A 455,226-nucleotide genomic window follows, 5' to 3' on the forward strand; every position below is an offset into this window, starting at 1 on the left:
TTTTAAGATTTCTTCTCATGAGTTACATTCACTGGCCTCAGCCCATGTTTACATCAAAAAAAATCTGATTCTAAGTATGGATTCTAGAGTCTAAAGCCTACAAATTATGAATAAAATCTGAAATATGGAAAACAGAACAACTTTCTGCATATGACATGATACTATACATAGAAAATCCTAAAAATGCCACCAGAAAACTACTAGAACTAATCAATGAATTTGGTAAAGTTGCAGGATACAAAATTAATGCACAGAAATCTCTTGCATTCCTATACACTAACAACAAAAAATCAAAAAGAGAAATTAAGGAAATAATCCCATTTACTATTGCAACAAAAAGAATAAAATGCCTAGGAATAAACCTACCCAAGGAGGCAAAAGACTTGTACTGATAAAACTATAAAACACTGATGAAAGAAATCAAAGATGACATAAAAGGATGGAGAAATATACCATGTTATTGGATTGGAAGAATCAATATTGTGAAAATGACTATACTACCTAAAAGCAATCTACAGATTCAGTGCAATCCCTATCAAATTATTCTTCATAGAATTATAACAAAAAATTTTACAATTTGTATGGAAACACAAAAGACCCTGAATAGCCAAAGCAATCTTGAGAAAGAAAAATGGAACTGGAGGAATCAGGCTCCCTGACTTCAAACTATACTACAAAGCTGCAGTACTCAAGACAGTATGGTATGGGCACAAAAACAGAAATATAGATCAGTGGAACAAAAGAGACAGCCCAGAGATAAACTGATGCACGTATGGTCACCTAATTTATGACAGAGGAGGAAAGAACATACAATGGAGAAAAGACAGCCTCTTCATTAAGTGGTGCTGGAAAACTGGACAGCTACATGTAAAAGAATGAAATTAGAACACTCCCTAACCCCATACACAAAAATAAACTCAAAACGGATTAAAGACCTAAATGTAAGACCGGACAGTATAAAACTCTTAGAGGAAAACATAGGAAAAACACTCTCTGACATAAACCACAGTGAGATCTTTTCTGACCCACCTGATAGAGTAATGAAAATGAAAAAACAAAAATAAACAAATGAACCTAATTAAACCTAAAAGCGTTTGCACAGTAAAGGAAACCATAAACAAGACAAAAAGACAACCCGCAGAATGGGATAAAATATTTGCAAATGAAGCAATGGACAAAGGATTAATCTGCAAAATATACAAACAGCTCATGGAGCTCAATATCAAAAAAAAAACCAAAAAAACAAAAACCCAATTAAAAAATGGACAGAAGACCTAAATAGACATTTCACCAAAGAAAACATACAGATGCCCAAGAGGCACATGAAAAGATGCTCAACATCACTAATTATTAGAGAAATGCAAATCAAAATTGCAGTGAGGTGTCACTTCACAACCGGTCAGAATGGCCATCATCCAAAAATCTACAAACAATAAATGCTGGAGAGGGTGTGGAGAAAAGGGCACCCTCCTGCACTACTGGTGGGAATGTAAACTGATACAGCCACTACGGAAAACATCATGGAGTTTCCTTAAAAAACTAAAAATAGAACTACCATATGACCCAGCAATCCCATTACTGGGCATATACCTTGAGAAAACCATAATTCAAAAGGACACATGCATCCCAATGTTCATTGCAGCACTATTTACAATAGCCAGGACATGGAAACAACCTAAGTGTCCAATGACAGATGAATGGATGAAGATGTGGTACATATATACAATGGAATATTACTCAGTCATAAAAAGGAATGAAATTGGGTCATTTGTAGAGATGTGGATGGACCTAGAGTCTTTCATACAGAGTGAAGTAATCCAGAAAGAGAAAAAATTTGTATATTAACATATATATATAATCTAGAAAAATGGTACAGATGAACCTATTTGTGGGGCAGGAATAGAGCCACAGATGTAGAGAACAGACATGTGGACACAGGGGTAAAGGGAGGGTGGGACGAATTGGGAAACTGGGATTGATACATGTGCACTGCTGTACGTAGAATAGATAACTAGTGGGAACAAGCTATAAAGCACAGGAAGCTCAGCTTGGTGCTCTGTGATGACCTAGACGGGTGGGAGGGAGGTCCAAGAGGGAGGGGATATATGTATACATATAGCTGATTCACCTTATTGTACAGCGGAAACTAACACAACATTGTAAAGCAATTATGCTCTAATAAAAAAAATTCAAAAAAAAAAAAAGTTAGTATTTACTAGAGACGTTTGCACTGAGATCTTGCCTCTAATCAGATCTCTGGCATTCCTTTCTTGTGTCCCAGCAGTGCTCCACTGTTATGGCTGGGAGGAAGCCAATTTCAAGGATCTATTGCACAAAGAACTGTTTACTGAGACATACGCAATGCTTTCGCTATGAAATAAACAGGAGTAACATGACTTTAATAAAGGTTTTGACAATAAGAAATGAGACTTATTTGTCTTTAGCATTCCCATACTATGGAATGCAGTGGCAATACCTTTGCTATTTATCACAGTGCAATACCTCCCATGGTTTGGGGAACACATAATTTTCTTAGTTTAGACTCACATTTCACCTTTACATATATTCCTTGATATTGTCTTCCAAAAGGTGCAAATCTATTACCTTGTTTTTAAAATGATGCACGTCTCCTATATTTTACCAATGACAGTGTAATTCTCTCTGCCTGCCAAGTTGCAAACAGTCATTTTGACTTTTTCCCCTACTTCACAAAATTCTGGCAACTTGTCTCTCACTAATTTCCTCAAATATAGATTCTACTTTAGGTCTTTCATCACCTTACCTCTCCCAGGGCAGTCATTCTCAAACTTTAGTGTGCATATTTAAAAATACACAGGAAACTCATAACATTCATATTCTTGATCCCAGTCTTAGATGACTCAGCAGGTCTTAGGAAAGGCACAGGAAACTGAATTTTAATAAATCACTTTAATCCATTGCCCAGATTTTGAGAGATTTTATTCTAGTCTTCTTATTTCTTTTGGGTCTTATTAACCATTTCTAAATAAGAATCCTAAAGATTATATCATGTTCATTCACTCACTTATGCCTTCAACTATTTATTGAGCACCCAATATGCATTAAGTACTGTTCTAGGTATTGGGTTTATAGTATTGACCGAAACAAACATCACTGATCTCATGGAGTTCACAGTTTCTGTTTCCCCAGGTTTAAGAAGAATTCTCTATAACATCATGTTTGATCCAAACTTTCTGAATCTGTTGTTGAAGATCCTAGTTGATCATGTCTCGTAACAATCATTCAAAAAAGATGTTCTCCTCTAGTCAGGTTGTTTTCTCTTCCTTAGCCTACTGTTTCCATACTGACTGAATCCACCTCTGGTTGTTGGTCCTATTATTCTCCATCAGGAATATTGTGCAGTGTTGTGGACAGGGCATAGAGATGGGAAAGAAAGTTTCATTCATTCATTAAACACACATTGAGAGCCAAGCATTGTTCTAGGTGTGATGAGAGAATTCAGCAGTGAGCAAGTGAAGATAAGCATACAAACAAAAAAACAAAAAGAAATATTAGATAAATTCCATGCAGGTTATGATGACAGTGACCTAGCAGCTACTTTATATTGGATAAAGAATATAGTAACATTTAGACTGAGAGCTGAATGATAAAGATAAGTGGCCATGCAAAGTTTAGAGAGAAAAGTATCACAGGCAGAAGGAACAGCTAGTGCTAAGGCTTTCAGGTGAAAATGTGGGTAAGAAGAATATAAGGAAGGCCAGTTTGGCTGGTGCATAGTAGGAACAGATAAAGTGGTAAAGGCTGGGGCCAACGAGGTTCACATGAGCCAGATGACATAGGGGCAGAAGTAGGGCCTATAATGTGATTTATGTTTTCACAAAGCTCTCTTCAGATGTTGTGTGGGAACTGGATTGTATAGAGGCAAGAGAGACCAAATGATGGTGGTGTGGATAGGCAGTAGTACAAACGGGCAGAAAAGGACAGAGTGGGCATATGTTATGAAAGCGGTGTCAAGGAGCATGGTGATGGATTAGATGTGGGGGGTGCAAGAGAGGACTCAAAGAAAATTTCTAGATTTTTTCACTTGAGTAACTGGCTGGCTGTTCATGTCAATTACTGATCTAGGGGAGGCTGTAGAGGGAGCAGGTATGGGTGAGGAGGGTGGTAATCGAAAGTCCAAGTGGTGGGTGATGTGGCTGAAAAGTAGGCCACCATGGCCAGACTGCAGAAGCCTTACAATAAGAGCTAAGCAATTTGAACTCTTTCTGAATTGTGATTTAGGAAACATACTGTGGCATTGGTGTGTAGGATGGGCTGGAAAGGGCAGAAATCACATGCCTATCGTAGGATTTTGGGAGTAGGAATGGGGGGCGGGATATGCGAGAGAGTCAAAAGACGAGAAATTATAAAAGAGCAAAAAAGAGTTAGGAAAAGAGATCAAACAAAATACGACAGAAAATACAAGTGTTTATTTGAAGATGGAAAGAGAGTAAGAGCAGAGTAGGATTAACCTTACAAGGCTTCTTGGTTGGTAGTTTTGAGAAGAGGATGCAGAGGGCAGAAAGGAGAAAGTACAAGAAGCTCCTGGGAGAAGGACTGAACCTGCTCCAAAGGGCAGGATTCACCAGCTGTGCCTGGATCCCACAAACAAATTGGCTTGGAAAAGAACCTGGGTTGAAAGAAGAGAGGACTTTGTGATCTACGTTTGGTCGTTCCCTCCACTGGTGGCAAGAGAATGTGTGTGTGTTTGTGTGAGAAAAGCAATCTCATCTATATTTTAGTTACCACACATCTTTTCACCAGAGAAAAAAACTGGCAACCTTTATTTCTATTAGGATCATCTAAGAGGCTATCAGATAAAACTCATATATTTGTAGCATTTTCAGAGCTTGACTTGTTTCATTAAAATGGGGAAATTTTACTCACTTTCATGAGTTCTATTGCTGTTGAACAGTGTGTCCAAAATGGATGTTTGTAGAAGATCTTTGTCACGTCAAGGGAGAAAACTGTTGCTCTTTATGAGAAAATGTTTCCAGTTTACAATTAATTTTATTTTTCTGACAATTTTCTTTCTCCCATATAAGAGGCTAAATCAATAAGAACCCTGCAGCTATAACTTAGAAGATCTAGACAGGGAAAATTATCAGAGAAAAAGCAAATGATGATGAAAATCGATATGCTCACTTACTCTGTGCTCCCTTATCCTTCATTTTCCACTTGTCTTCACCAAAACCTCACCACTGGAGCTAAATGAATCACTGGAATAAGATTTTTTTCTAAAGAAACAAATTTTGGCTCATTTGTGTCAATTTCGAAAGCAGCTGTTTCTTTCCTTTATAAGCCATTTTCTGAATAAGTGATTTTTTTTGGTTGGCAAGCTGAGGGATTTTGCCTTAGTCAATAGTTGGCATTATCATCAAATACGAGGCAAATTAGTCACTGCAAATGAATTAATATCTTGCAGAACTGGAGTTATTTATGCCCTGAGTGATAAACTCGGGAACTGTTCATCAGCACACTGACAGAATTTGTAAATGGGATCAATGCATCACTGTTGGGGATCTTCCAGGAATGATGGAGGACAGGAGAGCTGCCAGAAGACTGGGTTCATTTATTTACTTGCTCCTTCCTTCCTCTCTTTCCTTTCTTCCTTCCCTTCTTTCTTCCCTTCTTCACCTTCCATTCCCCTTCCTCCCTTTCCTTCCTTCCATTCTTCCCATGTATTGATGATCTGTTCTTTGTTGAGTGTCATGGATATCCTTAAGGAGATATGTCCCCCACCTTTAATCTAGTGGGGAAAAGAAGATATCAGACATCATTAGAGTGTAATGTATTAAATACAAAAATAAATGTCTATAAAAATGTTTTTAAATACAGAGAAGGAAGACCCTAATTTGTCCTATAGGGGTTAGGAAGGGCCTCACTGAGAAAAACAAATATGAATCTGCCAGGTAGACAAGGCAGTATTTTAGGGAGAAAAAAAATGTATAAAAATATGGGGAAAAATATGATCACTATCACAACAATCACAAAACCAAGTAACATGTACTATGCACTTCCTATGTGCCAGGCACCACGTGATGAGCTTTTCATAAAGTAATGTTTTTAATCTTTACAACCACCCTAAAGGGTAAGTTTATTGCATTTTTTCTGATGACGATATCAAGTCCCAAATGGTTAAGAAACTTGTCCCAAAGAAGAACTGGAGTTGTAACCGCTTCAGTGTATTGGTGTGTGAAGGATGTGGTAGAAAATATCAAGAGATGAGGTTAGAAAGATCTCCAGGAGTGTATGTAATAAACACTAAAGCTGTATTACAGAAAAAGGCTCAGGTTCATTCTTAAGCAGGACAGAATTGTCCATCTATTCCTCTGCCTGTGTATCTATTCATTTATTAAATATATATACATAGAGGATTTTAAGCACACAAAAGTCATACACTGAATGAGTAAAAATGAGAGTGAAAGAAGAGAAAAGGTGAGGTGGAGGATATGATGGAGTTAGGAATAAGGCTAGCTGAGCAGACATCAATGAACTTTGTCAGACCCTGGAGCTATTTTACATCTCTGTGTGGACGTTAAAAAACCAATCAAGGAGAGACAACCAAGCTACCCTGAGTGAGCTGAAATTGTACCCACTGGAAAGGCCAGGATATTTCCAAAGAATGATTTTGGAGTCATTTAATCATACGGACAGATGGGTGATAGAGGTTGTAATGTCTACAGAGTAGTGGACATTATTTTCGTTTAAAAGAGTTTTTTTTTTTAAAGGAGATATAAGCAGATGCCCCCTTTACCAAAACATAATCTTAATAAAGTACTCATGTAATGCCTGTTTTTAATAATTCCACTGCCTGAATATTTGCCAAGGTGACAAATATTGGCATCTTGGCAAATATTTGTGACATTTATACCAATCCAAGTAAATAAGGTAACTTACTGGTTGGCTTTTTATTTTTAAACACCACCTAACCTATACACTGACTTTGGGTTTAGAATGTTTGACACGTAACCTTTCCTTTTGGCAGTGATTAGCCATCAGGGGCAGTTGCCTGTTCAGGCTATTCAGAGTTTGCAAGATTTAAACTGCATCAGCCAAATCTGTTATACAGCAGTTTCAATCGAGTATGCTTTAATGCAGACATGCTTCTAAGATTGTTTAGAAGCAAGTTCAAAAGAAGAGAGAACACAAACTATGAAAAATTAAAGTGCTGTTTTAAAAGATCACCTTGACTAACTCTCGTGTCAGTAATCTATTTGTGTAAATATAGGGATAGGGTGAGGAGACTGGTATGTATTGAGCTCATATTTCTTGCCCATAACTAATTTCTGTCCACAGAGGCAACAGTTAATAAAAGCTGCACGTAATCTGAAAGTGCTCCTGGTGGGTATCGCCATGATGTGGTAAATGCAGGATAGTATGGTGGCTGCATGTAGCACAATAACTAAGTTTAAAGGCCTGCATAACTATGGCTAATGATTGGTCAGGCATGTGGGTTGTGTATGATTTGGGTGAACAGTCCAGCAGTCTACTAAGTGTATGATTTGGGGGAACAGAGGTGATCCTTTCTGAAAATAGAATAAACGATAGACTTGCACCAGGAGCTACTATGCCCAGAGTCAGCAAAGCCATTGAAGAGGAAAGATCTCAGTTCTGAAAAGTCACTGAATAGTTTCGAGGGCACAATATCTTAACCAGGGCTTTAATTGGTTTACATTTGCAATTGACTGTGCAGGATGAGGCCCTGACTGACAAAAGTTAAGACAGTTAACTGTCTTGTAAGGTGGTGAGAACTGAGCCTCCTGCCTAACAGCTGGGCCTCTATAGTTTTTGCATACCTATAACTCTGTCTAGAATTTACCCATGTTGTCTAATGAAATCTAATGGCATAACTCTGGTCCTCTCATAAGTTTTATTGGAACTAAGGTTTTTCTGAGGTAATGAAATGTGTTAAATACACTTTAAAAGCTTTACATTTTACAAGGCCATGGCCTCTTGTTTTTTTGTCATTGTAAGCTTCTCAGCAAATTTTGTCAAGTTAGGTACTAGAAAAGTGAAAAGTAGAATGTGCATTTTCTGTCCAATTTTATTTTTCAGGTAAAATTGGTTTTCAAATCTGCTAATTGGTGAAAAGAGATCAACTTCTCTCTCAAGTTACAGAAGCAGAAATTAACTGGTCCTTATTAAATGAAAGATCTTCAGTGAATATCAATTGTACCACACTTTGAGCTCCTCTGGCCTGCCTAGTTCAGTCATCTATGCTCACGGCTCACAGGGGTGCAGGACAGCTATGTTCAGGACCAACCCAGAACAAAAATGGTTACTTACCACCCAGTTGAAATATCCTTTCTATGGGAGGTTAAGAATCCCTGAAAGTCTGTTGGGCTGGTGTTTGGCTACGAGTAAAAATTTCTCTAGATTTTCTCAATGTATTGTGATTCAGTTTATCGGATAAATGAATTGTTGGAGGACTTTCATTTAAATTGACAAATTTTCCTCCAATATAAAGTTCCATAGGGACACAGGCTTCATTCTTTACCAATTTCAGGTTGCCACTAGAGGAACTAAATGTCTAGAGGAACTAAAGGTATTTAGTCTCAGGATGACATATGAGCTACTTTCAAATATTTGTAGACTGTTATGTGGAGGAGGTATTATACGTTTTCTCTAAAGCCATATAAGTGAACAAAATCTTAGTAATCATAGTTGTCCAATAGACTACTTTGGAGGGTGTGGACCCCCCCAGAGATGTTCAAAAAAAGTGGGGATGATCATTTGGCACAAAAGTCGTTTGTTGGAGAGTTCTTGGACCAGATGACATGAAAGTGCTCTCCAAACCTAAAAGTTCTAAGGATCTGCAATGAGTATTTTTAAAAATTATTTAAAATGTTTTTTTGGTTGTTGTTGTTTTGGCATGAAATCTGAGGTAGGGCTGTTTGCTGGAGGCAAAATGTATGCCTATGTTTTTATATTTTTAAGTTTTAAAATTGTTGCATTATTTTAGCTTTTTTCAGATAGCTCACTAGAAATAAATATGGAAATAAATATGAAAATAATATGGAAATTTCCTAAGAGGCTGAATACTAATAAAGTTGTAACTGAATTTAGAATTCTCTTCTGGACACAATTCCTTGGGTGATATAGGATCCTAAATTTATTTATGTTTTACCTTTTTATTTTAGAGAAGTTAAAACCTATAGATGTTGATAGATTAGTGAAATGAACCCTATGTGCCCATTACCTAGCTGCAAGAATTATTAACTTACAGGGCAGAATAATGGCCCCCACAAAGATGTCCACGTCTTAAAACCTGGAACTTGTGGATGTGTTAGTTTGCATGGTAAGCAAGAATTCTGGTTCCAGATGGAATTAAGTTTGCTCATCAGTTGACCTTGAGATGGGGGAGATTATCCTGTTTCTCCAGGTGGGAACAATCTAATCACATGGATCTTTGTAGGTGCAAAGAAGGAGGCAGAGGAGAGAGACTCAGATAGATGGCCACGTGAGAAGGTCTCAACTGATGCTGCTGAATGGAGATAGAGGAATGGGGGCCTTGAGCCAAGGAATAGGGCTGGCCTATGAAAGCTGAAAAGGCAAGGAAACAGATTCTCCCCTAGAGCATCCTGAAGGGTGGGCTGTTGACACCTTGATTTTAGCCTAGTGAGACCTATTTCAGATTTCTTACCTATAGAACCATAAGATAATAAATTTATGTTGTTTTAAGCCGCTAAGTCTGAGGTAATTTTTTATAGTAGCTATGGAAAACAGATTTCTAAAAACAAAAAGAGAGAGAGATAGACATACTTTAATGTCAAAGTGTGAAGGGAATAAAATAATCCTTAAGGATAATGCTAAAAATTTCTTTGAATGTATTTTACAAACCTAGAAAAGAAAGACAGTGCTTTTATTTGTTGGCTTTGACTACAACGGGAATGGATATAAATCTGAATATCTATAAAAGAGATTTGAATATATGTACCAAAGTTAAATAGATATTTAAATTGCTAATATGATTAGTTTTATTAATCATTTAAATGATTTAAGCCCATTACTCTCATCTTTTGGTGCCATTTTTGTTAAACTACTTATCTCCATTACATAAATTGCAAATTAGATACTCTGGCTTACTTAAATATATGTATTATGGTTACTTTTGATGGTTTTCCTTTATCCTTTTATTTATCCAATTTCAACAAAAAGGCAGATATTGGAGAGATAAAAATGCATTATTGTATAGAAGCTAGTGAAATTGTTTATATTTATTAAGATATGGTTCTTACAATAAAACCAGCTAAAATCTATGATCATTTTCTTCAAAATAATTCTCTAAATTCTCATTTATATTCATAGGTTCTTTTTTTCCCTAAACCTGATAAAGTATTTAAGTCCAAAAACCAACCAGTCATTCAACCAACCAAGTGATTCACTCTGCAAACATAAACATAAGTAAAAACAAAAAATAAAACAAAGCATTTAAAATTTATAAGCACTTTTGAAAAGTGATGCAAATGGCTTGCATGAACTTTCTCATATATCTATTTTTTATCTTGCTAATGTTAAAACAAAGGACAAAAGATCAATGTCTAGATTTACTGAAGTCATGTATCCTAATGGGCCATTTATTTCTTTTATGTTTAGGCACCTTCCCCCTCAGAGATATTAGCCATGTGATTCACAATCTGGAATGAGGTTTTACTAAATGTTATTATTGGGGGTATATTCAACTGTATGTTCGAAATGTATAGACTATATTCCTTTGGAGAGTTGCAGGAGAAGTGCTGTGGTAGCATATACTTGTTTTGAAAGTGTAAGTTACAAACACCCACTAATAAGTTTGAGCGTATGGCACAAACTTTAACACACAGACACACAGATGCACATCAAACTCCCAAAATCTCCGAAATACATATGCTATTTAACATTCCACTTAATACATCATCTCATTCTTCTAGACACTATGAGAAACTGAAACATACAAAATTAAGCCTAGTCTCTAAAGCTATTGTGATGTGTAAACTTGGTTAGGCTGTGGTGCCCAGTTATTTGGTCAAACACCAGTCTAGATGTTATTATAAAAATAGTTTTTAGATGTGATTAACACAAACAGTAGACTTTGAATAAAGCAGATTATCCTCCATAATCTGGGTGGGCCTCCTCTAACCAGTTGAAGGTCTTAAGAGCAAAGATGGAGATTTCTGGAGGAAAAAGTAATTCTTCCTCAAGATTGCAGCATAGAAACACTGCCTAAGTTTCCCACCTGCTGGCCTGCACTGCAGATCTTTGGACTCAAGGCTGCAATACCAACTCTTATTTGAGTTACTAGCCTGCTGGCCAGCCCTATGGATTTTAGACTTTCTGGCTACCTAAACTGGATAAGTCAATTCCCTAAAATCTCTGTCTCTGTGTCTCTCTATAGATAGTACGTAGGTAAGTAGATAGATATATGGACAGACAGACAGACAGACCTATTTCCTATTGGTTCTGTTCCCCTCAGGAGAACCCTGCCTAAATAGCTATTATTGCCCAAGCATCTTGTAAATAAGATATTAATTTTGATTTCTTCTGAAAAAAAAAATTCTGTATTCTCATTTTGGGCATCTTTCACTTGCTTTACTTAAATTGATCCAAAATATTTTATTCAAATTGATAATGAAAACTTTAAAAGCGCAAAAGAATTTCTTTCTACCCAATATTCCTGTCCCCGGAGTTTCTTTCTCTACCTCCACCCAGCTCCTCATCACTTTCCTACCTAGTCCATGAATCATTCCTAATACATATGTCATTTTTCTAAAGTACGGGATCATTGAAGAGCTTTATAGACACTCTAACATAGTTTAATTTTTGGTTTAAATCTCTTTTCTGTGACTATTGCTACTATGTTATGGTTCTTAATTATTCTCTCTGGTGATTGCTTTCTATCAATTTATGTTTAGCTAACAGTTAAAATAATGTGTGCTTGGATAACAGTTGAAATAAGCTCAAAGACTCTGGATCAATTACCATAAGCTGTCTTAAGAAGACTTGCTTTCTCTACCGTAAGAGAAGGCCCTTTTCCTAGTGTTTAAGATAAAGCTGTGTCTTCATTTTCTTCTTTAGATTCAGAGTAACTAATTCTGACCAAAACTCTAAAAAGAATTGGAAATGATCAGTTAATTAAAGCTATGTAGTCCACAGTCAGGAGGACTGGGTTCCTTTCTAAGCCGATAAAATATTTCACAATGCGTACTAACATGGGGCTTTCTCAAAGTAAAGATACAGAATTCAAAACTCTAACAACATTAGTCTTCTGCTGTTGCTTAAGAGGGGTTTAGCCCCTGTGCAATTTATGACTCAGATTATCTTCTTAAACAATGTTACCCAAATAAACCTTCCTTGAAATCAATGGTACTGGTATTCAAACATTTTTCCTTTATATGGAGTTAACTGTGTCCTCTATCATCTGACTGAACCAACTAAAGTCATTTCTCTTAGAGACATCAACAGCTCAAGGAAAAAAAAAGTTTTCTCTCCAGGGCTGGGGGAGGACTTTTGCTTTGCACTTTAAAATGTTTGCTCTGTTCCAAGAAGATATTAGGATCAGTTGACTGACAACAGGAAAAATTTTCCTGGCAGAGAAGGAAGCCAGAGGAGATTCATATGCAGACAAAATTTTAACTATCAGGCTGTTTGTATCCCCATGTCTACTCTAATATGCCAAGCTGGGATAAATCAAATGGGCTTTAAAAATGGTAGATAAAAATGTGATTTCACAATAATTCTGGAGTTTTGCTGAATATCCATCTTAAGCATCTCTTTTTTTGCCCCAAAGAGTTATTTATTACTGGGTAAAGCTATATAGCTATTCCAATATATTCACTACTCTTTAAAAAAAAAAAAAAAACAGCTTGAAAACTCTACATTTTAAAAGTGTTATAAAGATACAGCAGTTTTGCTGAAGTGCTAATGTGAGTTAAAAGAGACTGGAACCCAGACAGAGGTGCCTGAAATCTGTTTGAAACAAGGAGGGAAACCAGGTCAGATGATGTAGTACGTGGTGTTGTGTTTGTTCACTTTCCAGCTGGCCATCCCTCTTCAGGGGTGGCTGGGACTGAAGGGTCCTTCCTCAGGGTGTGAGGAATGTATATACATAACTTGTCTTTTTTATGAGACCCTCAGGGTTGGTAATCTCTAAGCGAAATGGGAACTGGACTCACAGCATAAATGCAAAGAGGACTAAGGACACATGAAAGCAATGTTGGGGTAGATTCACAAAGCAAATGCTTCAGAGACCTCAGGACAGACTTTCCTAGTCAGCCTTTCATAGCAACTTCATAATCATTCGGTTTTCCCTGGTTTCTCGAAGAAAATCTGACTCTTGTGAGGATTAGCAGAACAACAGTTTAATCCAGGCCATAATTTATATTCTAAAAATCCCTCAAAGGTAGAGGAAATTCTGATTTCTGAAAATAAAGTGGGGGGCGGAGGTGAACGCTGGACAGACTCTTCTCCCTCTCACTGATAGACCCTCTTTGGGGACCCCACCTGTGCCGCCGCCCCCCTCCACCGCCCCAATCTAAGACGTCCATGTTGCATCTTCTAAGCTAACCGTCCTCCCTTTGTTAGTATGAGCCTTGGCTTTTTTCTTACTATGATATTTCACAGGCAAAATGAAGGGTGTAAATGAAAATTCAAAATGAAGGCACCCAGGGTTGATTCATGGCCTGATAAACTTGTCTACATTCAGCCTTAAATAAATGCAGACTTAAAATACACCTGGTCTAAATATAAATCTTATCACAGCAATATAAGGAGAATGCGATTAAGTTCTACCCTCATTCTTCTTTGAAAAAGGCTCATTTTGAGAATGATTGAAGAACTAATCTAACTTAAATTTGATATAAACTGGACCAGAAAACGAATTAAAAAAACAACAGCAGCAACCACAAAATGTAAAAAGAAAAGCCCCCAAACACTGATAACTCTAAGAGACTTAATGTAGTTGGAAATTACTTGTAGTCTATAGGATTCTATTTTTAAAAGTGTAAACTATTAAGAAAGACTGGAATCTATTTTATTAATGATAACTTTATGAAGCTATTAACCTCCTAATGATTTTTCAGGTTAGAAATCGCCTTAGGGATCTTTAATTTTTAATTTTAATTTAAAATATTAATTATTTTCTTATTTTGGGGGCCAGTCCCCCAAAGCCTTACTTTTTATCACCTCCAGTTAAGTGTAAAGCATTTTATGGAAAAGCTATCTTTTGTTAGATATCTGTTTCATCTACTCTGAAAATTAGGCTTTTCCTGTCTTCTTTCCTCTCAAAAATCCAACTCAGTTTATTTAAAACCATTGCCAGTAAATAGGCATTTTTCATAATTGTTGATCTGGGCTGGTGGCTCACACTAATAGACCAAGGGCTTTAGCAATTGAGTTGTCGGCCTGGTTAGAACCTGACTAAAATTGCTAACATAAGTAAAACAAAAAAAGCACTGACGAAAGCTTTTTCTATAATAAAAGTATATTGTTTTTAGTGAATTTTGGTTTGCCCTTTTTCTTTTCTTGGTAGGAACTTTGAGTTTTAAGGATTCTGAGGCAAAGATTTTCATTGAGATCTAAGTATAGGGAAATAACCCTAACTTTATGGTTAATAACGTCTTACTCTCCTTTCTTCTCTAAGTTATTCATTAACATAATTATTATTCTGATTTTTTATGATGTTTTTTCTGCAGTTTAAGACAGATATAAAGAATAAAACCAAAATCATCTTAATCTCACTTTTATATAGGGATAACCTCAACATTTGGTGAATTTCCTTCAGCGTTACCATGTGACTAATCATAGATTTCGTAGCATGAAAGTTCTATGTTTTATATGTATTACATTCACAGTGAGTTTTGCTTTTTGCTTTCCTCGTGTCTCTTAACTAAACTTCCTCTGTGTAAAACGCACTGGCCTGTATTCAGGAAGACCAACAATTGACATTAGTCTCCCTTAGAGGAGGTAGGAGGGGGACGTGCTGCTTGGGAGCTGGTTAGTTGATAAACAACGTGAGTGTTTTGGGAAGCCAGCTCTTGCTATGTTCTATAAGGTGGCAGCTCCCTCTAGAAAGTTGGGAACATGCTTTCTTAGAAACACATTTCCTCTTCCTGTCTGCTTGTGACAGATCCCTTCATTTTGTCATAATTCTCCTGCCGTTTCTCTTTGCTGCAATATAGTCCCAAACACTTAACAATCACTGTCTTCACTGGAACACACAGAGGTGAAAAGAGCTTCAAATTTTAAAGTGACCTTAACCAGCAATCAAAGAACAATTTTATTTATGCCCTGTGAAAAGGATGGCTGGAGATATTTCTATCTATATGTCCACCTATCTATCTATGCACTTTTTTGAGGCACAAAACACTTCTCCTAAATATTTTCATTTTTAAAAATAAGGAATAACTTAAAAACAAATTGCATAATGAAATATTTAAATCCTCTTTGCAATAGTATTTGTGTAATATTTCATAGATGTATCCCCAAATAAAAACAAACAAAAACTCAAAACACTTAGTGGGAAACACCAAAATGTATTTCAAGGTTAGATGAACGTAATGGCTTATAGTTTTACGTGTGTGCATCTTTTTTTTTTTACCATTCTTTGCCCCTCTATATCTTCTTTACCTTTTCTTCCCCCCTCTTGTCCTCTCTTTCCTAGAATAATAATGTTGATTTGCCATATCCCAGAAGTGCCAACTAATGGTGCCGCTGAGGGGGAAATTGAAAGACTTTACAGTGTTTGTGATCACAGTGTCTTGGCATTGCTTTGGTCTGTACGTTAGTGGTATATTGAGCCTCTAAATTGGTTAGGTTCCTTTGTTTAAAACGGTGTTCATTTAGTGACTGCACATCATGACTTTATCATCCAGCATGTCAACAAGCAGCTAATCAGACTGTGCTGCTGATCTAGCTTAACGTGAGTTTGTTCGTAGATGTCTTGGGGGCAGCTGTTGCTAACTCCAGAGAAATTAAAGTGGGGATGATGCCCCTGATTTTTTTTTTTTATTGAAGGAAACACTGTTTAATGTATATTACATATAGTGGTGTCACATTATTGAAAACATTAAGCTCTAAAATTAAAAAGAATTGAATAGGGATTATTATCACTGTCAAGCAAACACTTATATGGTACTTTGTATATGGAAAGAATTTGATCTAAATGTTTGACATATATCCTGTTTCTTCCTCTATGAATAGGTACAGTAGAATCCCTGTTTTAATAGATGAGGGAACTGAAGAGCAGGAATGTTAGAGAATTTATCCAAAGTCATGGAGCTCTTATGAAGCAGAGCTGGCATTTCATTCCAGGCGGTTTACTTCCAGAGGCCCTTCTCTTAATCCCAAGGCTATCATACCTTATTATATTACCAGTAAATATTTGATCATATTTTTTAAAATATACAAAGTATTATGCTATGCACAAGGACTGTAAAAAAAAAAAAGGTATTAGTTGTTTCTGTCCTTAGAGGTTTTCAATCTAGTTAAAAAGACAAGATAAACAATATGAAACTGTAAACAATACCAGGCAACAGAAGCTATGGTAAAAGAATCATTCAGATGAATTCTCTAGGATTTTGAAGGTGGCCAGGTCACCAAAGGCAGGGGAAATTTGGAAAGACTTCATATATATGGACTTTTGAGAGGTTTGTACTAAAGATCGAGATACTTTTTATGCTCTATAAAGAAAGTTATCCAAAATATGAATAGCTTAGAAATGCATCTGAAACTCACTAAGACAGATGGTCTGAAATCATTTGAATCATCTGTGGGTAGAGTGAGTGCTTGATTAAATCCCAGCAGGTGAATGAGAATTACTAACATAAAACAAAGGAATTTAAAACACCACTATTGTGCCATTAATATAGAATTAGGGTGATCAGATAATTCAGAAGATGCCTGTCTTGATGCCTTTAAAAGTGGGACATGCAATGCCTTGGGCTGCAAACAATTAGTCCTGTGTGTCACAGAAGCTTGGGAGTGACAAGACCCTTTGACAGCCCTGAACAATGAACCAGTGCCCAGGAGAATAGCAGTCTAGGAACTGACTTGATTTTATACTTCTTTTTCTTTAAGGCAACCAACATTTCAGTGATCTACGGTACTCCAGGGTTATAGTTATCTACTCTTACTGTGATTCAATTGTTTCAGAAGAAATAATAGGTAAGTTAAATGACAAGACCAATGGCACCTCAGGATAAAAAGGAATATAGGAAACTTTAAATTGTTAGAAATCCTCTATGTCTGCTCCTGCCATCTCTTTTAAGTAAGATTATTTTATTTTTCTTCCTTTTACCTCACATGCTATAAGACTACTATAGTTTGGCTCCCCATTTTAGCTAATTATAATTTATTCTATACATTTCATTTTTCAGTGAACATTATGTATCAGTTTCTTAACATTAATGTCTTCTGTAGAATTTAATTTACATATAGATTAAATATATCTCATTTGATCTTAATAATCTGGTATTATTATTTTCTCTCCAGTATTTCTAACCATCCATCCAATTATTCAAAGTTAGAAACTAGAAGTCATTCTTGATTCTTTCCTCTCCCTTCCCACTTCATATCTAGTCAACACGTGTTCTTGATTATATCTCTTAAATATCTTATAGGGTATATAATTCATAAAGGCTAATTATTTCTTTGTACCCAGAGGCCTATATGGTCTTGCTGAGTCTAGAACCTGGGTCTTCCGATTCCTGGTTCAGCCTCTCTCTCTGATCTGCTATGATGCTTTTAGAGAAGGAACTTTGTTTTAATTCTCATCTGTCTCAATATATAACTACATAATAAACTATTATAAATACAGGCTTCTTGCAAACATTAGAAAAAAGGCACAGAAATACCAACTAGTATTAGTTTATATGAAAGACTATTAATATTAGCTGACATCAAGCTCTGACTTTATCACTTTTATGCTTTACTGAAGAACTCCTTACTGAATGTTCACCATGCTTCCATCTTTTTCCTCCTGTCTCAGAAGAAACCTTTGGCCTTCCTTCTGCTTAGGTTAATCTCTCTACCTGTGCACTATGGATCTTAACTGCTTTGCTTCCTCAGGCATCTTGCTTTAGAAATAATATACCCTCTCTCTGTATGTAACACTCCCCCCCCCCCCCACCCCATTTGCTTTTCCCCTTCAGCCTATAAATACCCTTAGGTGTCTTCCAACTTAAGAAATAGAGCAAAACAAACAAATAAAACCAACAAAACTCCTAAACTAAGAAAATGTCCTTGCCCTCCCCCATGTTCTAATCATCATGAAGTCTGTCAGCTTTAGTCGAGCTACTTCCAGAGCAGACCACTGCATGGGCTCTCTTCACTGCCCGAGCACCATGCACTCCTCAACCCACAGAAGGGTAGCTTCTGCCCTACCGTGATCATGATTACCATCACCTTTGTTCTGACAAAGCCAGTGAATACTTTTCCATGACTTAGCTTGGCTTTTTATAGAATTTGACACAGTGGACCATGCGTTTATTTAACAGTTATCCAATTCTTTCTATAGGTCAGGCCTTGTTCTAGGTGCAAAGGAAACACAATCATGGGGTAAAAATAAAGAAATAGATTTCAGTAACACTGTATTTTCCCGTTTTTCTTCTACTTTGGTCTTTTTTACCATTCCCTCTGTGGGCTTCTCTTCTGTTTACCCTTTCAGTGTTGATATCATACATAATAACTGTTGGCTAAACATTCCTCTTTATGGTGGTCTCACTCACATGACTAAATTACACGTGTAGTGAACAGAAGGATGCTCTACCCCAGTCTCCTAACAGGAAGAACTGAAGACCCAGGTGTGAGTGCAGTCCTCACACAACCTCCAAATGCCAGTTCTACAGGGTCAGCCTGAGCTGAACTGCCTTGCCCAAGGTCGTGCCTTTTTTGTAGGACTGGATCCAATGGCTGAGCAAGGGGGAATGTGAAGATTTGTCTGCTCTGGCCGAAGAGAAGCTGTACAAGATGAATCTAGAAACCTTGGCACACAGGAAAGCAGGGAAACCATCAAAGACTCTGAAGCCAAGCTGAAGAGACTTCCACTTGCCAAAAATGGGACAATTTGAGTATCAATAAGAATAATAATGGCAGTTGTTAAAACACATCAGATACATTAAAACTTCATGAATTCATAGAAATATTGAAGGAAATCCACAAAACCTCATTGGTTATCTTTGGAGAATACTGGAAACAAACTCATTATTCTAAAAAATGGTAAATGGAGCATTTAATCTGCCTTTTCAGTATAAGCTAGACCTCTGTGTAACCAAGTGGTTGATGAAGGAAAATTTCTCCTTATAGATGTATTACATCTAATAATGAATAGAATTAATGATTAGTAAGTGACAGAATATAATATTGTTTTGCTTACCCTTTATGAAATAATGGATGTAGGCAAATATTGTACAAAAAACCTACAGAACAAGCTCACTTATAAATATTACTGCAAAAAATAAAATATTAGCAAATAGAATCCAACTGTTAATTACAGAATCATGTGTCTTTAGGGGATTTATGCCAGACATGCAAGAATGGTTCTATATTAGGAAGTAGGTTAATATTATTCGTCATATTATAACTCCAAGGAGAAAATTGTGATCATCTCCATAAGACACTCAAAAGGCATTTGACAAAATTAAACAGCTGTTTTTTTTAAAAGCACTCAATACAAAAGGAATCAAGATACTTCATTAACTTAATAAAATACATATATCTCAGCCCAAAGCCAACATCTAACTTAATGGGAAAATGCTGGAGATCAGATCCAAGACAAGGATACTACCATCATACTACTATTCAACAATGACCTGGGATATTATAGGTAACACAACTGTATAAGTGAAAGTGATTATGTAAGATTATATTATATTATGTGTTATAATATATTCTTGAATTGTATAAGAGAAAGATATAAAATTATATAAGAGATAAGTATAAAAGTTGTAAAAGAGGATGCAGAGCTGTACTATTTGCAGATGATATGATTATATAACTGGAATACCCAAGAAACTTGGCTGAAAAACCACTATATACAATAAAATAGGCCGATTTTTTATGTTAAATTACTATACTGAGAAAAAAGGCTTCATGATACAAATATCCATGTAGAAGATAAAACTGAAGAAAACATTAAAATAGTAACAAAAAGGTAAAATATTTATGAATAAACACTATAAAAATGTAACAAAAAGGTAAAATATTTACGAATAAACACTACAAAAAAAGTAAGAGAGCCATATGAGGAAACAGTCCTGATATACACAAAAGTACACTTGAAACAAATGTGAAGACATGTCATGTACTTAGGGAAGCTCAAAAACACATATATGTTAGTTTGCAAATTCAACAACATCCACACTCCTTAAAAAGATACCACCAGGTTTTGTTGTTCTTACCCCTGCCTCCAAAGGAAACAAACTAATTCTAGTCATTTGGGAACTTATTGCAAGGGTCACCAGAGGAAGATCAATGATGGGGAGACTATACCTATCAGATACTGAAACAAACTATAAACTTTAAGAGTTATGTCATTCTGGCATATGAAGGAGACTCAAGGTACCTATTGGAATTTAGTATATGATAAAAGTAGCTTCTCAAATTGGTGGGGGAGAAATGGAAGACAATAAGTGATAGTGAGATGACATAGTAGCACTATGGAGAAATATAAAATTGTATTCTTACACAAAAATAAACTCAGAGTGGATTAAAGACCTAAATATAAGGCCAGACCCTATAAAACTCCTAGAGGAAAACATAGGCAGGACACTCTATGACATACATCAAAGCAAGATCCTTTTTGACCCACTTCCTATAATAATGGAAATAAAATCAAGAATAAACAAATGGGACCTAATGAAACTTAAAAGCTTTTGCACAACAAAAGAAACCATAAACAAGACAAGAAAACAACCCTCAGAATGGGAGAAAATACTTGCCAATGAAGCAACTGACAAAGGATTAATCTCCAAAATATACAAGCAGCTCATGCAGCTTAATACCAAAAAAGCAAATAATCCAATCCACAAATGGGTGGAAGACCTAAATAGACATTTCTCCAAAGAAGACATACAGATGGCCAACAAACACATGAAAAGATGCTCAACATCACTAATCGTTAGAAAAATGCAAGTCAAAGCCACAATGAGGTATCACCTCACACCAGTCAGAATGGCCATCATCAAAAAATCTAGAAACAACAAATGTTGGAGAGGGTGTAGAGAAAAGGGAACTCTCCTGCACTGTTGGTGGGAATATAAGTTGGTACAGCCACTGTGGAAAACAGTTTGGAGGTTCCTTCAAAAACTACAAATAGAACTACCATATGATCCAGTAATCCCACTCCTGGGCATATACTCAGAGAAAACCATAATCCAAAAAGAAACATGTACCGTAATGTTCATTGCAGCACTGTTTACAATAGCCAGGACATGGAAGCAACCTAAATGCCCATCAACAGATGAATGGGTAAAGAAGATGTGGCACATATATCCAATGGAATATTACTCAGCCATAAAAAGGAATGAAGTTGAGGTATATGTAATGAGGTGGATAGACCTAGAGTCTGTCATAGAGTGAAGTAAGCCAGAAAGAGAAAAACAAATACTGTATGCCAACTCATATATATGGAATCTAAAAAAAAATGGTACTGATGAACCCAGTGACAGGGCCAAGAATAAGGATGCAGATGCAGAGAATGGACTGGAGGACATGGGGTTGAGGGGGTGGGGGGCGAAGGGGAAGCTGGGGCGAAGGGGAAGCTGGGACGAAGTGAAAGAGTAGCATAGACATATTTACGCTACCAACTGTAAAATAGATAGCTAGTGGGAAGTTGCTGTATAACAAAGGGAGATCAACTCGATGATGGGTGATGCCTTAGAGGGCCAGGACAGGGAGGGTGGGAGGGAGTCGTGGGAGGAAGGGGATATGGGGGTATATGTATAAATACAGCTGATTCACTTCGGTGTACCTCAAAAGCTGGTACAAGAGTGTAAAGCAATTATATTCCAATAAAGAGCTTAAAAAAAAATTGTATTCTTTACCCTGTTCATAAGAATAAAAGACTAATGGATCAAATATTTAAATGTAAAAATAATCAAACATTCTAGGAAAAAGCACAAGCAAATTCCTTTATATATTTGAAGTGTAAAGGGTATTCTAAATATTATAATTAATCATGTTAGAAGCTAATACTTCCATAGCATGTACTATGTGCAAGACAGTGTTCTTAGAGTTTTACATATATTTACTTATTTAATCCTTATAACAACCATTTGAAGTAGGTACTCTTATTACTTCCATGTGAACATAAACAGAAGACAAGGCAGAACAGCATTATATGTTCCCTAAGAGAGATACAACATATTTTAGAGATTCAAAAGAGGAAGAGCTATCAGATTGAGGAAATAAAAATGATTTAATGGAAACAGCAGAATCTGAGGTAGGTCTAGAAAGATGTAAGGTGATAGGTAAAAGGGTGAAAATATTCTATAAATCTTAATTCAGTCAACATTGGGTATCCCTGGAATAACTGCTGGTTCAAAATGGAGGCATAGGAAGATCCCGAACTCACCTCCTCCCATGGACATAGTGAGTCTACAGTTACATATGGAATGATTTCCTCTTTAAAAAAAGGCCTAAAGGCTGGCTGAGTGATGACTACACACTGAGCAAATGAGAAGAAAAGCCCATCAAAGTGGGTAGGAGACACTGGGACACAATCTTGCCATAAACCCCAAACCCAGTGTGGTGCCCGACAACTGGGAGGGAACTCAAAACTCAGAGCTTCTCTCTGAGGAGCAAAGCATTTAAACCCCTCATCAGGCATCTCAACTTGACATACACTTGAAAGACGAGCCACCAAAACATCTAACTCTGAAAACCAACAGGGCTTGAATCCCATGACCCACAAGACTGTAGTGATCTGAGAAATGCCTCTTAAAGGGCTCACATACTCAGGTTCATCGACCCCAGGGCTCAGCTCAGAGGCAGCCAATAGCACCCACACTTAAAGTAGAGGCTCTCCTGCTTATATTAAAGCATCAGCCTGAGGAGTAGACATCTCATTTAATACACACATCTAGGAGTCTGCTGGAACACTCTCTGGGGACAACTGGTGGGTGCCATCTTGGTACTCTCCCTTTGCTGTTCTCTAGAGCACCAGTATCTCCTGGAAGGGAAATTTTACATGTGTCTGGTGCCCCAGTTTTTGTGGCTGCCACCTAGGGGACACTTCTTGATTGCTTAGCTCTGGAGGCCAGGGGAGATGGTTATACTGGTCCCATGGGACTGTAATAATCAGAGTCACCAGAAAAGAATTCATTCCCCTGTCTGATACTCCAATTTTGCAACTGCTGCCAGAGGATACTTCTACATCACCTGGCTCTGGTGGCCAGTGGGGTTTTCAACTGTGAGATCCACAGGACTGTAACCAAAGGAGAAACAGCAAACACCCTCAGGGCATAGCAAGAGGCAACACACCTAAGAGCTCAGTCTTTCTTGTGAAGGAGGCCTAATAGCTAATCTTGATTGTGGCCTGAGGGGCAGGCTTCTAATTAAACTTGCATCTTGAGGCCCACTATAATCCTTTTCAGAGACCTCAGAGGGCAGTTCTATCTTCGTGTTCATCCTCTGCTATGCTCTTGAGCACCAGTGTCTCTTGGAGGGGAGCTTTTCATGTGTCTCGTACCTTGGCTTTTATGTCTACTACCCCAGTTTTTGCAGCTGCTGCCCAAGGGATACCCTTTGATTGTCTGGCTTTGATGGCTGAAGAGGCTTACATTCCTGGGTCCCTTTGGACTGCGGCAGTCAGGCAGACAATTCTTGGTTGGTTATCACCACCAGAGCACTGCACAGACAGCAGACTGAGGCACAGTCCTCAGTCTTTCTGTGAAGGAGGCCTCTTTGCTTATCTTGGAGATTCATCTTGAGGGGTAGGCTTCAGATTTGGCACATATTTAGTGGCCTACAGAGCTGATTTCAAGGAATGAGGGTTGTGGACATCATCTTGGTGCTCCCAAGAGCAGTACCATCTTGGTTCTCCCTCTTTGTTTCTGCAGCTCACTGGTATCACCTAGAAAAGAGCTTCTACATTTGTTTGAAGACCTGATTACTGTGACTACTGCCCAATGGGCACCTCCAAATTGCCTAGCTCTTGTGGCAAGTGGGACTTAGAAAACTTGCAGTCCTAAAAGTCTGTACATGTTTGCATACTATTAAAATCTGGTGTCTAAGGGTCTGGCTTCTAGTCAGCCTGAATCTAGGTGCTGAGATCCTCCCCTTTGGGGCATTGACAGGTATTGGTACATTCTCAACTACTGGGAGTTACTGAACATGTAGTAGCCTACTTGGACAAACACAAAAGTTTGAGAGAAGACCAAGACCTGAGGCAGGGCTGAATGTCAAGCTTCATCTCCTACACAAGGTCATTTCTTTAAGACTGGGAGAGATAGTTGTTTCATCTGCTATATAGAAACCAATACAGAGAGTCAAGCAAAATGAAGCAACAGAGGAATATATTCCAAATAAAAGAACAGCTTAAGAAAAAAACCTTAGGGAAATGAAGATAATTAATTTACCTGATGAAGAATTCAAAGAAATGCTCATAAAGATGCTCACTGAACTGGGGAGAAGAATGGATGGACACAGTGAGAACGTCAACGAAGAGATGGAAAATATAAGAGTGTATCAAATAGAAGACACAGAGCTGAAGAATACAAACACTGAACTAAAAAATAAAGCACATGGGTTCAGCAGCAGACTAGATGAAGCAGAGGAATGATCACCCAAATTGAAGACAAGGCAGTGGAACTTACCCAATCAGAGCAGCAAAAAGAAAGAAGAATGAAAAAAATGAAGATAGCTTAAGCGACTTATGAGACAACATCAAATGTTTTCATATTCACATCATAGGGCTCCCAGAAGGAGAAGAGAGAGAGAAAGGGGCAGAAATCTAATTTGAAGAAATAATGGCTGAAAACTTCCCTAACCTGGGGAAAGAAACTGATATACAGATCCAGGAAGTCCAGAGGGTACAAATAAGAGGAATGAAAAGTAGATCCACACCAAGGTACATTATAATTAAAATGTCAAACTTTAAAGATTAGGTGAGAATCTTAAGAGCAGCAAGGGAAAAACAACTTGTTACATAAAAGGGACCCCCCATATAAGTCTATCAGTTGATTTTTCAGTGGAAACTTTGCAGACCAAAGGAGAGTAGCATGATGTATTCAAAGTGCTTAAAGAAAAAAAAATCTTCCAACCAAGAATATCCTTATCTGGCAAGATTATCATTAGAAGCGAAGGAGAGATAAAGTTTTCCAGACAAGCAAAAGCCAATTGAGTTCATCACCACTAAACTAGCATTATAAGAAATGTTATAAAGGAACCTCTTTAAGCTGAAAGGGAAGGGCACTGGTTGGTAACAAGAACACAATAATAAACCTCACTGTAAAGGTAAATAAGTAGTAAAGATAGTGGATTAGTCATTTCTAAAGCTATTATAAAGGTTGAGACAAAAGTAGTAAAAATAACTATGATTACAACAATTAGTTAAGGGATACACAAGATAAAAAGATGTAAAATGTGACATCAAAAACAAAATGTTGTGGGGGAGAGTAATAATGTTGAGCTTTACAATGAGATCAAACTTCAGTTGTCATCAATTTAAAAAAGATTGTTATATGGACTTCCCTAGTGGTCCAGTGGTAAAGAATCCGCCTTCCAATGCAGGGAGCATAGGTTTGATTCCTGGTCAGGGAACTAAGATCCCATATGCCACAGGGCAACTAAGCCCATGTGCCACAACTGCTGAACTCACATGCCTCAACTAGAGGACCTGCATGCTGCAAACTACAGAACCTACACTTTCTGGAACCTGTGTGTCACAACTACAGAACCCACACATCCTGAAGCCTGCGCACCAGAACTAGAGAAGAGAGAACCCACATGCCACAACTAGAGAGAAGCCTGTGGGATGTAACGAATGATCCCACATGCCCCAACTAAGATCTGATGCAGCCAAAAAGTTAAAAAAAATAAAAACAGATTATTACAGATAAAAGTTGTTATATGTAAGCCTCATGGTAACCACAAAGCAAAAACCTATAGCAGATACACAGAAAATAAAGGGAAAGGAATATAAGTATACCACTAGAGAAAGTCAAACCACAAAGTACAAGCGAAGAAGAAACAGAGAGGGACTATAAAAACAGCCAGAAACAGTGAATAATATGGCATCCATCATATACCTATCAATAATTACTTTAAATGTAAATGGACTAAATTTTCCAATTAAAAGACAGAGTGGCTGAATGAATGAAAAGCAAGACCCATCTATATGCCTACAGCATATAGAGACTCACTTTAGATGTAAGGACACACACAAAAAGTGAAGGGATGGAAAAAAGATATTCTATGCAAATGGAAACAAACAAAAAAAGCTCATACTTATATCAGACAAAATAGACTTTAAAACAAAGACTAATAAAGGACAAGGGTACTACATAATGATAAAAGGGTCAATCCAGCAAAAAGTTTTATTTGGGACTTCCCTGGTGGTGCAGTGGTTAAGAATCTGCCTGCCAATGCAGGGGACATGGGTTTGATCCCTGGTGTGGGAAGATCCCACATACTGCAGAGCAACTAAGCCTGTGTGCCACAACTACTGAGCCTGCACTCTAGAGCATGTGAGCCACAACTACTGAGCCCATGTTCTGCAACTACTGAAGCCTGTGTGCCTAGAGCCTGTGCTCTGCAACAAGAGAAGCCACCGCACTGAGAAGTGCGCACACAGCAATGAAGAGTAGCCCCCACTTGCTACAACTAGAGAAAGCCCACTCACAGCAATGAAGACCCAACACAGCCAAAAATAATTTAAAATAATAATGATAATAATAAAAGAAAAATATATTTTAAAAAAATTTTATTTGTAAATATTTCTGTATATAACATAGGTATACATAAATATATAGAGCAACTTTTAAGAGATCTTAAGGGAGAAATAGCAATACAATAATTGTAGTGGACTTTAATAACCCACTTAGATCAATGGATAGATCATCCAGACAGAAACTCAATAAGGGAACATGGGCCTTAAACTACACATTAGATCAAATGGACTTAACAGATATTTATTGAACATACCATCCAAAAGCAACAGAGTACACTTTCTTCTGAAGTACACACAAAACGTTTTTCAAGGTAGATCATATGGTAGGCCACAAAACAAATCTTAATAAATTTAAGAGCACTGACATCATATTAAGCACCTTTTCCGACTACAATAATATGAAACTAGAAATTAATTACATGAAGAAAACTGGAAAATTTACAAATATGTGGAGATTCAATAACATGTGTCTGAACACTAATGTATCAAAGATGAAATCAAAAGAAAGGAAAAATACTTGAGACAAAAATGGGAATGTAACATACAAAAATATATGGGATGCAGCAAAAGTAGTTCTTAAGAGAGAAGTTCATAGAGATATATGCCTACCTCAAGAAACAAGAAAAGTCTAAATAATTAACCTAACTTAACATCTCAGGGAACTAGATAAAGAAGAAAATCACAGCCCAAAATTCAAAGGGAGTGACATAACAAAGGTTAAAGCAGAAATAAGTGAAATAGAGACTAAAAAGACAATAGAAAAGATCAATGAAACTATGAGCTGGTTCTTTGAAAAGATAAAGAAATTTACAACCTGTAGCTAGGATCACGAAGAAGAGAGAGGAGTCAAATAAATGAAATCAGAAATAAAAGAGGAGACATTACAACTGATATTACTGAAATACAGAGGGTCATAAGAGACTACTGTGAACACCTATATGCTAACAAATTGGACAACATATAAGAAATGGATACATTGCTAGAAACATACAACTTACCAAGACTGAATCGTGATTTGATAGAAAATCTGAACAGACCAATTATTAGCAAGGAAATTGAATTAGTAATCAAAACCTTCTCACAAAGAAAAGTCTAGAACCAGACAGCCTCACTGGTGAATTCTACCAAATATTCAAAAGAGAATTAATACCAATCTTCTCAAATTCTTCCAAAAAACAGAAAATGAGAGAAGTCTTCAAAACTTGTTTTACAAAACCAGAATTACCCTGATTACCAAAACCAGACAAGGATGCCACAAGGAAAGAAAATTACAAACCAATATTCCTGATGAGCATAGATGCAAAAAGCTCAGTGAACTATTAAGCAAACTGAATTCAACAATAAGCATTAAAAAATGATCATAAACCACAATCAAGTGGGATTTACTCCAGAGATACAAGGATGGTTCATCATACACAAATCAGTCAATATGATACACCACCTTGACAAAATGAAAGATAAAAATTATACAATCACCTCAACAGATGTATAAAAAGCATTTCATAAAATTCAACATCCATTTATGGTTAAAAATCCCAACAAAGAAAGTATAGAGGGAATGTACTTCAACAAAATAAAGGCCATATATGGCAAGGCTACAGCTAACATCATACTCACCAGTGAAAAGCTGAAAGCTTTTTCTCTAAGATCAGGAGCAAGAGAGGGGTGCATATCCTCAGCACTCTTTTCCAACATAGTACTGGAAGTCCTAGCTAAAGCAACCAGGCAAGAAAAAGAAATAAAAGGCATCCAAATTGGAAAGAGAAAAAAGAAACTCACTACTTGCATATGATGTGATATTGTATATAGAAAACCCTAAAGACTCCAACAAGGGGTTCACAGGAAGATGGCAGAGGAGTAAGACATGGAGATCACCTTCATCCCCACAGATACATCAAGAATACATCTACTTGTGGAACAGCCTCAACAGAACACCTACCAGATGCTGGCAGGGGACCTCAGACTTCCAAAAAGGCAAGAAAATCCCCATGTAACTGAGTAGAGCAAAAGAAAAAAGGAAAAAAAAAAGAGACAAAGGAATCGGGATGGGACCTGACCCTCTGGGAGGGAGCTGTGAAGGGGGAAAAGCTTCCACACACTAAGAAGCTCCCCCACTGGCAGGGATGGGGAGGAGCTTTGGAGCCTCAGAGGAGAGGGCAGCAACAGGTGTGCAGAGGGCAGAGTTGAGAGATTCCAGTATGAAGGATCTGTGCCAACCAGTCCTTCCCAGCCTCAGACACTTGTCTACTTGCCCACTGGGGCCAGTGGGGGCTGGGTGCTAAGGCTTGGGCTTCAGAGGTCAGACCCCAGGGAGAGGATGAGGGTTGGCTGCATGAGGACAGCCTAGGGATGCTAGTGTGCCACAGCAAGCAAGGAGGGAGTCTGAGGAAAAGCCTGGGCCTGAGAGAGAGGCAGGAGACCTTTGTTATGGGGTGCTAGAGTGGCGGCCCACCATAGGAGCTTCCTACTCCTCATTGTCACAGACAGCAGGGCAGTGGCTATGCAAGCACAAGCCACGGTTGTTACATTGGAACCCAGAGCCAGCTGCCATGGCCACCAAGAGTCCTGTGTGCAAGGCAGGTCAGTATCCACACCCTTCTGGCAGTCAGTGCAGCCTGCCACTGCCAAGAGTCCCACAATCTGGGGCCAACTTCCCCGGGAGAACGTGCAATGTGCCTCAAGCTCTTAAAACTGTATGCCAGTCTCTACCACCACAGGCACCGTCCTCACATTTCATTTGTGACTGCCATACCCCTCCCTCTCCCCAGCCTGGATGAGCACGTGAGCCCTAATCAGCTGCTATTTTCACCCCAGTTTCCTGGGAGGGGAACAGACACCTGAGGATGGCCCACAAGCAGAGGCAGGGCCAGATCCAAAGCTGAACTCCAGAGGCTGTGCAACCAAAGAAGAAAAAAGGGAAATATCTCCTTGCAGCCACAGGAGCATACCTGAATAGACAAGTATTCCCGCAACTGAGGCTGTGGACTTTGGAGGTGGCTGTGGACTTTGAGGGCATGTATACATGGGAGTAAGGCCAGATCAGAGTCTGAACTAGCCCCACAGTGACCACAGCAGGTCCAGAGACCTATCCAGAACTATCAGAGGACTTCCTGGGGTAGGCAGGGATTGACTGTGGCTCACCATGGGGGCAAGAACACTGACAGCCAAGGCCACAGGAAAATATCACTCCTTTTCCTTTTTTTTTTCTTTTTGTATGTTTGTTTTGTTATTCTTTTTTTTATTATACTTTAAATTTTTAATTTTTATATACTTTTCCTTTTTATGCTTTTATTTTTAATATATTTTTATTTTACATATTTTTCCTAGTTCTGTACTTTTTGTTACATTGCGTTTTCTCCTTGTGCTTGTTTTTTCCCCTCTGTTTTGCTTTATTTTCATTTTATTTTAAACTATATTGTATATCTTTCTATTTTTATTTTACTACTTTGTTGATTTGTATTTTTTCCTTTTGTTTCCATCCTTCTTTTGTCTTTATTTATTTCTTTTATGATCATTTTTGTGTGTTTTATGCTTTAATTGCCTTCTCCTAGTTTGCTTTCTGCATTTGATTTGTTTCTGCTTTTATGTATTTGTTACTTTAGTTTTTAGATTTTAGTGTTTGTTTTCATTTTTGTGTTTGTTTATTGGTTTGGTTGTTCTCTTCTGCTTTGTTTCCACATTTTGTTTTCTTTTCTTTTTGTGAATGTGTGGTTGTATGCTTCTTTGTATAATTTTGACTGTTTTGATTTGCTTTTACCATTTGTCTTGGGGTTTAGTCTCTTCACTTTTGTTTTCTTTTTTTTCCCTCTTCCTCTGTTTCTTCCACGCCGTGCAGCTTGTGGGATCTTGGTGCTCTGGCAGGGGGACAGGCCTGAGCCTCCAACATGGGTGAGCCAAGTCCAGGTTCTTGGATCACCAGAGAACTCCCGGCCCCATAGAATATTAATTGGTGAGAGCTGTCCCAGAGGTGTCCGTGCCAACACCAAGACCCAATTCCATCCAAGGGCCAGCAAGCTCCAGTACTGGACACCTCATTCCAAATAACCAGCAAGACAAGAACACAACCCCACCCATTAGCAGGTAGGCTGTCTGAAGCCATACTAAGCTCACAAACACCCCAAAACACACCACTGGATGTGGCCCTGCCCATCAGAAGGACAAGATCCAGCCCCAACCACCAGAACACAGGCACTAGTCGCCCCCACAAGCCACTGGACCAAACTCACCCACTGGGGACAGACAACAGAAATAAGAGGAACTGCGATCCTGCAGCCTGCAAACAGGAGACCCCAAACACAGTAAGTTAAACAAAATGAGAAGACAGAGAAATATGCAGCAGATGAAGGAGCAAGGTAAAAACCCACAAGACTAAACAAATGAAGAAGAGATAGGCAGTCTACCTGAAAAAGAATTCAGAGTAATGATAGTAAAGATTATCCAAGATCTCAGAAATACAGTAGAGGCACAGATGGAAAAAATGCAAGAAAAGTTTAACAAGGACCTAGAAGAACTAAAGAGCAAACAAACAGTGATGAACAATACAATAACTGAAATTAAAAATACTCTAGAAGGAATCACTAGCAGAATAACTGAGGCAGAAGAACGGATAAGTGAGCTGGAAGACAGAATAATGGAAATAACTGCCATGGAGCACAATAAAGAAAAAAGAAAGAAAAAAATAGAGGACAGTCTCAGAGACCTTTGAGACAATATTAAACGCACCAACATCCAAATTATAGGGGTCCCAGAACAAGAAAAAGAGAAAAGGTCTGAGAAAATATTTGAAGAGCTTATGGTTGAAAACTTCCCTAACATGGGAAAGGAAATAGTAAGTCAAGTCCATGAAGCTCAGAGAGTCCCATACAGGATAAACCCAAGGAGAAACACACTGAGACACACATTAATCAAACTATCAAAAATTAAATACAAAGAAAAAGTACTAAAAGCAGCAAGGGAAAAGTAACAAATAACATACAAGGGAATCCCCATAAGGTTACAAGCTGACTTTTCAGCAGAGACTCTGCAGGCCAGAAGGGAGTGGCAGAATATATTTAAAATGATGAAAGGGAAAAACCAACAAGCAGGATTACTCTACCCAGCAAGGATCTCATTCAGATTCGATGAAGAAATCAAAAGCTTTAGAGACAAGCAAAAACTAAGAGAATTCAGCACCACCAAACCAGCTCTACAACGAATGCTAAAGGAACTTCTCTAAGAGGGAAACACAAGAAAAGAAAAGGACCTACAAAAACAAACCCAAAACAATTAAGAAAATGCTAACAGGAACACACATATTGATAATTACCTTAAATGTGAGTGGATTAAATGCTCCAACCACAAGCCACAGACTGGCTGAATGGTTACAAAAGTGAGCCGTATAAATACTATCTACAAGAGACACACTTCAGACCTAGGGACACACACAGACTGAAAGTGAGGGGATGGAAAAAGATATTCCATGCAAATGAAAATCAAAAGAAAGCTGTGGTAGCAATACTCATATCAGACAAAATAGACTTTTAAAATAAAGACCATTATAAGAGAGAAGGAAGGATGCTAAATGATGCTCAAAGGATCAATCAAAGAAGAAGATATAACAATTGTAATTACTTACGCACCCAACGTAGGAGCACCTCAATACTAAGGCAAATGCTAACATCCATAAAAGGGGAAATCAACAGTAACACAATAATAGTAGGGGACTTTAACACCCCACTTACATCAATGGACAGATCATCCAAATAGAAAATAAACAGAAGCTTTAAATGACACATTAGATCAGATGGACTTAATTGATATTTATAGGACATTCCATCCAAAAACAACAGAATACAGCTTCTTCTCAAGTGCACACGGAACATTTGCCAGGACAGATCACACCTTGGGTCACAAATCAAGCCTTGGTAAATTTAAGAAAACTGAAATCATATCAAGCATCTTTTTCAACCACAATGCTATTAGACTAGATATCGATTACAGGGAAAAACCTGTAAAAAATACAAACACATGGAGGCTAAACAACATGCTACTAAATAACCAAGAGATCACTGAAGAAATCAAAGTGGAAATCAAAAAAGTACCTAGAAATTAATGACAATGAAAACACGATGATCCAACACCTATGGGATGCAGCAAAAGCAGTTCTAAGAGGGAAGTTTATAGCAATACAATCCTACCTCAAGAAACAAGAAAAATCCCAAATAAACTAAGTTTACACCTAAAACAATTAGAGAAAGAACAACAAAACAAAACAAAAAAACAAAAAATAAACAAAACCCAAAGCTAGCAGAAGGAAAGAAATCTTAAAGATAAGATCAGAAATAAAAAGAAATGAAGGTAACAGTAGCAAAGATCAATAAAACTAAAAGCTGGTTCTTTGAGAAGAAAAACAAAATTAATAAACCATTAGCTCAACTCATCTCAAAAAAAAAGGGAGAAGACACAAATCAACAGAGTTAGAAATGAAAAAGGAGTGGTTACAACTGACACCTCAGAAGTACAAAGGATCATGAGAGACTACTACAAACAACTATGTGCCAATAAAATGGACAACCTGGAAGAAATGGACAAATTCTTAGAAAAGTACAATCTTCCAAGACTGAACCAGGAAGAAATACAAAATATGAACAGACCACTCACAAGCACTGAAATTGAAACTGTGATTAAAAATCTTCCAACAAACAAAAGCCAAGGGCCAGGTGGCTTCACAGGTGAATTCTATCAAACATTTAGAGAAGAGGTAACACCTATCCTTCTCAAACTCTTCTAAAATATAGCAGAGGGAGGAATACTCCCAAACTCATTCTACAAGACCACCATCATCCTGATACCAAAAGCAGACAAAGATAACACAAAAAAAGAAAATTATAGGCCAATATCACTGATGAACATCGATGCAAAAATCCTCAACGAAATGCTAGCAAACAGAACCCAACAGCACATTAAAAGGATTGTACACCATGATCAAGTGGGGTTTATCCCTGGAATGCAAGGGCTTTTCAATATATGCAAATCATTCAGTGTGATACACCATATTAACAAACTGAGGAATAAAACACATATGATAATCTCAATAGATGCAGGAAAAGCTTTTGACAAAATTCAACACCCATTTATGATAAAAACTCTTTAGAAAGTGGGCACAGAGGGAAACTACCTCAACATAATAAAGGACATATATGAAAAACCCACAGCCAACATCATTCTCAGTGGTGAAAAACTGAGAGCCTTTCCTCTAAGATCAGGAACAAGACCAGGGAGCCCACTCTCACCACTATTATTCAACATAGTTTTGGAAGTTTTAGCCAAAGCAATCAAAGAAAAGGAAATAAAAGGAATCCAAATTGGAAAAGAAGAAGTAAAATTGTCACTGTTTGCAGATGACATGATAGTATATATAGAAAGTCCTAAGGATGCTACCAGAAAACTACTAGAGTTAAAGAATTTGGTAAAGTAGCAGGATACAAAATTAATGCATGGAAATCTCTTGCATTCCTATACACTAAGACTGAAAAATCAGAAAGAGAAATTAAGGAAACACTCCCATTTTCCATTGCAACAAAAAGAATAAAATACCTAGGAATAAACCTACCTAAGGAGGCAAAAGACCTGTATGTATAAAAATATAAGAAACTGATGAAAAAAATCAAAGATGATACAAACAGATGGAGAGATATACCATGATCTTGGATTGGAAGAATCAACATTATGAAAATGACTATCCTATCCAAAGCAATTTACAGATTCAACACAATCCCTATCAAGCTACCAATGGCATTTTTCACAGAACTAGAACAAGAAATCTTACAATTTGTATGGAAACGCAAAAGACCCCAAATAGCCAAAGCAATCTTGAGAAGGAAAGATGGAGTTGGTGAAATTAGGCTTCCTGACTTCAAGCTATACTACAAGGCCACAGTGATCAATACAGTATGGTACTGGCACAAAAACAGAAAGGAAGATCAATGGAACAGAATAGAGAACTCAGAGGTAAACCCACGCACATATGGTCACCTTATCTTTGACAAAGGAGGCAAGAATATACAATGGAAAAAAGACAGCCTCTTCAGTAAGTGGTGCTGGGAAAATTGGACAGTTACATGTAAAAGAATGAAATTAGAACACTTCCTAACACCATACACAAAAATAAACTCAAAATGGATTAAAGACCTAAATGGAAGGCCAGACACTATAAAACTCCTAGGGGAAAACATAGGCAGAACACTCTATGACATACATCAAAGCAAGATCCTTTTTGACCCACCTCCTAGAATCATGGAAATAAAATCAAGAATAACCAAATGGGACCTTATGAAACTTAAAAGCTTTTGCACAACAAAAGAAACCATAAACAAGACAAGAAGGCAACCCTCAGAATGGGAAAAAATAGTTGCCAATGAAGCAACTGACAAAGGATTAATCTCCAAAATATACAAGCAGCTCATGCAGCTTAATACCAAAAAAGCAAATAACCGAATCCACAAATGGGCAGAAGACCTAAATAGACATTTCTCCAAAGAAGACATACAGATGGCCAACAAACACATGAAAAGATGCTCAACATCACTAATCATCAGAGAAATGCAAGTCAAAGCCACAATGAGGTATCACCTCACACTGATCAGAATGGCCATCATCAAAAAATCTGGAAACAACAAATGTTGGAGAGGGTGTGGAGAAAAGGGAGCTCTCCTGTACTGTTGGTGGGAATGTAAGTTGGTACAGCCACTATGGAAAACAGTTTGGAGGTTCCTTAAAAACTACAAATAAAACTACCATATGACCCAGTAATCCCACTCCTGGGCATATACCCAAAGAAAACCATAATCCAAAAAGAAACATGTACCATAATGTTTATTGCAGCACTATTTACAATAGCCAGGACATGGAAGCAACCTAAATGCCCATCAACAGATGAACGGATAAAGAAGATGTGGCATATATATGCAACGGAATATTACTCAGCTATAAAAAGGAATGAGATGGAGCTATATGTAATGAGGTAGATAGACCTAGAGTCTGTCATATAGAGTGAAGTAAGTCAGAAAGAGAAAGACAAATATTGTATGCTAACTCATATATATAGAATCTAAAAATGGTACTGATGAACTCAGTGACAAGACAAGAACAAGGATGCAGATGCAGAGAATGGACTGGAGAACTCAAGGTTTGGGGGGGGTGGGGGGTGAAGGGGAAGCTGAGACAAAGTGAGTGAGTAGCATAGACATATATATACTACCAACTGTAAAATAGATAGTCAGTGGGAAGTTGCTGTATAACAAAGGGAGTTCAACTCAAGGATGGATGATGCCTTAGAGGACTGGGATGGGGAGGGTGGGGGGGAGTTGAGGGATGGAGGGAATACAGGAATGTGTGTATAAATACAGATGGTTGAACTTGGTGTACCTCAAAAATTAATTAATTAATTAATTTAAAAAAAAACTCCCTAACACCATACACAAAAATAAACTCAAAATGGATTAAAGATCTAAATATAAGACCGGACACTATAAAAGTCTTAGAGGAAACCATAGGCAGAACACTCTATGACGTAAATGACAGCAAGATCCTTTTTGATCCATCTCCTAGAGTAATGGAAATAGAAACAAAAATAAACAAATGGGACCTAATGAAACAACCTAAGCCAGGGCATGGAAGCAACCTAAATGTCTATTGACATGTGAATGGATAAAGAAGATGTGGTACATATATACAATGGAATATTACTTGGCCATAAAAAGGAATGTAATTGAGATATTTGTAGTGAGGTGGATGGATCTAGAGACTATCATAGAGAGTGGAATAAGTCAGAAAGAGAAAAATACTGTATGCTAACATATATAAATGGAATCTAGAAAAATGGTACTGATGAACATAGTGGCAGAGCAGGAATAAAGATGCAGATGTAAAGAATGGACTAGAGAACACGGGTGGGATGGGGAAGCTGGGACATAGTGAGAGGGTAGCATTGACATATATACACTACCAAATGTGAAATAGCTAGTGGGAAGCTGCTGCATACACAGGGAGATAAGCTCAGACCTTTGTGACGACCTAGAGGGGTGGGATGGGGGGGTGGGAGAGAGGCGATATGGGAATCTATGTATACTTATAGCTGATCCACTTTTGTTGTACAGCAGAAACTACCACAACCCTGTAAAGCAATTATACTCCAATAAAGATGTATAAAAATAAAGACTGCATCAAAAAACTGTTAGAATAAATGAATTCAGTAAAGTTGCAGGGTACAAAAAATCATTACACAAAACCTGTTGTGTTTCTCGACACTAATAATGAATTATCAGAAAGAGAATTTCAGAAAAAAAAATTCCATTTACAATTGTATTAAAAAGAATAAAATACCTATGGATAAATTTAATGAATAAGGTAAGATACCTGTATGTTGAAAACTACAAATTTGATGAAAGGTATTGAAGAAGACACAAATATATGGAAAGATATTTCTTGCTCATGGATTGGAAAAATTCATATTGTTAAAATGGCCATACTACTAAAACCAATGTAGATTCAATGCAGTCCCTATCAGAATTCCAATGGCGTTTTTCACATAAATAGAACAAAATCCTAAAATTTGCATGGAACCATAAAATACCCCAAATAACCAAAGTGATCTTGAGAAAGAAGAATAAAGGTGAAGGCATCACACTTTCTGATTTCAAACTGTATTTCACAGCTATAATAATTAAAACAGTGTGGTATTGGCATAAAAACAGGCACACAGATCAATGGAACAGAATAGAGAACCCAGAAATAAACCCACACAAAAATGGTCAATTTATGACAATGGAGGCAAGAATATACAGGGGAAAGGACAGTCTCTGCAATAAATGATGTTGGGAAAATTGGACAACCACATGTGGAAAATGAAACTGGATCACATTCTCACACCATACACAAAAATGAACTTAAAGTGGATTAAGACCTGAAGCCGCAGAACTCCTAGAAGAAAACATAGGTGGTAAACTCCTTGACATAGCTTTTGGCAATGAATTTTTGAACCTGACACCAAAAGCAAAAGCAACAACATCAAATTAGATGAGTGGGACTACACCAAAACTTCTGCATAGCAAAGGAAACCATCAATAAAATGACAAGGCACCCTATTGAATGGAAGAAAATATTTTCAAACCATATAGCTGATAAGGGGCTAATATCCAAATTATATAAAGAATTCTTACAACGCAAAAGCAAAAACAAACAAACCAAAAAACCCCAAACTATCCAATTAAAAAATGGGCAGAAGATCTGAATAGATATTTTTCCAAAGAAGATATACAGATGGCCAAGAGGTACATGAAAAGGTACTCTGCATCCTTAATCATCAGGGAAATGCAAATCAAAACCACGATGAGCTATCATCTCACACCCGTTAGAATGGCTGTTCTCAAAAAGACTAGCCATAACAAGTGTTGGCTAGCCTTAAGAAGGCAAACACTTGTGCAGTGTTGGTGGGAATGTAAATTGGTGCAGGTTCTATCCAAGACAGTGTGGAGGTTCCTCAAAAAAATAAAAAATAAAACTAACATATGATCGAGTATTTCCACATCTGGGGTATTTATTTGAAGAAAACAAGAGCATTAACTTGAAGAGGTATATGCCCCCCACCCCCCATGTTCAGTGCAGCATAGTTTACAATAGCCAATGTATGGAAGGAACCTAAGTGTCCAATGATGGATGAGTGAATAAAGAATATATACACAATGGAATATTACTCAACCATAAAAAGAATGAAATCTTGCCATTTGTGACAACATGTATGGACCTCCAGGGCATTATGCTCACTGAAATAAGTCAGACAGAAAAAGACAAATGCTGTATGATTTCCCTCACATATGGAATCTAAAATATATATTTATATATATCAAGGTCACAGATACAGAGAATAGACTGGTGGTTGCCAGAGGCAGGAGATGGAGGGTGGGCAAAATGGATGAACTGTTTTTGTTTTAGTCTACATAAATTGAATTAAAAAATCAACATGGGTCACATGTTAGCCCTTTAAGAACTTGAGGTCTAATTCAGGTTTGTACTTGAATAACTAGTTATTGACTATTTTGGAATCGTCAAATATGACCCAAAGTTTCATTTTTGTAGGAATCTTAGGTTGACACATTTGATCGGATGAGTTTTATAACTGAAAGCCTTAAACATAATGGAATATACACAAGAACAAGCCTCGCTTTAGTCTCCTGCAGTAGACCACAGCTAGGGTCAGCTGTTCACGGGCTATCATTGCACTACAGTTGTGTTTTGCAGGAGTTAGGGTCATTTCAGTGCCACTACTGCATGGTGAGTGCAGAAGTATTTTTATTACATATATCCATCCATTTTAACTACATATGTGGTCCAGATGCCTGTTCTGCTCCACAGCCCATGTATCTCCCTAATGCAGAATGCTCTCGATGGCTTTCTCTGAGGAGAACGAGGATCCAGTCCACTGGGAGTCTTATGATCTTTTAATCTTATACGCTGCACCATTTTACAGAAGGGACCAACAAACTGGAAATTGGAAAGATGCTTGAAAGTAGAGACAATGTGAATGTTGTTTTCAGTTGTGCCTCACCTCCACCTTTTAAAATCAGATTACTCTTTCTGAGGTGTCAGAGAGAGAGAGAGAGAATGACAGATCCAGAACTGTAACTGGAGAATAAAATCAGGAACATATTTCTTATCATGTGGTGCAATTTAACAACAGTAACAACAAAAGGGGGTCTTGAGAACAGCAACAGAGAAGTTCCTTAGCTATCTGAACTAGTGGTACACAATGAAAATTTATATGAACCCATTTAAGAATCTCATTTGGTTTCCAAACAGTATTTGCCAATAGTGAAGTACAGAACAACTTCACAGCTGTTATTCATAACAAGCACTTACAAATATAAGAAAAGTATTTGCCCGTGGATCATGGGGGTTTTAAACAGATATATGTCTGGAAGGCACAGCTTGTGTTGTAAATTTTATATAAGACCCTTAGAAATCTACTTGCAGTAAACATCAGCCAGATTTAGCTGTTACTCCTACCTACATACGCAGACTTGTGGTGAAGTACATGTGTTAGGACTTTTACCTGGAAAATCATTGTATTCACTCAAAGTAATGGAAATAATAAAGATTCAGATGCTCCCTGAGACAATCATGGATGTATTAAAAGACGATGATGATTAGTGTTTTTATTAAGAATCAGAAATAAAAATAGAGGCTTATTTCTAGTTTGCATTTCTACCTCCAAGATGACTTTTGTTTAAGCCTTTGAAGACTTTCAGAACATGAAGTCAGTTATTGTATCTTTTGTTGAGTTGTATTTTCCAATACAACTTGTCTTTCTCCTGCTCTCCCAACCTCACAAAAACAAAAGAGAAATAAAAGCAAACATCAGAAGATGATGAGAAAGAAAGAAGTAAAAAAAAAGGAAGTAACAAGTTTGAGGTACTGAACTTTAACCAATGGAAATGGATTTTATGTTTACAGTAGCCAAAATTTCTAGTAATTCATGTGACTTGTATTAGTTTCTGAATCTATGCTATTATTTTAGCTTAATGTGTTATTTATAAAACTATGGTCTATAGCAGTGTTTAAAATATTTAATGTACCTTCAAAACACCTGAGTGTTATATTAAAATGAAGATTCTGATTCAGAAGATTCTGATCTGGGTTATAGCCTGAGAGGGTTTTTAACAAATTCCCAGGTACAACTGGTGCTGCTGGTCTATCGACTACATTTTGAGTAGGAGACATCTAGATTTGAGAATATGAGTTCCTTGAAATGCTTCAAGAAAGATTTCTATGCCTAGTAGGCAGGATTCACTCAACAATGTATCATTCTCTCGAAAAATCATCACTGACATTAGTCACAATTGACATCAAAAGCTCTGAAAAACCTAAGGGTCTATAAAAAGAAAACATGCTTAGCTTTACTCCTATGAGCGTTTACTTAACTTAAATGGTAAATACCATAGCAGTTCCCCATCCACTTTTTTTGGTAACACATTAAAATCTAGGGGTTCTAAAAAAAATGGTACAAATGAACTTATTTACAAAACAAACAGACTCCCAGGCTTAGAGGAGGAACTTATGGTTACCAGGGGGGAAGGGTTGGGGGGAGGGATAGTTAGGTTGACAATATTGTTATATTTAAAATGGATAACCAACAAGTACCTACTGCACAGTGCAGGGAACTCTGATCAATATTATGTAACCACCTAAATGGGTAAAGAATTTGAAGAATAGATACATGTATGTGTATAACTGAATCACTTCGCTGTATACCTGAAACTAACACAACATTGTTAATCACCTATACTCCAGTATGAAATAAAAAGTTTAGAAAAAAAATCTAGGGAGTTTGAGTTCTATGGTATACACTTTAGGAGATACTAGCACAAGGAAGAGCACGCTCTTCTTAACGCATTACCCAAAATCTATTTCTTGAGAAAAATTATTACATTGCATTTTTGAGAGGAAGGGGTAAGAAATGATGGGCTTATTGTATTTAATGGGAAGAGTATCATTTTTTTTTCTAGAATGTATATTAATTCTTCTGAGATTTAGCTAGGGCAGAGCAGAAAAAAAATATAACGGTTAGTATGTTTCTTTCACAACTATAAAAGATATCATGATATACAGGCTGGCAAACCACAGCCCACATGGACATTTTTTTGTATGAAGCTAAGAATGGCTTTTTATTTAAATTTTATACTTAAATATAAATTTAAATAAATTTTATATTTAAATTTTAATATTTCAAATGGCTGGAAAAAACCAAAAGAAGGATATTTAATAACATGCAACAACTATATGACATTCATGTTTCAGTGTTCATAAGTTTTGATTGGAACACAGCCCTGTCCATTTCTATGGCTGCTGCTTTTGTAGGAAAGAAGGGTAAGTAGTTGCAACTATGGCCTGAAAGTAAAAAACTATTTACTGTTTTTCCTTTTACAGAGAAATAAATGTGCCAATTACTGCCGTAATGGACCTAAAGAACATACATTTAAAAAGAAGAAAGGGTAGAAGGTACATGGGTTTTTGATATATTATTTTTCCCCTTCCTCCCAGTTTTTAAATTTAAAAACAGTTTATTGTCTGAGAATCAGTAGAATTAGGCCCTGTCCTTTGTTTAGTAATGTTGTTTAACTAAAAAAATAAATGCATAGCAGGTATTTGTATGTAACTATTTCTCATGGTTAACACCCAATAGGAATTTATATTAGGAATCCACATTGTGTAATTACATCTTTTTTTTTAAGCTCTTTATTGGAATATAATTGCTTTACACTCTTGTACCAGCTTATGAGGTACACCAAAGTGAATCAGCTGTATTTATACACATATCCTCATATCCCCTCCCTCCTGTGACTCCCACCCTCCCTGTCCCAGCCCTCTAAGGCATCACCCATCATCGAGTTGATCTCCCTTTGTTATACAGCAACTTCCCACTAGCTATCTATTTTACAGTTGGTAGTATATATATATGTCTGTGCTACTCACTCACTTCGTCCCAGTTTCCCCTTCGCCCCCTGCCCCCCCAACCCCATGTCCTCCAGTCCATTCTCTGCATCTGCATCCTTATTCTTGTCCTGTCACTGGGTTCATGAGTACCATTTTTTTTTTTTTAAGATTCCATATATATGAGTTAGCATACAGTATTTGTTTTTCTCTTTCTGGCTTACTTCACTCTGTATGACAGCCTCTAGGTCTATCCACCTCATTACCTATAGCTCCATTTCATTCCTTTTTATGGCTGAGTAATATTCCATTGTATATATATGCCACATCTTCTTTATCCATTCATTTAAAGCATCTTTCTGAAGAAGGATAGAGCTTGTAAGACGGAAGACCTCTCATTCTGCAGAGCATCATAGTGGGTTTAGAATGTAAGTTTGACCCAGGAATTGTGGAGACTGAAAGAGCTCTCTGAAAGAAAGGAAGAAAAATTTGGGCAGTCCTAGGGGAAAAGAGGGAACAGAGAGAGAGAGAGAGAAAATGAATGAATGAATGGAAGATTACAAGTAATGTCAGCCTTTCAGAACGGTCCTCAGAACCTACCAAAAGTCAGAAAATGACATGAATGCTTGGCAGGGGATTTTGTGGTGAAAAGCTGAAAAGGATGGAGTTTCCTGTTTGGGGTGAGGCATAGCTGGAACCCAAGAGACAAAGGAAGACAGGAATTAACAAGAAGGTTTGGGAAGGTGCTGGAATTTGAAAGCTGCGTGATTGAGTGGTGTAAGACAGTCTCACCTAGATTTCCCGAGGGAGGAAGCTGCAGCTGATATCTGACTTGTATAATCACTCAATATCTGTTGAATGGTGAGCTTGCACAAATTACTTAGCTTTGATAAGCCTCATTTCTTCCCGTGGTAAATGGGGACAAGAATACTTACTTGTGAGGCTTAAATGAGATCATATGAAGCTTGTAGCCCTGTATCTGGCACATAGTAGGTTCTCATCTAAGGGTTAATATTGTTACTGTTAGTCTTATTTCATCATTCTCAGCATACTGTCAAGCACACAGTAGGTGTTGAAACAGTATTTGTTGCATTTAAAATAGGAACCTTTTCTCTCCATGGCAAATGTTAACCCACTGTGTAACAACGCGTAGCTTTTAAAAAGCGCTGTGCTTTTACATTTTGATTATGACTGAGAGGAACATCAGTAAGACAAATTGCCTGAACTGTTATGAAATTAGGATTATTATAGTGGCAAGTTCTTTTTACTTATAGTAACCTTAACATTATCAAACCTATGAGGCCCTGGAGACACATTGGCCCTCCACTGTTGTAAGATATCACGCAGAAATATCACAGACCATTGATGACTATAATCAGACACTCATAAGTTTGATTGAGACAAAGAGGCAAAGAAGATAGCAGAAAAAAGTCTGTTCATTTAAGAAAAATGTGAATAAAGGAACCACGTGAGGAAAATGCTCCTTTCTCCTCAGAATATTTCAGAAAACTGAAATCTTCTACAACTGGCTACTTTTTCCCTTTACATTTGAAGGAATGACAAGATCAAAAAGGGAAATGAACCTCTAGCTCTGGTCTGTCTGTGACCTTCAGCAGAGGTAAGTTGAGATGGAAAAGAAGAAGTACCAGCTCTTCTCCTGCATGATTATAGCACATGTTCCCAACGCTTTTTGCATCATTATAAAGTATTAGAGCTAACCATAAAAAAGGACTGGATTTATGAAACTCCTCATAACTCAGATAAGAGCCAGAGAACTATAAAAGTTTGAATCCAGGTTTTCCTTTACCTTGTGTGTGTGTAGTGTGGTTTTTGAAGTGTGTTCACTTACATTATCTCATTGGATTCTCGTAACAACTCTATGAGGCAGGCAGGCGTAACTGCCCTCCATTTTATAGAGAAGCATATTGAAACTGAGAGATTAAGGGTTTCATCTACTTTCACATGGTCAAAAAGTGCTGAGATGGGGCAGGGCCTTTCAGCTCTTCGTCCACTGCTCTTTCTACCACATTTCCGTGGCCTGGTCCGTGAATCCTCAGGGTAAAGGGCAAAGGGAGACCCAGGCCTGCATTGTGTTAGCCAAGGGCTTGGCTGTCCTCATGTGAAACACACACCAAGATGACATTTATCATGTTTGAATGTGCACGTAAAAGTGACACTCAGCTTGAGGGAGACTGGGTCACATTTATGAAAAAGGTAACCACGGATGAAGTTCAATCTTGTTTGAATCATGTGTTATTCCATGAGAAGGGCACTATTTTGTGAGATGCTACTATTATTACTTTGAATCATATATTTGTTTCACTGAAAATAAATTAGACCTGTACCAATTTTTAAATGTTTTATTTCCTGGGCATAGTTTGAGATATTTTAAATAAAATTTATCTTGAAAGTTATATTACAAAATCCCCTATCTTTGCTAAAGATAGGGAGCAAACTTGGTGTCTGACCAAGGTCCCCTCCACAAATAATGCTTAAATGGCTTTAATCTTCTTTCACCTCTATTGAGATTCACATTTGAGAAGTTAAGGGAATCCTGAATACTTAATGATTCTTGGATTCTCTCTTATAAAAACCCAGCGCAGATTTAAGGAAACATGCTTTTCTCATATTAAATATGAAACACATGGCCTATATCAAGATTTTTTTTTTTACAATTAAAAACCCCAAATTGATTTGGAAATCATAAACTAAATTTCATTTTTTGAACATCTGGAATGTTAACGTTAAAATTCTCTTATCTGCAGTAGTGTGATATGTGAGAAAAGAGTTGTAATAATACCTTCTTTTTAGTTTAAGGTTAAAACAGCATTACTGAACTTTCTACCTGTGTGTGTGTGTGAGGCTATGGGGCAAGGGGTACATAAAGAAAGGGGCACACTTATTTGAGGGGGGTCAAAAGGTGGCCATAAAGACTAGGGAATGAAAATTCATTCAAGCTATTTAAGAAATGCTGTTTTTACCTTTGTTTTGATTTGGAGATCTGGATTACCTGCCTTCATCTGATTATTCTCTTTTCCCTTTGCCCCAACAATCCTATTACTATTTGAAGTCTGATGCACAGGAAAGCCCCATTGAATAGAAATATACAGTTTGTAGGTCCTCTGTGTTGAAAATAGGTGTTAACCTAAACATTTATGAGGGAGATGTCCATCACAGAGAACTTTCTGAGCATCACAGCTTAGAAATTATATCCAGTTTACAGAACCTGAATAGGTATATTCCACTGGAGAAAAGGCTTCTTTTAACTATATTTTGGAGATTTAAAAACGTTATCTTCTGAAGTACTTGACAAACACTGCTGTAATTTTGAGTTTGTTGATCGTGTAATAATTCTGGGTAATCAAGATCTAATCTATTTCAGAAAAGCAGTTTCTATAGCATGAAATGGGATTGAGGCTGAGAAGGGTGAAAACAGATTATTAGGCTTTAAGACTATCGGGGAAGGTTTCTGCTGGTATTCTTTTACATGCTATAAACTTTTTATTTAGTGGTTGTTGTAATTTTTCTTTTTCAGCATATCTTTGAAATTAATGAAGAAAATAAAAATGATTCACAAAAAAAATGTGCCCAAGATATTATACCTCCACATCAAATTTAGAACATCACATTATAAATAAGTTATTGGTTGCTTGCATTTTTAAGACCATATAATGCAGGTACCCCATTCTTGGGTTCATGAACTTTTGACATTGTTTTCTAAGTTTTATGTATAAAATTTTGGGGGGTGTGTGTGTGGACTATAGCCTTTATTAGCTTCTCAAAGGAATCCATGACCACCCCTACCCCCTGGAAGTGAAGAACCACTGATAATAAATAAGCAGACAAGTTTACCTGAGACTATGAAAACAGAAGCTCTTAGAGACTGTTTAAATACTCTTCGCCCTTATTTTCTGGCTCTGCTTTCAATCCTCTCCACTATGCCTAGTGTTGAACTTCATTTTTGGTCTCGTCTCCTATGTGAGCATAACCAAGTTAATAATGAGAGACATACAGAGTCGCTGCTTCGATTGCATGCCCACTTTTTAATTCTGAATAAGGTAGCCACCTGAATTGTAACTGTCATTCCTGCTTTTGATGCATTAGTTGGACAATGAAGACAGGAACTGATGTTTTCTTTTCCACTCTCCTTCTTAAGCTAACAGCCTACAGCAAGCCAGATTTCTGAATTTTAGGCCTGAACATGAAGCTATAGCAATCAAAAGTCAAAGACACTTACTAAAAGGACACCAGATCTATCCAACAAAAAACCCTTTAGCAAATCTTCTAGATTTATAATCTTTTTGCTTTTCCTATTAAAAAAACTTTCACTTTCCTTAGAGGACTGGGGCAGGGAGGGTGGGGGCACTCGAAGGGGGGGAGTCAAGGGAGGGAGGGAATACGGGGATATGTGTATAAAAACAGATGATTGAACCTGGTGTACCCCCCAAAAAATTAAAAAAAACAACAACAAACTTTCACTTTAAATTTTAGGATCCCTAGGTATTACTTAAATACCACTATAGTCCAACCAGGAAGGAAGGGGAGGGAATATCTGCCATTGCCTGGGCTCCAATTGTGACAATTTCCTGTCTTTTGCTCTTTTGTATTTCTATAGTACCCAATTCTTTTTTTTTTTTTTTTCTTTTGGCCATGCTGCGTGGCTTGTGGGATTTCAGTTCCCCGACCAGGGATTGAACCCGAGCGCTCAGCAGTGAGAGCTCAACGTCCTAACCACTGGACCACCAGGCAATTCCCCCAATTCTTTATATGTGCCCAGTTTGTAAATAAATAAATAAATAAATAAATAAATAAATAAATAAATAAATGTGAGACCAAAAGGCTACATTTCACATGGACTAAGATTTCTGCTTTTTATATCTTGGCTGGGCTATATAGCCATCTCCCCCGCCACCCCCCGAAGTTGCTTGATCAGTTTTGAAATGCTACCTTCACAGAGCTGAGTTCCCTTACGGTTTTCATGGAATGATGGAGTTACATGCCTTCAGTTAGTGTGGTCTGAATAATTTTAAATAAACCTCCTTGTATGAGGAGCATACTTTTCTGTACATTCTTATAACTTGTAACAAGTTGTTTTGAAACTCAAAAGTACCAGTGTTAATAACATCCATAATTATTTCTCTACAGCTTATGCTGTTATGTATTATGTAAGAAAAACTGGTAAAAAGAAGTTAAAAAATAGAGTCCTCAACTTGAGTTAAATAAGTGAGAGAGAGAAAAAATTATAGTACTTATGTCGGAAAAGCTATTTTTCAGCTTTTGAGTTTTTCAGTTATGGCATGACTAAGAAAAAAATGGAACGCCTACATTCCAGCATACATAGTGGGTTTTAGAGGGAAATTGGTTTTCGGAAAAGACAACTAGAAATGATTAAGAAAATCCATTCTCTCGTCTATATTATCCACCTAGCAAAACCTTAATTCTCTTAAAACCCAACTTTCACCTACTCCTGCCTGCACCAAACAGCAAAGGTGGTTAGGAAAAACCACACGTAACTTTATTTTAAACAGAGAAATTCGCATTGGTGTCATCTTAGATTCACGTTCACTGGTTTTAAATGGGCCTTCAACAATCCTACTGCATTTACCTAGTCAATTTATTCTTCTATTTTCTAAACTAACAGTTTCACACCCACACTCTTTCCTTTCTCCTCCGACTTCTAACAACTGTCTCTCCTCACTATCAGCTCGTGATCTTACCACTTATTTCAATTCAAAATTGAGACATAAGAGAATGACTTCATCTTCTCACTATCAAATTGGCCCCCACGGATCCCACCTTTTCTTGCTCTACATTGGGGACCATGTTGCTGTGAATGACGTTCCCTCTGGACCATTCTAGGACTTTACTCCTACACTTATCCTTTCTCTTGTATCCTAAGTCTCTACTTTTCTACTAGTTTATTCCCAATCAGCATAGATACAGGCTGTAATATCTTACATTCAAAAAAAAAAAAAAAAAAGGTATTTTTCTCTAGGCCCCACACATCATCTCTAGCTATCCATCTCTTCACTTCCTTTTCTCCTCAACCCACTCCATTCAGGCCTTTTTTCTCCCCTGCTTCACAGAAACCATTTTTGTCAGAATCCCCAACATTCTCCTTCTAGCTAAATTCAATGGTCATTTCTTAGTTTTCATCTTACTGGACTTATCAACAGAATTTGATACAGTTAAGCTGTCTGTCTTGCTTGAAACACATTCTTCTTCCTTTGGTTTCTGAGATACCATGAGTTGCTTGCATTCCTGTTACCCTGGGGAAGCCTCTCCTTCTTAGTCTCCTTTGCTGAATCCTACAACTCTTTCCCCTCTAAAAGGAGCCCCAGTTCTTAACATTTTTCCTTTGCTTTTAACTCCCTAGATGTTTCATCCCTTTTGTGGATTTAAAATCTAAATGCTGATGCCTTCCTAATTTATATTTCCAGCCTCAAAGTCACCTTGAGTTTCATACTCATGTATCTGCCTACTCATTTCTACTTAAATGGTTGATTTATGTCAGCATCTACTGTGAAGAAAAGCAGAAAAATGGCCAAAACTATATGTCACAGTTAAGGACTGAACTTTCCTGTCCCCCCACCCCCCTTCAAATAAATATGTCAAAGCCTTAAACCCCAAGATGATGGTATTTGGAGATAGCCTTTTTGGAGGTAGAGTTAAATGAGGTCATGAGTCTGGGGCCCGGCTTTGATAGGATTAGTCCCCTTATAAGAAGAGACATGAGATAGCTTGTGCTTTTTCTACCACGTGAGAACACAGTGAGAAGGTGGCCATCTACCAGCCAGGAAGAGAGCTCTTTCCAGAAACCGAAGTGGCTGGCACCTTGATGTCAGACTTCCCAGCCTCTAGAACCATGAGAAATAATTCTGTTGTTTAAGCTCAGGATATATAGTATCTTGTTATGGAGCCTACACTGATTAATACACTTCCCTTTGCCTTCCAACCTGCTCTTTCCTAGGCTATCCCTTTCGATAAGTGACACCAGTACGTACCCACTTGCTTAGGCCAGAGAGCCAGGAGGCATCCTTGACTCTTTATCCCCACCACACATTCCTCATCCAGATTCACCAACAAACCCTACCAGGTCTTCCTTCAAAATATATCCTGAACCTTGACCATTTCTTACCACCTCAACTGCTACCAGCCTAGCCCAAGGTACTTAACATCTTTAGCTATTGCAAAGTCTCCTGATGGGTCTTCTGTTTCCACTTTTTCATAACTCCATCCCCAAAACCAACCCAATATTCTCCACACAGCAGGCAGAGATATTTTCATAAAGGTTAAATCAGAAAATGTTACTTCTGACCAAAAACTTTTGTGGCATCTTAGGATGTTCAGAGTGAAATCCAAACACCTACCTGTTGGGTTCTAAAATCACACTTAAGTGTGACCTTGAAGGTCCTCCACCATCTGACCACTGTTTGTATCTCCATCCTTATTTCCTTCTAATTTTTTGTTTACTTGCTTAGCTCTTGCTACATGTGCTGCTTCTAACTATGCCAATCTTGTTCTTGCCCTGGGACCTTTGTGGGAGCTCTTTATTCCGTCTGACACACTCTTCTCCCAGAGCTTTGCAGCACTCATGCCCTCACTTGTTTTAGGTCTCTATTCAAATGGCACCTTTCATGAAGGTTTCTATGGAGCACTGTATCTAAAATAGCCACTACCCTGTTTTTCTCTCTCCCTTGCTCTGCTCTACTTACCTCCATTGTGCTTATAATACTTTATCTCTTTATCGACTTTCTCTTCCACCAGAATGTAAACTCCATGAGAGCAAGATCTTTGTCTAGAAGAGCAGTGCCTAGAAGAGCACCCACTAAAGAGCAGACATTCAATAGATGTATTGAATGACTGAAGTTTTCAAATGTGTTTCCAAAGATACTGAAATTGCTAATTACAAATTTTAAGCTTTGACATTTATTTTCAAAAATGTGTTTTCCTTTGAATAAGAAGAAAAAAAGTACAAATGGTACAATAGCCAGGACTAGTTTTTGTAAGATGAGAAGATTCAGAGCGGCAAAGCTAGAGGTATCAGCAGAGCTTAACAACCATGCTCACAAAAAATGTGAGAAATTCAGTATAGAAAACAAAATTACACGTGCTTTTTGGATCCTGGAGTGAGCAGCAGAGTGAAAGATGTTGGTTCTACTGTGCAATCACAATCTTCTCATCCCCACATCTTTTGAACTAGAGTTATCACACCTCATTTAAGCTTTACTGAAGACTGTGTTGAGTCTGCCAATGACTCCAGCAGAGAAGACCAGTTTGTTTCCTTCCCTCTTGCCTTTTAGCTTTCCATAGAGCCGCAAACTTTCCTGCCATTTATCATCCTCCATCCTAAATTCCAATACTGATATCACCTTCCAGTAAGATCATGCACATCTCCAAAATGTGACATCATATTTCTTACCAGACTTTTATATTCTAAAGTGAATGCAATACCCCCCATGAAATAAAACAGTAAGTTTAAAATATTAACTTGAAAAAACAACCAGGACTTTTCACTCAGGTGTGAAAATGTACTAATGCAAATAGAATAAACTAAAGCACAATTGACTTAATAAGCAGTGGATCTGAATATTATGCTAAATAATTTATCCAGTCACAGCCTTCAATTCATCTCTGGGCAGTGACTGGATATAACTGAGAATAAGAATAAAGAGCAAGTACCAAAATATTAATTCTAAATTAGCCACTCAAATGAGCAAACCCTTTGTGGACTGTACTGACCTTGAGACTACACATCACCACCTTCCAATGACATCCTAGGACAAGTGCTCAGAGCAACTAATTCTTTCCGTGGTCGCTAGGTTGGCCTTGAGCAGCAAAAGGCAACTGGATTTATTTTTATTCTGGTGGCAGCTCAGTGGGAACATAAACTAGCAATGCTAGGAAACAGCAGGTCTACACAGAAAAGGAAGCTCCACTCATATACTATACTAAACCCTCAAATGCCAAGTAGGCTTAAACCAGAAGCAATGTAAGTGGTAAACACTAACATTTTCAAAGAACTGTCTCATATTCATGGCAGAATCTATAAAAGGTGACTTTGAATAATCCCTTCCCAGCAAACCTGTAAAAGTTTTATAAAATATGCTGCAAAAATGACTCACAGTAGATGTAATTACTGTGCAACCTTGGAAACTGATGTAAAAAATTCAGCTGCCAGCATGTTAACAGCCACCTAATATATGGGTTGTTTGATTGGACTCTTTGGGCAAAACTGCAAAATTCCTAACCCATTGCTGCTATATATTTTATCAGGGCCAAATTTAGCTACTTTCATTTTTTAAAATGCCATTTTAGACATCACAGTGAATCAAATCCGTGTTGCTTAATTGCTTGCATACATTACACTCTAATCCATTTCCCCAAACACTAATTTAGCTAGTTATTATTTATTTTTATTTTTTGGAACAGCAGCAGAGTTCTGATGCCTGTTGAAACTTGGCAAAATCATTGCTTTCTTAACAAAAAACTAAGAATCAGCTGTGAAATTTCCTCCTCTATGCAATCAACACTGGTTTCCCAGTTTCTTATTTTAAATGCATTCATCTTAAATTAACAGTTTGATATAAAAAAAGGTTCATTGCCCATATTCTGGTTTTCAGTCATAAAGTACTATTTTTTTGTGGGTGGGGAGAAAAGCTAAATTTTAGAAGGGTCACATGCCATATTTTCACTCCGTGCCTTATAGCTATTCTTTAGCTTTGGCTGAGGTGATCAGGTATCTTGTCAGTTTGAGTTAATAATACCGACCAAATATGTCCACTTTTGAAAGATGTCCTCTTAATACAAAATGTTCACTCTATAACTATCACCATCCTAGGCTTTGGTCTTATGGGCTGTCACCTTTGAAAAACTGAATTAATTTGAATTTTTGCAAAATTGATTCTATGCTAATGTCACCATAGATGTTTGCTACTTAAATGACCTTAACAATAAATTTTTTAGAAAAGAGCTTGACCCCCTTACTTTATAATGGAATATGTCTACCCCTTCTCCCCCTCCAAACTTACCTTTTTGCTAAGGTTACATATATAACATTTTCTCCTAAGTGAGGCCTATCCCAATTGTGAGGGTTGATGGAGCCAACCTAAGGATTATAATCCAGGAGACAGTCTTTTAGAAAGCTCCAAGGACCGTTCCGAAGAGGTACAATATATATGAGGACAATATATATATATAAGAGATACAATATATATGGCTGGGGAGGACAAAATATATGAGATTTGGTGAAGGGGTACATGCAGTTAAGCATGCATTTTGGTAGAAGGTTACTGCTATTCACAAGGTACAGGTATCTTAGTTAATGCTTTTAGCTCTTTTCTGTGTATGGGAAGATACATACATATCCCATACATACATGGGTTCTTAAAATTTTCTCCTGGAACTACCTACCCAAGGGCTGGTTCTGCCAGTTTTCCCAGAGATCAGGAGCCTCATACTGATCTTCACCCGGGATCCCTTTCAGGGTGTATTGCAGGTCAGCAACTGCAGTGGCCAATGACTTGATTGTTGTAGAACTGGATGAGGAGCAGCATTCTTTATTTTACAATCCCCTTCCCTTTTGGACGTAATTTTGACCAACATTTGAGGGGCATTTCATGACTAACTGGTCCCATAGCACTAGGAATGCTCATTCCCAGGTCAGGGGAGGATTTCATTGATAGGCCACTCAATGTGCTATTACTGGACTAGGCTCTATTAACAGTAGCCCCACAGCCTCTGGATCACCTGTCTTACTAGTCTGTTATGGTCCAAGAAATGGTTCCCTCTTGTTGCTTCTTCCCATATCTAGATTACACTCCTATAATCATTGATCTTATAGAACTATATATTTGGTCAATCATTTCAAGTTGCTAGTCATCATTTTTATCAGAGGCTCAGTCACATATATGCTAATGCAAGAAACAATCTTGTAAAATAGGCAGGACACAAGTAATACAGCTAGTAATATTAGTAAGGTCACAAGTAAGTATTTAAACTAAGAACTTCTATTAGGTGCAGCTCAGTGTTTCTCTAGGTTGTCTGACCTGATCCACACGAATTAGTATCTTTACCGGAAATGATATATTGGAATTGTACATAAAGTTCTGCACGTCCAAAGGTGAGTGGTAGGTCATCATGACCCCTTATCAGATTGAGAAAGGAATGTTATCTTCTATGGAGTTATATGGCTAGTGCCAGAAAAAGAAATTGATGTTTATGGTTGAGCAGGTGTTTCTGCCACTGGTGAGCTCTGGTTAATGCAAAATGCAGAGGCGCAACTGTTGGGCTGCACCCTGTAGGTCTGCAAGCCTTGTAGTTGCCCAGCCTCAAAACCAAGAAAGAGCCTGGAGATAGTGACAGGACACCAGTGGTTTATTGTAAGATTTCCTATTCACGTCAGAGAGGCAAAGGTCCTGGAGAGACACACCACCATGTACTGCAGAGAGCAGGCAGAACATGGCAGTAATCTTCCCTACTTGGGGGAGAAGGAGGCTACCATTTATAGGGGTAATTGACCTCAGGTTGGCTCATTAGTTACCAGGGAAACCAGCGGCTGGGGCAAGCACATAGGCAGTTACTAACCCTATGATTAAGAGATTGGATAGTCATGTGGGTGAAGCAGGGCCTGGCTGAGCAGGGGATGTTCAGAGAGCAAGAGAACAGCCAGCTTGAATGGCCTGACCATACACTCCACCCCTACTTGCTCTGCATGACCCTTACAATCTTGGTCTGCACCTCTTTTGTGATATCCCGGGGTCAGGTATGTGGAGTTGCACCACAACCAAATCTCACAAATGCACTACAGACACCAGCAGCTAAAGAGTAGCGGGTCAATTTTTCACAGAAATCCAGAGGAAGATGACAATGGCGTTTCACCGCAGACCTAGCAATCAGACTTATTTCTCAGTGAGGCCACCGGTGTTGCCCAGTCCGCGAACACATTTCCTTTGCTCAGACTACAGACTATATGTAAGATGTTTGACATGCACATTACAGGTAGATCACGACCGTTAATCAAAATACAAGCAGTAACAGCACTCTGAGATAATACTACCCCTGCCTGTGGTCCCTGTCCCGGCCTGCAGTGCCATCCTGCCTGTCCACCCTCAGTCTACACAGCTGGTGCCGAATAGTGCAGAGACGGTGTTAACAACAGACCACAGGGCTCGTATAATGGTGCCTTTCTCCAGTAGGGGCTTTCAGTTAATTGCCCAGTAGTCTTACGTGGGGCTGGGCAGAAGACAGGCGAGGTCCCTTTCTAATCCTATTCCTCAGGGGGCGGCAAATCCAAACCACCGGGGACTTACCTGCCAGTCACAGGGCCGTTTTACAGTGTGCGCGCCTAGGTGTAGATCCTGTGGCCAGGGCAAAAGTGAGTTACTGTCCTGACTGATAGCTGGCAACAGTTCTTCGGTAGTCAACAGCTGAACTCAGATGGTGTTGCCTCTGGGTTAACATGGCGCAGGCACTGGGATGATTGCTCCTGGGATGTTCAGTAATAGTTTGGAGGGTTGAGTTAGCCTGTGGTCCATCGTTGAGAGAGCGGGTTTTCATCTCAGTTGTTAAGTAGTCCATTCATCCTTTCCATCAGCCTGGCAGCAGTGGGGGTTGTAAGGCAGGTGGAAATGCCAGTGTTTGTCACTTTTAATCAGCCCATTCCTGAACTTCACGGCGAGTAAAGTGGGTTCTTCGGTTGCTATTGATGTCCATGGGGTGGGGGAGGAGGGGGGGGGTCCCATATGTTGCACATGTTTTTTGCATTTCTCCGCTACTCAGGAGGGCCTTTTGTAAGGTTCTCCACCTGCTGTAACACATGGTAGCTGTGCAGAGCTGTTGTTTGATCACACCGTATTGTTGCTCTGCCCCCTTCCATAGCTGGGCCCAGAAGCCCAAGGGTTCTCTTACTATTTTGCTCCTCACAGGCCCCAGCCAAAATCTTCCGAGTACTGGCCATATCCAATTCACAAGCCTGTCCCTGAGTTAATATCCCTAAAGCCTGTGTCTGTAATTGTTTAGGGGTGGTGGGTTGGGAGTATGCTTGTCTTACCCAACCAGGTAACACTCAAGAATTTGATAGATGATCCAGGTCCTTGCGTTTTGTCTGTATTCACAGCCATCCCTGTGCAGTCAGATGAGCCATAAGCGCGAGGCTGCTACTTTTACCCTGGAAAGAGATTCTGAGACTAACAGGATATCATCAATACAGGGGAAGAGAAAGACATCTCTCATGGTCGTCGGCTGCTACAGGGCCCCACATGCTAGTGGTCGGCCACCTCGGGATTAACTTCCAACTTTCTTTTCCATCCTTATGTCCTGACATCTTGGGGCTCACGGGAGTTTCCTTGGCCTCATGGTTGGCTTGTTAATTGTTGGGCTGCGTCTGCAGGGCTACAAGCCTTGCAGTTGCTCAGCCGCAAGACCGAAGAAAGAGTCCAGAGACAGCAGCGGAGACATCAGTGGTTTCGTGGACAGGGGTCTTACACACCAAGAGGCAAAGGTCCTAGAGCGATATCCCACTGTGTACGGCAGATAACAGACAGGACAGGGTAGCAGTCTTCGCTACTCTGCGGAGAAGGCGGCTACCTTTTATAGGGGGAACTGACCTCAGGTTGGCTCATCAGTTACCAGGGAAACCAACAGCTGGGGCAGGGGGCAAGCACAGTAGGCAGTTACTAACTAAGCCCTGTAATTAAGAGGATTGGATAGTCATGTGAGTGAAGCAGGGCCTGGTTGAGCAGGAGATGTACAGACAGCAAGAGAACAGCCAACGTGAGTGGCCTGACCATACAACAGTGCACACTAGAGAAGGAGGCCCAAACAGGCAAAGAAAAAAAATTTATGTTAAAATTTTTCTTATCTGCCCTTAAAATATGAATTTTATTTCATTTTGAATAAAAGAGTGGGTGATAAAGAAATGCTTTATAGGCTGTCTTTCAGATTAGTATTTAGGACTACTCGGATTACCCACATACAGTAGCCACACAAAGTGAGTTGAGTCCTCAGCCTAACACCGTCATACATATCCCTGCTTTATTCTGACTTAAATGGCAAGTGGACAGGGGTTATAAATCTTTGTAATAACCCCCTCCCCAAATATTTGTCAAGTTGAATTCTGCTTTGTGCAGTTAAAACAATACTTCATCTTATTATATGATTCACTCTGGCAGAAAACACCCTGATTTACTTACAGGAAACTAAAATTCATTTTGAAGAGAAGAATTTTTTTTAAACCATGTAAGAATTTGCCAAGGAGGGAATCCTTCAAGTATCTCAATAACAATAAACACTCTCTGTTTTTTAGTTTCAGGTTTCACAACCACAGGTATTGAAACTCACATTGTTCTACAAATTAATTTCAGTTCTATGTAAATATATTTGTAGATTCTGTATTAAATTGAACTTGCCAGCATCAACTTAACCTATTTTGAGGATTATTCTCCCATGTTCCTGGTATAAAACAAATGCTGAGCTCAGAAGTTATTTTAACTACAAACATAGTGTAAGCCTTTAATTAGCTTAAACATGTTTAATGTCATTGTGATCATTAATTTGAAGACCCAAATCTACCTAGCTGGCTAATCTTAGTCTAAAATTTTGAACAACCTAAGTTGCAAAACTGCAAATTTACTTTAGAACTCTGTAGGGTATACAAGATTTAGAAAGTTTTGAATTGTTCAGAAACTCCTACAATTCAATAAAATTCTATATGTCTACAAAGTCTCACTATCATACATCTCATCTCAAATAACTTTGGGTCTTACAGTAACAAAAATAATCCAGTTACTGTCAAAACATCATTAAGAGGACTTCTATATACTGGATTCTTAGCATACACACTAAAATTGATGACAATGCAGGGCATTATTTCACTTTTGAAATAATTAAGAATAATTTTTCCAGCCCAAAACAATTAATCACAGAAATACAACATCTCAGGCCCCTATTAACATTTTACAGAATTAAAAAAGACAATAGTGGTTAATTCCTGGGTTTCAGTACAAAAACAAAAAACAAAACAAAAAAACAAAAACAAAAACAAAAAACCCAATCACACAAACAACAAAAAACACACAGTTAATAATGATGCTCCAGTATTAGAAGGAAGAATGCAAAAAGAAGCCCTCCCTACACTTCGTTCGCAGTTCTTTTTAAAAAATGAGGAAATGCTTGGATTCTGGATATTAAGGATCAAAACAAAAAGAATACTGAAAAACATCAAATGGAAGGACTCTTTTCCCAAAGGGGACCCTGTCATAAGTCTGCTACCTGGGACAAGGCACTGGCCAATCTGCTCTGGTAAGGGAAGCCGGGCACGCTAGATGTTGAAAATCCTATCACTCTCGGCAGTGAGAAAGGGGAGTTTAAGGGAAAGAAGCAGTTTGAAAAAGGCAATAGAAGGAAAGGTTCTAATCAAGGAAGGAAATATTTTCCGTGTTTTATAAGTACTAAGGAGCCAGAAGAATTAGGAGTGTGAATGGAAGTGAATTCCCTTTGAGGACCTCTATTTCTATATATGCCTGGATTAGGAAAATTTATTTATAAAGATCAACAGTAAAACTAAACGTATCTTTAAACTACGCTTTTAAATATGGGGGCAAACAAAAACCTATTACTAAAGAATGTGATACAGAGTGAAACCCCAATTATACCCTTTTTAAGGCCACTGTTCTCAGAAGAATAGCAGCAAATACAACAGCAGCAATTTGCATTAACAATGAACAAGAACACTTTTACATACATTATCTCAACTGATCGCCATTAGCATCCTGTGTTGTGGACAAGGCTGGTTAGCTTTCTATTTAACGGAAAAGGACATTGAGGCTTTAAAGAAATTGTCAGTTGTTTTCAAAAACATATATATCACTCGTGATTAAAAAATGTTTGACCACATTAAAAAAGAAACACATTCATAGAGATGGAAAAGTGTCAACAATAGCCTGTACAAAAAGTTACATTTTACATTATAGGGCATGTCTTTTGTTTCATAATGGGGTTTTATGTCTATTGTTTTTATAAAGCAGAAACTTCAAATGCTTGACCATCTGCTTCAAAATCAGAAATCTGGCAACCCCTAAGCTCACAGAGTTTAAAGGACTGGACCATTTATGGCAGAGAATGATCTCCAGCAGCCTTGCTCCCAATTCAGAACACTTTGCCTACAAAGTTTCCGCAAAAGAATGAAGTCATCTTCTCTGGTCTGCTCTCTTCCTGATGAGGTTCTAAGCTGCAGCAGCTGCCCACCTTGTGATGGGACTGGGGGTATGGGCAGCAGGTGGGGACTGCCAGGCCTAAGGACCCTGTGGATGGACCACAAGGTGCTAACTTGCCCTGTTTTCAGATGACACACTAAATTCATCCCCAAGTGAGTGGAATCTGACCCTTTGAATCCAGTTCTGATTCTTTTGCTGGAGATTACACAGAGAGGTAAAGCGTCTGTTATGTTTGTTGAATGACTACAGAATGTTTAAAATACTTCTGAGACAGAAAGGACTTAACAGGGTTTAGTTCAAAACACTTTTCACTGATTTTTTTCACTCACTGGACAGTGTTTATTTAATACGTTGCAAGGAATTATAGTGGGTAGGGGGAAGGCTCGAAATAAAGTTTGATACTGATGATAATTCTTAAAATTTTATTTATAAGTAAGAATCATCTTATGACATACCTTTGACTTCCAATGTTTGACACCAGAGCATAGGAACTGGCCTATACTATATTTTCTCCTGAGCTAAATGACATTGCCTTGTAAAGGAGAAGAGAACATCTTAGAGCTAAATGACATTGCCTTGTAAAGGAGAAGAAAACATCTTAATCTCAGGCTTTATGAAGAAGAGTGCCTGACGGGTGCTGTATGAATTTTCAGTATATTGTGTCTCGGAATATGCGTGCAGTACTATTTCAAGTCCTCTTTACTGATAATTTAATGCTGCCTCTAAATTTAATGCCTATTGCCTTTTCACCAGAAAGCAGTTTTTACTGATGATAATGATGATGGTCATTAGGGCCTTGGAGACTTTTAAAAGGATCTAAGGATGAATGAATAAATAAAAACCGTGATGACTCATTCTGCACCCTCTGCCGTTAGTATAATGCAGAGCTCAGCACAGTTTCTCTCCTCCACAAAACTGCACTTTTAAAATGTGTTAAACTTCTTTTTCAAACAAAATGAGTGTAATTTATTCAAAAATATTATGAGATTGTGAATTATCAGAAATCAAGTAGGCATGCTGCAGAAAGGAAATACATTTAACCTGGTTGATTTTTTTTTTTTCTCCTCTAAAACTGGTCCTCATAGAACAACCACCAGATTCTGTCAGGCTCTCTGTTTACTCCTTCCTCCCTGAATGAGAGGAGCTTGTTCTTTACTACATATTCATTGCTTTCTTTATCTTATGTTTTAAAGATATTAAAGAATGTCAAGTTAAATTTCCTTCTAATATTGCTTCAGGTTAAGTAGGGAAAAAGAGGATACTGGGACCTTACAGCGCCATCTTTTACATTATTAAATTAATACAGATTAATATTTCATATCACATTCATACTCATAAAAATGTGAAATGTATAGACCCTACCCTTAAATGCTAGCATACAGGTACAAAGAGATATATCCAGACTTATTTTTATGAAGACATATGTAGCAAGTATTTCTCCAAAACTAAAATTGTCCCAAGGTGGTTTCTGAGTGCCATTATGGTGCTTTATATTTTACAAAGGATTAAACTATGGAAATCCCAAGGCTGCAAAAAGATTCAGTTATGCTCATCAGGCACCGAGTTTATTAGTATAGTTTCTGTTTTTCCCTTTATGAGCCAATTTCAAAGCCATTGATAGGCTTCCTAATGACATGTGGAGGCAGTCACTTCTTTAATTTCCATACACCTATTTCCCCTTTCTTCTTGTAGCAGGCCCTGGAGTAGTGAAAAGGACACAGACTCAGAACGCAGATAATGAGGATTCTGTACCTTCCAGTCCCCTAAGGTGACGGATCTTGGGATGGTGATCAGAACCACCTGTGACTTGCTCTCTTTCCCATATTATAAAGATAATAATACCACAGGATTGGTGTGATGCATTGTTGTTATTCTGTTTAGTCTGCAAAGAAACAATCGCCAAAAGACTAAAGAGATGTTAGCTATAGAAAGGTTCTTGCTTTAGATAGTTTCTATATATTAAAATCAGTATTTAAACAAGAGGTAAATGAGCAGGGAGTTATTCACCTTACTTAAGAAGTATCTGATATAAGAAATAATGCATTTTAAAAGCTAACTTCCATAAAATGTTTGAAGCACAATTCAATTTGCAAATATTGAATTCAAATTCACTTATAGCAAGGCCTGAGGTACAACTGCATTTGAAAACCCACTGAGGGGCTTTGCACACAATTTAGGCTAATATGATAAAGGAATAGTATATCAAATTTGGATTGATCAATCTGAATCAAATTCAGTCAGTCTTATTTACATGAGCCTTGTCCAATGGAAACCAAAACTTCCATGGCCCTGGGAAGAGTGAGAACTTTCCACTGCTATTCAAACTGGAAATTAACCTGTTGGTAAGTTACGAGTACTGACTCTTGACCGTGAGGCACTTAAAGAGAATGAAGCATGCCTTTTGGTTCAGACCTCTTGTTTTAATTGCCAGCCACATGGTGCAATATGCCTAGCGCACACTGGTTGTTTCCGTCTCTCAGAAGGATGAATCAAAGCCATATTAGTTAAATGCCATTAGAACACGAATAGTGGGGGGATGAGACTTTGGCTCGCATTTTGTGTGTGTATCATGGAGTCAGATTTACATGGGGTTGTTCTAAATCCCATAAGTCATCTCCAAAGTATTCATGGTACTGTGCACACAAATCTATTCACTGATATGTATGTATAAATGTTTAATGTGTACAAGTATGGTTTGGAATATAGTAAAGAAGGTTATATAGTAGGAAAAAGTCTTTGAACACCAGAATGATTCATAAGGCAGTGAGAGAGTCACACAAAAGGCACAAGAGAGCTGGGATCAACAGAGGAAACAGTGGATTCACAACTCCCAGGTCACACTCACTCTCACTAACTGGACTGGAGCAAATGTCTCCACGCTACTTATGTTATTCTCTCTCTTTCTCTCTCAGACTCTCTTTGACAAGCACATATGATGTGATTCTACAGTGTGTACTTTCCTTTCACCTCTCTTAATAACAGTTCTCTTACCTGCTTGCAGTACATGGGCATTAATGCTGTCTTTTTCGTAGAATATTCTAAAACACAAGGGGGCAGCTTGGTTATCTTTGGAGAGTCTTCTTGCTTGTACAGACACAGTCATGAGGTCTTCTAGAGTCCTGTTTAAATCAGGTGGGGACATAGAAGGTGACGTCCATCTTAAAGAAATAGAGATAGATGCACTGGAAGCAGAACTGGAAGTAAAAGCTTCATATTCAATTTGAAAACCCTCAGATATTTTCTTCAAAGCAAATGCTTCCTTCTAGATGGCTCATCTGCCACTGCAATGACGTGCCACTCGACAGCAGCATGTCTGGGGAGATGGGGGACCACCACTACCACCAGGATGCTACCAGTGTCCCTGGCATTCTCATGACATTCATGTTCTTCCTGGGAATAAAAGAAAACAATCAAAATGTTAATGTCAGAATGGATCTGTTATAATTCAGAAACTATTAGATTTACATATACACACTTGAGGAAGAATTTAGTAGATTAAATAATTATGTAATAAATGGAAACAGGTTGAAATACAAGTGACACATAAAATATTTCAGTTTATAAGCTCCTAATTAATTAATTAATAATTCTTGCCCATAATTACCAATACAAACTAGGAGTCCTGTTATATATGTTTGCATTTTGAGTGTTTATTTTAATGTCTTTGGTAGAACCAAGAGAAAGAAAAGATTAAAATTCATATTCAAATACTATACATATGTGGGCTTAGACATTCAACTCACTGTGCATGCCCCAATCACATCTATTCAGCATTCAACAAATATCTGTCAGGTGCCTGCTGTGTGTCAGGTACTGGTTTAGGGGGTTAGGATCTGCCGCTGGACAGAAACATTGCTTCCATGGAGCCTGCATTATTCTAGCAACTTCATGGCAACTTATCTCACTGTTTTCCTGACTCTCTTCCTCACTAGATGAAGGCAAGGACTCTCCGAGTTTATTGTATTATCATGATTGGCACAGTGTCCAACTAGTAAACATTTGTTTAAAGAAATGAATAAACTGAGCAAATGCGAAGCGAAGACATGCCAATATATTTATTTTATCTTGGGTCATTATAATTATTTTGAAGCCAGGAAAAACTTGTCTAGAAGTAAAAGAATTGAAACCTTTGACATTATTTGGGAAAATTTGCCAAACAGGCATATGAACATGTCTTCAAAATTAAATGTAATCCTTTCTCCCCCTAAACTTAGTTTCAATCATTGAGTCCTTATATAACCTCTTTTAATTTCTAGGCCAATCTGCTCATTTTCTGACCAACAAGTCTATAATGAAAAAATCAGTATCAAAGACAAAATCACTAGATGATTTTTTCAAATAGAAAAATTAAACTGTTTGAACAATAGTGTTAAATATACACTCTCCATAAGCCTGAGATTACTTGGAGAAAAGATGCTTTTCTTGCAAACCTAAAATAGACACGCTACATTCTTAAGCTGCTCTTCAGAATTAGAAATAAAAATCTAGAAGACAAGGAAAGGGATTTTGGTGTTTTGAAGCCTCATTGATGTCTGTTTTTCATACGTGAAAAGGAAAAACCACAGCAATATTATGGTTTTGGTAAGAATATATCAGATGGACTTGAAAAATTCAGCAGCTAATTACTTTTAAGATGATCTTGGGCTGGAAAAAATTTTAAAGGGACATAGAGTTGGGGTACTTAACACTCAGTATTCAGGTTCCGTAATTCCTTTGCAAAACAAGATTAATGTGTGATTTAAAAAATGGTCACTGCCTTCTAAACATATGCATCTTTATTTAAACAGGTTTATATTTTCTGCCTCCAAGGTGCTTTATACTCAAATACCTATGCCATTCCTTTCCAAAGCACTGTTAGTTGTTTCTTTTTTTGTAGAGATCACAAGTCCACTTGATATTAGTGACTTATACTTTCCTATGCTTTGTGAGTGTGGGTAATAGCCTTTTTGTATACCAATTTGCTTACACTGCAGTCTATGCTGGTAATACTGTACATTGCCTGACCTCTGAATGGAAAAATAATAACAAGTTAAAACAGTCATTTTACCTGAAGTCGATAAGGCCATAACACTCACCCTGCTTTCAATTCACATGCTCAATTTTCATCCACTCACTCTCGACTTTGAGAGGAAGGAATAATGACAGGTTACAGGCACTTTATTTCAAAATTCACTCACAAAGTTATTGACAAGCATTTTTCACAGAAACAGCTCTTCTCTCTGACCCTCGTGAGCTGTTTACATGAAAAATGCTCTTCCTCATAGATTAATGAGAGTGGAACCTAATTCCATACCAAACATGTAGCAATTGCTTTAGCATCTCTGTTTTTGATATGGGAACAAAAATGGGGATAATTTGCCTCAAATTGCAGTCACTTCAGTCATAATAAAATCTCAGAGAGTACTGTTTGCTTTCAACTTTCATTAGGTGAGCTGGGGCTGTTATTAAGGTACCAACACATAAATGTTATATTAGCACTTAACAGAAGCATAGCATTCTCCTCTAGGAGATAAATTCTACCCTTGTCAATATAATTCCTCACTGAGTGCAGTAAAAGACTTTGAAAAGATGAAATAGTGAAGTTTTGCACGAGAGGAAAAGAAATACCTGTTCATTCAAGCTTAAAGGCCATTTTGCTGGCCCAAGGTACTAGGGTACTGTTTAGAAAAGAAGGCTCAGAGAAACTCTCCTAGGTCAAGTCAAACATTGAGACAAACTTTCAGACATGTTCTCTTTGTCCAAGATTGTTAAATCAGTTACTTTAAATTTCTGAATGCCTTCAACTGGCATTTCAACTCTGTGAAGAAATATAAGAATTTAAGGCCAAGATGGAGTTCATTTCCAGAGAGCAAATGCTAATCATTCTGTATAAACCACTGTACACACAACAGCCACACATTTCTTTTCTTCTTTTTTTTTCCTTTTGAGTATGGTAAGCCCTTTTAAAATGTAAGGTATTGTGTACATCATTGTGGTAGAGCTGCTAAAATTAAATCTGCCTTTATCCTTACTCTTACTACTGTGTTTTTTAGATTCTCTTAAAATAACTATCTCCAATTCAGAAAAGTGAAAAGTGCTATCACATTTAGAAAAAGAAGGACCATTTCTGTCCACCTCTCCTCATATCCCTTGCATTCTGGTAATCCCAAAAATGGCCTGTAAATGTTTACCGTGTCCAGACTTAAGAAGAAAACAAGTGTTAAGTACATTTCTGCTGAAACTTCAAAGTCCATGGATTTAGCAGATGTCCATTCATTTGTAACCAAGTTTTAAAACGGTAGTTTTTATACATGATATTTATATGAACAAAACAATGGTTTCCTCTTCAAGATAATTAAAATAATTTTCAATACATAAATAAAAAAGTAATACTTTTTTTTAAAAAACATAACTTTGGGGATAAAGAGAACTGTTTTATATGCCCACAGTTTTAGATGCTGGCAAACACTGTATGTGAAAGTTTATTGGCTTCAGGAATTAGAGTGAGTTTTTTTTGATATATATGTTTAAGCAATAAATTTAGGACCAGAGTCAGCAGTTTCTCAACCATTTCATTTAGTGGAAATTAAAATAGACTTTTCAGAGAGAGTAGCAGGGGCCTCCCATCTAATTAAAGCAAATACTCAACTAGAAGCTCTTCAATAACAGAGAATACATTTTACATATTTTTGAATCCTTAGCAGGTAGCATGGCGCCTGGTACTCAATAAGTCCTCAATGAATGTTTCATGCTAACACTTTTCTGGAGGGCAATTTAATCAAATTTCCCAGTGCTTATTAAATTTGACTCAAATTCCAAGTTTAGAAATTTAATCTAATAAAAGAGATGTGCACAAAGAAAATAGAGATATATAGGATGTTTATTGTAGTGTTATATATACAATAGCAAAAATTATTAACAACCAAAATATCGAACAGTGGAGTACTGGTCAAATATATTATAGTATATCAGATAATGAAGTCTTTTGATAGATAAACTATTAAAAACATGTTTACAAAGAACATTTAATTGTAAGGGAAAATAAAATGTATTGTGTGGGAGAAAAAGCATTTCAAAGAACAGCAGGTACAATTTTTTAAAATGCATGGATAATATGTGTACATATATACATGCATATATATCTAAGTGAGAGAGAAAAAAATTATGCGTTATAAGGAAAAAAACCAACAAATGCATGTTTCTTGCAAACCCCTGCTGGCTTGTAAAGATAGAGGGTGTTAAGATGGGTCCTTATTTACTGAGTGGAGAGATCTGTGTGAGGAGGCAGAGAGAAGAGGGGCTGGAACCAAGGACAGGCCCGGCTCTGTGCAGCGGGACTAAAGATAGGCAGGAAACTATGGCTGTTGGCAGTTAATAGGAATTAGGGGCATGGCAAAGAACCTAGGTATCTAATGGAGATTCTCTATTGAGTTTTTCTGTGCAGTATATATTGTGTCCTTCTCCTCTGCCTCCTCCTGAAAACTTCAGCAAAATCTTAATTTTTCTCTTATACTTTGTAAAGGTAGATTTTCTTTGAGGGGTGGTGACCAGGTGGAGTCCTGCTGAGGGGCAAGGAGCGAGGCTGCCTAAGGGGTCCACCCACATCAGGGATATCTTTAGGAAGGAAGATGCACCAAAATATGAAATAGTCATTAGCTCTGGGTAAAGAAAAAGGGGATTTTCATTTCCTTCTTTGTACTTTAATGGATTTTCCAAATTCTGTAATGAATATACATTACTATTGTAATCAGAAAAATTGTTTATTTTTAAATGTCGAATAAATAAGTGAACAATTCAATGAATGAATGACTTTAAAGAGTGGTAGTTTTAAGAAAGACTTTGAAGTATACTCTCAAATGGAAATTGCTATATTTACAATCAATGTAAGAAAGCTCAGAGCCTCTTTTCAATTTTGGGTTGCCTTTTGAAATGACACTTGGTTTTAGAATACACACACACACACATGTATTTTTGCCCAATGAGTACTATAAAGCCTGATTAGTCAAATAATAAATTTGCTTACTTTGTTTTCTTGAAAAAAAGAAAAACATGGATCTTATCCTTTGAAATTTTTTTTAGTAGAAAATAATATGTATTAGTTATGCCCACAATTAAGTAGGTATTGAAAGTAATTTTTAAAATTCTATTTCTATATATTTTCCATTAAAAAAGGGAACATAGCACAATAAGCACGTGCATTTAAGCAACTAACAAATGCAGTTGTGCTGACATTACTGTTCTTCCAATTGTCACCTCCAATGAGTAAGAATATTGATATTCACCAGACAACTAGGGCTTGAATCCTGTCTCCACCACTCACTGGCTGTGTGATCTTATTACCATCTCAGCATCATTATGAGAATAATATAAGCATTTTTAGATTCATCTAGATGATCACCTTATATTTGGATACTGCCACATATATTTATGACCATGTTTACTTTTGTGTTGATGCCAGTGAACATTAAAGTACCAATGGTAAAAGTGGTCATTTGCCACTAACATATACAAACATGGATACTGAGTATTGCAGTCATTCTTGTTCACTATTATTGCTATCAGAGTCTTTTGTCAGTTATAAGGACAAAATTCAGCTTTGTAGTAAAAATCCACCATTAAACATATTTTAATAGAATAAAACGTTAGCCTCCTAACATTTAATAAATTGTGATTATGATTTGACATCAAGAAATTATATTGCAGTATGATAATGTACTACTGGGTCTTGCATTAACAGGAGGAGAACTTAGATGGACTTAACGCATAAATGATGCCCTCCTGCCAAGTAGAGGCCAAAAGATATCATGACATTCTGCTCAAAAGAAGGTTTTACAATGGTTCACATAGAGAGAAATAGTGGGAGAAATGAGTCCTTGCCAATCACATTGCAATACAGCTATACCAGCCAGAAAAGAAGACAAACCATAGGAGTCAGTACTTACTTGGCTAGGAGATCACGAATCCTACCTTTTAAGTATTAACTTGCAGTAGTTCACTAGCAGTGTGTAGAAATAAATATCTAATAGGATATTTTTGTTTAATGATTTTATTAACCAGTGTTAGGATTATTAAAATGATTGTTCTAAATAAAGATGTATATATTTGTGTAAATTATATAATTTAAAAATCAATTACAACATGTGTCACAATAAATCAATGCTATAATTATAGTTGTAATGGTTTTGTAGGTTTATTTTTACTTACCCTTTATGTTTGTTTTGGTTGTATAAATAAAGGAGTTCACAGCTAGTTTTATAGTGTTACATATACAGGTAACACTATAAAAAAAAATGCAGGCCACAACTGGACATCTTCAAGAATTTTGTCTTACTTTCAAGAGTAAAAAGGTTGAGACATGCTATAGTAGAGTAACCTGATTTTCTTTGCAGAATGTTTCAAACCATGTCATTACCAAAAATAATGTGCAATTTTGTCTGAAGAGCTAATACATTTGGCTTCTATTCAAGAAGTAGGATAGCTTTGTGGATGATTATTGACAAAGACAATAATGAGAGTGGTGAGGATGATTCTACCAATTAAAGATGACCATCCTACTCCCCGGTGATAGGATGTGCGCTGACTTATACAGACCCATTGAGAATTGTCATCCAGTTATGACAAATAATGTGCATTTTCAAGTTTCCAGTTCTGTATTTATAAAACGAATGAACAATACCTACATGATTGCCTTAGAAAGTTAAGGTGAGGAGCAAAGGAATTTGTGAAAGTTATTTAAGTAGCAAGAGTCTATAGCTATAAAAAATGATATTTGTGAAAAAATATTTGCAAATGAGTCAACAGACAAAGGATTAATCCCCAAAATATATAAACAGTTCATCCAGCTCAATATCAAAAAATTAAACAACTCAATCAAAAAATGGGCAGAAGACCTAAGGAGGCATTTCTCCAAAGAAGACATACAGATGGCCAAGCGGCACATGAAAAGCTGCTCAACATCACTAATTCTTAGAGAAATGTGAATCAAAACTACAATGAGGTATCACCTCACACTGGTCAGAATGGCCATCATCAGAAAATCTACAAATAGTAAATGCTGGAGAGGGTGGAGAAAAGGGAATGCTCCTGAACTGTTGGTGGGAATGTAAATTGATACAGCTACTACGGAGAACAGTATGGAGGTTCCTTGCAAAACTAAAAACAGAGTTACCATATGACCCAGCAATCCCACTCCTGGGCATATACCCAGAGAACACAGTAATTCCAAAAGACACATGCACTCCAGTGTTCATTGCAGCACTATTTACAATAGCCAGGACATGGAAGCAACCTAAATGTCCATCAACAGATGAATGGCTAAAAAAGATGTGGTACGTATATACAATGGAATATTACTCAGCTGTAAAAAGGAATGAAACTGGGACATTTGTAGAGACATAGATGGACCTAGAGACTGTCATACAGAGTGAAGTGAGTCAGAAAGAGAAAAACAAATATCATATATTAACACATATGCAGGATATAGAAAAATTGTACAAATCAACTGGTTTCAAGGCAGAAATAGAGACAAAGATGTAGAGAACAAGCATATGGACACCAAGGGAGGAAAGTGGGGGGGGGGGGGTTGGGGTGGGATGAATTGGGAGATTGGGATTGCCATATACACATTATTAATAAGAAAAAAATACCAAATTGTACACTCTAAATATATGCAGTTTGTCTGTCAACTGTATCTCAATAAAAGTTCTTAAAAATAAAACAGAACAAACAAAAAAATGATATTATTATTTCACTAAGAATAATCTCAGGGTCTATTTACTCTCTGAGTTCTTGTTGCTTTTGTCTGGGTGATCAGGTATAGGTTATAAGAGTTGGACATAGGTAGTTCATTAGTTCTTGACTATAATAAAATAGTGTTGCTGCAACCTGATTGTTTTCAGAGGCTACACATCGCTAAAACTTTGGCACTTTTTGGAGGATCAAGGAAGCATTCAAAGCAAAAAATACTGTTACACTTCTTTGATAAATGTAAAGCATATTGGTATAGATGCACAACACAAAACAAAGACTATATCTCCTGAAGCTGTAGCCCACATTACAGAAACTGAGAAACAATTCCAGCTTTACCACCTGAGCTTCTGCCCTTGAATTGATATTAAGTAACCATATCACTCATTATAGCCTCTAATCTCCCTTGCTGATACCTTTTAATTTTTAAACAGTCCTACTTTACAAATCATATCCTCTTTCATGTGTTCTCTCAGCTAAAAAATTAATTTTGAAAGCAAAATATCTAAACAGTAAGCATAATAAGAATGAAACAGGTTAAAGCTCATTAGCAGCAGGGAGCAGATGTAGTAAAACTCTGCCAATTCCCCTACATTTCCTTCTCAGCAGGGACTGGGCACCAAGCTGTGAGTTAGTTCTATAGCACAATGCTTGGCTGCTGTTTCAGCAATTGCACCTTATTGCTTCAAGTATAATACTAAGAATTCACTTTGATTTTTGATTTTTCTTTGCAATAATAATGTCTAAAAGGACCCTGCAGAGCTAAAATGTAAAGCTAAGCACCAAGTGCCAGCTAATCAGGAGATTATAAAATTGTAATTGATAAGAAAATAATTATAGATTATAAAGTCATTTTATCTTTTAAAAATGTTAACTTCTTGACAAACAGAGGCACCAGACTGTGGATGAAATCTGTAATTGCTCAAGTTAAATTTCCTTGACGTATCATGCAATATCTAACTTTCAGAATGTTTTACACTACTGGTAAAAGATAACTCTGTAAGGAGCAAAGCAATACACTGGTTATGACATAAACTAAAAGCAAATGAATTCTGTTAGAAAAAACACAATCTCAAATCATTAAACTAGGATTTCTTCCTTCATGTGCAATGTTAAAATAGATAGAACTATCTTTTAGGAAACAGAAATATCAACCAAACTGAGGTGCCTACAGAGGTGAATGTTAGCAAGGCTTTATTTAAAAATCTTTCCCACAGATTGGAATCCTTTCCTGGGGCAAAAAGTAGTACTTAGGTGTGCCAAAACACTGTTGGAGGGACAAACTGTCAGCATAAATTCACCTGCTAGATTCTGGATGTCCACGATAGATTGTTGGGACACAATTTGTTCAGCAAAATAAACACATGCTGTAGAACCCAATGCATGTAATTTCCAACAAATCAAACTGCAACAGATGTAAATGTAACAATCAATAAATTTATCTGCATATTCTTACAATTCTGTTAATTACTCTCAAAGCTGATGCTCTATGTTTGTTTGCTGTGTTTGTGTAGGTTTAGTTTTTGCAATGGATTCATTCAGTCAAGTCTGATAGACAACATGCTTTTAGAAGAATGACATTAACAGTGTTCTAGGAAAGCTACTCTAAATCTTTCAAAGAAAGAAAAAGAAAGTAAGACATACAATAACTGGGAGAGTGGAACCCATATTCTGAGTCTTCTAGGCTACAAGAATAAATTCATAATCCTTCTTCTGCAAAGTAATAGGATTGGCATCAAAGCCTGGAGCAGAAATAAATTTACAAGCAAGGTTAATTAAACTTCCCCCATTTTGTGGAAATTCAAGTGGCAAGGTCTCAAGGATCGTGAAAAGCTGACCTAAAAAAAGTCACCTATGTACTAAGGTTGATTGATCGCTCTGAATTGCTTGACCCATTTTCCATTGGAAAAGGAGTGAAACTGGGTTTCCTGACACGTCTCCTTTAATACAAACATTTTTGTGTATCTTCAGATACAACTTGGTCCCATGAGTTTATATCATTTAGATCATGCCTTTGGAAACCTGGGTTATTCTTCAAACACAATAGGTTGTAGGTAACATTTGAAGTCATGGTAACAGTCAACTAGGACTTGTGTGTCCTTAAAGGGTACTCAGACAGTAGGTCACTGTGGTATTAGCATTTTGGTGTGCAGTTTCAACAGCTCTAAACACAATTGAGCTCCTTTAGCCATCTCCAGCATAGATCATGTAGGCAATTTAAGGTTCTCCATTGGAAGTATGGAACTGAAAACTTCCAGGGAATTCTGCTTTAAGGTTTCATTAGATATTGACTAAGAGTAATAAAACTGAATTGAAAGAAGAGATACACATGTAGAAAAATTGGCAGAAAACAGAGCTCTAATGTGGTAGAAAAACCCAATCCACAGCAAATCACTAAGAAACAAACAAACAAAACCAAAACAGTGCTGTCTAAAATATTCAACAGGTATGTAGACCTGAACAAATGCTGACATTATATCTACCTTTTGAAATAATTTCATCCTACCTGAAAATCAAATGACAAGAAAAGAGTAATAACTACAGAGTCCCTGAAAGCTGTCAGACCATCAGGACTGAAGGGATGCCTATCAAAGCACAGTTCTGCCGACTGGCCTTGTATGAGGAGGAGAAAACAGCAGGATACTCAACAAACTGAAGTATAGTGTTCTAATGTGTGATATTTCCGAACAGAGAGGGCAGAGAAATGCTCTAAATTACTATTGAGGCAGAAACTGGAGCAATCTGGATTTCACTGTAGATGACTATGACATTAGGTGACAGAGCAGCCTGGTATGTAGCTTCAAGGAATGGAGTAAGGATCTTCAGTAAAAAAACTTCAGGCTGATTACTGCCTAGATCCCATTTTGGCATGCAGGATCTTAGTTGTGGCATGTGGGTTCTCTCTCTTTTTCTTTCTTTCTTTCTTTCTTTTTTTTTTTGTTGCGGCATGCAGGCTTCTTAGTTGCAGCATGCATGTGGGATCTAGTTCCCCGACCAGGGATCGAACGCGCAGAATCGAGCATGGAATCTTACTCAGTGGACCACATTGGAAGCATGGAATCTTACTCACTGGACCACAAGGAAAGAGTTGCAAATAGTGATAAACCTTTCAGGTAGTAGCCACTACTAAATAAATGACAATTTTCACATGAAAATTTCTGAGTGCAGAAAGTATTAAAAATCATAGAATTATTAAAATGTAGGATTGGACAAAGCCATAGTCATCATCTCTTAAATCTTCTCATTTTGTAAAAGAGAGATCTGCAGAAAAATCTGCCTTGCTCACTAGTCAGAAGCAGAGTTAGCACTTGAAGCCACATCTCTGTATGCCTGGTCTAGCCATAAACCGTCCTCACAGTGCATTTCAGAATGCATCAGCTTTAAAATAGAGGTGTAACCTCTTAAACTAGAAGAAAGCCTGTATAATTCCTTTATCTCTTCAAAGAAAATCTGGAGTGAAGTCAGTGTGCAAGGTATGAAATCTGTATACTCAGTTAAAACCTTCAAGGGCTTATCTGTAAGAGGCTCAAAACACAGCATGTGAAATAACGCAAGAAATGGAACTACATCCTTTAAAAGTGCACCTGTACTTCTTCCTCATATGTTTGAATTTGGTTGGTCAAGCATTGTCTGTCAGAAGTTCTTAAATAATTTATTATTTTTTAAACTGTGGGATTTGTAATGAATTTATCAAGTGCTTTTAATGTTACCCAAATGCTTTAAAAAATAAAAGCAGTGTATTAAGGGCTTATTCAAGGGCTTATTAAATATATGACCCTGATGATAGCTTTGAAATTCTAATCCAGTTCTATCATTTTTAGTCTACTCCAAAGGCTTATTTTGATCTTGAAGGACCTTCAGAGGTCATCTTGTCCAACCCTTTCATTTCAACAAGTAGGCTCTCTCTTAACTCACCTCCACAAGAGTAATCCTTTCTACTCTCTTTATAAACACTTCATTGATACTCATGGAAGGATGAATTATTTAGGCTGCTAGCTCTTCTCCAGATTCCCACCACTCTGTCCCTACCGGCTGAGTTGTGCACTGACAAATAATCAGGTGTCTTTATTTCAAACTTGAATGTGCTAGTTGCAATTGTTATTCATGCTTTTTTTACTTTCTCTTAAGTATTAAATATTCGTATGGAATATGAATGTGAAACAAAGCAGAGTTGTTTCTACAAAAATTAAGTTGAATATTTTGGATAGGCTTTACAAAAGTGAGCTGTTATAATATGTTGTCAGTGCTGGTGAGGATATAGTGAAATTGAAAATCCTTTTTGCTGTTGGTAAAAATGTAAAATGGTGCAGCTGCTATGGAGAACTGTATGCAGGTTTCTCAAAATGTTAAAAAGAGAGAAATACTGTATGATCCAGAAATCCCACTTTTGGGTATTTACCCAAAAGAACTGAAATCAGAATCTCAGAGAGATTCCTTCATTTTCATATTCATTGCACCATTTTCACAATAGCCAAGAGGTAAGAACAAACTTAGTCTTCATCAAGGGATTAATGGATAAAGAAAACAGGATATATACATACAATGGAATATTATTCATTTATAGAAAAGAAGAAATTTCTGTCATATGCTACAGTATGGATGAACCTTGGGTACATCATGAGAAGTGAAATAAGCCACTCACAGAAGGACAAATACTGCATGATTTCACTTATACAAGGTAGCTGAAGTAGTCAAACTAATGGAAGCAGAAAGTATGCATAGAATGGTGGTTGCCAGAGGCTGGAGGAGTTGTTGTTCAGTGGGCACAAAGTTTTAGTCATGCAAAATGAAAAAGTCCTAGACATCTGATGTACGACATTGTACATGACAGGCATCTTATTACAAGGTGTGGAAGGCACATGAAATTGGAACTAAGATTTGAGTTCAAAGCCTGACTCTGTAATATCTGCCTCATTAAGTTGCCTAGAAGATTAAATAGCAGGCTACTGACACATGGGAGGTGCTCAATAAATATCAGTTTCCTCAAATATATCATTGCATTGATTCACCATGACAACTGACAAGTGGTACTATTATCCTTATTTTATAATTACACAGCTAATAATTTGGAAAGCCTGCATACAAACCCAGGTCTGTCTAAAGCTTGAACCTTTCTACTACAAGACACTGTTTAATCACAGTGTAATTCTGAGTGGGATACCAGTCAGAATGATTTAGCTATGTTAAGTTGTAAATGCACTGCCAATAGCTGAATGCATTGATATTAACTGCTGAAAATGAACTGGACAGAATTGCCTAGTGGTGTCCATTTATAAGTTGCGGAATGGCTGCCAGATGCAATGGTTTAAATTTCATTAGTGTTGTGTTTGTGCCTAGTTGTTTTGGGGGAGGTGGTCAATAATTACTTATGTCCTACTGCTTCTTGGGTCTGCCTTGTTATTATTGCTTTATTATATTTTATGATTTAAAAAGCAGTCATACAAAGTAATTTAATTAGAAGTTTAAAAGAAGGCAGTGTCAAGGGCACAATCCTACTTTCACCAGTTAGAATTCATGATTTCTGTCCATTCTGATTTCAGAACAATTGCTCTGGGATTTGAAGAAGCATTAAAAGGATGGTATCAGTAAGAAAGTACTATTGTTATTAGTGTTGTTCTGCTTTTCCAATTTGAAGACCATCATGGCTGGAGATGATAGAAACAGAATAGGAAGTAAATGATGACATTTTCTTTCAACTTTTAACTTTACAGTATGCTTCCCAAGCAGTCAGATGAGCACTCCTTTGTTTTAATTCTTGCTTTAAATGTTGCATTAAAATGACTTATCATGATTAAATTTTTAGCACTGTCACCAGCTTTAGTTTATACTATATTTTAGTTTCTCTGTCACTATTCTTATGTTTGTACCACAAAGGTAACTGTGTTCTTTTCCCCTTTCTACTTTTTTTCATATTCCTTTAGCTTCTGAGAGTCCATTCTAATGACTTAAGACCCAGAAAACCCCAAATCTAGAATTATCTTCTAAACTTGGAATTATCTTTCCTTGTTTTGACTTTATTGCATTTATTATGGCATTGATTATAATTTACAGTATATTTGCAAATTCCTTGAAGGTGACTTTGTAATATTTTTCTCAAAAATAGTTTGTTCAAAATTTTGATGAATTTCGAGATGTATTATTAATCACTTTTTAATGAAGCCAATGACAAGCAAAAATATGAATTCAACAGGCCATATTTCACTTTGTGTCAAAGGCATTTTACATCAAGATGACCCATACCTTGAAGTATATCCCTTTGTCATAAAACCAACTAAGCCCTCTCTGGAGACAATCCGTTTGTTTTTCTCTGCTGCTCTAATGGCAAGTCCTTCTTTAAGTAGCAACCCCAGACAGAAGAATGAATTACTCTTCTACTTAAATAGTGATGCAAACAACCACCAGTTTTGAAGGCCTTCTCTGCTTCAGGCATTGTACTTGTCATTTGGAACAAATGATATAATTAAAGATTAGTATGGTTAACTAACTTGCTCAAGAAAGAGGCAGAATAGGGAAATAGATCAAAGTCCATTTCACGTCAAAGTCTGTGCTCTTGCGCTATGAAAACCTTCCTTGACACTCACTCTCCCCACTGCTAAGATGACTATAACTTCTAATAAAGCTGCTGGGAATAATTTGTTTAATTGATTTGTGCCCTGCCTTATTCTAGAAAGGATTTAAGATGGGAGTGAAACACAGTCACGTACTCTTCCATGGTGAAAAAAAATGGGTTTTAGATTTTACAGCCCCAGTTTAAATTCTAGGACTCTTACTTGGTAGCTGTAAGAAATCTGTTTCCTCATTAATAAAAGGGAAAAATACTACCTAACTCCTGGTGCTGTTGGGAGAACTATAGGAAGTAACATGTAAAGCTCCTGGCTTAGTGGCTGGTACAAAGTAGATCACACATATCAGTTCCCTCTTCATTCTACCCTGTCCTTTGACCACGACCTGCTTCCCTCTAAGGAGGGAATAGTCTCCTCTTTGAAGGCAGACTAGCTTTACTTTTCCCTATCGACAATTACTGTCAAGTTTAACCATTATTTCCCGACATGTGTGAACAGTTGTAAGTCTTGCTCCAAGCTTTAGGAAAGGTCTTTAGTGACCACATACTTCTTGATACATAGGATGTAGCCATATAACCTGGGATTTGGGATTAAGCTTGAGTATTGGTCTTAATAGGGTTCTTTGCTGCTTCTTGATGTATATACTAAGATACAGATAACTAACTGACACTGTTTTATAAGACTGTTGAATTTGAACATTTATAGCAGCTCTACACAATTTTTATGCCTCTATAACATCAATATCACTTATTTATTTACTGACAGCATTTATCAAGCAGCCACTATTTGCCAGGCACCATGACAAGAAACCATGTGATGATAAGGAATGAACATAAGGCAGGCAAGGTACAGCTATCCAGAAACCACCAATCTTGGTGGTGGGGGTGGGGGGGGAGGGATGAAACAGAGATATAAGTTAATACTGTAACTCAGAAATGATATGTGCTATATCGAATTATATGAAACGTTCTAATAGATCAAAGAGAGTGTATCACACATTTATAACACTAAATGCTTATCTTCCATCTCAATACCAGTAACAAGGGCAAATATAATGTAAGTGTTAAGAAAGTAAACACAATATCTATGACTAATTTCCAAATAGTAAAATATTTACATAAATTAGTATTATTAAAACAAAAAGGGAGTGGAGGTTGTTTCAGACCTCCCCTCTTTCTAAGAACAATGCAAAGAGAGAAATTGGTACATTCAGTAAATCTGACTTTGGTAAATGATCCCAACTTTACAAAAAAGACAAGGGTTTTTCATTTAACAAAGAAAATCATATCAACAGACATGCAAACCTAAGATGAATCAACAATATTTGGATACTGTTTAACTTCTCTAATTATGGTTTAATAATTTCTCATATATAAGTCCAGCTTTACATTTTTCTCTTTCATTTTTGACTTTCACTTATTAATCTAGATGGTCATGGCAGTTCTTCTTTGGCTGCAATGAAGATAGCTGCGTGGAAAGAATAGGAGGAAAGTGGTTTAAGTAAGACTGCTTCAAAGAAGGACCATCATCATATACATATTTTTCAGACTAAGAAATTTTAGAGTTAGAATAACACAAACAGTTTTGTTTAGAAGTCACCACAGAATTAACTGGGAGTTTTGAAATGCATCTGAGGAATTTTCTCACCTCGTGGATGATGAAGGAAACATCAAGAAAAGTTCATTAGTCAATGCTGAACCAACATGTGACTGGGACGATGACAGCCACTTATGAACAAGACTTTTGAGAAGGGAAGTCAGAAAACAAAACCGCATACTGTGAATATGATAAAACACTAAGGGGGAAGAGGGAGCAAACAGACATGGTTCAAAGAAGCTCTCAGCAAACGGTGTGCCACAGTGCTTCCTTCCAACTCTTATTTTGATGTTTAGTCTTCATCAGGTCTCCAGAATATAACTGACTTTTGCTCAGAGCACCTAATATGACATGGTTCAAATGAAGACTCAATTTCAGTCTAAGAGGACGACAAGAAAACCTTGTTAGACTCATTTACTTGTTAACAGAGTTTTTCTATACACTTTTTTATGCTGCCCTCTAGGATTCATTTTTATTTATTTCCTCCCAAGGTTCCATATCTTTTATGACAGTCTTCTTATTCATGTTGCCCAGAAACAAAAGAGCCTGGGGTTTCCTTACACTGGTGCTTTTAAGATATGCTCTACTCCCCAATTTTGAGCGAAAGTCAAAGGAAAAGATAATATATGAGTACAGGGAGACCTGAAGCTTGACAAACGATCCCCCTCTTTCTAGAGAGAGAGGAGAGCTCTTCCTCATTAGGGATAAAAGCCCAGAAGCCACAAGCTGACATCAGTCCCTGCAACCCTAGGCTTCTTCAAGTCATCAGAGTACACAATAATAGCCCTATAGAATCTGAAAACATGAAAACCTCTCATACCCAATAATAACCTATTTTTCTGGTCATCTTTTTGTTCTAACACAATGCACAGCATGTGTTCATGTAACCAAATATACCAATTTGCTATGTACCTGCATATAGGATTACAAATTCATTAATTGAAGATCCTGTTAAAAGTGGATAATAGCTAGCACTAACTGTATTCCAGGTATTGTACTAAGAATTTCCCTTGCATTGTTTCATTTAAACCTCATGGTAACAGTATGTTGAAATGCTATTAATTTAACTGTTTTACAGAAGAGGAAACTGAGGCTTAGAAGGAAAAAGACAAAAGTCTGGGTAAACAAATGTTAAAAGTCTTGCAGGCACTGAACCCACATTCAAAGCAGAAGGTCTGATTCAAGTAGGGAAGACAAGGAAACATTTAGGCAGCTAAAATGCTTGTTTATCCTCACTGCCTTCAGTCTGTAGATTCAATTTCCTATGATGGGTTGTGAGCAGTTCTGATACTTGGCCAATATTTTTAGGTAAGTCTCCACAGACTACACAGATTATTAAAATATTTTAAAAGTCCCCTACAGGTTGGTAAAAGTGGCCTGGCCACACTGGCTTCTCAGCCAGGATACTCTTGATATAACTAATGAGTTAATGCCCAGTTAACCAGGTTCCAGAAACCTGCTCTGACTAAATGATGCTGAGCCAGTCTATCAAAGCCTTGCCTTCTGGTTACCTCTAGTGGCTCCCACAGGGATTCCCATAGGCTGGCTGGTCCTGGTCCTTGTCCTTGTAGTTGTAGGAACTTCAGTCTCCATAGGAATCTGAGGGAGCCAGGGAGAAACAGAAGAATCTGGAAGTCTGGGCTGGCTGGTGGGCTGGGGTGGGTACTATTGTAGATGTTAAATATTTTAAATATCATCTCTGATTGGGAGACCAGGAGAAAAATGCAAGTATTGATAAAATGAGGTATTCTTCATTTAATAGAACAGGGTTCTCAATCACATTTAAATGGGATCTACAGGAAAAAGAAAAACTGGTCTCCAAATGCAAACACAAAATTAAAGCTACCACTGCCGGCTTTATATCTGAAAAAACCCAAAACACTAATTGGAAAAGGTACATGCACCCCAATGTTCATAGCAGCATTATTTACAATTTCCAAGAATGGGAGCAACCTAAGTGTCCATCAACGGATGAATGGATAAAGAAAATGTGGTACATATATACAATAGAATACTACTCAGACATAAAAAAGAATGAAATTTTGCCATTTACAGCAACATGGATGGACCTGGAGGGCATTATGCTAAGTGAAATAAGTGTGACCGAGAAAGAAAAATACTGTATGATTATCACTTATATGTAGAATCTAAAAAAATACAACAAGCTAGTGAATATGACAGAAAAGAAGCAGACTCACAGACATAGAGAACAAACTAGTGGTTACCAGTGGGGAGAGGGAAGAAGGGAGGGGTAAGAGAGGAGCAAGGGATTAAGAGGTACAAACTATTAGATATAAAATAAGCTATAAGAATACATTGTACAACACGGGGAATATAGCCAATATTTTATAATAACTATAAATGGAGTATAAACTTAAAAATTGTGAATCGCTATATTGTACACCTGTAACATATTATACATCAATTATACTTCAATTAAAAAAAGAAATTTCAGGTAAAACTATAAATTTAAGGTATAACAGTACAAAATATTAACAAGAGTATTGTACTATGCTAACTAGATCATAAAATAAAATTATCACAAGTGAAAATCAATTATGGTTCAGAAACTTGCCACTTGTAGTAAAGAGATAAAAATCCCTAAAGCTTTGTCAATTTGTCATTTTTTTGGATCAATATTAATCATTTACTTAAGCAATAGAGGAGTCCTTGGTAGAAATTCTAAGGTTGATAAAAAGAGTAAAGTTCTGATATCCAGTAAAGTTCCAATGATCATATCAGCTGGAATATTAGCTGGAACAGGTTTATACCTGCCCCATCGTTTGGGGGGAGTAAGTGGGCAGTGAGGTACTTATGTTGGGAGAAGAAATGACAAGGGGAGTTGAGAGTAAGGCATTAGCACAAAATTCCCAAATTCTGGGTAGTTGATCTATAGTATAAGCTTGTAACAATTTATGTATTCTTCGACTCTGAAATTTGGTGGTGGCTTTCTGCCATGTTTGAGCTTGCTTTATAAGGCACTTGACAACGTGTTGAAAAGAGGTTTGCTGAGTTATTTGTGTCCCTGCCTTTTTTTTCCCACCACCAGCAAGCAAACTCTTAAGGGTAGAGATAGCACTGGCAATGAAGTACCCATTCAGGATGGACCTGAATTTATAGCATTGTTTCTAAGAAAACTGCATTTTGAGCTAAACCAACTAAGTTATAAGCAAAGTCCTGAGAATCTATATTTAGGTGAATTGGTTATTGCTTGAATGTTTTACCATTTTCAATTGGGTACCTCCTTTAAATCAAAAATTTCTTTGGGATTCTGGAATGAATTATCCATTGTTTCTATACTTTTAATTTTTTTTGTAATTGTAAACAGAATAAATTCATAACCTAGTTACTACAAAAGATTAAATTTCATTGGACTTTTCTCTTCAAAGACCCAAACAAAGAATTCCTGGACCCAGTCATAATAATTCTTGTGAGCGCAGTCCTCTAAAGTATAGGGAATGTTAATACTGTAATTCACAGTAGAGCTCTGCAATCTTTAACGTAATAAAATGCAACCAAAAACTCATATGACTGGAAGAATACTGCTGTCTAGTGTTGAAATGGATCATTTAAAAAATTGGAACTAAGTGCTGAACGGGAAAATCCACAATAAAAATGGCAGCAGTAAAGGGAAAAAGCAGCTTTCATAAAGAATGTCAACATTTCCTTTCATATGGATGCTTCTGCTAAAATATGTTAATCTGATCATTCTGATTTACTGGTTTTGCTTAATATTTACAAAAGGCCAATCATGTAGAGTTTTACATCTTGTAGCAGACATTCCATGGATTTTTAGTATAATCTCCACCACCCCCAAAAGAGAAAAAAAAAAATGATTGATGGTTGTAGCCAGGGATATGAATGCTATAAAAATGAGACAAGATGGTAACAGACTCCTTTTGTAAAGTGCAACTAGAGCTTCAAAAGGTGGCAATGAATCTCACTCTACACATGGAAAATATATACATGCCTGAAGTATATGCAATCGATCTACCTCTGCTTCCAGATGTCTAGGTATTTCAGAATATTGTTTGAATTAAGGCATATTATCAGGTTGTGACTGTGTTTCACTTCCATAATAGCAGTTTTCCTGAACAACCTCAGGCATTGATCTGAAAAATTAGCCACATGAAGTTCTCTGCCATTTGCTGGGAAAATGGTGAAGAGCCAAGTAACCTCCTAAAAGTGCAAATGGGAGAAATTTTTCTCAGCTTTCAGCATCATTCATTCCTTCTGGAAATAGTTATTAAATCTCTGAAATAGCTGGGCTTTTACTGAGCAGCCAGTTTGTTTTTATCTCATTGACATTACAGATTCCTTCGCTGATGGCATTTCCCTTTTTGCATAGACTGCTAGAAAGCTCAGAGCCAAATCTGACAAGGACATAAGACCTCATGGCACATAAATATATATATATATATATATATATATATATATATATATATATATATGTAAAATAAACCCTACTCTGAACCCTTGCTGGTTTCATTTCATTGTAAGTTAACAAACATGTAGTGAGCACACAACATGAATCAGGTACTCTACTTCGGTTTTCTCTTTCCAATTTCTATATTTATTAAAGACAAAACTTTTACATTTTATGTGCCTTTCTAAGCTATTGAATATAGAATTCTAGGATCCTAATTTTTAAGGGTACAGATTGCAGCCATAAGACCACACTTCTCCAAACTAGAGAATTAACTTGCCTCAATTCCTGGCAAGAAAGATGGTTTTCTATAAATTCCAATCACATCATATGGTTTGGTGCAAAATGAACTATCTATATGCATGAAGCTAATTGCTTAATAGCCCTACCAACATATGCTTTCTGAAAAAAAATGTACACACACATACACATACAACAAATGTAATTGGTGGGATCCTTTGCTTAAAGGTCTCTGGAGTCTTAGCAGAAAGTTGTAAGCAAACCAAGAAACTTGCATACAGAATTATTCATTTATGCTACCCTTTGAGTCAAGTGAAAATCAGGAAGCACTATTCGTCTTGGAAAGCTATCTGGGTATTTTCTTTTAAAAGCAATTTCTTCAGGTGAACAAAAATGAAATGTTAAGTTTTTCTTGATGGATACCAAAGGTGTATCTTCCTATATTGTGAAAGTAATAGCAAGCATAGCAGGATCAGAAGTCTTTATCTGAAAAGCTGTCATGCAAGAAAGTTGCCTGCTCAATAATATTTAAAGGTTGAATATAGGTAGTACACTACTGTAAGTACAACCAAGAAGTGATTATAAAAATGTAAATGCATTCTTAAAAAATAAATTCCAAACAATTTAAATACAGAAATTATTTTTAAAATAATGTATTTTCCTCTTGATAGAATGATATCACAAAGTTTAATGCCCTCATTTCAAAAGTCCTTGCCTAGGAAGCTCAATCAGAAATCAATATTCAACATCTCAGTAATAATCATCTCCCTCACAGTTTCATAAAGAAAGCAATGTAACTGTATCATGGAGTTACAGTGCTTTTAATCATTTCTGTGTCCCAAATAAATACCTGGCACAGTGTTGAGGAATTAGTAAGAATTCAATAAATAGCATTGGTTGAATAAATAAATCAATGAAATGGTCAAAGACTGTTAGCGATAGAAGGTGATATTAAGATTTTTTTTTAAGAAAGTTGAAGTCACAATTGATTTAACCGCCATTTATTTAACCTGTGGCTGAGAGAAAAACAGTAAGGACTAGACCCCAAATTTCTTGACTTCTAGACCAATTTTTTTTCATGTCATTTTTTAAATGTAAATCAAGGATGACATTATTATCTGGAGAGTCCTTGTGTCATAAAAAAGAATGCGGTAATTCACAATACAATGGCTTAGTACAATTCAGCAAAATAGCTGAATATAAATGACTCTGGGGGAAGAAGAGCCTCTTGGAGCAGAACAAGACAATGCTCAGTGGCAGGCAAGAGGCGAGTGGGTATGTAATAGAAGAAAGAAAAAAAAATGTCTCCGATGAGGGCACCAGGCCTGGGAGAAAGGTAAGGGTCCAATATTGTGATGTCATTATAATGTAGATTCTGAAATGCATTCGTTTTAATGCAAAATGGTTCTCTAAGAATTAAAAACTTGAGCTCTTTAAAGAAGAGGTGCAGTAGAGTGGTTTCTCTTTTCCCACAAGAGAAGTCTTGGCCTACCCAAAAGAAATAAGTTAGATCCCCAGGAAGATTGCCACATGATAGGATTAGCGTGTCAAAATGCAAGGTGGTAAGATGTTTCTTTGGTCTTCTCAGTTCTTGCCTTGTGTACTCTACCACATCTAAATAGGTTAAATAAAAACAGGAAAATTTTTAATTAGTCCAAGTTAGATACTAGATAATGAAATGATTGGCATTTCATGATTAGATTGTATCCTAAAAAAATGACAACATAAAAAAGATTATTTGAAAGAGTTAATTCATTAATACTTTTTGGAAATAGGTGGGTTTTGTAATGATTAGTTATTTCTTGAGTCAAATACTTAATGCATCCCCTCTATGTGTCAGCCATTATGCTAGGTGTTGGAAATGTAATGGTAAGAGTTGCTGTATGCTCCCTGCTTACAGATCTTATTCTAACTGTACATCATTGCAAAAGGAAAAGAAATAAAAGCCTGATGATTTTAGAGACTAAACCAACAATAAAACAGTATCTTTCTGAAGAAAGTCTGTAAATATTTTATGCTAGAGAATATATAATATTTGATATGTGCAATTGGCCCTCCATATTTGCGGGTCCAGCATGCATGGATTCAAACAACCGTAGATCAAAAATATTTCCCCCCAAAATTCTAGGAAGTTCCAAAAAGTAAAATTTGAATTCGCCTCCACAGCATTTGCATTTTATTTACAACTATTTACATAGCATTTACATTGTATTAGCTATTATAAGTAATTTAGTAATGATTAATGATTAATCCCCACTGGGGATTGATTCCAGGACCTTCTGGAGGTAACAAAAAACCATTGATGCTCAAGTCCCTTATATGGTGTAGCACAACGAGTACAGTGAGCCCTCCGTGTCTGCGGGTTTCACATCCACAGAATCAACCAACTGCGGATGGAAATTCTGATCTGCAGTTAGTTGAATCTGCAGATGCAGAGGACTGACTGTACATTTATTGAAAAAAAAAATTCATGTATAAGTGTACCCATGCAATTCAAACCCATGCTGTTCAGGAATCAACTGTATATGGGCGGATGTACATAGGTTACATGTAAATTCTAGATTTTATATAAGGGACTTGAGTATCCTAGGATTTTGTCATCTGCAAAAGGTCCTGGAATCAATACCCCACGGATACCAAGGGATAATATGAAGGTGGCTTTGAAAAACAGAGGAAAACTTTTCTTTTTGATTATATAATATACTATAATTGAAGGAAAAAGTTAGAAATTACAAAAACATATAAAGAAGAAAACTAAAATCACCTGCAGTCATACCAACATCCCCCCCAACCCCCGAACCTTTTTTTCCATGTACATGTATTTTACCAGACTAGGCTCATATTGTATATTTTCATACTTTTTCTATTTTATGAACATTTCTATGTGACTAGAATTCTTCAAAGCTTATATATAGTGTCTGAATTTCATTGTATCACTCTCTCTTTCCTCCCCAAATTCTGGCCAAATCTCTTACTATCCTTCACTGAATAACCTAGCCTATCTACACTATTAGAAGCTTCTGTTATAGTTGGTACACAGAAATGCTAGAGTTAATTTTATGCTTATCTGTGCCATTATACTAATATAAGTATAGATTCTGACTGCAGTCATATCATGCCATTTAAAATATTGTGTTAGAAAATATTGGGTTGGCCAAAAAGCTGATCCGGGTTTTTCTGTAACATTGTATGGAAAAACCCAAATGAACATTTTGGCCAACCCAATATTTTCATATTTAACATATGATATTAATATATTTAATATATGATATTCCTCCTTTGCTATTCTGAATCCTATCCATTTTAGAATAATTTCTTCATGTTCCTAAAATAATCCCACTAGGATTTTGATTGACGTGCTAACGTCACCACTGTATGTTAATTGTCATATTTACAAAATTCCCATTTGGAAGCATAATTCTTCACATTTATGTATCTTTTTTGTATGTTGCTCAGGAAAGCTTTGTAATTCTTTCCAGATAGGGGTCTTGTGCACTCTGTATTAAGGATATTACCAGATATTTTACAATTGTGATTGTTAGCATGAATTTATTTTCCCCCTTCCCCACCCCAAAATCAAGGTATTATTGATGGATAGACATTTTTAAAGTATAGTATTTATTTTACATCTTGCAATCTTAATTAATTTTATATGTGACTATTTCACAAAAATGAAAATTTGCTCTCCTTTTTTTCTAATAAATCTTGTATCAGTTCATTATATTACTGAATTGTCTAGAACTTCCAGAATTATTTTAAATTAGAGTGCTATTGCTAGGCCTCTTTGCCTTGTTCCAGATTTTGATGAGGATTGTCTCTACTATGTACAATATAGTGGTTGTTTGTTTTCTAGGCACATTTCAAAGGCCTTCATCAGGCATAAACAATGAATATTAACTGTATTAATATATTTACTTCCAGTGGTATTGGGAAGAGCAAGGATGGTGGTCATACAGCAGAACTCTCATGTTAACATAGGGAGTTTACCAAATGGAACACGTTCCCTTCTTTAATAATTCTTGGGTAAGCAATACTTCTTTGTTTCCTGAAGTAATGACTGGGTTTATTGGGACATTGAAACAAGCTTCCATCTTAGAATGTGCTCAACATAAATACATTTCCACTTAGGGCAAAAGGCTGTAACTCTCTAAGAAAATGTTGTATTATTTTAGCTTGTTACATTGACCTAACTTATTTTCTTCTGAGAGTGTAATCTAGACCTAAGCAATCACTGAGTACGTTTTAGCACTGAAACAGTTTCTGAATATAATGTAGAGCTTAAGGAATTTTATTGACATTTGCATTGTTTCATAAAGAAACTTTCTTTAAGATCTGTGATACTATCCAATCTAACATAATTTTTACATGGTTTTCAGTAGCTGGTCATTCAGTGACAGGCCGGTTTTTGCTCACAGGCTGATCCAGTTTAGCACTCACAAACAGGCAGCACAAAGAAATAATTTATTTCCTCTTGGCTTTAACAAAGTCAATGTCCTGAGAGGGAGAGTGGTGCTAATATACCTGAGCACTTCAGTGAAAAAGATGGAAAATCACTTATGGTGCTCAAATAAAAAGACAGCTTCAGGGGAAAAAGGAGTCTGGAAAAATCTGTTGTGGGTACACAGCTCTGCTGGGTAATTCTTTCCCATGTCTGTGAGCAAATAAAATACAATTTTCCCCCACTTTCCATTATGGGAATAAAAAGGAAACATTAAGAGTTTAAAAATATATGTACATATCTCTGACTTTCTGTAGGCAAAGACTGTTAACAGTATCTCATGTATTTCAGATGTATAATTATTTGATTCAGATGCCTTCTTATTTTCTAAAATTCATTTGAGCAATTTGTGCTCTTTTCTGCCAAAGTTTTCATTAGATTCACAAATAGAACAATACAACATCGTTAAACAAGGCGTGGTAATCTTTTTCAATCCCACTGTGGAACAATGTATAAAAAAAGCAAATGGTTTCTAAGCACTTCTAGGGTGCCACTATTCTCCATTTGACCCATGTTAAATATTCTCATTAAAATTATACTTCAAATGACTACAAAATCTCAATTTAAGCCCAACCCTAGGGAAATGAAACATACCTCTCTGAGATGAAAGGCCTAATGTTACCTAGTTATTTGAGTGTACTGCATGTTCTTAACCTGGATCATAAACGAACTGTATTTTAATAACTCAAATCGTTGCACATTCAAAACAATATCTAGCTACCAAATAAATGTCATAAACCTGATAACGCAGAAGAAATAAACAGAAACCTGCATATTTAAACTATTGAATTCATGATGGAGTCCCACATAGTTCACGTCGATATTTTTCAAAACTGCTAGCTTTCTTTTAAAACTTAACCAATTATATTAATTAATCCATAAGAGATCACTGACAGTGAAATCTAGGGCATAGCTTTTTGCTAATCTAACAGCACAATTTTTGTTAATGTCAGCCATCATTTTGTATCTTTTAAGATTCAACTTTTGCATTAATTGTCAGACTCTTGCGTAGTCTTTTGGTGGACATATTACATTGTGTTTCTCAAAAAGAAGGCCTGATTTCAATTAACATTTCCTTGACAAGGTATAACAATATTGTACATCTAAATTTTTATTTATTTTCCCTTTCATTGTTGGCAACCTCCTAAGCTTGAAAACATTTTTCTTCTCTCTGATGTGACATTTGGCAAACATCAATCTTTCCTGTACTTAAACGTACCGTAGTTGACAGGCTGCTTTTGTTCAAGAACTTCAGCTTATATCCTGCCTTAGTATGCCAAAATTTATTTCTTTATTTGCTAGTATGATCAGTTACTGTCATCCTGTCTTCAGAAATTAAGTGGGTTGCCTGGAAAAATTTTTTTCTGATAAATTTGATTAAATCAAAGTTCGAATGCTCAGGACTAAATTTAGAAATTTATTATTGAGCACCTTTATTTTATTTCCTCTGTAAGAGCATTACATCTTTAAAGACAATTAGCTGGATAAATATTCTGGTGCTCTTAAAACATTATTAAAAACATTTGCTTCCACACAGGCCTTGCTTACTTAGAACATAATTGTAATATCTTTTGTTTGTCTCTGGATAACTTGGGGTCATATGAAATTATTGGAGCACAAATTAAGTTCTGAGGTTTACTCTTCATGTCTTACTTTTGGGAATGCATACTCTTTTTTTATGGGGTGGGGGGGGGATGGGTCATACCTAAAACTCTAGATAAGAATTTTCATGAGAAAAATCTCTAGCAAAATACAGTGAAGAGAGTTATTCATTCACTATAAATGTAATTAGACTGCTCAGTTCTAGATATTTTTTTCTTCTTTCCATCAGTGGAAAGATATAACAAAATTTCTCCAAATATATAAAATTTAAAATAAGAAGAGAAAAATAAAATTTTCTTAAAATAACAATAATCACATAACAATATAACTATACACTGTAATGTTGCCTAAAGGAAGTTTTCCTGTTTGGTGACTCAAAGTAATAGATGATTTATCTGTCTGTTTTTAATTCTGAAATGCCTGAAAGGGTAGGAAGGAAGAAAGGAGAGAGGGAGAGACGCAAACATTGATAGTGAGAAAAGTGAAAAGAGATCAGCAAAGGTTAAAGGCTGCAAATATAATACAAAGTTCAGATTAAAAATTTTCCCCAAATTTTACTGGAAAGCACTCATATGTTTTATTCTATAAATAAGAGAAATAGAAGGCTTTAGTAACAACAAAATATTCATGCATTTTATTTTACTTAGACTGTGACTTTTTTTTTTAAAGGAACAGTAAATATATGTAGAATATTTAAAATTCCATATCACTTCAATTAGTGCTAGCCTTTTTCTTGGTTTAATATTGGTCCTGAGATTTCTATCAGAATATTATCTATGCCATTTTAATCAATGCTTCTGAAATTGTCCTAGAGTATTGGAGAAATCTGGGATCATCAGGGTGTATTCAGTCCATTTGTACTTGCTGGGGCAGTATGCAAGTAGTCTTGCCCTAAATCATACACAGAGAGTCTGTTTCAATGGGACATCTCTGGATAGGTCTAAGTTATCCTGTCCTCTTGACCCACTGCACACTATTAGATATTTTTGACTAAATAAAGCTTGGTCAACTTACTCTTCCAACATAATTACATTGCCTATTTTTCTAAGAACTTTTTAAAAAGATTGATCTTATCAAAATTTTGTATAAAGTTTCTATTTCATTATGGGATCACACTATCATTTTGAAAGTGTTTAATTAAACTCTATTTCCAATCGTCTTTATGGATGTACACTATCCTACCTTGTTTATCAGTATCACAATCAACAAACATTGAATTTGACATGTGCAAGGCAGTGAATTTAGTGGTGTCAGTCAGTAGTGGAGATAACGATAAATTTATAACAAATGTAAATAATCTTTAGTTTTTAATACCTTTGTAATTTTTTTCACAGTAACAAATTCACAAATTGAAAAAAACCAAAAAAAACACTGTTGGACAATGTGTCCTAATTTTTAGTTTGGAAAAAAGGTCACTATTTGAGGAATTTACATTACTTCCTAAGTAAAATAGTAAGTAACCTGGAGGTAATATCAGAGAGCTGCCAGCAGTGTTTAAATACATAGTAGGCCTTCAATAATAAGGGTTTATAGTATTTTAAAAATAAAACAATAGCAATGAAGTTTTAGAATGACTCAATCTATCATTTTTCACTTAGCAATTGCAAAACTAAGGCATGACTATATACATTTGGTATGCATTTGGAGAATACAAAAATAGAAAATACAAAAGTAAAAAGTGAAGACCTCTTTCTCACTGGATTTTATTTCTAGTAATGCAAATGTGATTCTGGAATGGTGTCAAACATTTGAGAGGATGGTGTATTAATGATATGACACCAGCAGTAACTCTTCCTGGAATAACTCAATTTCAAATTGAGGAAATAAAATATAAGTAGAAACTGAATTATATCATTATGTCCTTATGTCCACAGTTCTAGTAGAACATGATTTTAGGAAATCTGTTGAGGGTAAAAACTTACGCGAGAGGCAAATGTAAAGATTCTTTAAGGGTACCTTTTCCCTCTGGCCTCCCACAGGACAAAGGTGATATTGGGAGAGAACCACTATTGAATCTTCACTTTGTTCACTTCTAGCATCCTATCTTTTCATACTATCTGCTCCAAATATTGTTTTTAGCTTTAAAATCCTCAAGACCAAACTGATAGCTTGGTCAGAAGTTAGATAAGTAAACACAAAGGCTTAGAAAAAGAAATGCCTGTCATATAAAATACAGTATTAACTGAAAGGTAATTAATGCTACAATTCTCACATTGATATGATAAAGTGCATACGTGGTAACTGAATAAATTACTTAATTTGCCAGTTGCTGTAGAAATTAAAGTATTAAAATTCAGAAGTCAGAATCCTTGTGATATCATTATACAATAAATATTTGGAATACTTCCATCTATCAATAATGCCATCTGTCCTATCCAATACAAATGGACTACAACCCATATGGCTCCTTTCCCCATTGATTACTCTGATGAATGAGATAGCAAAACCACTCATAAAACCATCATATTATATGACACTGTTATTAAAAAGATATGGAGAAAGGAAAAACACAAGATGATACTTAATTTGAAACTGTCAAGTCGATTTAGTAAAGTTTTAACAACCAACGTTATGATCCTAAGAAGTATCAGCATGTTGAATAATATTATGTCAGTCTGTACCTCCCAGCACCTTCAAAGAAAACCAAAGCACCAAAAAATTTCTGGAAAGAGTATAATAGCTTGCTATATGTTCAAATTACTAATTATTCCAATAAGAATATACTCAAATATCCTTTCAGGCATGGGTAATTAAATTAAAAACATCTTTTTTTCACTTTATAGAACATTATAAAATGATCACTTCTGATAGCAAGTCATTTTTAAAGCAAAAGTAGATACATTCCTCATACCTTACTGTCCTGGCCATAAATTTCAATTCGGCAAAAATGATCTTTCCCAAACTCATTTTCTTCTTAGCTAAAAATGTAATCTCCTCAAACAGAAAAATAATGACATACAATGATTCTGTAGCAAATTACTAGAAGCAGTACCTAAATTGACATTAACTAAGCAGGAAACTAAATACCACTAACTGGAACACTCAAATTTTCTGTTTGATATGGTAATTTGCATTACATGTAGTTGTAAGGTGGGTATGGTTGGCTTGCCTAGAAATTACCTTATTTTTCACAATCTATAAAGACCAGTATATATTTTGCCCCTTAGCCTCACTGAAAATATTCTACAAACTTTCCTTAGTGAAACTCTTTCCAAATTGGTACCCACATCTGTGGATAAGTGGGAAGAAATGCATTATTAATAAACATGTTTACTCTACATTAAAACTTAAGTTTAGCTTAAATAATATAAAAGTTTATATTGTCTTATTTTTAGCTTGCATTGAATACCAAATGAAGCCACTGGGGGCGGAGGGGAGAAGGAATCTGTGCAATAGCTCAAATTCAAATATGTCAGCCACAGCAAAAATTAAATACAGCACAAATCCAGGAAATATCTTCCCTATCAATTGAAGAAAGCAACTTTCATAAGAATTCTACAGACCCCATGAGTCATGGAGAGAGGAAAGGACTTTAGATATGCAAGCCTTAGACCCTGTTGGATTCAGAGAAACTCCAAGTGTCATAACCAAAGTAGGAGGCAGCTTGTGGGGGCTGCCGGCAAACTCCACCGTGTTAGTAGGTGCAGCAATGAGCAGGCTCATTCATGGAAAACAAGACAAGCTTTGCCAGATCAGCAACAGGCAGCATGACCTCTGTGCTCCTGTTGGAGCTAAGGAAACATTCCCACCTCTATAATTGTGAAAGCACATAATTTTAAGAGAAATTCCCACTTTGAGCCACTGATTACTATCTGTTACTGTACCAATGCTACATGACTTTAATTGGATCTTTGCATTATATTTTAATATCTGGCAGTATAAGATTTTCTTATTCTTCCTCTTCCTCTATACTCCTCTTTCTCCTTCAGTTTCTTCTTTTGGTAAAAATTTCCAGGCTATTTTTGCCTGCTTTATTTCTCTATATCTATTTCAGAATCATTGTGCTAAGTACATTCCTTATGAGATTTGATTTTAATGAAATTAATTTTTAAAGTAAAAATATAAAAAACAGTTATCTTTAAATCATTTCTATTCAGAAGTATGGTATACCTTTCCAATTTTTTAAAGCTTCATCTTGCCATAAAGATTTATGGTTTTCTTTATTGAGGTCCTGAAATTTCTTGTAAGTTTTGATGCTACTGTACATGTTGTCTTTTTTCTCCCATTATCTTTTTTAATTGGCAATTGCTGATATTTAGAAAGTAAAACATTTTTAAAATTTTCTTCATGCCTAGCAATCTTACTAAACTCTAAACTTACTAAAACTCTTATTAGTTTTGCTGGTTCACATGTCTCATGAGTTTACTAGGTAGATAATATCATCTGCAAATAATGATTGTATTGCCAGTATGACTTTTAACATTAAAAAAGAATAGATCCTTGTAAGTTCTTCCTAGAATAAACTCAGTCTTCAGCTTAATCTATTTTTTATTTAAACAGCCCATTACTTTCTGATGACACAATAGTATAAATAATGCTATGATCTAAATTCAGTGTATTTCAGAAATGGCTTTTGATGTCTGTGAGATAACTACAAGTTACAACCCCAAACCAGGGTACAGATCTCATGCTGAAAAACAGAATTTCTGTTAAATATTTTAGAAGAATGGATAGATATGGCCCTTTTAAAATGTCCTTGGAGACACAGATAAAACTTACCCCAAGTGAACAAAATATCAGAAAAATAAATGCCCATCCCTGAAAAGGTCAGTGTGACATATGGGCAGAAATGTTTCTATCTAGAGTATTTTTCAACATTTTCTAAGAGCTCTAAGCTGCTCTTATAGAACTCTTAACTTATTGCTTTGGAGAATTAAGATAAAGTTAGTGATGACTATAACTTTCTATTAAGCAATTTTCTGTCTCAATTGTGCACAGCCACTTACGAGGCAGAACATAACAGCTCAATCAAACCTCATTATGCCAGATTTAGTTCAAACCCTTATGAAATGCAGTGAGAAAGACTTGATATTGTCTGGAGAAAACCTCTTCATAAATTGTTCTTTTGTAGATTAGAAATAAAATAGACACTGTAGGTACCTCTTTATGTGTCCTTAAGTTCTTCCACTAGGTATCCAGAGCAGTGGCAATGAATTTGGTGCTCATTACCTAACAGTGAGCCATGTGAATGTGGTGAAGTGCAAGTGTCTCTGTGCGTACCTTTGAGAATTTTTAGGGTGTGGCTCAGGGACATAGAAGCTTCTGTTTGTAGTCCACCACTCACACCACTCACAAGTTTTATTGTGCAAGGTCCTAGTGCAATTTGCCCAGAAAGGTACATGACTTCTCCAACCTAAAACAGGAAAAGGAAATTAAAGTGTGAAGTAAGAAATTAAAGTGCGAAATAAGAAAATACACTCCTCTCCTCATGCAAACTGTTTCTGAGTTCTTACTCAGTTGGGAAGAAGGAGATAATAATAACACTTACTTTGGTGTGTTATTCTGAGGATTAGGAGTAATGTATGTAAAATATCTGTTTTACAGAGTTTATGCTCAGAGCGGCAATCCATATATGGTAGCCATCATTAATATTTCTGAATTAAGACTTTGAAGCAAATAAAGGTGCAGCTCTGAATAATTAACCATTGTATTTGTTTTACAGGGTGAAATTAATACAAGTATATGTGATTAATATTTTTATAATATTATATGTCTTCATTCATCAAATGCAGATATCACTAGGGCATTGTTTATTCTTGACAAGTATTTGAAATAAGATAAGGAGAAAGACCTCGTTGTAAGGCTGTGTGTCCCTCAAGGGTGGCACTGTGGTTCAATGGGATGAAAGGCTGTGGTGTTTGGGTCCTGAAAGAGGTTTTTCAATATGTGTGTATAAAGTTGAAAGTGGATTTGCACCTTACCGTTTCAGAGACTTAAAGACATAGGATTTTTGGCTCCTAACAGTTGATAGATCTCATTTTCCTAAAAACCATCCTCTATAATTGGACATGAATATATGAGACCTTTTTACAAAGCATCTGCTTTCTTTTCTGTTGAGACGTCTACTAGATCTTGCTCCAAAAGAGCAAGGGAGATAATAAAGGCTCTTAACTCTCTGATTTTCATAAAAATTCTGTGAATTTTTTTTCACTACTGGAAAAAGTAAACATATGAACTGTTATGTATGTATAGATGCCAAATACAGAGTGGTGGTGAGTAAAAACTTTTTTTCTTCTCCATTCTTGAGGTGAGTAAATTAATAGAGACTTTGCTGAACTTTTATCATAACTAAAAATTCCTCAGTATTAAAGCTCAGTGAAAAGAAATCTCAGTGCCTGGAAGACAAGGCAATCAAACCATGTGACAGTCCCATATGCAACTCCAAATCTGTCCTCATAACTGTCTGTAGAGCTCACAAAAGAGTCACACATGTAGCTATTGGAAGAATATCTTACACAATTTGGCACACAAGTTCTAAGATTAGCAGCTGAAGAGGGGGAGGAGGAAAAGATGAACATAATAGATTAACTGACACCCATCCACTATCTTTCTAAATTGTTTGGAATGTTAAAAATATTGTTTTGATCAATCTATATATACACTCTCAAATTTGAAAGAGAAATGCAAAGCATGTTGTGGTTGAAAGAACAAATGGGTTTAAAAAAAAAAACACTATGAAATATATGTCACTGAACAAGGGAGTCCAGCCAGCTCCCAAGTGGCATGTTAACATGATGAAAAGCAAATCCAGGATGCTGTGAATCAAAGAGGCATGGGTCTATTTTTAAAGAGGGCTGTGTCTCCCCACCCTGTTTGCCAAGTATAGTTTTTCTGGAGAAGTCCAACCTCCAAAATAGGTAAGCTTCTAAATGTTCCAAGAGCTACCTACCCAACATTTGACCGCCTCCTCCCTTAAAAGGTCTTCGGCTCTACATACATCATCCATGTTAATCACCAGACAAACGGAAGAGCTGTTCAACTAGTTCACTTCCCCTATTCGTGAACAGATTGTTTGAGACATAATATGAATACTAATTAATGATAAAATATCTGTGAGTGTTTTGAAATATGGACGAAGATAGCACTTTGAGAAAGGCGCCCAGATAGATCTTATGCAACAAGCCCCACTGGTCATATGAAAGGTCAGGATACAACTTGGAGATACGAGAGCAAAATTGGCAGAGTTTTTGGCTCCATTTCAGTGGGAAACTGTGGAAGACTTTATTTTTTGTTGTTTTGAACGGGGGCATGGGGGTGGAGGTTGACTTTCTTTTTAACCTTTTCCCTCTGTTAAATTGGAAGGGTTTAAAATGAAAATTCTCTTCACAGACAAATGGAGAGGAAAACAGAATTCTGTTAGAGGTCAACTTGAGTAGACGGAGGAGTGAGACTTCTAAATGCTTAATCAGGATTGTGGGTCTGTGTTCTGCAGCAAAAGAAATACAAGCAGGTGGGGTCCGACCCAGTGCTAAGTGCCCTAGGCTGACTCATACTCTCTGATGAAAGGGCTGAGGAAAGCAATTTAAAAGAATATGATCCCTGTTCAATTCAATTCCTGTTTTACAAATAGTTTGCTTAGTCTCAGAGAAGTGTATTCATAGAGATATTGGAAATATAATTTTATGTTAAAGGACAAATTGTATTATTATATTCAATTACAAAGACAATTAAAATAATACTCTTTGTAGTAAGAACCTAAACTACTACCAAAATATATCTCCCCTCCTTTCCTTCTAAAATTGAATATTATATTTTCTCCTTAAAACCTTTTTAAACTTGCCCCATCTGGTCTCAGAAACTTTATCCTCTAACGCTAGTCTTTGTTATTCTCCTTTCATCTTGATATAGAACATGAATGCTTAAATAGTGCTTTATAATCTATGGCCTTCAGTAATTACAATTTGTTCTAATGCCAAAGAAAGGAGAAGAGGATTATCCAAAATTAAACATAACAAAATAATTCATATTTGACGGTAGACTTGTTTTTAATTGAATTTTAACAATGGATTATAAAATATTAGAAAAATTCATTTGTCTCACTCAAAGAAATGAAAATGTTTCATGAAAATCTTATTTGGGAAAATTAAAGTTGGCCACAGTTTGTATTTCATGTTCAGCTAGTCCTTATCTGTCTGAGGATTAGACCTGGGATTCCTACACTTTCCTGGAATTAGGTGATTCTTTCCAAGACTGATTCAAAGTTTGCCACTTCCCAAACCTTTTTGGGGACCTGAGAAATGATTAACTATTTGTCTTTCAAAGGTTTTCTTTGCACTCAACTAAATTTAGAAAAAAGATATGAACAAATTTGAAATTATCAAATGAGATGATGTTAATAGTTGTTAAAGTGACAGTAAAGTAAGTCCAGAAAACAAAAGAGGAGGAAGCATAATAAAGACAATTCATTATAGATACGGATTTTGTGATACCACATATTTTATGCTTATTGACATCTATTCACATTCCTCTTTACATGTGTTTATCTTTCCTACACCTCCCAGTAAACTTGCTGATAGTGTTTGAAGGCTACAGCAAGGTTTTTCCTAAATACTTGGAAAAAAAGAGACAGAATGCCTTCTGAGGTAACTGGACAAATACACACAATGTCCTGCAGCAGGTCTTTTTTTGCTGATTGGTTTTTAGGGTCAGCCTGACCCCTTTACTTGGGACTTAATATTTATAGTGGTTCTCACTTCCTTAAAGCCATCTCACCTGGAACTTCTCCCCGAGACCACCCTTTATATCACACAGAGACCAACTGAAAGCACATACCCCTAAATCCAGGCCCTGTGCCCGAGATCCAAACCCAGGCAGAGACTTGGAACTCTGTTTACCTAGATGGTGAGATAGACACTAAACTTCAGGAAGACAGGGGCCATGTCATCTAATTCTTCTGTGTGTTCCAAGTATCCCCATGTTAATGTTATGATGTCCAGTAAATACTAGAGGTAATGGTGTCCTCAGAAGTGACAGCTAGTATGCCAATTTACATAGAGCTTACTTCAGATTTACCAAAAACATTCAAAGTGTTGTTAGAACGTTCATGTTGGTTGGGTTTTTATTTTCTAAATATCAGAAGGTAAAACAGAAGTTAAAATAGTTTTATAAATAAAGTTGACATATAGAATCATTAGGAGTACAGAGTGTGTAGGATTTTCACCCTTTTTGTGTTCTTCTGTTGCTCAGGCCCTAAACCTTGGAATCTTCCTTGAATCCTTTCTTTCTTTCTTTCTTTCTTTTTAATTCCTCACTTTCTATCTGCCAATAAATCCTGTCAGTTATACCTTCAAAATATATCCAGAATCCAGCCATTTCTCCCAAAGTTCAATGTTACTTTCTTGATCCAAGTCTCTATTATTTTTCACCTGGATTATTGAAATAACTTCTTAATTGGTCCACTGGCTTCTACTGTTGGTAGGACTTATGCTCAAGCCAGTGCCCAAGTGAAACTCTTAGCATGTACATCACATCCGTTCAGGCTTCTGCTCAAAACCCTCTTGGCTCCGTACTGTACTCAGAGTAAAACCCAAATCCCTCATCCGCATCTGCCCCCATCCCCAGGCAAAATCCCTGACTCTCTCCTCTTACCTCTAAGGCCTTGCCTATCATTCTCTTGTAAATTCACTTTGCTTTAGCCACAATAGTCTGCTTGCTATTTCTCAAACTAGCCTCAAACCTTGAGTGCTTCTGTTTCATCACATTTCCACTGGCTGTTTCTTCTGCCTGGATTGCCATATTCCAGTTATTGGCTAAATCCTTCACTTCCTTCAGGTCTCTGCTCACATGATACTTCTCAATGAGCCCATCCATGTCCGCCCTATTTAATTGTAACCTCCTTCTCCCCCCTACATCATTATCCCCATTCTCATATTTTTGTCTCCCCTCTATTAGCATGCAAGTTGCATGAGAGGAGCAGCATACAACCCAGCACACAGTGAGTGTTCAATAAATATTTGCTGAAAGAATCCATTTCAGAAGCAACACAACGAATGATAAAGAAAGGGTTTAGCCGAGAACATATACTGAAGATCATGGGAAACACTGCAAAAATAGAAAAAAGAATAAGGAATATCCTTTTTTTTCGAATCAATGTATACAATATCTTAGTTTAAAATAAACCAAAAGATTAAGTAAAAAGGCAATCCACTCTCTCATGCTTTATTTTAGATGAGCACAGAGAAAATAGGTAACAACTAGGCAAGCAACCATAATTGTTATGATAGAATAAGAAGTGGTTGATGAAGAAAAAAAAAGGTCAGAATAACTGTCTAATAGGATACAGTAAAGGACTGAGCTAGGCATGCTAAAAATAGTAAAATCTAAAAATTTCATTCCTTTAAGATTATATACCAAATATTAAATGCAAACTGTGGTCATTCCAAAGATACCTGAGGAAGAGATTAACCTGATATTAACGGCTGAATTTTATTTAAAATTTTGAAATTTTCTCTTAAGTAAGAGTATAAATCAGTGTTACATTTCTAGTTAAATGTGAGTGAAAAGGAGTTCTGCAGAATCAGGTATATTATCCCCAACATCTAGCACAGGGTCTAAGCTACAAACACAGAGCAGATATTCAATAAATGCTTATTAATTAGTACACAATGCACAAGTCAACATACTTTCAGTATGGTGAATTCACCTAGTTTCTTCTTTCCCTGCTTAACTATAGAGCAGTTGTCTCAAACCTTTTTGGCACCAGCGACCAGTTTCGTGGAAGACAATTCCACGGATGGGGGGGTGAGGGGGGATGGTTCAGGTGGTAATGTGAGCGATGGGGAGCAGCAGACGAAGCTTCTCTTGCACACCTGCTGCTCATCTCCTGCCGTGCGGCCTACTTCCTAACAGGCTGTGGACCCTAACCGTCGTGGCCTGGGGGTTGGGGACCGCTGCTATAAAGCCTCCAATAACATCTCATTAAATGAGGAAAAAGCAACAAAATATCTGCTTTATTTGCCTGTCTTGTCTATAACTAAAAGAAATAAAACCGTAAGAACTCTTTTAAGTAAAAACCGTGCTAAGCATTTTATCTTCATAATCTCAGTTGATCTTCACAAATTAGTTGGCAGTTTACTGTTATTATATCTATTTTAGAGATTAGTGCACTGAAACTCAGAAGTCAAGTCACTCACTCAAGGTCGTGCAGGTAGTACAAGGCAGACATGGGACTCAAGTGTAGGGCTGTATGATGTCAAAGCCCATGCAGTCTTTTATTTCTTTTAGATTTATCTATTATTTTATTTATTTATTTTTTTGGCTGCGTTGGGTCTTTGTTGCTGTGTGCAGGCTTTCTCTAGTTGTGGCGAGCAGGGACTACTCTTCGTTGCGGTACGCTGGCTTCTCATTGCCATGGCTTCTCTTGTTGCGGGGCTCGGGATCTAGATGTTCAGGCCTCAGTAGTTGCGGCTCACAGGCTCCAGAGCGCAGGCTCACTAGCTGTGGCACACGGGCTCAGTTGCTCCGCGGCATGTGGGATCTTCCTGGACTGGGCTAGAACCTGCGTCCCCTGCATTGGCAGGTGGATTCTCAACCACTGTGCCACCAGGGAAGTCCCAAAGCCCATGCAGTCTTAACTATTAAGTCATATTACCTTTCATTTCCACTGTCATTTTGCTCATTTTTGACTCTGATTATCTCCCTCACACTCCTCAACACAACCCAACAATGGGTATGAAACGTTTCCACACAACATTTAGTAAAGTTTTTGAATAATGTAAAATAGGTTGTCCAAAGTTCTAAAGAAGGATGCAAACTTTAGTGTGGTAGACAGAACTTATTAGGCTTTGGAGCAAGCAAGACCTGGGTTATGTGCCTTTGCATAAGTTACCCTGTGAAACCAGTTTTCTTATCTGTAAAATGACAATTATGACACCTATATTATATGGTTCTTGAAAGGATCATAGCTAATGTATAAGAAGTGCCTAATATATAAACAGTAACTGTTATTTAATTATATGATACCACAGACAAAGCATATGTTTTGATAGTATATGAATTTATTTTCTATATATACTTGGTAGCTTAATTAACTCAAGAATTGTGGTAGTAATTTTTTCCTTTGACTTGGGCTCTCACACTGTCTTCATAGTCAATGCCGTTGCTTTAGCCATATGGATGAATTTATTGCTTCTTATAATAGTCTGAGAAAGTACAAATAATTTAATATTAGCAAAAAGTTTGATTTAATGAGTTCTTAAATCACCAAATCATTTGGTTTACATTTATATGTAGCATAAAGCTAATTGTGGTCATTCATTTATTTATTCAGTAAATTTTTACTGAATGCCTTTATGTGCCAAGCACTAACTGTTGGTTGGGGATACAATAAAAATATATCAACCTACTCTGAAGGAGTCCCAGTCTGGGGGAAGATGGTCATGCCAACAGAGGGCCACTGAATCCCTGGGAATACCCATCAATACGTACCTTAGCAATTTAATAAAGAGATAAGTTGAGGCAGTGGCAGTGGGTTGAAGTGGAGGGTACTTATATCTATTGATGATATTCAGTAACTAAAACTGATAGAATGTGATGCTTGATGAGACACATATTTGGAGAGGGCAGAGTATAAACGGGGGCATCTCGGCTGATTCACGGGTTTCTAGTTTGATCTAGAGGCATAAGTTGTAAAAGTGATGTGCTAAACAAAAATACTTTCTCCTTAAAATCTAACTCACAAAATCATCAGTGATATTTCAATCAATAATAGAAAAATGTAAGGGAGAATGATGTTTAAGTAGAAGAGGATAACTAGAAAAAATAAAATGCTCACAAATGCAACTAGTTATATCAACATCATATAAATTAGGTGTAATGATTTATGATGATAAAAATCACTGGCACTATAGGCAGAAATTTTAGATTACTGGTTCATGAATAACCTTGAACTTTTATTTCTCTTTTGTTCTGTAGCAAATATCCAGGGCAGCACCACTGTATTTAAAAAGCATACCAATGCCCTCATTAAGGTGAGACTCAAATGTGGTTCTAACCTTCAACTTTGAGACTGGTGCCCCAGAGGCATTTCAGCACCTGTGTGTTCAACTTGTTCCAACTTGCTACAATCATTTAGCAGGAGAAAAGTCTATATCGCAAAGGGTTATAGTCATTGGATTGCTTTGCTGTTAAAAATGCTATTTGGAGTTTCAAGTGTGAGCTGCTTGCTGAACAAAAATCTTCAGACACAATCAACCACAGGATTTCAACTGGACCTCAAGTATTTCACAAAGAAATGATATATCATTTGTCCAAAGAGAATGAAACACCTGTTTCTAAGAGTGATTTAAGTCAATAAGTAATAAACTAAATCTTTGTTATGAATGCTTTCTGGTGTCTAAATGACTGTTGCCCTTTTGGAGGGCAAAGTGTACAAAAGATTTGGTGACCTTCTGACTTGACAGTCAAATAACTACCATTATGTTCAGTCAATGTAAATAAGCATGGTTGACAATGTGCTAATTGGCCATCTCTGGGCAGTGAAGTGTACTTTTGACCTTAATGAGAACCTAATCAATTAATACTTAAGGCAATAAAGACCTCTTGCTGATTAAACAGACAGAAATCATCTTTTTTTTTTTTCCAACAGGATTAGAGCTGCAAAGTGTCAAACTTTTAATTTAATACATGAAAATCCTTTCTTTTAATACCCTCTTTTTTAGCTAACATGGTTAAACTGAACTATGAAATGTGACATCTTTGATTCAACTATTTATGTTTAAAAGCCTTAAAAAAACTGTAATTCAGATACTAAAATGAGAACTTCTCCTGTGCATCTGAATTTTATATTAATCAGCTAGCTGAATATGGTCAGAGTTGAAAGAATATACATGTTTTCTTAAAACTGCAAGTACATATTAAAATTATGGAGAAAATAATGAAATTTGATAGAATTGTTTTTCAATTTGGGTCTCTTTTTCTGGGAACTACAAAGATGATAGTAGCTAGCATTCCAGGGGCATAGTTTCCTTTTTAATTTAAAAGAAAAATGCTACTATTGGCTTTTATGAAGATATGGAAATGCTATTAAAAGAAGTTCTTTACATTACAACAGAATTTGCCACTTTTTAGTCACAAAGTGGAGCCTTCTCTGCTGTAACTTGTTGGATATAAAGCAGCATCTCTATGTGCTCTGTAGACTAGGTAAATAGTCTCTGTGCTGAAATAAGGCCATAATTTGTAGAGGCATCCAGAATTACTTCCTGTTTACAATGCATAATATCTGACTTGGCAAAGGAACAAGTTCATCATTTTAGGTTAAAAATTTATCATTTGGACACAATGACTAAAAATTTACAATTCCTCTCCTTTAACATTCTTCTCCTCTGAGAATAAGTTTTCCTGTTTAAAGCTTTGAAACTCCTCTGGCTTAGATGATATATTTGAAAATGTATGTAATTTATATAGGAAAGGAGATATGGTTCCTTTAAAAAATACTTAAAAAGCAACAGCTGTGTATCTGCAATAACTGTTTCATGGGGCTTTTAATACAGATAAATATGCAAATATGTCATACTATTTTTAATACCCCAGTTTTACACAGAGTAGTGACTGAGAACAGAGCAAACATTCTGTGTATTTCGATTCATAATGAGAAATATGCGCCATTCAAAACTGTTGTTATTGTCATATTATAGTGAGTAATAAAAATATATGTTTTGGGATGGTAAATAAAACAGTGCTAAACCATAACAAGGACACTGACAAAGTCCAGCACAGTAGTTGCGTAGTTATACTACCATGTCATCGGTTTTGTTTAAAAAACTACAAAGCACTGCTCATATGCCTTTACTGATGAGATGACATATGGTTAATATCTAGTTGTATTTCTCAAAATGTATTAACTAGTATTTCTCAGACAGTTATTAACTAGCTGTACTTCTCAAACAATATTAACTAGCTAATATCTAGTTGTATTTCTCAAACAATGAGTCTAGTTTAATCTAGACTCTGGTTTTTGAGGACAGGACCAACTGGATTTCAAAATTTAGGTTAGTAACTCATGTCATTAAGTCAAGTTACGTATTTTGTACAGAATCACATGAGAAATCCATGATGGAGTTAAATTAAATCCCACAGGCTTATTTTGACCTTACTACGTTAAGCTTTCTTCTAATATTACCCACAATGACATTCCCCCCATATTTATTATGAAAAATGTCAGAGGTCAAAGTAGAAAGTAATATAGTGAGCATCCATGTACACCACCATTAGCATTTTACTACACCTGCTGTATCATATATCTTTCCATCTACAACCATTTTTTTTCTTTTAGATTTTGACTGCTTGCATTTTTTTAAAAATAGACTTCATTTTTGGGAGGCAGTTGTAGGTTTAGAGAAGAATTGCACAGAAAGTCCCACCCCCCAACCCCCACCGCTGGCAAGCCCTCCTCCTTAGTTTCCACTGTTAACATTTTGGATTAGTGTGTTACACTTGTTACAACTGATGAACCAATATTGATATGTTATTATTAACCAACGTCTATAGCTTACATTAGTCTTCACTCTTGGTGTTGTACATTCTATGGGTTCTGACAAATGTAAAATGACACATACCCACCATTACAGTAACTTACAAAGTAGTTTCACTGCCCTAAAAAGCGCCTGTGTTCCACCTATTCATCCCTCTCTCCCTAGGAGCTCCTGGCAACCACTTATCTTTTTACTGTCTTTGAGGTTTTGCCTGTTCCAGAATGTCATATAGTTGGAATCATACAGTGTATAGACTTTTTCAGATTGGCTTTTTTCACTTAGTAATATGCATTTAAAGTTGATCAATGTCTTTCTGTGACTTGATAGCGCATTTCTTTTTAGTGTTGAAAAGTATTCACCTAAGGACATTTTGGTGGCTTCTAATTTTTAGCAATGCTGAATAAAGTGGCTATAAACAGCCATGTGCAGGTTTTTGTGTGGATGTAAATTTTCAACTCATTTGGGTGAACACTAAGGAGCATGATTGCTGGATTATATGGTAAGAATATGTTTGGTTTTGCAAGAAACTGCCAAAACTATCTTCTGAAGTGGCTGTACTATTTTGCATTCCCACTAATAATAAATGAGAATTCCTGTTGTTTCACCTCTGCACCAGCATTTGGTGTTGTCAGTGTTTTGGATTTAGTTATTCTGATAGTTGTGAAGTGGATTTAATTTACTTTTAAAGCAATTTTTTATTTTGGAGTAATATTAGATTTAGAGAAAAGTTGCAAAGGTCATACAGAGACTTCCCGTATATACCTCACCCAATGTTAACACCTTAAATTACCAGGTACATTCGTCAAAATGAAAATACCAACATTGATAGATTGATAGTAAGTAAACTCCAGACTTTATTCAGATTTTATCAGTGTCCTTTTCATTACATCATACAATGGGGTACATGCAATGAACACAACTTAGTGGTGACATTCCTTGATCTTTTGATTAAAATAGTTTGCCAGATTTCTTCACTATAAAGTTACCATTCCTCCCCTTTCATACTCTGTTCTTTGGAAGGGAGTCACTAAGACCAGTGTATACCTGAAGTTCAGGAATTGTTTATATCAGTATGGACTCATGTATATTTAATTTACTTTGGACTTCGTTACTAAAATTTTTCCAGATTTGACCTTTGGAAGCTTCTTCAGGACGGCTTCCCTGTCTACTTGCTATGTTTCCATCCTGTTGTTTCTGAGCACTTCCTTACTTTCTGTCACTATAAGACTCTCCAGGTGCATCTTGTATCCTCCCTGTTTCAGCTACAGAGTCAGTCATTTCTTCAAGGAGTCCTAGTTCTTTTTATTTGAGGATGGTATTTCGAAAGCAAGACCCAGGTGCCAGTGTGCTCACTGCCACTGGGGTGCTACCACAATGATTTTTTCTTTAAGTTTAATAATCACTAAGAATGTAACATGAAGAAGCACGCCTTGAAAATTCAACTTTTCTTAAATTTAAATACTTGAGGAAAGAAAGAAAACTACTATTTTATCTAGTGTCTTAGAAAAAACCTTATCACCTTCAATAATATTTTTATCTGTGATTTTACTCAGCCGTATTTGGACCTTTATAAAAAATAATTTATTAAAAATATCAGGAATAGTTGTAAATGTTCATATATCCATTCACTTTTATTAGTGTAGTGTCGTAGTCATTGTTTGTCTTTTAGCTAAAATACTATGGTCTTTTGGTATAATTATCTGTACTTCTCTTGTTAAACCTCTGAATACATTTCCTCAGTCTTTACATACATAAGGTAACCAAAATGAACTAATTCACTAATTACCTGACATTTGAGAATGGTAATGGAGGATGGTTCCTAGATACATTTAAAAACATGGATAAAAGTGTAGCACAATTATGGCTGCATGGATAGCCCTATCAATACCAGTCAAAATGGTATATCATCAAAATGGTCTTGTGTTTTGTGGAAAGAAAACTGTCTTGGAAATTAATGGGGGATATTCCCTACATATGTGTATGTATGTTTAACATGCTTCTTAAGAAAAAAAAAGTTTAAAACTGAAGAAATATATATGAAGGAAAACTCAAATTCCCTAAAATCCCACTACTCAGAGATAACCACTTTCAATCTTTTGGACCATTCAAATGTTCATTTAGACTTCTTTTTATTTATATATACCCACATTGGGTACTATACTAAGGTAGCTTAAATATAAACATAAATGTATATGTAACCTTACATGAGTGGGACCACATGATATTTGCTGTTCTGCTATCTGCTTTATTTATTGATAAGAATGGAGATCTGTTCCTTATCAATAAATGTGTATATATACCAGCCATTCTAATGCTGTGTAATAGCCCAAGAAACTATTATGCTGTAATTTATTAGTTTCCTATTGCTGGATATTTAAATTATATCCAAAGTATTGTTGTTATAAAATATAGAGATCAACATCCTTGTTGTCAGAGTATCACCTTAGGATAAACTCCTAGGAGTAGGATCACAGGGTAAAAAGATATGAACATTTTAATCATAGATAAATATTGTTAAACTTTCTTTTGGAAAGGCTGATAAATGTACACTCTCATCAGGAGACTATTCTCTTAAAATCTTCTTGTTATCTTTGTTTCTGTGTTTAAAACACCATATGGTTAAGTGAGGATTCTTACTTGTCCTGCATCAGAAGTCGCTCCTCAATTCTGGAACCTCCTCACTCATGATCTCTTTGAATATATTACCCTATTCGCCGTATTCTCTTCTTCCAGAGCATAATTGGACGTGTTAGACCCCTATTTCTATCTTTCATGTTTTTAACCTCTGTCTCATATTATCCATGACTTTGTCTTGTGCTGCATTCAGGATAATTGTTTCAGCTCTATATTCAGTTTATTCTTTCTTTCAGCTGTGTCTAATCTTCTGCTTAATTCATTCCCAGAATTTTAAATTTTAATGATTATAGTTTTTACTTCAAATGTTCATTTTTTTTCTTTCAAACATTTGCCCACTTTTAGTAGTCCCTTGTTTTTTTCAAATACTTCATATTATGTATCCAATAATTCTAATACAGAAAGTTCCTAGAGAGGTTGGGATGAACATACACACAGTATTATGTATAAGATAGATAACCAACAAGGACATACTGTATAGCACAGGGAATTCTACTCAATATTCTGTGATAACCTATATGAGAAAAGAATCTAAAAAAGAATGAATATATGTATGGGTATAACTGAATCACTTTGCTGTACACCTGAAACTAATACAATATTGTAAATCAACTATACTCCAATAAAATTAAAATATTAAAAAAAGAAATTTCCTAGAGTTCTTATTCTGTTGTTCTCTTTTATTTGTATTTATTTTTTGTTTGTTCATTTATTGCCCTGATGACTCTTCTCTGTAGTATTTTGTTTCTTAATGCATTCTCTTGTTTCCGATGGTGAACTAATGATTGGCATGGCTTTATCCGTGAAATTCCTATAAAGCCTGGGTTCCGTGTGCATTTCTTCAGATGAATTTGAGTGTGATTCTGCCAGTTGCTCCACATTACCAGTTTACTAACTTGGAACTACCTGAAATTAATTTATCTGTTTGGGGTCTCCAGGACCTCAATGATCATGCAGTTTCAACTCCATATTTGTTTTCGGGAAACCCAGTGTGTTTGAATTCCCAGGGGAATGTATTTTGTTTCCTACTCAGAGCCTAAGCCAAGACACGCAAGTTTCTTTTTGTCTCCTTTTGCTGGTGAGCATATTTTCTTAGACCGTCCTTTCAAAGATTATAGCCCTCCAAGGGTGCTGGTTTATAGAGAGGCCTCAGATCCTACTCTCCATTTGACGCAGCTCCAAAGCACTGGTTTCTGTTCTAAATGGCCATTCAAACACAAGCATTTTGGTCACCATGCTTAGCAAATAATTCCAATAGTTTCAGGTTCAGCTTGACAATTTTTTCCCATTTGTTCCCCTAGAGATTTCTTTTACTTTCTTAAGAGCTCAGTCACAAAATTTAAGGGATATTTTTGTCTATTTTTTAAAAGAATCCAACTTTTTTAGTGGTATGTTTTGGGATATTTTTCAGACTACCTAGCATTGCAAGAAACTCAGGATGCACAAAGTGTGGATTTCAGATTAATAAGGAATACTCTTTTAGTAAAAGTATATCCCAAATATTGCATGGGCCATACTTACACTTGTTTATTTGAAATTTAAATTTGACTGGGCATTCTGTGTTTTTATTTGCTATATTTGGCAGCTTTAGAATCAAATCTATCATGTTGGAAAAGGAAGTCTGGGTTGTGTTTTTAAGCACAATTTTGAGAGATCAGACATGGGTGACACATTTACTGAGTCATTACACATTTGAGAACATAATTTTTTCTGAAATACATCAGTTTAGCTGATGCACATAGTTTTAAACTGAAAATTCTATAGACAATGTTCCAGTGTCTTCACATTTCTAATATGGAAAAATCTGAGTCCCTAAGCCTCCCTCCCTATTTTAAATGATCTTCTTTCTAAATGCTTTCTTTATCCTTGCAGTTTAATAACTTAAAAATATATCTTGATATTGGCCATTCTTTATAAGCATTTTCTAAAACAAGTTGAACCTTTTTGATCTATAGTTTCAAGGTTTTTTTCACTCATGGAGACTTTTCTTTATATTTTTGAGGGTTTCATTTATTCTGTTCCCCCAGCATATAGTAACCACATGTTAGCTTTCCATTTTTCTTCACATCTTTGGTATTTTTAAGTGTTTGACTTGTTATGACTTCTTATTTTTGTGTGACTTTTCACAGTCCTGTCCTCAATCTTGTCTGGGTTTTCTACATTGCTGAGTTTCTTCTTTGCTTTTTTAAAATACATTGTTTTTTCTTGTGTTGTTAGTTTCCTCCCAATTTCTTTCTTTCATTCCACCAGCTTCCTTTTCACCTTCGTTCCTTGTCTTATCCCATATTTGATCTATTATTTCATTAAGTCCAAGTTCTAAATTTTCTTGAGTGTGCAAAACAGGTGCAAGATTTTTATATTATTTTCGAACTGCATTTTCTTCCAAAGTATTGTCTCTATCTGAATTTTATATGTTGTAATTATTTGCTTCCTTTTTTTCTTTTTGGTGGTAGTGAAATTTATTTGATAGCTTTCATTTCTGAGTGGGCCATTTTCTCTAACCCTCCCTCATTTCAGAATAGTATGGTTGTACTCCCCATACTCTCTTTTTTGAATGCTTAGGTACTCAGTAAATTCTTCATTAGCACTCATGCAGTAGACAAATACCAGTGTTCAGTATTATTTGTTCTGTGTCTCAGATATCAGAGCAGATGGGAGAAACAGTGAGGGAATTCTGTTTTTGATAGCCCTTCCTTCTTTCTCCTAATACCTTAGTAGAGTCTGGAGGTGGGTAAGTACTCTGGGTTTCACTTTGTTTTCCTACGTAATTTAGATATTTTCCTTTGAGATATATTTGGTTGAACAACACATTTTTCCCCCTGCCTCCCCGACTTTGTTGGCTGCTGTTTGCTGGTCTTGATCAAGCCAGTTGCTCCACAGAGATTATTCCCCGTTTCACTCCTTCTCTCCTCTTGGACCCAGAACAGAAATGATCAAACTCAGTGACTCTTGAAGTCAGCGTTCCAGCTTACTGTATTGAAATAGTAAGGGGCAGGTACTCCTAAAAGGAATAGTCAATATTTTTATTTGCCCTATTTTTACCCCTAATTTCTATCCCTCTAAATTTAGGATAAAATTGGAAGGATATCAGTGAGTTTTCTAAAAGCAATTTTATTTTCATGTTATCTCATTACACTACTCTCTAGAAGAGAAATTCTGTGTAGATTCCTAACATCTTACTCTAATTTGACTTACATTGTTCTGTATGTGGATAATGCATTTTTATCCTTCCCTAATTAGAGCACTGGTCATACATTTTGTTTGTTTGTTTTTGTCTTTGCTTCTTTTGTTAATTTTTGGTAAGTTCTACAGAAACAAATTTTGTGAAACTACCCTTATGTTGCTTGCCATCTTTCCTCTAGTGGCCCATTAAAAAAAAGCTATATCCTTGGGAAAGTCATTTTACTTCTTTAGGTCTCAACTTGTAAAATGAAGGGGTAGCCACCTGACTTATGGGGTCCCATACATTTCCATGGGGACATGAGTCATTAGAGTATGTTCACTATGATGTCAACATATAGAAAGAGCAGAACAACAAATCTAGCACTCTCTACCTTAACTATTCCATACGCAAAGATTAATTTACTCCATAGTCAGTACTCCTATTTATGACTTCAAGTTTCCTTGCCTCAAAATTGGCCTTAGATATGTGCACACACTGTTCATCTGTAATAAAAGGAGGAAGGCAGATATAAATAGAATATTAAGTGTGGAGAAGGAGGATGTGGAAATTTTCCTCTGATTGCTTCCATTATCTCTGTGAATTAAGGTCATCATCAAAGCGTCAAGAGGAAGAAGAAATTGTTGGAGGTCTGGAATGAGAGGTGAAATTGTGAACTAGTCATCTAGGAGCTGTCAGAGAGTGAATGGATTAGAGAATATAGTAAGATTGCTGGCTTAGCACAAAGTTCTCAGTTAGGGTAAATGCTCACAGATTTAAAGCATACCAGCCAGCATGACTGTGTTTTTTCTTTAGTTATGTTTAGGTGCCCAGGTGCAAGTAAAGAGTGGGCAGGGAACTGGATTTAACCAGGGCTGGAATTTGTCAGGTGAGTGTAATGGAGCCCGGGGGGGGGGGGGGTGGGGGGGGGAGAGGCAAGGAAGATGAGAGTAAGTGCACAGAGTGATCATAAAGATGGGCGATTACATCTATCCAGGGAAACAGAGGAAGGACAACAGGAAGCTATGAAGGAAGGACAAAGAGGGACTAAGAAGAATTAAGGGATGTAGGATTAATGATTATAGGTCTTAGTGGATTAGAATACTACAGGGAGCGAACTGTAAAGACAGGAGGGGGCAATCAGAGAGTCAGATGCTAGAAATGAAACTAGGGAGGGTTTGCTGTTATTGGTAAAATGGCAAGGCTCAGTATATAACCATGAGATTTAGTGTCTGTGGATGAAGGAGAGTAGGTAGGTATTGGAAGAACTATCTTGTCTACCTTGGAAGAATATTGTAGTCACCAAGACTTGACAGAGAACCTGGAGTCAAAATATGTAAGGAATAAGGGGAAAGAACCTGAGAGTTTGTAGATGATTAAAATAAGAACTTGTGTATCGATCAATAGAACAGAATAGAAAGCAAAGAAATAAACCCATGTACCTATGGTCAGTTAATCTACAACAAAGGAGGTAAGAACATACAATGGAGAAAAGACAGTCTCTTCAACAAGTGGTGCTGGGAAAGTTGGACAGCTACATAGAAATCAATGAAATTAGAACATTCCCTCACACCATATACAAAAATAAACTCAAAATGGTTTAAAGACCTAAATGTAAGTCATGACACCATAAAACTCCTAGAAGAGAACATAGGTGAAATATTCTTTGATACAAATCATAGCAATAGCAATATTTTCTTAGATCAGTCTCTCAAAGCAAAAGAAATAAAAGCAAAAATAAACATATTGGACCTAATCAAATGTAAAAGCTTTTGCATAGCGAAGGAAACCATCAACAAAATGAAAGGACACCGTACTGAATGGGAGAAAATACTTGCAAACGATGCAACAAATAAGGAGTTAATATTCAAAATATACAAACAGCTGATATAACTCAATGTTCAAAAAACAACCCAATCAAAAAATGGCAGAAGACCTAAATAGTCATTTCTCCAAAGAAGACATACAGGTGGCCAACAGGCACATGAAAAGATGCTCACATCACTAATTATTAGAGAAAGGCAAATGAAAACCATAATGAGGTATCACCTCACACTGGTCAGAATGGCCATCATCAAAATGTCTATAAATAATAAATGCTGAAGAGGGTATGGAGAAAAGGGAACCCTTATACCCTTCTGGTGGGAATGTAAACTGATATAGCCACTATGGAAAACAGTATGAAGATTCCTTAAAAAACTAAAACTAGAGCTACCATATGATCCAGCAATCCCACTCTTGTGTATATATCTAGAAAAAATGAAAATTCTCACTTGAAAAGATACATTCACCTCAGTGTTCACAGCAGCACTGTTTCCAATAGCCCAGACATGGAAACAACCCAAGTGCCCATCAACAGATGACTGGACTGGCTTAAGAAGATACACACACACACACACACACACACACACACACACACACACACACACACAGTGTAATATTGCTCAGCCATAATAAAGAATGAAATATTGCCATTTGTAGCAAAATGGATGTTATCCTTAGTGAAATAAGTCAGTCAGGGAAAGACTAATACTGTATGATACTTCTTATATGTGGAATCTAAAAAATAATACAAATGAGTCTATATGCAAAACAGAAACAGACTCACAGACACAGAAAACAAACTTACAGTTACCAAAGGGAAGAGGGAGAGAGGAGTGACAAATTAGGAGTAAGGGATTAACAGATACAAACTATTGTACATAAAATAGATGAGACACAAGGATTTACTGTGTAGCACAAGGAATCATAGCCAATATCATATAATAAGCTATAATGAAATACAATCTGCAAAAGAAAACAACACCTAAATCACTATGCTGTACACCTGAAACTAATGCAATATTGTAAATCAACCATACTTCAATAAAAAAATAAAAATAAATAAAATAAGAACTTCTGCAACATTTTCTTTCTATCAGACTTGCAAAGACGAAAAATATTGATAGGTTCCAAGTATTGGCCAAGTGTGGGAGAAGTATGGTACACCATTTTCATAGGCAGTCTGGCAATATTTGCCTTGATTCTCATACTTTCACTCAGCAATTTCATTCTGGGGGACTATTTAAATATTTATCCTATTTAAATAGTTGCACAAGGATGTAAAGACATTTGTTCAAGAGTATTCAACTGCAGAAGTGTTTACAATAGTAAAGAACTGTAAATAACCTAGATGTCCATCAATAGACAATTGGTGAAATAAATTACCATACACTCAAAAATGAACTATCATGCTACCATGAAAAAAAGTGAAGGGGGTGGTATATGTACAGATATGAACAGTGTTCATGGTATTTCATTAAGTGCAGGGGTGGGGGTAAGGTGTAAAATGGTATGCACAAGATAAGTTCTCCTTGCTGTTAAAAACCAATTTTAAAATTCTTGGATTTTATAAGCTTCTATAGGTTCTAAAATAAAAATAAAAAATGTAGTATAAAATCAATATAAGATAAAGACATTGGCTAAAATGAACCATTAGGATTTTGTTAGGGTTTTGTGGAATACTCAGGTGATTTGGGAGCAAAGTTGAAGAATGAAGACCTTTGGAATTTGAAGTTTATCTCCAGCTGAACACCAATGGCACTTAGAGACAGACACAGATGACTCATGCATGGGTCTGGCCATAGGCCTACTCTGACTGCACCCACAGCACTCACCATGTTCCAGCCACTGGTTTTTTTTTTCCATTTTTTAACATGCCAAATTTATTACTACATCTTGCCTTTGTGCTATTTCCACTGCCTTTAATGCTCTTAGAGACCTTTGCATGGTTGGTTTCTCAGCAATCAAGTCTCAGCTCAAATACCCCCTTTTCAGATAAATGTTCCACTTCCCTGACCTCAAATTCGTTCCCTTTCAATTTCTTCATAGTATTTATCATTCTCTAAAGATATCTTATTTGTTTGCCTATGTGTAATTGTCTGTAACCTCCTGCTGACAGTAGGTACCTACTATGTTTTGTTCACTGCTGGACTTCTAGTATTCTGAATGTACTTGGTGTGTAATAGGTGCTTAATATTTATTGCGTGAATAAATGAAGCAATGATTAGGAGACAGTCATACATCTAAGTGGCTAAAGCCTCATTCTTCTGTCTCAGGCCAGATTGGGCCTATAGGAAATTCCTGGGATATCCATTTCAAAAGCTGTATTTAATGGCAAACCTCTGTTCCAACTGAGTAAATACGGTAGGAAGGCTTTGTTTTTGTGTTTGCAGGGGTAGTGTGATGAGGTGATGGTGGTGGTAGTGATAACACCCATGCTTCACATACCATAGCTTAACTTCTGGGAATTCTCTGTCTCTCCTTCCACTCAACCCAGTTTTGCTAATTCCAACTGGGTTCACAACTTGGCTGAAACACTATCATATCTATAGCTTGGAATTACTTAGGTTCAGAACACGCCAACCCAAATTTCCATTAAGAACAAGAGACTAGTGGCTGTTTATTAATTTATTCCCTAGCATGTACTTTCTTCTTCTTCCTTTCTAATATTATTCTGAATGTCCAAACTATGACATTTGAATAATATTGACTCAACTCACAGACTGAAGCTAAATTTAGGAATGGGCATGTAACACTGGCTTAAGCCAATGAATCCATTACATTTCTATGGCCTTATCAATTGGAATAGAATTGAACATGTGATCTAAACTGGATCAATGCAACAAATCCGGTATTTTTGATGCAAAAATTGAGATATGGATTCCCTCATTTCTACCTGTGCTTCGTGTATGGAGATACAAAGCTTGGAACTGCAATGGCAATGAGGAGAGACATAGGAGTTGCTAGAAGATCATATCAGGATGGAGTAAACTCAGCACAAGTAGAGCTAAGAGATGGAACCTGATCATATTGTGTGAATATAGGATCAAGCTACATTTGAAGTGAGATCTATTCAATCTCTACATGCTGAAGTCAAAATACTCTTAATGGACAGCAAGGAAAACACAGATCTTAAGTTGGACACTCTTTCTATCTCTGGTATCTGGGGTACAACCTGTTGCAGACAATGTCAATGCTCTGCCCAGAAACCCTTTTACTGTTGGTGTTTCTGTGCACTCACCCTTTGGTGTAATAGCCACATCCTCTTAGGCTACTAGAGTCACTTGGCCCACAATTAGCAGAGACTGTGTAGTTCAGGGGTAGGGAAGTCCACTTCCCTTGCCTTGGTTGCGACAACTCTGTGGCCTAATGTGTACTCCAGAGTTTTCCTGAGGATGCACCGTGCCAGCCTTCCTTCTGTTTCCTGTCTGTAATTCCCTCATAAATCACTTGCATACAAATTTTCATCTCAGGGTCTGATTCTAAGACATCTCATTGTGAGTGCAAGGGTCAATCATGGGCAGAAAGGGTCCAATAAAAATATCAGAATCATGATAAGAGAAGTTTCTCTTTTGTCTAATTTGACCTGGCTCCAGAGAGAACAGAGAGAGCCTGACTGCAAGACAAGTTCACAGATGCTTACCAAAAATTCAATGTTGAGTGTGTGTATTTCCCAGAATATACAATATTTAAAAATTTCAAATTTGTAAAAATTTATATTATCCCAGATTTTAGCTTTTTAAAATAATGAATTATTTCTTAAATACTTTAATTCTTATGTCCCAAGGTCAGTGCTTACAACATTTTCTTTCCCACAGTGTGCTATATTCACAGTGGGGGATTTGCTGTCTGAATTGTAGGAAAATATACTGCTGTTGCAAGGTGTTCAACTTAGAAATTACTGATAGTGCCCTCAAAGTTTAATTTGTGGTATGAATATTTTCTTAGTTAAAAAACAACCAAAAAAACCCTGTGACTAATAGTTTACTGAAATAACACCACCACATGTGCTGATTTTAATGTGTGATTAGATAGAATTAAAAAACTGAGTGCTTTCTAATCTACTATTTATATAGAACTGTGAAGGTTTTTCCATTAAGTTTTATGTTCTTAGTCTCACTATACGTATAATATGAGATGCCACATATCTGACCTATTAATTTAGCATTGCACTATTCATGGAAAACTAATCATTTCATTTTATAAAGTTGACTTATAGGTCAATATAAGTGGTCAAAAAGTAAGAAATTTCAAGCTGGATTTTGGTGAAACGTTTCAAATAGGAGTAATTTTGGATAGTTAAAAAAGTAATAATTAATAATTATGGGCCATGGGATCTCTCAAAGGAATTTGCCTTATTGCAATCAGATGTTAGAAAACTTTGTGTTGTTGATATTTAAGTATTTACTATTTATATATATTATACATGTATTATAATGGTAACCTACCTGGGATTTTGATGTCCTTTCTGTAGACCATCACTACCTATAAGCTGGTAAATTTGATCAGTTTATATAAATAATCAGTAATAGGAATAGTTGCTTTAATTAAATATAATTAAATAATATAATCTGGAAGTCATTTAGTTACTCAAAATCTTCAAGACCTTAGTTCTTACACTCTGCTTTCTGTGACATACTTCATGTATTCTGTTAATAAACACCATTTGAAGTACATAGTAGACAAAATTGATGGGTAAATAATAAGTGTTTCACCCAAATTATATCATTTGGTGAGCTGTTGAGGGCATTGGAGCTGAGAATTCTCAAATGAATAGTTAACTGGTTAAGAAAGTCTTAGGGACATTTGAATAAAATGTTTACCAGTAAGTGGTATAAAAATACACTCACCTGTGAATTTCACTAGTGGATATCATACTTGCAATAAAATACAGTTAGGAAAGTTTTCAATCTAAGACTCAATTTACAAATATAATGCTAATGTAAGAAAAAACATTGGCCTTTAGGGTTAGACTTGAGTTAAAATCCAGTTTTTTTCCTACTATCAAGTTGTGTGACGTTGGACCACCTAGTTAACATCCTTCTAAGTCTTATTTTGATCATATTAAAAAGGAGATTAAAATATCTTCTGTGGAGGGTGATTGTGAGGACTACGTGAGCTAATGTATGGAAAAACACCAGATTTATAACTGGCTCTCAATAAATGATAACTATTATTGTTATTTTTGTTATTGGCAGAATACTCTTGAGATTAGAAAACTACTTATGGGTTGAATGCTACGCTTTTATTTTTTTTTAATTTATTATTTTTGGGGGGGTACACCAAGTTCAATCATCTGTTTTTATACACATATCCCCGTATTCCCTCCCTCCCTTGACTCCCCCCCCACCCTCCCTCGAGTCCCCCCCACCCTCCCCATCCCAGTCCTCTAAGGCATCTTCCATCCTTGAGTTGGACTCCCTTTGTTATACAACAACTTCCCACTGGCTATCCACTTTATAGTTGGTAGTATATATGTGTCTGTGCTACTCTCTCGCTTTGTCTCAGCTTCCCCTTCACCCCCTGCTCCCTCCCAAACCTCAAGTTCTCCAGTCCATTCTCTGCACCTGCGTCCTTGTTCTTGTCACTGAGTTCATCAGTACCATTTTTAGATTCCGTATATGTGAGTTAGCATACAATATTTGTCTTTCTCTTTCTGACTTACTTCACTCTGTATGACAGACTGTAGGTCTATCCACCTCATCACATATAGCTCCATCTCATCCCTTTTTATAGCTGAGTAATATTCCATTGTATATTGGAGAGGGTGTGGAGAAAAGGGAACTCTCCTGCACTGTTGGTGGGAATGTAAGCTGGTACAGCCACTATGGAAAACAGTTTGGAGGTTCCTTAAAAAACTACAAATAGAACTACCATATGATCCAGTAATCCCACTCCTGGGCATATACCTAAAGAAAACCATAATCCCAAAAGAAACATGTACCATAATGTTTATTGCAGCACTATTTACAATAGCCAGGACATGGAAGCAACCTAAATGCCCATCAACAAACGAATGGATAAAGAAGATGTGGCATATATATATAATGAATGCTACTCTTGATCCATAGTGATACTAGTCAGACTGGAATGGCCAGTGAGGATTTACGGATTGTTCACATGGCCTTACATGCAGTTGGCTTCTTTGTCATCACCCATAAAATTCAAATCAATAGTCATTTTCCACTGCCTCTTATGTGTATGGTACTGTTTAGGCACTAACAGAATTCAAGAGATCCTTACCTCCAAATAGTTTATAAGCAAGCAGGGCAACAGATGAGCCTACAGAAACCTACAATATAAGACAAAGTATAAGTACTCATGGTTTTAAACAGGTGGTTGTTTGTTTTAGGAGTCATAAAGGGGAAAAATGAAGGAAAACAGCAACCACTACCATCTTTTATTCTGACATTAATACAGATGAGAAAGGGAAATCTTTGGCCATGCAGCTAACAGATGGAAGAGGCAAAATTAAAACCCTGTCTTGTCTAATCACCAAGTTGATGCTTTCAACTTCTATACTAAACACTAAACACTGTCTCAGATGCTGCAGTTTTCATATTCCATATCATGATTAATATTGGTTTCCTTGGTTTGGGATGGATACACTTTATTGTTTGGCTGCTTGGGTTCTCCTCTGCAATTACACTTTGATGGTAATCCTTGCATTGAATTTCTACCAGTTTCTGACTTGAAAAGCCAGCATAGAAAGAGTGACTGCAAGCAGTAAATGAAGCCATGCTGTCAGGACTGTGTGGCAAGAATTACTTCCTGTTCACAAAATTACTTTATTGGCAGTAGCTGCCTTTCCTCACTAATGGGCAACATTTTATTAAGACATTTCAATATGTTTCCTGCTTTAATTAGCTATGCAAATGGTACACCACCTTTAGGAGCAAGTATAATACTACTGAGAACTAAGTTCCTTGGGAAGCAAATTCCTAGATCTGCAATTCAATAATAGATTGTCTTGGACAAACTTTTCATATGTCTGTGGTTCTCTTTATTTTCTTGGAAATTTGGGAATAGGACAATGTTTCCTAAACAATTCTGTCATTTAATTCCTTCTATTTTGCATCATAATTATTCACATACTAATTTTATTTGCTTGAGCAATGTAAGCTACTTCAAGGCAGTAGCTAAAGTAGTATCTTGCACATGACCAACAATTATTGGACGAATGACCCATAAAACTGAAATATTTCCAATGAATGTTTGTATGTTTAAAGTTCAAGAAAAACAGCAGTACTGAATTATAACTCAGTTACAGTGATGAAAGGTTTGAGGAGAAAACACTTTTCAGCTTTTAAGCTCCTTGAAGGCAGAAGCTATATACAAATGTCAATATTTTTATGCTCAGATAAGAGTGGAATATACCAAACAATGTTTAATTAATGCTTTTGAGTCAGTATAAAATGAGAATGATTCATAATACAATCAGCATTCAAAAAAATCCCAAACTATAGGCTTTCTATGGCTTTCTATTTTGCTCCCTACTCTCTTTTTTCCTCCCCTCTGGCAACTTGAAGAGTCCCTAGTATGACCTCTTTAGATGTTAAGCTTTCTCTATAGCACTTTACTGTGAAATCTTTTTCTCCTTCTGAAAGCTGGAGGGAGTTTCCTGAATGATTGATTGGTGAGGTGTCCCTTGGACACACTGGTGCAAACACCATGCAACCACTGATTGATGTGCTCGCTCTTTCACGAACACATTCATTTTCCCTTCCCTAACTCACACAATTTATTCATCCCATGATGCATTTATGCATCCATTATCACTGTCTTTCAATTTTTAAGCAGGTGAAAAGATGAAAAGTTAACGCTTATGAGGTTATAAGGCTTATAAGGCAGGCCTATCTTAAGTAAAATAACTGATCTTCACACATATCCAGAAGAATATTTCCTTAAGGGTGTCTTTTACTCTGATTAATCACAAATTTAAAGCAACTTTGGAATTACGAAAGAAGATAGTGTGTGATGGGGGAGTGAAGCTAGACTTCTACTATATAGTTGGGTTGAATCAGCTATTAACACCAGGGCTACAATCGGGGTAAGGAGACCAAAATTCTAGGTAGGGTCTTATTGCCTATGAGCTTGGGAAAGTAAGTTTAACTTCTTGGAGTTCATCTTCCTTATGTGTAAAAGTGAGGACTGAACTAAATGGCTCTGAAAACTCCATCTAGCTACAATAGTCTATGATTCCTTAACTGCCACAGACAGGTAGTAACATTATGAAGAAATCTGACACTCAGAAATTTAGACTTTAAAGTCAGTACACTTTTGTGGGGAGGTTAATCATGGTACACCTTATTGATGTGATTTAAATATGAACAACATGCCCACTCAGGAAAAATACAGACAATTTATAAAATTGTCTCAAGATTCTCTTAAACCAGAAAAAAAGTCTCCAATCCACATACAGTTTAGGGGTAAACATTAATCTTAACGGAATATTTCTGGGTCATTGTTTACACCGGGTAAGGAAGAGACATTATGAGGGAAAGTAGAAATTAAGTTTAAAAACCGGTTAGCTTCTGGATTTACAAACAAGAGAAAGCCTAATCTGATGTAAGGGAAGGTTGTTTTTATTTTCCAAGAAGACGTATTTCCATGCGGCTTATCACTTCAATGACCTGCAGAACAGCTCTTTCAAATCCACCAAATCAACACATTTTAACTTTTCATGAAATTAAGCATTTTGAAATGTTTTAACTCAAGAGCCTCCCACAATAAAATACCTTATAGTGTTATCTATAAGAAATTAAAATCACATAAGAAGACTTAAAGGAATGTGATCTAGGACATTCTGAAGCCAATGCTGAGAGTCTGAGAGATGTTTCATTAGCAGGTTAAAACCTACTGGTGAACATTATTTCTTCAATCATTAATTCAGATAATATTTGTTGAGCAGTTAGCTGTCAGGCACAGTCTGTTGTTAATTTTGTTCATCCACATCTCCTTCCTATAGATGACACGATTCAGACGATAACTTTATTGCGATATCAGTTCCCATGCTCCACCCGTTTCCCTCTCAGAATCTCCCTTTTGAATAGTATTTTTCTTCAAAGCTCTGTCTGTCTTTTACTGAGCAATGGGATTAGTGCCAGACTGCAGTAAGCAATTTGTTCATCCTTGGAGAGCACATTTGCACTACCCCATGATACAGGCATTTAAACAATTTTATTCGTTCACCTGTGTTGAACATTAAGGGGGTAAATTTTCAGTCCAGGGATTTGGCTTTAAAACTCCAATTGATGTTAATGAGAATTGGTAATGAGCCCCTTCTTCTTAATTAGTGGCACCATACCTGTGACTGTAGGAGGCATAGCTCAGACATGGGGAGCTTAACGAGGTGATAACAAGGAGAAAATGTTTAAGCCTGGATTTTGGCCTGGTCCATACTTTACTATGCAAACATACTTTAGGAGCTGATGCTTTAAAGTAAATTTATTACCTGGCTTTTATGGCCCTGTAGACCTTCCCTAAGAACAATCTGTCTTTTCTGTAAAAATACTCTTGTTCCATAGAAAAAGAGTGACACGGAAGAAGCTAAATCAAAGGAGCAAGAATATGACCAGATTTTCTCTCCTTGTTCATGTAGAGCAAATTTGATGTTGAAACAAACTGTCTCTTGCTGTTCTGTTTGCCTCAATAAAGAATACCACAGCTTGTAAACCTCATTCCACACTGAGGGGCAAAATTCCTTTCTTTAGGTAAATTGAACCTGTAAATATCATTCAGGATATTACAGGGATGATTTAAGGAAATAAGAGTCTGACTTTTATAGCATCTTTCCTTGAATATTATATGATCATTCTGGTACGTGGGTAAAAACACAAGTTTTGATCTTGCATATTCTATCTACTTGAGATGCTTCTTACTGCTACAGCACATGACCTAATCCAGGAAGAATAAAATGATCACAGAATAATAAAATTTTCTCTGTACCTAGCAAAGGACATAAAAGTTGGATTATTGATTTTGTTTGAATGATGTGCTGTAATTTCATACGCCAACAGAGTGGAGCACAAATCCTGGCCTGCCAGCTTTCATTATTGGAACTCACTTTCTTGCCACCAAGTAACTTCTACCAAGTCACAAAATAAATCTGGATTTCTTAACTTACTGAAAATGAATCTCTTTAGCCCCAAGCATTTAGTAGGAACTTCAGGACTATAGTAGATCTGCTTCAATTGGGAAAGAAAGGGAAATACCCCGATGCAGATCTGTTGCCATATCTCTAGTTTGCGGTTATTCCCATGCCAAAGATAAAGTAACATGCATGCGATTTCTAAATCTTTATCTCTCTGCCCCCTTGACATATTTGTTTCTGGTTCTTTGAACTAGTTTCACTGTGCAAGTTTAAAAATATTAATAATAAAAATAAAAAGCTATGCATCAAAACAAGAAATAAAAACCAGGTAAAGGTCAAAGTGGCCAGGTTTGATCACTGCATCTACTGTTTTGCTTCAGTTGTCAAACATTCATAGACCCAAATCTGACAATTAATCCAGGATTAATTGTCTAATATTTAAACTTGACTGATTTTTAAGGGGAAATGTGTAGATGACAGTATAAAATCAATGGTAAACAGTGCAAAGGGCATAACACATTAGTTTGTCCATGACACAATCCTTTTGTACAGAAAAAATAAATTAGAAATCCACATGTAACTAAAGGCATATGGTATGCAAGTGACAAGCTATCTCTGACTTATTTAAATGGCAAGACTTTTATGACACAAACAATATATATCAATGAAATTAGAATTTTAACCCAATTAAGAGGAGCTATTTGTATAATTCCCAATAATGGTCATGTAATTAAAGGGCAAGTAATTCTTAAATTTTTATGCATTATAACTTTTCTTCCTTGCTCTAGTAATATCTCTAATGAAAACATATTAAAGTATAAGAATTAACAATGAATAAAGATGGTGGGCTTGCAGGACTATAAGAAACTATAGATTTATATTACAAAATTCAAGATCTTTGGAATATTTTATAATCACTTGAAGAAGAAGTGGTCCATATCATACAGAGGTTAAAATAGTGGCTGAACAAATTAGAATTGTACTCCTTTTACTGAGCAACAGGATGGCTCACGTACTTGCAGGGACTACAGTCTCTAACATTGTCCCTCGAGAAAGCTGCCTCTTATGAACCATATTCATTACTGTGGATGAAATTACTCCACCACCTGGAGAAAACCTGGCATATTACAGGGAGTTAGAAAAGACCTGTGATTAGAGAAAAATATCTACATCGAAAAAGTTGAGTATTTAGGTTAAAAGAGCTTTAGGAATGAGAGAAATTTTCATGGTCCCATTCCTTCTTCAAAGCATGAATTCCTTTCCCCAAAATAAAAAGAAGTCTTAAAAATACTTAAAGAGATACATGGTATAAATCTACATTCCTGGGGGTAACGAAGGCATGGATAAATTAATTTATGTAAAAATTCTTTATAGTGGAATAAATAATTATTAAAACTTTTAAGACCTTCCACAGTCTTTACATTGGTTATTTTTTACTTCTTGTCTCTTTGCAGGACAGATTTATAATCTTGGTACAGCTTAAATAGAGTGGAGAGTAGAAAGTAATATGCTGCTCCAATTTGGGAGTTAAGAAGAACTTTAAAAATAGCTTATTTGTTCTGAATTTGGAGCTGATAGTCTTTTCTGCTATCATTTAGGTTTGTGTGATGTGTTAGGGAATGGGGAAAACTGGTACAACAAAAGTTAGATGAAAAGACTTATAAGCACAGCATGAGGTAATAGTAAGAGCTGTCAATCAACTTCTGATAAAATTGTATAAGATATAACCTAATAGTTTAATATCTTCAGAAGAATGGAGCTCCCTGTGTCTTCAAACAGAAGGCCATGCCAACAAAGAGTCCCACAACAGGGAAGAGAGGCTTATTGCTAAAATAGATGACTTAAAATGTCAGTTTCTTTGATATTTAATGAACATCAAACTAAGAATTTGGGCTTATTTTTCCATGAATGTTCACGTACCATGGCAGTTCAAATTTATGCTGCACACCAAAATAGTCTCAAGGTTTTGAAGGTACAAGAAACACATTATGCAAAATTTCTTATATGGTATTTTATAACTAATATTGCTGAATATATTTTACATTTCTCCTTTTAGAATGAAATTAGAGTAATCGTGTTTCAAGCATTATGTATCCAAGACTTTCATTAAGCACTTACTATGTATCATTTGTGGATGAATCTGGAAATACAAAGAAAAGCAAGATCCAGGATCCAAGAAACTCAGAATGAGAAAGGAGAAGAGGAGAGTGGAGGACAGCTTTGAAATAATAAATATAATAAAAATATTAGAAATGCTTTAGCTGAGCCATTTGTAAAACTTTGTGATCATGCAGAAAGGAAGCATTTTTCACTATGATTTTTAACTTTGCTTATGGCATTTTACACTTAATTTTTAAATGCATATTCCCATATATTTCCAGTAAGTCACTTAGTGAGTTAGTCAGTTTTGATTTTCATGAGTTGTATCAAGCAGTCCATACTTATATTCAATTAATCCCTCTTAAGGTCATTGTTATAAAACTGATAGAAGGCTTATGGACACCTGGAAGTTTCTTTTTGAAAAATGATTTTGAAAAATTGTGTCTCTATAAAGCTAAATTAAATCACCATTTACACAACCTTCCAAACTAGACATACCAGCCTTATCTCTGGTTTCTCCATTTTTAATTCCCCCAATTAAGTGGTCATGAATTCTTGTCAATTCTGCCTCAGACATGCCTCTTTAATCTGTCAATGTCCTCTCAGTTCCCGCTGTCACTGCCTCAGTCCAGACTCCCACCCTGTTTCCCTGCCTCCCTCCTCTCCTATCCTCCCAGCCCCAGCTGTCAAGTTTTCCTTCCAAAAAACAAGGCCAATCATGTCACGTTCATACATAAAAGTTCTCTACTCGCTTTGTTGTCTAGAGGATAAAACTCAAACTTCTGAGCCTGGATACAAAGGCCTTCCCACTTGGGCCCCAGTCTACCCTGCCAGTGTGCCATGTGCCCTTGCCACATCCAAGACCCTATACTCATCCTCATCCCGCAGATACAATAGTCTCTTTCACAGAAAGCAAAATTGTTTTCTCTCTTTGGAATTTCCCTATTTCTTCCTCTGGAAGTTTCTGAGACATCCAGCAGCTTGTCAGCTCCTAAGTATAAACTTTGGTGTCTCTTTAAGTTGGCAATAGACTCTTGTCATCAGCATTCCCATAGTGCTTTGGAGCTTATCTTTTAGCTGCCTTTACCATTTTGCTCAGTAATCTATCAGCTTACTTCTCTGCTTCCCCTTATTTCTGCCTTATCTTACTGACTCAAAATCTCTAGCTCCAACCCAATGCCTTGTGCACAGTTTAATACATATATACATACATTAAACCAAAGCAAATGAAACTACAGCATTGGTCTCAATAGTAACACTAACAATATTACTATTAATAAATAATACCAATAGCAAATACTTACATAACACAATGTGACAGATGCCATTCTAATTCCTTTACATATATTAGCTCACTTAATCCTCATGCCAACAGGTACTATTATTACCACCATTTATAGAAGAGGAAATTGAACCACAGAGAAATTATTTGTCCAAGGACATTCAAGTACCTCCAAATTTCTATGAATAATGTTCATTGGTTTTAAAAGAAATAAACATATAAACAAGCAAACAAAGATTTTGTGTTCAGATTTTTTTTTTTTTTGGAAATCCTGGGTTAAATAAACAAGTTTGTTCTTGCAGACTTACAATCTTTACTCTGCCAACAAACATTGTGATAATGTAAAACTCCATTAAGGGCATATATATATATATATGTCCAGATTCTTTAGACACGGAACCTTTTGGTGGCCAAGCATCTTGTGGAACTAGTGATCCTTGAAACATACTTTGGAAAACACTGCTGGAGGGTTATTTAAGGTGACATAATAAAATCTGTTATCAATTAATACTTGCATGCCTCTTTCTTTTCCTCTCCTCCCTCCAGTCCTGAGCTAGGTCACAAGTTCTGTGGTTCTGTCCAAGGACAGAGTTTATTTCCCTTCTTACTTCTTTCACTCAGATTTACAGAAACTTTAATTACATATTAAGAAATACAGGGATTTCCCTGGTGGTGCAATGGTTAAGAATCCATCTTCCAATGCAGGGGACGCAGGTTCGATCCCTGGTGGGGGAAATAAGATTCCACATGCTGCGGGGCACCTAAGCCCCTGTGCCACAACTACCGAGTCCACGTGTCTCAACTAGGGAGAGACCCTTGTGCCACTATGAAAGGTACCATACGCCTCAACTAAGACCTGACGCAGCCAAAAAATAATTAAAAATAAAAGGAAAGAAATACATACTCTTCATAATTTTTTATAGTTCTTAATCTTAAATTATAGTATTAAGGTTTTTATGTTATAGCTAGAAAACTTCAGCAAGTTTCTATGTCCAGTTGAAAAATGTACAATTATATCAATGGTCAACTGAGCTTCTCTGTGTTTCTAAAGGCAGTAAGTGGGATATGTACAGGGTTAGGAATAAAGAGACTTGGGTATGTACCAACTAGCTGTGAGGTCTTACTATATGCCTCAGTTTCTTTATCTGTATATTAAGATTTTTTGAGTCGCAAGCTCTCAATCTATCATCTAATTCTAAAATTCAAATACATGCAAATTGCTCCTCCAAATTCACTGAAGCATAGAACAGAAAAATATTAACTAAATATCTAAACTACATTAGTGGGAGTTCTTTCTTCATATTATAAAGAAACTTCTAATGAAGAAATTAAATATAAATAGTAGGTTGTGGAAAGCATCATCAAGAGAAGTAAAGAACAGGAGGTAAAAGGAATAAAATTTTTACTGCTTCCTTGGTAAAGACAATTTTTTTAGGCTAGAGAAATGGCAGATTCTTATATTCTGGTGTACAGGAACTATATGAATAAAACATGGCTGTGCAAATGAACTCGCAACCTTATTCCAAAGCACCATTCGGGAATAATACGTTTAATGTCTCATCAACTTCCCCAGAAAGGTGAGAGTAAACCTGTGCACACAGACAAAACAACCATAACAAAAACCAAGGTAGAAATAAATCTGCTATGGGGAACAGATTTGATCGACATTTGAAGGTTTTCAAAACTCTAAGTAATATGCTAGTCACTTAAAAATATTCCCACATTTCTGCTTTCTCCCATCATTCTATGCCTTAAGATTCATCTGTCAACTTTGATGCATCGTTTTAAGTACCCCTCCAAGCCTAAAAATCCAGACCACAGAAGAGCCCTCTTTGCTTTGAAATATCTGATCAATTCATAGATCATTTACCTGCAAGGATTATTTGGTGAAGCTAAAGCAGCACATCAACCAGCAGCATCTGAGGGCTGAGGCGGCAGAACGTCAACAACAAATTGTCATTGGCATTCCATTTATGAACCTTCAAACGGCATCAGATCTTTTCCATGGGAAACCAGATCAGGTCAGACTAGAGCTGAATATTTCTTAACAAGCTAACCATCAAAAGAATTTACGTTTTGAATAAAAAGGCTATCATTTGTTGATTTGAATATCAAAGGGATCCACTGCAAACTCCCAGTCTAGAAAAACCTCCCTAAGCTACACTAGACAGGTGTTTAATAATCTATTATTAAGGCACTATTTTAGGTTACTCAGAATTATAAAAAATAGCTGTAACTGTGAAGCTGCAAATGGGACTGCACAAAGAAATGAATGCTATTAACATACTATTAACAATTCAAAAGAATGAGTTGACATACCAATCAAACTTGTTAATTGACTGTCAATGGCCTGTCCCTGAATATACAACATGACTGCATTATAGATTTCAAATGCTGACAGGAAGACAGTTCCATTTGCATTAACTTCATAAACTGATCAACAACCAAACTGCCACATACATTTATAATGGGAAGCTGAATCATTTCAATATTCATGGAGCTCTGTAATTGTAAATTAGGTACTGGCAAACAATACAATACTGTACATATTCTAAAATATCCTAAATTTCATTGACCTACTTTCATTCTGATTTTAAAAGACAGAAAAAAGTTTCATCTTGAAGTGATCATTACTTTAATTTATGGTTTGTGCCTCAAGCAAAATTTGTCTGCAACCCAATTTGCAACTATGGTTTACAGTTGCAGTCTAGAAGCATCGATGGTCTAGAAAATAGGAGGTATAAAAGGTGATGTAACAGTGTTCCTGCCTTACTTGGGGTTTTTGAAAACAGAAATATGAAACAAGATGGTATCATACTTCTCAGGTGACAGCCAAATGATCCATTATGACAAGATATCTAGTAAATAAACATTAACATAATGAAAAAGAGGTTGCATGTTAGTCCTTCACTGGGGCTTCCTCAAATCTACTTAAATAGACCTGCTGCTCTGAAACCATACTTCAAAATCTTCAATCATCCATCAGTTTGAGAATCAATAGAGTATAAGTGAAGATAAATGAGGGCTAAAGATTATGCCTAACAGAAGGCTTCATGAGAAATGATCTGAAATTCAATAGTTATCAGCATGGAAATATTCCTTTCAAACGCTTCTATGACCTCTTCAAGAATTAACACTGATTTTTTTTTTTAAAAGCTGTTTCCCCGAGAGGTAACTGTTACTTTTGTCTCAGATATTTTTCTCTGATCATAACCTAGGCATCACTTTTCCAGCCACTAGAAGTCGCTCAAATTTTGTTGAGTAATCCTGGAGAATTTGAATGTGTCCCCACGATTTTGGATGCATCAATTTACGCTCACTGGCTTCAGTAAAACCTGTATTAAAATTTTTTGTTGACTTTTCAAATCATTGCCTGTTGCTAAATAGCTAACCAAATGAATTTATTAGTTAAGTGTGGGTACTGTGAAATGATTTGAATGTTATCCTTAGATTATTATTCATCCTATCAACTAGGATGAGTTTTGTCCAACTAAGCAATAATTATACTCCATAAAAGTAAATGATATACACATATACATATATAATTTACTTTTATATATCAAGTTTTACATAAAATGTATAAATGTAAATAAATATATATGTATGTATATATGTAATACCCATTACATACATGTGTATATGTAAAATAAACTTTTAATTTTAGAATAATTTTAGATTTCCAGAAAAGTTTCAAAGATAGTACAGAGAGTTCCTGTATAACCCAAATCCAGTTCCTGTTATTGTTAACACCTTACATTATCATGATACATGGTCACAATGAGTGGACCAATATTGATACATTATTATTAAGTAAAGTTCATATTTTGGGGGAGTTCTTTAGTTTTCACCTACTGTTCTTTTTATTCTTTTAGTCATAATATCTCCTTAGGCTCCTTTGACTGTGACAGTTTCTCAGACTTCCCTTGTTTTTGATGACCTTGACAGTTTTGAGTAGTACTTGTCAGGTACTTTATAAATTGTTCTTCGATTTGGGTTTGCCTGGTGTTTTTCTCATGGTTAGACCATGGTTATGGATTTTTGCAAGGAAGACCACAGAAATAAACTGCCATTCTCATAAGTAATATATTTTTATCTTTGAAAGTTCTCAGGATACTCAATGTACTTAATATATAATATTTTGTTTATTTAGAAATAAAAGGCAAGTTATTTAAATCATCAGTAATAACCTACAGAAGGAATTGTGTGAATATAACAGAAAGGCCCCCATTACTAGTAGAGTAGACACCAAGATTTGTATTCAGTGTCGGATTTAGCCATGTGTGGACACATCTATAGTACTGGTAGTTTGGGTCCACTAGGGATCTGTCTGCAAGAGAGGGAGTCAGGAGGCTACAGAAGGGAGTGGAAAAACATACATCTGACATAAGGGAAAACAGAGAAGTTTGCAAATTTGGTCCAGGATCAATGGGCAAGCTTGTGTGTGTGAGTGTGTGTGTGTGTGTGTGTGTGTGTGTGTGTGTGTGGTTGGGGGAGAATGGGGGTAGTGGTGATTTCAACCATATCATTTCTAAATTTTACAGCAAGAAATATGCAAAAGGAGTATAAAGAAAAATTTAAAAGAGTCTGTTGATACACATTAGAGGCAGTGGGCCAGCTACTTCACCACTGATAGAATGCTCGTAGTTTGGTAGTGATTTGGGAGAATGTTGGTGACTTGGGAAAAAAATGGGTACCATTAGCATAAAGTTTTGTGCCCTCATTTAGTGTTGGTAATGACATGAGCAGGTTTCACCCCCTAAAGACAACATCTGTATAGCAAACCAGGAAAGGAGAAGAAAAAATAGCAGAAGCTCCATAAATAGCTAAGAGTATTAGTTTTTCATGTTTATGTAAGCTATTTCTTAAGAATATGTAACATTTTTGGGGAAAAAATTATAGGGTGGGATTTTTCTCAAGAGTGGGTAAAGGATCTAGTCAGAGATATACCAGATTAGAGAGTTGCTTACCTATAGGCCTGAAAAATATAGGCTACAGCCAAAAGGCCCTGGAAGATCACTTACATTCTCTGAATTTCCATAACCATGAAATAGGATCCAATATACCTCAAGAAGTTGTTGTGAGACTGTATAGATGTGGGAATGATTTGGAAAGTGTAAGACTTCTTAAGTAGGTTCTTCGGGTTATATTCAACTCAGGTTTAAGAAATGGGGATTTATATAGGGATACAAGGGTCAATATAGGAAAAGAACTTCAGAAAAATGCCTCATGAGTATTGGAACTAAAATCTTGTTTTGGATTGAAGGTGGTTCTAAGAACCTCTATAGCAGTTGTTCAGGAATATGCTATTCATTCAAACAAAAATAGTTATTTTCTTGGTCTCAGTTTTTTTGAGTGTGTATTTTCTCAGTTCTCCTATAATTACAGTACTTCTATTGGTTGACTGGTGGTACTCCTAAATAATTTAAGTGTGTTATCCTTAGAACATAAATGCAAGCAATAAAGGGAACTTCTCCAAATGGCTGCTTAATCCACCATTCCATAGAGCTCCTCTACCTGTTAGGTTCTGGTTTCTCATGGATTACAACTTTAGCTCTCCTAATGGAACATTATGCTTCCTGCTATTTTATGACATCTTTCTATGCATTCTACCTTAGCAGCCTGATACCAGCCCAATCTGTATCTTTTGGGGCAGGATGTTATTCCTGTTGCTTTTTAGTTTGTGGCAAGCCATTTGATAAGGTCATTGGATGACTGATGGAATGATTGTCCTTGAATCTTGGACAAAAAGCCACTGATAGTGTGAGAGGTGGGGGTGGGGGTCATACCCTGAACAAGGAACAGCCTGGAACTCTTTCTCCATAAAGGAGATGGACAGGACAGTTTCTCTTAGAAGGGAACCATGGACAAGGCAGCTTCCAGAAGAGTCAAGACTAGTGTAGACATGAAAAAAAGATACTTTGGTAGTGATGTCAGTTGGCTATATAAATTCCAAGCCAATACTCTAATATCTGCTCCTCAGAAAATCATGGAGTTAGAAAACGTCTGATCTAAGCGTTTCATAATTTTTCATTATATAAATGTATAAAGAAGTATATAATTATATAATATGTAATTTTTCATTATATAAACTTTTTATTTCATTTTTTAGTGAGAAAATTAAAGTTCAGGTTAAGTGTCTGTTAAGTGTCTGTTAAAGGCCAGAAGGTTCTTCAGAACAGAGCTAGGCTTAGAGCTTAATGTCCCTACTTCTACCCCAAGCTGTCTCAGGAAGCTTAGAGATATGCTACTATAGCAATAAACCTTTATCAAGATAGAAATTCAATTTTCTATGTAATGTTCTCACTCTTTTCTTTTGCCAATACTTGGACATTTATCTTTCTCATGGTTTCATAAAGACTTTGTTTTCACAAGTTGATGATATATATAGCTACCCTTTTTTTACCTCCCAAATCCTTTCGGCTGCCCTTATATATTTACTGCCCCTAGTACTCCTTATTCCTCTTTTCCTTAAGATTCCTCCTATATGATTGTCTTTCTGTCCCTTTTCCTGCTCAAAACCCATTAGGTGTTATTCTAATTTCTATCATATCTTCGTAGAGGCAAGCTTAAGCCAATACTTTTTGCCCCACTTCTCTCAAAATCTGTGGGGCAACTGAAAGAAGAGAATTATTGGCTTAACTGTGAATTATTCAAAGTGGAGATTTTGCTACAAATATAACTATGACTATGCATGTATACTACACTTCCCACCAGGAGATGCTGTCTTTGACACATATAAAGAAAGGATACATTCCTGTAATTAATGATAGTATCTATTCACAAATAATATAACATAGATAATAAGATTTCAATTATGAAGCACAGTTTTACAGGATCTACTTCTAGAATATGCTCTACAGCTCCCTTTTACATTTGCAACAGTGAATACACTGACAATTTCAAACAAGTTAGCTGATATACAGAAATAGGTAATGTCATGATATTTACTGTGCAGTATGCAGTCAAGAGCCTTGAAGCAAAGTCCTTCCCACCTTCCTCTCCAAAATAAAGCCACTGAGTAGCCCATCTCCGTTCTAAAAGAGCCACATGCTTAAGTTTACACAATCTTAGTACAGCTTCTCAGATGTCTCCTCAAGGCTCACTCTACTATAGTTATGGTTACACCAAGCTTTTTGTCTTTTTCTTCAGCCCGCAATAAGTTAGATGCAACAAATTGGAAAGAAGCAGGGAGGAAGTCACTAGACTCAAGCTCATGGATGATATCAAGAAATGACAGCAGGTCAACTAGCAGCCAGGGAGGAGATATAAAGACTATGTAAAGCAAGTACAAATACTCGGAAATCCAAGCAGGGATAAATAGTCCTATTAACCTCAGTTGCCTTTGGGAGAATTACTGCTTTCGAATAAAATAATTAATATTCTTCCTGTGATTACAAATCTTTAAGAACAAATAAAATCTTCAGGATATTCTTTTTATCATGCAAGGTAAAGTGAAATATATTTTTTAAAGATTTTTTATTTAAAATATTTAAATAAGTAATCTACTTCACCTACATGGAATATTTTTTCCTCTAAATTTAGGATAAATGAAGTAGTTTTGTACAATGGTTACTCAAATTACTTTTGCTTTGATGATACAAATTTTCATTTATTTTACCTGTTCTTTTTTTTTCCTTCCCTATCTCAAGAGACTTCCTTACAACAATTGTATTATCTTCTGGTTCTTATTGTTTAGCCTCTGACTTCAGGCAATTCATTTGAGAAAGCCTCTCAATTCCTTCAGAGCATCCTGTCTTGTTTTGTTTTGTTTCTGGATGCACTGGGCCTAAGGACATCAATATGATCTGTAGGGGACTCCAGCAAAATTGTTACTTAGGGATATTCATTATTTTTTCTGGAAGAACTCTAAGTCATTCTTTTCACTTTACATATTTTCTATATATATAACATTTTAACACCTACCCATTCTTACAGTTATTCACAGTTTAACTACTGATTTATGAAAAGAAACCCAGAAATTAAAGCCCACATTCTATTAACTCATTTCCTCTTGGAAGTCATTTCTGCATACCTTCTTGCCCCATCTCCTACTCAGATGACTTAGTTTTTTTCTTGAATGGGATGCCCCAAATACATTCCTTATGCAGTTTCACTAGGCTTTTATAGAGAAATTTTATCCTTCCTGATGCAGTTCAGCGATACAGCGTGCCTCCGAGCACGGTGCCCATAATCACACCACTCTCTTTGCTGTCATGCAGAACTAGAAACATTCAGCTAATCTGAAATCTGGTATTACCTTGAAGTCTTTGTTGGCTTTAAGCATTTTTTTTCCCTCCTCCTCTCAAATCTTTTTTTGCCCTGTCTTTTAGTTTAAGTTGAACTTAATTCTCTTTATGATGATTGTCTCTCATGTTGACTATCTTTTGGGGAGACCACTGTATAATTTCTCTGTATTTAGTAGTTCACCTTGATCATTAATATAGTCACAGATATAGATTTAACTACTCCAAATTATTAGGCATAATCTTTACATATATAATAGAAGGGCTTAGATAAACTGATATCTCAGGATGAAGTAGAAATGTAAATCTAGAAAGTTAGCGGGAAAAGAAAACTCCTTTGAATTACAAAAAGGATGAAAATTTTAAGTTAAAGTGACCCAAAACAGGGACTAAAAAAGTTTTAACTGAACTTATTGTTGTGAAAGAGACGTGAATACAATGTATATATGAAAGGCGATATGGGGTGGAGTCACATAATAAAGTGTCCTCTTGAGAACTACTGTGTATGGCCCTTGTACTTTTCTGTGATCACTATCCTGGGAGTTTTATGTAATACAACTAATAAATACGTTAGAAAGACTACTTATAACTCAAGATATTATAACAGTCAATAAGTTTATATACATTTGTACCATTGTTTTTTCATTTCATTAAATACTTAAATTTATTACTAGAGCCCATTGCCAACTAAAGAATGTCACTTGGCATCCAGCTCTGTAAGAATTAGGTCACTAGCCACTGCACATGCTGACTCCAACATATCCTGAAAGGAATTCAGGATGGAGATCAGGAATGATGCACTCTGTGCTCTGGGAAAAACTGGCAGAACAGGCCTTCAGGTAGTTAGATAATTTCAGGAGGAAATTTTATGAACCCTGTTAATTGCATCTTCTCATACCTAGAAAAGCACTAAAATCATTAATGAAGACATCTGCTCCTTGTGACTAGTAGTAACTTTCTACTGACATGTGTACTTGACTGCACAGACCCTCTTTGCCAAATCATATATACACTGACCTCCCCCCACCTCCCTGGATCAGTTTCTCAGAGTTATTTGAGAGGCTATCTCCCAAGCTATAGTTCTCAATAAGTCCCCAAATAAAACTGAACTCACAGCTCTCAGGTTGTGCACTTTTGTTTTTGAGTCAACATCCTTAAAATTTCCTATTGAAATGTGACACCAATTTTTTTCATATAATCTCCAAAGTGCTTCAAAAATAAGATAAACGCATTTTATAAAAATTTCTAATCCTAATAATGACTCAGAATACATTTAATCAACATAGACTTTTCCTAGTAATTCTGGAAAAATAGAAAAAAATTCCCATAATTTTTCCTAATTCTTTAAAAATTTTTTCTAAGTGATTTTTAAAGAAATCTTGATGAATAGCCATTCGTGCAACATTTTCTTTACTTCCTAATTGTATAAATATCTCTTTGTTTTCTTGCCAACCTCTGTAGAGAGATCTTTACCAAGATACTTTCTAGGAGTCTGCCACTAGATTACTCTCATGCTTACATGTCTTAAAGAATAAAATTTGCCCTTACAAATAAGTAGAAAATTAAAATTTCACCCTCAAATAAGGAATACCCCTTTAAAATATCTGAGTCTTGAGAAAATACTTGCCAATGAAGCAACGGACAAAGGATTCATCTTCAAAATATAAAAGCAGCTCATGCAGCTTAATACCAAAAAAGCAAATAACCCAATCCACAAATGGGTGGAAGATCTTAATAGACATTTCTCCAAAGAAGACATACAGATGGCCAACAAACACATGAAAAGATGCTCAACATCACTAATCATCAGAGAAATGCAAGTCAAATCCACAATGAGGTATCACCTCACACCAGTCAGAATGGCCATCATCAAAAAATCTAGAAACAACAAATGTTGAAGAGGGTGTAGAGAAAAGGGAACTCTCCTGCACTGTTGGTGTGAATGTAAGCTGGTACAGCCACTATAGAAAACAATTTGGAGTTTCCTTAAAAAACTACAAATAGAACTACCATAGGATCCAGTAATCCCACTACTGGGCATATACCTAAAGAAAACCATAATCCCAAAAGAAACATGTACCATAATGTTCATTGCAGCACTATTGACAATAGCCAGGACATGGAAGCAACCTAAATGCCCATAACAAATGAATGGATAAAGAAGATGTGGCATATATATGCAATGGAATATTACTCAGCTATAAAAAGGAATGAAATGGAGCTATATGTAATGAGGTGGATAGACCTAGAGTCTGTCATACAGAGTGAAGTAAGCCAGAAAGAGAAAAACAAATATTGTGTGCTAACTCATATATATGGAATCTAAAAAAAAAAAAAAAAAAATGGTACTGATGAACCCAATGACAGGGCAAGAATAAGGATGCAGATGCAGAGAATGGACTGGAGGACACGAGGTTGGGGGGTGGGGGGCGAAGGGGAAGCTGGGACGAAGTGAGTGAGTAGCATAGACATATATATACTACCAAGTGTAAAACAGCCAGTGGGAAGTTGCTGTATAACAAAGGGAGATCAGCTTGATGATGGGTGATGCCTTAGAGGGCCGGGATGGGGAGGGTGGGGGGCAGTTGGGGGAGGGAAGGAATATGGGGATATGTGTATAAATACAGCTGACTGACTTTGGTGTACCTCAAAAACTGGTACAAGAGTGTAAAGCAATTATATTCCAAGAAAAAAAAAATCTGAGTCTTGGGGAATTTCAGCTCCGTGTGGATAATTAAGTGCCAAAAGTAAGATCTCTATTTGACATGATAAGGGAAAAAGACATGAAAACTTTCTAATGAACAAAGACAGCTCATGGATTTGAACTCATTACTTCTGTAACTAAGGAAGATATTTTATTCTAGTTTATCACACCATCTAATAATAATACTCTATCTATGTATCATATTATATATCATAGATATCTCTATTCATCCAGAGATCTCAGACTTTTTACAAACATTTCATTAATCTTCACAAACCCCCACTGAAACTATGCTACCTGGGAATATTAAAGGTTTAAATTAACTCTAGAAAGATTGTTTTATATTTTTTCCAAATTCATAAGAAGATATACCAAGAAAATATTTTAAATGGAACATAACAGTTCATAATTTTTTAATGACCTTTTTTCTACTCAATTCTGACTTTTCACTCATGTGAATCAGGCCTCATTTTACAATTTAGGATTAAAGGAAGGATACAAGTATTAAATATGTAATTCTTACTGTTTTCTTTTTTCCTTCTAGAGCAAGGAGAAAAACCTATTTCAAGAATTTATGCAGTGTGTTTCTCTAATGCTTCATAAAAATGAAGAAAAAAGCTTTTTGTTTTCTTCAGTAATATGTGCTTATCAGAAATTTGATTTCATTTGACATTCATTTCACCTAAATTTTTCTTTTTTCTACTACAGGCAACGCCACTCTTCCCTTTCAATATTTTCAAAGCTTTGCTCAAAATAGCAGTTAAGGTTTACACTCTGACCTAACCCAATACTCTAATATCTTTTTCATATTACCCTTTGGCCATGCATAAGCCATAATGGACTCTCTTTTATTCTCAGGAAATATAGGTATACAAGCGTTGTTTGAAAATAAAAAGGTTTGCTATTTTGAATTTGAATTGTAGATAATAAAGAAATTCCTTAAGTAGCTTCTGCATTTCCCAATCATGTTGCTGAACTTACCCTTAGACTCAGTGGGTGGGAACAGAGTCATGCGGTATGGCCTTTAAAAGAGGTATCAGTTTAACAAAAGGCAACACACACATTCATTTGTGCATGCATTCATTCAACGAACATTTACTGAGTTAGGTGCAGAGAACACAGAGATAAATACAACATAATCAGGAACGTAATAAGACCCCAGTACAATCTCAATACTGTGTGCAAAGTGTTCTGAGAGCAGAAAGGCAGAGAATGTGACTCTGTTGGGGGTCAGGGAAGACTTCCTTGATGAGATATTTGGCCTCTGTCATCTGATTATGGGTATAACATGAAAAGCAGGGTTTGGATAATTCTCCTGAACATTCAGGAATGATTGAAAGTATATATCAATGTTTATAATTATTATTGAGAGCAATAATTATACCCTTCTAGACTGGGCCACACAGTGAAAAATAATCCATCATGGTTACTAGAAAAATGACCAAACATAAGCTACAGGCTCTAGTGGTCAGAAAATACAAAGTACAAAAACAGTATTGTTTTTGACGATAAACATGGTAACTTTAAATTAAATATAGACTATAATGAGAATCAAATAAGATACTTAATTCTAAAGTGCTTTAAAAAAGGAAAAAGCACAATACAAATGTAAGAAACCATTATTATGAAAAGCAGTAAACTTTCAATCCAGTCATAAAAAGCCAAGAAACTTCCTTTTGGTAATCCTTAAATTAAATTACATTTTTCAGAATGTGTCTCTTTCTTGAAGGCATCCACAATCTTCCACATGATGCCTAAGTGTAGCCAGACTGAAGTGACATTCTTTAGGCATTTCTTCAAAGAAAGGAATAAGATCTGACAGATTCCTTTGCACAGGGGAAAAGGCATAGAAGGACAAGGTCTGGTGGGAATCTCAACATTACTCTCTCCATCTGCAAGATAGTCCTTCTTTGCTACACTGTGATAATAGCTTCTGAAGGTGTTAGCCCCCAGAAAGACATCTCTCTGTCTTTAAAAATATTACATAGCTTATACTTTTGGATTGAGACTAATCTATTGTCTTTAAAAACATACACACTTATCCCCATACTATGTTACAGTTCAGTTTAGAAATACTAACTTTCACCACTTGACAGGTAAAATATGGAGCCAGAGTAAAAAACAAACCAAAAAAAGAAAGAAAGAAAGAAATTGACAAGTAAAAAAAAATCCAACATAATCTATTACGTTGCTGTCATATGACAGTTGTGGCATTATCAGTACTTGGAAATAATGTAACAGAACACCTAAATTGCTTTGTTAATATTGAAGCGTGTAGATAGCTACCTCGATTGTGAATCAAATTTACTTATAGTTTCAACTGGTAGACTCTGAATACAAGTACTTCAGGACACATGTAAGGAATATATTTTTGTAAAAGTATGTGTAATATAAAAACATCTAGGCCCAAAATAATTTCTACATAGAAAGTAATCCAAAAGGACTTCATTATATCATGAAAGGCATGGACTGCTATTCAGAGGTGTTTGCTATTGTACCAACTGCATAGTTATGAGAGGAGCCAACAGAGATGTTTATTACTGATATATACTGTGGACCATGACACCCCAAATATGATGCTTATAGGTCTACAAAAGTTTGAAATAGTGTTTGGAATAGGCAATCATGCTATAGTATATATACATAGGAGAGCTATGGTAGCAGGAGGGAGGAAAGAAACCATGGTCAGATTAAGTATTAAATTAGCTTGATTGGCTTTCATTGGTTCATAGGTATACATGATAAAAAAATAATCAGTTAAGATATATAAGGTAAAGGGCTTCCCTGGTAGCACAGTGGTTAAGAATCTGCCTGCCAACGCAGGGGACACGGGTTCAATCCCTGGTCTGGGAATATCCCACATGCCAAGGAGCAACTAAGCTCGTGCGCCAAAACTACTGAGACTGAGCTCTAGAGCCTGCAAGCCACAACTACTGAAGCCTGTGTGCCACAGCTACTGAAGCCTGCGTGCCTAGAGCCCATGCTCCGCAGCAAGAGAAGCCACCGCAATGAGAAACCAGCGCACCGTAACGAAGAGTAGCTCCCACTCCACAACTACAGAAAGCCCACGTGCAGCAATGGAGACCCAACGCAGTTAATAGATAAAAATAAATAAATTTATATAAAAAAAGATATATAGGGTATGGCTACAGACCAATTGTTAATCTGTGACAAGGCAGGAATTAAACTTTATTTTAGTTCTGAACTAGCTGGATTTTGCACTTTCAATCGATTAATATAAATTTGATATTGTGCCAGTCAAAATCCATTCTGATCAGTCACTGCCTGTTCAATAATGATTGCTATATTTTGAATGTTATTCCTTGTTGGTATTAAATATCTAAAAGAGGTAGACCAGGTTACATGCTTTCATTATAATTTTATTTAACAGTACCATATACATATAATTTAAGAATCTGCTTATATAGAGAAGGCTGTATAAACAAACCTTGCTAGTTTTCTAATTTACCCCAAACCCAAACTTCTTTGTCTTACCACTTATTCCCAAATTTATTGTTTGTCTAAAAGCTGCCTGCTTTGTTCGTTTCTTTAGGCCTTATTTCTATGAGACCTCTGTACATATGAATTAAATTTGTTTTTTTCTCCCATGTATCTGTCCATGTCTATTTCTTATTTGACCAGGCAAGAAAACTCAAGCAAGATAAGGCAGGATTTTCCCACTCCCTGGCAGGTTCATGCACTCAAGGGGTTTACTAAGATACATAAAATGGTTAGAGAACAGTTAAGTGCTAAACTGGGTAGAAATAATTATGAAAATCACAGATATTCAGAAGAATTTATAATCACTGTGGGCAGAGGTAGTAGAATATTTTAATGAAGAGGCCAGTCACAAACTGGTCTTGAAAGAATGTAAGGATTTGGATAAATAAAAGATGAAAAGTTAACAATCCAGAAGTGGAAATCTGCATGGACAGCATAAAGTGCGGTGAAAACAAAACAAAACTGAGAGCAGTGAAAACTAAGGCTGCCAGGGTCTTGATTCAAAGAGCTTTGTAAGCCATGGTGAGCGGGCAGGGAGGAGATGCTGATCCGATTGGCTGAGATGCCCTGACCTGGACTGGGCCACTTTTACTTATGTGTGCCAGAAGGTCACTCAAGGGCGGATGCTCTTTGCTGCTTTTCTTCTACCCTTGAAACTACATCTGTAAAAGAATTAAGGTCTTCATCTTGGGGCAACTAGCACTCTCTTTCTGCTACTCTGCTATTTTCTCACCCATCAAGCTGAAGGATAAGCCCTTCTCAAGACAGGTACTTATTGCTGTCTCTCAGTCTTGTTTGTCTCCATCTTCCCCAATGCTACCACTTAGCTTCCCAGGAGTTCTTATTATCTCAGGCTTTATACTGTGATTTGTTTATGGCAGTATCAGGCCTTTGCAGAGTGGAGAAGCTGTGTTTAGGCTTAACCTTCTAATTGCTCATCAGTTTTCTAGAATAATCTAAAGGTTTCAGACACCTTGCTAATATTATGTATAACTCATATTCTTATTTGCCATTGCTCTTTGTATATTTATTTATCTTGAGAACCTCATGAGGGCAAGGTGTGAATGGCAGGACAAGATATGGGAACTCCTGGGTCTCTTAGGCCAATAATCTAATGGGATCTTAATGCTACCAAGACAATCTAACGGAAGCCAGGCAAAATAATTTGAACTTGATATAGTATATTAAAGGAAACTGAAGGGATTTTAAAAAATTTTTATTTATTTATTTATTTTTTGGGGGGTACACCAAGTTCAATCATCTGTTTTTTATACACATATCCCCGTATTCCCTACCTCCCTCAACTCCCCCCCCACCCTCCCTCGAGTCCCCCCCACCCTCCCCATCCCAGTCCTCTAAGGCATCTTCCATCCTCGAGTTGGACTCCCTTTGTTATACAACAACTTCCCACTGGCTATCTATTTTACAGTTGGTACTATATATATATGTCTGTGCTACTCTCTCGCTTTGTCTCAGATTCCCCTTCACCCCCTGCCCCACCCCAAACCTCAAGTTCTCCAGTCCATTCTCTGCATCTGCGTCCTTGTTCTTGTCACTGAGTTCATCAGTACCATTTTTAGATTCCGTATATGTGAGTTAGCATACAATATTTATCCTTCTCTTTCTGACTTACTTCACTCTGTATGACAGACTCTAAGTCTATCCACCTTATTACATATAGCTCCATCTCATCCGTTTTTATAGCTGAGTAATATTCCATTGTATATATATGTCACATCTTCTTTATCCATTCATTTGTTGATGGGCATTTAGGTTGCTTCCATGTCCTAGCTATTGTGAATAGTGCTGCAATAAACATTATGGTACATGTTTCTTTTGGGATTATGGTTTTCTTTGGGTATATGCCCAGGAGTGGGATTACTGGATCATATGGTAGTTCTATTTGTAGTTTTTTAAGGAACCTCCAAATTGTTTTCCATAGCGGCTGTACCAACTTACAGTGAAGGAGAGTTCCCTTTTCTCCACACCCTCTCCAACATTTGTTGTTTCCAGATTTTGTGATGCTGGCCATTCTGATCGGTGTGAGGTGATACCTCACTGTGGCTTTGACTTGCATTTCTCTGATGATTAGTGATGTTGAGCATCTTTTCATGTATTTACTGAAGGGATTTTGAACAGTAGAGTATCAATAATAAAATAGTTTTGTAGTCATATTTGCAGGAAGAATTAGGAAGAAGGGAGATGGCAATAGGTGGTCCAGATGGAACACAACTGCAGTAGTGTAGATATGAGGTTATAAGCATGGCAACACAAGGAAGAATGAGGAAATGCAGATCTGAGAGGCGTGATTAAGGAAAAAATGGCAGAACTTGGTGATAAATATGATCCAGATGTGATGATGAAATATGCAGAGATGACTTGAGGGCTCCTATTTTGGAAGCCTGGAAGATTAGTAAATTTATAGCACTAAAGAGAACACTGGGGAAGGAGAGTCTCTCTCTCTCTCTCTTCCATTTTTTTTTTTTAAAGAGAGATGTATGAAAAACCTAGTGAAGGTGAGGTGACTACAGGATATCATCTAATACCTTAGTTTTCTGAAACACAAGATTGGAAGGCACAAAGTCATACATGAAGTCATGCTACAGAACCACAAGGAGAGATAGGCAAACACATGACATAAACCTTTGCTATCATTATGTTTCTGATTTTAGTTCCTGGGTCTAGTTCTAGTTCCTAGTGATTTCCTGAGGGCTAGCCAATTCCCACCTTGAGGTTCTAGGAGACAGTGCAGCAGCATCATAATACATATCCTACTGTTTGCTTAAATAGTGTAAGTAGGCTTCTGTAATTGATAACCAAAGAGTCTCAACGATAAATGACATTGGAGGTTAGGGTAGACAAAAGTCACTGTAGCTCATGGCTGGGATGAAAGTATCATGGAATAGATGGAATTTAAACTGGAACTTAAAAATGACTAAACTTTTAAAACGTAGAGAGTGAAAATGCACTGATAATGGAGACCATAGTATAGAGTTGTGTGTGTTGTGTACAACCACAGCAGTATACATCAGGCTCAATGGTAATAATCCAAATATGAGATTTGGGTTATTCTATATTTTTCACAGCTATGGAAAACTATTTTCCAATGTATCTTAAACATACTATGAGTAAATAAAGGCATCATCTCAAATTTAAATATCTAGATGATCTAATAAAACCTAAGGCATTTTTACATAGGTAACGTACAAATTATTTTTCTCTTTTTTTTAAATTTTAAATTTTTTATTTTTTACAATAAACTGCATATATTTAGGGTGTACAATTTGGTATCCCAAACACCCAATTCATTTCCCCCCCCAACCCTTCCTGCTTTTCCTACTTTGTGTCCATATGTTTGTTCTCTACATGTGTCTCTATTTCTGCCTTGCAAACTGGTTGACCTGTACCATTTTTCTATAGTCCACATATATGTGTTAATATACAATATTTGTTTTTCTCTTTCTGACTCACTTCACTCTGTATGACAGTCTCTAGGTCCATCCATGTCTCTAAAAATGTTCCAGTTTCATTGCTTTTTACAGCTGAGTAATATTCCATTGTATGTATGTACCACATCTTCCTTATCCATTCATCTGTTGATGGACATTTAGGTTGCTTCCATGTCCTGGCTATTGTAAACAGTGCTGCAATGAACATTGGAGTGCATGTGTCTTTTTGAATTATGGTGTTCTCTGGGTATATGCCCAGTAGTGGGATTGCTGGGCCATATGGTAGTTCTATTTTGTTTTGCAAGGAACCTCCATACTGTTTTCCATAGTGGCTGTATCAATTTACATTCCCACCAGCAATGCAAGAGGGTTCCCTTTTCTCCACACCCTCTCCAACATTTACTGTTTGTCGATTTTCTGATGCTGCCCATTCTAACCGGTGTAAGGTGATACCCCATTGTCGTTTTGATTTGCATTTCTCTAAGAATTAGTGATGTTGAGCAGCTTTTCATGTGCCTCTTGGCCATCCATATGTCTTCTTTGGAGAAATGCCTATTTAGGTCTTCTGCCCATTTTTGGATTGGGGTGTTTGTTTTTTTGATATTGAACTGGATGAACTGTTTATATATTTTGGAGATTAATCTTTTGTCTGTTGATTCGTTTGCAAACATTTTCTCCCATTCTGAGGGTTGTCTTTTTGTCTTGCTTATAGTTCCTTTGCTGTGCAAAAGCTTTGAAGTTTCCTTAGGTCCCACTTATTTATTTTTGTTTTTATTTCCATTATTCTAGGGGGTGGATCAAAAAAGATCTTGCTGTTATTTACGTCGAAGAGTGTTCTTCCTGTGTTTTCCTCTAGGAGTTTTATAGTGTCTGGCCTTACATTTAGGTCTTTTATCCATTTTGAGTTTAGTTTTGTGTATGGTGTTAGGAAGTGTTCTAATTTCATTCTTTTACATATAGCTGTCCAGTTTTCCCAGCACCACTTATTGAAGAGGCTGCCTTTTTTCCATTGTATATCCTTGCCTCCTTTGTCATAGATTAGTTGACTGTAGCTTATCTCTGGGATTTCTATCCTGTTCCATTGATCTATATTTCTGTGTTTGTGCCAGTACCATACTGTCTTGATCACTGTAGCCTTGTAGTATAGCCTGAAGTCAGGAAACCTGATTCCACCAACTCCGTCTTTCCTTCTCAGGGTCTTTTGCATTTCCATACAAATCATAAAATTCCGTGTTCTAGTTCTGTGAAAAATGCCATTGGTAATTTGCTTGGGATTGCATTGAATGTGTAAATTGCTTTCGGTAATATAGTCATTTTCACAATGTTGATTCTTCCAATCCAAGAACATGGTATGTCCCTCCATCTGTTTGTGTCTTCTTTGATTTCTTTCATGAGTGTCTTATAGTTTTCTGAGTACAGGTCTTTTACCTCCTTAGGTTTCTTCCTAGGTATTTTATTCTTTTTGTTGCAATGGTGAATGGGATTGTTTCCTTAATGTCTCTTTCTGATCTTTCATTGTTGCTGTATAGAAATGCAAGAGATTTCTGTGTGTTAATTTTGTATCCTGCAACTTTACCAAATTCATTGATTAGCTCGAGTAGTTTTTGCTGGCATCTTTAGGATTTTCTATATATGGTATCATGTCATCTGCGAACAGTGACACTTTTACTTGTTGTTTTCCAATTTCAATTCCTTTTATTTCTTTTTCTTCTCTGATTGCTGTGGCAAGGACGTCCAAAACTATGTTGAACAGTAGTGGCGAGAGTGGACATCCTTGTCTTGTTCCTGATCTTAGAGGGAATGCTTCCAGTTTTTCACCATTGAGAATGCTGTTTGCTGTGGGTTTGTCATCTATGGCCTTTATTATGTTGAGGTTGGTTCCCTCTATGCCCACTTTCTGGAGTTTTTATCATAAATGAGTGTTGACTTGTCAAAAGCTTTTTCTGCATCTATTGAGATGATCATGTGGTTTTTATCCTTCAGTTTGTTAACATGGTGTATCACATTGATTGATTTGCGTATATGGAAGAATCCTTGCATTCCAGGGATAAACCCCACTTGATCATGGTGGATGATCCTTTGAATGTGTTGTTGGATTCTGTTGGCTAGTATTTTGTTGAGGATTTTTGCATCTAAATTCATCAGTGATATTGGTCTGCAGTTTTCTTTCTTTGTAGTATCTGTGTCTGGTTTTGGTATCAGGGTGATGGTGGCTTCATAAAATGAGTTTGGGAGGGTTCCTTCCACTGCAATTTTTTGGAAGAGTTTGAGAAGGATGGGTGTTAGCTCTTCTCTAAATGTTTGATAAAATTCACCTGTGAATCCATCTGGTCCTGGACTTTTGTTTGTTGGGAGGTTTTTAATCACAGTTTCAATTTCATTGCTTGTGATTGGTCTGTTCATATTTTCTATGTCTTCCTGATTCAGTCTTGGAAGGTTATACCTTTCCAAGAATCTGTCCATTTCATCCAGGTTGTCCATTTTATTGGCATATAGTTGCTTGTAGTAATCTCTTATGGTGCTTTTTATTTCTGCGGTGTCCGCTGTAACTTCTGTTTCATTTCTAATTTTATTGATTTGAGTCCTCTGCCTCTTTTTCTTGATGAGTCTTGCTAGAGGTTTATCGATTTTATTGATCTTCTCAAAGAACAAGCTTTTAGTTTTATTGATTTTTGCTATGGTTTTCTTTGTCTCTATTTCATTTATTTCTGCTCTGATCTTTATGATTTCTCGCGTCTACTCACTTTGGGTTTTGTTTGCTCTTCTTTCCCTAGTTTCTTTAGGTGTAAGGTTAGATTTTTTTGGGGGGATTTTTCTTATTTCTTGAGGTAGGATTGTATCGCTATAAACTTCCCTCTTAGAACTGCCTTTCCTGCATCCCATAGGTTTTGGATCGTTGTGTTTTCACTGTCATTTGTCTCTAGGTATTTTTTGATTTCCTCTTTGATTTCTTCAGTGATCTGTTGGTTATTTAGTAGCGTATTGTTTAGTCTCCATGTGTTTGTGTTTTTTACAGTTTTTTTCCTGTAATTGATTTCTAATCTCATAGCGTTGTGGTCAGAAAAGATGCTTGATACGATTTCAATTTTCTTAAATTTACCAAGGCTTGATTTATGACCCAAAATGTGATCTATCCTGGAGAGTGTTCCATGTGCACTTGCTAAGAATGTGTAATCTGCTGTTTTTGGATGTAATGTCCTATAGATATCGATTAAATCCAGCTGATTTATTGTGTCATTTAAAGCTCGTGCTTCCTTATTAATTTTCTGTGTGGATGATCTGTCCATTGGTGTAAGTGGGGTGTTAAAGTCCCCCACTATGATTGTGTTCCTGTCGATTTCCTCTTTCATAGTTGTTAGCAATTGCCTTATGTATTGAGGTGCTCCTGTATTGGGTGCATATATATTTATAATTGTTATCTCTCCTTCTTGGATTGATCCCTCGATCTTTATGTAGTGTCCTTTCTTGTCTCTTGTAACATTTTTTATTTTAAAGTCTCTTTTATCTGATATGAGTATCGCTACTCCAGCTTTCTTTTGATTTCCATTTGCATGGAATAACTTCTTCCATCCCCTCACTTTCCGTCTGTATGTGTCCCTAGGTCTGAAGTGGGTCTCTTGGAGACAGCATATATATGGGTCTTGTTTTTGTATCCATTCAGCCAGTCTGTGTCTTTTGGTTGGAGCATTTAGTCCATTTACATTCAAGGTAATTATCTATATGTATGTTCCTATTACCATTTTCTTAATTGTTTTGTTGTTGTTTCTGTAGGTCTTTTCCTTCTCTTATGTTTCCCACTTAGAGAAGTTCCTTTAGCATTTGTTGTAAGGCTGGTTTGGTGGTGCTGAATTCTCTTAGCTGTTGCTTGTCTGTAAAGCTTTTGTTTTCTCCTTCAAATCTGAATGAGATCCTTGCTGGGTAGAGTATTCTAGGTTGTAGGTTCTTCCCTTTCATCTCTTGAAGTATATCATGCCACTCCCTTCTGGTTTGTAGAGTTTCTGCTGAGAAATCAGCTGTTACCCTGATGGGAGTTCCCTTGTATGTTATTTGTCGTTTTTCCCTTGTTGCTTTTAATAACTTTTCTCCGTCTTTAATTTTTGTCAGCTTGACTACTATATGTCTTGGCGTGTTTCTCCTTGGGTTTATCCTGCCTGGGACTCTCTGTGCTTCCTGCACTTGGGGAGTTTTTCCTTTCCCATGTTAGGGAAGTTTTCAACTATAATCTCTTCCAATATTTTCTCAGGTCCTTTCTCTCTCTCTTCTCCTTCTGGGACCCCTATAATGCAAATGTTGGTGCGTTTAACGTTGTCCCAGAGGTCTCTTAGGCTGTCTTCAGTTCTTTTCATTCTTTTTTCTTTATTCTTTTCTGCATCAGTGATTATCACCATTCTGTCTTTCAGCTCACTTATTCGTCCTTCTGCCTCAGTTAATCTGCTATTGGTTCCTTCTAGTGTATTTTTCATTTAAGTTATTGTGTTGCATATCTCTGTTTGTTTGTTCTGTAATTCTTCTAGGTCTTTGGTAAACTTTTCTTGCAACTTTTTGATCTTTGTATCCAATCTTTTTTCAAAGTCCTGGATCATCTTCACCATCATTATTCTGAACTCTTTTTCCGGAAGAGTGCCTATCTCCTCTTCATTTGGTTGTTTTTCTGGTGTTTTATCTTGTCCCTTCATCTGGTACAAAGTCTTTTGCCTTTTCATTTTCTCTGTCTTTCTGTGGCTGTGATTTTCAGTTCCACAAGTTGAAATATTGCTGATACTGCTTGATTCTGCTGTCTGCCCTCTTGTGGAGGAAGCTGTCTAGGAGGCTCGTGGATGCTTTCTGATGGGAGGGACTGATGGTGGGTTGGGCTGGGTTGGTGGACCTCAGTAAAACTTTAATCCGATTTGGTGGGTGGAGCTCAGTAAAAGTTTAATCTGCTTGTCTGCCAAAGGGTGGGGCAGTGTTCCCACCCTGGTGTCCTTTGGCCTGAGGCGACCCAACACTGAAGCTTACAGGCTCTTTGGTGGAGCTAATGGTGGACTCTGGAAGGGCTCATTCCAATGAGTACTTCTAAGAACCCCTGGTGCCAGTGCCCCTGTCTCCTCAGTGAGCCACAGCTGCCCCCCACCTCTGCAGGCAATCCTCCAACACCAGCAGGTAGGTCTGGTTCAGTCTCCTATGGGGTCACTGCTCCTTCCCCCTGGGTCCTGGTGAGCACTCCCTTTTGTGTGCCTTCCAAGAGTGGAGTCTCCATTTTCCCCAGTCCTGTGGAGGTCCTGCAATCAAATCCCACTGGCTTTCAAAGTCTGATTCTCTGGGGATTCCTCCTCCCGTTGCTGGACCCCCAGGTGAGGAAGCCTGATGTGGGGCTCACAACCCTCAGGACTTCTGCAGTATAATTGTTCTCCAACTTGTGAGTCACCCTGCCAGCATTTATGGGATTTGATTTTAAGGTGATTGTGCCCCTCCTACCATCTCCTTGTGGCTTCTCCTTTGTCTCTGGATGTGGGGTGGTTTTTTTTGGTGAGTTCCAGTGTCTTTCTGTCGATGGTTGTTCAGCAGTTAGTTGTAATTCCAGTGCTCTTGCAAGAGGGAGTGAGTGCATGTCCTCCTACTCCGCCATCTTGATTCATCTCTATTTTTCTCTTCTGTTTTATGTTCAATGAGGATGCAAACCTCATGAGTTCTCTCAATTTTATTCATAATTCTCACTGCAAAGAACCAGTTTTTAAAAGTTTAAGTTCTCTCAGATATTATAGGAAATTTGTTAGCTCTTCTAGGTCTTCGTTGGACAGATAATTCTATGTCTTCTACCACTGAAAGCTTCTTCAAATGTAATATTAAAATAGACAAACAATTGCCTATCTGTACCACTTCATTTAAAACTCTGAGTGAACTATCTTGTAAAAATCAAAAACGGCATCTGAAATCTTATTCCTTTAAGCAAACTCATTTATAGATCTCAAGGGTGAATTTCATCACTGCTTTCTTTTAAAATTTTAAAAATAATCAACCCATTCTAAAAAAAAATTATCAAGTATATTCCCCGCAAATAGCTCATTAGACCCAAGAAAGACACTGCCTGAAAACCCTTATTTATATACTACCATTTAAATATGCATTAACATATTTTGACCGCAAGTAATTTTTTTTAATTCAGAAAACATGTGCTAATAATACATTTGTTTAGTGTCACTTAAAATGTCCTAGAGGAGATATGCCTTTTGACCTGAGCAGGTGGCTGACAGGCAGGAAAGTCATTTTCTTTTCTATGCCTTTAGCAAAGTCATGACCTCTCAATTTCCATTCTTCTTTCCAAAAAATCGGCCCACTGTTCAGGTATCATCCCTTTTAGGAAGGCATTCATGAATTCCTAGGCTGGGTAGGAAAAGTTCTCATTCATTTGGTCATCTGTTCATTCTTAAGACACATTGATTATCCTGTATGTTTCATGCAAAGATTCTAAGCAAAGAATCTCATAGAGTTGATATAGCTTAGGAGGAATGCACAGTAGAGACATATACTGTAGATATTTCGGGTAGCCTATGTTAGCTTTTCAATACCCTTTGGTCAAGATATTGTCATATGCAACAAACTGGTTTTTTATTGTTTGTTTGTTTTCACTTAAATTCATTACCTTGTATATTGTCTTCAATTAATAAAAAAACAACTTCGGTATTACTCTCACAAAAATGCTTAATGATTTAGACAACATAATATTCAAGAGTATAATACTCAATTCATCTTACTAGTCTGTTCTCTCCTCATAAAAAAAGCTATTCCAGATCTTTACTTGCATTTGTTATTCTTAACACATGATGCAGTTTCTGCACATAGATTTAAAGGGGCTTAGTCTTTATTTTTTTATTGGTTTCCTTCTTTCCCAAACTTGAAAAATAATGTATGATAATAACATAGATTTGAAGTCAGCTAAAATTGAGGTTCACACCCTTATTCCACCAGTTACTAGCTATGTGCTTCTGGACAAGTTACGCAACTTCTCTGAAACTCAGTTTCCATACCTGAAAATGGGAAAAATAATATTCATCTGAAAGAATGGCTGTGAGGATTAAATGACAAATGTTTAGTTTAGTGTAAGGAATATATTGAGTCTCTATGGCTTTGCCCCTGGCCCTGACCATTTTCTTTATTAAGTCTGAACTAACTTACAGTTGAGAATGGTGCAGCTACCTAGTGGAGCTATGCTTCTTCACTTACTTTTCTCATTTACATTCTGGATATTCTCTCCTAGTAGTCATATGGCCTTTAAGGGGCATGTCATCTTTTTCCTGGCCCTTGACATTATCACATTAGCTCCCTTTCCTGGCCAGAAGCAGGCTTCATGTGTCTTCCTCTTATCAGCCTGGCTCTCTCCACTTCTCTTGGTGCTCCTAAATGACTCATGACTCCTATGGTCTGTCCATCCCCTCCAACTCCAAGGAAAGATCCCATAGAACCCCATCATCAACACCAAAACACTTTCAACCTAAAGTAAACCCAATGGCCACCATTTCTGGCAAGAAAGAAGGTGCATGCATGTGCTCAAGCACATGGTTCAGACAACTTCTGAATGCCTTGGAAAGCTAGTTTTGACATGCTGTATATAAGATACACGCCATAGCAATATAAATTGATAGTAGGGAGAACTAGTTTTCCAAGAGTTACATTAGTGATTCTTTCGGCTCTATCTGTGCTGTGGTAATTTCAGAGGTGTTATTCTTTCTTGAAGTATAAATTTTAGAATCCCTTAGTTTTAATCCAGTTCCACGGGGCTGAAAGGACATAGGAACACTGTTTCTTTTCTGCATGCAGTTCTGTTCTGTCAACAGGGAAGCTTTCCATTGTAAGTGTGATCTGATCACCTTCCACAGTAAGACTAGTGGCTTTTTTTTTTTTTTGTCATCTATTGTCACTCATCAACTGCCATGTACTTTCAAGAAACTTTGAGAACTTGATGACATCCCACCCTAAAAAGTGTTCAGTGTGATCTTACTGCATACTTACAAATAATATGTTTCCCACATAGTATATGCGAGAAGAAATCCTCTGAATCATCGGCAAGGGATAAAACTACGTATGTGTGAAGGAAATGAAGTGATGCTTTTTTTTTCCTAAGGTAAAATGACTATCATTCTGCTAAATTCTTATCTGAAATTCTCCAAGAAGCCTGTCTACATCATGGACTAATAGACTACAGAAATTGTCCGGGCAATAAAAATGGTGGTTTAAAAATTAATGAAGAAAAAAATGAGAGAACATTTTGCTTTATTTTATAACTTCAGAAACATTTTATGATAGAAATTATACATATATTATTTAAATTATTCTCTAACAGGGAATAGACCCCTACTTTTTTTGGGTGGGGTGGATGGTGAGGTTGGAAAAGTAAGAATAAGTGAGGGAAGGAACACACTCTTTCCCCCATAATCTTAGTAAAAGGACTTCAGGGCTCATATGGCAAGTTTGAGCCAGAAACAAGTACAATGACTTTTGTATTAAAACCTATGACAGATATAAAAGGAAACTTCATGGGTGAGCCTCCAAAAGTTATGTACATCAAGGTGTATTAAAGGTATCTACCCTCGTGGTAAAATGAAAACTCAATTTAAAATAAGCATATTTTATTCCTTGCCTTGGTTTCTTTTTAGTTGTTTCCCATTACTAACAACCTTTCAAAGAATTTATAGCAACCAAATTTTTTCTTTAAAACATAACTTTTAAATTAAAAAATCCAATAAATATTAAGTAATTACTTAATCTGTTTCCTTTATATTTAGAAATGAATACTTAGTCTTAAATTCTGTGGGTGGTGGTTTAACTAACAGTCTCATGTATTCAAGGAAGTTACCCACCTACGCTGAAATATCCGCAATAGATATCTCTATGGCACATTCTTCCTTAAGCTATACTGGCTCAATGACATTCCTGGCTGCCTCAATCATCATTTTATCCTTGATTTTCTTCCTTGAGACATCTTGCTCACTACAGAGAATCCTAAAGAACAACTCTAACATTATAGAGTTAACAGGGGCAGCTATTGAAGCTAGGGCAAAATGGAAAAAGCATCCACACACCATTAATAATCTTTGAGGCATTAAGTGTATTAGAGAAGACAGGTCAATGAAAGTAGAATGCAAAATGAGTGTAATTTTCTTCCTTAAGTCAACTGTACTGGGGAAAAACATCACTTTATTCTCAAATAAACCAGTGATTTGCATCACAGGCTAGGTGGACAAAGAACCATAGACTAGATATCCTTTTGTAAACTCGAAAATTACCATGTACTTTGACATTACAATACATTTTCCAGGCAAGCACCAAGAACTGGACTGAGTCCAGGTGTGATGATAGCATGTTAATAAGCTAATTCCTTTGGCTACCTCCTCATTTTCCGAGGCTCATACGCAGAGTGGCAACGCCATTAACTCTGGATGAGGTGCTTTGCCCAATAAATGCTTCTTGGTTAAATTCACTGATTGGGCCTTCTGTGCTCACTCAGTCTCTCTGGGAAATGAACTCTAGCGTGATATCCTTCATAGGACACAGAGGAGGCACCATAAATAGTAGAAGAATATACTGACTGAGTGAACAAATGACTGAATAAACAGTTCATAAGACAGCAGAGTTAAACTAGCACTGCTAGGTTAGCGGTCACTAGGTAAAGCTTAAAAATTTGATCTGGTTAATCAAGTTAGAAAACTTTATATGAAAAATATAATTTAAACTCTTATTTTATTAAAAATTTGGGAGGTTGGTGGTGAAACATATATGTTTGAAAAAGTTTTTCATCATTTGTCATAATTTGCTGCAAAGAAAGCTACCAATTTTTTTGTTTGTTGGTTGGTTTCTCCTCTGTAGGTTATGTAAAAGTACTATGGCTTTGACATTTAGGGGAAAATGCTAAAAAAGTTCTAATCTAGGCAAACTATTGGGCACTACAAGCATGTTTCCTTCAAGGAAAGAAATTTCACAGAAGCAACAGGTGCTTTTTTTTTTTTGTGCACAGTAGTCTCCATCGAAAAGAAGACAATGGAAAAAATAGTTAAAATGTGGCAGAGACAATAAAAATAGAGTCTATAATCCCAATTCTAAATGCATCAAATATTGTACAGGATGTCTACTCATGGGCACAATGCTGAAATTTGGGCTGAAATGTTACAACCCAGAAAACAGGGTTCATTAAAAAAATCTTTTTATGAGTCAAGACATAATATATATGAGAGAAATAATGTTCATAAAAAACCTACCTTTGGACAATTGGCACCATAAAGCAGTTATTACCTCTGATTAGTAAAACAGTTTGTTTGAAAGCAATCAGACTTAAAGAATACAGACAGTAGGGCAAGCTTTAAAACATATGAGGGCTATTATTTATATTTATATAGAGGGCTATTACTTTACAAACAACAAATGATTTAAAATGGCCTGAACTAACAATTATTTGGAGTCACTTTCATGTTATAGAACTCAATAAATAATACTTTTTAAAAACTTCACACAGTTCTTCTTGATCTACTTGTAATTGTAGGGCATTATTAGTTTCATGTGTATCATGTTTCCAGATACTGAGTGTTGAAAGATTTATTCATGTTGAGCTGTGCCCTAAGGTAATTTTAGTTTTCATAAAACCTAATTCTACAATTATAACCATCTGAGAAAATGAGTATTCTTCCTATCTAACACTGAAGTAAGAAGAAACATTTTTATTATAAGCCTGATCCTCACAAGTGATTATTTTTTTTTCATTTTCCTTAAACTCCTTACTTAAAAATTTTTTTCTTATTAGACCCTCAACCCACAAATGTTCAACTGTCATAAAAGATCAGTGTTACTGAACTGCCAGCATTAATCTTTTGTTTGAAATGTATAAAGAAAGACAAATAAAGGAGACACTGCAAAATGTCTCTTTGCAAAGTAGAAGCAGATATTGAAATGATAAGTAATATAGCCTGCAAACACTAGTTATAATGTTCTTGGGTAGAAGAAATTGCTAAATATCAAAGACAGTGGCATCACTGTCAGGTGCTCCATAAATAAACCATGGAGAATTCCTGACATTGGACCTTTGCTTCTTGCAATGCTATGCTAAATAAGCATGCTCTCCTTGCCTGTCTGAATTCTACATGCCCATTCCCAGAAATGCTGCTGCAGATAAGTAACAACGTCATGTTTGTTTTGTCAACTACATGCCGATTATCCTTTCCTATCTGCAGTTTGGAAATATTACCAAGGTCAGAAGCAATCTCTCATAAAACCTTTCCTAATGTGACTGTATTTGATAATCTCTGTAAGGGGCTTCCATCAATAAACTGCAGAAACACACATGTATTTTCCAAGATCTGACTCTTAGACCAGGTCAAAAAGAAAGACTTATCAGTAAGGCTTTGGAAATTTGAAATAAAAAAAAGAGGGAAGTAATTCATTCTGTGTCTTTTCATTTATTCACTGAAAATATGAAAAAACCAGAGGATGGCATATCCAGTTCTTTGAAATGTTTCCACAATGACCCTACTTTCTCTACCTTCCTAACTTCTTCCTATTTATTTTATTTTGACAAATCATTTATGAAGCATTTGCAACTGATGCGCATATCACAAAATTATTTCTGCCAAGCTTCCTCTGTGACCTGCCCGTGGGATATGACATGCTCCAAGATGCGTCGCTCTATCAACCCGCATTTTTCCAGGACAATGCAAATTATGACAAATTCCATCATCCTGCATTATGTGCTTCATGCTAATCTCACTAATTCTAAAGAATCAGGAGGGCTTGCTGTTCTGCTGAAGGGCATACTGTCTGATTGAATGATAGGAAAACAACATTTGCCATCCCCTTCTCACAACCCCAGCTGTGGCCACCACTGCCCCACTTCTGCCAGGCAACTGCTCTTGCTGTGTAACTTCCATACCAGAATTATTAACTTCACAACAACTGAGCTGTCTTACAGCTAAACTACATAATCACCAATCGAGAGAGTTCCTGAGCCTGGAAAATAAAAGGCATTTGGTGGTAAAATGGAGAGAAAATAACATTTTTACTGACTGTTGGATACTCATATTCATTTTTAGGTATTTAAAATGAAGAGTTAAGATCAAACTTATCATTTATATGATAAAAATCATACAGTTTCTACACGGGAATGCTTTTGATTGGAAGTTTTTTGCTGCTGGGTTATTGCAAATGGCCAACTAAGAAGTCTTAAGAGTCAGACAGCTAACCTTGAGGACAATCCCTCTGTGCTTCGGAAGGTGGCAGTATTACTACATGAAAGAAGTCTAAAGTCTACGTGCTATTCAATGGCCACACTGCTGAAATAAACATGTTTAATTCCCAAAGAAACATATATTTTATCCGGTGGCATAATTTACTTATAACATTAAAACTCAAACATGGAGCAATTTGTAGCAATAACCATGATTATGCTGTTAGTGGCCCAAATGTCACTGTCTAGATTAGGCTAAATGATACCTAGCACGGAAGAGCTTCTATGATTTATTTTTTATGATCACGGGTGGAACTTGCATGCTTAAAAGGCTCACCAGAAAACTGCCTTCAATAAATAAAAAAGGATGAAAAGATTGAAAGACTCTCATATTATTGTTTGGAGATGTGATTGTAAAAAATTGTCACAGGAATGAGGTAAATTTTAAATCTCAGGGACACTCCCCCCACCTCGCAAAAAAAAAAAAAAAAAACGTAAATATCTTGAGCATTTCTAATGTTATGCTTCAGATTTTAAAATATTTTGCTGCAAGCAAATAACTCACCTTATAGAATAGTAAATTAAAATATATCTAAGCTGTTTTGTCATTTATGAGTGTCTTTTGAAAATGTCAGAACAAAATAAAGACTTTTAAACACTTTTAAAATTGATTATTTTAACTACTTCTAGAAAATACAGTAAATATAAATCTGTTGATAAGTGTTAGGAGTAAAATATCCTACTCCAACCTTCAATAATTTACTTTTGGGGAATTCTGGTCTCATGTGTAATTCCACCTGGAAACTACATAATAGTATAGACCTTTTTTGGCCATTATCATATATCAAATTGAAATTGCTATGCATAATCAAGGAAAAAAAGAATGTAAACTGTACTATCTAAAACAGAAAAAGGATTTTACAATAAACACACATTTTACTAGTTACTGAAATAAAGGCAAACTTGTCAGCATTTATATCTGTGCTTTAATAAAAAGCTGCATTATTGGTTTAATGTTTTAGTGGTTCCTTATAGAAGTTTCATAACACACAGCACAAAATGACATGAAAGTATTACTAAGAAGAGACAGGAAGATCTTAAGCTTTCTACTTTACTCCCAGTGAGACCCAGACCCCTCAGAGGAATAGACAATGTGAGCGTGGCTTCAGCAAAGGCACTGGGCACACCCTGTGCATGCTGTGGCTTGTTGACATGAACCAGGGCAGGCAGACACCAATAATACATGAAGTGCGGTTCAGAGGCAATTAGGATCAGTTGTCAAGGCCAGGCCATTAATGAAAGAACATGTCAGAGGAGCTGGAGACTTCAATGGTTGAGGGCAAGAAGGCGATTTAGTGTGACAGATCGAGTCCTTCCAATGTCCTCAGTGGTACATGCTAATACCAGCCTTAACAACCTTTTGTGGCAGTGTATAATGCGACTAACATGGACTTTGATTCAGCAAAATGACTGCTGCCACTGTTAGTCTGTCTCATTCAAACAACAGTAAAAGCATTGCTACAAATAATTATCCACTTCCATCCCTCCCTCTGCCACCTAATGCATTCGCCCTCTGTGCATGCCATAGTGTTTGTTACCAGAAGGCTGGGGGGGAGTTCACTTTTGGTTTATATGAGACATTTTTTTTTGTAGCATGTACAATCCTGACTAATCAGTTACAATGGATTTCAGAAGGAAAAAAAATTAAACTCATCAAATTCTCATGTAGCTTACATTAAAAGTTCCCAGCACAAATTTGTCTAAAAGAAACAGTGTCCATTATGTAAGTTACTTGCGGGCCATAGGGGAAGTTGCTTACCTAGGCTCCAAAACCATTAGCAGAAAATTAACTTGTTCCTCAAAGAAGTGAAATCAGGAGCCTTGCAGAAAATCACCTTGCTGACATTTTTTTTTGTTTTTACAATTTGATAGTAATTTAAAATAAAAACCTACATGCCTATGACCTGACAATCAACAATGAGTAAGAAAAATGTGAAACACTGGTTAGCCATCCAGGTAGACAATAATAAGGGAAGTATGATATTCTAACACAGTTCAGCCTATTTTTTATGTTATGATAAAACTCTACAATATCACATTCTTAAATTGTTTTTATGTATAAATCCTGTAATCTGTTATTTTTTGGCTCTTCTTTCATATTTTCTGCTTACTTGGATAAGATATTCTTATGACTTAATGGAGTGTAAGTGGCAGAAGTTTTCTTATAAACTCAATGTTTGCAGTCACTTCCAATTTTCTAGGATTTACTTCCAGCATCCCAGCTACAAAAGATGATGTTGTGATACCTTAGGGCTTAAGGCAGATAGCTCAGCCTTGTCTGTTTATGAATGACCAGACAGATATGAAGAAAGGTGTTTGGATAGAGATTAATGGGACTCATGTTGTAGGGTGGTAACATTTTGTGATATATACATTTTTTTTTTCTGGGTCTTACTTTTTCTTTCCTTCTGAGACAGTTTTCACTTCTTTATTTCTGATCTTATATACTGCAGTTGTCTTTTTGTAATTTTGTTCACTTTCTTTGTTCACTCTTTTCCTGAGCTCAGGGATTGCCACTCCTTTCCCCTGCTACTTGGTTCATTACCAGCTTACGTGCTTCCTCATATAAGCACTTTCTCCCTTTCTCAGAAAGCTTTCGGAACTAAGCCGTTAAAGGAGTACTAGTGTTAAAAGTACAAACATTCAAGTGTTCATGCAATCCCCAAACACATTTTCATAAGTAAGTAATTATTTTGATAAAATATACTTAGATAAAAAGGTTACTGTGCTAAAAATACATTTCCTTATAGTTGGATCCAAAGTAACACACTTTGTAAACATCTGGTAGTGTTATTAAGCCATTATTACATTAAAAATATACTACAAATGTAAATTATCTACCTGGTTCTAACCAATAATGAATATATCCCCTTCTAGAGAAATTCAATAGATGAATGATCAACTCTTGGTCAGTCTACAGGATATTTAGCTTAAGCTCAGCCCTCCATGTCTGGGTCTCTGTTGTGAGACAAGATCTTTCTGCAGCCTGATATGAGAATATTTGATACCTGTTTTTCTCCCTGAACTGTTAGCGCTATTATGATAATGGAACAGATTCAGCTGGTGACAGGAATGAGTTTTCATTATTTTTTCAGGCTCCTAGCCTTCATGACACAGAAACAGACCTACTGGGCTAAAAGTTAACAGCACAAAGCTAGGAATGACACTACCCAGTGGTAGTGCTTCAGATTTTGCTGAAATAACAATGACTTGATATTTATTCATTTGTATAATGAAACATTTCAAATCCATCAAAAGAAAATTCTGGGGAATCTCCTATTAAAAAAGTACAGTTTTTTGAAGTGAGCGAATTTTTTAAGATGGCCTTTGATACTGTGTTCAGTCTCTCTCCTTTTTCGTTTGAAAACCTGGCATTTGTCATCTGTCATAATGTGTTTACTTTGAGTATAACATTTTAAAGGTATTATTTTGTCTTTTAAAAACTCCTAGAAGGTTTGTTTTCCTTACAAGCATAATTATATCTAGTTTCTTCAAACAGTGCTTCATATTTTAATAATATGTTGCCATTTGGGTACAGCTATAACCATAATAATGAACATGGGGTTCAAAGATCATGAGATATATAGATGGCATGAACCATTAGCAAGAAATATTCTACACTACAGAGATCACACATTAAAAACCCTGAAATTCACTATAGAATTTGCTATTATGACTAAGGCATCTTTCTGTGTAATTAACATAAATCTCTTTACAAAACATGGTAGTTTTCATAACAAATAGGGACATTTTACAGGAAAAATAAAGAATAGAATACAAATAAAATTATAATATGAATAATTTAGTTATCTACTTCTCATATCTCATAATGATATTGTGTAGCTATAATGGACCTAAACTAGAACTATTTCCCTTAAAAAATATGCTTCTCTTTTTTCCTATATGCCATTGAAATTCATATCATCTCTTCCACACAAAAACACATAATTAATCCTAATTGTTTCCAACAATGAAGAGGAGAAATGGAATTTGTGGTTTCTCTCTTTTCTGTGTGTTAAGCCTTTCTGGCCACAAAGGCACCATTTGGTAAATTACTTCCTCCAAAATGCTGGCCAGTGGCCTCTTGGCCTGAAGGAATTAATGCAGTTGCAAGAGGTGAGTCACTGAATTCTTTTGTGACAGAAAGATAAAACTCAGTGATTGCTCAGAGGTGTCCTACTCTGCTATTGAATGATGATCCAGTAAGGGAAAAAAAAATCACTTCTCACACGCAGGTCTTAACAAGAAAAATGAAGAGTATGCACTGTAAATGCACAGAGGGAGTGGGTGTGAAAGGAATGTAATGGTGTTCCTGACCGATACAAAATTAAAATGGAAATAGAATGAAATCTTCCCTAGAGGTGATTCTTCAACTTCGTTATGTTTTGTCAAAGAAGACCTAACTCTGTATTACTGTCTTATGATATTTATCTTGGGTGACACTTGGTAGCACAAGGGAAGAGTACAGTTTCCACAAACCTTTGGCATTCCAACCTCTAGACTCCAAGTTCTCCTCAGGTAGGAGAGAGCGCCACATCCCAGGTAGTTAAGTCATTTGCTCCAACTCTAACCAACTCTGTCTTTCCCAAGTAACTGTTTTTGGCATGGCCACACTCCCTAAAGTATCCCAGTTCCTGAATTTACTCCAAATATGGCCCATTGCTTTCCTGCTTTAAAACGCTGCAATGCTACTTTCTATCTTCTCTCATTCTTCTCACCCAACTCTACCCCATGCCAAAAGCACCTCTTCTCTCCTAGGTCCACCCTGCTCCCTCAGAACTGTAAAAGTTGTTATTTCCTTAGTGAGGACTAGGTTCTTGCGGGAGTTATCTTTGAAGTTGTTTCTAGATTTTTGTTTTCCCCCCAAATTTCTATCTAACCCCTCTGGTGATTATTGGTAATTAACATAGTCTTTAAATAGTTCGGTGCTTTCAGACACAAGGTTCACAGTATTGTCCCCTCAAGATCAGCTAGGTTATGTCCATGAGGATTGAGCTGTAGACCTTCAAAAGGAACCTCACTAATTGCAGCAAGATGTCCTCCTTGCAAATTCAACAGTATCTCCTGTTGGTTCTCTTTAGCTCCCTTTCTACTGCTTCACTTGTACCCTCCAGGCTTTTTTGGTCATCAACATCTTCTAGCTCTGATTTCATTAATTCATTCAATTTATCATTGCTGAGCACCTACTATACGCCATACACTATGCTTGAGATACAATAGTGAACAAAAGCCAATATAGTCCCTCCAGTATGGAGCTTAGTCTAGTAAGGGAGTCAAGTTTGATACAACAATCCCACACATAGGTGTAAAACTGCAATTGTGATACACAGATAAATAGATTAAAGGTGATGTGCAAGGTGCTGTAAGAGTCTGGTCAGGGAGGTCATATAGACTGACCACCCACCTCTCCCTATATTATCATCAAGACTCATCAGATCTATGTTCATTTCAGTCCAAGCCTCCCAAGTCATTTTCATCTCCCACCCATCTCCCACCTGTCTCTGACCTCCCAAAGCCTTCCTCTGGGCCCTATAGAAGGCCCAAACCATCTCACAGCAATAGAATTCCCTATATCCACAATCCCTTCACTCAAATTTCTCTTCACTTTATTGTTCACAGTGAAATCAGGCTATATTCCAAGTCTACATCTTCCCCTGAAGTTTTCAAAATGGAGCTCTTTTTTTCTTTTCCACCCCACATTCTAGGACTTGGGGCTGGTGTGTCCTCTCCAGTTCCTTTAAACCTATGGCCTCTCAGAAGCACAAACCACCACCAGACTGTATCACCACTGCCCCTACTTTATATCATCAAGTACCTATCACCTTGGCACTGAACTCATTCATGGACTAAGCATTTATTTCACTGTCCTCCACTGTGCCGCTGCTCCTGTCATCCTTGGTGGCTTTTATGTTGAGGTCGATGACCCATCCGACCCTGTGTACTCTCAGGGGTCTGAATCCCACGTTTCCAACAACCTTTGTCCCCACTCCACCTTAACTACCTATTCCCGGGGTCATTAGAGCTGTGTTTTCAAGCTGCAAGTTTTAGTCCATTAGTTAACATAAAAATAAATAATCTTTGATTTGATTTAATGAGTCATAATCAGTTTTTTTTTCCTTTTAAGCATCATATAGATTAGACTTTAAAATAGCAGCTTATTACATTAAGTAAGGTAAGCATTGTTTCATGAACATTTCTTTCAGTTACACATCATATATATATGGGCACTCTTAAGTTGTTTGGAAAATCACATCATTTACTGTGTCCAGACTAAAAAGTGTGAGAAACTCTGACCAACTTTGTCAGCACCAATAACCAAATTACTTCCAAAATCTTGATTTTAAACATCCCATTTGCTAACTACCACCTTCTAATTTTAGAGCCTACTTGTTCTAGTTTGCTCCTTCTAGATTTTTTAGAAGACTTCCAACTCATTGGCTCTACCACTTTTTACGGTACTCCCACCTCCCCTTCATTTGCTTTCAACCCTCCTCGCCTGTCTCAGATTCCAGGCTCTATTACTTTAATCATACCTTTAACTCCTTCGCCCTTTGCTACTAAGTTTTATTTTTTTGTCAAAATTCCAAAAGCTACACCCAACTCTCCAACTGCTTTGTGCCACCACTCGAGCTACTGAATGTCTCTAGAGAAAAACACATGACTCTGCAGACAGGTATCACATTAAATTTATAATCACAGATTTCAAGCAGGCCTTTCTTGTTGCCCAGTCCTACTACATTTCCCTAGTATTTTAACTTCCCCATTCTTCTGATAATTTTATACCTCATCTTCTCTAAGCTGCTGACCTGGCTTCTTATTTCATTTTCCCAGTACCAAATCTACAAACAGATGAGCCCACATGTGGCACCTTCCCTTAGATCACTATAGAATCATCCCTGCACCTATTTAAGATTAAGCACTGCACTTAAAGTTCCCATCCATCTTGCCAACACAAAGGCTTGGATTCTGAAAATACTATCAATCTGTCCTATGTGTTCAGTTTTTCCCTCTCATTCGGATTATACCCATTAACATAAAAATATGCTGTAGTGATTTCCATCTTAAAAACAAAAATCTCTTGACCCCAATTTGCAACTGCCCTATTTCTGTTCCTTTATATGGTGAAACTCTTTGAAAGTGTAGTCTATACCCAAGTCTCTTCTCTCACTTGCACTTTAACCACAGGCTTTTCTCTCCACCTGTCTGTTGAATTCAGTCTTGTCTAAGTTCTCAACAACCCCCATTTTGCCAAATTCAGAAGTCAGTTCCCTGTCCTCACCTTATTCTATTCAGAGCAGCATTTGTCCTGTAACCTATTTCTTCTTTATTTTTTCCCCCACTGCCTCATTATTTAAGTACTTTATTTACTTCTGAGATACCATACTTTCCTGGTTTTCATTTTACTTTTAGCAAATAGAGATCCACAAAAGGAGATTAACTCATCTTATTAAGAGTGCTTCAGGATTTGATCTCTCTCCTCTTCACTTCTCTGTCTTTTCTCTGTAGGTAACTTTATTCAGTTTCTAGATTTTAATCCCCAACTATATGCTATGACTTTAAATTTTATATCTATAGCCCTGAACTCTCCCTTGAGTTCCAGACTCATATAATTATTTATCTGTTTGATACAGCCACTTGGATGTCTACCAGATATTGTAAAGTTAACCTGTCCCAGCCAAAAAAACAAAAACAAAAACTCCATTTTCCCCCACCTCCACCAAACCTGCTCCTTCTCTACTCTTTCCTACCTCTATTTACAGGACTACCATTCATTTGATGGTCAACTCAAATACCTAGGCATGATCCTTAATTCCTACCTTTCTTTTACCAACCATTAGCAAATTCTGTTAGCTCTACCTCCAGGATACGTGCCAAATCATCCCCTTTCTTCACCTCTTATCCCTGTCTCCTACCTCTTCAACCTCATCTCTGACCACTTTATTTCTTATTCACTATGCTGTCCCCACCCCAACTCCTTCTCCTTTTTCCCCAGATCTTCACAAAGCTAATCCTTGGGAAAAAGACTTTCCTGACTCTCTAATCCAAAAATGATACCTCTCCTAATAATTATCTATCTCTGTGTCTTAATTTATTTTCCTCATAGTACTTAGCAGATTCTGAAATTATTCTATTTGTTTGCGTATTTAATGTCTGCTTCTCCATTAAAATATAAATCTATAAGGCCAGCGCTTTATATTCAGCTCCTAGAATGTAGCTGAATGAATGAATGGGAACTGACAGTGTGGTCAAGGTGGAAAGAGTAGTGATGGAGAAAGAATGAAAGGGTCAACACTATCAAATATGCATTTTTAAGAAAATATCACTCTGGTTGGTGAGCCAGAGTTGATACCATGACCAATGAGGAAGCTGCTAGCATAATCTGGGTGAATGATGATGGGAGCTTGTACTAAGTCTCTGGGGAGAGATGGCAAGAAGTGAATGGATTGCAGAGATATTTAGGAAGACGATCACTTGATATCCTATCACATTTGCATATGAAAAATGAGGGTAAGGGAAAGGGAGATTTGAGGGATGTTACCAAGGTTTTGTGTTGGGACATTTGGAGAGGCCAAGATTTAAGGGAAAAACCATGAATTGCGGTTTGGGCATGCTGAGTTTGATTTCTCTTAGCACATTTGGGAGGAGATGACAAAATGGCAGTTAGATAAAAAAGTCTGGAGCTCTCCATATGATCCAGCAATCCCACTCCTAGGCATATACCCAGACAAAACTATAATCTGAAAAGATACATCAACACCTATGTTCATAGCAGCAGTATTTACAATAGCTAAGACATGGAAACAGCCTAAATATCTATCGACAGATGAATGGATAAAGAAGATGTGGTACATATATACAATGGAATATTACTCAGCCATTAAAAAGAATGAAATAATGCCATTTGCAGCAACATGGATGGCCCTAGAGATTATCATATTAAGTGAAGTAAGTCAGAAAGAGAAAGGCAAATACTATATGATATCACTTACAGGTGGAATCTAGAATATGACACAAGTCAACATATCTATGAAACAAAAACAGACTCACAGACATAGAGAACAGACTTGTGGTTGCTGGGTTGGGGGGGGGGGCGGATGGAGGGAATGATTGGGAGTTTGGGATTAGCAGAGGCAAACTATTATATATAGGATGGATAAACAACAAGGTCCCACTGTATAGCTCAGGGAACTATATTCAATATCCTGTGGTAAACCGTAATGTAAAAGAATATGAAAAAGAATATATATAACTGAGTCACTTTGCTGTACAGCAGAAATTAACATTATACATCAACTGTACTTCAATTAAAAACGTCTGGAGCTCTAAGGAATTATCTAGACTAAGGAGACACATTTATGAGTCATTTGTATATACATAAGTGGTAACTGAAGTCATATGTATGGATGAGATTACTTAGAAAGGAAGTAAAGCATGAAAACAGAGCTTAGAGCTGAACTCACAAACAAATAAGAGCTCAGCATGCCCAGCAGCCTGCATGCCTGCCCCTGCTTTCATCCTCCTACCAGTACTTACTTGACTAATCACCAGTTGACCTACCTTTGCATCTCGGCTGGTACCAGGCTCTGCTTTTTTATGTCCATATTTAGTAGTGTTGATTCACCTATGCTGTTTCTGGTCTTTGTCCTCAAGTGGTTTTATCTTTTCTATACTCAGGTTAGCCTTCAAATCTCCCGAAGACTCTCCTGACTACATGGCATGGTTCACCCTACTACATTTCTGGCTCTTTATCACTACCAAAGCACAGTGTAGTGATAAAGAGCCAGAAAACCTGGATTCAAAATTTGGTTTTGCCAATTCCTAATGAGTTATTTATCCTTTCTGTGCTTTGGTTTTCTCATCTATAAAGAGAGAATAATAATAGCATTTATCTCATAGGATTATTGTGGGGAGTAGAATTCATGTGAAATCCTGAGAACAGTTTTGGCACATACCTAGTAAGTGCTCAATAAATGTTAGCCACTATGATGATATTTGGTAAGGTAACTGACAAAGCTAGCTTCAAGTCATCATCACTGGTCTAGAACCAGAGTGGGTAAGAAAGGGGCTGGTGTGAGGGGTGAGTTGAAATAGTACTCAGTAAGAGAGTCAGGGAAGGCCTTATAAAAGATAGTCTGATGACAAAGGAGCCAGACATTCAGAGGCAACACCAAACAAGAATAAGCTTGGTATGCTGAATGGACATAAATAAAAGATAGGGTGGGTGGAGAATGGGGGAAAGGGAGAGAATGACAGGAGCTGAGGGAGATGGGTTCTATCATGCAGTGCTCATAGACCACAGTGAAGAGCTTGGATTTTACCCTCAACTTAATGTAAACTGCTGAATTCTGTAATCAGATTTACAACAAAATATTTTTTTATAGTATTGTGGTAAGATCACGTAGCATGAGATCTACCCTCTTAACATATTTTTAGGTGTACAATACAGTATTGTTATCTATAGGCACAATGTTGTAGAGCAGATATAATCTATAGAAGTTATTTATCTTGCATAACTGAAACCTTGTATCTGTTGATTAGAAACAGCAAGTTTCTCCTTCCCACCAGTCTCTGGCAACCAATCTTCTCTCTGCTTCTATGAGTTTGACTATTTTAGATACCTCATATTACTGGAATCACACAGTATTTGACCTTCCATGAATGACTTATTTCACTTAGCATAATGTTCTCAAGGTTCATCCACGTTGTGTTGCATATTGCAGAATTGTTTTCTTTTTTTAAAGGCTGAACAACATGGTACTGTATGTATATACTACGTGTTTGTTATCCATTCATCCATCGATGGACATTTAGCTTGATTCCACTTGTTGGCTATTGTGGAACATGGGAGTGATAATATCTCTTCAAAATACTAACTTCACTCTTCTAACTTCCCCAGAAGTGGGATTGCTGAATCATATGGTAGTTCTATTTTTATTTTTTTGAGGAAACTTCATACTGTTTTCCATAGCAGCTGTACCATTTTGCATTCCCACTAACAGTGTAAAAGGGTTCCAACTTTTCCACATTCTCATCAACATTTGTCATCTTCTTTTTAAATGGCAATTTTAATAGGCATGACGTAATATCTCATTGCAATTTTGATTTGCATTTCCCTGATGATCAGTCCCTGTTGGTAATTTGTATATCTTCTTCAAAGAAATGTCTATTTAAGTCTTTAGACCATTTCAAAATTCAGGTTATTAGCTTCTTCGCTATTGAGTTGTAGGAGTTCTTTATATATTTTAGAAATGTACCCATTATTAGATACATGGCTTTCAAATATTTTCTGCTATTTCATAGTTTGCCTTTTCACTCTGTTGATTGTTTCCTATGCTGTATAGCAGCTTTTCAATTTGATGAACTCTCACTTGTCTATTTTTGCAGATTTACATTCTTAAAATGTCTCCTTGAGTACTGTGGAGAATGAATTGTGGGGGACAAGGCAAGAGGAGAAGTGGGGAAATCAGATAACATAGCTGTTGTAAAACCATGGAGAAGGATGAAGTTAGCTTGGACTAGGATTGTAAGGGTGGGGAAGAAAAATAGCAGATATACTCTGACTCAGTTCTAGGAATAGAAGGAACAGAATTTGTTGGCGCATATAGTAGATGAAAATGGAAAATCTCTACGTTTTTGGCTTGAACAACTGGATGAATATTTATGAAGTCTCCTGTGATGGGGAAGATTGAAAAAGAAATGAGTTTGGGAGATGGGTGAAAATTAGGTCAGGTTAATAAACTGTTATGTTGCTTACTGTCTGTTACCCTACATGGTAAGTCTGGATAGTGCTCACATAATTCTGGTGACTGTTTCTTTACATTAGTAATGCGGATCAGAGTTCTCAAATATTCTTTGCAACACTTGAGGGCTACAAAATCTCCTTGATTTTGATCTCCTGTGCCCCTGTAAGGTCATAGGAACATATAGTATCATTATGCTGGGTCCTGTATTTTATTCAACTACATTGCCTGCTTCACAGAGTACCACTAGTAAAATGCAACCTATTCTATCACTATCTCTCAGTTTGAGAAAATCATCTACTTTCCAAGTGTTAGAATTGAATGATCACAGTGGAGTTAGTCAAGCATATTTCTTGACCTGAGCAACAACAAAATGGTCTTGTTTTCAAATCAAAACAAGAATATAAGTCAAGAATGAAGGACTTTTATGAATTTAACACTAATCACACTAATTCTTTCATATAGTATCTTTAGGTTTAAAGATGTTTAAAATTAAATGTATTACTAAAATATCCCTTCCAATAATCATTTGACTGCATGATTCAACAGGTGACCATATACTTTGTCATCCAAGCCACTATATTTTTGAGAGTGAAAAGAGTTATTGATAATTACAGGTAAACAACGGGACTGTCCAGGCATAAAGGCACTTATGGTCACTCATTTTATAAAGCATGATATTTTAAGACTGAAAGTTCAGAACAGTATATGTTTTCATTTAGCTAACTTAGGTGGTAAAATATAAAGAACAAAATGAAAGAAAAATCAGGAATTCTGCATCTATTTAATGTTCCCTCTCTTCTTTGTTTTCCATTTGATTGATTTAAATATATTTTTCATTGATTTTAATAACTGACTACATTTTGAAAAGTCTGATTACATACCTGTGAGTTAAATTTGTGGCACAAATCCAGATAAGATACAGATTTTATTATATCAACCTGAGTCATATATTAGTGCTTTAAAAATATAAAGAGGGTGCTGCAGACATATTTACACATTCAAAAGAAAAATTTAACTGATTTCAAAAACAAGAATAATAAAATTATAAAGATTAAAAAACTAATTCCAATGTTTATTGTAGTTAACAGATAAACTACGTATATTAATAGGTTTCTTAAATACATGCATACAAAGGAAATATTGTTTACAAATACAATAAGACTATCACGTCTAAGCTAAATCAAGCTGAATACCAAATCTTTAGTAACCAAAGGGAAAAGGTTCCCCATAATGTAAACATATACATGGGGATGTTTATTTTCTCATTTCAGTTTCATTTTCAAAATATGCTGTATTTTCTGTATAACCCATTTTTCATCTGCCCAATTACTAGCAATCTTTTTTCTACTATCAAAAATGATCATTTGTTTCTTTATTGTAGTAGATAAAACATCCTTTCATTGTTTCAGCTCACAAGCTGTGCAGATCCTACCCACTGTTCTTGCCTCCAGCACTTCACATTATTGGTGTATTATTTCATGCATGCCCTACTCTTTCATCAATTGCTTTTGAAGTAATGTTAATAGACTAGAAAATTGAGACATTTATGAAGTATAGGCAGTGTTTATGAAAAAATCCATAAAATATGACACAGGCAAGACAAGATAAAAGCAGCATTTTAATAGATTATGGCAAAGAGATCCTGTCAGAGTTGACAACTGACTCCTTCGAGATCACTAATTTTTATGGGATTAATTCTGTGGTATAAAAAAATGAAGTTAAATGTCCTAATTAATCTGTAAATTGCACACCCACAATTAAACCTTGTGGCCCCTTCTTGGATTAGGGTTGCAATTTTTGAAAAGTAATTATTATCTCATATTCATAATGAAGAAGGTTTTGCTTTTTTCATTTTTTTTTTTCTCATGGCATTTCAACCAAAAATCCACCTGGATTCTAACTTGAATCGCAATCTTCTAATAAGAAAATCAGTTCATAGATTGTCATGCAGCTACATCCATTAGACTTGTAGGCTATATGCTTATATATGATATATTAAGAAAATAAAATTTGGAGAAATGGTACACGAGTGAGGTAGTGGAGGAAAACCTAGTTTCTCCATGTTCGAGCAACTGTTCTTTCTTCTACAATTTACAGCACCCAGAAAGATATTTAGTTCCCCTCTCTTATGGAGGTGATAATAGGCGAGGCCCTGTCTCTAACACAGGAGTTAGAAAGTACATTATGTAGGGGTTAGAAATAAAGCTATTGTCTAGCTTTTCCTGATGCTGTGGCAGGGTGCTCAAGAAACATCGGTTCCATTTCCCTTCCTTTCTTCCCCTTTAATATTTGCGTTTTAATAATATTACCTGTAAATGTATGATGTTATCTATACATAGTCAGATGGAAATAACGATTTATGAAATATTAATTATTTTTGAATATTTTTAAAGAGTTAATGTTAACAATGCATACTAGCCTTTATGATTCACATTCATTATTTCATTGCATCCAGACAACAGCTCCAGAGACAGGTATTGCTGCTGTCACTTTGTTAAAAATAAGGAAATTGAGGCTCAAAGATGTTAAAAGAATTACCCTAATCATATGTATATGATAGGTGATGGAACAAATTCTTGCATCTAGGACTCCTGACTTGAAATCCTATGCTTTTTTCATTGTAAGAATACTGTGAGGTTATGTCTTTGCATCAGAAATAATCTGTTGATATAGTAAAATATTCTGTCAGTTTTGGTGAAGAGAAAATTATTCAAATCAGTGAGTTACCAAGTTAAAAAAAAGGATTTAATGACTATTTACTTTAAAAAAAATTTTATTATTTATCTATTTATTGGCTGTGTTGGGTCTTTGTTGTTGCGTGCAGGCTTTCTCTTGTTGTGGTGAGTGGGCTCCTCATTGCTGTGGCTTCTCCTGTTGCGGAGCATAGGCTCTAGGTGCGTGGGCTTCAGTAGCTGTGGCAAATGGGCTGAAGAGTTGTGGCTCACGGGCTTGAAAGTGCAGGCTCAATAGTTGTGGCACACAGGCTTAGTTGCTCCGCAGCTTGTGGGATCTTCCTGGAGCAGGGATCGAACCTGTCCTCCCTGCATTGGCAGGCAGATTCTTAACCACTGCACCACTTAGGAAGCCCTGACTATTTACTTTTCATTTGGATATTCATTTTGCTATTTGGAGGAACAGGAACATATGGAACCATCTTTTTTTTAAGGAGGACAGATATTTTCTTCTTTGAATCCCATAAGAAAGTAGGATTGTGAAAGTTAATTTTTTTTTTTTTTCATTTATAGTCTATGGCCCTGGCAATAGGTAAGCTGTGGTTATATTCTTTTAGATAACACTGCAGCACAATGGTACACTACTACCATATTTGAGAGAAAGATCTTTTAAACTGCTGCTACTTGGCAAAGAAGGACCAATATTAGGAAAGCAGATATCGACATTCTCAAGATAAAACAGTGTATTTTTCCGATTGTTCTTAGTCTTATTATAAATGGTTTAAATATTTTTGGCTGAACTGATAAGTTGATGAGGTTAATATGATTAAATGACTTGTTTATTTGATGCTTAACTGATGAAATCCATTTCACACTGGAGGAATCTTGAAGTCTACCCAAAACCTCTTGCATTTCATATGAGAAAATAGGGAACTGAGAGACAGGAAGTGATTTGCTCAAGATTAATCAAATTATGTTTCAGATTCCTGACTAGAACTCACTGAAGATTCCAAGTTCCCTTCCAATAAATTACCTTATCTGATTTTATAGGACTATTATTCAGTCAAAACCTTGGGTACACATTGAATGGAACATTCTTCAACAGGTAAAACATTTAAGAACAGTTAGGCCAGGTATTATAAACATGATTGCAAAGAGAAGTCTAAGCTGACAGAAAGAGAAAATAATAAATGGCAGCTTTTTCATCTCTAAACTCTCTAATACCAAGAAAACACCTTAAAGCCCTTGCCTTGGGTAAAAAATATTTGAAATGCCAAATCCGGTTATCAATTCATCTCGATGTGTGTTGGGAAGGATTACTACAGTTAAGTATATTCTAAGCCTGTTTATACCCAGCATTACTCCTAAAGTTCCAATAAGAGTGCCTATTTTTATTTTTGAAGTGACACTAACCTGAGAAGAAAGAAAAAAAAGAGTCTGTTTAAGCCATTCTTCAAAGCTCATCTCCATGAAGCTATTTTGATGGTTTTTTTTTAAAAAGAAAGCAAGCTCCAGCTAAATTAGATAGCCTCACTCTCACATTCTCTGAATATAAATAACAAAAGAACGTGATGTACTTACACAGTTTGATAATCAAATTTGAAATTCTGCTTATTTATGCAGTTACTGTGTCCTAGAATTGAAAATAGAGACAACTAGTCACAGAGGATCACTTTTATTATTATTGTTTTCACATCTTTATGTAAGAACAAATGGGGACCTCTCCCTGTATGGCGTGGTGCCTGCAACAAGGAATTTTCACATGGCCAACCCATATACTCAGACAGGCATAAAGGCTTTTTATTATTAAGTACTTAATACTCCTTGCTAAATAAATACAGCTGGGTACCTCCGAGTCAAAGTGTTGATTCTACTATACGCGGTGAATGATTCATTTTAAATATCTTTAAAAGGTACACAGTGACTCTTTTCTAGGGTATGTAATGCCTCCACGTAATTACCAGTAACATTCCTTACACTCACAAAGTGTTCAGTATCACTGATGGAAGACAATGACCACAGTCTTAAAGAACGTAAAAATATCTTTCATGACTTTAACTGCGACATACTCTGCACGAGCAAAATGAACATTTTCCAAACCACTTTTGTTTTCAGTTCCTGATTATTCCCATGACTCAAACCACTTAGATTTTATGTTTTAGATTACTCCCTTTTACATTCGATTACCACATCAGAAGGTTCATAATTGATTTGAGATCTACCATCTCTCTGCTTGCCACAAAACCACCTGTGTTAAGAGTTTGAGGAATTTTGATGCAACCGTAGAGGAAATTATAGATTCCTGATTATTGTGCTTAGACCATTTAAAAAACCTATTTAAAGATCTCACATCAACAGGATTCTATATATATTTCTAAGAAAGATCACTCACATTTTATTTTTCAACTTTTATAAGAAATTTTGTCCTTTCTTACAGCCATCAACCAGAAGACATAAAATAAAATAACATTAAAGTAGAAATAGAAAATTAGTATAGTGGAACAGAAACACATATGTTGTTAGAGCTCAAGGGTCAACGTGGTAAATCAAGTTTGGTAATTTTTTTAAATAGTTATTCTGTTATTCTTGTGTTAGGTAATGGTATTGTTGGAACAGTAAGCCTTTAACATCTGTGCACTCTGGATCACCTTAAGCCAGCTGGTTCCTCTCAGAATTGCTCATCTTTTGTTCTTATTAAGTTCTGACCTGGGCCCCTAGCCTTAAGACAGCTTTGTGCTTTCTGCAGCCAGGATATCCTCTTCAAGTCTGTCAGACAATTTCAAATGATTGATGTGCTAGTCTGGTGCTCTGGTATTTTTCCCTTTTGTAAATCTCCAGTAAATCTACAGTTCATTCTATAAGAATGCTAATTAGGTCTACTCTTACTTAACTTCATGCACCTTTTTCTTGTTTTCCTGTATCTTTGGAGGCAAGCTTGAAATTTATAAGGTAGTCTGTTTCTAAAAAAATTTCTTTACAATGTTACATATAAATAAAACACATTTTCTACCAAAAGAAACAATTCAAGCAGTAAACTTAGTTGACTCTCTTTCCTCTGGAACTGTGCCATGCATCCAATGGATAAATCTGAGTATGTTTCCTAGGTCCACTCTGAAAATTAGAAATCATTTTCTCACTTGCCTTTTACTCCTTTTCGCTGTTACTTCTTACTATTTTTACTGTATTTGTATGGTGCTCTACCCCTTCCCTCATGATCAGAGGCAACCAGTATAGGTCTTGGACTCCTTTATCTCTGAAGATCATTTCAGGTTCTGCTTCAGAGGATCACTAAGGGAATCTCATCTCATATAAGCCATGCCACTAACTGAATCACACTCTTCTATCAGGCAAAGCCCAAGCAAGGCAGAATGCAGCTCTTTTAGGCTGCCTAGCTTGCTTCCTTACTGTAGCGATGTTTTCACATAAAGACAGACCTCCATCAATCTCAGGGCTTTAATTCTAAATCTCTTGCCTTAACACATATTGTACCACGTTTCCCAAACAATCTCATGATTGATTGTCCTTTTTGGGCTTTGCATGACCTCTCATTCTGAGGCTTTAACTGAGTTTCTGGCTTCAACTTTTTGCTTTCATTCTTGACCATATTTGGATTTTTTCCCTCTAAATAAGTTACTTCCCTCGGTAAACTGTTGGGCCACTAAGCTTCCCAGAGCCCTATAAATACCTAAACACAGACCCCTGTAGGGAACACATCCAACATGTGCAATCTGACTCCAAAAGTAAGCCCTAGGTACCTTATAATGGAATCACTGGGTTAACTAACACAATTGGAATATAGATGGAAGATTAGAAAAAAAGAATCTACTTTAAGTTTACTTGTATGTAAGACAATATTCTTATTCTTAGAAAAAATACACATTGAAGTATATGAGTAAAAGACCATGCAACTAACTTTTAAAAGGTTCAGAAAAAATGTATATGCACATGTATGTGCACATACATAAATATAATGTATATACATGTGTTATACACACACACACACACACACACACACACATATGCACATCCACATATGCTGAGAGAGAGAGTGAGAGTGCGAATGGGGATACTCATCTGATAAAGGAAATGGGGCAAAACGTCAACAACAGGTGAATCTGGCAAGAAGATGTATAAGTGTTCTATGTACTATTCTTATTCTCACAATTCAGTGTGTTTGAAATAACTGCAAAATAAAACCATAAAGAAGCAAAAATTGTGCTTCAGAATGCCACTAGCTTCTACATAGCAAGATAGAGTCAACTATGGTGAGGGGGCAGAGAAGACCTGAGAAAGGCAGGAGAATTTGTGCAGGAGACAGAAGTCTCTCAATTGAAGTACCTGGTGGTCGAAAAGAGAAAGACAATACTTGGAAAACTCATAAGTGGAAGGGCAGTTCCTATACAGATGAGAGTACATTCATATGCCCAGAGAAGATTTCTTTATTCTTTACATACCATAAACATTTAGGAGTTGAAATATTTGTATTTTATGGAGACATGTAAAAAATGACTTTGTGTATTAATGTCTATGCTATTTGTACTTCAGACACACTAAACGTAATACATTTAACTTGAATGTAACAATAAGAGGATCAACACTATGAATAGAGTTAATATGCGTTTATCTGAAACTTAGCAGATAAAGAGAGACTGCCAAAATAAACAAGCAGAAAGTGAGAAGGGACATTCAAAGTACATTACTGTGTTACTGGAACATCTGGTACTAACACTGTCAAGTTTACATATGTTCTCAAATACTTATTTATGTAACAATCAAATGCTAAGCATTCCAGCTGCACTTGTAAACTTTTTATGAACTGAAGTCATATGCACAAGCTCAGCTAAACATACTTGACAGAGGGAGGAGCGTGAGGAAACTATTAACTCTCAGAAATGAAGTTTCATTGCAGTACGACCTTCTGGCAGTGTTATGGACCAGTGTTTGGTATGAGAACTAAGCTGCTGGCTCATGTGAGGTTCATTTCATTCTAGTAAGTAAAGTCAGAAATATCTAATCAATGGGTCAAAATCATGACTGAGCAGCTATCTTCTTTGGACATAATTTAGTCAGGAAAGAAAATCATATACAGATTAAAAAAATAAAGCAAAGGACATTAAGAAAAAAATATTTGATACTAAAGTGAAAAAATATTTTCCTCATCATATCCTAGAGCTAGCACAGATAGTCTGATGGACTGCGGCAATGCATGCATTAGACAAGACAGCATACAAAGAGGAGGCACTTTCGAATGACGATCCTCTGATATTGCGCCTAATGAAAATTGCCTCCTTAGTGACAGGGTAAACGCTAACTATCTTAAACCCACTTTAAAGAGTACAAAGGCAAGAACAGAGGGAAACAAGTATTTCTATGCTGTTTTTCTCTTCTACTAACAAAAAGAAATGGAAAGACATTATTTTTTCCCAAAGTTTACCTAACCATTGCTTTGATCCAAGCTCTAGAGTATGCAATATTGCAAAAAGAAACTAACTCACAAAGTTCTTTATTTTATAAACAGAAGATCTTAAAGTGATTTCTGCCAGGTTGAGGTAAAAAGGACATATTTGGGGGGAAATATAAGAATCTCCTCCCCTCTTGATCTATCAGCAAGATTCTGAAAGTCTCTTTTAGAATCAACCAGGTGTTTCAGAGTGATGCATTGATCCTGAGGTGTGAAAATCTGGAATCTGTGTGATCCTCCTGCATGCACTTTACTTATGCTACCACTTGCAATCACAAATCTTGGGCCTAGAAAAAAATCTTTTCGTTTTCCCTGTGCAGTTTTAGAATAGTGGCTTTCAACCTTAGATACATATAAAAATCTCCAACCCAGGCCCCACCTCAGACCAAGTCAGAGTGAAACTCAGGAACCAGCCCCATGTTGATGGTGCAGTCATGACTGAGAACACTGCTTAGAATGAGGATTGGCATTCTTTAGGGATCATGGGATTAGTTTTGCAACAATAGCATTTGTGCAAAGCAATTTGGAAGCACTAGGTGCTCTCCATGCTCCAACTTTCAATTAGGTCTGGAAATTTGGGATTACTAACAGAACAGCTCTGATTCTTCAAACTCTACCTCTTCTCCCATTTTGAGAACACCTTAACGGCTGACAGAGGATCAACACTATGGATAGTGTTGCTTATCCTGTCCAAGGATAAGCAGTCTAGACTTCTAAGCCCTACTGTTTCATCCATTTTAGCTGAAGAAGAGTGGAACAAAAACAATGGAATTTTTTTCATTTTTGACAAATTATGAAAAAGTAGTAAGTTCTGCCTACAAAACTACATTGTTCAATCATGAAGGTGATGGATAAGGTGGGGTTTAAGTGGGAGCTTAAATCATGAGGACAGTAAAAATGCCTTTTAGAGGTTTTTGAAACAATGTGGCATATGTATGCAAATTTCTGGGCAAATAGTATCAGTCAATGGAAGAACTGGAATTCAGGTTCAAGAAGAGTGACTTTAGGCCCCCCTCTGCCTGGACAGTTCCGGGTTATACCTATTGTCTCAGAGTAGTTACTAATAGTACCTTTGATGCTCAAAGCATCCTAAAATTACATTATAAGGGATTAGAGAGTTATTATTGAGCAGAGAACTCAGTCTAAAAGTAGAGAAAAGATACATAAATTACATTCAGTAAGTATTCAACAAGTATTAGCTGCTGTAAGATTACTGTCATTATTATTAGTTCGCAAGCAACAGGTTTTTAGACAATCTATGTATGAAAAGGAAACAAAAATGAACACCCCCAGATTCCAGTCATATCTCTGCAATTGAATATTGGTTTTTTCTACATTCCCACATGTGGTCATGTAGTGTCATCTTTGAAAATAGATGGCAGCATTCTTACTCTTTTTTTTTGTATACAAAAATGTAATTCAAGATAATTACAAAAGGATTTTTGTCTTCAAATGTCCGAGGGATTTGTATAAAGACAGATTCTAAATTATTACCAAATAGATGGCCTTCCTTATGATTATTATCCAAGTTTAGCAAATTATTTCAATGCTTTGGGACAAGAAAGCAAAAATAAATAAACACACAAACAAATAAATGACAGGAATGACATTTAAACCTGCTTTAAATACAGCTATGTGAAATGTTCTATTGTTTTGACTTATTCCAGAAGGAAACTTAAAACAATGAGTAAATGAGTATAAGTTACAAAGAGGCATATTTTAGCTCAACATAAGGATTTTTAAAATAGAGTTGTCCAACAGAATGGTTTGTCTCAGGAAATGATGAGCTCCTTTGTGAAGATATCCATACTGAGAGCGGATAAGCATATGCCAAGGATGCTGCAGGAAATATTTCTGCACTGTGTGGGAGATTAGCCAACAGAAGATGATGTCTTAGGTTTCTTCCAATGCTAAATTTTATAATCTTATGACTATTCCAAACATGAATAACTACTTTAATGATACAAACTCTGAGGGTCTGGTTAAGAAAATAAAAAAGAAGAAAAACAAAGTTTACTTGGGTTCCAAGAAAAGCAAACTATATGAAAAAGCTCTATTTTTACTGCTAAGTTATTACATTTTAAAAGTATATGCATGATGCATGCAATTATTTTATAAGATTTAGTGCAAACAATAAAGCATGCATTTCTAAAAGATAAATGAACTGAAGAATAAGAAATCATTTGCTGAATTATTAATTATACAAAACAAGAGAATAAAAAGCCAGGCAGAAAGCCAATGAAGGACTGGCTGAGCAAGGTTTTCTACAGTCTCACAGTCCTATGGGGACAAAAAATACAGTTCAGAAACTTCCAAGGGGGAGAGATCCTGAATAAAAGCTCCAGTATCTCAATTAGAAACTCAGGTGTCTGCATATTAGAAAAGCAGAGACAAACAAAAGGTAGATTGAGCATCACCAAATCTGCTACTGAGTCCCAGAATTAGAATATGGTAATCTGCCAACATTCTATTGGTGAACCAGATCCACAGAGAAAGATAACATTATCCAGAGTCACTGCAGTTTAGCAAACATAATAGTTGATACTAACAAAAAAATAAAAAAACAGACATGACACAAAACAGGTCAGGAGAAAAAAATCAGATCATCAGATAACCCATTTATTGGACTTGTAAGGTTGGATAAAAAGAGCTATAATTAATAGGTTCAAAAAGATAAAAAACACAAAGAATTTATAGATTCTAAAAAAAATCAAATAGAAATTCTGGGACTAAAAATGTAAATTTGAAATTCAAAACTCAATAGGTGGGCTAAATAGAATACTGGAAGATGAAGAGAGGATAAGTGATCTGAAAGAAATACCAGAAAGTATTTGGGTTGAAATTTGGTGAATAAAAGATAAAATACTAAAAAGTTTATAGTTTTTATATAAGATGAGTAAAAAAGTGTAACTAATTGGCATCTCAGAGGAAAAATATGACAGGAAAACACTGAAGAAATAAAGGCAAAAAATTTGCAAATTGAAAGACATCAAGTCAAAGAAAACTGCAACAAGTCACATCATAGTGAAACTGCTAAAAAAAGACAAAGGGGAAAAAAACCTTGAAAATAGCCAAAGGGGCAAATATACCTTACCTTCAAAACTACAGAAATAAGAATGATAGCGACTTTTCAACAATAATAATGAAAGATAATGGAATGACATTTTCAAGCTGCTGAAAGAAAACTGTCATCCTAAAGTTTTATACCCACTAAAAATACCCTCCAAAAGTGAAAGCGAAATAAAAAGACATTAGCAAACAAACAAAAAGCAAGTGAAATTATTGCCAGCATATGCTCACTAAAATTAATACAAAAATGAGTTCTGGCAAAAGAAAAATGTCTCCAAGGAAACATAGAAATTCAACAGGAAAAGGAAAATGTGGGTAAATATAAATGAATACTGATCATACAAAATAGAAACTATGATGTGTTCTGAGGAATAAAACACAGACAGGACTAAAATATTTGATGACAATAACACAAAGAATGGTGATATATAGACAAAGTATTCTAAGGTCCTAGCATTGTCCAAGAAGTTGTAAATGTATGAAATTATATCAGGTTGTAATAAGTACAAGCTGTATGGTGTATTCTTTGGGCTATGTATTAAAACATATAAAAGAATGTATACCTAACAAGAAGAAAGTCTGATTAACTTTAAATAATATAAAGGAGGAAAAAAAGAAACATGAAACCAGTGAGAAAAGGAGAAAATAGTTAGATGATAAGTATAAACACAAACGCATGACTAATTACATTAAAAATAATTGCTTCCAATTAAATGGAAAACAGTTTCAAACTGGATTAAAAGTACAGCTAGATTCTACTTATAATGGATGTTCTTTAAATATAAGGATGGAGAAAAGTTGGAAGTAAAAGGATGAAAAAGTACATACCATGAAAACACTAATCAAAAAGTCAGTGCAGTGCAGTTATTCTGCTTTGAAAGTGGATGTATGATAAAAGGATATCCATCAGAAAGATAAAACAATTCTCAACTTGCTTTCATATACCTTCGACTATCTAAAGCAAAAATTGACAAAACTTAAAGAAGAACAGAAATCCATACAACCACCTCTCTCAATTACTGGTGAAGAAAGGAAAGAAAAAAATCAGCAAAGCTATAGAAGATCTAAGGAATACTTTTTTAAAAAATTATAGTTGATTTACAATATTGTGTTAGTTTCAGGTATACAGCCTAGTGATTCAGATTTTTTGCACACTGTATTTCAATATTACAGGTAATTATAAGATATAGGGTTTAATCCCCTGTGTTATACAGTAAATCCCTATTGCTTATCGATTTTATACATAATAGTTTGGTCTACTAATCCCATACTCCTCATTTGTCCCTCCCCCTTCCCTCTCTCCTTTAGTAACCATAAGTTTGTTTTCTATGTCTGTGAGTCCGTTTCTGTTTTGTATGTGGATTCATCTGTGTTATTTTTTAGATTCCACATATACAAGGTATCATATGGTATTTGTCTTTCTCTGACTTGTTTCACTAAGCATAATATTCTCTAGGTCCATCCACATTGCTGCAAAAGGCAATATTTCATTCTTTTTTATGGCTGAGTAATATTTCATTATATATATATATACACACACATGTATTCATTCTCACAACTTCTTAAGCCAATCATCTATTGATGGGTACTTGTGTTGCTTCCATGTCTTGGCTATTGTAAATACTGCTGTTATGAACATTAGATGCATGAATTAAACAATATTTTTAATAAACCTTTCTTAATTGGTATATATACAACCCTGTAATAACAATAAAAGAATACATACATATATGAATCATCTACCAAAATCGATCATGTGCTGGGCCATAAAGCAAACCTAAACAAATTCCAAGAGACTAAAATTATCTAGAGTATATTCTTTGACCATCATTTAGTTAAGCTAGAAATCAATAACCAAAAAATAACAAATATCTCTGTTTCATATTCTAAACTAAGACAAATAGGAATAAATTTATATTTATTTTCAGTTAATTACCAAAAAAATCTAAACAGTTTTTTAACTTTTCATAGATAAAATAATATATAGAATTGCTTTTCTTAATTATTTTTGCCTATATATCAAGTTTCCCCTTTTAAAAATGTTACTATATATACCTGGTATCACTAACATGATAGAGATTATAGTTGAATTGAAAACTTTGTTATTAAAAAAGAGCCAACTTGTCAACTTTCTTCACATATTTAGTCAATTGCCACAAAAACAAGGGAACATGTCTACTAACCTTGATAGACCGACTATATGGTCCAATGCTAGCAGGTGCCCAATGAGAAATACTCTGAACATGCAGAATTTCTTTAGGATGAAAGAGACCATCACCAACCTTTATGTCACTCTGGCGCATAAGGCAGTCTATTGAGAATAGCATTTCTTCTGGCAACATAGTTTCTACACATACTCTGAAAAATAAACCAAATTTAAAGGAACAACATAAATCAAAAAACCGAAGCCAAAACCAAGAAAATCAATGTGGAAAGGATCTTCTCTCACTGTTGTAGTTCAAGGTCACTGACGGAATCTAAGCATTAATTTCTTGTCCCTCTCCAAATTCTACTGAAGGACAGTAGAAATACAAATCTAAAAATATATCTGTAGCAATGCTGCAGAGTTAGAGAGGTGCTACCAGCATATAAGAATAGGAAGGAATTTCTGGAAGGTATAAAACAAAATTGGGAAAGAAAGATTAAGAAAGAATTGCAACAGAAGTATGATCAAGATGGCAGAGTAGAAGGACATGCGCTCACTCCCTCTTGCAAGAGCACTGGAATTACAACTAACTGCTGAACAACCATCGACAGAAAGACACTGGAACTCACCAAAAAAAACCACCCCACATCCAGAGACAAAGGAGAAGCCACAATGGGATGGTAGGAGGGGCGCAATCATGTTAAAATCAAATCCCATAAATGCTGGCTAGGTGACTCACAAGCTGCAGAACAGTTATACCGCAGAAGTCCTGAGGGTTGTGAGCCCCACATCAGGCTTCCTCACCTGGGGGTCCAGCAACGGGAGGAGGAATCCCCAGAGAATCAGACTTTGAAAGCCAGTGGGATTTGATTGCAGGACTTCCACAGGACTGGGGGAAACAGACACTCCACTCTTGGAAGGCACACAAAAGGGAGTGGTCACCAGGACCCAGGGGGAAGGAGCAGTGACCCCATAGGAGACTGAACCAGACCTACCTGCTGGTGTTGGAGGGTTGCCTGCAGAGGTGGGGGGCAGCTGTGGCTCACCAAGGAGACAGGGGCACTGGCACCAGGGGTTCTTAGAAGTACTCATTGGAATGAGCCCTTCCAGAGTCCACCATTAGCTCCACCAAAGAGCCTGTAAGCTTCAGTGTTGGGTCGCCTCAGGCCAAAGGACACCAGGGTGGGAACATTACCCCATCCATTGGCAGACAAGCAGATTAAACTTTTACTGAGCTCCACCCACCAAATCGGATTAAAGTTTTACTGAGATCCACCCACCCAGACCAATCCACCATCAGTCCCTCCCATCAGGAAGCATCCACGAGCCTCCTAGACAGCTTCCTCCACAAGAGGGCAGACAGCAGAATCAAGCAGTATCAGCAATATTTCAACTTGTGGAACTGAAAATCACAGCCACAGAAAGACAGAGAAAATGAAAAGGCAAAAGACTTTGTACCAGATGAAGGGACAAGATAAAACACCAGAAAAACACCTAAATGAAGAGGAGACATGCACTCTTCTGGAAAAAGAGTTCAGAATAATGATGGTGAAGATGATCTAGGACTTTGAAAAAAGATTGGATGCAAAGATCAAAAAGTTGCAAGAAAAGTTTACCAAAGACCTAGAAGAATTACAGAACAAACAGAGATATGCAACACAATAACTTAAATGAAAAATACACTAGAAGGAACCAATAGCACATTAACTGAGGCAGAAGATGAATAAGTGAGCTGAAAGACAGAATGGTGATAATCACTGATGCAGAAAAGAATAAAGAAAAAAGAATGAAAAGAACTGAAGACAGCCTAAGAGACCTCTGGGACAACGTTAAACGCACCAAAATTCGCATTATAGGGGTCCCAGAAGGAGAAGAGAGAGAGAAAGGACCTGAGAAAATATTGGAAGAGATTATAGTTGAAAACTTCCCTAACATGGGAAAGGCAATAGCTCCCCAAGTGCAGGAAGCACAGAGAGTCCCAGGCAGGATAAACCCAAGGAGAAACACGCCAAGACATATAGTAGTCAAGCTGACAAAAATTAAAGATGGAGAAAAGTTATTAAAAGCAACAAGGGAAAAACGACAAATAACATACAAGGGAACTCCCATCAGGGTAACAGCTGATTTCTCAGCAGAAACTCTACAAACCAGAAGGGAGTGGCATGATATACTTCAAGAGATGAAAGGGAAGAACCTACAACCTAGAATACTCTACCCAGCAAGGATCTCATTCAGATTTGAAGGAGAAAACAAAAGCTTTACAGACAAGCAACAGCTAAGAGAATTCAGCACCACCAAACCAGCCTTACAACAAATGCTAAAGGAACTTCTCTAAGTGGGAAACATAAGAGAAGGAAAAGACCTACAGAAACAACAACAAAACAATTAAGAAAATGGTAATAGGAACATACATATAGATAATTACCTTGAATGTAAATGGACTAAATGCTCCAACCAAAAGACACAGACTGGCTGAATGGATACAAAAACAAGACCCATATATATGCTGTCTCCAAGAGACCCACTTCAGACCTAGGGACACATACAGACAGAAAGTGAGGGGATGGAAGAAGTTATTCCATGCAAATGGAAATCAAAAGAAAGCTGGAGTAGCGATACTCATATCAGATAAAAGAGACTTTAAAATAAAAAATGTTACAAGAGACAAGAAAGGACACTACATAAAGATCGAGGGATCAATCCAAGAAGGAGAGATAACAATTATAAATATATATGCACCCAATACAGGAGCACCTCAATACATAAGGCAATTGCTAACAACTATGAAAGAGGAAATCGACAGGAACACAATCATAGTGGGGGACTTTAACACCCCACTTACACCAATGGACAGATCATCCACACAGAAAATTAATAAGGAAGCACGAGCTTTAAATGACACAATAAATCAGCTGGATTTAATCGATATCTATAGGACATTACATCCAAAAACAGCAGATTACACATTCTTAGCAAGTGCACATGGAACACTCTCCAGGATAGATCACATTTTGGGTCATAAATCAAGCCTTGGTAAATTTAAGAAAATTGAAATCGTATCAAGCATCTTTTCTGACCACAACGCTATGAGATTAGAAATCAATTACAGGAAAAAAACTGTAAAAAACACAAACACATGGAGACTAAACAATACGCTACTAAGTAACCAACAGATCACTGAAGAAATCAAAGAGGAAATCAAAAAATACCTAGAGACAAATGACAGTGAAAACACAATGATCCAAAACCTATGGGATGCAGGAAAGGCAGTTCTAAGAGGGAAGTTTATAGCGATACAATCCTACCTCAAGAAATAAGAAAAATCCCAAATAAACAATCTAACCTTACACCTAAAGAAACTAGAGAAAGAAGAGCAAACAAAACCCAAAGTGAGTAGACGCGAGAAATCATAAAGATCAGAGCAGAAATAAATGAAATAGAGACAAAGAAAACCATAGCAAAAATCAATAAAACTAAAAGCTTGTTCTTTGAGAAGATCAATAAAATCGATAAACCTCTAGCAAGACTCATCAAGAAAAAGAGGCAGAGGACTCAAATCAATAAAATTAGAAATGAAACAGAAGTTACAGCGGACACCGCAGAAATAAAAAGCACCATAAGAGATTACTACAAGCAACTATATGCCAATAAAATGGACAACCTGGATGAAATGGACAGATTCTTGGAAAGGTATAACCTTCCAAGACTGAATCAGGAAGACATAGAAAATATGAACAGACCAATCACAAGCAATGAAATTGAAACTGTGATTAAAAACCTCCCAACAAACAAAAGTCCAGGACCAGATGGATTCACAGGTGAATTTTATCAAACATTTAGAGAAGAGCTAACACCCATCCTTCTCAAACTCTTCCAAAAAATTGCAGTGGAAGGAACCCTCCCAAACTCATTTTATGAAGCCACCATCACCCTGATACCAAAACCAGACACAGATACTACAAAGAAAGAAAACTGCAGACCAATATCACTGATGAATTTAGATGCAAAAATCCTCAACAAAATACTAGCCAACAGAATCCAACAACACATTCAAAGGATCATCCACCATGATCAAGTGGGGTTTATCCCTGGAATGCAAGGATTCTTCCATATACGCAAATCAATCAATGTGATACACCATGTTAACAAACTGAAGGATAAAAACCACATGATCATCTCAACAGATGCAGAAAAAGCTTTTGACAAGTCAACACTCATTTATGATAAAAACTCCAGAAAGTGGGCATAGAGGGAACCAACCTCAACATAATAAAGGCCATAGATGACAAACCCACAGCAAACAGCATTCTCAATGGTGAAAAACTGGAAGCATTCCCTCTAAGATCAGGAACAAGACAAGGATGTCCACTCTCGCCACTACTGTTCAACATAGTTTTGGACGTCCTTGCCACAGCAATCAGAGAAGAAAAAGAAATAAAAGGAATTGAAATTGGAAAACAACAAGTAAAAGTGTCACTGTTCGCAGATGACATGATACCATATATAGAAAATCCTAAAGATGCCAGCAAAAACTACTCGAGCTAATCAATGAATTTGGTAAAGTTGCAGGATACAAAATTAACACACAGAAATCTCTTGCATTTCTATACAGCAACAATGAAAGATCAGAAAGAGACATTAAGGAAACAATCCCATTCACCATTGCAACAAAAAGAATAAAATACCTAGGAAGAAACCTAAGGAGGTAAAAGACCTGTACTCAGAAAACTATAAGACACTCATGAAAGAAATCAAAGAAGACACAAACAGATGGAGGGACATACCATGTTCTTGGATTGGAAGAATCAACATTGTGAAAATGACTATATTACCGAAAGCAATTTACACATTCAATGCAATCCCGAGCAAATTACCAATGGCATTTTTCACAGAACTAGAACACGGAATTTTATGATTTGTATGGAAATGCAAAAGACCCTGAATAGCCAAAGCAATCTTGAGAAGGAAAGACGGAGTTGGTGGAATCAGGTTTCCTGACTTCAGGCTATACTACAAGGCTACAGTGATCAAGACAGTATGGTACTGGCACAAACACAGAAATATAGATCAATGGAACAGGATAGAAATCCCAGAGATAAGCTACAGTCAACTAATCTATGACAAAGGAGGCAAGGATGTACAATGGAGAAAAGGCAGCCTCTTCAATAAGTGGTGCTGGGAAAACTGGACAGCTATATGTAAAAGAATGAAATTAGAACACTTCCTAACACCATACACAAAACTAAACTCAAAATGGATAAAAGACCTAAATGTAAGGCCAGACACTATAAAACTCCTAGAGGAAAACACAGGAAGAACACTCTTCGACGTAAATAACAGCAAGATCTTTTTTGATCCACCCCCTAGAATAATGGAAATAAAAACAAAAATAAATAAGTGGGACCTAAGGAAACTTCAAAGCTTTTGCACAGCAAAGGAACTATAAGCAAGACAAAAAGACAACCCTCAGAATGGGAGAAAATGTTTGCAAACGAATCAACAGACAAAAGATTAATCTCCAAAATATATAAACAGTTCATCCAGTTCAATATCAAAAAAACAAACACCCCAATCCAAAAATGGGCAGAAGACCTAAATAGGCATTTCTCCAAAGAAGACATATGGATGGCCAAGAGGCACATGAAAAGCTGCTCAACATCACTAATTCTTAGAGAAATGCAAATCAAAACGACAATGGGGTATCACCTCACACGGGTTAGAATGGGCAGCATCAGAAAATCGACAAACAGTAAATGTTGGAGAGGGTGTGGAGAAAAGGGAACGCTCTTGCATTGCTGGTGGGAATGTAAATTGATACAGCCACTATGGAAAACAGTATGGAGGTTCCTTGCAAAACTAAAAATAGAACTACCATATGGCCCAGCAATCCCACTACTGGGCATATACCCAGAGAAGACCATAATTCAAAAAGACACATACACTCCAATGTTCATTGCAGCACTATTTACAATAGCCAGGACATGGAAGCAACCTAAATGTCCATCAACAGATGAATGGATAAAGAAGACGTGGTACATACATACAATGGAATATTACTCAGCTGTAAAAAGCAATGAAACTGGAACATTTTTAGAGACATGGATGGACCTTTAGACTGTCATACAGAGTGAAGTGAGTCAGAAAGAGAAAAACAAATTTTGTATATTAACACATATATGTGGAGTATAGAAAAATGGTACAGGTCAACCAGTTTGCAAGGCAGAAATAGAGACACATGTAGAGAACAAACATGGACACCAAGTGGGGAAAGTGGGGAGGGTTGGGGGGGGAATGAATTGGGTGTTTGGGATACCAAATTGTACACTCTAAATATATGCAGTTTAGTGTAAAAAATAAAAAAAAATAAAAAGTTAAAAAAAAAATAGAAAGAATTGCAACAAAGTTGAGAATTTGCAAATCCCAAAAGGGAACAGAAGGACATTATGTGCAATAAATTCTTATACTTTTCACTTCTTTGCCATTTTACCTGGAATTATGTGAGAGTCCATTCACCCTTCCAGTTCACTAAGCTGATCTTTGGCTGTTAAGTCTACTATTTAGTAAGAGTGATTTAAAAAAAAAATTACTTAGTTCATTTTCACAGCAGCTTTTTTTTTTTTTAAAGCTATTATCCACCTGAATGTCACTAAAGATATTAAATAATTTTGAAGTTTTCTTTATTTCCCAAATTAACTTTGCTCCCACAAAGGTTACATTATTTTATTGTTGAATTTGATGCCTCTTTGTGTTTGTGTTGGTTACTCTTGGTTATCTCTTTATATTTACAAGCAAGGATCTTGATTACTGAGAATTGTTCCCTGGAGTGTATCAAGTGACAATATTCACCTGGTTCTGAGAGTGACAGTGATTACATGGTGCTGGCCACATTGTCAGGCTAGTTTGTGGACACTGCATATCTTTTGGGTGGGTACACTTCCTGGTCTTTTGGGGCCCATTAATCAGGGGGGACTCTATCTCATCAAAATCTCCTGTGGGCCTTTCCCACATCATATTTGGATTTCTACACCTGTGGCTTCATCCTGTACATAGTAGAATCAGCTGCACTGAAGGCAGGACACTGGTGCAATTGTTCTATCATCCTGGCCAACCAGACATAACCTATTCTTCTCAGTTCCCTGCAGCCTTTAATCTTGGGCTTTTTTAACAGGCTCTTTTGTTCTGGAGGATATTCTCCATCTCAATGGAGCTGCAGGCTCCCCTTTGCTGGGATATGCCATCAATCTTATCCTATTTATTTTATATCTTCCAGAAATTTGCACTTCCGATGGCACCCTTCCCTGCTTTCTAAAGTTGCTGTGGATTTATTATTGTTTTACACTTCTTCTGTCATCTCAATGAAGTTTTGGTAGGATGGAAAGATAAAAGCTGTCAAAATGTCAGTCAGCTCTCTTGAACCAGTATATAAATTTCTATGTCAATGCCCTTGAATTATCTAAGCTATTAAACAAATGTAATCTGATAGCACTTCCTAGTTTACTGAAATGGGAGCCATCCATCTTAATTCCAACTCTCCACTAATGTTTTTTGTAACATTCATCCAGACTCTGCTTTTCCAATCTTTCTTCAGCATAAGAAGTTTACCTCATCCTTTTCCCACTCCTTCCCTTTTTGGTAACTCCAATCTTTCTCCCGTGGGCTGTTCTTTTCTCTTAAAACAGACTTTAAATTTCCCTATTCTAAAAATACCTCCTCCGTTTCATCTCTCTCCTATCCTTCACAGCCCTCTCATTAACTACTAAGCCCTAAAAGCAATAAATACTGCCAAATACTCACTCTTGAGGAAGGCTTTCTTGGAGATCCATGATCCTAGTCTACTGTGGTCCTTGTCCTACCTCTATAACAACTCCTCAGTCTGAAGGTAGTTGGACAGTGGGGATTCTCTCAATGTTGTGTGGAAAGGGTATTAATGCCTAAAATAGGGAAGAATCATGGAAACTGATCAGAAATAGGAAGAAAAGAGTAAAAAACAATGCTGAGGTCTTCATAAGTCCAACCTATTCTTTTCTTAGTCTTCATCTGCAGTAATGAATACTACTGAACCCCGACTGTCACTGAAGGTATTTTCCCTAGGATTCCATGGTCCTACTTGAACTCAGTCCTTTTCCAACCTCTTGGATAATTCCTTCTTAGTCTGAAGGGAGTCATATAGTGGGGGAGGTTTCTACAATACAGAGGGCAATCTGTAGAGAGTGTCAAATTTTTTTTTAATTCATCAAAACTTTGAAGGAACAGATGGAAAACCGGACAAAGCCTGAGAAAACAGGGTTGGAAGCAATATGAACTGAAAGGTGGATTTAACCAGTAGTTGGGAAACAAAGCAGAATTAACACTGGGTTTCAGAGCCAACAAAGTCTGAATGGGAAGTTGAAATCTTAGTGTTGCCTACATAGTGGAATTGTTGGCAGATATCAGGTACTAAAGCCCTTAAATGTAGCAAATCAGATGAGCATTTCTAATCTCATCTGCCTAATGGGAAAACAGCTTCTCATATATTGGGTCACTGTCCTCTGGTTCTAGGGGCAGATGGGTTAACCTGTTCACTATGGCTACCTGGAATGGGCCTAGAACAATACAGAGATCCTGGAGAAAGTACCAGTTTCCCTGGTTAATGCCACAATACTCTGTTCCTTTATCCCATACCTACGAAGTCTTAAAGCATTCTCTCCTCAGTAAATTCTTTTCTGCTTATTTACTTCTGGTGGGACTTAGGTTGTTTTACAGGAAATTTATCTCTAAGCTTGTCATGGAAAAAGTCTTTTCACTCTTTTTTTTTTTTTTTTTTTATATGTCTCTAGTATAGTGTTCTGTATCAAAGTTAAATATCTATTTCTAGAAAACTTCTTATAAAAATTAACTTTTCTGTGTACTGGAATTTCTTGAAGCATTTTCCATTGTACAATCAAAACCATGTTTATTTTCTTCTTTCACTTTTTAATTTGAAAGTTATGTATTTCAGAATAATTGGAAAAGATAATTAAATATAATTATCAGTAAATTTTCCTGATTAGTCTTGTGTAGACAAAACAACAACAAAACATCTGATGTTTGGTTGTTTAAGATTATGTCTGAAATCATTTATTTTAAGGATAAGAAAAACAAGGCCAAATTAGACCATTTGAAATGACCATAGACTGGAGGTACAGAGATGAGCTGAGGGAGTAAAAGGAAGAGTGTACTGGTTCCATGAAAATTCATTTTTTACCTCACTGCCAATGCCACTTTCCAACATATTAATTTTTCTTTCCTTATATCCCAGAATCCCTTTATTTGTTAAGCCTTAGCATGAATATGTATCTCCAGTTGTGAATTACTGACAATTGTTGTTAAGAAATAGTAAGAATTGGGAAATTAAAGGGAAATTAAAGAAATTAATTAGAAATTAAAGAAACCTGTGAAAATAATCCATGTTAAAAAGCATGAAAACCACATAAATCCGAAAACAACACAACCACTATACCAATGGGAGAGAGCACGATAATGAACAGGTTTCAGAGTCAGGGATATCAGAGCATGAAGCTTGAATGAGGATTAAAGGAGATAACCAGACAAGTGCCTGGTATCAGGCACTCAGGCAACTTTCCCTTTACATAACAGTAATAATTACATACATTGCAGGCAGGCAGTGCTTGAGGGTGGTCACATATACTGAGTTAATAGCTGAGAAATCTTTCATGTTTTTCAGATAGAGATGGACCAAAATAATATCTTTCAACTCCAGTCTCTTAGATTTAAGAGTAGCTGCAGAAGGAAAGATATAGCCATAAGTTTAGGAAAACTCTAACTCTTCTAAGAAAGTTATTAGTGATATCTTAAATAGATTTTATACAAAATATATCCCATTTATAATATTTATATTGTTGATAATGGATTAGTGTGATTGCAGCATTTGGTGATGGTATAATGCAGAGCTTAGCAAACTTTTTCGGTAAAGGACCAGATAGTAAATATTTAAAATTTTGCAGACCAAGGGGCAAAATTGAGGATATCATATGGAACATAAATTATAGAAAATCTAACAAAATGTAGAAACCAAATTGCTTTATTAACAAAATTCAAAATTTAATAATAGTAATTGAGATTATTAAAATATATTTAAAATACATTAAAATCATAAATACATTAAAATACATGTATGATTTAAATACATTAAAATCATAAAAATACATGTCTACTAATGAGACATGTATTTTTTTTTCTTTTGGGGTAACCTTTCAGTTAATAAGGGTTCAAAGTTAGTTTTCCCTGGCATCAATACAGTTGCAAATGTTCATTTGTAAAAATCTTTCTTAGCTTGTAGGTGGTATCAAAATGGCAGCAAGCTGGCTTTGGTCTGTGGGCCTTAGTTTATTGACTTCTACACTGAGGTTCTTTAAAGCTATCATAATTTGGCCTTTTATAAAAAGTGAAACATGACTTTAAATTTTAGGTTTTATGAAATAAAGCATCTGCAACTTATCAAGGTTTTTTTTCTGTATAAACTTCATGTTAATAGGATTAAATCAGTGAATACACTTTAAAATGTATTCTTAAGCAAAAAACAATTCACTGACTTTTATTTCAGAATTAATACTTCCAATGAGTAATATCAATGATTTTAACACCTTATTTCTTAGCAAACAATAGCCAGAGTAAGGAAATAAAGCACTACCCAAATTTTAGCTAAAAAAATGGGTTTAATTTCTGACCTCTGAAATTGCTTGTAATGTCCTCTACACTAGATCTGAGATTTGGAAACTTCCCAGTTAGAACCACTGTAAGTGATAGATTATAAATCCTAAAAAGTTAATGTTATTTTTTTAAGGATTGTTAATTGTTTTAATATACTGTTATTCCTGACTTTCTCCAACGCTCTAGAAATGAGATAAATCTTCATTGAACCAAGAAACTAAGAGGATTTTAACAAGACAAAGAAGTAAGAAACCAGAATTACATCTGATGAGACTGAAGATTACTAATAAAACAGAAAAGGGAAGCAAAATTCTTGGGATGAACTGAATCCTGGGATGATCACTGACTTTATGGGACTTAATTATTAAGGAACTTGAGGGAAATTATCTCTCTTTAAGGGTGTCAGAACTGAGAATTTCAGGCAAAAAATGCTTAGAAGATAACTGAGCAGCTAATCATCAATAAAGCAGATAAAAGAAGTAGGACTTAATATATATATATTTTTTAATAATTGTAGACTTTTTCTTATATTTTGAATATAAGAGAATAGAAAACAAAATAACCTTCAAAGTGTTCCATATGAAAATCTTAAGATGCTTTTAAAATTAATATCATTTCATTCATATACACTGAAAAATTAAGTCAAATATAATAACCAATTTGCTTCATGTGCCTGCAAACAGCCATTCTTGGGATGCCACACTTGTTTTTTGTTTTTGTGAGCCACTAAGTTCACTTATTCAACATTCATTAGCTATATTCTTTCTTGAAGTACTAAGAAAATAAAGGTAAATTATTCTGAAGTGTTATAGCTTAACAAACAAGTTAATATTAAAAGTGAACCAAAGTTTAAAAAAAGGGAAAGGAAAATTCCTAAGCAAATATTAAAGATTTAGTATAAGAATCTAAAAAAACCAAAAATCCCATTTTTAAGGAATTTCTTGCCTCAGGAATTATGAAACATTTGACTATTGAAAGATTTTCATTTTTTGTACATTACAAAGAAAAATAGATTGCTATTTTTATCAGTTTGAGTAAAATTCTGTGGAAGAGTAGAGATTCGGCCTAGATGAGCTTTCCCTATTCCTTTCTGTTTGGTGATCCTTTGATAAATATGACACCCAACAGCATTTATACCTAGGAGACAGAGGATAACACTAATAGACAAAGGATTTAAAGTTCTCATGGCAGAATCCTTCTACAATTTCTCTTAGTCTAGAAGTAACAAAGAGAATTAGAAAACCTTCTCACTCACATCTTTGGTTTAAATAGTGTCTGACAGTTGCAGAGAGATTTTGAATTGGAACTCATACTATACAAAATGTGTCTACATTTGGAACTTGGGGCGCCCAACCCAAAGCTCTTCCTTGAGGAAGATGTGCAGGTTATATGGGTTTCCTGCCCCCAGTTTCTGGCAACACCTGGCTGGTTTGCTTGCCTTCTAATAACCCTTGGGATGGAGCTTCCACTTGTGACATTTTGGAGACACATATGTCTTTGTACTACCATGAGGGGAAAACTAGGTGTCCTTTTACATGCAGCTACTCTCAAACCACAGTAGATAACAGACGGGCCCAAATGTCCACTATTATACATGGCTTCCCTGAAGTTGAAGGTCTTCCGTTACTGTGGCCAATCTCTTTTTCTCTGAGCAAGACTATACTAGGTAAGTGTGCTAAGGAATGTTACTTTGGGACCATCAAGATACTCTATTGCTTTTATTCCTTTGGAGATTATCCTCCCAATATTCCACTGGACTACCTAGGTTCATGACGTTTTAATGCTGAGAGTTTTAAACGGAGGGATTTCCACATAGAAACATAATTTTCATTCTAAAAATTAATTCATAAGAAAAAATTTTATTTATTTATGCACCTGCAAACCTCTCACCCCCAAAATGATTTGAGACAGCCACTTGTGAAAATTTACCTTTCTGGTAACTTTGTTAGAATCTGTTATCACACTGTTATAAACAAGAGATAATTGACCAAGACTCTGAAAGTGCTTCACCTCTTGCATTTAGAAGACTATTGCAACTAGCCTATACTAAAACAAAACAAAACAAACCTGGGTTATGGATATTTGAGTGTTTTTTCATTAATATTTTTGATCATTTTTGTATGTCTTGAATATCTCATAAATTTCAATAACAATAAAAAGCTACACAATACTTGTCATATTGGTAAAAGTAAAAGACATCAATAATAGCCAGTTTGGGCAAGTTTTGGCAAGTGTGAGTAAGCTAGAACTCTTATGCACATTTTAGTAGGCATATAAATTGGTTCAAACTTTTTGAATAGTAATTTAACAAAGTGTTCATTGTCCACACTTGTAATATGAAAGATAAAATACAGTTTTTGGAAGATAACATGGTCTTCATGATCTTGAGACGGAAAGATTTTTCTTAAATGAGACACAGAAAGCATTAACCTTAAAAGACAAGAAAAGGAATGAATTGCTTATCAAAAGACATCATTAAAAGAGTAAAATGGGAAGCCACAGTATAGATGATATTGCGACACATCACATCAGACACAGCTCACATCTAAAATAGAAAAAGAATTCTTACCAATTAATTAAAACCTATGACAGATAATTCTGCAGAAGAATGTACAAGAGACTTAGACACTTTACAAAAGAAGATATGCAAATGGCTAGAAAACATGATCAGAGAACTACAGATTAGAAATACAATGAGATACCACTATGTACTCACTAGGATGGCAAATATTAAAAAGACTGCCAATACAAAGTGTTGGTGAGGCTCTGGAGGCTATTAGACCAGCAGTCTAACACACTGCTGGTGTGAGTGCAAATTGTTTTAACCACTTTAGAAAACCCAGCAATACTACTCAGTAAAAAGGAATACGTGGGCTTTCCTGTGGTTGAGAATCAGCCTGCCAATGCAGGGGACATGGGTTTGAGCTCTGGTCTGGGAAGATCCCACAGGCCACAGAGCATCTAAGCCCGTTTGCCACAACTACTGAGCCTGAGCTCTAGAGCCTGCGAGCCACAACTATTGAGCCCATGTGCCACAACTACTGAAGCTGGTGCGCCTAGAGCCCATGCTCCACAACAAGAGAAGCCACTGCAATGAGAAGCCTGCACACCACAACAAAGAGTAGCCCCTGGTCTCCGCAATTAGAAAAAGCCCGCGTGCAGCAACGAAGACCCAATGCAGCCAATAAATAAATAAATTTATTTTTTAAACAAGGAATACATGTTTGAACTAAAGAAATGTACTAGAATATTCATAATACTATTATTTGTAAACCCATAAAATACCCAAATGTCCATCATAGAATAGATAAATAAATTATATAGTACACCCACACAACAGAATACTTTTCAGAAAAAAAAAAGGAAAGTAAAACCCTGCCCATTTATACAACAACATGGATGAATTTTATAGTCATAATGTTGAGTGAAATAAAGAGGAAGGAGCCAGGCACAAAGAACACATAAGAATAAGTAATAAATATTTTAATTTATATAGAGTCCCAAAACAAGCAAAACTAATTATCTGTGCTATTAATGATGAGTTTACCATCAGGAAAGGGAGAAGGAAGAGTGACTGAGACAGGGCACAAAGCTGTGGGGAGGACTTCATAATGTTTTCTTTTTTGACCTGTGTAGAAGTTACATGGGTGTGATCACTGTGAAAATTAATTAATTTGTATATCTGAATTGTGTTCTTTTCTTTGTGTTAATACTTCAACAAGAATGTAAGAAAAAAACAGTTTTATGGATTTCCTAACAGAGGTCCCCTCAATATAATTTCATTCATCCTGAGGGACTCTAAAAAGACACATTTCTTCTTGCTTCTCAATTTGCACTGCCACTATCTTCTAACAAATTTTGGTTGCATTATACCTTATTATTTAATATTTTCTCTCACTGCCATTTCTGTATTACTGCATTTCTCTTTTTCCTTAGGGTGGAGCTCTAAGGCTCCACTTAGAATGTAACTCTGATAGCATCTAAAAGTCATTTTGGGTGGGACTTTTTCTGAATAATTTTATCTTTACTAACGAAAGACAATTTTATTCTATTTTTCAAAAATTCTCTCTCCTCTACCAGTTATTTCTGTTCTGTTTATTTGAAAGTGGGACCTCCCAGATTTTTCTTCCATGTCTCTCAATTTTTCTCCCGTATTTTCCCAACTTTCTGTTACATTTTGGGACATATCCTTGACTGGTAGGAAGTTATCACATTATTAACTTATTCTGGTGTTTTGAACTATATTATATGCCTCTGAACATCATGTTAACCTCAGGCTAAATATACTTACTTGTAGGAATCCAAATAATTTCTTGACTGAATTTATCAATGTTTGGAAACATCTTAATTTTCAATTAATTTTTTAAATTTTCACTCAAATATTATGTTACTTAAACATAGTTAGTGAAAGAATAAAGGAAAAATAATGAAGACTGCTTCTGATGAGTCTGAGAAGCATTTTAAACTATTCCTCCTCAAATCTTGTATAGTGTAGACATAAAATAATTAAATTGGACTTTAAAAAAACAGTATGTCAATTTCTGAGTATGACATTTAAAAGACATTCTGTTTAAGGATGATGTTATTAATGTGTAACACACTTTAGACGTGTCATTTTCCTATGAATGCCTTTAAATCAGCTTTCTTATAGAGAATTTTGGTTTTATGTTTGGATTGAAACATTTTTTGATAGTGTTAAAATGAACATGTTTGTGGGACAAAAGCCAAGAAAATGTGTCACTTGGGGAAAGAGAAGAAAATATTTTGTTTTCTTTTTCTCTTGGGATATTTTTGTTTACAGAGTGAGCACAGGTTGCTATCAAACTTCCAAATCTGAACAGTAGAGGTGACTCTGTCAGCATTACTTTGTTCCCAAAGTCAGCAGCTTTCCAAAACAGTGCAATTGCCAGCTCACCTCTTTAGTTACTGCTACATTTAGACACTTTAACAAAAGCCTATTGTTCACCTTAATCAGTATCATTTCATTTTTATGTATTATTTGTCTAAGGTGAATTTATTTACAAGTAAGAATTAATGTTTTAAAGTGATTCTACTACTGAATTGCTTTAATAACAGTGAGAAGTTGTTTTCACTGTCACTAATTAAAAGTTAAATGCAGCTCCAGAATCTATCCAGTACAAATCTGTTTTGCTTCAGCACTGAGAAACCACTGCTATTAGAATTCCACTGGAAGTAATTTATTTTATAACCTATGACAAATGTCTACACTTAAATTTCTCACTTAAAAATTTAAAACTAAGTAGCTTGAGAAAAGTACCTATATGTTTATTTAATCCTTCAATAATAGAATTAAAATATAGGGGTATCACTAACCTAGGAAGAGGCCATACAGAATAGAGGCTAGAAGCATAAGCATAAGGGCCAGTTGCTTATGTGTATCCCACCAACTGACTACTTGTGTAAACTTGGCCTAGATAGCTTCTAGGTACTCCAGTTTCATCACCTGTAAAATGGGGTTAACAGTACCTAACTCACAGGGTTGTTGTAAATCATAAGTTAATACAGGATCAGGCATATGGTAAATACTGAATACAATTTAGCTATTATATACTCTTTATAGTGAGGAGATAATAGAGAATATCAGAAGATGCTAAATCAGTAGAGATATGTGAATTGTATAAAGTCATGTCATCTTCCTATAAAAGTTTATAGGAGAATAGGGAATGGGAGGAAAAGATAGACCCCCCCCCCTTTCCCTTAAAGCCAACAAAAATTGGAAGAAGAATATAATAAAGACCTGTGCATCAGTTAGTTAAATACAAAACCATTCCTTCTGGCTGTGCCTTCTGTTATCTTCAAAGCTTTCCAACAATTCCCTTCATGACTTCAAACATTTCCTGTGTCCTATCTCCCAAAGATTAAACATATACATTCAATCACATGAAGCTGAGGAACCTGTAAACCGCAAAAAGAGAAATAAAGGGTACCAAATGCAACAAACTCCTATACTTTTTCATCCCTTTGTGATTTTGCACTGGGTTATGTAAAAATTCCTCAGGTTAAGCGTCCAGTTTCCTAAGCTGATGTTTAGACCTATACTTTTTATTCTTCATCCCAAAACAATATTTTTAATTTTTAAATTTAAGTATAGTTGAGTTACAATATTACATTAATTTCAGGTATACAACATAGCAATTCAATATTTTTATAGATTATATACCATATAAAGTTATTATAAAATATTGGCTATATTCCCTATGTTGTACATAACATCCTTGTATCATATCTGTTTTACACCTATTAGTTTCTATGTCTTAATCCCCTTTCCTTATCTTGTCCCAACCCAAGCCTTCTTCCCATTGGTAATGACTAGTTTTGTTCTGTGTACTGTGAATCTGTTTATGTTTTGTTATATTCATTCCTTTGTTTTGTTTTTTGGATTCCACATGCAAGTGAAAAATATAGTTTTGTCTTCCTGTGTCTGACATTTCACTAAACATAACAACTTCCAGGTCCATCCACATTGTTGTAAATGGCAAAATTGCATTCTTTTTTATGGTTGAGTAATATGCCATTGTGTATAAGTATGTGTATATATATACATACACACATATATATATCTCACATCTTCGTTATCCATTCATCTGTTCATGAACACTTAGGTTGCTCCCGTATCTTGTCTTGGCTATTGTAAATAATGTTATGAAAATTGAGATTCAATGTTTTCAAATTTGTGTTTTTGTTTTCTTCAGATGTATACCTAGGAGTGAATATTGCTTGATTATATGGTAATTCTATTTTAAATTTTTTAATATAAATGGTAAGAGTGGGCATCCTTGTCTTGTTCCTGATTTTAGAGGAAAAGCATTCAGCTGGAACAAAAATCTAGGTTAGGTGTATTCTTCACTTTCTCCCCCCTATCTTTTTTGCATAATTATGGGTATTATTTCCACTAGACTCTAAATCCTGTGAGTACAGAATATAAATCTATTTCATTCTCTGCAGTAAACCCAGCATGTAGCATAGTACTTGGCACAGAATAGGCACTAGAAAGTGTTTGCTGAATACATGTTATAGAAAGAAGGAATCCTAGGATGGGGCTGGCTAAAAGAAGAAAAGGTGATAAAAGAAAAAGGTGATAAGAGGAAACAAAGACTTAAAATTATTTATCAAGAAAGATAAATCAAATAAAAAATCATTTGATGGCCATACTACTCAAAGCAATCTATAGATTTAATGTCATCCCTATCAAATTACCCATGACATTTTTCACAGAACTAGAACAAATAATCCTAAAATTCATATGGAACTGTAAAAGACCCAGAACTGCCACAGCAATCCTGAAGAAAAAGGACAAAGCAGGAAGCATAACTCTCCCAGACTTCAGACAATACTACAAAACTATAGTAATGAAAACAGTGTGGTACTGGCACAAAAACAAGACATGGATCAATGGAACAGGATAAAAAGCCCAGAAATAAACCCATACACCTATGGTCAATTAATCTTTGACAAAAGAGGCAAGAACATACGATGAGAAAAAGTCTCTTTAGCAAGCGGTGTTGGAAAAGTTTAACAGCCACATGTAAATCAATGAAGTTAGAACACACCCTCACACCATACACAAAACTAAACTCAAAATGGCTTAAAGACTTAAACATAAGACATGAGACCATAAAACTCCTAGAAGAGATCACAGGCAAAATATTCTGACATAAATTGTACCAATGTTTTCTTAGGTCAGTTTCCCAAGGTAATAGAAACAAAACCAAAAATAAACAAATGGGACTTAAACTTACAAGCTTTTGCACAGCAAAGGAACCATAAACAAAATGAAAAGACAACCTACAGAATGGGAAAAAATATTTGCAAATGATGTGACCAAAAAGGGTTTAATTTCCAAAATACACAAACAGTTCATACAACTCAACAACAAAAAAACCAAAAAATCCAATTGAAAAATGGGCATAAGACCTAAACAGACATTTCTCCAAAGAAGAAACACACATGGCCAATAGGCACATGAAAAGATGTTCAACATTGCTAATTATTAGAGAAATGCATATCAAAATTATAAGAAGGTACTACCTCATACCAATCAGAATGGCCATCATTAAAAAGTTTACAAATAACAAATGCTGGAAAGGGTATGGAGAAAAGGAAACCCTCTTACACTACTGGTGGAAATGTAGGTTGGTGCACTTACTGTGGAAAACAGTACAGAGGTTCCTCAGAAAACTAAAAATAGAATTACCATGTGATCCAACAATCCTACTCCTGGGCATATATCCAGACAAAACTATAATTCAAAAGGATACATGCACCCCTATGCTCATAGTAACACTATTCACAATAGCCAAGCAGCTATTGTGGAAGCAATGGGCATTTAGGATGCAGCCTAAATGTCCATTGACAGCTGAATGGATAAAGAAGATGTGGTACATATATACAGTGGAATACTACTCAGCCATAAAAAAGAACAAAATAATGCCATTTGCAGCAACATGGATGCAACTAGGGATTTTCATACTAAGTGAAGTAGGTCAGAAAGCAAAAGGCAAATACCATATGATATCACTTATATAAGGCATCTAAAATATGACACAAATGAACCTATCTCTCTATGAAACAGAAACAGAACCACGGATATAGAGAACAGGCTGGTGTTGGGGGAGGGATGAAGTGGAAGGCTGAGGTTAGCAGATGTAAGCATTTATATACAAAATGGACAAACAACAAGATTCTACTGTACAGCACAGAGAACTACATTCAGTGTTCCATGGTAAGCCATAAAGGAAAGGAATATATTAAAAAACAGAATGTGTATATATGTATAACTGAATCATTTTGCTGTACAGTAATAATTAACACAACATTGTAAATCAACTATACTTCAATTTAAAAAATCATTTGAAACTAGTGCTACAAAATGATTACTAAAAAATTAAATTGAAGACTCCTCATAGATCTCAATCTTTAATATTGAGATTTTTTTCCTGTGAATTGTTCCAGATGGGTAGAGAACAAAATGCCATTAATCCAAGCAAGGATACTTCCTTAGGGGGTCAGTAAAATATATTAGAATGTATAAATTAATGGTTATTTAGGAGCACTTAAGCATGGCAAACTATAGTATCAGATGATTACAATATACATTAGCTATATTCACATTCAGAATGTGTTGATTTCAAAGATTGTAACACACAAGTGCTATCTATCTGATAATATTTGTTACTATATAAAATCTAGGAAATAAATTTCTGAAGGATGGGAAGAGTGTCAGCTTTCAAAAAAATTAATACAAGACACATGCATTCTCCATAAAGTATGTTAAGAAGCAACTCAGTCTTAATTTTAGTATTACTTAAGCTCAGTTGTGAAATTTTAAATTCCTAAATTTAGATTTCTAAATTCCTCTGGCAAAATTTATCTTCTTTGGGGGTTATTAAATCAATTAACCTTGCAAAGAGAAGGTTAAAAGGACTTCTGTAGGCTACAATCTCACAGCATGAAAGAGAACAGGCAGAAGCCTGAGTGAACTGCTGGTAGGGTTCAAGGAAAGGCTTATGCTAGCAGATGATCAGCTCTGTTCTTGCTAAAATTTGGCAAGGAATTACACTGTGGTTTCTTCAGATGACAGCATCATAATTCATTTAGCTCTCCCCTACCTTTTCAGAAAAAGGCCAAAACCCCACAGGAAATGTGAGCACTGACATTTTCTGCCCAGGATCAAAAACTGACTATTTTGCCAGAAATTGAAAACAATATAGTTAAAACAGTAAATACGCAGCAATGTGTTGAAAGAAATAGGCTGCTGAACTGGCCAGTGACACAATCCATCATTTCTATTTTCTGAAGAATAGAAAGGTTAAAAAAAATAAAGATAGATACACGTTTGGATTGAGAGATTTCCATGCAAATGTAATGAAAACCAAATAAATTTTAAAGAATCCCTTTGCATTAATTTACAGATTATAACCTAAAGATTTACACTAAACACTATGCCTTTAATGGCAAGTTTGATTATACATTTCTAGCTGATTTCCAGGCAGTTAAAAGCTAGCTTAAGGGCCATCTAGAAGCCATGATTTCTTTTCTCTCCGCGAAATGCTAAAGCTTCTTTATCATTCTGTATTCAGTCATGAACTCAGCTGCACAAGCCAAATGTAAAGATTTTATGGGGTGATCTATCATGCGAATTCGTGAACAAGAATATAAGCCTACTCATGCAGTCACTAAGAGTGATTTCCATTTTTATGAATGAAAAAGAAGCTTGCATAAACATTCTTTATTTAAAGTTTTAAACGAAGAAAGATGCAAAACAAAATGGGAGCATTTTGTTTTATATGTCAATATCTTACAAGAGGGGCAAAGTAAGGAATCTGGCTCACATGATTCCCAAGACAGCAGTATCTCCTTTGCATTAAGTACATAAATGAGATTTATGGCCACTGACCTAATCTTAGATGCCAAAATGTACAGCAGGAACAGCTTTCTGAAAAACTTAATTTAAAATTATGGTGTTAACAAAAGCACTTTAGGAAGCAGACAACACACCCAGCATACATACACACATGCATCTGAGATACATGACTATAGAAAGAAGCCATGGTTATTTGCATAAAGCTTTAGAATACATTTCAGAGATAATTCAGATCTATAGGTTTTCACTTTTTTTCCCATCACCATGATGTTTATGAATTTCCAAATAAATACATGTCACTAGACAGTTGATTTTCATCACTGAAGTTCATTTAATACCAGATATTCATAGCTTCATGTTTTGGGAAGGCTTAGAATTAAAATAAATAAATAAACCTGTTAATTCTTTTCCTGGATTTTAAAAGCAGTTTCCTTATTCACCAAGTACTAACTAAATTAGCACCTTGGAGAGAAGAAAAGACTCAAGCAGCTGCACTTATGACACTTTCTTCACTGAATGAGAGAAAGGTGCTGTGATGCCGCTAATCCACTGGTAACCACTTGGAGATTTTCCTAAACACACTGATTTTTGACCTGAAAAAGAAAAAAAAAAAAGAAAACAGTAAATGAAACCTGTAATGACAGATGTCAAATCAACACTTTCCTAATATAGTTCCATAAAACAGAATTCCTGGGGAAAAAAATATCCTGCAGAATAAAATGTCAAGTTAAAGAAACACATTCCTTCCCTTATCACTGTGTTTTTAACAAGTGAATTATGCATATTAGAGGAAGTAAACATATAGCAAAAAATGTTTTTCAAATGATTTTAAAAATTTCTAACTTTTAAGTATAGATTTGAAGCTCTGAAATGTGTTAATACATTTCAGGTATACATAAATATATCATTCCTGAAACAGATAAATTATGCTACTAAAAAGATTTTTAAAGAGTACCACAAAAAAATTGAAGTTAAAATGCAGAATTAAAAAGAACACTGGGTTTTATGTTATCTGTACATTCAATTCTAAATTCCTGTCTTAGTTTAGATTGTCCAAAAAAGAAGGTCTAAAATAAGAACTTGGATGTAGGTAACTTGTTTGGGAACTAAATCCCAAAAAGCTGAGTGAGAAGGTATGTGGAGCAAGACAGGAAAGGAAAAGTCAACAATGCTATTGAGTGGGCTACTGATCTGAGCAACCAAGGATCAATTCTACTGGGAATTCTCTGAGGAACTCTGTAGAAGGTGGCTCAGAATTGCTCATCTGAAGGATATCAGGCTGGGGTATTTATTCACGATATCCTGTCTCCCATTAGTAGAATGTTGCTGCAAGCGGCAATATCTCCCTCACTCTTCCAGGCTTCCTGTGCACAAGGGCTGAGTAAGCTCCCTTGGCTTCAGAGAAAGCCCTGAGGCAGAAGAATGGAGAAATACACAGCCCAAGTTTTGGCAGAACACTGTCAGTGTGCCCAGAACTATTTGGCAGTGCTCGACAGCATGTGACAAGGGCACCAAAAACCTGTGCCTCAGATGCCAGGTCACCTACAAAAGTTATCACGACATTCCTTTGAATCAGCTCACAAGATGGAGATTAGTAAGATTCTTCATAAATCTAAAGTTTTTGCAATCTAAAATATATTATTCTCAATTTTAAAAATCTGAAAACAACCTAATTTATAAAAATAATTTATGTGTTCACATAATCAATACAATTTCCTTCCCAATTAACTTTTTTCTTAATTTGTTTTTGGTGTGTATATGTGTACTTTCAGAAGAAATTCATGTTTAAATTGGGCAAAAGGATAAATTTGAAGTTTAGAGAAAAAGAAGCCAATGATGCTAAAAGAGAGAAAGAAAAAGCATCACCTGAATAGGTATTATGACAACTAATTTTCACATTGTTTCTATACTACAAAATTATTTAAATGGGAAATAATGTAATTTGATCAGTTTTATTCTTTTTTATCTCAATAAAGAACAATCTGGTTTGGATTAATTTCACATTTTTCAACTAGCTGTTTCAGCATCATGAACAAACATATTGTCTTAATTGTACTCTTTTAAAAAAAGGCCATATATCACAGTGGTTAAAATTGCTTAGGCCTCGGGGTCAGATGCCTGTTTTTGAATTCTCACTCTACAACTTACCAGCTGTGCAAACTGGTGACAATGACAGTACTTAGTTATATATTCAGAAATTGGTACTTTAGGATTAAATTACATAATACATATGAAGCCCTCAGGAAAGTGTCCATCTCATAATAACTGCTTGGTAATATTATTGACTATTATTATCACGTACTGTTTGTAATCTGCAAAAATTAGGAGGTAAAACTCATAACAGCAAGTTTGTGATTATGTGTGCATTCACATACAATTATACTACAAAGCAATAAAGAGAAAAAGAGACTCTAACTGAGGAAAACAAATTCATTGTTTTGTAGAAGGGGAGTCAATGATTTCCAGATGAGAGGTGGAGTTTCATTTTGGTCTTCTTCCTCCGTGAGAGCAAAGATGTTATCCTCATTACGGTTCACCTCACATGAGCAGTTAGCCATATACAGCTTTTCTGAGAATGTCAAATGCTAAAAATAAAGATTAGTGAGTAGAGTAAGAAATGATGAATCAGGAAACTAAAAGAAGCTGAAATTGGATAGACAAATGCAATTTACATTTACTCAAGAAAAAACTGAAAGGAAAAGCAAGTGTATCCATTAATAGGAATATGCAATATCTGAAAATGGCAAACAGTAGATATTGGTGACACAATGTGGCTAATGACCAATGTGGAATAATAGATTACAATCACACAAATGACTGGTGTATTACAATCACGCAAAGGAGAAAAAGCATTGTAACACAGTAGCACAGAGTTAGGTTGTGAATTGCTCAAAGAACAGGGAAAAATATCATGAAGCTATAAAAGGCAAGAGACAAAGCATCAATGAAAATATTAAAAAAAAATTTAAATTCCAGTAGGAAAAAAAGTTGATCATGCAGTGGCAGCCCAGCATTAGAAAGTCATATTCCAGCATTAATACATAAGTTCAATTAAATAAATAAATTAACATATAAACTAATAACATAGTCTAGAGTAGGACAAAGTAATATAAAAAAACTTAAAGCACTGAGAATACCTGTAGGAAACTAAATTTATGTTGAATCTGGGATAAATTTGTTATTGCATATTGGCACAATGGATCTAAATTACTATAGGTATCTAATAGGTATCAGATAGGCTTCCTTAAAGTTTCCTAATTTTGAATTTAGAAGTAGAATAGAGAAGAATACTTTTTTGAGATTATGTAATTGCAGCTCTAAAAGAAACATCATTTTTTTAAAGATGAGAACTAAGGTTACGTTAAAGAACAACTTTCATCAACTAATCCTAACAGAATATGCATTCAATTTTTAGTTTGTTTAAAGTAGGGAGACATACATAAAATATATCTTGAAGGTAAACTTACATATCACAATAGAAAATAAGGTAAAAGTTTTTAAAGGTGGTTTCCAAGCACTTTTTAAAAATTGGGTTTTCATGTCAAAACGTAGTGTTCTTATTATATGGGTTTTCATAATGTGAACCTGAGAAAAAATATTGAATGTTTTCCTGTAAAACTAGCCAATGAACTTCAGAAAAGGCAAATTATTCATGCTCGTCTGGTCTGGTTTTTTTTTCAATAATGTTAAATGGAGGTTCAGTAATTCCATAGGTTATATGATTTCCTACTTTCAGATACAGTCAAATGAGAGGGCAACTCAATCTAGTACTCTTGCCAGCCAGCCTTAACATTTATCTACTCAAGACTAATCTTATTCACCTATACTTCCACCCACTTCTTATCCTAACTGTGATAACACTGAAGAAAATCCCAGATATCATAACATCTCATTTGTATGTATTTCAGTAAGTAAACATACAGAACTAGTTTTTTCTTTATAAATATCACCACCATACAATTATCACAACTAAAAATACTTCCTTAATATCAATTATTTTGCCAATGTTCCCATCAAAATTTGATGAAATACAACAAAATGTAAGATATTTTAACAAATAGTACACTAAATGGTCAAAGCAAAATCCATACCCAATCTGCATGTGTATTTTAATTTTTTAAATACATTTGATAATTAGTTGAATGTTGTTTTCATATGAATTATTATCAAGTAAAATTCTCAAGTATCCACTATTATTTAATTTAAAATCTCCATTAAGCAATACAGAAGGGTTTTGATCTTAAGATTCAGCACTCACCAATGAGTTACTGCCAGCATGTTCACTTTTTTTCTGTGAATAATCACCCTAACTTTTGTAGTACATGCACACAAATTGACATGGGATAATGCTACCTCTATGCCCACCTCACAAGTACATGATGTCTTTCTAGTTATATTGCTGCCTCATTTTCTATTACATACTGTCACATGTTACAACTACTACTTTATAGTAGCAATGAATAGGTAAGGTCCTGGTCTACTTTAAATCAATCACTCATCTTTTGACAAATTTAAAAAGTTGGCTAATTCACTTCAACTTAAATATTGAAGTGCCTAAATTATTGAGTGCCTAATAAATGCTAGGTTCTGTGATGTTATATGTACTGTTATGGGAGCAGTCAATAGGCTAGAAATGATCTCCCCTTAAAGTTTATAATCTAGTCTAGTAGGAAAACTGTAAAAATATGCCAAAGCAATATCTATGTAAACTATTTCTAAAATTAGGAAATGTGATATTTGAAAAATCCCTAACAACATTTGTTTCTCATATGGAAAATATGATTTTACTAAGAAAAAAATGAGAGGCAGAAAGCTTTGCATATAGGAGGCCATTCAATCAATACTAATGGGACTAAAGCCATTAACCTAGGTTTTTTCTGGATAAGGCATTCATTACTTTTCATGTTTAGTAACAGCTGTGTTTAAGGTGGGTTAAATAACTTTTAATTAAACCTAAAGTAATCAATTAAGATAAGTCTGAAACATCAAGTCTATGTTTTCTTATTTGATAGCTTTCTTTTTTAGAGATTTATGATTACTACTGATGATAAAGAGAAGCCGACTGGAAGGAAGAAGGATTGGAAGTACATATACTAAGCTCAAAGAGGACATGTAAACTGCCAACCCTAAATCTACTTAAAAATGCTCTCTCTCTTTAGAAAAATATTTGTTCCAGGCTGAAAGCCCCATTATATGCAATGGAACTGAACCTTAGCTTATAATTAGGGTTGGGTCAAAAGTCTAAACCAGAAATTCAAAATATACATAAATACTTGACCTGAATAAGGAAAGAAAGTTTCCAGTTAAGTGAAAGCTGTATGTTTGAAAGTTCTCAGGAGACTCAATTACTACCACCACCCCACTCCATTCTTTTAGGAAACATAATTCAGGAAAGGTTTAAAAGGAGGTTAAATAGATGCTAGATTCCCAAAGGATTTTATATTCCCTCATTAGATATTCACTTATTTAGGCAAATAAATGACCAACTGATAGAAATTGAATGAATAAAAAGAAATAATTAAATAGTATATAATATAATATTGTATAATATTTTCCTACGTGTGGACCATAGTCTAAATTATAAATAAAATAAGAAGTATATTACTGGAGTATAGAATTCTGTTCTGAACTTTATTTGGTTACAAAAAAGATGGAAAATTATTTATGTATTATGTCACAGTTAAAGAATGTGCAAAAATATAAGCAGATATCAGTTCCTATTTTATTTCAAACTGAACTTGAACTACCTTTGGATCTAATCCGGGGAAATTACTTTTAACATAGTGAAGAATTTTATTTTTGAAGGGACTTTAGTCTTTAGTAAATTATTAGAAAAAAGAGCCATTTTTGAGAAGAAAATGTTTTTATATGGTTGACTTGGATCAACCACACATAAACTCACACACACTTATAAGATGATCAACAAAGACTGTCAAATATGTAGCTGCAAAGTATCATACTAGATAGCATTTGCTCAATAAGGATAGCTTTCTTGATATAATGTGGCACCCAACAACACACTGCTAACGTTCATTGTAAAAATAATATCACTCAAATAACAATTTAAACATTTTCTGATTATACCAGCCACTTTCTAAGTGATATTATTAAATATTACTATGATTTTTTAATACCACCATTATTAAATATTAGCTAAATTTCTAATATTTGAGTCTGACCTACTTTGGGGAGATACTACATTAATCGTTTTTTCTTCTTGAGACATTTTTTTTTTCTATTCTGTTTGCAAATACTTTACTGCTTCCAAGGATTTACTCTGATTCCTCATTCCACTTCTAATATATTGAAAAGACCAAATATAACAATAAAAGCATCATACTGAGAAAAATATTCTTCTGTTTTTCTCACAAAAATCCTGTGTTTGCAACAGATTGAGAAGTTTGCCTTCCTTTAACATGGAAGTAAAATTTGTATCCTTGGATTATAAACCATTAATATATTTTTAAAAGATTATTACCCAATTTTAGCACAAATAAGTAAAGTTTAGAAGCAAAAAATCTAGAATTCCTTCCTAACAAATTATTTTCCATGTTTCTTTTGTCCTTTTTTTTTCAGATGCATAAATTTCACACATCTGCAACAGTCATACTATAGGCATAATTGTACTTTTATCATTTAAAGATATGTAATATGCAATTATCAGTGTTGTATACCCTGTGAAATAAAATACTGCCAGTGGATGTATGGTATTCCAATGAGTTAATATACTATAACAACTACTCTATTACAAAGAAAAAGGCAAGTGTGTCCATATTTAAAATGCTTAGAAGAGTACAGTAAGTTCTACTTAGAGCTGGCTTTCATTATTATCATTATTATTGTTATTGTTCTATTATTATTATAATTATAATTGTTAGAGTACTGGAAAAAGTGAAACTTGAAAAGAACAAAATGAGATATAAAAATATTAAAAATTAAATTGATATGTACATATTCTTTTGAAATCCAAGGGAATCAACTAAAAATACTCTAAGTAATAAAACTTTTGTAAACTAGTTCTATAAAAAATCTATTAAAAAAAGAAGCTTTGTTTATGCAAACAATAACTTGTTAGAAAATATAATGGAAGAAAATCATAATTATATCTAACATTTATTAAACATTTGTTAAGTGCCAGGCACTGTTGTAAATATCTTAAATTTACTGTATTTATTAATTTAACCTTCAAAACCACATTATAAGGTATATGATATCATATTTCATCAAATCTAAGACAACATCACTGTTAAGACACATCATAATTTCAAAAATGTTAAAATGGAAAAAAATGTGTGTCAGAATCACTAAGATACAGTATTATCATCCCTATTTTATAGAAGAAACTGAAAGAAAAGAGGTTAGAATATCTGCTCAAGGTCCCTCAACATAAAAGTGAAAGGCAGTCTGCTTCACTTTATTTGTTGTTATACATAAATAAAACCATTTTTCTAAATTAACCTTGTATCCAGAAACCTTACAAAACTCAGTATTAATTCTAAGGAGGTGTCTATAGATCAGTTCTACATTTTCTACTTATACAATCATAATCTGAAAATAGTGATTGCTTTATTTCTTCCTTTCCCTAACTTGTACATCTGTTTATTTTTCTTGCCTCCCCCTGAGTAGAAGTGGTGATTTTAGGCACCCTTATCCTGTCCTTAAACTCAGATGAAAAGATTTCATCATTTCACACTTAGGTATGATGTTTTCTGTATCTATTGCAGATGATCATATGTTTTTGTCTTTGTTATTCTATTAATATGGTGAATTCATTAACTGTAACATTAGCCTTGCATTCATGGAATAACTCAACTTGGTCATGGTGTATTATTCATTTTATATATCACAAGTTTAATTTGATAATATTTTTTGAAGGATTTTTAAACCTATGTTCATGAGTGAGATTGATTTACAATTTTCCTATTTCCTAATTTCATTTTCAGATTTTATCATTTTCAAGTATATTTTAAAAAAAGATTATAATCATGAGTTTAATGCAAACACAGATTGAACTTGTATTAAATATCAAAACTGGTTAATGTCCTACAGGGCAGTAATGTTGTAACTTCTGAGGTTACCTTTTTGTACTTTACAGAAATAATTCACAACCCTACTGGACAAAAATCTATATATTAGTAACTTCATAGAGTCTAGGCTTTAATCAGTAAATAGTTAAGTTTACAAGTAATGAGTAATAAAGTTTATTTCATAGAGAATAAATACTCCTCGAGTGGGCTTTTCAACATTCCAGAATAACATTGAGAGGATATGCAGTCAGTCATCCTTCCCAAAACATTTTCAAAAGAGATGTCAATTATATGTAACAGAATATAGACACTAACTTCATAAAATGAGTCCCCTCCTCTGTTTTTGTTTGTTTGTTTATTTTGTTTTGGTTTTTTGTGGCCACACCATGCAGCATGTGGGATCTTAGGTCCCTCGACCAGGGATAGAACCCACACCCCCTGCATTGGGAGCATGGAGTCATAACCACTGGACCACCAGGGTTATGAGTTCCCTATTCTGTTTTCTTGAAAGATTTCTGTATGAAGGAATCATAATGATGTCTTCCTGTTAAGGTTTCTGGGACTGATTATTTGTGCCCTCATTCTTTTTATCTCAATCAGTATTGCCACGGATTGATCAAGTTTAATCATTTCTGAGAACCACTGTTGGCCTTGGTAACCTCTCTGTCGGCCTTGGTAACCTCTCTGTCTTATGTTCATATTCTATTTAATTAATTTCTTTTTTAACTTTATTATTTGTTTCTTTGGGTTACATTTCTATTCTTTAACTTATGATTATTGCTTAACTCACTGATTTTCACCCATTCTCCTTATATTATATATATATATTTGAGGCTATACATTTCATTGGAAGTACATATCACAATTTTGATTTGTCAGATTTTTCATTAGCAATTTGTTCAAAACATTACTAATTTCACTTGGGGTTTATTCTTTGTGCCATGACTTATTTAGAAATTTGTTTAATTTCCATATATTTAAGGATTTTCTAGGTATCTTTTTTATTGTGGTTAAAGACAACTAACATAAAATTTACCATCTTAACCATTTTTAAATGTGTAGTACAGTAGTGTTAAATATACGCACCTTGTTGTGAAACAAGTCTCTAGAACCTTTTTACCTTGCAAAACTGAAACTCTGTACCCATTGAACAACTCCTCTTTTCTCCCCTACCCTCAGTCCCTGACAACCAACATTCTACTTTTTGTTTCTATAAGTCTGTATACTTTAGATAGCTCATATAAGTGGAATCATGCAGCATTTGTCTTTTTGTGACACTTATTTTATGTAGTATATTGTCCTCAAGGCTCATCCATGTTAATCATATGGTAGAATTTTCTTTTTTAAGGTTGAATAATATTCCACCTATGTATATACCAATTATTGTTATCTGTTCATCTCTTGATGAACATTTAGGTTGTTCCCACATCTCAACTACTGTGAATAATGCTGCAATGAATGAAGGAGTGCAAATTTCTCTTTAAGATCCTGATTGCAATTATTTTGGATAGATACCCAGATATAGGATTGCTGGGTCATATGGTAGTTCTATTTTTAATTTTTTGAGGAAATTCCATACTTTCTTACATAGTAAGAATGCTGCACCATTTTACATGCCCAGCAAGAGTGCACAAAGGTTACAATTTCTTTCCATCTTCATCAACACTTAGTATTTTTTCTGTTAGTGGCTATCCTAATGTATGTGAATTGATCCATTAGTAGTTTTTATTTGCATATCCATGATAATTAGTGATGACGAGCATTTTTTTCATCTGTTTGCCATTTGTAGATCTTTGGAGAGATGTCTATTCAAGTCCTTTGCCCATATTTAAATTGGATTCTTCTTGTTACTGTTGAGTTGCAGGTGTTTTTATATATTCTGAATACTAGTATGGTTTGCAAGTATTTTCCCCCATGCTGTAGGTTGTATTCTGTTGACTGATTCCATTGCTGTGCAAAGGTTTCTAAGTTTGATGTTGTCCTATTTATTTCATATTCTTCCTTTTGTTGCCGGTGCTTTTGGTATCATATCCAAGAAATCACTGCCAAATGCAATGTGATGAAGATTTTTTCTCTATGTTTTCTTCTAGGGGTTTTAGTTTCAGGTCTTATGTTTAGGCATTTAATCCATTTTGAGTTAATTTTTCTATATGGTAAAAGGTAAGGGTCCAAGTTCATTCTTTGGCATGTGGCTATCCAGTTTTCCTAGCACTGTTTGTTGAAAACACCATGCTTTCCCCATTGAGTAGGCTTAGTATTCTTGTTGAAGATCATTTAATCATGTATTTGAGGGTTTATTTCTGGACTCTCTATTCTGTTCCATTGGTTTACATGTCTGTATTTATGCTGGCACCAGACTGTTTTAATTACTGTAGTTTTGTAATATGATTTGAAATTAGGAAGTGTAAAACCTCCAGCATTGTTTTGCATTCTCAAGTTTGCTTTGGCTAGTGAAGTTTTTTGAGATTCTATAGGAATAGTATTTTCTATTTCTGCAAAATAAATGCCATTGGGATTGTGATAGGAATTGCACTGAATCTGTGTAATTAAGTACTTTGGGTAGTATGCGTAATTTAAAAATATTAAGTCTTCCAACCTATGAACATGGTATGTCTTTCCATTATTTTTACCTTTAATCTTTTCAGCAGTGTTTTGTAGTACTCAGTGTACAAGTCTTCCATCTACTTGTTAAGTTTATTCCTAAGTATTTTATTCTTTTCGAGGTGTTGTGAACATGACTGTTTTCTTAATTTCCTTTCCAGACTGTTTGTTGCTGGTGTATAAAATTGCAACTGGTTTTGTATCTTGCAACTTTGCTGAATTTGTTCATTAGTTCTAATAATATTTTTGTGGAATCCTTAAGGTTTTCTGCATATAAGATCATGTTATCTGTCAACAGAGAAAATTTTACTTCTTCCTTTCTGATTTGGATGTTTTTTCTTCTTGACTAACTGGTCTGGTTAGGACTTGTAGTACCACATTGAATAGAAGCGGTGAGAGAGGGCATCCTTGCCTTTTTCCTAATCTTAGTGGGAAAGCTTTCAGTTTTTTTTTAACATTGAGTATAAAGATACCTATCGGCTTTCACCTATGGGCTTTATTATGCTGAGGTAATTTCCTTCCCTTCCTAGTTTGTTGAGTGCCTTAATCATGAAAAGATGTCGAATTTTGTCAAATGCCTTTTCTGCATCAATTAAGATAATCATGTGGTTTTTGCCCTTCATTCTGTTAATGTGGTATATTACATTGATTGATTTTCATGTGCTAAGCCATCTTTGCATTCCATGAATAAATCTCACTTGGTCATGGTGTATAATTCTTATAATGTATTATTGAGTTCAGTTTGCTTATAGTTTGTTGAGGACTTTTGCATCAACATTCATCAGAGATATTGAATTATAGTTTGCTTTTCTTGCAGTATCTTTGCCTGATTTTCTTTTCCTGCAGCATTTTTGCTGAGGTATTGCTGGCCTCATAAAATGAGGTTGGAAATGTTCTCTCCTTTTCACTTTTTTGGAAGAGTTTGAGAAAAATTGTTGTTAATTCTTTAAATGTTTGGTATAATTCTTCAGTGATGCCATCTGGTCCTGTGCTTTTCTTTGTTGGGAAGTTTTTGATTACTGATTTAATCTCCTTAATAGTTATAGATGTGCTTAGATTTGAAATTTTATGATTCAGTTCTGATAGGTTGTATATTTCTAGAAATTTATCCATTATTTGTAGGTTATCCAATTTTTTGGCATATAATTCTTCATAGTAGTCTCATTATTTCTGTGATACCAGTTGCAAAATACTCTCTATTATTTCTTTTTTTGATAGGTAAGAAGTTTATTTAGAGATTTATTTAGAGAGAAACACACTCCGAAGACAGAGTGTGGGCCATCTCAGAAGGTGAGAAAGGCATACTCTCTATTATTTTTGATTTTTATTTGAGTCTTCTATTTTTCTTAGTCTAGCTAAAGATTTGTCAATTTTGTTGAACTTTTCAAATAACCAACTCTTAGTTTTGCTGTTTTTTTCTATCATTCTTCTGCTCTCTGTTTATTTCTGCCTTAACCTTTATTATTTCCTTTCTTCTGTTAACTTTGGGTTTAGTGTGTTCTTCTTTTTCTAGTTCCTTGAGGTGTAAAGTTAGGTTGTTGATTTGAGATTTATTCTGCTTTTTTTTTCTTTTCCTAATCATCTAAAAATTTTTTTTGAGGTAACATTGGTTTACAACATTATATAAGCTTCCTGTGTACAACATTATATTTCTACTTCTTTATACAATACAGTGTGTTCTCCACAAAAATTTAGTTCCCATTCCTCACCATACAGTTGAGCTCCTTCACCCGTTTCACCCTCTCCCCCAACTCCTTCCCCTCTGGTGACCACTAGCTACTCTTCTCTGTATCTAGGAGTTTGTTTTTGTTTAGTTTAATTTGTTATTTATTTTATTTTACCATTTAAAAGATATATTCCACATAAGAGTGAAATTGTATGGTATTTGTCTTTCTACATCTGACAATTCATTTAGCATCATACCCTCAAGGCCCACCATGTTGTAGTAAGTGGCAATATTAAAGCAGAAAGTTACTTAGATATGAGCACAGAAAGGGGAGCATGGGCCAAATTGCAGGAAACCACATATCCTGTAAACAATGGGGGTTCCCGAGCAGACAAAGAAAAGAAAGAATCTCCAGACTGACAGGAAATCACACATTTTGGGATAATAGGTTTCCTAGAGGCAGACAAAGAAAGGTGGGAAAAGATGGGAATCTCTGGTATCCTGAATGTAATCTTTTGCTCATTATGCTCTCATTACAATAAATTAGTCTTGCAGATAAGAAGTTTCCATTATGAAGACACCATGACACTTCTGATCAAGACTAAATAAGGATATAAATCCCTCCTCCCCTTGGGAAGATGGAGCTGGGATGAAAATCAGGGAACATGATTCCCAAACCTCTCCCTCTCCAATGAATATTCCACCCCTTCATTTCTATGGCCCCCATAACTGGCTTGCCAAAAAAAACTTGGGGCAGCTACTGATCTGAAACTGCCCACTCTCCCCTTGACAGTGTACCATCACTTAAAGTAATCCTCACTTGACTTTCTTGACCTCCCTGTCTTGTCTCTGAATTCTTTCTGCAATGAGATAAGAACCTACCCTCTGGTGTCAGCAAGATGTAGTATATATATCACATCTTTATCCATTCATTCACTGATGAGCACTAGACTGTTTCCATACCTTGGCTATCATAAATAATGCCACTATGAACATACAAAGGCATATATATTTTGAATTAGTGGTTTTGTGTTCTTTGGATAAATATCAGCATAGAATAGCTGGATCATATGATAGATCTATTCTTAAGTTTTGGACAAATCTCCACACTGTTTTCCATGGTGACTGTACCAATTTACAGTTTTACCAATGGTGTATGAGGATTCCCTTCTCTTTACATCCTTGGCAACACTTTTTATTTCTTGCCTTTATGATGATAGCCATTCTAACAAGTGTGAGGTGATATCTCATTGTGGATTTGATTTGCATTTCCTTAATAATTAGTGACATTAAACATCTTTTCATGTGCCTTTTGGACATCTGTATGTCCTCTTTGGAAAAATATCTATTCAGCTTCACTGCCCATTTTTTGATTGGGTTGTTTTGTTTTTGTTGTTGTTGAGAATTGTATGAGTTCTTTATATATTTTTGGATATTAACTGCTTATCAGAATATATGATTTGCAAATATCTTCTCCCATTCAATAGGCTGTCCTTTTGTTTTACTAGAGGTTTCTTTTACTATGCAGAAGCTTTTTATTTGCAGTCCCATTTGTTTATTTTTGCTTTTGTTTTCCTTGCCTGAGGAGACATAGCCAGAAAAATATTTTTCAGACTGATGTCAAAAGCACACTGCCTGTGTTTCCTTCAAGTTTTATATTTTCAGATCTTATATTCAAGTTTTTAACACATTTTGAGTTGATTTTTGTGTACTGTGTGAGATATTCTATATTCATTTTTTGTATGTGGCTGTCCAATTTTTCCAACACCATTTGTTGAAAAGACTACCCTTTCTACATTGTTCTTTGCTTCTTTGTCATAAATCAATTGTCCGTATATGTTTGGATTTATTTCTGCGCTCTCAGTTCTGTTCCATTGATCTACATATCTGTTTTTCTGTTAATCCCATGTTGTTTTGATTACTACACCTTTGTAATATAGTTTGAAAACAGGGAGTGTGATACCTTCAGCTTTGTTCTTTTTCTTTTTCTTTTTTTCAGGATTGCTTTGGCTATTCAGGGTCTTTTGTGGTGAATCCATTCAAATTTTAGAATTTCTTGTTCTGTTTTTGGGATTTTGATAGGGATTGCAGTGAATTGGTATACTGCTTTAAGTAATATGGACATTTTAAACAAGTTAATTCTTCCACACCATGAACATGGAATACTGTTCCATTTCTTCATGTCTTCTTCAATTTCTTTCAACAATGTCTTATAGTTTTCAGTGTGCAGGTCTTTCACCTTCCTGGTTAAATTTATTCCTAGGTATTTTATTCTTTTTGTTGAAATTATAAATGAGATTTTCAGAATTTCTCTTTCTGCTAGCTCATTGTTAGCATATAGAAACAACAGATTTTGCACTTTGATTTGTATCCTGCGACTTTACTATATGTTACTATTTCTAATAGTTGTTTGGTATAGAATTTTCTGTGTATAGAAATCATGTTATCCACAAATAGTGAAAGTTTTGCTTCTTCCTTTTCAGTTCAGATGACTTTCATTTCTTTTCCTCATCTAATTGCTCTGGCTAAGACTTCCAATACTATATTGAATAATAGTGGTGAGAGTGGGCATCCTTGTATTCTTGACCTTAGAGGGATAGGTTGCAGTTTTTCACCACTAAGTATGATGTTAGCTGTTTGTCATATATGACCTTTATTATGTTGAGGTGGGGGCAGTCCTTCTAAACCCATTTTCTTGAGAATTTTTATATAAATGGATGTTGAATCTTGTCAAATACTTTTTCTACATCTATTGAGGTGATCATATGGTTTTTATTCTTCAATTTGTTAATGTGGTGTGTCACATCAATTAATTTGTGATACTGAAAAATCCTGCATTCCTCAGATAAATCCTACTTAGTCATGGTTTATGATCCTTTTAATGTATTGCTGTATTCAGTTTGCTAATATTTAGTTGAGGATTTTTTGCATCTATGTTCATCAAAGATATTGGCTTGTAAGTTTCTTCTTTTTGTGTTGCCCTTGTCTAGTTTTGGTATCAAGGTAATGTTGGTCTCTTAAGATGAGTTAGAAAGCATTCCCTCCTATTCAACTTTATGGAAGAGTTTCAGAAGGAGAGGTATTACATCTCCTTTGAATGTTTGGTAGAATTCACCTGTAAGGCTGTCTGGTTCTGGACTTTTCCTTTTTGAGAGGTTTTTGATTACTCTTTCAATGTCTTTACTAGTGATTGGACTATTCAGATTTTCTATTTCCTCATGATTTAGTCTTGGAAGGTTATATGATTCTAGGAATTTTTCCATTTCTTTTAGGTTGTCCAATTTGTTGGCATATAGCTGTTCATAATATTCTCCTATATTACTTTGTATTTCTGAGTATTCTTTGCTATTTCCCCTCATTCTGATTTTATTTATCAGCACCTGCTGTCTTTTCTTCTTAGTGAGTCTAGGTAAAGGTTGTCAATTGTTTTTTCTTTTCAAAAAACCAGCTCTTAGTTTCACTGATCTTTCCTATTGTCTTTTTAGATTCTATTTCATTTACTTCCACTCTGATCATTATTTCCTTCCTTCTACTGAATTTGGGCTTCATTTGTTCCTCTTTTTCTAGTTCCTTTAGGTGTAAGGTTAGATTGTTTATATTTGAGATTTTTCTTGTTTCTTGAGGTAGGTTTGTACTGCTAGAAATTTTCCTCTTGGAACTGTTATTACTGCATTCCATAGATTTTGGTATGTTGTATTTTTATTTTCATTTGTCTACAGATATTTTAAAAAATTTCTCCTTTTATTTCTTCATTGACCCAATAGTTCAGGAATATATTGTTTAGTCTTCATATAGGTGTGACTTTTCCAGCTTTCTTCTGGTGGTTGATTTCAGTTTCACTTCATTGTGACTAAAAAAGATGCTTGATATGATTTCAGTCTTCTTTAATGTACTGAGACTTGTTTTATGTTGAACATATAGTCTATTCTTGAGAATGTTCCATGTGAACTTGAGAATAATGTGTATTCTGCTGCATTTGGATGCAATGTTCTGTACAAATCTATCAAATCCATCTGATCTAATGCTTCATTTAAGGCCACTGTTTCCTTGTTGACTTTCTGTCTGGATGATCTATCTATTGATGTATGTGGGGTGTTAATGTCCCATACTATTATTGTGTTGATGTCAATTTCTCCCCTTAGGTTTGTTAATAATTGCTTTATATATCTTGGTGTTCTTATACTTTTATTGTCTCACATTATTCCTTTTATGTTGTGAATCTGTTACCAAATTGAAGTAGCTATAGTTATTTTTACTGCTTGTTTCCCCTTTAACCTTTATGCTATACTAAAGTGTTTATAAACCTATTCTGATATAGACTTGCAATTTTCTGACTCTATCACTTTACTCAAAGTTTTTGTACTTTTGCCTTTTTGTTTCTAGTAGAAGAGCTTCTTTCAACATTTCTTGTAAAGCAGATCTAGTGTTGATGAACTCTCTCAAGCTTTTATTTGTCTAAGAAGGACTTTATGTCTCCTTCATATCTGACTTATTACTGCAGGATAGAGTACTCCTGGTTGACCAGTTTTTATTTTTCAGTATTTTGAGAATGTCATTCCACTCCCTCCTGGCCTGTAGAGTTTCTGATGACATATCTGCTCACATTATGGGGATTCTTTTGTAAATTACCATCTTTTTTCCTCTGGGTGCCTTTAAAATTCTTTCTCATTGACTTTTGACAACTTTAATATAATGTATCTTAGAGAATGTCTTTTTGTGTTGAGGTAATGAAATGTTCTCTTAGCTTCATGTAATTATATATCCAGTTCCTTCTCCAGGTTTGGGAATTTCTCAGTTATTTAAAACAAAACAAAACAAACAAAACAAAACAACAACTCTCTTCTCCTTCTGGGATACCTATTACCTTATGGTGCCCTTCCTATAAGTCACATAGCTCTTGTAGAATTTCCTCTTTTTTTTTTTAGATCTTAATTGTCTTTCCTCCTCTGCTTATATCACTTCTATATTTCTGCCTTTGAGCTCACTATTTCTCACTTTCATGGTCTGCTCTACTTCTAATGCTTTCTAATGCATGCTTCATCTCGTTTATTGAGTTTTTCAGCAATAGGCTTTCTGTTTGTTTTTAGAGTTTCAATCTCTTCAGTAAAGTATTCCTTCTGTTCATTAATTTTATTCCTGAGCTCATTGAAAGGCCTTTCTGAGCTTTCTTGTAGCTTGCTGAGTTTCTTTGTGACAGCTATTTTGAATTCTCTATCAGATAGATTATAATATTCCATGACTTAACATTTGGTTTATGGAGAAGTGTCATTTTCTTTTTGTGATACATTGTTACTGTGATGCTTTATGATGCTTGGTGATTTGTTCTTCATTTGAAGTAGTGAATACCTTTCTTCTTTAGGTAAAGTTTTTTGGTTTTTTTTGTTTTTAACAATAAAGGATTCAACAGGTTAGATATTGGAGGCCTTTCTTTTATTTTCTGGTAGGTAGCGCTATAGCACAAGTTTTTGGTTTCTCTTACTTGAGTTGTCTTTGGTTATATTTTGAGATGGCACTTTCCACCCTGCACTGCCTCCATTATTCAGAGGTATCGCCTTGTGCCCTTTGTTACCACTTGTTGTTGGTGTCAACATCTGAGGTCCTGGGATGGCAGGTGCTCCTCCCATGTTGGGGATCTCCTGAGTCACAGGCTCCACTGCTGAAGAGGGAGGGTGTTGGATGGGGGGTAGTTGGGGTTGTGGGTGTCTCTGCTATGTCTGGAGTTAAGTTTGTATGTGCCACTGCTGAAGGTGGGGGGCAGGAGGACCTAAGTTGTGGGTGCATCGGCTGGAGAGATGGGGTCACAGGCCCTGAACAACTCTTGCCCAATTACCTGTGGCAATGAGTACTGCTGTGGCCAGGAGGCCAGAGTTGTGAGTGCTACCTCCTCTGTTGCTACTGGGTTCTCTAGGACCACAGGCTCAGCTGTTGTGGCTGAGGATCCAGGATAACAGGCACTGCTTCTGCTGTTCCCTTGGCTTTGTCTCCCCCACATGCTGGAGAGCACTCTTCCTTAAATGTACAGATGTGTGTAATTCTGCAGTGTTCTGGTGTGTCAGGCAGAGCCACCTTTGCTGACTTGCGGATATTTTACTGGTTGCAGACAAAAGGGGAGCAACAAAGGAAGTGTCTCATTCCACCATGATGCTGACATCACTCTTTGTTTTTAATGTATGTGTTTACCACTATAAATTTCCTTCTTGGTACTGCTTTTGTTGCATTTCATAATCTTTGGTACAGTCTGCTTTCACTCTCATTTGTCTCAAGATATTTTCTAATTTCTCTTGTGATTTTTTTTTTTTTGACCCATTGGTTGCTTAAGAGTGTATTGTTTAATTTAAATATATTTGTGAATTTTCCAGTTATTTCTTTGTTATTGACCTCAAGTTTCATTCGATTCTGGTTGGAAAAGATATTTAGTATGACTTCACTCTTCTTAAATTTATTAAGATGTGTTTTGTGGCTTAACAAGTGATCTTTGCTGGAGAATGTTCCTTGTATGTTTGACAAGAATGTGTATTTTGTTGTTGTTGGGTGGAGTGTTATTTTAATGTCTATCAGGTCCAGTTAGTCTACAGTATAGATCAAGTCCTATTTTCCTTATTGACCTTTAATCTGGTTGATTTCTACATTATTGAAAGTGAGATATTGAAATCTCTACCATCATTGTGTTATTGTCCATTTCTCATTTCAGTTCTGTCAATGTTTGTTTCATATATTTGGGTGCTCTGCTGTTAGGTGTATATATATATTTATAGTTGTTATACCTTCCTGGTGAGCTGACTCTTTTATCATTATAACGTGTTCTTCTTTGTTTCTTGTAGCAGTTTTGACAAAAATTTATTTATCTGATATAAGTATGGCCATTCCTAATCTCTTTTAGTTACCATTTTCATGGAACATTTTTTTTCCCATTCTTTCACATTCAGCTTATGTATAACCTTATATTTAAAGTGTGTCTCCTATAAAGGACATGTTGTTGTTTTTAATACATTCAACCACTTTATGTCTTTTGGTTTTTCATGAGAATTGTTCCACAAGTAGATGTAATTTTTGGTGTTTGGTAGGAGGTGAGCTCCACATCCTCCTACTCCACCATCTTGATCTCTACCCTCCCCAATGTCATTTGATTGGGAGTTTAATCTATTTATATTTAAAGCAATTACTGGTAGAGAAGGATTCACTATTATCATCTTGTTAATTATTTAGGCCTTCTAGTTATTTTGTTACTCTTTCCCTTCTTGCAGTTGTCCTTTGTGTTTTGTTGATTTTTTTTTTTTGTAGTGACACACTTTAATTCCTTTCTCATTTTCTTTTGTGCAACCTCTATAGGTATTTTCTTTGTGGTTACTATGGGGACTGTATCAAACATCTATAACTATTTATTTTAAACTGATAACAACTTGACATTAATCACATATAAAACTCTACTCTTTTATACTTCCTCCCTCTTACGTTACATTAATGTCACAAATTATATCTCTGTATATTCTGTATCCTCTAACACAGTTTTATAGTTGTAGTTACTTTTCACAATTTTATTTATAACATTCTATACCAGAATTAGAAGTAATTTACATACCACCATTACAATATTACAAAACTCTGCATATGTCTATATATTTACCTTGTAGAGAGCTTTACATTTTCAAATGCTTTAGTGTTGCTATCTAGAGTCTTTTTTTTTTTAAAAAAAACTTGAACTCCATTTAGCAATACTCATAAGAAAGGCACGTCTAGAACTCTCTCAGTTTTATTTAACTGGGAAGGTCTTCATTTCTCCTTCCTTTTGACTTTTCTTTAAAATCTTCCTTAATAAAATGTTGGAGAAAAATAAAAATAAAGTTAAGAAATTTTGAAACAAAAACTTAGAAAAAAATTATTACTAGCAGACACACCAAAGGATAATAAAATATGTTAAGGTTTTAACATAAATATTATTAACCAGAGTTAAATATTTATTTCTTAAAGACAAAAATTACAGTGAAATGGACAAACTGTAAATGTATTACCAATGAGTTTTGACAAACACATTACTGTCATCCTGAAAGTACCTTCACTTTAATTTTTGAAGGATATTTTTGAGGGCTACAGATTCTAGGATGATGCCTATTTTCATTTAGCACTACAAAGAATATGACTATTGTTTTGGATTCCTTTTTTTCTGCTTAAAAATTAGGTTTCGTTCTAATAGTTTCTTCTTTGAATGTAGCCTTTTTAAAAGTGCATTTTTACTATCTTCATTTTTATCTTTGATTATTGTTTCCAGCAGTTTTATTATCACATACCTAAATATGGATCTCTTTTTATTCCATTTTTGGTTCATAAGACTTCTTGAAACTGTACCTTAGTGTGTTTAATTAACTTTGGAAAGATCTGAACCATTATCTTCTCAATTATTGCACTCTTTTTATTTCTCAACCTCCAATGTGTATTTTTTATCTTTGTTTCTCTCCATGCATCATTCTGAATATTTTGTTTTGACTTCCAAATTGACTGACTCACCCTTTGGATGTACCTGCAGGCTCCTAGAAAGACTTTTGGCCCTTCCCTACCCAAATCCAACCACTCAGAGCTCACCACCACTAGAGTCTGTCATACAGAGTGAAGTAAGTCAGAAAGAGAAAGACAAATATTGTATGCTAACTCACATATACGGAATCTAAAAATTGTACTGATGAACTCAGTGACAAGAATAAGGACGCAGATGCAGAGAATGGACTGGAGAACTCGAGGTTTGGGAGGGAGCGGGGGGAGAAGGGGAAGCTGAGACGAAGCGAGAGAGTAGCACAGACATATATATACTACCAACTGTAAAATAGATAGCCAGTGGGAAGTTGTTGTATAACAAAGGGTGTTCAACTCGAGGATGGAAGATGCCTTAGAGGACTGGGAGGGGGAGGATGGGGGAGACTCGAGGGAGGGTGGGGGGGGAGTCGAGGGAGGGAGGGAATACGGGGATATGTATATAAAAACAGATGATTGAACTTGGTGTACCCCCCCCAAATAATAAATAAATTAAAATAATAAAAAAAAAAAGAACCAGTCTTATTACCCTAAATCTGGGCTTAAACCTGTCACCAGAGCAGCTTAAGATTCTTGGATCATGTTTATTCTATAAACTCCAATTCTCATTTCTATGGGCAGTGACGCAACTTTCTCCCATTCTTTCTATTTATATATTTGATTTATCTGTCTCATTCCACAGGATAAAAGCTCCACAAAGGAAGTAACTTTTGGTTGTCCAATTTGCTATTGTATTACCACTGAATGAACAGTGCCAGGCATACAGATGTAAGCACTAAATAACTATATTAAATGAATAAGTAGTATGTCATATCTCTTTCATGAGAAATCATCAAAGTGAAACTTTATGAAAACACCAATCAGAAACTTCATTTTTTAAAACAACACCAAGAACAAAAAGCTACATGGGAGAGCATACCAACTAAGAAAATATTAAAGAAAAGAAGTTAGTCAATAAGAATTTGAAAGAAGAAAAGAAAATCAATTGAATGGTTATTTTTATAACGCTGCCCCAAAAGGATTAAACTTATCAAGATTTGAGTTCAAAAACTCTTCTACTGCCCAGTTTGATTCATGACTTCCTGATATACTGAAAAATTGTTGGTACTACCAAAATCTATGCATTAGGGGCAGAAATGCGTTAAGTAGCTCTCTCAACATGAGTGAATCTGATGCTTGATTTATTAATCTGCACCAGTGATCATTTATGGCAGCATTGGCAGAGCGGCACCTAAGGCCAAAATCTATCTGAATCCCAAGTTATATCAATAAGGTTTATAGAATAAGGTTTTAAAAAGCTGCTAGATGCCTTGCTCCCTCTTATCAGATCAGTTTTCTGCTCTTTAGCTTGAGGGCAAAGATGGGAAAAGGGGTGGGGTGGGGTAGGAAAGTTGTGCTGAATCAAATGTTGATGAGTAAAAGTCATCCTTTATCTTTCTCCTTTTGTCCCTCTGTAAGGAAATATTTTTGAGGTGGTGGAGACCGTGGCAGCATATCTCCATGGCAGGGATCTTCGAATTTATAAACGTGTCTGTGAACTCTGAGAGTAAATTCCCATGCACAACATAATCAAGAGGCCCACCATCCAATCACTTTTAGTCATTGTGTGTGTGTATGTGTGTTTATGTGTGTGTGTATTTTTTTTCTCCCCCCCAAGACTCACTGCCTAAACTTTACTATACGATCAACTAGATTTCAACCCACACTGTGAGTAATGTTCTCAGTTAAGTTATACGGAAGTTTTAAAGGGCTGTAGTGCATCTCTTTCTACCGAGACTACTAAAATGTTGTAGAATAACATTTAAATACTTATTTAGCACTGGAACTCATTAGTGTACCCCTACCGCATTTTCTTAATCAAATATTTTTAAATTTAAAAATACATGTTCATTGTAAGAAATCACAATTACAGATATATAAAGAATTAAGCTTTTCTCTGTTTTCCCCCTTCATGCTTCATTTCCCCAAAGAAACCAATGTTATCAGTCTGGTTATCATACACTTCCATCTTACTATCCTTAATCAAATAAAATTAACTACATGAGCTCCCTGTCTCCACCATTATATTTTAGAAAACCAAGATCATATCTTACACATTACTTTTCACCTTGAATCAACAATATATTACGGCCATAACTTCAGTTCAGATTAGTAAATCTGTTATTGTAATCATAATTCTGGGAAAAACGTTTATGCATAATAACTTCAATTTAAAGTTAGAATTATGCTGTATTCTGTCCATAATTATAGTGAATTCCATGTAGGCCTAACAGTTTTTTGTTTTTTTTTTAAGCTCTTTATTGGAATATATTTGCTTTACACTCTTGTACCAGTTTTTGAGGTACACCAAAGTGAATCAGCTGTATTTATACATATATCCCCATATCCCCTCCCTCCCACGACTCCCTCCCACCCTCCCTGTCCTGGCCCTCTAAGGCATTACCCATCATCGAGTTGATCTCCCTTTGTTATACACCAACTTCCCACTAGCTATCTATTTTAACTTTGGTAGTATATCTATGTCTGTGCTACTCTCTCACTTCATCCCAGCTTCCCCTTCGCCCCCCACCCCAGCCCCATGTCCTCAAGTCCATTCTCCACATCTGCATCTCTACTCTTGACCTGTCACTGGGTTCATCAGTACCATTTCTTCAGATTCCACATATATGACTAACAGTTTTTTAAACAGAGTAAGTGCTCATAGTTATATGTTGGACTGAATAGAAAAACAAAAGCAGAGTTGAGTCAAGGTTATAAATTTTTTCAAGATATTTGATGAGGTTTCTTAAATAAAGCAAAATAAAATGAAAGAGCAAAGAATGGTCCACAGAATTGGGATGTCTTTAAAAGTTACAACTAGTAGAAATATGAGCTTTTATAATTATATAAAATATATGATTGTCCCATGGATTATTTCAACAAATAACAAAATTAAGTCATAGTAGGGTACATTAGTAAAATTGGGGCTACATTTCTGTGAGCCTGTTTATTTATAAATGCAATGACTTTGTCAACAATTAATTTGAAATATTATTTCTCACAAAGCTGTTTGAAAAATCTAAAACAACTACATAAGGAATAAAGAGCTTCTGAATTGTTAAAAGTCTTGATTCTTCTGTTAAAGGTTATGCATTTTAATGTGATCTTTTGGCTGATTTATGTAAAGCTTTGTATTTTTCATTTTCTTAAGCCTGTCATGGTAGTGATGTATGGTACATTTTAGCATCAAGTTTGCCATAAGCAATAAAGTCAGAGCCCCCAAAGAAATTTTAATATATTTCCCCATTTTTAACTTGAAGCTTTCTATTATTCAGCTATTTTGTTTGGGATCCCATGTTTAGTTGATATAATATTTACACTCACATAAATAATTTAATATTTTAACTTAAAGGTAACATTTAAATAGATTAATTATTCAATAGAAAAGTTTAAGGGTCATTATATATAAAGTGAAAATCTTAGTGGTAACTTAAATTTTACACTAACAACCTCTCTAAAGGTTGTATTTTATGTTCCGGTTTGCTTGGAGAAGTTCTCTAACAAGATAAAAGAAAAATAAACAAGAAAGTGACTTTTATTAAATGGTATGCAACTTAAAATGGAAGCACGTTTATAAAATTCTGTAAGGAGAAAAAAATGAAGTATGAAAATAACAATCAGTTAAGTTCAAAAATTCTTACTGCTGAACTAGTTGCTGTTTTAGCAGGTATGAAGATGAAAAAAGAAGAGTCCTTAAGAAATTTACAAACCTAGTAGAAATAGTAAGTCCTTAAACAAGTATAACATAGGCTGCTTAAGTTAACTGTCACAAGAAAGGAAGAAACAAAAGTATTAGGGCAGTTCACCTGGTGTGGCTAAGTGTGTAAGAGTATTTGAATTCAGTCTTACATCATGGACAGGATGTAAACAGTTAAAGAAAGGGAAGAAGAAAGTAAGACAGATAAGATAGAATAAGCAAAGGCAAGGGAGGAGAGAAGCAGAAGGCACGGTAAGGGACTTATCCAACAGTTCTATAATACCAGGGCAAAGGTATATGTGGGGGAGTCCTGGGAGCAAGACTGAAAAAGGATATTATGTCAACATGCCAGATGGCCCTCAATTCATGGCTAAACATCTTATTTATTGAGAAAACAAAGTGGCATCATTATGGATTTTTGTGCAGAGAAACAAAAACTAGAAAGAAAAATCTAATATGGCACTGGAGTGGAATATGGGGAGAATAAAAGCAAAGAGTACACTTAAAGAAGTTCTATCTTGTCCAAGAGTCTGGGCAAGATACAACTTTAACTAGAGAGATGGGCATGCAGATGGAATAGTGTATGAGACATTAAAACCAGTTTATAAGGGATTAAATAACCAATTGAACGTTCATGGTAAAGAAGAGACAGCTGTAAGAGATGATTCATTTTTTTCTGTACCTGAGTTACTAGGGGAAAACAGTTGTGTTAAACAACAAAAACAAGGGAAAGGTGCACTTGGAGGGCAAAATGAGTTCAAAGTTTGTAATAATGAGCTTGATACTTATTGGCAGTCATGTCCATCAGCCAGTCAGAAGTAAGGATATAGAGTTAAGGGGAAAAAAAAGGTATTAGTAGGAAGTCCAGAAAGAGAGTACCTTGAGAATTATCTGCACAGAGGTAAAAAGTAAACATGTGGGAAAAGACAAAATCTTGCTCAGAGAAAATGCTGACAAAGAATAAAATAGAGCCATAAAAAGAACTTGAGGCATATATTTATGTTGAAGGTAAGAAGCAAAGAAGCTATTGAAGACAGAAGAAATCGTGAGAGAGTAGAAGAAAAGTCAGAATAGTACAATGGCATATACACATTATAGGAAAAAACTTCGAGGATACGGTGGCCAATATTATCAGGGAAAATGATTAACAATTATGAAGACAGAAAAGACCAATAGCAATTCGTCAAAGTAACTGAGGTCAAGCTAGATTGCAAAAGTGTTATAAAGTGAATAGAAACTAAAGGAATTTAGGGAACAGATACAGATTTTCGGAGTGGTATTCAAAGTATACATTCGAGGTGTTACTATTATTTGGCATAGAGTGTTAATTAATTTGTTAATATGAGTTTGAAACAACATGATTTTGATAAAACACGTGGAAGATTATCTGTCATATTTTCCCTCAAGCATTTATTCATCCTTCTTTTGTTAATTATACACTGTTTTCCCTTTATAGAATCCCTTTCTCTATTACCTGGGTGAGCTCAGGAGTAAAGCTGGTGACGTGGCCAATGCTTTACCCAAGCCATTGAGATGTAATAAAATTTCTGGAAAAGAAACTCTTACTTATTTCTTTCCTGATTCACACTGAGAATGCCACCTCAAAGCCTGATATTTACAAAACAAAACAAAAGTCCTAAAGGAGGCGACATTTAACATATTAAGTTAGAAGAATGAAGATTAACATGGATGTCTAAACATATATACATAAATCTCTGATGAAAGAAATCAAAGAAGAATGAAATAGATATTCCATGATCATGGTTAGTAGGACATCAATGTTGTTAAGAAGTCAGTTCTTTCCAACTTGATCTACAGATTGAATGTGATCCCATTCAAAATTTTAGCAAGTTATTTTGTGGATATCAAAAAACTGACTCTAATGTTTATATGGAAAGGTAAAAGACCTAGAATAGTAAACACAATATTGAAGAACAAAGTCAGAATCTGACATTATCTGACTTGAAGACATACTATAAAGTTACAATAATTAAGACATTGTGGTATTGGCAAAAGAATAAACAAACAAATCAATGGAACAGAATACAGAGCTCAGAAATAGGTCCACACAGATACAGTCAACTGATCTTTGACAAAGGAGCAAGGCAATATAATGGAGAAAACAATCTTTTCAACAAATGGTGCTAGAACCACTAGATATCCACATATAAAAGAAATGAATGCAGACACAAACCTTATACCCCTTTACAAAAATTAAGCCAAAGTGGATAACAAACCCAACTGTAAAATGCAAAACTATAAAAATCCTAGAAGATAAAATAGGAGAAAATCCAGATGACCTTAGGTTTGGTGATGACTTTTAGATACAATACCAAAGGCATGATCCATGAAAAAAAAATTAATAAGCTGGGTTTCATTAAAATTAAAAACTTCTGCTCTGTGAAATACACTGGCAAAAAGAATGAGTAGACAATCCACAGACTGGAAGAAAATACTTGCAAAAGACACAGCTGATAAAAAACCATTTCCAAAATACATAGAAAACTGTTAAAACTCAATAATAAGAAAACAAAGAGTTCGAATAAGAAATGGGCAAAAGATCTGAACAGAGATCTCACCAAATATGATATAGAGATAGCAAATAAATATGTGAAAAGATGTTCCACATCATGAGGGAAATGCAAATTAAAACTGCAATGAGATACCGTTACACACCTATTAGAATGATGAAAGTCCAAAACACTGACAACACCAAAAGCTGGAAAGGATGTGGAGCAACAGGAAATCTCATTCACTGCTGGTGGAAATACAAAAGGGTACAGCCACTTTGGAAGACAGTTTGGTGGTTTCTTGTAAAATTTACGTATACTCACCATATAATCCAGCAATCGTGCTCCTTGGTATTATATTTACCCAAAAGAACTGAAAACTTATGTTCACACAAAAACTTGCACATGGGTATTTTACAGCAGCTTTATTCACAATTGCCAAAACTTGAAAGCAACTAAAATTTCCTTCAGTAGGTAAATGGCTAAATAAACTATGGTATGTCCAGACAATGATATTATTAAGCATTTAAAAACTCATGAGAAGACATGCATGAACCTTAAATGCATATTACTAAGTGAAAGAAGCCAATCTAAAAATGGCAACATACTCTGGTGAGGGATGTTGACAATGAGGAAGACTATCCATGTGTGGGGGCTGGGGGTATATGGGGAATTTCTGTACCTGTCCTCCAATTCTTCTGTGAACCTAAAATTGCTCTAAAAATTTGTCTTAATTAAAGAAAATAAAAAAAGAAATGAGCTATTAAGCCATGAAAAGACACGATGGAATCTAAATGCATATTAGTAAGTGGAAGAAGCCAATCTGAAAAGGCAACATACTGAAATGATTCCAACTACATGACATTCTGGAAAAGGCAAAACTATAGAAATAGTAAACACATCAGTGGTTACAAGGGGTCAGAGGAAAAAGAAGGATGAACAGGCAGAGCTATTCAGTATCATACTATAATGGTGGATGCAAGTCATTACGCATTTGTCCAAACCCATAGAACGTACAACACCAAGAGTGAATCATCATGTAACTATGGTCTTTGGATGATAATGATATGTCAGTGTAAATCCCTTGATTATAACAAATGTACTGTGGTGTGGGGTGTTGATAGTTGGAGGAGGGGGGGAACAGGGCTATGCATACATGGGAACTCTCTGTACCTTGCACTCAATTTTGCTGTGAACTCGAAAAGTAAAGTCAGCATAGGTAATAAAGAAAAATTACATTTTTTAATCAGTTATAAAGTAACCAGTAAGAGTTAATGGTATTCTTCCTGAGTGTCCAGTAATGTTGAAACAATGAATATATTAAAAACAAAAATGGTGACACCCAGCAGAAGATTAGCTAAATACAGTTACTGCCTTTTCATCCTCATTTCCAAATGCCTCTGCATTATGATATTATATGCAGAGATGAGAGCAGGAACAAGAAAGAAAGTAAACCAGTGTGATGAAAGCAAAGAAATGTTACAGAAACGGGGACTGCAGATGAAGTAAAAGGGGAAAAAAAGAAGGTACCAATCACAGAGATCCTGGATCGGATGTGTTAGCCAATTAATCAATGGTCCATTAACTTCTGATAAAGATAAATATTTCTAAGAATAAAAAAAGGTAATGAGAAAAAGTGGGACATAATAATTGAGAAAATGCTCTGTAATTTTTAAAATATAGACATAGCTTAGTAACAAAAATGCTTTCTAAGAGTTATGTATATAACTAGATGTTCTGCAGTTGTCAGGTACTGGGAAGACCTACAAAAAAAAAAAGGAAATGCAATATATTTATTCAGTGTCAGTGAGTTTTGCATCTTAAAGAAGTAACATTCTTTTCTGCAAGAGGGCAAATGGACAGAGACCAATGAAATACCAAAATAGCTATTTAGGTAGAGCTGAATATATAACGGCCAAAGTATCTAAACCAGAATTTGGTGGTTTTCATTTTTATGTGTGTGTACATGGCAGCAAAAGTAACAGAGACCTAGAAGTAAGAGCCTCCTTGCAGTGAGTCTGAAAGATGCCTGGATAGTTTAGCTTCATTCTTTTGAGGGTTACTAGCTTTTTGGTAAAAGGTCACCAATAGTCATCTTTCAGCCCAATTCAATGATCTGTTTTCAACCCTGTCCATTCTAGTTTTTCTGGAGAAATGACACCAAATATTGTTCTCTACTTTTGGAAACTCTTCCTGATTGAGAGAGTACTAGGGTCCCCATTTTTCTACTTTCTTTGCCAATCATGGATTTTCTTGGTTCTTCAGATTGTCTATCACATATGTAACTGTGGGTGTGCCTCAAGAATTGGTGATAGAACATGAAAGATACAGAAGACTTCTTCAAATCCTTTATGAGTTAAGGAGCAGAGCTTTTAATCACAGGGTCTAATCCAGACCTTAAGCATTCCACAAAATATTTTAAAAATGACTTTCTGTTGTATTTTGACAATTAACATATTTAAAATAAAACTTTATCACACTTCTTGCTTCATTTTCCATCTTTCATTTGTACGTCTGTCCCCTTGTGTATTTTTGAAAAAGCTTTAATTTCTCCTTTTTTTCTCCTCTTAAACTTTGTATAGTGAAGATCCAATTTATCCTCAAACCTTTCCCTTAAGGCTAATGCTCAATAACCTAATTCTTAATTTACTAGATGATTTAATATTTGGTTATATACTACCCCGTCTTCCCATTGATTAATGTATATATGATTCCCTTTTCAAATGAACTACAAACTCTTCAGAAATATAATATTTTTATAGCATCTAGAGCTTTTAAAACTATAAACATTTGCAAAATTCTTAGTTATTGACAGAGTATCTGAAAAAAATCATTTTTTTTACCCTTTCATTTGTTATAGAATTACATATATAGAGACAATGCACATATCTCAATTTTCTTTCACTTTTTTTTTCAATTTTCTCTTTCTATTTCCTCTTTCTCTTTCATTATGAATCTTAGATTTACCTGCCTTGTCCTCCAAGTGCAATTCTAAAAAGCGCAGGTAAGCCACAGGTGCAAATGCATCAGCTGAATGTGTGACTACTTCTGATGAATCCCTGAAATAAAAAAAATGTACAATATATTTATCTATTATGCAAAACCTGTTTTGTGGCAAGTTACTCCTGCTAGTGACTAGAAGACCAAAAATCCTCATTTATTTCCACTAGTATACTATTGTATACATATTTACTACATAATTAGTGATTAACAACTACTTTTAATAATGCAATATTTAATGGGGAAAAAAGATTGAGAACAGTAAACTTTCAACAATAAGTAAAAAAACGTTTCATCTTTATGAGGACACACTTTCAGGTTTAACTTTCAGGTTCACTCAAAGCTCTTCGAACAGTTTTACAACTCGAAACTTCAATTTCATTTTCACAAATTTGGTTGGTATGGGCTAACCATTAAACAATAGTGCTTTATCTTCATTATTCTTTTCATTTTCAAGAGGTAATTCATTCAGTGTTTCACACAAAATCTCAATTATCCTTCACAAAGGCAGTACTGGTGATGGTTTTAAGCTCTAGATGAACTCTTCACACTGCAGTATCATTGCTATTAAAATTGATTGTCTGACATAGTAATTACCACATTCAGGTAAAACAGTATGAACTGCTTCCTGGCACCATATGGATATACGAAAATTAACTTAACTTTTATCAAAGATACCCTGTAAAGCACATATGAATAACTAAGATTATGTGTGAAGTTCTAATAACTAATTATTTTTATTGTTGTTTATTAAGAAAGCAAAAGTGTTTTTGCATTTTAACTGAAATTCTAAAAGCAGAAATTTCTCATATCTCTTTAATGCCTTAGGAACTAGTTCCAATGTTTATATTAGTACATTGTTAACATTTTAACCATTGTAGTTCAGCAAAATAAATTCTGACTTTGACTCTTTTCCACTAATATAAAATATTTTTGAATTAACTTTTGTAATGCAAAGTTATTTAGTGACAACAGAAGAAATCTCAAAATAATAGGATCCGATATATTAAATTTTCATGGGTAAAACCTGTTTACTTTTCACTTGAAAGATCAGAGATAGAGAAAAAGCAGTCTGATGATAAAAAAAAAAATCAACTACCATTCATGAACCTTTAGTGTCAAATATGTATCTTGTTAGTGCTTCAAAAAATATTAAAATGGGCTTCTACGACATTAAAAGAAAAGTAACATATTATAATAAAAATAAAATCATTAAAGAGTCGAGAGCATGAAAGAAATAACCTGCCTTCACAGACTACCTAAACCAAAAGATGTCTCCACATATAATGAGCAAGAAGAGGAGAAAGGGAAGGTGAAGAGGAGAAAGGGAAGGTAAAGAGGAGACCCTCTCGTTTTTTACCACCTGCCTCTCTGCCTTCTTAACCCTAGTCTAGTCATCTTGTCTATTTACTCCAGAGTTGTCTGTTCTGGTCCTATCCTGGCTCATCAACAGATTCAAATTCTAATTTCTGCGTCTGATCTCATTCTTACATTAAAATTCAATCTCTCTGCTCCCAATTCCAGCTTTGGAAACTGACCCTGAGCCTGAATGATGCCTAATGTAGGCAGTTTGATCTTGATATCCTTGACAATGGGTACACAAAAACTAGGATTAACACAAACCAATGATGTGTCACTAGAAAGGGTTTCAGGCCCTCCCTTCTCATGCCAGTTTTTCCCACTAGAAACAGAAGACTGACAGCAAATAGCTCACTTAATTGATATAATTATTGCACTCTGAATCAAGATTGTTATCTGGAGAAAATATGTAACATTCTGAACACTAAATGAAGAGGAATATGATTTTTATGGATTCCATTAAATCCGTAATCTCTATTTGACTAACATCATTTCACTCACTCATATAAAGCCAGAATCAACTGGGAGACAGATAATAGATATCAAATGAACAGCATGTAGCTTCAAACAGAATAATCCACCATTGCTTTTCTTTCATAAACTATTACCTGAAACTCAACTTTCAGAGGTCTCTGGTTTCTGTATGCTTCATGGATTTCTCTGACACCTAAAGCAGGATCTGATGGAATACCCTCAGAGAAACCCAGAAAATTAAGAACAACTGTACCTCAGCAAAAATGCCTTCTGGTTGGCCACCCTCCTCCTCTTTCCCTATTAATTCAGGTAATCAGTGCAGTCCCTACCTCTTATGCAACTGAGATTTCTCTGTAGCCAAGAGCTGAATCTCACGTTTCCTTTCGCTGCTGCGTTAGGCTTATCCCTAGTTAAAACTTCAAAAGGGCAGCTAGCTGAATCAGGTCTGAGTCTGTCTTCCCTGACTCCAGGCTCTCTCTCGAGGTAAGAGATCAGGCCCTAACCTCTCACTTCAAAAAACTGATACTTCCTCTTGAGACTCAGCCATGGTCTTGGTTCCTACTTCCCCTATAAAAGACAACTGCACACAGATATTCCCAGTGGACTCACACTTATCCTCACAGACATCTCCAACGTCATTTCTGTGAAGCCTTGCCTGACATCCTCAGACAGAGCTAGTTTTTTGCTTTATGTGCTTTGGTAATGCATTTATAGCCCTTTCATAACACAGCCACTATATTATAATTATGTGTTTGTGTGCTTGTCTTCCTTCTTAGAGAGGGACCAGGGTTTGTCCATCTTTGTCTGCCTGACCCCCACACCCCACCTCTGGCTCAAATGCTGAATATATTGCCTGGTACTCATTCATTTGTTGAATAAACAAATGACTGTATAGTTTAATGTTGTTAACTATCTTTATATTTACACAGTAACTATTGACACTATCAAAAACCCACACTGACTTTTCAGTCATCTATCTTCACATGAATACATACATTTTCATACATGCATACTGCATATATATGTATACATGAACATAAGCATACATGTTATACCAATAACAACATATAGCAACTCTGGCATAATAAAAATTAAAATAATTATATAAATTTAAATACAGGGAAAATAGTTCATAAATTCCAATAAATTCCCAAGCGATACAGAATAGATATGAGAGGGCAGATAAGGAAAGTACCTGATTCATCCTCACGGCTAAATGTCATATTATGATGCTCTGGGCTGAGTTCTGTCTTGAATAGGTAGAAACTAGGAGTAAGTGGGGAAAAGGAGCGCATAGTGTCCTAATCATAGAATTTAGTTCTTCTTTTCATCCCTCTTCCTTCCCATTGTTTCTTCTATCCAACCATCCATTCATCCATCCATCCATCCATCCATCCATCCCACGCACAGCAACTTTGTAGCAGTAGTGTGTTAATATTGATAATTCAAATGGAAATATGGGGTTGTACCAAATACTGACATTAAAAATCTGTTCATTAACAGTGAGAAGAAAATTATCACCTGCATTAACACAACATTGGGATTTTAGTTTTTTTTTTTCCAAAATATTGGCTATATTCCCCATGTTTTAGTTCTTACTTTTGATATGCATACATATATATATATATTTCAAAGTAAGAAATAATAAGAAAGTAGGTTTTTTTATTTGAGGACCTACAATTGCCCTCTTAAAGACTAGGCAGTAATTCCTTTTATCAAGGCTCCTCAGGAAAAAAACCCTCATTTTCTGATCTAAAACTTTGTATCTAAAGGGGAATAGTCACATCCTAAATGATGTGAAAAGTAAATTGTAAAATGTTCTAGTCAAAAAATATAAAAATTACTTCCAGACAAAGGCTATTATACCAGTCTTTCCCACAAGATTTTTAAAATATTAATTGGAATTTGGGGCAAAATGTATCTCATAATAAACTTCTAGAACCACCCCAATTTGTCTAAATTACTTCATTATACAAGAGATTCAATCTGTGCTTTTGGGAAAAAAAAACCAGATCCTAATTATAATCAAATCATTTTGCATGCAAAAGTTTATTTTTTCTCCTCTTAGAGGTAGTCTTTTTTAAAAAGTAAAATTTTGAACCAGACATTTAAAAGGGAATTCCTAATAATTAGTTGTATGCTAATTGTTGAGAATCACTACTATATCAAATATAACAGGAGAAATTATTAAGTTTGTCCCCCAAATAAATTCTAACTTATAGGATCCAGTATGATTAATAGTCAATTGTTAACAAGTAGTTACTGAATCTAACCTTAACTTTTAATTGTATCACATGGAAAACTATCTCTGAATTAAATAACTTTAATTTACATACAGTTTTAAAATGTGCAATGCATACTCATTCACATCATCACATTTAGTGCTTATCGATAGGTATGATAAGGACAATTTCTATTTTAAAGAGAAGGAAAGATTTTGTATATAGTAGGTGACATTCTTTTTCCATTCAACTACTATAACCTCTAGTAATAACCTAAGAAAAGAATACATAAAAGTGAAATAGGGTATGTAAAAATAAACAATGAATGAAAAATTAATTCAATGATATTTAACATTTATTAGTGCCTACTGTGTGTTCTGGGAGCTCAGGTATGAGGACAAGCACTTGAGGCAATAACAGCCAAAAGCCTTTAAAAATGGAAGGATTTAGCAAAGTGGGGATAAATGGGAAGGCAATCTAAAGAAAAGAAATCAAATACGAAAGTTATGAAGCTGAGGTGAGGCAGAGTCTATGAAGAAAAAAGCAAAGAATATGCTTAAGCATCAGAATTAGATTAGTGACTGGCTGATAAATAAGTAAGAAAGAAATGCCAGCGCTTCCTCTTCTGTTCTCAAGGTACATACTCGTATGTTAGCACTTAAGAGTATCACTGATTTGTCTCTCCATTCTTACAGAAGAACTCTTAGAGAGCAGGGCGGCAGCTTGCCTGGCACTAGAGGGTTCTAATACACCTCCCCTGACATCCCCTTTCTTCAACATCATGACTAACTCTCATCATGCCACTGTCTCACTCAAGTTGAGGTTTCCTTATCTACAAAATGATGAGATGAATTTTTCAGGTCTGAAGTACTATGATAAACAAACCTTCTGGTTATGCAGTATAAAGCAGTACATTTCTTATAATTCTAGGTTATTCATAAAGACTTCTGGGTGCTCCAGGACCTCAAGTTGTCAAATAAATAGTAAGAGTATCCTCTGGCCTTTTTTCTCTTACTGTGCTTTTAATTTTTTTCTAATTTGGTTAGTCCCATATTAATAAGTAAGTATACTGCAAGTTTCCCATTTTACTATAATTTCACCCTAGCATGGAAATACTTTTCTTGAATAACCAAAGAGTATTATTTCATAGAAGTAATACCTAATGCACAGTTCATTCATGAATTGTTTTGTGATCACTGAAGCCAGAAGAAATACCTCCCATTTACAAACTTATTCTTATGACTCTTATCCTCTACCATTTTGTGTCGTAATGATATGTCTTCCTCCCACCATTTTGGAGAAAGGAATTATGTTTCAACATCAGTGGTGCACAGCAGAATGCTTTGGATACAATAGGTACGTGATATATATTTGCCAAATACCTTATTATTATGTTGATAATTATTAATGGAAAAGAAGTTAGAAGAAATGAAAGAAGTAAGAGTGTGTGAATACAGCACAGGGTAATGAAAAGGTCTTGGCTGTGTTTCCTAAGATAAATGTATTTTCTACAAAATTCACCTAGAGTTGTCTTAACTTCTTAGAATAGTCCTTCCCTCATTATTAATATGTACAAAGAAGTCACCTTTCAGTGTTGAAAATATTGAAGCTGTCCATTCGATACAAGATTCTAATCTTTCATCAGATGAGGTTTCTGAAATCAAGCATAATTCTGACAATCTTTTCAAGAAGCTTAAGAGCTTAGGAAAAGCAAATAAAGTGCTCTCTTAGCATATGAGAAGAGTGACATAAATTAGAGTATGGATAATAATGTAGCAAGCTGAAGAAAGTTCCTGTTTTTTGCTACATGAATTTTAACAATTTATGGCAAAGAAATCACACTATTCACCATAAACAGAATTCATTTAAAAACCAAGTTAATATGTAAAAAGAACCCCAAATAATTGAAGAGAAATGTTTAGTATTACCATTCTAAGTTATTAAAGCCAAGAAAAAGGAAAAAAAGGATGGAGTTAATGGAACCCACAGGCTACTGAGGTGGCAGTTTATCAAATGTAGCTGTAATGAAAGATAAATAATACAGGCAATTCACACTTCATGAAAGGATAAAAGTGTCAGTGTGCAGGTACCAGTTTTACTGCAGGCCATAATCAGCAAGTAAACGAAAGTGCAATGTCTAAAAAGTTTATAGGCTTCTATGAAGGCCTCGTCTTGTCAGGTATTGATTTAGGTATTCAGACAACTTCACTGGTATTAAACAAATTGAGTGTTTGTGAACTTGGAGGACATGTTCTATTTCTCCCAACAAAAGTTGCCTCCAGCTTAATGTTAAGTTGCTTCCATCACTTAAATTTGAGGAAGGAAAGAAAATGCTAAAATGATATCTTACACAATTATTTTCTTCTTAAATAGAGGGCAGTCCAAAGTGAATGTTTCATACTCTCCACCTTCTCCACAAACATGGACTCCATACTTCTTAGAAAGCTGAAAATAGGAAAAAAAAAAAGTAAGAAGGAAATAGGAAGCTTAAAATTAGCAAAAATGCTCACAACTTATTTTGTCTTAAAAAATATCCATGCAAGAAACTTTAATTCCAAAACAGATTGTGAGCTACAGGAAAATAACTGTATATTTCTGCTTAAAACATGTTTAAAACCATTTGAAAAATGTTATCATAAAGCACAGCATTTTTAATAATCCCCAAACCCTTACAAAAAGATGTAAGGGACCAACATTTTTGTGTATAATGAGAAAGCTTAAAGATTACTGTGAAGTTCAGGAATGGCATTAGCTTTAGTTTCAAAGGGAGGCTAAGGAGGAAAGATACGAAGTCATTACGTAGTAAATGAGAATATATGCAGCCACACTGCGCTTTCCCCTGCCCTTTCACCTGTATGTGGAAGGGGAAAAAATGTTGTTTAGAGCATTTCTCAGAGACACAGAGAATGTAATCTAAGGCCTTTCCTTGGGCCTGTGAACAAAAATAAGTCATAAATATGGCTATTATGCTTAAGGTTATTATTAATAGTAAAGTTCCTAGGGTATCAAGAACTAATGACATTCCAACGCTGCAGACAAGCCCTAGGAAGGTCTAACTCCAAGAATGGTTGGGATAGCTTATGATGTTGTCTGATTAAACCTGAAATTAAAGAACAAATAAGCAAAGAAACAAAAAACCCTGTGCTTTGCATTAAATATAAGCTATGTTATTTAAATACTCCTGATACTGAGAGTAAAATCATCTCTTATTTGGTTGGTACAAGGCTGGAATCAGTGCTGGGAGGCAAACTCACTGGCTTTGCCATAGAATCCTTCTGCTCTTGTGTGGAGGCATTATCGTTCTGAATTTCATAACTTTCCCTGTTTACAGCCTCTCCTAGCCCGAAGTCCTCATAGCCCAAAGGAAGAGTGACTCCACTGATGTTCTCTGTTACTGCCAGTGCTGGGACTGTGGTCTAAGTCTTTGGTTTTACCTGCATAGTTACACATTTATTTATTTGGTTATTTTTGTGGTTGTGCTACCATTCCAAATCCATTACATTTCAACTATTGACTATGTGCCCTTAGGGATATAAAGCACAGATCTATGAAAATTCTACTACTCCTTCCTCTAAGGATCAGTAGTAATGTGAATCACCTGAAAGCCAAACAGCAAGAAAAGTGAGGCAAAGAAAACAGGGTGGCATTTTCTCTAAGAATTCACAAGAGCAAAGTAGATAAATTTTCACCTAAGTGGGTCATGAAGTAGGGAATCAGCAGAATTACGGCAGCTGGTCCTTATGGGAGCAGACAACAGGAATAGATTACTTTACTGTAGTAAACCAAGTTAAATTAATGTCTGCTTTGCAATAAAAATGTAGGAATAATAATGGGACGTGGATTTCAGGGGTGTCTCCTTGTTCTGCCAGCTGGTGCCTGGCTCCTCTGTGCTCGTCTCCCTTTGACACTGGTCTTCCTGTTCTAGCAACTTTCTACCAAGCGAACCTTCTACTCTCACCTTTATGGTCAGTCTTTTCTATGTGGGAGTATACCTTAATAATCACTGGCTTCCTTCTATCAGCAAATGTTTTATTGATGCTCTGCAAAATTTTTATAATCCACCACCAAAGAATAACTGGATTTTTAAATTAAAGTTGGCATGGCTGTTATCCTACTGAAGTAGTTCTATAAGTCCCTAGTAAAAATAATGTAAGCTTCTATGTTAAACCAACACCATACTAGGAAATCTAAAATTTGGATGTATCCAGTGGTATTTTTGGTTCACATAACATATTTCCATAATATTCCTCCAATCAATTCTTCAACAAATATTTATTGAACAGTGATTATTAGGCAGGCCTTGCTAGATGAAAAAGATCCAAAAGGGAACAAGACAATACTCCTGGTCTCTGTCAGCTTACTAAATATACTGTACCTTACATTTTTACACCACAGTATGACGAAACAGTGATTTTGCTTCTATAAATAATATGTGCAATCTCTTCCCCCCTCTACTACTGATTCACCAGCATGGACATAGAGTCCAAGTCAAGAAATCTGGGTAAAGAGCCCAGTGGTTTTTTATGGCTGATGAACCAAGAAGTAGTCTATGAAACCTTAGGATGTCTTTTGCAGCCCCTGTAAACTCTACTAGCTTCAAGCTCTAGTAGACACAAGTATTTAGAAAATTCCATCTTTATTGGCTGACTTTTAGCCAGTTCCAAGGCCCTTGGATGTCCTCAGAGAACCTCCTCAAGAAGCAAAGCTTATGCTAGCCACTTTCTTAAAGGAATCTTCAGCTAAGACATAACATCCTGTTAGAAATCAACATCCCGGTAGCACAAGGATGCTGATTTTTATCACAATACATACATGTGATAAAAAGGGTCAGTTTAGGTAAGTGGAAAATCCAGATGTGTACATTCCAGAGACATATTTATGGTATACAACATTCAATTTACTTTTCTAAAACACACAGGACAGTGTTACTCATATCTACACTATTTACAGAAAGTAGCAACTTTATTCTAACATGTCCCAGGTCTGTGTCTGGGTTTCAACACAAAATTAGCATTACAGTATGCCAGCACTTAGGCACTCCAAATACAGTTTTCGCAGTTCATTTTGATAAGTTTGTCTGTCAATATCATTATAATTGAAAATACTAAATAGGTAACAGTTTTTCTAAGGTTTAGTTTCTCACGGAATTACCATGATTCTTTCCATTATTTAAGTACATAAGATAGTAATCTATGTTAAAAAATAAAAAATATTTTTCACATTGCTTTTTGACCACTAAGGTCTAATATCCATTAATAATTAAAACATTATTAGTCAGTATGTAAAAAGTGGAAGTAGACAGTTGTTATTACCATAACACCAAAAATATGCCAGATAGGCTACAAAACCATGCCTTTGTGTTCTACATACAGAAATCTGAGAATGCAAAAAAAGTCTGGATGAACTAATAACTACAGATCAGGGTGAGCCTTTCCTAGATGAATGAAGATCCATGATCACTTTCCTAATGGGGGAACAGACAGAGTAGAAGCAAATCTCCATAGACGTGGGACGTCTATCAGCGTATGTAGAAAGCCAAACTGTTGTGGCCATCTGTGGACCCTGTGATGGATTATTAGTCCTGAGGAGCCCCAGGGAGTGTGTATAGCCTGCCAGTTCTTCTTCACAGTCTTAACTAAGTGTACACAGCGGCTATATGCAGAAAACTGGGGCCAGGGCAGAAGAGGGGAGACAGATCCTTTGAGAACACCTGCCCATCAAGTCTTTTCTTTTGAACTTTCACTGTACCAAGGGCTGGTGACAGTGCAGGAAGACAGAGATTTCAGCCAAGACATGGAAAGGCAGAGAGGAGGCAGGGAAAGGCCAAGAGCAGTAAGCCCTTACAAAGGCACAAAACATACTGGTGGCAGGACTTTAAAGCAGAGGGACTGGGTTGGGGGGGGGGGGGCGGAGAAGGAGAGAGAGATCTCTAGACTCTCTGGAGCACAGATTACATGCCCTGATAAAGGGAGAACCATTATCTTGCTTTCAAAACATTTCAAACATGTAGCAAACTGAAACAAAACACAACTCAAACCAGACCCAGCTTAACTGGAGATTAGACTAAAGAGAATAAACACCCAGACTAGCTGTCAGACAGAGGAAGGGGTGTGACTTTTCTGGAGTGAATATTTACTTCAGTCTCTACTGTTCTTTTTTACTTGATATCTACCATAAAATATATAACAAATTAAGAGATGAAAAGTGAAAAAGTGAAAACTGTGACCTGTGATCAAGAAAAAACAAAGTAGAAACAGACCCACACCTTAACCAAATATTGAACCCAGTAGACAAGGACTTTAAACATAACTACTACAAATACATTAAAGATTTACTGGAAAAGACAGACAAAATTTATGAACAGAGAGTAATTTTAGCACAGTTGGAAAACTAGGGATAGACAGCTCTAGGTTCATATTCTAGCTCCAACACTTAGTGGGCACAGGACCGAGCTGGGATGAATTGTTTTAAGTTTTCTGAATTTCTATTTTCCTAGGTAATATCTGCCCTTAGGTGGATGTTGTATTAAAAGATATAATACATACAGAGCTTTTAACCCAGTGCCTAGTGCACAGGAAGCAGTCGACATATGTTATCTTTTCTCTATTAATTTCCCCTTCCCTTCAACCTTCTGCTCTTTATCTATATACTTCCTTCTTTGGGGACCATGACCCCTTCTATATCTATTACCTCTGCTGCAAATGGCTCTCAAAATGAAAACCCTAGTCATCAACCTCTCTCCCATGTATTCATGCCCCCCTCCCCCCAAATGCTTATTGAGAGTTTTACTTGGGAGCATTGTTGTTTTAAATTCAACATAAATAAAACACAGTTCTTGATTTTTTAAAAAAAACTTCTTTCCTTGCTCAATTTCTGTAATAGTTCAATCAAGCTTGAAATACTGGAGTAGAACTTAATTCCTTCCTTTCCTTCTGTCGCACAGCCTACATTTTAAAATTTTCATGAATTCATTTACTGAATCAACAAATATTCACTCAGTACTTATTAAGTGTCAGATCCTATTCTATACATTAGGCATTTGGCAGTGAATGAGACAAAGTACACATTCACTTCCATTCTAACATCCTTCCTGATCACTCTGCACTTGAACTATTACAATAATCTCTTATCTTCTTGCTTTATATTCACCCCTCCCAATCTACCCTACATGTTATCAACACATTAACTTTCCTTAACAATATAAGAGATGGCATTAATCCACTCAAAAACCTTTTGTGTCTGACCATTGTCTATTCAATAAAAATCAAGCTCTGTAAACTGAGAATCAAAGACTTAAGCTATTTGGTGCCATCCTTCACAAGAATACCAAGACATAAAGCTAATACAATGGGAAAATACAGTAAAATAAAGATTCAGAAGAATCCTGACTGGCTGAAAAAAAAAACCCAAAAGACTAAATCTTAAAAAGTGAAATATAAAGTGATAAACATAAACCCCAACATGCAGTTTCCTTCTCTTCAACTTAAAGAAATCACTCTTATTACTGCCTGTGGATTGTCCTATGCTGCCTTGTGACATATATCTGTATCGCATCACTACGTACCTCTTGAATTTAAATGTTTCTCATGAGACTATAAGCTTCTAAATTTCTTAAACTGTCTCACAATTTCTTCCTAGCAGTGTGTAGCACATAGTACTCAATGACCAAATGGCTGTCTTCTCCATGGTCCAGACACTCTGCATACTCCCAGAAAGGGGTTTAATTGGCATGTACTGACAGGTCTAGTTTCAGACAGAAAGTAAGTCACTCCCAAACAGAATCATCAAGTAAAAGGAAGGAGTGATACCAAGCAGGGCCCTCTGGGGCTCCTGGGCACAAAGCCTTTCTGTGTTCCCCATTTCTTTGATTATAGAAAATAGCCTTCGTTCAGGCTCCATGACCTTTCCTGAGTTCCAACGGGAAGATTCAAGCAGTTGTTAGCTGGGGAAGGGAGAGGATGTGATAAAAGGGAGAAACAGTCAAGGGAAACAATAGTGCAGCCTTGGGGCAAGGTCCTGGTTCCCCATCAACAGATACACACTACAATATTTTTGAGCTATTTTACAGACACTGAAACCCACTCCAGGTGGGGGAAGTTAATGATTAACAATAGTATGCTGCCCACAAGCATGCAGACCCCAGACCAGTTGGAACCTGAAGGCTGAGGGTGCTTACTCCTACCTACCTCACCACCAACCCACTGGAAGAATGTCCATGAGCTGATCACACCCTCTTTGAGCAATTACTATAAAACTCCTCACTATCCTCTCCAAGTTGGGACACATAGTTCTTTGAGGCAGGAGCCCACTGTAGTGCCCTTTGCCTGGCAAAGTAATAAAGCTCTCCCTTTCTACTTCACCCAAAACTCCGTCTCTAAGATTTGGTTCAGCACCAGTGTACAGAGAAGCTGAGCTTCAGCATCAGAAGAAAGTTACTGATTGCTTTTTCTATACCCTTAGAAATGGGATAAAATTTTGCTATTTTTGGAACTCTAAAATTGAATAAAATTTACACATGGTAGTCAATGTTTTTCTTATCTCATTACCCACTGAATCAGGGATGTCACTATTTTCCCCCGTTTTTAACCATTTGGGGAATGCTATATAGAAAAAGATTCAGATCAGATGGCCATTGGATAAGATTAATACACCTGCTATTTTGTCTGACATCAGTCAACTAGTCCCATCCTTTGTATAAATGCAAAGATATAAAGCTAATACAATCGATAAAATAAAATTTCAAAAGGATCTTGACCAGCTGGAAAGATATATGTTGCTGTTTTATAACCAGTTAAATTATTTTTAATAAAACAATAAGATAATTTTTTACTTATTTCACAACATAATTTTCATTGTATAAAATCATGTTCATATATATCTAAATTGTGTTCTCTTTTGGATAAAACTTTTAGGGAAGGTGAATGTTCATTTTCCAACTAACTATTGTTAAGATAAGCTTTCTAAAACACATTTTGAACAGATGTGGTTGACTTGGGTCATTTCTTGGCTTATAAGAATGGCTTGGAGTCTGAGCATTTAAAAAGTGAATTACTAGTAAATGAAAAGGAAATTACTTATATGATTCTATTTTTTCTGGCACATTATTCATACAGATAAATATTCATACTCATAATAACTCCATTTGAACTCTACTAATTATTGAACTGAAAAGGTTATGGGCATCATGATTTCCTTGTTTAATTTTTTTGTCCCTTTAAAAGATTGTAATAACATAATTGTGAGAATTTCTTATTAAATCAGGATATTTCTTCTTTTAAACCTACCTCTGTTATAAAGGTAGGTTTAAATTTGCTGTTAGTAATCTTAAGATCAAAAAAAAAAAAGGGCCAAATGAAATTGCACTTCCCTCATCCCTTCTACCACCTAGAGAAAACCGTGAGGTTTATAAAACTCACCACAATTTCATTTTATAAATGATGTATTTCATGCTGTATATATTCATTCATAGCACCTATTAAAGAAGTATTTATTGAATGTCTACTGTATGTTTGGTATTGTTTTAAGGGCTGGGGATAACAATAGGAGCAGACATAAACTCTGCATAGAACAGCCTACTGTCTGGAGGTACAGACAGAGAGTTAAACAAACAATTACAATAAAGGGTAGGGATTGCTTTGGTGGATACATGAGATTCGTTGGGAGTATAAAGCAGGGGACCTAACTAGAAGGACTCAAAAGCCTTCTCAAAGAATCAGAAGGATGAGTTAATAAGGAAAGTCTGGAGGGAGAGAGGGACAGAGAAAGAGGGAGAGGGGAAGGGGAGGGGAGGGGGGGCAGAGAGAGAGATAGAGGGAAGGCAGGAGAGAAGAATACTGTTCCAGAAGGAACAGCTTGTATTAAGTCTCAGAGCACATGATGGGTATTAAAATTGAAATAAGTTTGGCATAGCTAAAGCATAACTAGATGAGTAATATGGAGAGGTGAGGCTGAAAAACTAGAAAGAGGACAGATGTTATGGGGCTTCATAAGCCATACATTATTAGCCTCAGGGCATTGGGAACCCACGGGGATGTTTTAAACAGAAAACTGACCGGATCTCATTTGTCTTTTGGAAACATCATTCTGGCTGCACAATGGAGAATGGGCTGGAGGGTAGTTAAGTCAAGAAGCAGAAAGAACTGAGAAGTGGGAAAGTAGAAGTGAGGATGGAGAGGAGAGGGCATATATTTTGAGAGATTTTAGTAGACTGAAAAAGTGACTGGAGAAGTGATGAAAGTTAAACAAAATTAAGAAAAATTCCCAGCTTTCTGCATTGGGAAACTGGACGGATGGTGGTTCTGTTAACTGGTATTTCAGTATAAGCAGCAATGTGCTGGGACACTGTCTAATGACCTTATCTTTTTCAAATTTTATGTAGCATGTGATACAACTGATTTCTCAAATCTTTGTGATTATTTTCCTTAGGCTTCCATGTTACTGTATTATCTAAGTTATTGCTAGGCTTCTCCAACCACTTTCTCTCCTGCTACTCCTAAATCATAAATACCCCTCATGATTCTCTCTAAAATACATTCTTCTTTATGAATTTACTCCCTCTGAGAGCTTATGCAGTCCGTGGGTTGAACCATCACCTTTATGTTATTCTGCTGCTGCAAATACGAACACTGTCACTACTAATTAAAGACAATTTGCTTTATGCCTTAAAGTTAACAAAATGATAAAAATTATCTTATTTAATCTTCAAAACGACTTTTAAGAATAAAAAAGAGCATAGGCTCTGAAATCAGACAGACAAAGCATAAATTCCAGTTCTGTAACTTCTCAGTTCTGTAACTTCCCAGCTCTGTGACTTTGGAAAAGTAACTCACCCTCTAAGTGATTCCTCATCTGTAAAATGTAAACATTAATAGTAGCAACCTCATAGGCTTGTTAGATGATTAAATAAAATACTATATAAAAACCACTTAGCATAGAGTATGGCAGTTAATAAGCACTTAGTAAATACACAGCTTAACTATAAGAGTAGGTAAAGCACGTATTGTAGTGTGGAACGGTGAAATTATGCATTGCATAATTGGTTAAAAGCAGAAGCTTTGGAGATACACAGTCCTTGGTTCAAATCCTAGCTCTGTCACTTTGTAGCTATGTGATCTTATGTCATGCAAACTCTCAGAGCCTCAGATTACTGATCTGTACAATGGAGATGACAACAGTACCTATGTCATAGGAGTGCTGTTTTCAGTAATAAAACCATGTGAAGAAAAAGTCTAATATACTACACAGCACATAATATATACTCCATGAAATGGCTACTAATTTTACTTTTTCCCTGTCACAAGGGCAGAAACTGGATTGACTTGCAAAGGTTATGTAGCTTAGAACTAAACAAATCCAGAATTTAAAGTTGTATCTTGACTCCAATAACAAACCTTAGTCTTTAGCCAGAACATCTCAATTGTGTGCCAACCTCACAGTTTAAAAACATATGCCCTTTGGTTTATATGTTATAATTTAAAACTCAGTATGTTTAAGACCAAGCTTATCGTGTTCTTTCTCAGCCTTGTTCTTCTCTGCAAAAATGTGTGCTTCTTATTTCCCCAATTATTACGTGTGGATTAATCTTTGATTCTTCCTTTTCCAGCTTCTGGTCATTTGGTGCTAATTTCTTTTTCATTCTTCCATCAAAATCTTTCTTTTAGTTTTGTTCCCTCTCTCCATCCCTACTGTCAGTGGTTTCATGCTCTAAGCCCTCACACCTGTTTCCTGTAAGTGCATCTTAGACTCTTTTTCATTTCCAATTTCTTCTACTCCCAATCCATGAATACTGCTGCCAGACTAAATTTCCTGAGATATCTTTTAATAATATAAATCCCTGGTGATGAGCCTTCTATATCTTGTTACTTCTTACCCCAAATCACTTGGCCCATCTCTCAAGGCCCTTTATGATTGGGGCCTAAAGTTCCTCCTCATCTGTTTCTTCTTAATCTATCAACACCTGCTCTTTGCTTCATTTAAACCAAGCTCCTCATTGTCCCTGCAGGTCTTCTTGCCAAGGAATCGTCTTCATGTTGATTCACTTTATTGCCACCACCCACGTAAACTTCATCCATCCTTTAGACCAGTTTAAGTGCAAAGGCTTCCATGACATCACCTTCAGCTACTCTGGGTCATGTGGTCATCTCCCATCTTTTAGCTCCCAATTACATTTATAGTAAATACCAATTTGGCTTTATCTGATCCAAGTTAGTAGGGTCCCCCCCATCACTTACAAGACTATAAATTCCATGAAAAATAACTATTTGACTTACTTTGTACTCCTTATGGAAGCCAGCATATAACTGAGCACATAAGAAGTCTCTACAAGTACTTATCACTCAATTCTATTAGTACCACATGACACTGGCAGTTAAGAGTTCTTCTACAATACACACTCAGAGAAATGTGTAACTACAACTATAAATGGGCACTACTGCCAGGTCAAATTCCTTAAAGTACTACTTTCAGAATTTTACTCCCTTCCTCTAAAACCTGCAGTTACGCCTCACTGTTTAGATAACTAAATCCTCACTTCGGTATTCAAAACCTCTCACAATATGGCTTTAACTTCTTTTTTCAGCTTCCTTTCCCAGTACTCAAAATACACTCCAAACAATTCAGCCAGTCAAAAATCCTATCCATTCTTAAAGTCCAGTATGGTTGTCAATTTATCTCTGAGTTTACTCAGAATTCTCTCAACAACATATTTTTTTTTGAAATTCTATGGTTCATATTTTATACTTTTTTAGAGTACATTTTAACACACCTTGTAATTTATAATAGTCACTGGACATCTCAACCATAAAGTTCCACATATCCTGGCAACTCAGTTATGTTTGAAATTCAAAATCTCCTCTCAAGGATGTTCTGACCTTCAAGGTCAGTTAAAGGTGTTCTTTTCCATAAAGTCAGCAGTGCAGGGAACAAGGCTTAAAGTTCTGTCTCTCTCATCCACAACATCAAATCAACTTTAGTGAAATTCTCTCTCTTTTGCTTTTTAAGTGATAGGTAGCTGGGATTGTAAGTTGTTCTTTTGTCAAACTCATAAGGAAGACAAGTTAACTCATATACTACAGAACTTGAAACAGAGCTTTAAGCTTGAAATCAGCATTGCACATATCCTGCTTTAGCTCTTACAGCACTCAGTTGAGTGGTATACACCTTAGTCAATATATATCTGCTTACCTCTGACTCAAGGAGAGAACTCACATTTCCCAATTCTATGTGAACAGTTCTGGAAAAACCACCCAAATCTATATATTCACAATTTTTACATAATATGGTTTCATTCTTCCACTTAGCAGATAACTTTTACTTGGATGATCTTAAGAAACTCGATTAAAGAGTAACTGCTGGTGGTAAAGACAGTGGATTGAATCCATGCATTTACCCCCACTGCTTTATAAAACCTTCATGAGAGGTGTTTCATTAAAAGGCATAAACTCAAAATGATGGAGAAAAACAGAGAGCAAGTGACAGAATCAATAAATTTAACAGAACCAAGAACACTGGATCCTAGGCCGACAGAGGAGAATGAAGAGGACCAACCCAATTTATACAGTAAAATAACTCCTTCCTCTAAAACAATAAGGTAATGAATTGGTGGACCAGGTACTTCTGGAAGTAAAGGGGAAATGTGAAAAGGACACCAAAATAAGAAGGGTTGATTGGCAGTGTGTTTAACAAGCAGTCAGATCCCCAGATCTTTTCCCTCTAGGCTCCCAACTGCCTCTCCTCCACCCTGGCAGAACATTGAAGGTTTATTCTCTGCAGAGGGTAAAACAGAGGTACTAGCCTGGGAGAAACAAGGTACAACTGAGGGCAGAGGCTATAATAAAAATAGAGGGATTCAGTTAATGTATGCACACAAGATTCTGAGACCGCTAGCCATTTTCCTTGTTCAACTTCCAGAAAAACAAAGACAGACAAAAAAATACTGCGGCGTGCCTTCACTTCAAGAGGAGACTAGAGAATCCTTTTCTCTGGAAACTAACTAGCTCAGATTAAATGACCTAGATATACTTCCCTAGAGTGAAACTCAATATCATAAAGCTCCATCCACACACTTAGGGCTTACAACAAAAATTTTAGGTCCCTACTCTTAAATATGAATAAAATACCAAAGATTAGCAGAAACATCTCTAAAATAGAAGTTAGAGACCAAAGTAAACAATACAGACTGAAGGAGAGAAGAAAAACTGTAATAAGGATAAAGTATTATAGATTAAAAACAGAACATTCAGGGAACAAAAATGAGCTTTTAGAAATTAAAAATAAGATATGAAAAACTCAATTAAAAAGTTTGAAGGTAAAATTGAGAAATTCTCCCAGAAAGGGCAAAAATGATGTAGGTAAAAATTAAGAGAAAAGTTAGAAATTAAAGGAACATCTAAATAACAGGAATTCAAAGAAGCAAAAACAAAGGGGAGGTAAACACCAGTGAAATAATTCAAGAGAATTTCCCAGAACTGAAATTTTCAAACTGAAAACTCTAGCTGTCTCAGCACAACGGATAAAAACATGCATGCCCAAGACACAGCACGTAGGACTTTATAATTCTTGGGGCAATAGAAATATCTTACATACTCTTACAGAGAGGAGATGGAGAAAGAAAGAAATAAGGTTGCATACAAATAGTCAGGAATTAGAATGATTTGGGGCTTCTCAACAGCATACCAAGCTGCAAGGGAATGAAGCAATGCTATCAAGATCCAGAAGGGAAAATATTCCAAAAACAGAATTTATGACCTACTAAAGAACCAATCAAATGCAAGGAAAGAATGAAGAGATTTATAGATATGCACAGTGTCTCAAAACACTTACCTCCTGTGGACTATTTATTAAAAATCTTATAGAGAATGTGCTTCACAAAAATGAGAATAAAACAAAGAAAAAGGAAGACACGGATCCACGAAATGAGGGCTCCAACAAAGAAGAAAGGTAAAGGGTCTCCAGGATTATGAGGAGATGACAGGATGACAGTCTTGTAACAGGCATAGAAGGAAACTGGCCCAGATTACATACAAGTCAGAGGGCCCTGGAAAAGCCTTCAGGAGGAGGAAACTGAAAAACTACTTAATATGTCTGAACATCCGGCTAAGAGACTAGAAAACTGGCAATGACGATAGCACAGAATTAGTGATTAGTACGTAGAGTACTAAATAAATTAATAAAACAAGACAATCATTAATTCAAGTGAAAAAATAAAAAGTTGTACTGGAAAGGTTTATTACCAAGGTTTATTATTTAACTCAGCTGTGTTTTGAGTTTTCATAGCTATTATAATTGAAACAGCAACTACTCACCCAACTGGAATTGCAATATAACTGTATGGGAAGATGGAATGAGGGAAAGAGTACCTATGTGATGGAGGCAAAGGGAGTTAAAATAGCTGAATCTGCATAATCTAGAGTGAGAAGTCAACAAATAGTTCTAAAACTCAGGGAAATCATGAAGTAATACAAAGACATGGAGGTAAAAATCAACTATAAATGATGAAAGTAAGATGGTGAAATGAGTGACAGGCAGGAAAGACTCAGAGGGTTGCTTCTGTAGCAAGGTTTGAAGAACCATTTGAGAGTACTAACTTTGACAAACACTGTAAAATATCACAAAAATAGGAATACTCTTAAACATTTAAAGAATAGTCCAAAACTTTTAAAATTTGATGTTAACTTTCATATTAAAATTCATCTCCTTTTTGAACAATGAGAAAATAATCCTGAGGGGGGAAAAGGCACAAAAAATAAAATAATTTCTGAATCCACTATTCACTTATCAGATGATAATTTTAGGAACCTACAAAAATTTAAGAAGCAATGACTAAAATGATTCCATAGTTCATTTAGAGTAATAAATGCATAAGCCTTGAAGTTGTTGCATTTTTTGACTCAGAAATTACATTCCTAGGGATTTATCTAAATAAAGGAACAATCAGAAACATACATGAAGATTTATTAGGAAAGATAATAATCACAAGATTATTTATAATTTAAAAATAAATAACATTACTTATAACAATTTAGAAACAAATATTCCCAATAAGAGATAACTTGTTAAATTTGTCATGCTATATTCTTATGTAGCATATGAATATGATGGAATCTACACAGCCACTAATTAATGCATTTTCAAAGTAGATTTAGTTCTGTGGGAAAATAAATACAGCATAATCTTAGGAGAAAAAAAGAGACAAACTGTATGTATAGTTGAACCAAATTATACAAATATAATACATACAAGTATTTAATGACATGAGCTTGTGTGTACAACAAACGCCTGAGTGTACAATAAAACATCATGGAATACACCAACATGTTAGTAGCGTGCATTATGGGGTAGAAGAACTATGCTTTTTATTTGGTACTCTATAATTTATTGTATCTCAAATTTTCAGCAATAGTCAAGTATTCTGATGTTGTTTTTTTAAAATTCCCATTTATTTACCAGTGGGAAGAGGGATGGAGGGGCAACATAGGGGTGGGGAATTAAGAGCTACAAACTATTACATGTAAAATAAGCTACAGGGATATATTGTACAGCACAGGAAATATAGCCAATATTTCATAATAACTATATTTTGAAATAACTATAACATTTAACATTGCCAGATACTGAGCTAAGCATCTTATATATCATTTCATTGATTGAGTCTCCTTTACGAGCATATGCAAAAATAAAAGGAAACAAAAAGAAAGCAAAAAACCTTGCCAGTCTCAATTAAAATGTGGATTGTGTCAGATAACTGTTGTGAATGAGGCGAGAAACAAATTTCTAACTATGTAAATATTAAGTACTCACTTTACAGAGAACCCACATACACATAGATTAGACTATGCAGAAGCCAGAGAAAAAGACACTCAGACTGCTTTGCATAATTCTCCATAACTCTCAGGGAAAAGAATGCCTGTTCAAAATGTATAACTATCCATTTATATTCATCCTTCCCTTTTAGAGCGATTTTTAAACCGTCCTGTGAAGCTACTTGTCAAAATTAGCAAAAATAATCGCAGCAAAGCCTTAAAATCTCTTCAAACACTGCTTCTGTTCTTTCCTTTCTCTTCTCTACTCCTACAACTCCAATTACATGTACAATAAACTTCTCTTCCTTACACCTCATATTCTTTTCTCTATTTCCATTCTATTCTCTCTGCGCTTCTGTTTGGATATTTTACATTGCCCTATCTTCCAGTTCTTTAATTGTCTATACAACTGTATCTTATCTACTGGTGAACCCATGTATTGTGTTCTTAGTTTTAGGTATTCTGTTTTTAAGTTCCAGAATTCTATTTGATTATTTCATATAGATTTCAAATATCCCTTAAAATAGTTCATCTTGTCACCCAATGCCATAGTCATTTTGAAGTCTACATCTGATAATCTGATTATATAGATATCCTCCGGGACTATTTCTTTTTTTTTAAATTTATTTATTTATTTATTGGCTGTGTTGGATCTTCGTTGCTGCATGTGGGCTTTCTCTAGTGAAGAGCAGGGGCTACTCTTCATTGCGGTGTGCAGGCTTCTCACTGCAGTAGCTTCTCTTGTTGCGGTGCATGGGCTCTAGGGCGTGGGCTTCAGTAGTTGTGGCACGTGGGCTGAACAGTTGTGGCTCACAGGCTCTAGAGCGCAGGCTCAGTAGTTGTGGCACATGGGCTTAGTTGCTCTGCAGCATGTGGGATCTTCCCAGACCAGGGCTCGAACCCATGTACCCTGCATTGGCAGGCGGATTCTTAACCACTGCACTACCAGGGAAGCCCCAGGACTGTTTCTATTGTGTGTTTATTTTTCTTAGTTTCAGTTACCTTCTCAGGTCTCCTGACATGGTTGGTAATTTTTCATTGCCTGAGGAAAATTGTATGTGAGATATTTTAAATCTGAGGCTATGAATCACGTTACTTTTCTCCAGAGGGATATAGGCAATAAGAGTAGGATCAGATCACTTTAATTCAGTCTAGGATTGATATGATTCAAAGTTGGATATAAGCATTTGCAAGGGCTGCACTATTTCTGATTTGCCTTTACTAAGTTAGAGCCCAATTAGGAGTCCAACTGAAAACTTGGAGGGTTAAGCAGGTGCATTCCACTTTGGTTTGCCCTGAATTCCAATTTTTATCTCCCCAGCCCTATGAAGCTGCTGAAAGTCCTAGTCAGCTTCTCAGCTGGAGTTTTCTCCTCAGCTTCTTGGCATCTCTGTAGCATTTTTGAATTAGAAAAAAAGAGGCAATGTTCAGGGCTTCCATTCTCTCTGGAATTCTGGCCTCTCAAATTATTTCAGTTTTTGTAATTCTCTAATGCCTTCCAACATTAATTTGTTTTAATTTCATACCACTTTTCTAATTGTTTGAATTGGGAGGGTTGATCTGATATACCACCATAACTGGAAATGGATTTCTTCAATATCTATTAAAATTAAAAACATATATACTTTCTGACCCAGCATGTCCATTCTAGAATTTTATCCTTCAGATAAACTCATACATGTCCCAAGTTACATATAGAATAATGTTCATTCTAGCATTATTTGTAATAGCAAAATACATGAAAGTAATCAACAAAGAATGAACTCTGTCAATAAAGAACAGGTTTTATGCTCATGTAATAGAACACAATGATGTGGAAACAAATGACCTGAATTTTCATGTGCTAAAGTGGAAGATGGAACATATGCAAAAAATGTCTTTGGATACCCTAGAACAGAAAAGAGTTCTTCCTCTGGGAAAGGACAGAAACACCGGAGCTTGGAGTCAATGGAATATTTTTCACTATTTTATAGTATTTAAATTTACATTTTTACATATTACATGCCTTAACTTTATAATAAACATTAAGAGAAAAATATTATACAGCATGAGAAGTGCTACATACTAGGAGGCAAAGAGGAAAATGACAGCTCAAAGAAGGCTTACTTAAGCAAGACAACCTCACAGAATTAAACTCTTGAGTTTAGAGACAAATTGGATTTAGTCAAGTGAAGGAGAGAGAAAGCATGCAGAGAAGGGAGTAGAACATGGAGGTATGAGGCGATGCTCACTCCAGAGAAATCATCCACTGTTTAAAACTGATGAAGGATAGGATAGATGTAGGAGATTATATACCTTACAAGCTTCATTTTTCCCCCTGGACAGATTGTGCTTGTGTTAGCAGTTTAAATTTCATTTTGAGACAATGGGGAGCAACTCAAAAGTTTGCTTTTTGTAATGAAAGTGTGATATGATCAGATTTGAATTTCATATATATCATGATGGCAATATATGGACAATGGATGGACAACGGGCAAGATGGAGGAAACAGACTTGAACAAGAAGATAGGGAAGCACTTTGCTGTACAGTAGAAACTAACACAACATTGTAAAGGACCTATACTCCAATGAAAATTAATTAAAAAAAGAAGATAGGGAAGACTCTAATGTGGTGACATGAGGACAAAAAGGAACAGTTAATATGATATTAGGAAGGTAGAATGAAAAGGACTTGGGGCCTTATTTATGAATAATGGAGTATGTGAAATGATTTACTATAATTCTTTTTTTAATTTTTGTTTTGGGATTGGGTACCTAAGGAAACAATGGGGACTTTCACTGTCAGGAAACATAAATATGGCATAGATGTCGGGAAAGAAATGTTCAGTTCTGCACAGTTGAGGCTGAGGTGCTTGAAGACATCCAAGAGAGAAAGGTGCCCAGCTGGCAGCTGAACACATCTTTCTTTTTTTTTTTAACTTTTTATTTTATATTTGAGTATAGTTGATTAACAATGTTATGTTAGTTTCAGGTGTACATCACAGTGATTCAGTTATACATATACATGTATCTATTCCCTAGTGGTCAAGAGGTTAAGACTCCACGCTTCCACTGCAGGGGGCGCAGGTTCAATCCCCAGTCAGGGAACAAGATCCTGCATGCTGCCTGGTGTAGCTAAAAAAAAAAAAAAAAAAAATACATGTCTTAGGCATAGAAACATAGAAACATGATGGAGAAATAGGCTTAATTGTCATAAGAATAAAATTGGTAATTGAAGTCACAGGGGTATTTAATATCACCACAGGAAGAAGGCTGTGGATGGAACCACAATATAATAAGGGGTGGAATATAATGGGAAGCCCCAAGAGGAAGCTAAGAAAGTACTTAGAAATTCAGGAGTGAGTGGTATGACAGAAACCAATGCTTGACAGTTTTAAGAAGGCATACACTCCAAGAGATTAATTTCTTCTGGGGAAAATGGAGAAGGCTTTATGGGAAAACTGGTGAGCATCTGAGATTGATGGACGGTCAAAGGACAGGGAAGGTGTAAAGGATATTCCCAGTGGAGTAAAAGATATTAGGAGGTCCAAGAGCACAGGAGTACAAATTAGTCCAAAAAATTGGAGCATAAGATTCCTGGATTGGGGAGGAGAGGGTGGTAACTATCAGCCTAGGGGAGTAGGTTAAAGCCAGATAATAGAGGGGCTTAAAGTATATACTCAGCAGTTTGGACTTTGTTCTATAGCTAATGGGAGTCATGAAAAGCTTTAGAGCAAGGAGTGACAGGTTCATAAGTGAATCATATGCTAATCTTTCATTTTCATAAATGAATGTCTGATTTGCATAAAATAAATAAAATTCTGCTTTATATCTTTGCCCTCACCAACACACAAACAAGAAGGCACACACACACTTTCAGAGAAATCTTGAAACACAGGACCTGAAGTATGTGGTTGGTATTGAGGAATTAGAAATTATACATTTGATCATTATATCAAAATTACCTTGTGCTTGTTTAAAGGTCAGATTCCTGGTCCTTCAGAACTGAAATTTCTTGGAATGGGAAAAGAGTATAGGCATTTTTAACAAGGTCCCCAGTTTCCCCCCAGGCCTGAAAACAACAGTGGCAGATTGCAAACTCCTCAAGAATAAGGATCTTATTTACTTAATTCATCATGTATACTTAGTGCTCACCACAGCATCTGTCACATAACAGGTCCTCAATAAATGTTAAATAATTTAAAGATGAGAGCAATGGGGGAAAGTGCAGGGGGAGGGTTTGGGGGGGAACGAATTGGGAGACTGGGACTGCCATATACACATTACTAATAAGAAAAAAAGTGTCAAATTGTACACTTTAAATATATGCAGTTTATTGTATGTCAATTGTATCTCAATAACAGTTCTTAAAGAAAAAAAGAAAAAAAGATGAGAGCAATGAATGGACAGATAGAGGAACAAACAACTGAAAGAAAGAACTAAAGAACTTGTGTCTTTGCCAAAATCTTGGTAATATTATTGGAGCTTACATTCTAGTGGGGTAAGGGGAGAGGGAGCAGAAAATATACATGTAGACAGATAAACAAATAAAATAATTTGAGGAGACCTAGTTTAGGTCTCCCTAGGGTAGTCAGGGAGAGCTTTTGAGCTGAGGAAGTAGCATTTGCGCTGTCACTTACATTATGAGAAAGCATTAACATGTCATGGTCTGAGGGAAAAAAAACTCAAGCAGGAAAAGTCTTAAGGAGAAAAAGGGTAAATAAAGTGTGCTTAAGTAATAAAGAGGCATATATGGCTATGACTCAGTGAGTGAGTTAGAGACTGGAAGAAAACGAGCCTGAAAAGATTGATAAAATGCTCATCATATAGGGTCTCATTAGTTGTGATCACGTAGGAGTTTGGATGTTACAGTAATTGAAATGAAAAACCATCTAAACTTTAAGTGAAATAGATATATCTGATTTACACTTAAAAAAAATCACTCTGGCATCTGTCTGAATAATGGATCATAGCAGGGCAATGACAGAAGTAAGCAGACCGGTTGGGGGTTGATGTAGTATTCCAGATAAGAGATGATTATCGTCTGGTGGTAGCAGCACAGGCAGTAAGAATTGCCTGGATTGGAATATATTCTGGAGATAGAATAGACAAGATCATGTTAATGGGTTGGATAGAGTAGGTGAGGGAGAGAAGTATAAAGAATTTGGATTTTAGCCTGTAGGCAATGGGGACTCATTTAAAGTTTTGAAGTGAGTGACAATTACAGTAGAATATATTACAACAATGATCTTGAGGCAGTAAGCAAAATGAATTCTTTGAGAAATAAAATGGAAAGTAGAGGCAAATTTGGAGGTATCAGTAATACTCTAGGCCTGAAGTGACAGGCATCTGAATTAAGGTGATGACAAAGGGAATGGCAAAAAGTGATGGATATAAAGGCCACAATCAAGGTTGTAGAGATTTAATTTGCAGTGCCTTTGGGCACTAGAATTTAGCAGAAAAACCTGGGCTAGAAATATTTGGGAGTCATCAGAATAGATTAGTAGTAATGAAAGCCATGTGAGTGACTGAGATCTCCAGGAAAAGTCTGTAGACTGAAAATCGAGCTTAGACTAGGAACTAGCAAAAGAGACTAAGAGTGACCAGAAGTAAAGGAGAAAACCTAGGAAAGTGTGGCATCACAAATGCCAGTATAAGCATTTCAAGAAGAAATGTTTATAACTGTCAAATTATAAACTGAGAAGTGTCTTTGGGTTTGGTAAAACTGGAGATCATGGGTGATCTCGATCAGAGCTGTACCCACTTGAGGTGGAAAAAGAAGCCAGATGCTAGGTATATGAGGCATCTGAGACATGAAGAAGTACTGACTATGAATACAGATAACACTTCTGAAATTTTTGTTTTGAAGCAAAGAATAAAGAGAAGTGGCTAGAGAAATAAACAGAGTACAGGTAGGGACTCTTTAGGAGGGGAACAACGGTGGCATGTTTCAGCAGTGATGTGAAGAAGACCATAAAGAGAGAGCACAGGAAGGCACTGGAGGGGGAGGGTTGATGGCAAGGTCTCTAAGAAGGCAGATGCTACTGGGATCCAGAGCACAGAGAGTGCATTAGCCACAGACAGGATAAGGAACGCTTCTCCCAGTCACAGCAAGCAAGGATATGTGTTAAGTGTGCGTCAGTTGGAAGGAGTGGTGCTCAGAGGTGGAGAGGATTCCCAGGAGGATGATTTCTATTTTTTTTTCTGTGAAGGAAGAAACAAGTCATCCTCTCAATGTGAGGGGAAAATATGAAGGGATTTGAATTTGAGGAGCAGAGAAGGAATAAAATGGCCATTATAGAGAATGGGTAGATAATTTTTCTAGTGAAATGTAAGATTTCCAGGTCGTGTGAGGAACTTGCAGAAGCTGAGTAAAATAATTCCTGCATTTTTATATTTAAACATATATAATAATATACCGGTCAATTCACAATCAACATCATGGCAATCCTAAAATTTTACTTACCTTTTTTACAAAGAATCTCTACATGCTTGAAACCTGAAGCTCCAGTCTCCTGCTTCTTAAGTTCTCTTTCTTTCACACTCATAAATTTAATTTCATTATTTATCTACATTGTTTTTGCAGAAGCAAAATTTAGCCTGATGGTAGTGAATAGATGTGAACATAGATATGTTGGCCCTAGAACAAAGTGCTGTGAGAAGAGTCCTATCAGAGGGGAACGGAAAGCAACCACGTCCATTAGATAGACTTAAATACATGACACCAAGTTATCTAGAAATCAAATATAATTTGTCACAATTATATAATCATTTCATTTTTATTTTCATCTTTACTGTTTCCCTGGCACATGTTAGATATTTAATAATGCTTAATGAAGGAAGAAATTAGCGTTTTAGGGATTCCTAAGCATTTGGTACATATTGATAAGCCATAAAATAACCCATTACAAATAAGTCTGAAAGAAAATGTGAAACCCATAGTTAGTGAAGAGTATGACTGCTATCAGCTCACATCATAGCAATGGTATTAACAATGTCCAGAGACAATTTTGATGACAACCATGGGAAGGAAAAATGATAACTTTAATAGAGGAGTTCACTTCTTGCACAGAACTAGGGTGATTTTCTTTTTTTCTACCATTATTGTAAAATTAAAAAGTTCAAATAATTACACTATTCTAGCTAATTTAGCATTGCTATACTAATCATAATATTTGACCCCCAATTCTAATAAAATATAATACAGTTAATAGAAAAGAGTAAAAATGCCCTTCTTTCATATTTAGAACACATTTAGGATTTGACAATGATAAGGGTTAAACAGTTGTAACCTGAAACCTTGGGATAATTTATTGACTACTCTGAAAATTAATTTCCTAATTGGTAAAAAAAGAAGAGGTTAGATTAGATAATCTCTAAAGGAAGTTTCCACTCACATTTCTGATGGAAATGCATCTGATCATGGAGACTACCAGGTACTGTAGAGTACTTACCAACGTCCATTTTAACAAAAGTGAAATTTTTGACAGAACAATTTCCTTTTAGGTATAGCTTACTCTTTCAGTGAGCTCAACAAACTGATCATGAGAAACAGTATAAATTCTTACCTCTAAGAGATAAGGCTCCATTTGATTCAGTGTTTTTCCAAGATGCTTATCTGGATCTAAACCTGCCAAGAAAGGTTAAATTTTTTTTAGATAACTATTAAAATGGAGGTTTAAAGACACATTTCCCTTCCCTGGGCTCCTCCTTGCCTAGGACACTAGTGTATGTGTATTTTAAAGTGCTTTGATCCTAAAGCAAAATGTACTTTGCTAGTATTTACTTTTCTATTCCCCTTGGGTAACTGGTTTTCTTGCTCCTGAAAAATGTTTCATTCCAATTCATTTCAATTGCCCTTCAACTGCCAGATGCATTGTTCCAATCCCTTTTTCATTTTTGAGGAATTCTAATTAGGATGGAAGAAAAAAGTACCATCTCAACAGATATGAAATTTAAATCCTCGGTATTATAATTATTATTATTTTTTACTTATGGATATCAGTAAGAACTTTCTGACATTCCTATTTTATCTGTTTCAAACTTCTTATTTGGAGAATAAAAGTAGAAAACAAAAGAGTGGTAAACTGTATGCCTACATAATTAATTCACTTAGTAGCATATAGACACAAATAATTGTGTTACCAAATTAAATGACAGCTCATTTCAATGACCATTTGTGTGATGGTGTTTTCCAAGAAAAAACAGAAACACTCTGAAAAAGCACTATAGTACCAATAGTATTTGCATAATCTCTGATGAAGATGTTCAACTGATATAATGTTCAACTGATATAATAGCAGAGTTTATGAGGGAGATGGGGTATAGGTAGACTACTGTGGACAACAGGAACTTTTCCCATGTTCCAAAACTAACCTGACAGGAAAAAAAATCTCATGCCACAAGTCAGCTATGAAATGAATGAATTCATTTTAGATATTTACATCCATAATACATGTATTAGCTTAGATTCATTTAAACAGGCTATTTTTATTTACTTTTGGTTTAAACCAATCAGCTTATTAGTTACATAAACTGAGTAATAATTTTCTGCTTCTAGTCAAATACCTTTTTTGATAACATGATATTTCTTATAATCACATACAGAATAATAAAAGGGAAGTCAGTAAAGATTAAGGATTCTTCTCCTACTGATATTAATTTACAGCAATCCCAAAGCAAACAACTCAGACTACTAGCACTAGGTAGATTATTTGAGTCAACTCCTTTTACAGCAATCTTATTCTCAAGGTGCATTCACTAAAATCAAAATTTCAATTGGCTGGGTAAACACATAGATGAAGCAATCATTGACTCTGTCCAGTTCCTTTATTTCTGTCAACCGTTGCAACCTTTGCAATTCAATGTTTAAAATGAATAAGTAAATGAAATATTTTGAGACAAACACCTATGTAAACACCACCCAGATTTAATAAGATTGACATCTTGCCCTATTTCCTTCACAACTTTTCTTTAAGAAATAAACACCACCAACGTAATAGAATTTCACAGTATATCTAGCCCTAATCAATCTGTTTTCCCTAACCTTTAGTCTTTTGAAGTTGATGTTTTTCCCCAACTATGCTTTTATAATTTTATTACAAATGTACATATCCAAAACAATATTTGGTAGTGTTCATGTATATCAAATTTTAACATGAATGATAATTTTTTAATTTGTCTTTTTCAATTCACATTGCTGATGAGATTTACCTATACTGATTACTATGACTCTGGTCCATCCATTTTTACTGTTGTATTGTATTCCATTCTATGGATATAATCAGAATTTACTTACCCATTTTTCAGTAGAGGCACAGTTGGGCACTGACTTATTTCTAATGTCTTTTTTGCCAGTAGTATGTACTTTCTATGCTGCAAGAAATATGCTTTTATGTGAAATTACTATTTCAATATGATAGAGAAAATATATGTATATAATTGCTATTTTATATATACATATATATGTATATATAAAATCTTCAAGTCTATTATATATTGCCAAATTGCTCTCCAAAGCTGTATTGTTACTTTGTACTTTTACCTTCAAGGAAATAGAATTCTTATTTCCCATAATGTGAAATTAATTTAATGTCAGATTTTTCATCTTTGCCAATCTGAGATATATAGACACAAAAAAAATGTTTGGATACTTGTTTTAATTTTCATCTTCTGATTACTATTAAAAGTAAGCAGTTTTTCATATTTCATTGCCTATTCATTCAGGTTTTCACTTCTGTGAACTGCTTATTAAAATTGCCCATTTTTAATGCCGTTTTATCTTTTATTTGATGATTCATCATTCTTGACATATTCTGAATGCTAATCCTTCATCATTATGGGCACAGTAAATACCATCCTAATCAGTGGCTTGTCATTACACTTTTTTTAATTGAGGGAAGGTCTTTTGATAAACATAAACTTTTTAACTTTATAGTAGTCAAATGTTATTTAAAAATGTTTTTCCTTTGTATTGTAATAAACTCTTTCCTGCCCCATGCTCATGTTAGTCTCTTACATTTTCTTTTCACAGTTTTAAAATTTTGCTCTTCACATTTAGATATCCAATCCATGTAGAATTTACTTTCAGTTATCATGGATGGAGTGTTACAATTGTAGCTCTTATTTATGGGTAGGTATTGCTCATGGAATTCCTTCCCTACTGATGTATATGCCACCTCTGTCAAACGCAATGCTTCCACACATATGTAAATCTGTGTCATGTTGTCTACAACTTACTTTAAGACATTTCAGCATAACCAGTGAAATATACAAGTGTCTGTTTTAATCTACACTCAGAGACAGTTATTTGGCAACTAAAGGACTCTAATCAGAACCCATAACTCCAAAGACTATAGCTTCTAGTGGTACAATTATCTTTATCTTAGATGAGCAAGAGAAAGTTTGCTAATTAACACATCTGTTAGAAATGATTTTTCCTTGTGAAATTTATTTAAAATATATATAGATTGTATAGTACTATGTGCAAGGCACTGTTATAGGTGCTCTACAAATATAAACTGAATTCTCATAACAATCCAATGAGTGGCACTATTATTGTCCCTATTTAACATATGAGAAGGCACAGGGAAGTTTAGTGACTCTCCAATATCACCCACTACCAAGAGAAAAGAAATCAAAATTCAAACTTAGGCAGTCTGGCTATACAGTCCAGACTTTCAACTGCCAGAGTATGTTGCTTCTCTAGGTTCGGTTAAGGATGTTTCCATCTATACTTCATTTGCTAAGATTTCTTTGCTGTTTTCATGATCTCACTTGTTAATTCTGTTTTATAGCATGAACAGACATCAAATTTTTATACACACTTTGCCCATATGTATGTGTTCTCCAACATCTTCACCAATACTAGATATTATTAAATTTAAAACTTTCGCTATTTTGATAGAAAAAATAATATTTATCTCCTTGGTATTTTTATTTGCATATCTTTACTCATGTATGATTGAGGTGGAACATGTCTTTTAGAAATTTGTGGCCAGATTTATAACTTTTTTTTTACTGTGAAAATGACCATTTTTCTAATAGCCTACTCATCTTCTTTTCTTAATAATACTGAAACACCTCTAAATCAAGGCCATTTATCTTATGAATTCACATAGGGCAGAACACTTTATTGATGATGGGTCTTTTATTTTTGATGGCTCTTGTCACATATCTGGCAACTTGGGGAGTCTCATCAAGGTGCCAGCTTTTTGTCATTTTTAATATTTTCTCCACTTTTCAATTTCATAAATTTTACTCTTACTTTTATCATATCCTTACTTGTTTCCTTTGTGTTTATTCAATAGCTTATTTATTTCTAGCTTCTTGATTTGAACACTTGACTCATTTATATTTACACATTTCTTATTTTCAATTTTTTTAAATTTTAAATTTTTTTAAAAATAATTAATTAATTATTATTTATTTAATCCATTGGCTATGTTGGGTCTTCGTTGCTGCGCGGGCTTTCTCTTGTTGCGGAGAGCAGGGGCTATTCTTCATTGCAGTGTGCAGGCTTCTTATTGTGGTGGCTTCTCTTGCTGTGGAGCACTGGCTCCAGGCACGTGGACTTCAGTAGTTGCAGCACACGGGCTCAACAGTTGTGGCACTTGGGCTTAGTTGCTCCGAGGCATGTGGGATCTTCCCAGAGTAGGGTTTGAACCTGTGTCGCCTGCATTGGCAGGTGGATTCTTTACTGCACCACCTAGGAAGTCCCTACACATTTCTTATTTGTTTAAATAGAAAGATTTTAAGTACCAACTTAGCTGCATCCCCGAAGATTTGAAAGTGGCAGATATATTGTCATTCAGTTTTCAATATTTTGTTATTTTTATTGTTATTTAAGATTACTCTTGTAAGTGTCAAAACATGTTTATTTACTTTTACTCCTTTTTGTTGTCTTCTAATTTAACTGCATATGGTCAATACTGTAGTCTTTATATGATAACTCTTCAAAATTTGGTTAAGTTCCTCTGTGACTTACAGATGATTTTATAAATGTGCTTGGAAAGTGGATCTGCTAAGAGCAAAGCAAGATTTCATACCTAAACACACAAAATCAAGATCTTAATTGTTAATTCTGCTTTTCAAATCTTCTATGACCTTACTAATATTTGGTTTCCATGAACCACCAGCTTCAAATAAAGGGGTGGTTAAAATGCCCATTATGATTTTGGTTTTTATAATTTCTTATAATTCTGTCAGTTTTGTTTTACACATTTGAGAGGTGTTGTTATGTATACAAATTCATAGTTTCTAAAACTTCTTGGGAGGATTATTCCTTTATCAAGAAAGTAGTGAGCTTTGCAACTCCATATATGACTTTTATCATATATTCTATTCATCAACATTACAATGCCAGCTTTCTTTTGTTAATATTTTTCTGATATACATATAACCAGGTTTTGAAAAATTTTATCCTATCTTATAAATACAAGTTCAAAGAATTGAGTTTAAATATTTCTTATTTTTTATATTTTACATATTTTTTTTTTGGTATGAACCTGTTTCTATTACCTTATTGTGAACTTTTTGTTACATTACACTTTATAAATATTTTTCCTTTGCCATTTTCTGCCTCATATTGGATCAAAAAGGATATTTTGTGTGTTTGTTTTCTCTGCTGTTTAGAAAGCTGTAGACTATATATGTCAACCCCAATCTCCTGATATATATATATATATACACACACTATTGATACTATGTATAAAATGGATACCTAATGAGAATCTACTGTATAGCACAGGGAACTCTACTCAGTGCTCCCTGGTGACCTAAATGGGAAGGAAATCCAAAAAGGAGGGGATATATGTATACGTATAGCTGATTCACTTTGCTGTACAGTAGAAACTAACACAACCTTCTAAAGCAACTATACTCTAATCAAAATTTTTAAAAAATGTTTTTTTTAAGCTCTTTATTGGAATATAATTGCTTTACACTCTTGTACCAGTTTTTGAGGTACACCAAAGTGAATCAACTAGCTGTATTTATATATATATCCCTATATCCCCTCCCTCCCGTGACTCCCTCCTACCCTCCCTGTCCTGGCCCTCTAAGGCATCACCCATCATCGAGTTGATCTCCCTTTGTTACACAGCAACTTCCCACTAGCTATCTATTTTACATTTGGTAGTGTATCTACGTCTATGCTACTCTCTCACTTCATCCCAGCTTCAAAAAAAAAAAAAAAAGTGTAATTCTTCTCATCAGTCTCATCTTAGTACAGTACCTGGAACACGTAGCTTTCAAGAAATATTTAGTAAATAAACGCATGTTAATCTGAAAAAAGAAAAGCTGCAGGCTGAATTTCAACTCTTTCAGTAATCACTTGTAATTTTTAACATACATTCAAAACCATAGTATTTAAGTGTAAAAGTATTAAATATCTAAGAATTTATGAACCTTAGAATATAAATCTAAGAATTTATTTTTAATTTCTTTTAATGTAAGAATCAATGTTTAGCACCATTTTTTTTTTTTTTTTTTGGCCATGCTGCACACCTTAAGGGATCTTAGTTCCCCCACCAGCGACTGAACCTGAGCCTTCAGCAGTGAAAGCCTGGCATCCTGACCACTGGACCACTAGCGAATTCCGTTTAGTATCCTTTTGACTGAAACAAATTAGCATGTTTTAACTAGACACTAAATAAGTTCTACCATTTAAGTTGTTATCACTGTGTTAAATTTTAGTTCCATCATTTTTGGCAAGAAAATGTAAGCTTACAAATACATTTTACAATGTCTGCTCACCTTTGTTTCTCATTCATTTCTCCTGGAATTCAATTTATTTCTGACTGAAGTCCACTCTTTACTTTTTCACTGAAGATATGTGAGTGGTAAACTCTCCTAGTTTTTAACCTGTCTGATAATGTCCTATTTCACTATCACCATCACATAACAGTTTAGTTGTAATATATTACTTCTTTAGGCCTTAATTATACTTCATGAGATTTATGCTGTCAGCCTAACAGTGGTTCCCGGATAAGGAATCTTTATTTTCTCTGTGCTAGATTGTGTAATTTTCACTTTACCTAAGACATTCTATAATTTTAATACAAGGTGCCTACTTCTATTTACACTGCACAGCACCTAATATGTACTTTCAATTCCAAAACTCATATTTCTTCAAGTCTAAAAAATTTTCGGCCATTATATCTGTAAATACTGTTTTTCTGCCTTCTACTTTTTTTCTGAAACGTCTATTACACAAATATTGCAATTTCCCAATCTGTCCTCCATATTTTTAAATTGCTCTTTCAATGCTGTCTTCTGCGTGAATTATTTTTTTCTGCTTCAATCAGTCTTTAACTTGGTTCATCTAGAGTTTATTCTGCCCACTGAGTATTTTGTTTTTTAAATGACTCTATGTTTCACTGCCAACGTGTCTAATTGTTTACTTTTCACATCATACCGTTGCTGTTTCAAGTGATTTATTTTTCTAACTGATTGCTTTTTCTTTAATGGATGTTTTATTTTTCTGTATCTCTTTGAGGTTCCCCCTCATAGGGGGCACTTTCAGTCTGCTTCCCCACAGGACTGTGATCTCCCAATCGCTTTTGCCTATTTTCTGACCCTTTGTATTACAGCCCCCCAGTTTCATTTCTGAACTATTCAGTCTGTCTATTCATTCTTAATTCACAGAGATGTTTATAACGCTTTCTAGCACAGCTCTTTCATACTTTTCCTTCGTATATTCATCTATTACTGCCATGGTTTGGGGTGGAAATTTGGAAAGCTCAAAGAAAGAATGTACAAGGCCAGCATGGCAGGAAGTCACTTTTTAGCCACCCTTCCAATTCCTTGATTCTAATATATATTGGTCACACAGCACAAACATAACACCTCAGCATTTAGCATCAGGGTACACATCATAAAAATCATTTAAAAAGTCTCTCATGATTGAATCTAAGAATTTATGTTTTGTGTTCTCTATAAAGGTCTGGGAGTAAATAAATGCCTATCTAAATACATGCCACCCATACAGGTGGGCAATGAAATATCAAACCAACAATCTTCCCATTTTCCTTGCAGTCTTTTAATTTGTTGCAAAGTCATCAGGCCCCAGTTCTGAACCATTAAAGTAGAGAAGTAGCTGTAATACATCATTTCAAAGATAGCTGCATTCCATGATATACCAGTAATTTGGCTTGCTTTTAGATATGAGTCAAAAAAATATGTAAACATAAGGCACATTTTTTCCACATGAATCTGTATTCATCGCACAAGTATACCCTGATAAAATTATTTCAAGATTTTTGTGTATTCAGAGAAATAGTTTCAATTTATTTATTCCTAGGATAAGCACTGAAAATTCTATGGTGCTAAAACAATTAGAATAAATAGAAATTGAAAACTTTAAGGAAGATTTTCAAATATTTTTCTGAAATACATTATAGATCACTTCACTAGGATATTATTGTAAAACTATAAAATACCTAAAATAAAAGAGCTACATTTTTTCTCAGAGTTAATAATGAAATAAGGTGCATGTATATGAGTCTTTATAGTTTGGTAACAGGATCTGCATCATGTTTGGTAAAGATGGTGGATGCTATTAGGAGTCATGGTCTGATGATTTAGATATTTCACACAGGGCAGACCAATTAGTAAGGCCACTTCACATACACACATCAATAGGTGATTCCAATGGACATGTAAAACCAAGGAAATGTGGGACCTAAGAAATAGACAATTTTGACACATTGTAAATTTATCATAGGTTATGTCTGGTGATTCTGGTAGGCATCTTTGGCATAAACAATGATTTAGGAGTTCTTATGAGATGATACTATTTAAATAGACTATAATTCTTCTCCCAAAAAATGTCCAAGTTTTATTAATGAAACTGCTTGTACACAACAGTGTACATGTTCTTCTGAATGAATCTTTCTGCTTTAAATCAACACTGTATATAATATATATTTGTGTCAGGCTAACATGTTCTACTGTAGTTGGTAATGACTACTCAAGTCCATTTCTCCCGATGCTGGTTACTCTGTTCAAGAACAATCTGTCTTTGCTTCTGCTTATCCGTTCATTAGAAAGTGACAAGTCACTGGGGACCTCACGATCACTGCCCATAAGACATGCATTTCAAATTGTTTTTATGAAATATTTTCTTGGATAAGATCCAGAGATCGCTAGCAATTCAAGCTCCTGTCCTTGAGAAATCAATGGCCTGAAGCCACCCTGATCTCCAAGATCTCTTTAGAAGAGATGATATTAGTCAGGGATGATATTAGTCAGGCATGTGGTAGGAAGATTATTCACCCTACCCTAGAATGCATTCAGATATGGAACTTTTCTCAAGAAAGTTTTTACTGCCTAAAACACTGATGTTTCCATAAATATTAAACTATATGCAAATGAAAACTCTTTGGAGCTTATTTTTATAAATATAATGGATGATTGCATATTTAATTTTCTTACACATTTTTTTCACAACTTTCTTCATTTAGAAACAACTTAGTATTGTATGTACAAGCTTTATGGTATTTAATTTCTTTAAATGGAATAAGACAATTATTGAGAAAATTTAAAAACAAGGATCTGGAGAAACTGACCACTTTAACATTAAAAAAAACCCCTCAAAACCCTGTTAGCTTATCTATAATTATGAAGCCCAAAGACGTTAATCTTTACCTCATGTATTTTGGTTTTGGTATTTTCTAACTAGATGATATACAATAAGAATTCTGACACTGAAGATCCTTCACAATTGAGAATGGAAGGTCAGGGTCAGATTAGTATCAATAAAATGTATTCATCATTGGATTTATGCGCTAAGTGCTTTAGAGAGAAACATTTTAAATAACAAAGTCAATGTTTGAGTCAAAATTTAACAAAAATCTTAGAAAAAATAACTTCTCAGTTTAATTTACTTGTTTTATCAACAAGAATCCACTTATATTTTTAAGCTCAACTAAAGAAAGATGCTAATATACCAATATATTTGCTCTCAAATGATTCTACGATATAGAATCATTTTAGAGTATGTGAATATATAACAATACCTTAGTAATTTTAAAATCCATCTTATACATTCATTCTATTTTCAGTTTTTAAGCAGTAGTCATTTAACTGGTAAATGCAGCCAGTTCAAAGGCCTAATCTTCTTTTTCTTTGAATAAATGTTAGTATCCAGACACAATACAATTTCAGTATAATTTGAAAATCTCTATCCTAATCTTTGTAATATCATCATTCGCATTTTATTTTATATAAAACCACATTATGTTAAAACCCTCTGAGGGACTGTGAAAAGCCTATGAAAAAGCGACAATGGTTCATGGGCTTTTCCCATGCAATTCAACTTTGCCTAAAAGCTTCAACTTATCCTAATCCTTGAAAAAGATGTTTCTTTTTTTAGATTCATTCAATTTAAATGTCTCTTCTCTAGTGAAGCCTGGGTCATGAATGGACATAAACTGTGCTTCACCAAAACCCTAACAGTCTGTTCAATTTACCTCCTGAATCAGTCAGGTGTTGAACGTGAGTTTCAATGTGTCTAGCTCCCTTATGAAAACCTTTATGAGCATTGAGATGGTTAACATTTAATAACATTTACATAAATATAAATATCAAAAATATCAATAATAAAGAAGATGATTACAATCCATAGGACCCAGAATGATGTTATAATAAAATACATTTTAATTCAAATACATAAATAAGCTACTTTAAGTTATTAACAAAATTTTCTCCAAAATGCAGAAAAATTTACTGTAAATTCTGACACCTAACCGTTTAATCATGTCTTATAGATATTCCTTGACAGAAGCTGGGTGGATGAATAAACCTACAACAAGACCTAGGCACTGGATAACTCCATGCAGAATTAAGAAATTAATTAAGAGGAAGAGCCATAATTTGCAGAGCTGACATCTATTTTACTTTACTTGCATGTATCAATGGGAAGCAATTACAATTCAATTAAAATATTCAATTTTATTACTTTACTGACTGACCTTGAAGTTAATGCCTGTTTTATTTAATTGCATCATCTATGAATAAATGTTAACCCTACAATGTTATGCCCCATTATTTTCAATGCATTTTTCAACTTCTCAGCTGAATTATATCAGTCAATTTATTGTCTACTGTCATGAAAGCAAGTAGAGGTTTATTTCTTCGCGACAGCCCAATATATGATATGAAAGAAACATCACAAAATGTTTGATAATGCTATTTTTTAACAGAGTCAAGTAAAATGAATTGTGTTCTCATCTCAACTTTTGTAGCCTAAACTTTTACTGTAAAATCAGTAGGTGATATTAGAAAAGGTATAATCACTCTGAGAAGCAATTTCTAGTCTGCCTATAACTCTTGATAAATTTCAGTGCAGACAGGAATGGAGCATCCCGCGTATCTTCAAAAGTTGAACACACACACACCCCACTAATAATCTCTTCCTATTTTTACCAGGCTCACTGGCCATCAGAACAAGTAGATTTCATTTAAAAAGCTCTAATGCTTTTGTTGGTAAATATAACTTTTTTGTTCTCAGACTTCAATTGAGCACACCATTATTCCACAATTGAGCACTTTATAAATAAAATCACTGTATTCATGTCAAAAAGAACAAATAAAAAAGACTGATTATGCGGTCTCTAAGGTAAAAATTAGCTCACATGTTTTGAAAGCTGACTATTGGGGGAAGGATCTTATTTGAAGTTCCAGATTTTCCATTTCTACAATTAGATCACTAAAAGCTTAGCTATCTTAGAGGCTGTGTTAGGACTCATTTCAACATGTAACTTCTTTCTGAATTCTACGAATTGGTATTTTACTTCCGTATATGTAACATAAAGGAGACTCAGAGACAACTTTACAGATTCACTTTTGAGATCCCTGGCACCCATGAAATGAATGACAAATAAATCATATTAAATATAATTATGCAGTTAATGATAATCAATGCTTGCTGATGATAGCCCAGTCTTTCTTTTACCTTTAAAATACTAACAGTTTTAATATGTAAAAAACGAATAAAAAGTGAAAGATACGCAAGTCAAAGAAATTTTTAAAAGGGGGATTTGAAATATTCAAAATCTTCCTCATTTTTCATATTAGTTCACAACATGAGTACTGGAAAGTGAAAGAAGCTTGATATGAGTAGGGGTGAAAGTTGAGGTTAAAAAAGACAAAAGCCAAATCCTATAGGGCCTTGTGTTTCATTTTAAAGAATTTATACTTGAATGTAAGGTCATAGAGAAGACAGAGAAATTCTAAGCAAAGGATGACATGATCCAATTTAACCTTTAGAAAGATCACTCTAGCTGCAGTTGAATTCCTTGGAAGGAAATAAGACTGACGTAAGATGGCAAATAAAGGGATTGCTTCAATAATTAGAGAGACAGGATGTGACAGACAAAAGCAATAGGTATGGAAGGAAGAGAACAAATTTGAAAGCAATATAGTAGGTAGGATATATATAGTACTTGCTGATGAACTGAGTATGGTGAATACAAGAAAAAGAAAAGGCAAGGATGATTTGCAGGTTTCTGACTTGGTCAAATTAAAAGATGGTGGCACCAAACACCATTTACTTCAGATATAGAACAGAACATAGGAAAGTTTGGGAAGGAAAATAAAGCACAAATTCAATTTTAGACATGTGTTTGATGTTTCAGGCAATCACCCAAAAAGAGATATTTAAATTGGCAATTAGGTACATGGGGTTAGAGCCCAGCATGTAAATCTGGGCTTAGGATACTGATATAGAAATAGAAGCCATGAGATGAAATCACTCAAGAAGAATTTGTAAAATGAAAAGATAAAATGCAGGCAAGAGCTTTGAGGAATATCAAACTTTAATGGGCACTACAGTCAGAGAGCTGTCCAAAATGCAAATCTGATATGGTCATCTTCATTTTAAAATTCTTCATTCATACCTCTGGGCAAGTTGCTTATAGGAGCACTGGCATCAAATTCTTCCCTTTTCTTCCTATGATGGTTAATTTTACATGTTAACCTGAGTGGGCCACTGGGGTGCCCAGATGAGACATTGTTTCTGAGTGTGTCTGTGAGAGTGTTTGTGGATGACACTGGCATTTGAAACAGTGGTCTCAGTAAAGTAAATTGCCCTCTCCATTGTGGGTGGGCATCACTCAATCTGTTAAGGGCCTGAACAGAACAAAGGGCCGAGGAAAGAGGAACTAACCCCTTTTTTTCTTGCCTCACTGCTTGAACTGGGACACCTCACCTCATCTTCTCCTGCTTTCGGACTCGGATGTACATCATTGGTTCTGAAGCCTTTGAACCTGGACTGAAATATACTACTGGCTTTCCTAGGTCTCCAATTTACAGACAGCAGACTGTGGAACTTCTCAGCCTCCATAATCATGTGAACCAGCTCCTCATAATACACCTTCTTTTATATCATGTTGGTTCTGTTTTTCTGGAGAACCCTGACTAATACATGTTCCCTTTCCAATCCAAATGCCACTGAAAAGATCACTGAATAAAGGAAGAGGAAAATATCAGGTCTGAAACTACCCAAAACTTAAAGTAAATTTTGTTTGCTTGAGTGAAGTTGGAATCAAAATCAGAAGAAAGTCTGTCCTAAGACTTTTCCAGTAAAAGAATAACTTGCTAGAAAAAGAAGTACAGGCAACTCCAGAGAACCCTGTTTATTGTCCATACCTTAGATCTTGCACTGTGAGATGCCATACCTCGCCTGGTTTTTACGTAAATTTACACTGACTGTGACCTATAAACATTTCTACATATTTACCTACATATGGTTGAGACATCAACCAATACAATAGTACCTTTCTGAAAGAGATTTTGTCAGAGGACAGCCCCACAAACTTTATAACATATTCTTGCTCCAAGCAGTTTTAATACATAAATGTTGGGCCCTCAGCTAAGACAGGATAGACTCACTTTCCAAACATGGCAAATATAGAATGATATTGGTATTTTCTACACACAAATATCTGCTTGAGCAATATACTTATTAAATAGTCTTACTACTAAATAGACAAACAGATAAAGACTCAAAGACTTACCTTTCCAGAAGGAATTTTCAGGTAATTGTTACATATTATCATGAAAGTTGTTTTAATGTAAACTGCCTGACATAGCCATATACGTTTACCACAGAGGGATAACTTTTATAATAGCATGCATTAAAATAAGATCTTATTTATTTGTTAATATTACATTTTGTGTATTTGAAAGAATAAAGGGAATTGGTAGGGATGAAGGTAGAAAGACAATAGAATTATAACATGGTACATATTTCCTGGAAAAATATACATACACACACATACACACACACACACATGTATACATACAAAGTAGCTTGGGATGGATAGAATCTTAACGTATTAAAAAATTCAAAGAACATATCCATACTAGCACCAAATAGTTATATGCCTAACTTAATTTTAGAATGGCCTGCGCTACCTGGCAAAGAAAAAGATGTACTAGACATAAAATGAACAAAATCAGCATTTATTTCTTTTGCTGTTATAATCTGTTACATCCCTTTACAGACTGAGCAAAAGGCACTCTATTCAGAGGTGGGTTGTTGTGGGACTGGTAGTATTTGTATCTGAACCTTAAGGAAAGATTATAATGCATGTATTCATAATTTGATATTTAAGCCTTGATTTTTTTCCCTTCAATTTAAAATGGTAAGTATTTACAACACATTTGGGAGATGTTAAAAGTTTCAACTTTTGGTATTTCAACACGAATTTAAAATTCTGTGCTAAACTACTATGTATAAAGGTAAAAATATATTTCTAGTAGCAATTAACTACACTTGAATGCACATTAAGTTACCTTTTTTAAACAAAATAATTATTTGAACAAAGTTCAGGTGTAAAAAAATGTTATGTTAACCATAGAATATGAAAGAATAATGCAAATTGCTTTTAACCTTTACTGTTCAGCAATCTTCTCTAGGAAGGCTATTGCTATGAATGATTTTAATTATGTCCATTATTATCCAAATGAATGACAGAAGAGCACAATGTGTAGAAGCAATAATTAATATGCCTTATCTTGGCTTATTTGGGCAGTTATAAAAGAAGGAACAGATTAATGTAATATATAGGAATTGCCACAGGTGAGTATGTGTAGGAGTAGAACTCAGCAATTGGGACATCAGCACAATTAAAGCTTGTTTTCTAATTAGTATGGGCATCTCTTAATGTTAACCCAAAGGGTGAAACTTAAAAAAGTATATGTTAAAAATTTGAAGAGAAAAATGGTTAGCATCCCTCCAACAGGCAAGTAAGGGAGTTTAAAAACTATCCAGGCAGGTTGGAAGACAGAAAGGACAGTGGCAATGAGAGATATATACAGAGTGCCCATTATTCGACAGGTCAAAAGAGAAATCTGTGGATAGTCTGAGGAAAAAAGAAGAAACTGGAAATAATTCCAGAGTCACTTATGAATACACTGAAAGCATCCAGAATATCTTTTAACACTTGCCATTTTCTTTTCTGAATTAAATACCAAAAATATATTGTCAGGGAAGAAAAGAATTTGAAAATTAAAAGGACAAATGGTAACATGAGGACTAAATAGCCAACATGAGTGGCTGGGCTAACTGCTGAGTTTCTCCCCATCAACGAGGACTTGCAATGAGGACAAATAAGAGGATGAGAAGCAGCAGAGAAGTTTAATTCAGTTTTATTTGGCATTGACCTTTGCTGTACAGGATAGTGGGGAAACGACCATTCCAAGGGCACTTTCTGAGAAAATCAGTGGGGCAGTAGCAGAGAGCAATCTCCTAGGAGGAAATCATAGAGCAACTTGAGAAATTCCACAGTAATAAATCACCATGACCAGATGGTATTCAACTGAGAGTTTCTGAAGGAAATAAAGTGTGAAATGGCTCAGCTACAGATGAGGATATGCAATGTATTCAGAAAACCAGCAACTGTTTTCAAATATTGAAATTTTTCTAATATGGTGGCTTTTCTGTAAGAAAGAGATACAATCAAATTAAGATTTATAGAATTACAGACCAGTGGCTCTCTTGGTGATAATGGAGAAACTGATAGAGTCTAATTAAGAATAGCTTCCTTCAACATCAGGATAAGGTTAACCTGCTAAGGTCAAATCACCCACTGAGTCTATAAAGAGAACACTGTTTCTCTCCATCCTATTAAACTTACCTAGAAATGTCAATAAAATACTAGATAGAAGTAAACCAGTAAATGTAATTTATTTGGGGATTACGTGAAGCTTTTAACAAGGTCACATGAGACTACTGGGGAAAATAAATAAGCACAGTCTTTGGGAGGAGAAGCCACAAGAGAAACTTCTGTCATTAATTGTAAAACTTGCTAAGTAATGAAAACAAAGTTTCAGGGACAATTTCTCTTTTCTTCCCTAACACTGTGCTATCTCTTCCAGACACATATAGATCATCTTCAATTAAAAAAAAAAAAAGAAAAAAAGAATTTCACTATACACAAGAATGCACAGTAACAGTAGGGAAGGAAGATGTGCTTTCAAATCAAGCACACACAGTAAGAAACCAATGGGCAATGGCAAAACAAGCATATAACAAAATTTTTACGTAGCAAATGGAATCGAAAGCCATAACTGCGTTTAAATTTCTCGTCATTGTGCTCTGTGTAAACATCAGATTTTAATGAAAACTAAGAAGTAATAAAGTAACAAGACTGATTTTTACATAGTCAAATGAGGGCTGTACCTTCAAAGTGGTCACCTTTGCACACTATATATGCTTATTCCAGTAGTATATATTTGCCCTTAATTAATCCATTTCCAAAATTCTCTCTATAGAACTGCCCTCAGAGCCAGTGGCATATTGTTCTGAAATTATCCAATGGTGGCTCCAGCCTCCAAGAGTGGAGCGAGAAGCCATTAGAGAAGGATGGAATTTCCTCCCCAAAGCAACCTTAGCTAGCCCCATTCTACCACCTCAGATGACTTCTTCTGTTTTGGCATGAAGGAGCAGTATTATACAGGAAAGAGCAAGGGCATGCAGTAGAAGCTTGATGAAATCCACACAAGAGCCTGTGGCAACCTCCTATGAAACTATTTGTGAGCTCCAAATGTTAGAAAGTTCTGATACCAAACCAAGACTTGTTTTACTATATAACTTCCACTTCCTCTTAGAATTGTTCTCTGAAGTCACGAAAGTACCAGCAGCCTTTCTAAGGATTGCTCTAAAAAATCCCCATTTTCCTTGACCCAGTAACCTGGTGCCTTCACTTCAGGCTAAATATATAGCGCCTTTAAATAGTCCTCTTATGGCACCATTTCTTGTCCTTTCAATGTTCTGGTCACTCGCCATTCACTGAATTATAGTTTTTTCTGTGTCCTATCTTAATCCAATCTTTCCTGCTGTTTAAAAAAGCAATTTCTGTCCCTTAAAGGAAATACAGAAAGCATAAAAAGAGAATTTAATTTTTTCATATTTAACACTTTCTGGAGATATCTGCTGCTAATCCATTGTCATTTTTTATTTTCAGGGTTTTTTTCCAAGAATACCTTTTGCATAGACTTAAGATCCAATTATTTATCCTGCCTTTTTCTTAAATTACTATAGCTGTAACTTTCTTAAATGAAAGTGCTATATAACAAAACACAATATTCCACATTAACTCTGTTAATGCAACTCCTCAGATCTCCTTAGCTGCTTTAGCAGCTACCAATGTACAACTGACACATGTAAATGTAAAGTCATAAAATCACAAAGATTTTTCTCTCAAGTCCTAGTGTTAAGCGATATCTCACCCATTCTATGTTTTGAAGTTGGTTTTAGGGATTAATATTCAGAACTCTTTATATTCGCCTCTATTACATTTTACCGGGTCAAATTTAGTCTCTAGTTCCAGCCAATTAACGTGAATCAGTATTCTGATTCTATCATTCAAAGTATTAGTGATCCCAAGAACCTCTGTGTCATCTGCAAATTTAATCGGCATACCATATAAGTTGCTCATTCAAATAATTGTTTAAAAGAATGAAAGAGCATGATAAAGAAAGTATGATGTGATACATCAATATGGGCCTTCTTACATGTTGATAATGATCTGTTATCAACTTCATATTATGCTTATTTGTTTAACTAAACATAAATTAATTATTGTCATTTGTTTTATCTTTACTTACACATACACATTCTTATATACACACAAAATCTGCTGTCTTTACACGAGATGTCTTTGAAAAACTGTAAGTTGTCACATTTTAAATATCAACAGAATTCAGTATTGAAAGGATTTCTGTAATGAAAAATAGCTATCCCTGATATGAATAACATTTTGGCAATGCTATTTTATCTTAACTGAATATTGGTGTGTAGTTTTTATGAGTTAGGAGTGGCAAAATTAGAACAGTGATTAAACGGAAGCTAGATCCCACGAGATTGTGGACAAAAGAGCTAAACCTAGTCTCTAGAGAAAAAAAAAAGAGGAAAACATTAACTTGTTAATGTTGTATCTGGGTCTTGGAATGTTACACCTTTTTAATTTGTAAAGACTGAACTGAAAAAGAAATTATCAAAATCTAAAATATTTACTTATTCAAATATATGTTGTTTAAGTAAAATGAACTTTTTCAGCAAAAGTAAATAGACTGAAGGAGAACAAAGGATGGAAGTAGTTTGAAGTCATGCTAATGCTAATGACTCAGGGACATAGAATAATTACATACCATCAAATACATTCATTTCTGACTGGAGTCTATTACTTGTTAATGCATTCATTGCTGTTTGGTTTATAAACTGCATATAGTTATTCACCTAAAAGATAAATGAACTCCCTGTACTTTAACTTTTTTGCCACTTGATATGTTAAACAACCTTCATACTTAAAAAAAATGCAATCATTGAAGCACAGCTGAATGACTCAGAGCACAAAGGCCCCATTAAATTTGCTTACATCTCATTAGTCGTGCCTAAGGCAGATGAGAAATTTATTCTTATAAGACCTTTCTTTATCCAACAGCCAAAAAATAAAATGAAATAAAGTCGTGGTTTTCAATCTAACCATTATCTAAACTATGTGTAATATTTGCTCTTTAAGATCCTATAAAGATGGGCTTTGTGTAATAACCATTATAATTATGTTTTTAACTGCTTACTACAAACATTTCCTCCTAGAAAAATTAGTGTAAGTCATCACCAACGTCAATTATGAATTCATCTTTTATCTTTCAAATTAAATATCTGGGTCACTTAAAAACACTGTTACGTTGAAATTGTGATACTATTCCAGTATCCCCAAACATATATCTAATTTGAAATACCTGAAATATCTTTAACAAACCAAATGAAAATGTGAGACTAAAAGTACAGTATAAGAAGCCAAAAAGCCCCAAGATTTAACCACAGTTTAGACGCTGACTTTTCTGAACCTGTCAAAAAAAGAAAAATATATCTCCTAGCTCCACTGAAAACCACAGGCTTTAATTGCCTTGCCTATATTCCGTCTGTTGCATGGAAAACTTCCAGTGATTTTTAGAGGGGGAAATAAGATAGAGAGGTGCTTGGATTTAGCTGCAGCACAATTATACAACACCTAAGTTTCTCTTTTGCATAACAAGAAAATGAAACAGCAAATGAAACATATGAGAGAATCAAACAAGCAAGTTACTTACAAAAGGAGAAAACTCAATTATCCATATATATGTGTTGGTTTTCATATGCTAAGGCAAAAGAAAGACAATTTGAGTTCAAGAAAAAAAATTTTTTTTTGAAATACATACAATTCCTGGATGGATACCTAAGACATATTTCACCTGAACAAATTAAGGGAAAAAAAAAAAAAGGCAGTCAAGAGAAGGAAAGTTGCAACATAAAATAACTGGTGTCAAGAACCAAAACCCAGTCAGATATGTAATTGTGTCAAAGAAGTTTTGTAAATCAGAACATTAAATGCAAACATCAAATTTGTTTTTGAAAGAGACACAATATACATATGTATATCTATAACAATAATTAGTAATAATAACAACAATAATATGGGTTCAAACTTCAGGAACTAGAAAATGGGGAGAAATGGATTGGAAAAAGTAAAGGATGACAGTAACTGATATATACACCAACACATACAGGCAAAGGATTCATATTCCTTTAAATCAGAAGAAATGAGAACTGTATGAAGATAGCTTTTCAATACAAGGAATCAGTAGCATTCTCCCAGGCAGAAAGGCAAGATTTGGGGTCTTAAATCCCCTCAAAATGAAACTGTCAGACTAGAGTGAAACCCATCAGTTGTCTCTAGACTAGAACTGGTAAACATTTTCCACAAAAAGCCAGACAGAAAATATTTTAGGTTTTGGGGGCCATATGGTCTCTTTTGAAATTAACTCAACGCTTATATTGTAACAAGAAAGCAGCCACAGACAATATGTAAATAAATGAGCATGGTTATGATCTAATAAAACTTTATTTAACAGGAAAAAAAAAAATCAACTTCATTGAAATACTCAGGTGGTGAGCCAGATTTGGCCTACAAGTAATAATCTGATGATGACCTTTTTACTAGATCAGTAGTTCTCTACCTTGGCTTCATACTGGAATTATCTGAGGACCTCTAAAAAAAACACATGTACCTTGGTGTCATCTCTAGATTTTCTTTTTTTAAAAAAATTAATTAATTAATTAACTTACTTTATTGGCTGTGTTGGGTCTTTTTTTTGCTGTGTGCGGGCTTTTTTTTTTTAGTTGCGGTGAGTGGGGGCTACTCTTCGTTGTGCTGCACGGGCTCCTCATTGCCGTGGCTTCTCTTGTTGTGGAGCACAGACTCTAGGCGTGTGGGCTTCAGTAGTTGCAGCACATGGGTTCAATAGTTGTGGCTCACGGGCTCTAAAGCGCAGGCTCAGTAGTTGTGGCACACAGGCTTAGTTGCTCGGCGGCATGTGGGATCTTCCTGGAGCAGGGATCGAACCCGTGTCCCCTGTATTGGCAGGTGGATTCTCAACCACTGCGCCACCTAGGAAGCCCCCCATCTCTAGATTTTCTGATTTGGTTCTTCTGGGGTGAAGCTTGGGCAAAGGGTTTTCTAAAAGCCCAACAGGTGACTCTCATGTGCAGCCGAGGTTGAAAACCATTGTTCTAGAAATTTGACCTGGGTCCCTGATATATGTGTGTATGGAGGGGAAAAAGAAAAGGGGTAGAGATGTCTTTATTTGGCTGTAACATTTCCAAATGTACTGCACCAGGCTGTCCTGTATAATATATAAATTAACTGTCAGGATACCAGAGTATCTTGCACTGAAAATGTTTCTATTCATCTTTTATTATCAGCTTATAAAAATAGCACATATGGGGCCCAACATGTTAAACAAATTTCTGAAAAAATACAGCAAGCCATTTTGAATCAAAAGTCCATCCTTTGTATCACTGGGATATAATGATCCCAAATAGAACTCTGTTTCTGTCACGTCTATGGGCTAGCCCCTTAAATTCCTTATATTGATTAGGAAGTACTGAAAAGATGTTATTGCACTTTTTATATTAGTATTTTAAAAACTATAAGTTGAAAAATACTTTTGAAAAGATTAAAACTAATTACTAATGGAATGAATCCCTCCCAGACCAACAGGGAACATTAAAATATTGCACACAGCAAAAGGCAGAAAATAAAGAAAAAAAAACAATAAATCATGAAAAATAGATAACATCAAATGGATAAAATAAGAAGAAAAATTAAGAAATAACTTCTTGATTATACTAGATAATAGGTTATGAAGCCTCCCCTCAAATTTTTAAAAAATTGATATAATCCTGAGTATTTTGTCTGGCCAAAATGTGACTGGGTCAGAAATCAATAATATAAAGATAAATAGAAAACCATCATGTTTGGAAATTAAGCAATACTTGAAACAAAATAACCCATTTATAAATAATCAATGGATTGCAGAAGGAATATCAATGAAAATTAGAAAGCATTTTGAAATAACTGGTAATGAAAATACAACTATAGCTACAATTACAGGAAAAATTATAGCATAAATAAATATATTAGGAAACAAGGGTGAAATTTAGTGTATACGTATGTATCAAGAAATTAGAAAACACTTCACAATATATGCAAATATATAATCATTATGTTATATACCTGAAACTAATGTAATGTTATATGTCAATTATACCTCAATTTAAAAAAAAAGAAATTAGAAACTATTAACAGCAAATTAAACCCAAAGAAAGTATAAGGGAAGGAATAATAAAGATAGCAGCAGAAATTAAGGAACTAAAAAACCAACATGTAATTTATAAAATCAAGAAAATCAAAAATTTTCACTGATAAAGTCAATAAATCCCTATAAGACTGATGAAGATAAGGAAAAGAACAAATTAACAACTGGAATGGAAAAAATGACACCACTACTGATCCTACAGATGATAAGAAGGCAATAAGAAGTATTAAAAACTACTTTATAATTTTCAAAACTTTGGACAAATTCAGAGAAAAACACAACTTACCAAGCTGAAGTAAGAAATAGAAAAACTGAATAGTTTTAATCTAACAAAGCAATGGAATCACTAATTGAAAACTTTCCCCAAAGAAATCTCCATGTCCAGATGGCTTAAGCAATAAGTGCTTCAAAACACTGAAGAAAGAAATAATACCAATCTTACAGAAAATCGTTCAGACAACAGAAAAAGAGAAACACTTCTAAGCTTTATGAGGCCAGGGTAACCTTATTATCCACATCTGTCATTACTAGGAAAGAAAACTATGGGTCAATCCTTCTTACGAACATACACGCAAAATTCCTAAACAGAGTATGAGCAGACTGAGTCAAGCAGTTAAAAAAAGGGAAAATTCACTGTGGAATGTTACATGGCAATAAAAAGAAATCAAACAGAGATCCAGACTTTAATATAGATAAACCCTGAAAACACTATTCCAAATGAAAGAAGCCAGTAATGAATGACCACATATTATAGTATTCCATTCACAGGAAATGTCCAGAATAGCAAATATATAAAGACATAAAGATGCAAAGCAGCTTTGTGGGGCTTAGGACTTGGGGGGGGGGGAGAAGACTGGGGGTAAATGGGGAATGACTGCTAATTGGGTATGGGTTTCTTTTGGGGGGTACAAAAATGTTCTAAAATTTGATTATGATGATTATTGCACAACTCTGTGAATATACTAATAAACATTGAATTGTACACTTTAAATGGATGAATTGTATAGCATGTTAATTATGTCTCCATAAAACTGTTAAAAAATAGTGTACAGTATATATAACAGTTATACGCCCAGACAAAACAGATGCAGAATTCTTAAGAAATGGGAAATGAAATGCAGGAAAGCACGTGTAAAAAATTATTTTTAACTGTTCTCAACAATCACATTAATGGTGGTGGTACTAGCATTGTTATTCTGAGACTGCATCATACACTGTTAAAATTTTAATATCTATTAATATGCTGAGTGCCAACATGAGTTTCTTGGAGAAGAACAGAGTATTATTACTACTTACATACAGTAAGTATATAATACCATTCTGGCTCTTCTGATCCCCAGCTCTTTTCCCAGGAGCAAGGTGATGAGAAGGAAATGGAATTTTTCAAGTAATTTTACCTTCTGTAGCAGCAGTCCCCAACCTTTTTGGCAGCAGGGACCATTTTCATGGAAGACAATTTTTCCAAGGATGGGGGGAGGGGTGTGTGTGTGTGTGTGTGTGTGTGTGATGGTTCTGGGATGATTCAAGCATATTACATCTATTGTGCACTTTATTTCTATTATTATTACATCAGCTCCACCTCAGATCATGAGGCATTAGACCTCGGGGTTGGGGACCCCTGTTCTGTAGGTAAGGTATAAATCTGCATATTTACTTAGGAAAAAAAGAGAGTTGTTTCCTCCTCTTTCTGAGTTGAGAGCTTCTTTGGAAAAGTAAAGGGAAAGACTTGTGTCTTCATTTTTGAATGGAAAAAAAAAAAATCTCTCTGGGGAGAAATAAAACTAGGTCTCCAGCTTTACAACCCAGGAGATGTCTCCAAGGTCCTGGTCTCATCCCCCCACCCTTGAAATGTAAACATAGACCTCCAGAGAAGTAAATCTCTCTGGAGTCCTCTCTGTCTACTCCAACATACATTAAATTCTAATGCTTGTCTTTTAGCCGAGGTCCCAGGTTTCTGTAAAATTTGCTCAGAAAGCCCTAATTGTGCAGAAACATAAACCTATTTTCTCTACAACCCTACATGTATAATGTGGTACAAAATAAATGAGAAATTGAGTTAAACCCATAGACTGGATTGTCAAGTCAGATTCAAATCTGAGACCTTATTCAGCATCAGTCTTTACTGATGATTTAAAGAACAGAAATAACACAGAAAATCAGGGAGAGGTCAGGGCCATCAGAACAGCATTCCATGTCCTTCACTGTCACACTGGCTATGCTCTGGCCCAGGATGGCATAAAGGGTCAGCTAGAATGACAGCACCATCCTCCGCTGCTTGCCCAACAAAACCAACTTATTCTCATGCACATTCACACTCACAGTAAACGGGGCAGTGACCAGAGACTGCTGTTCAATTAAGCTGTAGATTCCATCTGGTTTGAGGATTCAACTGTGACCCAGATATTACAGCATAGGTTTTAAAAGTCATTGGCTTCCTGATATTATTGTGCAATATGCTCTCTTCAGGTCAACACAGTGTTATTCCTTTATCTGTCCAGTCTCAACCAATGCACCATGGAAAGATAAATCCCCTTTATATCTGTGGTACTTAGGCCATTAGAAAACAAATATAAAGGTCACAACTGTCGGGCTTCCCTGGTGGTGCAGTGGTTAAGATTCTGCCTGCCAAGGCAGGGGACACAGGTTTGACCCCGGGTTGGGAAGATCCCACATGCCGCAGAGCAACTAAGCCCATGCACCACAACTACTTAGACTGCACTCTAGAACCTGTGAGCCGCAACTACTAAGCCCCGTGTGCCGCAACTACTGAAGCCCACGTGCCTAGAGCCTATACGCCGCAACAAGAGAAGCCATAGAAATGAGAAGCCTGCACACTGCAACAATGAGTAGCCTCTGCTCTCTGCAACTGGAGAAAGCCCGCGTGCAGCAATGAAGACCCAATGCAGGCAATAAACAAACAAACAAACAAACAAATAAACAAATAAATAACTTTATTTTAAAAAAAAAAAGGTCACACTGTCTAGTAATGTCCTACCATATTCTAGGCTAATGGTCGTATTCCTGTAAATTGATATTCTTAGCTTGGCTCTGACACTCCTGGTCGTTGATCTTTAAAAACAGCAACTTCCATTATGATCAGAATATTCAACAGTCTTTCCTGGGTAACTATTCAGGCCCCCTTCCTGTTGACTGACACAATATTCCATGAAAGTAAATATTCTATTATTCAAGTCATTTAAAGCTTTGCTGTCCCTCCAGGGCCATTTCTAGATGCAGTCAGTCTCCTGGAAAAGAGCTCCCTCTAGTGTCTATATTCGGTCTAGCAAGTTCTTTTCATCATGATGAGCTTTCAGGAACATTCCATATTTTGGTCTGATGTAGTACCGCAAGACCAGGATCAAAAATCCCTATAGAATATCTAACACAGCAGAGGCAATAGTAATCAAGCCACAATGTGTGTTATGACCATGGTACATTAGTGACATTTGTACAATTTAGGAAATGGTTTGTACACAAAAATAATGTAAGTCCCATGAGATTATCAATTGTATATTATACCAAATACAGCTCTGCCTGCATAACTCCAGAGAGGAGTTATCACTAATATCAATTCATTATATCCCTACCAAATCCACTCCCCTCAAGGGTTGTATTCCAATTTTCTTAAAGGAAGTCCATTACATTCACATATTCTGCGTTTGAAGGACTAGATCAAGCTATGGCAGGCAGTAAAAATCTGCTCTCCATTATATCTAGGTAGATGTCTTAGCAACATATTGTTTTGCTTTATGCCCACAAAGACTGCAAAAGCTCTACTGTTCAGAATCCTCTACCTACATAATTCATTAGTAATAATCATCAGAAAAATGATCAGAAGGTAACTATAGACAATAAACCAATAACTGAGTGGTAACTGTAGTAAACTACCCCTATATGGAACCATTAATTGGAATGCTATCATTTTGTTGCTTCAAATTATCCAGGTAAAATCTTCAGGTACAGCTCATATATCAGCAACTTCCTTTCTCTGCAGAAAAGAGGTCCCGAGTTTTCCCTCAACATAAGTAGTCAGCATCAGATCTGAGAGGGATGCCAAAGAGTGTTATTCTCTAGCTCAGAGGCTCTGGCACAGAGGTCACATGACTGAACTCTGACACAGAATTCTAATCTACTTATAAGTGCTTTTCCATCTCCTCCGATTCCCTCCATTTCCATTTATTGCCTCTTTGACCCATACCCTTTCCCCTATGATTGGCCCTTCTGGCTCAGTAGATGTATTACAAACCCACAGGGGCAGTAAAAACAGCGGCCTTGTTAACACTTCTCCTTGGACTCACTCCCAGGCTGATATTACAGGATGTGCCAGATAAAGAATCACAGGACACATGGCCCTGTGTTTAGAGATAGGCCTTAATTTACCTCCATGGGTAAAACTATGACATACCCCTAAGAGTCTTTAGGAATATGCACTGTCAAATTTAGTGGTATTAATATTGTGTTTTGTGCACTGATAACACTTTCTTTTGGTACATGTAACTTTAAACTTAGGCCTGGGGCCAACAGATCAGGCAAAACAAAGGAAAAAATTTGTGAAACAGAAAAATATATAGTTGTGTACTTGCATTATCCCCCATCACCTCATTCCTACCTCCGAATCCTAGACCCTTTCCCGGCAGTCTTAATGCTACTTCTTATAATACTCAATGTTAGCACAAAATAATTTAATTAAGCTAACCATTAAATCTTTCTTTCCTTACCAGCCATTTTAATTAACTAGTGCATCAATTCCCCCTTCCAATTTTCAATTACATCGCTGCTCTAAGGACGTTACCAAATATAGTAGGTCCATGAGATATTTCTTGTCCATTTCTGTGTATTTATAGCTGTGAAGTGTATACAATGGTCAGAACATAGTGAAGTGGACCAAAGGATGGGGAATTGACTGGTCCAAACTTTAACTGTACTTCCTACTGTTGCTTAAGTTAAATAAGGCTTAATGTTGCATAGGCATCATCCTAGTTAACACTCATCTGCAGTCTCTTGGGCCTTCTGGTAAAGGTCCAATATAATCTACTTGACAGCTAATATGCCATTCCTTGTCTTTGGGAAATTTTATTCACTGCCATGTTTGTTTTCACTTTTAAAATTAGTTTAAAAATGAAATTCACCAATTTTAAGTTTCAGTAAATATACACAGGCTTGTAACCACCATCATAATGATATGGAACATTTCTACCACTCTGAAAAGTTCACAAGAGAAGTTGCAGGCTGCCCTTTTCCTGCTTTGCAGTGGGTCCTTCCCCAACTCCCAACATCTGGCAACCACTTATTTACCATGTGTCTGCATAATTTTCTAGTTTTAAAATGTTATAAATGGAATCATATAATACAAAGTTTTACTTGTATCCCACAATTGTGATGTGTTGCAGTTTTATTTTCATTCAATTCAAATACTTTCTTCTTTGACTAGTGGGTTATTTAGAAGCATATTGGTTAATTTTAAAGTGTGGGGGATTCTTCAGATAGATATGTCTGTTAATTTTTATATATTCAGAGAACATACTTCGTCTGATTTCAGTATAATTATATATACTGAGACTTCTTTTATAATCCACAATATGGTTTATCTTGAAAGGTCCATGTGCACTTGGAATGTGTATTTTGCTGTTAATGGGTGAAGAGTTTTAAAAGGGGCAAGTAGGGTAAGTTGGTTGGTAGTGTTGTTCAAACTTTCTATATCCTAATAATGTTCTGTCTACTGTACTTGGCTGAGCCATTACCGCCCCCCCGTCCCCCCACAAAATGTTGAAACCTCCGTGTATAACTGTGAATTTGTCCATTTCTCCTTATATCAGTTTCATGTTGTGTATCTTAAGCACTGTTATGGGTGCACATTGTTAGACTGTTATGCTCTCTTGATAAATTGACCCCTTTATCATTATGAAATGTCCCTCTTTAACCCTAATACTCCTTGTTCTAAAGACTATCTTGTCTGATATTAATTCAACGATCTCAGCTTTCTTTGAATTAGTGCTACCATGGAGCATCTTTTCCCATCATTTCACTTTTAATCTATCCATGTCTTTACAATTGAGGCAGGTTTCTCACAGACAGCATATAGTTGGGCCTTTGTTTTCATTTTTTAATTGAATCTGCAAATCCCTCCTTTTAAATTGGAGGTGTTTGAGTAATTTACATTTAATGTAATTATTGAAATGATTAGGTTTAAATCTACCATCTTATCTTACTTTTTGTTTTCTATTTTTCTCATTTGTTCTATGTTTGTTTCTTCCCGTTCTTGACTTCTTTTGGATTATTTTACAATATTCCATTTACTCTCCTATACACCTGTTTTATTTTTTAGTGGTTCTTTATGGTTTACATTTTACATCTATAAGTTATTAGCCTACAAACAAACAGTATTATTATGTAATTGTTATAATTTAAGAATCTTACACATTGTACTTTCATTTTACTGTATTTTCCCCCTTATGCTATTTGTGCTACTATAGTTATAATTTACTTCCTATATAAATCCCACAACTGACCACCATTATTTTTGCTCTAAATAATCTAGTTTATCTTTTTTAAAAGACAGAATAGATTTAAAATCTACCTACTCTATTATTTCATTGCTCTTTATCACCTTGTAAGATTCAAATTTCATCGATTATTATTTCCTTCTGCCCAAAAAACTTCCTCTAAATTACTTGAAATGCAGATCTAAAGGTAATGAATCCCTCGATTTTTGTACATCTGAAAATGTATATGATCTTCGTTTCAAAATTTATTTTTACTGGATATAAAATTCTTGGTGACTTTTATTGATTTTTAGTACTTTAAAGATGCAAATTCATTGTATTCCATTTTGGAGAGCTTTTGAAGCAAGGCCTGCTGATTTTTTCAATGGATGCTTTCTGTATAGAATTAATTTTTTCACATTGGCTGCTTTTAAGATTTTCTCTTGACCACTGGTTTTCAGCAATTTGATTATAATGTACTTTGTGATTTTCCTTGTTTCTTCTCCTAAGGTTCACTGAAATTTTGGATCTGTAGATGTACAGTTTTCATCAAATTGGAAAAATCTTTTGCCCATTATTTCTTCAAATATGCTCCCATCCTCTTTCCTAGGACCCTACTCCTAAGTTAGTCTGCTTTTTACGGTCCCACTGCTCACTGATTCTGTGTTCTTTCTCAGTCCTTTTTTTCTTCCATGCTTCATTTTTGACAGATTCTATTTGTCTTCAAATTCTCTCATCTTTTCTGCAAAGTCTGATTGCTATGTATTGTTCATTTCAGATAAGGTATTTTTGAAATAGTATTTGGGCCTTTTTATATTTTTTATTTCTTTACTTGTCATGATCATGTTTTCCTCTAGTTTTTTGAGCATTATGATCATATTTATAAAAGCTGTTTTATCTTCCGTGCCTGTAAATTCCAAATCTGGGTGTATTTTGATTGATTTTTTCAGTATTTATCAAATGTTCTTGCTTCTTTGTATGCCCGGTAACTTAGATGCAAGGCATTATGAATTTTATATTATTATGTGCTTGATTTTACTGTATTCCTTTAAATAGTTTTGGATTTTGTTCTGGCATGAGTTAAGTTATTTGAAATCAGTTTGATCCTTTTGAGGCTTGCTTTTAAATTTTGCTAGATTAGGTTCACAGCAGCCTTTAGTCTAAGGCACCTGACTACTAAGGTGATACCCGTTTGAGCACTCTACCTGATATCTCATGTATGATGAGGTCTTTCCACTGGTGGAAACATGGATGTTTCTCATTTTATGTGAACTCTGGAAACCGTTCAGCCTACTGTTTTTTTGATGATTCTTTCTTCAGCTGGAGGCAGCTCCCTTTCACACGTATGCAGGTCCACATGCCGCCACAGACGGAGGGAAGCTTTCTATAGGTCTACAGAGGTTTCTCTTCATGAAGATCCCTTTTGTTTGGTATTCTGTCCCACAAAATCTCAGCCCCTGGTCTCTCTGAATTCTGATCTGTCTCCTCAGTTCGGTGAAAACTGCCGGGGCTCCCTTTGAGTTCTTTCCCCTTATGCTGCAGTGTAGAAATTACTTCCAAACAGTCAGCTACGACAATTGTAGCACTCACCTCACTCATTTTCCTTCTCTTAGGGATTACAATTTGCTTGTTTTAGCTCAGGTCTCCACTCAAATTCAGATTTCTTTATGGTGGCTCTGGGAATAGGGGTGAACAGGCCTCTTAAATGACGAGTATGTTTTTGCCAAAATCCAAAAAGCCCTGCTAGTCTTTGATTCTTGCTTATTAGTGAATTCTGTGGGAGATATTAGTTCTCACATTTTGAGTAACATCCCAGGTTGCTCCAGCCCATATAATGTTCAGGAAACTCAAAGACTCAGCTAGCCCCTGAATTTCAGCCAGATTTGTCAGCTAGCCTCTATTTTTCATATAGATAATATAGTTCTTAACTCCTCCTGAGTTTCTTCCTCTGAAGAGGCAATTCTCACAGTTTTATCAATGCAATGCACTAACTTGGTTGGTATTAATGTCTTTCAAGTGCAAATCTTCCCTTGCTGGATTGTGGTGATGAATTAAAATAGTATAGTAAATGTATATTGAGTTCCAGTCCACGATAATGGAACATATTGTACATGGATGGACTCTGAAACTGATATTGTAAAGTAGGTGTTGGTCAGGGATATAATGGTATACTAGTCCCTCTGGTCCTTTTGCACTTCCTGTTTATAGTCTTTTTATATTAGGTACAGCTTTAGCAATAGGAAGAACTACCTTGCATAATCCTTGATTGTATACTGTTAACCTCCAGGAATTAGCCAGACTAGATGATAAAAAATGAGCAGTGATCTTCTACTGACCTCCTCGAATTTTTATTGCTTAATGTTTACTACTAAGAAGGGCCTGGGAAATTCCAAAGGTTTCCATTTAGCATGGCCGGTTCAAACAAAATGAAGGGACAGAATTAGTACATATCCCCTTGTGGAAAGGGTAAGGGCAACATACACTATTCACACATAATGTCCATACCAATTATGCATTCCGGCAAACGTGAAATGACTACAGGAGAAGCTCAAGAGTTATATTTTCCAATTTTTAACCTTAGCTCTGCTTTGGTTTTCTCCACTACAGCATCCCTATATTCCACAAGTTTCACCCTTTGAGCCTTTCAGTGCACAATTTTTATCTTTCATAGGGATTACAGAGGATACTGAGCCTAGTATCTAACTAAAGTTCTGCATTCTACCCCATCAGTGTATGTGGCCTAAGATTCCCTGCTGGGGCAAACAGATCTGACTTCTCAAGTGTTCTTCAGATTCTATGGCTTTCTGAGAGAATAAATTCAGTCCCCTTTTAATTTTCCATTGTAAATAAAATGATCCTCATAATTGGGCTAAATTTCTCCAGATTAGAATAGATAGAATGAACTTGCTTTTTTAAAAACTAGCATTTTAAAAGGTGGTGCCAGAATGTCTCTCCCATTTCCTAAAACTTAATAGATTTTCCTTAGGAAAAAGTCCATCAATTTCTTATTTTGTCATCCCATTTTTCAGAAGTCATCTAAATAACCCTATCTGGTTGAGCCAGTTATCTGTTCTCCTATCTTTTCATTTCTTGCCTTTCTGCCTGCTTTCTTTTGGATCGCTTGGAAGTTTTCTAGCAGCCTATGTATGGCGACTGAGCCAGCAGATCTGTTACTGCCCTTGAATAAGTCTCTTGGCTTCCCAAGAGCAAGGTTTTCATGATCTACTCACATGACATCACCATTTGTGCCAAAAGCATCAAATTATGTGTCTCCCTCTGGTCACATAAAGGGACAGAGTCAGTACATATCCCCTGTAAAAAGGGTAAGGGCAAGATACACTATTCACACATAACGTCCATACCAATCATGCATTCAGGTAAACGTGAAATGACCACAGTCTAGTGTTGATTGTAACTCATACCATTTCTATTGTTGCTTTGGAAGGAGTATTTCATTTGTAGCTCAGGGAAGGGGTGAGGCACTTACTCCTCTCAGGGTAAGATTGCCAAATCTCAACCATAATGCACTATAGCAGGTTAGCTGTCACACCATTCAGAAGCATACAGAATGGACTGTCATACCACCGATTTGCTCAACCTAAATAATTCTTTACATTCAGCAATGTCAAGAATAGTGATGTGGTCTCCTGACTGTTAATTCTAAAAATCCATGTCAATAATTATCCCCCAGGCTTCTGCTGGTATTTTCTACAAAGAGCACTAACTCTTAAACAGAATACTCTTAGCATTGACTAGCCATCTGACTTTTTTTAAAAATTAATTAATTAATTTTATTTATTCATTGGCTGTGTTGGGTCTTCGTTGCTGCACATGGACTTTCTCTAGTTGCTGCGAGTGGGGGCTACTCTTTATTGTGGTGCGCAGTCTCCTCATTGTAGTGGCTTCTCTTGTGGAGCATGGGCTCTAGGCATGTGGGCTTCAATAGTTGCGGCACACAGGCTCAATAGTTGTGGCTCACGGGCTCTAGAGCACAGGCTCAATACTTGTGGCTCATGGGCTTAGCTGCTCTGCGGCATGTGGAATCTTTCCAGAGCAGGGCTCGAACCTATGTCCCCTGCATTGGCAGGCGGATTCTTAACCACTGCGCTACCTAGGAAGTCCCTAGTCATCTGACTTTTAACTACCTGTATGGTATTTCTACTGATCAATTTAGTTACTTTGCAAGCAAATATATCTGGAAGCAGAAGGTTTTCCAGTGATGGGTAAATATAGTCTCAAGCTTTTTCTCCAATTACTATCTCTTTTTTTTGGTTTATTTTAAATATTTCCTGCTTTTACTAGGGCTGTTAACAATAGTTAAGTCCTCATCATCATTTTCTATCCTCTTTTTTCTTGCCAAAAAGTATCATATATCTGCGGGTCTGATAAAAAAATCTCACTGACTAGGCCAATTTGCAACAACAAAAGAGACTGTATTGTCAAATCAAATTCATATAAATGTTACCTAGTATCAAGCTCTACTGATTATCTCAAGGATACAAGCAATCAAAGGGCTGGGTGAAGCAGGGAGAGGGTCAGAACAATGAGTGAAGCCCTCCAAGTGTTTTCTGGTCACACTGAACATGCTGTGAACCAGGTCAACAGGTGAGGTCTCTAAGCAATGCATGTAGCTTACATCACTACACAGAGAATAGCTACCTTAGTCACAAAACACCTTGACTGATTTCCTATTCAGATAGCTACATACCTTATATGACATGTTCCAGGGAGCCATGCCCCCAAACCCAAATATTCCAGGTTTGTTTATCAAAACCAATCACAGCAAACAGATGCATCCTGCTAAAGGCAGTTCAAAGATAAGGACTCCTCCCCACTAGTAAATATCATTACTGATTTTGTTTTGTTTGTTTATTTTTGCCATTATGGCTGTAATTAATTTTTATAAGGAGATTATACGAGTCCTTCCTTTTGTTTTTCCAGGGGACTTATCCCAGTTACTGGAAAGAATGGATTATAGACCTACTACTTGGTCTTTTGTTCCCAGTAATTATGGGATTTTCTAATCAATAACATCTCTTACGTCCTTGAGAATCGAGAATCAAGAATCATTTTTCACTGTGGAAGAAAGCACAGATGGAAGACAGAATAATTACAGTCCTTATTTAGTCCTAAACTTGATTTTAAAATATCATGAACTCCTGAGGTTTTAAATATACACATACATATATATCACCTCCCATTAAAAAAAAACCCAAGGCCTTTTTGAAGAAACGGATGTTCTAGCTCTGGGGAAGAACATGTACAAAATGACACTATATGTTCATAGCAGTACTATTTATAATAGTGCCAAACTAGAAACTACCAACATGCTATCAATGACTGAATGGACAATTAAATCATGGTTTATTCCCACAATGGAACACTGCACTATAATGAGCAATGAACAAACTATTGCTTCATTTAATAATGTGGGTGAAACTCATAAGCATAATGTTGAGCCAAAGAAGCCAGACAGTACTGTATGATTCAATCATATAAAATCCGAAAACAGGAAAAACGAATCTATAGTACTAAGTATCAGGAGAGTTGTTACCTCCGGGAGGGCAAGTATTGACTAGGGAGCTTTTAGCAATGTTCTTTACCTAGATTTGGATACTGATCACATAGATGTGTTTACGTTTTGAAAATTCATCAAGTTGAACACAAGAATTTGTATACTTTTTTTGTATTTATGTTATACTTCAATAAAAAGGTTACTTCAAAACAAAACATGAGACAAATCTTCCAAGCCAAATTTATTGACTTGGAAAAAAATCTCCAAGACATATTGTTGAGTGAAAAAAGGCAAGTTGCCTATCAATACACAGAGTAGGATATTATTCATATAGTATTAAAAAACCCATAAAACAATAATAGTGTTTCTACCTAGAAATATGACTGTTATGGATTTTTAAAATATTATATATACACATACTGAAGAAAGATGATCAGCATCACTCTGATGGGTATCTCTGGGAAGGGGAATGGTGGCAGGAAAGGAACAGATAGAAAACACATCAAGTATTTTTGTATCAATGAAAATTTAACATTATATGCCAAGAACGTTTTCATGTAATACACAATTAAAAATACATATTTCTAAAAGGCAGGATTGTTCTTAAATCCAATGTGGAAATAATTCTTTAAATAAGTCTAAACCCCAGAAACTTAGTGTTTAACTAAGCCATTAATGTGAAAACTTTATGAGTTCACTCATGCCTGTAAAACACCGAGGTTATATAACACAATTATTACAAATATGTTTTTATACATCCATATAGAATCAACCCTTTTATAAGACCATTCCATAATCTCATAGGCCACAAAACTTTGCCGACCCCCTCTCCACATGTCCCATTTTTTTACTTAAAACTTTTTCCAAGAATTTTCAAGTGTGTTGGTGGGGGAAGCTTGGAAACCTATATGCATCATCTATGTTTGAGTCTTTAGCAAAAATGTACCACTCAACAAATCTTTCTTTAATAGTGTTCTTGAGAATGACTTTCATCTTTGCACACTTATAGGTAATCAATAGAAATGTGTGCTATAAATGTTAAAATCAGATCTAGAAACATAAACAGGGGAATAGGATTAAGATGGCGGAGTAGGAGGACGTGCGCTCACTCCCTTTTGCAAGAGCACCAGAATTACAACTAACTGCTGAACAACCATCCAGAGAAAGACACTGGAACTCAATAAAAAAGACATCCCACATCCAGAGACAAAGGAGAAGCCACAATGAGACGGTAGGAGGGGTGTAATCACGGTAAAATCAAATCCCATAAATGCTGGGTGGGTGTCTCACAAACTGGAGAACAGTTATACTGCAGAAGTCCACCCACTAAAGTGAGGGTTCTGAGCCCCATGTCAGGCTTCCCAACCTGGGAGTCCAGCAACGGGAGGAGGAATCCCCAGAGAATCAGACTTTGAAAGCCAGTGGGATTTGATTGCAGAACCTCCACAGGACTAGGGGAAACAGACACTCCACTCTTGGAGGGCACACAAAAAAGTGTGCTCACCAGGACCCAGGGGGAAGGAGCAGTGATCCCATAGGAGACTGAACCAGACCTACCTGCTGGTGTTGGAGGGTTGCCTGCAGAGGTGGGGGGCAGCTGTGGCTCACCGAGGAGACAGGGGCACTGGCAGCAGGGGTTCTGGGAAGTGCTCATTGGCGTGAACCCTCCCAGAGTCCACCATTAGCCCCATCAAACAGCCTGTAAGCTCCAGTGCTAAGTAGCATCAGGCCAAACAACCAACAAGGTGGGAACACAGCCCCACCCATTAGCAGACAAGCAGATTAAAGTTTTACTGAGCTCTGACCACCAAATCGGATTAAAGTCTTAATGAGCTCCGCCCACCCAGCCCTACCCACCAGTCCCTCCTATCAGGAAGCACGAACTAGCCTCCAAGATAGCTTCCTCCACAAGAGGGCAGACAGCAGTATCAAGCAGTATCAGCAGTATTTCGTCTTGTGGAACTGAAAACCACAGCCACAGAAAGATAGACAAAATGAAAAAGCAGAGGACGTTGTACCAGATGAAGGGATAGGATAAAACCCCAGGAAAACAACTAAATGAAGAGGAGACAGGTACCCTTACAGAAAAAGAATTCAGAATAATGATGGTGAAGATGATTCAGGACTTTGAAAAAAGACTGGATGCAAAGATCGAAAAGTTTACCAAAGACCTAGAAGAATTAAAGAGCAAACAAACAGAGATATGCAACACAATAACTGAAATGAAAAATACACTAGAAGGAACCAACAGCAGATTAACTGAGGCACAAGAGCGAATAAGTGACCTGGAAGACAGAATGGTGAAAACCACTGATATAGAAAAGAATAAAGAAAAAAGAATGAAAAGAATTGAAGACAGCCTAAGAGACCTCTGGGACAATGTTCAACGCACCAACATTCGCATTATAGGGGTCCCAGAAGGAGAAGAGAGAGAGAAAGGACCCAAGAAAATACTGGAAGAGATTATAGTTGAAAACTTCCCTAACATGGGAAAGGCAATAGCTCCCCAAGTGCAGGAAGCACAGAGAGTCCCAGGCAGGATAAACCCAAGGAGAAACACGCCAAGACATATAGTAGTCAAACTGACAAAAATTAAAGACAGAGAAATGTTATTAAAAGCAACAAGGGAAAAACGACAAATAACATACAAGGGAACTCTCATCAGGTTAACAACTGATTTCTCAGCAGAAACTCTGCAAGCCAGAAGGGAGTGGCATGATATATTTCAAGTGATGAAAGGGAAGAAGCTACAACCAAGAATACTCCACCCAGCAAGGATCTCATTCGAATTTGATGGAGAAGTCAAAAGCTTTACAGACAAGCAACAGCTAAGAGAACTCAGCACCACCAAACCAGCCCTACAACAAATGCTAAAGGAACTTCTCTAAGCGGGAAACATAAGAGAAGAAAAGGACCTACAAAAACAAAACCAAAACAATTAAGAAAATGGTAATAGGAACATACATATCGATAATTACCTTGAATGTAAATGGACTAAATGCTCCAACCAAAAGACACAGACTGGATGAATGGATACAAAAACAAGACCCACATATATGCTGTCTACAAGAGACCCACTTCAGACTGAGGGACACATACAGACGGAAAGTGAGGGGATGGAAAAAGATATTCCATGAAAATGAAAATCAAAAGAAAGCTGGAGTAGCAATAGTCACATCAGATAAAAGAGACTTTAAAATAAAAAAGGTTACAAGAGACAAGAAAGGACATTACATAAAGATCAAGGAATCAATCCAAGAAGAGGAGATAACAATTATAAATATATATGCACCCCACATAGGAGCACCTCAATACATAAGGCAAATGCTAACAACTATGAAAGAGGAAATGCAAGGCAGAAATAGAGATACAGATGTAGAGAACAAACACATGGACACCAAGTGGGGAAGGCGGGGAGGGTTGGGGGGGATGAATTGGGAGATTGGGATACCAAATTGTACACTCTAAATATATGCTGTTTATTGTCTGTTAACTCTATCTCAATAAAAGTTCTTAAAAAAAATAAACATAAATGTATGAGACGTAAAAAAAAATCAGATCTATACTTTTGTCATCGGAATGTCAAGGATGAATTAGCTCAGTTTTATACTTTACCCAAAAGCTTAATGCGGTTTACCATCTCCAGCCTTTGTATAGAGACACACAAACATCCACACACACAAATGAAAAGACAAGAAATATTAGTCACATACTACAATCAAGGTGGCAGTAAAGTCATATTCTACCTCTCTGCCTTTCTAACGGGATAGGATCTCTCAGGGTTCTAATCTATTCTATTTTCTAGTAGTAAAAGGGACAGAACATATACTGTCCAGTAAAGTGTCACATGAACTTCATTACAGAACTATGCGACCTTAGAAAATCCAAAAGGGAACGAGTGACAAAGAAAGTGAGAGAGCATACTCTATATACATTCATATAGAAACTGTATGAATGTATAGCATACATTCATATGACAAATATATCTGTAGTGAGAACTTCACTCATAAGAGTTGCTGAACAACATTTTCTCAAAAATGAGAACACAATACCACCTCAATCTTTTTCTTTTTAAAGCTAAGGAGATCAATGGCATGTTATCTAAATAAGGCTTTCCATGAAGACAACACCTCGACTTCTAAAAGAAGAGAGTAACTTGGTGTTTACCAAGAAGAAATATTATGGAATCTTCATTTTAATGCTGCTTAAAATGTGAATTTATCTGTAAAATCTTCCACAGCCTGAGATCTTGTTATTTCAGAGATCAGCAAGGTAAACACTCTCAAATGAGGTACATATTTTAGACTTTGAGAACCTTGAGGCTCCAGGGCATTTACTGTAATAGGTTCATGAAATAAATGAATTGGGCTCAAACCCCATGGTTTCTTGAAAATGAATACAATTATAAAAATTCAAAAAAGATTAAATGTGTTCATATGTAATATCCATATTTGAATCGAATTACCACCTGCCGGCCTGTTGTGTCTATGCTAACTGATCAAATGACATTTTCTCAAACATAAATTTCTCAACATCCTCAACAAAAACCCACTTCCTGGCTTATTTCTGATACCACAAACAAAGCCAATCACTCTATTTTAGCATTATTCAAAGCATGTTAAAAAAAATACAATGAAAATGTCATGTGTTGTGCCATGTACAGATTTTAAAAAGCTTAAAAAAAATCAACCTATATTTTCTGTTTCCTACGAATCTGAATTCCATATCTTATAAAAAGAACTTAAATTGAAGGACCACAATATAATACCAGTTTTAGAGGCAGTTATATATTAAAAAAAGAAAAAAAGAAAGGAGGCATACTATTAATCACTTTGGTTAATGATCAAAAGCCCATTTTAAAACTTCCCCTTACTCAATTTCTTCAGCTTGTGACTCCACATTTTTATATTCTAAGTCATTCTTCTTCTTTAGTTGTAATTGCTTATTAGCGAACTCAGATTATCTATGTGATTACGGACAGCTCCCTTGAAAGTCTGGCTACATACCCAGAGCTGCTACTTTGATGATGATCGCTTGAATGTTAGATGATATCATCTCTCGGAGCAAATCTTCCTGGTTTCTCTGCCAAAGGTAAGCTAACGGCTGGAGATTAAGCCTTTTACACCTATAAAATAATTTTTAAAAAATCAGATGATATCTTAATGTTCTATACTTGGATCCATAGCAACTGTTTTGATTTTAAACATACTGCCTCTCTCAAGGATTTTAGCATATAAAATAATTTAAAAAATATGTTTTGCATAATGAAGTTTATATATACAGCATAAACATATTTAATTTCCATGGGCTATGCATAAGCAGATAAAAATGAAATCTCCAGGCAGATTAGAAATATTAATTTTAGTAAGACTCTAAGTTTAGAAATCTATGCAAAAAAGCTTCTAAATGCTAATGGGTGTTTATTCTTGTTTTTAGAATTTCCTTGGGTATCAAAATTGCAAAATAGGCAAATAAACTTATCCTAATAAAATAATCATATATTATTTATATTTACAATAACTATGGTTATATGGACTATTATTATCTATTAATTTTGAAAAACTTTTGTGAAGAATTTGACTCTGAAAGGGGGAGAGTTAAATTAGAAGTATAGGAGTTAACAAATAAAAATTACTATACATAAAATTGATAAACAGCAAGGGTTTACTGTATAGCACAGAAAACTATATTCAGTATCTTATAATAACCTATAATGGAAAATAATCTGAAAAATATATATAACTGAAACACTTAGCTGTACACCTGAAACTAACATAAGATTGTATATCAACTATACTTCAATAAAAAGAGAAAAAAGGTAGGTGAAATAAAGATACTTTAATACAAATAAGAAAAAAAGAATTAAGAAAATGCATAATCATAATGACAGCACCAAAAAAAAAAAATTTGACTCTGAGTGAAAAGAAAATAGTAAGAACAAAAACTACATTTACTGAGCACCTAATGTGCTACAGGTATTGTATTACATATTTTACATTATGGTGATACTAGAAAGAATGCAGATTTTGGAGTCCAGACAAATCTGAGTTTAAAATCTCCTTTTACACTCACTATCTGCATGACTTTGAAAAGTTAGACCTAAGCTCTAGGTCTTTAGTTTGCTAGTTCACACATAGGGACAAAAATATTTCCTTCCAAAGTTCTTAAGAAGATTAAAATATTAGAAAGTGAAGTCATTCTCTATTTCTCTTTTCTTGACATTCCACATCCAATCTAGCACAATGCAGAACATGATGGCTCCTCACCAATACCACGGCTAAGCAGATCATGGGATTCCTCTGCTCCTGCATGGACCTCACCCTGGTTGGCTCTCACACCTCCTCTCCCACTACTCTCTCATTACTCCAACCCGCCACCCCTGGCCTGCTCACTTCTGCCTAACGTACTTGCCATGTTCCCTACCTTCCTCACTTGCTTCATGCCTTTGCTTAAATGTCGCTTTCTCAGGGAGGACTAATTGATTAAAATTAATGTAGATTAATTGATTAATTGATTAAAAGTAATGTAAAAATAATAAAAAATGAAGTACAATGCCTAGATAAAATAGGTATTCAATAAATGGTAGTCAAACCTAAGTGCCTGGCTCAAATCACACAGCAAGTGGCTGAGTTCAGATTTCAAACGAAAAAACATAGCTCTAAACTCCATCATCTCTAGCGTCAGTAAGGTTTCCTGGCTGACTACTTCAGCACACACTGAACTCTTTCTCTCTCAGAAAATCCCAGTACTTATTAAATGTACCACACGTTTGGTCATTTACTCATATATGGTCTTAGAAACAGCACCTTTTTTTTTCATGCACATATACCTGACTTTCAAAGAAATCAAAACTTTCCTTAATGTGGAGAATGTTTTACCAATATGTAATTTTCCTTTGTAAAATGTCCTGAGCAACTAAAGCAATGTCAGAGCAGTTAATAAAATACAAAAATAATAAAATTGTAACTACCCATACAACACAAGCATTACAGTTTCTGCTGTCCTATCACCAATATTTAATGCCTACTAATCAAATTTGTCTCCCTACCTTTTCTAGCTAAGTTGTTTTTTGTTTGTTTGTTTTTGTTTTTTTAATCTTATTCCTTCCTGATCTTACCGCAAAATTCTTAATTGTTTCCTTGGTATCCCTTATCTTTCAACTATTTTTAGACTTAAGTCACACTTCTTTACCTATTTAAATTCTTTAACAGTTTAAAATATCACGGCTGAAATAAGCTTCCTCTGTAAATCACTATTGTATTTGAGCTTGTGACATCTATTAAATGCCTTACACCTTGAAAATATAATGGTGCAACACAAACTACAAATTGAAGATCAGCTAATTCAAAACTGAGTTTGTAGACCAATGGATTCCCAATAACACTGATTTAAAATTTTCAAGGATAAAATTATTGCAGATGTGCCTTATGGTATATAATCTGGACATCTTAAACCATGTGTTGAAGTGTACCTGAGACTGCATTTTGAGAAAAAGCTTGCCTCTACCTATGAGTAATCAATGGACCCTTCTTGCATGTAGATATCGATATAAGGCAGCTTCCACTCAGGAGCACATTCTCATTCAGCTCCTTCAAGCTTTCATAAATAGATGTCAGCCCTATCTATGGCCTGCCCACTTGTTAAACCATGTAGGTTTGGACTTGTTCAAAAACCAAGATTTTTAAACAAAATAATTCTCAGAGAATATGACCTAAAACTTGATGAGAATAATATTATTTTTAACATATGGATGGATGGGTATGCAATCCATCTCCATCTGTAAATCAGCTGTTCTCAAATGTAGGCAGACAGAATGTAAGGAAAACTTTTTCAAAATACACATGCTTGACCTCCTCCCTATTTCCACCTGCATTCTCCATTCTCCAGAGATTCTGATAGTCCTCCAAATATGAGATTATCATACTTCCTTTCATTTATTTATTCTTTGCCCTGCTTTCCCTTCACTTACTTTTAAAATTCTGTATATTTAACTGCCTTAAATTCATTGTGGAATTAGAGAGAAACTAAATAAAATAAAAAATAAAACAAGTTTTCAAGTCTATTAATATGCAAGTTTTTAACGAGATAGTCAATACGAATGTTTCTATGTCAAGAATATGAAACTATTACATAAATACAGCCCTTATCTTATTTTCATTTATCCTTTTGAATGGCAAAATCATTTATTTCCAGGTTGAACTGTGCTCAAGATTTATAGTGGAGTCCTTATTTTCTGCTTTGATAATATAATTACATGTAAAGTTTCTACACAATATTTTATTTATCCAAATAAATTAAAAATGAAAATTAAATTCATTCAGGTGTGTTTTGCCAAGCCAACATTAAATAATCATTATTTTAATTTGATTTTGTTTTCTGAGTAGATCAAAGGAGTTGACTGTTTTGATATTTGTAGATACAGACAACGCTTCTACTTGCACTACATTGCTTGGGAGGTGGGGAGATGGGAGGAGCAACAATCTAAAAATTCCTTTAAAGTTGAATGGCTCTTTACAGAAGTATTCCAATCTCTTGAACATTTTTTAGCCAAGAACTGAATTCTAAGGACCAAAGAAGAGATTTCTTAATACATTTTTTCCTTTAAAATATCATTACACTCCTTCTATTAGTTCCTGATTTTTATTACAAATGATGATGAGTTAAAAAACATTAAAAGGGTGAACTGGTTCAAATGCAGAAAAACTGAAAGTAACACTTAGACATCAAAAAAACCTTTTTTTCAATTTTCTATTATAAATAATTTATTTTTCCTTATGATAAGTAAGTAAGTTTTCTCATATGTTGATAGAAGGATAGAAAAAAAGTAAAAGTGCAACTTCTGTTACTTAGGTCAATACATTTAGTTTCATGGGGCATGTAGAATACCACATGTATTTATTATTTGGATACAATTATTTATCTTGTATTTATTCACATTCTTAAAATATATAAACTTTAAAAATATAAAACAAATTAATGTTTTCTTACACATTTTCGACTCGAACACGCTGATAGTCAGAGAGTATAGCACCTACTGATATTCCCTCTACTTCTTCTTTTTCCTGAAAATAAAGGAAAAAATATGATTAAAAAATAAACATGTGGCTCTGCATCATGTTCTGAAAATTATAAATGAACTGTTTCACTTAGAAAACCACCTTGAAATAGAATAATTTATTGAAAATGCAATTCACATTCAGAGGAAAAAAAGTATATTAAAAATATACATATTTAAGTCACCCTCTCAGCTCTGGGGGGAAATAATTATTCTAAAAAATCCAAATAACTAGAGACCATTTTCCATGGAGAAGATAAAGGCAGCACTTCCAAAATGTTTTCTCACTTGATATATCTTTAAAGACTCACTGATGTGTGACAGAAATTTCCAATAACTTTCTATTTAAGGACAATGTTTTCCTAGGTTGAGTAACTTTTTTTCAAAAAAAATTAAGCAATGGTATAGGTAGATAATGATTTTAATCTGTATCTTAGAAAAAAATGACTGACACAGGAGCATCCAGGAAGCAGAGATGATAGAACCATTGCCTGTATAACAGTATAGAACAATGGATGAAGAAATCTAGGATAAGAAGGAAGCAATGAATTATTATCAACAGTTACAACTGAGAACATCCAGCAGTATACTCAGCAGAGGCCCTCAGGGATGAGGATTAGTCTATCCAACATACCCATTAATAACATGGAGAAGAATGTTAATTCAAACATGATCAAGTTTGCAGATGATACAAAGCTAGGATGCATTAAAAAGAAAATAAAAGAAAATCAATCAAGTATCCGGATGGATATGGACAACTTGGGATTTGGAAGGACAGGTCTAAGATGAGATTTAATGTAAAGAAGTATAAAATAATGCTCTTAGGGAAGAATCATACACAACACAGGTATAAACTAGGGAAATGTTGCCTAGAAAACTGATATGAAGAAAGTGACTGAGGGGTGATTACTAATAACAAACTGAATAGAAATCCTCTGAATAGGCACAAAAGAGAAGTTATCTTAGTGTATGGAGTACAGAAGAAACTACTTCAGAGAGATGACTTCATTATTAACACTCTGATCTTTCCAAACTTGGAAACCTACAAAAGAGAACAATAGTGTTTCATATAAAAATAAATGTAATACTTTGAGACATTCTAAAATAACCCCAAATGTCCTAAAATGATGCCATAATAAATAAACAAAACTGAACAACAGGAATCTCTCATGCCTTTGAAGATAAAGCCAATTTAAAATTTCCCCTTTAAAATGATAGAGAAATATCTTCCCAAACCTTCCCAATATAAAATAATTCATTCTGTTAGATAAGGATTCCTGGAAAAGAGCTATTTCCTTTGCTTTCCTATTTCAGCAACTTTGTGAGAACATTTGCTCGTAACCTTTCTCTAACCTTCCTAGCCATTTTCTTTTCATAAAAGTCATTGTTTATTAAAAAAAAAGCAAGGAATAGTGATCCTCATAGAGCAGTGAATGATGTTATCAAAATCAAACTTTTAGTTATATTCTTTTTACCATATATTGTTTATCTGAAGTTTTTCCAAAAGAAAATATAAGGTACTGAATGGCGTGTGTGTGTGTGTGTGTGTGTGTGTGTGTGTGTGTGTGTGTGTGTGTTTATATAGATCATGAAAACAAACACAAGTCATTGGTGTTTTTCTTTCTAAACTAAGTCAAGCCACTGTTAAAATAATAACTGGCATTTATTATCCACTTAAAATGTGTTAATGTTCTATAATTCTCATTTAATGTCCACCACAACCCTAAAATAATTATTATTTAATTCTTACTCTACATGCATTTTGAACACTGAGTAAAATAATACAGATAAATAACAGTGACTAGCATCTAGTAAGCACTCAGTAAGTACTTTCTTCTCATTATCATAATCTTCTTTATTATCACTAACAACACTACTTCTGTACTACTTCTGTTACTGCTTCTACTATTACCACCACCACCACCACTGCCACCAGCACTACTGGCTAAAGGCCTAACTTGACAGACAAAGCCCTTCATTCCTGGGCTTTAATATCTTACTCATTATCACTTTTTAACTAGCTTACTAACCTAGTTAATAATTTTGTGTGTCAACTGGACTAGGTTAAGAGGTACCCATTGCTGGTAAAATATTATTTCTGGGAGGATGTTTCTGGAAGAGATTATGATTTGAATTGGTAGACTGGGTAAAAAAGATGGCCCTAACCAATGTAGGTGAGCATCATCCAATCTGTTGAGGGTCTGAACAGAATAAAAAGGTAGAGGAAGGGTTTATTTACTCCCTGCTTGAGCTGGGGTATCCATTTTTTCCTGTCCTCAGACATCAGTGTTCTTGGTTCTTGGGCCTTTGGACTCAGACTGGAATTTACAACACTGGCCCCCATGTTCTCAGGCTTTTGGGTTTACATTGGAACTATATACCACCACCTTTTTAGGCGTCCAGCCTACAAATGGCAGAGCATGGAACTTCTTAGTTTCCACAATTAGATGAGCAATTCCTTCAAAATAAATCTCTTTCTATATATCTTTATACATCTTACTGGTCCTGTTTTTCTGGAGAACCCTGACTAATACATGATCCTTGACAACCAACTCTACAGTCCAGTTACAAACAAATGTTTCCAACCCAGAAGGCCCTGAATAATCTAAAGATAAGTAAGACTTCCGTTGAATCCCTAATCATTCAGAACATACTACTAATTTTGAAGAATGAGAAAACAGATCTTTGAAAGGTAAAAATCTATCAGATAGTCAATCTACTCTTTAAAAAATACAAAGCTAAGCTTAGGCCCTGATCTGTGACCCATTATCATTTGGGGAAAAAGTCAGTAAATTAACAATAGTGCAAAATAAAAGCAATGAAAATTTTAGCAGAGAAACAAAGGGAGAATAACTATCAGAATAAAAGGTATTATACTGAGACCCAGAAATTTGACCAGATTGGAACTAACTTCCCATGATCAATCCCATGCCCACTAAGCAACCTTAGGTTACCTTGCTACTGTCAAACCCAGAAAGATTATGCTTATCCATAAAAACAAGCATTCTCATCCACTTAATTAGAATGGTCTACACTATAAATTAACAAATTGGTATTCTAGTCTATATATTAGTCTTAAATGAATTCAGTCTGTATTAGTCTATACTAAAGAGACTGAAAACTTTTTGGTACATTGTCAAAATCAAGTCTCTAGTATGGAGAGCTATGCCACAGTACTCAACAAAGTAATTCCCAAGCTTAACCGGCCATGTAATCTCTTCTAACAATAATGCTAATTGTCATGTCATCGTTCTTTAATGGTTCATCTAATATTAAAACATAAAACCAAAAATGTTTTATATGTCCATACTATGTACCAGTTTAATAAATAAGATTATCCCTACTGTTGGGAGATTTAGGCACCAAAACTAAGTAATAAAGAAAGAGATATGAAAGCAAAAAGCTGGGGAAGATTTCACAGAGAAGTGACTTCATGGCCTACCCATCAAGGATACATATGATTTTGTTGAGAAAGGAAAGAAAGGTAGGAGAGAACAATTTAGACAGTGAAGAATATGAACCAAGGCAACGAGATAAAGTGACTGGCATATTGGGGGATGGTCAGCAGCGTGTGGTAGCTGGAGTTGAAAGCACACATCAAGAAGTGGAAGGAAAAAAGGCTGGAAAAGCTAATTGGGAGCTGATTATTAAGAAATGTGACCTGCATACTGAAGGTAATGGAGAGCTCTTCCCTGCAGAAAATTTTTTCTATTCAACTCTATAGCAATAAAATTCACATACAATAAACTGCATCCATTTAAAGTGCACAATTCAATGAGTTTTGACAAATGCACAAACCAGTAAAACTGCCACCACAATCAAGATACAAATCATTTTGATTACTCCCAAAAGATACCTTGTGCCTCTCTGCAGTCCAACCTCCCCCTTTACTCCTGGCTTTAGGCAATTACTGATCTGTTTTATGTCATTATACATTAGTTTACATTTTCTGGAATGTTATATAAATAGCATCCTACAATATGTATTATTTGTTTCCAGCTCCTTTCACTCAGTATGATTTTGAGATTCCTCTATGTTGTATGTGTATCCACAGTTCATTCTTTCTATTCCATTTTATTCCATTGTATGGATATGCCACATTTGTTTATCCATTCACTTGTTGATGGATATTTGGGCTGATTCCAGTTTAAGGTTCTTGTGAATAAAGCTATGAATCTTACTTTATGGCTTTGTCTGAATATATGTTTTCACTTTTCTTAAGTCACTACAGAATTTAACAAGTGAGATATGATATTTATAAGTAAAAAGATAAATGTGGCGACAGTGTGAAGGATTGACTAGAGAGTAGCAAAACAGAAGTAGGAGCCTAATCTGAAAGAACTGAAGAATGGAGATAAGAGGACAAATTCTGAAAATGATTTAGAGACAAAATTAGTAGGACTTGTGAACAGAGACAAGAAGGACACATAAAGCGTGGAGCCAATGGCTATAATTTAAGTGACTATTAACTGAGAAAGGAAATATATGCCTTAAAAGAAAATACTGAGTTTATTCAGCATTGTATATGTTGTGTTCAATTTATTTGCTAGGTATCCAAAGTAGATAAGATCATTAGGTACACTGAATACAGTCATCCCTCCATATCCATGGGTTCTGCATACATGGATTCAAGCAACAGTGGATCAAAAATATTTTTTAAAAAATTCTCCAGAGTTCCAAAAAGCAAAACTTGAATATGCCACACTGGCAACTATTTATAGAGTATTTACATTGTATTAGGTATTATAAATAATCTAGGAAGGATTTAAAGTATGAGAGAATGTGTGTAGGTTATACGCAAATACTATGCCATTTTATGAGACTTGAGCATCCTCAGATTTTGGTATCCACAGTGGGGTCCCAGAACCAATCCCTGTGAATACTGAGGAACGACTATACTCTGGTGCTCAAGGAAGTATACAGAAAGATGGGGGTTCTGTCAGCATGTAGGAGAACTTGAAGTCACAGGAGCAAACAAGAACCTGAAGAGCAGGACAGAGAGAGTGTGAAGAGGGCTCAATGTATAACTCTGAGGATGCAGTGACTTGTAAGAGAAGGAAGGAGAAAGAAAATTCAGTTGAAGACGTTGAGAAAGAGTGGCCATGATAATAAGAGATACAACTGGGATAGAGTAATGGTGTGTGCACAGAATTTTGTTAAAATTTCTTAGCATCCCTTATTTAAAATCAAAGAGGATAATGTTTATCTACCTTGGAGCACTGCTGAAGGCAGGAATGAATATAAACGATTAATGACATTATGTGCTGCTGTTTCTGGTACTCAGTGATGCTGTTGTTGATTTTATTATTTCCTAAGTTGAAATTACACATCCATCACTGATAGTGACAATGGCCTGAGCAAAACAGTTTCCAGTTTTGTCTCAGAGTCCCTGTGTGCCAGACTATTTAGGGCCCAGACCCTTGTCTCTAACCTCTCTATTACTGACATTACTTTTATTTTTATTTTTGCCTTCTTTGGTCTTCCTTTATGATAGGGATGTAATTTAATATGTGTTCAGCTCTCCAAATTCTTTGATTTGTGTTGAATTTAGCAATAGATACTCATTAATTGATTAACCATATTTATTTTACTGAGGATCTGAAATTTATTCTTTGAAGAACTTGGCAATAATATGTCAAATGTTGTGTTCTGGCTTTCATTAAACATGACAACTTTCCCCTCAGTGGTCATAACTACTTTCCTAATTGTAAAATGTTATAAAATACAGTGGTTCTGTTGAACTTTCTACAGCATTTGATAATATATATATAAGAAAGAACATAAGTATGGTTAGCAGACAGGCCTTAAAGACTGGTTATTCTACTTGCCAGCTATGACAACCTAAATGGGTTAATCTCCTTGTGTTTTTACATATAAAATCAGGTAAATAATATTTTTGATTGTTATAAGGAATAACTGAGATAGTATATACAAAGCACCTAGTACAAATCCTGGTATATAAGAGGAACTTGGTAATATTTTTCCTTTATCCTTCCTTTCATCAAAATTCTCTGTTTCTATGCATACACCACTATTCTATCCTAGTTTGTGTGTTTCTTATTATCACAGCCACTCTTTCTCAACATCTTCACTGAATTTTCCTTCTCCTCCCCTCTCTTCTTACAAGTCACTGAACCCTCAGGGTCATATACTGAGCCCTCTTCTCACTCTACATCCTGCTTCTTGAGGTTCTGGTTTGCTCCTATGGCTTCAAGTTCTCCTACATGCTGACAGCACCCCCATCTTTCTCTCTTCTCTCTTGAGCACCAAAGTATAGTTGTCCCTTGGTATCCACAGGGACTGGTTCCAGGACCCCACTGTGGATACCAAAATCCGAGGATGCTCAAATCTCTTATGTAAAATGGTGTAGTATTTGCATATAACATATGCACATTCTCTCACATACTTTAAATCTTCTCTAGATTACTGAAAATATCTAATACAATGTAAATGATATGTAATAGTTTAAATACAACGGCCAGATTAGCTAAGCAGACATCACAAGGTTATTTGTTGCTTAGATCACTCTTTTTCCCAATTTTGTCAACGTGAAACACACTTGCAAGACTGCTGGGGAGCTAGTCCAGGCAGCTATTGACCTACCTCACCAATAACAATAGAGAGGTCACTTGCAAAAACAGACACATACTCATAAACTGGTACAAAACACAGCTTCATTATTACTATTTCTATACTTACTTGTATGCAAAAGGACAGTTATACTAAGGACTTATTCAGAAAGAGCAAATATATCAATATATCAACACTGTTTAGGAATCCAAGGTCTGAATACAGATGATCAACCATGCTTTTCAGAATACATTTTTAACTTCTAGAGACTAAAAACAGACCAAACTGCAATAATGCTTACTTCTGAATAGGAATTCACTTTTGCTATTTTATTTCCAACTTTATACTTCCTCTAATATTTTTACAACACACATATTACTTTTTCAATTAGGGGGAAAGCCATTAAAATCCACGTATGCATATATGTACTCATCTCATCCTATGTGCTGGTAAGCTAGCAGACAAAAAATTATTCATATATTTATTATAGAGCAATTTATAAAGGCCTATTGTTTGACAGGTCCTATACTAGGAGGGGTGAAACACATTTGAAAACAGCACAGTTGCTAAAGTTAAGAAATTAAAATCTAGTGGTGAGGGGTGGGAAAACAGACATACTGAGAAATTAAGTAAAGTAAGTAAAGTAAGTCCATACAGAGTATAATGGACCACAAAGGAAAGAATTCTTGCTGGGGTGGGGAGGCAGGGATGACAGTAGAAAATACTTCTTAAAAAAAACTGTATTTCAAATACTAAACAGTCAGAAATGATGATTCTTTGCCCTTCTTGACCATAAGAAAATAGATAACAGCTCCCACTACTGTCTTCCTCTATCCTCCTTCATGTAGCTTTATATACAAAATTCACCAAATATTTTCTCCAAAGAAATCTGGTTCTAAAAAGAAATATATATATAATTTATCAGCTAATAAATCTACATAATCCTGTTTATTTCCAATTGATATCTGATTGTGTGGCTGAATCTTCCATAGCAAACAGCAATCAATAGTCATCAAAAAAAGTATGAACATGTCAATCTGTCAGGGCTGCGGGGGTGGGTCATGTGCCAGCCTGGCCCCTTTCTTCTGTGGCTCCTGGGATGCTCACTGCTTTTGGCCTGGGCCTAGGTCCCCAGAGAGCCTGAGTCCTCTGCTGGATGGAGAGCTGCCCTGAGGGCTCCATGAAGCTCTCGTGGGCCCAGCCCAGGCCTGGCCCTCGAAGCGGAGTTGCATCAAATTATTAGGACCTGCCCATATAAGTTTATAACCTAGTCCTAAAGCCTTATTAACTACTAAGCCTTACCGACTTCTCTTAAAATCAATACACTAAGGTATCAGGAACACAGACACACAAGAATAGAAATAGGCTTCAACTATGATATACTTGATGTGTCCTCATTCACATGCAAAGGTCTACCATACAACAGTTAAAAGGCACCCAATATAGAGACTGGGATGATGAAGGCATTCAGTCATATGGTAATAGTGATAATTATAAGGCTAGAAGGAGGGTTTAAAGGTAGAAATCTAGACCCAAATTAGATTTATTCATTCAATATTCACTTATCTTCATACTGAGAAGTTGATTCACAAAGCCAACAACATAAACTTTTTAAACAACTTTTAAAATGCAACTTATATAAATGAGGATTATTAATTCTTTTATGTTTTTTAAACAATTCCAGCTTTATTGAAGTATAAGATATGCAGCTTGCATTTATCAGGGATATTATTTTCTTTGAAAAATGCCTCAGTTACCAGTATTATTCTGTTAATGAGTTCCTGCCTGTTGAGAAAAAAATGAACTGCTGAATTTAAAATGTTTTTCATCTGAAAGGCATTCTAACATTTTTAATATGAACCATTCATTAAAGAAGCACACTTGCATTATAGCTCTGAGTGGCGATATTTGGACTTCTGGCAACATGACATTATTAAATAAGAAACATTTGTGAATGCCAATGATATTCTGGGGACTGGATAACTAAACAAGAAATTTATGTGGCCAGTAAAGCACTAGATGATTTTTCCTTAAACTTCTAATTCTTCACTTTAGTAGAATTACAAAAGCCCAGACTAATAAAAATAACCACAGAAATGAATACTTTTATATGAAATAATTCTGAAAGTAACACTGAGAATTTCCAAGTGATATATTCAGGCGTCTGACTAAAATTTTTGTTTGACTTGTTATTGTTTTTCTTAGCATCATCAATATAAAATATTTCCAAAATGGGAAATGATCACCATCTGGAGTTCTTCCATTAAACAGTGAGCTCATGACAGGGTATTAGGTCACTAATTTGTAACATTATTGTCTCCCTTAGTGAGTTTTCTCAGTTAAACAGGGAAAAAGTTGTTAAGGCTGGAAATTAAATGACAAAGAATCTGCAGAAAATCATAATCATTTGTCATTTATTTCCATTTTAAAACTAATGTGTATCCTTTTACTTTTGAGTCTCCAACTCAGTTGCAACAGTATGATACTCCTAGTTTGGAATAAATCGGTCGTTTGCTACAGAGAGTGTGTTCCAACCTCAATGGAGAAACTCAGAGGTCGCAGGTCATCCTAGACCAAATTCAACCTGAAATAAAACTGAACAGAAGTCTAGAACTACAATTATTTATTTTTTTCCTTGAGTTTCCCAAGAATACTCATTATGCTAACTAGGCAGGGTGACATTTTGAGGGCTTCTGTGAAACTCTAACAACATAAATAAATAAAGGATTAAATTGTTAATCTTTGTTGGAAGAATAAAGAATCAAGAAATATTCATTTCTAAACAAGTCAGTTTGGTAGTAAGTGTTTAATCTGTTTAAAAGCTTCTTTCCGAACTCATTTTCTAAGTTCCAAAGAAAACTTCCTTTGATTAGAGATAACTTTTAAAATGCAACTTATATAAATGGAGATTATTATTTTTTATATGTTTTTTAATTATTCCAGCTTTATTGAGGAATAATTGACAGGTAAATTGTAAGATATTTAAAATGTTAAACATGATGATCCATATTATTGTGAGAGGATTCTGACTATTGAGTTAACACAACCATCACCTCACATATTTACCTTTTTCTTTCTTTCTTTTCTTTCTGGTGAGAATATTTAAATTCTACTCTCAAAGCAAACATCAACTTTACAATACAGTATTATCAACTAGAGCCACCATGTTATATATTAAATCCTCGGACCTTATTCACATTATAACTGGAAGTTTGCACCCTTTTGCCAACCTCTCCCTGTTTCCCACATCACGCACCCCTTGGCAACTACCTTTCCACTCTCTCTTTCTATGAGTTCATCTTAAAAAAAAATTTTTTTAGATTCTACATATAAGTGATAACATGCAGAATTTGTTGTCTTTATCTGGCTTATTTCATTTAGCATTTAGCATGCCTTCCAAATTCATCCATGTTGCTGCAAAATCTCTTTTATTAAGGCTGAATAATATTCCATCATATAAACATATCACAGTTTCTTTATCCATTCACCTATCAACAATACTTAGGTTGTTTCCATATCTTGGCTATTCTGAATAAAGCTGCAATGAACATGAGAGTACAGATATCTTTCGGAGATAGTGATTTTGATTCCTTTTGATATATACCCAGAAGCAGGATGGCTGAATCATATGGTAGTTCTATACTGAATTTCTTGAGATACCACCATACTGTTTTTCATAGTGGCTGCCCAATTTAAATTTCCACCAACACTGTACAGGTTTCCCTATTCTCCATATCCTTGCCAGCATTTGTTACCTTTTGTCTTTTTATAACAGACATCCTAACAGGTGTGAAGTAATATTTCATAGTGGCTTTGGTTTGTATATCCCTCATAATTAGTGATTCTGAGCACCTTTTCATGTACCTGCTGGCCATTCATATGTCTTCTTTGGAAAAATGTCCATTCAAGTCCTTTGCTCATTTTTTATATTGAGTTACTTGTTTTTTTCCTTTTTTTTTTTCTTTTTTTTTTTGGAGGGGAGGGGTATTGCATTGTTTGAGCTCCTTGTACATATTGGACATTAACCCCTTATCAGACATGCAGTTTGCATATATTTTTTCCCATTTCATAATGTCTTATTTTGTTGATTGTTTCTGAGGCTGTACAGAGCGTTTCAGTTTTATGTAGTCCCACTTGTTTATTTTTGCTTTTGTTGCCTTTGTTTTGGGTGTCAAGTCCAAAAAATCATTGCCAAGACAAATGTCTAGGAGTTTATCCCCTATGATTTTGTCTAGGAATTTAAAAGTTTCACATCTTACATTCAGGCCTTTCAGACATTTTGAGTTGACTTTTATGTATGGTGTAATATAGGGATCCAGTTTCATTCTTTTGCATGTGGCTAACTAGTTTTCCCATCACCATTTATTAAAGAGACTATTCTTTGCCCATTGTATATTCTTGGTTCCTGTGTCAAAAATTAATTGACTATACACACATGGATTTATTTCTGGGCTCTGTATTCTGTCCCACTGATCTATGTGTCTGTTTTTATGTCAATACCATACTGTTTTGATTACTATAGCTTTGCGATATAATTTGCCTCCATTTTTGTTCTTTCTCAAGATTGCTTTGGCTATTTGGGATTTTTTGTGGTTCTATAAAAATTTTAGGATTGTTTTCTCTACTTCTATTAAAAAAGCCACTGGAATTTTGATAGGATTGCACTGAATCTATAAATTACTTTGAGTAGTATGGTCATTTTAACAATATTAATCCTTCTGATTGAGCACTGTACCTGTTAAGCACATTAACATTGTTTTATAATTGGCTTTACATTTTTAAATGATGATATAGGAACACTGATCAGAAAAGTGTAACAGAAGCAGCACAGGTTTAGGGAACCCTAAAGAAATCTAAGTAAGAAATGATGAAAGTCTAAAGTAAGGCAGCGGTTATGATAAAGACAAGGAAAAGGCAGATTTGTGATATAAGAAAAGATCAACAGACTTTGGTGGCAAGTGGCTGAGAAAGAAATCCAGAAGGCTCTCAAGTTTTGGGCTTGGTCACTTGATGGAGAGCAATGGAATTAATTTTATAATACACAAATTTGGGGAGGAATATGATGAGTACTATTTTGGACATTAAGCCTTACATGTCTTCCATCATTCAATGAAAGCTGTCCAGCAGACAGCTGGGTATGGAGCTCAAAAAAAAGATATAATTGGGTGATATAAATGTGTACATCAGTGGTAACTGAAGCCATAAGAGAGATGAGGTCAAATGGTAAGGAGGTGCAGACTAAAAGAGGGTGAAAAGTGAAGCCATGAGGAACTATAACATTTATAAAGTGGGTAGAGAAAGAAGGGTCTTGAAAGAAAACTAAGGACAGAAAAACAGATGGAAAACTAGGAGGGAAGGATATCACAGAAGCCAAGGTTAAAGAAGAAAAGTTTACAAGTTCCCAAAGAGATCAGATATTGGCAATGAAAAAAAATAAAACATATCCACTGGTGTTAGTTGCTACTGACCTTAAGAAGAGAAGTTTTAATGCACTGCCATTGATAGAAACTAAATTAAAGCAGCATAATAGAATGGGCAATGAATAATAAAATAAATGTAAATAAATATTCCAAAAAGATCTGTTGTAGAGAGATGGTGCAATTGCTAGGAGAGAACGTAGGATTAAGGGGGGATGCATAATGTTTAGTATTACAATTTCACAAAATATAGTGGTGGCACCACCATGAAAAGAATTTGAAATAACATTTCCAAATTCAGTCTTACTTCTACTAACATACAGAAACATTACCCGGGTCAAGAATGACAGGACCATAAGAAAATGTATGTAGCTTCATAATCTCGAAAAGTATGAGTGTCCTCCAAAAAGTAAAACAAAACGAGAAACCTCTTAAGTCAATAATTGTACTCTCAGAAGAAAAACATTTTCAAAGGTTTCTAACTTTCCTTTAAAAACATGTCCAAAATTAAACTTATTATAATTACTATAGAAGCTGTGATTAATGGTCAAAAGAATACATGATTTTAAGTGTGATCAAGGAAGCTAATAAAGTCAATTATTAAAAAAAGAAAACAGGGAAAGAGAAGACCTAGTTAAAATGCTCAGCTTTATAACACACCAAATAACAAAATCTTGTACAAATCTCAACTCTTATAAGCATAGTTTCTTCATAAAATATAGATGATAATCTAGTTAATAGGGTTGTGTGAGGCAAACAACTAGTAAAACATATGGAAAAGTGCTCAATCATAAAGAGCAATATAAATATTTGCTTATTAACCCCCTTTACGTTCTCATTTCTCTATATTGGCAACTAACATCACCCAGGTTCAAAATGTACAAGTGATCTTAGACTCTCCACCCTCTGTGGGTGCTTACCTGGATCCAGACAGACATTAAGACTAGAGAGACTCCACATATCCAGTCACTAGGTATGGCAAATTAGGCATTTCACTGCAGTACTACTAGTTCAGATCCTCTCAGCTGTCCCTAGAATAACATCAATGGCACCATCACTGCTCTCTCCACCTCTAATTTCTTCTCCCTCTAGTTGATTCAACTAACGATTTATCTTCCTAAAAGTAATCCCTTCATACTTCCCTATCTGCCAAAAACATTTCTCTCTCTAATCTACACTTATTTTCATAAATCCTTTATGTAAGTGTCTTCTATTTAGACTGAATGTACTAATTTCCTATCTTACTTTTCTTTCCATTTGCAATTTTCTACCAACCTGGCCACAACCTCTACTAACTGCAATCCTGCTCATTCCTCACAACCCATGAAGCCTTGCCTGATCCTTCTGATCAGAGGTGATCTCTTCTGTCTTTCAACCTTTTATACCTTACTCTGTACACTTCTTGAGGTACTTCACATATGTTTACATATATATAGAATATATATATAATAACAACAAACTCTATTTGATTCTGTTGGCATCCACAGGCACCCAGTATAGCATCTTACATTCAGTCATCAAAAAAGTACATGAGAATTCAGTCATTTCTATTGATCCTACAATGATAAAAGTAAAGGGGTGACTAATTTATTTAACAATTTAAAGTTATACTTTATAAAATTAGCACTTCGATGACTGTATCAGCCAAAATATAAGTAGGAAAGAAAAAAAAAAAAGAAACCACTCAAAGAATTTAAAGAAAAGTACAGTGAATTAATTACACAGGTTACAGAACTGAGAAGCCAAAGAGAGCATTGCGAGAGAACCCAGGGACAAGCAATAGCAGAAAGCAGTTACTATGCTGAGGCTGAAGGGACAAAGGAAGAGTTTTCCAGAGCCCAGGAACCAAGTACCCTGGGGGAAGCTGGAATCTCAGTGGGCCTGTCCAATAAGAGCTAAAGCAAGAGGCAAGCCAGCCACAGCACAAAATGTACCCAGGCGGAGAAAAAGGGAAGAACCAGGGTTTCTCACTTCTTTTTGACCTTTAATCTCCCCAGTGGCCCCCACTGGCCAAATTTAAGGGAAAGCGAGCTAATGGGGGGCTCTGGAATCTAAGCCTATTAAGTCTCCTTGGGATACCAAGCAGGACCTTGGAAGGGGCAAAAAGATAGATATGAAGGCAGAGGCTCAGGACCTATACAATGACCTTAACAGTATGTAATCATTTAAGAAAAAATTTTTAAAAAGAAAAAACAACTTACAAAAGCAAAATGTCTAAAAATCAGCAAGAGACAAATCCCAACACACTTTTCTTTTTCACTCAGTAGATTATTCCACAAATAGATGAACTCCTCTATGCCCTGCACTACAGATAGAGCAATATACAGACAGACATCATCCTTATCTTAATGACCTTACTGTCTAGCAAAGGCTTGCTAAAATAATTAACCTTGATAAATAAGGCGTAGTAATATATTATAAACTTTGGTGGTTTCCAGCATCACCATATAAATGGTTAAGAACTATGGGCTACCAGCTCTATTTGAAACATTCTCTTCTTCTGATTCTCTTAGATACTAATCCCAAAATTGAGAGAAGCAACTTTAACTGACTATACCCAAAATGGAAATTTAGGAGGAATAGTCTTTAAGATGGTCAATTTCAACTATAGAATGCTTTCCCAGAAGTCTGGGATAGAAAGAGAATCCATGTTTATATATGCTAGTTAATAAACACCATGTAGATCACTCAACAAACTGGAGTTATCTCAATTTCACATACAGTCTGGTAACAATCCCGGTAAAGAAAAGTCACAGACTCCCTCTTGCAAGAGCATCGGAATTACAACTAACTGCTGAACAATCATCCACAGAAAGACACTGGAACTCAATAAAAAAGACATCCCACATCCAGAGACAAAGGAGAAGCCACAATGAGACGGTAGGAGGGGCGCAGTCGCATTAAAATCAAATCCCATAAATGCTGGGTGGGTGTCTCACAAACTGGAGAACAGCTATACTGCAGAAGTCCACCCACTAAAGTGAGGGTTCTGAGCCCCATGTCAGGCTTCCCAACCTGGGAGTCCAGCAACGGGAGGAGGAATCCCCAGAGAATCAGACTTTGAAAGCCAGTGGGATTTGATTGCAGAACCTCCACAGGACTGGAGGAAACAGACACTCCACTCTTGGAGGGCACACAAAAAAGTGTGCTCACCAGAACCCAGGGGGAAGGAGCAGTGATCCCATAGGAGACTGAACCAGACCTACCTACCGGTGTTGGAGGGTTGCCTGCAGAGGTGGGGGGCAGCTGTGGCTCACCGAGGAAACAGGGGCACTGGCAGCAGGGGTTCTGGGAAGTGCTCATTGGCGTGAACCCTCCCAGAGTCCACCATTAGCCCCATCAAACAGCCTGTAAGCTCCAGTGCTAAGTAGCATCAGGCCAAACAACCAACAAGGTGGGAACACAGCCCCACCCATTAGCAGACAAGCAGATTAAAGTTTTACTGAGCTCTGACCACCAAATCGGATTAAAGTCTTAATGAGCTCCGCCCACCCAGCCCTACCCACCAGTCCCTCCTATCAGGAAGCACGAACTAGCCTCCGAGATAGCTTCCTCCACAAGAGGGCAGACAGCAGTATCAAGCAGTATCAGCAGTATTTTGTCTTGTGGAACTGAAAACCACAGCCACAGAAAGATAGACAAAATGAAAAAGCAGAGGGCTTTGTACCAGATGAAGGGACAGGATAAAACCCCAGGAAAACAACTAAATGAAGAGGAGATAGGCACCCTTACAGAAAAAGAATTCAGAATAATGATGGTGAAGATGATTCAGGACTTTGAAAAAAGACTGGATGCAAAGATCGAAAAGTTTACCAAAGACCTAGAAGAATTAAAGAGCAAACAAACAGAGATATGCAACACAATAACTGAAATGAAAAATACACTAGAAGGAACCAATAGCAGATTAACTGAGGCAGAAGGACGAATAAGTGACCTGGAAGACAGAATGGTGAAAATCACTGATGTGGAAAAGAATAAGGAAGAAAGAATGAAAAGAATTGAAGACAGCCTAAGAGACCTCTGGGACAATGTTCAACGCACCAACATTCGCATTATAGGGGTCCCAGAAGGAGAAGAGAGAGAGAAAGGACCCAAGAAAATACTGGAAGAGATTACAGTTGAAAATTTCCCTAACATGGGAAAGGCAATAGCTCCCCAAGTGCAGGAAGCACAGAGAGTCCCAGGCAGGATAAACCCAAGGAGAAACACGCCAAGACATATAGTAGTCAAATTGACAAAAGTTAAAGACAGAGAAAAGTTATTAAAAGCAACAAAGGAAAAACGACACATAACATACAAGGGAACTCCCATCAGGTTAACAACTGATTTCTCAGCAGACACTCTGCAAGCTGGAAGGGAGTGGCACGATATATTTCAAGTGATGAAAGGGAAGAAGCTACAACCAAGAATTCTCTACCCAGCTAGGATCTCATTCGGATTTGACAGAGAAGTCAAAAGCTTTACAGACAAGCAACAGCTAAGAGAACTCAGCACCACCAAACCAGCCCTACAACAAATGCTAAAGGAACTTCTAAGGACCTACAAAAACAAAACCAAAACAATTAAGAAAATGGTAATAGGAACATACATATCGATAATTACCTTGAATGTAAATGGACTAAATGCTCCAACCAAAAGACACAGACTGGATGAATGGATACAAAAACAAGACCCACATATATGCTGTCTACAAGAGACCCACTTCAGACTGAGGGACACATACAGACGGAAAGTGAGGGGATGGAAAAAGATATTCCATGAAAATGAAAATCAAAAGAAAGCTGGAGTAAGCAATAGTCACATCAGGTAAAAGAGACTTTAAAATAAAAAAGGTTACAAGAGACAAGAAAGGACATTACATAAAGATCAAGGGATCCATCCAAGAAGAGGAGATAACAATTATAAATATATATGCACCCCATATAGGAGCACCTCAATACATAAGGCAAATGCTAACAACTATGAAAGAGGAAATGCAAGGCAGAAATAGAGACAAAGATGTAGAGAACAAACACATGGACACCAAGTAGGGAAAGCGGGGAGGGTTGGGGGGGGGATGAATTGGGAGATTGGGATACCAAATTGTACACTCTAAGTATATGCTGTTTATTGTCTGTTAACTCTATCTCAATAAAAGTTCTTAAAAAAAAAAGTTACGGTGCCACCTTTAAAAATGAAGGAAGTGCTATGATTTTCAAAAGTTCACCACATAAATCAGAGGCATCTTTACCAGGAAAAGGACTCAGGTCTCCCAATACTCAGTTATGTGTTCTTCTCATTAAGGAAATGAAAATAAAAGACTTGATCAGTAATAACGTAATCATTATGTTAGAAAAAAAACCGGTCCCTCCTGTGTTTCTCCTTTACTCTCACACTATTATACACAAAACAACTATTGCACACTCACAACACTTCTGACTACAAATGTCAGGGGAGGGTTGTCCCGCATCAAGCAATTCTACAACACCTGCTAAGTGTCCTACAATTTAACTCAACTCTGACACCATCTGCCTGGAAATAGCATTAGATCCCACAGGTTAAGGGTTCAGTCCTACAAGACTGCCCCCACACCCCGTTCAGATACCAATTGCAAGTAGTAGGTCCCCAGGTTACTCACAACTTCTGTCCAATTTGGTTACAAATTGGAGGTCCCCGTGAACATTTTGAATTTTGAACCAGGTGAACGCATTGTCTATTCAATACATAAATAAAATTAACAGCAACTTCAACAGCAAAATCCTCTGAATCTTTTTGCCCTTAGCAAATTTGGCAGAAAACTGATTTCCAAACCAAGTTAATTTTTTCCCTTCTTTAAGAGAGAGAAAAATTCAAGGGAAAAATTCCAATTAGCCCTGATCTACATATTATTGCCTGAAGTGCTGTTACAACTATAAAGTCACTAGGTTTAAAACTCTAGCAGAATGTTGCCACATAAACATATGGAATTACACAAAGGAGAAGCAAAAACTGAGGACCAGTTATATTCTTAACTCTTCTCTGCCCTTGATAAACTCAAATTAAAAAAAAAAAGCGCCAACAGACATAACATTAAGGTTTCAAGGCAGAGATTGTAGTTTTCAGAATTCTTTTAAGGTTAACCAGCCAATGGTCTGCACATGGTTAGGCTAATTAAGTCAAAACAGATCTATTTGCCAGTTTTTCTTGGTAGATCATCTTTTAGTTATTCATTTTAGCATCCCTCAGGAAAAAGAATGCTGACCACCAGCCAAACAGTGTTTCTCTCAAACCATACTGGAATACTATATAAATGTAAAGAGTTAAATAAAGTTTTTTTTTAATGTTTAGTATTAGTCATCAATAGGCAAGCATTCTCTAATCAATGAATATTAGCTCCACAACTGCACTGGAAAGTAATAAATGCATGAAATGTCTTCATTCAGAACTTCTTTGATACCAAGAGTTGGGACATAAAGGCTCAGTCCTATGAGGGGAGTAGTTAGAATGTTGCTCCTCATGCTACTGCTCACATCTTGACTTTTTTTATTCAGTATTTTCTGTATTAATTTCAGGTTATTGATACATGCTATATCATAAATGAACCTTGAAAACCCTAAACAGCTACCACCATTCTTGATTTTCTCTCTCCTTCCAGCTTCATCCCTGCATCTAGATAATGAAGCACTGTAACAATAGACTTAGTAAAGTATATTATTCTGGTTGCAGCTGTCAAACATTAATTACTGCATACAATAAGGACAGGATGATAGTAAGAGTTCAACAAAACATGGAGATGGTCTTTTGTTAAGTCCTCTTTCCATACATACATCCAAGAGATTGCTGGTGTGATTTTCTAGTTTCAGGCTCAATATCAGCTGTAGAGCAGATTTGGAAATAAGCCCTAAGATCAGCAATGGTTTCAGAAGCTATAGACATCAATGTTTATTTAGTTTCTCTGAATTCCATGCAAGTGAAGGCCCCTGGAAATCATAAAACTGAAGAATCTAATCAGAACCAGTATTCCAAACTTGCCAAGGTCTTTTCAGACCAAGTACTGACTAAGATGACATCCAGTTACAACTAAAGAGACTGCAGTGCTACTGGGGACATGCTGATTAAGTGGAATTATGTATTTCTTAGGTCAAGTTTTTGATATTCTGAAGTCAATTACAGAAAAGCAAACTTTTTTGATGCATTTGGTGAAAAACAAGGAATTTTAATGTTGCTTTGAAGCATTTTGCATTTTGCCAGAATTGTGTACGTTAACATGTGTATAATTGTATACATGTTTTTAATAGTGTTAATTTCTGCATATAAAGCATCACAGTAACCTGAAATTAATATAGAAAATACTGGATAAAAAAAAGACAGTCAAGAAGAGGGGTAAGAGTGGCAGGGCAAAAATAATAATAAATTATAACATGAACCAAAAAGAAACTGGAAAAAATATTAAAAAGCAATGCAGGGCTTCCTAGATGGTGCAGTGGTTGAGAATCTGCTTGCCAATGCAGGGGATATGGGTTCCATCCCTGCTCCAGGAAGATCCCACATGCCATGGAGCAACTAGCCTGTGTGCCACAACTATTGAGCCTGTGCTTTAGAGCCTGTGAGCCACAACTATTGAGCCCATGTGCCACAACTGCTGAAGCCCATGCGCTTAGTGCCTGTGCTCCGCAACAAGAGAAGCCATCTCAACGAGGAGCACACACACCACAACAAAGAGTAGCTCCCGCTCTCTGCAACTAGAGAAAGCCTGTGTGCAGCAATGAAGACCCAACACACCCAATAAATTAAAAAAAAAAAAAAAAAAAAGCAATGTAAATCACAGTCTCTGCCCTCAAGAAGCTTAGATGTAGCTAGAAAAAAAGATATATGAATAGAGAGTAATACAAAACAGTAAGTGAAAAGAAAAAATTAAAAAAATCTTATAAAACAAAACAGCAAAACATCATTGCAAATGGCTATGAAGGGTGTATAAGACGTGAAAATTTGGGACAAGAGAGGGCTTACTAATTTTTAACAAAAAGCTTTAAAAATATATAGCCATTTTTAATTATAAAAATTATTAGATGATTTATAAAAGTAAGAAATATTCCTAACTGTTGAGGTCCTATGATAGAAATAGTGTCTTAGCAGGTATATATTTTTGATAGTCACTAACTACGGGTCTTTAGCTAAGATTCCTAATTCCTCTAGATCTCAGTTCCATCACTGGTAAATAGGAAGTTTAAGACTTGGTGTGTCTATTATCCTGATACTGAGTAGTTGAACTAATAAATATGGCTATGCCTAAAGTTAGGATGATGGAATAACAGGTGATTTGAGAATATAGAACGTGACTTGGTCCTGCTGTGTTGAAGCAAATAAATAAAACACAGCCTAACTTTTCCAAAGCCGGCTATCAAATAAATTGGTACAAATAAATGCTAGGAAAGATCTTTAATTCTCAAATACCAGAAAATTAGAACACTATCAATGTAAGCACAATCTAAAAATCTTCATTTTTTGAAAGTCTACACAGAAGCACAAAGATTGGGCTTTTTCTAGTTGACAATTTTAGTTTATTGCTACTACATTATATTCAATGTACAAAAGAAAAATTGAATTAAAGGAAACAATCCCATTTACCATCACATGAAAAAGAATAAAATGCCTAGAAATAAACCTACCTAAGGAGGCAAAAGACCTATACTCAGAAAACTATAAGACACTGATGAAAGAAATCAAAGATGCCACAGATGAAAAGATATACCATGTTCTTGGATTATTAGAATCAATAGTCAAAATGACTATACTACCCAAGGCAATCTACAAACTCAATGCAATCCCTATCAAATTACCAATGGCATTTTTCACAGAACTAGAACAAAACATTTTAAAATTTGCATGGAAACACAAAAGACCCCAAATAGCCAAAGCAATCCTGAGAAAGAAAAACAGAGCTGGAGAAATCAGGCTGACTTCAAACTATATTACAAATCTATAGTCATCAAAGCAGTATGGTACTGGCTCAAAAACAGAAATATAAATCCATGGGACAGGATAAAAAGCCCAGAAATAAACCCATGCACCTATGGTCACCTAATCTATGACAAAGGAAGCAAGAACATACAATGCAGAAAAGACAGTCTCTTCAATAAGTGGTGCTGGGAAAACTGGACAGCTACATGAAAAAGAATGAAATTAAAATGCTCCCTAACACCATACACAAAAATAAACTCAAAAAGGATTAAAGCCCTAAATTTAAGACTGGATACTATAAAATTCTTAGAGGAAAACACAGGCAGAACACTCTTTGACATAAATCACAGCAATATCTTTTTGGACCCACCTCCTAGAGTAATGAAAATAAAAACAAAAATAAACAAATGGGACCTAATTAAATTTAAAAGCTTTTACATAGCAAAGGAAATCATAAACAAAAATGAAAAGAGAATCCACAGAATGGAAAAAAATATTTGCAAATGAAGCAACCAACAAGAGATTAATCTCCAAAATATACAAACAGCTCATGCAGTTCAATATCAAACAAAACAAAACAAAACAAAAAACTAAACAACTCAATCAAAAAATAGGCAGAAGGTCTAAATAGACATGTCTCCAGAGAAGACATACAAATGGCCAAGAGGCACATGAGAATGTGCTCAATATCGTTAATTATTAGAGAAACACAAATCAAAAAGACAATGAGCTATCACCTCACACTGGTCAGAATGGCCATCATCAAAAAGTCTACAAACAATAAATGTTGGAGACGGTGTGGAGAAAAGGGAAACCTCCTACACTGTTTTGGGAATGTAAATTGGTACAACCACCATGGTGAACAGTATGGAGGTCTTAAAAAACTAAAAATAGAACTACCATATGATCCAGGAATTCCACTCCTGGGCATGTATCTGTAGAAAACCACAATTCAAAAAGAGACATGCATCACAGTGTTCACTGCAGCACTATTTACAATAGGCAAAACATGGAAGCAGCTTAAGTTTCCACTGACAGATGAATGGATAAAGAAGATGTGGTACATAGACACAATGGAATATTACTTAGCCATTAAAAAAATAAAATAATGCCATCTGCAGCAACATGGATGGACCTAGAGATTATCATACTAAGTAAGTCAGAAAAAGAAAGACAAATAATCATATGATATCACTTATATGTGGAATCTAAGAAGATGATACAAATGAACTTATCCTCAAAACTGAAACAGACTCACAGACTTTGAAAATAAATTTATGGTTACCAAAGGGGAAAGGGAGGGGTAGAGGGATAACTTAGAAATTTTGATTAATATATACACACTACTATATATAAAACAGATAATCAACAAGGACCTACTCTATAGCACATACTACTATATGTAAAGTAGATAATCAATAAGGACTTACTGTATAGCAGTAGGTCCTATTCTATAATAACCTACATGGGAAAAGAATTTGAAAAAAAATGGATATATGTATATGTATAACTGAATCACTTTGCTGTAAACTTGAAACCAACACAACATTGTAAATCAACTATACCCCAATATAAAATATAAATTAAACTTAAAAAAACTTTGTGACTACAAAGTCCTCAAGATCTATCTTATGGTATTACTTAGAGGTGAAACTTCTTTAAAACAAGGTCCTGTGATTAATCAGGTACGAGAGAGACTGATTTTAGATTTAGTTCCACTTACTAATAACAATGTGTATTACAGAGAAATCCCAATGCATTACCTAGCCTTCAGAGCATTCATTATAGAACAGTTACAGAACACTAAATGTTAAGAAAAATAATCTAGCAAATATAGGTAGGAAAAGACTACGCAGAATTCCAGTTAACAAAGCTTTTCATTTTTTATAACATTTTCTTTTCATGGAAACTACTAAACTTTTCTGTTCTAAAAATGAACACAACATGAGACTTTCAAAAACCAAACCAAACAAAACAGAATAAAAACAAACACATTTGTGAATTGTGACAAAAGACATTTAGAGACAGCGCAATACTTTATTATATCTACAAAGATAAGACTTCTTAATTATAGGTTTTATTTTTCATACAAGCCGAAATGATTATGTTATTTTCATTTTTATTATACCCTAAGCATATCATTAATGAAAGTGGGGAAAAACCCTGGAGGCTTACTGCTAGATTAAAATGTACAATTATACAGTAACTATATATCAAAGTATAACATTTATTGTCTGAATTACATAAAATTTTAAATAAATCTTTTTTTAGATTTTTTGTTGTTGTTTTGTTAAGGGATCTCAGGTGGAGGGGGTAGATTTTCTCTTAAATAGTAACATGGAGTTACTGTACTTTGTTATGCAGCATGAAATATTTTTCCAAGTAAAAAATGAATCATATCATGAAGTGTTAAGAGCTATGTAACAAACAAAGGCACTGTAAAGGCCCCATGGCATCAGTATACTCCATCAATCCAGCATATTCATTCATTAGAGTGGTGCCATCATATACATGGATAGTAGTGACGCATTGGTTCCTGGTAATGCATTACTTTTACAGGTTAGACCAGTGTAATATTTTACAAACTTACAGTACATAGTGATTTCATTCACTTAGAAATTTCATTTCCTTGTCACAGCCTAAAATGAATTTTCTGAACATCCATAGTAGTTTCATTGTCTATCTCCAAAATGTTTTAACTGGCCAACTAACCAACTGTTTAAATTGGTGTGACTATATAGGTTTTCTTCAATTTCACATTTTCACTTCTTATCTAGCCATCTTAGGGTTCAGCAAAAAGAAAATTAGTGATAATGCTTTCAATTTAATTAGTATATTACATGCACTGTAATTATTAGTGGGAAATGTTATATTAATGAATGTAAAAGTTAGCAGTAAATTACCTTGTAGCTATTATCAATTTCCCAAGCTACTGCTCCTTAAGATAACCCTCTCCCTATGGTCCTTCGGGTAATTTTTCTTTGCCTGATAAACATGATGATTAAATAGCACACAGAGCAAACCTTTGATACTTTTTAAATTAAATCTATGCCCAGCCTAAGGGCTGTGTCTGATTTCAACTAAATGTGTCAGTTAATCAGATAAAAAATTATCAGTAACTCAAAGAAACAGCAGCCTTAGGCTTCATCAGTGCCAGGGAAAGCTGAACAAAATAAGACATTCAGACAATATCACATTATGTGTAAAGGTTACTGATAAGCCTATAAGTAAACAGAACTGCTTACCACTGTAACAATGTCTGTCTGGAAAGAAATGTTATAGTCAACATTCAAACTAATCTAAATTTTTTTAAGGAAAAAAAGTAATTTAGAGAAAAGACTAGGGATATTTTATCCATATGTAAAAACAAACATGTGTGCACACATATATAAACAAACCCACATAAAGATAGTACAAACATGCAGTGGACTAGGGAAATGGAATTCTTAAAACTAGATTCTCTGAGAGATTTTATTGAAAAAGTACTTATTATCACCAAGACTACTTCTAGGATAGTTCAAAAATTGTACCAACTAAACCAAATATTTAATAGATAAGAGAAAGTGTATGGGAATTCAAGATCATTCATCCACAGATATACCTAGTGCCAAAATGATATAATTTCACCAATTTTTAAAAAAAATCTGGGGTAGTTTAAACTATAGCAAGATCCTAAGTTAAGAAAGCAGACCATTTTTAACCTGTAACAATGAGCACCAACAGTCACTTGCAATATTACCAATTAAAATAATACATATCATCAGGGGCCTGATTATTAATAAGAGGATTTAAAAGCTCCTACAATTATTATTAGATAGAGAGGCTGGCAAACCTTTAAACTTCCAGAGCATATTATGACTTTCAAAGCATTCTCAGATTCCTAATTAAGATTGCTTTAACTATAGAAGAGGGCTATCTTATAAACTGATACATCAGTAACAAGTGCAAGAAAAGAAACTAAATCTGAAAAGAATGGAAAATTATCTTTGAAAGACATAATAGGCAGTAGTTATGAAAAATCCATTTATAAATCAGAGCAGGAGTCCCAAACCCTCTGACAAAGAAAATTTCAAATTAATACCCCATCATCTTCATTCTTCTCTTCTACTGTGATCAGATAATATATTCAACTTCAACAAGATTCTCATACTCTTTATCAAATGCAACTTCTTAGTAAGTAGACCAGCAACTTCTTAGTAAGTAGACCATTGGCAGAAGAACTGGGCCAATTCTACACAAATATAAGCCACTAACATCAGAGGCCCATAGCACAAATTAAAGTTATTCAACAGAATTTCAAACTTCTTACTGACATATGGATAGAGGTTCATTATATCTTAAAGTTTTACTTCTCAACACATTAAAAAGCTTAATATAGATCCTCTGAAATCACTATTTTTGTCAAGAATACCTGAAGTGCAGAGGAAGTGGTCTTGCTTTCCTAACTGCTACAAGCAGCAAAGTATACCTTTTAGGAAGCACTTGGAGGATGGGAGTCCATGAAGGACTAACACTGCTTAAAACCAGGTTAAAGCTTCTCCAAGATGTCTACACATTTCGGAGTTCACCAAAGAGCAGATGAAAAATTATCTTAGGGTTACAGGATGAAATTCAAACCGGTCAGCAAGAGGTGACTTAATTTAGCTGCTTCTAGCAATCCCCAGGGCTTTTTGGTCTCCTCTCATACCACAGGGTTTATTAATGCACGCTCCCTCTGACCTCTGCATGTCTCACATTAATGGTCACAACATTGTCCCTCTGGATGCTCCACAACTTCAAATTCAAGAGTATTACTTAACAGCTTGTTATGATTAATAAAGTATTAAAAATTTATAAGTATTGAAAATTCTAATTGAAAAGAAAATTATCCAAAGTTTTAGTTGAGACTATAATTACAATACAAGGTCCATCCTCTAAAAGTAATTGCAAGGAAAGTAAGCATAATGTCATTTATTAAAATAATGTATTTATCATTGTTCTAAACACAATTTGCTACATTTTCAAATGTATTTTCCTGAATAGTGAAAATGTTACTCTTTAAAAAATTACTCTAATAATAAAATTTATTTGGGTATGCAATTGATATAAACCTGATGTAAATATGTAAGATATAAATATGATATTAAACTTTGAAGAAAAGGAAATAAAAATTAATCTTGAATTGAAAAAAATTACAGTAATAATCCAATTTTGCTCCTGGGATGAGTTAAGTCAATCAGAAGACTTTATAACATTATTAAGTAAAAAAAGCTAATATTAAGTAGGTGCCTATTTATAGTGAAATATGTATGATTTTGTGGTTTCTCACTTTAAATGCTCAAATATTTACAAAGCATTTGCCTACAGACAATTCCTTCAGGAAATCCTATATATAAGAATGATCTCCATTAGAGACCTGATGATAACTTATATTTAAAATTGAATTTGGCATAAACAAGCTTCCAAAAATTTAATACACTAAAATTATTTTGCAGTGATGAGGTGCCAGTGAACAGCCAGAACAATTAAGTCTAAAGGCTATGTAGGTTTCTCTCCAATACCAACCACATAAATATCAAATACATTTGTGGGATTTTACATAGGATACCTGTAAAACCTATAGTAGTTTTATGTTTTTATCCTTAAATGAAATGTTTAACATTTAAAACAAGCACTATACTATTTTTTAATTCCATTAAAATAACAAGAGCAATTAAATCACTTAAAGTTAAGGTTGGGTATGATCTTTATGAAAATATTATTTTCAAATAAGAGTAAGAATTTGTCCTGTCTTTCTTATATGAACTGTACTACTGGGTAGCTGCTGAGTAACCAAATAATAGGTGATGGGAAGTCTTTTTTTATAGAATATCCCAACTAATAAATAGAGCAGGAATGGCAGAATCATTAATATCACCATTTTGCAACCTCCTTTTGAGTAATAAATCTAAGCAACAATCATCAACAGCTGCTAACATCATAAAAAAGAGAGAGAATTAGATGTCATGTCCCTTGATGGAAAAACATAAAACCATTTGTGAGGTATTCTTAAAAAAAAAAACAAAAAAAACCACCTGAATTTAATGAAACTTCCAGATTAGTGCTTTTCAAATGAGCTTTCAGCAATGATGGTAATGTTCTATCTTGCAGTGTCCAATACGGTACCCACATGTGGCTATTATGCACTTGAAATGTGGCTAGTGAGACTGAGGAAGTAATTTTTAAATTTCACTTAGTTTTAATTAATTAAAACTTTATGTGATGACATGTAGCTCGTAGCTACCATATTAGACAGCAAAGCTTTAGATCCAACTATGAATTTATAGGAAATCAGAGAACAAACATACTGCACTACACTGTGGGGATTTTGTCAGCCTGTGGGAAATCCTACTGGACGTGACCCTAATGTATTCAACAGAGAAGTTAAAAGAGAGAGAAAACATAAATTACAAGAGACTTAAACGATATACCAAACAATTACAATGCATAAAACTTATTTGGATCCTGATTTAAACAAAACAAAACAAAACAAACAATTTATGAAACAACTGAAAACTTGAACACTGACTGGATACATAACGAATTAAGAAATTGCTATGCATTATTTTAATGTGTGATTATGCTATTACCATTATACTTAAGAGGAAAATCTTATCTGTTAGAGACAGATGCTGAAATATTTGCAAATGATACATGATACCTGGTGTTTGCTTCAAAATAATAATGGAGGGAGGTAAGTAAGTGGGTATATAGATGAAACAAGATGGGCTATTGGCTACATTGTTGTTGAAGCTCTCTAACAGGTACCATCATATTTATTACTTAATATTACTTTTCCTTCTTTTCATATGCTTAAAATTTTTTGAAAAAGAAAAAAAAACTACAAAAAGATTAAAAAAAAAGGAAATAAGGCCTGGTGGATTTACTATCAGCAAATTCTATCCCCACAAAAGCGATGATAAATCTTGACAAATTGTCAAACAACTATCTCAGGGACTTGGAAATTGATCAAAGGTATATACCAAATTAAGAAGTGGTTATACATTAAAAACTATTGAACTTTGGGAGCCTGTGGCATTCTTGCCTAAAGTTGTTCCCGTATCAAGGCAGCGGAAGCTGAGAAAATCAGCAGTTTTATTGCTAGAGGAGGCTGACTAGATTTGGAATGAGACATGGAAAAATCCCCACACCCAGTAGCATCATCAGTAACAACTGTGATCTCCCCTGCAAATGAATTGAGAAGACCAGAGCCTCAGATAGCCTGAGGTTGCAATCCTTGTTGGGTTAAGCAGTGGACCATCAGACTAGCCAGACATATAACAAGGAGACTCAGAAAATGAAACAGCATGGAACAAATTGATAAATTCTACACACATATATGCAGGAGACACCAGAGAGGACCCAAGCTAGCTACACATTCCTAACAATGGTAAGCCTACGCAGATAGGACACAGAAGGGAATAGTAAACATTTTAAATTTACTATAAAACCAAATAATCAAGATAATGGTACTGGAGTAAGAATAGGCACATAGGTCAATTAAACAGAATTAAGAGTATAGAAATTAAAGAAAAAAGACTCTAGAAATAACCTTCACATTTATGGACAACTGAATTCTGACAAAGTTTTCAAGGCAATTAAATGCAGGAGAGAATAGTTTTCAACAAATGGTACTGAGACAATTGGTTATCTATATGCAAATGATTAATTCATATCCTTTCCTCACACCATATTCACACCATATACAAAAAAATAACTAAAAATATATTACACCACAGGCTTAAAGTGAGAGCTGAAACTGTAAAACACTTAAGAGAAAACACAAACGAATAACTGAATGGCCTTAGCTTAGAAACACCACCAAGAGCACAATTCATAAAAGAAAAAATTGACAAATTAGACTTCAAATTTAAAAAATTCACAGTTTAAAAAACACCATTAAGAATATTAAAAGATAAGCCATGGACTAAGAGAAAGTATTTACAAATAATATATCTGACAAAAGACTAGTATACAGAATATATGAAGAATTCTTACAACTGAATAATAAGAATTCAAACAACTTAAAAAGTAGTACTAAAGAGAACATGAATGATTAGTAAGTACAAAAAAACATGCTTAGCATCTTTAGTCATCAGCAAAATGCAAATTAAAACAATGAGATTCCAATACACATTCACTAGGATATCTAAAATCAAAAGGTCTACAAGTGAAGTGAGCATGTGGAGAAATGGAAACCTTCATTCACTGCAGGTGGGGATTTTAAATTGTGTAGTCATATTGAAAACAGTTTGGTAATTTCTTTAAAAGTTAAGGATAAATCTATCATATGACCCAGCAATTCCATTTCTGGTGTCTATGCATGAGAAATGAGAACACATGTCCACACACCTTATATGTGAATATTCATAGCAGCATTATACACACTAGCCAAAAACTGGAAACACTTTAATTTTCCATTAATTGGTGAATGAATAAACAAAATGTGAGATATCTATATAATGGAATACTATTCAGCAATAAAAAGAAATGAAATACTGATACATGTACAACATTATGCTAAGGGAAAGAAATCAGATACAGAAAACTACATATTAGATGATCTCATTTCTATTAAATGTTTAGAAGAAGCAAATCTATGGAGACAGAAAACAGGTAAATGGTTGCCTCAGGTTGAGGTATGGGAACGAGGACTACTACAAATAGCACAGGAAAACTGGCGGGGGTAAAAATGTTCTAAAGCTAGATTGTGGTTGATTGTCCAACTCTATAAATTTACTAAAATCATTGAAATGTACACTTACAATGAGTATTTTAGAGCATACTGCTGTTTATACCTCAATAAAGCTATAAAATACAAATAATTAACAAGGAATAAGGGGTAAAAAGATATAAATAAAACAAGTTTGGCAATATCATGATAATTTTTAAAGCTGATTATATCAGTTATCTATTGCTGCATAAGAAATTACCTTAAGACTAATTAGCTTAAAACAACCAATATTTATTATTTGACAGACCTTGTGCTTCAGGAATCTAAGTACAGTTTAGTTGGACATCTCTAGTGCAAGGTCTCTCATGAAGCTCCAGTCTTTCTGTCAGACAGGGATGTGATGTCATCTGAAGACTCAACTGAGGCAAGATCTGCTTCCAAACTCACATCACTGTTGGTAAAATTCAGTTCCTTGTGGACTGTTGGACTAAGGGTGTCAGTTTCTCACTGGCTGTTAGCAAGGGGCCTCCCTTAGTTTCTTTCTATGTGAGCTTCATGAGGCAGCTCAAACATAGCAGCTAATTTCCCTCAGAGTGACTGCGCAAGAGAGCAGGAAAGGAAGCACCCAAGATAAAAAATAGCCTTTCTGTAACTTCATCTTGGAGTGACATCTCATCAGTACTTGCTGCATTCTGTTGGTTAAAAGTAAGTCATTAGGTCCAGGGAGTTCCCTGGTGGCCTAGTGGCTAGGATTCAGCACTCTCACTGCAGAGGCCCGGGTTCGATCCCAGGTTGGGGTACCATCCCACATGCCTCACAGAATGGCCAAAACACAAAAATAAATAAATAAAATTTAAAAACTCAAAAAAAAAAAAAAAGTCATTAGGTCTGGTCCACACGCAAAGAGAGAAGATTACAAAAGGGCAGGAACATTAGAAAGCAGAGACCACTGGGGATCATCTAAGAGGCTGCCAAATGCAATAATGGGTATTTGCGTTAGTTACACTATTCCTTCTACCTTTGTGTATGTTTGAAATTTTTCTTGGTTAAAAAGTTCAAGAAGACAGAGAAAGTATTATTTGTAGAAACTAAATGCAAGTAAACATTTCTTATGTTTAACAAAATTTCAGAAGTTTCTACAAAGTAGCAAAATAAGGAAAATGTCCTTAAGTGAAAAAACAATAAAACGATTATTTTAACATATTTGGACCACATACCACTGTTCTAAACATTTAACATATATTTGCATAATTTCATTTTCACAACAATCCTCTGTAGTAGGTATTACTAATATCCCTCACATGAAAAAACTAAAGCACAAAGAGTTAAATAACTTGTTCAAGGTCACACAACTAGTAACTAGTAGAGCCAAAAATTTCCATGGGTGGCAGGGAGGGGAATGGGGATTGAATGGCACATGGTGAACACATCAAAAGTTTAGAATTAGGAATTCCTGGAGAAAGGGATTAAGATTTTTTGTGTTGCCATGTGTTGTCTTATTAATGTTTAAATCATTACTATACATTCCGTATGTCAGGATATGTTACTATGTCAAAATAACTAAATAGTCTTACTGTCCCTTGTCAACCCTATTACAAGATTGGGTCATTACAAAGCCAAGTTTATTCTACGGTCACCCTCTGCTCAAAAGATCAGCATGGATTATTTTTAGATATAAGCAATCTTTAATAGCTAATGTAATTTCTCATTTATACATATCATAAATGTGGCCGGCTGTTCTTTTCAACTCTTTTTTGTTCTAACAAATCACATGCCTTCATCAGTCTCTGATCAGTTGGCAGGGCAAGGCTTCCTTTCCCCATGCTTCACTATCCCTCTGTCAAAGTAAAATAACTGTTTGAATACAATACTTCTGAATGTATGAAGTAATTTATTTGGTCCTTCTCACAACTAGCCTGTAATGAAATTAACAGTTTATAGTATTGCGCTGTTTAGATTATAGTGGTATGATGAGTAGGTGGGGAATTCAAAACTCACATCCAGACTCCTGCTTCTGAGACCAGGGTCCTTCCTAGTACCCACTATCCTTCCCCAAATGGTTCTGGAGTTTTGGAGACCACAAATCATTAGTTAGTTAAAGTAATTAAATATTAGTTTGAAAAGAACAAAAAAGGGATAAATTGTACATTATGTAAAACAAAGTTCTATGGGCTATGAAAGAGATAAAAATGATAAGAAAAGGAAATTATAATCAGGCAAATGGAATTAAAAAATCTGGTTGAAGGCCATAGACATTTTAATTCAGAAATAATGAGACTTCGAATTTTACTAAAGTCCCTAAAAATACAAGATTGATGTTGAAACTTTGTGTATAGCAAGCTGTAAAATCATCTAGCATCTTGTAATTTCAGTCAGTGAATAGAGTAAATACATACTTAGTTGTCTGTCCAGCATCTCTTTTGTGCAAAATGCCCACCCACCATCCCTGTAGTAACCACAACTATTTTTTACAAGATGATTTGGTCCCCGTGACAATAACTAATTGGTTCAAAAGTGGGCACTCCAAGTTGGGCAACAGTTTGCTTCTCAGAAATCTTAAATTGAAACAGATTTCAACCTCAGGCTAAAATGGGCTCTTGGAAAGTTATATGCTCGAAAACTACGAGCAGCCATGTTTTCTACCACATAATCTGGGGGTCTGGGAAAACCAGTCTTTTCAGAGAAAATAGAGTGGATGTTCAAAGAGCAGCAGAAATAAGAAATGAGAGTTTTGAAAATGCTCCAATCCTCTGCTCGAGTTTCATGAGGTTCCCTTCTGTCCTTAAAACATTTTTTTCTAGCTTAAAAGAGATCCAACTAATACATCATAAAAAGAATATGATGCATATTAATAAATATTAACTAGAATTACAACCAAAACTTCCTCACCAAACTTTCACAGGAAAGGGCCTATATCTTTCTCATGTTCATAATACAGTGTACACAGAATAAGATCCTTTTTGTTTATATAATAAAATATTAAATATAAAAACCATTTTCCTGGTGCAATATATGAAAACTATTAAATGTTTTGCTTTGGGAGGATGGAAAACAATTCAATGCCTTCATGTGTAATTCTATTTGTCTAATTATGCACTATATTTTAGAAGGTCAGCAAAGGTTATCTGGGTACAGGATTACAAGATTTTTTAAATATTTTTCTGAATTAAAAACCTAATTACTTTTAAAAAGTAGCAAAAAGCAATAAACTTTTTTTGGCAAACAAACAATTAGACAAAACTACTGAAAATGCATAAGCCCTGAAACAATGCTCATCATGCAGAAGGGGCATCTAAACTTAAAAATACTCAAGGCTAAAAGAAGACTGAGCATTTACCTCTGCTCTTGGACTAAATCTACTCTAGGATCACTGGCCTTTTTTCAAATGCACCTCAATTCTTGGGTTAATTTGCACTTCACTAAGTAAAGTCTGAGATTTCTGTGGCTGTTATTCAGTCCCTCTTAAAGAAAAACATATATTCCCCGAAACCAGAAAAGAAGGCAGCCTGAACTGTCAGTCATAAAAAGAGATTTGTAGTGGATCAAGTGAATGTGGAATATAGCTAATAAATGAACTATGTTTCATCTTGTAAAACAAAATACCTTCAGTCTATTTGACTAGAAAAGGAAAAAAAATTATGAATTATTGTGTATACGTGACAACATAGAGCCATATGATGACAGCAATCTGTTGCGCCAACCTTTCATTTTCTTTAGGTCCAGGATTGGTGTACAAAAGAATATTTTCTTATAATAAATTCTTGTGTGCCTCTTCCATTCATGCTATTTTATTTAGAATTTTTCTTTTCTGAGATAGCCTCCTGAGACACGCATCTCATTTTCATGAGGGTCCCTGAGAGACTTGAGCATACAGTATTTACTTCAGTACAATGTCAACAACATATTGCAGAACATTTCATCTAAAATAATAATAGAAAATGTTGAGCCATCTTTCCATTTGGAAAAATATATCTGGAAGAATGTGATGTCTGACGAAATCCACATTGCTTAAACACACTGTGCCATCTCAGCTTGCTTTGGGAATTTAAAGATACATATATATGTATATATTTTCTTTTTTAAAGAATGGAAGAATTAAGACAGAGCAAAGGCTGTACAACATTAGGGAAGAGAATATTAATGAATATTGATATACAGTACCTGGCATAGAGTAAACAAGAATGCCATAAAGTTAGCTGACTACCTTGCTTGGTCAAAGTGAAATGACTGGATTCGTAGATAAAGAAAATTTTTCTACGAAGTAAACTGTTACTGAAATTAATGTCCTAAACCAAGTTCTTTAAAGTTCTTCCTATAATCACTTTCTCAGCAGCATTTTCAATTAATCATCTGAACTGCTACGGTCAACATCATACACGAGGCCAATGAAGGAAGATAATTAAATTCACCAATTATGTTATTCATATTCAGTTTTTCATTCAGATATGAGAATATCTGCCAACTAACAAATGAAAATTGTTTATCATGTGGGTGATAGAAGGTAATCCACAAATCTCCCTCCCTCTTTATCAGTAATAGTAATCTATAGGAATAAGATTTCTTAAGATTCAGAAACATTTTTCTCATAAGGATTATTTCTCTTGGCTTCCACTGACTGAGATTTTCAAGTCTGAGAGTATTGCTAACAATCACTGGGTGTTAAATAAGTACATGCTCTCTGCTAAGGGTTTTACATGTATTGTCTTATTCAATCTTCACTATAACTTCTTAAGGTATGCTCTTTTATTTTTGGTTTTACTAATAAGAAGCACAGAGGGATTAAGTAACTTGTTCAAGAACATACAACTACTAGTGCAGGCTGGCTTCAGAATCTCCAGGGTCTGGGCTTGTAACCACTGCACTGAAACATCAGGGCAAAGGTATAGAAAGAAATGAATAATGAATTCTGCTATTTTGGTTTATTAGACACAAGACAGAACTTTACAAACACAGATCCAAATGTGTAAACTACTTATCTGATTTTTAATGTCATCTTTAACATGGTTCTATTTTCTACCTTAGGAAGGCCACTGACTTTTAAGTTCTTCATTCAACAGTAGTGGATTCATGCTGATCCACCAACATTCTCTCATCTGCAGTCAAAATAAAACATGTGAAGTGGTCTGGTGTAGGAAGGGGAATACTAGGCAGAGAGTTAGACAAATGGTTTAAGAATAACAGGAAGGAGAGGAACTATGTGTCTAGTACATGTATAGGGACAAATAATGAAGTCATAATGTGGAGAACTCTTGTATTTCAGATGAGAGTATTTTAATAACATCTTTGTTGTTCCTGCTGTATTTTTTGAGTCTGAGATTAAAATGTACTACTACCCACCTATTTTAAGATTCTATTTTAAAATTAAAGATTTCTATCCCAACTTAACATAACACAGTCTTCTAGTGAAAGCTCTGGAGCCAACTACCCGGGTTCAAATCATGATTCCATCATTTATTAGCTGCGTGGCCTGGTGAAAGCTACTTTTATCTTTCTGTGTCTCAGTCTCTCTATCTGTAAAAAGGAAAGATAAAATAGTATGAGAGTTAATGTAAGGATTATATTAACCATATAAATCCCTTAGAACAATGCCTGTTCAAAAGTAGGCAATTTTTAATTGCTCAAAAATATTACTTTCAGTTATTATTACTATTACTACATTGTTATTATTACTAATAATTATAATAATTATTATTATTACTATTACCATCATGACTATTCCTTGTCATCCACCTATTTCTGAATTACTACTTTTTAATGATTTCCAGATATCTCCAAGATGATAGCTATTTGTGAAATGCACAGTTTAACTTTTGCACATACTCACTATTTTGGAGCGCCAAACTGCAAAATACCAAAGCAAAGCAGCCAGAGCAGTTATTTCCATTACTGACTAAAAATAAACTGGATAACAACATTAGCTGGCAAGAACTAAAAAAAATAAAAATCATGTTAAAATACTCGTGTTGATGATTATAAATACCTGAATCTTTAGAAATATTAGATAGCTGAATTCTTAACTTTTTCAATAAAACTTCATACTTCAAACAAGAAATTTCTCCTTTCCACCATTTTCCATATAAAAATTATTCATCAATAAATTCTACCAACTTGTCTCCATTATAGCAACAATTAACATTCACATAGTCTAAGAGTTTCAAAGTCAGTTCATGATTAAAACAGAACAAACAAACAAAAAAACCACATGAGCAATAGAAAGAAAGCTACTGTAATTTGATAAAAGTGTACAAAAAGCCCACAGCAAGTATCTTCTTAATGGTGAAATATTTCACTCTGAGATCAGGAATAAAACTGCCATTATCTACAGGTGATGTAATTACGTACGAAATCCAAAACAGCTTACAGGAACACTATTAGATTAATAAGCGAGTTGAGCAAGATCACTATATAACACAAGGTCAATATTCAAAATTAAAATTGTATGTCTATATGTCAGCAAAGAATAATTTGATACCATTGTGTTATGGGCAGAATTATGACTGCCCCCCCAAATTCTTAAGTTGAAGTCCTAAGCCCCAGTACCTCAGAATGTGAATGTATTTGGAGATGAGTCCTTGAAAGAAGTAAATATGGTAAAATGAGGTCATATGGGTAGCCCCTACTCCACTATGACTATGCCTTTATAAGAAAAGTAGGTCTTCTATACCTTATATTAGGTCACAGATATACTCAGAGACACAGGGAAGGCCATATGAAGACATAGGGAGAAGGTCATCTGTGAACCAATTAAAGAGGCCTCAGAATGACACCAACCCTACTGACACCTTGATCTTGGACTTTCAGCCTCTAAACTGTGAGGAAATAAATTTCTATTGTTTAAGACACTCACTCTGTGATACTTTGTTATGGCAGCCCTAACAAACTACCACGCGTTGGCACTAGCATCAAAAACTCTCAGACATAAATCTAAAAAAATATGTGAATGACTTCTACACAAAAAACTTCAAAACATTAAGAGGAATTAAAGAAGACCCAAATAAATGGAGGGATATACCACATTCATGGATTAAAGACTGAATATTATAACAATGCCAGATCTCTTCAAATTAATTTATATATTCGGTATAACCCCAATTAAAATCCCAGATTATTTTTGTAGAAACTGGCAACCTGATCTAAAATAGCTGAAAAAAGTTACAGCACTCTTAAAAAAGAAAAAAGTTGGAGAAATTACAGTACCAGATAGCAGACATATTATAAAGCTGCAGTAATTTAAAAAGTGTTCTAATGGCATAGGAAGAAACAAGTGAAACAATAGAAGAAAACAGGGAATTCAGAAACAGATCCACATATATAAGGTCACTTAATTTATGTCATGATGACAATGTGGTATAGTGAGGTCTTTTCAGTATGTAATACTGGAACAAATGGATATCCATTTGGGACCAAAAAAATGAACCTTTACCCCTAGTTCACACCATACTCAAATCAATCTCAAATGTACATCTAAATGTGTAAGTATGGACTTCCTAGATGGCGCAGTGGTTAAGAATCTGCCTGCCAATGCAGGGGACACAGGTTCGATCCCTGCTCCAGGAAGATCCCACATACCGCGGAGCAACTAAGCCTGTGTACCACAACTATTCAGCCTGCGCTCTAGAACCCGTGAGCCACAACTAATGAGACCATGTGCCACAACTACTGAAGCTCGCACGCCTAGAGCCCGTGCTCTGCAACAAGAGAAGCCTCAGCAATGAGGGGCCCACACACCACAATGAAGAGTAGCCCCCACACACCACAATGAAGAGTAGCCCCCACTCACCACAACTAGAGAAAGCCCGTGTGCAGCAATGAAGACTCAATGCAGCCAGTAAATCAATACATAAATAAATAAATTTATAAATTTATAAACAAATAAATAAATATGTAAATAAACAATAGCTTTTAAAAGACAGTATAGAATACTCTTCTGACTTCTGGGTAGGTAAAGATTCCATAAGCAAGGTAAAGAGACGCCTTATCTAATCATAAAGGAAAAAATTGGTAATTTGAATTTTTTTTAAGCAGAAGAGTAGAAGATATTTTTCTACCACAGAATAAAAGATATTTGTAACACATCTACCTGAGAAAGGACTTATACCAGTAATATAAAGAACTCCTAAATCAACATGAGAGAGAGGATCAAAGAGAAAAACTGTCAACAGACTTGACTGGGCACTACCCAAAAAAGAATATCAAAATGGCCAAAAAACATATAAAATTTTTTAATCGCAGCAGAGAAATGCAAATTAAAATCATAATGCATAACATTATATACCACCAGAATGACTAACATTTTTTTTTAAGTCGCAATGCCACTGGACAGGAACATGGAACAACTAGACTTCTCATACATTACTGGTGGGAGTATAAACTGGCACAACTATTTTGTAAAACTATATGGTAATATCTACTAAAGCTGAACATATACATACCTGATAACCTAGCAATCTGATTCCTATACACATTTCTAATAGAAATGGGTCTGTGAGCACATCAATATATACAAAATATTCACAGCAGCACTTTCTGTAATAGCCCCAAACTAGAAAGAGCCAAATTACCATCCATAGCAGAATCAATAAACAAAATATGGTATATTTATACACTGGGATACTATGCTGCAATAGAAGTGAACCAAGTTACTGCTCTGTGCAAGCACAGAAGTATCTCACAGACAGAAAATGGATCAACAAAAGCCAGATATAAACTCATAAATATTATAATTCCAATTATTTTATTTTTAACAAAAGACAAAAATAACCCATGCTGATTGAAGCCAGGATAGTGGTTGCCTTTAGTGAAGGCAACCGGGAGTGGACAGAAGAGAATTACTAAGGTAACTTTGGACCCTTAAAATATTCACTGAAGTGAATCCAAATAAATTTTAAGCAAAATAAATTTTAAGCAAACTTTTTAATTGAAGTAGAATGCACATATAGAAAAGTGTATCAAAGTGGACAGCTTGATGAGTACTTACAAATAAAACCACCTACATAACTGCTACCCAAATCTACCTACTTCATCCTCTTCACATATCACTCAGCTTTCACTCTCAGCACTGCAGCCACATTAGCTTTCACACCATTCACCAGACTGCTCTCCTGCTTGCTAGAGGCCTTTGCTTATGCCCATCTATGGGATGGAAACACTATTCCTTTCTAGTATTTAATCAGGTACCGTTCAACTGGAGAAATTTCTTACACTCAAACCCCACTTCAAGAAAGCCTTTCATAATCTTTGACCAATTTCAGTTCCTTCTCATGGCCTCTTGTACTTCTCCTTTGTAGTACTTGTCATAGTTGCAGTTTTATGTTTTAGATGGTTTATTTGATTAATATCTGTAGACATTAATAACTAATTGTGTAATTAATTAGTAATTAACATAGACATTAATTACTAGACTCTAAGCAGATGCTCACCATTATACTCCTAGCAGCAAGCACAGGGCCTGTCACATCATAAGTACTCAATGAATATTTGTTAAATTAATGAATGAAAAGAAATTTAATGAAATAAAATAATAAAATATTATGGAATCAAGAAATAGATATTAGTGAGCTTTCCCTTATACAGCAGTTTTTATTTTGGCTGCTGTAAAGGAGTGAATTTAACAAACATTTACATGTTTTGGAAACCATCACTGACACCAAGATACAAAGTTTTCTAGTAAAGTTGGAATCAAATCTATTCTCTAAAGATGTGTTCGTTTTTCATATTGCAAGTATTCTTGTCCTGGGAAGGAAAGTCCTAAATTTTTTGTAACCATATCCATAGTCAGAAATTGAGAAAGTAGAGCTCTAAAACATGGTTAACTATTGATAGTAAAACCAAAACCAAAACCAAAAAACTTCAAAAACCCCCCTTTTTAATCAATCTCTATATTCTGGGGGTGTGGGGGGAGGAAGGAAAAGAAAAAGAATACTAACTCTGCCAATCTATCAAAATTTTAATCAACTCTCAATACAATGGAGAGAAAAAGATGGCTCAAAATCATAGCTAAAAGCAATAAAACCAAGACACAAAACTGATCTTCTGCAAACTTACTTAGTTAATATTATCCAGTGTCATTCCAAAGCCCTTTACTGAAAGTACCAAAAAACAATTACTATTCTACTGACATTATCCAATAGTGTAAAAATAATATAGCAGTTTAGAAACACCAAATACCACATGAATGGAAGATAACAGACCAAAAGATCGCCATCTGTTAAAACGGCCTATTATTGTTGACTGGTAGAGAGCTGTATTCTTTTTTTAATACTAGAAGGGAGCCTATGCAACATGAGTTTAGCACTCTGCAAACCATCCTCTTCACTTGCTATAGGTTGAACAGACACAAGCCTCTTAAGCCCAGCACCATGCAAGATCACAGTTTAATAGTTACTACCTTGACTCTCTTGAGTTTAGAGATGTCCTTCAGTTCAGAGGTTAAAAACGCCCTGCCCCTAATACTTTCTTAAATGTCTTTCTAACCATGCTCTTGGATGTTTATAAGCTCACAGAGAGGCTTGTCCCAAATAAGTCTAGACTGATAAAATGCTTAAAATACAAACAACAACAACAACAAAAATCTTTCAGTCTCAGATCCCTCATTTTTAACAGCAAAGTCAGGAGTTTATGTGAGTACTAGTTTCTCTCTTCCCTATCCCTCATTCACTCCTTTCTCCCAACTTTCAGTTTTAAAAATAAAATCATCTCTTGGAAGAAAATTAGAGAATCCTTTTTCCTCTTTATACCATAAGAAACAGGTTTTTGCACAGGTTGTCATGTGATTATCAAAGCATAAGAATAAAGTTATTCAGAAATTTTCTACTCATTCCCCTCACCCCATCCCACATTTCCCCACTTCCCAGGAAGTACAGTTAAGAAATGGCTGCCAGTGGGAAGTACATGCCTCATTTTTGATAGGAATGGGCCATCCTACTGTCAGAATAAACACAATTTGATCCTTAACGATACCTATATAATTCTAAACAATATACTTCCTAATATGTTGTAACTTTTTTTTCACAATGCCAAGTCTAGCATTACAATTCATCACTCCAACTAATGCAGCAGAAATTATTCCATTTTTGTTATATTCCCTTTTAGTCTCAATTCATACAGCTGTTTTTACATAGATGTTGTCAAAATATATGTGTAATTTTCTATCTTGTTATATCACATGCATTATTATGTGTTAATATATAGGCTTTAGTACTGAAATATCCCACTGGGATATTTAATGGGATACCCCATTGGGATATTTAGTGGAATCCCATTAAATATCCAGTACAAAATATCCCATTTAATGGGATAATTTATTTAACCATTCCCACAATGTTGTAACTCTTAGAGTAGCAAGTTCTAGTAGTTTGCTCTTCCCTGAGAAAGCCACTCTATACTCTTCTATTTTCCTAAATTTGTCTCTTGCCAGTTCTAGAACATTAAATACAGAATGACCTTGTTCATCCTTCTCATACTCCTTTCCAATTCCCCTTGCTCTTGACAAATTTTCTCTTGAGAGACTATGACCAGAACCAAATGAAACAGTCTAGGGCATGACTTACAGAACTTATACCAACACAGGATCCTCTCTCTCTTCCTCCCTTCCTCCCTCTCTTTCTCTCCCCATCCTTCTTTCCCTCCCTCCCTTCCTCCCCCGCCCCCGCAAAAGTTATTTTTCTGATGACTATGAGATTTAACTTACCTTTTTGGTTATAAATGCATTTTAGGCTGATATGTGTACCTCCTCTGTTCCAACCTACTGAATTTTACTAATGACACAGAATATAGGAATATCTCTGTCCCTTATTCTATGTCCATTGAAATCTGGGAAAAGGTTTAGATGTGAAATAGTACTTTTTCCACTGTGTGTTTTAGGAGGAAAGGGAAGATGAAGAGGGAAGAGTTAAGAGAGATGGTCTGCTGGCTACTGCTATAGGGATAGAGGCCCCAGGATCCTAACATCAACAGCGTGGCTGTCATAGCCAAAATCATTTTATCAGTAACAACTTGTTTAAGTATTAAAGAGAATAACTAGTCACAGTAGCGAAGGGAAATCACAGGTTCATCGGCCAGCAGATGCTTGCTCCATTGCTTTCCGGCCACTGTGTATTCGGCAGGTGTGCCTGGTGGGCATAGGTACAGAGGTGTCATGCTGGTTAGCTTCCCATTTAACTCAGGAAGTACCTTGCCAATAGTTGCAGCAATGTCAACAGAAGCAGGAATAAGGTTCCCGCAATAACATACCCATAACAACCAGCCTATTAAAGCAACCATTCAGTCTTCTGAATGTCAACAAGGTCACAGACTGTATCGTGTCTTGTCTTCCACTGTGCAAAGAGGTCAAAAAGTTGATGAGATAAGAGGTGAAGCTAATAATTTTAAGGAAGTTGTCATATTTTTCTAAGTTCACCCCTATCATGAATATGAGAAACATTTTGGTCCTATCCTTTAAGTAAGTCCTCTATTTTCCAGGATAATGAATGTATCAGTGTCTGCCACAACATAATCAGTATCATAACCACTCCATATGACGCAGATGGATCTTACCCTAGGAAGACAGTGATGGGCTCTCCCTTGATCAGAAGCTTCCTGTTCTTAGTCCTGAATCTTATACCTTCCATGAGTCAAATCATAACTGTTACAGTCAATGAATAGATCACTGATGGCTATACTCTCCACCTTACAAATGTTTTCAGCATACTAACAAGGAGCTCAATATGATCCAAGTCAATTTAATTTGATATTCACTAACTTTTCTCAGAACTGCATCTGCGGGCAATGCAATTTAATGAGCAAGGAGAATGAGAGTTCTAGGGCTATTTTTATTAACAAGTATATATTGATTTGGGGGCCTTGTCATGATTTAAATAATAACTCAGCCTATCATTCTACAAGCAGTTTTGGTTATTTTACTACATACTTGTTCACAAGAAGGCTAAACTCCCACTGCTTTGTTCACTGGCATTTACTTATTCATTTAACAAATAACTGGGATACCCAAATATGAACAATGCACCATGCCTACGCAAATCTGGTATTGTCCAGCATTTTGTTTCTGTTCAGAATAAACTGCAAGCCAGCAGATTTTAACATGTACTCTCTTTTCACTATAATTTTTAATGTTAAATAAAATGGGGCTTAGATTGATTATGAATTATATGAATTTCTCTGTTCAAAAGACTGTCTACATATTTCTTCCGTCTCATTGTCCATGTTCATTCTCTTTCCAAAAGATATTTCCCCTAATTCCATAATGACAATCAACAACAACAATAATAACCTAAGATACAGAAAAACATTAGACGCTTCCTTTCACACTTACATCACTTTCTGTTGAAAATCAGAAAAGCAACTTATCCTATTTTTTAACTTTTGAGCAAAGTGACTCTCATGAATGCCAGAGCAGCCTTCCTGTTAGCATGGGTGTTTAGCTTAGTCAAAAACTCAGTTAGTCCTCTAAACTGCTAACATGGGTCAATTTCTTACAAGTGTAATTTTTCCTAGAAATTTTCATCATGTTTCACATGAGAGATAAAAAAGTTATAAAAGTTAGTTGACATTACATAGAAAAGTTAGTTGCACATTACAACTTTTCTTCAACTTCCTGGTGAAAAACAAAGGCTTAGTCTCTGTTACACACAGAGAAAAAATTTTAGGAACCAAAATTTAGTTGACCTGCATACTGGAAGTCAGTCTAGTTGTTTGTTTCTTTGTTTTTTTTTTTAATAAATAGAATAAATAGGTTCCTGAAAAGTTAACCCTAAAATAAAACTCTGATCATACTTTTGTTTATTCATTAAGAAACTTCCAAAACTCAAGTTTTTACATTTTTTTTCCAAAACATTTTTTTGATGTGGACCACTTTTAAAGTCTTTATTGAATGTGTTACAATATTGGCTCTGTTTAATGCCGTGGTTTTTTGGTTACAAGGCATGTGAGATCCTAGCTCCCCTACCAGGGATAGAAACCGCACCCCATGCATTGGAAGGTGAAGTCTTAACCACTGGACCGCCAGGAAAGTCCCTCAAGTTTTTACATTTATCTTCTGGAAAGAAAGTAAAGTCATTCTGATTTTAATTTTGTTCATACTCTTTTAAGGGTGGCTGTATTTTAAAATAGTTCTCAGAGACTTCCTAATCAAGGTAAAAAGGACTATTCAATGGGTCAAAGACATTCTTAAGCCAGACCTTAACTCATCCAATTTAACTTTAGTATGGAACATTCTCAAGGTCAGTTCAGTCTTTACACCTAGGTGGCAAATATTCCTGCCTTCAGTCTCTCATTTGATAAATAACCTAGAATTATGATGTTTTACTTTTCCTAACTGGAAAACAATAAAAACAATGGCTTTACAATGCTCATTTAGAGGAAAAACTTACTTACTCCGTCAAAGTCTTTTTAGGCAAACTGACAATTTTAAATGCTACTCTGCAGTTTTCTAAATTTATAATTAAGATATAGCTAATTATATTGGCACCAAGACATCATGTGAATCTGTATACTTTAAATGAAGCATTCCATGAATGGAAAATTATTGAATTTGGGAGATAGCTATATGGATAACGCTATTCTCTCTACTTTTATACGTTTGAAATTTTTCTCATTTGAACGTTAAAAAAGAAAAATAAAAATTAAGCATTAAATAGCCACCAGAGTGATAGGAAACAAACAAAATACCACTAGAATCTCTACATTACTATTTCCAACCACTGTTCTCCTATTGACAAATAATTGCCCATACAGCTTGTTTTCTATTGGTGAATCCAAACTATAAGCTGTCCATTTCTCAACAGTTAAAGAATAGTAAGTAGTTGACATTGGGATATTTATTCAACCTTTGTAATATAAATTAATGTAAACTAAATGACAATATTTTAAAGATTATTCTCAATTATTAAAAATGGGACAACTGCTATATAAATTAAATATAGAACAAACATTTAAAGAGGAATATTTGAGAAATAAAAATGCTACTTAGAATAACTCTTAAAGCAACTTATACATAATACAGAAAAATTGCAACACACTGTTGTTATGCAGACATTTATTTAACTTATTTGTGGATATCTCATTTTGTTTTTAATTCATTTAAGAAGGCAGTTTAGGCACCTATTTCTACTTAGGATCATTATTAATACTAGAGTGGGAGGACTATTTGCTTGAATCTACGAACCGTTTTCTGGTATGTGATTCTTTCATCACTGACATAGTTAAGTGATCATCGTAAAGTGACTGCATCATCTGTTGTTTGCTGTCCAGAAAATGTAATCTTTGAGAAGCTGTATTCATTTAAATTCATACAAGTGTTGTATTTTCACCTCTGAAGTATGGAAGGTTATTCTCACAGAAATTTTACTTAGCAGTTGTTGTCTGCTATGGTTTCTGGAATGCTTTATTTATATATTCCATAATAAAATATGTTTATTACTTACCTTTGATGTAAGTACATAATTAATCTGCTTCCCAAAAAAGTGATCTTACCAAACATTCTTAATTCTTTTCAATTTAAGTGAAGTTAAATTTTAAAAAGTGTCCCGTTTTCAAATTTCTGATTCCTAAACACACATGGGCTCTGGGCAATTTAGCAGTCCTCAGGCCCCTTTTCTTTTCTCCAAAGGGATCATTCCAAATATTTAAAATTCTCCTCAAATCCCTTAATTACTTCCATCATCTCCACCCACTTGAGGTAAGTGGTCTTGCCTCCAAGACCACAGAGAAAAATAGCAAAGGACAGATAGTCCATTATACCATTTCTCCTTTCTAAACATATCTATATTCTTCTATCCAGAGCTAACCCATGAACCTGTACTCTTCATACCATCACCTCCCTACCTTCCTGGATCTCATTCAGTCACCTGAGCTTCAATAACTTCCTCTCTGTTGACTACTTTTTCTTAACTTACACACATCCCAATCTCTCTCATCTTACAAACCTTATTCCTTCCACTGATTAGCCATTTTTCCCTCCTTATCAAAACACTTCATGGGAAAAAAAAAACCCTGACTCTCAACTCTAAATAACAGTATAACATTAATAATAATACTTAACACTACATTAACTCATTCAGTCCTTACCACAACTCTATAAGGTAGGCAGTATTTATCTCCATTTTATGGAAAAGTAAACTGAGGCACAAAGAGGTAAAGTGACTTGCCCAAAGTCACATAGCTAGTAAGTGGTAACCAGGAAAACAGGTACCAAGAGCCCAGTTCTTTTCCACTATGCAATGCCTCATCCCCTGGGTAAGCATATTTACTCACATGACTTTGATTATTAATTATACACTAATAATCACTACCATCAATCTATCCAGTCTTGATTTTTCCCTATTTAGTTTCATTACCTCCTATTTTGAGATACCTTGATCTCAATATATTTGAAAGACCTAGCCGCCATCTCTTTTCTCCCTATGCTTCCTCTACGCTACTACAAAATAAAAATCTATCCATTATGCTTTTTAACTTATAAACCCTCAATGACTCTCCATCACCTACAGAATAGGGTCTCCAAACTCTTCAGGAAGGCACATAAGACTCTTCACAACCTGCTCCAAAATTACCTTCTCATTTCTACTCCTGCAATTACTTATACATATCCTCTAGTCATCAAACTATGAGAAGTATGTACCATGCTTTGTCACATCTTCTGCTGCACATAGAATGTTCTCTCAGTTTGGGAAGTCATTCTTCATTCTCTCTTGATGAATCTACTCATCTGTATTTTCCAAACTGCCCATCCTGCACTTTTCCAGGTAAAGCTAATCTCTCTCTCCTACTTCTATATTTCCAAAATATTTGTTTAAAAAAGACAACAACTCTATCATCACAATATAATATTGTTCTGTCATTAGTTGTATAGACTATGAGCTCTTAGAGAACTCAGACATTCTCTTAATGATATTTGTATCCAGTACCCAGAACAGAGCAGTCACTCAGAACACATCTGATGAATGAATAGATGTAGCTCTTCTTTACTATTCAAAATTAATGCGCTCTGGACATGGGAAGATAAATGAATACATCATAAGAGACATCATAATCTTAATTAATCATTATCTGCCTATAAAATGCCTAAAAACTTAGCAATATGCAGAGAATGTTTTTGTTTAAATAGTAATACAAGTATAGACTCTTTCTTGAAGTACCAGTGAACAAAGAATTCTACCATCTACACAAGCAATCTTTAAGTAAATAATACAATACATAAAGGCAAAAAGAAGTCAGAAATGTTAGGCCTGTCTCCAAGCCACAAAACTTGATCATGAATAGCCATCAGATTATAAAAATTACAAGCTATCCACATGAACCAAACAAACACCAAAGTTTTAGTCTCCATAGTTTTTCCCGCTACTCTAATTCCTACATGCATAAAATATTTTGGCACTGGTATGACATACCATGGCATTTACTAAATGGTTTACTAAATTAAATTTAGAAATCACAAAGGCATCAGCTTACATGCCCAACTACATATAAGTGTGAGGTGCATTGAAGCTGCCTCACTCAGCCTTAAGTGAAGGAAACTCATAGCACAGTTTTCGCTTATAAGACTAGAGGTAAACTGCCTTAAGTAGATCTTTAAAGAAAAATTCAACCAGAAAGCAATGTTATTTCCACTATATTTTAAATGGTGGTTTCCTCTGCAGGCGGTTCCTCTTAATTCTACTGAGAAAAAAAAAATGCAAAGGTTACAAAATAAGGTGATGAGAGAAATGCAAAGTAGTACAAACAGAGCAATGATGAAATACTCAGAGCAGTTTAGTTACTTAAGCTACAATGAAGTCAATTAAATGTGTCTTATTTCTTTAAAAACTATTGAGTATTTCACTGAGAGTCTTTTCCTAATTTATATTAAATTCTAATATCAACATTCTTAGATTGCATTTAATAATATGAGTGGTCTTGAGTGATTCTGATCCTGATGTTACTGCCTTGCTTATACGCTAAGGTTCACACATGGGCTGGTCTAAAGTTCAGAGTTCAAAATAATTCAACTTTTAATACATATAATGAAAAATTACACCTAAGTCACTCACCAGAACACAAAAGCAACATTAATATTGCTGTTGTAGACTAAACAAAAGCAGGAGTCTGCAGTCTTTAAAATTTTTACTGTTTTTCTAGCCTCCAACAGGAAGAGCATTTTGGAAATATAGGGCTCATTAAAGACGCCCTTTTAACTACTGTTGGAACTCAGGGTTTCTGCCTTATAAGTGGAACTCTAAACAGAGATTTAATGATCATTCTTATTTATACTTGTCAGTATTTTAAAATTTTATACTCTACAAAGAATAGCTGATGTTTGACATCACAAGTTCATTATTAAAACAATAGTATGTCAAGCCCAAGACACAAAAAGAGAAGTAAAACTGATTTGTTACAGAAAAAGCCTTATCATGCACAGTTTACTTTCCTTCTGGCATCACCAAGTCTGTATTTTTATCTTACTTGCAATTTATGACCTAAAAAAAAGGATTAAAATTAATTAATTAAAAATAATCTACTACAAATATTAAATTACCAAAATACTAGAACAAAAACAATCTCTAGGAATGCTTAAACAAAAATTCTGGAGCTTAAAAAAGAGCTATTGCAAGCTTTCCTGCATTAACAAAAGGGCAGGTAATAATGATGGCTTGTATGACAATATTGTCTTTGTTAGTTTAGCCCCAACAGAACTAAAGATTTCCTGATTACAACTTGGTAATCTAAGTCAACTGAAAAGATTTCTGGGGAAGGGAAACAAAGAGGAGTCTGAATGCTAGCATTTAAGTGGAATATATTACCTAAGTTTACTCTTCAGTATGGGACACTGTAAATAAGAGGGGCTCCTACTTTGACAGCCCATGCTAGGTCATGACCTGAACTCACTGTACTGGTGTAAAAGAGAAAGTTCTGCTGGAGTCTCAGATTTGCATGCTTCTCTGCTTCACCTTCAGGATCTTGTAATCACATAGGGCCTTACAATGAAGTGTTCACTCTGTACTGTATCTCATTGTCAAGATTTTTAAACAGTTGCTTTTTTATTGTAATGAGCCAATTATGAGCCAGTCACTCAAGCAGTCATTAACAATAGATTTTTTTAATTGCATTTTTAATGAATTTTATTTTGGATAAAAGCCCTTAAAAGTACCTATGGCAAAGGGTAATCATACATTGAATTAACAGCAAAATCTGTTTAATAATGACTTGTCTTTTATTTACTACAACAAAATAAATTCCAGTGAGAACGCTAAAAAATTGACAGTGTCAGGAAAAAAAGGTTGCAGGGCGGGAGAGGGAATCGTATTCTACACTGCTAAAAAATAAAAAGGAAAACATGCCTTGTTCTTCCCTAACTTTAAGGTACAAATAATTAAAATATTATCTTATCAACACAGACTTTGCTCTATATTTAGAAAATATAGCTATTAATACTTTATCCATAAGCTATTAATAATGCTTAATATAATTACAAAATAAGCTAAATTGAAAAGGGAAAAAAGGCTCATGAAATTTCAAATTTAATGTACTTATTTCTAAAGATGAATATATGGATAAGATGTTAACAGTTATTTTTAAAAATTGTGTTGTTTAAACAAAACACTATAGTGTAAAAACCTTCATTTATCTCAAAATACTTTTTATGCATGTATGAATGGAAATGTCCTTGCTGAAGATAAAAAATGATCTTACGAAAATGTGAATGTACATAGTTTGTGATTAGTCAGATACATAAATGTATTTTTTTATGTTGACTCTATTGAAACTGTGTAAGTCTTAATCATAAGTAAGAGCTCACTACCCAGTGTGATTTAATAAATCATTAATTAGGAAGCTTTAAAGATGCACAGTGACACTAGAAAAATCCTCTCTTTGGGGGCTATACCTGTTATACTCTGGATGAATTAAAAATTTTTTAATCCATTTAAATCACTCATTGGTGCAAAGAGACAAAATTATATGTATGTTATAAGTAAAACTATTCCCAGAAAAACTGTCACTATACACTCTGATTTTATTAAGAAAATAAAAACTTTTTTGAATGTTTAAGGTTTTAAAATCCTTGTATTTTCTGCCTCAAGAATGGGCTGACTGAAAGCATGAGGCTCTGCAGCCTCTGGTTAATTAATCTGTGGCTGAATGACAGCGCGCCTAGGGGCACAGTGCTGGCATCCCACACAGGGTCCCAACGTGCTTTAAGCCTTGGATAGTTACATTCTGCACGCCAAGACTTTGCCCAACAAATAGCAGAGAGGCCTTCAGAGCCTTTCTTCTTCTGTCTGAGACATTCCATTTAATTAATGTAATTCCTCTTTATCGTAAAGCTTTAATAAATTGAGGTGAGGCAAAACCAGCACATCTATGGCACTGAACTCTGTAACTAGTTGCTCTAACACTTTTCTTACGTACCCCAAAGGCTTCTTCACAATGCATAAAAAAATGAAAGCAAAAAAAAATGTTATAAATAAAAATGTTTAGAAATTTTCAGACATGCTACTTGATCTATTAAAAATATATATATTTGTACAACCCAATGCTTAAGAATTTGGTTAAATGAATCTGGTGATTTCCATTTCACAAGACTTAAAGATTTTATGTTATAAAAATATAAATCATACACCCACCCCAAATCACTTTGAAAATTAGTAATACCTAATCTTGAGCAAGGTAAGGCTATTTTTTCAGCAACAGGATACAAAGGACATTCTTCTAATCCCTTTTATTGCCAGAACAAAACATCTTTCAAATCAAGATAAAATCGCTACATCATGAATGTTAATATCATTCTGAGAAAAATAATACCTTATGACTAGAAAAGACCATCCCTTTAGGGAGAAATGTTGTGTTAAAGTGGATTATTCTTTTAGTAGTGTAATAGAACGGCTTCTACCTAGTCCCAGATGGAAAATCAAAATCTGCATTTAAATGGAAATATTTTAAAACAGATAGGACAAAAGGCTAAAACCGTAAGGAATATCTCCATCCCTACATTTTAAAAATCCAAAATGCTTCATGAGAACTTTTCTGTACGGTATGGCTTTAAGATTTTGTTTGTATGTTTGTTTCATTTTTATGAAGAGCTTACAGTGCAACATAAGTTCACAGTTTTGTGATTAACACATACTATTTGTGGCTATTATATCAAATTCACAAATTGGAGCAAGAAGTAGGGCTGCAAATTTTTTTTTTTACTATTACAAGAAACAGATTTACGGTTTACGCTTATACAGAGTTAAGAATGAGTCCTCTATTTTCTTCCTATTTTTAACCATGCTGTTTTATATGTAATTCTTACAAGGCAATAGCAGTTTGCTGAAATCAAATAAAATCTGAGTTTTTTCAGCATTGACTCAAATCACCATCATGGTTAGAGTAAAAAGAAAGCAAAATGCTAGGCAATATTATAACAACTGCTCTTTGCGACCTGAAAGATTATTTTCAGTTCTTCAATAGTTGGGGCAATTTTCTTAAATCCTGAAGGAGCCTGACAGCATTGCACATTTCTTAATGCTTGCATTTACTTTTACATTATAAAACAATAAAACAGCAGGATAATGTTCATGCAGTTTAGAGACTTGTAACATTACCACAAATAATTCTACTGTATTATGGCAAAACATAAGCTTTTTAAATGTAGGCTGACTAAAGAAAGGGCAATCTATAGTCATTGAAAATACACAGACATATAAGGTTGAAAATATATCTTAAATGTTGTACCTAGTCCTACAATAACGTTGAAAAGGGTTGAAAAAGAAAAATCCATGTTGGATGAAATATTTTTTGTCATAAATTAAAATACAATTAATTTCAAGTGCAGTGCTTATTGGCAAGAGAAAGGCTTCTTTCCCATCTTTCTTGTAGTTTATAATAGAGTACATGGCTTCTGCCACCTCAGAAACCAACCACATTAGGTAATTTGATCATTTTCCTCAACAATGTTGTAAACTAAGATACTCTACAATTACCAGCTTCAAAGATGCAGGTGTTTTAATGGTAGTCACATTTGACTACTGGACTGCAAATAATGGGCCAACCTGCAAAACCTGGCCATATCATCTCCTTTCTAAAATCAGCCCATCAGTTCTGAAACGTTTTTATTGCTAGAAGCTGCTGGCTTTTGTACAGGCAACTGTGTGGATCTCTTTATTTAAAAGACGCAAAAGACATCTTACTCACAAGGGCAATGGGAATAAAAACTCTTGCATATGTACTGGATGGTTTTCTCACTTTCAACAGGTAATGCATTTCAGTCCAGTTGTCCGTGATTCTCCAAGTGACAACCATAGGGATGAAAAAGAATAAAAGCATTTCTCTAACTGTAACCTAATTCTCATTTATACTAAAGCTTCCATGCCGGCTCCCAATTCCCCATCCCTAACCCTCACTCCCAAACCTCTCAGCAGAAAAAAATTCAAGTATCAGTGGGAGATGATATACCATAAAATCAAATCATCAAAAATAAACCTTGATACATATCGTCATTAGTCTACACCGAGTAGCAAACTAAATTAGAGAGGCTGTATATGGGGCATCACAGAAGATCCAAGACTCACAGATATTTTAAATCACCTGCTTTACAATTGCCTAAATTAGAGAACGACTGTAGAAACATGGCAAATTCTGATTTAAAAGAAAGTACCTCCCCATTCTTGTAGATATTAAACTTTTATAGCTAATATGTGAAGAAACTGACTTTTAAACTCAAATATTCCTGTTCTAAATGAATGATACTCTCAGCTAACCAAAAACCAGTGCCTGAAACCTCACTATTCTAAGTGTGGCCTCAGACCAGTAGCAATGGCATCACCTGGGCACTTGTTAGGACAATCTCTGGCCCTACCCAGACCAACTGAATCAGAATGTGAATTTTTAATAAAACACCCAGATAATTCATCTGCACTGAGAAGCTCTGTTCTAAGTTTTTCTAGTTCCACCAATCATTCTTCATTGAAAGACATAAAACAGTGAAGAACAGAACAGCTTGTACTCATAAAAACACATAAATATTACAGATGACCACAATTTAAATAATGAAAGAGAAAACAGGGAGAAAATGTTAGCAAAACTTAATTAAATTAGATCTAGATCCTGCAACCTTTGTTTTTAATACTTGAAAACTCACTTATATGTGTGTGTGCATGAACAGACACGTGTAAGAGGTGAAAGAGGAAGAGAGAAGGTAGAATAAGAATGAGAGAAAAAAGGGAGAGAATGGAACCATAAGAGTTTACATAGGGTGCATATGTAGATATATTTAGGGCTGAAAAGTAGAAGAAACAAAGTAGGAACGCAGCAGCTTGGAGAAGAGCAGCAATGCCCCCTTCTCAACCACATTCCCACATACTCCCTCTTTTACATGCCCAAGACTGTGGTGGGAACGCTTTTCATCTCAGTAACAAGAAACTACCAAGAAATAAGCATTAAAAAGCAAAATATGTCACAGAAACCAGTATTCCCTAGTTGTATTAAACAACACAAGTAAAGATGGAAAGAATTAGTTCTGAGAAAGTAAAGAAACCAACAGCACAAGGTAATTATAATACTAAAAAGGTGATTTAATATTCTTTTTCCAGTTAATCATTTAAAAATAGTTACCATAAAATAAACATTATTTGTTTTATTCTTACAAATGAACATACTATTGTTACTATTATTATTACTATACTGAGACACTAAATTCAAAATAGTAGCACTATGGTTTTGATTGCTCTTAATGACATAGAAATAGCTAACATTAATAACACAAGTTCCAAAAAAAAAGAGAGAAACAGATATTTTCTATCAGACATAAAGTAATGGCTTAAACCAGCAGTAGTAATTTGCAGAGTGTGAAGTTTACCTAAATATTACATTTGATTTTAAAATATGTATATATACCTAAAATGATTAATCTATCATGATTAATCCAATATTTAATCATTTATTTAATGAGAGAAAATTAGAAATCATTTCTAAACACTGCCAAACTTAATGATACCAATAGAAAATATACCAGTTGATATCCAGGAGAACATAATGGTTAGTCAGAAAACAGAACTTATTGGGAAAAAAAATGAATTATAATTAATGTCACATTGTACCTGTTTTTCAAAAATAATATATATGTGTATCTATATCTGTATCTGTATTCATCCACATGGCACATTATTAGTATACAGTGTACTAAAATTCAGCTCACTTTGCAGCTGATCATCTATCAGCTGACCATCTATCGAATGTAGCCCCATTAAATCACTGCAGACTGACTTCTCACAATAATAGGGGAAAAAAATCACCCTATGTCTTGTATTTCATGACTGAGCTGCCCTAATACATACCTCTTTCGTTTTGCTCCAAGAAAAAAATGAAGTCAAAGATGGGCAGAATGCTACTCCCCACTTGTACTCACCAAATGCCAGGAACTGTAAAAATAGGATCCCAAGTTGAGGTTTCAGATACTTATTAAACAAAGACTTGGAATTTCCAAATATAAATAATACATGCATAAACCGGTATATTATTTATGGAAATCAACTAGGCAATATATATCAATAGCTTTAGAAACAATCATATACTTTGATCCATTAATTCCTTAGGATAGATTTGTCTAAAAAAACTATCCTAAGGAATTAATTTTTTTAATGTAGACAATGATTGATGTACCCACATCAAAGTGCTATTATTTATAGTAAAAATTAGATTCAACCTAATTTACAAAATTAGGGAATCATTAAGGAAATTATTATACAGCCACATGATGGAATATTAAGTAGCCATTAAATTATATTCATAGAGGTTTCTGTGACATGAAAAACGCTCCTGATATTTTAAGTTAAAAAAAAAGCAGTGTATAAAGTTATACACACAAAGTGTATGCGTGTGAATATCTATGCATGTGTGTTAAATATATGGGTGTGAAAAATATGTCAAAATGTTAACTCTGAATGAATTTTGAGCAAGATCTTTTTTTATACTTTTATATGTTTTCTTCAATTTAGGAATCAATTGTTTTAAGTATCAAAGAAAATTAAGTAATAATTTAGATAAAAAACAAGGTGTGAAGAATAAGGGTGAGGTTACTGCAAAGTGACAATGAAGCTATTTCACTGAATAAAGAAACTGTGTGTGGTCTGCAAGATGAGTAGCAAGAACCTAGTGTCAGAAAAAAGAAGCATTCTTGTGACTACCTGACAGGTAAAAGACAGATGAAAACAGTTAAGCAAAAACAGATAAATAAATAAATAAAAATTAAAAGACTGTAGAAAAGTCAGATCTATTAGAATCTAATAACTGGACAAAGAAAGCAAAGGGTATATCATCAATGCCAAGGTGATTTTTACTGTACAAAAGTATCAAATAGTTTCAGTAAATAAGTTAAGAAAATAAATTATAATACTGCTTAGTTTTAGAATGCTTATTCCAAGTCTTGGATTGAATACAAGGAAATAAACTAGTTACTATTAAATCATAACAAAACAAATTTCTAGAACCTCATTTTGTTTTTTACAAAGTTGATAGGTACAAAGACTGCTTTTTTCACTTCTTTTATAAAACACAGTTAAAACTCAACTTTAGGGACTTCCCTGGTAGTGCAGTAGTTAAGAATCTGCCTGCCAATGCAGGGAGCATGGGTTCGATCCCTGGTCTGGGAAGATGCCACATGCCATGGAGCAACTAAGCCTGTGTGCCACAACTACTGGGCCTGTGTTCTAGAACCCACGTACCACAACCACTGAGTCCACTCGCCACAACTACTGAAGCCCTTACGCCTAGAGCCCGTGCTCCGCAACAAGAGAAGCTACACACTGAGAAGCCCGCACTCCGCAACAAAGAGCAGCCCCTGCTTGCCATAACTAGAGAAAGCCTGCGTACAGCAACAAAGACCCAATGCAGCCATAAACAAACAAACAGACAAATAAATAAATAAATCTTTAAACAAACAAAACAACACAACTTTAAACTGTCCAGGTAATAAAAATTATATACTGAAATGTGTACAATCTTAACCTATGTCTTCTATAAAACAAAATTTTAACTACTATGTTAATTAGTAACAGTAAGTTGTAACTATGTTTTCCCTTAAATTTTTCTTGGTTGTAAATGCTTCATAATCATCTTCATTTCAGATTGCTTGATTGATCTATTGATTCCAAGTCAATAAAAATATGTAGTAAAGAGCAGTCAAACTAAATCCATTATATAAAACAGGGAAATCAGTGAATGTACTAATTTTATACAGAGTAGGGAATCAGTAACTATCAATTAACCATAAAGTATATAGAAAGCATCAACATAAGCTTGGCATCTTATAACTCTGTGGAATCTTCACAAGGTAGATTAGTTTTATCTATTATACATCACTGTTTTGTCTAAACTATACACAAGTAAAAGTCTGAGAAGAAATTATATATGTTCAATAGCAGGAAGGAGAAATAAAGCAACTCAAAGCTGAAGACAAAATTTCTACATAAGTATAAATGTTCAAGAATTCCATCTGAAAACAAGGCCCCTTGATGTTAACCTAGTATTAAGGTTTAAATTACCTAGTCTTTGATAGAATCTAGGCTATGATAGCCCTAAAGAATATTTGAAATTAACGTGATGATGCTTCCATAAATAAAGGGGGGGATGTGGTTTCTGGCTTTCCAAAGCAACTAATTTAAAACAGTAAGTAGTGTCTAATTAATGACCTCAGGATACACTGAATTGGAAGTTTGACCTAATTTTAGTATGAAATCACACTTCACTTTGGCAAAACTAGTACTATGGTAGAAGCATTGAAAAACTATTAACATGTAATTATCCACTTTCCATTGTGGAGGACCAGGACAGGGAAGAAACGTAGAGACTCTAAGAGTAAATCGGTTAAAAAAAAAAACTACTAAATTATTTGAAGGTATTAATCAAAATTATAAGCTAAATCAAGATTCACAAGTAAAATCCACAAACAGGCTCAGATAGAGCAATACTGAGCCTTAAAGACCACAGGACTCAGGAGAAACTCAGCAACAATGGCCAGACAAGGAAGGATGAATGCAAAGTCATGGAACAAAGATACATTACAAGGAACATGGAATATTTTTAAAAGAGCAAAGAATTCATCACAAATAATAATTTTGATGAATACATAGCAGTAACTTTTTCCCTTAAAACTCAAAGTGCTAAGCCCTTGAGATGGGCATTGTGCCTTAATCACCTACATCTCTAGCAACTAGAAAAAAAAACCTGAAAAAAAAACAAGAGAAAAAATAAATGTATGTTAATGTTCTATAACTCACATAGCATGTGTAAGCATTATGAATAATGCTTATATAGTATGTGACTTTCTATCTTTGCACCTCTTGCACTTATCATTTTATTGAAGCTCAAAGAAAAAAGCACACAGAATAAAATCATCGAAAGAATTCCTCCTCATATAAACTTTTCAAATTCTAGTGATGTGACCATTTTCTGTCCACAAAGCTTTCCCACTTAATAAATTTTTAGTAGGTGGGCACCTGAAAGAGCCTTTAGAAAAACTGAAGCCTGGAAAATATTCAATTAATTCCAGTGGTGTCAAGCTAAAGCAAAGTCAAAAACAGACATACTGAAATGCATAAGCTTTGACAGCATATTCACCAATGCCAAAGCAACTGATATCTGAAGCACAAAGAGAAAAGACAAAAACAAAATAAGGAGTAGCAGACTACCACACTACCTGCAGACACAGAAGAGCATGGTTATCTTCTCCAAGAACCAGAGCAACAGATAAAACCAGGACAGACAGCAATGATCTTAAGTTAGTTAATTATGAGCAATGCTCTACTGCTCCAATGCAAAAGAAACATAGGAACATTATACATAGTGACTAATAATAATAATAATGATAATAATGTAATAGTTAACATTTATCGAGGCTTCCTTTATGATCTAGTTTACTGTCCCATTAATGCTCATGACAATCCTATGATGTAGGTACTACCACTAGCCCCACTTCGCAAATGTGAAAGCCAAAGGGTAGAGAAATTAACTAAATCAAGGTCATACAGCTAGCATGTGCTAGAGACTGGAACACAGACAGGTCTGACTCCAGAGTTCCCACTTAGTCCTTGGAAACAAACAAAGAAAGAAAGCCCCAGCATTTCTTGTTACACACAACTTTGGTTTTCTGAAATATATGTAATTATGACGATAGCATTGGTCATCATTAAAGTAAAAAATATATATATATAGTGTAACCTCTTTTTGGTCTACAGACACTGACATATGATTCCTCATCACAACCCAGTGATGGAGTTGAGGAGGAAACACCACCCAGCTAATCCTGACGCACCCACCTTGAGAATTTCACAGTATACATACACACATCTTTTTTTGTAAGCAATACTACTTATGGCTCCACCCAATTCTTGCTTGTGGTTCAAAGGATTTTTTAATAAAATATATGTCCATAGATTTTTGCCACATTTCTCTCATGCAAGACATATTAAAAAATTTTTCATCACATACTTTAATATCAACTTATAATAAAGAAAACTGAATTAATAAAAAATAATAAAATGCTATTTTTTCCCTCAGTTTTAATCTTCTTCATCCAGCAGTGGTAATGATCTCGTCTCACATTCTACCACCTTGAAGAAATTTAAGGAAGGATTTTTTTTAGAGGACTGCTATAAAATCATCATTGACATTTTAATTAAAAAAAGAAATGTATGTAGAATAAACAGGACATTTCCTCTAACAGTCTGCAGTGGCTGCTCCATTGCTTCTTTGTACAGCCTGGGTAAATTATGCAGGCTCTCACTAGACAGAGCAGCTGTATTTCACTGTCTTCAGTAATGTAATCTACATTTATCATTATTTTAATTAAGCGGATTCTTAATTTGGTACTTTCATTGCAAAGAAAAAATACCTTATTCATTTTTTTTGGTAGACAGCATCTTGTCAGTCCTATAAACCAGAATTTAATTTTAACCATGTTTCCTACTGCAACTGACTATTATTTTAAAAAGAACTACCATATTTGGTTTATTAAGAGATTGTTCATTTTCAATCTATAGGCTTAAACACTGGTTGCTTCTTTAAAATGATTTAAAAAGATGCTTCTGCAGCTCTCAGGGTTAATCCAAGTGATATACTAAAAACAGTAATGTGCTTTATTATAATATTAAATTCAAGGTTATTCAAAATCAATATGAAGCACAAATAAGTACTTTATAAGAAAAACAATGTTTTACAGAGTGTTGAGAAAATTCTATTCTGTAGTTCTTCGAGAAAGATTAAGTTTATCATTGGGTTATTTGAAATGCCTGAAATCTTTAGCTAAATCCATCACTGTGGAATACAATAGCTTTTACATTTTGAAGACAAGTTCTGAATTTTTAAAATTTTATTTCTCATTATTATTTGTAGTTAAAACAATTTGACTTTAAAGAATAAGTAAATGAATTACTCTGGAGGTGTGCTTGTTTTAAATGGTTCTCAGAGAAACAATTACTGTAACATCACATCACTACACTAAATTGTGTATTTTAATACATATGATCTCTCAAATCAAATATCAATAAAAAAGGCCTGATGTTAAAAAAATTTTGTATTCAGCACACATTAACTGAGCTTCTTTTATGTGCCAGGTAAGGAATTAAGTGCTTTGTATTCAAACCAAAGTAGAACAGAGCCTTTGCACAGAAAAGGGGAAGTGTGTGTGTGTGTGTGTATAGACACATACACATCTATGGCACAGTACCAAGTGATTTTTAAACTTTGTTCCTTTGAAGGGGATGGTCTTTAGTCCCCCAGGTCCACTTTGAAAAGCTCCAGAAAAGCTCCACTTTCATCTATTTTGACACGTCTTTTTTGTAGCTGGGTGAAGAAAGCAAAACCCACTGCCTAGAAAGTAGAAAAAGGGTTCTAGACTATCACTAAGAACACATGTAAATGAAAAGTATCCTAAGTTTTCCCAGATATATTGAGGGGAAAAAAAATAAAAGATTCCCTTGTTTTTGAGTTTCATTTATTATCAGTTTTCACATGTTGCCAAACATTGGTTTGTGGGTAAATGTCTACTAAATTAGAGTTTATTAACACAGCCTATTTAAGAAGTTTGGGGATGAGATCTGTAGGGAATTGAAAGTTAATGCACATCTCACTCTGTCCACATTACCAATGAATGCCATGTCAGCTTTCAGATTCACATAAATTATCAGAAGTTATGAGATCAGAATTTTTAAAGAAATCTATAGTGCATTAAATGTGTTCTAGATTTATATTAAAACTTCCCCATGTAAAACGATACCACTTACCGTCACACTGTGATTTTTGGACTAAAGTTACCATTTTAGCATCTATAATGACTTGGCCAGTTAATATATATTATCCCTCATCCCTTACAAAAGCTTCAAAAGATAAGCTATTTTCACTCCCATTTGGCAGATGAGAAAGCAGGCTCAGAGATTAAGAAACATGTTCAATATTATGAGAAGCTAGGATTTGGGCCCACGCTTTTTTTATTAAAACATTTTCAGAAGCAAAATAAACTTATTAGCACATGAAATTTTTCTCTTCTAATCACAGCTTAATATGATGCCTTCTTTTTACTATCACTTAATAGCTTCATATAAAGTTGTTTTATACTAAAAAATTCAGCTATCAACAGAGATGACCAAAAAGAGAAAGGAAAATCTAAAATTTAAATCAATGCTAATGAATGACAAATACTTTAGTCATTGTGTAACTCCCTTAGTTTGAATTTAAATAATGTCATGTATAAAGCCTGGGTTACCCAATTCAGGAACAAGTACAAGTTAAGTTCTAGGCAGCCCACTCAGGCTCTAATTAAATAGAAGAAATGAGTACAAAGGAACTAAATTATTTTTTAAAATACTCCTATTGGAACTCAACTTCAAAAAGATATTTCATGAAGAGACAGTAAAGCTTGTAAGATTCCTTCTATCTCAAATTACTCTGATGAATGTCTGATAAAACTTGAGATTTACCACTGGGTAACAACAAGAGGTAGCCAAAAATTCTAAATGAAAACTCAGAACGGTCTTTTGTTCCCTTTGTTTAAAGTAAAGCCGCTAGTGAAAAACAAGAATGTCTGCTTAGGAAAAAGGACTCTCTTGTCCGAGCAAAAATTAAATTTAAATATCCTCCTTCTTACCTGAATATTCCAAATCATCTACATTTATCTACTGTTCACTAAAAGACTATAGAGGGCACTGTTGCATTAACTTTGAAGCTTTACAATAGAAGCCGAGAAAAACTGTCTATAATGTGTAATTTCTTTAAAGGGTCAAATGCATGGAAATCTACTAAGCCTAATAAAGGAAAAAAACCAAAATGCATGTTTTTCTAAAATAGGCTGGCCTTCAATGGGGCAAAAAACTTAACAAAAACAACTGTCAAATTGAGAACACCGTATTGCACACATTTTACATTTCCCTTTGTAGTGCTTTCATGAGAAAGGTAACTAATCATAGCACCTCCTTATCCAATGGAAACAGCACCCACTGCAAAATCCTCTTCACAATCAATAGGAAAATGAATGTGGCACCTCATGCAATCCTTCCATAATTCTATCAACAGAAAGAATGCAGTCTGTTTGCATACTTTTGTCTAAAAGGCCAATTCCATTTGTCCCCTCTTTGGGAAAAATGACAGCTACAGATCAATCACTCTCACATGAAAGTAAACACACTGCAAACAAAATAAAACAAAACAAGGATCAAAACTGAAATTCTCACTTTTTTTAAACGAAATTCTACATGTAAAAACTCAAACTCAAAGCAAAATAGAAAAAATAAGTTTTTCCTCAGAGAAATGAATTTTGTGCTATTGTGCAACAGTTCTGGGATATAAAAGAAATAAGTTATATACAACAATATTCACTAATCTTATAATTACATACGGATAGCATTCATTTAAGCTTCCATGTATTTTCTGTCCTCTCACATCATTCCTGTTACAATTCTTCTACACTAAATTCAATTAAGTACAGTGCCAAAGATCTTTTTTTAAATACATATGTTTGCAGTGTATTACAATGAGACTACTATATAAAATACAAAGCTTCTTATTACACTACCACTTGATTTTTTCATTTGTTTATTCACCAAAATTTAAAATTTTTTGATACTACAAATAATATGAAACGGAAAGGGAAATTAAATTATTTTATTTTGGTAATTTAAAAATAATGTCCCAAATTGCTGAACCTCTTTAGAAACACTATAGCTATAAGAATTAAAACATCATGACCAGGCAACTAGAGATAATATGTAAAATGAGAAATGCATTAATGTTTATCAAATCACAACACCACATCAGAAGTTAGACGAATAAACATTAATAAAGGTACGATCATAAAACTAAGGCCTTGGGAATTCCCTGGTGGTCCAGTGGTTAGGACTCCCTGCTTTCACTGCCAAAGCCAAGGGCTCGGGTTCACTCCCTGGTCCGGGAACTAAGATCCTGCAAGTCACACAGCACAGCCAAAAAATAATAATAATAATAAAATAAAATAAAACTATGGCATCTAATAAAGAATCCCAAATTTCCTAGAAAAACAGTATACAACTCATTTTGTCACTCTCAAACTTCCAGAGAGATTAGCACCTTCTCTAAAATCAAAGTGCAGAACTGTGAAAGTGTTAAAAATTCTTTAATAATATGTCAACCTACTCATAAATCAAAAAGAGGGGAAGGGGCTTCAGATGATATGTAGATTTCATTTTATTACAAAAGCCCCAGTTTAACAAGTTATTTTCAGCCAATAAAAGTCAAAAGTAAAGCATTGTTAAAGTGGCCAGAACTGACTCTAAGGCTTTAACTTATTAACTTAACCAAAATGCTACTTGAATATTGCTCCCTTAAATTATTAATTTATGAGTTTTGCTTAGTCTCCTCCTGAGGCAAGGCAGTTTGTAGGTATGTTGAGTGCATGTAAATAAACAGAAAGCTTTTATAATAGTCTAATAATACACTAAACATAATAAAACAACCTCTGTTAATGAACACTGAATGCACAACCCTATGAACCAAGTTTATATAAATGGGCCATATAATTTAAAGAAACTATAAGATCCTCTAGGAAGTAAATGCACAAAACCAGAAAAATTAAACACAAGCCTACTCCTTTTCATTGATCTGATAAAATGCATACAACAGAATCAAAGTGCTGCTGTGACTATGAAAGGTATGTTATATGCAATTTCAAAAAAATCTAAATGTGAACCACAAGAAAATTTATTTGCAATATTGCTTTTTATCTACCATAAGGATGACTGCAAAAAAAAAAAAAAAGAAAGAAAGAAAAACAAGTAATGTCCTTGATATTCAGGATATTTAGATAGATATTTTAGTTTCCTGTTATAAAAAGAAACATAGCATATTAAAATCAATTTTGGTTAACTCTAATTTATGCAAAGCTTGATTGTGAGCAATAGCTGCTAAAGGGATGCAGCATTGTTGATTCATATACAAGCGTTTTACTTAACTACATTGGATAATAGCAGTGCTCCTAAAGGAGTATAAAAAGCAAAGTGATTAGCAGTCATTACTGTTAATTAGTGCTCACATTACATTCCTTGGGATGAATCTCCTTTAATTTGAATACATGGAAAGTTTATTTGTGAAGGATTGCCAAACCTTGCCTAGGTAAGTAGTGGAATAAGCCATCAACTACCAGTAAGCAAAATAAAAAACAGGGACAGATCAGCATCCAATTAGTATGTCTAAGTTTTTAAACAGGAAAAGGGTTGAGGGGGAATGAGTAAAACTGGAAACTCATACTTCACATTCTGCAATCTCACTGATAAAAGGAGGAAATGTGTGTTTATCAAACTTGCTGTGAGCGCACAGTTCATTTGGAGTCCTGTAAACAATCGCCTGGCTGCCCACTTTCAAATGCATGTGAAAATCTTGGAGATTCAGAGCATCATATTCAGCAAGCAAGGTCACTCTAGTGATGCCCTGGAAATGGGAAATTAGGAAAACGTGGCAATCAGAGGTTTAGGGCTGACCAGAAAAAGCCCTGGGGCTGGCTCACCATCTTTCACCGCCAGTCAGGCTGTCTCTGCCTATTCAGTATTAACACAACAGGGCTGCAAGTGAATGAAAAGAACTCCACACACCTAACTGGGACATTGGCTTTCTTGTTTAGAAAATGATAGACACTTGTCACAGAAGGGGGAGAAAAAAAAAAGAAAAAAGAAAAACAACCCTCAAACACAGCTTTCAAGAACCAGCTCTAAAAGAAAAGGAAAACAGGCTCCTGGTGAACCTTCAGTAAAGAACCTGGGGAATGGTGACATCCTGTTGACTACCAGTTTTCCTTGACTCCGATACCATTCTGTGCACTTTAAAATGGAGGCCAAATCTTCAACAAAGAAGCTTCAAAAGCAATGCATGCTCATTAGAGAAAAGAATCAAAAATTCAAATACGCAAAAATTATACCAACGCTCTTAACACTTTCCTCATATAGCCTTAAAATTTAACCTTCAGATCTTTTTCCATGCATATATTTGTACAAATACTTTTAAAAATGTAATTATACCATACAGAGTATTTGGTACTCCATTTCCATCTCTCAATTATATATATAGATGTATTTCTACAACTTCATTTTTGATCCTATACAGTATTCCATCGTATGGATACACCATAATATACTTTGCCCGTCATTTCTAAATCTTTGAGTACAACTTTATTTCCTTAGAATATATCCCCCAAAGTGGAAGGGCTGGATAAAGAGACAGTAGATTTTTTGTTGTCTGATGAGTTCTACCAAATTACCCCCAAAAGGCTGAACCCATTTATAGGGCTGCTGGCAGCATGGAAGAGTACTCATTTCTCCAAATATCATTTCTTAATATCATTTCTTAATCCTGCCCAATTGATAGCTGCATTTTTGAGTTAGTGACCTTGAACATTTTCTGGCTATTTGAATTTCTTCCTCTGTGAAATGCCTGTTCATATCCTTAGCCCATTTCTCTATTTGGAGGCCAGCTTTTAACATCCCAAAAAATAGGGATGAAAATTCAACAAATTCTACTTTAGGGGATGACCAAAAAGACATTATTTTAAAGAGGAGATGGTAATTGAACATGTAATTATTTTCCAACATATTATACTATAGAAGACTTCCCAACCACCTAAAAAGAAAAATTAAAAACTGAACTGGTTTTGCAATTATGTCAGTGAAGCTACCTTTGCTTTCCATAAATGTAAAAGCTATGACACCAAGGTGGCATCATCAGCAATGTTTTGTTGTTGTTATCTTTTTTCTTTTCTGTTATCCCAGGAAACAATCTGAACACAAAAAATCCAAGTATCTTATCAGCTACTTTGATAAGTTAAGGAAGGAGGCCATAACTATAAATGATAAAGTTCCTCATGCTATTATCCTGGATCAAGGACTAAATTAAAATGTGTCATTCTTGAGAAAAGTACTAAGTATAAGAAAAAAAATAAAAAATGCCCTTCTTTCCTAAAAAAGTCCATTCAATTTAGGGCCTTTTCTCACAGAATCAAGAAACTGACAAAGCAGCCAAATATACCAATTCCTAAGTCATCTTCAGAACCAGGTTCAGATTAGCACGTAATTTCAAGCTACAGATGATGTCTTTTCTTTTTCAAACAGCCTAAAAACTTGAAAAGCTGTAACCTGGACCAGTGCTTCTCAAACTGTGTTAAGGACCACTTTTAAAAAAAAAGATTTCCAAAACTTCAAAGACCAAAACTTTTGTAAAATACAATTAAAATGAATTACAAAAAAAAAAAAATAAAAGGATAAAAAATATAAGGCCAAATTTTTATTATTAGATTCAACAAATATAAATTACTCTCAAATTACTATAAAAGTTTCTAAATATTTATCTTCAGTTTCTAAAAACAGCTGATCTTGAATCAATAGCAAACACTTCTTGGGCTAGCACCAGCCCCTAGACCATACTTTGAGTAGCAATAATCTAAAACTATTCTGAGAGCTCTGAAATGAGATGAGATCGCAGATAGATCATTTTAATCCAAGACTTAATAACTCCACCTCCCCTTATCAAACCACACATCTGCCCCTCTGTCTCGCTGCTAATTCATACATGCCTTATTGGTCTATATATGTACTGTTACATGGTAATATACACAGGAATTAACACATATGTAATGCTGAGAGGCAGCAGAACACAGTGATTAAAAGTACATGTTCTACCTTCTAGCTGTGTAACCTTGGAGAAGTTACTTAACCTCTGTATCTCAATGACTTACCTGCAAAACAGGGATAATAAACCAAGGTTGAGGTAAGGACAATTAGAATACAATGTGTAGAGATTAGGACAGTGCCTAGCAGGTAGTGCTACATGAACTGACAGCAGTTATAATTACAATAAGACAAAAATGATTGAAAAAAATCACATAGCTCTGGGCTTTCTAACAATCAATGTAAAGGGGAAACTAAAATGAGTTCCATGATTTAGTGTTCATAGAATAAAAATTATCTAACAGTAATAGTAAGGTAAACTACTATAAAGAATAAGTCCTGAGAGAATTTTCAACCTTGGGTTGTTTTAAAGTTGAATAAGTAATATGGTGAAAATCTTCAACAAATACACAATGAAAATTCTGTGCACCTCTTATGCTCAAGGGACCATGATAAGTACTGCAATGCACCCAAAGTTGAAAAACACCAAGTTGTGCCTTCAAGAGGTTATAAATTAACAAGGAAGATATAATGTATATGCAATAATGATGTAAAACAAGGCCTAATGTAATAACAACCTAAAAGAGTAACTAAACACAATAGAAATTCAAAAAAAAGAAAGCTCCATTTGAGGGAATCAGGAACACTGCCTTTGGATCCCTATCTTTTTCTTCTTCAGCATAAAAATCCAAAGGCCTATTAAGAACCAGCGAGAACACATGCAGGGTCCAAGCCTGTTGACCCTCCTCTGGTCATCATCATTTCTTCCCTGAAATTATAAGATGCCACTTTTCACTCCATTAGCTTTGTGATCTTAATCTCTTTCTTAAGAGATGCATGACATCCCTCGTCTGCTCTCAGGTGCTACCTCCATGCTACTTTCCCCTTCACTCGTTGGAAGCCACAGAAGCCCCCTCTGACCTCCTAGCACATAGCATAGCATGTGTTACAGGCTCAGTCGACAACAGATTCCTAACTTGAGTAGTCATGAGTACCCCTAGGCTACAAAGCTTTCTGAAATTGATGGTTAAAACAGTAGTTATTAAACTTTTGAAATGAATAGATCGCTGTGACACTATGATAAAAACTTGGACCTCTCCCCAGAAAAATTTACATTCACAAAAAATTTGCACAAAATTTCACGGTTCGAAAACACCTCTCCCCTCTAGATTAAGAAATCCTGCTTAAAGTATCAACTTATCCTGCACTGAATGAAGTCCACTAGACTGATTCTTGCTAGCTTTCTGTGATCAAGTCCAGATTATATGACTCAAAATCAGTACAGCTTGGGTGAGGGTTAAGAAAGTCACAAAAATGACTGTGAGACCAATAAAAATTATTAAAGGTATGAAAATTGTGAAAGGCTCAAAAGGGAAGACCACGGGTTATGTACCAAGTGATGATAATTCTTCCTCCTCTTCTCACCACCTTGCAAAACTACTATGTAGGAAAGAATCCACAAAGGAACTGGTTTTAAAACAGACCACAGACCATTTCAATGGCTCTAGAACCAATCTTATAGTAGCAAAGAATTTTGCACAAGGATGGGAAAATAAATGTCTGATAAATAGTTCCTGCCTCTTCTGATTTGTCTCTATTTTTATAGAAAACTATAAGGATCAACATTAGCTAAATTTTGTCAAGGTTAGATAGACTCAACTCTGTTCAGTAAAGTCTAATTTAACAACTGCTCATTGAGCACCTACTCTGTGCAAGTACACAAAGTGGCCACATGCCTCAGCACTGTAGATTCTATGAATAAGGGTGGGATAATTCTGCTGGCATTGAGAGGTAATTGCTCGTATATAGAGGAGTGCATATAATTGTCCCATTTTTAAAATCCGTTAATTTTTCATATACTATTTCAAAAGTTAAAATTCTCTAAATTTAGTCCATGTAATCTTCAATGAAAGTCCTTGCTTAAGGCTTTTTACAATTGAGAAATACACTGCTTCGATTTTAAAAATAAGCATAGAGTTAAACCCTAAAAGAACATGCCAAAATATTTTTAATAGAAAAAAAAGCATCAATTAAAAAGAACCTTTGTCCTCTTTGGGTTCATTTCTTTATCTTCTTTTTGAAACAATCCATGCTTCAGTTTACTCCTATAGGAAACTAGACAGAAAACATTCATTCCACACGTTTCTTGGAAGGTTGAATTATCTGGCTTAAAGAGTCTAAAAAAGACTCAGAAGGGCCAAAAATTATAGGCAACAAATGTAGAAGAATAAATTCAATCCAATATATAATATAAATTTGCCCCCATTAAAACCTCTTTCACAATAGGAATGATTACCATTCTTTTTCTTCTCTGCATTCGCGTACTAATAAAGTCAAGAGGAATTACACTCATCTCAATGCCAACTTGCAGCTATATTAATATTAATATACTAATGGAAATTTGTACACAATGAAAGAAACTGACTTTATTTAGCTTTACCGGATGATTTTGGAAGCTAGGGAATAAAGGAGAAAGAAAACCTGAGACTTGACATGAAGTTTGCAGGCTTAAAAAAAACAACTAACTTATACAGCATCTTTTTTTCTAGAAACCTGAAGAGGCTCTCATATATTTTCTCATCTATTCTCAAAACAGGAAAAAGGATAAAAGGAAGGTATATACAAATTTTACAGATGGAAAAACTGAATTCCAGAGAATAGCTGAATCCTTGTCCCTTGAAGTAACTATAACTTTTAAACAAAAACCCACAACAAAACAAAGCCAGTAGCTCTAGATATCAAAATAGATTAAGTACTAGAAGAGAAACACAATGTTACATGAAGGTTCCAGAGAGGAAGATATTATATTCAGTTGAGGGCATAACAAGGAAGACATCAAGAAGGAGATGCCATGGAAAAGAAGGAATTGGAGACGAAAGGTTATTTCTGAATAAAACATAGCACTATGCAGGAAAGACAAGGACTATATGGGAAGAATGAGTTCTGACAATAGTCTAGTGCAGGTGGAACACAGGTTCTATGTAGGGGAATACTGGGAAAATATGAAGGATAAGATGAAGCCATACTGCAGAGCACCTAAGGGGTTAATGGTAAACAACAAAGATTTTTGATGAAGAGACAAATGTGACTGGATCTATACTCTAGAAAGACTAACCTGGCAGGAGTTTGCATGATAATATAGTGTATGAGAGACTGAAGAAAGACCACAGTAATTTGAATCCCACCTGCAAGCATTACTATTACATTAAAAGCATTAATATCGTACATCGTGTTTCCCTGTAGGTACTTTTATTTAGAGTCAAGAAATAGGATAGAATATTTTAGTTGATGTGCACTACATATAACTCTATGGAGAAAATGTAAAAGGACCATCAAGACTACCATTTATTAAGAGTTAATCTTGATTAAATGAACTCAGATTGATGTGAAGCACCTTCTATACCATCCTATACCAGATTAAAGAGACGACAAAGATAGGATGCTGCAAAACTGAGGATCACAATATTTGTAACAGATAGCTATTGCAATTCATTTTGATTATCAACATTGCCCAGTGAAAGCTGAGCAGATCAGCCATGGAATTGTCAGTTTACAAGATACCTTACATAGACTCCTTGTCACTTTTTATTTAAATATTACCATTGAGCTCTATCAACCCACCACTTCAGTGTCCCCTCATCAACGTTCCCACTGGTACTCCCCCAGTTCAGGTCCTCAGAACCTTTCAGCTAGCCAAGTTTCTCAGTTTTCAATTTGAGCTCCTCATCCCAGAATTCCACTTCCCTAATCCATTTCTTACATTGTCAGTGGTTCAACCTAATGCCCTTGAAGTTCCCTTCAACCATACAATTCTATGTCATTTCTTTTGCAAGATCCTTCAAGGTAGTGGCTTTCAAACTTGTTAGACCAAAAATTTGTTTAACAGTAAGAAATATATATATATATAAAATGTTAACAGCCTAGCATGCACATCACATATGTGTATAAACACACACGCGCATGTTTCACAAAATAATTAACCTTACCACGTACAATGCATTTTTATATTTCCTACTTGATTCTAGCCTCTTTCATTTAAATGAAAAAATGTGACCACTAAACTGAGTTTGGAACATACTGCCTTAGGGACTCTTTACTGCCTGAACTTGGTCTAAAATTCAAGACACTCTTTTTTGTGGCTTCAACCTACCTTTCCAGACTTATTTCCCACTACTCCTTAAACTCTGAGCTCTAGCCAAACTGAACTACCATTTCCCTAATACATCTCATGATTTCCTGCTTCCATGACTGTGGCTAAACTGTGCCCTTAATTTGCAACATTATCTTAGTCATTTTCCATGCCTGCCTTTGTCAAAATTGAGACAACCTTTAAAGATATCAAATGTAACTTCCCCTATAAAGTCTCTCCTGATTCCCCAACACAGGGGACTTTTTTCTCCTCTGAATCCCCATACCCCATTAAATGCACACCCTAATGGCAACTCTACATAATATTAATTTCTTTGTGTATGCGTTTTAACTGGTCAGGGTCTGTGAAGGCAGAGACTATGTCTTGCACATCTTTTTAGTCTATAGTAGTGGTATATTATAAGCATCCAATTAATGTATGCAAAATGAAAGACATAAGAAAAGTCTCTAAATGGTAGTAGCATAGGTTAAAATTAACAGGAAAAGTCAAGGTCAACTAACATATCCTTTTGATTCACTTAATTTTTTCTCATGTCACAGAACAATATTAAATCATTTTTTACCAATAAAAAAACCTCTACATATTTATTGACATTATCATTGATTTCATGGCTTCTTTATGATTTAGGCACTACAAATTTGCTGAATGAAGATGTTCTCTATTTGAGAGGGAAAGTTAACATAAAAAGTTCAGTTTAAGACCTATCATATGGTTGTGTGACCACCAATAAAGTCCTATGTTACAAAAAATGTAAAGACAACGATAAAGAAATAAAGTAATTTATGCTTATAAATCTTTGTAATGTGTTCTGTCATTTAATAGAGAACATTACAAAGACATGATAAACAACAGGTCTAGAAATGAAATAATAGACAATAGGACAGAAACATACATCTAGTATCTTAGACAACACAACCCAGAAGTAGACATCAACAAAAAGTTTCTTAAAAAATAAATAGTAGCATAGTCAGGGAAAAAGTAGAAAAGTCAATAGTACACAAACATCAGAGGCTGAAAAGCATAAAAGAAGAAATTTGAAAGAAAAGTCAAACATACCCAATGCACTAACAGAGTAGATAAGATAGAAAGAAATCTATAGTTTGCAGAAGAAAGAAATACAAAGGGAAAAAAGTAAGTCAATTGGTGAATTTATAGAGAGGCAATGAATCAGGAAAAAGATAAAAAGAAGGAGTATGTAAGTACATCTGTAATATACACACACAGTCATTGATACTAAGTGGAGAAAGTTCAAGGCTGAGGAGACAGAAGGATAGTTTTGCTATAATGAGGGAGTCACGTTTTCCAAGCTTTAGGGGTAATCTATAGATGAAGACTAGACCTGTAATAAGTTTACACACTGTAACAACTGACAAGCATGATCCAACATTTTATTTCCAGACAGATAATCCATCACGTACTTTCTCATGAATGCCTGACTTTATCATCGAAAGGCAGAGATGGCACAGCCTCAATAAAGCTGCACCTGGGAGTCAAAATGACGCTGGTCTGTGCTAATTCCAACTCTTCCCGTTTGTAGAGTCCAGCTCAATACTAGCAAAGCATTTCTTGTGCCAAGGGACCAGGTTTAATGTCCAAAATCTTGGGAACTGACAGGGCTTGAGTCAAGCTGTGCAATGCTGAAGAGCCAGGAGCAATCTGTACAGGGGGATGTGCTGATTTAATTAGCAGTATGGGTCCTCCCTGCAAATCTTAAGGCCATTGTATATGTACCTCCCACTCTAAACCCTTTGGATTTGCCTCAAGCCACCCAATGATCCAGTATTTTTTCCCTGAGATCCGAAGTAAAAAGAGATTCACAAAGTAATTTCCCACCATAATAAGCAGGTTTTCTAAGATGCATATACTAACTTGAAAAATGTGTCTGTTTTGCATTTTTATAAAATATTCTGCAGCTGGAAATTATTCTTGGTACACTTAGTGGTGACACTGCCAAATCCGATAGGATACCCTATTTTGAAAAGTTTTACTATTCTATTTAAGCTTCTAAATGAAAAACAAAAATAAAATGAATTTGCCAATGGTTTTACATTGTTTAAACTGTGCCGTGGCTCCCTTGCATTAGATAAATTATTATATAAAAAATAATTTGTTAAATTTTGGACTAATTTGTTCAACAATCCTTTAAAAGTCATCCATATGCCAGGAATATAGCTGGACACAGATATAAAAATGAAGAGCACTGAGATTGTCTTTGAGGCTTCCACAGTCTAGCAAGAGACAATCATATAGACAATCCTAGTAGTGTACTGAGAAGCACAGCAGAGGTATGGACAAGCTGACGTGGAAAAGACGGGAAGGTAAATTAGAGCTGATTCCACAGAAGGATACAGAGTGAGAAGGGGTTCTTCAGGAGAACAATGAGATAAAGGAATAGGAAAGCAAAGGCAAAGACTCAGATATGAAAAAGCAATCTCCTGGAAACCTAATTAATTCATTATAACTCGAACCCAGAAGCCTGTGTGGGAATGGCAGGATCAGACAGGTAGGATTGCAAGGGTCTCTTCCTAAAGAGTCTTTTTTGCCAGGCTAATGTGTTTGAACTTTATCTTAAGGGTGAGTTATTTAAGTATTTATGCAGATCAGCTGATGGCAGTGTGGCAGAAAGGCTGGAGGGTGCACAAGACAATACTGAAGGCAAGTGGCCCAGTTAGGAGACTTGCACAGTATAGATAAAAGACCATTTATGGTGGGGATGAAGTCAAAGTGTCGACTTCAGAAGTCACAGGAGTAACATCAAAAAGTCCTGGAGATCTAATGGTTGTAGTTGGGGTAGGAGGGAACTGAGAGAAAGTGGAAGTCTGGTAGTGAGGCCCCAGGTTAGATTTAGGTGATGTGGTAAAGGATGATGTTTTTAACTAACAGGGAAATACAGAAAAGGGAGCAAGTTTGTGCAGACAGATAATGAATAAGTTTTGAGCTTGTTGAGTTTCCTGTGCCTATAGGGTACTAAGGTGGCGAGATCATGAGCAACCAAATACAGGTCCTAGAGTGTAAGCTCACTGTCGTGGCTCCAGTGGTCAACCATTTTTTGACAGAAGCCAAGAAGGAAGGAAGAGAGGAAAGAAGGAAAGACGAGGAGAAAGGGAGAGAGGTGGTGAGAATGGGAGGAAGATATTGAAAGAAGGACCGTCTAGAATGGTTCTCAAGTTTGTAAGCAGTTGGAACCTATTTATTTTCAGGAAACTTGTTACTCTTTTCCCCCTGCCATAGTTCAGCCTTCTACCAGCAACAGCCTGCTTGGTATTTGGAGATCTACCCTTCCAACAGTGGGTTCCGTTCTTCCCACATAACCACAGTAAATGTGGTTCCAGTAATCATTACTCAGTCTCTTGCTCCAGGAATGGCACAAGATCTAGACCTGTCCAATCAAATGAAATCATCTTCTTCCAACAACTGGTTCATGGATGATACAAGTTAGGCCACTGAGGGACAAGGAAACATAATTGGATTTTCCTTAAAACTATTTAAGATTAGAGCTTTTTCTACTAGATATGAACCATAAAGAATGTAACTGTGAACCATCTTCTAACTACAAGGATCCAGACTGAGAATAGAATCAACAGAAAATAAAGGCAAGAGATAAAAACAGCAGGGGGGGCGGGGCTCTGATTACATAGTTTGTATTCTGTTTCTAATCTACTTGAAGCTAAACTTATCTTTACGTCATTGTCAATGAATTCTCTTTTTACTTAAACCAGCTTGAACATGACTTTCTGCTCCTTGTAATCAAAAGAATTCTAACCAATACAAAGAGTAAAGTAGCAAGTGATGTTTCCTAAAAATATTAAATTAAAATCTAGTTTTAAAAAATGTTACCCACACGCCTCTATATCAATAGTAAATATTCTATTTAAAAAAGAAAAAAGATAATTATTCATTTATTGTTGTATTCAAATTATAATACAAATGTCCAATAAGTAATTTAACATCATCAATACCAAGATAAAATGTCTAATTCGAAAAGGAACATGAAAGGAGAAAAGTACCAAAGATTAGAAGAGGAAGACTGAAAATGAATATTCAACTTAGGGCAGAATATTAAAGGAATGCCATTGCAATGAAATTAACACAGATTTCTGGATCAAGAGATTCCATTAAAATGAAAACAAAGTTTAACCTCCAAAAAACAAAGAAACCGGGGGTGGGGGGTGGGGGGTGGGGGTGGGACGGGGTTGGGGGGTGGAGATAACAATGGAAAAAAGAATTCAACTAGTTTCTTGAGTCAGAAAGCAAAAGAAGGAACAAGGAATCATAAATCAACAAGGAAGCTGTAACCTACTGTTTGTAGGAAAGAAAAGAAAGCCAAGAAAGGAACCAAGCGAGGCCACATTATCCTGAACTCCATGTATAACAAGGATGAAATGTGAGGCTGGAAAAACTCTAATGTCATAAGTGTTCACAGTCAGCTTTCCTCTTGCCTTATTCTTAGATATGAACAAGCAACCAAGATATTTGAGAAGAGCGTACAACATGAAAGAGAAAAAAAAATCAGAAAAAAGACCCCAAAGAAAACATGAATACTTCAGGGAATGAAAGATGTTTAAAATCTCTAATCTGAATTTTAAGACAGATTTAGGGACGTTACATCTATAGAAGGAAAAATTGGTTGTTATTAAAAAAGAAACAATCAATAAACAAGTAAAGTTCTTGGCTACTGAAAATATGATTGATAAAAGAAAAAGAAAATTTCAACAAGAAAGTAGGGCATTTGAAAGAGAAACCTCACAGAATGTACAACAAAAAGATATAGAGATGGAAAATAGGTGAGAAAAGACAAGAGACATGAAAATTCAGTCTAGGAGATCTAAAGTCTGATCAGTGAGAATACCAGCAAAAAGGAATAAAGAAAGTCAAGGGGAGTAAATTATCTAACAATAATATTAGAGGAGTTTGCAGAGCCATCCTCACATTGCAATTCTATTGGCGCTGCCATTTTTTGTTTAAACTTTAATTTTTTTTTCCCCTTGCTACTTGGCTTGTGGAATCTCAGTTCCCTGACCAGGGATTGAATCTGGGCTGCAGCAGTGAAAGTCCAGGATCCTAACCACTAGGCCACCAGGGAACTCTCAGCTCTGCCATTTTTTATGAGTCAGATTTGACAGCAGGTTCTGCATTCTCTCCAGGAAAAAAAAAAAAAAAAAGCCACAGCAGTTCTAGGATTCTCATCCACACAACCCTCTGCACAGGAGAAAGACCTTATCTTTTGCCAAAGATCCATCATCTTAGGCTTCATTCTATTTAGTACAATGCGTGTTAACAAAACCATGCCTGACCTAATCACTATGGCCAGGAGAATGCCATATTGTGACTGGCTTTCACTGGGATAAATACCTTCCCTAAACCATCATTAAGAGAGAGGACAGAGATATGCTGCTACTCAATAGAAAGTTGCAGAAGGGATATTGGGGAAGCAACCCCTAATGTCCAATGCACTGTTGTGACATTTCAACACATGGAACATAAGGACACTCATAAAAGATAACAGAGAAGAAAAATGAGTCAGCTAAACAGAAACGAATATCACATTACCATCAAACTTCTCACCAGCAAAATGCTACAGGACCATGGAGCCATGCCTTCAACGATTTGAAGAAAAATGACCTTCATTAGAAAACATTAAATTCAACCAATATATCAGTCTAATATGAGGGCAGAATAAGAACATTTTCAAAATTCAAGGATTTGAAAGTAACTTCTTTAAGGAAGTTTTTTAATTATGGATTCCACTGAAATTAGGGAATAAACCAAGAAAGAGGACAATATCAGAGCCAGTAAGAAGTGGCTCTAAACCAGTGGAGAATGAAAAAAATACATGATCCTTAAATATATCCTCTATAGAGACACAGTGTTTAGATGTATCCTTCAGTAACTATTGCATTGCTCTTTATGTGACTTAAAAGGAAAACACCCACAGAATTTGAAAATTACTATATTTTCAGGAAATAATACAAGTTATCTATATACCAAACTAATCCAGATGAGAGCCAAAATGACATTTTAATATTGAAGAAATTCTAAAGAATAAAAGAAAGACTACATGAAAGCTAGATATTTTGCAAACAGCTTGATATATACATATATATATCTACCTGTTATAATCACCTGACAACCTATGAGACATAAAGGTTTATTCCATTTCTCTTAGTTTTCATGACTTCTACAAAAATAGTTACGAAAATTTTAATTCTGTAAATTCTTCCAAGTCTTTCCTACTTCTTTTCAGCAATTAGTCAATTAAACTCTGAAAAAACAAATATCTCCTACTCAAAAATTAGCTCTAATATTTGGGGGGAAAGTTAACAAAAACAAAAGAATGACATACATGTGAAAATCACAAAACTGCAACCTGTTATACATAAATGTTTAAAATGAAAATGAATCTAAATGTTTTCAATTCTTCATTAATATTCAAAGGATTAAAAAAATGCAATTCCATCTTTTTCTTAGAACAAGTGAAGACTAACTTGAAGAATTATAGCTCTTTCAGATTCTTTTTTCCCATAATTACTCAATTATTCATTAGAATATGTAAGACTTCTATTGGAATCTTTGCACCAGTGTTTCATAAATGGATTTAACTATAAAAGCCTGGTTATACAATCTCTTCCATAAAAGCAATATATTTTCGATATTTATGTCCTTAAAATATCCTATAGTAAAATTAATATTTTTGCACAGGAAAAGAAGGAGCTATTTAGTCCCAGACAACTTGATAACATCTCTTTCAGCTATAGTTATAATTATCATGTACGAACTTCCAAAGCAGAAGTTGTCAAGATTTAACATTAGCATTAATTTATGTCATAACTGATGGTTACTATAAAGATAATGGCAAAGCATCCATTCTCCAAAGACAGCATGGATCGAAAGGGAAATTTCTTCTTAATTACTACTAATCAGCCCATTTTTAATTAAATTGATTAGTAATTTATTATCTTTCCCTTTCTCAGAAGGCTGTTATTATCACATAGCTTCTCCAAAGTTATCAGTTATCACTGATTTTTAAGCAATCCAATTACCTCTAGTGTTGAGTTCTACCATTTTGTAATATTGGTTTATGCTAAAAACTTATCCGGTTTCTTTGTACCCTGAGAAAGAAATTTTGAAAATGCAGAATTTAGATTCAGTATTTCACACCTCAAAGTTAACACTGTCAAGGTCTTAGTTGTCCACTTAGAGAGATGTGAAACTTGTTTTATGCCCTCCCTTTTGATAATTAAAATAGTTGTTATTAGTATGTATATTCCCAGAGGGAAGATGTCAGGTCCCTGTGATTTCCTTTGAAAAGTATCTACTTCTTATTCGATCCATAACTAAACAGTAAATTATGGAAATATTCTAAGTGTTTTCCCAATCAGTCTCTTTTTAAAAGGGTAAATAAAGATAAGAATGTTCTGACATACAAAATAAGAAATATCTTCAAATTTAGAGGAATTGAAGAGTTTCATATATTTTTTAAAATCAAAATCTTTAATTAATATTAGTTTTTGATCAGCATCAAATTTGAAGTACAGCATTAAAGTAGCTATTTGCGGTTAGCAAATTTTTTTGTGGCAGGGGTTCATAACACAACTTCTGAAAAACTGAACTTCTCTAAAGAATGAGAAAATAAAATGCAATGTCCCTTGCTAGAAGAAGGGACAGAAATCTTCTTTCTGTTCCCTAGCAAAAAAAATATAAGACATCAAGGAAATATTGGTTTAAATTCTCTATCTCATTAGCTATACTTTATATGAATTGCTTGTAGCTAACTGGATAAAATTCATATTTAAGAAGAATACTGAACTGTATTCAAGTAGTTGACTATCAATGAGAATGAAAAGATAAGTGCTTAATATAAAAGGATTTCTATTAATTAACATTTACTAAGTATAGTACCTACTAGATATATGAGTCCCATACTTTCTCTCCTTAATTTTTTTTCTGTCCAGAGAAATTAATAATGAATGCACAATGGCTGCCAAACTCATACACAGGGACTTAAGTATTTAATTCATACCTCTTCTACTAACGTAAAGTAAGTCTATTCACATTTCATCATATCAGAAAGGTCTTGCTTGACCACCCCCTGCCATCACTCATTATCACCTTGACTGTGCTTCATCCTTCTTCACAGTACTCTTCACCACCATGCCTATAATTTGTTTGCTTACTGTCTGTCTCCTTCTACTGGAAAGTAAACTGCAACAACACAGAACTTTGTCAGATCTGTTCACTGCCCTATCCCCAGTGCCTAGATCTAGATATAACAAGCACATAATAGGAATTCAAAAAGTATTTGCTAAAAACATGATTGAAAGGTCATCAGCTCCAAAATCCTACGGAAAACTTAGTTAAATATCATTTGACAGGTATGGGTGCCAGACTATACCAAAAGTTCTATTTTTAATTACTATGTAATATAAAGGCATACTAATATTTTTCTATCCAAAAGACAAAATATCCTTTCAAAGGATAGTTGAGCTACTAGCAGTTGTAAATTATTTATTGCTAAATAATTCAGTAAATGTAATTTACTAAATTACACACTAAATTCAGTAAGTGTAGTCACTCTGCATACCTTAACAAGTTTCAAAAGCTCATAGAGATCTTCAACCTCATCACCTTCACATTTGGTGTACACTCGTCCTGTATCCATGCTCTTTCCTCTTATGGTGCGGCGATAGAGAGGAAGAGCCATCGCTTCTGCATACAAGTCAATGGCATGATGACCCACCGTCTGATACATGTAGCTATCCAGTTCATCTGACCCCACTGCAACAATTAAAGTGGAAATAATCAGTCAAATGGAGTGAAAGAGAATGGATTTGAAAGTCCACCTAAGTTTTACTGCTTGGAGAGCAGTCAACACAACTTAAAAGCTTACTACGCTACATCTCTCTGCATTTATTAAATGAAATAAAATACATAAGAATTGCACATTTGTTCAAGCAGCACCCAGTTCACATCAGCTCTGGTCATCTTTACTGCTAATTACAAACATAATTATACATAAATTTTTTTAACTATATATAGAACATTTAAAGAGAAGAGTAACGTAGCCAACAAATTTTGATTAGTTTATTTGATTAAAGATTTTATTACATAAGTGTTTTTTCAAATCATTCAAGGTTATTCACAAAGTCATCTAGAGTTGTAGAAGAAAGCCTTAATTAAATATGTACTTAGTTAATAAGTGACAAATATTTGTAAGAAAAAAGTTTAGATGCTCTTGATAAATTCTATATTCTTACTTCAACAAAACACATAACCATATATAAATTCAATACTGTTAGAGCAGTTACAAATGTGTATAGAAACATAACTTAAGCTAATAAGTAATACAATCACTGGTTGTCACAAGATTCCAAAAATATCAATATGAGTAAAATATTCAAAACAGATACGTAATATCAGACTTTTTGGTGATACAAATGAACTTAGAAATATATTGGAATAGGCTTTTTGATTTCTTAACTCTACTTTTTAGAAAAAAAGAGTCATGAATATACACAAAGATTATTTGCAAAGATATTCATCAAGGCATTGTTTATAATAGATTAAAATGACAGTATATTAACATAATAAAATATTATACAGCCTTTAATATAATTTTGAAGAAGAGTATTTTCTAAAATATTTTCTGCAGGATAGAAATTCCATGAGCTATTAATAAGTATTAGATGAAAAAAAGGATCCTGTGGTCAAATAAATTTATAAAAAATGAGGATAAACCACATCAAACAGGTGTTTTAACTACAATTCTTTCTAGGCTCACCTGCTTTAAAGTGCTCTAATAAGGAGAGAGCGTATGAATTATCTCTCAAATTTATCTATCCACAGAACATTTATATTTTCATGGGGCATTTGTGTTCCAAAAACAATAGCTAGAAAATGCTATGGTAGAATAATACTTAATGACAGGGAAAATATTCACCATACGTTATTAAGTTTTTAAAAAGTTACAAAACAATGTTTGACATATATGCACGTATGTGTGTATATGCAGATATGCTAAACAGGTCTAGGCTTTCCACTGAATGTGAAAGAATTCTATCAAAAGGCATGAAAAATGATATTGTAAGGGCCCTGTCAATAATCAAAACTGCCACCATATGCTATTACATTTTGGCTCACCAGGTTTCTGAACCCACACAACAGACTGGCTTCCATGTACTCACATTATTATTATAAATCTGTCTAGTCCTGCTCCCAGTAGAAAGGAGAGATAGAGCCAAAGTTACCTACAAACCCTTCGGATTACCTTCATCTCAAATTCAAACTAGACTTTAAATGTATTAATTTTAAAGGCAATTAATACAATCAAATGAATATGTTTAAATAACTTTGAGTGTCTCAGCACAAAACTTCCTGATGTTAGCATAATAATTAAAACATTCTACTGACTTCAAAAACCTAGAAGACAATTTTCCTTTAAGGCTCCATTTAGTCCCAACCACAATGAAACTTTTATTAATGGAAGCTACATAGCAACAATAGTGTGAGATCAAATAAAACCAAAAGGCTCCACTGTTGCCTGAAGCACTTCAATTAACATGCCACAAAAGTTCCTACTACAAATTTAAGGAGATGGCTTTGTGAATTTTATGACAAGTTCACATTTATCCCCATTAATGGGGATAAATTCTTTTCCAGACTACCTACTGAAAACTCAGTACTGTGAATTCACTTTAACCAACTTTATACTGGAGTCATCTCTACCAGTCATTACTCATTAAGATTCCGTTTACACGTTTGGGGGAAAGAGAAGTCCGTCAATGAATCATTCAATAATCACCAACTTCCTGCTGACTTTAAATCAAAATTAGCTAAACTCTCTCCATCTATCAACCCACAGTCATCTATTCTCTACTATTACAATGAGAGTTGCAGCTGATTTTTTCCAGCTTTTACTTTGTAATGTTCCAATTCCATTTATACTACTAAATTCTTTCTCACTAACAATATTCTAAATAAATAGCTCTAGGGCTTCCCTGATGGCGCAGAGGTTAAGAATCCACCTGCCAACGCAGGGGACTCAAGTTCAAGCCCTGGTCCAGAAAGATCCCACATACCGCGGAGCAACTAAGCCCATGCGCCACACTACCAAGCCCGTGCTCTAGAGCCCGTGAGCCACAACTACTGAGCCCCTGTGCTACAACTACTGAAGCCCGCGCGCCTAGAGCCCATGCTCCACAACAAGAGAAGCCACAGCAATGAGAAGCCTGCACACTGAAATGAAGAGTAGCCCTGCTCTTTGCAACTAGAGAAAGCCCATGCTCAGCAACGAAGACCCAACACAGCCAAAAATAAATAAATAATAAATAAATAAATAAATAGCTCCATTCCACTATGAGGCATAATTTAAAGATATACTTTGCCTGTCATCTTATCCACCCTGATAGTGAACCTTTAGCACATGGAAGGTTATAAAGATGGTCCCTCACTTACAATGGTTAAATGTAGGATTTTTCAACTTTACAATGGTGCAAAAGCAATACGCACTTTACTTCCAGCATTACTTGGGTCTTAATCAGAGATGGAAAGAAAATTCAAATATCTGACTGAAATAACTGCTCGCTCTTAGAGGATTAATTCTAGTTAGTTCATTATTCATCTGTCCATCAATAAATCTTGAGGTAATGCCTACCAGAGGCATAGAGCTGTCCCAAGTACTGAGGAGCAATTAAAGGAACACAGAAGATATGACCTCTCCTCTCAAGAAGCTTAAAAACAATCTATTTGGGCATTAAAAAAAAAGACAAAATAAATAGAAAACAACTGTAAAATGATATAAAAACAGAAATTAATAGACTGGCAGCACTGAAGAAGGAAGGAAGGGAAGGAGGGAGAGAGGGCGGAAGGAAAGAAATATTTAGTGCTAGATTCAGATTCAACTAAATTTGACGGGTGCCTACTTTATGCCAGGAATTATGATTAGCATTTTCACATATAATATTCATTTAATTCATCCTGAAATAACAGTAGAGCAAAAGCATGGAATCTTGAAAGAAGTTGAGTAAAGGGGATGATAAAGAGATCTTACTAGAAAAGTAGTAATAGAGTTAAACAAGTGTTACTCTCCCCCTATTACATTTTAGCAGTTAATATCTATGGCTGTATGGTTATAATGAGAGTATAAAAAGCAAATCAGTGAATATTTTTCTTTTTTTTAAAGTCTGATTGGGAAAAAAATGTGTGGTGATGGATGTTAAGTAAACTTATTGTGGTAATCATTTCACAATACATATATACACCAAATCATTATGTTACACACCTAAAATGAATACAGCGCTATACTTCAATTATATCTCAAAAAAAAAAAAAAAAAAGAGATGTTGTTGGTTGAATTGTGTTGCTCCCAAATTCTTGCGTTAAAGTCCTAACATCTAGTACCTCAAAATGTGACCTTACCTGGGAACAATGTCATTGCAGATGTAATTAGTTAGGATGAGGTCATTAGGGTGAGGCCTTTATTCAATATGACTGGTGTCCTTATTAAAACAGAAAATTTAGACACTGGAATGGACACAGACAAAAAACAGTACTAAATGGGGAAATTTCATTGGAGAAAAACTGAAAAAAGTAGCTAAAATAAGGTCTGTGGATTATCTGTAGATGTCCTTATTACCATAGACACATAAAAAGTGGAAATGTATTGCTCTATGGCTCTCTCAAATCTCACACATTTAGCTTACATCTAAGATGGCTAAACTAGATGCTTTTAATAATAAAATTCATATATTATCATTTATTAACATGTCTTACTTCCCAAGTTCCAAGAAGCTGCATCTTATTTAATTGTACATTGCCAACAACACTTGGAAAAGTGTTGTAGTAGAACAGCAGTGCACTCTGAAGTATGAGATTTCAAGTCTCAGCTCTGCAAGTTTGTTCTAGCTATTTTACCTTGGACAAATTTATAAAACTCTAAGCTTCAGTATCTTCACCTAATAAAACTTTCTAGGAATTCTTATGAAAATTTAAAGGATATGTAATTGAAAGCACTTAGCATAGAACATAGCATCTAATCAGTGCTAAAGATATATTGTTTGCATACTGCATAAAACAAAATGCAATTATGAGGATGGAGTTTCAGTTATTTAAAGAACTTTACAATAAACGTATACACTTACCTTGGTTTTCAGCTGGTCTTAGATTTGCTAAAGCAACGATCTGATGCCCAGCAGCAATGCACTGCATCATATTATAACAGCTGTCCTTCCCACCACTAAAAAATAAATAAATATCAATAGATAAGTATATAAATAAATATCAGATTACTGACCATCATTCAACAGACTCATTAGATATCAAAAGAGAACACATTTTTTCAGCTTTTCAGAATATTTGAGGGACTATTTTACATTAGAATGCAAAAAACAAATGTAATTTCCATAGCATATACAACTGATCAAACGAATCTGAATAACTAAGGTTGCTACTCACACAGGCTTAGGAAATTATATGCTATTATAACAAAGACTATGCTAAACAAAAAATAACTCCTTGGTTTGTGACAGTGGCTTTGATTAATATATAAAGTACTTTGCAAATAAAAAATGATTTAATTTTACATTCCAGTTACATATTATATATACACCTCGGATGAAATTTTCTATGAAAAAGTAGAAAAAACATCTGTTCTGTTCCACTTTAAAAACTCTTAACAATGGTTACCATCACCAATTAAAGGATCAAATTAAAGATCTGAGATCCAATCAAATGAGTTTGATATACTTGGTGGTTCAAATTCTGCAAAGGTTGAAAGCAAAATGCTGAATTACACTGATAAAGTTAAACATCAGTACTATCAGTACTTCAGCTTTCAGCCATCACGGCCTCAGTAATAAATTTAATAAACAGATTGACAGGAACTTCTAAATTCTGGTACCAAATTACCTAAGGTAGAGGAAAATCACTCAGTCAAGACCAGCAGTAGTTCATCTATAACAAGGATGAATGGCAACCTCTGTACTATTTTGGTTTAGTATTCTGCTGCTTCTCACTATGCATGTTTCTTCCTTTATCAGTTTCTCTCCCTTTGTTTTATCATTTCCCTTCATTCTAATCTTTGCTTAAAATTTGCAGATGTACCCCCAGACAATGTTTAGACCTATTCATAAGCAAAGAAACCAAGAGACTGATTATCCTAGAAGCCAGCCCTTTGCCTTTAATTTTAGTTCCCAACATTTGTCAGCCTCTACCACATTGTGATCAGTAACAACTGTCATTCCAGAACTTCTCAAGGGGAGGGAGATTGCAAGGGGTAAAGTGAAGTTACACATTATACTCTCTGTCTTCAGATTCTGATAATCTCCAAAGTACACCTTCAACAACTTCTCCTATTGAACATCACTGTTTTATTTCTACAGGAAAAGACGATCTAATTCTTTAGAATATTTAGATTATTAAAGATTAAAGGGAATACACCCACAATCAGAACTTGGCCTTTTATTTTAAAATATGCTAAGATTTCAAACATGATTTTAAAATAGTATTTCCCAAATTGTGTTCTGTGGAACACCAGTGTCCAAGAACAAAAGGTTTTCAAGGTCAAATTGTTTGGAAAGTGCTGAGTACCTTACTCACTTCTTAGAACATCAAACTACATAAGCATGTTAGGGGAAACATCCTACAGAAGATTAGAATTTTAGTTCCCAATTCTGGAACACTAAGCTAAGTTATTCAATGTGCTTGGGTTTACATGCTTCATTATAAAATTAGAGACAGGACTAACTAATCCTCATGGTGCCATTCAACTGTAAAATGATTCAATCTTTTGTGTATTAGGAAAATAATGTCCTTCACGGTCTAAAGATATGTAAGAATCTTGCTCTCTTATTCCCTAGAACACACACACATATCCCACGTCTTAGTGCACACATATACACACACTAAATATATTTATTGCAAGCGGATTCACTGTATTAAGTTTAAACTCAAATACATTCAAGTGTATATGCATACAAATGTATACATGTATTATGTATGCATTCATATTTATATGTATGTATTATGTATTCCTACTTATAGCATGTCTTCCAACATTTATATAGATCTTACATTTTAGCAAGAAATTTCCAACATGGCCTTTTTTTTAAAGTAATTTGCTTTTTTAAGCAATCTTGAGAAGGAAAAATGGAGTTGGTGGAATCAGGCTTCCTGACTTCAAACTATACTACAAGGCCACAGTGATCAAGACAGTATGGTACTGGCACAAAAATAGAAGGGAAGATCAATGGAATAGAATAGAGAACTCAGAGGTAAGCCCAAACACATATGGGAACCTTATCTTTGACAAAGGAGGCACGGATATACAATGGAAAAAAGACAGCCTCTTCAATAAGTGGTGCTCAGACAATTGTACAGCTACATGTCAAAGAATGAAATTAGAACACTTCCTAACACCATACACAAAAATAAACTCCAAATGGATTAAAGACCTAAATGGAAGGCCAGACACTATAAAACTCCTAGAGGAAAACATAGGCAGAACACTCTATGACATCCATCAAAGCAAGATCCTTTTGGACCCACCTCCTAGAATCACGGAAATAAAATCAAGAATAAACAAATGGGATCTAATGAAACTTAAAAGCTTTTGCACAGCGAAAGAAATCATAAACAAGACAAGAAGGCAACCCTCAGAATGGGAAAAAATAGTCGCCAACGAAACAATGGACAAAGGATTAATCTCCAAAATATATAAGCAGCTTATGCAGCTTCATACCAAAAAAGCAAATAACCCAATCCACAAATGGGCAGAAGACCTAAATAGACATTTCTCCAAAGAAGACATACAGATGGCCAACAAACACATGAAAAGATGTTCAACATCACTCATCATCAGAGAAATGGAAGTCAAAGCCACAATGAGGTATCACCTCACACTGATCAGAATGGCCAACATCACAAAATCTGGAAACAAATGTTGGAGAGGGTGTGGAGAAAAGGGAACTCTCCTGCACTGTTGGTGGGACTGTAAGTTGGTACAGCCACTATGGAAAACAGTATGGAGGTTCCTTAAAAAACTAAAAATAGAACCACCATATGATCCAGTAATCCCACTCCTGGGCATATACCCAGAGAAAACCATAATCCCAAAAGAAACATGTACCATAATGTTTATTGCAGCACTATTTACAATAGCCAGGACATGGAAGCAACCTAAATGCCCATCAACAAATGAATGGATAAAGATGTGGCATATATATACAACAGAATATTACTCAGCTATAAAAAAGGAATGAGATGGAGCTATATGTAATGAGGTGGATAGACCTAGAATCTGTCATACAGAGTGAAGTAAGTCAGAAAGAGGAAGACAAATATTATATGCTAACTCATATATACAGAATCTAAAAATGGTACTGATGAACTCAGTGACAAGACAAGAACAAGGACGCAGATGCAGAGAATGGACTGGAGAACTCTAGGTTTGGGGGGCCCAGGAGGTGAAGGGGAAGCTGAGACGAAGTGAGAGAGTAGCATAGACATATATATACTACCAACTGTAAAATAGATAGCCAGTGGGAAGTTGCTGTATAACAAAGGGAGTTCAACTCAAGGATGGATGATGCCTTAGAGGACTGGGACGGGGAGGGTGGGGGGGAGTCAAGGGAGGGAGGGAATACAGGGATATGTGTATAAAAACAGATGATTGAACTTGGTGTACCTCAAAAAAAATAAGTAAATAAATAAAATGAAAAAAAGTAATTTGCTTTTTTATTATACATATAACATACACACATTACATTACATTTATTGTAATGGATTATACCAATCTTCTTTTCTCTTTCCCTCCAAAATTTCTGAGACTGTAGTTGTGTTTAATGGTTAAACTTTTGGTAAACTGCATGTGATGTGAATTACTCATTTCCTGGACTGCTTTTTATTCTTACTCTCTAAATCAAATGAAGTCTGTAATGGTCAAAGCTTAATCATTCAGTTTATAGAAGACATTCACTGAATAAAAATAATTATTTTGGCATTATAGTCTAGTATCCTAACAGTGACACTGAAGTAAAAGATGTTACACCAAGAGTGCTTAACAGGTCACACCACTGTGTCAGCCAGTATTAATTAGCTAGAACATTAAACAAAAACTTTCATGAAATACTCAATGAGTTTAGCATAGTTACATGCATCTCACTCTGTACAGATACAAAACTCATCAAACAAATGTTCATGTAGTCTAAATTCCATTTTGCGTGTTTTTTTCCCTTTTGCTTCAGTTTATAGATCATGTAGACATTTAAACTGACCAGTCTTTGGTTGTCATAGGACTTACTTTAGACATCTAAATATGATAGGTTATTACAGATTTCAAACTACTTTTGGAATATGGAGTATGTGATCACCATCAGCTCACTTTTCTAAAAGCAATCATAAGTGTCCAAAGCAAGGGCAACTGAACTTAGGATAAAACGGGATAATTCCATCTCTATCCTTGAGCACCAAGGTAAAACACATGGATGTCATAAGCAGGCAGGCGAGAGAGAGGTGGTCATTTGTGGGAGGGGGCGGGGCTGGCAACAACTTAGGGAACCAGGCAGGGCCTGGGGACCTGCTCAAAGACTGAAGGGACTATAGAACATGAAGAAGCGAAGAGAAAAGGCTGGGGGGCGACTAACTAAGTGGCGTCTAGCAGTGCCTCTCAAACTCCTCAGCCCGTTACAGCTTCTGAGAATCCGACCCACAGCCGGCTCGGAGTAATTAAACCTGCGCTCTGGCGATGACACCCAGGCATCCGTAGTTTTAAAAGTGAATCCAATTTGAACCCAAGTCTGGGGCCCAGAAGACCAGAGAGGCGGAGACAGGGACAGAGGAGAAACGCCGGCCCGAGACCGGGGACCAGCCGGGCCGGGCAGCAGCCCGAAGGCTCCACCTCTTCCTGCGGCCGGGAGGAGCCGCCAGGACCCCGACACGCGGCTCCTGCAGGGACACCGTCCGTTCGGCGGCGGCGGCAGCTCCCGCCCCTCAGCAGGAAGGGACTAGGGGCTGGTAGGGAGGAGGAAGGCGGCATGGGCGCCGGGTTACCTGATCAGAGCCGCGACCCTCATGCTGGGCGCAGTGCGCATGCGTGCGGCGGGCGCGGGCGGGAGCCGGCAAGTCGCCGCCGCAGCCGCCGCCGCCGCCGTGACGCGCACGGGGCCTCGCCCGGCTGTTCGCTGCGCCGCCTGTCAGGCGCCCGGCGCTGTGGCCCCTGCGGCCGCACGCGGGACACCTGGGCACGGAGCACGCGCCACCTTGGCTCCTAGTCCCTGAGGCAGGGACGTCCCGGCCCGGAAAAGAACGCTGTTTAGGCGTGGCCTAACCACCTAAGTGAGGGCACTGAAGCTGCCCAGGGAAGGGCAGGGCCCGCGTTGCCCGCCGAACCTGGACGCGGGGCCCTGGATTTGTCTGGGTAGGAGAATGTTCAGTCACTTAGGCTGCCAGTTGAAACACTTGCGGACGTGCAGAGGGAGGGGAAGTTGGTCTTTACTTCCTCAGCCAACCCCCCCTTCCCCCCCCCCCCCCAAACAAACCTGCACCCTTCTGTCTCTTCAGTTCCTCAAACTTACCTCTAAGGGCTCCTCCCAGGACCGCTGGGCTCCTGTGCTTTGGGCCCTTTGTGTTATAAAGAAGCTCAGAAGCCGATTAAGGCTCATCACCAAAGAGCAGTGGCTTTGCACAAAGAATATCTAGCTTCTGAATTCGTTCACCAGGTATTCATTGAGTGCCTTTCATGTCCCCGGCACTGTTTTAGGCTCTTGGGATACATCCGTGAATAAATCAAGAATTACTTCCCTCGTGGAGTTTGTATGAGGGTGGGGAGCAGACAATAAACAGCCAAAACGTTACACAGTATGTTAAAAAGTAAGTGCAAGTGCTATGAAAAAGAATACAGCTTGGGAGGAATCAGGAAGGAGGTGGAAGGACAAGTTGGCAGCTAAAGGGAAGACGGTCAGCTGTGTATATGGCTGGGGGAGGTCCTCTAGGCAGAAGAAAAATCTAGAGCCAAGACACTGGGTGCATTATGTGTCTGTGGAAGAACAAGTCAGGCCAATAAGGCTGAAGCAGAGCAGCAAGGCCCAAAGTAGTGGGAGGTAGGGTTCCAGTGATGGAGGGAGGGAGATCATATAGATGTTACTGATACCACCCAGGGTTCTTAGCCTTGCCCACTCAATAGACGTTGATAAGAGGCCAGACAAGAAATTCAGGCGATGGGGCGGGGAAGCAAAAACTAGTACGTTTCCCTTGTTCACTTCCCAAGGTGGGGGGGGGGGGGGGGGGGGGGAGGAGGCAAGCTGTGTCCTATTATGGGGTGAGGGTAGAGGTGTGTCCAGGTGTCGGGTGAATGGGTGGCTTAGGGTGGTTTGCCCACCCCTTTGGTGGTGTTGAGTGCAGGGGGCATGTACAGTACCTGCTTTTGCACCTGACAACCTGTTTTTGTTCCCAGCTCTTGAAAGGTGGCAGTTGGTTTTTTTGTGGGTGTTTTTTTTTTAACTTTTGTATCTTGTTTTGTATATGTATAGTGTTCCACATGGGTAGTGTAAAGGTAGCTGCAGCCCAATCAATGTCAACAAGATAATAGATGTTATATCAGTATAGTCTAAAGTAATTCTTTTTATAATATATTGAAATGACTTGCCCAAGATTCACCTTTTAAAGGCATTGTGAGCTCAGTTCCTACAATCTCAAACTTATAAATGACTGTGGATTAGTTTGTAGAGCCAACAAAATAGGTGAATGGAAAATCAGCCTCAAATAATCTCAGTCCCTTGCCAGTTTACTTAGAGAAAACTCTTCATAGCCAAACACTGTTGCTGGTAATAAAAAATTGCAAGCTGTCACTGAATTCTGCTTCCTTGGCAGTACATCTCAATGACTTACTGATTGATAAAGACTCAGATAATCAAATCAAAAACTGTGTAGGTAGTTACTCTTCAGAGAGCTTGAGAGGATTTGCATCTTAAGTCAATGTATCTCTCTGAAGTCATTCCATACAGGGAATCATCAGGTTTCCTGGTGAGGATTTAGGAAAAAAGGAATTAAGTGATTTTTTGGAGCATAAAGTTAAGGGCATCATTACATGAGTGTCTGATGCATTTATATTAATAATGACTACTTATGTGGGCCAGGCACTCTTCTAAGTATTTTAGGTATGGTGACATTTAAATATTTCAGCAAACCTATGAAGTAGGATACATTGTTATTTCCATTTGCAGATGAGAAAACTGAGCACAAAGAAGTTAAATACCCTGCTTGTTGTCGTTGGTTTGGGCTTTAACAAAACACCATAGTGTAGGTGGCTTAAACAACAGACATTTCTTACAGTTCTGGAGGCTGGGAAGTCTGAGATCAGAATGCCAACATGGTCAGGTTCTGATGAGAGCGCTCTTCCTGGTCTGTGGATGGGTGTACCATCACAAGGTGGAGAGACCCTTTTCTTATGAGAGCACCAATCCCATTCACAAGAGTCCAATGTCATAACCTAATTACCTCCAAACACCGTCATATTGGGGATTAGAGCTTTAACATATGAATTTTAGGGTGACAACAAACATTCGGTCTGTAGCACTCCCTTAAGTCCTAGAGCTAATAAGTGGCAAAATCAGGATTCAAACCCAGGCAGCCTAGCTCTAAAGTCTAGGCTCTGAACCACTGTACTATATCTGCCACCAAAATGGCCAGCTTGTTATTTTGGCTAATATATCCTATTTCCAAAATTTATTGACATATATATATGTAATTAACCTAAATTTCATCAACAGAACTAGTTAAATTATTGTGCCTCCACACAGTGAAATAATGTGTAACAGTTAAAGAAAAATGAAAAATTCCTTAAGACATAGTTTCAAGTATAAAAAGCAAGTTGCAGAAGATGTTTTCATTTGTCTCAAAGGAAAATTAAACATATATATGGGGAAATATATAAGTAAATATTAAAGTCTCTACAAAGTTATATACTAAACTGTTACAATGATACTTCTGATGAGAAGAATGAGAGGTGGGTCTTCTACTTTCACTTCATATGTCTGTCATTTGACTATTTTTGAGGAATATATGCATTACTTATATATTTTAAAAGAGTAACAATTTAGCTCTAATAACAAGTAAATGAAATAAGATAACATGTAATATCATTTCTTAACTTTCAGGGTAGCAGAGATTATAAAAAAGCAAAAACTGGTGAGGATAGAGACCGATGCTGGCAGGAATACAGGGAAGGGAAGAATCTCATACTCACTTGCTGGAGAGGTAAGTCCAACTTTTCTGGAGGGCAATTTGGGACTACATATTAAATCTTTAATGTGCATGTACTCTAAGCATTCCCATCACTAGGAATTATCTTAAGGAGATAATTGGACAGAAGTATAGAGGATGTTCTTTGTAATGTTTATAATTTTGAAAAACGGAAAACAAGCTAAATATCAATAATTAGAGGATTGGTTAAATAATGTACCATGTAAATATAACTGTGAGATGTAATATGATTGTATTAATATACACAGACTATACGCACACACGTACATAGGCACATATATGGGAGACAATGCAGAATCATGGTTAAGTACTTGCGGTCTGGAGTCAGACTCCCTCAATTTGAATGTTGGTACTGCCACTTACTAAGCTTTGTAATTTGAGACAAAGTACTGAAAATTTCTTTTCTTTAGTTTTGTTATCTGTAAGGTAGGGTTAAAATATGATCTACCACACATAGTTGTTGTAAGAATTAAATAGTTCATTACAATAACATATTCTATTTTTATTTCATGTAAGAGAGATGTGGAAAAAAATCATTAACATGTTGATAGTGGTAAGTCTTTGGGTGGTAAAACAAAGGATTTTTTTCTTATATATACCTTTGTATATCATTTTAATTTTCCAAACTTACCACATATCTGTAAATAGAGTAGATATTTGGAAGAATGGATGATTGGGAAAATGGAAAGGAACAGAAGAGAGGTGCTTCACGCTAGGTCTCACGGGTAGGCAGTACTCTGATGAAATTATGGAAAGTATAGGATCTAGTCTTCAGCTCCATAGATTCAAAAAGTCTTTACCATTTATCCACTGCAGATAAGACAGTAGGGAACTGATGGAAGCTACTTAGCTTCATGGATGACTCATTAATAAACCAGAATGTATGTAAGTCAGTTGATTTTTTTGCTAATAAGAAGGTGCGAATTGGAAATGCAACTCTTTCACTGAAACATTGCCTAACAAATTAAAACCACAATGAAATACCAATACATACCCACTAAAATAGCTAATGTAATAGATACCAATACATACCCACTAAAATAGCTAGTGTAATAAAGACTAACAATATCAAGTGTTGACAAGGCTATGGAGCAACTCAAACTCTAGTGCATTGTCAGTAGGAATGCAAAATTGGTACAGCCTCTTTCTAAAACAGTTTGACAGTGCCTTATAAAATTGAACACATTTTACCTTATGATCCAGCAATTCTACTCCTTGTATTTACTTCAGAGAAATAAACACATATATCCACATAAAGATGTGTGTTTGAATATTCATAGCAGCATCATTTATAATAGCTAAAAACATAAAGCAACCCCAATTTTCATCAACTGATGAATGAATAAATAAATTATGATATATTCATACCATAGAATACTTCTCAGCAATATATACCGGAACGTGGATGAATTTTAAAAGCACGTTAACGTGAAAGAAGTCAAACACAAAAGACTGCGTTTCGTGCGACTCCATTTTTATGAAATGCTAGAAAAGGCAAAGCTACTAGTAATAGAAAGGGTATCAGCATTGCCTGGAGTCAGGAATGAGGAGAGGCCATCAAGGGCAAAAGGCCTTAAGGAGACTTTTTTAGGGTGAAGGAATTGTTCTAATACATCTTGATAGAAGATGTGGTTACACAATTATGTGTAATTACCAGAATTCATCAAACTGTACACTTAAAATTGGTAATATTTATTGTATGCAATTAATATCTTAATTAACAAAACAGTTATTGGTATGAATGGAGTCCGTTTTTATTATCTAATGAATGGTATCATTCCATTAAGTCCCTTTCTCAATATATGTGTATGTATATGTACCATAATAATTAAACTCTGAAGGAGACCAGAATATCTACATTCATTGGTGGAGCATCCTTTTCCTTTCATTCTTTTTCCCAAACAATGTGAATTCTAGAATTTCTATATCAAGACTGTTTTAGGAGTGGTAATATAGTTAAAAATGGAGGCAAGAGATTATAAGGGGGCTAAAGCCTCCACAACTATCTTTAGTGGCTATTCAAATACTGTGTTGATCTCAATCAGGCGCTAGTCAGTTATAAGTATATGAAAGGAAATTTGTGTTACATATTAATATTATCAGCAACATATTTTAAAACTTTGCCTTAAGGGTAAGATTTACTTCTGCAAATAGCTAATTTCTTTATTGTTCTGTTTTATTATAGTTTATAGTTAGCTTCAAAGAGAGAGAGATAACAGTACCATATTCTTGAATTTATTTCCACATTCTGGCAATCCATTATGTTTAGACCCTGTGTCTCTTTACAGTCTTCACGTATATATTCAATAATTAAAAATGTAATAACAATTCAGTTTTTAGCCTGTATCTTTCTATGGACTTCTGATTATATCAAGGTGGAAAGTTATTACAATATTTTCCTGATATTACAATGTATGTATTGGAGTCAGGCAAACCTGGGTTTGAATTCTAGTTCTGAGACATTCATTTGTAATTTCAGCAATTTGCTTTTCTTTCATATGTGAAATAGGGATATTCACATTTACCTTATGAGGTTAGGATTTTATATATATATGAAACCCTGAAGCAAACACTAAAACATTATAAAGCAAAGATTTATAACTAAAAAGCCAAAAAGGAGTTCAGATGGAATCATATAAAAATACTGTATCAGTCCAAAAGAAGGCAGGAAGAAAGAGGAAGGGTGGGGGTGTGGAATGAGACAGAAAAATATCAAGATGGTAGGTTTAAATCCAATAATATCAATATTCACATTAAATATCAGTGTTTAAACACCTAAAATGTAGGTTGAAAGATTAGACAAGGAAGCAAGACCCAACTATATCATGTTTGCAAGAAACTCACTTTAAATATGAAGACACAGACAGGTTAAAAGTAAAAGGATGAAAAATATAAGTATGTACTATGCAAACACTATTAAAAAAAAAAAGCTGGGTTGACTATATACATATCAGACTATGTAGATTTCAGAGCAAGGAATAAAATTAGTCTCTCTGCCTCCTCAGACCCCCAGTCCTCCAGATCCCTTCCTGTGAGGCAACACATTACCCACTGTTCTGTATCTTTCCAGAATGAGTCTATGAATATATAAGCATATATCACTTTTATTTTTCACCAAGGGGAGCACACTATATTCACTGTTGTGTACTTTGTTTTTCCAAATATATCTGGGGCATTATTTTGTACCATTATATATAAGTCTATCTCATTCTTTTTATCAACTGCACAGTAAAGGCTAAGGTTTTTTTTAAGGTCTCCATCAGGAACACCATGGTCTTCAAATTCTAGCTAACGTGGCTACGTGAAGCCCCTCTAAAATAAGATTGGAATGTAACTCATTTAAAAATGCTGGACACCTGCATCTCCAGCACATTCAAAACTAAGGTCAATATCTTAACGTGTTATACTCCTATGCCATTACACCAACTCATACTTCTACTTATTTGTTGTTTTTTGAAGACAGATCTTCCACTAGTTTAGTCTCCAAGGTAATTCTTAACTTCTCCTTCTCCTTTATCCTTCCCCAAACTGTAATCAAGTCTTATAGATTACACTCTCAAGATGTCTCAATAAGTTGGAGATGGATGATAAAATTCTTTTTGAAGTTCATTGCTACCTATTCAATGTATTGCAAATAAGACTAATATCTGCATCCAATTTCAGTCTCCATTGCCAGATGTGTTGTCTGTAAAATTGCATCATAGAAGAAACTTAGAGTTATTTAAAGTGACAAATTGATATTTTTAATATTTCCTATTCAAAAAATTTCTTTCCAGATTCCTTCTTTATAATTTTATATATTGTTCTTATTTATGAAAATGTTTCTGGTCTAGTGGAATATATAGTGTTGTATAACTATAATGGGGATTTATGGATCATCTTTCTTTTGACAAGTGCCAGGTACTTCAACAAGTTATGTTTCATATATCCTAATAATATGCCTTTGAAATAGGAAGAAAATATTTTCTTTTCACTTTATTAATGAAAGAACAGAAACATAGATATATCAGGTAATTAGTGCTTGCCTTCAAAGTGTGCTAGTGACAGAGCTAGGACTAGAACCCAGGTTTCCTGACATTCAAGATTATGTTTCAGAATCATAAAACTGTCACCTCTGCAATTTTGCAAAAGTAATAGCATATACTCTCACACATTCTGAATTTCTAGAGCTTAATAATAATCCATTAAAAAAAGAAAAAAATATTCCCTGTAATCTCATTTGAAAAGAATATTTCTCAGATACAGATGATTGACTTTGGTGTACCTCAAAAACTGGTACAAGAGTGTAAAGCAATTATATTCCAATCAAAAAATTAAAAAGGAATATTTCTCAAGAAATATAGAGAATATGTATTCAGCCTCTGATTCTGTTTATCAAGAACTCTGCTGTAAAATGAGCTTAAAATGTGATGACATCAGGCTCAATGTTTCACCTGTTTTCATTCTTTTAAATTATTGTCCAAACATATAAATGCCGTACCCTCTAAATCAATCATTTGAAACTGGTCAACTGCAACTCTGAAAATATTGGGAGCATCATAAACATCAGGCCCATCTGTTAGTTCTCTTTCATCATGGAACATATATAGCCTGTACTCATTCATAGTAGTATCTCATGGCTCTGAATAACCTTCTCTGTCAAGCTGTGTGTTTCTGAGTAATTAGATGAATTAAATAATCCAACAAGCTAAATTCTAAACAGTGACTCAGTGGCAACAGGAATAGTTGAATAAACGAGTTTGTTTAAATGGAAAACCTGTATTTCTCTGAAGTAGAGCAATTTGCAAGAAGTGAAATAAACAGTCTTTAGAAAAATTTTAAACTTGCAAAATTTTCATTGCAATCATAGTAATATGTTAGAATTTGATTAAACATTTTAATTATGGTCATTTTCTCTTTGAGCTTTCATTTCATAGATTTCCGTACATTTGCTTTGCTCTTTTTGTAGAACCCAATTGATTAAATTTTTATTGTGTTTAGCAATGTATATTTTGGGTTATGTGTGTACATAATTCTAATATTGTTTTTTATTTCTCATCTCTGTATCTGAGCATGTGCACATGCATTGAGACTAAGTGACATTTGAGAACTATTCTGCTGTGAGAAGGGAGAACGTATAGTTGATATGATGTAATTTATCTACAGTAAAAAACATGACAGAAATGAAATAGAATTTTTTAAAGTAATTAATTAATTTATTTATTGGCTGCATTGAGTCTTCATTGCTGCGTGCGAGCTTTCTATAGTTGCAGTGAGCAGGGGCTTCTCTTATTGCGGAGCACGCGCTCTAGGCACACGGGCTTCAGCAGTTGTGGCGTGTGAGCTCAGTAGTTGTGGCTCACGGGCTTAGTTGCTCCGTGGTGTGTGGGATCTTCCCGGCGCAGGGATCGAACCCATGTCCCCTGCATTGGCAGGCAGATTCTTAACCACTGCACCACCAGGGAAGTCCAGGTAGGATTTTTAAGCAAGCAGAATTTACTATATAAGCATTAATGTAATGAAAATAATGGGAGATTTTGATGATGATTAATAAGCAATGAATACTTTAAATTATTCATTACACAATTCATATTATAATTCTAGAAATTAAACAAAAAATTCTGTATCTCCTTACCAATATTAATTTTAATTTTTCCACATTTAATTTTTGTTTGTACCTATATACAAACATAATTGTAACATAACTGTTATTTTAAGTGGATGTGATTTTGTGTTCTGACTTGGAAAAATGAATACTTTTTTAAAATTAATTTATTTATTGATTGATTTATTGGCTGTGTTAGGTCTTTGTTGCTGCATGCAGGCTTCCTCTAGTTGCAGAGAGCGGGGGCTACTCTGTGTTGTAGTGCGCCAGCTTCTCATTGCGGTGGCTTCTCTTGTTGCAGAGCACAGGCTCTAGGTGCTCAGGCTTCAGTAGTTGTGGCACATGGGCTCAATAGTTATGGATCTCGGGCTCTAGAGTGCAGGCTAAGTAGTTGTGGTGCACAGACTTAGTAGCTCCGTGGCATGTGGGATCTTCCTGGACCAGGGACTGAACCCACGTCCCCTGCGTTAGCAGGTGGATTCTTAACCACTGTGCCACCAAGGAAGTCCCAAGACAAATGAATGCTTTTTATAGATAAGAAATTCTTTTAAAAAGTGCAGTGGATATTAATTTCATTTGACATTTTAAAATATTGAAAATAAAAATAATGAGGAAGAATCATTCTCTAAAATCTCCTCCAATTTTTTAAAAATAAAAGGTAGATATATAAATTAACAAAGAACAAGTAATTAATGTACCTGCTTTGTTTATAGGATTTTCTTTCTTTTTCTTCATCACTGACTCCTTTTTCTCTCTCAGGCAAAAGGAAATTTATACATCCTTAACTCTGTTCTCTTTTGAAATGCACAATAATTGTTGTCCAATCAGTTGAAATATTCTAATGCTATTAGTGCAGAACACTAATGTGTGGATGGCTGGAAATGTTTTGCCCATATCAGTTAGAACTAGTTAAAAACTCAACATTAACTTTGTTTCTTACTGAGGAGACTTTTGCTTCCTAAGATTTATCAAGACTTTTCAATCATCAATGGATGATTTCCCATCCATTGGCAAGATCCCATTTGGTGGATGTAATAGCTTTTATTACTGTTTAGCAAATATTCTACTTTTCTTCCCTATGAAGTTCCTTGCTAAGAGACTGTTAATCTTTGCCCAAAGATCATGTGATTTGTTTTGACCAATTAAATGAACAGAGGTGACAGAAGTCACTTCTGGCAAGAACTTTTAAGAGCCAGTGCATGGTTCACTCGTTCTCTTTTTCTTTTGCCTTGAGACTGGTAATCAGACTGCTCATTGCTCTACCAGCTTAAGTCCTGAAACAAACCCCCTGTCTTGGGATGGATACTTACAATGATTGAGAAGTAAACCTTTGTTGTTGCAAACCACTGAGATTTTAAAAATCACTGAAATTTGAAGCCCGCCAAGTTATCTCAGGGAGGAGATAATCCTGCCAGTTTGCATGGGCAGCAAACTCTAAAGACACAAGGGAAGAAAATGGTGCCATTGGATCTTTTTAGATACTGGAGTTATGGAAGAGGGGTCAGTCACTCAATAGGAGCTGTAGTGATAGAGGGATAAGGTCATTACCATAATAGTGCACCAAGAAAGAGAAATCACTGATCTGTTTCTGCATCTGCTTTGCCATCTCCTACCAGTGCCTCCCGCTGGCTGAATTTCACAGGAAGAGGAAGCATGTGGATACAGTTCACAGGGATTAGCCCCTTGGGATCGACAGAGAAGGCAGAGAAGGGTGAAGAGTTGGTCTTGGTATGGCAAAAAGAAGAACTTATACACCTCCTTATTGCTATATTCCCAATTCCTGTCTCTTTGTTTGCCTGATGCATAGGAAATGCTTAAAGATATTTAATGGATGAAAGAATGAAGAACATAGACATTAAAAGCAAAGTAATTAATCTGGATGCCAAGATCAAGCTGCGTTTCATGGCTTCTTTAGGAAATTAGTTTACTTCAACAAGTTGTCTTGTCACTGAATATTGTCACGAGAGGCTTTTAGTTATTGATATTAAATACTTTTAAACCACATTTTGAACTCCTAAGAGGAATACTAAAAAGAAAAGTAATTGGGAAGCAATTGTGGAAGAGATCGTATTGGTATGCAAAAATGAGGTGACTCAATTTGAACAAGTTTATAGAGTAGATAATTGAGTGAAGAAGGTGAGTCAGAAAATGTAATTCATAGCATGCAGTTACATACAATTACTCAAATTATCACTGGTATTGATACTGGGTGGAGTGTCAGCTAGGGCAAGGCATTAGGAGATCATGTGGTTGTTGCATTTGATCACTATGGCAACAATGATGATTAAAAGACTGTGGGATGGGCTGACTATCTCTGTGTTATAAAGCTTATAAAAAAATATAAGCTTAGTGCGTGAACTCTTAAACCAAAGCATGAAGAGAATATCAGAAATTTTCTATGGAAGTTTTAAGCAAGATTTCCTAACCTAGAATCCACATTAAGAATTCATGTTTCTTATCTAAGGTAGGGACACTTTTTGGGAAGAACTGAAAACTACTTTTTGAAAAAGGGACATTTGGGCAGGCATAGATGAGGATGAGAACTTAGAACCTCAGATTCCTTTGAAGCTGCCTTAACAATGGAAGCTGCTCTCTCCCACTGTCTAATGAAACTAGTCTTTACTTGAAGAAAAACTGTTCAGTAACTTCATTTGGGGTAGTTGCCTCTCAAGGGAGTACCTGTTCTCCTCAAGACACCCCTGCCCCATTCACCATGGCTTACTGCCTCCAGGACCATAATGAGAATTAAATCCCAACATAACCATGAGACCCGGCATAACCCTGAGAGAAAATTTCAAGGTCTGCTCTGGGAGATCATCTTGCCAATTTATATAAACAAGAATCTGGCAAGCATGAATTAGATTGAATTCTAAAGCAATTAGGTCAAGATGACTAAATTGTAGGATTTAATTGGCCAGTGATTCTCAAAATGTGGTCATTGGGCCAGCCAGCACCAGCATCAGCATCACATGAGAACTTGTTAGGAATGCAAATTTCCTAGACTCCATCCTAGACATAATGAATCAGAAATTCAAGGACATGGGGCCTGGAAATCTGCTTTAACAAGTCATCCAGGTGATTCTGGTGCATGTTAAAATCTGAGAACCACTGGAATATGCTAAATGTATGTATGTGGCCTCTACTAGAATTTGAGATTTTATAGTATTTTAGCTAGAAAAAATGAGAGTGAGTCTAACAGTTGGCTGATAAATAAAAGCCTGGACTTAACATTTGCCTGTAGTCAATGAGTTTAAGGTTACAGAACTACCCTGACATAATGTAGAAAAGGAAGCTTGATGGCTTATAGAAATAAGAATGTTAGAACAAATTTAAAACGTGCAATTTGCTCCACAGCCTCTCACCTTCCTTACTCCAGAACATCCTGGAGGACACCTCCTTCATTCAAAACATATTAAAATGTAATGGTTGGGCTTCCCTGGTGGCGCAGTGGTTAAGAATCCGCCTGCCAATGCAGGGGACATGCCGCGGAGCAACTAAACCTGTGTGTCACAACTACTTAGCTTGTGCTCTAGAGCCCGTGAGCCACAGCTCTTGAGCCCACGTGCCACAACTACGGAAGCCCACGTGCCTATAGCCTGTGCTCCACAACAAGGGAAGCCACAGCAATGAGAAGCCCGAACACCTCACTGAAGGGTAGCCCCTGCTTGCTGCAACTAGAGAAAGCCTGCGTGCAGCAACAAAGACCCAATGCAGCCAAAAAAAAACCCAAAAAACAAAACATAATGGTTTAAGGAAGAGCAGCATCCTTGAAAACCTCTGTGGTGATATCGTTAACAGATGATGATGGACATGAGAGATGTTGCCATGAAAATGAACTGCCTGAGTAGCAGGGCCAAGTGGCTGCTCTTAACTGTCAGAGACAAGGTGGGCACAATTATCCTAATATGCTTAAATATTATTGATGATAATATATTTTATTATTAATAATAATATCTTATTAGACACAGTTTGCAGGGTGGTAATCAGAATGTTTTGACCAGCATGGACGTGTACCAATGATCACAAGGTCACTGGCAATTAAATATATGGGTGTTTCTTGACTTATATAAAATACAAACCAATTTAAGTTGTCATATGAGAATTAGCCTCATACCCAGTTCCCAGGCCAGGTCCCTTTGAGGAGGAATGTAGCCTGAAATACGGCAACAAACGGGGCTTTTCCAGATTAACCTATGGTCATTTACTGGGATGATTTTCACTGGGGAAGGGAAATCCCCAGTCCTTCTGACGGTTTTTAGATAGTGAATCTGACATAATGCTAGTCCTTAGGAGACAAAACACTGTCATGGCCCAGTGGTCAGAGTATGGACTTATGGAGGTCAGGTGATAAATGAAGTCTTGATGTCATTTAATCTGACAATGGCTTCTATAAGTCCACAGAGCCATCCTGTGGTTATTTCCACAGTTTCTGAATATATTAAAAAATAGACTTTTTTTTTAATCAGCTGAGGCATCAACTTGGGAACAAGAACTGGTGAGTTTAGGTTGCTATGCTATAGAATGTAGTATGCTTTAAACTAACATTAGATATATAGTGCCATTTTCCCCATAGCTAGAATCAGAGATTCAGGAACCAGAGATTGGGGGTGGGAGTTACCTGTCTCGGTATTATATCTCATATTTCAATTAAGTATTCAGAAGATTTAGAAATCCTCATTTCCAAGGTAGAACAGTTTCTGCCACGAAACAGTCATTGCTCCATTAAATTAGGAGCTGAGACAATCTTTGGGCTATTTAGGGGCTTCTCATGCTGAAGAACCAACAGGAAGATCTTACTCTGTTGGCTAAGGTAACTGCCATGTGGAAATTGGTTACTGTGATACGATGGAGACAGGAAGAACACATGTGGAACTCAGGGGTTTCACTGAGGAACTTCTTACTGTTCCATAAGAATGGTCCATGGGAAACTGTGGAATTTCAATAAAGTCAGCACCACTAAGAATTTTAAATTGTGGAAATAAAGGTTTAAGTCACCCTACCAGGTAAATAACCCCAACCAGAAAAATACATGGAAGAAGAGATGGATATAATTTTAGGTTTCATGACCAGCTACAAAAGCAGATATTATAGTAGCTATATCTTATGTTAATTCCTTTTCATTTTCCTCCTTTTTCTGCTATTGAATATAAAAAGTTCTGATGGGAGAGTAATTATAATTTGTTTCAAAAAGAGAATGAACTGAAATCACTCCATGTTTATAGCATAGCTGATGTCACTTTTGTTTGTGGGGTAAGACTTTCTTCATGTGATGGAGGGGCAAAAATTAATGCTATGAGGCAAAAATGGTGACCTAAGCTGTTTTTGCCCTGTCCTGTCTCTTCCCATCTATTGTGGCATAACAAATTACTTCCCAGACCTAGCATCTTAAAACAGCAATATTTTATTATCTCATTATTTCTCTGGGTCAGAAATCCAGACATAGCTTAGCTAGATACTCTGACTCAAATTCTCTCAGAGGGCTGAAACCCATCCAAAGACTTGTCTGGTAAAGGATCTACTTCCAAGCTCACTCACATGGCTATTGGCAGGATTCCGTTCCTCAGGGTTATTGAATTGAGGGCCTCAGTTCCTTGCTGGGCTGGAGACTTTTCTCATTTTTTTGCTATGTGTGATGCTATGGGGCAGCTCATAAGATGGCAGCTGGCTTCCCAAAGAGTGAGGAAGTGAGAGAGCAAGAGATAGTGTCCAATATGGAAGCCCATGATGGAAGCCAGGATGGAATCATATCCTGGAAGTGACCTTTCAACACTTTTGTCATGTTCTATTTGTCAGAAGTGTGTGACTATGTCCAGCCTCACTTCAGGGGGGAGGATTCACAAGAGAGTGAATACCAGGAGGCAGTGATCATTGGGAGCCACCTTGGAGGCTGCTTCTCAAACCCTCAATTCATTCTCTGTGCTATTCTGCCCTGATATGGATCTCAGTTGGACAGCATCACTCAGGCTCGCACCCTCTGGCTTTCTGTTGGGTTTTATCAATGGGAAGTCCAAGCAGAAGAATTAAAAAAAAAAAAAAAAAAAAAAAAAAAGTCCAGGCAGAAGAAAGAGAAATAGAAATATAGTAGAAATATTTCTTTTCCTGCTTTTTTTCTGCCTTCATGCTGTGTTTCTGGCAGCAGCTGTACTCTTCTGCTTCATAATTCTGCTTGCCTAGCACTAGACCTAAATGCTGGTAACACCATTTCCTCCTCTTCCCTCTTCAGGCTTAGGAATGATTTAGGCTTCCCACAATTGCCAGTCCCTGAATACCTCAATATCCCTTGCTGATTCTTTAATTCTGCACACACATCTAAAAATGTTTCTTTCATTAAATTCTTTGGTTTCCCTAATAGCACCTTGAATAATACACATTTCTTAAGGGAAGAGATTATGTATTATTATTTCTTTAGTCCTCATGCCTAGCTTGGTAAGCATTTAATCAGTGTTGGATGATTAAGTGGATGGGTGGATGCGTAGATGGGTGAACCTAGTTTGAGCAATACAAAAGAAAGGAAAGATAAAATATTTTAAACTATATGAAAATTCTTCACTGACACAGAGACATTCAGCCTCTGTGTTTTGTCTGCGACTATAACAGAGAAAAGAATTAAATGATCTCCAGTGAAAAATGGGAATTTTAAAGAAGTAATTTTTTTCTTTTGATAGAGAAGGAAAAAAAGAAACTTACTTAAATCAAGCCAAGTCTACAGTAGTGTAAGAGGAGATTTTTCAGAGGATTACCAAGTTTATGTCAGCAAAATGCATACTGAATTGGCGTAATATTGAATGGCTATAACCAAGGGTATGGTTATTTTTATACCATTTCTAAACAATTAAGATTGTTCCAGCTATGTGTGTCATGAAAAAACTTTTACCAGTGATTTTAAAATTTATATTAATAATCAAGGGCAATTACACTGATGTTTGAAAGTATTTAAGAGTTATAGGCATGAAATATTTCATAACAAACCATACTGTGTTCTAAATATTAAGGTACAGTTAGTAAAGAACTCTGACCCATTGAAGAAAGACAACTAAAAGTATTTATTGTTAGATAACTTCATTCTGCAAGATGTAATATTGGAGAAATATGGCACTTTCACAATTTACTTTGTCAGGGCAAGGTACCATATTCTCTGAGATTTTGGCTTCTATCATTTTGCCACCATAGTAAGAAATAGCCTTAGTGTTCTGGGTTAGAATTTCCCTGTCAATACAAGGCAAATTCTAAAGACCATCTGTTTTCTTTACTTAAAATGTGTTGTAGCAGCCTTGCAAATAATTTTCAAAAACTGACTTACTCATTATTTTCCCTACCTGCCCTCAACTCAGGAGACATATATCTGAACAGTAAATTCATAGTCTTTATTATTCCTGAGGCCCCCATGGTTATCTGCAGTGGGCAAGTGAATAAGGGAATACAGGTATTTGCAAGGCTGGTGTAGAGGCTATGAGGAAGAGTAAAATTTATAGGTAGAATCCAGTTGACTCAAAAGCATTTTATTAGTAAGAAATTTATTTTTAATGTATTTTTATATAGCCCAACCACCTAGCTAATTTATGTTTTAAAAAATCTCTAGAAGTACCTTTTCTTGTCTTAATTGGCAGTTTTATTGGCATAGTGTTGACAACAGTCCTCATTAATACAACATTCATCGCACTTAAAGAAACCTAAGATGGTGTGCTGCAAGGTGTAAAAATATCTCAAACAACTCTGCACCTTCTTCCCAACATTTGCAATCAGTAAAATCAAAAAGTTGAGAGAAATTAATAAAGTGACAGAAACCAATAATGTTCAAAAAGGAACTCTAACATTAAAAGCCTCAACTTCTTAATTACATCCTCTCTTCCGTTTCAAACACACACATGCACAGAGCTACATATGTTTTAATATTAGCATATTCAAAGATATAGTCACTTTTTCAGACTTGAACTACCTTACAGACCCCCAAAGAGGTGCAAAGTCTAGGAAATTGTTCAGTTAATAGAGAACCAAGAATTCTCTTAACTTTAAAAATATTTGTAATCAACCTCCCAAGTGGGTAATAAAAGATGTGACTGAAAGTGAAGCCGGCAAAAGAAAAAAGTGACAAATCCATTTATTTCTTAAAAATCAAAACATTATATTGAGAAATCTGTTACTCACTCACCTGCCAAGTTCTAGGATTAGAAATCTTTGTTTTCACTGCAACAGTTGATGCTTCTGCAAACTGCTAAGTCACTTGAGGAACCTGCTCCCTGTTCTATTTCAGATGTTTCTTCTTCAATAACTTTTTAATTAAAAAGCTTTACAGATAATCTTAAACTTAGTGTCATAAGAACAATGCTTTTAGATTTTCCCCCTCTCTTATATGTGTTTATATGTCTATAATTCTTCAAGTTTATTAAAATAAGTGCTATCCTGCAGGATGAAATAAAGCTGCAAATACATCTGTCTCAGTTCTCTAATTATCTCATAGATATCTACCAATGTATTAATTAACTTCTAAACTTCATGACTCTGTCAACCATACAGTTTCTTCTCTCAGTATGATCTGCTTTCAGTGCTGCTCATGGCTTTAAAAATTAAATCAATCTTTTTCTATAGGTTTCATTTGAGTATGACTTGACCAATCAGTACAGTTATTTAGTCCACCATTTCATTAAAACACTACCTTTTTATGCATAATATCATCATGGTATATTTATTTCTTTGTTTGCAATAGAGAGAAATGTAATAAACCACTAATAGTGTCATGGGTTAAGAGATGCTAAAAGGTCAGAGTCTATTGAAAACCATTCTTCTTCCTACATGGTGTGGGGTATGAAACTCTCACCAACAGTGTCACTTTATTTAATTAAGTTGAATGGGCCACGACAATTATATAATCTGATAATGTTATGATGAAGTACTCCAATATCACAACAATAACATGCTTGGTGTAACTTGAAACCTATCTAAACAAAATAAAACTCATAATCCTTGCCAATGGGTTTGGGACCAAACAACTTTTCACCGAGTCTTCAAATTCTACAACTTTTCCACTATTTAAGATGGATTCTTTAAAACCCCAGAAAAAAATTAAAGGAAAAAAAAGAATCTTCTTTTTCCCCCACACACTATTACATAGCTAAGGTTTAGCGAAAGCTCCAAAAGTTGAGGAATGTGTGTAAAAGATCTTAAATGACAGAGCTGTTTTTGTTCACTCTCCCCTCCTCTGCTACAAAGAAAAACAAGAACATGGGTGACCTATAAGGATAAGGGAAACAGATTTCCATCTGTAAGCCTGTAAGGGGCCATTGAAAACAAGGGTATGAAAAGAAGTTTTAAAGTTATAAAGAACACATTCAAGAGAAGACTTTCAAATGAAAACAAGCAATTAATGAGGTAGGTAACAACAGGAATTGAGCACATGCCAAGGCCTGCCATCTATCTCATGCCTCTTTGGTGAGAGAGCTTGCTTTTTTTTTTTTTTTTTTTTTAACTATGTAACCCTATCCTGAACTTTGTGACCTTTACAAGAAAGAAAGATATTCAGGAAATAAAATGAGGATTATCATTGCTGGTAGCAAAATGAGACTTGTGGGTTTATTGTTTAGAAGCCATTCTAAGTAAGAATACCAAAGCAAGTCTGAGAATAACTTTGATACAAAGAACACATTGTAGCTGCAAATCTATAAACTGCATAATGTTCTAGAATAACTACATGGCAATATGAAATGATATTTTAAGAAATTTGTTTATATATACAGATACTTAATCTGATAATTTAAAGAAGTAGTTGTGACCTTGGGCAAGTCTGATAATCTCACTTTGTGTGCCTCAGTTTCCCCATCCTTAAAATAGAGATAACAAAGAACCCATCTCATAATTTGTTTTGTTACTACTAACCTAAATAATATATTTAAAATATTTACAACTGTGCCTGACACAAAGTAAGCACTCAATAAATATTACTACCCTGCCCTTAAAAACATAGACTTTTGTTAAAATATCTGAATAAATTCTTCAGTTCTCCAGTATACATAAAAAGATGTTTTGTATGAATGCCTGTAATAGGCTGAATAATATCCCTCAAAGATATCCAGATAAATCCTAATCTCTGGAACCTGTGAATGTTACTGTGTATGGCAAAAGCATCTTTGATGATATGATTACATTAATGATCTTGAGGTGGTGCGATTTTCCTGAATTATCTGGGTGGGCTTTAAATGTAATCACAAATGTCCTTATAAGAGAGGCAGAGGGAGATCTGTGTATAGAAGAAGGCCATGTGTTGACTATAGCAAAATGATACTTTGCTGGCTTTGAAGATAGAGGAAGGAGCCACAAGCCAAGGAATGTAAGGAATGCAACTCTGGAAGCAGGGAAAAGGCAAGGAAACAGATTCCCACCTAGCGTCTCCAGAGGGAGCGAGGCCCTCCTGACATCCTGATTTTAACCCAGTGAAACTGATTTTAGACATCTGTACTCTAGAACTGTAAAAGGAGAAATTTCTGTTGTTTTAAGTCACTAAGTGTGGGGCAATTTGTTACATCAGCAACAGGAAACTAATGTAATGTCACACCATCTTTTCTTTAATTAATTAATTAATTTTATTAACCATGTGCTATGGAGTGAAATGGTTATGGGAAAGTATTATTATCTGGTATTTTGCTCCATTCTCAGGCAGAGTGGAGACTTGAATTCAGACAGAGCTATGGGCATTTAGTGGGAGACCCTTTTAGCATTCTTTCTATGCTTAATTTACCACTTCAGAATGCACGCTTTAATTTGCTAATCTGAGGTAAGATAATGTTACTTTTTAGGTAGCTGTCAAATACAAGCATAGCGACCTACCACATTTTACAAAGCAAAAAATGGATGGATCAGGTAGGGAAACTCTTGGTGTTGTGGAGAAGTACTGGCTTTGGAGCCAGGGAAATCCAAGTTTGAATCCTGGATCTACTATAAACTTTTTTTTTTCTACTATAAACTTTGAGACCTTTATCATCTTTGGATTACAGTTTCCTCCTGCATGAAATAAGAATTTTTTAAAAGTGCCATTTGCAATAAAAATGGTCTCATCTTATTTATAACCAGATTACAATACTCCCAGTCCACATTGCCTTTAGAACCAGGAATTCCAATCCTTTTTCCAGAGGCTCCCCTCATCAAATGTTTTTGAGACTTCAAGTCTCCACTCACTGCCTGAGAATGGAGCAGCAAATCAGATGGTGTCTCTAACTGGACATCAACACTGCTGGTCCCTTGTAAAATTTTGGTATCTACTGGTCCCAGAGGCCCTAGTACTACCTCTGCTGCCTACACTACTTCTGAGACAGGCTGCAACATGCTCTGGTGCCCTCTGAGCAGATCTACACTGGGTCCTCAAGAAGAAAAAAATAGCAAGAATGGATTCTTGAGGTGAGTGGGCAGGCAGAAGGTGATGTCCTTCCTTCTTTGTTACACTTAGGGTGTGTTCCATAGCAGATAGCTGGCCACAAAGAGGCATCTTGATGATTTTATGTTTCTAAACTCTTTTGATTCTCACACACTATTATTTTCCCTTGGGCGTTATCACCAGTACTGAATTTGATGAATCCAAAAGGATAGTGGTAAGTACAATTTAGATAAACCTGCAGTCAACAAATCCAACAGGTGTTAATTGGAAGATGTCAGCTCTATTTGGAAAAGCTTCTTAATCTCTTGTAAATTATATCAAGAAAGAACTGTGACCTTCTAGGAACTATCCCACAGTGTCACTGACTAAGACACAGCGCTTGGCCCATGTCAGAAGTTTAATCTCAATGCTCTTCTCAGCATAAAATAGAGTAAATTAAATTTTCAGACATTTTCCTTAGAACCTACCATACTGCAAATACTTTAGAATTTATGTGATCCTTATTAGCCTGGAAGCTACAAACCAGTAAACTGTCTTAGAAAACATTTGGTTACCAGAAAAAAATGGTTTACCTGGTCCTCTGACAAAATTTGCACGACTTATTCACTGAATCAAACATCACACTGTGGACCAGCCAGATCATTCATTTGATGATAAATAACTGTCCATCTAAACCTGTTAATTAAAATATACAGCATTGGATTTTTTTCCATCAGAGAACGCCTCTATTGCCTACTGATTGGTCAAATAGAAACAATACCCCAAGATTTAATTAGTTCTTAAATTTTGGAAATGACACACTTCTTCCCATGGCAATGAATGTATGCAAAGGCCACAAAATGTGGTATATAAGAAATATCAAGAGGCTTTTGTGGTCTATGGACTTCAGGTTAAGAACTCTTGAGATGTAAAAAATTTCAAATATGAAGCAAGATTTTCAGACATTTGTGTGACAACACAGAGCTTAGGGCATCATTTTGGATTTGTTCTACCATAACACTGAGTTGATAAGAATTAGTTGTATCATGTGTCTTTAATGCATTTGGGTGGTAGAGTTGGGCAAAATAAATATTATATTTGATTTGGTGTTGTAAATAGAGTTTTATTAAAGTTTTCTATCTGTATAGGGTAGTGTGTTAATTGTCTATGGCTGCCATAAGAAAATATCACAGACTGGATGGCTTAAACAGGAGAAATTTATCTTCTCACTATTATGGAGGCTGGAAGTCCAAGATCAAGGTGCTGGCAGGGATGGTTTCTTCTGATGCCTCTCTTTGGTTTGCAGATAGCTGCCTTCTTGTGGCCTCTTCTTATGATTGTCCCTCTGTGGGTTCACACTTCCAGTGTCTTTTCATACATCCAAATTTTTTATTCTTAGGATGCTAGTCAGATTGGATTAGGATCTACCCATATGATCTCATTTAACCTTTATGACTTCTCTAAAGGCCCCTTTTCCCATGCAGTCACATTCTGATGTATGGCGGGGAGTGGGTGGGTAGGGGAGTGAGGAGGTAGGGCTTCAACATATAAAATTAGGAGTGGACACAGTTCAGGCTATAACACATAGTATATGAATTTAATTGCCTTTATTTCCCTCTAAAAATGTTATTTCAAATTCCAAATTTTCATAGTTGAATTATCCTTCAGAAACATTACATTGTATAGAAATTACACCTCATTTTCTTATGTTAACCTGATGGCAGTAAATTAATTTGTGGCCCAAAGAAAACAATCATAGACAAACGGCTTGATAAAGAGAAAATAGTAATAACTGTAGTTTGAAGAGCTTTTCTTGATCTTAAATCTCATCATGGAACAAGTAATATAAATAATTAATATGTAGTTTTGGAAGGATTTATAATATTTGTTTAATTGTCATGTTTGCTTTTTATGTAGAAGAATTGGTATACAGGTTATTCTTGGCAATGGAAGGACTATACGAATTATATTTTAATTCTCACCACACTACTGATTTTGCTATGTTACAAACATATCAATAATATATTTGCAAATCTGCCAGCTGAGGTTGGAAATCATGAGGGAGAAAGAATTGGTAGGTTTATATTACAGTAGGCTAAAAGATCAATTATTAGACATTTATTTAGAAACAGTACATTTATTGTTAACTTTCACTTTTAAACTAACCTTCCCAAATAAAATATTTTATATTGGTGTGCATGCAGAAATGACAAAAGGTAAATACAAAGAGGTAAAAATTATAGAGCTGAAGCGTGGACACAAATCTAAAGCAAATAACATTAATATTGGATATTAAAATGGTTAATATTTAGGCAATAAATCTTAGAATATCAAGGTTATCAGTAGGTCAACTTCCACATTGGTGGAAAAGGTATCTAAAAGAGACCAATATACTTAGTCCTTTTCCCTTACCAAAAATCTTTTTTACAAAGAGGAAATCAGAATTTTTGAGAATTGGATCTTTTTCTTCTTTCCAATGCACAACCAGTTTTAAGTAGTATTAAAGGCATTTAAAGCCAGAAAATGTGCAAAATATCAACAAAATTTTAACCCTATTGCACAGTGCGTCAGATGAACAACAGAAATAATTGCTGTCAGTGCGTCAGATGAACAACGGAAATAATTGCTGTCAGTTTGTACTTTTTTGACCAATAATTCTCTGTATTTTCTGCAAGTAACTTGAGTGATGCAAATGACCTTATTTTTACAGCATGCTTTTATTAAATAGTTTATTATTTTGGCAGACTAATAAAGATTTTGGTATTTGCTTTTATTTGCAATAATATTACCACCACATAAAAAAGGATTTTATGTTCTTTTTGAGGAACAAGGAGGATAAAAGTGGTGATGGATAGCGCAACTGAGGCATCAGCAATGAGCTGGAAATGAGACACATAAATATGAAAGCAGAGCTAAGAAAATAGAACTGCACCCTTGGCCTTTCTTAAAAGAACATGCACACTTCATGGTTCATTCACACTGTTACAGAAACTCCTTTTGTTTCCAGTGAATCAGGGAATGCACCTAAAGTCTGAAACACTATTCTTACTCGTAGCTGACTGACTCCTTCTATTTAATTAGACTCATTGCAGGGAAATATTTCCAAGCTTTATGAGGATGTTTTGATTTGAGGAAAAAAATAATCAATTGACTGAAAAGTTGATGGCTGGAGGGGCAGAAGGGGAATCCAAACAGATTTACTATTTTTACTGTTACTTAGCACAGAGCTCGGAAATGAAAGCATTCCACACTGTAGCATCTTAGAGTCGATATAGCAATTGTGTAGTATTTAAGGTTGTTCGATGTAGGTGGCTAGACAATTGAATGTGTCATTAAGGACAAATAATATTATATATAATTATATATAATTTTAACATTGGACAGACCACATTAGATGGAGGCTGTGGGAATTATAGCATTATATCTTGCCAGTGATGGTACGTGTTTATTCAAAAATTATAATTGTTTTTGTGTTGCATGTTTTCTGATTTAATGTCAGTATGTAAATTTTACATGTCAAATATTATGTGTTTATTGTTACCAGAGTATGTTTAGCATAAATTTTATCTTTTTCCATTAATAACGTTTCCTCGTAGCAGCATTTAATTGTTACCATGAGTGAAAGCAGATTGTGATGAAGAAACGAAGGGAAGGTAAATCTTTTATTCAAGGGCAGAACCTGAATTGGCAGCTCTTAGCTCAGTAATATTCAAACGTGGAACTATTTTTCTTTGCACATGAAAATGCAGCCAATAGATGAAAGTAGGAAGAAGTAATATGTTGTGAGCTGAGAAATCCACTGCTTCATTATCGACACAATTCTTCGGATCTTACAGAGGGAGAGAGCTCTACCATTTGGACTCTTGTCGCAAAGGCTTACAATAGACATGATTCTGACAAGAGGTTGGTGGTAGCTGAACAGACTTAACAATTAATGGTATGCCAAGGCTGGGTTCAGAGAATTGCTTTACCCAATGCCAATCATTCATTCCTGGCAGTAGCACTTCACATCTTTCCTGGGATGCCGTCCAACCATAGTGGCATCTAAAATATATCGAGCAGTGTTACAGTTGGAGGTGAAATTGAAATTTGCGCCAAACAGAAGTGACAAATTCACATGGCTGAGTGTTGCCTAGCAATCAGGTCCAAGAGGGATGTGGCAGTTCTGCCTTTACCCATGGGGATGTATAAGGGGGGGGAAGAAACATTTACATTAGAGCTTAGGTGGGCTCACAAGTAGAGCCAGATGTATGAGCGACTTCATTTCACTTCCAGAGTATAAGGAGGTAGGAATTGAAGTGGCATAGGGAAAGGAGGGCAGCAGCTGAAGTTGGTGGGATAAGCAGCTTTCAAGTCGGAGGTTCTCAGCAATTAACCTGGGGGAGGGGGAGAGCAGCAAGGTGCCAAGATGCCAGACTTGCTGCAGAAATTCATGGCAGTTGGCCATCCTGCTGCCTTTTGACTGCAGGCCTCTGATGCACCTCTGTTCAGCTGACACGTGGCAGCTGGGCAGCCCCAGGGTAAAGCGAGCAAATGGTGGCTTTCTCTTCCCAGAAATCCACCTGGGAGCAGAGCTCCCACTGGGCCACCAGACTCATGAGATTAGTGGAAGGAATGGAACACTCAAACTGAAATTCTTATCTTGTGCCCTCATTTCCTGTTTCTTTTGGGGGTTTCCCATTCCAACTATTTATTATTGGTCTTTTTTTATCTTGGGGAATGCTACTGAAACCCCCCCTACGCTATCCTCTAAAGTAAGAAGTGACTGTCAGAATCAACGATCAACATACAAAACAGCAAGTGGGTATATCAAAATACCATCTTTGGAGAAAGAGACACAGTGCTTGCCCTATAAAATTTTCTCGTCACAACCTGAGAAATTTTGTGCAAATAATTTTGTCTTGAGTTTTCCACCCTTTCTTATTTGGAAGAAGCATAAAGCTGGAAATTTGTAGTGTAGATTTAACTGTTTAGTGGAGGAACTCATGGAGATATTACAGCCACCACACCATAGACTGTTTTCTTCTTTGCCTACTTTTTTGTTGTTCTCTTTCTTTTGAACTGTTAGGGCCTCATTAACCCAATGAGTCTAGTCTTCACAGTCCTGTGTGAGAGAAGAGTCCAATCTGTACTGGGATGGTGGACACTGTCATTCCCCGGTGTGGTACTCACTAATTCATAGACTTACTCTTAATGAATCTCAGGCCTGAGTGAGCGCCCATTTCCAGTGTTGCAACACTTCAATTCTATGTCTAGGGTGTTCGGCTAAATTTGTATGTAATCTGTTGTTTTCTCAAGGAGACTATAATTTTCTAAGGGCAGGAGCTTCTAAGTAGGGTCAGATAAGACAAAAAGGTGAAAATGTAAGTGCTATATAATTGTGAGATATTTTTGTTATTCCTATTATGTGTAATATGCCATTCATTTCACAATAGATGTTTAATAAATGCTGGTGGATCAATGGACAGACTAGATTCATGGATGAATCGATAATGACTGATGAATGTATAAAACCACATATACATTTAAGAGATTCTATAGATCATAAAACTGGCTAATAATAACTAAACTTATGGACTGCTCATTTTATGTCATCCTAAATTCTTTACATTAATTAACTCATTTAATTCTCACAACAACAATGTGAGGTAGATATTGTGATTCTCCTTTAAAATGAGAGGACTGCTGCACAGAAAGGTTAATCAGTTTTCCCAAATTGTTAAGCAAGCGAAGAGAACTTCTTTCTAACTGGATTTCAGAAGTAACCTCCATTAATGGTATTAATTACCCATATATATTACAGTTTGGATCTATTCTGTTAACTTCTGTAAGCATGAAAAGCTAAAGCAGAATGCAATCAGTACACTCTTGTGGTAGGCAGAATAGGACACTTCAAAAATTACCATATCCAAATCCCTGGACCCCTTGAATATATTAAGCTACACCCGGCAAAAGGGAATTAAAGTTGCAGATGGGATTGTGGTTGCTTATCAGATGACCTTGATCTAGGGAGAGGTTATCCAGGATTAATCAGGTGGGTCCAATGCAATCACAAGAAAATACAGAAATACTGAAGAGAGAGGCAGAAGAGTCAGTGTCAGAGGAATGCACTGTGAGAAGGACTTGACCACCATTACTAGCTCTGAAGTTGAAAGAGGTCCATGATCCAAAGAATGCATACACTCTCTAGAAGCTGCAAAAAGCAAGAAAATGGCCTTTCCTCTGTGCCTTGCCCATACCTTGATTTTAACACAGGCCCATTTCAGACTTCTGACCTCCAAAACTGTAGGATAATAAATTCATGTTGTTTGAAGTCGTTAGGTTTGTGGTAATTTGTTACAGCAGAAACAGGAAACTAATACAGCTTTCAGATTCCAAGATTACAGAATGAATTGTGATTTCTTGCTAATCCAACGCTGGAGTTTACTGAAATAACTTCAAGAGTCAAAAATTGGAAGTCTTGGCCTGATTGAGATTCATTATTGGTTTTATTTTCGTTTGAATTATGTACAGGGAAAATCTCTCTACATAATCTATCATTTCTGTGCGTTTTCTTTTCTCTCAAACAAGCAGTGTCTATTTTTATTCCATTTTAAGTATATTATGATCATTAAAATTATAGACATAAGCACCTGGAAAAGAGAGACATCAAGTTCCATGATCCATGATTTAAGCTTTTCTGCCCTGTTACTTCACCTTCCTTGCTCTTTGTCTTTCCTCTTCTTTCCCATCTTCCTTCACCTGTCCTTTAACTCTCAAACAAATAATCTCCTCAAACCTGATACTTCTCTGACTAAAGATCCATAAGAATGCACCCTGTTTTTTAAAGTCTCAGTATCCTAATATTTCTATTTCTCTTCTTTTCCCCTTTAGTAATAGTAGTAGTAATAATAGTAACAATAGATGGACTCTATTAAGCACTTCCTATGTGCTAATGCTTTACATACATTGTATCACTTAATCTTCATAAAAAATAAGAGGTAAATACTCTTATTATAAATTTCTGTCTTTCAGATAAGAAAAGGGAGGCATAAAGAGGATTAGAAACTTGTCCTAAGTCCATTAGCTCAAAAGTGGAAGAGATGGGATTCAAATCCAGAGAAGTGTTCACTTCAGGTGAGTGAGCTTAACCTCACATTCTGCTGCCTTCTTGTTTAGTTTCTCCCTAGGAGCAGCTACTTAACTGCCTACCTGAATTATGCATAGTGCTTAAGATAACAAAAGATAAAAGTGTTAAGTTCTCTGTCCTCAGGAGAACCCTAGGTGGTTAAGAAATAAACAGAGTAAAAATGGGGGAGGTGAGAAATCCGGGCAGATGTTGTACACACAAAAGTGAAGGTTATCCACATTGGAAAGTAGACCCTCAGAATATCAAGGCAGGGCCCATGAAGTATTGTTTCATATTCTGAGCACTTAACACCAAGCTCAGTGTACAGTGAGTGTTGCACCAGTGATTTCAAATCTGGGCTTGCTGGACCACCAGGGATGTGATGACGATATTGGAGAATGCATGTGTTTTACAGTCAGTATTCTAAAATGTCAGAGAAAATGATCCATCTACAATGATAAGACTGCACAGACTGTTTAAAAAGATGAGTTTCTTGGCTGTTGGCTAGGATTCTATCAGTTCCATAAGACTGTATCCTGGTTACTTCATGATGACCGGAAGCTTTGATTAACAGATGTGTATGTGTAATAAAATAGGAAACCAAATATTGCTTAAAATAAATTTTGTTTCCTAAACAAAATGTATCAAAACACAAGGACTATGGAGTATAATGAATTAAAAAGCTTTGCTTAATGGTGAAAAAGTTGAGAAACATAATGTGTACTCAAATATTAATTAAAAGTTGAGTGAATAGGTTCATTTTTTGAGTCTCCAAATATCCCTAGTTATAATCTAGTGCTTCTATTAACAAATTAATGAATTACTTCTTCCATTCATCATACTTTAGTGCTAATTGGCTTATCAGCCCAACTTCTTTGACAGGTGACATGTAGCTGAGATCTGGACACAGAAGGAATGTGAGTTTTAATCAAAGAGAAGACAAATTTTCTGGAAAGGGCTACACAATTTTGTGTAGTAGGAAGTATTAAGAGGCTAGTTTCTTTTGGGCTGGGGGGTGTAGTGTAGAAGAGAGTAACATAAAAGAGGAGAAAAAGCATGAAGAAGAGATAAGATAATATAGAGACAAACATTATTACACAATTTGCCTACTCCTGGTACTTTCAACCAAAACAGAAGCAATTAATAAATAATTTCTGAGCCTCTACTTTAAAGGACTGTGCCATTCAAAATATGATTCTTGATCTTTGTCCTCAAGGGAAAATAAAATTTAAGCACAGGGCTGGCATTAGGAGGAGGGAGTAGGACACTTCATCTAAGCATGTGAAAATGTATATAGTGACATAAAATAAATCATAATTTCATTAAACAATACAGTAGATATCATGAGGAATACCAAAAGAATTAACCAGGAAATGATGCAAAATTTGGGGGAGGGAGTCATCATCATGGCTTGGAATCAAGAGATGTTGAATCAATGTACTGGGGTCTGGAGGGGCATCTATCTGACTTGCCCTATGTTCCTAGACATGTACCACACTGGATAACCCTTACTAAAATAGATTTTTTCACTCTCTCGTCTAATAAATAGAAGAGAGCAGCTGAAGCTCAAGGGACCCCTTTTTCTTTTCATGACAGCCCTAAAATTCTCAACCTGGCTGGCAAATCCTATAGCACTAATCAGGGTGCTGGGCCCATAGATCCACTCAATGAATATCTTCTTCTATATGGTAAAGAATAAAAAACATTTAACTTGGAGAAGATCTCACCAAATGGGGCCTCTACCCTTCCTAGCAGTATGAACTTGGGTTAGTTACATATTGTTTTTGTTTTCCTTCTCTGTATAGCGGGATTGCTAACTTCTACAACAAAAGGTTGACCAAACTATAAGCATAACTGAAATAGCATGTAAACATATCTGATGCTTATTAGACAAATATTGACTATCAATTTGAAAGGTGACCATATTGCTATAGACAGATGGAGGCTGACACCTTTTGTTGAGGGAAGTTGTGTGGTATTTAGAAATTGGGCCCTGCTTGTCCTTGATTTTTTTATGTTCAAAATGAAGTCCTTATAACAGGTAGATTTGGAAGATCACTGAAATTCTAATGGTCTCTGTTTCTGAGATGCAACCGTCTAGTCAAATTCTTTCTAGGCCCTAAAGCACAGATACAATATTGAATACAAAAAGAATAATGGAAAACTTAGCCCTAATTGAAAAGACAGCATAGCATCTCTTTCCTCATTGTGCATGTGCTTATAGCTCAGATATGTTATCGGTTGGGGTCAGTGGGTGGTGATATTATTAGGCTGGCAAAAACAAAACATTTTATTTAGCCAAATGTATTCAATTTAATAAGAAACTGCATCTTAATCAGGAGTTCTTCCTACTATTTTGGTATAAAATTATCTTTTCTTGACACAACGGTGATAAAGGATAGTACTTATTTATTCCAGTTACCTTTCATAGGAAAATGAAAAGTTGGCAACTTGTTATCACTTTCCCAGTTTTTTCTATTGTTGATTAATTTTTAGGTTCATAAAATCTGAAAATCTAGAAATCTCTGACCTATAGCACCAACCAATAAATAGTTTTTATTTTTATCAGTAGCATTGGCATTATCATGAACAGTGTTGAAAGGAAACTTTCTGAAAGGATTATCTGACTGTTTATTGAAAAGTACCAAATTTTTAAAACCTCACTGGCCTTTCTCAGCATCAAAGCCTAACTCCTCCCCCGCCCCAGCCTCCCACCCCCACTCTGAGGATGGAAAAGATGTGAGAAGAAAGAAGGAGCAAGAGTCAGATTTTTTTCTGCTCCTGTGGGATCCTACTATCTGAAATGTTTACAAGTGTGGAAATGGCACAGAGGAAACCCACTTACTGCTGGAGAAGAAAGGTCGGAATTGGGCTTGCAGCATCCTCAGCGAGCTAGCTCAGAAGGCTTCTCTGCCCTGACCTAGCTCCAGGCAAGTAGCTATCAGGCCTGTTTGGGGAAAGCGATACAAAGAAGATAAAACACCAAGAGCAGTTTTAACATCAGAACTGCTGTTTGAGTTGCCACACTCCCAGCAGAATAATACAGCCACGTTTTAGAGGATTTTCATGAGGTGAAATTTTAACAGGTATATTAGGAAAACTGAGGGAAGTAACTCTATAAAAGTTTAAAGTCCATGCATAGTGGTAGATTTTAAATCCATAGTGAAGGTTTGATTTTCACTACCTTCTGACTTTCAAAGACATTTCTACTGTAAATTAATAAACAAACTTTTATAGTGACTGGAGATATTTTCTGACTTAAGAACTTAATCATGAAATTGTTAATCTATAAATGATTTCCAAATGTATAAACGGCTATTTTTGCTACTATTTTTTCTGTTTACCCGCAATATTTTTCATATTCTTATCATTGTCTCTCTATTGAATTTGACTTGAAAAGTAATGTTTATTTGCATATGTCAACTTTGAGTGTTATGATGAGTTGTATCAGACTTGCTGTTCAGACATATTGACATTAAGTAAAAAGAAACCAAGGGAACCTAGGAACTGACTCCGAGAGCTCACCAGATTTATCTGTTATCAGAACCAAGAACATATATTTAGAAGTTTGGTTTGCTCAAACTATATCAAACCCCATACATAGTCCTAGATACTTATTTAGTCTGAACATAGATTCACATATAAGGGAGTATGCCAAACAACCTCATGTCAATCAGTGACAGGAATAGTTGCAATAATACAAATAGACTCAACAACAGCAATGATAATGTGTGTTCCCTAGAGAACGAATATGCTTTGCAACATGGTGGCATTATCTGGTCTTCAGTTAAGATTTGATATTTTACTGCTCAGGAGAGCATCCTACTCTTTGACGTCTTCTTCTGAGTTGAGAATTATTATTTGCTCATGTTGTGATTCTGCTTATCTCTTAGAGAACACAGGAAGGAGTTTCACCTCTTTCCCATTTTAATGCATCATTTGTGACTGGGTAACCCATATTAAAGTGATTACAGTGTGTACCAGAACACCATTCATGCATGCACCTGTCTTCTTCAGGTTTATTCTGACAGAATGTTTGTGTGTGTGTGTGTGTGTGTGTGTTGGTAGCGTTGGAAGGGAAGATAATAAGTACAGCCAGGTATATTTTGACAAACTCTTGAATATCATAAAGCAAAATTTACTATTTTTCTTTTTTAAGCCAAAAAAAGACCATTCATCAGTTAATCTATTAAAGCTGAATTGACTAGAGAAATGTGTTTATTTTCTTTAACTTTTATTTTATATCTTGATTTTGAAAATTATTCTTAAATTCTTCTTCAATCCTTATATGTCTGTAGTTTTTAAAGATAGTCTCGCCAGTCAGAGTGGATCTCCAGGTATATGTGTGTGAAGGCTGGGGAAAGGTGGCACACACAACTTTAATAACTCTCCTGTCTTTAGACTTATGGAAAAATCCTTTAAACATAATACTATGTTTTAATCACATCATTGAAAAAACATCAAAAAATAAACATTTTGAAATAATTTTTGTCAAAACTAGAGCATTATGGTCTAAAGAATATTTATGAACTCATGGTACCTCAAGAACACGGGTCAGGTGTGGTTATTCAGGTATGGCTCCCTGACCAAGTCATACAGGGGAGGATTTTTACTTCTAGACTTTCAGACAAGAAGTTTTAGAGAACGAACATGTAGCTTACATCTAAATTAATTTCCTTTGAAATCAATATGTGCTATTTTGGGAAAGTAAAGGAATATATAGACTACATTAATGTGCAGGATTTGAACGAACCACTCTAAGAACAAGATATATATTTATATGTAGGATGTGTGTGTGTGTGTGTGTGTGTGTGTGTACACACGTTTGATAGTCTAATAAAAAAGAACCCAAAGGCCTATATTCATACGTAAGTACACATATTCATATTTTATGCTCGAGCACAATTCTGACATCACTGACACTTTGCATTGGAATAGGACAATTATAAGCATATTGCCAATAGAAAGGCAAACAAACAGCATGTGCATCCTATTAGAGCTAAATCATAGCAGGGAGCTGAGCTGGTGGGAATAGAGTGTATCCAGCCTTAAGCATGCTGAGTTGTACTCATAAATGACACTATATGTCTGGGTTCCACTCCAGTTCCTTATAATTTACGCTGGGTTATTATACATGGTGCCTCTTCCCAAATCAGCTGTCTCCATAAGAGACTCATGCATTATGAAGTCAGGGGAACATTCAGGACCAGTCCAAGAAAGCTTTGTCCACTGGGGAAAAGACAAAGTGAAAAAACAGTCCCTGTGTAAATGCACAAAGAATGTTGGTTCCTAAACATCATATGCTCGTGAAAACCCACCTAAGAGAAGTCTAATGGCTGGTCTCAAGAAGTGTGTGATTGGCAGTTTGGAGTAGTTAATTTAAGCTGTTATGAAGTTGGGGACCTTGGATGGTTAAATCTTTTGTAAGCCTATTGCTTCTCCAAACAGCCCCCACAGTATTTAACACACAAACATACTTTATTGAGCATCAGCGAAGGTTGTTTTCCACCCACCCTTATGAAATCATTCAGACTAATGTGAGAATTAAGGCCAATGAAAAGGAAAAAAATAAAACCCTAGGTGTCTAAAAGTTCATTGTTCAGCCAAGATTTTTTTTTTTTAATTTGGAAATTGCAGCACTCATTCATGGATACCCTGCTTTTAAATTTCAGTATAACGTTAATAATACTTTCCACTTTAAAAACTATGTTCTTGAACCTATATAGAAGGGATGTTTTGAGTTTTGTATGATACCAGGCTAACCAGTTAAAAAGTGAAATATTCAGTTAATGCTGTTCCAATCAGTGAGCAAGTTTCTTAGAAAACAAGATATTTTTTATGGAAAGTAGATATACACTCTAACAACAGACAGATTTTATATATTTTGCTCACTATTGCATTGCTAGTGACTAGACCAATGGAGGCATTCAATACATATTTGTTGAATGGGGGAAAGAAATCAATGGTTTGTGACATGTCAGAGAGAGAACACAGCTCTGAACAGGTGATGTGTTTATCACAGGGGAGTTTATTTCTCTATGTATGTATGCTCAGAAATCCAGAGGATAAAACTTGAAGCAAGTTTTAATAAAGGGTGTACTAATTTCTGTTCTGATCTGATATTTATCTATGGTCAGAACAGGGTCGAAGGGGTCTGTTAGGGATGTGTTTGGCTACAAATAACAGAAAACTGCCACAGTGGCCCTAACAGACCAGGTTTTGTCTTCTGCAGCAAGATGTTTGGGAGTAGGTAGTACAGGGTTGGTGTGGCCCCTCAACAATGATACTAGGAACCTTAATTCTTTCCATCTTTTTGTTCTGGCAAACATAGTTTGTAGGTTCTTGCTCTCAAGCTTGGCATCTTATGATTGTAAGAAGGATGCTTGCTGCCATGTCTTATGCTAATATTTCATTAGCCAAAAAGGAAAGGTAGAGTGAAGAGAGAGTCAGGAATGGATGGTGACTGCATCAGGAAGCAACAGCTTTCCCATCAATCCCAGCAGATGTCTGGTTAACGTTTCATAGATCAGGACTGTGCCACATGGTTAGGATGCCGTGGATTATGGGAAAGCAAATGATTTTAGCTAGACAGTTTGTTATGTCTTCAAAAAGCCAGGGCCCTATTAGACAAAGCAGAAGTGAGGAAAGACATTGGGTAGGCATCTAGCCATATCTGCCCCAGGACTGAAGTGAAGAAGGTGTTTTAATTGTCATAACATAAAATCTGAGCAGCGCTCGTCTAATTTCATCCTTCTAATAGTAAATTCAGACTAGAGCAGTTCTATGCGGCAACAGTTTTAGTGGACTTTTTTTCGTGATTAAGTTAATTCAGACCTTGTTTTCATAAATAGCTTAACAGGTAAAGATTTCTTGATGGATTTTCATCCTGAATTTGTGGCCTAGGGAAGAAAAATTCTTTTCTACTGCCCTAAACTTAGAGTCTTCTATTAACTGGATTAACTTCTTCCTTATTTCTCCTCTCAAAACCATTTTCTCTAAATAGCTCTCTGAGAAGGAATATTATAAAGAAATTTGTACCCAGATGTTAATGTTTGATAGTGTCTTTCTATGTTGTCCCATTTGGGGGCTATTTGAAGTTTAATGGGATAATTGCCTAAAAGTCTATCCCTAATTTCAGAGAGTGGCCAAGAGAGATATTTTTGAATTCAAGAATCTTAACCTTAGCTATGTAGTAACCCATATGGGCAGTTGTTTTTCTTATCTAAGAATTGAATTTTGTTTTTATTCACCGAGAAGTATAAAAGTAATAATAATCTTTGTCTCTTTAATACTTGAACAGTGAATGATTCCTTTAGAAGATGACCTATGTGAACCATGTAATTCTATGACTCTTTGCTCATAGAAATATAAGCAATTTAATACTTGTTATGAGTTGGAGATGCTCAAGTCTTTATTGAGGTTCTGGCTCTTTCCTTGGATTCATTACTTTTATATTAGACCAAGCCTTTTATTAATATAATGTAGGGAGATGTTTGGCAGAAAGGTATAATGTAAGCTGATCCTTTGTAAATTTAAGGAAACTAGAAAGAGGGGAGGGTATAAGTCATTCATGACTAAAACAATGGAGGCTGTTGTTGCAGGTATTCATGAATGTTGTACGTGCACCCAGAAAGTCTTTATAGTCTTCAAAACAATTTGTCTTCACCTACAAACCACACAGCCTTATCATGTATTTACTGCTCACCACCCCATTTGCTCCTATAATTTTCCTTTTTTGCCTGCAGGCTTAACATTCTTGGCAAAGAAGAAGGCTTATGGGAAATATTCATTGACTTCTTTTTGAAGTGGTGTTGTTTCTGCATGGGAGCCAGGCTCAAGGAGTGTAGCTCCAGATCCCAGAACAACTTCCTTGATTTTACAAGAAGGGCTCTGAGGGACCCTTATACTGCAATAATATAAGCAGAAACTCTAATTCTAAGGTTTCACAGAAATGCACACCACCCTCTCCTTACTCATATTGCTAGAAGACCTTGCTCTTAGAGAATCAGAACCTGGGTTCTAGGTGTATCTGGACAAGAGACATCTAAAGGGGCATTGTCTCTACTGTTATTTGTTCCAGGACACCCTCTCATCTTTGTCCTATTATCTCCCATGCAGGCTTCCTTCTGAGGCTATGTGGGGTCTTCCTCTCTGTTGGACTATATAATAGCCCCAAACTTTCTGCCCTAGGGTGGGAATGAGGGATGAGGATGTGTAGAATAAATGTAAATGGATCTTTTCCAATAATTGTCAAGAAACAAGGAACGTTAGAGAAGAATTTCTTTGCCCACACATGGAGCACATTGTCCCTGACGGTTCAAAATAATCCTTTCAGCCTCAGAGAATCCTATCCCTCAGGAATGCCACAAGAATAGCCCCAATTAGCAGAATGTAATTACTTGATTCGGAAGCACATACTTAATGATGAACCTTTCCTCCCAAATGGCATGAAGTCTTGAATAATTTAGAAGGAAAAAACAATTAAATGTAAGGGGACCCTCCTCAGACTTAGGGGATGCTTGGGCCACACTCATGCACATGTATGCTGTTAGGGAGGGTTAGTATTAGAGAAGGTTAGCCAGCTTTAAAGTGAAATAGAGTTGATGTTTTCAACCTGTAAAAAACTCACTTAAATACATAGAATTACATCAAGATCCCAGATGGATAAATGGTCTAAAGTTACTGAGGTAACTTATTCAGGAGAAAATAAAACCAGGAAACAAAGAATATGTTCACCTTCAGAAATGCAAAACACACAGACTAAAACAGCAATAAAGGCCCATTTTTATTTCTATTAAAGTAAGTAAAACTTTAAAAAATGATATTATGTAATGCTAGTGAGATTGTGGAGAAGCCAGTATCTGTATTTATTGCTGGCTGCAGTGTAAAACTTTTGGAAACAAATTTGATCATTTTATTATATCAAAAGCCTTGAGAAATGTTTATGACCAGTGATCCTAAGAAATAACTCAGTAAACTCTTAAAAACTATATGAACTAAGAGTATTAGCTATATTTTCTATGATAGCAAAAGTTAGAAGCAAATATGAAAAAAAGTACAGTACTTACAAATTATAAAATAACAGTTCAATAGAATGTTATATATATTTTACAATGGATGATTAAAATATGCTAGCATATGACACAGGAAATAAAAAATTCAAAATTTAAATTACACTGTGGATATAGCTATGTAAAATATGTAACTATGTAAACATGAAAAAGAAATTTATAAAACAGTATCAACATATTAATATAGTATGATTTTCAGGGATTTATTTTTATTCTAGAGTTTGTTTTAATATGATAAAATTTAAAATTTGTAATGAGTTTATTGAGGAGCTTCAACTTGTTAGGGATAAACATGAATTAGATTTATTTCTCTGATAACTCTGTACTATGCTGAACTCTCTATTTTTTGCTGAGGTACTACTTTCCACTCTATGACATAACAGTCTTTTCAGTTATCAGAAAAGTCTCTCTAGTTTTTTTAACACTCAATCCTGTGTGTTTTGCAACCTCAGCCTCACATTTAATTCAAAACTTTCCCATTTTCCCTCCAGTTTTAGTTAGATTTATGACTTGCTATGGACTGCATGTTTGTGCTTCACCAGAATTCATGTTGAAACCCAAACCCCCATTGTAATAGTATTTGGAGGTGGGGCCTTTGAGAGGTAATTAGGTTTAAATGAGGTCATGAGGGTGGAGTCTTCATGATAGGATTAGTGCCCTTATAAGAAGAGACCTGCTCCATGCAAGGATACAGTGAGAAGGTGGCTGTCTGTAAATCCAGAAAAAGGGCCTCACCAGAACCCAACCATACTTGCACCTTGAAGTTGGATTTCCCATCCTTCAGAACTATGAGAAATAAATTTTTTCTGTTTAAGCCACTCATCTATAGTATTCTGTGATAGCAGCCCCAAATGACTGAGACATGACTCATTTCCCTTCCCTCTTTCCTGTACTTCTAATCTGATTGACATTGCTTCTTATATGTTTCTCTTCAAAAGGCTAATCTCCTTCTAATGCTGATTGGCCATCATTCTCCTTTGGTTTCTTGGAAGGCCCTGGGAATCTCCTGGAATGGAAGATCCAAGTTGACTTTAATCTTTTCCTCCTAGGTCAACACTTCTCACAAGCCACCTACCCTATATCTTCTTACTGCTAGGATCCTCTTAGTTAATAGACACCCTTCTTGGGGGTGGGTTGATACCAGCAAGTCAGCTCAAGCCAGCCATCCTCTCAGTGTCTACATAGCAAATTGTGGGTCATAGTCCATTCTTAACAGTGGAATGCAGGCTATTTCACTGACCTCTCTTACATGCCATCTTCTTCTTGCCCTTTATCCACACTCAATATCAGACATTCTCCTGGCCTAGTAGCCTGGAAATTTTTAAATAAGCACTGTTCAGACAGTCATTGAAAGTAGTTCTCCTGGAACCTTCCTCTCTCTGTTTTGGCAAGAAGTATACCATCTCTTTTCTTCCTTGGGAAAGCAATAGCCTTGATTTTCAAATTTATAACCTTTGCACTCTCCATAAAAGCCGTGCCTTATTCTCCAAACCCAATCTTTCTCTTCTATTGGTGGTGATGGTGGTGGAGGTGATCTTTATTGTTATGTTGAAAGAGTGCGTTTTTATAGGCCCTATAGGGAAGATGATGCTGGCTTCAATTACTGGCATACCTTTGAACTTAGAAGATGAAGTATTTAGATGCTGGTTCTGGCACTCAGCATCGAACACCACTTAAAAAACAGGAAATTATCATTAAATGATTAGTTTGAGTGTAATTAATTTACAGAATCAGGGGAATAAAAAAGATGCCCTCTTACTAGTAAATATAGTTAATGCTATTGATATTTATTGACTGAATTATTAAATGCTTTTTGAAAAAGATCAAGACACTAATTCAGAATGTTTCAGAAAGGATTCTTAAAGCATCCTAACACAATCGCATATTTTTATTCTCAGAGTTACTACCATAGAGTCCTGTCTGCTGAAATCCTTTCTCTCTGCAAAATACTTGTCTTATATACATCTTCTTCTACAGAAGATAAGTTAAAGTTGTCACTTCAGAGTTTAAGTTGTCACTCTTATGGGCAGAGGAAGGAGATTGGAGTGAAGAGAACTGGAGTGACGGAGCCAATGGGGAGAAGGGACTTCTAAAGCAAACTTTACTTGCTTTATGTTTTACCAGGGTTAGCACCAGCACTCACATGATAATCGGCAGAAATTTTGTGTTTCCTTCTCAACTCTGTTTATAGGTACTTATTAACTCACAGGCTATTAAAGGGCTTGAGGTCACAAGGTCTCTGTCTTGTCAGTAAAATGCCCAGGTATTGCCCAACACTAAATAATATGGAAACTACTATTTTGAATCTTTCCTTGAATTAGAAGACAATGGTACAACTTCAAATCAATGTTTCAGAGCCAACAATGGAAATACTAGTTAGGGTTGCCAGGGGAAAGAGAGAGAGAGAGAGAGAGAGAGAAAGGGAGAGTATCTTTTATTGTTCTTGTATGTGAACTTTTGAAAGTTAGAAAAATGTCATGGATGCTTAGAGTCTTTTGGATGCTTTTGAATTTAAGCCAAAATATTGTTTAGTGGAGTTATTTATCTAGATTCCAACAAACACTGTCCATTTTTTTTCTTATGGATTTTACTTGAGATGTGCATCATAGATACATTCTTAAATTGATCAATTTGACATAGTAGTTTAAAATACAACATGTCCCTTAAGACCCAACATCTTTGAAAATGGGAAGCTTGAGGTTGAAATAGCTTAAGGCAGAGTTCGAAAAATGGGCTATATTAATATCAGTAAGCTTGTTTTGCTTTTGATCACACACAGATAGAAAATCATGTCTCAGAGGTGAAATTGTTGAGTATTATCAACCTGCCTCTCCATTGTTCTTACATTCTGCAGTGAAAGCTGCTAATGATCCTTTATTTAGAGCTATGTGTTCAGTTTTACTAGACTGTCTTTAAAATAACATGTAATTGGATATAATAGACTCAGTAAAATGTAAAAAATTACATGCTAGACGAATCTGTAGTAGCTGCTGTGATAAACTGACTCTGGAAAGACAAGAGCTAAAGGGTGTGTTGATTATAATTTTGGTCTATACATGATGCCTACCTCCCAAGAAACAATAGCCAAACAGCATATTTAAACTTAAGCTTCAAATGAGCTAAGTGAATGAACATTTGACCTTTCTTGAAAATTATACAGCAACAGTCATATATGTTATTACTATTTAGCATTTAACTACAAACTGTTTTGTTTTCTATTTAACTTTGTTATGTATAAATGCATGTATATGAAAAGCTTCTCTTTTCTATTATATTTCTTTTCTATTTCTATCCTGTGATCACTTTGCATCTTACCAGAAAGATAAAGAATATGGAAGATAAACCCCCTAAACTACAAGATCAGTCTTCTCTTGTGTTGCTCTGCCTATCTGTGTTGACCTTTAACTTGGTGCAACATCTGGATGCCTGATTTTTCCTTCCTGCAAACTTGTGATATCTTGTTACAACTTTTGCCAAACTTCTGGTACTCAGGCCTCTCTCCTAATTTCAGCTTCATTTGCATTATATTGCTCACCCCATACCTTGGAGTAACAAGTAACAATGTAGTAGCTAATTGATTAGGGATAAATACTGGTAGTCTCACTCAGTCATTTTTGTTTTACTGGGAGTCAGAAGTCTAGAAGTAGCAGGCAGAAGGCTAGAAGTAACTCAATTTTGTCAAAATAAGTTGATTCATGGTAAATGAAATCTGATATTTTCCCACTTCCTACATGGTTAAGGAATTTTGGTTCTCAGAAGGTATTGAATTTAAATAGTAAGAACTAGTGGAAGCCACATCTATGTTTCTTAAAACAATGATTAATTATATAGGTTCTTGAAAATCCAGTTCTAATCTATGATACTAAAGAAAGCTGCTAAAATTAGATTTTTTTTTTCTACTTCAAGAAATTAGTCCTGAAATTCCAAACTTTTATAAGTCATGGTCTTCTTTGAACCACATTTCCCATATGTTTTACATTGTCACTGCATGAGTTCTCTGTTCCTTTGATGTAGTCAATAATTTATTACTTTTTGCATTTTTCTTGTGACATAGATCAAAGAACTATAAGAAACTGACCATTTCATATGATTTGGGCTTAAAATATGATAGAAAAAAAGAGTAAAAATAGTCACTGTATCAAATTACTTTACAAAAGGTGTTCTGTATAACAAAGCTTATTCCATTCAATGAGCTTCTCTATAAAAGAATGATCTTTTTATAACAAATTTTATATAATGAATACTTGTTCTACAATAAAATTCTGCTTATCTCTTATTTGCTGCCTATAATAATGAACTATAGATGAATTCATTTCAGTTGCTTCATCCTTCCATCAAACACCAATGACACATCACCTTTTCTAAAGTTTTCACTCCTTTCTTACCAAAACCAGTTTAGCCAGAGAAAAAGACCCAAATATTTAAAGTTTTATATTGGCCATCACTAAGCCCAAACAATTATGGTAACTAAAACTCAAGATAGTGGATATTACATAGCATCTCCAACTTTTCCTGACCAAAAAACATTTTTTTTCACTTACAAATTAACTCAGACTAGGGAATCTATCAGACTCTTTTCATCTTTATCACCTGCAGATGGCAAATTAAATTTCAAGTAAGATGCCATTATGAAGCAGTTGGAAAGCCTCATGCAGTTTTTTGTGTTTTTAAGCTACAGCAACCTAGCAACGTAGGTAAAAGCCCATTATAATTGTGTGTGTGTGTGTGTGTGTGTGTGTGTGTGATTTTGTAGTCCACGGAGAGAAGTAGTCAAAGATACTATGTACTTCTCCCCATCAAAAATCAGAAATATAACACCTCTCTGAAATTTCAAAAATATTCATACTTTCTATGACGAGTTAAAATACAATCACTCATCTGGTTTGATATAAAACATTTTAAAAGACTCTAATATTGGAATACTCATCAGACTGTATTCTCTTTCAACACAAAATAAATAGGATGGAGGGAATATACCAAGGCACACCAAAAATTGTGTTTTATCAGAGACAGCCACAGCTACCTACTTGGAGATAGGCATGACTCTGTCACTCCTGAACACTTTTTCACTCCTAATATTTTCTAATATTAGGCAGCTGTAAAAGGGTTTTATAGTATTCTTTAAATACTGTTGGACATTCTCAATAGTTACTTTACTATAATTTTATTGGTTTTTTTGTCCTCACACATTTTGTAGCACATATATTCCTGTGGGGTTCACTTTCCTTTTTGCTGAAGTGCATGCCTTCTTAATGTTTATGGTGAGGATCTGTGTGTGGCTTTTAAACTTTTTGATATTTTGCAGTTTAATATAAGTTTTGGTGTGGGCTTATTTTTCTTGTTATTTTGGATACATTCCCTATTTCATGTCTTTCTTCAGTTCTGGAAAATTCTCTTCAAATATTTCTTCAAATATTGCTTCTCTTTCATATTGTCTGTTTTATTCTTCTGAGACTTTTATTAGATGAATGTGAGTTTCTCAATTTGTCTTACATTCTCAAAATTGCTCTTCCTATTTAAAAAAGCTCATTGACTCTGGCATACTAGGTGGCTTCTTCGCTCCTTTTCCTACTGTCACTAATTCTCCCTTCAATTATATATAATTCAGTTTAATCCAACCATTGCACTTTAAATTTTAATAGCTATATTTCTAATATTTCCAATTGGTCATTTTTGAAATAAATAATTTCTTTGTAATTAATTTCTAAATAGAAGCTATTAACTCACATCTCTATGAGCATTCAAGATATACTTATTCTGAAGTCTGTCAGTCTTTTCTATGAAATTAATTCCTATGAACCTAATCACATTCTGATTGTTGTTTTATATTTTTTTTCTTATTGGTAAATTTCTTTGTATGTTTGGAAACATTGGTTTGCAACTGTATTTTGAATGAGAAATTGCGCTCTCTCTCACTCTTGGCTTACTCCCTTCTTTTCTAGAAAATTTGAGGGCTTATCCATCTGGATCCTTCTTAGCAAATATTCATGTACTCTCCTACATTTTACAGCATTTTAAATATTTACTTTGGGGTTATGTAACTAATTCTGGCAAATAGACTGTGAGTGAAAGTAACGTGTATCATTCCTAGTCCAAAAATAGTTAAGGGCATATGTGGAATAGCCATGTTTTCTATCTTATCAATGGCTGTAAAGAACACTGAATTGGCAGAGAGACTAGATGGAATCATCCCAGATTCCCATGTCACTGTTGGAGGATAGCTGTCAAGAAGAATCACCTGACCTGCACTGGACTGTGATATGAACATGGAACAAAACTTTTTCCATATCATCTAAATATGGTATTATTTTGGGTTAACTTGTTACTGCAACATAACTTAGCCCTAACTAATGATATACCACATGCCAACCTACCCTCTTCCCCAGCCTCTATTCTGGAAATAGGTTATAAAATTATGGTTCAAAGTTCTTACCTACTATGTTATTTGAGGTATTGAAGATCACTCTGCCAAGCCAGGAGGCAGGCATCAGTTCTTATTAGAAGTCTGGTCTCTATATTACCAATTCCTTAGGCCTGAGGCCTTCTTTAGTCCTAGGCAACAATCACCATAGGTTCTCTAACCTCTGGCTACAAGTTGTGAAGCTGACTCTGGTTCTTCATCTAGAGTAACTTACAGTTCTGAAGCTGAGCTACCTCTTGCCCATTTCTTCTGGACCTGATACCCAGCAAGTCAGGAGCTTCAGCCCCACTTACCACTATGAATTCTGGTTCAGAGAGATGCTTATCTTTTTTTTTAAAAAAAGTATGCCTTTTCTTTTTCCCCCTTTCCAAACTTGCTATACGTTTGTAGTAAAGGGGTGTGTCAAGTCATGAATTTACTAGCTTGACTAAGAAAACTTTCGAATACGATTCTCCAATCTGGAGTCTAAAGATTGGAATTCATGCAAAACCATACTTGCTCATGTAGATTTCTCAGAGCCCTGTGGGGGTAGGAGAATGTGCAGTTGTTCCCAGCTATGGCTTCTGGAGTCATAATTGGCTTTATGAAGTTCTTGGCTTTCTGTATGCATTCAGTATCAATTGTCCATTTCACACTCTGACAACCTTTATGATGCTTTTTAGAGATGTTTTGGAAGCTGTGGTAGAAGCAATAAGTTAGGCTAGTGAGTCTCAAATTTGAATGCTAGATGGCCTTCTTTTGAAGGAGAAAAAAAATCCAAGGACCTCCTTAATGTTGATTGACATTATTATTATTATTATTTATTTACTTACTTAAATAAGATACAGTAATAAAACTAAGTATACGTTTCTTATGATTAGTGCTTAGACACAACTAACAACAAAAATAAAATTATAAATTAAATAAAATGAAACTATAAAACCAATAAAATTCAGAGTAATGTATTTATTTTAATGTGACAGGTGATGTTGTTTAGCCAAAAACAAATTGATGCTTGTAATACGAACAGAGTAATGACCACTGAAATCATTGTATCATTTGGATCATGGTAGAAAATGAAAGGCATTTATTTTAGGTGTATTTGAAGAGGATTTAAGAAAAGAAATATATACAAAGGTGTAGATAGGCTCAGAAGAAACTAAAGAGGATTGAGTATTTTAGTAGTGAAGAGCCATTAACACTGTGAGATTGTAGAGGCAAATGAAGAAGTGATCATCAGAGCCTGGAGAGAGTGGCTGTAGCTATAGGAGAAAATGTAGAGAAGCTGTGCTCTTCCTTAGAGGGATACAGTCAATTTGCAGGAATCCAGCAGGGAGGAAGCCATCAAAATAAATACCTTGACCTTACTCTTCTCATTCTTCAGCCTTCTGCTATTAACTTCCATTTGTTGAACCCAGTCAGAAACCAGAGAGCAAGGAAATCCCTTGATGAACGTTATAGGCAAAGAACAAAATGGAGAAGGGTAGAGAGAGTTGTCTAGAGAGGTAAAGAAAAATGTTTATTCAAATTCTTTGGAGTTCAGTGTGTACTATCAGGTACTTTGTGATAACATAGTTCTCTCATAACATTTTTTAAAAAAATTCAAATGAGTAAAAAATTTTGCCCTTCCCTTGGCATGAATACAAATTTACATTTGAAGTCCCATTTTTTTATTAGTCCATAACAATTTAAATTGTAATTAGTGCCAACATGATGATAAACAGAAGGAAGGCATAAGCAATGAAATTTGTGTCATTTTTAATTATATTGTGGTCATCTAGCTGAACCTAAATTGTATTTTAAAGTTATCATCAGTGCAGAAGAGGGAACCCTCCTGCACTGTTGGTGGGAATGTAAGTTGGTGCAGCAACTATGGAAAACAGTATGGAGGTTCCTTAGAAAACTGAAAATAGAATTACCATATGATCCAGCAATCCCACTCCTGGGCATATATGCAGACGAAACTATAATTCAAAAAGACACAGGCACCCCCATGTTCATAGCAGCACTATTCACAATGGCCAAGACGTGGAAAATACCTAAATGTCCATCAACAGATGAAGGGATAAAGAAGAGGTGGTACATATAGGCAATGGAATACTACCCAGCCATAAAGAAAGAACGAAATAATGCCATTTGCAGCAACATGGGTGCAACTAGAGATTATCATACTAAATGAAGTAAGTCAGAAAGAGAAAGACAAATACCGCATGATATCACGTATATGTGGAATCTGAAATATGGCACAAATGAACCTATCTACAAAACAGAAACAGACTCACAGATATAGAGATCAGATTTGTGGTTGCCAAGGGGGAGGGGTGGAGGGAGAGGAATGGGCTGGGAATTGGAGGTTGGTAGATGCAAACTATTACATTTAGAATGGATAAACAGCAAGGTCTTACTGTATAGCACAAGGAACTATATCCAACTTCCTGGAATAAACCATAATGGAAAAGATATTAAAAAAGAATATATATGTATAAAACTGAGTCACTTTGCTGTACAGCAGAGATTGGCACAACATTGTAAATCAACTATACTTCAATTAAAAAAAGAAAAGAAAAGGCCAATTCATGGCATGCAATATTATCTGAATCAAAAAAATTATCGTCAAAATGAATATTCAATATTTTCGGTTGTAAAAAACAAGCAAATAATAACAACAAAAACTTCAAAAAACCCTTCAAATTGTGCCTATAGATCCACTGAATTCATGGACCTCATTTGAGAATCATTGAGCTAAGCCTTTTCATGCTTCAATCTGGATAATTTATCCACATTCCAAAGGAACTTGCACATATCTGCTAGAAAAATCTACTGAAGCCCTGCTGTGATACTGTTTTTCTCTTTGTAAAAAACATTTAATGGCTTCTCATTTTCTACAGAATTAAGTATAAGGTCCTCAGCCTGGAATTCAAAGCCTCCACTTACTTTTCAAGCTTTATGTTCATGACTGTTCCCCTAGATGTAGCATATACTCTAGACAAACTAGGATGTGTATTGTGGCCTGAATATATCCTGTTTTTCTACTTTCTTTTCTCAATACCTGTTTTTTTTTTCTCTGCTTGGAATGCCAGTTGCATCATTTCTGCCTTTTAAAATCCTAAAGACCTTTTAAACTCATTTCAAATTCTGCCTGTTCCATGAAGGCTGAGTTAACACCAAGGATCAGGTTGTCAAACCAGACTCACACAAATCATAGCTCTTACCGAGTATCAAGCTTTTGAACCAATTTCAAGAATAAAAGCACTCAAAAGACACAGGCAGGGCAGAGAGAAGGCTGGGACATCCCACAAGATTTCCCAGCCCAGAATAATAGATGAGGTCTCTACGGTGGACTGCAGGTCACCTCACACAGTGGGAAGCATTTAAGTTAGGAAACATCTCCATGTCATGCTCCAGAGAGTTGGATAGCTTGTGTCACATTCTACAGGGAACTGTGCATCATAAATCCATAGATTATAGGCTTGTTCATCCTAAGCAGTTTTCTAAAACCAGAAACATCCTGCATCATTAGTCTATTCCCCCAGAATTCCAGTAATCATATTTGCTAGAATATTAGACTGAGTCACTGCCTTCTTTCTTTTTCTGGAAGCATCCCTATGGTAATTGAGAAAGAAATGGATCAGTGGCCAACTGCTTTAACTCTTTTATCCATAAACACTTTCCTAATTGCTTCAATCTTGCATAATCTTTCCCTTCTATCTCTTTGTGACTCTATCATAGAATTACTTTTCTACTTTGCATTATACTTATATAAAGTATGTCCTCCCCTCTTGCAACTCAGCAGAAGGGATACAATTTATTCATTTTGGGGCCACTAACAGTACTTTACAAAATGCCTTGCATATAACTGTTTTTCATTTAATAAATGTTGGAAGAAATTAGAAGAAAGATAATTTTCTATTCTCATTATTTCCCACAAATACCACTGTTGAGTTCAGGACAGTGGAGAGAAGTAAGACCAAGTTCAACTGAGTCTAGATATCTTTTTGTATAGATAACTTAATAACAACCCCACAGAATTATGCAAAATTCTTCAGTAGGTGAAGTTATTTTCATGGTCTTTCCTTCTTCCTGAGTGCTATTTCCCTCTCTACTCAGGTGCTTATATCTGGATCTCGTTTGGGGGACGGACTTTGCCCAGGTGAAATGCTGGCTAGAAGAGTGCTTCTCTGTTACCAGGGCAAGTCCTAGCGGATGTTATCTAGAAAGTCACCCTTGGAGTACCTGAATCAATGGTAGGAAAAAATAAGAGCAATAATGGATCCATGCTTGGAGGCAGGGAAATTGGAAAGCAGTCAATCAACACATCAACTGGAAGGATAAGGCAGAGACATTAACCAGGGAAACACAATGAGGAAGAGAGAGGACAGGGAACTGTGCCAGCCGTTGAAGTGAGTTATTCAATATCCAGTTCTGAGAACCTGGAGTATCTTTGGCAGTGTTGCTTTTATGTGGGTCTTAGAAAGCTTTGTTGGCTTAAGAGCAGAGACTTAAAAGAACAGAGCTGAGCTGACTAACAGGGTTCTTATGCTCTTCTTGACTCATGTAAAATTTCATTCTCCATGTGTGAAAATGATTGATAATAGTTTAAAATATCTTCTTTCTGAGGAATATATACATATGCCTAGAACCCGAAGTCTTAGGCTAAAATGATGGAGTATTTCTGTTATTGGGTTGAGGAGAATTAGTGCCATAGGAACTTTCCTAATGCTACTTAAATTACTTTGTTGGATTTCATAATGTGATACTCTTTTTATTTGGCTCCCTGACATTGAGAACTTATATACATTTCTAAGCTGCACCTCTCTAATTGGTAATAAAATAACACGTTTCATGATATTTCTTTTTCCCTGCAGAGAGAGTAAAAAAGTCCACAGCTATACTTGTTTAATTCATGTTTTTGTTGTTTGCGTAACTGTGTTTTCCCTTATCTGTTTTAAACAGTGTACTTCTTGGAAGTTTTATTATTTTTCTTTTACTGCATAAAAAATTACCACAAACTTAATGGTTTAAAGCAACATACATTTATTATCTCCCACAGTTTCTGTGGGCTGAGAGTCTGAACATGACTTAACAGAGTCCTCGGTTTAGGTTCTCTGCACGTGACCTACATTTTCCTGCCCTTTCTTGCCCCACTGAAAGTGTTCTCTGCTTCTACTGCTATTCTTCCTCTAGTCCGTCCTTAAAGGGCCTAGATCAAACACCATTACCTTCTTTAGTGTTTTGATTGCTCTAATTCTCACAGTGCTTGGCAACTGTCTTATGGTTCATCATAAGTGTATGGCAGCTTGTTTCTTCAAAGAAACGTCGTATTCCATACACTTTTTTAAGGTAAAATTAGCATAACATAAAATTGACTATTTTAACCATTTTAAAGTGTACAATTCAGTGACTTTAGTACATTCACAATGTGTAACTATCACCACTTTCAAATTCCAGAATATTTTCATCACTCCCTCCCAAAAAAACCCTGTACCCATTAAGCTGTCACTCCCACTTCTCCTATCCCCCAGCCTCTAGCAACCACAACATGCTTTCTATCTCTATGGATTTTCCTATTCTGGTTATTTCATATAAACAGCATCATATAATATGTGGCCTTTTGTCTGTACTCTTTCAGTTATCATAGTGTTTTCAGGCTCATTCATGTTGTAGCATGTATCAATACTTTACATGGCTGAATAATATTCCATTGTGTGGGTATACCACATTTTGTTTATCTGCTTATTAGTTAATGGACATGTGGGTTGTCTCCACTTTTTGACTGTGGTGAATGCTGCTGCTGCTATGAACATTTATGTATAAGTTTTTATTTGAATACCTGTTTTCAGTTCTCTTAAGTATATACTTAGAAGTGTAATTGCTAGGTCATATGGTAACTCTGTGTTTAACATTTTGAGAAATTGTCAAACTTTTCCACAGCAGCTGCACCACTTTACACTCCCACCAGCAGTGTTTGAGGGCTTGAGTTCCCTACATTCTCACCAACATTTGTTATTTTCTGTGTGTGTGTGTGTGTTTTAATTGTAACCATTCTAGTGGCTGTGAAGTAACATCTCCTGTGGGTTTGATTTGTATTTCCCTAATGACTAATAATGTTGAGCATCTTTTCATGTGCTTGTTTGTCATTTGTGTATCTTTGGAGTTATTTCATAGACTTTTATGTTCATTTCTTATCTCTCCTCTGAGACTACAAGTTTCTTCAGGAGGGAAGTGTGTTGTTAATCTTTTAATCTCTCAGGGGACCTATTAAATTGATTTGGTTATACTTAGTGCTCAACAAATGCTTATTGACCTGAATTTAGGAGTCATAACAAAACATTGTTTTGCCTGAGTCAACCCTGAGATGAACTCCTCATATCATGTAATTTCAGTATTAAACCATTCTTACTCAGGACATCAGTAAAGTCTTTGTTAATAAATCTATTGGATCAATCAGTGGCATCTGAACTATTGACCATGTACTTGTATTTTCTCTCCTTGGCTTCTAGGACACCACACTGCCTGATTCTCCGTGAGAAACAGTCTCCTGTTGTGGGTTTCTGTTTGTGGGTTCCTCTCTTCTGTTGAACCCTTAAAGACGAGTGTTCCCTGGCGTTCTGTCCTTAGTGTTCTCTTTTCACCAATATCAGTGTTTCCCAAATGCTGGCCTCTAAATTATATCATTTCATGATAAAGTCATTTTGGATGAAGGAAAATGTAGTGAGCCTTTTATGTGCCTTAATTGGTTAATTAGGAAATTTATCCTTCTTTTTAAGACTATGTTATCCATATTTTTAAAAGTTGAAATGTTCTCTACTTCTATGAAATAACAGTGACAGTACATGGCTACTTATGTATATTTTAAATGTCCTTAAAGTAAAAATTTAACAACCATTTATTAGCTCTCCCTTCCAACCATTTAAAATTATACTGGGCATTGATAAACTATTCTATACTTATTCCCAGTTTATTTCATTTATGGATGTAACTTCATTTATCACTTACATGATGGTGAACTCCAAGGAAAAAATGTCTATATTAAACTCAAATCTATATATCCAATTTCTTATATATATGAATGAATCTCCCTTGATGTTCACAGATCTTTTGATTTAGCACACCTAAGCTTGAACTCACTGCCCACCAACTCACCTACTTCCCCCCTTATCTGTATTTCTTAGCTTATTGAATGGCATTATCTGGTCAGCTAAGTCAAAAACCAGGAAATCCCTCTATTCCCCCTTCTTTAACATATTTCCACATCCAATTACCAGCTTAAAAAATTTTTATCTTTATAATAGTTGGTGAGACCACTTTTTTTGATCCCCCATCTTCTTGCTGCTAACTTATTTAAGACTACCATCAACCATCCAGCATCCTTTGGGCATACATTTGCAAAGTCCATACTATGTACCATGCACTGGGAATACAACATGAGAGCTTATTTTGAGGGAACAGTTTTTGGCATTATAATCTAGTTTAGGTTATGGTTGATTTTCAAATAATGAGTGTTTTGAGATTCTTTTCCCCCATGCTTGGTGGGTGCTCTGTATATGTTAGAGATTCAGATTGGAAATCTTTTGGTTTGGGAAAATTTAAAGTGAATTACTTATGTTGAGTGGAAAAGTTATTCCTTGAATCTGAACTGTAGCCTAAGGAAGTTCCCTGAATCTCTGTTCCAGTTTCCCATTTGGAAAATGGGATAGTTGTGTAGGAGGCTAAGGTAAGTTGGTTGTTTGCTGGATTCAAGAGCTCTATGGATCAAAATTTAAAGTACAGGTTTCTCATTTGTTCATTAATGAGAGCTTTAGCTATGAGTTCCATGTTCTGGGCATAATGTGTTATAATCATTAATGCATATTTAAATGCATTCATATGTTGTCAATTATTATCTTACCAATGAAAGGAAAATCAAAGTGTGAGACTAGGAGTTAAAGGAGTTTGGCCCAGGTAGAATATCAGGCTCATAAAAAATTGGAACCAGAATCTCCATCTTCTTTACTGTGGTTCAAAGCGTGGGCTATTGGAGGATGCTGCTTATCCTAAGTAGGGTTTGTAAAAAGTGAAGATTCAAGACCCTAAGAAAGGGTCAGTGTTCTGAAGCAAAAGGGAAAGCACCTGTTGGGTTCCAAGGAGGCTATCAGAAGAAAAGCAGAACTGTCTGGAATGGATGATGACACCATTTGCCTTCATAGTCTTACCTTGGGCAGTGTCTACTACTTGAGGTTTCAGGAAAAAAAAATCCCACTACCTTTTGTATTTTTCTCTTGGTAAATTATTAAAATCTGGAAATTATCCTTCTTACTACGTTTATTTCAGCATTTTTTTCCCTTTGATACCGGTTCTTTCAGATTTCTTAACTGGACTAGAACTTGAAAAATATTAATGATGATATTTCTCCTGCTAGAAGGCTGGGGTGCATTAGTATTGCATGTTTGCAGGTATTATAGCTGCTTTGACAAATTCAGTGTTGTAAAGAGTGCCTAGTGGGTCTAGAAAGGTTTGCAGAAAGAGCAAGCACTTTACATGTCCTAAAGGTTCTGAGATGAACCACTAGGACTTAACATTTTTAGTTGTTTCTTGATTTTTATTAGCTATTTCAGCTATATTCTGGGTAAAGAAGGGGACAGAAGAAATCAAAAAGTGGAATAAACAAGTGTGTTGAACAGCTTTGTTTATAAGCCTTAGCTCTCAGAGTGAGCATGAGGGAGATTGCCATTATGATAATTAAGGTGTTATAGATTCAGAAAGTTACCCTTAGCATTTGTTTAGGGTCTCCAAGCTAATGTTTTACTTCTGAGTTGACAATCTGGGACAGCATGCTTTTGAACATTCTCCAATCAAGATCAAAAGAGCAGAGTTCATTGTCGATAATTGTTAGAACATTTTCAGGTACCCTCCCCCATGACTTTTTGGGCCATTTTGTAGAATCATAGAATTTTTGTACTGAAAGAGACTAAGAGATAATAAAATCAAACCCTTTCAATTTTGAGTCCAATCTTTGGCCTCAGAAGTTTCAATTCCATAACTTGTTCATGGTTATTAAGTTGTTAATGGCACAACTGTGACTAGGACCAGGTCCCCCTTCATTGTCTAGTGTTCTTTCCTTTTACCTGATGCCCAGTGTTCTCCTTTCTTTTCTGATAATTTTCTCCAAAACCTCCTCTGAAGAAACTGAGCAAAGCCAGTTTAGAATGGCTGCTTACCAAGTTTTTTCCCAGGTGAACTCCATTTTTATTCTTTCACAACAGTAAGCTCCCCTGATGAAAAGAATCATAGAATATTAGAATTGGAAGGGATATTTATGGATTCTAATCTCCTTATTTTACAAATATAAAAACCAAGGCCTAGGGAGTCAACTTGCTTGAGGCCAGACATTGGTAACACTGGGATGTGAACTCAGCATTCCTATGAGGGTAGTGGCTAGTGGAGAGCCTCACTACCTTGGAAGAGCCATCTCTTTTTCCGAGCCATGTATATAATGGTTGAACACATTATGGCTATTAATTTAAAGACAAGAAAGACTTAGGACTCCAGATTCCATGAGACACAGCTGTTGTAGTATACCATGTGTCTTAGAGAATTAGTGAGGGAAGACAATAGCAAAAATTTAAAGAAACAAAGTTATAAATAAAAATCAATATTTAAAATGGAACTTAAAATTCCATAGATAATAGTGATTTATGCTTTTAACAATTATGAGTTCATTAATTAGCAGCTTTCCGGATGTTAAAGACTAGTGTCCAGTATTTTTTCCTCTGGGAAATACAAAGATACCAGCTTGTTCTAGGGCTCCAAGCCATTCCCCATGGACTGTTCTTGGCCTCTGCTGTCACAGACTATAACTAGAAAAAGAAAATTGACAGACAGAAAGAAAAAAACCTTAACAGCTGGAGCTTTAATTTACCTACATGGGAAAAAATATTTCAGTTTGTGAGATTTCTCCTGGGTTGCCTGATTTGGAGGTAAAAAGAGAAGCCAGAGGAAAAATCACCAAAAAAGCTTTTAAAAGAAACACTATGAAAAGAGCAAATCCTGAGAATTATGTTTAATAACAGCAATGATGAATTTCCTGGCAGTCTGTACTGAGCAGTTAAAGACCAACCAGCATGTGAAAGAGGCTGAATTAGGATGGTCTAGAGCAGCCTAATAAAGAGTGCCAAAAGATTTATTCTCTCATATGTATAATTTTGAGATATGAATGATTCTATATTTAAGAAATGTGTTACAACCATCAAATTAATTTTTACTAAGAGCTTCAGTTTGACTCAAATCAGGGTCTGAAAAATGGAAGAACAGTGCTTTGAGCCACCAAGTTAGTGCCCCACAGAATATTTTAAAATTATTTAACACACATCATCTCAGTGTCAACAACTCATCACAGATTAACTATCTAATTAACAGAACCCTTCATAGTATTTGATAACTGAGTCTTGGCTCAGTTTTTATACCAGAAGGGCAATCCTTGATAAGCAGAAATTATAAAAGCAGATTTTAAAAGCATTAATTCAGAAATAAAATCAAATTGGGTTCATATTAACCCCCTATTGGTATTTAAACTTATTTAAAACCACTTGGCTTAAAGATAACACTTGGTGAGGCTGCCTTTGATCAGAGTCAGGCTTTGTCTAGACTGTCAGCCTCTGTATTTTGATTCCTTTTGTTGTGTACCAGCCTCTCCATGCCCAGGGTAATTGATATGGGTCCTGCACTAGGGACAGATGAGTTTATCCTGTCATTGAAACCCTTCACAAGATGCCTTAATTATTAGAGCTAATTCGAGGATTTGTGCTCTTAGAAAGCTCAATTGTTTTCTGTTTCTAATTCCATGTTGGCAACATTTCCAATGACAAATCCAATAAAGAATTAGTAATTTGGCTCCCTGTGGTTGTGGAAAATGGACAGCAAGAATGAGCAACAATAATAGTTTCTGTTTGTATAGTATTTTTTTTTAATACGAGAAAGTTATTATTGCTACAGTTTGGGGACAAAGACTCATGAAAAAGTACGAAGGAATCTGAATTTCTATAAGGATGGTAAATTTTGATCCTTTGATCTCTGCTGATAATTAATATCCATTTTGCAACTAAGCGGGAAATTGTAGTTTCCAATGGAGAGAATTGGGGATAAAGAAAAAATAAGAAATTAGTGAAGTAAAAATGGTATCCCTATGTTTAGAATATAAGGTGACAAGGAGGAAAAAGAAAATTGTGGTTGTTGTAATCAGATAAATCAAGTTACCAAACTCTCAACATACATATTTGGTGTAAGTGAACTCTTTTTGGCTAGGAATCTGCTCTTATATTTCTTTGGGACCACATGTTTAATTAAGGCTTGCTAAATCTCATCCTGCATAACAGCTGGAACAGCAGAGGCATCCATATATTACCAAGAGAAGGTACTTCTCGGGATCGCAAATAATATGTACTGTTTGCTTCCATTTTGGTGTTATGGATGGGTCAGCACATAGATGGTTTATACCCAAGTATCAATTGTAATTATCTCTGGGTGGTGGAACTATGAAAATTTTTATTTTCTTTTTGTGTGTATCTTTAACTCTGTTTTCTAAAATGGACATGCATTACTTTTGTAATAATAAAAGAGTTATTTTCAAAGTGCCTGCTTTGTGATATTCCTTCAGATGCATCCATCCTGATTTCTAACATTCAGTTGGGGGAAATCAGGGTATACAATAAAAACAAACCCTCAGCTATTTCATTCTCCCTATCTCACTGGTTTCTAGGGTTGATTATTAACTAGATTTTACCCTACGTCTGAAAATCATTATTCAGATAGAGCAGGTAGACATGGAACATGCTCTTGTTACCTGGAAGGATCTTGTTTCTGATACACATAAATTCAAACAGTTCAAAAAATTTTGCCCATCTCCTTTCTTATCCACTACTCTTTGCTTACAAGTAGCCCGACAAAGAGGAAACTATAGCGTTATAGTTTTTCAATGTTACATTAATGTTGTACAACTTAGCACAAGGACAGAAGGATATAGATTGTTTGTGTAGGAATTTTCTGGACACCCAATTTGTGCATGGGCACTTCTTGGCATATGGACTTTGATGCCACTATTTGAGCTTCACAGAGTTGTCCCCTTGAGTCTAGCCCCTTTTGAGAAAAATTTAAATTCTCTAGATTATCTTCCTGTGGTTAGGATTATTTTACCTACTGAGTAACAATTTATCTTAATGAGCATTTGAGAAGATTTCACAACCTCATTTGGAAGCTGACTATCAAAAACTAGGTTTATTTTTTTTTTGGCCTAAAATTCTCATATTTATTTTTCTGTTCTTTTAATTTAATTTACCTGTGTCCAGATCACTGCATAGAGATCATGCATGCACTTGCAGGCCAATATTAATTAATCTCTTAATCTTTCCTTTTCTAGGTCTAATTTCCTTATTTCCTTTAGAAAACATATCTTTTAAAAATTGAAGTATATTTGATGTACAATATTGTATAAGGTACAGGTGTACAATATAATGATTCACATTTTTAAAGGTTATACTCCATTTATAGTTATTATAAAACATTGGCTATATTCCCTGTGTTGTACAGTATATCCTTGTAGCTTATTTTATACATAATAGTTTGTACCTCTTAGTCCCCTACCGCTATGTTGTCCTTCCCCACTTCTCTTTCCATGCTGGTAATGACTAGTTAGTTCTCTATATCTGTGAGTCTGCTTCTTTTTTGTTATACTCACTAGTTTGTTATATTTTTTAGATTCCACATATAAGTGATATCATACAGCATTTATCTTTCTCTGTCTGACTTGTTTCACTTAGCATAATGCCTTCCAAGTCCATTCATGTTATTGCAAATGGCAAAATTTTGTTCTTTTCAATGGCTGAGTGGTATTACATTGTATATATATACCACATCTTCTTTATCCATTCACCTGTTGATGGACACTTAGGGTGCTTCCATGTCTTGGAAATTGTAAATAATGCTTCTATGAACATTATGGTGCATATATCTTTTCAAATTAGTGTTTTTGTTTTTTTGGATATATACCCAGGAGTGGAATCATTAGGTCATATGGTAGTCCTATTTTTAGTTTATTGAGAAATCTCCATACTGTTCTCCACAGTGGCTACAGAAATTTACATTCCTACCAACAGTGTATGAGGGCCTAAGGAGGTAAAAGACCTGTACTTGGAAAACTATAAGACACTGATGAAAGAAATTGAAAACAACACAAACAGATGGAAAGATATACAGTGTTCTTGGATCAGAAGAATTAATGTTGTTAAAATGACCATATTACCTAAGGCAATCTACAGAGTCAGTGAAATCCCTATCAAAATACCAATGGTGTTTTCCACAGAACTAGAACAAAAATCCTAAAATTTGTATGGAAATACAAAAGACCCCCAAATGGTCAAAACAGTCTTGAGAAAGAAGAGCAGAGCTGGAGGAATCATGCTCTCTGATTTCAGATTATACTGCAAAGCTGCAGTAATCAAAACAGTATGGTACCAGCACAACAACAGACACATAGATCAATGGAACAGAATAGAGAGCTCAGATATAAACTCATACACTTATGGTCAATTAATCTATAACAAAGGAGGCAAGAAAACACAATGGAGAATAGACAGTCTCTTTAGTAAGTGGTGCTGGGAAAAAAAGGACAGCTACATGAAAAGAATGAATATAGAACATTCTCTAACACCATATACAAAAATAAACTCAAAATGAATTAAAGACCTAAATGTAAGACCAGAAATCATAAAAATCCTAGAGGAAAGCATAGGCAGAACACTCTTTGACATAAATTATAACAATATTTTTTTGGATCTGTCTCCTAAAGCAAAGGAAATAAAACTGAAAATAAACAAATGGGACCTAAACTTAAAAGCTTTTGCACAGCCAAGGAAACCATCAACAAAACAAAAAGACCACCTATGGAATGGGAGAAAATAATTGCAAATGATATGACCAATAAAGGGATTTTATCCAAAATAAACAAACAGCTCATACAACTTAACATCAAACAACCAAATAATCCAATTAAAAAATGGGCAGAAGACCTGAGTAAACATTTTTCCAAAGAGGAAATGCAGATGGCCAACAGGCACATGAAAAGATGCTCAACATTGCTGATCAGGGAAATGCAAATCAAAACCACAATGAGACATTACCTCACACCTGTCAGAAGGGTTATCATCAAAAAGAACAAAATAACAAATGTTGGTGAGGATGTGGAGAAAAGAAAATGTCTTTTATTTCTCCATATGGCTCTTCTTTGGTTCATTGAGGAGGCCATTCTAGGTATAATAAAATTCTCAAGTTTTTGTTTTGAAGAATTTAAGGTAATTCTCATTAGTCATTGTTCAAAATGATGTGTGGAACCCTATCTTTAGAGTTACTAATTTTGGAGTTCTGGAATAAGACATAAGCTTGCCTTTACATTTTTTAACACTGTCTTTCAAATAAGACAGTTTTAATTTTAACAAAATATGATTTACCAGTTTTTTATAGTCTGTAGTTTTTGAGTCATTTAGGAAATCTGCTTGATCTAAGATGACTAAAATTTTCTTCTAGACTTTTTATAATTTTAGCTTTTAAATTTGGGTCTATGATTGATTTCAGGTCAATTTTTATATATAGACTTAAGGGTCCAGAGTTGTGGTCTTTTTAAATTTTTTTATTTTTTATTTATTTATTTTTTTAGACTTGTAAATATTGTCCTAACACATTATTCTAGCACAGTGGAAATCAATTTTCTACCCTGAATTGTCTTGGCACCTTTATCAAATAGCAACAGACCATATATATATTGGTCTATTTCTGGACTTCTGTTCCATTCATCTATATATTAATTTTTGTACCAATATCTTGATTATTGTAGTTTTATTATGTCTTAAAATCGATAGTGTGAGTCTCACAATTTTTTGTTTTCAACCTTTTTTTGGATATTTTAGGTCCTTTGCATTTCCATGTACATTTTAGAGTTAATTTATCAATTTCTGAAAAAAATCTGTTAGCTTTGAATGGGATTACAATGTCTCTATAGATTAAATTCAGGAAAACTGACATTTTAAAAATATTGATTCTTTCAATTCTTGAGTACAGTATATATTTAAAGCATCTTTAATATCTTTTAATAATATTTTGTAGCATTCAGTATAAAGGTCTTAGATGTATTTTAAACTTGTCCCTTTTGTATTTCATATTTTAAAGGCTGTTTTAAATTGAAGTATTTTCTTTACTTTTATATCTCTTTTAGTTATTTATTGCCACTCATTTATTGAGATATAATTGAAGTACAACAAAATGCACATATGTAATATATACAATTTGATCAGTTTTGACTTATTTATATACTTATGAAACTAGCACCACAATCAAGGCAAAAAATATTTCTATCACCTTTCAAAATTTCCTTTGCAGTAGATCCTTTCCCCTACCCATAGCCCCAGACAACCATTAACCTACTTTCTGTCATTATAGCTTAGTTTGTATGCTCTAGAATTTTATGTAAATTGAATCATCCATTATTATCTCTTTTGGTTTCTTTCACAAAACATAATGATATCAAGATTTATCTTGATATCAAGATTTGTTTTTGCAAGTATGAGTAATTCATTTTATTGCTGAGTAGTATTCTATTGTATGGATATTACACCAGGATTTGTTTCTTTCTTCACCCATTGATGGACATTGGGTTGTTTCCAGTTTCCAGTGGTTACAGATAAAGCTGCGATAGACACTGGTGTACAAGTCTCTGTGTGGACATATGCTTTTGTTTCTCTTGGGTAAATACCTAGAAGTTGAATGGCTTGGTTGAATGGCACGTGAATGTTCAATTTTTAAAGAAACATTTTTGTGATTTCAGATTCTGATTGTTCAATGCTAGTGTATAGAAATGCAATTGATTTTTTTTCAATTTGCTAGTAGATAGAAACACAGCTTATTTTGCATTGTATCCTATGGTTTTGCTATACTCACTTATTTATTCCATAGCTTTTTGGGGTAGATTCCTTAGGGTTTTCAATAAAGATGATTGTGCTGTCAGCAAATATAAACAGTTTTACTTCTTTTTCAATTTGTAAGCCTTTTATTTCTTTTTCCTACCTGATTTCCCTGGCTAGGATCTCCACTATGTTATTGAATTAAAGTGGTAAGAGTGGTCATTCTTATAATTTCTTTTTCTGGTTTTTGTATCAAGGTATGATGGTCTCATTGTTTGAGTTGGAAAGAATTCTCTCGTCTTTTACTTTTGGGAAGAATTTGTATAGAATTGGTTTTATTTCCTTTTTAAATATTTTGTAGAATTCACTAGTGAAGTCATCTGGGTCTGAAGTTTTCTTTGTAGGATGTTTTAAAGTAATAATTCAATTTTTCTAATAGATATAAGAACATTCTGCTTATGTATTTCTACTTTAGTGGGTTTTGGTAGTTCATATCATTCAAGGAAATTGCCCATTTCATCTTAGTTATCAAATTATTTAGCATGTAGTCATTCATAAAATTACCTTATTAGTCTCTTAATGACTATAAAATCAGTAGTGATGTCCTGTTTCTCATTCATGATAATGGTAAATTGTGCCTTCTTTTTCTTTCCTGATTAGCATGACTAAAGGTTTATCAATTTTCTTGTTCTTTTCAAAGAAGCAGCTTTTGATTTCCTTGATTTCTCTAGTGTTTTTCTGTTTATGTTTTATTGCCTTCTGCTCTGATCATTATGATATCAATTCTTCTCCTTAATTCAGTTTAATTTTCTCTTCTTTTTCTAATTTCTTATGGTGGAAGCTTAGATCATTGATTGGGTGTCTTACCTTTTCTTCCTAGGTATTTAATGCTATAAACATTCCCCTAAGCACTGCTTCACAAATCTTGTTATATATTAATTTTCATAGTTACAGATATTTTCTGAGTGACGTTGTGATTTCTTCTGTGATCTAGGATTTATTAGCTGTGTGCCGTTTAACTTAAAATATTTGAGGATTGTCCAGAAATTATTATTAAAATTTGATTTCTAATTTAAATCAGGGTGACCAGAGAACATACTGTATATTTTTTCAATTTTCTAAGTTTTTTTGTCTTGTTTGAAGACACAAAATGGTTTATCCCTCCTAAATGATTTATGTGCACTTGAAAAAAATATGCATTTTACTATTGCTTTAGAGTATTCTATAAACATATACTTGGTTAAGTTGGTTGATAGTGTTGTTCAAGTCTTATATAGCCATACTGATATTCTCTCTAACTTGTTTATTAATTATTGAGAGTAGATATTAAAATCTCTTACTGTGATTATGAATTTGTCTAATTCTGCCTTTAGTTTTATCAGATTTTACTTCCTGTACTTTGTATCTCTGATATTAAGTACAAAAAGAGAGTAATTAATGCCTCTTGAAAAATTGACTTCATCATTATCATGAATTTCCCTCTCTATGCCTGGTAATATTCATTGTTCTGAAGTCCACTCTGTTTAGTATTAGTATAGCTACTTCTGCTTTCATTGACAAGTGTTTTCATGGTAAAGGTTGTTGGTATCCTTTTACTTTTAACATATTATAACTTTATGTATCAAGTGAATTTCCTTAATGCAGTATAAAGTTGGCAATGTTTATTTTTCATGTAATTTAACAATGTATACCTTTTACTTGGAATATTGGAAGTTTATTTCTAAGTAGTTTATGTTTTTGAGACTATTTTAAATTGCATTATTTTCTTTTTCTATCTTCTTTTGTTATCTATTTTACAAATTTATTGAGGTATAATTGAAGCACAATAAACTGTACATATTTAAAGTATACAATTACATCTTTTTTGATTTATATATGCACCCATGAAATAATCACAACAGTCAAATAATAAATTTTTCCATTACTGAGCTATTGTATTATATGAGTACAAGTTATTATGTGATTATTGGTACAGTCAGGTTTAAATCTGCCACCTTGATATTTAGGCTCTATTTGTCCTATCTGTTCTTTGTTTCTTTTTCTCTGTTACTTTTTCTAGTCAGATTAGTTTTTTTTTTTAATAAATCTATTTTATCCCATTATTAACGTTAGCTATATGTCTTTATTTCATTTTCTATGTGGTCGGTGTAGAGTTTACATTATATACTTTTAATTTATCACAGTCTGTTTTCAAATAATGTTATATCATTTGGTATATGATGTAAGAAACTTGTAATCATGTATTTTCATTTTGTCCTTCCCAGCCTTTGTGCTGTATTTGTAATAAGTTGTACTTCCAAATCTACAAGCCCCATAATATGTAGTTATTACTTTTGCTTTCAGGAGAGAAAAAAAAAATCTTTTATATTTCTTAACATACTTATCTTTCCTGTGATCTTCATTTCTTTGAGTAGATCTACATTTCCATCTAGGTTTATTTTCCTCCTGCCTGAAGAACTTCCTTTAGTATTTTCCGTAGTTCTAGTCTTCTGGGGATAAATTCTTTCAGCTTTGGTAAGCCTGAATAACTATCTATGTCATTCTCATTTTAAACATATATTTTACTGGGTATAGAATTCTAGGTTGACAGTTTTTTGTTTGTTTGTTTGTTTGTTGTACTTTAAAGATATTTCATTATTATGTTGGCTTGCATAGTTTCTTATGAGAATTCTACTGCATTCTTTTTCCCTTTGTACACAATGTGTGTTTTTCCCTCTCTGGCTGCTTTTATGACTACACCCCCCCCAACCCAAAGTTTACATTATTTTTATTATGATATGCCTTTGTGTAGTCTTCTTTTTTTTCTTCTGCTTGACCTTTGGTGAGCTTGTTGGATTTGTGGATTTATGATTTTCATCAAATTTGGATTTTTTTCAGCCATTATGTTTCAAATATTTTTTCTACCCCCTACCCCCCTTTCTGGGATGTCAGTTACTCTTATGTTAGGTTTCTTGTTATTTTCCCACAATCCACTGGTGCTCTTTTTTATTTTAATTTCACTTTTTTTCTCTATGTGTTCCATTTTGTATAATTTACGTTGCTATGTTTATAAATCCACTGACTTTTTCTTCTTTAAAGCTTATTCTATTCTTAATCTCATTTGGTATAATTTTTATTTCATATATTTTATTTGTCATCCCTAGAAATTTTTCTTTTTGATTTTCCGTTTCTCTCTCCAAAATATTCATGATTTCCTGTAGTTTCTGTAACATATGGAATATCTATATATATATATATAGATATAAATTGTTTTAACATTCCATTTTTTAACTAATTCTATTCTCTGTGTAATTTTTGATGTACTTCTAATAATTTTCTCTTGGTCTTACGTCATATTTTCTTGCTTCTTTGCATGTCTGGTAAATTTGATTGGAAGCTAGCTAGGATTTTAGGTTGTTGTTTTGTGAGAGGGTAATACTTTGAATATTTGGGAGCTTGATTCTGGGATAAAGTTAAATTGCTTGGATCCAATTTTATCCTCTGGGGTTTCCTTTTAAGATTTGTTAACATGGGTCCAGACATTCTTTAGTGTAAGTTAATTTGCTGTCATTATTTAGGTTGTATACTCTGAAGACTCTACCCCATGCTGCATGTATTAGGAAGTTTTTCTACTATATTGAGAATAGAACCTATTTCTGGGCCAATTTAGCTTTCAAGGATTGATTTGCCTCTTCTTTTCTGGTGATTTCTTTCCTGGCCTCACACTCATGTGCAGATCAGTACCCAACCAATGACTCAAGAAGAATTTTTCTGGAGCTCTCTTACATTCTTTCTGTTAGTGGCAACCTCCTCCTTCTTTGGTTCTTTGCTCTCAAAATTATACCTACTTTGGCCTCCCTAAACTCTGAATTATTTCTCTGAAACTCAGCAAGACTGCAGTCTCTTTTTGGTATCCCTTCCTTGTGCTGTGACCTGGAAAATCTCTTCAAATAGTGGGCTAAGGCATTTATTGAGATCAAATATTTTTTTTTCCTACTCTCCCAGGTATCACTGTCTAGTGCTTCTTGTTGTCCAGTGTGGTTTTTTTGTTCTGCTTCTTGTTGTCCAGTGTGGTTTTTTTGTTCTATCTCTTTTGTCTGTTTTTTAAATTGTTTATTGATACAGGGTAAATTGACTACCTAAATCATGGCTTGGCATAATATGTTTTAAATGCAAAAAAAGGGGGGGCATTTATTATATAGAGGGGCATATTTAAAAACGTACAGGAAAGAATACAACCAAGATTTAGGAATAAGGAACTATAACCTTCAGCATCCCAGGCAATACTTTCTTTCCCTATCTCTTATCTCTGCATCTCTCTGTCAGTCTCTATGGACTGGCTTTCTCTGTTTCTCCACTCTGTATAGTTAAATGTGTCCACTGCACATTTGCCAGATTTACATATTATTGTTCCATTCACTTGTAGAAACTTTTTTTTTGGAGTATTTTCCTTTACAAAATGAAGTTGTTTGCAAAACACTATGGGATTACTGGAAAATATATTATTAAATATTATTTAAACAATATTATTTTACCTATTTTCAATAGTATACTTAATGCTATTAAATCTTGATGAACTTAGTGCTTGGTAGGTAAGAATACTAATTTGAATTCACTATTTGATATGGCTATATAGTTAGTATCAAAATATTCTCCATATTATTTTGTTTACCATTGCATAATCTAAAGTCCCACTCACTTTTAAAGACTCATGATGAAGTCTGTTTGCTCGTAATGATGTCTATTTGCTCTTGAATGATTACAATTGATTTAGAACCCACATGTGTATAGAAATAATTAAAAATTTCCTGCCATTGTTTATTAATTTATGTTTACCTGGTCTCAGTTTTGTTTCATTCCATTGTCTAATTGACATTATTAAGGCTTTTCTGGAAGCCATCATATCTTCTCAACTTTGCCTCAACTAAATTGCTTTGTGCTGTTAATAAGTTTTGCATTTGAACAGTTTATTAAATACATAGCATATCAATTGTGTTTGTAGTAAATTATACCATCACTTGACACCTACTATTGACCTTTTTCCATCACAAAACAGATACTGCCCCTTTATCTTTAACAAATTCAAAATTGCTTTGGAACAAAACTGAAAGGTTTTAACTTTACATCTTCTGTGGACTTAATGCAATGTAAAAGAAATACCATTGGTTTAAGATCAGTGTAAAACTGCATCATTAAGGGTTTTTGAATGAAAGCTAGACAGGTTATGCCCGGCATGTAGTAATTGTTGAAAATATTGGTTGAATGAATAAATATTGAATACAATGTGAGCTATCCCCACTCATAAATTAACCATGAATCTCACTGAATTGGAAAGAAATAGATCATCTGAAAATATTCTGTAGTAAAATATATGATTATATTCACTATTATACAAGCTAGCTCTCTTTTATAATTTTTTTCCACTTTGTAAAACTTCCTGCTTTCTGATTTTAAAAATAATTTTTTAGATGCTCCATAAAAACACATGCATTGTTGATTTTATGCCTTCCAGGACTATTTGAATTTTATTTTTACCTTGTACATATATTTATTCCTAAAAAAAAAAAAACAGAATTCTTATTAAACCTTCCAAAATGAAAAAAGTCCTAATGAAAAATGATTTCTTGGATTTGATACCAAAAGCACAATCCATAAAAAGAAAAATTGATAAATTGGATCTTATCAAAATTTAGAACTTTTGCTCTGCCAAAGACTCTGTTAAGAGATTGGAAAGACAACTCCAGACCAGGAGAAAATATCTGAAAACCACATACATGACAAAGAACTTGTATCTAAAATCTATAAAGAATTTTCAAAACTCAACTATAATAATGCAAATAATCCCATTAGAAAATGGGCAAAATATATAAGCAGACATTTTACTGAGGAGGATAAACAGGCAAAAAAGCACATGAAAAAATGTTCACCATTGTTAGCTATTAGGGAAGGGCAAATTAAAACCACAATGAGATATCATGTACCCCTTTCAGAATGGCTACAATAAAAAATAATGATAATGCCAAATCTTGGCAATGGTGTAGAGAAACTGGTTCACTCATACATTCCTGGTGCAAATTTAAAGTGGTACAGCCACTCTGGTAAAGAGTGTGGCAATTTCTTACAAAGCGAAACATGAGCTTACCACATGACCAAGTGAATGCACTCTTGGGCATTTATCCAAGAGATATGAAAATGCACATTCACATAAAAACCTGTACACAAATATTCAAACTAGATTTATCTTAATAACCAAAAAGTAGAAATAGCCCACATGTCCTTCAGTGATTGAATGGTTGAACAAACAAATGCTTCCTATGAAATACTACTCAGCAATCAAAAGAGAAGAACTATTGTTACAGCCCTTGGATGGATTTCAAGGGAGTTATACTGAGTGAAAAAAGTCACCCTCAAAAGGTTATATACTGGGTGAGTTCATTTATATAACAGTCTTGAAATGATAAAATTATAGAAATGGAGAGCAGATTAGTGGTTTCTAGGGGTTAGGGAGGAAAATTGG

General features: G+C 35.4%; 1 protein-coding gene across 7 annotated transcripts; it reads right to left on the bottom strand.

The window, feature by feature from the left end:
* Positions 1-61,927: 61,927 nt before the first annotated feature.
* On the bottom strand, positions 61,928-390,201 carry DPH6 (diphthamine biosynthesis 6). 7 transcript variants are annotated; one of them, XM_057721520.1, is made up of 9 exons: positions 390,094-390,201; positions 385,188-385,282; positions 380,633-380,826; positions 302,112-302,185; positions 298,130-298,248; positions 259,547-259,608; positions 237,551-237,645; positions 231,113-231,204; positions 61,928-61,953 (listed from the first exon to the last, which is right to left on the bottom strand). In XM_057721520.1, the coding sequence occupies exons 1-9, from the start codon at positions 390,132-390,134 to the stop codon at positions 61,943-61,945; spliced, it is 783 nt and encodes a 260-aa protein (XP_057577503.1). In that variant the 5' UTR covers positions 390,135-390,201; the 3' UTR covers positions 61,928-61,942. The 7 variants fall into 7 exon arrangements, with proteins under 7 accessions (XP_057577503.1, XP_057577498.1, XP_057577499.1 ...); XM_057721515.1 differs by lacking the exon at positions 61,928-61,953 and adding an exon at positions 201,032-201,675; XM_057721516.1 differs by lacking the exon at positions 61,928-61,953 and adding an exon at positions 201,545-201,675 and having other exon boundaries at positions 259,547-259,602.
* Positions 390,202-455,226: the final 65,025 nt, after the last annotated feature.

Source organism: Hippopotamus amphibius, chromosome 2 (assembly GCF_030028045.1).
Source record: "Hippopotamus amphibius kiboko isolate mHipAmp2 chromosome 2, mHipAmp2.hap2, whole genome shotgun sequence".
Lineage (NCBI taxonomy): Eukaryota > Metazoa > Chordata > Mammalia > Artiodactyla > Hippopotamidae > Hippopotamus > Hippopotamus amphibius.

Coding starts and splice junctions, on each gene's coding strand:
- DPH6 (XM_057721515.1), bottom strand. CDS start 390,134: ATGCGCACTGCGCCCAGCATGAGGGTCGCGGCTCTGATCAG. Junction 380,827..385,187: donor AAGACCAGCTGAAAACCAAG/GTAAGTGTATAC, acceptor TAATTGTTGCAG/TGGGGTCAGATGAACTGGAT. Junction 231,205..237,550: donor TTTAAGAAGAAAATAATTGT/GTAAGATATCAT, acceptor TTTTTATTTCAG/GGATTCATCAGAAGTAGTCA.